Source organism: Esox lucius, chromosome 20, assembly GCF_011004845.1.
Source record: "Esox lucius isolate fEsoLuc1 chromosome 20, fEsoLuc1.pri, whole genome shotgun sequence".
NCBI classification, from domain to species: Eukaryota; Metazoa; Chordata; class Actinopteri; order Esociformes; family Esocidae; genus Esox; species Esox lucius.
In genome coordinates, this window is record NC_047588.1 from 13,626,323 (window position 1) to 14,187,881 (window position 561,559).

The following is a 561,559-nucleotide window of genomic DNA, read 5'->3' on the forward strand; positions in this document are numbered from 1 at the left end:
AATCTCCCTTCTCACTGGGCAAAGCCTTGAATGGGCGATGGTGCTGTGGGATAGCAGTTTTAGGGAGTTGTTTCTAGGTTCATAGCGCAGTTCTTTGACCACCTTACAGAGGTTAAGGATGGGGGGCTTTTGCATCTGAGGCAGGATAGCAGCACGGCCTCAGAGTGTGCCCTGTTGTTCCGGACAGTGGCGGTGTCCAGCGGGTGGAACGAGCCGGCCTTGAAGACCGCTTTCCCCAAGGATTTGCGGACTGAGGTCCAGATGGAGTTGGCGTGCGTAAGTAGTTCCATGTTGCTGGACGCCTTCATCGCCTGGGCTAATGCCATTGATGGGCTGCTCCAGGACCGTGACTGCCTGGCGTGCAGTTCCCATCTCCCACCCTTTCAGATGGACCCGGAGCCTGAGCCCATGGAGTTGGGACTCACCAGGCTCCCCGAGGAGGAGAGAGAATGCCAGAGACATGAGGGGCTGTGCCTGTTCTGCGGGCAAAAGGGGCATTTCCAGAAGGGGTGTTCCTTGGCCCAGACGTGAAGCAGGAAAGGGGTGAGTACCCAAACAGTGCAATCGGGCACAGTAGGTGCCTCCTGCTCGATCACCCACGTGACCTGTCCTCTTACGCCTACCATCAATGGCTGCCATCGTGAGAGAACAGAACTGCTGGTCATGACGTCGTCCATGCACCCCGTCATCCTGGGTCTTCCATGGCTCCAATAGCATGACCACACCATTGCCTGGAGCGAGCGGAAGGTCCTGGGATGGTTGGGGAGGTGCCGGAAGACCTGCCTGATGTTGACATGTGGAGCCACGTATGCGCCCCGCAGGCACGCTCCAAGCTAACATGCCATTGGTGTACACAGACCTAAGTGGGGTGTTCTCCTCTGACAAGGCCAGGTGTCTCCTTCCTCCCTGTTCCTGGGACTGCGCCACTGACCTCCTGCCAGAGGCCTTGCCCCTCCAGGATCAAGATCTACCCACTCTCTGTGGCTGAAACGGACACTATGTACACCTGCATCAGGGAAACACTGGAGCAGGGGCACATCCGCCATTCCACCTCCTCTGCTTCAGCCGACATTTTCTTTGTGAAGAAGGATGGCGGGCTAAGGCCGTGTATCGATTACACATCCATACACACATCCACTGTCTCCTTCCTGGGATACCACATTCCCCCGGAGGGCGTGAAGATGGAGGAGATGAAGGAGGAGGCAGTGAGGTTGTGGCCGGTCCCGAAGACCATCAAGGAGCTCCAGAGTTTCACCGGCTGCGTCACATCGTGAACTGTCTGCACACGGTCTTAGGCGCCACCAGCTCCATCACACCTGGCGGTGGATTTCATCATGGTCTTACTGCCAGCAAAGGGGAAAGACAGCATCACCGTGGTAGTGGATCGCTTCTCCAAGATGATCAGGTTCATCTCACTACCCGTCCTCCCCTCTGCTCCCCAGGTCACTGAGGTCCTGTTCCAGCAGATTATTGTTTGTCTATCACGACCGTCTTGGTGCCGTTTTGTCTTCTAACTAAACTACAAAAAGACTAAGAGAATCGTCCTTGTTTGTTTTGTTTCTTTCCCCTTTTTGCCTCACTTTTACACACTCGCTACACTCATCGCACCATCACAAACCCTCAACCAATAACTTCTAACATGCATGTTAATTCTGTACCTGCAGTTAAGTTCAAGGCCTGCTGCTGTGTTTTAAGCTTACAGCAGTGTTGCTAGGCATTTTTTGCTGCAATTGCCCAAACATCAGCATGGTAAGATGGGAGCCTGAATAACTACTACAGTTGTGTAAAAAATATTTTTATCACTGACCTGCATTCTCCAGATAATTTCACCATGAAATCTGCTCATGTAATCCAAGACCTAGGAGTGCTTGCCATCAATGCTTATTACATCATGTGCTTTCTGACCTAAATATAGTTTTAACAGTCTCACAAGAGCAGGTTGATTTAGTAAAACATATTGCTGCGTAATTAATATACTGAACAATAACCAAAGCAAATAACCCCAATAGAGACATGTGTTGCAGTTTAAGAGTGTTGTCCTTTAAAGGAACAATCTGTGATTTGGAAAAGCAAAAAAAACGTGTTTTGGTGAATAGTAAGTGTAGGGCTGGATAAATGAAAGACTAATGAGATAAGAATGAATGTCAACTCCATAAGGGGGACAAAATTATTTAACAATCATCTCCAAACCCTGATCACCAGCAAATCCTCTATAATTCTTAATGAAGAAGAATCAAACCCATCAACTTTAATATCAAAACATATACATCCATCTTCCTTTGATTTACTGAAAGCTTTTTCTGTACTTCATATATCACTATGTCAAAAATGCATTCCCTTCACCAGATTCTCTCACATTCAGTTATGATGCTATCAAAACTCTGGTTTGCATAATAGACTATAAACTAGAAATATAAACATATTTAGAAAAAAAAATGTATCTACTTATTGATATTGCATTACAAGCTTGCAGGTGATACAACAGTTGATACACACTAAGAGTTCAACAAAGTATGACATCAGTGAATGACATCATACCATACCATCTTCTTCCGCTTCATCCGGGGCCGGGTCGCGGGGGCAGCAGTCTAAGCAGGGATGCCCAGACTTCCCTCTCCCCAGACACTTCCTCTAGCTCTTCCGGGGGGACACCGAGGCGTTCCCAGGCCAGCCGGGAGACATAGTCCCTCCAGCGTGTCCTAGGTCTTCCCCGGGGTCTCCTCCCGGTGGGACAGGACCGGAACACCTTCCCAGGAAGGCGTTCCGGAGGCATCCGAAAAAGATGCCCAAGCCACCTCAGCTGACCCCTCTCGATGTGGAGGAGCAGCGGCTCTACTCTGAGCTCCTCCCGGGTGACCGAGCTTCTCACCCTATCTCTAAGGGATCGCCCGGCCACCCTGCGGAGAAAGCTCATTTCGGCCGCCTGTAGCCGGGATCTTGTCCTTTCGGTCATGACCCAAAGCTCATGACCATAGGTGAGAGTAGGAACGTAGATTGACTGGTAAATCGAGAGCTTCGCCTTGCGGCTCAGCTCTTTCTTCACCACGACAGACCGATACATCGACTGCATTACTGCAGAAGCTGCACCGATCCGTCTGTCAATCTCCCGTTCCATCCTTCCCTCACTCGTGAACAAGACCCCTAGATACTTAAACTCCTCCACTTGAGGCAGGCAATCTCCACCAACCTGAAGTGGGCACCCTGAAGTGGGCAAGCCACCCTTTTCCGGCTGAGGACCATGGCCTCGGATTTGGAGGTACTGATTTTCATCCCCACCGCTTCACACTCGGCTGCAAACCGTCCCAGCGCATGCTGAAGGTCCTGGTTAGAATGGGCCAACACGACAACATCATCTGCAAAGAGCAGATGCGAAATTGTGTGGTCCCCAAACCTGACACCCTCCGGCCCCTGGCTGCGCCTAGAAATTCTGTCCATAAAAATTACGAACAGAACCGATGACAAAGGGCAGCCCTGCCGGAGTCCAACATGCACTGGGAACAAGTCTGACTTACTGCCGGCAATGCGGACCAAGCTCCTGCTTCGGTTGTACAGGGACCTGACAGCCCTTAGCAAAGGACCCAGGACCCCATATTCCCCAAGCACCCTCCACAGGATGCCGCGAGGGACACAGTCGAATGCCTTTTCCAAATCCACAAAACACATGTGGATTGGTTGGGCAAACTCCCATGAACCCTCCAACACCCCGTAGAGGGTATAGAGCTGGTCCAGTGTTCCACGGCCCGGACGAAAACCACACTGTTCCTCCTGAATCCGAGGTTCTACTATCGGCCGTATTCTCCTCTCCAGAACCCTGGCATAGACTTTCCCGGGGAGGCTGAGAAGTGTGATCCCCCTATAGTTGGAACACACCCTCCGGTCCCCCTTCTTAAAAAGAGGGACCACCACCCCGGTCTGCCATCCCAGAGGCACTGTCCCCGACCGCCACGCGATGTTGCACAGGCGTGTCAACCAAGACAGCCCCACAACATCCAGAGACTTGAGGTACTCAGGGCGGATCTCATCCACCCCCGGTGCCTTGCCACCGAGGAGTTTCTTGACCACCTCAGTGACTTCAGCCCGGGTGATGGACGAGTCCACCTCTGAGCCCTCATCCTCTGCTTCCTCAATGGAAGAAGTGACAGCGGGATTGAGGAGATCCTCGAAGTACTCCTTCCACCGCCCGACGACATCCTCAGTTGAGGTCAACAGCTGCCCACCTCTACTGTAAACAGCGTTGGTAGGGCACTGTTTCCCTCTCCTGAGGCGCCGGATGGTTTGCCAGAATCTCTTCGAGGCCTGCCGATAGTCCTTCTCCATGGCCTCACCGAACTCCTCCCAGGCCCGAGTTTTTGCCTCCACAACCACCCGGGCTGCAGCCCGCTTGGCCTGTCGGTACCCGTCAGCTGCGTCAGGAGTCCCACAAGCCAACCAGGCCTGATAGGACTCCTTCTTCAGCTTGACGGCATCCCTTACTTCCGGTGTCCACCACCGGGTTCGGGGATTGCCGCCTCGACAGGCACTGGAGACCTTACGGCCACAGCTCCGAGCGGCCGCTTCGACAATGGCGGTGGAGAACATGGTCCACTCGGACTCAATATCTCCAGCCTCCCTCGGGATCCAGTCGAAGCTCTGCCGGAGGTGGGAGTTAAAGATCTCTCTGACAGGAGACTCGGCCAGACGTTCCCAGCAGACCCTTACAGTACGCTTGGGCCTGCCGAGTCTGTCCAGCTTCCTCCCCCGCCATCGGATCCAACTCACCACCAGGTGGTGATCAGTTGACAGCTCCGCCCCTCTCTTCACCCGAGTGTCCAAGACATACGACCGCAGGTCAGATGAGACGACAACAAAGTCGATCATCGACCTGCGGCCTAGGGTGTCCTGGTGCCATGTGCACTGATGGACACCCTTATGCTTGAACATGGTGTTCGTTATGGACAAACTGTGACTAGCACAGAAGTCCAATAACTGAACACCACTCGGGTTCAGATCAGGGGGGCCGTTCCTCCCAATCACACCCCTCCAAGTGTCACTGTCGTTGCCCACGTGGGCGTTGAAGTCCCCCAGTAGAACAATAGAGTCCCCAGTCGGAGCACTTTCCAGCACCCCTCCCAGAGACTCCAAGAAGGTCGGGTACTCTGCACTGCCATTCGGCCCGTAGGCACAAACAACAGTGAGAGACCTATCCCCGACCCGTAGGCGCAGGGAAACGACCCTCTCGTTCACCGGGGTAAACTCCAACACATGGCGGCAGAGCTGGGGAGCTATAAGCAAACCCACACCAGCCCGCCGCCTCTCACCATGGGCAACTCCAGAGTGGTGAAGAGTCCATCCTCTCTCAAGGAGTGTGGTTCCAGAGCCCAAGCCGTGCGTAGAGGTGATCCCGACTACCTCTAATCGGAACCTCTCAACCTCACGCACTAACTCAGGCTCCTTCCCCGCCAGCGAGGTGACATTCCACGTCCCTAGAGCTAGTTTCCGTGTCCAGAGATAGGGTTGCCTAGGCCCCTGCCTTCGACTGCCGCCCGATCCTCTTCGCACCGGCCCCTTATGGTCCCTCCTGTGGGTGGTGAGCCCACGGGAGGGCGGCCCCACGTCGCCCGTTCGGGCTGAGCCCGGCCGGGCCCCATGGGGGAAGGCCCGGCCACCAGGCGCTCGCATACGAGCCCCAACCCCGGGCCTGGCTCCAGGGTGGGGCCCCGGCTGCGCCATACCGGGCGACGTCACGGTACTCATAATGTTGTTCATCATTAAGGGGGGTTTGAACCGCTCTTAGTCTGACCCGTCGCCTAAGACCTGTTTGCCTTGGGAGACCCTACCAGGGGCATATAGCCCCAGACAACATAGCTCCTAGGGTCACTCGGGTACTCAAACCCCTCCACCACGTTAAGGTGGCAGTCAGTGTATTGACATCAGTGTATGATAAATGTGTATGACAAAAGTGTATGACAAAAGTGTATGACAAAAGTGTATGACATCAGTGTATGACATCAGTGTATGACAAAAGTGTATGACATCAGTGTATGACAAAAGTGTATGACAAAAGTATATGACATCAGTGTATGACATCAGTGTATGACAAAAGTGTATGACAAAAGTATATGACATCAGTGTATGACAAAAGTGTATGACATCAGTGTATGACAAAAGTGTATGACATCAGTGTGTGACAAAAGTGTACAGCAAAATACTGTTCAGCAATCCTTTTATAATGAAACATGAACAAACTCGAAGTTCCCTCTGCCTGACTCTTCTCCACTGACCATGGGTGTGTCTGTTCTTGGCTTAGAGCGTATCTGACCAGTCTAACTCAGCTCCTCACCATACGATGTAACGAGGCAACCCTGCTTTTACGAGTGCTGCCTGGATAACCTCAAACGTTTACTCATGCACTTACTCCCTCTCAATGCACTATCACAGCTCCAGGCTGTCTCTGTACCTCTGCCAGGGCTATGCCTAACGTAAACAGTACCTCAGGCACCAACAGATAAGACAGTTTGTTTATTTGAGTAGAACGCATCTGACTACTTAGCACTCCTCCAGTAAACCAGCATATTCTGTTACACTTACTAATATGTTTAATTCAATAATTCATTAATTTAATGTTTCACTGTACCTGAACTCTCTTCTGCAATATCTTAAGAAATATAGTAGGCTGTGGTCTCTTACAGTAGTGCACAAACAACTTCTTATCAATTTTGCTCTTCGTGGAAGAGCCAATGTTTGTCCAGAACTTGCCTTCCAAAGATGTCCCAGCCATGCATGACCCCCACTTGCCTCTCACAAAATGTGCAAACCAGTTATGTAACTGGCTTGTTTATGTCTGCATGAATATATTCTAAGACGCACAGAATTAATCAATTGCATTAGTAACATATGAATCACAAGTGTGAGATTAGATTTGTTATGAACAAATAATAAAAACAGTAATGAGAGTTTATCTAAATCTTCCACAGTTGACTGCAATGGAAGCCTCCACACACATTAAAACCACCAATGGATGCTCAGTATTTGGGATGTAATCTGTCCCGGAATGTCAATAGCTTGTATTCTTGAAGCTCCAGAAGACATTGGACTAGCTGCTGAAACTATGAGTTTATTTTCTTTTCATTCCTTTTTTTAATCCATGTATGTTTATATAACGTCATCGTTCAGGTCCTTGAGTGGGCCGATAGGAATGGGGAGAAGGCGGTGAGAACATTCGTTATCACTATATAGGTTTGCTCAAGATTTTCTGTGTTGCGCAACAGAGAGATGTTTACCTGCCTGAAAGGTTAACGTATTACAACTACGATGACATCATCACTGGTAAAGCCATATGCAGATATATGATGATTGTAAAATCCTCTGTGAGTGTTTTACATTTTTGTGTAGATTGATGGCAAATAAAGTATGTAATCAATGATATATTAGGTCTTTATCACATCAGAACGTGAAGGGGGTCTGGATACTAAGATGGCTGGTAAAGACTTTTATAATGTAAACCTTTAATTAACACCTACTGTGTTTCTATTTATATTAACTTGCTTGCTTTTGGTTGGTACATTATGTTTACAAACATATCATATTACATTGTGCAATTTATTTGTTTCAATTTATTTGGTCCAACTATATGGTCCACACAGAATGTGTCTTATAAATACATGTATAACCCCTGGTATTACATACAGATTATATTGTTTTGATGGAATGTTAATACATACGATTGAATACCTATGCTGGGAAGGTTAAAGAAAATCTGTTTTTCTGTCCCTGCCCAAGACAATAAAGTCTAATTTGCTCACATTCTGTTGCCGAAAATGAAAACAAACCGTAGTCATAATTAACTGGTGAACATAGGATATGAGTAAAGTTACTGCTGTGTTAGTTACATAGTAATTAGGGTAACTTTTTAAAAAGTCTTGCCAAATCTGGCATTGACTCGGCCAAGGAATGATGGCCCAGCATTGGCCACCCCGGTTATAATCTAAGATGTAACATTGTATGATGAACTGTGATTTCAGTGACTTCTATGTCTGATGTGGATCTGAGGGAGAATTGACTGTCATTGGCCCCACAGCTGCTACGGGTTCTTTGTTCACAAGGAATGGCGTAAACACAGTAGAACAGAACATCTTTGAAACAGTGTACTTATACCAGTTATTGCAAATTGAAAATGTTTTGTCTCATATAATGTTGATCCATCCAGGAAGATTTGTTCCAGTGTCTGTTGGTTTTTAGGCCTGTGAAGCTGTACCTTCAGCAATTAACACTAGAGGGTAATCTCGCTTTGTTATAAAACAACTGAGGTAGCTACGTACAAATGTCACAAAGTGGTTGGGAGAATATACTGATTCCGTGTGTGAATTAATTAGTTAGTTATTGGATCATAAATATTTCTGACTTCAACCTTTGAGAGTGTGTGTAGTCGTGCTATACCCGAAATGCAGTCTCATCATAGACATTCATATTAATCAAGGGCTTTCTGAAACACAAGCATGCACATGGCAATGACTGTCACATTTCAATGGTTTCTGGGTTTTAACCTATATGAAAAAGGTCATTAAAACCAATGGTGGGTCCATTTAGGGTCATTTCAGAATGACAGTCTAGTGTAAAACTAATTCCACCCCCGAAGCATCCACTCTGATGACGTCATGTTAATGTCCTTGGTTCTCAGTGTCTTTTTATTTTTGAGAAATTATAAACTGATTACCCATGACTAAAATGATGGCAATTACGTTGTGGTTGAGTGTAATTTGCAAACTGGCATTTCAAATGTAACAACGGGATTAAGAAGCCACCCAACCTAAACAGCAGTGTTGCATTTCACTCTGTGTTCGAAGGATTCACGAAGGACAGGGTAGGACTGACCCAACCTAACAGTTTTTGTCACCTTTGCCTGTAACTGCACTACAATCCTAAAGAATGACTTGCTAAATTGGTATGTGTTGCCCCAAACTAGACATGTGTTGGCTGCTCCTATTCTTACTTTCAAAGCGGTGTTTGAACTCTGATAGGGCTCCCATGGTGCAGTAGAACAGAGAGGAAATCTCAAGCTTTCAACAGAGGCATCATTAATTTGTGGCCCAAAGAAATGGTTGCCATCTGACTGAGGTCCAACACCACTGTGAGAAGCATATGCCCTTGGATGAAAGTGTCTTGTTTTGAGCATACAACTGTGGTATAGTGTCAGAAATTATGACCTATTGTTCAAGGTAATGGGTTGAAGCCCGTATTTCAACTGCAGAAATTGCTTTCCAGACATTGCTTTCAGAAGCACTCACAATGTTATGATCAAAATGTTAGTCCACACATGCTGTGTCTTGACTATGGATTTTAGATTTTTTTTGCTTGAAATTTCCCCCAGATTTTCTAATATACAATTTGCTATATGAACTTGGCTCATCACAGCAACATTATAGGAGGTATGGGTTAGTCAAAGATCAACACGTGTATCCTCCAAGCTTGTCTTGCTAAACAGTTCTGATACTTACCACACTGCCTCTCAACCAGGAAGTATGACACTTGTGCTTACAGGCAACACATTCCCGGGCTTTACAATCATGATTGAGATTATTGCGGGAGTACATCCTCACCACAAGGAGTCACTAGAGTGCAAAATGAGAAGGCAACCTTGATTGACTTTCCACTCATCCGCCCAACAAAGCATTGAGCCAAATTGCACCGTCCTATATTATACCACCCCACCCCCAAAAGACCATTTAGCAGTAATTGAGAGAGGTTTATTCACAAGCTTCTTATGATGAACAATATCATATCTTTCTTTCTTGTTCATTAAAAGTAAATGTCTTGTATAGCTACCTACTGTACATGTGGGTTTGCATAAAGCAGCACAAGGAAAGTGCATGTGACGTTTACTGATAATTATTCCAGTGGTTATTGCAAAGATTACATTTCAAGAACAGAATCTTTAGAAACATCAAACACATTATTAGTTTTGCCCACAAATGATTGGTTATCTAGTTTTTTGAGATATCAAAGGAATGGACAGTTTCTGTTTCATTCTTTTCCTCTCTCCGATTTTGTGATATCAAATTTGAAATTAATGCCCTTAATTTCAAATCTGTCTTGGGACAGTCAATGTCAAGATACAGTATGTGCCTTCTGAAGCACAGGCTGTTCTGGTTCTTATAAACTGCTTAACTGGAATCCTTATGTGCCAGACGGAACACACTCACTTGCTTACCTCAATTAAGGTCAGAGGAAGCTGCCACAAGGAACTGCTAGAGCTCGACAAGGCGACGCAACCATATTCCATTACTAAACCCCAAATCCTGACAGTGCTTGTCAATAGCACCCCTCAGAGGGCCCTCTGGACTAATCTGCAAGCAGGATTTGAACTCTGGTCACGCAATGACGCAGCTAAGGGTAAAGCAGTGACTTTACCGCAGTGCCATTCAGGGGGCTCCAGTTTGTGATTTTCTGTCTGACAAATCCTCTCTGTCATTCATTTGTCATGGAATGATTCCCATTGGGAAAGCATTGCTTCGATCTGAAATACTCAAACACAGAATAGTCAGACATCAATTCACAGCGTACAGGTTTCTTCAGTTTACTTGCTTCACCTTGGGTTATCAAGATACTCTGATATGCCCTACCCTCTTGCATGATGAATTACTAACATATTATTAGTCACTTTTTCGTTTGGCAGTTTTTTTCTTCAATTTTCTGTACAGCAAAAATCGTTGGTTTCATTGGTGTCAGACAACTGTCCAGCAGTGGACCTTCTCTCACAGACTGGTGTGAATAATGAATATGCAGCTATAGGGGAGCTTTGACAAGGGGGTATGAAATATGTATAGTCATGATACCCCTCCTTACCCTCCTTACCCACCAAAACCTCCGCACACTTTGTACCCCAGCCATGGTTATCCCCATCAAACTGTCAAGGGATATCACGGCTCCTGTACACCCATTCTTTCTTCATCACCTTTCCTCATTACTCTTCTTCGTTCGGTTTCTCACTCTTGCATTACCCACCCTCCCCCCCCCCTCCCTCTCATTCCCTCAGCCTCCTCCTCAGATGGATTCTTCAGTCAGTCGACTGGAACTGGTGCGGCTGCCTGAGAAGCCTTGAGTGACTGAGTGTGTGAGTGTGTGAGTGCGCGTGTGTGCGCGTCTGAGAGAGCGAGAGAGAGAGAGAGAGAGACATAGAGAGAGAGAGAGGACAGGAAGGTTTGGAGGGGCTACGCTGAACAGGGGCTGGGTCAGAGCGCTCTGTCGCTTCAGACAATCACAGGAGAGAGGAGGAGAGAGAGCAAACAGCGGGAGAGAGAGAGGAGGAGAGAGAGAGGAGGTAGATATGTGACAGGATGTGGTTTCCCTGAGCTCGCGGAACATAGCGGAGGCATACTTTGAGCATGACCTAAACGCACGGCAGACGAAGTATTCGCTGCGCACCGTTAGCTGGTGAGCCTTAGGCGAGGATAGAACAAACTGCCGGAGCCACTGAGCTCATCCACTTCAGTGTTATTGCTGTCTTTTTCACTCTGATGCCAAAATCCTCTGTTGGAGAGGACCTAAGTGAAACATTGTGGAGGATCGTGGACTCTGTGTTGTTTTTCTGTCAGTAGAATGTGTGTGCCGGTGAGAGAAGTCGGTCCAGTTGCTTTCTCTTGATCTCAACAGGGAACTTTCCAACTCCTCTATAAACTGCTTCTTGTCAGGTAACTCCCTCTTTCTATTTTAAATTGCATGTGCTTACCATTAGTCTATGTCCTTTATGTAAGTCCTGTTAGATATTTTGTTATGGCTTGGAAAAGTTACATGTAGCCTAAATGAAAATGCATTGGTAAAGACGTACAGTAGAAGTCTTTGAACAGGAGTCACAGACAACAGTGTTCTATTGGTTTTCAGCGTACTGACTGTTAAGAAGCAGATTAATGAGGATGTATGTATCAGTCAAGGGACGCCGCAAGCCACAAGTTTGGCTTATATGCAATTCCGTACTAGAAACTCCTGATCTCCAACCCACACTCCTCCCACACACACACACACACACACACACACACTGATGAATACACTCTGATTTTCAGGGTGGTAATCATGCAGATCAATAAGCCAGTAGATTTCTAGTCACATGTTTAATGTGTGGTATGAGAGGGGCAAGAATGCCAGACATATCTTACTCGCTCCAATCACTGAACCCTGAAATGATTTCAACATGTTCTTGATGTACACTCTTTACACATCAGCCCCTGATACAAAGACGGGGGGCTGTGTGTGTGTGTCCGGGGGGCGGGGGGCAATATGGAGAATTGGAGAATGAATTGAAGGTGGACAATATCAGGGAGGAAAGAGAACAGGGCATGAACAAGGAAAACACTCTGACAGGAAGAATATGACTAAATGAAGAAATTAAAGTGAGGGAGAGAGTGAGGGAGGGAGTGAGGGAGGGAGAGAGTGAGTGAGAGAGTGAGGGAGGGAGTGAGGGAGAGAGTGAGGGAGGGAGTGAGGGAGAGAGTGAGGGAGAGAGTGAGGGAGAGAGTGAGAGTGAGGGAGGGAGAGAGGGAGAGGGAGTTTGGTGAACGCTGTTGGACAGAACTGCCATTAATCAGTTCCAGCTTGTAAGTTGCAAGCACTGCTCTCTGTTAACCCTTTATTTTTGGTGGGTCACAAGCTCAACACACACAGACACAAACACACACACAACCACACACACGCACAAAAACACGTTTCCTATTTTAAAGGACATTAATAGATAATAATACTCCTAAGAATAACAATAATATGTTATATTTATAAAGCACTTTTTATTATACAGGAATCATTGCTAAAAAGGAGAAATAAAGTGAGATTATACAGGAATCATTGGTAAAAAGGAGAAATAAAGTGAGATTATACAGGAATCATTGGTAAAAAGGAGAAATTAGGTGAGATTATATAGGAATCATTGGTAAAAAGGAGAAATAAAGTGAGATTATACAGGAATCATTGTTAAACAGGAGAAATAAAGTGAGATTATACAGGAATCATTGGTAAAAAGGAGAAATAAAGTGAGATTATACAGGAATCATTGGTAAAAAGGAGAAATAAAGTGAGATTATACAGGAATCATTGTTAAACAGGAGAAATAAGGTGAGATTATACAGGAATCATTGTTAAACAGGAGAAATAAAGTGAGATTATACAGGAATCATTGATAAAAAGGAGAAATAAAGTGAGATTATACAGGAATCATTGGTAAAAAGGAGAAATAAGGTGAGATTGGTCTATCAGTGAGGGTGCCAGCGACACAGTACATGTTCATGGTACAATTAATACAGACACTTGTTCACAGACTTTCTGAATGTCGTGGGAATATCTAGGGTAACTTCCATTCTATTTCTAGGGTAACTACTTTCATTTTATTTTCTCTTCTCAGCAAGTACATTTCAAACAGTAACGAATTAAGAGTGTAAGAAAGTTGACTGTATATGATAGTTTTAAAGTACAACAACACTTGTATCTTCCAAACAAACATGCTTTCAATAAGAACCAAAACAAATAATTACTGATATAGTATTTCCATACTGAAATATTCTACAAAACATCCTGTACTCCAACCTTGCCAGTTGTAAACATCTTAGCCTGACAACTGGATAAAAGGTGACCATAATTTTTTGCCCTTCTCCTGACACACATTCCACTCCAGCACAAGCCTCACATCTTACAAGATATGTGGCAAGATTGTGTCTTTTCTCTTGTTTTAACAAAGGACTTTTGAAGTTATTCAAGCCTCTGGCATAGCCTGACTAAGTACTAAGAATACTAAGATATCCCTTTTCTGGAAATGGATGAAAACATGGTGGTATCTACTGTACACTCGCTTTGTAGTGGCTTAAACCAGGAACAAACACCCCTATGATATTTCTCAAAGTCAAATTGACTCTTTGTGTAATGGGTGGCCAAAGAAAATTGCAGCAGTATTGATTGAGCAATGTTCAACAAGGACTTATCGATACTGTGTCTGAAAAGCAAAAAAAGGAGCTTCTACTGGCTCTAATCAAACTGACCAACCTAAAGCAAGTTTGCATAAAACCAATGAGTCATTCCTTGAATTCTCTACCTCTATTTTAATAAAATATCACATGACAGAAATAAACAGATCACATATTCACAGCTTCTCCTCGTTGGCATTAATATTTTCCTTCTTGCGGTTTGCATTCATTCAGGCAATGATCTGACTCATCCATTTGCTGTGTTTATGCATGATGGATTTAAAAATGTTTTGCATTTGAGTTCAGGGTATTGTAGGAAATCCACAGTAAATAGATTGTGCTTAAGATAGTATTAATCTCATGGCCGTCAATCAATGCAAATGCAAATGACAGGTGTTTTTTTTTTACTCTAACAGTACAGAGAGACAGATAAAGAAGGAAATTAGTGCGAAGACCTAACAGGCAGAGAGAAAGGCGGAAGAGAGAACCAAGAGCTTAGCCCGTGGAGAGAAAAAAATAGAGATATTGGTGTCTATTATTCTCCTGAGAAGGGAAGTTGTCCTGAAGGGGCTAGTTGCCTGGTTCCCATGGCAATAGCTCCCTACAGTACATGTCTGTGTGTCTGGGTTCAGCGTTTGGAGTCGGCTGGGCCCAGGCCTTGAGAGGGTAGAGGGGGAGGGCGGGCTGGAGCCGGGGACAGCCAACCACAGGGCCAGGACACTCAGCCTTGAAGCACTGGAGAGGCTCAAGCAGTCGCTTGTTTACCAATTCTATTTTAACAAGCACTCAACTCATCTTTCAGCGGGGCTCTTTCTTTGTGTTACATTATGTCCCATCCTACTGGATGTATGTATTGATTAAAACAAATCTGTTTAGGTACGGTTTTCCCCAAAAAAAGCAAATCCAGTTTACAGGGCCATTTGGAATTGCGTTGTGTTGATGTTATTTCACGTCTTCTGTATTCCATATAGCTGTACCATTTCCAGCTATGTAATAGAAGCACGGGCCTACTTGTTTTTCTGTTGGTGTTTTGTCACCAATACAATCTAAATCCCTGCCTACCTCCGCTTTTCTCTCTTGGGCCCCTTGCTCCCATCCTCCTTGTCTACTGTCCCACCCAGGTGATCAGCCAAGGAAGGAAGGAAGGAAGGAGTGGGGGAGTGGGTGATGGGGCCAGGGAGAGCGTCCAAACAGGGAAATGCCCTGATCCGATCGCCTGACTCTCACTCCTTGGCGAACAACAAAAAAGCTGCCACAAAACTTTGGCTGGTGCGTGACTGTTGTATTTGTCAGAACCGAAGTCAGCAGTCCGCAGTTGGAGAGAAATAAGGCATGGATAGACACAGAGGCAATGTGACAGATGTTTTAAGTTTGGATATGGCTCACTCTAATCCTATTTTCCGCCACAGAGATCTTTTCATAATATGTTGAGATTGGTTCTTGAGATTTGTTTTTTCAGTTGACACAAGTAGTCACATTATTCCATGATTAGATGAAAAGACAATTAACCAATTCATCACTCATGTCACTTTGGTGACCATATTTGGCAATATTAAAAATTAATTTTATATAAGAATGATTAATGTTTTTATTTATATGCTATGGCACATACTATGTGTCCTGCCATCCAGGAAATTTATATTCTATTCCTCTGCTTAGCAACTGTAGGGAAGCTGGTAGTTATGAAAAGTTAGCTTGCGGAAGTTGTGGTTAGGGTTAGGGCTTGATTCATTTTGTGCAGTATTACCAGAACCCGTTTATTTGGGCTGTTACAAATCTTCTCATTTGATTGTCATCATGACATGGAACTCTTTGGGATGAACACACATCTGTCCCATTAATGAGAGGAGATTTGGAATAGACAAGACGGCAGCTAACACATTCTGTTGACACAGCCAGGTACAAGGTACATTGTCGTCACGTTTTAAGGCTAAACTTTGGGCATTTTCAGCTTTTTTTGGACAGGAAGGTGGTGAAAGATAAGAGATAAGAGGTTTTGCTCAAAACCCACACAACACCAGCCCCTTAAACTGCTGGACAACCTGAGGCTACAGTATTGGCCTCCTTAATATAAATGTGCAAAACAGACCATAAATTAAATTATTAAGGTCAACCGCATCTCTATTTCCTAGTAAAAGGACATTTCAACCAAAAAACTCTGGTCACTGAGTTTGTTAATTTCGTACTGCTTTTGTTGGATGTCAAGGGTGACAATAATGATGTATCTGTTTGTACTACACATCCAATAGCAACACATCTTAACGAGTAAAACCTCAAAACTCTTAACAAAAAGAGAAGAAATCTGTGAAACAATTGTTACTTATTCAGCAAAGAAGAACGACTGCTCAATTTTTGTTTTTCTAATAATATTGAGCTGTTGTTTAGCCTGCTGGTTTAACCCGAGCTCCCTCGCTGTAAGCAGATGAGAGGGACCAAAGCAGGCCCATGGAGGCAGAACTCAGAGTGTATGCTCAGAACATGCACCTTGACACAGAAGTTTAAGAGGGAAAACTGTCAATCCTAAAATCATGAACATCTCTGTATTCCTTTGTCTAAAAATACCCTGGCCTCGCCTCACCTCCCCTGTCAGTTTCCAGGAGCTATGCAAATAAGACAGTCTTTCCCCAAAAACAACTGCTCTTTGTTTTCCTCTTTTCTTCCTTTGTTCAGACTTCTTCTGACTCTCCTGTACAATAAATGGTAGAATCTTTCTCCAGAGTTACCTAGACAGAACGAACTGAAAGGCAAAAGATGAACAATATTTGAAGTCAATAAATACATTGATACTGTTTTCTTTGTTGACATAAGAAATTTGATGATGTCATTTACAGAAGTTACTTGAGAGTTTGGTTATGAGCGGGATTTCATAAAAAGAACAGGTATTTTTGGGAATATTTGGCATTTTTAAGTCTCTGTTTAAGGCTCTTTATTTGGGAACAGACTTCAGCCCAGTTTACAGACCTGAAGTAGAAATTACACAGTTACCACTTGTGGACATAAAAGACAGTTTAGAATGTCTTTGGACCCTCGTTCTAGAAACACAAAACATCACAGGTCATGTCTGCATGCCATTTATTGCTCGTATTGTAATAAATGACTAATTATACATGCATGCATGAATAAGATACAAAGCTTGAGATTTGTTCCACATCTCATTCATAAGACCCAACACAAGACGGTGTGTATGTTTACATGCACACTAATCATTTAGCATTAACGTTAATATGTCATAAGGCCGACATTAAGCAACATTAGTCACGTAAACACCTTACACTGCCTATCAGCGTGTGGTCATTATCAAAGCAAGCATATGGTCATTAAAACACTTTTTCAATGTATTAAAACATCTTCATCAGAGATTTTGCAGTGTATTTGATATGCGCATATACCACCACCTGCAGCACAAATCTCCATGTTGAAATGGGAGTGTGTCGGCTTTTCTTGGTCCGGTGGTTAAAGCTGCTGACTCTGGTGCATATGTACTGCAACAGAGTAGGTTCAAATCTTATTCCAGCAAAATCTCTCTTTTTTTTTAACTTTTCTGTCCACCCTGTGTTGCGAGGGTCGTACCTGACTTTCTAAAACAAATGTGCATGCTCATGTATTGTAATGTGGACTCACAACAGTTAATGACTTTTGGATTGCAAACTCCAAGCTACACGCATTCAGTATCAGCCCCTCAATCCCTCCCAACAGAAATACCCGCTGAACCAAACGGGACTTTGCCAAAAACCAAAAAAGGGTTAGCCAGCGACGCAGAAAAGGAAGGAAGGGTGGCCTCGAAGTTAGGTTGAAAAGATGAGCCGTGTGCCCTCCCCGTTCAGCTTTTCTCCTGGCAAATGTCCAGTCATTGGAGAACTTCCTGAACTCGGTTTCAACCACGGTTTCAACCACGGAGGAACCCAAGAGATTGCTCTTCCTTTGTTCCCACAGGGACATCGCTGACAAAAGCATGGCCGTCTTTACACCCAGACTGTATCTCCATCTCAAGCTGTGATGGAATGGCGGCGTCTGGCTGCGGGGGCGGTGGGTTGTGTGTCCTCGTTAACAGTTCTTAATGTTCCACTGTCCAGAATGTTGCACGGTACCTGACCTGAAGTACCTCACAGGAAAATGATTTCCCCATTACCTGCTCATTTGGATTTCTGTCTATACACATCTCCCCATGAGCCAGCATCAAGGAGGCACTCAATCAGCTGCATAAGAATGTCAGCTAGCATGAATGCTCTCACCTGGATGGGGCTTTTATCATTACCGGAGATTTGAATCAAGCAAACTTTAAACAAACAACCAAAATATCACCAACACGTGTATGTATCACACACCACAGGGGGGATACTTTAGACCATGCGTTCACAAATAACTTGGATGCAAACAAAGCCATCCACACCTCTCTATTCAGCCAGTAGAATCATGTCTCCCTGTTTCTTCTTCCTACCTACGAACAACAACTCGAGAGCGAGCCATCCAACACTTAGGACAGTGACACAGTGGATAGAAGGACAGTGACTCAGTGGATAGAAGGACAGTGACACAGTGGATAGAAGGACAGTGACACAGTGGATAGAAGGACAGTGACTCAGTGGATAGAAGGACAGTGACACAGTGGATAGAAGGACAGTGACACAGTGGATAGAAGGACAGTGACACAGTGGATAGAAGGACAGTGACACAGTGGATAGAAGGACAGTGACACAGTGGATAGAAGGACAGTGACACAGTGGATAGAAGGACAGTGACACAGTGGATAGAAGGACAGTGACACAGTGGATAGAAGAGGCAAGATTGTTTTTAGAAAACCTACTGGAACAGGTTTAAAAATAATTCCACACACGAGTCCACCAACAATAATAAATAGACATTAGCAGTCACATGATTCCTTAGGAAATGTCTGGATGATATTCCTACCAAATCATATGCAATATATGCTAAACAAATATATCCATAATATGTTTTCCTTTCATAGGATTTTAGACAATATAAAGCCTTGCACATAATGAAAAGTAAGTCATTAGGACATACATTATTTCATCCTCATTCTGTCTCTGGTTGGACAAGTGTACAGGGCGTATGAATATGGAGGACAACCCATCTCTCATCAGAGACCACATTCGAATTGGGAAAATATATACATATATTTTCATTAAAGAAAAGAGAAAAATATTGTTTCAGAAGATATTAAATCATTAATCTACTGAAATTAGTGATATCTCTAACTGAGTGCGTAAGACGGCCAACTGACACTAAATAGAAGTTCTATACAAAACACACTGGTTTGAGTAATTGTGGGTATTAAAAGAATGAGGTTGGGAACATGGAAAGGGGGGGCTATGTTTTTTCCTATGTCTAGCTGCTTGCCCTTCAACCTTGCTACTTCTGTAACCCATTCTACACCTTTACGTGGGTGTGCTTATGCCTACAAGTCTACAGTCGTTAGAAGAATAGTTTCCATACATGGGCAAATTATAAATTACTCACCAGCACCTACGCTCTTGTAAATATATAATGTGGGTCTCATGTTTTCATTAACTGAAATAAAAGATCACAGAAATGTTCCAAATGCAAAACAATAAATATATTTCTGTGTGCATAAGCTGGTTTGCATGTTTGCATTTCTCCGTTGTGAAGATCAGGGCCGTACCTAACCCGTGTTTAGGGGTTAGTAACTGAATATGGTTGCCATGCCATGTTGCTCTCTACTGACTCCTTGAGGTAGCCTGGGCAACGGTGAGCTTAATCGAGGTAGAAGGCTGGAGAGTGGGTTCTTTTTGGCACATAAGGATTTCAATCTAGATTTCCTGGTTGAGCAAGCATGTGATTAGACCCAGGACTGTGTCGGATTTGCTCTGTAACACTCCTATCTGTCTGGATTCCCTGGGGTTTGCTGTGAGGAAGCATAATAAAAAAAATTGTAGTTATTGCTAAAACCCCTTTCTTCCGCAAAGAACACTTTTGGAACCCCTTTTTCTACAGTACGTAAACTTTAAATAGAAATGTTACAATCATTTGTCTATTCACAAAAATCCTAAATTATTATGTGCATGTAATCGCACTCAGTTGCTCTCATGTCAACACTTTTTAATCTCGTCCATCTCCCCCTGTCTTCTCTCTTCTATTCAACAGGGTCTAATTACAATACAGCCCCTCTCTCCAGACTCTACTTGCCATGCATTACCTAGCTCGCCTCTTTTAACAAACTCTCCAACCAGCCACCCATTTCCTTTTTTTTTCCACTTGATTGATTCTCACCTTTTCATTCTTCCCTCTCACTTCATTAACGGAGCATCGGTTTGCTCCCATATTCCCCCTATCCTCCAATCTCTGCCATGGCCTCTTGAATTAGTTCGCTCACGAAGCCCGGAACGCTGTGTAATTAGAGAGGAACATAATGAAGAGTGTTCCTCATCAGATGGGGGGCACGCGCCCCCCCCCAGACCCCTCCCCGATTCCACCCTCCTGGGTTTAATCAGCAGAACACAATGGGATATTACCTGTGCCGTCCTAAGCCAATGGAAATGCGGTAGCCCTGTCACAAGACATTTGGGTGAAGCCCGATGCACCAGTTCTTTAGGGGCCCTGTTCCATACTTTATCATGGTTGTCTCTGTTAATTTGTCCCCTTGAGAACGAGGGCATGGGAATCCAAGACAAATCAGGCTCATTTAGGCCCTCATTTATTTATTTATTTATTTGGAGCTGCATATCCAGCCTGTGGTTCTTTGTTGGTTTTCCCAGTTGAAACTCCCTTGGGGAGGTGTGTATGTGTGTATGTTTGCTTGATGCATAGTGAGTGATAGAGATTAATCCATCTTTCTCTCAACTGGGGACTGATTTCCAGTTTTACACTCTAACACACAAAACACAATCTCCTTCTACCCCCTCTATTCCCAGTGTAGGTTTCACTCACTCTGGGGAGATGGGCTGTGGACTGCGGAAACTGAAGTCTTCAGAGGAGAGCAGTCCAGGGAAGATCTACTCCACCCTGAAGAGACCACAGGTGGAGACCAAGGTGGGCGTGGCCTACACATACCACTACGTGGACTTCCTTGTGGGGAAAGACGGTAAGACGTGCAACCCCAAATGTCTTCATCACGTTCCATATGTCAGCAAAACTACCATCGCAGGAAATGGTCAGTAGCAGACATGCAGCTGGAAACAGTACAGGCAGTCCAACCGCAGAGCATATTGCCCTCCACCTCCACCTCATTAGAGAGAAAATTGTTCCAACGAATGGCTATTTCCTTCTCCCTATCTCTCCTTCCTCGCACCCCCAATCTTTGTTGATGCAATCTGAGGTGTTTATGAGAGGAAAGATGGGTGTTGTGTCCTGAAACCTGCTCATGACTCGGGGGCGATTGCACAGGTCAAATAGCGGAGACCCATGGAGGCTGTGGTTATATATAGTCATCACTCTGGTATTCCTCCAAGATAGTTACAGTTCAAACGGTTTGGACTGCGGTGTGCTGCTGGGAGATGCGGTCTTCCGGAGCTGAGAAAAGCTCAGAGATGTAGTGTTCTGTGTGGTGGCGGTGACAGTTCTTTCGTCTCCATTAGCTATTCCCTCTGACCGATAAAGCGTGGATACTGAGATGCACCAACTGTGTGTCTATGAATGTGCGTGTGTGTCTAGGATCGTGCGCGCGCGTTTGTGTGCATTTGTGTGTGTGCGTCTGAGCGTGTGTATGCGTGCGAGTGTGTATGTGCATTTGCATGTTTGCCTGCCATGTCTCTGTCTCCCTCTCTCTGTCTGTCAGTTCTCTGCCTCTTTCGGTTTTAAAGCCGTATCAGTTTAAGTCTCTCAGGAGTATAGTCAGACTGTGTCATAATGTCCCTGAGGTGTCTGGGACTGAGTCGGCAAATCCTTACACTCCATAAACAGTTTTCCAGGTTGACTGTTGGGGGATAACTTACTGTAATGTAATGATCTTGTACCAGGTCTGTGACTAAGATACAGACAGTTTCGTTGTTCCTGTCAATGTTGAGCTGCCCTAGAAAATATCAAACATTGAATATGATCACAGAAATGATACTGTAAGAACTAACAAGCCTGTTCATTCTACTAGGCCTTTGTAATGTAAATGTAGTCTCAGTGTATAGAGGTTCATGCTTTTTTCTTTTAACAAGTGGTGTGGTCTCAGCAACAGTAAACTAATCAAATCATGTAGAATGTTATGAGGACCATGATGCCGGTGAAAAGCTTTATTATTAGTAGGGCATGAGGAGTAAGGTAGAGTAATTATTGTGTCCATTACTTTTCCGATCATGTTGGTGGCTCAGTTTATCTCCAAAACAGCCACCACATAACACCGCTAGTTACTTTTAGGTAAATAATGGAATGATAGAGGGTCATATAGAACCACGTAAAGACAGGACCCGTGGATGGATGGAATGTGTCAAATGTGTTGAACGTGCTTCAGTGAAAATACAGCCACGGTAGATGCCAGGGCTGCCTGGTTTACCAGGCTGTAACATAACATTGTATGCCAGTTTATTGCACACATTTAAGGACATAGCTGTGCTGCCACCTTTAATTTGCATCAGAAAATAGCTTTGAAAGGGACAAAACGTATTTGATATATAGACTGTGACCCAATGGGAAAGGAGAAATGGAGGTGCGCTAATGGATGTGAGAAGACTCCATCTCACCTTGCTCACAGAGTAAAGCAGCTTTCTTACCTACATAGTAAATACCTTTTTATTTAAATGTGATCGCATTTTTTGAATCTAAAGAGGATTGAAAACCCTCTCAGTGTGTTATGGTCCACCAGCAGCCAGCGTACAGCACAAGGTGTTGTCCTTGAGAAAAGCCAACTGACACATGCATGCACACACCTACACAGGCGCGCACACACCCTTTGATTTGATATTCGTGCCAGACACATTATCTATATGCAAAACTCCTGGAGCCTGAAGGTTTTCACACGACTCTGGTGTGACTGACGTGTAGGAGTCATGGTGTTCTCCATGAGTTCTGATGCAGAGCGTGAATAAGGAGCACGGCGATGAGAGGTCAGGGGGGGTATGGAACGCCGCAGTGTTCTGTGCGGAGATTAGACCCTGAATATGTGGAGCCTGATTCATCCCCGTTCTAAATTGAGGGTGAACTGAACCGTTCTTTTTTTTTATTTAAGGGATTGACATTGAGGAGCCAATTCATGGTCATCGGGTTTTGCATTAGATTTCCATTATACTGAGGCCGCATGGGTGAGACGTTTGTATGAACACGCTGGATTTCTGTCGAACACGTCGTGTGTAGATGCGACCTTGAGAGTAAAGAAACGCTTGGGTTAAAATGTATCCCTAACTAGAGATCTGGGGTCAGATGACAATACCCTGAATCCTAAAATGAACATTAGAGAAATGGGAAACCCAAGTTCATTCATTACATGGATGCATGCATTTCTGCAGGTGTTGTTACAGCAGCAGCAGAATCCTTGGAACTGTGACGGCAGGCATGAAAGTCACAGGTGCACTGGAACGCTTTTAACTCTCCTCACATCATTTGATTGGTCACAAACGAGCTTGCGGGCGTGTCGGCATTGTGGATGTTTTCTATTCCTTAATGTGTGAGTGTAGACGGGATTCATAATGCTCCACTTAAACAAAGCTGTCCATCAATGAACCGCGGACGGCTTTGATGGCAAGACGGCTCCTGCTGGGTTAAATCGGCAACCAAACACGGCATGGGCTCTAAGGATTATGTTTAGCTGTTCAGCAATGCTTAACGTATTAATTCTTTAAGCGCATATTAGAACAACCGGTCATTGCTATTGGTATTAGGCTACTTTACTATTTTCATAGTTTTTGACCTATGAAGCAATGGAATACTAGTCCCTGGTTTCTAAAAGTAAATATGTTGGAGAAGCATTTTAAAGTCTGACATTTTAGAGCTCAGCGGTTTCCTGATTGTTAGGCTTCATACCAGAGCAACTGCTGACAAGGTTTCTATCAACAGGAAACGCAGATTTCTACACAGTTCCTTCCTCTCCCCCTTTCTATTTCTCTGTCTACACCCTATATCTAAGGCAATATGTTTGAGATTAGCCCTGCTTGTAGAAGAGGAAATTCGTCTTGTACTGCACAGGCTGTCATGGGTATATTTCCTGTGTTGAATGGTTTGCAATGTGAAGCATGTGTACATGAAAATAGGTTCCCTCTCCTTACTAGATGCAAATATCCCACTTAGAGCACATAGAGAAACCTGTGTTATTTAGCCACGGAGCTCTTTTGGCTTCCTTTAACTGGTAATTTGTGGGGATTTCTATAGCAACCAAAAATAAGAGCGATAAAACCACAATAGGTCTGCCTAGGTGTCTGTGGGTAGCTGGTACCGGAGCAAGCGCGTGTCTGCCTGTGTGCATCTGTTTTGTACGTGTGGGAGTGCATTGTGGGAGTTCCTGTTTTTATCAGCCCAACTTTACTAACCTACCTTCCATGGTCTTCCCTGCAACTCTGACACACAACAACCCCATTCTGCCCCGAAAGTGTTATTGGCACTTATTTTCCTATTGCTCTGATCCAATATGCAAGTATTGATTGCTTTGAAATGCAATCTAGGCATCACTAGCAGAGGAGTAAACAAAGTAAATTTTACAAAACACGTCTTTACCAGATTTCGCCCAGCTATTGTTGCGGGACATTATAAAGTCTGTGCTGGGTTGTTGCTCACCATGCAGAGGAAGTGATCTCATTCTGGATTATCTTGACCTTATTTCCTGAAGGCCAGGTTTAAACATTGCTGTTTTAAAAAAAACCTTGCTGAAGGTTTGCATCATGGCTCATGGGACCCAGATTTGTTTGAATGGGTAAGACTAAACACCCAAAAGTGTTTCTATAGATCCTATACAGATTATCTACTGACTGTCAGTTTCATTTGAACTAACTATCTAACCTAACCCCTTATTCTAAACCTTATTGTCACCCTAACCTTAACCCTAACCATAGCGAGCAGTGGTTTATCAACATAGAGGTTGTTGAAAGTTTGTTGTTTCTCACTTGCAATGTCCGAATGTATTTGTTGACTTACCTTTTCAGGACCAAAACTTCAAAATGTCCGGAAATTACATGACAACATGAAACAGTGTAAAATCATGGACTTTCTAAATGCTATTGTAGGCTTGTGGGTTAGGTTTACGGTTTGGGATTAGGCTTGAGGTTAGGGTTATGAGTAAAACGTAAGATTAGGTTTAGGCCTAAATATTATTGTATGTGTGAGTATGCCTGGATTATTGGTTTTATCATTCATCTTAAAGGGATAGTTCATCCAAAAGTCTTATTTTTCTCAAAGTCCACTTGATATTCCTGAAGACACATAGAGTAATTTTTTCAAACAATCCATTATTCACCTCTGTCCCAGTCTGTAATTAGCGTTATTAGCATCATGCAAATTCATGAATGGAAACAGTGTGTAATACTATCGCAAAGCTGTGAAACACTCCAAACAAAGACAAGAAAATTACAATGTTTCATTCCTCAAAATAAAGTTTCACTATATAATTCTGATTTCAAATAAACCGGTACTTCCTGTGTTTACCGGACAGTTTTGTTCACAGTTGTATCAATCCATGCATTCATTAGGAAGAATATGTTTATACATCACAGTAAACAGTAACATTTGTTACCTATTTTGCCTTTGATATTCTCCTTGGAGAGTCAAACTTTATTTGCTGGAGAAAGAAATGAAAACACATTCACTGTTAGATCCGGAAATAAATGGACACTGACACACGTTTTGTTATTTTGGCTGTTTACCAAAATATATTAAACTTAAAGTTAAATAATGAATATGGGCTTAAAGTGCTGTCTCTCAGCATTCATTTGAGGGTATTCACATCCAAATTGGAGGAAGGGTTTAGGAATTACAGCTCTTATGTATCCCCCTCTTTTTCAAGGGACCAAAGATAATTGAACAGTGGACTCAAAAGCTGTCTTTCTTCATCAATTAAGCAGGTGAAAGGTCTGGAGTTGAATCCAGGCGTGGCATTCACATTTGGAAGCTGTTGCTGTGAACCCACAACATGTGGTCAAAGAAGTTCTCAGTGCAAGTGAAACAGGCCATACTTAGGCTGCAAAAATGTTTTATCTATCAGAGAGATAGCAGGAACATTATGAATATTATGGCCAAATGAACAGTTTGGTACATTCTGAGAAAAAAAGGACGCACTGGTCAGCTCTGCAACACAAAAAGACCCGGATGAATTCTGAAGTGTATAGGGATATATTGTCTGCTCAGATTCAGCCAAATTCAGCTAAGTTGACTGGACAGTGCATCACTTTACAGATGATGATTTTAGTTGTTTCATTTCAAATCCATTGTGGTGGCGTACAGAGAGAAAATTATGAAAATTGTGTCAGTGTCCAAATATTTCCGGACCTAACTGTATAAATTATGTCTGGCTTTGAATACAAGCAAGAAGAACATTGGTCGAGGATAGAGCCTTACTAGATCTAACCATAATAAACAGATGATGAATTCACTGAATAGAAGCTTGGACAGCAGCTAAAGGGTGTGATGATGAACACCTTAATCTCCAACCCTTACCCAGAATATCCAGAGGCAATGTGTACTCTGTGTATTATAACATAGCAATTGGAAGTATTACTTACAATCTGTGTGGTCTCCACAGGTTGAACTGCATAACTTGATGGAATTGCATTCACCTTCAGAACATGGGTCACGATGCTCTGTAAAATGTTTCTCGCAAACTTTGTATGTCTTGCTGGCGAAGTTGCTCCATTGATTCTCCCACAATGTGACTTGGGAGAGGCAGAGGTATTGTCCCAAATGCAGAGCGGGTAGAATTTCAAACCAAAAACCCCGGGAGCAGCCAAACAGCATGGTCAAGATGTGATCAGGCAGAAGACGATCCAAACATAGGATTTCCAGAACTTCAAAGTTTAAAGTTTATTTATCAGATGCACTGAATAAACCAGCATCATCCTGCACAATGAAATTCTCGTGACATGGCACACGACATCAATGAAGTAAGAATGAAGAAATATATAAAGCAAAAATAGAGCAATAAATATTGCAATACTATACATAATGAAGTAAACTAGCAAACATTTTAAAAAGGGTAGAATGGGGAATATGAACAATACGGGTAAAGGAATTGAATACTATAGATATAGCAAGTATATCAATAATATATATAACTATGTAAACTAGTAGGCAAAATCCAAAATACAAGTGCTCATGGCAAAAAGGCTCAGGCAAAGGTACAGACTAGGATAAGCTAAATCGTGAACACGGAAGTCATGCTAGGATCAAATAACTTTAGAAAGCTATCACAAACTCTTGAACGGGTTTAGTATTTCGGTGATTGGGAGCTGGAGGATCTTGGGATCTGGAGGCTATATGTCATCCTGGTGAATTGGTTGAGAGATGGAATTGTGAACAGACCTTACCGATATAGCAATGAGTGAAACCTCAAGTGTCCTGTCCCATTTCCTTTGTACCTTTCTTTTTCTAATTACAAATATTATTCTGATGTCCACCAATGAAAATGGGCAAGTTTGGCGGATATGAATGGCTATAGGAAATTGTTTACTAGTGCCAATTTCTTTTAGCATAGTTTTGTGTTTTGACATAGTTTTCCGCTTGCAATGCAGATTAGCTATAGCGGTACGAACCATTTCCATTCATGAATTTGGACAATGCTAATAATGCTATTTACACACTGGGACAGAGCTGAATAATGAATTGTTTAAAAAAAGGACTATATGTGTCTTCAGGAATATCGTTGGGTAAGTGGACTTTGAGAGAATTATGAATTTTTGATGAACTATCCCTTTAATTATCATTCCGTTAGTGAAATTTCAGTTGCCTCATTCAAAGAAAGAAGTCAGTAAATAAATTAAACGCACAACAGCTGACTGCCATAATACTTACTGCTTACCCTACAGCAATTCTGTCCTATTAACCACCCGTTTGATGCTTCAGACACTTTCTAGCTCTGTAGCTGTTTGAACTGTTCTGAGATGGCTTGTTATGAAGTCAGACTTTTCATATGTAAAGTTAGATTTATGCAAGACTCTACAGACAAATAGTCAACCCTCAAATAAGCCAGAAGTACATTCTGTTTATAACAGTAGTGTCAGAAGACAGCCTGGCTTTCCCAGTGTTGACTTATCAGCAGCAATTGACAAACTTGGAAGGAAGTAAGTGCAACTGCTTGTTTAAGAGCATTTAATTGACTCTTTTGGTCAATCGGGGCTCTCTGAAAAGGGTTTAAATGGCAACTTTAAATGGAGTCGAGTATCAATATTTGGGCCCACCTCACCAATACACACAATGTAATTGTGCTGCCTCTGAGCTGTCTCATGGTGTGTAGACTCAGTGAATTGTACACAATTGCTAAAATGAGTTTTATTTAATATAAACACTGTTTTCAGACAAGTCAATGTATTTTTATCATTCAGGGGAACACAGGGTCTGTCCTTCGAAATTTCTGAATTTTGATTGTGAAGTACAGAGGTATTATCTTCAGTTATATCTATTTACTCTCTCTGTACATCTTTGGGACTGTATTGCAATTTTGGTCAGAACATGACTCTCTTGAAAAAGAGATTTAATCTCAATGAGACAGTCTTTATAAATAAAGGTAGAAGAGATACAACTATGGTCATTTTGAAACAAAAGATGGAGACAGGTGTCCCACAGGCACTGCAAGCAATTCATTACATCAAAGATCAAAGATACAGCACATTCTGTAATCCATTACAACAAAGACCATAGACAAAGTGCATTCCGTAATCCATTACAACAAAGACCATAAACACAGTACATTCCGTAATCCATTACAACAAAGACCAAAGATACAGTACATTCCGTAATTCATTACAACAAAGACCAAAGATACAGTACATTCCGTAACTCATTACAACAAAGACCAAAGATACAGTACATTCTGTAATCCATTACAACAAAGACCAAAAATACAGTACATTCCTTAATTCATTACAACAAAGACCATAGACACAGTCCATTCCATTATTCATTACAACAAAGACCATAGACACATTACATTCCGTAATTCATTACAACAAAGACCGAAGATATATTCCAGTCAATAATCCATTACAGCAAAACATAGATACTGAACATTCCGTAATCCATTACAAAAAAGACCATAGATAGAGTACATCCCCTAATCCATTACAACAAAGACCATAGATACAGTACATTCTGTAATCTGTTACAACGAAGACCATAGATACAGTATGTCCTGTAATCCATTACAACAAATACCCTAGATACATTCCATAATCCATTGCAACAACGACCATATATATATATATATATATATATATATATATATATATATATATATATATATATACATTTTATAATTATTCCATCTGTCTCATATTGCAGTCATATGTTTGGGTCGCAGCCATTGTAACCATGGATTCAATCAATTTAATGCCATGGATGGTAGTTTCCATGACAATCTACCACCTGTTGTCTGGTGGTGGGAGACTGGGGTGTGAGTACAGGGCCTGTTGTAATGGAAGTTAATGACCACTCAATAGGGAGATGCGTTTATTCATTTAGGAAAGCCTCTCTTAATGTATCACACTGGCCCTTCAGTCTGGCGAGCAGGTTAGAGTTTCAGATCCTCTCATCTCTCACAAACCTTCCTCAACTTTTGTTACGACTAATGCTAGTGCACATGGAAAATATTAGGAAGAGAGTAGCAGTATTTAGCAATGCTGTACATTAAAACAAGATGATATACACCATGTATAGCATGGAGGTGTATACCCGTTGTATGATGCCAGCTGCAAATTGAAGGGTATCATCTGTTCTGCACAGTTGTGAAAAGAGGCCGTTGCTAGCTGAGAAACATGCCAGTGCTATTTTTAGGCTGTTACGTTTCATCATGAATGTCAAGCATATTCAAGTTTACAGCTTTCCAGACAGGTCTAGTAGTGAACTCGGATCTACGGGTCTAGTAGTGGATCTACGGGTCTAGTAGTGGGGCCCCAGTGAGTTGGGTCTGGTACTGAGCCCTGAGGTGCCCCAGTGAGTTGGGTCTGGTACTGAGCCTTGAGGTGCCCCAGTGAGTTGGGTCTGGTACTAAGCCCTGAGGTGCCCCAGTGAGTTGGGTCTGGTACTGAGCCCTGAAGTGCCCCAGTGAGTTGGGTCTGGTACTGAGCCCTGAGGTGCCCCAGTGAGTTGGGTCTGATACTGAGCCCTGAGGTGCCCCAGTGAGTTGGGTCTGGTACTGAGCCCTGAGGTGCCCCAGTGAGTTGGGTCTGGTACTGAGCCCTGAGGTGCCCCAGTGAGTTGGGTCTGGTACTAAGCCCTGAGGTGCCCCAGTGAGTTGTGTTCGGCACTGAAGTGAACGTGTCCATAGGTTGTACTGAGGTACTGCGTTGGTGGTTCTCATGGGTACTCCCTGGTAGTAATTAACGAGGCACCAGGGGCTCTACTTGAGATATTTAAACTGTGATCCCATAGGAATTCTGGGGGCCGAAGGCTGTTTGAGTGTCATTATCAATGTGGGCACATCTACCCACACACAATACCAACACACACACACACACGCGCCCTCTCTTACCAGCCGCCCACATACACCCAGAAGGACCTACCATATAGTTCTCTGTTTTATCTCTCTCAAACAGTGCAATCCTTCATGATGTGGAAAGATATTATCCTGATAGTGATAGCGGTGGTGATTTATACACACACACTTAAGTAGGCATTATAGATGAACCCTTCAATGTTCATAAGAAAACTATTTAGTTTTTCCTTAAGACCAATTCCTCACATTTTTCTAAGTAATACTCTTCTCAGCTGGAGCTGTGGTCGTTGGTCTCATTCCTTAACAAATTTCCTCATACATGATATAAACTAAGAACAGAAATAAAAAGAAGATTATGGACTTGATGCCAGGAACATGGAGCCTGGAAATAAGGAATGAAAATTTAGGCTTTTTAAAGGGGTCTAATCAGTATGTTAACCACAAGCTACGGTGCATTGTCAAATTCAAATCTCCATGTTTTACAATTCTAATTTTGGATCTACCAATCAAGTGGAACACACTGATTTCAAGTGTGGTTTCCTTCAATAGAACCCTAAAGACAGAGCATTTTATACTGAAAGGTGAAGGCGGAGGAAATGCATCTACTGTTGTGGTCCCAAACCTGAGTTGAAATAGTTGAATAGCACAAGGTGGGCAGGGTTTGCATGTAAGCCTTTTCCAATTGCTTCCTGTTTACTAGGCAAGTGGAATGATGTACAGATATAGAACATTTTATTAAAGATATCCAATATTATTTAAACCCAGGTCTGTGGCAAACGCTGGATGTCATCAATGGATTGTTCATGGACGTAGATGAATAACCTGCTCATTTAACACTGCTTGTCTCTCGAGCCGCTTGTCTCCAAGCAACAGGCCTGTCAACAGATCAACTTTTTCGATGAAATTTGCTTCGGAGACTTCCTGTCAAGCAAACCAGATGGAGGATGAGAGTGCCCTTTTTCGCTATTTATAAACCTTTTTACTGGCTGAGCAAATTACAGGTAGTTTTCCCTCCATCAAGTTGCAGAGAGCCTTTTCATTTAGCTGCCGTAAAATACAGTGTTTAGAAATTTGCCGAGAGAGCTTTTGATGCAGTCTTTGTTCTGTTCCTGCCTTTGATACTGGCTTCTGTGGGGTTGTGCTAAGATTAAGAGTCGCAGTGGATACATTATGTATATAAGGGGATCTACATAGGCAGGTTTAAATGCACTCTCTAGACTAAAAAGCACAACTGAGTTAGAGTTATAGAAGTCGTAAACAGTCCTTGGTGGAGACCCAGTGCCTATTCAAACTGAATATTTAACTAAGGGTCATTCATGATACCGTCTACTTTGGGATCCAGTTTTTTGATGATGCCTACTCTTCCCATGATGCATTCTGTCATGCTGCCAGCATGTAGGCTGTCACAAATCTGACATTACCTGTCACAACATCCAGCAAGCAGTGACTCTTCCTCCCTCTGGAACATGACCCTTGGCAGGAGTTCACTTTAAAATGATTAGAATGTGTCATTTCCCTGGCAGTGACCCCAGTCTCAGAGACTGCCACAGGACTTGTATATATGCAAAAAAAAACATTGCCATTTAACACCAACACACTTGAACATGTGCACTTTAGCGTGTGTGTGTGTGGAACAAGGCAAATAGAAGCACATTTTGATTTGACCTTTGAACTCAATGAGTGACTGATGCTAGAGGACAATGTGTGTGTCTATGGGAGTGTGTGTGTGTGTGCCTAAAGACATGCGTGTGCGTGCGAGCGAGCATTTGTTTGTTCGAGTCTCTCTGTTTCAGAGAATATGTTTAAACATGAGTTGGTAGGCCTGATGGTAAGAGAGTTTCGATTTGAATTCATCTCTCCGAGTGGGCCAAGACACAGAGCCAGTAGGCCTCTCACGAACAGGGATGTAGTGGAGGGTAAACGCACTTTTTCACTTTTCATTTAGTTAATTATCGTTAGCCCCCTTTTTGCTGCGTTCCCAGTGTTGTTCAATGCTAAGAACATTAAAATAAATGATCTAAATTCTGATCCCGGCTGCCTGTTTGTGAACGTTCATAATCATGAGTCAGGTGTTTTTCTCACGTTCGCCTGTGTACCCTGGCGTTGCCTTGCAAGCAGTGCCTTCATTCACCTCTCTTTCCAGCAGCAAACTTCACCCAGACGCATGCAAGCCCCAGACTGACGTTAATCAAACTACCTCAGCCCAGACAGAGTGGTTAATAAAAATCTAATTCAAGACGCCACAGACAGAGATGCCAGACAAGGAATTTTTTAAACACCCATTAACTCCTGTGTCAGACTGTTGCAAATTGAGAATGCAAATGGTGAAAAAAAATGTAGCTGATATTTCAATTAGGTGGCAAGCAAGTCACAGCCAGTAGCCAGACAGCTAATTAGCTCACTGCAATAGCTGTGGTTACGTAGCTATATACTGTGGTAGCTGCTGGCAATAGTAACTTCATAACTAGTAAACTGGATGATTAATATATAATCCTAAAGAACTATAGACCACTATATAGACCACTATAAATTCCTCTAACTGTAAACCCCAGTTGTAACTAATTGTATCTATTTAATTAGTAAATTAAATATGTGTAGTGAAATATAAAAAATAAATTCAGTCTCATGTCTATTAAATGTCAGACTTTGCTATACAGAGAGTAAAGAGACTGACAGGGATGAGGCTGCAATGCAGGAAGGGAAGTGATGATTGAGAGTTGGTAGTGACTGGTTTCATATGTTGAAGTTTACGTTCATTTTTAAGTTGTTTATTACCACTTACGTTACATCCACACTGGTGCACTTCAGCAGTTTACAATACACTACTATACATGCAGTTTAGCCGACAGGAGATTATAAACATTAATGTGCTTTTAAAAGACATCCATATTACTAGGCCTGCATGAAAATCAATGAAATTATACTGTTTTGGTTCATGTCGATGATTTTTCATCTTAACGTGTTTATAGTTTCTCTCCTTTTCTTACTACCAGATCCCTGTTAACAGTGACTCATTAGTTAGATAATTAAGGCACAAGTCTATGGTCCTTAGGCTCCATGCTGGAACACTGTGAGGTTGGACTGCTAATGACACCAGGTCAAAGCACAGAGGGGGAGAGCAGGGAGCGTATATGTCCTCACAACGCGGGGTGGGTGGGGGGTTAAGGTTGACCTGCTGGAATTATCATCATGCCTCTATGGCACAGGGCAGGGCCTGAAGAGGGAAGACAGGGCCTGAAGAGGGAAGACAGGGCCTGAAGAGGGAAGACAGGGCCTGAAGAGGGAAGAGCGGGGCCCGTAGAAGGGAGACAGGGGCTCGTAGAGGTGAAACAGGGCCTGAAGAGGGGAGACTGTGACCCGAAGAGGGGAGACAGGGCCTGAAGAGGGGAGACAGGGGCCCAAAGAGGGGAGACAGGGCCTGAAGTGGGGAGACAGTTCCAGTGGTTTTGCTCAGTGGGAAGAAATGCCCAGGGAGATGAGGGGATGTTTTAATTGGACAGAAAAACTGTGACTTTCCCTGGAAAATGGGAACACCTAGTCACCTTATAATTGGACACAAATGAGGGCATGAGTCCTTTGGATTGGGTGGGTTAACATTTCCACTTTAAATGGTCCCTTCGATTGTCATTTATAATGAGCTGACATTAAATAGTATTCATGAAGGCTCCACAAGCCCTCAAAGGTAACCCCACAATACAGAGTACAGTCCTATTTGTGGAAAAGTAGAGAGAAAAAGAGAATAGGTGGTGTCTTTGCCTGTTGGATGAAATATTGTAGTATCCTAATCAAATTACAAAATGGATGCCCTTTGTCCCTTCCTCTCTGGTCTCAGGATATTACACTATGTTTCGTTTTGTCATGCAATGCGCTGATTCCATCCCCTCTAGCTAACATAGCAAACTGTTTCAATTCAATGAAAAGATGCTATAATCTTCACATTGTTTCTGTATCAGTTTGAACAACACATTTTCCCTAAGCATATTGCAAATTGAGTTATTAGCGTGATAGGAAAATAAACAGAGCTTTAATTGTGATGTGGGAGAATGATGCTGAACACCAGATAGTAGGGAGAGTGTCTCATTGCTCCTTCAGTCCCGTTAGCTTATTTATTCTGGGTCTATTTTGCCACTCTCAAAGTTCATGCAAATCAGATGGAAACGTGTCCCCCAGCAGCGCAGCACTGGGTACTAGTGGAGCCCCATGTTTCAGCCTCTCAGCTTATTCATTTCATATTTACTTAGTTATTTTTGTACTCATTGATTGAAGGAAGAGTAAGAGCTGAGCCTTACATGTTTTTAATGGTGTAGGGTGAACTAAGGACTGTCCCATATAATTCTAGGGGATGTACTGTAAGAGTCAATGTTAATGTTGTATCACAAGTTGGGTATCTGATTCCAACATTGTGTAAACATGGTTTCACATAATTTACAGTAACAGTGTATCTCTCCTGGCAATACTGGAGAGTCCAAAAGAATGTGGACTTTGAGACATTTGTTGTTTTATTTCCAGTGGTTTATTTAGAAACCATTAACAGGATTTATTGTATAGTTTGTGTTGTTTGTCAAATGTTTCTCCCAAGTCTTGTTTACTGCTCTATCGCAGTAACTCCCAGCAGTCCTGTGGAGTTCTGCTTCTGTACCCTCCTTTTGCTCAACCAAGAAGTCTAGACAACAATCTTCACTCTTGGGGAGTAACGCATTCTGAGGCTATCTACCTGGATTGAGCTCACAGCCACCACTAGGAGTCGCTAGAGCGCGATGAGGCAATGTAACTATATTTTATTATTTTCCTCTCAAAACCCAGGCAGTACATAATTATTGTATGGCCTAACAACAAAACACTTAACATTGGCCTTTATCCTGTGAACCATTCAAGAAGTTGTCAAAACCCTACTGTTGAAGGATCATTGGTCCAGGTGTGAATCTGAAGGGAAGTTAAGACTGAAGAGCTTTCTATCGAATTTGGAGATAAAATACAAATGGTTGGGAAAAGCTTATATGGTAAAATATCAAAATAATATCTAAGTGTTTAGATATCCCAGTGAGCACAGCGGAATCAATAATCAGGAAGTGGAAGTTGCATCATATCACCCAGGCACTGCCACAAAAAGGCTTTACCTCAAACCTCAGCATTTAAATAAGGAGATATGTGAGAAAAGATATGTGTCAGAGAGGAAAAGACTGTATCACTGTGGAGAGACCAAGATGGTTGAAAATAATTTGGAACCGGTTTGGTTTCATGTTGTTGATGAGGATGACCCTCAAACTCACACACAAGCATATCATACATATGCATGAGGCCAATGCCTGTTACAGTGTGAAGGACATTAACTAAACAAACTACTGCTGACTTTTTTTTAAATACCAGCCAACAGTTCAACTAATTTAAAGCTTCTATGGCCTTTGTGTGACCATTAAGTCACACATTTTGTTGTTTTCATTGTTAAAAAGGAGTCTTATTTGCACGGTTCTGTACTAACAGAATTGTACAGAAAACCAATTTCTTGGTTGTCAGCCAGAAGCCTTTTCTCTCATTATTTGACAGGGTGCGATTTGTTCTTCTGAGTTTTTTCTGTTTAAGCAAGATAATTTGTTTTCTGGGTAAACAAAAAAAGGAAAAGTAATTGGCTTCCTATTTTAAACAGACTGCCTCAGAATGACTATGGGCTTTGCAAACACGAGCCATACCATTTACAATATTAAACAAAAACATTTACTTACACATTTATGTACACTGCACAGTAGTTAGCTCGCTTACATTTTATTTACCTAAACAAGGGGATTTACCACAGTTTTATCAGTACATTAAAAGTGTTACCATGTTACAAATATCTGCAAACTCATCAAAGGAATTATAAAAATATATAGTTTGGCCTGAGTAGAAGCTTTTGGATCAGGTTTAAGTTGCATCTCTCATAATGATTACTAGTAACCTATACTGAAGTAGCTGCCTTTTAAAGAAATTGGTCAGTGAGAAGAAAAAGTTTTTGGGTGAGGTTCTATTCAGCTTTGTTCAACAAATCCAGTAACTGTAGAAAGGATAAGAAGGAGTGTTGTCTTGTTAACAGCCAAAAGTAGAGATGTCTTAAACCGGAAATCCCATCATAGGCTCTATTTTTCTATTTCCCCTGAAAACTGGGGTTTTCGAATGTCAGAGTTAGCGTAGAGGATGGAAGCAAATTCAAAATACCCTTTGGGTGTGTTTCCATTGGCTCCTAATGAAAACCATATTTACTCATCTCAATGGAGTGCTCAGCGAGTAAGCTGAAAGGATTTAAGTCAAGTTAATCTATCCACCATCTCACAGCTCCGGCCTGCAGCACAGGCACAGCACAGAACCAAGCCTTGGGGTAAGGACAAACTGTTTGTGAATCACCAAATTGTGAAAATAAAATCGCAGATCACAGAAGGATTAATTATATTTCCAACAGCAGTAGCTCCGAAAAAAAGGATCCACACATTTTGTGAGGGTGGCCTATTTCTTTTCTCTGTCATGCTTTATAACTCCGAGAGCTACTGTATTGTGGTAGACAGAGTGTGATTGAGAAAATGTGGGGATATTTTTAGCGAAACAGTCACTGGCCTGAGGGGACAAAGAGTGTGTTTTTTTGCAGTTGTTTCACAATGAACCTCTGGATCCATGCCCAGGAGAGACTTCAGATCTTCACTGAATCAGCTTTCTTCTCCTCCACAATGTGCAGTTTCCTGATTGACAATGTGTGGCTTTTTCCCCTACTCCCCCATCCTCTATTGGTGTGCTGGTGATCTGTGACTACTGTTCTGTAGACTACTCGAACAATTGAGTAATTATATGAATTAAATGACATGCACTCAGTTAACAAAGGGAAATCTATCAACCAAAGTCATTTGCCAATAGAAACAGGCCCAGTATGTCTTACTGATTTGTAGTTTGACTGGGGAAACTATTAGGACTGCCTGACTTCATCATGCTGCCTGAGTGAACCCATGTACACCACTATCACTTGTGGTGATAACACCACGCATGCTAATACAAGAGTTACGCTAATATCATCATTAGTGTCCACTTGCTCATGCTATACCGAGACATGGAGTTTTTCTCTATGACCAGATTATTCTTCCCTGACCTGAATTTGACCTCTCATATACTTTCCATTGTGGCGTTCCAGCGAGCGTTGCCATTGTCTTTTCACTGTATGCTGCATTGATTCCAATTACCAGCAGTGACAACTTGTTTCACGTGACAAATCACACAGACAGACATCCAGACACACCCGTCCTCCTTCTCTTCATCCTGCTCTGTCTTGGCTGTCTCCCACGCAGACCAGCTGTTTGGACCAGTTTAAATGTTGCCTCTCAGCGCGTTCCGGGAGCCCAGCCATCAGGGCCCGATGTGCCAAGCATTCGCTCTCTATCTCTCGCTTTCTCTCTTAGTATCCACTCATCAGCATACAGTCTGTTCTGATTGGCTGTCTGAACAGAAGCTGTGTTGCTCGTTCTTCCACAGCTGGGCGATTCATGGTCAAGTCTGACACTTTGTGCCTGCCTCTGTTGCGCATGGCTTGGTTTGTGCTGTGATGAGTGGGATATAGATATGAAACTCCCCCTTACTTTAAACCATTGAAATATCCGGTCACTCTACTATCTCATTAACACCAAGCATCTGTCTTCCCAACTACTATTGGAGCCTGGCCCTGTTGAGAAGACATCAAAGCCCTATTCAGACAATATGTATCATACTGAGCTAAACAATTAGCTTTGCTTGAATTTGTATCCTGTCCTATTAACTCAGAGACCAAGGAGCTGAAGCCAAAGGAAAAAACACATTTAAAGAAACAAAAGGTGTGATAGGGTTTGCACCAGATATACAGTTAAAGGTTTGGACACACTTCCCCATTCAAGTGATTCAGACTGGGTGAAGATGAATGGTCTAGCCCAACAATTACCCAAAATTCACCCCTAAGACTAGTCTGTTAATGTCCTTGAGTGGTGCCGGCTTGCATCTTTCAATATTCCACAGCTGATCACAGGACAACCACCTGGTTATTTACAAAATTAGTTATTTACAAAAAAATTAATTGTTCATGGATAACCAAACATAAGTTCACAGCTAGCTGACAGACAGAACCATACCCATACCATACCCATTCATACCCTTTTAGACCTGACTCCCAGGCACAAAGCTTTATCGAAGTTGAAAGCAATCTAATAATTCAAACGATTTACTTCCCGGTTTGACACAATTTTCCCTCTGAGTTGGTCATTGATTTAAAAAAAGATTGTTGTGGAGGAGTAAATTGAGACCAACACTGGAAGGGTCCTTTAAAAAAAAAGTCCCAGTTACACAGTTCATTCACTGCCAAAATGGAACAGTATCTTGGCCTCATCTGTGACGTCTGTTACTTCACACCAGAAGATGTGCCTAATTATGACATTCGTTGATTGCCTACGTGTGGTTGACACGTATTATTCATTGTGTGACAGAGATGTGGGTGTGTTTGTTTCATTTGGAATATTGCATTTACGTGTTTACCACTGGAGTAAATTATTTCAATGTAAATGTAAATATCTTTCAGTTGATGGGGTCCCATCTCTTAAGGGGGTTAAAAACGGCACTCCTTGGCCAGCCGTATTTCATTTGACGGTTGCACACACGATTAAGGATGCTTTGCTTTTATTTTTCCATTGTCCACATTTACCTGAATTCTATTCTCTAGACTGGAATTCCTCTATTAAGTCTATTGCAGTCATAACTACCGCTACAATTTCCACTACAGTAACATATAGGTGAAGCAAGGACACACAACTTATCGTCTGGTTTCTCACCTTTGTCTCTTTTCCTGCCTTTCAGATGGCTCCTCCACACTCTGCCTGTCGTCTGTGCGGGAGCTCCCAGGCCAACTGCAGGACCTTTACCAGCAAGGCTTCTCCCTGGCTGCTGTTCACCCCTTCATTCATCCCTGCGACCCGGACACGGTCAGCCTCCAGCACCGGCTCTACCGGGCTGTGCTGATCCGCCTCAACGACGGGTAAGAAAACACACACGTCTCCATGTTAGAACAGCACCTACTCGCAGAGCACAGAAGCTTCGTCCGGAGCAACTTGTTCATGCGGTCTGTCGTTGTGTCACTTTTACAGTGAACAGAAGCAGTATGATCCCATGGACACAGCCAGTGGAATTCAAACGTCTTGACAGACGGCTGTATTTTGGCATCACAGGAGGTCTTTTGGGTCAGAAGGCAGGTGTGTTGGACGTTAGCGAGCAAATCATCCCTCTCCGAGCTTTTGATGTGCCGGCCAGCATCTGAAATGGCCCCAAGGTCACAGCTGCCCCCCCACCACAGCTGGCCTCTAGCCGTCGCAATGTCTCTGTCTCTAGCACTGGGCCGGTGTCAGCTTGGATCAGGGCTTGGCGCTACTGACTCCAAGGGTGTATGAAAGGCATGTAGGGCTGGCACAGCTGCTGGTGGTGGTGGTCTGACCAGATGAAGCCTCGGCGGTTGGCCTTGCCTGCCCGTTTCCTACCAGCTGGCTGTTATGAAGGGCAGCAGTTTCATGCATGTTAACTGGAAGTGTTTGGCCACATTCAGGGTTGCCAGAGAATCACTGCCTGTGTGTGAAGTATAAGCAGACCCTCGCCACTCACTGTCTCCCGGTGGGGTTAAAGGGGCACGCGGGAACCTTTCACCCTGGGCTTTTAGCAGCGTTGTTTGGCCTGTCTCAAGAAATGTGTATGTGTGTGTAGGCGTGCTGGTGTTCATGCATGTGTGTGTGGTAGCGTAGCAAGGGACCTTTACAAGGGATTGTGGGTGTTTTTTCTGGAGGTTCCAGAGCCACGGGGTTGGACAGAGATGTCCGACCCCATAAAAACCCAGAATCCTCCCATGTTGAAATATGATCCGGGAATTCACCTCAATAAATAAATATTGAGGATGCTGAAAGTAATTTGTAGTGTTACTGTAGGAAGGAATTTAATGGCTGACTTCTGGTGCATTTCATTGGAACTGGATAGGAAATTCACAGACAGCCACGCAGTGGAAGAAACGAGTGGAATAAACTACATAATAAATAAAAATGAATGTGATGAAAATTAAGTGATTTTGTCATTTAATTTGACCATTTTATTTTGAACCCAATCCAATATTTTGCTCAAATCTAAATATGTGGAGTCAATTTACTAAGATAGAAAATGTATTGAGTGAAATCTTCTAAGTTTGGTTATAATTTCCTTGCACGTCCGATCTTGCCAGATGGCTCTGTTTTTCAAGGGTGATTCAAGATGTTAAACTTATTTTACACATCAATATAAGTAATGGATCATGATGATTAGATAATTGTGTTCAATAATAAGACAACCAATTCTCCTGTTTCCTTATTTTATTGGTAGAGGGCAAATACAGCATCCTGTAATCTTTGCAGATCAGCTTTTGAAATTTACATTCAAGTATGCTACATCTTATCTGTCTTAGAAATATATAAATAAATATTACTGAACAAACACAACATCCAGCAATTTCAGTTGAGTTGAAGTTCAGGAAATCTGTCACTTTAAATGAATTCTTTAGGCCGTAATCTATGGCTTTCACCTGACTTATATAAAGCATCCCAAACATGCTCAACTGTGGGCGTTTCTTCTCAGTCTGCTGGCCAATTATACAAGCTGCAAATGTCTCCAAAACAATGTTGGAGATGGTTGAGAAATGTACATTAAATTCTCTTGCATGCGCTCTGTTGGAACATGGCTGCAGTCAGCATGCCAACTGCAAGCTCTATTAGAACTTAGGAATTCTGTAGTTGTGACAAAACTGCACATCATTAAGTGACCTTTTTACTGTGCAACCAACATGCTGTTTAAACAGGATCAGGCCCACCAGTCAGGTGGATTGGTTGTCTTGACAAATGGGAAATGTTCAATAACAAGGATGTAAACAAATTTATGCACAGCGTTTAAAAGAAAAAAAGCATTTGATTTCCGCTAATGAAACACATTCATTTATATTATTGTTTTGTGTAAAAAATGCATAAACCCAAAATAATGCACTCTCCCAACATTTATGTAGAACAGATACAGCTTTAATAAATCATTTTGCAACTTCTGCAGATAATAAATTTTTTTTAGAAAAGAAATAAGCATCAGGGAGACAAATGTACAGCACTTTTTAACAAAGCAATTTGGTTCCCAATGTTCACCGAAAAGCAGCAGTGGAGGGTGGATGAATTCTCTGTGGAAGCCAACATATATATTTCAACGTCTTTAAGCTGTTATTCAATATTCATAGCCTTACACACACCACCAGCCTTGACTAGAAGACAACAGTCACAGAGCAGTTGAAAAAAGAGGCTTTACTCATTAGTGTCATCCCAAAACCTCATGTTGTGAGGTAGGGTTCTGTGTGTGTATGTGTGTGTGTGTGTTTGTGTGTGCACGTGCGTGTGCATGTGTGTGTGTGTGCGTGTGGGTGTGTGATGCACTGTTAGAAACACTTTGAGGACTCACCCTCCTGGTGAAAGCTATTCTCCTATTCATGTTGGCAACTTGATAAAACAGCTTGACGTCATACAACATACAGTATATTCATTTTTGTCTTTTTACTCAATGAAGCAAACGCTACCTGGTTAAAGGTTCTAGTTAAACATCCTTCATCATGAAACGAGCCATAAGGACCCAGCTAGTTAACATTTAACCCACTTCCACCCTCTCACATGTTTGGATGACACGATGTATACCGTTATGTACATTCAACAAGTAGAACTCTTTATTGCCTCCATGGCAATTTACTAATGGGGATCTTTTAGCTGTAGGAGAACAGCAACTGTTTGTGCCGCTGGATACAACATTTTAGGAGTTTCAAAGTACTTTGTTTAGACAATGTAGCTCCGGTTCGCTTTCTAAAGATCACCTTTGCCCATTAATGAGCTTCTACAGAAAATACATCACGCACCCTTCAGCCTCTGTCCCCACGTACGTAACCACACACGTTTCAGACCCTAATCTTCAACTGGAACAAAAGAGGGGCACAGAAATATTGATTCTGTATGAAAAGAGATGGATGAATGGGCAGCAGCGTGAGCCTTCCAACAGGCATGGTTGCCTTTCTTCTGCAGAAAACAATTTTAATACGGAGAGGAATGGAAAGAGGGAGAACACAAGCACGCAGCTGGAGAGTGAAAGAGGGAGAATGAGAGAGACAGTGGGGATAGGGGGGCGAGGGGTGCCCAACCGGCCTTACAGGCCTGCTCAGCCTCTGTCACCGTGGAGACGGCTGCTCACATCAGCACCAGCCCAGGGGATGAAAGAGAAAGAGCGAAAAACAAAATCAAACAGGGAGCATCTTCTTCCTGTTCCCCTGTCAGGCCCGGGAATCAGCCGGAGAACAGAGGCAGAGAAAACTGCAGATGAAAGCACGACAGGGAAACCATTCATCACTCTCCAAAAACAAACAGACCTAAAAGTGTCTTCTTCTCGCTGGGTTGCGCCATGCGTCGGCGCTGTGTGCGTGTGTGTGTCTGTGAGAGAGAGAGAGAGAATGAGAGAGACACCAAAACAGGTAGGGGAACAGCAGCTGGATGCATTGTGTTTAGTATGCGCACACTGTCTCTGGCTACTATCCTAGCCAAGTCTCTACAGCATTAGCCTCAGTTTTAAAGCCTCAGTGAACAAGGCAATAGTTGCACCCAGGGTGACACCGTAAAGCCTCCCAGAGCCAGGACTCACACCGGCAGGTCCGAGTGCCATTTTTTTTTGTAAATGACGAACAGTCACCTGGAACGACTGTTTGGTTAAGTAGGCCTTGACTCTACAATCTGTAGCCACTTTGTGATTCGTCGCCAGTGACGGTGATAACCTGCTCAAATCGGTAGCTCAGTTAGAATGGATAGGACCATTAGATTCTTTAAATGTCAACTGTCAAATTCCCCAATGTTCAATTTTGGTTGCAGCTGAGCAGGGTTACAGTTCACCAGACAATGTCTGATGGGATATATTCATCATCAATTGGATAATTACGGGGCTCAGGGAGGGAGGTATGGACCAGAAACCATTAGAGAGGATTCGCTCCAATGAAATTATTCATGATTGTGAAAAGCTGACATTAGAAAAAGATGTGCTATATTATTAATGGCCGGAGATGAACGATTGCTAAACACAGGTTCGTTGGCTAATCCCGAACAAGCCGTTGTCATGGGGATAAATATTTTGGAGACAGCTACGTTTGGGAGATGTGTGAGATTTGGGATTCTGGGTTTAAAGCTTCATTCGGCAAATAAAATCAACATCACACCACATCATGTCAAGAATTGAAATAACCAGTGGTAGATTCCCTGGTTTTCAACCCCCAGACTGTGCCTGTAATACTCCCTGTGGTCCTTGAGCCTGACCGACAGGGCAGCTGAGTATATAGCAGCAGTCAGCTGAGAGAGGAAGCAGGCAGGTTGGCTGCAGAGAGGAGGCAGGCTAACATTTGACACTTCCTACAGCCACATGGGGCCAGGTGCCGGGCAGCAGAGATAGCCGCATCACACAGAGACGAAGGCCTGCAGCTGATAAGGCTATTCTTTATTATTATTTTCAGCCGTTATTGTCATTTCATGTCGGGACACTTTTTGACATTACCGCTCTGGATCTGAGCACTTTTCAAGTTCAGACATCCAATGTCCATTTCATGATTCGCAGTAATAGCATCTGACCAGCCGCTAGAAAGGTTGCCAGATTGAATCCCTGAGCCGGAAAAAGGTGAAAACCAAGTCCCTCTGCCTTTGAGCAACGCAATTAACCGTAACCCGCTCCGGAGAAGAACATCTGCTAAATGATTCAAAAACAATACATTTCCAATAACAAAACATGGCAAACGAGTGAGCCAGACTTGTGCTGTTTTACTTCCCTGTGGAGCTTCATGGTGCTATTAGTGCGCGTCAGGTTTTTAACAACCTCTGCCCCGATTCAGAGTCTCCAACATATTTCCTCATTGACACCGTGTGCTCTTTGATCTGGGATTATTGAACAAAGACGGGAGACCGGTGTGCTGGTGACGCCTGACTTCTGTGGGGCGCTGTTGACTGGGAGAAATGATTCACACCCGCTGCGCTGCGAAGTCAGGGTGACAGCAAGAGAGCTAGAACACTGGGGTGCATTTCATACGGTTTAATATACATGTACACACAAACAGACATGCACAAAGTGGAATTCGTGGGCACGTACGGGACACACACACACACCCACACACACATGTGCCACGGCTGGAGCGTGGAGGGGCCTCATCTGTTTTGTCGACTGGGTAGGAACAGAAGCAGAGTTTGGGGCATTAGCCTCCTCCAGGGCTATCTGTGGGATTTCCTTCAGAGAAAATAGACTAAGGCAGACCCATATAAATAGATTCTATCCTCCCAAAATACAGAAGTGGGAAAACAAGCCAAGATTAGCATTGCATTGAGGGTTTTATTGCGTCCTAATGTGCCCCTTTTCTCTTGCTGTTCTCCATTGAGCTGGCCAACAGCTCCACTGACGATGTTCTGGGGATTAATTTAGTGTGGGTGGACATACATTCCTTGCATACATCACTAAATAGGTCATTTTCAAGGATTCCTCTGCGTGACCATTTCGGTACGTGTTACAATAATGTGGCACATGTCTGTATTGTCTGTGACTGAGATGCTCTCCTCTCTTCGTCCCGCTGCGTGGGCGCCTCCTGCAGGTTGGAGAGGAGCCTGTCAAGCTGTGCACCCTATCGCCTGCAGCTGGAGCAGTGTCTGCCTGCCGACCAGGTGCCCACCCCAGAGCTCATCCAGGGCTACGTCAAGAAGGTGAGCTTCAGATAAGGGTTTTCATACCTGGCTGGGTTTGGTTATGCATCATCCAGAGCCTGTTGGAGCCATACTGGAAAGGACAGAAAACTAGAACAGTGCCAGAATAGGCTCCTGGTGGACTCAAATGAGAGCCAATGCTGACTGTCCTGTGGGCTCCAGAGACCCTGTGGAAGAAGACAATCTCCGTTGTCTGTTGGGTTTCATCTTTGTTTTGACTGTACAGAGGATGACACCGTCCTACATTTTAACGAAGCGCTGGGGAGTGGACAAGGTTTATCAACGCAGCCAGCCAATCACCTGAGCACCACAGCGTTTCATTTGAGTCCTACAGCACTCTCTCTCCGTCTAATATCTGGAAAATAGGATATGTATGCCTTAATGTAGGACTGAGAGAATACGAGTATTTACATTGGACTGGTCTACTTCAGTAGTGGATACATTGCTAACACAAATCTCTGTAGAGTGAGCTAATGTCCCAAGCCCTGTCATTTTAGCAGAAATCACAATTATAAGCAGCATTTTGTAATGGTAAATATCTATAGAAAGGTATGATGTTCTTATGTTCTCATGAACTAAGCATGTGCAGTGTAGAATACAGTGTGATTGTCCATTCGATGTGGACCAGATTTTAAATCCGATGTTGACCATTACCTTCACATGAGTCACTCCATTGCAGCACACACACATGCAGACACACACCCACACACACACACACAAACACACAGAGTCAAAATGATCTTTCTCCCGCATTGACGGAAAGTGTTGCTCTCAAATGAGACAATATTTCTTTTTTATGTTGGCAATTTCATTTTGCAATATAGCGTACCCGCGCTGAGCAAACGTTCATTAGATATTAAACAATGCAGCACAAAAACAATGTGACTGTTTCACAATTACATTGCATAGAGAATAACCTGCAATCTGGACCATATGCTGATTTGATTGAATTCTGCAGGTCCCAGGCTGCAGATAGCAGGATGTGCAGCCTCTGGCTTGATCTTATTAGAGAAAGATAATGGAAAATGACACCATTAATATTAGTTGACAGTTAACATTTTCATTTAGTTTGATGGAAAATACCAATATTGACAATAAAATGCCAAGACACAATGAAATGGGCAAAAGATTGCCTGATTCAGGTTGCACTTCTGCCAAGGCTGGAGCCATCACTGTCCAATCGTCTATACTGTACAGAAGCTCAACATGACAGCCTGACGTTGGGCAGATCGCTCGACGGAAGACGGGTGAATCTACAATAATGTGCATGCACCTGCATGGTAAACCATCCCCTGGAATCCAGTAAAGTGGGGAACGACCGGGGGGAAACCTAGACACGGTTTTACAGTGGCACAAACTAGAACTGTGTGTTCATGTTCTAGGTTGTGTTTCACAGAATTTGTAAACCAACCTAGAACGTGGGTCTCTCGTCATTAGCTAACGTTGTCTAAAAGACTGTCCACCACTGGTGCAGGACGCACAGTTTGTTTTCACGCTGAAAGGCTGTTATTAAATGATATTATTAAAAGTGAGTCGGTCCACCACTCTCTCTAAGGCAGGTGTTTCCCGTCTCCCTCCCTCTAGCAGATCCAGGATGCTGCAGACCAGGGGGTCGTGTTTGTCGGCTTCATTCAGGAGCCGTGCGGCATACGGGGTACCCAGACCAGCGTGCCGGAGACGCCCTCTTTCTCCCTCCACTCCAGCCCCAGCTCCGTCCTGGGCTCCCTGAGCAGCGGCAGCCCGACTACCCCGCGGATCCATGGAGCACCGGGGGCCCAGGAGCAGACGATGGACGCCGGGGCCGCCGGGGGCCAGGGCTCCCCGCGTGACGACGGAGACGGGGGAGGGAAGGGACAGGCGTCGACCGCTGGGGAGAGTGACACTAAAGTGGGCGAAAACAGCGGAGATGGGGGGTCATCTCTCACTGTAACACCGTCCGCACACAGCCAGCAAGACCCCAGTCAGGATCGGATAGAGGAAGACACACTGACACATAACAATAATAAGACCAATGCCTTGGAGCTGAAGGAGAAGCCAAGCCGTCACACTGTCGATGGTGAGTCTTTTTTCGCATTTAAATTGGTTACCGTGTAATTGGACTCATATACTGTACTTTTGCCTGTCATGACTTTGAAGACTGGCAGACAGGAATCAACTAAAAACAGCATAAATGGTTCTTCAATTTGCTCAGACTGTGGCGCAGCACAGAGTTGGATGAAATTAGCATATTTCAGAACACCAGATGGACAGCTCCTCACTCTTTTCTCTCTCTCCATTTACATGTTCTTTTTCAACCCCAGTGTGAAAATGTGTTCATAAAATGAGTGTTGAAGTTACACTTTAGTGTGTGTGTGTGTATGTGTGAGGGAGTGGGTGGATGTGTGCGTACATATGCGCGTTCACCATACATGCTCGTCTCCCTGTAGACACAGTGCCCTGGTCCATCTGGACCTCCCTCCAGTGTATTTTGCAGGGAGATAATCCCCAAATGCCCCCCCTGGTCCCACCCCTTCTCCACCTCACTCAGTCTTATTCATCCTCCCTCATTCCCAAACCTTCACGGTTCAGACCACCACAGCATGGTTTCTGACCGCGTGCCAACTGCCCTTGTCCTCTTCGCTAATGCTCTCTCTGCTGAGGTGGACTCAAAGTCTCCATTCTGGGTGTAATCCTCCTGAGGTGTACGGCACTCCACACAGGCAACAGCAAAATGGTGAACGGGGAAAGGGTCACAAGCCCACAGTCAGAAGTGTAACTGTGACTGTGAAATTGGCATGGACTGAAATAGCGTCAGAACGCGTTGAGGTGATTAAAAATAGTGCTGAGAGGAATATTTCCATGGGAACACACGTGCGAGAGGAGAGGGAGAAGGCACGAAGATGGAAATGAAACAAACATCTGAATGGTGAATGCTATTTACATAAATCCTCTTAGAAAGGATGTTGTATGAAGCTACCAGCTCATAACTCTCCAACTCAAAATCATGCTGCTTGGAAAACATGACATGATGCTGCTTTGGGGATTTGTGTATTCCAAAGTGTTGTGTCAAGACTGTGCTGATCCAATCACTGTTGGGTGGCCTGGATTTGTGAAACATTCTAGAAGGTTCTTCAGGTCATCAGAGGGTTTTGGGACCTGACCTTGTGTCTTAGGTGGGTGGGCATCTATCTGTTCTGACATTAATGGGGCACATTTAGGACATGGTGATTTCTGTCATGTGCTTGTTTTCTTATTAGCCAATGTTACCAATGTTCTCAGATTATTGGGCAAGTTCCATAGCATTTGAGTGTGGCTTTACAGGTCTCATTAGTCAATGCATTCTACTGTGTTTTCACCATCCAAATCCCAGGGCAGGTGAGGGGCCGTCCAAATTATTCATAAACATTTTTCTTCTATACCTTCTTTTTCTTCCTTCCCGACTGTAATCATATCCAGTTGTGTCTCACAAAAACTCCCGACCGATTAGGGAGAGTTGAATATGGCGGCGAGCCTTCCTCCAACTCATCCAAACGAGGCCTTTTGGCCTTATTCCATGCTGCTTATCCAAGTGGGTCACAACCTGTATGAGGGAACCTTCTTTCATCTGACATACTTTGTTAACTTTTCAGGCACAACGAGACGTTGTTTAATCTTGATTTTGCATTTTGATTAGCTTATTATGTGGGAATAATTTGATGCACTGTAGTACGGATCCCTTGCTCATTTTCACTCTTCCCAAGGCTGTATTCATAACTCAGAATTGCAGTACCCTTCGTAAATTTTTGGACATTGAACCAATTTTTCTTGATTTCAATTCCAGACTTTTAGATTATAGAGCCAAAAAATAAGAAAGAATTATTCACTTTTCTTCACCTTGGAAAGCTAGCTGACAAATAACTATGTTATTTAATTCACCATGTTAAATGCCTTTCCATTGATCTGCTGCTTATTTCAAATACATGACCATTGACTGGCGGATAAGTGTTAGGGGTGTGCATTGGACATCATTTAATTATATGAACAGTATAGTTAGGCCTAGTCCACATGTACATGGGGATTTCTTAGAACAGGTTTTTTTCTCCTTCGTTCTTAAATTTAAAAAAAAAAAAATCACAATCCACATAAAAATGCAAAAACACACTGTCAAGTACTGTCAAAGAACATGCCAAACCAACAAGCGGCGATAAAACTCTATATCGCCCTACCCTGTCTATAATTTCCTACCCTCTCTATATAGCCCTACCCTTTCTATATAACCATACCCTCTCTATATAACCCTACCCTCTCTATATAGCCCTACCCTCTCTATATAGCCCTACCCTCTCTATATAGCTCTACCCTCTCTATATAACCCTACCCTCTCTATATAACCATACCCTCTCTATATAGCCCTACCCTCTCTATATAGCCCTACCCTCTCTATATATCCCTCCCCTCTCTATGTAACCATACCCTCTCTATATAGCCCTACCCTCTCTATATAACCATACCCTCTCTATATAACCATACCCTCTCTATATAACCCTACCCTCTCTATATAGCCCTACCCTCTCTATATAGCCCTACACTCTATCAGAAGCCTGAAAAAGATTATTACCAATTCCGGTAGGCTAACAACCATGGCGCGAGTGTTAGATGTAGCATTGACCTCCGTAGCGCATTCTGATGCCTCTGTTCCTCAATATAGTGGGAGAGTGACAGTACATATTTGTGTAAATATGTCAAAAGTCCTATTAGAAATATTAAAACTCACACTATTTTGGCTACGTCCGCCATTGCACAAAATCGCCTCATGTAAACAAAGGAGATAGCAGCACACACTCTGACGTTACGAGCCAAAATCTCAGGTTTCCTTGGCTACACATGAACATTGAAAAATCGAGTTACTCAATATCTTCACCCTGGAAGGAGTTTTTCAAAAGGTCCGTTTTCAGTGACCTAAAACGCCAAAATGCTTAGAAATATCTTTGGTTTTTAGATGTTTTTAAGACCGATACAACATGAGCGTTGCTACATAATGCTCGAAGGAGTGTGTCGTCTTAATCTAAAGTCGGCTCAAAGCCGTTTGTGGGAGGAAGGACTGAGCCCGCATATGGAGCAACCAGTGTGGTAGACACGCAAAACTCTGCAACAGAACTAGAAGCCAACATTTATCAACACATTATATTGAGTTTATTGGATGGAAATATCTAGAGAACCTAGTCAGCTAAGTTAGCTAGCTATGCTATTTGCTTAACTTGACGTTTTCTGCGATCCCAACCATCTTTATATTCCACAGACTAAAATTACATAGCATTTGGTAGCCAAATTACATTCGAGGGTAACAACTAATTCCGTAAATATATTTAGTCTTAATAATTTGTTAACTTTTGTCCACCTGCAAACAAGGTATAAGGCAGTAAGGTATATTTGCCTCATTCTGACTGACTGGGTCACCACACCACTATGACTTTGATTGACGAATGTCAACAACAAATGCATATATCAACAAAATAACCACCAACCTGCTGGTTATTGTTAATACTTTACCATCGACCTGCTGGCTATTGTTTATAATTGACCAAAATTGACACCTCAGCTACTGGTTATTGTTAATACTTTACCATAGACCTGCTGGTTATTGGAAATGCATTACTGTTGATCTGCTGGATAGTTGGAAATGAATTACAATTAATTTGCCAGTTATTGGAAATGTATTACCGTAAATCTGCTGGTTATTGTCATCTGGTGGAACATTGGAGCAACTGGTTTAGAGTCAAAACCAAGGACCTTCAACAGGCAACTCATTATCATGATGTGAAAGCCTAATTTCTATTTAATATATCTGTGTTGTGTTGTCATAGGCTGGTTTGCAATATGTTTGCACTTTCTCTAACATGTATAGAGTTCTGGTGCATTATTGTGATTTAGCAGCAATTCTGTAGCTTCCAACTGTGGAAAATTACAAGATTTGGGGAATTTGGTGGCCAGCTGTCACATCAGTCAGACGGGCAAGAAAGGAAATGGTTATAAATGATTCATTGTTCTGGGTGACTGACTGACTGACAGCAAACCAGAGAAAATGGCCCATGGTCCCCTTCCTGTGTGTGTGTGTGTACTTGCCTGTGTTTGTGAGTCTTCGTGTGTGTGGGAGTCACATTCTGGCCCTCCATCTGGTTCACATGGAAATGGCAGATATTTGCATTAAAAATACCAGATTATGCAGGTTTTGCTTTGAATGGGTGCTGCCTGAAGACCATCCAAATATGTATGCATTGGTCTGTATTCATTATCAACTATTTCAAGAACAAGTTTTTGGCTTTGCGGGATTGTGAAGAATTATCGATCAACTGTAATGCCATTAAATCCCTCTATTACAAGGTATGGGTCAACTCTATAATGTTATTCATTCCCTCCATCTGTAGTGTGTTATAAATCACCATTGTATCAACTCCATCACGTTACGGGTCCATTGAGTGACACTTCATGGTGGCACAATGTATAAGCTTGGGTATTGTGTTGTTCTGTCTTCTCAGGTGTGGAGCTGTTAGCCCTGTTCAACCAGCCCACAGACCGGGAGGGCCCACTAAAGTACTACACTGTGAAGGTGCCGCTGAGGGTCCAGCTCTGTGATCAGGGGGTCAAAGGGGTGGAGGCCAACTGGCTGGATCATATGACCCAGCATTTCAACAACGGAGCCTCCCTCGTCGATGGATACTTCCACCTGGGCAGCGACAATGGTGAACTAACTTATGTTATATGTTATATGTTATATGTTATAGCGCTAGCAAAGTAGTTCTTCTCTGTAGCAAACACATTTCATGACAAAATCTGACTTGTTCACAGTATTTATTTTTTTAACACATTTTGCTTGATTCCACAATAGTATATAAGCCAGGTATTGGTTAGCTATTGACAAAATGACTTTTTTGTTCTGGTAGTGTGCTGTAGTGTTTAGCTAGACCCAGGGCTATTTAATTCTGATGACTGTGAAATAAACCAGCTTGAGTAAATAAGACTCGTAATTCATTAATCTCCAAACGTGAACGCTTCAGCGACTCTGAAACACAGATAATTAACCTGATGGCAGATGAGGGCCTGCTCGCATATTTGACCTGTTTTAGATTTGGAGTAATGAATCGCATTACTATAATGTTTAGCATTTTTATGTGAAGTTAAGATATGCATGTTTGACTACAGCAGTGAGTGTATTATAAAAATACATAGAGGCGTGTTCATGAAATTGCTTCTGTAAAGAATACTGTACAAGAAAGACACCTGCCAATCTATGCCTGATAAACACTATTCAGTCAGACAGGATTGTGCGAGCCGTAGGAAATAAAAGCCCGGGCAACATGACATATTTTGTTGTAAGTTGCTAATTACATTAAAAGGAGGTGCATCTGCTTTTAACAAGCGCAAGAACCCACGGCCCATGTTGTCAACTCCAAATTTAGCACCTCTTTGAGATCCATTTTTGAATACATTACAGTGTGAGAATAAGCTCTTCTGCCTGACGCTTGAGACCATCTCCTCTATAAACATTATGGGCATTCTGGATTGTGCATCACAATCAAACATGTAGTGTCAGTGAAATTTAAGCTGAGCTTGATTGGAGATCATAATCACAGTCACAGCACTGCCTCCGAATGTTGTTATTTTTTATTATCTAAATTATCTAAAATAGGTGTGTACTTCTACTGTTTACAAAGCATGTAGAGGTCTGTAATGTTTATCGTAGGTACTCTTCAACTGTGAGTGACGGAATCTAAAATCAAAATCCAGAAAATCACATGATTTTTAAGTAATTAATTTGCATTAATTTGCAGTAATATTATTGCATGACATAAGTATTTGATACATCAGAAAAGCAGAACTTAATATTTGGTACAGAAACCTTTGTTTGCAATTACAGAGATCATACGTTTCCTGTAGTTCTTGACCAGGTTTGCACACACTGCAACAGGGATTTTGGGCCACTCCTCCATACAGACCTTCCCCAGATCCTTCAGGTTTCAGGGCTGTCGCTGGGCAATACGGACTTTCAGCTCCCTCCAAAGATTTTCTATTGGGTTCAGGTCTGTAGACTGGCTAGGCCACTCCTGGACCTTGAGATGCTTCTTACGGAGCCACTCCTTAGTTGCCCTGGCTGTGTGTTTTGGGTCATTGTCATGCTGGAAGACCCAGCCACGACCCATCTTCAATGCTCTTACTGAGGGAAGGAGGTTGTTGGCCAAGATCTCGCGATACATGGCCCCATCCATCCTCCCCTCAATACAGTGCAGTCGTCCTGTCCCCTTTGCAGAAAAGCATCCCCAAAGAATGATGTTTCCACCTCCATGCTTCACGGTTGGGATGGTGTTCTTGGGGTTGCACTCATCCTTCTTCGTCTTCCAAACACAGCGAGTGGAGTTTAGACCAAAAAAAAATGTTTTTGTCTCATCAGACCACATGACCTTCTCCCATTCCTCCTCTGGATCATCCAGAAGGTCATTGGTGTTAGAAACGGACGGTTTCGTATAGTGGTCAAATAATGTAGAACCTGTATCAAATCATGGGAGAAGTTCGCTCAAGTTTATTGTAAAATTGCAGCACAGATGTCATTCGGTGAACGTTCCATTATCTTCTCACTGTAATGTTGGTTACAAGCTGACCTATACATTAAGGGCGTCTACCTAGCACAGATCATGTTTCTAGAAGTCAACCCCCATGCCAGGTGGCCATTGTAAACATTCCTTAGGTCTTTAGAGCACAACCTACAGAGAGATAATCTAAACAGAGATGTTTCTGTTGCATTATCTAAGCACATTCACTTCTAATGAAACGTACATATTGTAATTGTTAATGCTCAGATTCCACATTGGCAAACTTCAGACGGGACTGGACATGCGCTGGCTTGAGCAGGGGGACCTTGCGTGCGCTGCAGGATTTTAATCCATTACAGCGTAGTGTGTAACTAATGGTTTTCTTTGAGACTGTGGTCCCATCTCTCTTCAGGTCATTGATCAGGTCCTGTCATGTAGTTCTGGGCTGATCCCTCACCTTCCTCATGATCATTGATGCCTCACGAGGTGAGATCTTGCATGGAGCCCCAGACCGAGGGAGATTGACCGTTTTTCCATTTTCTAATAATTGCGCCAACAGTTGTTGCCTTCTCACCAAGCTGCTTGCCTATTGTCCTGTAGCCCATCCCAGCCTTGTGCAGGTCTACAATTTTATCCCTGATGTCCTTACACAGCTCTCTGGTCTTGGCCATTGTGGAGAGGTTGGAGTCCGTTTGATTGAGTGTGTGGACAGGTGTCTTTTATACAGGTAACGAGTTCAAACAGGTGCAGTTAATAAAGGTAATGAGTGGAGAACAGGAGGGCTTCTTAAAGAAAAACTAACAGGTCTGTGAGAGCCAGAATTCTTACTGGTTGGTAGGTGATCAAATACTTCAAATGAGCAAATTCATTATTTAAAAATCATACAATGTGATTTTCTGGATTTTTGTTTAGTGTACCTATGATAAACATTACAGACCTCTACATGCTTTGTAAGTAGGAAAACCTGCAAAATCTGCAATGTATCAAACACTTGTTCTCCCTACTTTATAACGTCCTGAGGTTTTCCTACTTTACATAACTATCATAGGGCTATCTAAATACTGCCAGAGGATAACTCTATAACAAGTTAAGTAAATATGCCTACTGGTAGGCTGTTACACTTTTAGCTGTTTGTCCTTTGTACATCTGTTTACATCCAAATTAGCAATGCTAAAAACCAAAAGCTTCCTGTTACTAGTTTCTGTTACTAGTTCCTGATACTAGTTCCTGTTACTAGAGGAATAATCTCCCTGTGAGTTTGACCCTCCATTGTTCTTACTGGTTTTTCTGCTATAGTTTATTAAAATCCTACGCTTCTATATTCATGAATCGCCACCGCTTGGCTGGCCTTTTGCTCAACGTGGCGCTACCTCTGTATTGTGTCTGTCTGTGGATTGACTGCCTGGGATGGTCCTGGGGAATACGCTCACAGTCTCTCCTGCTGCACTTCTGCCCTCATCCCCGAAGACATGGGTTTCCATGGTGAAGCTTGCTGAGAAGGCGGGGGAGGTGGGCGGGGGCCATAAGTTGTGTTTAATATCCCAGTGTGGCTGGGCAGGAGATGGGCGGGAGTGGGTTCAGAGAGACTGAGACCTTGCCGGCACTCAGGGTTGGATATTAGAGCTTTATTGAATTCGCAAATTCTTGGTTCTTGGCTGGCAGTTCCTGTGTGATGTCTATGGGCCCGACCACCTGGCGGTGTCATGAGACGGCTGTTAAAGATTCATGCTTAGCTGTGTCGTATTGCCTATGCAGCCCCATACGGCTCTGAGTGGGAGCAGTTTGTTTACTGGCGAATTGACACTAATAGTGTTGACGGGAAGTGTTTCTTTGTTAGACTTGGCTTATGCTATCTCTACAACAACAAAGAGGATTCGTAGCCAGTGCTGTGAAACAGTGAGCCATTCAGATGACAGTCGGCACAATGCTTTGCTTCCTATATTCAGACAAATCCAAAGCCAAATCCCAGAATAGGTTTTTTCAATAAAATACGACTTTACAGTTACAAATCATTTGCTGGAGAGTTCTTCCATTATTAAGGCCAAATATTGTTGTGCAATATGGCTTAATGGTGTGTGTGTGTGTGTGTATATATGCCCATGTGTGTGTGTGTGTGTGTGTGCTCTGAGTCTGATTTTTGAAAGTATATTCCTTTGTGTATGTAAGGCAGGATAGGTTTTCATGTGATGGTCCTCAAAACCCTAGCTACCAGCAGAAGTCTGCCCAGTAACTACAGGTATTTGGCTATCAGCCCCCAGACCTTTGGCTCAGAGTAGAAAAGCTCCAGCCAATCCACACACATTAGTAAGCCCACACTCTCTATATATCAGTTCTTCTCTCTCTGGATTCCTGGTTGTTTTGTTTTAGGTCTTGCCTTCTGTTGTCCCTGGGAGTGCGGATCATCCACGTTTATATCTTGTCACTTATACAGATGACTCCGGTCATCCTCCCTCTGAAATGTCCATGGTCAATAGAACTTAGTGTGGAATCTGAGCATTAACAACGAAACCGCCGATATCTAACATTTGGATTCAGCCCCCGTTTCAAGTCCTTCATGTCTCTCCCTCGAAGTATGTGTCATCCCAGCATTATTCTCTCTCATTGCTGGGTGCTTGTTAGGTTGGTATTCTTTGTCAGTTAATGTCTGTCTGTGTCACAACTCACCACACCACACTTGCAATTTCTCAGTGTATCCATGTCACTCTGCGCCTTTCAGGTCGCGCTCTGTGTCAGTGTCTTCGGAAGAGATCGTACATGCACACGTCAGTATGTTCAACACAAGGTGTCGCTCCATTGAAAATCACTCATTCCATTACACTTTATGCTGGGTGATTTGAATTGGCAGCACCCGTCGTCATTTCCAAACCTTGTCAGTCCCTCCAAAACACGGTGGCTCAGTGTCTGGCACCAGAATGCCAGGAGACAACATGTTGCCCCTAAAGCAAAGTGACACAATCCATGTGTACATCTCACCTGAGTGATCCCCGTGTATCAGCAGGGAACCATCAGGCCAACACAATATCCCGGAGGGCTTTCCAATTCAACGCCAAGTAGGGAGACATCAGATAGACGGGGAGATGGAAAGTAGGGGCGTCGGGAGGGAGGGAGGACAATGTCTGTATTTGAAAAGAGCAAAGAGATGTCTGAGAGATGTCTGAGATGTCTGAGAGATGTCTTGAATTGAGCGGGCCCAGCAGCCTTAAATTGGTTTTCTGGGGGAAAACAAAGGAGCCTGCCGTACCTCCCTCTCCAGCCGGCCCTCGTTCCCCTATTATTAGGGCAGTGTAATGAAATGTGGAGAGTCTCACAGTGGAGCCTGGGCAGCACAAACTGTATTAGTGTGTAAATGTTCCAGGAGTAATGAGAAAGCATTCAGACCAACTGAAAGCCCTGGTCTTAGGGGCTCTACCACTCCGCTCAATGGAATAATAGAAACGCATTGGATGGAGAAAAAGCTCACTAGCTTGCTAATGTTTCTATCGCCGATAAGGTCCAAACTGGGAATGTTACCTTCATGGGGAGCAAATGAAATGGAATCTACTGAAAATGTATTTATAGTAACAATGGCCATGTCCTGGTTAATTCATCCTGTAAATATTTATGATATCATGGAGGACATAACGGTCGGACTTATGTTTTGATTCAACACTGTCCATGAAGTCTGTCTGTTCATCTCTTTTCTGAAATAAAACATAATTTTACTCTTTCTACCTCCCCTCCCCTCGCTCTCTCTTATTCTGTCATTCTCCGTAATCCGTATCTATCTCTTACTCTGTCATTCTCCGTAACCCGTATCTATCTCTTATTCTGTCATTCTCCGTAATCCGTATCTATCTCTTATTCCGGCATTCTCCGTAATCCGTATCTATCTCTAATTCTGTCATTCTCCGTAACCCGTATCTATCTCTTATTCTGTCATTCTCTGTAATCCGTATCTGGCCCTTGCATATACAAATAGCCACGCTGCATCCTGGTAATAAATGGCCCACTGTGTCTTGGTTGCTGGTTGGGTGTGTAATGTCATTAACTTCAGTCTCTTTTATGCGTGGCCTTGAGGCATGCAGGCAGACAGACATCTGACAGATAGGCAGACAGACAGGCAGACAGAAACACAGACACCCGACATTCTGTTAAATCTAACCCCTTGGTGACCTACCTCTCCATCTCTACAGATCTGCTGCCCAAATCAGTGGAAAGCATCTTCATCTTCCAAGAAGGAATGGAAGGCGGAGACCAGACACCCTCTACCATTTACGACGCCATTGTTGTAGAGCAATGGACCATCATTGATGTGAGTGGGCCTTGTAGATGAAGTGTTAAAGTGTTTTCGAAGGTTAGAGCCCTTTGTACTTGCATTTAATGGGGGAGTCTTCAGAAATATTTCCTCCAACCGCAGTGACATGGAAGCAAATCAGAGTCTATGAGGCATGTTTTGTTGTGTTGTCGCGATAACTTGATGGCTTATCCTGCAGCAAACATGCCCTTATCTGGCCAGCAATTAAGTCCAGAGTTTGAAAATCTGAGTTGGAAATTGATTTCTGTCTACATCTGGCATTTTTCTGTGACTGTGTGCATGACGACCGTCAGCGCGTGCACGAGTGTGTGCGTGCATGTGTATTGATGCTATCACTGTAATCGAGTTTCGAGTTTCTAAGGCTGCCCTGAGGCTGTCAAAGTGTAAGAAAAGACTGATGTCTACTAAATGTGTCTTTTCCACCTCAGGTTTGACGCTCATATACCCAAAAACAGAAACCCAGTTTAACCATTGGCATTGAATATTGTAGTTCATCCCTATTTAATGACTAAAGCTTCCACACTACACAATATTAATCAGACTAAATGTAGTGTGTGTACAGTGTCACACACTACACACAAAATGTAATACAAACATGGAAACACATGGAAATACTGTAAAGATGCAGCAATGTTTTTAGAGACGCAATTTTTTCTCAACCTCTGAGAAATAAAATGTATGTTCTAGACCTTTTGTGCAACTTTAGAATTTAATTGGAGGACAAAGAAACAATTTAACAATGTTAGAAGTTCCACATTGTAATTAGAATGAATCCAATCAAAAGTGCTGGCCTGAACTTTGTCAATGAGCAACTTTGCTCAACTGGTAACTGAAGTTAGTTTGATACCATTACTTCACAAAGAATGATCAGGCTTCATACCCAACACATTCATTTTGATAACTGTATAAAATTGATATGCAAAGTATCCTCACCACTCATTGCTGTTTCGGTGCCAGAGTAATTACTCAGAATAATAACATTATGCAGAATATTGATTGGGATTTTTTTTTCTTTCCAGCACTCTCGTTCCAATCTTGCTGAAAGAGTGACAGGTGGTTGGATTTATTTGCAGAGAAAGAAAGAAAAGAGGCTGATTAACAAACCTAAAAAGTTTCTCTACAGAGGCTATTAAAGTTTCTACAATAAATGGCTAGAATGATGTTCTGGGTCATTGTCATGCTGCATGACCCAACCCCTTTTCATCTTCAGATGATGGACAGTTAGCATGATATTCCCCTGTAGAATGTCCTGAAAAACGATCAAATTCAGTGTTTCCTCAATGATAGGAGGACATCCAGGCCCATTGCAGCAAACTACAGCCACCCAAACTACATTTATCCCTCCAGAATGCTTTATGGTTGGGATGAGGTTGGGATGAGGTTGGGATGAGGTGCTCTTCTTTCTATGTCCATAGAAATGTTTTCCAGTAGTGTTATGGAACATCCATGTTGTTTTTGGCAAACCTGAGATGGGAAGCAATGTTTTTTTGGGCAGAGCAGCGGTTTCCTCTGTGGTATCCTCCCATGAATCTTTACTGTGGATTTATGGACACAGATGTTTGCCAGTGCAAAGATTGCCTACAGATCCTTCACCATTACCTTTGGATTCTTTGTCACCTCCCTGACCATTATATGACATGCTCTTGTTGTGATCTTTGCTGGCCACTCTTAGGGAGGGAAGTGGCGCTGACTTTTCCATTCGTACACTTTCTGACTGTAGACTGATTCAACACTTTGGAAATGCTTTGGTAGCCTTTTATAGCCTCTTCAACTATTTTGAAATGTATTTCAACCAAGGCCATGGTCCACTGAGATAGTCTTTGTTAGTAACTGAACTTTTTATTTTTATTCAAATAATGGCACCTCTATTCCACATCTGAATTTCATGCATTTGATTGGACCATCTGACTTCAATAACCAGCTTTGGAAGAAATAGAGGTTCACACGCTTGTTTGTTCTTTGTTAAATCAGAGTTTTTTAGCCGACTTTTATGCAGGTATGTACATAATTCATAAGGGTTCACAAACGCTTTCTCACAACTGTGTAAATATTTTCAAGATGAACTCCCCAATCAAAACTCAAACACGATGCTTCCATAATGCAATGAAAAGCCTTCACTTGTCACTTTTAGAGCCTGAACAAGAAGCTGCTTGAGATCTCTCAGCCAAATATTATTTATAGGTTAATAACACGGCAACAAGGCAACCTGGCTAATAACAAGGCAACCTTGTCATTAATTCTGATTCACAGAAGGGAATGAAATGCTCACTATTGAAGCATGTTAGTATATTTCTGACATGCTGCTAGTTTCCAGATAAATCATTAAAGAAATAACATGGGTGATTAAAGAACTGCTCCTGGCGTGGGAAGATCCTTTGACGCCAGCATTCCTAACTGCCTCCGTATTGTTAAAGAAATGGTCAACATTTGGGTAGTGCTTCACATTACAGTCACACGGAATTAACACATGAAACACCTCCACTCTACTTTTCCAAATGCATATCATGATGCTGTACTACCACAGATATGCCCACATGAAAAAACAATACTGTCAGTTTTAACTGAACAACAAGGCGTCCTGTTTTTTCAGCGTTAGCTCGCAGTTCCTCACAGCCTTTATTGAATTAAACCCAGCAGTGCATGGGTCCGGAGAGGTATTATACAGAAAACCAGATAACAGTCGCCAGTGAGTGGAATGACTTAACAACACTGACACTGTTGTCATTAGTTCCCAGCAGCTCTAGAGAGGTCTCGGCTTTGAGGAGCACCACTTCATAGTCACCAGAAACCAAATTGTCGAAATGGGATTAAAGACCAACAACCTAGTGTCAATATGCCAATGATGGATCTTTGGAGAGCGGATTTCAGACGGAGAGAGTAAACTTTCAACAACAAGGAGTCTATTTGTGTGCAGTTGCGTGCGTCCGTGTTATCTGTCTGATGGCCTCTCATGTTAACTCGTTGTCTAGACTAGTTCTCCCTCCATGGAAGTTTGACTGACTTGATGCAATGAACTGAAATAGGTCAGTAAATCCTATTGGTGCTGACCGACTTGAGCAAGCAATATTCATTGGGTGTATCAAAAAGATATGCACTATATACGCTTTATCTAGACAAAGTGGACTAAACGATTACTTGGGAAACGAGTAAGAACTTGATCAATAAAAAGTTATTAAAGCCTAGATGGTGCTTGTTATTTAACTATTGTCTGTGATATTTCTTTTAACACATGCCGGCGGAAAAGTCAATAGTCCTACTGTCCGTGGTCATCTTGCAGACAGTCTGGAAGGGACACCTCTAAGAGGATTGTTAAAGTAGGTCCCTGTCAAGTCAAGGTGAGAGATGAGCTGACCTACATATAGACAGACCTATTTTCACTGTCCCTGCATATGTTTGATTGAGTCTGATTCTTTGGTCACAGGGCAGTTTGATGAGGGATGGGAAAATCCTGCTGTTGATCTGTGGATGAAAAGGTTCCAAGAGCACCCTGCTTATGGAAATATGACCTATATGTGGTCCTGGTTGACATGTAACTACAGTGGTTAAGGTCATCATGTTTATGTGTTCTATGGAGACTATGTAGGGTTGAGTAGAAGTGGTGCTGGTCCTTTAACATTTTCAGGATCAGAGTATGGCTGTGTCATCCCAGCCAGGAGTTCACACAGGGCAGTTGAAATTAGCTTTTATTGTAAAAATATTTATTTTTACTGGTTGAGGGGGTTTCAGTTTGAACTTTCAATTGGGTCACAACTGAACAAGCTAAATTAAAGACCTGTTGTTCTCTTATTTAGTATTTCATTATGATTATAGTTATGTATTCCTCACAGGTTTTAATGGGCTGATTTGGATCAAATGTGGTTAATTAGGGGTGTTTAAAAATACAAATAACCAAGAGTTGGTATTTATTAATGATGATCTACTGGAGTAAGTATGAAGCTTGTGGGAATGTTTGATAAATCCCAGTTTCCTTTCCATCTGACAACAATGCCTTAAATTGCAGGGGGAAAAAATTCAATCAAATGAATAAATCAAATATTCAGATCAACCTGACACAAACAAGAAGGTTTCTTTTTTACCATCAGGTAAAATCTCTAGGACAAATACACAGAAATATTCATTTCAATGGTCCATGAAATATTATTAGTCATGTTTTATTTTCTGAGAACAACCACATTCTATTTGAAATTACAGAAAGGGTTTCTTGGAAACATTCCTGGCACATAACAGGAACAAAAAACCAAACGTAATTACAATTTGAGGGTTAGGGCTAGGCTAGCATAGCATCTCACTCTCCATTGACTACAGAGAGTTATCTTTAGAAAAATTAATTAAATACAAAAATTCTAATAACACGCTGTAGGAACCAAACAAATGAGAAAATAGGTGGCACTTTGACTATGTGCTTTTGGAATTTGACTTTGCATCAATAGAACAGCATTCTGCTCTAGACAAGGACTCATTATGAAGGCGAATGATTTATGATCACATCATTATATACCATTGTACTTATCTATCCTGAAATAGTTTGAAATGCACTTAGGATAATGTTGATGGGGCCAAGGATTAGATTCTTAATCTTTCCTCCATTCGGAGGGTATTGCAGTTCCATTATTTTGGTTACATTTGATTGATCTCCACATTGGCTCTCCAAAATAAATAAATATTCTGGAACTCTATTTTGACAGCAAAAATTGTCTGCCCAGGATACAGTGAGGGAAAAAAATATTTGATCCCTTGCTGATATTGTTTGCCCACTGACAAATAAATTATCAGTTTATAATTTTAATGGAAGGTTTATTTGAACAGTGAGAGACTGAATAACAACAAATAAAAAAATGTATTTGCATTTTAAGGAGTGAAATAAGTTTTCAACCCCTCTGAAAAACATGACTTAGTACTTGGTGGCAAAACCCTTGTTGGCAATCAGAGGTCAGACATTTCTTGTAGTTGGCCACCAGGTTTGCACACATCTCAGGAAGGATTTTGTCCCACTCCTCTTTGCAGATCTTCTCCAAGTCATTAAGGTTTCGAGGCTGACGTTTGGCAACTCGAACCTTCAGCTCCCTCCACATGTTTTCTATGGGATTAAGGTCTGGAGACTGGCTAGGCCTCTCTGGGACCTTAATGTGCTTCTTCTTGAGCCACTCCTTTGTTGCTTTGGCCGTGTGTTTCTCATCTGACCACAACACTTTCACCCAGTTCTCCTCTGAATCATTCACATGTTCATTGGCAAACTTCAGACAGGCCTGTACATGTGGTTTCTTGAGCAGGGGGACCTTGCGGGCGCTGGAGGATTTCAGTCCTTCACGGTGTAGTGTGTTACCAATTGTTTTCTTGGTGACTATGGTCCCAGCTGCCTTGAGATCACTGACAAGATCCTCCCGTGTAGTTCTGGGCTGATTCCTCACCGTTCACATGATCATTGCAACTCCACGAGGTGAGATCTTGCATGGAGCCCCTGACCGAGGGAGACTGACAGTTCTTTTGTGTTTTTTCTATTTGCGAATCATCACACCAAATGTGGTCACCTTCTCATCAAGCTGCTTGGCAATAGTCTTGTAGCCCATTCCAGCCTTGTGTAGCTCCACAATCTTGTCCCTGACATCCTTGGACAGCTCTTTGGTGTTGGCCATGGTGGAGAGTTTGGAATCTGATTGATTGATTGCTTCTGTGGACAGGTGTCTTTTATACAGGTAACAAAATGAGATTAGGGGCACTCCCTTTAAGAGTGTGCTCCTAATCTCAGCTCATTACCTGTATAAAAGACACCTGGGAGCCAGAAATCTTTCTGATTGAGAGGGGATCAAATACTTATTCCAATCATTAAAATGAATTGTTTGTTGTTATTCTGTCTCTCAATGTTCAAATAAACCTACCATTAAAATTATACACTGATAATTTCTTTGTCAGTGGGCAAACGTACAAAATCAGCAGGGGATAAAATATTTTTTTCCCTAACTGTATGAAAGTCACTGGTTTAGATTTCTCATACATTACGATATCTGGAATTATCCATCCTTCTTGACAGTGTCATAGCTAAGTTAAAGGAAATCTGTTTTGAATCATAAAATGTGATCTTCTACACAAGTTGACTATATTGGCCTAACTTACTTGGTGCAATCAATGCCATCTAGGCTACTGAAAACATTGTGTCTGTCAGACTCATAGAAAATGTGATGTGAATTATATAGGATATTTATGCTCTCGCACTGGTCCTCTATCACAAAATTACATAACATGTTGTGGTAAAGCTACGTTTGGTGCATGTCTTGTAAATACACAAAATAAGTATGTTAAAAGTGAACCAAATACAAGTAATCAGATTATGTTAATCATTTTGAGTAAGCCGAAGTATTACGTTTTTGATTACTTTATTTTGCATGCCACTGTGATCAGTGACAGATTACATTTTTCATGTAATTCCGCCAATCCTGTCCATAAGAACACACAGTTCAGCCATAACATTATGACCACTGACAGGTGAAGTGAATTACACTGATAATCTCATTATCATGACATCTGTCAGTGGGTGAGATATATTAGGCAGCCAGTGAACATTCTCAAAGTTGATCTGTTAGAAGCAGGAAAAATGGGCAAGTGTAAGGATCTGAGCGACTTTGACAAGGGCCAAATTGTGATGGCTAGACGACTGGGTCAGAACATCTCCAAAACTGCAGCCCTTGTGGGGTGTTCCCAGTCTGCAGTGGTCGCAGTTTGTTGTGTATGGGGCTGTGTAGCCACGGACCAGTCAGAGTGCCCATACTGACCCCTGTGACCACTGCTGAAGGTGCCTACAATGGGCACGTGAGCATCAGAATTGGACCACAGAGCAATGGAAGAAGGAGGCCTGGTCTGATGAATCATGTTTCCTTTTACATCACGTGGATGGCCGGGTGCGTGTGCATCGCTTACCTGGAGAACACATGGCACCAGGATGCACTTTGGGAAGGATGCAAGCCGATGGAGGCAGTTTGATGCTTTAGGCAATGTTCTGCTGGGAAACCTTGGGTCCTGCCATTCATGTGGATGTTACTTTGTCACATACCACCTACCTGAACATTGTTGCAGACCATGTGCATGGTATACCCTGATGGCACTGGCCTCTTTCAGCAGGATAATGCACCCTGCCACTAAGCAAAAATGATTCAGGAACAGTTTGAGAAGCAAAACAACGAGTTCAAGGTGTCGACTTGAACTCCAAATTCCCCAGATCTCAGTCCAATCAAGCATCTGTGGGATGTGCTGGACAAACAAGTCCAGGACATCCTTACAGGATTTAAAGGATCTGCTGCTAATTTCATGGTGCCAGATACCACAGCACACCTTTAGAGATCTAGTGGAGTCCATGCCTCGACGGGTCAGGGCTGTTTTAGCGGCAAAAGGGGGGCCGACACAATATTAGGCAGGTGGTCATAATGTTATGGCTGATCAGTGTATACTGAATGTGCATTTGAAGAATAGCAGCCTGCTCCAATGACAGTGATAAGCAGAGTGCCAGAGGAGTAGGCCCTAGATCTAGAGAATTGAACTCCTACCCTACTATCAATTGGACCCACCTAGTGTCCCATGTCTAAATAAATACATGATTAGAGGGTTGTGAAAATCGGTGTGGAACTAGCTTTTAGGTCCAGAGTTGAAAAACACGGCTCTAGATAATCTCCTTGACCATATAGACTTGACTTCTTTAATTACAAAGATGACAGTGTATGTGGTCAACTCAAACAGTACAGAACTACCTCAACAGATCTGTTTTCTTTAATCCAGACCAGAACACAAAGTCACTGTTTAAGTGCTTCCTTCTCCTCCTCGTCTGCCGATGCTGCCAGGTGACCGTTGTCAGGGCCTACCAGGCCAACCACAAATCCCTGGCAGTGGTCCATCCATATCTCAATACACATCCACCTGGCTTCCTCTTCACAATGGGACACTGTCAAATCACCCTCTTACACCTACCGTGGCCCAAATTAAAGACTGTCACAGGTATTCTTGTCTTTCTCAATAACTCCTCTCACAAATGTAGTATTTGGTGTCATTGTACCATTTAAGGAATATTATAATCTGAACAATGACTTACATTTCTTGTTTGTACAAAGAATATATCCATTAATAATTGGACAATATTTCTTAATTTCTTAAGTTCCCACGGGTGGGTGAACCTCCTGCTCTGGTGACAACATGAAACCTTGCAGCCAATCAGGACGGAAACTCAGTTTCTGGTCCTAGCCTTAATTGACTATAATGAGTGCAAAAACACATCATAAACTACCAATTACCTAAGGGTGAACTGTTTGGATTTTGCATATCCCAGCCAGAGGGTAACCAACTTAACACAAATCAACCAATGCGGTTTTACAGCCCTTGGTCCTATTTGTGAGCATTTAACAGTTTGAAGACCTCACCACTTTCTGCAGTGTCAGAGTACATGCTCTCTTTTCCTCTCGTTCTCTTCTCTTCCTTTGCCTCCCTTCACTGATCACGTTGCCTATAATTTCCCCAAAATCTGCTATTGTTTCCTTTATCCTGTGTGCTCTATTGTTTTCCATGTTTTAATAAAACGTATTTTTGTTTTATAGAATCATGTACCCTGAGATTTTCAAACAGATTTGTCATTCAATTCAATTACCTTTCGATTCCAAAATAAATTTTCTGTAAGATGTTTCCTACTTGGGTGGGTGGTGCTATGCTTACTGTAGAATAAATATGCATTTATATTCTGTACCACATAACTAATAACAAATTATTTAAACACTGACATAATATGAAACAATTGTCTACAGCAGGGCAAGATCAGGGACAGGGAATCTTACAGAATATTTATTGTCAGTGGAGGCCCAGCTACTCTCAGGAATGGGCCATTAAACAAAGATTACTTTCCAATTTACTTTGCTTTAAGTATGTCTTTTGGGAAACTGACAATTTCTGGGAAAGGTTCCAACACAAACCTTAAAACACAGCTCTCACAGCTCTGGAATCCCAGCAAATGTCAATGAACATAAATAATGGTAACAACTGAGCACTCTCTATGCGACTGCAGTGTTTCTGGAACGTTTCATCTTTGACTCCTGGCTAATTCTTACTGGCTGGTTATTTGTTTGTGGTTGTAGAGGTATTTTTTGTCTACCATGTGAATGAAAATAATGATCCAGAAGAATTGTCACAATGGGCAGTAAACTGTATACATGCAGATTTTGGTTGCGAGTGGGTTTGCACTTCAGACACGTTCTGAGGTTTGTCAATGAGGGCAGGTGCAGCGGAGATGGAAAACAGCACAGATTTCCTGTGTGAGCAGAAACATTTGAGTGTGTGTGTGTGTGTGTGTGTGTGTGTGGTTATGCATGTGTGTGTGTGGTATATAAGTGGGGAGGTCCCCAACTGCTGCAAAACTAGAACAATTTCACTAATGGGTAAATGTTCACTGTCCCACTAAGAAATAAAAAGATTATGGCTTACATGTTAGTTTTAGGGTATTAGAAATTAGAAAGGGGGTTAACCTTGTATAGTGTGTCACAAAGGTGGGTTTCTAAACCAAGTCACGGTGGTGCCAGTAAAGGATCTAAAAGAGACATGTATCACACACCGTTCACCATCATCTCTTGTCACAAGCTAACAGACACATATCACACACTATCGTCTATGCGTGAGAGTTTGTGTGTTTGCTCACGCTATGCCCAACAGCATCTCACGGTTTAGTATTCAGGGAACACTGTATGTCAAATAAACAGAGTAGGAAAGCTACAAGACTGTTTGGTGTTAATAGCACCCACCATTACCCCTATGGCTGTTATTACAGGAATGGTTATATACTGCAGATCTGGTGTGTCTCCCGTGAGTCTGTCTGTGTAACACAATGCAGTGTGTGTCATGTTAACGTGGGTGGATTCTCTCTGTAGGGGTTGCAGGTGAAGACAGACTACGTTCCCCTGCTCCAGTCTCTAGCCATCTACGGTTGGAGGCTGACCTGTGTTCTTCCCACACCTATTATCAAGACTAACAGGTAACTACTCTGTCCTTCCAATACACTTTCCCTAGTATTGAGTTAGGGCCTGAACGACCACTGCATTACCTACTTACATAACATTGGTATTGATACAACGTGGTAAACCCTCTGGAGGTTCAACTCCCAAGAGACTGTCAGCCCACCAGACTTATTTTTTAAAGACATTTTTGATGAATTCCGGTCAAAGGATAAACACACTAAGCCCCAGTTGGCGTAAGGGGTTAAAACCTGACTGCATGTGGCGCGAGATGGTTTAAACCCACAAGTGTGTGGAAAATCCCTTTCCGAGAAATGTAACGGTTGTTCTCTTCAGACCCCACTGACTAACTCATCTTGTATGAGCACCACCACACGTACTCACTAACAGTCACCAGCTCAGTCAGATATCAGCAGTCACAACATGACTTTCAAGTCTTCCGTGGAACGTCAGTCTCTCACCTGAAAGCTCACTTTACAGTCACAAGCGCACATCAATATCACAAGTCAGAACACGTCCAATCGAAATGCTGGCAAGAGTCATTTTGACCATGCTCAGAAAGATTTCCGGATTTTACCCCAGTGGGATAAAATCACACATAGGAAGGCTCTAAGTAACCTTTAAGTAAGAGTGTTATGAAATGGCTTACGTTGTGCTTATGAGTGCTTTAAGAACACTGTCAGGGAGTCATGCTTATGAAGGCTCTATTATGCTTAGATTTCAACCCAGTTGTGGTTATATGTTTACCATGTGTATTATGGTCCCTGGTGACTCTTCTTGAGCATAGATGATTAATTACTGCTCTATTTTCATCCCTCTTTCAAAATGCCACAACGCAACATAGCTAATTAATCCTTGAGACGCCCCAGATATAACAACAGAGTAACACTAAGCACTCTGCAGTTCTGAACTGCTCTCTTCTGGTTGTGCACAGCAACGATAACTGGTGATCCATTTCCGATTAGCTTAGTCATTCCACTTGTGTTATGTTGACTCTTCCATTTTTAACAAGGACAGTCAGCTGATGTATATTGGGAAACTCTAAGGATGAGTAAAGTGCACTTCAGGTCTCAATAGCCTGTTATGCATACATAGTAGTTAACACTTAAAGTGAACCGTTACTGGAACTCATAGCATCTTTAATCAACGTGAACTCATAATCACATGCATTGGATCCATCTGCAGTGGGACATGCTAATGTTAGTTTGGAGACATAATACACAGAGGCTTCTTCAGTTAACATTCAAGCCTTATTTTACATGAGAGTCATCCCAAGGGTTTCCATCATCACCTTGATCTACCCCACAGTGTTACGTCACACCCACGTTATCACCATACTATCTACTCAGGTAAACATTTACATGTAGATAAATGCCTGCTGTGCCTTGCTTCTGTAGCTGGCACCAGTATCCATGTCTGGGGCCCTGTCCTGAAATATCCCATGAAGGTCATAAGATACCGTAACTCCCTTCCTGGATAATTCACTAAATAAAACACGCCCTCTCCTCAGAAACCTTTTACACATAATACATGAATACAATAGTTCTGATTAAAATAATGCTAACTTAATTCATGGTACGTATATAATTATACATTCATGTGTACTACACACTCTTATAATGAGAGTTAACAGAAAGTTCTAATGGAACGTAACACTATGTTTGGTGTTTCTGTTTTCTGTTGACATCCTTACTGTTTTTGTTGTAATTGCTTCATAATGCCTTCCAAACAATGCTTGACATTATGCTTCAGAAAACATGAATAATCTAAAGCTGTGGTGAACAACCACAGGTAACAAAAAATAAAACATTGTAAATGCAGTTTTTACTGTAGCAGCAAGTGGCCTGTCATTTTCCAACATATCCACTCCTTTCTACTTGAATGGACAGGGGGCCGTTTTTGAGGACACACGGTGGGTTTGCCGCTTTGTGGGAACCTGTCTGGCAATCTGACAGACTGAAAAATAGGTTGTTGGATGAACAAAGGGTTTGGAAATGGTTGATTTGGATATGAAGCCCATTAGTTGTGGGGATGATTTGTTGCCTGCTCTATACAGTCGTGACCCCATCGTAAACGTTCTGTCATTCCACATACGTCAACTAAATGATGCAGTTTAACTCAACGCAGCACCTCACCTGTGCCTATCAGAGTGCATTTATTAGTTTTAAGGTATTGTATGCCTATAGAGGAAGTGACAGAGAGAGAGAGAGAGAGAGAGAGAGAGAGAGAGAGAGATGTTGAGGGACATCACAGGAAGAAAAAAAAGCATGCAGGTGTAAAGCAAGAATGGTTAAAAGACCAATTATTGAACTGAGACGTGTAGTTGATGGAACATGTGGCGATAGCCTGTAAAAAAAACATGTATGTGTTGAAGTGTGGTGTAACAGTCTAAGATCTTGACTCAGGACTACATGTGTTCCCTGGTGACCAGGGTTCGAGGCCAGACTCAGACAACTCTGTTTCCCTCTATATACCTGTCTTACTAGCCTCTCCTTCCTAATATGCTGTCATTACAATAATTAAATACCCCAAAGTATATCAGAAAATGCACATTGGATGTACGGAGAAACTGAGAATAGGTTATTAGAGAAAAATAATTAAATGGAAGGAGGGAGAGGAGATAGAGCAGGAGAGAGACAGGGAACCCACTGATCTTCTCTGTGGATTAATCTGTCATCAGAACCACTTCTGTGGATTATTCATGAATGTGTATGGACAGGGATTATTTTGGAGAAGTTTGTGAGGACAGCCATGTTTTGGGAAGCGAGTGAACATGTTCTCTTTTTCAGTCTGAGCTCTCGCCTAATCATAGGCAGATATTCAAGTTTACATTCATTATTCCTCCAAATTCCTTTTTCGTTTCTTGTGTGAACCAGAAAGGATAAAGCAGGGCCGGCTCCAGCCTTTTCAAGGCCCTAATCAAATTTTGTTGATGGTGTCCCTCAACTCCAAAGCAAACAACTGTATGCCCTGTTTTAGGTAGGGAGCGAAAATTCTTTAAAGTTCACAGTATTTTCTGCAAGAAAATATTTTTAGCAGAAAATTAAGGTCTGTAGGTGTATACAATGCTATTTTGATACATTTTTAAATATCTACAGGAGAAGGTGACTTTAATCAGATGCTTTCAGAATATTCCATTTTTGGTTTTGTGGGGATTATGACATGTTGACTATTCCTCTCTCCTACACATTTTGCCAAGAGTACATTTAAGAGCTGAATAACTCAGAGCTTGGTAATTTCTTAAAATTCGACACATGTTGCCATTCCTTTTTAATAATATAGCTTAGGCTGAAATATTCACAAAATCAGTGGGCTCAGTTGGAGGTGACACATGCCTCGTCAGTATTACAGCCATGATTACTACTACTAATACCTCTAGCATTCTAAGCCTGAAGCCTGCCACTTGGCTGCACCAATCGCTCGAGTTTCTCAGAAACAAAGCACAACCTAATAAATGGTTTATGCTCTTGGAACTTGAAAATTAACTGTAACTTCAACTATATGACGTTACAGTTGAAGGTACAACTGTAACTTCATATAGTTGCCCATGAAACAATATGAAGTTACAGCCCATGCACCAGCAAAACTGCTATGGTATACTACTAATAATGACTTCATTTGTATAGCGCTTTTCCAGTACAATGACACAAAGTGCTTTACATACAATAAAAATAGAATATGTATATATATTTCTTTTTAATTAAGGAAGTAAAAAGAATAAACAAAACATAAAATCACAATGATAATATATTCATAAAAGCCATGTTATAAAAATGTGTTTTTACATAAGATTTAAAAGAATGCACTGACGTAGTGTCTCTGACATTCTGTGGTAATGTAGGCTGTTCCAGAGTCCAGGGGCCCATACAGCAAAGGCCCGGTTCCCTTTAGTTTTCAGTCTAGACTCTGGGACAGCCGGGACAGAGTAATACTTCATGCTTTCTTCCAAAAGGTTTAGCTAGCTTGTCAAGTTATTGTTTACACCAAATTGTTTAATAATGCAGGGTTAATTCCAGAATTATTACATTTGTTAACAAGTTTCAGTGATTAGCTAGAAACTTTAGATAACCATACAGGCCAATACGGTCGTAATGTAATGTTAAAAGTCAGTGCAATAGTTTTTTTATCTATACAAATCAATTATAAATCATCCTGTTTCTGTGCAACACTAATTTTGATCAACTGTACACATCAGTAGCCGTTACAATATTTTAAGCTATACTAAATCTATAGCAAGAACAGATAACTTAGGGCAATTTTGTTACCAGATTTTGGCCTATTAAAAACAAAAACTGTTGTGAGAATCAAGCAGCTCCAAAGCAAAACAAACAAGAAATAATATTATTGCTTACATACTGTTTCTGCTAAGAATTAGTGTGTGGTTCAAAGCAAATGAATAAGAAAATGGCATTGGTTTCCCTCCCCAAAAAATGCAATTATAATAACTCTCTCTCCCCCCTCTGCATCTTAATCTCTCACTCTCTCTCTCTCTTTAACTTAACCTTCTCCTCTCCTTCATCTGATTCTTTCTCCCTCCACCCTAGTGATGGAAGTATGGCAACAAAGCAGGTCGTATTTCTTCAGAGACCTGTCCTTCCCCGCAAGAGAAGGGAATCCAAGGTACACGACCTCACATTCCTCAGTGTTGTTTCTCTTGGCACGTGTGAGTTTGGCTCCCAGCTTTCACACCAGCCAGAGGAACCAACATCACCTCTCGCCAACCCAGCTCATACCACAATTGTTTTTGTTTTCACATAGATAAATATGCACAGTGCTGAGATACGAGCCATTCTGTTGTACTGCAATGTGTGTTGGCAAAGTATTTTCCATATGACCTTTCATAGAGCTGATACGTTCTAGATTGGTCCTTTGTGGAATAAATCTATGCTGATATTGTCTGATACATGAATTAAAGCTCAAGTCACCATTGGCAACCTAACTGATGGAAAATGAAGACGTGTAGATATGACATGTAGATAATGTGTGTGTGTATTTGTTCAGTAGAGTATGTGTGTGCATGGAGTGTGCGGTTCATTTCAACATACTATTGATCTAGAAAATGTCAATAGAAGTAATCTCATATATTTTTGGAAGTATTAACTCCATTTCCTTTTCTGGTCTGTGGCTCTGAAAGCTCCAGTTACTTTCTTTCTACAGTTTCATTTCCCACTTCAATGATTTGTTTGCCCCATTTATTTGCTCTTCACTTGTTTGCTTTAACATCATCTTTCAACTTTCATTCAGTCCTGAACACAGCCAAAAGAGTAAGCATTTAGAAACAATTTTAACACAAACCCCCTGTCTTTCAGAAACTGATATTCAAAAGTCAAAAGTCCAACAAGAACTTGATTAAAGACGCGCCAAAAAACAAGAAGAAGAAAAACAAGCCGTCAGCTGCAGAGAAAGATCTGGAAGATCCCAAGATTCTTGACGACGGAGAACCGGTGGTCGGAGAGGAGAGCAGACACATAAAGGATAATAAGGGGAACAAAATGGAGAGAGTGACAGAAACTGAGGTAGAAACTGTGTGTAAACAGGTTGAGGCTCCTTGCGAGGTAGAGGAAGAGAAAGAGGTTGAGGATGTGTCAGGAAGTGAGGTTGGAACCAGGGAGAAGAAAGATGGAGCTGCAGGAACAGATGATAAGACTGTCAGAGTGGATGAGGGAGTAGAAGCAGTGCCAGAGATAGAGCAGGACAGAGATAAAGAGGGGGAGGCCAAGGAAGCCAGAGAAAATAGGGTGGCAGTCTTAGATGAGACAGAATCTACCAAGTGCTCAGAGGTGGAAGTGGGAATCACAAGACGGGAAGAGGAGAAAGTGAAGGAAAATGGAGTTGAGACTGACCAAGTCACAAATGGAGGGGAAAAGGATGGAGGAACCGATAATGTGGCCGTACAAGAAGACCCAACTGACCAGGAAGAATATGCAGCACAAGAGGAGGTACAAAACACAATTAAGGAGTATGGACAGGTTAAATTCACCAACCAATGCCCCGAAGAGAGCCAAAGGTTGGATGTGTAAACCTTCTCTTCAGACCACAGCAACCATCACAGCTACCTATACATCATGTACCCACCAAATGTCCTAAGCTGAGATAGGAGGCATCCACTCACATATCCCTCTGTTGCTGTGATCTCCCACCATCAGGTCATTACAGACTGTCTTCTGCAGCACACATCAATGGACACATTTCTACCACAGGGGGACACAACCTCAGACTAATACTTACACACACTGAAGATATGTAACTGAGAATGTCGAGGAGGTTACCTAATGTCTATACTGAAGTCACTGGATATAATGAAGAAGTTGATGACAGACTTTAACCAAGCCTACCTGCTTGTCCCTTACAGTTTCACTGGGGTATTATATGACGGTGTGCCGCGTGGGTTTAGATGAGATGCACTGTGGGAAATCTAGTGTCTATTGTTGCGACAGGCAATCCAATGTAAAGTGAAAGGAACTTTGTCTACTTTTAGTCCTCATTGTGAAATACGACACATGATGCTAGTAATCACTATGATTCTAGGTAGCTATGATTGGTTGACCTTGCATTCCAAATGTGTCAATATCCAAGCTAGGAAAAGGTTTATTGTGTGGGATGTGGGTTGAGTAAAATTGAAGTGAGTTGAGAACCATATTAGGAAAAAAAATTGACATCATTAAGAATTTTCACCCGTTGGTCATAAAAAAAACGCTATGCCAGTATGGAGGCAAAGTTATGGGCAGGGCCATGAGTAGATGTTCACAGACAAAAATATACGGAGAAATAAAAAAAAACAATAGCCTTGTTTGAAATAGCCATGTTTGATTGGTAATTTTCTATTGACATTTACTTTAATATTTCACCTAATTCTTTCTGGTCCCTCTTAACAGCATAATTTCTGACGGTAACAAAATAAAATGTATTCTGTCATGGTGTCATGTTGCTTTCCATTTTAAAGTGGTGCAGCATCGATGTTGTGGGGAGCAGTCATTAGCTGGCTAATGGACTTTGTCAGTGGGGTATCAGTCAGAAGTCATACATTTATAATGAGGGTCACTTATGTGGCTATTGACAGTAGAAAATCTCACCTCGTCAAACAACAAATAGCACTTCATCTGAATGGTTATTTCCACAAAGATGGATTTTACATTTTACTGCCCTTACTTAGTGAAGTCTGTGGAAAGTTGTGTTTACAATTGAATATAGATATGCTTTTCTAACCAACTTATCTGAAATATTCAATGGTCAATGGCAGATGTATTGTACAACCCCGTTTCCCAAAAGGTTGGGACACTGTGTAAAATGTAAAGAAAAACATAATGCAATTATGTGCAAATCATTACATTTTCTCAGTGTTGTAACTGAGAAATGTAATTGTTCCTTGAAAAATATATGCCCACTTTGAATTTGATGCCAACAACAGGTTTAAAAAAAGCTGGGACAGGGGCATAAAAAGACTGGAAACTTAGTGCATTGCTAAAAGGAAAACCTGGTGGAACATCTAACAACTAATTAGGTTATTTGGCAATAGGTCAGTAACACGATTGGGTATATAAAGAGCGTCCCAGAGAGGATGATTCTTTCAGAAGTTAAGATGGAGAGGGGTTCACCACTGTGAAAAACTGTGCGGGCAAATTGTGCAACAATTTAAGAATAATGTTACTCAATGTAAAATTGCAGAGTTTGGGGGTCTCATCATCTACAGTACATAATATCATTAAAAGAATCAGAGAATCTGGAGTAATCGCTGTACACAAGGGACAAGGTCGAAAACCAATATTGGATGGCCATGATCTTGATGGCACTGCATTAAAAACAGACATGATTCTGCAATGGACATCACTGCATGGACTCAGGAACACTTCCGAAAACCATTGTCTGTGAACACAGTACAGTACACCGATCCATCCACAAATACAAGGTAAAACCCTTCCATGCAAAGAAAAAACCATACATACAACAAGATCTGGAAACTCTGCTGCCTTCTCTGGGCTCAAGCTCATTTAAGATGGACTGAGACGAAGTGGAAACCTGTCCTGTGGTCGGACAAATACAAATTTGAGACAAAAAATACAACAAAAGAGAAACCAAACTGTTCAGCAGCTGAAATCTTATATCAAGCAAGAATAGAAACTTTCAAAACTAAAGCAATGGGTCTCCTCAGTTCCCAAACGGTTACAGAGTATTGTTAAAAGAAGAGGTTATGCAACACAGTGGTAAACATGCCCCTGTCCCAACTTTTTCCAAAAACAATACAATTTCTCAGTTTCAACATTTGATATGTTGTCTTCATATTATTTTCAATTAAACACAGGAATAGATCATTTGCACATCATTGTATTCCCAACTTTTGGAAACGGGGTTGTAAATAATCATTCCAAAATGTGACCAGGATAGCCTTATCATGAAACGACCAGCCCTAAATCGTCACGTTTAGTTGTCAGACGAATAACAGATATGAAAGTGGTCTCAGTTTGTAGCCTATATGTCTAAGTTTCATGAGAAATTTGGGTTTGAAGGTATTATGAAATGTCAGTATTCTTTGTTTTTGATTTAAATGCAAGGTAAGATATTTTTAAGGAGAAGTTTCTGTTTTTGATTTGAAGCCAGGTTCAGTGTTCTGGTTTATGCTACCGCTAGCTTAAATGTGCATTCTGAAGCTTTGACTGTAATTAGTTACTTCCTATTGTATATTGTCCTCCTGGCCTCATCTGATAAAGCTGGATCCTTTGGGTGTGAGGTCATCATTAATACCCAAAAGGTAAGAGGGTTGAACAAGAATGGATTTTGCAAAGTTGGAATTTGTTCAAGTAAAGAAGAGTTTGCCCACATGTCAAATAACGTTTTTCATTTGAAGTCAGGATATTTTTCATTTTGTGATGTTATTTCTTTGTGGTATTTTATTTTTTATCCAGTGACACTTTCCTTTAGGCTAATAGGAGCTGTAATAACCACTTATTGTATTTGACAAATATTTTATTTAGACTTGTGGGTTACAGCAAGAGAGAGAATATAAATTACTTATCAGTTGTAGTAATTGTGAGACTAGGTCAAATATGAATAAGAAATGGCAATCTAAAAGGCCCCCTTTAACTGAATAATGATGTGGAATATGAGACAGCAACCTGTTTTCATGTATATTTAGATTGTAATGAAGATGTACCATTGAGCTCTTATTAAGTATTTTTTACTTTAGATTTCAAACATTAACTTTCTTTCCAAATTTAAGACAAATTGCTTTATAATATGTCATTTATTAAGATTTTATATCGGTTATGTTTTTCATACCAGTATGATATTTTATATATATACATATATACACTCACCTAAAGGATTATTAGGAACACCTGTTCAATTTCTCATTAATGCAATTATCTAATCAACCAATCACATGGCAGTTGCTTCAATGCACTTAGGGGTGTGGTCCTGGTCGAGACAATCTCCTGAACTCCAAACTGAATGTCAGAATGGGAAAGAAAGGTGATTTAAGCAATTTTGAGCGTGGCATGGTTGTTGGTGCCAGACAGGCCGGTCTGAGTATTTCACAATCTGCTCAGTTACTGGGATTTTCACGCACAACCATTTCTAGGGTTTACAAAGAATGGTGTGAAAAGGGATAAACATCCATGTATGCGGCAGTCCTGTGGGTGAAAATGTCTTGTTGATGCTAGAGGTCAGAGGAGAATGGGCCGACTGATTCAAGCTGATAGAAGAGCAACTTTGACTGAAATAACCACTTGTTACAAACGAGGTATGCAGCAAAGCATTTGTGAAGCCACAACATGCACAACCTTGAGGCAGATGGGCTACAACAGCAGAAGACCCCACCGGGTACCACTCATCTCCACTACAAATAGGAAAAAGGGCTACAATTTGCACGAGCTCACCAACACTGGACAGTTGAAGACTGGAAGAATGTTGCCTGGTCTGATGAGTCTCGATTTCTGTTGAGACATTCAGATGGTAGAGTCAGAATTTGGCGTAAACAGAACATGGATCCATCATGCCTTGTTACCACTGTGCAGGCTGGTGGTGGTGGTGTAATGGTGTGGGGGATGTTTTCTTGACACACTTTAGGCCCCTTAGTGCCAATTGGGCATCGTTTAAATGCCACGGCCTACCTGAGCATTGTTTCTGACCATGTCCATCCCTTTATGACCACCATGTACCCATCCTCTGATGGCTACTTCCAGCAGGATAATGCACCATGTCACAAAGCTCGAATCATTTCAAATTGGTTTCTTGAACATGACAATGAGTTCACTGTACTGAAATGGCCCCCACAGTCACCAGATCTCAACCCAATAGAGCATCTTTGGGATGTGGTGGAACGGGAGCTTCGTGCCCTGGATGTGCATCCCACAAATCTCCATCAACTGCAATATGCTATTTCAACATTTCTAAAGAATGTTTTCAGCACCTTGTTGAATCAATGCCACGTAGAATGGCGAAAGGGGGTCAAACACAGTATTAGTATGGTGTTCCTAATAATCCTTTAGGTGAGTATATATATACACACACACATATATATATATACATATATATATATATATATATATACACACACACGTGTGTATATATACACACACACGTGTGTATATATATATATATATATATATATATAAAAGAACATACTGGCATGAATAACATATATATAAACCAGGTGCTTCAAATCCTGAATGCTGATTGGCTTATTGCCGTGGTATATAAGCTCTTATACCACAGGTATGACATCACATAACATTTTACTTCTCTAATTGCATTGGTGACTCATTTATAATCGCAATAAGGCATGTCTGGGGATATTGGTATTTGGCTAACAAACCGCAACTAAGCGCTTGGTCCAGACACTCCATGAGGCATCGTGCCTAAGAACAGTTCTTAGCCATGGTATAGTGGCCATATACCAGACCCCCTTGTGCCTTATTGTTTTAAATGTATACCATATTTATATACATACTACATATATATGTATGTATATTGTAAATTGAGAACAAAATGCTTGTTCAAGTACATTTTCTTTTAGGAAAGTCCAGAAAAACATTGCCAAGAAGAATCAGGTAGTCATTCTTTGTATCATTGTGTGTTTAACAATTACAGTATTCTGGTAGGACATATATTTACATGGACAACAGTAACCTCCACTGAGCTGGGTCAAACAACACCAGGTCCTGCATCCGTTTCTACAGTAACCTATTACCTGGGGGTTGTGAACTCCACACCCTCATCCTTCATCATACGAGATGAATGGTGATTGTACATTTGCTCTGCTTTGACATTAATAGACTTTGTGGAGAGTAGGTAGACTCAATTTCGCAAGACACTGAAAAACACCAATATGGAGAGAAGGATCTGGCATTTCATTAGTTAAATGATGCTGAACATTGTTTACTCACCCTTCCGTGACAAGAAGGAGACCTGTGACTAACGTAGACAAACCTCAGGCTGGTCTAGGACAAGAGCCTCCGACACACTCATGTAAAAAAGGTAATATACAATTTCCTGTATTTATGTAACCATGGTTGTCTGAAGCTCAACCTTCAGTGGCGGTGCAATTGTTCTTGATTATGCTGTACAAAATGTGTTCAAGGGTTCATTTCCTGTGTGCTACGATGTGAAACTGACAGATTCAAAAAGACATAAACATGATTCAGTAGGATGGCAATCTCTTTGTGTTGTCACTTTAGCTTGCTCGTGTGATATCTGGAAATGTATTGTTAGGTTTCATCTTTGATGTTATTGTTTTCATCACCTCCACTGCCATCTTGAATGTCGAGTATCTTTGATCGTCGAGTACCATCACGCACTGCAGTATTTGGAAAAGCTGAAGTATTCTTTGTCTTCGCTATTATGAAAATGTCCACATCCCTACTGTTTATGACGTGTACAATTTGTATATTATAAAATGATTTCTATTAATGTTCGCCTATGGTGGGGGTTTTTCTAGGTGAATTAAAGATAAATGTGTTTTGTTACCTTTGGGGTCATTCTTCAAATTAATTGATTACCAAAGTCTACATAGTTCCCTCATACGTGGTCTTTTTATTTTCAAGTTGACTGTAAAGTTTTAATTCAAACTTCAAATTTTCGGCATAACCTTAATTACAGTAAAGGCACCAGTAGATAAGGAATACATTTGCTGGTTACACATGACATTGAGGCCAGTGAGAAAAACTGGAAAATTTGTAAACATATTTTTTTTTGCTCAGGTATCTTTGTGAAGAGCCTTGGAATTGTAAAGAGAAATGTCTGAAAGCTTAAGTTCCTCAAATACTCCACAATAAGAGGGCCCTAAATATTTGGTTCTGAACCAATTTGCTTGAGAACAAACTCGTTTTTATTGGTGGGCAAGCATTTTGATTAATCTGCTTAAACATATTACATTTCAGGGTCACAGTTGATCAAAGGTATAGTCATTATGTTGCTGTAAACAACATTGTGGGCCACATGTGTCCACAACTCATAGTACTGATGCTTGTGAAAGCCAGCCTATTTCTAGTGGAGGTTCACGGTCAGAAATAATCTATTTGTCATGAGCTAGGAGCCCTGAGAAGGGCAGCGTCATTATAATGGGGGTTATTCCACTACAACCACATCGTATCCATTTGGTACGCAACAGAAAGCATTAATAGCTCTTAAATTAGCAATGGGACAAGGTGGGCAACTGTCAGAAATCCTCAGTTCCAGCTTGCGGTTCTAGTACTTGAGTGCCTAAGGCACTCTGGCCCATGGGGCTTACCACAAAGGACTGAGCTAATGATGGGTTTGGGATAAAACTGCTGAATGTGGCAAACTGAATGTCTGGAGAGGTTTAATAAATTGATTAAAAGAGGAATTGACATTACCCTAGATCTTTGCATGTGTATACATTTGTACACTTGATATGCCAAAATTAATTTTATAAACTAATGCCCCAAGGTCCACACAAGTTAATTAACTGTACCAAAAAAATCACTTGTCTGTACCAACAAATCACTTGCTAATCATTTCCATTCATCTACATTATATATTATTTATTTGAAAGGTTTTACTGCTTTTCATTTAGGTTTGTCCTGACAGCATTCATCCAGTGATCATGTCAGTTCACATGTTAAGATAACACTGCCATCTAGTGATAAGGCAAGTAACACACTCATCTGGTTGGATCCAAGGCCTGTCTATGATGATGCTTATGACTCAGCAAAATAAATTATATATATTTTGTTATTATTAGCCATACCACCTTATTTAAGGAGAAAGTAACTTTGATTTACAGCTTAGTTAAATGTGTTTTATATTAATGATACTTTTTTGAAATAAGAGTAAATCATCCGTAATTAAAAAAAACGAAATAAAAAATTACATTACCAGAATCTAGGAGTAGAAAATGTTTTTGTGTCTGCATTAAAACATGGTATGGCTTTATAAAAAAGACCCCTTTAAAGTATCGGCATAACTACATAATATTACCCAGTCCAGTGGTTCCCAACTCCAGTCTTTGAGTAACCTCGACAGTACACATTTTTATTTTCGCCCCAGCCAAGCACAGCTGATTCAACTAGTCAAGTAATTATCAGGCTCTCATTCACAGAATTCGTATGCTTGGCCAGGGCTATGACAAATGTGTGCTGTTGGGGTTACTCGTGGACCGGAGGTGGGAACCACTGTTGATTACTCCCTGTTATCACACTTTAACCCAGACTTAATGAAGTCCTGTACTACAAAGCCAGTTCCTAACCTTCAACAAGAGCACTTTGAAAGTGACAAGAAAGGAGTTCACCACAAGTTCACACATTTGAAAGAGAAACTCCAAAGCACTGAATTATAGGTCAGTATAAGTATGCTTCCATTACCTTGTGTTTGAGTATCTGGTGAAAAACCTTCCTGTGCTGCTTGATAAAGTCATGCAGGGTTCTTTTACTCCAACACAAATGAACACAATTACCTCAGTGTACGTCAATCTCTGCCTTATCGCTCGCTTTCAGGACCTTAAACAGTAAATTAATTAATACCTCTCTCTTGTCATTTCTTAATTAGTTCCCATTCCAGGAGGAGGAGAAATGGGTGTGTCAGCAAATCCATTTTGTGCGCTAACGTGGTTATGACTTTGCTTTTACTTTATTAATTAATTAGAGACACTCTGAAAACATGCTGTTCTCATGCTGATGAGGATTTCAGTGCATATTGTGGAGTGATGTAAAGCCCATTCCATTCATATTAGTAGCTTATATTCAATAGGTGCTAGATGTCATTCATTTCAAGATTCATTGATCATAGGAGCTATATAGAGCAAGTTGAAAGATTTATTAGATTTTTACCAGAGCCGGTTGGATGATTTATTAGGTTTTAACTCAGGTATTGGGCGCAGATGGGAATGGACGCACCACAGCTCTGAGTGAGAGAGCCCATGAGTTGACATGTCAGGGCCGGTCGGGGCTGGTTTGTTGAGACTGATCCAGGGGAGATGATCACTTTGAGGGTAACACATGAGAAACATATAATGAATGGCCAAAATAAACGAAAGAACAAATATGCAATCATTTGAAAACAACATAACAGCGCTCCCTAACTATCACAATATGAACATGTCTACAAGGCCAGCCTCAAACCTCTCTGACCCTACAACATATACGTTATTACCCTGCTCTTTTTACCTGTGGCGTTTTTGCGCAGCAGTGAAAGCGCACGTCGTTGAGAGAAGTGTCGTCCAGCCCGGACTGGAATTCCTCCACCTTGGTCTCGATTCCGCAGATGCCCCCATCAGCACACGCCTCGCTCCAGAGACCGTACTCGCCATAGCCCAGGCCGTTGCCCGTGAGGGTGGGGTTGCTGCTGCAGCGGAATCTGATGTTATTGGCCGATGTGTCGTCACCAAACATACCCTGATAGGGCTCCACGCGCAGCTGGAAGGAAGTAAGCACCCCCCTGGGGCAATACTGGGGCTCTGACCAGTCACCATAGCTGTCGGAGGAAGTGAGGGGGGAAATGGAAGTAAAACGGAGTAAAGGAGAACAGAGTGAGTATCTGACATGTCATCAGTCGCACAGGACACAGGAAAAAAAAAATCTTCTTTGGAGTGAGGTTTTACAGTAGATGTTACCAATAGTTTGAGGGAGACAGGCAGAGAGAAGGGACGCATCAGTAGAAATATGGAATAGTCAGTCATTCACAATGAACCAGTTTAACCACTATATTCAAAGAACCTACATTGTCAATGCTTCATGTCCATTTGGATCTACATTGGGGAATGGGAGGCATTGTACTGTACACTTACAACCCAGCGTGAGACTCAATGGTGTATAAGAAGCTCCTATCCTCGCCCTTAGCGCAGATCAAGCGAATGCCATTCAAGGCAGTGTCGTCCAGACCGTACTGCTCAGACTCAACCTGAGAGAAGGTTAATGGGCATAGGCAAGCATTAGCTCGAATAAACAATATCTCTCTTTGTAATATCACATAAATGTTTGATCATGTTTGGGAACAGCTTCACACCTCAAATACTTGGATTCCATGAAGGGTAAGATTCTAACTGAGATAAAGAATGGGCTATAGAAAGTTGCCATTTTTACCACAAAAGAATCAAACTCAATCTCTGAACTGACTCAAACTGAAAGAAATGTAATGCAAACTGATAGATTTTTTATTTTTTTTTACATGTGTGACTGAGCACTTTCTTACCCGGAGCATGAATCCAACAGCAAAGAACTTGTCAGGACACATCTCTGGCCAGGTCCAGTTTCCAAATTGTTCTCCATTTGGCACGGTGAGAAGGGAGGTGTAAGACCTAGATATATATTGGATCCCAGCACTCTCTAGATAGGGTTTCTCATGAGGCAAGACAGACAAACATGACCCGAAGGCCAGCACAGCCATGACGGACAAAGCAGAGACCAGAAGGGTAGCCATGTTGACAGTAGTCCACAGGAGAGATGGAAGACAAGAAAAGATCTCTTATAACCTTCCTCACACTGTTATCAGTATTAATCATTTACAACACTGTGGTCCAGCCATGGGAAGAGGCAGGTGATACACCAAATAAAAAAAGAACAATACTAACAGAGACCTAAAAAGCAACTGCTTTACACCTGCTGTAAATGAACTGTTAATGACTTGTTATCCTTTCTTTTGACAAAATATTCATGTTTAGTTAGTTGGCAAACTCCTATCCTCAGCAACTTGCACCAGCTACTGTGGCAGAATCCTACCATAAATAGAAATATAACCCATGTTGTTTGATTTGATATGAAGGATTTAAAAGATCATTTGCAGAACCCCAGTCCCAAACTGATACCATAAAAACAAACAGTGTGTTGCCTTCTCACGCTTTTACCTGGTAACTCTATCTCCCTGTCAGACCCTCAAGGCTACACAGTTTTTTATGTGACAAATCGAGACTACTGTTTTTTTATTTTATTTTAATGGTATTCATTATCAAAACAGATCAGTTATTTTACACACATTTAAAAATATTCATTTTCTAACACCTCACGTAAAGTGACTTTCTCTTATCGCAGTGCATGTGCAGTCCCAAGGCAACTGAAGGAACCATTTCCATTTTCCTTCTAAATGACTTGCATAATGAGTAGCTTTCTCTAGTTTGGTATTATAGATAGCTGGGATATTTTAAGAGTCCTTTGCTATGTTTATATTTCAGACAACATTCTGAATATTATAATGAATCTAAAGTTCAAGCAAATGAAAAATGAGAGAAAAATGACCTTGAACACCTCTTGTATCCCCTGGATGTAGAATGATTTCCACCTTTGTAAACATTATATACTGATAAACATACACTCACCGGCCACTAAATTAGGTTTACCTATTTAGTATTTTTACCTCCATTCGTTTCAAGTTTCGACACATTGTGGGTTTAGATGCCATTCTGCACAACCCTGTTGTAAAAAGGGTTATTTGAGTATGTGTGGCCTTCCTGTCAGCTTGACTGAGTCTGGCCATTCTCTTTTGACTTCTCTCAAGGTGTTTTCGCCTACAGAACTATCGCTCAATGGGTGTTTTAAATTTATCGCACAATTTCTCCATCAAATCTAGAGATGTAGTATATGGACCTCCCAGGTCAGCTGTAACTGAGATGCTATATTCCCAATGTCTGGCATCAACATTCTTACCACGAAGTCTCTTTGGCCACACATCTTCCATAAACTTAATGTTTGGTCAAACAACCACATGACCCTGTCTGCATGCCTTATTTATTGAGTTGCAGTCAAACTATTTGCTGTTTGGCCATTTGCGTAAATGAGCAGCAGCACAGGCACCATCTAATTAAATGGGTGGTGCCTGTGATTCTGCCGAATTAGTTAGCTGAGCTTCCTTCCTTTCTTATGTACCACTTTATTGTATATTACAAGGAGACATTTTTATTTGATGTAAAATGTATGTCAAAATCTATTTGCTGGCCAGAAAAGCACTGTTATTGACACATTTATAGGTCTGTAATAATTATGTATTGTGGTTAAATTGTGAGACGTTTTATAGAGGGTTAGAGTGCTTTTAATAACTACAAAAAACATCAATTAGGCTGGAATGATCACCCCGGGCCTTAGCTTGTCTACCTCCTGGCCTAAAACAAATTCCACCGCACCTTAGCCTGAACATACACCCAATACACTGAATATACACCCAATACACTGAACATACACCCAATACACTGAACATACACCCAATACACTGAACATACACCCAAAACACTGAACATACACCTAATACACTGAACATACACCCAATACACTGAACATACACCCAAAACACTGAACATACACCTAATACACTGAACATACACCCAATACACTGAACATACACCCAATACACTCATCATACACCCAATACACTCAACATACACCCAATACACTGAACATACACCTAATACACTGAACATACACCTAATACACTGAACATACACCTAATTGCAACAAAATCGTTTATTTAATTCATGATTATATTTGCAAATATACAGTGGATATAAAAAGTCTACACACCCCTGTTAAAAAGCCAGGTTTTTGTGATGTAAAATAATGAGACAAAGATAAATCATGTCAGAACTTTTTCCACTTTTAATGTGAACATAAAAACATCTTTGATGATGTTCCGTGCTTTCCTAAGGCATTGTGTATGGTAGATGCCTTGCATGGAAAGGAGATGGCAGCTGATGACAAGCAAACTTCACCACCCTCTGGAGGGCCTTGCAAACCGCAGCAGAGCAGCTGCGGTACCAGGCGTCCTGAAGTCCATTATCATCTCCTTAGTCTTGCAGACGTTAAGAGAGAGGTTGTTGTCCTGGCACCAGGTAGCCAGGTTACTTACCTCCTATCTGTATTCGGTCTCATCATTGTTGGGGATGAAACCCAGGATGGTTGGGAATTTAAGGATGACGTTGGAGCTGTGTGTGGCCACGCAGTCATGCATGAACAGGGAGTACAGGAGGGGACTGAGTACACAGCCCTGGGGGGCTCCAGTTCTCAGTGTCAGTGCAGAGGAGGTGAGGTTGCCCATTCTCACCACCTATGGTCTGCTTGTCAGGAAGTCCAGGATCCAGTTGCAAAGGGAATAATGAAGTCCCAGGATCCTGAGCTTAGGAACAAGCTTAGCAGGCACAAGTGTTGAATGCGGAGCAGAAGTCCACGAACAGCATCCTCATGTGTGCTGCCTTTTTCCAGGAGGGAGAAGGTGGTGTGTGTGGTCAGGGCAATGGCATCGTCCGTAGATATGTTGGGGCGGTGTGCAAATTGAAAGGGGTCTGAGGTGATAAGAAGGGTGGAACAGATGCGGGATCTGACCAGACGACCGAAGCACTTCATGATGGTGGAGGTCAGTGCTACAGTACAGTAGTCATTCAGGCAGGCGATGGAAGGTTTCTTCGGTACAGGGACGATGGTGGTCAGTTGGAAGCAGGATGGGACTGTAGACAGATACAGGGAGAGGTTGAATATGGTGGTGAAAACCTCCGCTAGCTGGTCGACGTGAGGACCTGAGGACACGGCCTGGAATCCCATCTGGCCCTGGTGACAAAGGAGGGAACATTGCCGAGGGTTCACTTTTTTAAAAGCTCTCCTCACGTCAGCCGTGGTTAGGGACAGAGTGCAGTCGTCCAGGTCCTCAGCAAGCCTTCCAGAAGGGTGGGATTGTTATATTATCGTATGTTGATAACCAATGTAATGTCATGTAGCTGCAGTAGACTCATCTAGCCAAGGCACTTGAATTATGAGCTAACCATGGTTCTTCTTTGTTGATGTTTAACGGCGATTATATGAGCTAACCAGTCAGTGGGCCACGCAATAAATACGGGACGCGCAGTAAGTTTCAAGTTAGCCAGAACCATTTGGAAGGAGAGGGGTGTTCTGTTTTTCACGTGGGTGGCCATTTTTCACTTGGGTGGCCATGTCACTACATACTCTGTGGTTGTGTTTAGAAAAACACGATATTCTTAAAAACAACTTTGTCAATGGCAGGGCAGAGGGGCAGGGGCTGTGCCCCCCCCCCCCTTTGCACATGCCTGCTCAGTAGTGTGTATGGCCCCCATGTGCCTGTTTGCACTCCCGAAAACATCTGGGCATGCTCCTGATGAGACGACAGATGGTGTCCTGGGGGATCTCCTCCCAGACCTGGATCAGGGCATCAGTGAGCTCCTGGACAGTATGTGGCGTCGGGTGCACCAATTCATAACATCCCAGAGGTTCTCAATTGGATTCAGGTCTGGGAAACGTGAGGGCCACTCAATAGCATCAGTGCTTTCATCATCCAGGAACTGCCTACACACTCGCCACATGAGGCCAGGCATTGTCCTGCACCAGGAGGAACCCAGGGTCCTCTGCACCAGCATAGGATCTGACGATGGGTCTGAGGATTTCATCCCAGTACATAACAGCAGTCAGGATAACGTTGGCTAGCACGTCAAGGTCTGTGCAACCCTCCAAGGATAGAGAACAGGACGCCAATGCCAGACCTGTCAATTCTGGTGTTCTCTGGTGAATGCCAATCGAGCTGCATGCTGCTGGGCTGTGAGAACAGGTCCGACCAGAGGACGTAAGGCCCTCATGCCACCCTCGTGGAGTCTGTTTCTGACTGTTTGGTCAGAAATATCCCCCCTGTAACACGCTGGAGGTCTTTATGTAGGGCTCTGGCAGTACTCTTGTTCCTCCTCGCACAAAGGAGCAGATACAGGTCCGGCTGCTGGGTTCGTGCCCTTCTACTGCCCTGTCCAGCTCTCCTCATGTAACGGCCTATCTCCGGGTATCTCCTCCATGCTCTTGAGTCTGTACTGGGAGACACAGCAAACCTTCTTGAGCCAGCACATATGGATGTGCCATCCTGGAGGAGCTACCTGTGCAAACTCAGTGGGCTGTGGGTACCGACTCATGCTTCCGGTACTGATAAGGACACTAACAAAATGCTAAACTACAGAAGCATATGTCAAGAAAGATAAGGAGAGCGCAATTGTCTGTAGTCACCACCTGCAAAAACATTTCCTGTTTGGGGATTGTCATGCTGTTGCCTCTCCAGTGCACCTGTTGTCGCTTTCCTTTGCACGAACACAGGCGACATTGATTAAATCGCTTATGTGTTCTAACTGGACAGATTCATATCCCTGAAGTTTAATAGACTTGGTGTTATACTGGGATGAATACGTGTTCCCTTAAAAAATTTTAGCACTCTAAATATTTTTTGTGTACAAATGACTGAAATCCAAATGATCTCTTGAGCTATCCCACTATCATAGCTTGGTTGTTACAAAGTAGATATTGTTAATGGTGCGATTGAAAATCATGAGTCACATTTTATTTTAGACCTACACGTCTCCTGCAAGACCACGATATCCTGTGGATTGTACATGGTAGTTATCTTGGTGTCATCATACTTCAGCACTAAATAGTGTCACGATTCTACCATAAAATGCTCATTTAATATACCTCAGATCAGTGTACTAGTTGTAATCATTTTGTTTTGGAAACCAATGAATTGTTTGCAAGATGGGACTTTTCAGCTGGGAAGAGATTTCAGATAGATGATCATGTGACTGTAGTGCCCCTTTGACTTTCCCAACATGTGCTTCAACCTACAGAAAACCTCAGGAATAGGCTGTCTGACTGCTGCCCTCTACCGTGGACTCATGACCTTTACAGTGTCAAACAGCCTAGGAATGTTGTAACCTAGATAACCCCAATATTTCTTACAGTTTTCCTGAATCTATTGTCTCCAAAAAAATCTTTCTACATCCCTCATTCTGCTTAGTCTATGCACCAGAGAAGTACAGTAGAATAGCTGCAGTTTGCCTATCACAAATGAAGGACTTGTTTTTAGAAGAGGTCTATTTAATATATCAATTTTAAGTGACAGGTGTGCTTGAGGCAGCAATCCAGTCGACCAGGAGGCAAAACAATATGACTAAGGAGCAGAGTGTCACAATAATCCAGATAAATATAGAGTAGAAAAAGAAAATAAAGATGGGGAAAAAAGACTCAGTGCTACTGAAAGACAGTACAGTATATACAAACACTAGCTTCCTTGAGAGCAAAAGACCGCCTGACTTCTGTACATTTTCCAGCTGACGAAAGTCTCACACAGGTCCCAATGTCCAACTCAGGATGCCTGCTCCAGTATACGCATATATATATATATATATTTTCTCAGTGATTTTAAAATCTAGCTCACAGTTAGCTGGAAATAAGACACACTGAAGAGTGAAGTTGACCGCAAGTGTATCTGCTCAAACAATCTATTCACCTGGGTCCCGAAATGAAATGGAATAAAAAAATATTCTACATGGTAATATACAGCATCATAGATGATAATCACACTGTACTGGTTACCTCCAGTTGCATCATCACACAATGAAAGGTTACACTAACAAATGGAGGGCATTACTGCGGCAGCCAGTGATTGGTATTCTGGTACTGTACCATGATAAGAACCCTTAGTGAGCTCAAAGCATGAAAAAGGTTCACAGAATAGCTTAGAACTGAAGACTGGACTAATCCGCATGACTGCTTTGACTGTATGACTACACCGGTACCTTCTCCAGACAAATGTTTCCCCCATGACACAGAGGACAACCATCTCAATGTCAAGAAAAACAAGCTGTATTGGCAGCTGAGAGTAACATATGGAATGGAAATTAAAAAATACCTTGTGCCCCTGAACTTAATGTCCAGCTGAACGTTGATCTGTTAGCGGCAAGAAAAGACGCAAAAGGGAAAAAAATAAAACTGTGCGACTGCAGCTAAGACTTGACAGAAAACGAGGCAACTGCCCAGTCTTAAAACCAACCCTTAACCCCCCACTCAACGACAGCCCCGTAGATGACAGGGACGGACAGGGTCAAGCAACACAGTTCCCATCATATTGCATACACACGTCCGTCCCTCCCCATGCTTGAATGTGGATCATGTTGCTCTGTAAGAGTGGAGATTGGGCAAGGGCTCGTCTCTCCACCGATTCATTACACCTCAGTCTCCCTCTTTGGGGGATCACCATAAAATTCTTCTTTATAAAAGAAACGTAGATACATTTTACAAGTATTTACACAGGGAGGAGTGGGAACAAGGCATGTCAGTGTCAGGGGTGGGTTCAGTGGCCTTCACGTCTCCTCCGCCTGCCTACAAGTCCGTCCAACCTCATCGGCTTCCTCTAGGGAGTGTTCGCGCTGGGGTGCCGTTCGAGGGGGGGGGGGGCCGCTCTGCCCTCCCAGGAGAACTTGTCCTGGGCCCGTATCTCCCCCGCCCCCCCCATGTCCCTGAGCTCTACGGGGTTCCTTCCCAGTCTTGTTCGCTCGATCTCGTCAACCCGAGTCTGATTCGCTGGTGTCTGAGCCTGAGGAGGACGAGGAGGACGAGGAGTCTGAACTGGAGCTGCTGGCGCTGAGGCGTGAGGGCAGGGGGTGGGCTTCCACACCGCTGGGCTTGTCCACTGAAAAGGGGTACAAGAACAACATTTGTCTCCACATTAAACACCACATCTGCAGCCCTGGGTATGTGGGCGCGTGCATGCACTCGACACTTCAGGAAAGGGAGGACCTTTTGGCTGGTCTTCACAAACATAAGCCTAAAAAATGTTTACCATCCTTAGTTTAGGATCAGGGGCTAGGATGTAGGGAAAGACTTTAAGAGCACCAAAATTCCCATTCCTCACTGTGTGTGCGTGCGTGCGCCCGTGATTGGGCGTCTGTATGCGCTTGCGTGTTCCTCACCCTTGGGTTTCTGGGGTTTCTTGGCAGAGTTGAGCTGTCCACTAACGTCCTGCAGCCTCCTCTCCAGCTCCCTCTTCTTCTCCAGGGCCAGCTCCTCTCTGGACTTGCCACCGCCGCCGCCGCCTTTCTTCACTGTTCGGAGCAGAGAACAGGCATGAGATCACACTCCACAGGGGAAGCCTGGTAGCTTTCAGATGCCTCTAGCAGGACCCCAACATTTATCAATATCACCACAGTAGCATCTACCAACCGCAGCCGGCCACTAACCATAGGGCTTGCGGGGCTTCTTCCTCAGACAGGTCATGACGTAGCGCTCCAGCTCACGCAGCGTCGACGGCTTGAGCGTCTCGAAGTCGATCTCGATCTCCTCCGGGTTGGTATCGCGCAGCGATGGCTCGCGGGCCTGGATGATGTGGACGACGCGGCCCAGCTTCTCGCCCGGCAGCTTGTTGATGTCCAGGCTCAGCTGGCGCTTCTCGTCGTACGACATGGGCGCCGTCTCCTCCTCCTCCTCAGAGTCGTAGTGGGGCAGCAGGGAGGAGGCGGGCGGGGCGTAGTAGGGCATGGCAGGGGTCGCAGCCTGAGGCTTCTTGGTGTTCCTGGTGGGGGGCAGACAGAGGTCATTGTGCGGAACTAGAGACAAAGGTCACATTCAAAAGTAAGAAGATGATGGTACAGAGAAAACCGCACAGCATTTCTCTGATCACACCCTCCTCTGGGTTGTTGTTCCAAACTTTCATTTTCCTTTTGGTCCCAATCCCTCACTGAGTCGGGTTTGGTACTCAGCATTGTATTTTATCTATTATGGATCTACAAGACCAGTAAAAGCTCTGTTTCAGAAAGTGTTGTTTGTGAACAGCATTAATTAAAATATGGTACATTAATGATGTTTTCTTGGGACCAGACACACTGTACTGTGAAGACAACAGCCAGAGGACAACTTGCCCCACAGGAGAGACAACTTTGTATAGGTACATAATGTACCAGTCTAACATCCAGACACCAACTCATTTAAAAGCATTTCATCATGTTGCCATTTCTCACAGAATAGAAGACCTTAAAACTATGAAATGACACATATGGAATCATGTAGCAACCAAAACAAAGTGTTTAAAACATTTATATTACACTTTCGTCAAAGTAGCCACCCTTTGCCTTGATAACAGCTTTGCATTCTCTGATTCCTCTCAACCAGCTTCATGAAGTATTCACCAGGAATGCTTCTACAACAGGTCCCCACATATGCTGAGCACTTGAGGCTGCATTTTCCCTCACTCCACGGTCAAACATCCCAAAACATCTCACTTGGATCGAGGTCTGGTGATTGTGGAGGCCAGGTCATCTGACGCAGCACCATCACTCTCCCTGGTCAAATAGCCCTTCAATGTCTGGTTGAAAAACACTAAGTCTCTTGGAATCCTTCAGTAGTGGTTCCTGTTCAACAGTTATACCATGTAGGCCTGATTCACAGAGTCTCCTCTGAACAGTGGATGTTGAGATGTGTCTGTGGCTTGAACTCGGTGAAGCATTTATTTGGGCTGCAAAGTGAGGCTGGTTACTCTAATGAACTCATACTCCACAGCAGAGGTAAGAAGAGCGCTGGATGGTTTTTGCTGCAACACTTGAAGAAACGTTCCTTGAAATTTTCCAGAATACTTTAAGACATGAAGGTCAGTCTATTAATGGACTGTTGTTTCTCTTTGCCTATTTTAGCTTTCCGTGGCTTAATATGGGCTACTAAAGTACAGACATCATGATGGTCTTCTTATTATGGCCTACTACAGTACAGACATCATGATGGTCTTCTTAATATGGCCTACTACAGTACAGACATCATGATGGTCTTCTTAATATAGACTACTACAGTACAGACATCATGATGGTCTTCTTAATATGGCCTACTATAGTACAGACATCATGATGGTCTTCTTAATATAGACATCATGATGGTCTTCTTAATATGGCCTACTAAAGTACAGACATCATGATGGTCTTCTTAATATAGACATCATGATGGTCTTCTTAATATGGCCTACTACAGTACAGACATCATGGTCTTCTTAATATAGACTACTACAGTACAGACATCATGATGGTCTTCTTAATATAGACTACTACAGTACAGACATCATGATGGTCTTCTTAATATGGCCTACTAGAGTACAGACATCATGATGGTCTTCTTAATATGGCCTACTAAAGTACAGACATCATGATGGTCTTCTTAATATAGACATCATGATGGTCTTCTTAATATGGCCTACTACAGTACAGACATCATGATGGTCTTCTTAATATAGACTACTACAGTACAGACATCATGATGGTCTTCTTAATATAGACTACTACAGTACAGACATCATGATGGTCTCCTTAATATGGCCTACTACAGTACAGACATCATGATGGTCTTAATATAGACTACTACAGTACAGACATCATGATGGTCTTAATATAGACTACTACAGTACAGACATCATGATGGTCTTCTTAATATGGCCTACTAGAGTACAGACATCATGATTGTCTTCTTAATATGACCTACTACAGTACAGACATCATGATGGTCTTCTTAATATGGCCTACTACAGTACAGACATCATGATGGTCTTCTTAATATGGCCTACTACAGTACAGACATCATGATGGTCTCCTTAATATGGCCTACTACAGTACAGACATCATGATGGTCTCCTTAATATGGCCTACTACAGTACAGACATCATGATGGTCTCCTTAATATGGCCTACTACAGTACAGACATCATGATGGTCTCCTTAATATGGCCTACTACAGTACAGACATCATGATGGTCTCCTTAATATGGCCTACTACAGTACAGACATCATGATGGTCTCCTTAATATGGCCTACTACAGTACAGACATCATGATGGTCTCCTTAATATGGCCTACTACAGTACAGACATCATGATGGTCTCCTTAATATGGCCTACTACAGTACAGACATCATGATGGTCTCCTTAATATGGCCTACTACAGTACAGACATCATGATGGTCTCCTTAATATGGCCTACTACAGTACAGACATCATGATGGTCTCCTTAATATGGCCTACTACAGTACAGACATCATGATGGTCTCCTTAATATGGCCTACTACAGTACAGACATCATGATGGTCTTCTTAATATGGCCTACTACAGTACAGACATCATGATGGTCTCCTTAATATGGCCTACTACAGTACAGACATCATGATGGTCTTCTTAATATGGCCTACTACAGTACAGACATCATGATGGTCTTCTTAATATGGCCTGCTACAGTACAGACATCATGATGGTCTCCTTAATATGGCCTACTACAGTACAGACATCATGATGGTCTCCTTAATATGGCCTACTACAGTACAGACATCATGATGGTCTTCTTAATATGGCCTACTACAGTACAGACATCATGATGGTCTTCTTAATATGGCCTACTACAGTACAGACATCATGATGGTCTCCTTAATATGGCCTACTACAGTACAGACATCATGATGGTCTCCTTAATATGGCCTACTACAGTACAGACATCATGATGGTCTCCTTAATATGGCCTACTACAGTACAGACATCATGATGGTCTTCTTAATATGGCCTACTACAGTACAGACATCATGATGGTCTTCTTAATATGGCCTACTACAGCACAGACATGAAATGAAGATACACTTTTTTGGTTGCTAAATAATTTCATTTTAGCTTTGATGTCTTCACTATTCAACAATGAGGTACAATGAGTAAAAAAATAACACTTGAATAAGAAGTTTGACATGGACTGTAATAATTACCCAAATGGGAAGTAAGAAAAGGCACTGAGCGTCAGGAGACAGAGGGGTACTGTCTGAGGTCTGTTCACTTACTTGCTGCCCTTCTTCCGGCCCGGGCCTCTCTTGCCCTGCGTGGAGGCGGGGCCTGCACCCCTGCTGCTGGACTTGGTCTTTGGTGTCTTTACGGGCTTGGCGGTGGGCATCTCCCAGTCCTCACCCACTACCCCGGCGCTGGGCCGTCCTCTGCTTCGCTTTTCGGGCTTCTTCTTTTTCTTCTTCTCCTTCTTGTCTTTCTTCTCCCTCTTCTTCTTGTTCTTGACGATGGGGCCCTGGGAGAGGGCGGCCAGCTGCTCATGCACAGCCCTAAGCTGTTGGGGAGGGCAGAGGTGGAGTCTTCAACCGGACAACTACATCTGACATGCGCCATCACTGGGATGCAGTGATTAATCATCCAGTATCACTTCATTTACCATTTTAATGTTGGCTCTAAACAGTGATCCGTCACAATTAAAAGGACATTTTAATCATTTTCTATGATCTCACAGTGAAGCAGTGGACGTCTACAGTAGGTGGTTTATGTAATGACACGCACAAGTATGTTAACCAAATGAGACGTGTTAATGCATATTAGGCTGAAGTCAAGGATTAACAATCATGACCACAGTGTTCCAGATAAGACAACTATAACAAGGTTAGATGACTGCATGGCTTTGAAGTGAACAGACCATTGAGTCTACCTGTGTAAGGTTAGGTGGGGGGCGTGTGTGTGTGTGTGTGTGTGTGTGTGTGTGTGTGTGTGTGTGTGTGTGTGGGTGCGCGTGTGTGTGTGTGTGGGTGCGCGTGTGTGTGTGTGTGGGTGCGCGTGTGGGCGGTGAGCGGACGGTTGAGTCTACCTGTGTACACACCTGGTCCTGTAACTCGGCCAGGCGGTGCGCTCGCTCCTCCTCGCTGTCCGAGCTGGGGCTGCTCTCGCTCTCGCTGCTGGGCTCGCTCTCTGACGACGAGGAAGACGAGGACGAGGATGACGACGAGGACGAGGAGTCCCCGACCCCGTGGGCGTGAGAGCCCATGCTGCCACCAGCCACGCCGCGGGACCTGGGAGGAGCCTGCTGGACGGGCTCGTCTGGCATCTTGGCGAAGCGGAACTCGAACACGTCCTGCGCGGACACACGGGGAAACAGACAGCGTGAGAGAGCCGTCCCGTCCCTTCAACACACTCCCCGTCCCCGTTCAATCCCAGGCCAGCTGACCTGCAGTTTGCGGGCCATGCCGACGACGTCGTGGTCCGGGGGGTTGTACTTGTAGCAGTTGGAGAACATGAGTCGGACATCGGCGGAAAACTGCTGCGCGTCCCTGTACTCCCGGTTGTCCATTTTCCTCTGAAAGGAGAGAGAAAGAACACGGGAGTCAGAGAGGAGAAAGGTTAATCCCCTAACGGATGAAGGAGAGTCCTCCTCAGATTAAATACAGGCATCCACATTGGTTAATATTGATCATTCGGTGGTGGTCCGGGGCGCCACGTTGCCCGGCGGCGAGCTGACCTTGATGAGGCTGAGGTCCATGGGGCACTTGATGATGTCGTGGTAGTCGTGCAGGCCGAGGGCCGAGGCGTCCACGGGCTTGTAGAAGGGCCAGGCGTAGGCCGCGTGCTTCTTGGACAGCAGGTCCTTCAGCACGCCGTTGCAGTAGCGCAGCTGCTGGCTTAGCTTGGCCCTCCGCGGCGCCTGAGGCTGCACCGAGTCCGGCAGGTCCTTCTTCGGCGGCTTGATGGGACGCCCGCTGCCGCCGCGCCTGGCCAGGATCTTCCCTCCCCCGGCCATCATGGGCTGGAGGAGGACCGGGCCCCCGGGGCCCATGGGCCCTCGAACAAGGCTGGGGGGCGGGTCCATGCCGCCCATGGAGGACAGGGAGAGGGCGGAGGGGTCGTGGCTCAGCCCTTGACCGTGGCCTCCCTTCCCCAGGCCCACCATGCGGCCTCCGCCCACGGCCAGCGGCATGGTCATGGTGGTGGAGGGTGTGGTGGTGTCCGCCTTCCGCTTCACCCCCTTCTTCTGCACAGACAGAGACAGACAGTTTGGCATTCTGGGTGACCACGCCTACATGCATCGCTACGTGCCCCACTCAGGTTTTTTTTTTGGAGCGGGCTCATGGTACCTTCGCCGTGGGCTGCGTGGGGGGCAGGCTCAGTAGTTGCGCGGGGGGCAGGCTCTTGGGGAGCATGGTTTGAGGGGGGGCGTCCGAGTCGCCCGTGTCTGAGGAGGAGGGGGAGTAGGCCGACTGTGACACGGCCGGGACCTGGTGAGCCTTTGACACTGAGGAGCAGAGGGGACAACGTCAGGAACACAGCCACAACGGGGGCCAGGGAGGAAGACCGCACACTCAATCTTCACTATTTCTCTACGTCGTCACTTTTAAAAGGCCTTTTAATGCAGTACGCTCGTTTAATTCTATTAGTTTAACTATAAAGGCAGTCAAAAGATGAGCCCAGACATAATTGTACCCCAACCTCTCATTGTAGAGTTTCCTCCCCCAATCGGTTCCCTAACCACCAGATTTTATTTCCGTGTCACTACTCTTATCAATGTTATTCTATTTTATCAATACAATTTGATTTGACCTAAAATGTAGTAGTATATGAAAATACAGTTGAATTCCTAAACTCCTCCACCCACTCCTAAACCCTGACAAACTGGCCAAACACTGAGAAGAGGGACAGAGAAGGTCAAAGCTCTGAGCCATCTGCCACAAGACATGTTTCTTTGCCTTGTTACTGCATCAAAACAGGGTTTGTACACGTGAACCCCTTAAGGAAAACATACACTGAATATCTGCAAACATCATCTTTCCAGCATTTCCCGCCACCGAATCCCGAGAATGTGACTCACCGTTTGCCTTGCGGCCTCCTCTGCCAGGTTTGCCTGGCTTCCCCCTGGGGGCTGGAGGGGGCAGCTCAATCTCCTCCTGGGGCATCTGTGCGACCTTCTGCAGGAACACCTTCTCCAGGGACTGAGCCATCAGCACTATGTCATCTGTAGGCTAGCAGGGGAAACAAGGCCAGCTGAACTTAAGAATCAGGGTCCAGTTGATAGCGCAGTTAACCACACAGATAGTGGCCGTGGATATGGAAAGGCCTCGTGATACATTCTACAAAGGGAAGTTGTTCAATGCTCAGCTGTCAGCAATGCGTTAGCCTATGAATGTGTGTTATAGTGATACCTTATTGTAGATGTAACAGTTGGTGAACATGGTGTTGAAGTCCTGCATGCACTCGCTGGCGCTGCGGTAGTAGTTGTTCTCTAGGCGCTTCTTGATGGTGCCCATGTCCATGGGTTGTTTGATGATCTTGTGATAGTCCTAGAAGAGAAAGTATGGAAAACGGGTTAAAAAAACAGGTTGAGACTACAGCATCACCTATTTGGCCTTCTAAAAACCTGCTGCATTGAAAACAGTGTGTGCAATAACTGTGGAAATGAATGGGACTCCAGGGGACACCATAACGACGACATCCACGCGCAATAAATGGCAGAGCTCACCGGGAGGTTGAGTCTGAAGGCGTCCACGGGCTCATGGAAGGGCCAGGCAAAGTGGTGCCTCCACAGGGACTTCATCATGGCCTTCTGGAGGAACTGCAGCTGGTTGGTCATGCGACCCTGTCGGCCAGGGTCTCTCACAGGGGGCTGGACGGGGGGAGGGGGCGGCGCGTGTGGCAGCTGGGGGCTTTCGAAGCCTTCGTACAGCAGCGAGGGCTTTCGCATGCGCTTCCCCGGCCCCGAGGTGTGGTGCTCCATCCCGCCAGCAGACAGCCCCCCGACTCCCAGAGAGCTGCTGTCCAGGAGGAGCGGAACACATGGGAGAGACCAGACAGGAGGCGGGCAGAGAGATGGGGATTGGAAGAGAAGAGAAAAACACCTCAGGAAACTAATTTGTATAGGAAATGTATTCGTCAGCTCTGGTGTTTCAAAACCTCTAGACTACACTTTTCTTTCTGGACTAAAACAGGCAATGCCCCATCTTTTTCATCACCAGGGCAATGAGGATTCTATCAATAGACTGACACTTTTGGCACAGCCCCGGCAACTATGGGGGACACAGATCCCCTGATGGGAAAGCCTGGTGTTTGCAAGGAAACGCTACAGTACAGCCCTTGGGAAGATGAAGCTAGTAACAGTGTTTGAACTGTATAAACTTGACAGCTCCCCCTCTTTTCTCGGTCTTTACTCCTTCCTCCCTCAGACCTCTCATTTCTCCCTCAGCATTGCACCCACGTGACTAGTACCACAACACAGGGAGGAAGGCAAAGCTCGTGAGATAATTATCTCAGAAGCTAAAAAACACAGCTAGAAATGCTTATGTATTGTTCCTTGATAACAGTCAAAAAAGACGAATAGCTAAAATGTACGGGAGACACGTTACCTACACACTAGTTTGGTTAGATTTAGCCTACAGCTGTCCAAAGTATATTCGTTGGGTTGAACTAGCTATGGTTTGTTTACCGGTAATAACCAATACTCAATCGCATTATTTAGTCTGATTGTAAATCGTTTAAATAATTTTCTTTATCAAGATTTTCTGCCGGAAGGGATTGTAAGATCTTGTGTGTCCGTATATCCGCCCCGCCTTTTTTGTGTTTGTAAACACCGCGATGCCAAAACAGCCTCAGGACGTCAAAACTTAACTAACTAAATACGTCTGTGGCTCTAACACAACTATCACATCAGCCGTTGTTAGCTCATTTGTGAACCCAGTTAATTTCTAGGAACGCTTACTTGGCTAGCTCATGGCTGCAGCTGGTTGTGAACCGCCACTTTGTAAACAACAGAAGCTAGCTAGCTACTCAACCAACCATACAGATCTAATGTTAGCTGACGAATACCAGAAAGGAAACACCCGGGCTTAGGTTGACTGGGTGACGTAGAAATAAATCGCAAACCAAATGGCTAAGTAGTTTATGTCTTGGACATAAGACGTATGGTAGGAAAATGGCGGTGTCGCAGTGCCGCTCAATGAAGCGGTTCATCACAGCCGATTGCAAACAATTACCTACCGAGTACTACCGACTGTCACGATATTGAGTACTGTAACTAACATTAGGCTGGGGAGCACACAGTAAGTCAATATCCATCTTAACTGTCTCTCTATATATAATGCCGTAGGGTTGGACCAAAACAAATCGCCACATTTTCATCTTACAGGTTGGGTTAGCGTTGTCAACTCGTAGAAAGGAATAATGTTAGCTACAGAAGCTAGCAACAATGAATAGCTATTAGCTAGCTAGCTAACTTACTAGGCTAGCCGTTCTGTCCCGATTCGTATTCATTGTCAAGCCTGTAAATCCGTTCAGATCTGAGGCTAAAAGTACAATGTTCCGAATGGTACCTGTCAAGAGGCGGGTTAATTGCCGTTTCCATCAGGATGGATCCGGTTTCTTTTTATGTTCCAATGTTTTCAATGTTATGTTTCCACTAGAAGAATGCCGAACAGTTCTGCAATGAAATGGCGCCGAAAAGCTTCCGCCTGTCGCTTTATAAACATACCACGTGGCGTTTCCGTGAACTTCCTGTCAGGTCTGGCTTCGGATAGGGTACTCCACCGAGGTTCTAGATTCTCGTTGGCTACTACGCAGTCTGTCTGTTAGCATCGCTAGCATGCCGCACCCTAGAAGACAGTCATGTTTAGAAGGGATGCGGTTAATGTCGAAGTGACGTCACCCTCACAGTGAACAACAGATTGAGTTAGATTAATCTTGCCCGGGATTCTATAACCGTTCCTTTGCCTTTCACGTTTCGGACGAAGGCTGCGAGAAGCGCCCTTTCAAAATCGAACCGTAATCTGCGTCGCTGTGTCATGTTGTCAACAAGTAAGGATCCGCTCATCACCGGAAACACGCTAAATCCATTGAACTTTCATAATCATTTTCGTTGCGAAAGCAGATAGTATTTAGCTATAGGAATCACTATCAAATTCATTAGGCTAATCAACGTGGTAACTGAGTCACTTTTATTTCAACTTTATTTAACCAGGTATCACAACCTATCACTAATTCCTATCTCCTCCTTTTTAAGTATCTCTGGCAATTTACCCCTGCCAAGGCATTGCTGATACCTGATTGAACTTAAAACGCCTGGAAAAGGCAGAGATGGAAAACGTAAACATTTCTGTTAAAAACACACTAAAACCAGTGTATCAATATACAATCACATTTTATGTTTTTTTTTTTAATTTTCAAGGCTTAAAAACATTTTACAGGCATATATTCAGACAAACAACAAGGTGGTGAGTATTAACAAAGATAAACACCTTTATTATTCTTTCAAAAAATGGCTATGCCAAATGAGAGCGTTCTTCCGGTGTCCTATACAAACATTCTCTGTGGCATTAGTGCGTCTGTGACCGTCCAGGTGTTCCTCTCATGGGTTGTTTGATGTACCTCAGGTGGTCTTAAAGAAATGCCCTGGAGGCCCACTTGGGCCCACCGCAGACATCTGAAGGAATCTGGTGTAGAAAAGAGAGCTCATTAGCCAGATGTTGTGTGTCTCTCCCTCCTGTGCCTGAGAAACCCAAGGAGTCAGTGGATGCCAGCACAATATACACGTCCGTAATACCCATGAATGTATCAACACATCATTATAGAGAACTTCTAGAGACATTGTATAATATTAAAATATACGTATATGCAAGTAGCTGATTACAACTACACAATTCCTGGTATCGTTTTCATTCTACCATTTAGCGACGATTGTGATATTTGTTGTTTTCTCTACCACACTTCTCTGTCAGTTGCTCTGGATACTAGAACTCTCCCTTGAGAATTCACCTGGGACAGCTCCTTAAGCTGCACTCTTAGCCCTTGAATTACATTATACATCATCACTTCTGAGTGTGCCTGCAAGTGCATTTCCCCAAGCAAGGGATAGTGTGGATTGGAGTTAGTTATGTCATTACAGATTTCACAAACTACACCCCTCACATGGAGTCTGAACAATGAGGTCTGGGTCTGACAGAAATGTAGTCGTATTTATTCAGTTTGTCACTTCGCGGCTACCCGGCTGTAGACACAGGACTACAGTTTTGCATTTACTGAGTTGTTCGCTAATCCCTTCAAGCTAAATCAGTGGCCCAGGGTTCAGCTTTTGTAAATTGGACCGGCACTTAAGATGGAAATCAAAACTGCATCCGGTCTAGATAAGGATTCCCCTGGGGAAAGTGGTTGGGGCGAGTGCTTGGAAGCTCCCTGGATAAGAGCGTCTGCTAAATAATAAAAAAGTAAATGTAAATGCAGTTCAGCCATTCTCATTGTTATGCTAATTGACACCCTCTATACTGGGAAGGGTGAAATGCAGACAATTACCACGTCTTGTGTTCAGATTGAAGCCATTAGCCCAAATTAAGTTATGTTATAGCATGGTGAGAGAGCTGGGACTGTTGGGGAATGAGTTCAGGCCACTGGACATCTTGCTACTGTCCACTCTTGGTTAATCCTTCAGCCAATAGTTGAAGTAGATCCAGGTGAAATTGTAAGCGACATTACCGCCAGCTGCTACAATGTACATATGGCGCTTTTCCACTGCATGGTACCGGCTCGACTCTCCTCGCCTCTACTTGCTTAGTTGATGTAAAGGAGCTGTTGTTGAAAATAAAACTTGCTGAGGGACAGAGAGACTGATATTGAATCGTTTTTTGGGGTATAATGAGAACTTTATGAAGCAATCAGTTTGTTTCACTGAAAGTTAGGCCCCTCTTATAAAATATTTCTGTCACCTCTCGAGTGTCCAAAATGTACATAATCAACATTGATGTTTAGGCCTCAGTAACCGCAGGACTTATCAGTAGGCAAATTGTCCCACCCTACCTCGGAAAGCGACATAGTACAATTTACATTGCACTGTATATCTAGTGAGAATCTCGCAACAAGTTTCATTTATAAAAATCAAACTATCATGCTGTAACGATCTTGGCTGCAGAGTGGGTGGAGGTCAGGCAGACAGGGTTGTCATCTGATTCCTGTACAGCTCTGATGAGATTCAATACATTTTTGTCTCAGTGCAGATGTTCCCTTTTAGTCAAGTTTTGATGCATACTTAAAGAGCTTATAAAATGATCTTGCTCAAGTGCATCTGAAGTCCCACATTCCAGATAATATAATTTGGGTTCCACCCTTGTTCTCATATCTGGTTTACATCACACTGAATGGCATCTAAATAACCATCTAGATAACTATTTTTGCTTGTAACATTTTATTGCTTTGGTGACAATTTAACTGTCCACTTAGGTAAGGTAAACCTTTCCTGCAAGGCAACGTCACTGAAAGCTGTTACTGTAATGAGTCTTACTTGAAAACCACTGGAGCTTGTTGTCCGGTTAGCCTCCAGCAACAGTCAATTGCTGATCCTCATGAGATGCGTTAACAGGCGAGGCAGGAAGGAAATGGTCTGATACCACAGAACTCTCTCAGCCAGAAAATGTTGAACTAGCTTGATGTCATACCTCCAGGGCAGCCACCCAGATCTCTCTGGACACTCAGAGGATCCCCTTGTGTGATTGTACTACATAGAGCTGAATGGTATGGAGAATGCAGAGCTGGTTTGAATGTACTGGCGTAGCTCTGGGGGGTGCAGGGGGTGCGGTTGCAACCAGGGCCGGCGGTGTTGGTGATGAGTGGGCCCGTGCTCTGCCTGCGTAATTTATCACTTTTCCGCTTTGGTCTCCCCCTATCAGTTTGCTCCTTCTCAAAGGTGAGTGAGGGAGCCCTGACTCAAATGAGGTGCAGATTTTGAAGAGAACCGTGCGCATGTATCCGTGCACGGGGAGGACTAGTTTCGTCTCTGTGTATCTGAGTTTTGTCTGGGGTCTATAGAACGTTTTTGTAGTTTAGAATATCTTACTACAAGGTCATACAAGAACCTTTAGCGCTAAAGGTTATGGACTGACTAATTGAGTAGATTTGGGGCATGTTGTGTCCCCATCAATATTACAAACAGCTCAATTTGACTCCCCTGAAAAACAGAGAAAATCCCAGGATCCATTGACATCTGATCACCAATATTTAATGCAAACTTACCCCGTTGAGTCCCCATAAGTGTTGTATCAAACCGGGGGTGTGACTGTGTGTACCAAAAGGTGTGCCCTTACGTGATGCCCAGTGAACGGGGTTATACACATAAGCATCCTGTTTGTATGAAATGTTTTGATGTAGGTTAAGGATGAGGAAGATGGAGGTATCCCCCCCACCCCCCCCTGGGTTATACCAGATCGTGTGGGAGAAGAGGGAATGAGGATTCGGATGCACTTGCCAAGAAGGCCCTCAAACCCTCTAATAATAAAATGGAGTCATCCTTAAGATAAGGTTTAAGGTCATCAGGTATATATGGAGAATGACTAGGTTTAAGGTAATCAGGAAGATATGGAGAAGGAAGGTTTAGAATGGGGCCTACAATGCTCAGTAGTACAATTTAATTGAAAGGGAAACATCTGCCTGGTCCAGTCTAGCTTGTTTGGGAGACCATGGCACCAGTAGCGTTTCTAGAAAATCCATACATCCTGAAAATGAATGCTTTATATTGCTTGAAATAATACACAAACACTAAATATAGGCTACTGAGGTTACAGAGTAGCAATACTGTATAATATACTAACAACATTTTTATTACATCACATTATTGTAGATAAACCTTAACTTTATCCACAGATTAAATTAACCATTTAATTATCAAGCCCCCAGAAGGAAGAAGGAGCAGAACAGTGACAGGTGTGGGCGGACTCTGGGACTCAATCATTTTACGGGGAAGGGGGGACTCAAAGATATTGGAACGGTTTACAATAGATATTAACCACGAAAGTAGAAAAAATATAATACTACTCATTAAAATGAAATATGAATATATTACAGCAGGCACACCTGACAACTGGTGTGGCGTGTGGGGTGGCAAGACATTTTTGTTGGGTGGGAGATGCCACCCTTTGTTTGATTCTCTCGGTGTACGTAAATACTGGGAGGTGTGATTATTATTTCTGTGCAACAGGATGTTATTACGCTTAAGGAGTAATAGAGAGGAAGAACCAGATTTAAGTTAACTGCTGAGAACATCATCAGGTGATGTAGTATTAAATGATGGATTACCTTCCCTGTCTCTGATCCACACTCCAGTTTGTTATGGTAATGCATCCTGAAGCTGGTTGACCGCTTCCTTAACCTTAACCATGGAAGCATTGTGTTGTAGCATGGGACTGACATGATCAACCTGTCCCAGGCTGTAGTAAAGAACTAATTAACATGTCCTAATGTCGATCACACCATAACAATCATGAAATGCTTTGGGAGGCTTGTCATGCCCAATATGAAAGGCGGACTGCCGTGATCACTGGACCGTCATCTGCCGGCCTCCACAACAGATCCACGGAGGATGACATTTCCGTTGCTATGCACAACACTGCAAAATCTGTTACATGTATGATTGTTGTGTATAGTGCAACAGTTTGGTTCCCTCCCAACTCAACACCAAGCTCAGAGCACTCGGTCTGGACACCCCTCTGTGCAGTCGGGTACTGGACCTTCTGAAGGGCAGAACTGTGTGTCACAGACTCCATCAGTAAGTTTGCAAATGACCCCACGGTCTTCTGGAGTCAACACATTGGGGGGATGTAGGCAAATGGGCGTGGTGGTCCCAGGATAACAACTTCTCTCAGTGTCAGAAAAACTAATTTGATGATTGTTGTCTTTAGGAGGCACAGGAGGGAACACACCCAAATCTACATCCACAGTGCTACTGAGAGTCAGCAGTACTGTGTATAGTGAATGTGGCAAATGTATCTTTAAATAATGAGGAGTATACATTTGTAACATCAATCCTCAAATAGAGGAATTCCTCTGAATACATCTTAAATGGGATTGTAACCAATAGGGGTCCTAGATCCATACAGGCACATTTATTCCGATTGATTCTGTTACCACAGACGGTACTAAACACATTGATCAGACTTAGTATAGCTGGGACAATGGGATTAATAGGGGATACACTGCACGGCTATTCGTTTGCTGGACCATTTAAAACAAGGATAATGTCATCCACACACAGATGTTCATTTAGGTTGTCTTTGTGACTACATCTGGGTATTTCTGGGTATAATCTAATGGTTTGGGCCAAAGGATCAGTCGTTAGAAGCGAAGAATAGCAGGGACAATTTAAGGACACAACCCCCGTCTTGTCCGTCTATGAATGTCAGTGGAGGTGGTAGTTACTGGTTGGTGAGTATTCTTGGGCAGGGGCTCTTACATTAGCTGAACCCAACTCAATTGATATTCATATTATATTTCTGCAGGCTAGTTGGTAGGACTATTGGACTTAATCTAAGCCCACTTTATCGAGATACACATTACGTAATATCACTGAATATATTACTGAGAGCCTTAGATCCAAAGTGAAAGTCTTTACACTTGAAATTTAGCCAGAAGTCAAAGGATTTATACAGAAAGGAACATCACAGCTGTCCTTGAGGTACACAAAAGGTGTCACAATCAATGGCAATTTTGCTATTCTAATTAGCTGTGGTCAAAGTTGTTATTGTAAACAATTACAGGCCTAACGCTGAAATTGCAACTATTGTGAAAGTGCAATATTGCTGTCGTTGTAGTATAGATGGAGGTAATTTTCTACTAGGCCTTTACCAAAGGAACGAAAAAATGAAAGCAATAGGTCAGGGGTTTTCCACAGTAATACAGATCATCTGCAAAGATTACACGTTTATATTCATCTTGTGAATACATAAGCACTTCCAAACATTCAGAGGGAAGTGTATACATTATTTCAGAAAGTTGCTCACAATTCTGGAGAAAAAAATATTTTTTTATTGCTATTTAACACAATGCAGAAACTGGCTCATGTTTTGGCTTGCCTTCAAAACACATCACAAAGAAAACTAAATTCAGTGGTTTCACTCTTTACATCATGAATGAGCAACCCTTTTGTAGGACAATGAATAGATTTCTAAGAGAATCTGAATAGTGGAATACAGAAAGTGCAATTTTGAAATTGTGTTATACCAGTGTGTGTTTATAGTGTTAAGTTAGACCGGACTTCTTGTATTTATGGTAAAATGACCATCTGGGAGGGGTTTCAATGATTTTGTTAGTCCCTCTCACTACACTATAAACAGTTCTCCCTGACACCCTGCCCTATAATTGCATGTCATACTGGTGATACAAAGACAATGTTCCACCTCTGCCCCTTATAAAGAGTTCAGATTTAAGGTAGCCTCCACCCCATAAACTTTGCACCATCCCAAATGTACATAGAACACAGATTTGGGAAATCCACTACTAAATGCATTTAAAAATAAATACAAAAGGGACATAAAAAGTTAATTTAAAACACAGAACTTACATTATTTCAGTATGGTACTGTTCAATTGTATTATTTTTGTCTGGTGAATAATTTTGTTGAGTAAAAAACATGTGGGTAAACGGTTATTTAAAAAGTTGATGCTATGGTGTTGAAAACAAGAGATGTACAAGTAGACGATTGATTTCAGTTAATATTGAGCCTTGGTTCAGTTGGTAGAGCATGGCAACATCATGGTTATGGGTTCGGTTTTCACCTGTGAGAAAATGCCTCCAGTCTCTGTTGTAGTTGGTCTGGAGAAGAGAATCTGCTAAATGACTTAAAGTAAAATGTAAAGAAAAAGGAAAAGGAAAATGTCTCCGGATAGTTTGAGCCTGTGTGCTAGTTGTTGAGCTCCTCCCCTTCTCTGCGTTGGAAACCAGTATTCTGCTTTTTCACCAGATCAGCGTATCTTCCCCCTTTCGCGAGCAGCTCAACATGGCTACCCTCCTCCAGCACCTTTCCATCATGGAGAACGACAATGTGATTGGCCTTCTCCACTGTGCTCAGCTTGTGAGCAATCAGCAGCACAGAGCAGGGGTTTGAGTCCTTGAGCAGAGCTTGGTGGACCTAAAGACAGAGAGAAACATAAGTACATCGCTAATTTGTTGCCAAGCCTGAATGATGCAGGATGGGTTGAGATTACAAATACACCATGGATCGATGATTTGTAGGAAATCAAACTCCCTTCACTGTGTTATATGGGGAATAAACAACTGACCGTTCCTGGTAATCCGAACAAAAAAAATATTGCCTGTTTTAGCGAAAGCCACTTTAAGAAAACCAGTCTCCTACCAAATACTCGCTCTCTGTGTCCAGGTTACTTGTGGCGTCATCCAGTACTAGAATCCGAGGCTGTCTGATTAGAGCTCTGGCAATGGCTATGCGTTGTTTCTGCCCTCCGGACACCTGACCTCCCTTCTCCCCTGCATCTGCGGGACAAAGAACAGCAAGGTCTGAACACCACAGCCGGACAACCCTAGTGCATTACACTTGTTTCATCAGTAAAGTAAGAAAGGAAAGGCACCAACAAGTCTTATTGGGATGAAACCAAGCTTTAGGGACATACCTGTGTCATAGCCGTCAGGCAGGTCAGTGATAAACTTGTGGGCATTTGCCAGCTCTGCAGCCCGGTATACCTCCTCATCAGAGGCCCCCTCACAGCCATATTTTATATTCTCCTTGACAGAACGAGCAAATAGCACTGGCTCCTGACTCACCACACTGATCTGAGGGAAATTCATCATTTTGATCATTAATTTCCTTAGTAAAAGCCTGCATGCGGTCTTTGTATATATATTTTAAATCATAACTTTATCACTGTCTAATGAGTCAATATGCATTCATATTATGTACATTTTCAATATTTTTTAAAGATGTAAATATGTTACAAAGCAACCGTAAATGTGTAATCTCTAATAAATGATTTACCGCCCCCCTTAACCAATTCGTTTTTTTTTTTTTATGGGTGATTGTCTCTTCCAATAACCATTTTTACCCATGGTTGGTGTCTGAGAAATTATGTGTGATTCGCTAACGCTTGGACAGAGACCGATCCACAGTCATCTTCCACATTTTATTTTGAGGGACAATAATTTATTTTACTAAGCCTCCATCGGCCCTGAGATACACTCATTTTGATCACAAAAGCGTTAGGAGACACCTGTGAAGATGGTAAAATACAAATACCTCACAGGTATCTGAATTTTCACAATTTCAACCTAGTTCTGGTTGAAATTGTTCCTATTGACCTTGTCGTGAAGGTACTGATCCTTGTAGTTTTCCAGTGGCTCTCCATCCAATAGGATTTTTCCTTTCTTGGGCATGTAGAATCTTTCAAGCAGGTTAACACAGGTGCTCTTTCCTGATCCACATTCTCCCACCAGGGCAGTGATCTTCCCGGGCCTCAGCTCCAGAGACAGGTCCTGGAGGAGAAATAGAAAGAAAATGGAATCATGTGTTATTTTCATTCATATCCAGTTTGTTAACTGAACGGAATACCACACACATAGGTACCTTGAGCACAGGTGTATCTTCCCTGGTAGGGTAGAAAAACGTGACATTCTTAAACTGGACAAGTCCTTTAAGTGTCTGCGGGGCCAGGGAGCCTTCTGGCGGAACCTGAGGCTTTCGGTCCATATACTCAAAAATCTCTTCTGAGCCGCCAATCGCCCTCATGACACGTGGGTAACATGACATCACAGCCTGGAAGAAAGGGTGGAAAGCAACGTGAGTGGGTGCATGTTAAAATGTGCAACTCTAGCTATTAAGAAATTGCTTAATTGCTATGATTTAAAGTAATCCTTTTGACCTTCGTGTTGCTGTGTTTAACAGAACGGGAGTCTCTTTGCATTTGGCAACAGGGATTCAGCAGAGGATCGCTGGTCATACACTGAAATGTACACAATTCATCTATGGGCTCACCTCCACAGCTGAGGAGAACTGGAGCTCGTAGAGCACAAAGGACACCAGGTCTCCACTGCTGACAGTTCCCCCTGTCACCAGACTCCCACCGTAGTACAGGATACTAACCTTCAGCAACAGGCTAGACATCTAAGAATGAGACAGAGGGGGTTGGTTTTTTAGACCGCGTAACCAGAATACACCCTGGTACCTGCATTAGAAGCAATAGCTCATACATAAAGTCCAGGTATTTCTGCTCTAGTCAAACCTTTCTTCAGGCACCACTATTATTCAATGTATAAATTGATTTGCATATATTGTTCCCACCCACTGAATGTCTACAAGTGTAACAGAGACTCACACTATTGGTCCAGGTGGAGGCTGCATAGGCCACTGCTTCCTCCTTATTCAGAGAGTAGGTCTTCTCCAGCCGTTCCTTGTAGCGCTCCGTCTCACCCTCCTCGTTGGCAAAGCTGCGTACTGTCTTCATGGAAGAGAAAGTCTCTGTGGCCACATCATTGGCTTCGGCTAGTGACTTTTGAACCTTTGCACCGAGTTCCTGAAAAGAAAATGTATGTTTATTTTGTGTACTTCTATTTTTAGTGACTTTGACTTGTAGTATCAAGATGGTTGCAAACATGAAACTGCCACTCTGACTAGATTCATCATCATCTGAATGTTCAGCTGCAGAACTACTCTCTCTAAAGCCTGCTCCTCTATTGTTTATGCTGTTTAGCCAACTACTCTTGTCATTTTCTTGCCATACATTGTGGCGAATAGGCAGAGGATCTGATACCAGGTATATTATCCGTACCTGGTACCATTTGCCGGATATCTTGGGTATGACCCATATGATAGGAAGGCCCATCGCCGTGAAAAGCGACAGCTTCCAAGAGAGCTTGAGCATGAAGATGAAGAGGAAGGTGACACGCATGAAGTACCACATCAGCAGACTCAACTTTTCACTCAACGACTCACTCATCTCATTGGTGTCTGTGGTGATGCGTGACACAAGGTCACCTGGAACAAAGGTCAAAGTTTAGATTAGCTTATTGGAAGGGGGAGGAAGATACAGCGTATGTAACATAAAGACATCCTCTTTGGAGTAAAGACAGACTTGATGTTCTTTACAGTATCACAATGTTCTTTACAGTATCACTATTTATCAAGGTCCATTACACTTTAAAATACCTGTGGTAAATCCTTGGAGCACGTTATGTTTATCAGTTATCTATAAACAAATATTTATAAACACCTTTCAAGAAGGTGGAGTACAGTGAGATGTCAGGTACCTGTCTGTCTTTGGTCAAAGAAATCAATCTCCTGCTTTAGCACCGCCTGGAACAACTCGCTCTGGATGGAGGTGTGAATGCGACTCATAGTGACGTTGTAGATGAGATCGCACACAAACTCACACACCGCACTGGATGGTAGCGAAGGGAAAATAGTTCATTAAGACATTGGAACCTCCAAAACAAAACGGTAGTAAAATGCATTGAGAATCATCCACAGGAAGACTCAAAAGTGTGATGGCCTGGAAGTGTAGACATGGTTACCTCATAATTGTGATCAGCGACATGACTGTGATGGCGTACGTGAAAGCATCCGGCTCTCCTTCATTCATGATCCAGTCTGTCATTCGGCCAGTGTAGTAGGGAATGGCCATCTCCCCAAGGGAAGAGAGTACCACAAGAATAAAGACTGCACCAAACCGTATGATGTACGGCTTCATATAGGCCACCAGTTTCTCTAGAGAGGCCCCAGACTTCTCCTTTGAATCCTTGGTGGGCGTGGTTAGAAAAGAGGGGACGTAACGTGTCCAGTACAACCACGCTACTACTGTTACACAGTAGCTCTGAAGAAGCTGAAAAACAAGAGATTTTAGTCTGTTTGGTATTTCAATCAATAACTGAATGAAAATGAATGAATTAAAATATATGTTTGTTTGTACAGTACCGGTCAAAAATGTCTTTCAACATAAAATAGCTACCTCTGCTGCAGAGTTCAGAAGTTCATTAGATTTAAGTAATTGGCAATTAACTGCACCTCAGATTGCTGCCCAAATAAATGCTTCACAGAGTTCAAGTAAAAGACCTAATTGTACAACAACTGTTCAGAGGAGACTGCGTCAATCAATGGCGCAATTACTGCTATGAAATCCCTACTGAATGACAACAATAACTTGCTTGGGCTAAGACACACGACAAATGGACATTACACTTTTTTGGTTGCTAGCATGATTCCATGTGTTACTTCATAGTTTTGATTTCTTCACTATTATGTGGAAAATAGAAAAAATCGAGAAATTCCCTTGAAAGGGTAGGTATGTCCAAACCTTCCACTGTTACTATATATGTATATATACACAGTATATTAACTAAGTTATAACAGAACAATTATGATTTTAGACTTAACACTCACCCCCAGCCAGGAGTGCCATCCCCAGAGCTGCTCCAGGATGGACTGACCACATGCCCACAGAAGGCTTATATAGAGGGGGCAGAGTAAGCAGAGAACCCCAATGCTCTGGAGCCCCTCAAAGCTGCTCGTCCATGGGTGACTTCCAGGAAATGCGAAGGCAAGGAAAAAAAGAAGGCAGCCCCGGATCAGGCTTCCACCCCACAGGGTGATGAAGGGATGGGGGAGAAGGAGAGGGGAGAGCTGGGCCAAACGGACGGTCTGTACCACACACACATCCATGCACAAGAAGAGCAGCGGAGAGAAGTTCATTTTAGGCATCCCGACCCGGGTCTGGAAAAAGTTAAAAAAAGAAGGAGATAATAAACACCAGCAAGAGCAACATCTGCTTCCGTACCTCATGGATATCCTAATAAAACCTTAATTCTACATCTTATAGGTTATGTTGAATAGGGGTGAGTAACCCATATGGGGAAACAATGTCCACACATCTGTTGGAGCATAAAAATGTATAGTGCAAAATTAGTGCAGTTAAGTAATATTTTGGACGCTGTATTTGCAACATATATATAGTTGTACTGTACGCTAGAACATTTTTGTTGTAAAGGTTCTTACAATATCCCAAGTGCGTGAAGTTCATGTCCAATTACAGAAAAATAACTGACCACTCTAATACGGACAATGCAATAGTTGTTTACAGTGCTTCAGTTTAACTTTCACTTTCAATTTGATAAATAAAAGGTAGTTTCAGACCTGAGGTGGATGAATATAACGAAAATGCCATTACTATAAAGCGTGTATAGTTTGATACAATAGCCCTTTAATTCAAATATGATCATAATTATTAATTATTATTTAACAAAACGATATACTACTCACGTTACGACCGGTTGCAATTTCTTTCTGAATGTCAAGGAAATATCCTATTCAAATAGATAGACTTATATATTAACTTGAACCGGGTCCCTCATAATAAAGATCAATATATGCATACATTTTCTTTTTCACCAGCTGATGACTTTAAGACCTGGCAAGACCTGATAAGACCCCACGTTCGTGTAGCTAGTTTACAATCAAATAAAACCGAAAGTGCAGACCGGATGAAGAGCTGGAAAGTACCTTTAGATCCGCCTTGTTTTCTTGACGTGTATCGATGTACACGGAGTTCGGCGAATGGGCAGTTTTACCCTATGGTTTAACCTTCTGAAATGTTGTACTGCTGGACAGAATACGGAGCTACGTTTTTGTTTATGACAATAAAATAGTTTTTGGCACCCCGGATCTTGCATACATGTTTAAACACTGCCTGGTCAGGCAAATTTGCGAACAGCTAAACTTAGGTTTCCCTGGTGATGAAGGCACTAAAACAGATTAATGTGAGCTTGCTTAAGCACGAATACTGGACTAAGATATCGTTTTCCGAATGCACTGGTAATATGCAACATGCGTGAAGATGTTCTTAATCTATCATATGAGGAAGCTATCTTTTCAGTGTATTGACAGCTGTTTTTTCTTAACAGGTGACTATACAGTAAATAGCTAATACGTAATTGCTCCTGTTCAGCAATCTTGAGTTTAATTTGCTATCTCTGTCAGGGAACTGTTTCTTTGATCGTTTTTTATCATTATAACTAGATAGATACTCCTATTTCAATATAACTGTCATCGATGTATACGTAAATGAATGCACATATAAATTGGTAAGTGAATACATATGTGAATGAAGAAATTAAACATCATTATTTATAATCAAACGATTGAAGATATGTATTTATGTTTTTTCTAATTTATTAATGTGTGCCTGCAGTATGATAATGAGGGACTGTCCATAGAAACTCAAATAAATCCCAAATGTGTGTAATAATGCTTAATAGAATTAATAGCGTTGGTGACCTGTAGTTTTCAGGTCTCTTCACAGACGTTCAATTGAGTTCAAGTCCTGGCTTTGGCTGGGCCACTGAAGAACATTATTAAAAGACATGTCATTGAAAAAAAAAAAAACTCCCTCCCCAACCGCGGTCTGAAGTCCTGTGTGTCCGCATCAGGTTGTCTTTAAGGACCTATGTATTTTTATCTGTAATTTGTAATTTCAAGTGGATAATTTACTATAAAAAACAATCTGAGAGCATGCATGCAGCATGCCCACAGTCTCCTCTGTTATGGACTGTTCACCATTGCAAAAACAAGACACTGCCGATGGGGAACGGGCATTGAGCTGCCACTGGACTCTGAAACCCTCTCCTTCCAACCACTTGCAAGTCTGACTCCCTCAGCACTTTAAAAAGGTCTAACTCATCATTATGGTCTTATTCCTGTTTGTCCTTTATAGTCTGTACAGCATCATTGGGTGTGCATTTAATTCCATCTATTACTATTGAGCTAAACATGTAATATGGGCCTGCTCATAATGTGTCTTGTGAGAAGAAGGGGTCATCTACAATCAGTTTTGTCTTTTTGATCATGGTCAATAAGAATGCATGAACAGATGGGAGCTGATCCCACACCGAAAGGCTTTATGAATACAGAACCTGGTTAATTTTAAACCATCACACATTTGAGCCGTGCTTTCCATGTACATCCTGAGCATTATAAACAGTAGAATAACAGACACACACAAACACACACACACATCCCGCTCCTATTCTTTTCCAACAGTGGCAGGAAGTTGCCACATATCCGCAGAGCTTCTGAAAAAGACTGAAAAGGACAAGTGGTGTCGGGGGGTAGCAGCACTGGAGATGAGGGTGTACCGCTTCAGACTGTTCACACAGTCCTGTTGGTCGTGGGCACATTCAGCAACACTGTGAGACAACAAGTTCCAAAGGAGAAACCCAGAGAAATATCCCACAGAACTGTACCGGTGCTGGAGTACAGACCTGCTGGACCTGCCGTAGTCAGACTAAGGCGTTGGACCGAAGCACCTTGGTACCGTTAAGAGGACGGTGAGAAAGGCCATAGCCCTGACCCCCATCCTCCTGTCTGGGATCTGGAACCATTATGCTGGTACTGTGGACGACCGTTCTGTTGGGTTTGAACAGGTGGTGTCGAGGTGAGTCGTTCCAGATATTCCCTTGGTGATGCTATGATCCTAGAGTGAGACAGATAAACGACTAAAGAGAGGACTGTCCCAGCACCAGAACAGCGTCACCATCCATTGTGTTGATCTCTGTTTAGACTTCTGACGATATGCCAATAGGTTGTCATAGAACCTCCATGTCATTCTGTATTCATATGTCCTATTAAATTATTTAATTAACAACTTCACGTACAAATGTCTTGATTGTTTCCTAATAAGATGCTGCTTGAATATGTCAAACTCAAATATTGTATAGCAGTTGTGATTTTCCACTGCTGTAGAGTCCACCATTAGTCTAATGCCTAACACTTCATTGTTACTCTGTCTGTGTTATGATTGAATAGTTTCTCACACCTGCCAAGCCACTCCATTGTCCCAATCCATTAAATTCCTCATCGCCACGGTGATGACCTCCGACCTTCCTCCAGTCCCAACCCACTCCATTTCCTGTAGCTATTTGCCTCTCCTGGAAACGTCCTGTTTGTGTCAGGCCTCCTATTTCCCGTTTCCCAAATGCTTAATGCCAACGACACACCTTTCGGTGGCAGTCTGGTCTGCATGGCTCCAGGCATTGTTAACAGTGAATAGAGGGTGATGATAAAGCCACGTAGACCTACTGTATACAGTGCATGGGGGGCACTGGCGTAGTGTGGTGACGTTGGGCCGGGGTGCAAGCTGTCCTTACAGCCCCCCGGTACAAAATACAGGGAAGGAAAACATTATTTGATCCCCTGCTGATTTTGTACATTTGCCCACTGACCAAGAAATGATCAGTCAGGGCATTGAAAATGGGTCGTGGATGGGTATTCCAGCATGACTATGACCCAAAACACATGGCCAAGGCAACAAAGGAGTGGCTCAAGAAGAAGCACATTAAGGTCCCGGAGTGGCCTAGCCAGTCTTCAGACCTTAATCCCATAGAAAACATGTGGAGGGAGCTGAAGGTTCAAGTTGCCAAACCTCAGCCTCGAAATCTTAATGACAGAGAAGATCTGCAAAGAGGAGTGGGACAAAATCCCTCCTGAGATGTGTGCAAACCAGGTGGCCAACTACAAGAAACGTCTGACCTCTGTGATTGCCAGCAAGGGTTTTGCCACCAAGTACTAAGTCATGTTTTGCAGAGGGGTCGAAAACGTATTTCACTCCTTAAAATGCAAATCAATGTATAACATTTTTGTTGTTCTGGATTTTTTGTTTGTTATTCTGTCTCTCACTGTTCAAATAAACCTACCATTAAAATGATAGACTGATCATTTCTGTGTAAACGTGGAAAACGTACAAAATCAGCCGGGGATCAAATAATCTTTTCCCTCACTGTAATTCCGATGTGGTATATACGCATGTACATACGTTCCTGGCGTAGATTATCCTCCCAGCTGACGTCTGACTGTGATAACCACATAGAAAAACACCACATCAAGAAAAATTTAAATAAATTGTTATTAAAGGAGACAAGCACGGCCCCCCCTACACTCCCCTAACGTAGACCCTGGTGCAGCCACGGCCACTGCTCTCCTGACAGCCCCGCTGGTGATAGAGTGCCATTCATTTGGTAATTCAATGCTTTAAGTGACTCCGTTTGAGGTCGTGAATTAGGTTCAAGTAGGAATCTAACCTGTGCGTATGTTTTTTGTGTGGCTCCTATCCAAACAGCAGCATCTCCTGGAGGTGAAGCGTGGGCCCTGTGTCCCAACAGACATTGTAAGGCCAAGTTCAGTGACGGGACATGTGATAAGGAATGCACTGAGCCAGAGTGTCTGAAAGATGGCTTTGACTGTCTGAGGGACAGAGGAAAATGCATGTAAGACACTGTAGCAACAGGGAGACCTGGGCTGCATTTCATTCTATAATGTTCCCTCACCCCTTGTTCCCTCACCCCTTGTTCCCTCACCCCTTTGTTCCCTCCCCCTTTGTTCTCTCCTGTCATGGAACAGTAGAACTATGTGAAGACAACATGGTGACTTACTCTTACCCATTAGTCTCATATTGATGGGAAGTGGTGTGAAAAAAAGTCCTGTGTGGCTCAGTTGGTAAAAGCGTGGCACTTGTTCTGCCAGTGTTTTGGCTTAGATTTATACAGGGACCCAGAAACTCACTCCTGCAAGTGACTCTGGATAAGAACCTGAGGGCAGCGAGGAGAGAACGTCTTCCTGGAAGGAGCCCACTTCCATTCATCATGAATTCATCCAGATGTTTAACTTGCCACTGACATGTTCTCTGCATGCCTCCACCCACCCCACCCACTCAGTTCAGGCCACATCCACTACTGCCGAGACCACTACGCCAACTCTCACTGTGACCAGGGCTGTGACAGCGCCGCCTGCGGCTGGGACGGCGGTGATTGCCACAGTCACCACAGCCCTCTGTGGGCTAAGGGTACCCTGCTCCTCCACAACCGCGTCCCCCTGCAACACGGAACCTTCTCCAACAGTTCCCTTCTCTGGGCCCTCAGCACCCTTCTCCAGACACCCCTCAAACTGCGGGGCGCAGCGTCTCTCGACCACAGCAAGGACCTCTTTGCCTTTAACCCCCAGCAGCTCGAAAACCTGCTGTCTCAAGCTCCGTCGGCCGACTCATATGGGTAACTATGAATGGACGACTAGCTTCAACCAAATGTTTTCCCTCAACCTGTTCTCCTTTGTCAACATGGAGGTCCTCTCCCCATCTCTCTTGGCCAGCTCACTCCTGTTCCTGCAAGTGGATAACAGGCCGTGCTCCCGCCTCCCCTCGGCCTGTTTCCCGTCCGCCATTGAAGCAGCTCACTTCCTGCGGGCTGCGACGTCGTCCAGTCGCACGGCGGTTGCCTCGCACCCAGAGCTGAATGCCATTATAAGCCTGAGAGGCGTTAAGGAAGAAATAGGAACGCGAGAGGAGGACCAAGATGAGACAAACAGTATGTGTCCTGTTGCACGAGTGTACGTGTTTGCGTGCGCGTGCCTGTGTGCATGCTTGAGTGTGTGTGCATGTGTGTAAATGGGAGTACCGCCCATAGCGGTTGGCACCATTGAAGCCAACCGCTATTTTAATCTAGTCAACTTCACTGGCTTCATTGGCCCCCCAGATGACCGGAGTGGTCATGTCAGCACAACTGGCTCATCTGATCCACTTCATCAGATGAGAGACGCCAATGAATTACACTGAAATTTTAACACATAGTGGCTCTGCCCACGATGTCATGATGCTAAAATGGGCCAGATACACCTGATATCTCTCCCCCCCTTTCTCCACTCACAGGTGCTATACCTCCATGGCTTTGGGCTGTGATCGGCGTCGCAACGGGCCTGGTACTAGCGTTGGTCTTTGTGGTGGTCTTGGTGATCAGGAGGGTGAGGGGGCGAGGAGCAGAGAGGGAGGGAGTGGGAGGAGAGAGGATTAGACACAGGTCCATTGTCACCGACAACGACAGCAGAGCCAGTGGGGCCAAAGCTTGGGCTCAGCACACACCCCACCGAGAGCACAGCGGCGTGACAGGGAGGGAGAAAGACAGGAACGGGGTGAGGAAGAAGAAGAAAGCAAAAGAGGCAGAGAGGAAGAGACGCAAAGAGCCACTGGGGGAGGATGCCATTCGACTGCGGTGAGTGAAGATTCATTTCTATGGGACAGAATGGTTAGAGGATGTTAAATCAACCACGCTGTGATTAACAGATACCAGTACGCTTCAGGGGGATGGATTTCACTCTCCATTTATTTTACATTCTTGTTACTTTTATTCAATTTTTCTCCGCAATTTTGTGATGTCCAAGTTGTAGTTAAGGTCCTGCTTAATTGACTCCCAGCGTTGTTTCAATGCCTCCATGCCTCCACCCACCCCACTTGTGGACTTGGGGAAGGCGATGTGGGGATGTCTTCTGAAGCAAATCCGACACCATTCTGGTTCTTATCACACTGCTTGCTCAACCAGGAACTCTAGACTGGAATCCTCACTAGCCAGAAGGAACATACTCACCGGCCTTCTACATACCTCCATTAAGCTCACAGGCACCCAAATGGCCACAAAGAGTTGCAACCATAGGCTAGGCCAACATATTCGATTAGAAACCCTCTAGAACCTGGCCATCTGCATTGCTCTTCCGCCAGACCCCTAAGGTGAACCGCAAGCAGGATATCTCATATTCAGACGTTTCCGTTTCTGATTTTAGACCCCTCAAAAAGGACCTGGATATTGGAAGTGACACTGACTTTACCCAGAGTTCCATGGAGGACATCAACAGGTCCATCTGTGACCACCGAACCCAGGAGCAGAAGCACTACGGCAGCCCTCCGAACCACCCACAGACGCCCATACAGCGTAAGATTACTTCCTGATCGTGGTTCATTCACTGTACACTCTATCAAACTGTATTCAGAAATTCCCCCACATTAATTCCATTGTCACAGAACAACTGCTCACAATGCACAGACCGAACAACTTAACTAAGTGTAGCTACAATGACTTTCAGCTCTACTTTTAGCTCCCCCTAGAGGATGGGAGAGAAATGCTGTTCCATCACCACACCACAGAACACCCAATCAAGTAAGTTCCATAATCCATCGGAGTACCGTGTCATATCCTAACGTTTCGATATGTTGTGATCATTGTAGATTAAGCTTCTTACTACAGTATTTGATTACACTGGGCAGTCCGCTCCGGTTCAGTGGTGTGGTCCAGATGGATCGGTGGTCCTGATTCGTGCCGTCCGGAGTGGGCTTGATCGTGTGGTCCTGGAGCTTCTAAGAGCTGGGGTGCCAGTCAACAACACAGATCACACTGGTATTGCTTTGCTCACACAATAATCAGAAAAACCTCATTCAGGCAATATGGTTAACCAAGGAAACTAAACTTACCTGAACGTTTTAGGAGAGGATTATTGTGCAAATCTACATTGCATGAAACAAATGTAATGGTTATGTAGCTTGCATAGGTGTTATAACAAGCTTATAAACACACTGCCTCACTGACATATTACTATATTCTATTTCATTGAGGGGATTAGTAACCAGTGTAACTTACCTCATCTTTCTCTGGTCCTCCCCATGTCACATCCCTTTTTGTGCCCCCTTCTCTTCTGTTCTGGTAAAACTCCCCCCGACTCCCCGCATCCCTCCCACTCCTCTCTCCAGCACCACTGCTGCCCCCCTCTGAAACAGAGACAGATGTTGATGTGCCGTAGTGGCTAGGCAGTGTGGATGTACCATATTAACCTCCTTTGCTTATCTCTCTATCCATCTATTGCTTTGCCTCTCTCTCTGTTGCTTTTCCCTTTTTATCTCGGGCTGATTCACTGGTCCTTCACTATCGTCTGCATTGTTATTTCTTTTTTCTAAATGACCCTCTCCTGCCTTCGGCTCTTGACCCTCTGGGCTTGACTATGTAATGTTTGTTCACTGGCTGACTTACTCCCCTCTCTTCCTGTACCAAACTCCCTCCTTATTTCCCTCACCTCCCTCCACTTTAAATGCACTCTCTCTCCCAGGAAGATCAGCCCTTCACTGGGCATGCTCAGTTAACCACCTCTCCTTGACAAGAACACTCATTCGCTATGGTGCCGCAGTGGACCTGCAGGATAATAAGGTATCAAGAATGGCAAGCTGAACGCTCTATATTTCTGATTCTCCAAACACTTGTTTCTGGAAAAGTGCAATTCCATAGGCAAACTCTGTTCTTGCGTAGGCCACTCCTGTTTTATCATATAGTATATAGACCACTCCCATTCTCTGACAGGGTGAAACCGCTCTGTTCCTCTCGGCCCTCCATGGATGCTACGACACCGCCAGGTTCCTGCTGCTTAACGGGGCCAACCAGGATCTTCCTGATCGCAGGGGGCGCCGGGCGATACATGTTGCTCAAGAGAGCATGCATCATCAGGTCCTGGAGCTCCTGTTGGCCCACAGGGCTCAGAGGGGCCCTATCCATATGGAACAAGCCAGTGACATGTTGTGGGACGAGCGTGCCCTGCTGTACGGCCAATGCGTAAACTCCCCTGGACTCCCTGGTAGAAGTGCCTCCTTCTCTGGGACTGTAGGGCATCGTGATATGGCTTCGCCTACGCAAAGGTAGTCTTGACATGGGCTCAGCACACACCAACACATTTGGCGTACAGGTGCTCACAACATTGTGAAATAATTTCATAGACCTTGAAGGCACATTCATCACTGCCTACTTATTCTTTCCCTCTTCTTTTGACAGTGATTGGTCAATGGGCAGAGTGCAGTGTCCTTCGCCCCAGAACTGGCGGCCACAGGTCAACCAATCAGTGACTGCGTTGGTCACCCCACGAATAATGGGCCGTTCCCCACGGCCAATCAGTACTCTGCAGGAAGTTACCTCAGAGGACGAAGACCGTGAACGGACCCACGAAGTCCCAAGAGCAGTGACACCGCACTTCCTGTTACCCCAGCCTGCTCCTCGACAGCGGTCTTTCTCTTGCACCCAGAATGCACTGCAGCGCCGCTCTAGTGCACACCAGCCCGAACCAAATTATGTTGCTTTATCAGAGAAAATATCCAATGAGCCCGTAGACAGAGTGATCGTAGCCCCTCCTACAGAAGTTCCCACACAAACAGAATGCAGATCAGTAGTCAACAATGGCACTGCCAACCCCAGCAGGGCTGAGCCAGAGAATGAGGCAGTAAACTCCAAAAACGCAATCCAGAAAACCAGAGGTGAGAAACAAAATAACGTGCCTGATTCTAACCAAACAGCCTTGTAGAGATTTTTGTAAGAAATCATGCTCAAATTGTCTTGCCCCAAAACTCTAATCAGGCACAGTATACATTTCCAGTAATTGCCCCTTCATAATTAATTGACACAGGACTTATAGTCAGTTAAAGTCTGTAAATGAATTGAATGTACATATCTATAGAAATAAACTATGCAACTATTCATGTGCGATTCATACTTTTCTGCAGCAAAAATGTGCATCTATTTTATTCACTGATATCAAAACCAACCATTCACTTTAAGACAGACCAACTGACTGTGAATACAGAGTCTTTATTGTAAAAGAGGTAGGGAGAATACAGGTTTTCCACTGTACAGAAAGACAGTACTGTTGCTCATTCAAACCGTTAATATATCCAGATCAAACACACACAAGCATACCAGTAGAAAAAAGAGAAAACAAACACACAAAATCTTTGGATTTTTCTCTATTGCCCCCACATCTTCTAAATGCATCTCTATCTGAGGTTTAAACAAATATTTAGAGTTGTAATAACAGCAATAATAATATAGCTAGTGGAATAAAACAATGATAATGCAATTTCCCAAGTCTCCCCACCCACATACCACAGTAACATATAAAGTAGAGGAAAACAAAACCCATGATCCCAGTACTAAACCACCAGCCCAACTTCTCACTCACACACACACACGGGCTCACACACACACACACACACACACACACACACACACACACACACACACACACACACAAAAGTGCACACAAAAACACACAGTCACACTTTCAGTTCATACAAACATAATAATGAACAATATATTGGACACTAAGAGAAAGAAAAGACAAACAAAAACCGCAACCAAGTGGGTAGAGTGAAATCATTCTTTCTGTCTTTTTCTGTTGTCACCCATTCATTACATTGACCCGGGGCCATCAGTCGGAGTCCCTTGAGTGGTCGCTTCCCGGGGAGGTGGCAGAGGGAGGCGTGTTTTGTCCTTGCCAGTGCCCATTAGTCTGCGGGAGAAAAAAAGACATGGTGACTTGTATGTCGCATTAGACTGCAGTAACACCGCACCACTCCAGAACAACTCTTCTCTGAGATCGCTGTCGAAAAGCCCAATGTTTCCTTCACATCCATTTTTTTCTAACAAGATAAAAACAAAGATACATTAATGACGCAATAGGATGTGAGTGACAGGGAAGTTCCATACTTGTGCTCCCATGTAGACAGGCTGCTCTCCGTTCATTGGTGGGACACCCAGGAAAAGATCCGGCCCAGAGAGAGAGTAGCCCCCCGAACCTATGCAGACAAAGATAGAAGTCGTCTTTATGAGGGGGTGTTAATAGGGACTATTAATGCTGCACAGCCAAATCCTAGAGTCCTGCTAAGGAAGAACAAACAGATCAAAAACATGGTTGTTTTAACACGTATACATCAACAAACCATCCATTTATATTACCAATCAGACCTAAAATCCCAAATGTGGATGATTTAACCTGGCTGATTCCATGCAGGGCCTACCTGTGGAGTTGGGCGTGTGCGTTGAGTCCTCGTTCTGTGTTGCCCCTATGGCTGTCTTCATGGCGTAGATGTTGGCCTCTTCTTGGAACTTCCCGATGTTCTTCTTGTAGCGGATTCTCTTGTTGCCAAACCAGTTGCACACCTGTCCATGCAAGGAGCTGGTAAGAGTGCTACTTCACTGCTGTAAAGTCACCTTGTCTATGCAAATGTACACTATATGACACAAAACTACACAGTGCTTGACTTAGGATGAGAAGTTGCAGGAGCTGTCTTTTTCCATGTTGATGACCAATAATTGGTGGTGTGTCTTTGTAGCCCATTAAAAAGTAAATAGAATGCTGCGGGTCTCTGATCCCATAGGTTTACCATTTACTGTCGTTGTGCTTTTTATCAAGACACTTAACCCCCCAAGTAGAAAGCTTTACTGCTATGATAGTGCATAAAACACACTGGTCCGTCCATCAGGAAAGGTGTTGGGGGTCAAGGCTTTATATGGGTGTGAATCCCATCTAAGCTAATCAAGGGCCTGGCCTATATGGTTAGCTGAGGTTTAGGCTACAATGTGGGTAGTGGGGCTCAGGCTGAGGCCTGCACATACTATATCTCTCCTGGTAGGTTGTTGGCCTCTCTGGACAGAAAATAGTGCATTATTACTCGTCTTGATAACATAACCACTATTAACTTTACAACATAACTATGCCTTTGTTGGGTGTCCGGCCAAAGTAGGACTAGACTGAGCAGGTTCTGTGATTTGCAGTCTCAATACACATAGCAACATACCAAAAGTAATGGTCATGCTCAAAATATATGAATGTGCCTGTATAATGATCCAAGACTTCATGGTCCAATGGTTCTCATATGAGCTAGTCATTGTTTTGCAAGGTCAAAAGGACAGTGGGCTTTCTTTGTTACCATAAAATGAGGCCATTCTACGTGTGGTACTGAAAGGAATGCCTATGTGAGAATCCACTGAGTATTATCAAGGGATTATGTTCCTCTCAAGGCTGAGGTAGAAGAGCATATTTTGTGTTTCTTATGTCAACAACACGGAGTTAACGGGATATCATGCTATAACATCATTATTAATTCAATGAGTAATGAGGGATCAAATGGATAAGTAAGGCTACAGTCATGTGGAAAATGATGTACACCCCCTAAAAAGTTGTCTTTTTTTGTACCTATTTGGACAAAATCTATTTCTGAGGCAAACCGCACTGCGGCCAAACAACTCAACTTTGTCACATCTTTCCAGAGTACATTGTTCCTCTACTTTGGTGTTTGCCCAGGTGTTGTCTTGCAAACCTCAGTGTTGATTTTCTTTTCTAAGAGCAGACGATTCTTCCTGATCTCCCTTGATGGCCAGGTTTGTGCAGTCTCTTTCTAGCAGTAGACTCATCCACAATGACTGTGGCAAGGAGAGGCTTGTAGCTCCCATGATGTTACCCAGGGGTTCGTAGAGACTTCTGTGAGCATCTTTCAGTCAGCTATTGGCCAGAATTTGGGGGGCATGACCTGTTCTATGTAGATTGCAATTTGTCTGGGATTTTCTCCTTTTGTAGATGATCTGTTGGACAATAGCCATCAATAATATTTCTTTGTACGGCACTGGAAAGGTATTTGTATCTTGGAATGATGTGTTACCACATAACCCACACAGTTAAACCCAAACCAGATCAAATATCTAATTTTACTGGCTGGACCATCCCAAGTTATTCAAGTTATGATTTTCTAATGATCGGCACCTGTTTTGGTACACCTTATTGTAAATTTAAGTGATGGTAAATGTAAGGGTGTATTTACTTTTATTTTTATTGCATTAAATGTTTCATTAAAAGTGTATTTAGTTTTGTCAAATTGGGTTACTTTTATCTAAGAATGTGGTTGGAATTTAGCATGTGTTGAAATGTGTACAATCAGATGCAGCTTTCCAAGGGGTGTACTTTGTTTTCCACATTACTTTATATACATAGCTACATTATCCATGTTTTTATACTGTTAATTTAACATTATATATTTCCAGTTTGGAAAAGTCTACTGGCACACAGTGGATTTACAGACTAGTGGTGGGTAAATTTGAATAAAGGGGAATCACAACATGGAAGACATTTTAGTCACTTAGCAGATGCTCCTGTTTAAGGCAACTTTTGGGACAGTTTGGGAGGCTCAGTACCGTGCTTAGAGATACAACAACAAAGGTTTATCTTATCGAATATGGGCTTCAAAACAGCCACCCTCCACAGTGTGTGTGGATCTGGGCAGGTGATAGGCAAGGTTACTTATTTTATAAAGGACCAGGTAGCCTAGGCATTTCTTAAAATCCAACATCTCAGACAGTTCCTGACAGGTCATGCACTAAGATTACCTGAGAGACAGTGATGCTGCACTGTTTGGCCAGTTCTTCTTTGGCCTCTTCACTTGGATAGGGGTTGGAGAGGTGGGAGTAAAAATATTCATTCAGGACTTCCGTCGCCTGCTTGCTGAAATTACGTCTCTTGCGCCTGAAAGGACAAGGTAAGAGCCATGAGCATGGACACACTACTCAGCCAAAAGCACACATGAAGCAATGCAGTTGTACACAAGTTGCAACTTGCACTGTAATAACATATTTATGCACTGTCCATAAGATGGGTAAGACAATACATCATTGTATATTTATAGACATTTTATGCATTCATAGAAATCCAGTGTGTACATGAATTGTCAGTCACTGTAATGGCAGTATCAGTGGTCTTGGGTTTACACTGACCTGGCGTCAAGAAAGCGGGACCTCAGAATCATGACGGCCTCGCAGGTGCTCTGCTTGAGCTGTGTTTGGATGGAGCTGAACTTGCGGTGAATGATGGCCACCATGCGCTCAATCTCACGTGGTGACACAGGCCGCGTACGTGACTGCTCCCTCAGTAGGTTCATCACATGGGTAGTGAACTCACTACACGCCTAAACAGAGAGGTGGGGTTGTAGATGGAGACATGAGAGTGAATGGGACTCAAGTTCTGTAATTCTATAGTCGAACGACATTGCTGATATCTGTAAACTGCTATATCACCTCTTCATTCATGTGATTATGAGGTAAAGGTGTACATTTTTGTGTTTTTCTCCACCTCAAATATTTCTTCAGAAGTACCTGTTCATATTTCTCCATCTCAGTGTGATAGATGTTCCGAATCTGGCTCAACTTGCTTTTGTAGTCTGAGTGCTCCAGTGAGCTGTCCGGTGACATCCCTCCAGAGCTGGTTGCTGCAGACACGGCCGCTGCTGCTCCGCCACCTTTCTCTGGGCCAGCCACTCCCTCTGCCAGCAGCATGTTATCTAATCGCACCAGCTGTGGGTCCTGGGGTTCCTCCTCATGAGCATTTCTCATTGACAAGCCTATGACAATTGAGAGTTGGGTCAATCTGATTGCTGATAAGGTTTGTGAAAATCCATGAACTTTCCCAAATTTCCCTGGTTTCCCCAAAAACCTGATGGGAGAGGAACACAATCATCCAACCAGGATTTCTGCATTGGGCATTATTTTTGTAACTCTATTCTTGGTAAATAATGCATTAAAAGTCTCCTTTTAAATGAGTATGTTCTGGCTCTTTGAGGTATAACTAGATTTATGCAGAAGACAAATGGAATAATGTTGCCATCTTGCTGTAAAACGAATTTACATGTTTGTTGATATATTCTTGATACTGAATTTCCAAACTCCATCAAAATCAACTGTACTGATCAATGTGATTTTGATGCAGCCAACATCTTCCTAATTAGAGATGGTTAGAACTTTTCCACTACAGTAATATCTACAAGTTTTAAATAAAACAAACAACCCGTTTCAATTTCAAAAATTAACGTACCTGTTTTCTCCTTGATTTCGCACAAGACGCTGAACAATGCTGGTTTCATTCGATGGCAATTCAATGCGTGTTTTCTGACGATAAAAAAATATATTTTTTATTTTAGCCAGCTAGCTAACTTTATTTAGCAAGTCCCCTTCATCAGTAAACAACTGGTCAAATGTGTTTAACTAGATTGCTGTTTTTCGCACGTTTAGTGATATTGCTAATGTTAACGTTAGCTTCGTATGTACATTACAAGATATATAACATATGTTAATTACATTTTGACAGTTCTCTAGCATTTTGCCATGCTAACCTTAGCTACTTGATGTTTTGGGTCGCTAACAGCAATTACAATAGGTCACGTTAGATAACATTTTCTTGTGTATATATTCGTAATTACAACATATTTAACATGAAAGGGACAATGTCAGTATTATAGACACGTTTTCGATGTATTATGATGGTATAAATAATATTTTCATAGGTACGTACACCTAACCGACAAGCTAGCTAGCTAGATAAGAAACATAAATAAAGCCATTAGCTACACAAAGTTAGCGTAGTTAGCTAACTGCAGAGCTAGTTAGTATCCACCCTCTTTAGCCAGACAACTCTTGCCCTTTCCCCTCAAATAAAGCAGAGATAAACAAGCATGTGAATAGGACCAACAGAGAAGAACGTCTCAAGAAACAAAGCCAGTTAGCTACTGAATTAACGCTACACACTAGCTAGTTAATTAGTAATGCTGGCTACATAAAGGATACTGTAGGTAGTCAACAATTCATTGTTCTTGTAGAACTTAGCCTAACGTTAGCTAGGTAGCTAGCTAAAAACACATTAGCGTGCTAGCTAGCTACATAATTGGAAACTTCGAAGTTGGAAAAACAAAACTTCTGAAAGCTTGTAGTCTTAGTCATTAAACCAACTTTGCAACCTGGTGTAGTTAAATATGAAGTTACTGTAAAATAAGAAACAGATACTGTACGAACTTTGCTTGTGCTTCGTCCAAACTTTGGTCGGTGATAGTCATAATTTGTTGTAATATGTCACCAATGTCTCTGCGGTTTTCATGTCCATTTTCTGCGCCTTCGTGGCCCGACTCTCCGTCGGAGCGGTGGTGGGATGATGGGTGAACCGAGTTTAGTGGATGAATACCGGGGTGAGAGTTCAGGCCAAGGCCCCGGCCGTTAGAGGGCCCGTTGCCCGTGAGAGGCTGCTGCTGTAACATCCTGAGCGGCACACAGTGGCGGCGACTAATCACTACCGCCGTTCAAAACTCCAACACAACACACAATGCTGGCCTGCACCCTATGGACAGCAGAGTCCCCTAGCGATTGAGAAAAGATCTATAACAAGAATGTCCACAATATTTAATTGTGAGTCAGAAAGTATATCTATTACTGTACTAGCAAGGAATATTCTTGCTAATCACACTCAACTCGTTCGCGAGAACGAAAAGAGTATTCTCAGCAACAGAATATTCATAGCAATGACTTCTGCATGATTTGTTACAGTAGATGGCAATAGGTGTGTGGTTGTGAAAGAGACAAATAATGCTTCAGCTTCAAAATAAGGTCAAAGGTCTTTCCCGTGAACAGTACATATACACTCCATAATATTTTGATATTTCACATATGTATACTAACTGTGACGAATATGTTTCTTATATAAAAACAGCCATGGCACCATGATGAACAGCAAAACCTTTTTCTAACAATGTAATACTTCTCCTTCAGCTGCAAAATCAACAGGAAGTGTGCCAAACCACAGCAGTGTCAGAATAACAGTGCCTGTTTCAACACGTTGCTTTTTCTGTCTGTATGCTTTTTTTTCTGCAAATGCAATAAGAGCAGATACTAACTTCTGATACACATTTTAAATAAATTCCTCTGACTTTGTTAATAAAGAAAAGGATTTGATGACACTGCACCACTTCACTTTAAACAGTAATATTTCATAACGCCATGACATGGAGATAAGGGCCAAATAAACAGGGTTGGGTTGGGGTAAGAGGAACAGGAAGAGACCAAGACTGAAAGGCAGACAGAGACTGAGATAGAGAAGGAGAGTACTCATTACTTTGACATGTAAAGCACAACTAATAGCTGTTATTTCTCACAAAGAAAACGGAATCAGCGATGCCATACCTAATCAATGTGGACACTAGAAGATGAGGTTGATCAGAAACTGAGCTACAGGAACACACAAGTAAGAAATACTTATTACACTTCAGAGAGTGGGTGTTAAGGTAAACGCTGGAAGGCAGGCAAGTACAATCCATGATAGGAATTTATTACTCAAAAAAGTTAGCAGGAAACCAGTCCTTCTGGTTTTTCATAAGAATCAGTCCTGCGATTAGACCGTAATGCACAGATACTGGTGTGGCTGTTCAGTCACTAACGCTAGAAGTCTTCTACTTGAGTTGTTGTGAGTTACCATTTCCATTAAGTCTACATTTAATGTTGCCTTATACGTGTTCTTCGAACCAGTTCCACAGTGCTCTGAATTTACAATATAACTTGAGCTGGTATGTGTATTTGTTTTATTTTTGTCAGGCTTACTCTGAGAAGACTTAAATGGATGTTGTAATGGAATCCCAGGAGATTAAAGTTACATTGACTGAAGGGGAGAACTTGGAGCATCAAATAATTATTGAAGAGGGGAATGTTACGGAGAAAGCTGTTGAGGGAGGGACACAGCCAATAACATGCCAGGGCACTGATGACATCTCTAGAGTGGAAGAGCCTGACGCTGCCAGACGTGGACAGATTGAAAATGAAGACACAGAAAGTGGACATAGAGACAAAGGGAAACAAGAACAACAAAACATTAAACCAGATGGAGAGACTGAGACAGAGAAGGGGGTAGGACATGTTAAAGGAATGGATACACTCGGGATGAATGAACAGAAAAAAGATATGGAGAAAGAGGGAATGGAAATGGTTGAAATTACTGAAGAAAACAAAGATGGAGAAAACCATTTGGAGACAGACAAGTTATCACAAGGCTTACAAGTCAGCACAAATGGACGTATTCCACTGGACCAGTTGTCTACAGATACACTGAGCACAGAGGAGGCCTCAAAACAGGTTTAGAACATTTGCTCTCCCTAATCATCTATTCATTTGCATTATGTGATGATAATTCAAGTGATGATAATTATATTAGTGACAGGACACATAAATCATAAATAGTTTGATGCAACATTCTAGTTGTAGAAAAACAAGGACTTCATTTTGTAGTGACAGAATGTGTTAGTGTGTGAATTAGAAATGTGTTTGAAATGAGTAGTGAAGCCATCCCTCTAAAGGTCCTAAACGATGGCCTCTCATTCTGTCACCCGTGCTTTTCTCAGGCTCGACGGTTAACCCCTGCCTTCCCAGAGGCACTGTATGACTTGGTCTTTACTCTGCAAGAAGGGAGACGACTCAATGACCAGCGCTGCTCATTCAGGGGGAGGAGAAGGTGCCAATCTGAACCCAACACTTACATTCCGGCCTACAGAGCCAATAGAGGTGAAGAGAAGTCACTAGTGATTATGATCTAATACGTGACTGTTGAACACTACAACTGATGCAATTAGCTTCCCTTGTTTCACCATATATGCTGATTCATTTAAAATGACCAAGGGGAAAAAGGTTGTCTATAGCTACAGTGCCAACATCAATTAACGGACCTGTTTACATCCTGTACATTAGTGAGCTATTGAAATAATGTTGTTTGAATGATGAACAAGGCTGAACTCCTGTAGCCCACTAAAGGATGCATGTCTCCCCTCTCTTTCCACCTCTTCCAATCCAAACAGCTCATTTCTCATCAATGACCTCGCTGCAGAAAGAGGCGTTCTTTGATTTGGTGGCTACTTCCCAAGGTCGTCGACTTGACGACCAGAGGGCGGAACTAAATGACAACCCACCCTCTAAGCCAAAGGCCAGTAAGAAGAGGACCAGTGTAAAAGAGGCGAAGCCTAAACAGTCCGCTCCAACTGCAGTGCAGAATGAGGACTTGTACAATATGATTCTCACCTCACAAGTAAGTTACTGCGAACATAACCCAAAGCTTCTAGTGGTCAATTTGACCCAAACATTATAAAGTTTTATTTTCATTCAAAATATAAATTAGTCATCACGTTATATGATGTTATAGTTTTACATTGGCTTTATATCATGTTATGTTATTGGTTTTATGTCATGTCATATGGTGTATAAGCATCAAGTTGGGTTACACAGGTTTGTGTTACATAGGCGTAATATTGCCTGTACCATCCCCTATGCATGTACTTCAGTCACAGTCTAACATACAGCTCCGGAAAAAAACAAGAGACCACTGCACCTTTTTCTTTCCTTTCCAAAAAAAGTCGAAAAGAAAGGTTTTGAGTGAGGAACAGAAGGGTTAAAATTAAGACACCACTACAAATTGAACGCTTCTATTCCTCACACAAAACCTTCCTTTTCAACTTTTTCGAAAAGGAAAGAAAAAGGTGCAGTGGTCTCTTAATTTTTTCCGGAGCTGTATGTCTGTCTCTATACCACAGGCCCTGAGTAACAGAGTCATGATGTGATGTTTCTGTCTGTCTCTGTACCACAGGCCCTGAGTAACAGAGTCATGATGTGATGTTTCTGTCTGTCTCTGTACCACAGGCCCTGAGTAACAGAGTCATGATGTGATGTTTCTGTCTGTCTCTGTACCACAGGCCCTGAGTAACAGAGTCGTGATGTGATGTTTCTGTCTGTCTCTGTACCTCAAGCCCTGAGTAACAGAGTCATGATGTGATGTTTCTGTCTGTCTCTGTACCTCAGGCCCTGAGTAACAGAGTCATGATGTGATGTTTCTGTCTGTCTCTGTACCACAGGCCCTGAGTAACAGAGTCATGATGTGATGTTTCTGTCTGTCTCTGTACCACAGGCCCTGAGTAACAGAGTCATGATGTGATGTTTCTGTCTGTCTCTGTACCTCAGGCCCTGAGTAACAGAGTCATTATGTGATGTTTCTGTCTGTCTCTGTACCTCAGGCCCTGAGTAACAGAGTCATGATGTGATGTTTCTGTCTGTCTCTGTACCACAGGCCCTGAGTAACAGAGTCATGATGTGATGTTTCTGTCTGTCTCTGTAACTCAGGCCCTGAGTAACAGAGTCATGATGTGATTTTTCTGTCTGTCTCCATACCACAGGCCCTGAATAACAGAGTCATGATGTGATGTTTCTGTCTGTCTCTGTACCACAGGCCCTGAGTAACAGAGTCATGATGTGATGTTTCTGTCTGTCTGTGTAACTCAGGCCCTCAGTAACAGAGTCATGATGTGATGTTTCTGTCTGTCTCTGTAACTCAGGCACAGGGTAGGCTGGAAGAACAGCGCAGTGCTGCCCCAGGTCCCATGGATGATGAAGACTTCTTCTCCTTGCTACTGAGTGTCCAGGGAGGACGCATGGAGGACCAGAGGACTGAGCTGCCTGGGATCATGGGGACCTGAGAGATATGCATGCTAGAAAGATTGTCCTAGAGCAGGTGTACACGTGATAGTACCCTATATCTCAAGAATCACGTTCCTAGGGAACTATTGCAAAAACCGCTATTACATTCTATTCCAACATATCTAGTTGCCATTACGTTGATCAAGAACGTTAAATATTGTGTATGGTAATAATCCAATAGTTTTGTAGGATGTCACCTATCCAAATAAAGGAATTTATGTAGACCATACCCACTCAACATCCCGACTCAACATCCCTCCTCAACATCCCCCCTCAACATCCCCTCTCAATATCCCCCCTCAATATCCCCACTCAACATCCCCTCTCAACATCCCCCCTCAACAGCCCAACTCAACATCCCCCCTCAACATCCCCCCTCAACATCCCCTCTCAACATCCCCTCTCAACATCCCCACTCAACATCCCCCCTCAACATCCCCACTCAACATCCCCCCTCAACATCCCCACTCAATATCCCCTCTCAGCATCCCCCCTCAACATCCCCCCTCAACATCCCCCCTCAACATCCCCACTCAACATCCCCACTCAACATCCCCTCTCAACATCCCCACTCAACATCCCCCCTCAACATCCCCACTCAACATCCCCCCTCAACATCCCCACTCAATATCCCCTCTCAGCATCCCCCCTCAACATCCCCCCCTCAACATCCCCCCTCAATATCCCCACTCAACATCCCCACTCAACATCCCCACTCAAGCCAAATCAGTTGTTTTTATAAGAATAATACAATACGAAAACCTGAATGGAGAGCGCAATGTGTGGCCATTCAAAATGTGGATTGATATATAACGTTCTTGACCAACGTAATGGCACTAGATATATATAATGCTATTTTGAACAGTTAGGTTAATGTATGCTGCTGATACTGAGCATACAGTGGGTATATTTCTGTGTTGACTGCACAACAATTTTCATAATGCCCTGAAGCTTTTGGGGTGCTTAACTTATCGTTAAGATTCGTGATACAAGGAAATTAGATGACCACAGGAGTGAATGTGTCTGAATGAGTGTCTGACAGTGTTTCTACCCTATATTTCAACAACGTTCCATAGAGCAAATAAAGTAATTGTTAAAATATTAAACCTACATCGTGTTTCTAAATCTTATATACACTGAGAAGTCCCTCAACAGTTGTCTATTGTACTGAACCAGGCTGTTGAGGGACAATGCAAGGCTGCATAGCGTCAAACACCTAGACGTCTTCAGGAAGCCACCAGTCTTTTCAGACTCTAGTCTGTCGAACTCAGTCAACTCCCAACTCCAACGGCAATTTTCTGAGGATGACTTAAATGGTTAAGGTGGCGAAATTGATAGGTGATGAGGAAGAATACTTGACAGTTCCTTAAAGTGCAAGTCAGACATCTGACTGCTCACAGATGGAACGGCTAAGTATGCTCTGTGCAACACAAAGAACTTGTGGAGGTGGTTTCAGAAAAAGATGTGACTCTTTTTACTCTGTAAAAATGTTAGCTTCCTAGCCTTTCCTTTCCTTGTAACCATGGAAGCCACAGAGACAGAGACACTGTTTTAGTTGGATATCTCATGGAAAATAAAGGAACTAAAAGGCCTGACAGCAAAAACTAAAAGCAGACGCAAAATACAGATTGCGAAATAAAGGCACGAGACCTACTTCAGGGAAGATGTCAACAAACCAACCACCATTTGGTTGCTCCTGCAACAAGTAGAGACTGAGCCTGTTATCAAAGTCATTTTGGAGGGTTGGGTGTGTAATAGTCCTATAGCCTTGACCTGATGCCAACGAGAGGAAGCATAATCATGTAAAGAATATCAAATATATGTATACAGAGTGCGTAATGATACAGAATGTGCCAATGTACTCAATATTCTTCATTCATTTGAGAAGAGAAAGAGCAATGCCTTGTCATGAAGTTATTGAAATGCACTCCCTTACAAAGAAATACCACAGTTGACTGCAGCGACTGCCAATGTACTGCCGGTTTTATAAAGGCTAGTGTGACTACAATATTCTTTGTGATGTCTTTTCAGAATGTTTCCTCTTTAAAATAACTAATCTCACTCCTCTTAAAAATAAAGGTTGAGGTGAAGATGCTAATGAACTCACACTGCCATTGCCTTTGAATGGCCTTCTCTTGTCAGTTCACTTCCAAATGTGATTGTTGTGAGTCCTCTATGCATTCACAACACTGTATCCAGAAGGATTCCAGATGTTTCCCCAACATTCATTTATTGCACAGTGCAGAAGACATGCTATGTGAACCTATTACTTGACAGCAATAAATGTAACTGCTTACATTTTAGAAGCTAATTGTTTCTATTCAGTAAATACGGCATGTTGTACTTATTATAATAATTGTTTTATAACAGATTGAACCTGTATGCAGTGAATTTTATGGTTACAGGCTACATTGCTAAATAGGTTGTATTTGAAAATAGTACTACCAACGTGCACATTTATTTAACTTTATGGCACTAAAGTGCGGGCCTAAACCAGGCAAAACAGTGTTCCAGACAGTAACCTCGAGCTCAGTGAACTGAACTCAGGCTTGGTCTTGGTTTGGTTATCATCAGTGAGTCTGAGTTGCTTCAGAGCCTTTACACTGCATAGTAAAATGTACCGAATTGCATTCACTTCTCAAAACATTTTCTGGAAAGGGCCAAGTGTGGAAACACCCTCTGATACAAGTAGACTGTTGGACTATGTAGGGGAAGAGATACAAACCAGTAGCGGTTCCTACCATTAGGCATGATAGGCAGCTGCATATGTCCCCAGAAGGCCTAGGGTCACATGAAAATTCTAACTGAAATAAAATTAATAATACTAGTGCTGTCAAACGATTAAAATAATGAATCATGATTAATTGCAATTTTAGAATGTGTTCAAATTTTAATAAATTAAAAGCAGTGCATTATGTTAAAAACATATGTTTTATTGTAAACTATAGACAGTGCTTGATTTGAAATTAAATAAGTGGAAGCTCTGGTGAACTCCATGCCCAAGAGGGTTAAGGCAGTGCTGGAAAATAATGGTGGCCACACAAAATATGGACACTTTGGGCCCAATTTGGACATTTTCACTTAGGGGTGTACTCACTTTGTTGCCATCGGTTTAGACATTAACGGCTGTGTCTTGAGTTATTTTGAGGGGACAGCAAATTTACACTGTTATACAAGCTGTAAACTCACTACTTTACATTGTAGCAAAGTGTCATTTCCTCAGTGTTGTCACATGAAAGGGTATAATCAAATATTTACAAAAATGTGAGGGGTGTACTCACTATTGTGAGATACTGTTTATCATGGCCCTTACATTTCTCACCACAATGACTGGCAGAATGTATTTGTAGCCCGTGTAAATTAAATGAGAAAGAAGCTTGTCTCTGATCCCATAGTTCTACCATCTCCTACCACTGCGCTCTTGATCATGGCACCAAATACAATAACAGCATTTTAAGGATTCTGCATTAAATATCTCAACCCCCCTGTCTGGAAAGCTGCAGACACTGAATCACACCTATGCTCTTTCCCGCCAAAGTCAAACACTAACTATGGGTGATTTTGAGACATGTTAATCACCCATGTTAAAGCGTTAACTTTCACAGCCCTAAATAACATAATTTATTTTTGTCTTAAGATCTGATTGTGTTACTCAAAATGATACTCAAATTAAATCATGCCTTCTAATACATTATTTATGTATTAGAAGGCATCTCTTACTCAAATGGTTTCTCACTGCACAGCAGAACGAAAGACTTCTAAGGTAGTTTACTCATTCAGCCTGAGCCTGTTACACAACACAAGTGATGGACAGCAAAGTTTAAAAAAAATTGTAATGCTAATATGTGTGTGGGGCAGAAAATGAAGGAAGGAGGAAAATAGCGTGAATATCCATAACAGTAGTAGCTTAGGGGTTGCGGCTATTTACTGAATATGATGGTTTGGCAGTCACATCAGAAAACTCTATATCCCTGACCTGGACCATCACGAATAGCCACCAGAGGTTAAGAATGTTCAACTCCATCATGTCATTCATATAACATCCCACATTTTGACTACAATGACGCCAATGTTGGTTATGATGCTGACAGCAACACTGACAGTGCAAAAGATCACAAATGGCTGAGGTTAATGTTTACCCTCCCCTGGCTCCCCAAGAAAGCTCTAACTGTGTAGTGACACAGAATATAATGTCTGATCCAGGTATATGTGGTCCTCCCAGCTGACAGATGAGGAAATGTGCAGCATAGTGAGAAAAGGAAGGAATATGAATGCACTTGATCATGATTAGGAAACTGTACACTTGAACAAAGTGGCTAAGTGCTTTAACTGCTTTATACGTTAATTCTAACGTATAAGGCAGTTTGTACCCTTCAGATTATTATTTTGAAACTGGTTTTATTTACTCCAATGAAAGGGGGAGCAATGCATGTGTCTTTGGAAGTGGCAGTTCCATTCAAAATAAAGAAAGAATATATGCTCAAAAATGTTGCAGGTATTGGCTTAATAAATACAATAAATACAATAAATACAATTGGTAGAAAATAGATGATGATGGGCCCTCAACCAGTCTTTGCCTAGGGCCCTCAAATCACAAAAACCGCCAGTGATACTCACAGCACATTGTATTAACTGTTGAGCCATAGTTTGAACAGCTAGGAAAACACACTTGTCATCTAATTAACGTTTGCTTGTTCTACACGTTTGCTGATCATTCACGCTCAGAATTCATTTAATAATTGTTTCCCCATGTGTAGAAGACATAGAGGTAGAAGACAGTAGGCTTCTGACTAGTACGATTCCATTTACTAGACCACTTGTTGAACACAAATTCCCTGGGTCAGAGTTAGCCTAGCATCATGTGCTACGAACTCGTGACGACAAGTCCTCCCCTCAGTATCACCAGGTGTCTGCCCACTGTAAAATGAGGATACACGACTTTCGAAATGTAGTTCCCCACTTTTTGCGCGAGGAATGGATAGTAGTACAATTATCGTGCTTAACTATACTAAGGTAAGTGTTGATCTAGAAATTACATAGGTGAAGCTGTTGATTTCATTTTTCATGAAATCAATTAAAAATTCGACACTTAATTGTTTACTTGACATACATTTTCGAAAGTGTAACAAAAGTGTAACAAAATGTTAACGTTGTAGCATCGATTGTTGGCTACATTGAACCTTTGAAATGTATTTCTCCATTTCAGTAGGTTCTAAAGCCAACTATTTTCTGAATTCGACAAACGTAGAAGTTCATTTTATCAAAGTTTTTCATTGTTGTCTTCACTTCAGATGTTAACACTTGTACTGCTGATCCTGTTTCAACCAGGAGAGGGAGGTACCTCACCTATCTCCTGCTATAATGATCAAGGCGAAGCTGCTGACTGGTAAGACAGCAGGGTTTGGGTTTGACTATATTTAAGCACGGTATGCTAAAACAATGTACAGCAATGACAAGCGATGAAGGCCACCGTTAGGGCAGGTAGCCTATGACTAAAACAGTAGGATAACATTTCCAAGCTGAACACTATTACCCTCAGTAAGGCAATGTATTATAATACCTGGTAAGATAAGGATAAAGAATAGACTGTGCACTTTCAGGTTTTATCTCTACAAACTCCCTCATATTGAAGAGAACAATGATGGACAGAGATATCTTCTAATGGACAAAGGGAGAGCGGGATGGATGGATGGACAAGGTTCGGTGAATGACAGCGTTGGAGCCCTGGGGCGCACAGTGGGACAGCTGTACGACCAGGGAAAGGTCGGTTTCTTATTTTTTCCAACCACATTTGAATGCACAGTTTTCTTTTACAGTTACACATACTCAGCATTATTTAACATGGCAGTGGAACTATTGCGTATAGTGTATAACATTTACTCCCTAGAAGTTATTTTGGATGCATACAAAAGCGCATAATGCAAAATAAAGACATTTCTATTGGTGAACAGAAGGCCCACTGGTTTCTGTTGTCAAATAGGAAAGCAGCACCCTCTTGCTCTTCTGTTGGTGTCACTAACACACACAATTATGTCTCCTCAAACAAGCAATGGCAAATGGTGGCAGGCAAAATGCCTTTGTTGTTAAAATTCTACACAGATAACTTGTTTCTGTTCAAGTGAGAAAATAATCACAGAAGCACATGCTGTGTGACCCTTTGGTTTTTATTCAGAAGCTATTTTATTCTTTACAATAAAAAAATGGCATTGACAAAATTATTCACACACTACACTAAATTTTTGGTAACACAGCCATTGGCCAAAACAATCTGAATCAAGATCTTCATGTAGCCATGGATTAGCTTCCTGCACTTCCAGTTGTCCCAGATTTGAACTGCCTTCCAACTGCTGTTTTCAGATCTCTCAACAGGTTCTCAAAAGGATGGCACCGGTACCTATTGTTGGCCACTCCAGAACTCCACCGTGTTTTCTTAATACATTCCTGGGTGCGTTTTGAGGTGTATTTAGGGTCATTGTCCTTTATTTAAAGGCTACATTCTGATTTCTGTAAACATAGAGATGGTGTGCTTTACCAGAATGATCAAATTTAGTCTCATCAATCCCAAGGAGATCAGTACAGAGAGTTCTGTGGTTTTCCTTCTTTTCTTTAGTCTCGTGCTACACACAGTGAAACCAAACAGTGGAATGATTCAATTTCTGTACTTAAACTTGTTGAGTTAGTTCCATATTGCTGGCATCTGCAACTCAACACAATTCCAAAGTAAAGGACAATCATGTCCTTGAAATCTAATTATTTATTATTACTTCTAGAAGGTGCCAAATTTATTGCCCTGGCCATTTTACCACTTCTTTGGAATAAGTGAACATTTAGAAAATTATTCAGATTGTTTTGGTCAACTGCAAACCAATTAAATACATACACCGATGAGCCAAAATATTTTCATCCAGACCGTGATTAAGTGTAAATGAACTAAATGTTTATGCTTTACTTTTCTGTCTATGTGCACATGTGCAATAAGTTGGTTTCTTTCTCAGAATGGTGACATTGCATACATTCTGTACAATGACCAGAGGCCACACACAGAGGAAAAACGACAGCTTGATGACCTTGGACACGAGTGTGGCCATACTAAAGGTGAACCACTGTCAGGCTTTGCTCCTTGGTTTATCGAGTAACATACAGTGTATATTTAGTATGGAATTTTCAATGACTGGCCATTCCCTCCCTCTTTCCTTTCAGGTGTTGTCTTATTGGACAAAACACAGGGCTACTGGCTGGTCCATAGTACCCCTCATTTCCCCCCTGTAAAGGACGTGGGGCAATACTCCTACCCAGAGAGTGGTGTGCCGAATGGACAGAACTTCATCTGTGTGACCTACCCCCTTGAATTCTTTCAGACCATTGGTGAGACTCTAACTCTGTAAAAGGGAACAAATACTAAAAGTTGCGTCATCATGGAACTATTCACAGTTTAATGTGTTAAAACAGAGTGCATCATCCAGTCTGGAGTAATACACTGAATGTGCACCATAGTCAACGGGCCAGACCCTTCAAACCGCTTTAGGCCACAGGCCAGACGGTCCATGGAGTAATGCCAAAAGAAAGAGGATGTTTGTCAGTTTGTGCACAAAGTCTAAGAGAGACCTTGCTTCTGCATTTCATCTAACAACTCTGAAATTGAGAGGTAGGGGGGCAGCCTCTGTGACCAGTTACGTTTAACCAACTTGCTCAGGGACAGAACAACAGATTTCTGTTGCATGTGCATGCGGTGCTATAGAAAATGCGTCTATTAAAGAACAGTTAACTTGCCATTACGCAGAAGTTATTGAGACCAGATTTATGTTGACAACGTTATTGTGAACCAAAAACCGCATTTGCATGAACAATTCCACTCCTTAGCATATTAGCATATTCTAGTAGCAAGTGCCACTAAAACCTGGATAGCAAATGGTGCTGTTACCATGGTGACAGCGAGGGCTACACACCTCAATTCAATTGCTCAGTAACCATAGAGACCGTGCTTATCCTGCAATGTGATGTTTGCTCCATAAGTTTCATGTCTCTCGTGGAGTTAAGATGTAATTAAGTTGTGATGGGAGATCTCAGTGGAGGCCATCCATTGTCTTTATAGCATTGTCTTGTTTACTCTCAAGGACCTCCTGGCTGATCTGTGACTCTCAGGCCGAGGAATAAGGAAACATCATGGAGATCTACATGCATTATATAACTCGATTTTCAGTGGATATATGAGAGGGTCTTTCCTTTTTTTCCACTTAGAGTGAAAAGGAAGATGCTTCTATCTGAGCTGTTGAGACTGTCAGGTGGCCTGACCTCTCTAGCAATTTCCTAAGCAAACTATTTGCAGCCTGGTGGCAGAGGTCACTGGTAGTTACGGGAGCCTGTTTATGACTACCTTCTCTTAAGGGTGTTTGTAACTCATGGACTGTTTGAAGGACAACAGACAGGTGACCTGCAGTGAATGTAGCAAATAACCACTGCCTCTAGAGTACAGCGTGGGCTAAAATGTTCTTCACCGCTATTTTCCTCTTAAAAATTATACCAATAATACCTTTGTAACAAAGTTAAAATGGGGAGGAAGCAATACCGTCAGCAGCTGCAGGTTGATGTCAGTGAAACCTCCAAATAGAATGTTGTTTTGTTTAATAAGTTACTTGATTTCATTGTTCCATTTGTGTTATGTTGTACATTGCAGGAGAGCAGTTGCAGATCAACCAGCCCAGTGTGTATGATTGTGACGTCCCTGATTCCTTGGCCTCTCTGTTGCCTGCATTGAATGCTGTCTGTAAGAAGAGCAGAGAGCAACTGGTCAATGGCAGCTTCCTGCACAGCAAACCAGCTTCCAATCGTAGCATCGCTCTCACTTCATTGGGTGGCACTGAGTTCATCAGCTTTGCCAAGGGGCGATCATTTAAAAATGGTAAGGATTAAAGAGAACTATTTTGGAAATATAATTGGTTCTTTGTTTGACGCTGTTGGAAGTATGCTGTTTGATTATGATTTTGCTATTGCCATCTTGTCATTTCTGTTACGTACATTCAACTCAAGAGGTTTTGGCAAAGTGAATGCAAAACCTTAACACAAACAATGTCATATTTTAGGCTTCAACATAAGCGATCACTGTAAACCAGCAGGTTGTTTTCTGCAAAACTTTAAACCTATCAAAATCAAAGTGGCATCTGTTATGAAATTTGATTTGTTTTAGTTGGTCGTAGTCTCAAAGAACTGTAATGTCTTTCACCCGTTCCTGTTTCCTTGGGATATGAGGTCGCGTGTATATAAAATCCCTTTGTCATCCATCACCTTGAATACACCAAAGTCCTGTCAGCTGAAAAGAGACAAATGGTTGTTGACCGACACAGATCAGGTAAAGAATATAAATATGCACAAACAGTTGAAAATGCCACTGAGCACAGTCGGGAAAATAATAAAACATTTTCAGAGGTCTGGAACAGTTGCCAAGAAGGGGACGCACATTGTCACAGTGAAGAATATTGTGAGCCGAAGAAGAACCCAAAGATAAGTGTTATAACTGCACAGTCTTGTGGAGTCTCAAAATCAATTGTTAGATGACACCTCTATGTCAACAAGGTCTTTGTATGGGCTTCGCCAGAGAAGCAATTGCTAAGCCCTTCCTACAAAATGCTGTGCCTGAACTTCGTGTTATTGTGAGTTGTGAGTTGTGGTCAGATGAGACAAAAATGGAACATTCTGACCATTGAACGGCATTGACGAAAAAAGGGGAAGTCACCTTATACCCACAGTAAAATGTGGTGAATCATTGATTGTGAATGGACTTTTCAACAAGACAATTACCCCTAAACATACCTCAAAATCAACAAAGTTTGCCTGACCACAAAATGAACGTCTTACAGTGGCCATCTCAGTGTCTGGACTTCAGTCCAATTGAAAACCTGCAGTCCACAAGCACAAACCAATGACTGTCGAGGATCTTGCAATGTGCTGCATGGAAGAGGGGTACAAGATCCCTCAAAGTGTCCGCCAACCTTGTCAGACTTTGACGGAAGAGGCTCGGTGCTGTTATCCACCACCGGGGACTTTTCACAAGATTTACCGCAGGGATGCCAATCATCTTTACGCCTATTTCTTTCAGGAAAATAAACCACTGTACATGTTTTGTGTCTGAGAAATGATCATGTTGATATAAAAAATAGATTACTACTTAAGATGAGTGCCTAAAATAATATTCTAATGTTGACTGAGCAATATACACTCCCATAGATGTATTCTGTCACATACATTAATATTAATCTGTGAGGTACTGTAACTGGTACACTCTGCAAACACTGTCAAGACACAATAGTCAAAATAATTATCTCAGCCACACGGTGTCGCCATAGCCAGCATACCTTTATATTGATTTGACTTTGTCACATGCTTTGGCACAGTCAACTTAACCCATGAGATTTCTTGGACACTACTGGTCCGATTATACACCAAAATCACACTGACCAAGATGGGCACTGCATTCCTTGTAGCGGATGAAATGTTGACTCTTTACCTCGTTTCTTTGTTTTTCTTAAAAACAAATCGCGACAGTATTGTTAACCAAACATCTGACAACTCCCCATTTCCTCCCTGGCTCCCATTAGACCTGTACCATTCCTGGGTGGCTCCCTCCCTCCAGTCAAACCTCCTGGTCCAGTTCTGGATCCGCTCCACTGGCATCCTGCCCTCTAACTGCACCCTGGGCTGGAAGGTCCTGAACATCAAGGTCATCTCCCTGGGTGATAGGGTCACCTTTGGGGTCGCCAAAGACCACTCCAAGTGGGCGGTGAGCACCACCGGAGGCGGGTTGGATGGAGCTGCTGGCTGGGTGTGCGTGGGCGACATCAACCGCGACGAGGCGGAGGAGAGTAGAGGGGGCGGGACCGTGTGTCTGCAGGATGCCGCGGTGTGGAAGGCCTACAGGACCGCAGCCGTGGACTGCGAGATGTGCGACGGAGAGACCAGCAAGTGTGACGTGACGGCGGGGGGGCGCATGAACGGGTACGCCTCAGTTGCACCCCGCGTGGCCACGTAAACCAAGTCTGGGCACGGTTCAGTGGGCAGCTTGGTGTGCTTGTATTACCGAGAGTCATGTTGAGGTCTTCCCAGTGTTTCATGAATGTGGTAGGGTTTGATAATCTGGCGTGACAAGAACGCGATGATGTCGTGTGAATGGGAATGCTAAGTGCTGATGGGTTGGTTTTCTGTTGTTGTTAATGAATTTAGGCGTGTTGATCTGGATTTCAGGGGTTTTTTTTAAAATAAATTTTATGTGGAATTGTTTTCAGCCCTTTTTATTAGACACAGTATTTCATATTTTGTTTCACGGTTTGTCAAACGCACCAAACAACACAGAGCCAACTGGCGCAATGACAATCTTGTGACCTGGTCCCTGACATTTACGTAGTGAGAGTTAAGAAGAATATATAAGCAAAATACGGACACAAAATTCCTAAAATATGTTTAATAGATTCTTTATTTTGTTGTAAGAGGTTTGGTGAGATTAGATTACCATGTTGCTTGAAACTGCAAAGGTTTGCTGTTCAAGTCATTAATATTATGTTGTTGTGGGGTGCACATATGTTTCATTGAACATAATCCACCAACCAGTTAGAATCTCCAACCAGTCTGAATCTGTTACAAATGAACGTTTATTTGACAAAAAAATCAGAGCAGAGTTAAAATACAAATCCGTAGAGTTGCATAGAAAGTATTCCAATAACTATCACATCAAAGTGCATTCATATAAAAAATTAAATGCATTACACAAAAAGAACAGCATAAACATGACTGCTTATATACAGGTGTTTATTTATGACATCATATGAAATGTACATTCATTATCAAATGTGTCAGAGGCATTATATCAACGTGCACTCTAATCCCTATGCACTACTTTTGACCTGGAACCACAGGGACATGAAGGTGCACTCCTAAAAAGGCACTAAACAATCAGTAGCTTAGCCTGGTGATCGCACTTCATCTGACTACATTACCCACAATCCTCACTCCTCTCCCTGGAACTGCCTTATCCATTCTCCAGTATTCGTAGATACTCCAACAGCAAAAGGCTATATTAGTCAGAATTCACAGGAGTTCATCGGTTAGGCATCCATAATCAGTTCTCCATGCCCCTAATGTTGACAGGTGTTTCCTCTAACTGGTCTCATCCTCACGGATTTAGAGCAAAACCTACATTGAGTGCCTGGACTTAAGACATTACATTAAATACTATAGCTTCAGATGCCAGGTTTCCATCAAATGCAAAATAAAACATCAATTAAACATCATTCAATGATTGATGGGAATGACAATACAACACACTGGTCTTTCAAAACTGACTTTGGGAGCCCAGGTTATACTTGGCAGACCTCCCTTTGATCTATTATCTAAACCCATTCAGAGACCATTGATAAAAATAAGCTTCTACTATATTGAAAATTATAAAATTAAGGTGTAATTGTAGACATCATTTTACTTTCAGGCACAACAGAGAATATCATTTAATTAGTGTTTTCTACCAGAACTGTCTGTCTGGTACATACAAATTGTATACCCAAGTAAAAGTAGCATGTTCAGCTCTGATTTATGTTAATCTTAACCCATTTCAAAGGATTGTAATATGGGGCAATATAATGCATTTCATGTTACTTAACAATGAATAACTTAAGTAATTCTGACAGTTAATAACTCTTGTAAACACAATCATGATCTTGTCCGGTCACACAAAACACATTATGTACATGTATACAATGGACAGAATTTAAATGAATAATAGATGACCCTCAATGCTATGTAACAATGACAGTTACCCTGTCACACTTATTTAGATGCTTACATTCCCTTCTGAGTGTATGTGGATGGTGAAGTGGAAACTTTTCTCTATAAACCAGCATTTTAAAGTTAAGATAAAATGTTGACATTTATGAATAATGCATGAGAAAAAGCCATAACTGCCCCTGATAAATAAACCTGGTTATTGTTAATAGGTTAGAATGTCTGGGGGGTATTACCTTTGTGAACCTTTTGCATTGACATTCTTTCACATTTCACATTGATATAATCAGTTTTCACACAGAGTAAAAGTAAAACAGTTAAAAAATATTCTATTTTTATTTACAGTGAATGAATTTGTAGAAATGACACCTTCAAAGGAGGATCAACTAGATATGTAATGTAGTAATTTCATGGATGAAAATCCACTCTAAAAAGGTGAAATTGTGTGCTGTTTTGAAACATTGGATTTAAAATAGAAATGCTGGAGCCAAATTAAACGTTGTAGATTCACAGTCCAAATATATACAGAGTAAAGTGTCAAAATGTCATCCTGGTGCCCTCCACATCTCTCATGTTCTCTAGATGCTTGTTACAATTTCTGCTTTGATCCACACACTTGAGAAATGTAAAATGTAGCTGTGGTTAATGTCAACTGCGATGATGTTTTCATAGTACATTCAACAAGGTTCCATTGCCCAAAACACCTAGGATCCAAAAAGGCTGTCTGTTTTCAGCCCTCAATGGATGGCACCTGAGGTACAACTGCTCAATAACATTTGTATTGCTGATGGTGATGAAGCTAATCCATTGGGTTAGATAGGAAATGTGATGCCAATGACCAGAGACACAGAGAAACAGCACCATAGAAAATCAGTGAAAGGTCTGCATTGGTCTTGTACCCGCTGTATTTTAGCAGTAGTGTGCATTTGCCAGCAAGAGAGAAACGCAACCTTCTACACCAATGGAGCTCCCTGGTGTACAGAAACCGGCAGCACGTTATTGATATGTCCTTGGTAAGAAGTCATTCATCAAAAAAAGTCACAAAGGTTTCAGGGTCAGAATGTTTCCCACTTCGTAAAAAGGCATATATCATTATGGGATTAAGGAAGACAAGGCCAAATCCCATTGAGAAATCTGCCCGCATTCTTATCTTGATCTGTCCTTGAGATATAGCCTATTTGGAAAAAAGCTGTTGTCAAAAAAGAGTTCTAACTAGTCTCTTTCCCTTGGCTTTGATTCGAGGGAAGGTAGCGCTGGTTTCTGTAGTGATAGGTTGAGAGCCAAAAGGGATGTTCCCTCCTTGTTTGCGCAGCAGGAAGTCGACACTGGAGGAAGTCATGGCATAGAAGACATTTCCTGTGGCAGGTATGACCAACTCTATTGGACAGAAAATGAAAAGTCTTCACTGCAGTCAATATGAACAATACCAACAGAGAATTTCAAATGGTCTTTACCTTTCCCCTCAGGCAATAGTTGGATCAGCTCATATCTGGATGCCTGTTTGGGGTCCTGACTGTGTTTTTCTAAGGCAGAACTGATCACAGTGGGTGTCTTGTCATTGCTAGTCACCTGAGGAAATGGGGAAGACAAGCGACAATGATACCAGACAGCTTGACTCCAAGTTATCACATCCTGCGTACCGCCTCAGGAAATGTGTCAGAATACTATGATTAAAAGACATTTTAAATAAATAAATAAGTAGTAATCAGTGCATGGTGCTGTGACTTCTTTAATTTCAACACCTCCTGAAAGACATGACATTATCTTGGCTCAGTACCAGTATGCTTCTGTACAAATTCCCATCGTGTAAATCCATCCGTATTCTGATGATCTGCATCTCCGGCCCAGGCAATTTGTTGTTATTATTGGGATTGTTGCCACAGGAGACTGATCGACGATGTGATTTGACAGGAGTGGATGGCGTCAATGCAGAGGAGATGGGTTCATTAGTGGGAGGGGAGGAGTCAACATCCAAACAGGAAACTGAGGGGGATTTCATATGCTGAAATAATAACAGTGACGTAAATAATGAAATAACATTATACTTACTGATATGACAACACAAAAATTGGCTGTCCCCAAAGCAAATAATAAGACACAAAAGAGCATTAAAAGTCCTGTGCATGAAAACACTTGATTTCCCTGCTTTTTTTTACATTTCCACGCTGTGGTTGAAATAACACTCTGAAATTGTGAAACTCTTAAAAACACAGTATTTGAAATACATTGCTGGAATTGCAATTTGTTTAGTTGGGATTTCACCTTTTTAAATTATGTAATGGTATTATACAATATTAATTACCATTCAGGGCTGTTTATGTAAATGTATTTGCTTCCTTATTTCCTCATTATGTAGTCAAAATAAAATTCTGACATTGTCAAACTCATGATTTTGTGAGCTGTTTCAAATAACTTCCTTTGAATTGCACCTTGTGTAGGTTGGATGGACATTTTGGCCTACTGTAGATGATCTGATTTTAACAGAAATATCCTATCAACCATTCAGGGCTGTTTATGTTAATATTCTTGTTTCTAAATACCCACATGATCAAACGAAAAATGTCTAGGGACAAAGGAGGCTCCAGCAAATAAATGATAAGCAATGAATATAGTAAATAATGGAATGGATTTTGTATTATTATGTTATTACCTTGGTGAGTTTGGACAGGAAGTGACTAACCGGGGAGTGGATGTCAAACAGACCTTCACTGTCAGCAGCCAGGCTGGTCCTGGAAGAAGTCAGGCTGGGAGGAGGGAAGCACATGCTCGTTATGCAACAATACCTGCATGACAATTCAAATAGCATCTCAGCCAAAAACAGTCAATTGTCATTTCCTAGCTTAGCCTTCCAGAGTTGAATGCTAACTTACTTGATCAAAACACACGTTTTTTTCAAACGTTTGGGGGAAAAAAAACACATCTGAAGGATTAAAATGTCCAATTGTTGGTAGTAATCGTTCCATAGTAATGGAATCGTAATCCATCAGAATGATATTCGGAAGTTCATGAGAACTTTGGAGAAGACCTTGAAGTATTAAATGTGTAGGCAAAAAGAAAATCCTCCACCAACGTTATTACAAGACTCATTACCTTGGGCATTGAGTGATTATCACTGTAGGGTTCATGGCACGACCAGGGCTTGGTTCACATGGTGTCTCAATTTCATTGGACAATCTGTAACTGCAACATAAATAATATAATGTGACTACTAGTCACTACACATACTACAGCTGTATTGTTTGGAAAGAACATGTAGTTTTGTATGTTGACTGTAAAATGAATACCACTGAAGCTCAAGGCCATCATGACTTACCTTTCCTCTTCATTTAACAACGGCACACTTTGATACCACTGTAGAAATGACTCATCAGGGACGAAAACACAGTTTTTACAGGAAGACTGCAGGAGTCGGATCTGAGCTAATACCTCAAACTCCTGTGAAGACAAAAAAAAACAATAATTGTCAGCATTAAATCATTATATATTTTTTTGCAGATATCCATAACCAATGACACATTACGAGATGCTAGCAGTTAAACACACAAGTATGGATGCCCTAGAATTAAATACACTGACATACATATTATGAATGGAACAACACAACCACATTTGATGAAGGCCACCTTGAGCCGGAGAGACTAACGAAATTAACTGTATCCTAAACAAACCCTGGATCAACTCACTAACTCATGTGATCAAATAAGCAGTGGACTCACTGCCCAAAATGCATTACTTACCCGTCTTCTTTTGTCAAAGTTGATGTAGCCGTTCTTAACAGGAACAGGAAGAACAAAATATCATGTCACTGCCAATGAAACTTTCTAGTAACCAACACCATCGCCAGCAAAGCACATGACCATTTCCTGGCCATGGAAACATGATGAGGCATTAACCACTTCACGTGTACAGTATATGACAAACTCACCTCTAGTCTGTCTTTGACGGCGGTGTCCAGCATGGTGAGGTCTGTGAGGAAGATCCCCAGGTAAGGGACGGTGCCCTGGGCACTGGACTGGAAGGAAGAAAGTAGAGGGAGAACATCGTGAGCAACAGAAACAGAGCTATAGGACTTCTGGCCTATCCCAGGTTTAGTCGACTCAATGAACAATCAACAAAGAATCTTAAGATCGGTGACTGGATATCATGTCCTTACTGAATGCTTACAACATCACAAATGGCACTGTCTGTGCATTGCTGTTATCATAAACAGGTTCTTTTCTGCCACCTGTATAATACACTTCCTTAGGGGCTAAATAATTAGAAGCTTTCTGAGAGACTTCAAACATTCTTACCCCTACATGTCTCCTGTTGTTGGTCTTGATGTCCAGGTTGGCAAACTTCGAAGTGCCCTCCTGAAAGACACAGACGAACTTCTAATCATGACTGTCTATAACCCAAAGAAAAACGCTGAACCATAGCTCTATGTTTGAAGACACTCCAGCGGTTTGATTGGTCAATTATCAAAGCACAGCAAAAAGTGGGATGTTCTTTTCTAACATCAAAGCGTTCAAATGAATGCACCAGCATGTGCTGATCAATTCCTGTGAGGACGCCTTGAAATTAAATCCAGCCCAAGTTATTGATGCCGGCACAAAGTAGAACTGTAAATGAAAAAGTGGTTGGCGCAAATAGTGTCTGTGTGTTTGAGCGTGTGTGTACATATGGGTGCTTGGTGTGTGTACAGGCCTGTGTGTGAACTAACAGGCACTGTGAATCACCTCTTTCAGCAGCTCCCTACAATGGGAGTAGTTGTCCTTCTCTGAGAAAATGTCAGACAGCTCCTCGTATCTCTTCGCTGTTTCCCTGTCAGACAGTCACATGACAACAACAATGAGTCATGGATCCCAAAGGGCTATGAGGCGTCTGGCCTGGCGTATCTCTGCTGCCCACTAGGCCGTAATCTAGTTTAACACAATCCATCAGTCAATTAGCTATAGTCAGTTGCAATTTACTTTTTACATTGTATTGTCAAAAAAGGATCAACTGCAGACAGGGCCAAACTGAAATGTGACTTCCGCGCTTAACCAACCCCTCTGAATTTGAGCGGAGTGGGGGGTCTGCTACACTGGGTGGAAAGCGAGCAGTTAACTTAACTCTCATGCTAAAGGGAGACATTTTGTTTTTTGTTTTACTATTATTGATTCAGAATTTGATCTGGCAACTGCTTGGTTTCTGTCCCAACTCTCCAAATTGCTAGGCTACCTGCCTTCCAGACCAACATTGTTAAGGCTTTTGGAATGATGTGTTTGCCTATAAGCAAGGACGCTGTTATATCAATATTCCTGTCTGTTACCAGAATGACAATGTTATGAAAATTACAGCACATTAAAAACATCTGCATTGTAAGTACTTTCTATTCCAATTCTCCACGCTTCCTCCACCAACCTGTCAGTTTCCAGCCATGTCTTTCTCAGCCGATGTACAGGGTTACTCTGCAGGGCAGACACAATGGCGTAGAGAGACGAGAAATTTTTCCTGGCTCTGCATTCCTGTTGAAAGCCACACAGTCCTGTTTAAGACTATCTGAAGCCAGGTCAAGGGGGTTAGCCCTGGTTGTTTAGCATTGAATTCCATTCACTGTCTCATTTGCTCAGTGCCCAAAAGTGACTTCTTCCATAAAACTGGAAGGGAGGAAGTCAGATGAGTGCTTTGTCAACAAATCATTATAAGAGTTTGAGTGAGATGGTGTGTTTCTTCAAAAACATTCACACACACACACAAGCTTCAGTTACAGGTATTGAGGTAGGTAAGGAGGCCTGGCATTGATGCAGTTAGCTCATGTGTCTGTAATGACCAAAGGGTGATGTGTGTGTGTGTGTGCATGTGTTCGTGCATGAGTGTTTGTGTGTGTGTGTGTGTGTGTGGAGCCAACAGGAAAAGTCCCTGCTGAAACTGACAAATGTATTGTAAGCTACTAAACTTTTAGAAGTAAAGTTGCCAGTAAGAAACGTTTAGGGTTCTAAAAATGACCAGGCCACAGAAACATTCCAGGTCAAAAGGTTCCTTAAGGAACCCCTCTCCAAAGGACTACATTTTGAATCCTAATAAGAATAGGCCTATATCGTCTGAAGGTGATCCAGTGGTGTAAGACCACCTCAGCTGAACATCATCTGCTGCAGCATGGCTTCAATTCAGGCCTAATGCAGCTTCAGTACAATCTCTCTATCTTGTAATCCTCTGTCAACAAAGCATATAATATGCAGAGCGTACACAGCATATAATAAAAGAATATGGCTTTTGCTCTATGCATTTCAACAGAAAAGAGAACAGGGCAGAGAGATAAGGAACAGGATGGTTCTTCACAACCATCACAGAGTAAAGAGCCCTTCCATAGAGTACTTGTAAAAGAACAACTTGGTGAAACTGGTTTGGCATATCACACCTTAACCCTGAAAAGAATAACACCCAAACTCTTAACAGAGAGTAAAGTGGTAGTAAATGTTTATGCAATGTTCAATACGCTCTGGTTTACATTTAGAAAAAGACAACTCACTGTCCCATTTACAATGATCTACCTCAAGTCAAAATCGACTGCAGTACCAGCATTAGTCACCTGACCTCCAAATTCCCCAAGAGGCATGGTGCTTCCAAAATTCACGACCTGTGTGTGCGGACATTAAGATTAGTCTACTGTACTGGTGACCTCCTGACCTCCGCCACGCTGATCCATTTCTCCAGGAGACGGGCTCTCTGCTGGCTGCGGAGCCACGTGGGCCACAGACATGATGCCACGACAGCATTGGCCAGCCGGTTGAACTGGCGTACGGTGGCCCGGACAGACCAGCACACGCCTTCATGACCCTTCTTGTCTCTCTGAGACCACAGCGAGCCGAGGCAGTGGTATGGGACCAGACGTACAAACAGCTCCTGAGGGAGAGACGGAGGGGGTCAACAGGGAGGGGCGCGATTCAAGACAGAGGTTATGGGGAGTGATGTCACCGGAGGTTAGACGTCAAATCGTCCGTTGTCTATACAAGGGTTTAGGAGGAGTCATGATGCTGAAGGGGTCAGAACATTAAACGCACCGTCTCTATTTTGGTGAGCTGCTCGGCAATCAGCCCAGCTGGAAAGCCCAGGATATGGGTGGGATCAAACTTAGTAGGGTCAGCAGGAGGGCTGGTGGCGTTGGTTCTCCCTGGAAAACAGATGATTTATTACTAATCCCAGTGAATGGAAGTCAAGTATCACAACAAATACAAATAAAATAACTATCCAGTAGGGTTGGTTGTGGAAAGAGACTATGGGGGTTGCGAGATACCTAAGGAACGGATTTTACAGTAGATTTCTGTTGAAAAGAGAAGCCAAGTTTGGACTGACATTACCAGAGCGTTCTGACAGCCCAACAGTGTGAATGCAACGGCACATTGGCATTTCCGTGACTGGCCTCAACCCAGTGTGTACTGACCTGCAGTAGAGTTGGGCAGCAGGGCCTGTTCACTCAGCTTCTCTGCCAGCCTAAGGAGGTGGGTCCTTAGCTCTGTCCCAGAGGGGTCTGTGGGCAGGCGAGGGGCCAGGCGCAGCAAACGACCGGGCTCCCCTAGGGAGTCAAAGTCCTCAGGATACTCAGACAGCCACGTTCTGAACACCGTGCACACCGCTCTGGGAGGAGGGGGGGCACATCAGAGTAAAGCCGCATACAAACAAATACACACACACACACACACACACCCAGGGATGATATAGTATTATTACCTGTTGAAGGCTTGCCTGGTCTGACTAGTTGCACTTTCTCCTGGTGGATTCTCCAATCTAGGAAAAAAGAGGGAACAAGGGGAGGGACACAATTGTCACAGGATTTATTTGTTGTTGTTTCTTCTTCATAGTTTTTACCCTGTTTTTTTTCACCTCCCATAAGTAAAATTTGCACTTGTTGCCTTGTCTCATCGCAGCAACAACCAGCAGGCTAGGGAGGGTGAATGACGGAGGCGTTCTCCAAAGCACAATTTGCCAAGCCGTTCTGTTTCTTATTACACCAGGAAGTAAAGACCAGCCCCAAAGTGCTTAGAAGAAAAGGAATTATGCGGGCCAAAAACAACAATTGAGCTTGCAGGTGCAGAACCTACCAAAAAGAGGAGCTAGAGCATGAAAAGGCAAGGCCACTCTTGTCTGACACCAATTCCAAAAGGTGAAGTGACCATTTTGCACCGCCACCTGAGAGACCCCACGGGTATTGTCAATATGCTGTGATCAGGATTTGAAATCCAAGCCGCACCAGCGCAGCTGTACCGTAAGGCAGTGACTTTACCGCGGCAATGATAACTGTGTATTATAACCAACATCGAATTTCCTTTCCGTGATCTCTCTACAGCACTTGGAAAGCATTATTTCCTCTGTCTTCCCTACCTGTCGGTGAGGATGTCCAGCACTCTCTCGGTTGAGGTAAAGGAGCGATAGGTGGAAAGGAAGATGGTGCTGAAGGTACTGTCTCCCATGGAGAAGGAGTGGAGGAGATGCAGCACTAGCTTCTCCTCTGTTCCCGCTTTCACACAATGAGAACGGGAGGCACAGGACTATAGGCAGGGAGGGAGGGAGGGGAGGTGGAGGAGAGAGAGAAAAATATGAATAATAATATTAGCGAGACAATATTCGATTCAATACAAACACAACGATGGCGCTCTAATATCTGTAGTGAAAGTGTGCATTTTCACCGGTGAACTGGTGTTTGTTTTCATTGGTGAACTGGTGTTTGTTTTCATTGGTGAACTGGTGTTTGTTTTCATTGGTGAACTGGTGTTTGTTTTCATTGGTGAACTGGTGTTTGTTTTCATTGGTGAACTGGTGTTTGTTTTCATTGGTGAACTGGTGTTTGTTTTCATTGGTGAACTGGTGTTTGTTTTATTGGTGAACTGGTGTTTGTTTTCATTGGTGAACTGGTGTTTGTTTTCATTGGTGAACTGGTGTTTGTTTTCATTGGTGAACTGGTGTTTGTTTTCATTGGTGAACTGGTGTTTTGTTTTCATTGGTGAACTGGTGTTTGTTTTCATTGGTGAACTGGTGTTTGTTTTCATTGGTGAACTGGTGTTTGTTTTCATTGGTGAACTAGTGTTTGTTTTCATTGGTGAACTGGTGTTTGTTTTCATTGGTGAACTGGTGTTTGTTTTCACCGGTGAACTGACGCCAAGCTGTTGCTTCACCATCACGGTGTAAATCAGTCCATCCTCTTCCTCTTCCATCACAGTTGGCTGGGTAAGAGAAAGAGCACCATTCAGGAAGATCATGTGCATAATTCATACATTTGTATATCTCTACTATAGTCATCCAAACTTTAAAATGGACATTTTAGTTAATCATGAATTTCTTAAGCTTCTTTGACCTACCAAGTCCAGAGGACAGTACCATGTTGTCTTCATGGGGGAGGCTTCCACCTGTGTAAAACAAAGAGAAATAGGTGAAATATCACCAGAATCAGAACTTGTTGTATGGAAAGTATGTTAAAACATACTGTCTGGGACGACAGCCATGCAGACCAATTTGATGCATATGGTCTGAGCACTGACAGGCTGACTCCCCACCCCTTCAACCTCTGCAGCAATGCTGGCAGCACTCATATGTCTCTTTCCCAAAGACAACCTCTGGATATGATGCTGAGCATGTGCACTCAACTTCCTTGGTCGACCATGGCGAGGCCTGTTCTGAGTGGAACCTGTCCTGTTAAACCGCTGCATGGTCTTGGCCACCGTGCTGCAGCTCAGTGTCAGGGTCTTGGCAATCTTCTTATAGCCTAGGCCATCTTTAAGTCGAGCAACAATTCTTTTTTTCAGATCCTCAGAAAGTTCTTGGCCATGAGGTGCCATGTTGAACTTCCAGTGACCAGTATTAGGGGGTGTGAGAGTGATGACACCAAATTTAACACACCTGCTCCCCATTCACACCTGAGACCTTGTAACACTAACGAGTCACATGACACCGGGGAGGGGAAATGGCTAATTGGGCCCAATTTGGACATTTTCACTTAGGGGTGTAATCACTTTTGTTGCCAGCGCTTTAGACATTAATGGCTGTGTCTTTAGTTATTTTGAGGGGACAGAAAATGTACACTGTTTTACAAGCTGTACACTCACTACTTAACATTGTAGCAAAGTGTTATTTCTTCAGTGTTGTCACATGAAAAGATATAATGAAATACTTGCAACAATGTGAGGGGTGTACACACTTTTGTGAGATAGTGTATATGACCTGCCAACAGTTTCACTAAAACATTCCCTGAAATAGGCGGCCTCAACAAATTGACAAGACTTCCTAATGCAGCTGGGGGATTGTGCAGTAATGGATGTATCAGTTTTCACTTCCCTCCTACAGACACCCATAAAACTGTGATTTTCCATGCTGAAAAATGCATGAGAAAACACAATAACATCATGATTAGTCTCCACTGGCACAAACTATCTATTCCAATGATACAAGCACAAGTCAGCCTTTGGTCACATGTGAATAATTCAACATGAATCCTTTAAACACTGTCCTCAGAGATTCAATCAGAACAACGTCAACAGGATAAGAAAGAATGAAACACTTCAAAAATCCATGTAGGACACTGCACTTCCTCTGTTGCAGTAATTTCTCTTTCAGTGGAATTTATATGTTCATAAGCAATACCCAGGTCAACACACAAGTGCAAATGCATCAAGCATGAATCAGTTATTGATCACAGACCAACCATTGCAGATATGGACCTGATGCTGTATCCTAATACACGTCTATCATACCATATTTACCTTTGCATATCATACCATATCTACCATATTTACCTTTGCATATCATATCATATCTACCATATTTACCTTTGCATATCATACCATATCTACCATATATACCTTTATATATCATACCATATCTACCATATATACCTTTACATATCATACCATATCTACCATATATACCTTTACATATCATACCATATCTACCATATATACCTTTACATATCATACCATATCTACCATATATACTTTTATATATCATACCATATCTACCATATTTACCTTTACATATCATACCATATCTACCATATATTCTTTTACATATCATAGCATATTTACCATATTCATTTTTGACCTGCTGACGGAATTTCAATATTAGCCTAGTATAGACAGTATTCTACTGTCCCTGTATGATCACGTCATAGACCAACAACACATTGTCACAGGTTATTGTGAAATAGACATAAATTGCTTATTAGAAATGTGTGGCATTCACAGGAAAAAGGCATTTTCTTAGCATACAGTACACATTTTAATCAAATCTGTGCTGAAGGAACACATTTTTGTACAGGATAAAATATGTTCTGATGTTTAAAAAATGCATGTAAAGGACACAATGTTTTCAGATTTTTCACGAGGGAGAAATCTAATTTAATGAATGTTTGACAAGGGTTAATGCTAGCGTTCGGAAAAGGTTAAGTTTAGGGTAAGAGTAAGGCTTAAGGATGGATTTAAAGTAAGAACAGGGTCTAATTTTCTCACTAGCCAATTCACAAAGCAAGCTCCGCCCCCTCCTTGGTTCAAATGCAAGTTGAGTCAACCACTCACATGAATGTTTTCCAACACCTGAAGAAAATAATGTCCTGTACCCCCCCAATTTTTTTTTGTGTGAACATCACAAATTTTGAAAGAACAATTTGTGTTCATTTCACAAAAATCTGTGATACTGGGCTAGTTAAAAATGTGTCTGGTGAAACCTCCAAGGAAACTAGATGTTGGAACACCACTCTAAACTGTTGGTTTACCTAACCATTTCAGCATGTTTTTGCTGTTGATCTCATCTGTCTGCTTCTCTTTCTCCAGTTCCCAAATAATTGGTAATTGGTGGATATAAAAAAAATCCCACAGAACTAACCTTTGTCACAACAAGTCCAGACAGGCTACACTCCTTCAGCTTCTTTGAGAACTTTACAAAGAATCCACAAACGCCATCCCGTCCGCTTTCTTTCATCTGCCTTTAGTTTCCACTTTCCTTCCTTACGTCTTTTTTCCCCACTGACTATAGACCGGACTGGATGTCTTTCAGTTTAATCCGTCTTTTAATCGTGTACTAAACACACTCAAACACACGCAAACACACCTGAAGCAGACTCTAGAAAGAGCCACTCCCTCTGTGTGCCAGCGTCACATGGGCACACCCATTACACACACGAGGGCCGTCTACACAGACACACAGACCTAGCGTACAAACAACCTGAAGGCCTGCAGCTACTCGCTGAGCACAGGCTACCTAATCTCTTCACTCCCCCATCTCCGCTCTTCCGTTCTCTTTCCTTGTGTAGGTGGCCTTCCTTTGTTGATAAACCTGTTTGAATGGGTCTCTTCCCACAATTATGACAGTACTATAGGCAGACCAACATTAGAACCAACATGATCTAAAGATTATACTCTGACACTATTAATACTGTGTGACACATGCTAATAACAAGTCATAAATGATGCAAGCCAACAAATAAAGCAGGAAACATGTCCTGTTTACTCAAGCCACATGTAGAAACTCAATGACAAACTGTTTCAAGCTATAGCCGGTTAACGGAAGCTAGGACTGTATGTTAACATTAGTAAATGGAAACCAACTTTAGCTAGGTTATTAGCATACTGGCCAGCTATTTGTTAGACTGTGTAGCTGTGTGTGTCAGGACCTTTCTGTGCTGTTGACACACAAGGTTCTGTGAATATATGGCACATCAACCGGTTTTGTGGATTTCTAGCCTTGACTGAAGCATAATGTACACAATAAGAACACTGAACATAGGACTTTTAGAGAGTATTATTTGTGTATTGTCAAAAATATAAGACCACACCAGGTCATGGAAAACAGAGACGTCCTGGGCCGGAGTAGATCTGGGCAGTCAACCAATCAGGCTGACAGTTACTAAGCTGACATAGCCAGTTTACCTTATATTAAGGATGGTTAGATTTTTTTTAACCTGAAAATAAGTTAAACGTACTTGATAAGACATATATTTTTATACAGTGTACTCATTTAAATGTTTTACATTGGTCTACCTAGACATATTTTCCCCTGAAACAGTTTGAGGCTCAAGCAGTAAGTTGTCATTGATTAAACCGAAGTCAGGGGAGAATCTTTATTTAGCATCAGTCCAAGATGTTGATCTTCCATAGATCTTACATGTTCTCCAATGATTACAAAGTTAACACAGTCTTTTATGCCAGGACACATTGGAGGTTGTCAGTGGTCATAGCCAACCATTACACAGACTATTATAAGAAAGGTTTATCCTACAAAATACCCTTGTACGGCATATTCCAACCTATGACCCAAGGGTCTATTCAGAGAGTCCTATGACAGTCACATACACCGTTCCTAACAGGTGGTATGGACAGGGTGTTTGGGACCCATCAGTAATGGGACATCACATTTCCTACCTAGTGTCCTTCATACAGAGATAGTTAGTACTCTCATACATTGTGTCAACCTTAATCAAAGCTTAATTCAATTACATGCCCATTATCTCTCAAAGTCAAATGTTACATTTACTCTTCTTGCTCCAGTTACCCATAACCACTTCCTCCGGACCATCAGTGTCAACCTCAGCCAACCACAATAACCTAATGTCACTAAATGGCAATAAGGATGTCTGTGTAACAGCCTCTACAGGGTTGTTCTACCACGCAAAATCTCTGAATCAGTTATCAGATTTATTTCCTCAACTATCAATAAATACAAGGATTTAGCTGCTCAGCTGTAAGTTAAACCTGACTCAGGGACAGGGCAATGATAAGCATAAACAGAAGTGGCTGAGGTTCTTTTATGAGAAACGTCTGGAAAAGGAATTGTGCTTGACTCTTCTGCCATCATTCAAATCTCCCACCAAGCCTACTCACGATTGCAGATTTTGTCCAATGTTTTCTTACATTTGCCCAGTTTTTCCATAGCTGCTAGTTTTGAGTGGAATCACTCTCGTGGTTCAATTCAACAAGCTCAAAGTCTGCATTTCCATCTTTTCTTTTCTTACCATTCAGGAAGTACATAATGAGCAGAGACAAATAGAGGAAGCAGGACATACTGTTGTGTACAGCTGCTGTTTTTCCTCCTCCTCCTTCCCCCACAATCCCACCTCTCCAGACCAATAAGAAAGACATCGCAGGAGAAAAAAGCAGGAAGAGACTCAATCTCTCCAATCTTCACCCCCTGTCATCGCAGTCTCAAGTTCCACTTCCGTCCCTTGTTCATCAACATCTGACATTTTGCCCCTTTAAATAAGGCACTGTGGTTGTTATATACCTAATCAGCAAATGGTACCACGTATTGTCCTGTGAAAAAATGATCCTACCACAATTGGGGGTTGAAAGTATATTGTCTGAAATGTTATTTAAAGTATTTTTTAGTGGTCCCTCTCAGTTTCCCACCCCTCCCTTCTCGCTTTCCTGTCCTCTTCAGCTTTCTTCCCTCTCGACCCCTTCACATTTACACTGGGAGGTATTCTGTTCTGATCTATCATGTCAGTCTTTTTTTTAAATGTCTATTATATTATTTGGTTTATGTGGTTGTTTTAAATGTTACAGTCAATCTACATGACATTTCTTTTTACCTGCAGACCAAAGTAAATTATTACATTGTATTTCAGCAGATACTCTTATCCAGAGCAACTTACATAAACAAATACATTCTATGTCTTACTTCAGTTTATACTAGCCCCACCCCTTGGGAATCGATCCCACAATACTGAAGTAGTAATCACTATGCTCTACCAACTGAGCTAAATGGGTCCAAAGTCAGAGTGATTATTGAATAGAGTGCATGGTTACCACAAGTATGATGTGATAAGCCACAAAAAACCTATTTTGAGATAAGCAGAAATACTATTGAAATGCTTTCTCACAAGTTTACATACCTGCAAAAACACTACTGTCTAGAAAACATGACCTAAAATACGTCGCCCTAAGGGGAGAAGCTTCATTGGCAGAAGGGGGTGACTCCACGGTCTAAACACATTCACATGAACTTAGGTTTCCCTCATTAAAGAGTGAACAAGTGGCTGGATTCAATTTCACTTGACAGAAAGTCCTCAAAGACACAGTCTGTGATATCTGAGAGGAGTGTTGGAGACAGCAGATGTACAACCCACAAAACATCGACCCACTGACGGCAGCCAATCCATAATTTACCACAAGACTGCAGTAGTCGTTTTTGTCACACAAACAGACTGGGGGGGGGGGGGGGGGGGGGGGGGGGGGTGTTACCCCTGTAGCTGATGTCTGAGTAAGTGCAACTTCTTTTTATAGCCCTGAGGAGTTTGTTGAGACTGCATGCTAAGTGAAGTGAAAGCAAAGAGCACACAATTACAACTGTCACGTTTGCACTTTAGGGTTGGAGGGCACCAAAACACACATTAATAAAATAACAACAACAGTTCTGTGTGAGTTGGGTGGAATGGTCCAGTAAATTACTACCTAAACCGATCTGATAAAAACCTTTATGGCCTGTCTTGGCCCATGGAACATGAACAAAGCTTAAAAGTTGTGAGAGAAATATGCAAGCTGTAAACTTGTCCATGGTTGGACAATTTTAAAACAACTCTCAGAACCATTTCAGTTTCAATTCAAACCGGATACAAAAACTTAGTGTATTACATTAATGTAATATCATGAAAATAATGTTTAAGGCAGCAAAACTTGTGCCTGTATTCTACTTGGGAAACCAAAGAGATTAGCATTTTGATGTATGGTTGTCAAACATAATCTCACTCACTGACATGTCTTGATGGAAAGTACCTCCTCTTTGGTGTTTGTCCTTGAACAATGAGTGAAATCCCTGGGGCTCTCTGAAATCCACCCGACTGCATCTGCTGTTTACTCAAGGAACTGGCTGGAGCCCTTTTACCAAGGTTCCACAGACCACTGCTCTGGTATTACACCCCCTGTCCTAGTTGGACAGTATTACCTATAACTACTCATATAACTACAATATGAGTGAAAGTATTTTCTATCCAATTTCCTTAGTGAAAACTTTTCGTTGTTGAACATGATGTGAGCACATACTGATCACAAACAAAAGAATACTGAATGACAAGCTCTTGAGTATTACTTCAAAATCCTGAGCATTTTTTAAATAACCCACTTGTGATACCAGCATTTTTCCTTCAGTGTATGCTTAGGCTCCTATTACCAGTATAGGAGGAGTTATTTGGGTAGTAAGATTTTTTTTTAAAGTAAGGTTTTCACTACACATTTACATTAATATGAGGTTGTCTTTATGTGAGAATAGGAAACACTGCCCTCTAGAACTTAACAGTAACATGCATTACAGTGCAACTGCAGCTTGACGTCTCAAATGTCGCAATAAAACGCCTACTGCAGCTCATGGTTGTTAAAGTTACTTCAACATTCCTAATCAGGTTCATCAAATGGAAATATACTTCTAACCTCAAATGTGTTCAGTCCACTGCTGTCAGTCAGTGGTCCTGAGTGGCTACTGAGAGGGACGTCGTCAGGCGCTAAGGGGCGGTAGCCAATGAGGGGGCACATCTCTTGACTCCACCCCCGGCAGGTCCATCCCAACTCTTTGCATACTACGAGGGAGCATGACACCAACGGCTAGGGACACAACAGAGATGACAGGCACTGAAGAGGCACATTCTCTGCCTCCTGTTTCTGTTAGAAAAAATACAAATAGGCTTACTATTTTTCTTACATTCTCCAAATCTCTAATCAATTCACTTTAGAAATATGAAGAATTGTTATAGTTTAGGTGCTGAACTTCAGGGAATGAGACCAGCAAGCAGAATTCACATCCTTTAAAACAACATGGCAAGGAATTGCATAAAAACAATACTATATTCAGATCAAGAAAAATATAAATAATAGTATTTTAAAGCTTTGTTGGTGGCTGATGATTCAGCCAAAGCATTTGTTTACATGATTTACATGTCCCAGTGCCCAACTTCCACATTTAATTTGAATCCCAGTTGCTCCTTCCATTTCCCTCTTCCCCCTCTGGTATTTTGATTGCCATGATAGAAATCTAGCAGAAACACAGTTACTGGGAAAGGAAAGCTGGAGGGGCAGTTGACATGAACCACTGTAACAATTTGAAGGCTGTTGAGTGGATGCATCCCTGTTTCACAGTATTAAAATATCTCAGCAGATTTTTACAGCCAATCAGGTGTGTTGTGGGCTACTGTATGTCAACATTTTAATGTAATATATCTCCTTCCTGTTATAAAATGGTTAATGTCATATGTTTGTAAAATGTATTGCATTATTTAGGGTTAAGGGTACCTAGTCCCCAAAGAAAACATATATGTATACGTAGATCAAGCTCTGTTGAGACATTCATTAACTCAATCACATCAAATTTTTGAACATACTTTTAAGTCTATTTCAGTATTAAGGGCATGCAAAGTCTATAATTAGTGTTATTGCGATTTTTAGTTTAGGAAGGAGTTTTCTGCCAGCTCACTGACCAAACAACGGTCATTTTAAGTTCTGAATAACTTCTATTCATAATGTAACTGCCTCTGACCAATGCAAACACGGCCCGAGTGAGGTGTCCACACAAGCTAGACTACAGAAGGTTAGGTAACACCCATTTCATGTATGTTCCTTTTCAATTTACCCAATAGGTGGTGCAAATGTTGTACACCTTCTATGATAGTAAAAAAGACACTAAGGGATTTACACGAAATATCTTTTATAAAGTTAGCGTGTAAATCATTTGTTTCTTTAGTATCCTAATAAAATACTCCTATATAATGTGTAGACCTATCTAAAATGGAATACTGTAGCTATTCAATGTCATGAAGGCCCGGCAATTAAAGGATTTATGAATGTAAGGTGTCATTCGTGGCAATAAGGGTATAAACTTACTGCGATCCTTACATTTGCTGGATGTTAGGTCCAACGGTGGTCAGCTAAATTCCGCTAGCATTTGATAGACGTGTCTGCCGCTATTGATAACCGGTTATGGGCGAATGTCTCGCGCATCCGTTTTCAGCACCAGGGAGGACGTCGGTAAAGAGTAACTCTTTTATCAGTAGTTTTTGTGTGCCCTTCTGGTCGCCTGTCAAGCTTTATCGGCAGACAGCAGCACTGTGCACGATCGTGTGCCGAACACTCCCTTTCTCGCAGTGCTCTCACAGTGCTCTCACGGAGCAGTTCCTGTAGTGATGTGCTCAGCACGTTTGGCAACAGCCTGCTGGCAGTGAGTGGTCATCTGGGAAATATAGTCTATGACGAGGACTGAATGTTTTGCGTACAATATCTTGGGTATCAAAAACTGGGAAAACCTATTATTCAGTGTCTACATTTAGGCCAAACAAATACGTTTGATTTCTCTTCCTTGTGGGGACCTAATCCTAACCCTAAATTCCATAAGTTATTCGTAAAATTAACTTAACTTTTACCTAAACGTTAACATGAATATCCTTATGTCTAAATTTAATTAACCTAGCCATAAATCCTAACTCTTAATTAGCCAAGCCGTAAATCCTAATCCTATCTACACGTAGGACTGGATCACACACACGAACACACACACGCGCACACACACACACACACACACACACACACACACACACACACACACACACACACGCACACACACACTGGGCACGTCTCACCCGAGATCCCACCACTAACGTAATAACGCAAATGTAAAAAAAAAAGTGTTTAAAATAAACCATTAGTATCAACAGAAATGTACATTCTAGTCTTTCTTTTATTAAATCTGGCAATTATTTTGCCGCTAATGGTTCAGTAGTTCCATCGAAATGTGTGATATAGAGTAGAAACACTTTGCAAAGATGCTCCTCTGTCGTCTCGAGGGACAGTGTGTTGCTGCTCCTCCTCCAAGCGCAAAAGACTGAATCCCTGTAGCACTCAAAATATGTTTTACACATGCCTCTGAAATGAATATTTATGAAGCCCCCCTGGCACAAATCTTCCAGTTAATGCATTGTTTTTTTAATTTAAGGGCCAGACCTGAATGATGAAAAGCTGAAATTGGGAAGAGAGTTACTCTTTAATAAAATGTTTGTGACAGAATGCATTTCAAATGTATTTAAAATGTAAGATGAGCATCAGTGTTGAATGGTCTTCAGTATGATAACATGTCTTCATTGATGCTGTTCGTTCCCCCCAGTCTGATACAGTGTCTGGTCTTGTCCACTCAGTTCTATGTATTGTACAATGCTTTCATCATGATGATGGTGCTTTCTTTTATTATTTATTTATTTTGCTAAAAGAATTCTCTTATATTCTTAGTCCACTTTCAAGTGTGGACTAGTTTCATTCAGAAACACATGACTGCCTTCTTCGTCTCCTCGCAGTCCCATGACAACCTCTCACAATGCCTTGGCTGTGTGTGAGTGAGAGGCTTCTTTATTCCAACAGGGGGCACACGAAACACCTCAACCTTATGACCCCTACAAAGGGGTAATTAACATGATTAGGGGTTTAGGGGACATTTCTTTCTCTTTTGTAACTGTGGAGAAAACCCTAGTTACTCTGTGTCATTTCAACTAGTTGTGGATGTATCCATACAAAGTTCATAATAGGGTATTATCATGGGTTGTCCTAAAATGTTATGCGGGTGGTAAAACCACAGTAGTTGGCTTATTGTTCAACCTTAAATCGCCTTCATCAAAAACGTTCCTCATTCAAATGCTATGTAATAACACATTACAAACATCTTTGTCATCGCCTAGTTATGTGAACTTATTTGTAATTAATTTGAATACTAACACAATCCTAACCCCCTAACTCTACTGCATCAGTTCCAAAGAAACATTTTAACTCCATTTTGCACAGTTTGATTGGCGGGAAACATTGCCTAAACGTAACCCAAAAAAAGTATATGTTTATCACCACTAACACTAAAGTATAATCAATACTATATGTGATGGGTAGTAAGAGCTGTTTAAGCCACCAGGCCATACTCCTCTGTGGGACAGGGTGTGTGTAAAATAATACACGGGCAGGAATTAAAAGTGACTATGCGTAATTAATCATGTATCAGATAGGGAAATTGGGTTGTTTGGATTGTGCAGTAGAAATAGAAACAGAGCCTGAAACCCTGTGCACATCAAATGTAAGCACTCTGTCACATTGCGCCAGATGTCATATGGAATGGCAGTTATCCCAAGGGGTTGAAGTCTCGGGCACTGCATTTTTTAGCATTTTAGTATTTATTTTTAGCATTTAAACATTTAGCAAATCCATCAAAGTAACCAAAGGTTTCCAGCCTAGCTTTTTATTGGACTTGCTATAAAGACACGTGACGTTTTCATGGGTAAAAGGAGTCTGGTAGCAGCAGTTATGAAGTGCATGTTTGACAAGAATGTATTGTGTGTGCGTGTGTGGGTGAGTGTGTTGGGTCAGTCAATGTTCTTGAAGAATTGAGCAGCTTAATGGCATGCAAATGAAAGCTGTCTCTGGCTCTGATACAAACCCTGCCTGTATGATGGTAAACGGATGAACAGCACATTGCTGGGTGTGTGGGGTCCATGATAATTCTGCAGACCTTTCTTCAGGCACCGCTCTGGATAGATGTCCAGGACGCGTGGGAGAATGGTAATATACTGGTCCATAATAAGATGGGATTTATAGGGATAGGGTGTTTGGTTAAGATGTTCTTTGGGGGTGTATTCAAATAAAAAAGGGTGCCTCAAAATTGGGGCTTACCACCCATGTTTTTTTGCATGATCCAGTAATGATTCAGATTTAGTAAGTGATATGGTGTCTGAAAGTTATCAAATATTTAAAATAAAGGTCTATTTGGGTGTAATGGACCAATCTTCAACAATATGCCATTCTATTTTACATCTGCAGTGGCAGATATGTCCTGAAAGCATCATGAATCAGTCTGTAAAACATTAGAATTTTGGGATAACTATTATAGCCTTAATCAAGGTATTTTAAAAGATTAAAAGTTAGAAGTTACATTAAGTAGATAATTTATTGAGAACTTGGGCAATGAGCTTGATACTATTTCAAACTCCTTAGTTGTCCCTCCTTGATAGCATCAGAATTAAACAAGAGCTGTTTTAAAATCACGACAATAATATTTGAGGCGGTATGCATTGAAAAATGTCTAGTTTGATAATATCAAAATACAATTTGATGGCATGTAAAGGCTAATTGCTCTGCAATTTTTGTTTCTCATTATTTCTCACCGGATTTGTGTCTGAGGGGAAGCGCTTTTCAGCGTCTTTTTAAAAGCTCTAAACAATGGATTGGAGTGTGATTGGGTGTGAGAGTTGTCCATGTATATGCCCTGCATGTTCCCAAAGACAAAAATAACTTTAAGGAAGTGGATGGATTGCTTGTGGAGGTGGATTTCAAAGGATGTAGCGGAGTGGAAATGTTTCAGGAAGACAAATCCAAGTGGCAGAAGTCTCTTCATTTCAAATTTGCACCCACTCAACAAAAATGCCGTGGGTGGCATAATTGATCATTAGAAAACCCGTTTGAAATAATGTTAGCACAGCTAAAACTGTCCTTTTTTAGACTAATTCAGTACATTCAGCATCAACGTTTGTGGGTTTGATTACAGGATCAAAATGGCCAGAAACAAAAAAACTTCTGAAACTCATCAGTCAATTTTTGTTCTGATAAATGAAAGCTATTCTATGCGAGAAATTGCCAAAAAACTGAAGATCTCATACACCGATGTGTAGTATATCCCACAAACGTGCTCTAACCAGAATTGAAAGAAGAGAGGGAGGCCCTGGTGCACAACTGAGCAAGAGGACAAATACATTAGAGTGTCTAGTTTGAGAAACAGACGTCTCACAGGTCAACTGGCAGTTTAATTAAATAGTAAGTTTGAGTTATTTGGATCACCAATAAGAACATTTGAGAGACTAAATGAAAAGATCCTGGAGCAGTGCTTGATGCTATTTGTCAAACATAGTGGAGGTAATGTGATGGTCTGGGGGTGTTTTGGTGGTGGTGAAGTGGGAGATTTGTACAGGACAAAAAGGATCTTGAAGGAAGGTTATCACACAATTTTGCAACACCATGCCATGCTGTACCCTGTGGACGGCACTTGACTGGAGCCAATTTCCTCCTACAGCAGGACAATGACCCAAAACACAGCTCCAAACTATGCAAGAACTATTTAGTGAAGTAGCAGTCAGCTGATTTTTCTGTCTATAATGGAGTGGCCAGCACAGTCACCAGATCTCAACCCTATTGACCTGTTGTGGGGGCAGCTTGATTGAATTGTATTGTAGGAAGTGCCCATCAAGCCAATCCAACTTGGGGGAGGTGCCTCAGGAAGCAAGGGGTAAAAATCTCTTCAGATTACCAAATTCACAACTAGAATGCCAAAGGTCTACAAGGCTGTAATTGCTAGAAATTGAGGATTCTTTGACAAAAGCAAAGTTTGAAAGATACTATTATTTCAATTAAAAATAATTATTTCTAACCTTGTTAATGACTACAGGTGCTGGTCATAAAATTAGAATATCATCAAAAAGTTGATTTATTTCAGTAATTCCATTAAAAAATTGAAACTTGTATATTATATTCATTCATTACACACAAACTGATATATTTCAAATGTTTATTTCTTTTAATTGTGATGATTATAACTGACAACTAATGAAAATTCCAAATTCAGTATCTCTGAAAATTTGAATATTACTTAAGACCAATACAAAAAAGGATTTTTAGAAATGTTGGCCAACTGAAAAGTATGAACATGAAACGTATTAGCATGTACAGCACTCAATACTTAGTTGGGGCTCCTTTTGCCTGAATTACTGCAGCAATGCGGCATGGCATGGAGTCGATCAGTCTGTGGCACTGCTCAGGTGTTATGAGAGCCCAGGTTGCTCTGATAGTGGCCTTCAGCTCTTCTGTATTGTTGGGTCTGGCATATCGCATCTTCCTCTTCACAATACCCAATAGATTTTCTATGGGGTTAAGGTCAGGCGAGTTTGCTGGCCAATTAAGAACAGGGATACCATGGTTCCTAAACCAGGTACTGGTAGCTTTGGCACTGTGTGCAGGTGCCAAGTCCTGTTGGAAAATGAAATCTGCATCTCCATAAAGTTGGTCAGCAGCAGGAAGCATGAAGTGCTCTAAAACCTCCTGGTAGACGGCTGCGTTGACCTTGGACCTCAGAAAACACAGTGGACCAACACCAGCAGATGACATGGCACCCCAAACCATCACTGACTGTGGAAACTTTACACTGGACTTCATGCAACGTGGATTCTGTGCCTCTCCTCTCTTCCTCCAGACTCTGGGACCTTGATTTCCAAAGGAAATGCAAAATGTACTTTCATCAGAGAACATAACATAGCAGCAGTCCAGTCCTTTTTGTCTTTAGCCCAGGCGAGACGCTTCTGACGCTGTGTCTTGTTAAAGAATGGCTTGACACAAGAAATGCGACAGCTGAAACCCCTGTCTTGCATACATCTGTGTGTGGTGGTTCTTGAAGCACTGACTCCAACTGCAGTCCACTCTTTGTGAATCTCCCCCACACTTTTGAATGGGTTTTGTTTCACAATCCTCCAGGGTGTGGTTATCCCTATTGCTTGTATACTTTTCTCTACCACACCTTTTCCTTCCCTTCGCCTCTCTATTAATGTGCTTGGACACAGAGCTCTGTGAACAGCCAGCCTCTTTAGCTAAGACTTTTTGTGTCTTGCCCTCCTTGTGCAAGCTGTCAATGGTCGTCTTTTGGACAGCTGTCAAGTCAATAGTCTTCCCCACGATTGTGTTGCCTACAGAACTAGACGGAGAGACCATTTAAAGGCCTTTGCAGGTGTTTTGGGTTAATTAGCTGATTAGAGTGTGGCACCAGGTGTCTTTAACATTGAACCTTTTCACAATATTCACATTTTCTGAGATACTGAATCTGGGGTTTTCATAAGTTTTCATAATTTAATCATCAAAATTAAAAGAATTAACACTTGAAATACATCAGTCTGTGTGGAATGAATGTATAAATTATACAAGTTTCACTTTTTGAATGGAATTACTGAAATAAATCAACTTTTTGATGATATTCTAATTTTATGACCAGCACCTGTATATATATATATATAATATATATATATATATATATATATATATATATATATATATATATATATCCCACATCCTATTCAAACTTATTTCATTTTCTTCATGGAATATATTATTTCATGGAATATAAGGACATTTGTAATTAACCCCAAACTTTTGAACAGTAGTTTATATAAGTAGTATATATAACTTTTGAACAGTAGTATATATATCCAGAGCTATATATACATATATATATACATATACATATATATATATATATATATACACACACAACTCGTAATTTTTCTTAAATCAGCATCTCTACATGTATGGCAGCCATTCCATTCCAGTCTCTGTTAAATTCCAACACAGGCACAACTCATTTTACTTAATGGGGTACTGATTAGGTGATAACCTGAACCAAATCTAATGTAATGAGGAAAAGTATAAAACCACTGCTGTGTTCATTACTATCCTCTTGCAATAGGACCAGCTGGATGGCAAAAACAGTGCAAGTAGTACCTCAAAGTTCATTTCAATGAAAAAATAACAATTCAGCATGACAAAAGAGTTGAAAAGAAAGCTTTGAGTGAGGAAAAGAAGGGTTCAATTCTGGCTTTACTGGCAGAGGGATACAGTGAGCGTCAGGTTGCTTCCATCCAGAAAACTACAAATTCATATGGTTCATATGAACACGGTCAAGCACCAGACTTTGGGGACAAAAAGCTACAGACTGGCAGAGGGTGAAACCGACTGTCCACTGATCAAGAATACCACAGACTAATTTGAATGTCACTCAACAACCAAAGGATGACATCAAGTGACCTACGAAAAGAATGGCAAACAATAGCAGGGCTGAAGTTGTGTAAAGCTAGAAAAAAGCCCTTCATCAAGAAGCAAAGAAGAGCCAGGCTGAAGTTTGCAAAAGACTGTAAGGATTGGAATGGAGTAAGGTCATCTTCTCTGACGAGTCAAATTTTCAGCTTTGCCCAACACCTTGTTATCTAATGTTAAGATGGAGACCTGGAGAGGCCTACAAGCCACAGTGTCTCACACCCACTGAGAAATTTGGTGGAGGATCTGGGGATGCTTCAGCAAGGCTGGAATCGGGCAGATTTGTCTTTGTGATGGATGCAGGAATCAAACCAAGTACAAGGTTATCCTGTAAGAACACCTGCTTCTTTCTTGTCTGACAAGTTCCCCAACTCTGAGAATTGTTTTTTCCAGCAGGGCAATGCTCCATGCCAAACAGCCAGGTCAATAAAGGTGTGGATGGAGGACCAGCAGATCAAGACCCTGTCATGGCCAGCCCAATCTCCAGACCTAAACCCCATTGAAAACCTCCGGAATTTGATCAAGAGCAAGATGGTCACAAGCCATCAAACAGAGCTGAGCTACTTGAATTGTAGGCGAGTTTATATCTTTTATAGTTTATATTTATATCTTAAAAATATTTGATTATATATGTGACAACACTGAAAAAATGAAACTTTGCTACAATGTAAAGTAGTGAGTGTACAGCTTGTATAATAGTGTCAATTTGCTGTCCCCTCAAAATAACTCAACACACAGCCATTAATGTCTAAACCGCTGGCAACAAAAGTAAGTACACCCCTAAGTGAAAATGTCCAAATTGGGCCCAATTAGCCATTTTCCCTCCCTCGGGGTCATGTGACTCATTAGTGTTACAAGGTCTCAGGTGTGAATGGGGAGCAGGTGTGTTAAAATTGGTCTTATCACTCTCACACTCCCTCATACTGGTCACTGGAAGTTCAACATGGCACCTCATGGCAAAGAACTCTCTGAGGATCTGAAAAAAATTATTTTTGCTCTACATAAAGATGGCCTAGGCTATAAGAAGATTGCCAAGAACCTGACACTGAGCTGCAGCATGGTGGCCACAGGACAGGTTCCACTCAGAACAGGCCTCACCATGGTCTACCAAAGAAGTTGAGTGCACATGCTCAGCATCATGTCCAGAGGTTGTCTTTGGGAAATAGACGTATGAGTGCTGCCAGCATTGCTGCAGATGTTGAAGGGGTGGGGGGTCAGCCTGTCAGTGCTCAGACCATATGCCGCACAATGCATCAAATTGGTCTGCGTGGCTGTCGTCCCAGAAGGAAGCCTCTTCTGATGCACAAGAAAGCCCACAAACAGTTTGCTGAAGAGAAGCAGACTAAGGACATGGATTACTGGAACCATGTCCTGTGGTCTGATGAGACCAAGATAAACGTATTTGGTTCAGATGGTATCAAGCGTGTGTGGCGGCAACCAGGTGAGGAGTACAAAGACAAGTGTGTCTTGCCTACAGTCATGGTGGTGGGAGTGTCATGGTCTGGGTCTGTATGAGTGCTGCCGGCACTGGGGAGCTACAGTTCATTGAGGGAACCATGAATGCCAACATGTACTGTGACATAAGCAGAGCATGATCCCCTCCCTTCAGAGACTGGGCCGCAGGACAGTATTCCAACATGATAACGACCCCAAACACACCTCCAAGACGACCACTGCCTTGCTAAAGAAGCTGAGGGTAAAGGTGATGGACTGGCCAAGCATGTCTCCAGACCTAAACTCTATTGAGCATCTGTGGGGCATCCTCACAATTTTCAAATTATGAAGGAACAGAGAACAAACAAATAAAATGAGAGAAAAGCTTTCATAAATTTGCCAGGGGTTGTAAATGAAAAAGCAGAATGACTGAAAATACTAATCTCCATTTCTACAGTAATAATTAATAACTTTAAATCAACAGGAGTTGTGATGAACTACCTACATTAGGAAGCTTATTTTGCCTCAATGAACACTGAGGATTTTTGGAATAGTCCTTCAATTGTTGAACAAATATTGTGACAGTGAATGTAGTCTAATGTTGCTAAGCCAGCCCAGTTAACTGTGTACTACATGATTTGATGTAGACCTGTACAAAAAAAGCCCCCACAAGAGACAGTTTCTAAGTTTCTTTTATTTATTAAGCTTGACTTTTTAAGAATTTATTTTTTGTGGCTTCAAATGGGAGTATATTTACCTGATTTATCCTAAATTGGTCAGCTGTTGTGCACATATTATGACTATGTTGCTGTCAGCACCACAAACAAATACATTTTTAAAAGGCATTTTTTTGGCCTCCTTCACATTAGCCTACATTACACCGAAATACTGTTAATCCCCATTACTTTATATGTTCCTGATGAGGATTGCCATAGCAGACGGGAACTTCATTACAGTGCCCCCTGTCAGTCATCCGGTGAATTCCCACTTCAGCCAAACGTTTATCCTGCCCTCAGTATCCCGTGAATTTAGAATAGAAGCCCTGATAGCTTGATGCAGCCAGAAAGCTACAGTACAACAATTGCGTTAGGAGGTGCAGTGTGCTCGCCATCTAGTGTTGCAAATGAGGAACTCTCTTTGTCTTCTTAGAAAATGCCAGTGGCCATTTTGAGCACAAAACAATATTACCATATGCTATATACATTCATACGACAAAAACAAGATGTACACACAAACATAAACTAAAGAGAAAAAGATGCACAGGCTACACAACCCAACTGGAAACACCTCGTTAATTTTCACCATTACGTTACAGGATACTGTCTATGGCCATGCCAATGAAAATATTAACACTGAAAGTGTTAACTGTATAACAATATTCTAAATTCCATTATTTATAAACATGTGTCCAATTTTTAGGTCTCACTACTAACCAATTGTCAACAAGTTAATCGTTAAGTTATTCTGAGAAGCCAGGAATTGTTTGCTATGTTTTATTACCCAGTTATAATCATTTTACAAAGCCAACTGAAAGCGTGTTGCATAGTGATGTGCGACTAGTGATGACATTCAGGGTACGGTTTGTTAAGATTATTCAGCATTATGAGATGCAATACCTCACACACATATAGGCTTCGTATCCTATTTGTTAGGAAATGTTATATATGTAATTACAATTCCCACTGATGGGAATGGCAATTCCCACAGTGACAGATGATCAATGTAACAAGGGCATTAATTAGCCTAAATGATGCTGACCCTGATTATAATAGGTAACATTTAGGGTCCAAAACCTGAAAGTAGGGTTATCGGGAAAGGAAACACCTTCCACAATCACAAACTACAGCTACGAACGTTTAGAGTGACAATGAGATTTTCCAAAAATAATGTTGGCTACAACACTTGCTCGTATTGCAGCTTATATACATTTGTGCAAATATTAAGACATTAGAAAAAATTATATTATGCCGACAAAATTATGATTTTAGTTTTGTTATTGGAAGTAAAGGAAAATGTTGACAATATTATTTTGGTGCAATCTGAGTTTAACAAATGAAAAAGTGAATAGACTATCGTTTGAGCGCAGCTTCCAGCAGCTCAACCGCTTCCATGGGTACTTTAGTTTGAAAAGTTTCTCAGGACTCCAAACTTGCAGCACCCTTCTTTGGGACCATTAATGAGGTAAGCTTAGTAAACTTCCACTAATTGTCCAACCAAACTACAGCGACGTTCGTCGTCCGCAAATCTTTGAGCACAAATAGCAAAAACAATATTCGTTCTTCAGAAAACACAGCTCTCCTTGTCATAACGGTTTAGGGTCAATTCTTCGGATGTGAGGAAGGTGTTCCCGCCGCCGCTCCTCCGGTCGCCCTATCTCCCTCCCACTCTATCTCTCTGTGTTTTATGTCTGCGTCACAACAAGTCGGTCGAGAGAGAGGCAGGGATGATGGCGTCTCTCGCGGGTTGATTCTCATGCTGCTCTGACAAACACGCTTAATAGCATCAATAGGTGGAGAAAAGAGAGCAAACAGAAACATGACGAAACGTCGTCGCGGAGGACAGACAGACAGGGAGAGAGACGAACGGACCGACTCTATCTTACTGACGGCTTGACTGACATACGCGCTTGGCATAGACACATACATGCACATCCACTTTGGCACACACGTAGGCTTCACATCCAACCGGGCAGTAAATGAGACAAGAGGAAAACAGAAGAGATAAAACATTTCATGTCAAGCCCGCACAGGAATCGCTGTGACCCCAACGGAGAGGAGTTTGACTTGACAGGTACTGTAGCTAGAAGCTCTCTGTCTATCCAGCTACACTGTCTGTGTTGATATTTATTGACCTGCAAATGCTATTATTTATCATGTCTCTTGACTTGAGTGCTTGCACTGGAACAAATGCTGCATGTGCAAAAATGATGTCCATAGCCAATTATTCCTTTATTTTGTATTAAGTTTGCAGTTTTAGATTTTCAAAGAGGATCCAAGTGCACGAGAAAACAAAGTATGAGGCTTATTTGGTGTTACAATCAAACTACAGTGCAGTCTTCATGCAGTAGTGTATGCGTTTGCTCATATGTGTGGTGTCATAATGATTTGTCTGCTCTGTGCATGTGCACTTACTCTCATCATTCAATCTTCTGGATTCTGACTGTCGCTATGCTCGTTGTTAAGAATTTAACCCCTTAACCAGCCCAGTGCCTATGGAACAATAAGGCCATAAACCTCTATCCGCCATGGCAGCATAGTATTCAGTGAATAAATCGGATTTCCATTTCACATGAGCCCCCTCATCTCCCTCTCCCCCCTCTCTATCTCTCTCACTCCTCTTCAGGATGGGGGGAGTAAGTGAAGGGGATGATGTGTTAGCTCGATGGAGTGATGGACTACTGTACCTCGGCAATGTGAAAAGAGTAAGTGTGTGTGCGTGTGTGTGTGTGTGTGTGTGTGTGCATTTAAAAAGTGTTCCGTTTAGTTTAGTGTGAATTGAAGTCGTTACACTCTTTCTTCGATCCCTCTCCCCTTAGGTAGATGGAGTCAAGCAGTGTTGTCTGGTGAGATTTGAGGACAACTCAGAGTTCTGGGTCCTAAGAAAAGACATACACTCTTGTAAGGCTTACAAATTGTAATTGTTTATTATTATCATTTTTATTGTTTCTTGAACAGAGGGGTTTTAGTCACTGTGACATTCTGTTTTCCTTTTCCTCATAAAGCAGATACTTTTGTCACTGTTAACGCAATCATTATGATTTCTGTCACAGTAGTGACTAGGTTGAAAGTAACACGTCATACCTAACTAGAAACAGATATTTTTTTTACACATTGTTAAAGTGTTTAACTTTATTCCACTTTACGATACTGTTAATGACTGATATAAACAATAGCATTTTTATCACATCATACAGTGCTCCATTTGCAAAATCACAAATTAAATAAATGTACCTATCTAAGAATTTTTCTAACAAGTTTGAGAAATTAGATATCAGCCTGTTAAATATGCAGATATCTAATCAGATATTCACATGACACCAATGAGACAATGTACCTGGGATACAGACGAATATCGGGAAGTTCAACAGAGCATTATACGTTGTAAACTCACTATACCTTTGAGAGGTAGTACAGGTTTGGCCCTTTCAGGAGATGGTGACATAGTTGACAGGCTTCTCCATTCAGATAGTTCAGACAGAATAGAGATGCCTCTCTAGTGCCAAGCTGGAAAACAAGCCCAAAACTACTGTGACATCAGGCATGGTGCCAGGATTGTTTCTCTCCTGGTGCTTAAGGGGGAGCTTGACCAATACTTGGGGGAGGGGGCTAAGAAAATAGTAGATTTTAATGACTTCAGTGTTATAAGGAAGTTCACATTTTTTAAATACTAAAGTACTTATATGTTTGAGGGAACTGAACTGGGGCTACCCAGATTTGTGATGTGTCTATAGCACCCTCTAGCCCCAGTGTAGCGCTGTGCCTGTGTAACATCCTAGATGAGGAACATTTTCCAAGTTGCCTACTCATTCAATTTGCTTAGCATTAGCTCACTGCTAGCTCAGCTCCAGAATCTTACAAGTTGAAGGAAAACTGACCTTAGATGCAAACATCTAATATGTGCGGCTTTGCTCCCCTTCGTGACCATGTTGTGGGTGTAGCAGTTAGCTAGTAACCAAGCAGTCTAGTTAAGTTGCATTACCTTCACACACTAATTAAATAAAGTTGTTAAAATACAATTACTGGAGCTTACAATTGCAAGTTTTGTGTCACATTATGTGTCACATTATTAGAGCTGCCGTTCGAGCAATGCGACATGGCTAACTAGCTGGACCAACCTAGTTGTAGAGCTTCTAATGTGATATAGAGACAGACAGGTTGAAACCTGTCAGGACTAAAAGATTAACAAGGTTCTCATTCAAATAAAGAGTACATTTACCTTGTTTCTTGTTTTGTATTCCTCCTGCATCCTGCTAGCTGCCTCAGTCCAGGCTGTCAGTATTACTTGACTATCTACTTCAGCATTAAATCCCTCCTCAACCCACCTCTGACACATATAAATTCTGCTTTTCTGCAATAAAAACCTGGGTGCAACAAAACTTCATCAAGCTCTACAGTGGTAACACATAACTTCTCATAGGCTCCAAATATATCCTCACCAAATCTGGCAAGTGGCCACACTCACACAACTGTTTCTTCTTCCCCCCAAGGACATAATCATGGCATCATCCTGGACTCCACCTTCTCCTTTGACCACCAAAGAACACAGACTGTAATGTCCTCATTTGTCTATTTTTGCAAAAACTGCATACCATTCCACTGCCAAAACTCTTTCATGCATTTACCTAGCTCCTTTCGTGTTGACAACTGCAAATAAAATCAATCTCCCTCCATAAGCTCTAAATGGTTCAAAATGCTGCAGCCCGACTTCTCACCCACAGTAAGAACTGGCAGCACATCACCCCTATCCTACGCTGGTTCCCTGCTATATGTATGTACATATATATTACAAGAGCCTCCTTCTGACCCACAGTGCCCTCCACCTCCTTGCCCACCTTTACCTCTCAAACGTTCTTCTCCTGTTCCAACCCACACACCCCCTCTGTTCCGCCAAAGCAGGCCACCTTGTCATCCACAGGTAGAAGCTCCAGAGCTTCGGAGAAATGGCTTTCTCCGCGGTATCTCGAAGCCTCTGGAACTTCCTTCTTCCAGTCATCTGTGACTGGATCCATCACCATCTTTCACCCCCCCCCCCCACCCTTAACCCCATAGATGCATGTCAGATTGGTCAATAATCTTGACACATTCATGGTGTGTTGTATGGTGTTTTATGGTTTTTAGCTTAATCAGCAATGTGTCTTGTTAATCATTACTTGTACATTGTGTTATTGAACAACACATGCAGGGTTGTGTACCTTGGAAACACACCTTCATTTCTTCCTAATAATCCTTTCCTTGACTCTGTTCAGGGAGTTAGGATTTTTTTTAATAATTAAAAGTCTGTATGTCCTGGAAATGTTGGCAATTCTGAGAAGGGACTTCTAAGTGTAATTGGTGTATCAGAGGGTATTTATGAATGTATTACTGTGATCTCCGTAGGGAAATGTTGCCCCCACTTAATACAAAGTGGAGGGAAGGACTCCGGCCTAATATCTGCATGTCAAATATGAGTGATATGTGAAAGGGTGTAGGAGACACTGAAATCGATGAGGTGGCAAGGAAGTGAATCAATATACATAAATTAACACTATCGAGTGATGTACCCCCCTCCCAATACTCATCTCTGTTACTCACCTCTCTCTCGATTCAGTCTCGGTTGGAGTGGAAGACGTTTGCTGTATCTGTGATGCTCCACCTCTTAAAGAACCTCTCATCAATTGTCTAAAATGTCGTCATGGTAAGAAAACACTTTATTATGTTATATATACTCCAGTATTGTCTAAGCAGGATTAATAGATACAAAAACGATTTATCCTGGAATAAATCATGGCACAGTTTTTTTCTCCAGTTTTTCTAGCGTCCTCAGTCTGTGACTTACAGTGAAGGCTTTCTTTGTTCCATAACAGGCTATCATCCTGAGTGCCACACTCCATCCATCGAGCCGGAAGCGGACAGCAATTCTTGGATATGTCGACAATGTGTTTTTGCGGTGGCAACCAAGGTTAGACTTCTAATCTTTCCGTTTCACACGCTGCATCTTGGATCAGGGAAAATATCCAGTTTGGATATTCTAAATGAATTTATCAGTATTTACATGGGATTCAAACCCATTTTTGTCCATCACTTGTGATGCTCTTTTCGTTTTCTGGAAACCTGAGCAGTTCCAGTTTTTGTATGCTCCAGTTCTGTAGGTGTTAGATGCGGGAGCACTAATAGTAAATTGTTCATCTTCGTTTGTCTATAAGTCTATAAGTCTAATTGTGATCTGTATTCAATGTACTGATGTGAATAGTTGCTGAAGTGAATCGGTTTGTCAAAATTATGTTCCAGAGAGGTGGAGCCATCAAAAGAGGACGGTTTGCCCGGCTCATGCAAATCATGAAACTGCGGCTGCCCTATCAGCTGTCATCTTTAGACTGGGACACACAGCATCTGACCAACCAGCAGCAGTGTTACTGCTACTGTGCTGGACCTGGAGAGTGAGTGACACATTATTTAGACAACAAACAGTTGTCTTCTTTAAATGTGTTTTGTTATAACATTTTATATTTAGTCTTTATGAAGCAGTGCTTTGCACTATGAACAAATTGATTGCTCTAGTTATTACGTGATATGTTTTTCAGTTGAGTATTACATTCACTTTTTAAATACATAAATGTAGTCTTGTCAGAAAGCTAAGATTATCCCATTCGAAGAGTTGTAATGCTGCTATGTTTAACCTGCAGGTGGAACTTAAAAATGTTGCAGTGTGGAAGTTGTGGTCAGTGGTTTCATGAAGCTTGCACACAGTGTTTGACCAAACCATTGCTGTATGGAGACAGGTGAGCCGCAGTATTTTCATTGTGCTTTGTATTATCATTGGTGCTATGTGTAATACCATAACACAAAAGGTATACAATGCGCTGTTTGGTTATTGCAGTTACTGTTAGCTGCTTATAGTAAGTTATGTTATCCAGTATAAAGTGGTAGAAGTAGAATTGACTTAATCCAGTCCAAAACACCGTCACTTTGCATAACTCCAACTTCATTACTTGTCCAGAACAATGGTGAAACAGGAAGTATACATAGTAAATACCATTCTGTAGAGTTTCCTGAGTAGAGGTTTTAAATATCTTCACATTTGTTTCCTGAAGGCCGCAAGTCTGAGCAATTCATCTAATTAGACACGCAGTGAAGATTTAAAAAAAACCGACTATGACTGCATTAAAGCTTATGATTCTTCACAGACCTCAAACATTATTTCCTGGCGTGGCTTAAACCAGTGGTCATCATCTACTAGCCTTGTAAAATACTGATGGTTTGTAGTTATTATAATCCTTTAATGAGGGAGTTATTTAGATCTAAGAAAAACTACTGGATAGAACACAGAACTAGTACTACTCCTGGGTCTCAGGTTTGTAGCTTTGAACCATGGCTTTAAGTAGTGTTGTTTATAAAAAACATTTTATACACATATTTTTAGTGTCTGTGAGAAAACCTTGAAAAACTCTTAAACCCCGTAAAAATGAAAACAACGATAAATAGAACATTGGGATTGTAACAAATGTTGTTTGTATAGGGCCCTACTATCAACAAACATCTAGTAGACAGGAAAACTATAACACCTGACTCCAACTGAACATTTCCTGATGTCATTTAATCTGTACATGTCAACGTTAATTTGTCCGATACCCTAATTTAGTATGTAATAATGGCATCATCTGGATTGGTCCCTAAAACCAGTATATTCAGTTGTCAAATTGCAATTGCAACAACCTCAAACTTGCTGAAACTTGGACTTAAGATTTTCCCTTTATTACTGAAGTTACAGACTTCAGACCTGCTTAGGACCCGGTCCTATCTCCACAATACTCTGCTACTTGATTCTGCAGAGTAGGATAACAGGATGTTTGCTATTGATGATGATTTAAAATCAGAATGTGCTAAGCGGGTTGTGGAAACTGGGCGGATTATGCTGGCACTGGCAACCCTGTGCTGAGTTGTTTCCATTGACTTTACGATCTTGTCACTCACAGACGAAAATAGAGGAATGGTTTTCTAATTGTGTTTTTGTAAGGTTTTATGAATTCCAGTGCTCGGTCTGTGCAAGTGGACCTGAAACAATACATCGTCTGCCCATGAGCTGGTAAGGAAATACAGTATCTTGTCAGAAAAACTGAGATTGTAACTGCAGGAAATACCACACAAACCTATGCCATACATTGTGGGTTGTGGTAATTCCACAGTTAATAATAATTCAGTGTTTTCTAATGTGAATAAATATGGTGTAATTGTGTGTTTCCCTTGTGTTTTTTGTGAATACAGGGTCGATTTAGCCCATTTGGTGCTCTACCACCTCTCCCTGTGCTGCAAGAGAAAATACTTTGATTTCGACCATGAAATAATGTCATTTGCCAATGAGAATTGGGACTCTTTGCTTCTAGGCTCGGTATAAATATTTCCTCACTTAAGTGCCATGATGAAATGATGTGAAAGTGTTAGCGTCATTGGTTAGCAGTCATGTGGTAATTGTGTGCTTTGACTTTATTAGCTACTTGTCATTGCTATTTAGCTAATTTGAAATTATAAACAAAATGTTTTTTATGTGGCTGTGAGGTACTGTAGTTACATTTAACTGTCATTCCCTTTAATGAGACTGTTCACAAATCACAATAGTAGCTAACTATATTATCAATGGATATGTTATTCTCCAATGAATGTCAATCATTTTGTGCCCAATCACAGTAGAATCCCTCATTTAAACAGGATCTCTCTGGGCCTAGTGGTAAAGATTTGTCATTTAACTTTTAAAAATGTATTACCTTTTAATGTGGCTTGTGACATAAATACAATCAGCTTTTATCTGATTGTCGGCACTTATCTCTGCCTTGGGAAAATGTCAGTGTTGTCGTCTAACTACACCACATTTTGGAGCATATCCCATCCGTTTCAAGTCTATCTGCTTTTTTTCCTGTGCTGTGACTAACATGCTGTAATGATAAATAATGGTGTAATAACCTATAGTGGTCTTGGCATTTAGTTTTAATTATTGTGTTTGCTCGTGTGTACTGGTACAGCGGACCCACATGATTTATTGTACTGGACTAAATCCTCTTACTTCTATTCCTGGTGTTTACATTTGTTTTAGGCTACGAACCACAGTGTTGATACAACTCTTGATTTTTATTTCTGTCTTGGCAGCTCTCTGACACACCAAGGCAAGATCGCTGTCACAACCTGCTCAATGCTTTGAACTCGAACAAGGACAGGTGAGTGACACTGCATAGGAGAAGAAACAGAAGAGACAATATATGACCAGATTTATGATAGCTTTGCCTTTGGAATTGGAAATAAGGTTAAAGGGTAGAGGACAATAACATTCAAAAATAATGACTTGGCGGTCTGCAAGTTATGAAAGTTATGTTTTTTTCCTATGATGTCATCCAGGTTTGTCTCTGGTAAAGAGATCAAGAAGAAGAAGTGTCTTTTTGGGCTCCAGGTCCGAGCTCCGCCTCCCCTGACCTCTGAGTCATCCCCCCTCATCACTGACCCGCCTATAAACATCACCCATCGGAAAAGGTCAGAGTAAGGACATCTTCTGTGAATATTATTCTCCCATCATCACAAATATAGACTGGGCACAAAATAAAAGGAAAAAACATAATATATTAGTGGTGAAACATAACGAATGCAGGTGTACTGAACGCTACAGTTAAGCAGTTAACATCCTATCATGCTATGTGGTGTGTATGAAAATGCTGAGCAGGCCCAGTTGACCTTGATTTTGGATCAAGATGACAAGAGGAAAAGAACTAAGTGATTTTGAAAGAAGGTACATTATTGGGTTTCTTCTAGGATTACAACGCTCCCGTCCACAGGGAGAAGGGGTCACTGAATTGTTTTTATGAGCAGGAAAATGATATGAATCCGGTGTTGTGGCCTTCTCAGTCAATAGCTCTTAACCCCCTTTGAACACCTATGGGAGATTTTAGACTGACGTGTTAGAGAGCGCCACCATCTTCAGAACACAAAATGAGGGAATATGATTCAGAAGAATGGTGTTACATCTCTCCAGCTGAGTTCCAGAGACTCTAGAATAGAATAGAATCTATGCAAATGCAGATTGAAGCTGTTCTGGTGGCTTGTGGTGGCCCAACACCTTAATGAGACACTGTGCTGGTTTTTACTTTCATTTGTCACCCGTCTGTAGAGCCAAGTCCTACTATAGATACATCCTAGTAATTAATTACACATTTACAGCAGAGAAAAAGGTAGACAGTTTGGAATATCTGTGTATCATATACAATCATGTAGGGTGGTGCGTGTGTTTATTTGCTAATATTATGGGGGCGATGAAATGCATGTCTGTCGTGACTGTGTGTGTATGTGTTTGGGCCCGCGTTATTGTGGACATTGAATGTCTTGCAAAAGGTTCTTAATGCCGCCTTCCCTTTAATTCTCTGAAAGCTTAAAGGGAAAACACCACATTTACAACCTGACATAGTTTTGTAAGTAAACCTATTGCACCGCTGCAAAAGTTATTGACTGTGTCTCCGTGTTGTTTTGTGGAGCAGCCCGTTGTCAATGCCCTGCCAAAGGAGAGCGGTGGGGCCAGAGTCACGTAAATCAAAGCGCCGCATCATGGAGACACAGGTCAGTGCTTCTGTCTCGAACCAGGCTGCCATCAAGGGAAAGATCAGCCATCAACCGCCCCCTCAATGCGTAGCAAACAGCTCCCATGCATTAAAATAACTGTCAGTTACAGTCAGTGTTCAAAGGAAAGGTTCACCTTATAGCCAGCCTATTGTTGCCTGTTTACATATTTGCCAAAGCCATAACCCTGCCTGCCCCTCATACACTATCGAATAGGAGCTGGCTTACCGTTTATGACTCGATTGGGTATGACAACACATTATAGTCACGGGTTTAGAGATATATTTTTGCCTATGAATAGAAAATACACATCTTTTTACACTACTGCTCCGACTGCCTCCCTAATCCCCAGACAATAACTGTTACGGAACGGTCGTATTTCAGCAAGCAACACATCCAGCAAGCAGACTGTTGTATCGCGAGCGGACGTTAATCTTCCTCCATCTTGGGGGCAGGTTGGTTATCACAGGGAAAGTGAGAGGGGAAGACACGCTGATATGCAGCGTCTGGGAGCCTTTCCAAGTGCACTTTGCAGTCGATTACAGATTGGCCAGGTGGTGCTGGCACTTTGACAGCGTTGACAGAGCACCTCCATTTAAAGGGACAGCGTGCTAATTAAGGACAGGGATAAGGACAACATACCACTACCACAATGACTACTTTATATGATGGGGGTCATACTGTGGTATTGGAGGTGGTGAGTGGACGACATGCAGTGGAGTGAGAGGAGCAGGATTGAAGTGATGCTCCTGAAGACCTGGTGGTTAGCACACAGCTCCCAGAGTCTCCTTTAGCTACGTCAACCTACTGATCACAGTCAGTGTAGGTGACGGACGGAGGAAGGGCATGGATCACGATATGCCCGACGAGCCTTAGAAGCACTGCCACGACACATCTTTCCATATTCACTGCAACAATGTGTTTGTTCAATAGCGGTGTGTGACTGTGAATGTTGTTGGAGTGAATGTTGTTGAAAATGTCTTGGAAAAATATCAATATTCTTTACAAAAACTGTCTATTTGTACTGACATAACCTTTCTGCCTTTTGGAAAGTAAAGTGCAGTCACATTAGTGCTTTACAGTTCTTCAAATGATATTTATCAAATGATATTTTAATGGCTCTTGGTTTTTATGTAGATGTATTCACAGTTAGAGTCAGGATACTGCATGCAACACAAAAGGACTGAGACTGAGCTTTCATTAGTGATTGGATTGACTGATTTTACGTCAAAACACTAGCTAATCAGTGTCTCCTTCGTCCAGCCTTGTCCGCCCCCAGTTCCAGTCACTCCAATAGACCTGGTACCATGTTGCCATGGCTACGTAGGCGGGACTAACCTCTACAACACCAGGAAGTCGGGGGAGGAGCTGAATCTAGGGTTGGTACTGTTGTAGTATTGCTTACACTTCACATAGATTACAACTCGTACATACATTATGCTGTTATTGTTATGAATTGTTTTGTCGGAACACTTTCATTCTGTTTCATTCTGTTATAAAGGGTTTATAACAAGTAACAATACATGGACCATTTGTGTCACCCGCTTATTTCATGAAATTCCTACTGAGTTAGACTTTGTTAGGCCAAACTGTCAATATCAGAATAGAAAAACATGCATTGTTGGTGTCTCTTCTCATCCCTGCTTTTCTCCAGCTCACCGCCTAAGAGGATGTTTGCCCTGTATCATCCCACCTATAACGGGGCCCCAGCAATCTCCAGAACCCTGCATCACTACAGGTCACTGTTAACCACACTCCACGCAGCTCTCAGGGACGTGCCCTCAATCTAGACATCAGAAGAATAGTGTAGACGTGCCTGGATGAAACTGACACAAAGTGGCAATAATGAAATACAACTCTCTGTCTGTTCATCTCACCTCTTTCTGTCTGTCCCTCTTTCTTCTCAGTGCGGAGGACCCTTGTCGGGTGCCGCCCCCATGCCTCCCCTACTCCCTGTCATCCGCCCACCACCACCACCATCACCACAACAACAACAACCAAAACCTTCACCAGCACCAGCCTGGTCAGAAGCTGGATCCCTGCCCCTCCCTCCTCCTGCGCGACGTCCCTCCTTATCCGGGCGGCGTGGGGGGAGGGGGCGGGGGGGACGGATCGGCTGCCAGGGGCTGGGGTGGCGGAGATGGGGTGAGAATTCTGGCGAGACGAGTTACACCAGACGGGAAGGTCCAGTACCTTGTGGAGTGGGGAAACGTGAGCGTGTACTGAGCGAGGGAGAGGAGGAGGGAGGGAGACAGGGAGAGATGAAGGGCATGGGAAGTGAGGGAGAGAGGGTAGATCTAACCAGCGGAGTGCTTGGCAGCAGGAAGGAGGTGGAGAGGCAGAGCTGTTGAGGGAGAGAGAGAGATACAATGAATGTTGTGCAGGTGAAATGTCACCAATGAAAAACCCCACAAAGGCAAATCCAGATTGCTCTAAAAGAAGTTGATAAAATCACTCTACATGTTACTATATCTCCCTCTTTGCTAGTGTTTTTCCTATATTTGTACTGTATACCTTTGGAATATGCCTTTGCATTTATCATGTTTACGTTTGAAGATTGTATACAGTATTACTGACAATGTATTGAGTTACCTTTTGTCATACTTGATTAACACAACATTCTGTAATAGAAATATATTAGGAGCCACGCGATGGCTTTTGTTTTATAGTTATATTTATATATTCACAATGTATTATTATTATTATTATAGAATTATTTGATTTCATGATGTGGTTGCATAGTGCCTGGATTGTGTACCTGCAGACTGACCAGTTAACCTGAATCAATGGATCAGGTAAAAGACTTCCATAAGGGTTTCTTTCTCATCCACTAATTACAAGTCTTTCACACAGAACTGCATTGTAAAATACATTCCAAACAAATGTCAAAACATCTCTTTAATACTAGTGATTGAAACACTTTTGGGGAATCAGATAGCCATGGAAAATAACTTGTTGAGCCAAATTTAACAAGACATTTTCCATTTGTCAAGGGGTGTTTTGCATTACGTTAGGGAAGCTTAGACAAAAAAACTCTGTGCCGGTGAATCTGTTTGTACTGCTATCCATTTTCAGGTCATAGATGGAGAAGGCAGGTCCTGTCTTCCAGGTCACACCGAGAATGACAGATGAATTGACCTTTGGCCCACTTCTAAACTGACTCCTAGGCCCTAGCCCTGCCCCTTCACACTACTGACCATCTGAAAGGATTATATTAGAGATATGGCATGTCATCTGGCCTATCAAAGGGCAAAATAGAGCTTTCTCCTATTATTTTATACCTACCAGATCCTTTGTCTTCTTAGCTAGAATGATTAGCCTGATTTGATTTGGAATTGGGCCCGACAGACCACAGTGGTTGTGCATATAACTCTAGAATATCATAATGCAAGATTCAGAGTTTATATTTATACAGATCTTTATTTTTGCCTTCTGTAGGATAAAACACAGATAATAGTAGAGGTGTACGTTTTATCCCCCAGAAGACAGCTATTGTTACAGATGTAGTTACAGTAAATACATAGATATCAGAAAAGGCAGTTATACTGTTATACTCATGTCGGTACAAATAATTTTGAGTTATTCAAAAAAAAGTAAAAGACAACAAGATGTTGCTCTGTCCCCCTGGTTGAATAATGTGAAATATGCCATCTCTTACTAGTGAATAGACAACTGCAAAGGGTGTAGTATGCCTTTAAACAGGTGTGCAGTTCAAATGCACCTTCCAACTCAGTCCTTCCCGTCCCAGTTTAGGTTTAGATCATCCTCAGTGAATTTGGCTGTAGTTAAATAGGAAGAGGTCTGTGGAACCATCAGTTAGATGGTATTGAATGTATCTGTATGTTTTCTATGGTATGTCTATAGACCCGTCAAGTGCTTGTTAGGTTATAGATGGAATTATGGAAACATACTTAACAGGACTGGGTCAATCTGGCTTTGAGTTAATAAACACGACGCTAAAAGTCTGTATAGTCTTTTTTGATTTGTAGTCAAGTCCAAGTTTGGTTTGATGTATTTTTGGACTTTTGGTCAAATTACATTTATACATGTATACCCTACGTTGACACACTTAATGTAAAATTGAAAAAAAATAAAATGTTCCCTTTCCATCTTACCAGTATGCTTGTCTGTATTTTCTGTTCATCTTTTGGTTATCCTAAAATGTCCTGGCCTATTTGTATATTCAGTACAAAATTAACAACAATGTTGAATTGCCCTTCGGGGACAGTAAAGCTACAGTATGTTAAATCCTGTTTATTGTAAAGCTACAGACACTACATACTCCATTCACATGCGGGTATTATGTCATGAATCTATGGCCATTATGGTAGGCAAACTTACTGGCTTGTTCTCATAGCTCTTTTGCCAAGAATCTCTTTGCCATGGCATGTCAGGAGCAGTTGATTTATTGCAGTGACATTTCAGATTGCCTGGTGGTGAATATGAGAGAGGCTATGATGATGCGTACTGCAATGTTATCCTGTATAGATGGCATTATTCTAATTAGTAGATCAACATTGGCCAATACCTAGGTCGGTTAGGGCAACATTAATATTCAGCATGAAAAGCTTTGGATGTAATACTGTATAATGAGTGTAATTACTTACATTTCCCACTTGGAGGAGGATTTTAAGAGAGATGAAAGCAAAGTGCCTTCTTTTCAGTCTCTTACTGCAGCTGCTGGAGTTGACCACCAGGTGGTAGCCACAATCCAAATATGAAACGCTACTCTATAGGCAGGTGAGGCAACTGAGCCGATCAGGGCGCCATGTTGGCTCTATGGACCACTTAGATCCAAGAGGAAATCATCAGCTATCAATGCAGACAAGATGCCATTCTTTGAGCCCTTGTTGGATTCCTCTCAGTTTCTATAGGTATGCACTGAAAGAATAGAATGCATATGTAAAAGTACTTTTGGTTCAGTTCCTTTTAGAACACCGGCAATTAAAAATGTGTTGGTAAAATATATCATTACCCATATCAATATTTTTTCATTTTTCACTATCTTTGAAATGGAACATACAAGTGCAGGAATAAATATGAAAGCATTTTAAGTCGACTGTAAATCGATTATAGAGCCTATGGCAAAGAAAAGCATGTGGTTAGTTTTGATGAGGAGTTGGTGGCAGTCATGTTCGAACATAAGCATAACGTTAGACAACTCGAACATTTTATATTCTCATGACCAGGTCACCCGACGTAGTCAAAGTAAAGTAGCCTAAGTTGCATATTCAGACTTCCTAATAGGATATCACATAATAACAAGACAATTATAGCGCATAGTAGGCCTATTCTACCGCGTTATCGGCATCTAGCACCGATCAGTGTATCGTGTTTTGTGTGCGCGCGTTTGAGTGTGAGCGCGTGCATGTGCGTGAGCGTGCGGTGGCTTGCGCGTTTGACAGCAGTAGAAGAGGCCGTTTTCAATACTGCGATTTTAGAAAGCATTGCTTCTTTCACTTTAAGGAGCAAACATGGGTATACAATGCATAGATAGGCTATAGATATATTGGAAAGCGCACAAACGCCCGCACTTACTCATCCGCCCCCTTCCCCCTCTCTCTCTCTCTCTCTCTCTCTGTCTCTCGTGTTTCCCCCCACACCTCTATAACGGTGCGTGCGCGGAGATAGCATTTCAATGGCTTTCAGCGGTCGTGGATTATAATTCCTATTTTTATACAGCAGTGGAATATTGGCCGCCATCGACTCTGTGAATAGCGTATTTCTTGTTTCAAGACTGGTGTGTGATTTTGTTGCGTGCCGAGAGACTGTCAAGACTCGAAGACCACGTTCAATGCCGTTGGAACATGTCCTATGTTCCCTTTCAAGGTAAGACAACTATGATATTCTACTACTGCATCTCACTCCCTTCTTTCATCGTCATCTCTCTCCCTGCTTCTTTCCTAAGTCCTCTACTGTCATTTAGCCTAACACAGAATTGAGCAAAGGGGTGCCTTAACGCAGTGTATAGTATACAGGCAGGTAGAGCAAGAGGTAGTATCTCCCAGATGTCTAACAAACCTACCTGGTTTTGTCATCGTCAATATGTCACTATGCCTGTGCATGAAGATCGTTCATAGTGTTTTAATGTGCTGAGGTGTGCGAGCCTGCTGGTGTCACAGTCTCACAAGTCCAGACCACAGAGTGCAACATCTTCAGACCATGGTCACAGGTAGCCCGCTGTATCTATAACGCTTTAACTTCAGCATTAAGCTTCATCTATTCAAAGTGTGCCGAAAGGTGTCTGAAGGGGTACCCGCTTGTCTCTGAGACCTAATTGAATGAGTTAGTAGTAAAGGAAAATTGTCCCAGGAAGTGTGGGTTTTAACCAATTCCCTTGGTATTATTACACTGCAGCCATGACTAATACTGTGTGAAGGAGTGCAACATGAGCTAGTTAAATTAAGCAGCCTCCAAATGCATCCTCCATGACGTGGTAATACGGAATATCAGTGACTGAATGTCACTGTGAAACTGGGAAAGTTTGGAAGGACTTTGAGGGGATTCGAAGGTCATGGCATGCCGAGTCCCTATATTACCGAAGTCTGCGAATCCTGTGTGAGGAGGGTGTGTGTGTGTGTGTGTGTGAGAGGGAGATAGAGACCTGAGGCTGCTGAGGTGTATTGTACCTCTGGATACAGTAAGGACACTGTGCAGTGCAGGTGTTCTGATGCTGCATTGGCAGAGCTCAAACCAAACTTATGCTTCAGCAGCAAATACATTAATATCTAAATGGGCAAGAACCTGTGAATTAAAGGCACTGGTTATCAGTCAGTCATTCAACAAGAGTTGCCAGTTCTTACTTTATATGCTGCTTTTTGGTCATCTTCCAGCACATCACAAACCCAAACGACCTCCTGTGTGAGCACAGCAGTAGAAGTTGGTTGCGTAATATTTGTGAGATGTTAAGCTACTGTGTGCAAGCCCACTCGGGAGAGATCACTGCCAGAAAAATGTGTGCACTAGTAATATGCCTTAAAAACCCATGTCATTTGAAATGTATCCGCTACATTTCAAATGTAACAGGTTATTTAAGTAAATCCCAAAGTAATGTAATCAAAAGGAGATCAGCATATCAGTCCCATTTATATTATTTATACTTGACCAACCAATGTCAAAAGGCTATTGTTTTATATGTTTGGCTGCAAAGGCCAGCGAAAATGAAGGCAGTGTAAGCCCTACAAATAGCAATACCGTGGCTTTCCTGTCTGACGTACTTCAAACCAATCTTTAAATGTTTTAGTGTCCCAATTCCATAGTAACTGAAAAAACATATTCGGCCTATCATATGAGGATCACATGGTCATTTCCTGTTAAGCGTCAGGTGTACTGTAGTTATGGCCCTCTCAGTCTCAGCCCCCACCCTCCCCCACCTGTCATGGTACAGATGGACAGCATGGAGCACCAGCCAGCCACTGAGCCATCCCAGTCATGTCGATTTTACAGTAGTTTGATACAGCAGCACCTGTCAAGCATGGACATTCATTTTAAAGGGACAGTGCACGGCCAATGCACTGACTGCAGCACTCCTCTCATGTGACATAAGGGGCTGTCTTACACCCTCCGCCACTTGAGCTGTGCCAAGAACCATCATCTGTTAGGCTATTACTGTACTGTATGCTCGAGATCTACCGTGTTCAATGATCTGTCAGGGGAAAAGCTTTTCCAATGGGTGTTGAGTACATTGGAGTTCTGTTTGCTGCAGAGTGAAGTGGGGCATTTAATTAAAGCTTGAATTAGTGAATGATAAGGATTTAGGGTAATCGTTTTCCTGTTAATCTCAAAATCAGAACGTATACCCATGCTAGATTTTGTACAGTCTTGTGTGATGCCGTTTAGTTGCAGTGATTTGCCATTTTTTAACAAAATGTCAACAAACAAGGACACCAAGTGTGACCGTGCCTCAGAGTTTTTCACCAGTGCTACTGTATACATGAAAGCAAAGACAATGTTGGTCAATATTGTCAAGAATTATTGTAGTCATAATTTTGCCCTGCAGACAGAAAGTCAATAAAAGTTCAACTACCCCTTATTTGCCGGCATCTGCATACTGTTTAGCATATCATGGTTCAGTGCAGGGATCTTATGAATAAACACGGAGGGTGGTGTAAAGCCATTTACTGGTGAAATTATTTATGCAAATGAACTAGCAGATGGTTTCAGGTCTGGGGTTTGGCCTGAGGTCAACCCTCGAATTGCCTTGATCATAAAAACGTAATAATGCAACAGAGATTGTGACATTATACTGCACAACAAGATAGGGCCAAGATGGACACATTGTCCAGGTTATCAGCAATCATGATTTAACCATGTGTCATTTCACTGAAAGTACGGTTCACTACAAAGTTTCGCTGCGCCACCATGTTCTTGATGGTTTCGGAGCGTGACATCATGAAGTGTCCTCTGGCTAGTGACACATTTTTGGGGATCCAGAGCAAAAACAAATATGGGGTGGCTGTCACCCACAAGCCATTTTGTCTGGGGGCAAGGACATCATGTGGTGGAAAGGCATTTTAAATGATATCCAATACAGGGTTATATTTGTCAGGTTCCACTCAAAAGTGCAAGTGTTGCGTTGGTGTGAGACACTGAGACAACTGCAAGAAGTGGGGTCACGGCCAGGGGTCAGCCATTTAGGATGGTGACCCTGGAGCAATTAGGGTTGCGTTCCTTGATCAAGGGCAGATCAGCTTGTCATGTTGGGGATTCGAACCGGTGACTGTTCAGCAACTGAACCGACATTCTAACTGCTTGGCTATCTGCCATAACCATTGTAACAATCATAACGACAGCTAATAAAATCAGGCAAACTCAATGTAGTTTTCTTGAGTACTGGTTGAGCATATGGGTCCTACTGTAACCAAGGGTGGGCAATAGATTATAACCAGCTGATCTAAAACACCCAGTACATGATATCTTCACCCACACATCAGATTTCAATTGTTACCAACACTGGCCAGTGTTTCAACGCACCCAGATGTGGATGTTAAGATGGAACTGATACACCAGGAGCCACCCGGTTCGAAAAAAATGACTTTGTACATAAACGCAGCCTTATGGATTCAGATGCTCCTAATAGGATTATCTTCCATTAAGGGTGGGAGTAGAGAATCTAGACCGGCTGTCTGCTATCATGCTCGTGGTAACAAGCAGAGATCAAGTCATCTGTTGATTTCTTCTTGGGAGATTTCTGCTGTAACCAAGCTTAGTTTTGCCCGTTAGTAACTTAAATCCAAAGGAACCTGCAGGAGTGCATTGACTTTTACCTGCTGATTGAAATCCTGCCACGGTTTCTCAGTCTTTCTCGTTCATTACTGCTTTCACGGGCAATTTTGCAGATTTTGTTATAATTCCAGGTCCAGGTCCGCAAAACCGTCCCTCAGTGTTTAGCAGTTAAGACAACCCTTAGAAAACTTGATTAACTCTCTATAAATTATACCAGGAATTAGCTTGCAGTTTCTGGTCTTGTGCATTGCCTGTGGCCAACCAAGGTGCAACTCCAAATCCTTTATCTTTATGAGCAGTTTATTTCACGTTGAACCTGTTGCTGAGAAGTCATTCCAGCAGCACAGTAGACCCTTTGCCCGTGGACATCAGGCCTTGTCAGGGCACTCACTTCCCGTTACACAGTCCTAGTGCAGTGAGTTCAAGCACGTCACAAGAGCCTCTTCTCTCCCTCCTCTGCCTCACTATCTCACTTAGTGCTACCACTATCTTCTATCTTCCTCAGCAGTACTGACTGAACAAGCTGTAGTGAAGGCCCAGACAGACTCCATCCGCTAAGAGCCTTACTGCTGATACTGGGAAAATCTACATAGGAATCCCATTAGAAATGAGTAGCTGGGAGAAATGGCTGCTCAGAGTACACCAGAACAGGGGAGGGGGCCCACCGGCCCACTAATTAAATTCCACCTTAAAGCTTGGAGTCCAGTGACTCAATGAGTTTGTGTTAAAAGTATGCTTGTTTTTTGAGTGATCCTGTCAGGGTTCACTCGTGGCAAAAGGTTAGGATGAGCTGTATGCTCTCCTAAGTCAATCAGAGGGCTGCAAATCCTGGATAATGATGTCCCAGCGGATGGTTGGCTCTCAGGCCTTTTTAGGCCTTATGTCATTGGATCCTATGGATGCTTACAAGTCACAGAGGTTGAGCGTTCAGATCTGGACTGGTTAAATTGATTAGAATTCTGTTCAAAAACGTCATTTCCCAGGCAGCAGATATCTGACTGGTTAGAACTTCTGCGCAGGTTGCTGGATCGAATCTCTAAGCCGGCACAGTGATTTAAAGAAAATTCATCCCTGAGCAAGGCAGGAAATGTAACTGCTCCAATGAGTGTGTTCTCAGTGAACGTACCTGGTGAAATAAGAGTGAAAAACAATAATATCTGTAATTAAACTGTAGAAAAATGAAATGAATGGCAAAGGAATCAGATTAAGGGTGAAATAAGAGTGAAAAACAATAATATCTGTAATTAAACTGTAGAAAAATGAAATGAATGGCAAAGGAATCAGATTATGGGTGAAATAATCAGGTTTAGCTTGGTTATTGTATCCTACCTTTTTCTATTTTTAATTGAATTGTAGACAACAGCCTTTACTGTACTTTAATGCATCAGGGACAAGGTTGTTTTATTCGATGGCTTTCAGTCCAGTAGCCTTTGCTAAGTGACTGTCTAAATGAACGTTATCTTTCAAATTAAACTCTTCATGTCAATTCATTTCAAGAAGACATGGCTACACTCACAGTGGTGTGATTACAGGCAACATTGGGCTGGCCTGCAAAGTGATGTGTAATTGATGTGTAATCATAATAATTCCCAGCATTAGGAATATTGATTATTGTGAATACCTTAATCATATGACCAACAACTGAGTAACAGGTGCATGAATCAAACTACCAACGTATTGGATCAGTTTTGAAATAGTCTTTGCAGTTCAGAAGTGAAGCTGTTGAAATCCTATTTTATTTGTTATTGTTCATTCTTCCGATGCTTTTTGGTCCTTTTAGCAAATTCCTGTGAGATCAAATGGCCCAAAAAGGCCATTACTTGAATCATAGTAAATGTGTATGTGTATGGTTGGTGTTTTATATGGACAGACTCAGGACTTTTGCCTGATATTCATAATGTAATTGTACTGTCCTTTGATTGGACTTACAGAAAGAATAGCAATTTTGACATAACCATCCAAGTACTTATGGAGTAAACCACATGACCACAAGTCCCACATGAAATTAGTGCATGTCTATTTTACGAGACTACACCACTTCTTAACTCCTCTGCATTTACTGGATTGATAGACCAGTGAAGAAGAGCACCTTGAAAACCATAAAACTAGGAAACCCCATGTTACATTAAATTAGTTTTGTGCAAAAATAAATAAATATTATTACTAAATAAGAATCTAATGACGCACACTTTGAGCAGTTTGACTAAACAAACAATCCATCTGCAAATATTAAACCGAAAATCATGATATTTAATCCTAGAAAAATAACATTGTAAGATATAAAATAGGCAATACATTTTTTTTTATTTACGGATTTTTACCTAGATTTTTCATTAGAGAGAATGAAGGTAAAAACATAGTGACATGGAAAGTGCCCAAAGTGAAGAGTCATTTTATATTAGCTGCACGTAGCCCTGTTTTTAACCAAGTACATGTCAACAACTATACTTGATACTGTTGAGTGTGCCAACCACAGATCTATCAAAAATATATGTTCATTGTAAACAGAAAGGAAATGACTTCCCATCTCAAAGGGATGCTCTCCCTACAGTCAGTATTGTAGTAGGGGCTAAATCCAAGTATACACTGAATACCCTCTTTCTAAATTGGCATTGATTATGCCAGGGGTCTCCTTTTTATGCAGAAGAGCTATTTTAAAAATGTGAAACGTTGCCACTCGTTGTTTAGTTTTTTTCCCCTTTAATTTGGCACAATCTTCTCTCCCCTGCAACTCTTTCCCTGGGAGTGTAGTGTACAAGAGGTACTTGCACAATGTTTTCTTTAAATATACATGGTCAAATAAATGTCAGTCAACTTCATAATCTATAAGTGGGCCTATAGAACAAGTGGGCCTATGAAATCTGTTTTTCCAGTAATTAAAAAAAATATTTTCAAAATCTATTTGTACCTTTTCTATAGAAACATCACTAACCACACACAAGTGCTAGGTGCATAGGCAGTTGAACTATAGGGTACTCTACACTCAGAAACCTATATTTTGTAGCTTTTTCCCAAACCTCCAAAGTACTTTCAGATGTGGTTTAAGCACTGGTGGCAACTTGGACATATATTTGAAATAGTTTATCTTCATTAATCCATTTAATTAGTAGGCCCACACTATTTGAACAGTGTAGCTTAGGCTAGCCTCCCAAAAATACCAATATGGGATTTATGCTTTTACATTCACTACGTTCACTCATTCTTCAGTGTTTCTCCACACATTTGTCACACAGGGCACCTTCCCTTTGCATGGCGGGCTGCCAGGAAGATAATTGGCTAAATTAAAGTATAGCCACTCCAGGCAGCACTACTAGAAAGTTGGCTACTAGAAATCACCTGCCACTTACACCCCTGGTACACATCCACTCCCTTCATATTGTCCTATGAATCAGACTTAGCTGCAGACTGCATGATCTGAGTCAATTTAGCAGAATTAAAGCACCCACTGAATGAATTATATGGTTGCTACAATGATTACGTTCCCACCGTCTTTTTGGGTAATGGTTGAGTTTGCGGCAGAGGTGCTGGTCAGTGAGTGTAGCAGAGATTTAGTGTGTAAACCCCTGAAGGATGGCAGTTTTTCTCAACTCATTAATTCTCGCTCCCTTTGCAAATCCCATGGGTGCTTGAGGTCTGAAGTGTGGGACCTTTTAAAGTTGAGAAGGGGGAGGGGTACTTTAGGGGTAGTCAGTGAAGCGCCGAATGTTGTATTATGTGTGTGAAGTTCTGCAGTGGACAGGTTTACATTCCAGGTCAGCCTTATTGGGCTGGTTCTTAAAAAAAATGTAAACCAACAAAAAGGTGTTAAACAAAAGTAACACCAGACTGCAAAGTGTTAATCCTTCCCAATATCTCCACTCCTAATCCTTTACACCAAATCCTTTACATGCTCCAGTTGTAGCTTATGTCCACAACAAGACCTTGGTGTTTCCCTGTGGGTACCGCTCAGGGTTCGTGCTAAAGCAAGGTTTGGCATTTTTCATGCAGAAAAAAAATGGTCTTGCATTCTGAAAATGCAGATGTATTGACTATGAGATTCAATTTCAAATTGTTCTAACTTTTTTTATGGGTAAAGGGAGTTATCCAAAAAGTTTGAGCAAAAAAAAATCTGAAAAAACGTCCAAACCTTAGCTATGCTCTCTCCTCTCTGCATTTCTGCACAATGTGGGGCGTGTGTATGTGTTGGGAGAAGCTGCACGTTGCATTTTCATTGCTAGTTTAAGTATCCGTGTCATTAGTTGTGTTACTTTTGTCCAGCTCCTCTCTCCTGTGACATTTCCGAAGCTTACCTACCATTTTGCCATTTGATGTGTTAAGAAAATGGCATACGTTTAGAACTTTAGGCAACTAAACACAACCCCAGCAACCAGAAAATACTTAGTCATTTTACAAAATCACATTTTGTTAGTATTTCAGCAAAACATGGCCTGATTTTTGCAGGGAAGAATGTGCTTAGTTAATCATATCATTCTCGATTCTGTGACAACGAATGAAAGCAAATAAATAATTTCTTCCATAGTTCGATTATTTGTTACATTACATCAAAAACAAAATCGTTTTCAAATGAATGATTCGCGCCTCAGTTGTTTGTGTGGTCATCATGCGTGCAAAGGTGGACGCGCATAACCAGTTTAGTGACGGAGGAAGCGCAAATGTCTCCGGTTTTGGTTGGTTGGATGGCTGGTAAAAACAGAGTATATCTTCGATAATATTAGCAGAGTCATATAGAATGTTATTTAGTTATCTACTCGACGCATAATTCTCAGAACAATGATAGGCAATAGGCCTACCTGGTGTTATATCTTTTTCAAGTTTCAAGGTTTATTTGTCAAATACACCGAACAACACAACCAGAACGAATTGCAACGAATAACTTTTACAGGAATTATTTAATAGATTAGGCGACCATTTGTTAGATAGCTGTAACATGGTGCTACATTCAAGATAAAACATTATATGGAATTTACCACGACATTTGAGGAGAAAAGGTGTGTTGGGAAGCACTCTGCCAAAGGATGACTATTTGCATTTGAGACAGCCACATCAACTCCGTCCATGATATGATTCTGCTTGCTTTGCATTTCTGAAAATTGTGTTCATTGGTTATCATTGGCTGCTGACGTCATGTACTTTAAGCTAAGAGTGCAGGTTTATAATCACAGTTTATTTATTTTATTTCCGTAATTAAAATCAATCACTGCCTGGTGGCCATAACAATTGCAGGTTACGTTCGCGCAGATAAATCTTAATTCTATGCCGGTGTATGATTGCAAAAGTGCCGGGTTTCTGCAACATTTTGACAATGTTGGTTGTGGAGCAAATGTTCAGACTACTGCAGATTTAGTTTATGCGCGAAAAGCTATATCTTAATTTGTATATACAACAATGTCAATACCCTTTTATGAGTAATTGCCATTTATTTTTCAAAAATGTTTTTAAGTAATTAAAAACATGAATAAAACACAAATAACAAAACAGGCTTAAGCATCATTAGATTTCAGGTTATGTTCAGATAAAAAGTCAGATTCTGGAAGATCGAGGTTTATTGGATGAATTGTAATGACTGAATATCTGACAGAATTTTTGCATGTAATGTAGAGATGTAGCCCAATCATATTGAAGTAAAAAGCAATGGTATAGAAACCCATTTCCAAAGGCACTGTAGCCTACACAACCCATAAGGTAAAATGCGAATTCCGTTTTTTGCCATTGATTGATCCCGCAAAAGGTGTTCAGTTGGTTATAGGCTATTCATATTTTTTTTCCAATGCCTCTTAATATGAATGTAATCTAAAAGTAATCCAAAGTAATCAGATAGTTACTGAGTGAGTAATCAAAAAGTTAGGTTACTGATTAAAAATATGGACAGGGAAATTGTAAATGTAATGGATTACATTTAAAAAGTAACCTACCCAACCCTGCACATAATAAAAACATGATAGGAATACAGCCATACACTTTTTAACGTGTCCATTGGCAGACAACACATTAGGTGGCATTAAGGAAGCACACAAGTTTTAATGGGCCATCTATAAATAAAAATATATAGGCTACTCATTGAAAAAGAACGTTTGACACTAGTTTCAGCAGTGTACATCTAGCATTATGTTATACGTAGATTGTCTGAATTAATTGGCTTGTTCATATTTAAACTATGTTGCCACATGGAATAATTGTTTCAACCCTATAAAACCAGTGATTATGGAAACAAAATGGGGAACCAGATCATTTAATTCATTTTGATTATCATAGAACAATCATACAATATAGTTTATAGTGTAATACAATCACAATCTGCTATATATGATCAGTCAGTAGCTCAAAATTGAATTTGAGATTAACAAGATTAATTTAGAGATTCACTTTATGGTTCAGGGCTACCGTAAAGTGGCCATTTATTTTTCAAGAAAAAATAAAATGTCTCAGTTTCAACATTTGATATGTTGTCTTTGTACTATCATTGCGTTCTGTTTTTATTTACATTTTATGCAGCATCCCAACTTTTTTGGAAGCGGGGTTGTACAGTCAGTGATTTATAACGATGTAAAGACAATGAGAGACTGTGTTCAGAAGCCTATTTTTTCCCTGCATTCTAGAGAACTGAGTGCACCATGCTTGTTTTTGAAATTAGAATGCGGGTAAAATCTTTAAAAAAACAGATTATTGCAGGGTCTGCATTGTGAAAATACAGACTTTGAGAAGTTTATTTGAACTTTGCTGCCCTTCCCTACAGTGCATTCATGAAATGCTCAAGCCCTAAATCCCTACCCAAGCTCTTCATTCTGCCACATTTGTTCTCTTGGATGTCTCTCCCCTACATGAGGGCAACTCCCATATCTCTCAGACTACTCTGGTCATTTGAAGTGATCTTATTGCGTGCTGAACCAGTATTTGGATTAATCAAAATTCAAGTTAGTTATTGAATAAGTACATTAAAAATAGCAATTTTTTTAGAAGGGCCATATGTACAGTATCTCACAAAAGTAAGTACACTCCTCACATTTTTGCAAATATTTGATTATATCTGAAGAAATGACACCTTGCTACAATAAAGTAGTGAGTGTACAGCTTGTATAACAGTTTAAATTTGCTGTCCCCTCAAAATAACTCAAGGCTAACCCTGAAACTGAGCTGCAGTACGGTGGCCAAGACCATACAGCGGTTTAACAGGACAGGTTCCACTCAGAACAGGTCTCGCCATGGTCGACCAAAGAAGTTGAGTGCACATGCTCAGCGTCATATCCAGAGGTTGTCTATGGGAAATAGATGTATGAGTGCTGCCAGCATTGCTGCAGAGGTTGAAGGGGTGGGGGGGTCTGCCTGTCAGTGCTCAGACCATACGCTGCACACTGAATCAAATTGGTCTGAATGGCTGTCGTCCCAGAAGGAAGCCTCTTCTAAAGATGATGGACAAGAAAGCCCGCAAACAGTTTGCTGAAGACAAGCAGTCTAAGGACATGGATTACTGGAACCATGTCCTGTGGTCTGATGAGACCAAGATAAATGTATTTGTTTCAGATGGTGTCAAGCGTGTGTGGCGGCAACCAGGTGAGGAGTACAAAGACATGTGTGTCTTGCCAACAGTCAAGCATGGTGGTGGGAGTGTCATGGTCTGGGTCTGTGTGAGTGCTGCCGGCACTGGGGAGCTACAGTTCATGGAGGGAACCATGAATGCCAACATGTACTGTGACATACTGAAGCAGAGCATGATCCCCTCCCTTCAGAGACTGGGCCGCAGGGCAGTATTCTAACATGATAACAACCCCAAACACACCTCCAAGACGACCACTGCCTTGCTAAAGAAGCTGAGGGTGAAGGTGATGGACTGGCCAAGCATGTCTCCAGACCTAAACCCTATTGAGCATCTGTGAGGCATCCTCAAACGGAAGGTGGAGGAGCACAAGGTCTCTAACATCCACCAGCTCCGTGATGTTGTCATGGAGGAGTGGAAGAGGACTCCAGTGGCAACCTGTGAAGCTCACTACTTTACATTGTAGCAAAGTGTCATTTCTTCAGTGTTGTCACATGAAAAGATATAATCAAATATTTACAAAAATGTTAGGGATGTACTCACTTTTGTGAGATACTGTACAATTTGACATATGCAGTTAATTATTTAGTTTTCAGATATTTTTTCTACAAACTTGTTCGGAGTGTCAAATTGTTAAAAGGATAATTCCCATTTATACTTTCTCGCAGGTCTGTCTACCAGATAACATTGACCTATACTCATACTTGCTTAAACGGAGTACCATCTCCCTTCCTAAACCATGCTGGACTAGCTAATACTATTCTCATTTGATAAGGTAAGGGGAGGTGGAGACAAATCTTGTTGTTGTTTGAAATTCTGACTTTTAAACCTTAGAGGCAGAATTCTACACAATGTACCTTTAATTAATATAGAGACTCTCTAACCCTACCAGCAAGGAAAATATATATTTTACTCTCAGGTTTATAATGTCTTCATCCTAATCATCTTCTTCCTGTTCAATGCCACATACTGTATTTGTATAGGGAGTATTTAAGGCCACAGCCCTCTTACCGTTTCATCCAACTTTAAAGACTCACAAATAAATAAAAACATTTTATTTTCCCAGTGAAAAGTTTTACCAAATGTATATATTTTTATTCATACACAAGTCCTTTTATCCTTATTAGCAAAGAACACCTCCCTCATTGTAAAAAACCTAGATCATTTTGATATATACAGTGCCTGTTAAAGTATTTACCCCCTTTTGGACGTTTTAACATTTTATTGTGTGACAACATGAAATCAAAAAGGCTTTAATTTGTTTTTGCCACTGATCAACACAAATAAGTGAAACATGAGCAGTGTCAATGTATTTTAATGGTGAGGCCCACAATCAGAGTCTCGCTGAGTCACAATCAGAGTCTCGCTGAGATTTGATGCAAGTTTTTGTCTTTTCGACACTCTCACATGAAAGCTACTTTGTCAAGTACCTGGGCTATTGTTACAGTATGCACAGTGTCGCCCAGCTCAGCCCTTGCCTCACTGATGATTGCCCTTCTCGCCCAGATATTTTTGAGGATGGCCTGTTCCAGACAGATTCACTTTGATGTTATGGAAATGTTTGTGTTGACCAGTGGCAAAAATGAAAATACAATAAAAGGTTAAAATGTCCCAGTGGGTTGAATACTTTTGAGAGCAGCTGGATTTATATTTTATATTTGGCAGATGTGCTTATGTACTGCCCCTCTGCAGTAGTGAATGCATACATTTAATTTATTTCCTTCTCCATACTGCCCCATACTGGGTCTGTTTTCACACACACCTCCTCCATTGGCTGGCATGCCCCAGCCATTCCCAGAGATTTCTTGTTAATATGTTGTTTTATTACATGCGTTACATTCTATGTCTGTCTTACTCTTCTAGGCCTCAGACTCCCAACTGTTAGGATCCGCTTTTTTTCAGTTTTGGTGAATCGATAGCATATCGAGCACATCATGGTCTGTAGTTATATTGTATTCCTACTCTGACAATGAGATACACTTAAAAGTTCACAGCCTAAGGGGCAAGACCTAACAGAATAAATTGACATGCTTTGTAAAATATAATAAAATGCCTAATTTACATGAAGTTTCAGTTCTGAAATATGGAAATACAGTATAGGAGAGGGTCTCTACTTCAAAGATGACTACCCAAACATTTTGAAAGGCAAGTGTCTGTTTGTGTGCCCACATATGTTTTTGTGTATGTATGTGTGAGAGAAAGAAAAAGTATGCGTTTCATTTTAATGGTAAACTTCTATTCTGAAGACCTCATAAACGTTAGCTGGATGACTGCATGCCTGATGCTAAATTTAGCATACATTTAGCATATATTAAGCATCTCTTGTAATTTAAATCTGCACCACACAAAATGTGTGTATTTTCACTGTATTTGATGCTTTCAAAGAAAATGGCTGGCATTCATACAGTATTTAAAGGATATGCCTTCTGCAATGTAAATTGAGTTGATTGTAAAGTGTTTTGAAATGTGAGATTTGTTTTTCTCTTCATATACTCCTCTGGAAAAAAATAAGAGACCACTGCACCTTTTTCTTTCCTTTCCAAAATAGTTAAAAAGGAAAGCTTTCAGTGAGGAACAGAAGCGTTCAATTCGCAGTGGTCTCTTAATTTTAACCCTTCTGTTCCTCACTCAAACCTTCCTTTTGACTTTTTGGAAAGGAAAGATAAAGGTGCAGTGGTCTCTTAATTAATTTCCAGAGCTGTATGTATTGTCACATCATTCACATTTGCACCATAAAAATGAGATTGTATTTGTATTTATTTGATGCTTTCAAAGAAAACTACTGGTATATTATATGCCTGCTTGTTATTTTATATCCAACGTTTAAAGATCTAAGTTGATTTTAAGGAGAGACTGTTTCCATCTCAGGAGGAATATTCCAGTCCTAACGTTTTTGCAGTTCTGTCGTTTGTTGCTCGGTTTTGTAATCACAATGTCGCATTAGGTTGTTCAAGATGAGTGTGTAGATAATGGCCAAACATCAATGTTTTTTTTATCCATCCATTAGAAATAGACGCCTGGAAGAGAAAGTTGTGAGAGGGACTAAAAACCTAATTAACTTAAACATATTAAGATTCCACATTGTACCTGGGCAATTCTAGTGGTACTGTATATGGTGGTTGTATTACTATAGAAATACATAGTGGCAGTCAGTTGTTTTTTGTTGCTTTAATGCATTTGACCAGTGATGATCGACATCCATACAAGCTTCATCCAATTTTGACCATGTGAATTACAAACACAAACACAGACAATAGACCTACATGTAGGCACTCTTTACTGGGGTGCGATAAGCAATAATCTTTCCCAATGTGTTTCCATGGCACTTTCAGGTTTTTTTGGGTTCCATTGACCTCTTTGCTACATCTATACAGAGCGTCCTCAGTTTGTTTGACCATGCGAGTGCTGAGTGCTCATATTAGCTAGGTTGAAAAGGATGGACAGAGATTTGTGTTGACCAAGCAAGCAGATAACCCCGGTTGGAAGCTTTGCACCATAACACGCAATGAGAGAGAAAATAACATGACACACAGGCAATATAGTCTCCTTTCTTTGATAATTATAATTGTCTTTCCATTAAAAACATTTCTGTTGACATTGCATCAGTTGCTGTCCATTGACTTGTGGAGCTGAACAGAATAAGGACATTGCTGCTTTCCTCTTAAATAGTGTATAATACAGAGGAGTATTAGTGCTGTGCAACATAAATTCTACACATTACCTTTGTTATACCAATATGGCTGCATAGAAGGGAGGCATGAGAGAAAACACATACAGCTAACTATTTGTGCAACTTCATCAAAGGGAAGATATTGTTAAAATCTACTTTTATTTTGTAGACACGCGGTAATACTTGAGTTACAAGGAACTTTTAACAATGCAAAAAAACAGCATATTGGTAGCCTGATAAAATGAATAAGGCTCCTAATCACTGTGACTAGGTTCATGTACATGCTGAAGAGTTTAATGCCAAAATGCCACTATATGTATTGATAGATATTTTAGCAAATTTGCTTATTTTAATGAAGACTTTATGTAAAAGGTTGATGTATTCTCCCAAATTCAGTCATGGCACGTATGTGTTTGAAAACCAGTCCTTAGTGGCCCCCCTTGCGAAGAAAAGACATTGAAGACATTTTGCCATGGGGCAAAAATAGAAAATTTTTCTATTTCATAAACCATTTTAATAAAAGTCTACAAAATTTTAGCAAAGATCATGGAAAAAAGGGGTTATTTTATTTTTTAAAGCTAATGTCCTATAATTCTATAAATATTGGCTTGGGGCTGGAGAATGTGTTTTGTAGAATTGTAGAAAACAGGTGCCGGTCCAATATCAATGTTCTTTTCAAATTTTCTGAATATTTTTGCATTTCACCATGATACATAACGTGCTAATGTGATATCTGAGTGAGAATGACTAACAAAATAAATGTGGGCCATCTGTATGTAGGTAATGGCACCAAGGCCACATACCTGGACATAAGTACTTCAAGTTTAGTTTGCTAGCTGGACATGCCAACAATCTAGAATATGTTTTCTACAATTGGAAATAGTGACTGGTAGTACAGTATAATAAAATAACATTTGATGTGCAACCAAATTTCCAGAAAATTTCCAGAAAAAATTTATTCTAATAGTTAATGTTACTGGATGTGTGACCATTTTTTTTGTCAAATATATATAAATTATAAATATAAATAATGTAATTAATATGAGAATTGAATATAAAATACACATCCAAAGCTCTTCATTTCACAAACTGGGCGAAAGTATGCAAATACTGCTAATTTATTCAGTAAATAGGACGTTCTATCAAATGAATGAAAGGGCAAGACTGGCTCAGCTGTTCTGGGGGACTTAGTGGCTAGGCCTTATAATAAAAATCAGCCTGCAGATTTGACTTTTCTCTATCTTTAGTCTGATAGACTAAGAGATCACACATGTGCCAAATGTTTTGCACATATGCAAAACTTGATCTATGCTAACACACAAATTAAGCCTTGTCCTGGACTACAAAATTAAGTTCAATGGAAAATTTTACATAACAGAACCAAATGTAATAGCATAGTATAACAGTATAGCTTTCTCAATGTCAACAGTGAAGAGGCCACTGAAATAAGCTGGCCTTCTATTCAGATTTCTTCCTTTGCCCGTTTTAACCTTTTCTTTTTATTGGCCAGTCTGAGATATGGCTTTTGCAACTCTTTGCAACTATGTCTAGAACTACAACTCCATTTCCACAAATTTGGGACACTGCGTAAATTGCAAATAAAACAGAATGCAATAATGTGCAAATCATTTAATTCCTTCATTTAATTGAAAATATTACAAAGACAACCTATCACATGTTGAACAAGAGGTTATTGTTTTAGAAAAAATAGATGCCCATTTTGAATTTGATGCCAGAAACATGTTTAAAAAAGTAGGGATGGGGTGTGTTTATTACTGTGTTGCCTCACCTCTTCTTTTAACAATACTCTGTATGTGTTTGGGAACTGAGGAGACCAATTGCAGTAGTTTTGAAAGTGAAATGTTTTCCCATTGTTGCTTGATATAGGATTTCAGCCTTTGTTGTAGAGGCTGGCTTTGTTGTGTTTTTTGTATCATTATGTGCCAAATGTTTTCAATGGGTGACAGGTCTGGCCTGCAGGCAGGCCAGTTTAGCACCCAGACTCTTTTACAACAAAGCCTTGCTGTTGTAATATGTGCAGAATATGGTTTGCATTGTCTTTTTGAAATAAGCAAGGCCTTTCCTGAAAAGGATGTTGTCTGGATGGCATCATATGTTGCTTTAAAACCTGTATATATTGTTCAGCATTAATTCTGCCTTCACAGATGTGCATGTGACCCATGGCATGTGCACCAACGCACCCCCATACCATTAAAGTTGCTGGCATTTGAACTGTGCGCTGATAAGCCGGATGGTCCCTCTCCTCTTTACCCAAGAGGGCGCGGCGTCCATGATCCCCAAATATACTTTTTAATTTAGATTTGTCCGACCACAGGACAGTTTTCTACTTTGCCTCAGTCCATTTTAAATGAGCTCAGGCCCAGAGAACGCAGCAGGTGTTCATGGATCTTGTTTATATCTGGTCTCTTCTTTGCAGGATAGAGCGACAAACTGTGTTCACATTCAATGGTATTCAGGTGTTCCTGAGCCCATGCAATGATATCCACTACAGAATCGTGTATGTTTTTAATGCAGTGCTACCTGAGGGCCCAAAGATCATGGCCATCCAGCATTGGTTTTCGGGCCTTGTCCCTCTTTTAATTATATTATGTGCTTAACCTTAAAATCATCCCATGCCATGACAGGCAGCCAGTGTAGGGGGGCTAGTACTATCTAATATGATGACATTTTCTGTTCTAGTTAAGATTCTAGCAGCTGTATTTAGCACTTATTGAAGTTTATTTAGTGTCTTATGAGATGGAAATTCAAAGGTCCATCTAGTAAAACAGTGGTAGGCAAGACAGAGGAAAATCTCTAGTACACAACAGCAGTTTATTTAAACTCGCAAAGAGAGAGAAAGCACAGCAACAATGTAACCAGGGAAAAATCTCTGAACTGGCTCAGAAAACTATCAGTACTTATACAGGGGTGTGGTAAGATACTGCACAGCTGTCTTATGTCAACAATACATGTTTCCTTTAGTTCTATCCATTCCCAAGGGCAGGCTACCCCTCCTTTTGCCAAAAGGAACATTGTACACCTTTTCAATTCAGATGGGCCACATACATTCAGAACAAAGAACAGGTACACTGATAACTTTAACAGATTAACAGATTGATCTACTGATACCTTTCACAGATTGTGCCACAAACAAATAAAGACCAAATCCCCTTTCCCACATTTATGACACTATCAGCACATCTGGTATTCCTCTTCTTGTCTAAACACAGACTCTGTACTTTCAAATCAGCTCAATACTAACTAGAAATATACATTGTAGAATTAATTAATACATTAGCTCAGTAAATTTCCATAACACTTATCAGGGTAACCAAAGAGAATTGCATTGCAATAGTTTAATGTTGAAGTAATAAAAGTGTAGATTCGCTTTTCTGCATTTCTTTTCAATAAAAGTGTCAGATTTTTGCAACTTTCTGAAAATGGAAAAAATACAATCTTAAAATACATCTTATGTTTTTTAAAAAAGAGATCGGGGTCAAAGTAAACACAGAGGTCCCTCACAGTTTTTTGGGATACCACCTGCAGGAATGTGGGGCCTCAGACAACTATTACAAAAGACTGCATGCTGTCATTGATGCTGAAGGGGGCAATACACAGTATTGCGAACTAAGGGTATGCAGACTTTTGAACAGGGGTCAGGAAAAAAAATCTTTGTTGCCATGTTTTGTTTTATGATTGTGGCATCCTGTTATGACCTACAGTGAAATGTGGATCCCACAAGAAATAAAAGACGTGTTTTGCCTGCTCACTCATATTTTTACAAATAGTACATATATTTCCTATTCACCAAGGGTATGCAAACTTTTGTGCACAATTGTATATAGTGAAAACAAAAGTGGTCCCAAAACTTAGCCATGAGGAACACCAAAACATACGTTGGTTTTGTCAGAGGACAGATCATCCACAAATCCAAACTGATATATTTTGATAGACAGAATCTAAACCATGCAAGAACGCATGCGCTTAAACTAATTTGGGTTTCCAAACTATTTGAAAGAATGGTGTGATCAATGGTGTTGAAGGCAGTACTAAGTTCAAGAAGCATGTCATTGAAAGTTCATTTTCTACCGTCACCAGTGCAATCTCAGTACTATGATGGGGTCTAAAATGGACAGGAAGATTTTGTAAATATTATTTGGAAGGCAGTTAGTTGCTGGGAAAGGAATGGGAGGTTGGATATTGGCCTAATATCTATTACTGCCATTTTTTGCAAGTTGGTACACGTCTGGAAGGTAGGGAGCAAATTATTATGTTCAACTTTTGCAGACCAAGCTGAGGAAGTATTTTAAAGTAATTTAAATGGAATAGAGTCCAGTTGACAGCTGGTGGGTTTTGAGCTCATTACTATTTTAGTGAAGTGTCAAGTGGTACAGGATTAAAATATGTCCCCGTTGATCCGAGGTCTGGGTATTTTTGTGCAATCTGATTGACTGTGGTTGTCTTGAAGCACTGGATCTAAAATTATGTAGTCCCATTTTGAGGTGCAGAGCATTATTAAAGTATTTTTTTATTCATGCCCGAAATGGTTAATGAGCTTCACTCTTGTGAGATTGCTATAACAACTAGCTAGCTACAATGGTTGGTTTGGAATTCCTGTTTGTATAGTCTATCCTGTCTTTGTTTCTATAACCAAGCGTACACACTCTTTTTGCATTTGTGTCTGGACAGTGATGTACGTTATGGGCAGCTCACTAGCTAGGTAGCTATTTTGCTACTTAGAAATGTTACCTGTTGAGGAGAGATATGGCCAACAAAAATGAACTTTTCAGTTCCATATCAGCCTACGTTTTCCTCCATCTCCCAAAACGCTAATAAAGTTGATCTAGTAAACACAAAGTTGCTGGTTGTAAACCCAGAGCTGACATTGTGAAAAATAATTTGCTGGGATGCTGTCCTGTACACAATTACTGCTACATGGCAATTTGAAATAAACAGCAGCTGAATTGTGTTTTTAAGTATAAACAATTCAAATCAGTTATGCAACAACTACAAAATACTGTTTGTTATGAGAAGAAGCAGAGGGAGAAAACACTCAAGCCAGTCAAGCCTGTTTGTCGATTATGACAGTATACACAAGTGCATCCGTGATGTCCGCTCTTAGAAGTCACCTTTCTGTCCACTTGTCCTCGCACATCAATAGTTTCGGTAGGCTTCTGTCTCTCACATAGAAAATATGAACACTGATACCATGATGACACAGGAAGTTGTATAACTGTTTGTGGCGACTGAGTGATCTGATTGGTTCAGTCAGGGGAAGGGGATGTGAAAGATCACCGGGGAGCATTATTGCATTGAAAACAAGTGAATAAGTGAAAGATTAGAAGGACACAGGAAAAATCCAGAACACATGACTTATAGATTGGATGAAGTTCTTGTAGTATTGTAACTCTAACTGGCATTCCGCAAACACAGAGAGGCCTAAGTACACATTCCATTTAGTGCAACAGGAGATGAGATACTTCAACATGTGGTTGGAGAAGAAGCGTGGGATTCATTTGGGGTTTGACTAGATGTCTCATCCTGTACATTTGTTTAAAACGTAATTCAAAGTAATGACATGTATAAATAGCATCTGGCACTAGGGCTGCTCTGCTGTGGTAGCCTGCTGCTAGTAGATCCTGTCGAGATTAGGCAGTTTTTTGCCATAGAATGCATATGTCCATTCGAGTTAGTGTGTTAGAATGTGCACTGTAGAAAACCCTGAGGTAAGCTCTATGCTGTTGCTTAAATGAAGCATAGTGACAACACTTCCCAGTGTATGATTGCAACAATGATGGTAAACACACAAACACTAACACACTTAAAGGAACACTCTCAATGCATAAACTCACACACAGACACTTTATCTGGGGCATCAGGTATCTTATAAGTTACAGAAGTATACTAGTGACTAATAAGATGAAGGTTTACATTTCAGGCTGAGCAGTATAGGTTGGGAAGTGATGCCAGTCAGATCATGCCATTGTTAGATGCATTTTTAGGTCTTACTCTTTTTGTGTTCATGCATCACCTGGTGGCTAAAGAAACATGTATCTCCTCACAGTTGAGGTGGTTGATATTTATCCATGTGCTTGTAAGAAACAGTGTGAAGAATTATCCTCTTAATAATAGTGACGGTTGTTAACCAGAAATGTGTTAGAAACCAAGAGGGTTAGGTCCTGGAAGCTGATTGGACATACCGTGCCTTTGGAAAGTATTCAGACCCCTTCACTTTTTGGGGAACTGAGATCTTCAGGTCGCCATAAAGACGTTCAGCGTAGTTGAAGTTTGGCTTGTCCCAAAGACCAGTTTTGTCTTTAGCTGTGTGTTTCATGTCGTTGTCATGGTGAAAAAAATGATCTTCACCCCAGTCTGAGGTCCTGTGCACTCTGGACCAGGTTTTCTTCAAATAGATCTCTGTACCTTGTTACATTACCTTGTTTTTGGCAGACTCTAGCTCAGTGTTCAATTTTGGTCTCTGTTTTTTTTCCTCATGTCATAATGCTTTTTACTCTGGGGACAGCCAATCTACCATAAAGGCCTGATTGATGGTTGTCCTTGTGGCAGGTTCTCCCATCTCTGCAGAGAAACTCTGAAGCTCTGTTGGACTGGTCGTTGGGTTCTTGGTCACCTCCCTGATCAAGGCCCTTCATACCCTTTTACTACCCCATTTGCAAAAATGTTGTTACACTGTGTAAAATTTTAATAAAAACAGAATGCAATGATATGCAAATCATTTAAACCAGTGCTTCTCAATCTTTTTTCAATGACGTACCCCCTATCAATTTTTTTCTCAGCCAAGTACCCCCTGATCGGCCCCAACCATTTGAGATAGAAATAAAAGCCATGACTACGATATAATGACATGCCATCATTATGAGATTTATTAAACATTGTAAATGAAAAACATTGTTGTTTTCCCCTCTAAGCTCTTGCAGAAAAGTACATTTTCATAAATGTCGTTGATATAGACTTTTCGCAGTGTTTCCTGCGATGATCTAAACTCAGCAAGTTTTCTCTTGAAAAAGTCTGGTGGTTTTCCAACATGACACTGATGTCTGGTGCTGAGATGTCTCTGGAGGTGCGCCGGTTTCGTCGAGCTGTTAGCTAGTTTTTCCCCACAGAAAAAACACAATGCCTGGGGAGGGTTGCCGTGAATCCCATCAAAACATACCCCCTCCTGATATTGCCGGTATTTTGTTGGCTCCACTTTGGCTTTCTTTTTTTCCTTCATCCTCCCTGTTCTCCGCTGTAGTATTACTACGTTTTAACCAGGATTTCATTTAAATGTGTTTGTTTCCAGTAGAGTAACTGGCTTCCCGCTAGGCGTGATTCAAATTCTTCTTCTCTGATTTAGGTAGTTTACAATCAAACATTTTAGATAAAAATGTGGTTTACATAAACATTTCGCATGATATTTTTAGTAATCATGGATGATTTTGTATATCTTTTAAATTCAATTAATTAATAATTTAAATGAATTAATCTTTTTTTTTTTATAAATCTCATATACCCCCTACAGTACCGCAACGTACCCCAATTTGAGAATCACTGATTTAAACAATACATTCAATAGAAAATAGTACCAAGACAACATATCAAATGTTGAAACTGAGAAATGTTATTGTTTCTTGGATAATACATGCTCACTTTGAATTTGATGCCAGCAACGCATTTCAAAAAAGCTGAGACAAGGGCAACAAAAGACTTGCAAAGTTGTGTAATGCTAAAAAACTAAACCTGGTGGAACATCTCACAACTAATTAGCTCTATTGGCAACAGGTCAGCAACATGATTGGGTATTAAAAGATCATTCCAGGGAGGATGGTCTGTCAGAAGTGAGGAAAGGTTCACCACTCTGAAAGACAGCATGGGCAAATAGTACCACAATTCAAGATTAACCTATCACAACAAGTTTTAGCATCTCATCATCTACAGTACATAATATCATTAAAAGATTCAGAGAATCTGGAGTACACTAGGCAAGCAAGGGACAGGGGCGTAAACCAGTATTGAATGGTTGTGATGTTTGGGCCCTCAGGTGGCACTGCATTAAAAACAGACACAATTTTGTAGTATGTTTCAGTGGGTGCTATTCATCAATTCTCTGTGAAATATAAGCAATGAAATAATTCAATTCTATAATTATGATAATTTTTTCCACAATTATTAAATGTTTTATTGTGGTATATTACATTGTCTGTGTGTCCTTAACATCACTTTCCACCCTGTTAGTTTGTAGTAATTTTCTTTAAAAAAAAAATCCTACCCCACAACGACGTCATGTTTAGGAAGTGTCATGAATTATCTGGGTGGGAAAACAACAGTTCAAAGATAAGTACCTCAACTTGGTTTAATCTATTTTTATAGGTTTCTTGATGCTTTTCTGTATGTCTTGATCGTAAATGTTCCACCCTGTTAGGCAACATTTTTGATGAAATTTTTTTAAAATATGTTTTATATAGAGGTTAGAATATTCACCATTATGCCAACTCAATCTCACTCACTCTCAGAAGTGTATCTACCAAACAGTGTGGAACTTATGTCAGTAAAGATAGTAAATGAATTACATATGTCGATATTTAAAAGTGTTTACATTATAGATTTGGTTAAGGGTCAGGTTAGGCTTATTTGTAAGGTTACATTTTTAATTAAAGGTGCCCTATGCAACTTAACGCCACCTATCGGCAGTGAGTTGTATATCAGTTCTTTAACTCCATTAGGATCTGACATTGTCATTATTAACTATGAGCATACTGACCGGTTTGAAGCAGGGTCACCTCCAACCGTCGATGCTGGAACAATGAACACAGAATTTAGTTTCAAATGGGGTTAAAGTTTCCATAACTACAGAACACATAATAAAAAAAACACCTAAACCAATCATAACATAATCTGGGCTATGTGTTACTTTAGATGCATTGCCATATTTCAGAGACCCGTTGATGGCTATATAGCGAACATGAAAACATAATCGTGGTAGTTCGCTAGCTGTAACAATAATATTCGCACTTAGACCAGTTAGCACAAGGCTAAATCTAGCTAAAAGTCAATATAATTACTTCGAACGAAGATCAATATTTGCTTATGCATAAGTGAACACCAGGTTGTAACACTATTTAAAACTAGCCAAATGTGGTGATGTAACCTACTTGTCCAAGTAGAAAGGTAGCCAACTCTGCATTACTGTTCACACAAACTTCATCTCAAAATTTGTCATAGGCCTTCAACACACACACCTTCAAGGAAATACACACCTATCCCTGCCTTCTACGTTTCACTTGCAACAGGCACTGAGGATTGTGTCAGTCCCTGTTTTATTTATTTTAATTGATGGTACGTAAGGGTTACATGTACTGCGTTCGACTCTAACAGTCTAAACACATTACGCCTGAGGTTCAGGACAGACGAAAATGTCGCTGGTATAACCTTATGTAGCTCCGTAATAGGAAGCCTAAAATAAAACAGTTCTGGTGGATTTTAGGATGTGTTCAGGATAGACAACCAGATCGCTGCCTACATGATTCTCTCGTCTTTTCACTTGAGAAAAGTCAGTTATCGTCACCTATATTGATAGATACTCAATGTCATTCACGAATGGCTAATTAGCTGTTAAAACGGCCAGTGGTAATAGGATTTGTTCAGAATAGACAAAATCCTCGCTGGCTACAAACTTCTGTAGCTACGGGAAGCCTAAAATGAAACGGTTTACTGTAGTGATGGCCAAACGAGGCTTCATTAGTGTTTTTTAGCAGCAGGATATTATGCTGGCAGCACTCAGATTTTCCATATCACAATAAAAGCCATAATTTAAATGTAGAAGGACATATAGTAAACAATCTAGTATGTAAAAAAAAAACAACAGACAAGAACAACATTGGAGCAGACATTAAACATAAAATGACAGACTAGATTGTTAACTATATCGCTTTGTATAGTTTACTGATGGCTTTTATTTTGAAAAAGGAAATCTGAGTTAGCGCTGCTAGCGTAATATCCTGCTGCTTGAAGAACGGCCATCAGTAGTTGACTTATTTTACGACTATTTCTGGTGGATTTTCAAATTATGTTTCATGATTTCTTCAGGATAGTCTAATACTTCGCGGGCTACACGATTCTCTCATCTTTTCACTTGACATAAAAGTCCGTTATAGTCACCTATATTGATACAGTAGTTGTATCACGAATGGCTAATAAACTGTTAAAACGGACAGTTAATAGATGGTATTTGTGGTGATGGTAAAATTAATAAACGTTACAAAGTTTAATACAATGCGTAATGGCGTCTAGCAACATATTACTGGCTAATAAGCTTTTAAAACGGCCAGTGGGAAAAGTCATGCAGTTCATAGATATTGTAGAATATTTCTAGATATATAATCTTGTTCTTTGCCAATTTCACAGATTTCATAACATATATTTGTTAATCTTTTCTTCATTATCGGTGTCAGTTCCACCCTGTTATTACTTTCTACCCTGTTATGCTTCATTCCACCGTTAGGTCAGTATTTTTAAAGCAATTTGTAATAGTGCTATAAAATTTAATGTATATATCTGTGGTAACTTGTAGAAATAAATGGGTCCATTACATATACCATTTTCTTTGACCAATTCCATTGATTGCCCTATTATCAGGAGAAATTGGGCGCAAATAAAGCTCAGGTTCCGGGAAATAGGACCCTTTTCACTCAGTATTTCTTGTTTCATAATATTTTGTAAGAAGATAAAAAAGAGGCAAGATTTTATTGATGCTGTATATACACTGGGAAGACTGTTCTGTCCTCAAAGTTGATGTGTTAGAAGCAGGAATATTGGGCAAACGTAAGGATCTAAACGACTTTGACAAAGGCCAAACTGTGATGGCTAGACGACTGGGTCAGAGCATCTCCAAAACTGCAGCCCTTGTGGGGTGTTCCTGGTCTGCAGTGGTGAGTGCATATCAGAAGTGGTCCAAAGAAGGAAAAGCGGTGAACCAGCAACATGGTCATGAGTGGCCAAGGCTCATTGATGCATGTGGGGAGCGAAGGCTGGCCCTTATGGTCCGATCCAACAGACATCCTACCGTAGCTCAAATTGCTGAAATAGTTAATGCTGGTACTGATAGAAAGGTGTCAGAACACACAGTGCATTGCAGTTTGTTGCATATGGTACTACTTAGCTGCAGACCAGTCAGGGTCCCCATGCTGACCCCTGTCCACTGCTGAGAGCTTCAGAACCTGTCCATGGAGCAATGGAATAAGGTGGCCTGGTCTGATGAATCACGTTTTCTTTTACATCACGTGGATGGCCGGGTGCGTGTGCATAATTTACCTGGAGAACACATGGCACCAGGATGCACTATGGGAAGAAGGAAAGCCGGTGGAGGCAGTGTGATGCTTTGGGCAATGTTCTGCTGGGGAACTTCTGCTTTGAGGAACACAATAACGAGATTCAAGGTGTTGACTTGGCCTCCAAATTCCCCAGATCTCAATCCAATCGAGCATCCGTGGAATGTGCTGGACAAACAGGTCTGATTAATGGAGGACCCTCCTCCCAACTTACAGGACTGAAAGGATCTGCTGCAAACGTCTTGGTGCCAGTTACCACACTAGTGGCGTCCATGCCTTGATGGGTCAGTGCTGTTTTATCGGCAAAAAGGGGGGCTGACACAATATTAGGCAGGTGGTCATAATGTTATGGCTGATCGGTATATATCTTGGTCATAAAGTGAAAGCAGACAACCCATAATGGATTTCCATTTGGAGTTAATTCATACTCATATTGAACACAAGGGCATTGATCAGTCATCCTAAAGGTGGCAAAACTAGGCCATAAAACACTCCAGATGCATCTGATCCCAGACACCTTTGTCTTTTTCTCAATCACAATGTTCTTTCATAATTCCACCTGCGGCAACAGTGCCACCAAATTCACACTCCTCTGTCTGTCTCCCTGTCATTGCTCTGTGTTGAGATACGTTCAGGTGTTTATAATTTGGAGACATTTCCATTTGGTTAATACAATGACACAGTTTATAGTCTATCTCAGGATTGAGGACAGATCACTATAATTATTCTTTATCTCAGAGGACTTTAGGCCGACCTGTTTTCTCCCAATGGAGCGCTCATCACATGATGACATGAACCAGGGTATACAAACACAGAGACACAGGAGAATACACAATGAAATATTGTAAACGTGTGCAAACAAATACTGCTGAAATACTGTTGAAAAACTGTGAATTTCAAACTCTGACCTTGCATTCATCCACCGTTAAACTTAATTGCTTTGTTACAACCAAACTGCAGTTAAGTTAGCTGCCATCAACACTAATGAGACAAAAACCTTGACTTTTGATCTCATCCTGAGATAATTTTCAAACACTACATTTTTTTTCTTTTATCACCACTTAGTCAAATGTTGGGCAAACACCTTACCAGGGACTCGGGTCACTATAATGTGTTTTGTGCAGAATTACGGGCCTTACCTTGAGCTGTTGTTTCCTCTAGCTAAACCCTAAAATACGATGATGTATAACTATCCACAAATGTACATTAGTTTTGTGTGCATTATGTTACTGTTTAGATTTGAGTAATGGATCAGAAGGTGACCCGGCAGCTAAAGCATCTGATTACTGCAGATTACTGCCAATCACAGTTGGTTGGGATCCCTGCTTGTGTTTTTAAACTCCTTCAACTCATCTAGAACACTGCATCTCACCTGTTCAACCATCCCAATTTCTTCCACTTAACCCCACTCCTCTGCACACTCCACAGGCTCCTAGTTGAAGCTTGCAACCACTATAAGACAATGGTGCTTATCTATGAAGCTGAAAGGACAACTGCCCATCTCTATATTCAGATCTTTAAACCGTACATCCTTCCACAGTTCTTCATTCTGCCACCTCTGGTCTCTTGCAAGCAAGCAAGTTTATTTATATAACACAATTCGTACATAGAAGCAATTCAAAGAATTACAAAGAATAAGATACAATGGAATATAAACAAATACTAGAATAAAAACATTAATAAAACAAGGGGACTCTAACCACCTTGATAATAAAACAAGGGGACTCTGAACACCTTAATAATAAAACAAGGGGGACTCTAACCACCTTAATAATAAAACTAGGGGCCTCTGAACACCTTAATAATAAAACTAGGGGGACTCTAACTACCTTAATAATAAAACTAGGGGGACTCTAACCACCTTAATAATAAAACTAGGGGGACTCTAACAGTGTTCAACGCAAAAAAAAAAAAAATCCCCACTGGCCCTATGGGCCAGTAGATCAGAGTTTTAATGGCCCTGAAAGAAAGAGAATAAAAACAACATTTCATTTATTGTATAAACAATGATTTTTCTGAACAATAAATTGATTTATTCATTTGATTGCATTCAAATCAATTCACTTTCATTTACTGTAAGCTCCTTCTGTCCGCCTCCTTGAACCACCTCTTCACTATTGGCATTGGGTTGAAGTTCTCCACGTCGGGACCCTCCAAGCTAATGAAGAGCAAGCTTGTCAGCGTGTGATATTGGGGGGATTTAACTTATTCTCTCATACCTCAGTGTTCTTTTTTTACGGACACAAAACTTTAAACAGTCTAGTAAATTAGCTATCTAAAATTAGCTAGCTAGCAACTAGTGTACTGTTACCTGCTGTGCTGCGCTCTCGGCAGTTGGTTATGAGGCTACCATAGCTTGGCTAGTACATAGGTAGCTAATGTGGCTGATCACAATGTGGTAATCGGTGTTGACTCAATCTCACTCACGACACTCAAGCAGTCACGTTTTGTGTCTACCATCCTTTGTGGGCAAAGTAACAGTAACATAATAGCTAGCTAGCTGAGTAACTTACCTTCAACAAGCTACATCAGAGAGGTACTGAGAACCAACGTCTTCTCCACTCGTCTTCAGAAGTGCGACCGTTCTCTCGTAAGCGCTGAAGGGGAGCTCACTGCCCACGATGTGGTAAGCGGTGTTGATTAACTTCACCAGGCAAGATTTTATTGATGCTGTATATACACTGGGAAGACTGTTCTGTCCTCAAAGTTGATGTGTTAGAAGCAGGAATATTGGGCAAACGTAAGGATCTGAACAACTTTGACAAAGGCCAAACTGTGATGGCTAGACGACTGGGTCAGAGCATCTCCAAAACTGCAGCCCTTGTGGGGTGTTCCTAGTCTGCAGTGGTCAGTACCTATCAGAAGTGGTCCAAAGAAGGAAAAGCGGTGAACCAGCAACACACAGTGCATTGCAGTTTGTTGCATATGGTACTACTTAGCTGCAGACCAGTCAGGGTCCCCATGCTGACCCCTGTCCACTGCCGAGAGCTTCAGAACCTGTCCACGGAGCAATGGAATAAGGTGGCCTGGTCTGATGAATCACATTTTCTTTTACATCACGTGGATGGCCGGGTGCGTGTGCATAATTTACCTGGAGAACACATGGCACCAGGATGCACTATGGGAAGAAGGAAAGCCGGTGGAGGCAGTGTGATGCTTTGGGCAATGTTCTGCTGGGGAACTTCTGCTTTGAGGAACACAACAACGAGATTCAATGTGTTGACTTGGCCTCCAAACGTTTCTTCAAACGTTAATGGCTGAAGTGAAAATTTGAAATGTTAGCAAACATTTGTTTCAAGTGCTTCGTGTCACTCTGTTGTCTGACGTATGCTGAGGGAGCTGCCTTCTGATATTGACAAAGCCACTGTCCCTGGCCCGGACGGGCCGGGCCAGCGACTGGCCAATCTACTTGCCCGACAAGTACTGGTCCCGGGCCATCGCTTATGTCGAACCCTGTCTAACCACCTTAATAATAAAACTAGGGGGACGACATCATAATAATAAAACGCAGAAAAAGAAAATAGAAATAGAACAAAAAACATAACTGGTAGATTCCGTAGTAGATTCCATGAGGAAGTTATAAAAGCTGTGAAGCGAACAGTGTGGTTAAGTTTAAGCGCTCAGTCATGGGCTTATGAAAAGAGAAGTGTTTTTAACCCGGATTTAAAAATTGATAGGTTTGGGGCACGTCTAAGATTTTCTGGTAGTTTATTCCAGTTGCTAAATGCAGCTCTGCCATGTTTAGCTAGGACTCTTGGCTTTACTAGCTGACCTGGGTTCATGGATCAAAGAGCACTGCTTGGTTTATAATCTTCAAAACGGTTTATAATCTTCAGAAATGTATTTGGGGCCTAAACCTTTCTTTACCGAGAGGGGGGCAGCTCCTGCTCAACTTAGTCAAATATGTACTCTGTTCTGGCACCCTAATGACATAATCAGCATTCCCCTGAAGCTAGGACAGCCCCTGTCCATTTTTGGAACACTTCTGAAACCCTAAAATGACCCTCAATGATTGTCAAGCCTTGCAGGTGTGCAATTGTTGTTCACCCCTCTCACCAGCAATGTTATGTTTCATAAAGCTAGAAAGTAACACTTTTAACCTCCTGTGTCCCCCCTGGGAAGAAGCTGACATTTTTGCTGCAGTTTTTGGGAGGGTTTACATTTTTATAACATATCTTAGTTTTGTTCCACTCATTCAATACATATGAATATGAATCTTCTTTGTTACAAAAGCATTCTTCCCTTGGGAAGACATGCGTAGGCTCTGTCAATGCAGTTCTTTGGGTGTAGGCTATGTTTTGGCTATACCTATTCACAAAATAAACTCAGTAGACCAGCGTGTCTGAAATATGTAAGAAACTGTCCACCCTTCTTTATAAAATATTATTAAAAATGAACTTGAATTTCTTGCTAGGTGGCAAGTTCTTGCTAGTTCCATGTTCATGGAGTTGTTATCAAAACTGCATGAAAGATTTGCCACCTCGTCCAGGCCCAAGCAGATTTCCATTTTTTTTAGATTGTTTAAATTATTCCTTTATTGTTGATATAAACTGCATCCGTAACGGGTTTCACTCCCCGTTACAGTTTTTACAAATTTACAATTCCATTTTATTTATTAAGGCATTAGGTTACAAAAGAAGAATTTTTTTTATTTTTATAATTCTGCCCTGTTTTTCTCCCCAATTTTGAGATATAACCAATTCCACCTTAAAGTAAATATTTTTTCCTAATTAAACTTTGTTCATATTGACCTTGCATATTCATGTGCCCACTTAATTTGGCATACTAGGTATCCATCTGCTAGGTATAGTTAAATCTTTATGGGAAAACATTTGAATCAATTGGGCTTGATTTCAGAAAGTACACACACATCTACAGTGCTGCTTGAACGTATGTGAACAACTTGTGTAATTATAGATTTTTTCAGTGAAAACCATGAAATCTTTATTTAACCAATCTTTTTTGTCTGACATAACATGTTTATACTTACCATTTCCATATGTTGGTTTAGAAGAAATCATGCATGTAGAAGGAAAAACAAAATTAAAAAGGAATTTGTGCAGGTACAAAAATGAACACCAAGTTATATTTCTTAAATCAAATAGGTAAGTAGAATCAGGTGTAAATAATTTGGTAGCAAATAAACTGATCATAGGAGGAATCTTAGGTAAGAGTTTGGGTGGGACTCTGATATATAGAGAAGAAAGCTGATCAGCTTGGTGTTAGCCGTACATGTGAATGCAAAACACACCATGCCAAGAGGAAAGAAGATTTCAGAGGACATCAGGAAGACGGTAGTGAGAGCACATCAGTCTATACACCCCTCTCAAAAAGATTTAAGCTCCATCAGACCAAGGTGAGGCATATCATAAATGGTCAGTCTTAACACTGCCAGGGACTACCTGTACAAACCTGAATGTTTCTGGATGTCCATTCTCTGGACAAATTAGTCACAAATTGACTTTTTTGATCACAATCAAAACCGCTATGTTTGGCACAAACCTGACACTGCCTACCACCAACAGAACCATCTCAACCTTGAAGCGTGGTGGTGGGAATGTTGGCATCAGGTGATGCTTTCTCACATCTGGACCTGGTCGTCTGCACATCATCAATGGAACCATAATTTCTGAGGTATACCAGAAGATTCTAGAACAGATGTCAGGAAATCAGTCTAGGAGATAAAGCTGGGCCAAAAATGTTTCTTTCAAAAAGACAATGACTCATAGCATTCAAGTAAATCTACCAAAGAATGGCTCAAGAGAGAGAAGATTTGTTTTTTGGATTGGCCGAGTCACAAGTCCTGACCTTAATTCGATTGAGATGCTGTATCAGGACCTGAAGTAGACAGTATGTGGCAGACACCCCTCTAACCTCATTAAATTAGCTGAGTTCTGTAAGGAGGAGTGGTGGAAAATCCTTCAAATAATATGTCAGAGACTGATTAATGGTTATTGGAGACATTTACTCATAGTTATCGCTGCTAATGGGGGTGCCACAAGCTTTTGAATGAAAGGGTTCACATTTTAGCACACATGAAATCTGAGTTTTGTTAAATAAACAACTTTTGTTAAATAAACAATGAAAATATATCAAATTTTTGCTTTTGTCCTTTATTTGGAATGTATATTATGAATTGCAGTTTAGATAAGGATTTTATGAGTTTATTTTAATATTTTATCCAATAATAATGACCATCCCTGTAAGGGTTCTATCATGTTATAAGGGTGGCAGACACAAGCGCAGAGGTTCTTCAAATAAAGTTACATCCGAGAACATCTAAGAACATGAAAAACAAATGTAATGTGAAACGAGCAGCAGCCACAGCAACAGCAACAATGACAGACAACAAACATTAGGGCAGGAGGAACTTAAATAGGGAATTAACAAGGGGTTATCAAGACACAGGAAAAACCAATTACAAAACTAAACTGAACATAGAAACAGGAAACTAGAACATAACTACACAGAACATAGAAATTCTAGCAATACTGCTCAAGAAAATTAAGGGAACAATCATCACAGTATTACACAAGCAATTGTGAATCAATGTCATTTGTTTTGGTGCAAATGAAAGTGACAACAGGTGCACTGGAGAGGCAACAGCAAGACCACCCACAAAAAGGGAATGGTTTTGCAGGTGGTAGCCACAGACAACTGCTCTCTCCTTATCCTTCCTGACAGATTCTTCTCTAGTTTTCCTTTTTGTTAGTGTCCTTGTCACTACTGGTAGCATGAGGCGGTACCTGCAGCCCATTCAGGTTGCACAGGTAGTCCAGCTCCTCCATATGTGCCGTAGGTTTGCTGTGTCTCCCAGTACAAGCATGGTGGAGATACCAGGAGATGGGCCATTACATGAGGAGATCTGGACAGGGCCGTAGAAGGGCATCAAACCAGCAGCAAGACTGGTATCAGCTCCTTTGTGTGGGCAACTGGTGTGTATTTTACCAAACTGTCAGAAACAGACTCCATGAGGGTGGCATGAGGGCCCGACGTCCTCTAGTGGGACCTGTGCTCACAGCCCAGCACAGTGCATCTCGATTGGCCTTCACCAGAGAACACCAGAATTGGCAGGTCCACCATTGGCGGCCCGTTCTCTTCACAGATGAGAGCAGGTTCACACTGAGCATGTGACAGACGTGTAGGAGTCTGGGGACACCGTGGTGAATTTTATGCAACATCATCCAGCATGAACTTTGGCGGTGGGTCAGTGATGGTCGGGGGAGTCATACAGACCTCCACGTGCTAGCCAACGGTACCCTGACTGCTGTTAGGTATCGGGATGAAATCCTCAGACCCATTGTGAATCCAGCCCTCAATCGGTTGGTGATTTTGGTTTCCATTGACTGCTGTTATGTCATTTTGTTCTCAATGAATTACACAATACACAGTAAAGATTTTAATCTTTAATGTATTTCGTTCATCAAGACCGGGGGTGTGATTTTAAGTGTTCCCATAATTTTTTTGAGCTGTGTATATACAGTTAGGGTGACCACATTTTCAAATCCCCAAACCGGGATCCACATGCACATGTATGCGCTTATGCACGCATGTTGGTCATCATGTATGCTTGTTGTTGGTGGAGTGTGGACGCTTTAAGGAGAATTGTTGCTCCGCAGTTCTACAGTTTTTTTTTACGACTCATATGTGGAATTATTACAGTACTATTATCATTATTGTGGTGAAAACCGGGAAAATCTGGTAGTGAATGTCGGAAACCAGGACATTTTAGTGTTTCACAGATATTTGTCGGGACCCGGGACACCCAGCTCATGTAGCAACCAAATACCTTTTTCAAAAAAACAAAATAAATGTCAAATCATAGATTCTTCAATATAGTCACCCATTGCCTTGATGACAGCTTTGCACAGTCTTTGCATTCCCAGAACCAGCATAATGAGGTAGTCACCTGGAATGCATTTCAGTTAACAGGTATGCCTTGTTAAAAGTACATTTATTTTCTTCTTCATGCATTACAGTGGATATTCATAGGGTAGCAGGGTAGGGTGGTTATGCAAAAGATGTCTGTTCTACAGTAGTCCATCTTATGACTCAAATCAGCTACGGCAAATGACAGTATGTCATTTCTTTAAGACATTAAGGTCAGTTTATCTGGAACAGAATTCAAGAAATTTGAACCTTTTTTCAAGTACAGTAACAAAAACCAGGAAAGAAAGACAACAGGAAAAGAAAACCACAAAGTTGCCTCTGCTGCAGAGGATAAGTGAGGATGTGTTCATTAGAGTTACCAACTTTGAAATTGGCAATTAACTGCACCTCTGATTGCTGCCCAAATAAAATAAGATTTCAAGTAACAGACACTCTTCAGAGGAGACTGTGTGAATCAGGCCTTTATGGTTGAATTGCTGAAAAGAAACCAATTATTGTAACAGGTAAACTGTATCTTCTTGTAGCAAGTAAACATTTGATCAAGTCGTCAATGTTTAGTGTTTATTAGTGACATAACATGTTAGCTAGCATTTCATTTATTAGCATTTCTGGAATGTCAGTGGAAATATCAATATTTTCAGCTAGATGGTTAGTGATGTAGCTAAAAATACGACCCATGTTATCGGCCACCTTACTATTTTGTTTAATTACATTATATTTCCTTTTATTTGTGTTACAATTACACAAAAAAAGACTGATCACTTTAATATTGCATGATTTCTGATCTGTTGCGCAAGCTGAATTTCACTATTTGCAAACAAATTTCATACATGACATGAAAAAAAAAGTATTTACTCTCGCTACATTTTTATAAAAATGATGATGGGCTAGCTGAAAGGGTATATTTTATAGCAAAATGTACCGTTATTTTCTTGTTCAAATTTTGAACTTTAGAGGATTTAGTTCTCCAACCGCCAGAAACGTCCGATAATAGCGGATGGCCGATAATAAGGGGGACTTATCCGTGTTGATAAATTATCGCCTTATAACATATGTACCAGTAGAAGTAGAAACAGAGTTTGCTGCAGGCGCAGGAAAGCCCACAGGCAGGAACCATCCTAATTGAGGGCTGCTGTTCGCCCTTCTCCAATGTTCTCTTGCTTCGGTTATTAACAGAAAATGTACTTACACTGGACAGATTAAACCATGTAAAGTTGTAACTCACCCCAGAATATTTGTTTTAATGGTGAGGCTATGTGGTTATGAAATTAAGCTATGATGAAATGTTACTGAGCCAGAAGTATAAAATGTGCCAGCGTATTGCACCAGACGTCTGGTGTTAAATTCATGCATCCACCTGTTCCACTTTTACCCCTTCTCTATCTTTTCCTGATTCTAGTCTATAGTGTATAAAGCATTAAAGAAATTCCCCTGAAATGTTCATATTATATCATATCAATCAATACTTAGGCTATGGAGCATTTGTATTGGTTGGGTGATTCATAGTAATTCTGTTTTGTTAAACACTTTCAGCGTATGAAAAAACATTGGGTAAAGAAAAGAAGTTGAGTGGCCTGTATCATAGGCTTTTTTGTGTATTGATATTGTCATTATGGTGTATATTTCAGGATACAATAAGCATAGTTGAAGATGGGATGCAGGCAATATTTTAGCAATAGCAATGGGATATCAGATAAAGGTGTAGCATTATAATAAAGGAAGCATTATGGCAATTATCAGTCCAGGTGTGTTTTTTGGCAGTAAGGGGGGGGTGTCCAGAGGGTGATTAGGTTATCGGTGAAATGTCATGCTTAACATTGGGGTTTAATTCTGATTGTCCTAGTGAACAAGAGAAGTCAGCTTCTCTAGCCAACTTCACTTTAGTGATCTGAAAGTCCTGCTTTAAATATGTTTTATTATACACATACAGAGGGATAGCGTAGACCAATTTACCACATGAAAGTAATAATGTGTTTTTAGTCTTTTTTTCTCCAAACAAAGCAAAGCACAGTGCAGCGATGTGGGATACATTAGAGAAGAAAGACAGCCAGGAGAAGGGCCCTAAACATTTGTCATGTGTCCGTTCTCTGTCTCACCATTTCAATCTTTTTTCTATAGTATGACTCATTAGGAACTTCAGTGGTCAACCCTGACTTACTGTTTCACTGGGGTATAAATATGAGTTGGCACACATGCCAAACTCCCTTATGTCTATTAGCATGGAGAAGATCAGAAAACATACATACAATTCAGTGGGGATTTCTTTAAGACTGCAAGGGAAGCTCGGCTTCCCCTATAATGTCACTATTGTGTAAATATTTTATTGACAAAAAATGCGTTAAAACACGTTAATCTCTAAAACAAGTTAGTTCAGAATCAGCTACAGGTCGGCTGACTCAATTTTATTCTCATACAATCCTGCAGCATCACAGTGCATTTCCCTGTTGAAGCCGAGCGTCCATTGACTTCAATGGGGCTGCTTAGAACAGTTTTTTTCAGTGCTCCGAAAGTAGATGGTGATTGGATAAATTCTGCGATTATGTTCCGCCCACGGATGCTCAGCGTCTCTGGGCGTGAATGAGGAGTGGGCTGGCCCGGACTCCGGGCTTCCGCGTGATGATTGGAGGATCTGACGATCTGTCAAACTGCATCCCCTTTTGACTGACAGCGGTCTGTGCTATAAGAAGTCACTGAAGCTATTTCGTGCTCAGTCCCATCGCGGCTTTCTCAAGTGTATTCAAAATAATTTTTTAGAGTACAATTATATTTGTAAAAAAAAAAAAATAATAATATTGTTTTGTTACAAAATTAAATGTTATTGTCTGGAGTCCAAAATACCCCACAGACCCCGAGTGTCACTACAAACGAAGACCATCAGAGGTTTATAATGTAGGCCGAAAATGAGCTTCCATGTAATTAGCCATGTAATCTCCATGCAAACAGGCTATTTAGCTTTCCTACAAATTCTTATTAACCAAATGTAGAAGATACTTCCTTTATATTTGTTAAATGTGTTTTCGAGAAATACAGTGGGGAGAACAAGTATTTGATACACTGCCGATTTTGCAGGTTTTCCCACTTACAAAGCTTGTAGAAGTCTGTAATTTTTATCATAGGTACTCTTCTACTGTGAGTGACGGAATCTAAAACAAAAATCCAGAAAAATCATATTGTATGATTTTTTAAGTAATTCATTTGCATTCTATTGCATGACATACGTATTTGATACATCAGAAAAGCAGAACTTAAAATTTAGTACAGATACCTTTGTTTGCAATTACAGAGATCATATGTTTCCTGTAGTTCTTGACCAGGTTTGCACACACTGCAGCAGGGATTTGTGTGGATTAGCCTTGGCTGTGTGTTTCGGGTCGTTGTCATGCTGGAAGACCCAGCCACGACCCATCTTCAATGCTCTTACTGAGGGAAGATCTCGTGATACATGGCCCCATCCATCCTCCCCTCAATACGGTGCAGTCGTCCTGTCCCCTTTGCAGAAAAGCATCCCCAAAGAATGATGTTTCCACCTCCTTGCTTCACGGTTGGGATGGTGTTCTTGGGGTAATACGCATCCTTCTTCTTCCTCCAAACACAGCGAGTGGAGTTTAGACCAAAAAGCTCTATTTTTGTCTCATCAGACCACATGACCTTCTCCGATTCCTCCTCTGGATCATCCAGATGGTCATTGAAAAACCTCAGACGGGCCTGGACATGCGCTGGGTTGAGCAGGGGGACCTTGCGTGCGCAGCAGGATTTTAATCCATGACGGCGTAATGTGTTACTAATGGTTTTCTTTGAGACTGTGGTCCCAGCTCTCTTCAGGTCATTGACCAGGTCCTGCCATGTAGTTCACCTTCCTTATGATCATTGATGCCCCACGAGGTGAGATCTTGCATGGAGCCCCAGACCGAGGGAGATTGACCGTCATCTTGAACTTCTTCCATTTTCTAATAATTGTGCCAACAGTTGTTGCCTTCTCACCAAGCTGCTTGCCTATTGTCATGTAGCCCATCCCAGCTGTGTGCAAGTCTACAATTTTATCCCTGTTGTCCTTACACAGCTCTCTGGTCTTGGCCATTGTGGAGAGGTTGGAGTCTGTTTGATTGAGTGTGTGGACAGGTGTCTCTTATACAGGTAACAAGTTCAAACAGGTGCAGTTAATACAGGTAATGAGTTGAGAACAGGAGGGCTTCTTGAAGAAAAACTAACAGGTCTGTGAGAGCCGGAATTCTTACTGGTTGGTAGGTGATCATATACTTATGTCATGCAATAAAATGCAAATTAATTATTTAAAAATCATACTATGTGATTTTCTGGATTTTTGTTTTAGATTCCGTCTCTCACAGTTGAAGTGTACCAATGAAATTACAGACCTCTACGTGCTTTGTAAGTAGGAAAACCTGCAAAATCGGCAGTGTATCAAATACTTGTTCTCCCCACTGTATATATATATATATATTTATTTTACCACAGTTTACCACAAGATCAAGCTGATAAACAACAATGACATGTTTTCATAGCTTCTCATGCTCATCTTTACCAAGGAGGCCAATCATTCTGAAGAGCACTGAGTTAAGGTTGAACACCGACAGTTTAATAGCTTTAATAAAGCTAATAGAGGTTTATGATTTCTCAGGAGCCCTTCAGTCAAATCCCAAAGTTGGTGTAGCTAGCTCTCTATTATTATACAGAATGTAAGCAGAAATCTTTATATTATTAATTATATTTAAGCTATAAGACCCATGGGCGTATGGTATATGACCAATATACTACACAATTGGGTTATTGGCAACATACCGCCAAATGCTGCGATACCATATTGCTATTATAAACTGCCAATGTAACTCAATCATTAAAAAGTTATTTGATGTCATTACCGTGGTATGTGGTCTCATATACGAGAGCTTTCTGCCAATCAGCATTCAGGATTTATTGGCAGAACATTATATGTGTAAATATTCAGGTAACATTTTAAGTTGCAGTGAAAAAACATCGTAATTAACAGGAACACACACTCACACATTTATATTTTCTCTATAATCAGCACCTTGAATATATATCACCTTCACATCACCGATAGGTCAACAGGACAGAACAGCCCATCGGAGTGAAGGGAAAGCAGACAAAGCTATCCTGCATCTAATTTCCTATAGATTATAGTCAAGCCCTAAGCAGAGAGTTTTGAAGCACAACTTGGAGCACATTGTAAAATAGTCAAGTGAAGGGAAAGGAGAGGGAGACATACTGGGGACTAGCACCAATAAGCAAAGCAACTCTGCTTCTGGCAGTGCAGTCATTTCACCCTACTGCTTGAGCATACTGAAGGATAGATGGGGGGTTGTGGCAGATAGTGAGATGGAGGGAGAAGACTGAGAGAGAGAAGTGAAAGTAAGAGGGGTTGAGTGAGAGAAGTGAGACAGTAGGAGATATCTGCGTGTGAGAGAGAGGGAAGGAGAGACGGGTTGATATTGGAGGGGGGAGGGGGAATGGGCTGTGGGAGTTGGGGACTGAGAGACAGATGGGTGGAAGGGAGACAGGGAGAGAATGCTGTTGGGAGAAACGGGGGGGGCGGGGGGTGGGGTGCTACCAGGCAGTTTGTGGAAAAGTTGGAGTTAATTTCGATTCATAGTACAACAATCCGAACATTTTTGTTTTACCTTCTTAATAATTACAATTCAGTGTTTTTTTAACTGTCAACAGGGATTGGTTTTTTGCATGTATTGATCAGGTCTCCTCGTCTTAGTGTCTTACAGTAACAGTATTGAAAGTTTTGAACTGTGGAATCGGTTTACATATTTCACAAAGCCATGTACGGATGGATTTGTCCATCAGCAACTGATGACTATATTGTATCTATGCATATACGGATATTCATATATATATATATATATATATAATATGTATATATATGAATATGTATATAGACTATATATATATAGATAGATAGATAAAAATGCACATGCGCATTAGTTAGAGGAGAGGGTGTGAGATACAAGTCAGCTTTTCATGGGTGGCTGGGTTACTATGGGAACAAGATGTGGGCTCCCTTTTCCCAAAAAGTATCCTCCTTTCCTTTTCCCTCTTTCATCACTCCATTTGTCTGTTTCTCCCTTTTAGCATCCCCAGTTCTTCACCTCTGTCCTCGTCTTCTCCCCATCTCACCCTACCCTCCCCTCCTCTCCCCTTCCCTCTGCCTCTCCTGTCACCCATCTTCACCTCCTCCCGCATATTTTCTCTGTGTTTACTCGTCTCTGCCTCTGTCCGTCTCCTTCCATGTTTCCACCACTTCCGCTATTCTTTGCTGTCTTTACCTCTCCCGTGTCATTTCTTCCTCACGTTGCCCTTCTCTGATCATCTGTCTCTTTAACACTCACTTATATTCTATTCTTTTCTCGGTTGTCATGGCAATAGGCTGGGGGCGTGAGGGAAAGAGCGCGAGCGAGCGTGAGTGGGTGTTTCGGAAGTGACATCTCTTGGGCAGTAACCTTGTTTCCTGTGTGTGAAGTTGGGGGCGGATTCACACGTAAAGTGCAGCAACAGTGACGCCGTGTGGACGACCGCGTGGTAGTGGGAAGCCCTGCTGTGCCAAGCAAGGGTTGGGGCAATGATCTGATAGGTGAGAATGCACACACACCCACACACACACACACACCCACACACCCAATACCACGCGTATTTGACATTTTACTGTTCTTGTGGAAAACCAAAAATGTATTCCCCTTGAAAATCGTATTTCCTGTGTTTTCAGAACCCATACTGTAACCTTTAACACGACCCTAACCCTAATGTTATGTCATTACCCATAACTTTGAACCTTATGCCCCAGCCTTGCTCCTAAACCTGATTCTAACCCATACACTAACTCTAACTCTAACCCTAAATTCTAACTAGCTTTTTTGGGGGAACAGCTAAATGTTCACACGTTACTTGTAGAGATTTGGGGGTTTTAGAAGTAAAATCAGTGGACTCACACACACACACTCACATGCACACAGACACACCGACACCCAATTTGTACGTTTTTAAGTAACCCCAAGTGTAAGTTTTGCCCTCTTAAAGGAGACCTGTTAAAATAAACTTGCGAGGACCAATTTGTCTTTGTGGGGATCAATTTGTCTTTGTGGGGAATTGTGGTCCCCATGTATATTGTTACACCAGGATCACACACACACACACACACACACACACACGTACACACACGCACACACACACACACACACACTCACACACACACCCTGTATGTTTGTCTTTCTATTCTTGTGGGATCGTGAACAACACTATGCCTAATTTTACATTTTCGCCTAAAAAAGTTTGCGCACGCAAAGTACTGTGTAGTGTCATAGTTCTGTGCTCACCTCTTCCTCGTGGCACATTGTAACACATCCCTAACATTTAACGGGCAATGGATCCATAAACCATTCTGAGACTCTGTCCTGTGGGGTACGCCTGTTGAATGGTGTGATGTGGATGCTTCATGGGCACCAGGTGATGTATAATATGTCTCCATACACTGTGCTTCTTTGCCTTGAAAGTAACCAACAAGGCAACGTTGGCGTTGGTATGTAACCCGCCCCGGGCTGCCTGAGGATGTTGCGTGCTTATTTTTAGCACGGTTTTAGAGCTCAGCGATGTGTATAAATCAACATTACCCCTGTTGGGTTCAGTAATGACAATGGTGTGTAAAGCTGACCGGGCATTCAGCGGCCGCTCGGCTCCATGGCAAACTGCAAAGGAAGGCAGAAAAGAAAGGCGCTACGTACCCTCAGAGAGGGACCTCAGCGAAGTCTACGCGCAGTAAAAATAGAACGTGTTTTACATTCATAATGCAGAGTGCACCGCGCTGATGACTCCGACCGTACCCTGACCGCGCCGCGGCTTCTACGGAAATTCCCACCAACGTCTTCCGATGCCCTTAATTGTGGAGTTTGGGATTTGGGCGGAGGGTTCAGACTGGGTGTGTGAGTCAGTGATGTCGCCAGTGGATATACAGCAGTGGGACCTTCAGTAGATTTTCATTCTGTTGAAGGTCTCTGAAGTTCACTGTCAAAAACGTTCCCTCTTGTTGTCCCCGGTGAACTGGAATATGGTGTCAGGCTTTGTCAGCTTGCTTGGCCTTTTAAAGAAATTGTGATATTTACTCAACCATGCCTCTCAGGAATTACGTTCATATACAAGTAATTTGTAAACCGTGATTACGTCAGAATGAACATAAATCGGTGCAATTATGTTCGCTGTCAACATATCGCAGGCTATTGGTCCTTAATAACACGCTATTACGTTGCTCCTTAACGTTTCACTTTTATGTTGGTCCTTAGCATAATCGATGCAAAATGAAAAATACTTCATTACGAATAACAATTATGATTAACGGTGAAGGTTAACTTAGGGTTAGGCATGACAGTACTGGCGTCAGGGTTAGGAACAAGGTTAGTGTTAGGTTTTGGTTAAGGTTAGGCATCACAGTACTCAGGTTAGTGTTAGGATGAAGGTTAAGGGTCAGGTTCCAGAAACAGAAAGCGCCTGTCTAAACAATACATTTCCCCAACAGAATAAATATATCTCTCCTCTTGCTGTAACCACTGGACTAAAAGTCAGTTTGTGGAAACACCTGCCCATCATCCCTGAACACAACACCTTAGCAAACAGACATTCTGTTTAACAATGATTTGCTAAACTGCCCCTAGCGGCCAGTGTCTGATGGTAGGTAAATAGCACTTCTCATATGCGAGTCATGAAGGACCAGTAGCACTGGGATATGTTGATAATGAACATAATAGCACTGCTGATATGTTCATTCTCAACGTAATCACGTTCTCCAAAATAGTTGGAGAACATGTTTACGTAGTTCCTACGATCCAGGGTTGTATTTTCTATAGTGATTATGCTGATGGTTATTAAGAGGATTATTCACTTGAAAGTTGCCACATGCACTTGTCCCGCCACGAGCTGTAACCACTTTCTACATACCACATTATAAAACGTTGGATATTGTGAACATGGAAAGTGTCACATTAACTACAGAGCATGTAAACCTCCGTGCACAGAGGTATAGCATCTAGCTCCAGGACAGGTTATGTCCTGTGTATCTGTTCATTTCATTCTCAGAGTGCAGGATAACATGAGAAAAAGATCTCTCCGTGTCTTGGCTTGTCTTGGTGGTCTTTCCGTACCTGGTCAACATCTTAATGATTCAGTTCATCTGAACCACCCTTAGGATTCGCCTTCACAGCCACTGAGACTGGGAGTCAACGAGTGAAAGTGACGGAGTGGTTGAAATGAGGGTTATGTAATCCGTCTTCACATTGCACGGTGAATCATACCTTAGATTATACCACTGTGAACCCATTAATAAGCTTTGCTTGTTTAGCGACTCATTTATATTTCAAGAGCAGCGTTATTCATAATTAAACAGGAATATAAAACATAAACTCAGCTGTATTTGCTACAATCAGACAGACTGCCTTTGAGGAATACAAGTGCAATGAATATTTGAGAAAGCCTACATTTTAAAAAGGTTTGGTTGGCTGGAGTAGGATTATGTTAAGGGTCAGAGTGTGTCTGTTGTTGGAAGAGTGATGGACGGCCTGGCCACTACTGTCAGGTTCCTGTGATGGACTAGGATTATGTTAAGGGTCAGAGTGTGTCTGTTGTTGGAATAGTGATGGACGGCCTGGCCACTACTGTCAGGTTCCTGTGATGGACTAGGATTATGTTAAGGGTCAGAGTGTGTCTGTTGTTGGAATAGTGATGGACGGCCTGGCCACTACTGTCAGGTTCCTGTGATGGACTAGGATTATGTTAAGGGTCAGAGTGTGTCTGTTGTTGGAAGAGTGATGGACGGCCTGGCCACTACTGTCAGGTTCCTGTGATGGACTAGGATTATGTTAAGGGTCAGAGTGTGTCTGTTGTTGGAATAGTGATGGACGGCCTGGCCACTACTTTCAGGTTCCTGTGATGGACTAGGATTATGTTAAGGGTCAGAGTGTGTCTGTTGTTGGAATAGTGATGGACGGCCTGGCCACTACTGTCAGGTTCCTGTGATGGACTAGGATTATGTTAAGGGTCAGAGTGTGTCTGTTGTTGGAAGAGTGATGGACGGCCTGGCCACTACTGTCAGGTTCCTGTGATGGACTAGGATTATGTTAAGGGTCAGAGTGTGTCTGTTGTTGGAATAGTGATGGACGGCCTGGCCACTACTTTCAGGTTCCTGTGATGGACTAGGATTATGTTAAGGGTCAGAGTGTGTCTGTTGTTGGAATAGTGATGGACGGCCTGGCCACTACTTTCAGGTTCCTGTGATGGACTAGGATTATGTTAAGGGTCAGAGTGTGTCTGTTGTTGGAATAGTGATGGACGGCCTGGCCACTACTGTCAGGTTCCTGTGATGGACTAGGATTATGTTAAGGGTCAGAGTGTGTCTGTTGTTGGAATAGTGATGGACGGCCTGGCCACTACTGTCAGGTTCCTGTGATGGACTAGGATTATGTTAAGGGTCAGAGTGTGTCTGTTGTTGGAATAGTGATGGACGGCCTGGCCACTACTGTCAGGTTCCTGTGATGGACTAGGATTATGTTAAGGGTCAGAGTGTGTCTGTTGTTGGAATAGTGATGGATGGCCTGGCCACTACTGTCAGGTTCCTGTGATGGACTAGGATTATGTTAAGGGTCAGAGTGTGTCTGTTGTTGGAATAGTGATGGACGGCCTGGCCACTACTGTCAGGTTCCTGTGATGGACTAGGATTATGTTAAGGGTCAGAGTGTGTCTGTTGTTGGAAGAGTGATGGACGGCCTGGCCACTACTTTCAGGTTCCTGTGATGGACTAGGATTATGTTAAGGGTCAGAGTGTGTCTGTTGTTGGAATAGTGATGGACGGCCTGGCCACTACTGTCAGGTTCCTGTGATGGACTAGGATTATGTTAAGGGTCAGAGTGTGTCTGTTGTTGGAATAGTGATGGACGGCCTGGCCACTACTGTCAGGTTCCTGTGATGGACTAGGATTATGTTAAGGGTCAGAGTGTGTCTGTTGTTGGAAGAGTGATGGACGGCCTGGCCACTACTTTCAGGTTCCTGTGATGGACTAGGATTATGTTAAGGGTCAGAGTGTGTCTGTTGTTGGAATAGTGATGGACGGCCTGGCCACTACTGTCAGGTTCCTGTGATGCACACAGTTGAGACCGGCTGTGTCATTCCAACTGCAGTGGCCTTTCCTTCCTCAAACAGTGTCCAGCGCTGTCTTGTGAAATTACCAAACAGGTTGTTAGGGCCCCACAGACCCCCAGACCTTGTTGAAGGCTGAATGTGGCTCCTGAGTCAACATTTATTTTACTTCCTTAGTGTAAGGGCATATAATTTGCCTTTTCCTTCAGTGAGATGCGTGATACTGGTCAAATAAAGATTGTCCGTGTTGAGTTTATGATTACAGATATTAAGATACGCTATGTAACCTTTCGTGAAGGGCTTGTTGCAGGCCTTGTGAACTTTTTTTTTGGGGGGGGCGGCGATGTCTATTCATTCACAGCAAAATAATGTTTGGAGTGAAAATGTTGTTGAAGTCTTTGATTCACATTCTGGTTGAAATGTAAAAACACTAACAGCCTCTGTCCTTACCATAGGAAAAAGAACAACAGAAAAGATAAATAAATATCAATGAAATATGGAAAAATAAAGTGACTGAAGGAAAGGCAAACTGGATGGTCAATATGAGGATGTCACATTAAGCGATGTAGACAGGTAACAGAGAAAGCAGTGTGTTAGAGCGCGTATCTTGGCACTGCCTTTCTGCTTCAGAAGAGCTGCCCGTGTTGTGGCTGTCTGGTTAGTGGGCGACCCTGGGGATGAACAAGGACACATCCAGGGCAGAGGGATTACGGAATTGATGGAATCAGCGATGTACTATGAAGATATGATTTAGCAGACTCCTTCATCCAGGCCCTTTCAATGCCATGGTCATAAATCATGCTGATTCAACTTTGTAGACTGGGTGTTTCATTTCTCTCTGAATGAGTATATTGATTGGCGAATGATTGACTGCATAACGGATCGGTCCTGCATGGTTCTTTTTTAGTTCTTTCATGAAGCTTCCTGGCCATTTGTGTGATGTCAAGAAGTCTGGTTGCATTTTCCAAAGCTTCGGAATGAACAAATGCCGGCAAATGCTTTCGAATGTCAGAGTTAGCATCAGTCTTCTGACGAAGGACATGCACTGGCATGTTCTGTCCGCCATCCATTCAACCTGACTGATCCCTGACCTCTTCTCTCCCTCCTGTGTCTCTCCTCTCCAGATGCGAGGTGTGCCGTCCCCCCCTCCTATCATCCCCACGCCCCTCCCTATGCCGTGCCCTCCTACGACCGGCCAGGCTGGAACCCCCGTCTCTGTGTGATCTCTGGAAATCAGCTCTACATGTTGGACCAGGAAGAGGTGCTTACCTGCTGCTGCACATTCTGTAGAAGTACCATTCCACCCAACACCAAACCATTAACTTCATGTGCTAATTACTAATCTTAGAAATTACATTTTTTGGTGATAAAAATAAAAAATGTCCTCAACACAATCTAGTAAGAGACATCTTCCCAAAAGAAGCGGTATTTCTCACAGCCATGCAGTAATAAATCAATAGAATGAACTTACTTTTTTGCCATTTTGGTCATGATAAAACAGTTGTCTTCCAAATGTGATTAGTTAATACATTCTTCAATCTGTATTTGAGTTCCACCAGGATAATGGCCTTAGAAACAATTTGACACAAAATTAGAATGTCCAAATACCTAGCTACCACTGTCTCTCAAATCTGTTATACAGTAGCCTACCACGGTTAATACATTGAAGGTTCTATCACCATGTAAGATCACATCCAAAAAAGGAATCCTTCTAATCATGAGGAGACTCCAGTGTTGCATAATGTATAGTTAGTTAGCTAGTTAGCAAGCGGTATCGAGCCTACCAGTATGATTTGAAAAACCCACATTTGGTGGAGGGACTTTTAGAAAGAGGACACTTTGTACATTAATCAATAAACCTACTGATAGGGACAACACTCAAAGACATCCAATAGCTCTATTAAACAAGCACAACCGCTACTTGACACAGAATGATTTGTAACATGACTGGTATGACATGTAAGCTTTATGTAATGAAACAAACTGGCTAACTGTCCATTACTGTATTCAGAGTGATCTGTCTAAAACACTGTCATCGTTGTGGGGTTTTACTGTCTGACATCACCTCATGTCTGTTTACCACACTGTATTCATTTCCATCTGTCTATGACACTGTCTTTATTGTGTTGTCCTAGTGTCTGATATAATCAGATGACTGTCCTTAACTTGATATTGACTGTGACCAGATGACTCTCTATATTAATATCATCATCGAGTCTTAGCATCTGACATGACCTGATTTGCTGTCTATGAAACTGACCTCAGTGTAGAGTCCAAGTGTCTGATATGACCAGATGACTGTCTATAACACTCTCTTTATTGTGTTGTCAATGACAATAACACTGTCTGTATCATTAAGTTCTAGTGTCTGACATGACTAAATAACGTAACTTTAACTCTGTAACACATTAATTATCAGGGGTTCCTAATGACTTTCATTGAAGTGCCATGACAGTTTCTAAAGCTACATGTTTTAATAGAAATGACATATAAAAAGAAAGGGTATCACCAAAATTGACCATTCAGTTGAGTAATTTTCTTTGACAAGCCCCACAGACAGATTGGACATTTCAAGTGGGTTGAAATTGTCAAGTTTGAGAGTTGTGCAATGAATTCCAGTTAATCGTGAGGAAGAACCCAAATGAATGACAGCCAAAGAAAGTGTGGTCTTTAGAAGTGTCCAGTGTGAGGTGTCACACAGAGTGTAGGTTACTATGCACACCAAAGAGCTTTGGTAGAGCTGAGATTTGCCTTAAAGGGACTTGTACTTGTAAATTAGCTGGTACTAGTGAGTTGACCAGTGTAAAGGTCCCAGTAATGAGTGTTGTAAGAAGCTAATTTATTTTGGATTTTGTTGTTGGCAATCTTTTATACTAAGTCAAAGTCTAGGATTGGCAGGATGGTCATTTGGATATGTTTAGCAGCAGTGTTGAAGGACGCAGACAAAGAAACCAATTCTGGATTTAATTTAGTTTGAAGGTGGGTGTTATTGGTATTAAGTGAGAGTGAGCAGTACTGTCATGTATTTGTAGGTGTCAACATTTTGTTTAACTCTGACCTATTGAAGGCAAGGCTGTTTTGGGGGCATGTATTTAAGTATATTTCCAGTAAAGATTGTACATTTTTTGGTGTGGGGTGTTATGGGTAGGTAACCGTCAAAGAAGGCGTGTTAATAAAGCTTGTTGTTTGGTGGTCTGCAGTGTTGGGTGCGTAGCTAGTTGTAAACAGAATGTCGTTGGCACAAAGGTGGATGGGGGAATTTACAGCAGAAGCACAACATCATTAATATACACAGAGAAAAGTGTCAGCCCAAAAATATAACCTTGAGGAACTCCAATAGAGAGTTTAGACAGCAGGCTGTCAGATTTGACACATTGTACACGGTCAGAGAAATAGTTTTCAAATGAAGCTTGACTCTCCTCTGAGAAACCTAGGTTGCTGAGTCTATTAATTAAAAACATGAGACATGCAGGGAAAGATAGAGATGGGCCTGTAACAGTTGAAGGGAACAGTTAAAATGACAGTCCCCTTCCTCCCAGTTGGTCCTTCAGGCACATAGAGTCATTTCTTAAAACAATCCATAATTCAGCTCTGTCTCAGTCAGTAATTAGCATTATTAGCATTGTACAAATTCATGAATGGTAACCATACGAAACTTCATCGCAAAGCTGCATTGCAAGTGGAAAACTACTCTTAAACACACCAAACTCAGACAACTGGTGTTGTTTATCTCAAAGAACATGACAATGTTGTATTCCTCATAATATAGTTTACATTTTCGTTATATATTTTTAACTTCAAATAAACGGGTACAGTACTTCCTGTGTTCACTGGTCAGTTTTGTTCAAAATCAATCCATGCATTTGTTTTGCAAAGAGTTAGAGTCTACACAGTAAACAAAAGTTAGTATTCGCTAGCTAGAAAGCAAGTTACTTATTTCATCTTTGATATTCACCTCGGGCCATCACGTCGGCCATGGTGAACACTTTAATTAATCCCCAAACCTTGCCCAGAATTTTACAGAGGCAATGTGTACTTTGTGTATTATAACATAGCAATCAGAAGTATTGACTTGTCGCCATGGTTTGAACTGAGTAACTTGATGGAATCGCATTCGCCTTTTGTCCTCTTCTAAGTGAACAATCCTCCTTATTAAAATGTTTCTTGAATAAATCTTATGTCTGTTGGCAAAGTTGCTCCATTGATTCTCCCACAACACGACTCGGGAGAGGCAGAGGTACAGTACTGTCCCAACGGCAGGGCAGTTAGAAGATAATTAACCCCAGATCCACGAGCAGGCAGGTGACAGGCAGAAGTTGACGTCTAACAAAGGAAATCCAAAAATTCTAAGTGTATTCATCAAATGCACCGAATAACACAGCGTCATCCTGCACAATTAAATGCTTGTGACATGGCACACAAAATCAACATAGTAAGAATTAAGAAATATGTAAAGCAAAAATATTGCAAAGAATATAGCAATAATGTAAAGTGGAAACGAGCAGCAATTTTAAAAAGCTAGGCAAAGCAACCTATCTTCACATAGCTTGTTGAGGTTAAAGTTCACGCTCACCTCGATGACGTCACTGCCGAAGAACAGTGTATGGTGCCTATAGGGAATAGTTAAATAGTGCCAGATTGAATTCAGACAATTCTGTCGGCTGTTACATTAATGTACAGTTTAAAAAAAATTACGCTACTGGGACAGATTACGGAATGTAGTTTGAAGTGTTTTGAGTACTTTTCCGTTTGCAATATTGGTTTGCGATAAAGTTATGAACTGTTTCCATTCAAGAATTTGGACAATGGTAATAATGCTAATTACAGACTGGGACAGTGCTGAATAATGGATGGTTTGAAAAAAGGACTCTACTGTATGGGCCTTTCTGGAACATCTGTTGGTATGTAAAATTTCAGAAAAATATGAATTTTGGACAAACCATCCCTTTAAGGTATAGCGTGTCGGCCCCCTTTTAAAAGTAGAATGAAGGCATCAGCTTGCCAATCATGCTTTATTTTAGTTTCATAATTTAGTCATTGTAATTTGAGGTTGAGCAGCATATATACAGTACCTAGTAAAAGGTTTGAACACACTTACCCATTCACTTGAATCGTACAGTGTGTCCAAACTCTGACAGGTACTATATATACACTGAACAAAATTATAAACGCAACACTTTTGTTTTTGCCCCCATTTATCATGAGCTGAACTCAAAGATCTAATACTTTTTCTATGTACACAAAAGGCCTATTTCTCTCAAATATTGTTCACAAATCTGTCTAAATCTGTGTTAGTGAGCACTTCTCCTTTGCCGAGATAATCCATCCACCTCACAGGTGTGGCATATCAAGATGCTGATTAGACAGCATGATTATTGCACAGGTGTGCCTTAGGCTGGCCACAATAAAAGGCCACTCGAATTCAAACAGCTGCAAACACTAGTTGATTTTACTGGACTGTGGCTAGCTAGCAAACGTTAGCTAATCGCTAGTTAGAATAAAGTGTGACCTGTAATTCAATGTAGTGAACATGAAGGCTGGTGACAGTTATGTGTTTTATTGTAATAAATGTCAGAAGCAAAGAAATGTACAACAAATCCTTTGTTTGAACTACTTGCTGAAAGTCAGCCACCAGCGACCAACTCTGTCAGATTCCCACACGCATGCATTGTACCTGCACGAGGTGTTGCTGCTCAGGGCTGGGGGGCAGTGGATAAAACCATTGTGAGACAAATGGCTGGGGGTCGAAATCTTTTGAAACTTAAATACGCACTATTGAACGTTGATAATCAGCATAGGTGCTTTCATTGAGTCATATTAATATTATTTAAATTACATAGTTGTGCTTACAGTGATATATTGTGGGGACAAATCATAGTTTTCCCAAGAAAGGGGGGGGTTCTGTCCCCCCTGGGATTTCCGCCTATGATGCACCCAGCCTTCCACTTGATGTAAAAGAATTGATTCATCAGACCAGGCCACCTTCTACCATTGCTCTGTGGTCCAGTTCTGATGCTCACGTGCTTTCGGCAGTGGACAAGGGTCAGCATGGGCACTCGGACTGGTCTGCGGCTACGCAGCCCTGTACGCAACAAACTGTGATGCACTGTGTGTTATGACACCTTCCTATCAGTACCAGCATTAACTTTTTCAGTAATTTGAGCTACAGTAACTTGTCTGTTGGATCAGAACACACAAGCCAACCTTCGCACCCCATGTGCATCAATGAGCCTTGACCCTATCGCCGGTTCAATGATTTTCCTTCCTTGGGTCACTTTTGATTGGTTACTGACCACTGCAGACCAGGAACACCCCACAAGGGCTGCAGCTTTGGAGATGCTCTGACCCAGTCGTCTAGCCATCACAATCTGGCCCTTGTCAAAGTCGCTCAGATTCTTACGCTTGCCCATTTTTCCTGCTTCTAACGCATCAACTTTGAGGACAGAATGTTCACTTGCTGTCTGATCGGGGTATATTTTGGGGTATATTTTACACAGCGTTGTGTAATACAAATAAAGAACCTGGCGGAACATCTCACAACTAATGAGGTTAATTGGCGTATAAAAAGTGCATATAACATGATTGGGTATAAAAAGTGCATCCAAGAGAGGATGAGATGTGGAGGGGTTCACCACTCTGTGTAAGTCTGTGCAGGCAAATTGTGCTACAATTTAAGATTGCACAGACTCATAATCTATGGTACATAATATCATTAAAAGATTCAGAGAATCCGGAACAATCTCAGTAAGCAAGGGACAAGGCCGAAACCCAATATTGGATGGCCCGTGATCTTCAGGCCCTCAGGCGTCACTGCATAAAAACTAGACATGATTCTGTAGTGGAAATCACTTCTGAATACCATTGTCTGTGACCACAGTTTGCTGCTGTATCCACAAATTCAAGTTAAAACTCTGACATGCAAAGAAGAATCCAGATATAAACAAAATCCAGAAATGCCGCCCCATCCTCTGGGCCCAAGCTCATTTAAGATGGACTGAGACAAAGTGGAAAACTGTCCTGTGGTCTGACAAAACAACATTTGAAATTATTTTTGGGAAGCGTGGATGGTGTGTCCTCCGGGCTTGAAAGGAGAGGGACCACCTGGCATATTAGCAGAGCTCAGTTCAAAAGCCAGCATCTGGAAAGGTATTGGGGGGCAGTAGTGCACATGGCAAGGGTGACTTGCGCATCTGTGAAGGCACCTTTAATGGTGAACAATATATACTGTTTTTTAAGCAACATTTGCTGTCATCTAGACAACATATTTTTCAGGGAAGACCATGCTTTTTTCAGCAAGACAATGCCAAACGACATTCTGCACGTATTACAACAGCATGGCTCCGTAGTAAAATAGTCCAGGTGCTTAACTGGCCTGTCTGCAGTCCAGACCTGTCACACATTGAAAACGTTTGGAGACCCCGAACTGTTGTGCAGCTGAGATTCTTTATCAAGCAAGAATGGGAAAACATTTCACTTTCAAAACTGCAGCAGTTAGTCTGCTCAGTTCCCAAACACTTACAGGGTATTGTTTACAGAAAGAAGAGATGCAACACAGTAATAAACATGCCTGTCCCAAAATGGGCATATATTTTTCCAAAAACAAGAATATTTCTCTGGTTCAACATTTGATATGTTTTCTTTGAATATAGGGATAAGTGATTTGCACATCATTGCATTCTGTTCTTATTTGCATTTAATGCAGCGTCCCTGCTTTTTTGGAAATATATTTATGCCCAGTTGTAGCACAACAGCAAGGACTGGGCAGATGCCCTTGTGAAGCTCAAGGCTTCCTCCAGAGCCCTGGCAGTGCCCAAAGAGCCTCCTAGAGCCTCTGCAGAGCCAAAGGAGCCTCCCAGAGCCCCCGTCTGTCAAGCAGAACAGAGCACCGGCAGCATCTCAGCAGCAACCGGCGCTCTCAAAGGAGCGTGTTCTGATGCTTAAGGGGAGGAAATGTGGCGCAAATGCGCCTGCACCCCACACACTGTATCACTCCCACACCAACGCCCTCAACATAAACAGCTAGTAGATGGAAGATTCCAGAAGGTAGCAGCAGGGCCAGCCCTTGGGACCTCATCAGGGGAGGAATGTAAGTGCTCCTGGGGAGCAGCTTGGGGCTGATGCCAAAAGTGGCAGGAGTATTATCCGACCAGAGAAGTCTGAAAGATGGTAATGCTGAACATGGACAAATTACATTATCAAAGTGGTACAGTGTTCAAAGTTATCCGACAGGGATAGACGGCCACCTTACAGGAAAGTTGCTCAATGCCCCAAAAACAACGCCTCAACAATGATCACAGCCCAGGATTGAATAAGCACCTCTGTGACCCCGTCTGAACAAAACTGTACTTTGTGAGTTTCACAAAGCAAGAATTTATGGCGGGGCTGCCATTTGGAAACGCTTCCGATACCAAAGCACCAAGATGCATGAATCAGTTTAAAGAGCACAAAACCTGAACCTCGGAGCAACAGAAAAAAAGTAATAAGGTCTGATGAGTCATCTTTCTCCCTGCTTCCTACCTCCGGACGGTTTATGAGAGAAAGCCTAAGGACGCCTTTAGCCCACGTCTGCTGGTAATTATTAAAAATGGTGCAGGATCCATAATGGTATGAGCAGCCATCTCGTGGGAGTCATCGGGTCTGATGATTGCTCTACAAGGTTGTATAACGGTCAAGGAATATGAGGCCATTTTACAGGAACAGGTGCACCACTGTTCTCTCAAAATGTTCCGGTATTCCAGAATGTAATGTCCCCAGTCACACTCCTGAATAAATTCTAGAGTGGTTTTATGAATACCAGGATGATGTCAAACGCCTTCCATGACCATCTGGAGCAGAGTTCAAAGTAGATTTCCACCTTTTCCATCCCTTGAAGAACTGTAAGGTTATCGTCTTGAAGAATGGTGCAATATCTCACTACACACTGTTCAGGAGTTGAATGACAGCATTCCAAGCAGAATTAGAGCTAATCCGACAGCAGTACTAAGGAGACATGGCACTACTCCTTATTAGGTCCTTGATATTGTCAGGTGTTTCCGTTACTTTGTCCACCCCCTGTATATTCCCCTTAACTGGCAGAAATGAGAAGGGGGATGTTGTGACGTAGAACTCTACAGGAGTCAGGTCCGCAATGCTGGCAGGGGGAGTAGCCGTGGCAGATTCAAATGCATGGCCAGCCCTGACAGAGTGATTAGTAAAGCTATGAACTATTGGACTGTTAGAGGTGACTGTGCTCTTAGCTTGAGGCAGACATTTATGGATATAACAGTGCTCCAGAACTTCCGAGAGTCAGAACTAAAGACAGGAAATTGTTGTTTGTCACATTGTACTTATAACAGTTGGTATATTGTTGTAAAGGAGATCAGTGTTCATTTTTATCAGTCAGGGCATGTGACCTGATATACTTACCTGTGTGAGGGCTGGTTCTACACTTATTGCTAACTAGGCATTTTGTGAAAAACAATTGGCACCAAGCGGCATTTTAAACATTAACCCACATACTAGTGCTGGGTACTGTATTCCCTGTTTCTACCATTGTGACCCCCCCTTAATGTTTATTTATGTGGACATTCAATGAATATTGAAAATAATGGCAGTCCGTTAACTTTGCTAAGGCGATGGTTGAACTATCAGGTCATGAACTCAATCGCTCACCCTGGAACAGTAAAATAACAAAAGAAAACCCCTTCACCCCCAAAAGTATTTGCCTGGCCTGTTCGGCAACACAACAGTTTCCTGACAAGCATTGATGAACATGAGGGTAGGGTGTTCGTGAGGGTGGGGTGTTTGTGAGGATGGGGTGTTCGTGAGGATGGGGTGTTCGTGAGGGTGGGGTGTTCGTGAGGGTGGGGTGTTCGTGAGGGTGGGGTGTTTGTGAGGGTGGGGTGTTCGTGAGGGTGGGGTGTTCGTGAGGGTGGGGTGTTTGTGAGGGTGGGGTGTTCGTGAGGATGGGGTGTTTGTAAGGATGGGGTGTTTGTGAGGATGGGGTGTTCGTGAGGGTGGGGTGTTTGTGAGGATGGGGTGTTCGTGAGGGTGGGGTGTTTGTGAGGGTAGGGTGTTGCAGGTGAGAGAAACAGAACAGCCATCTCATAAAGAAAATGTCCAAGACCCGCTCATGTTAATTCATCAAAGACTACTTGACTTTAATCATGGCATGAGACAAACATGGTGCTAGTCAGGGCCACCCCCAGGAAACAGTGACATGTAAAACATTAAAGAGATGGGAGAGGAGGATCCCCCTTTTGGCCAGGCTTCATCTGGTCACGCCCACCTTTCTCAGCCTCCAAAGTACACAGACAATGTGTTTAATAAAATTGCTCAGATGAAGACAGATCAAGTCAGGCCATTCTAAACCGACTAGTTGACCATTTTCTAGTGATCTTACTATGACATTTAAAGTGATCTTACTATTACACTCCGAGCACACCAGTGTGGCATAGTGGTTCTAAGTCACTGCTTCACAGTACAACTGTCCATGCAAACATAGGGTGGCACAAATTGGCATAGCACCACAGGGGACAGGTGGAGAGATGGGACGGCCGTGTCATGTTGCGCTCTAGTGACTCCTTGTGTTAAGGTTGGGTGACTGCGAACTGTAAATGTGTAGTTAGGAATGCTTACCACAGCATGCATGTACAGTACCAGCTTAAAGGCTTCCATGCTGAAAAAGCGGTGTGATAAGAATCTGACCAACTACACTTGGAAGCATGTGTTGATGACGAGGAGGGTAAAAAAAATTGGCCTGAAATATACAAGGGACCTAAACATCTTCTGAAGGCCTGAAGTATACCAGGGACCTAAACATTTACTGTAGGCCTGAAATATACCAGGGACCTAAACATCTACTGTAGGCCTGAAATATACCAGGGACCTAAACATCTACAGTAGGCCTGAAATATACCAGGGACCTAAACATCTACTGTAGGCCTGAAATATACCAGGGACCTAAACATCTACTGTAGACCTGAAATATACCAGGGACCTTAACATCTACTGTAGGCCTGAAATACACAGACAGACTACAATGAGTTAAAACATCCTAAAGCAAAGACTATCGATCCGTCCACCAGACGCTCCATCAACTTTCCAGCTCCAAGCCTCTGTTTCAACCAGGAGAATTACTGCGACGATGAGCGGATCTTGCCTGAATGAGCTAAAACAAAGAGAGCAATAAGGACTATAAGATTACTGTTTTATTACCAAATGAATGTCCTTGTATGTACCTCAGAATTCGACAAATGTGTATAGAGTACAGCAGCTATTCATAATAGACTGTGACATTGTAGATGAGCCGGAAAACAAACACACTGAATCGTTCTCCAATAGATACTGACTATGGCGTCATTCTATCAGCCCATAATCACTGTACCCATTTCTCCCCTGAGATGTGATCCTTGGTTTGTTGGATGACTGGTATTGTTGTTTCTGACTGTCTGGATCATGAGATTCAAACTTGAGTCCAAATGGAAGTGCTAGCAGCCTACACAACTAGTCTTTCATTTCGCAGTCTAAAGATAATTGCCTGTATCTTGTGTTATATTCAATATTCTTGTTTTTTAACAAATTTGTGTCTTTGCAAAAATTGCTTGTTTATTATAGCTCGTGCTATTTCTGCAGAGTTGATATTTGACCAAAGAATTTTACCTTAAAATGAATAGTGTATCTATAAAACAAATGCAGTATATAAGTTGATCGCCTGCCTGCCAGCTCAGACCAGGAGAGGGTACTATTCCTTCACTTTTGTATCTTTTGTCTCCAAAACCTGTCTCCTTTTAGATCTAAGCTTTGTGGCCAGGATTATAGATTTGTATCCAAGAAATATATCCTAAAACACATTTTATAAGCATAGGGCCTATATCTACACACTTGAAGTCTGTTGCCCTACCATAACATTGCTCATATTATAGTTCACTGATGTTATGTGACTATTATATATGCTGTAGTGCCATTTGCAGGGTAGCTAGTTGCCAATATCTTTAATTCTTGTCACTCAGAAGGAGAAAAAAAGTACTGTATTTTCCAGATAAGGGCTCTTTCAGCTCTGTTGAGATGAGAAGATACTCCCAGTCAATTAATCACTTATCCATGTGGAATTGTGCCAATGAGGCACATACTATGAATGGATTTGAGGAAGTCCTGACAGGCCCATAGCTGTCACGTCGGAGAGGATGCAAGGCGATTAAACATTCATGCCTGTCACTCACCTCATGTGGCGTGAGTGGGCCTATCCATCTTTGTCTCTGTCTCTCCATCTTTCTCTCTGTCTGGTGTCACTTCTCTCTCTCGCTGTCATACACACACACACCTCTCTTTATTAATTCCTGTTCAATTCAAATGCTTTTAGAGACATGACATGAAACTATTGTAAAATATGTTGCCAGAGGAGATGAGGTGGAACAGAGGGGTCTCTCTCGCTCTCTTCCCTGCTCTCTCATCCCTGCTCTCTCTTCCCTGCTCTCATCCCTGCTCTCTCATCCCTGCTGTCTTCCCTGCTCTCTCATCCCTGCTCTCTCATCCCTGCCCTCTCATCCCTGCTCTCTCATCCCTGCTCTCTCATCTCTGCTGTCTTCCCTGTTTTCTCTTCCCAGCTCTCTCATCCCTGCTCCCTCTTCCCTGCTCTCTCATCCCTGCGATGTCTTCCCCGCTCTCTCATCCCTGCTCTCTAATCTTTGCGATGTCTTCCCTGCTCTCTCATCCCTGCTCTCTCATCACTGCGCTGTCTTCCCTACTCTCTGAATCTCTCATTTTCTGTCACTCTCTTTCATGAAATATTTCTCCCTCCCCTTCTTTGTGGAGTGGCTGGCAGTAGTGTTTGGCTCTCCCACAGACCTGCTGTCTCCTTGGTTTTCCAGTCAGCTCCATTGAGATACCACCCTGTTCTGTTTTGTGAATGATACTCATCAAAAGCCCTTTTATTCATCCTCAGCGACGGGGCAAATTGAGGAAAGAACTACTTGTATACAGTGTTCTACTTATGTTGAAACTTGACTTATATGTAGTCCAAACTAACCTAATAAATTAAGTCTACCCGTACCGCATGAAATGTTCTGTTCAACACCACTTTGTGTGTGTATATTCTCCACCTCAAAATTCTTCCGTACAAGTAAACAGCACACAGTCCAACCTCGTTTCAACCTAATAATGATGACTTCCTGTGCTGACACTGACAGTGGGAAAAGAAGGGCACTGACTCCACTTCCCAGTGTTCCTGCTGTTAGCCCTCTGTGCCTATGGGGGGAGCCAGACAGCCAACAGTGATGGCTGCCATCTCATTTCCCCCCACACTGATGTGAGGAGACAGGGCCCCGCATCCGGGCTCACCAAACGCCACGCACCAGTGCCCTGTCCTCCAGTCATGTGCCCAGGCCTTGTTTTTCTTCCAACTGTGTTCCCCAGTGTTATGCAAGCTTTCAGAGGGCACTAGTTCAGTCTTAGCACATCACTAGCACATTTGCATCCTCCCTCACTTTTAATGAATCATATTAGCGTTAGCCTGCTAGCCTATTTCAATATATAAAAAAAATAAATGAGAACCATATTTGTTTCCGTATCCTTGTGTTGCCCTCCCTGACCAGATGTTGGAGGTGGCCGTGGCAATGATACTGTAAATTAATTAATTAGCACACTGACAACGCTGCACAATGGTGGCTTTGCCTGTAGCTACTGTTGTCACATTGCATAAAGCACGGCTCATGAGTAGTTAGCATTTTTACACATGCATGACCCTTGGGAGCCCATTTGGGAAAGGGGGTTGTGGCAATTATGTAATAAGGCACAAAGGGACAGAAGGAGTCGCAAGAAAGAAATTCCTTTATTTAAAAACTAAGAAATCTCAATGCACTTGGTCATTTTACAAAGGTATTTTATTGGTATTTTAGCTTTTGCATCGAATAACTATTAGACAGATAGCCCATTTTTACATTGTCACCGATATGGGGTTATGTAGACTTGCCTTTTATCAAGTGAGTTTGATTCTGGCCACCTGTGTTTACAGTGCATTTAAATGGAGTCACCTCCTGACTGAACTATCTGACGTGTCCACATAACTGAGTAGTGGGACAACTGCTGTACTGGTGAGGAATGCTCTGATTCAACCTGTGAACAACTGTGGACTGGACTTTGGTTGTTTCCCCTGCATTCTATTCATATTACTGTTTCCCCTGCATTAAATTCAGATTACTGATTCTTCTGCATTCTATTCAGATTACTGTTTCCTCTGCATTCTTTTCAGATCTTCTCGATTTTCTAGCTCGTTCATATTTATGCTAGCCATACACTCACAATGCTAGTTGCATCTAAGTAATGTTAGCTCCTGTAGTTAGCAAGTACAATTACTTAGGAAGAAATGTTTTGGGTGAAAGAAGTGTTATGTATGGAGGAAATATTTATTCATAATTCAAATTGAAAGTCCAAAGAGAAAACAAAGCGAGGCTACTAGGAAAAATCTAATTCAAAATGCAAAGCTTAAAAATATTAAACTGAAATTTTTTAAATCGTTTATTGATTGAGAGAAAGATCAAATATGAAACTCAAAATGGAAAATAGAAAAGCTTAAATGTAAATACTTAAATCAAAATCTCAAATAGAATAGAAAAAGAAAAAATATATATATATTTTAGTCTTTGCACTTTATAATTTTCAATTTTATCTTTTGAATTTTACATTTGTCAATTGCTGTTTGACATTTGAAGATTCAACTTTTCAATTTCGATTTAACATTTGGCTTTTCATTTTGACTTGACACTTGTCAATGTAAATGAGGAGGCATGGCCCAAAGGCTGGTGGGAGGGTCTGAAACCAAAGGGGTGCAGAGGCACCTTATGGACAGCAGGGGGAGCTGACTGCTGGGAAGCACACTGAGTTTGACAGGCCAGTATATATACATGAGTAAAGTCACAAGGAAGTCAAAACTGAGCGCCAAGCGGCTCTGTCTCATTGATGTACTCTGCCTGGGCAAATCCTGCTGCTACTGCTGCTAGCTTGCAGGAAGCCAAAGAGATTCGTTCACGGCGACGTTAAATGGGAGCAAGTTGACAGTAGGTCGCTTATCTAGATCTCTATGGCAGAATCCACCCCCCCATACACTGCCTTAATAATAACGCTAGCTCTGGTTTTGCCGCCATAGCTGAAATAATCGTGACTTTACTCATATACAGGTGCTGGTCATATAATAAGAATATCATCAAAAAGTTGATTTATTTCAGTAATTCCATTCAAAAAGTGAAACTTGTATATTATATTCATTCATTACACACAGACTGATATATTTCAAATGTTTATTTCTTTTAATTGTGATGATAATAACTGACAACTAATGAAAATCTCAAAGTCAGGATCTCAGAAAATTTGAATATTACTTAAGACCAATACAAAAAAATATTTTTAGAAATGTTGCCCAACTGAAAAGTATGAACATGAAAAGTATGAGCATGTACAGCACTCAATACTTAGTTGGGGCTCCTTTTGCCTGAATTACTGCAGCAATGCGGCGTGGCATGGATTCGATCAGTTTGTGACACTGCTCAAGTGTTATGAGAGCCCAGGTTGCACTGATAGTGGCCTTCAGCTCTTCTGCATTGTTGGGTCTGGCGTATCGCATCTTCCTCTTCACCATACCCCATAGATTTTCTATAGGGTTAAGGTCAGGCTAGTTTGCTGGCAAATTAAGAACAGGGATACCATGGTCCTTAAACCAGCTACTGGTAGCTTTGGCACTGTGTGCAGGTGCCAAGTCCTGTTGGAAAATGAAATCTGCATCTCCATAAAGTTGATCAGCAGCAGGAAGCATGAAGTGCTCTAAAACTTCCTGGTAGATGGCTGCGTTGACCTTGGACCTCAGAAAACACAGTGGACCTACACCAGCAGATGACATGGCACCCCAAACCATCACTGACTGTGGGAACTTTACACTGGACTTCAAGCAACGTGGATTCTGTGCCTCTCCTCTCTTCCTCCAGACTCTGGGACCTTGATTTCCAAAGGAAATGCTAAATTTACTTTCATCAGAGAACATAACTTTGGACCACTCAGCAGCAGTCCAGTCCTTTTTGTCTTTAGCCCAGGGCGAGACGCTTCTGACGCTGTGTCTTGTTCAAGAGTGGCTTGACACAAGGAATGCGACAGCTGAAACCCATGTCTTGCAAATGTCTGTGCGTGATAGTTCTTGAAGCACTGACTCCAGCTGCAGTCCACTCTTTGTTAATATCCCCCACATTTTTGAATGGGTTTTGTTTCACAATCCTCCAGGGTGCGGTTATCCCTATTGCTTGTACACTTTTCTCTACCACATTTTCCTTCCCTTCGCCTCTCTGTTAATGTGCTTGGATACAGAGCTCTGTGAACAGCCAGCCTCTTTAGCTATGACCTTTTGTGTCTTGCCCTCCTTGTGCAGGGTGTCAATGGTCATCTTTTGGACAGTTGTCAAGTCAGCCTTTGCAGGTGTTTTGAGTTAATTAGGTGATTAGAGTGTGGCACCAGGTGTCTTCAATATTGAACCTTTTCACAATATTCAAATTTTCTGAGATCCTAAATTTGGAGTTTTCATTAGTTGTCAGTTATAATCATCACAATTAAAAGAAATAAACATTTGAAATATATCAGTCTGTATGTAATGAATGAATATAATATACATAATATACATACAATGTATACATTATATAAGTTTCACTTTTTGAATGGAATTACTAAAATTCTAACTATACGACCAGCACCTGTTTATACTGGCCTGTCAAACTCAGTGTGCTTCCCAGCAATCAGCTTCCCCTGCTGTCCATAAGGTGCCTTTGCACCCCTTTGGTTTCAGACCCTCCCACCAGCCTTTGGGGCACGCCTCCTCATTTACATTGACAAGTGTCAAGTCAAAATGAAAAGCCACAATTTTTATTGAAATTGAAAAGTTGAATCTCAAATGTCAAACAGCAATTGACAAATGTAAAATTCAAAAGATAAAATTTAAAATTATAAAGCGCAAAGACTAAAATATATAATTTTAGTTTTTTTTTTTATTTAAGTATTTACATTTAAGTGTTTCCATTTTCCATTTTGAGTACCGTGACGTCGCCCAGTATGGCGCAGCCGGGGCCCCACCCTGGAGCCAGGCCCGGGGTTGGGGCTCGTATGCGAGCGCCTGGTGGCCGGGCCTTCCCCCATGGGGCCCGGCCGGGCTCAGCCCGAACGGGCGACGTGGGGCCGCCCTCCCGTGGGCTCACCACCCACAGGAGGGACCATAAGGGGCCGGTGCGAAGAGGATCGGGCGGCAGTCGAAGGCAGGGGCCTAGACAACCCGATCTCTGGACACGGAAACTAGCTCTAGGGACGTGGAATGTCACCTCGCTGGCGGGGAAGGAGCCTGAGTTAGTGCGTGAGGTTGAGAGGTTCCGATTAGAGGTAGTCGGGATCACCTCTACGCACGGCTTGGGCTCTGGAACCACACTCCTTGAGAGAGGATGGACTCTTCACCACTCTGGAGTTGCCCATGGTGAGAGGCGGCGGGCTGGTGTGGGTTTGCTTATAGCTCCCCAGCTCTGCCGCCATGTGTTGGAGTTTACCCCGGTGAACGAGAGGGTCGTTTCCCTGCGCCTACGGGTCGGGGATAGGTCTCTCACTGTTGTTTGTGCCTACGGGCTGAACGGCAGTGCAGAGTACCCGACCTTCTTGGAGTCTCTGGGAGGGGTGCTGGAAAGCGCTCCGACTGGGGACTCTATTGTTCTACTGGGGGACTTCAACGCCCACGTGGGCAACGACAGTGACACCTGGAGGGGCGTGATTGGGAGGAACGGCCCCCCTGATCTGAACCCGAGTGGTGTTCAGTTATTGGACTTCTGTGCTAGTCACAGTTTGTCCATAACGAACACCATGTCCAAGCATAAGGGTGTCCATCAGTGCACGTGGCACCAGGACACCCTAGGCCGCAGGTCGATGATCAACTTTGTTGTTGTCTCATCTGACCTGCGGTCGTATGTCTTGGACACTCGGGTGAAGAGAGGGGCGGAGCTGTCAACTGATCACCACCTGGTGGTGAGTTGGATCTGATGGCGGGGGAGGAAGCTGGACAGACTCGGCAGGCCCAAGCGTACTGTAAGGGTCTGCTGGGAACGTCTGGCCGAGTCTCCTGTCAGAGAGATCTTTAACTCCCACCTCCAGCAGAGCTTCGACTGGATCCCGAGGGAGGCTGGAGATATTGAGTCCGAGTGGACCATGTTCTCCACCGCCATTGTCGAAGCGGCCGCTCGGAGCTGTGGCCATAAGGTCTCCGGTGCCTGTCGAGGCGGCAATCCCCGAACCCGGTGGTGGACACCGGAAGTAAGGGATGCCGTCAAGCTGAAGAAGGAGTCCTATCAAGCCTGGTTGGCTTGTGGGACTCCTGACGCAGCTGACGGGTACCGACAGGCCAAGCGGGCTGCAGCCCGGGTGGTTGTGGAGGCAAAAACTCAGGCCTGGGAGGAGTTTGGTGAGGCCATGGAGAAGGACTATCGGCTGGCCTCGAAGAGATTCTGGCAAACCATCCGGCGCCTCAGGAGAGGGAAACAGTGCCCTACCAACGCTGTTTACAGTAGAGGTGGGCAGCTGTTGACCTCAACTGAGGATGTCGTCGGGCGGTGGAAGGAGTACTTCGAGGATCTCCTCAATCCCGCTGTCACTTCTTCCATTGAGGAAGCAGAGGATGAGGGCTCAGAGGTGGACTCGTCCATCACCCGGGCTGAAGTCACTGAGGTGGTCAAGAAACTCCTCGGTGGCAAGGCACCGGGGGTGGATGAGATCCGCCCTGAGTACCTCAAGTCTCTGGATGTTGTGGGGCTGTCTTGGCTGACACGCCTGTGCAACATCGCGTGGCGGTCGGGGACAGTGCCTCTGGGATGGCAGACCGGGGTGGTGGTCCCTCTTTTTAAGAAGGGGGACCGGAGGGTGTGTTCCAGCTATAGGGGGATCACACTTCTCAGCCTCCCCGGGAAAGTCTATGCCAGGGTTCTGGAGAGGAGAATACGGCCAATAGTAGAACCTCGGATTCAGGAGGAACAGTGTGGTTTTCGTCCGGGCCGTGGAACACTGGACCAGCTCTATACCCTCTACAGGGTGTTGGAGGGTTCATGGGAGTTTGCCCAACCAATCCACATGTGTTTTGTGGATTTGGAGAAGGCATTCGACTGTGTCCCTCGCGGCATCTTGTGGAGGGTGCTTGGGGAATATGGGGTCCTGGGTCCTTTGCTAAGGGCTGTCAGGTCCCTGTACAACCGAAGCAGGAGCTTGGTCCGCATTGCCGGCAGTAAGTCAGACTTGTTCCCAGTGCATGTTGGACTCCGGCAGGGCTGCCCTTTGTCACCAGTTCTGTTCGTAATTTTTATGGACAGAATTTCTAGGCGCAGCCAGGGGCCGGAGGGTGTCAGGTTTGGGGACCACACAATTTCGTCTCTGCTCTTTGCAGATGATGTTGTCGTGTTGGCCCCTTCTAACCAGGACCTTCAGCATGCGCTGGGACGGTTTGCAGCCGAGTGTGAAGCGGTGGGGATGAAAATCAGTACCTCCAAATCCGAGGCCATGGTCCTCAGTCGGAAAAGGGTGGCTTGCCCACTTCAGGTTGGTGGAGAGTGCCTGCCTCAAGTGGAGGAGTTTAAGTATCTAGGGGTCTTGTTCACGAGTGAGGGAAGGATGGAACGGGAGATTGACAGACGGATCGGTGCAGCTTCTGCAGTAATGCAGTCGATGTATCGGTCTGTCGTGGTGAAGAAAGAGCTGAGCCGCAAGGCGAAGCTCTCGATTTACCAGTCAATCTACGTTCCTACTCTCACCTATGGTCATGAGCTTTGGGTCATGACCGAAAGGACAAGATCCCGGATACAGGCGGCCGAAATGAGCTTTCTCCGCAGGGTGGCCGGGCGATCCCTTAGAGATAGGGTGAGAAGCTCGGTCACCGGGAGGAGCTCAGAGTAGAGCCGCTGCTCCTCCACATCGAGAGGGGTCAGCTGAGGTGGCTTGGGCATCTTTTTCGGATGCCTCCGGAACGCCTTCCTGGGAAGGTGTTCCGGTCCCATCCCACCGGGAGGAGACCCCGGGGAAGACCTAGGACACGCTGGAGGGACTATGTCTCCCGGCTGGCCTGGGAACGCCTCGGTGTCCCCCCGGAAGAGCTAGAGGAAGTGTCTGGGGAGAGGGAAGTCTGGTCATCCCTGCTTAGACTGCTGCCCCCGCGACCCGGCCCCGGATAAGCGGAAGAAGATGGATGGATGGATTTTCGAATGCAGGGGAATCAGTAATCTGAATCGAATGCAGGGGAATCAGTAATCTGAATCGAATGCAGGGGAATCAGTAATCTGAATCGAATGCAGGGGAATCAGTAATCTGAATCGAATGCAGGGGAATCAGTAATCTGAATCGAATGCAGGGGAATCAGTAATCTGAATCGAATGCAGGGGAATCAGTAATCTGAATCGAATGCAGGGGAATCAGTAATCTGAATAGAATGCAGGGGAATCAGTAATCTGAATCGAATGCAGGGGAATCAGTAATCTGAATAGAATGCAGGGGAATCAGTAATCTGAATAGAATGCAGGGGAATCAGTAATCTGAATAGAATGCAGGGAAATCAGTAATCTGAATAGAATGCAGGGAAATCAGTAATCTGAATAGAATGCAGGGGAAACTTAGTTATCTGAATTTAGCAGCCAACACAGCCATACTTGTTCTTTGACACTAGACTTTTTAGAAGTGAACATGGCGGTTACCATAAGGACAGTGACTGACTTACAATTAGTTTTTTACAAAATAATTACAGCTTGCTTTTAGCAAGATCAATTCAGTGGAAATACCTGACGGGATATTAGAACATGAGTTTGTAGAGAATGACCAGAATGGTGGGATTCAGTCTAAAATATGATATACATATATGTACTAAATACTGTAAATTGCTCTGGATAAGCTGCAATTTACAGTATTCACAGGATAAGTCTGCTAATTGACTTAAATGTAGAAATTCCTCTACACAGAATGGTGTGCTCTCTTTATTTCAGACCACATGTTTTCAATGGGATTCATCTCCCCTGACTGAGATGTTGATTGTGTGGTCAATTAATCATTTCTTTGTGGATTTCAGGTTATTGTCTTGCAGTTCAGTTTCAGCCTCCTGGCAGAGAAGACTACAGCTTGACTAAAGTGTACTAAACTGGGTTAGTTGATGATTCAATTGACCTGGTCTAAAATAACACAGCTTACAGCCAATCAATTCTTATGATGTTAACCACCCAGCTATTTTCAAGTTTTTATCAAATGTTTTGTGCTCATTGCCTGATTTATGAAGATCATCGACTGTTAGTCTCATTTAGTTTGTGTGTTATTTGCTTTTCCGCATGGTGATAGATGTCAAATTGGTGTCACTTAATTTTTGTACACCTGTGAAACAGGAAGCCATGGAAGGTCACACATTTCCTTAAAACTGAGATATTCTTAAGTACAATTTTAATGCATATGTGATGTTGTCTAATTTTATGTATAAGAATCCTTCCAGGTTGCAATAATTTACAACCTACAGTATATTGTTTAGAAGAAAGAATATATTTCTTGCAGAACAGAATTTATTTTAGTTAATTTTAGTTCTCCCATATTTATTAGCATTTTTCTTTTTACCTTATTCGTTCCAATTCTAGGATCCTATTTGTGACTAAGGCCCTGCCTTAATCTCCCAGGGGAATACCCATCTGCCTTCTGGTTCCGGACAGCCGTATTGGTTTCTGGGACCAATCAGAACTGTTAATGTGTTTACATTTAAGAAATCATTGGCGATATTCCCTGTTCCAGACCCATTTTAGAGGGAATTAACATATGTGAGCGTGGCGTAATGCTTGATCGGATCAAGTAGATGTGTCATTCTAGGAGGAAGGTGAATGTCAGACTAAAAATCTCTGGTTCACTGTTTAGTTAACATCAGTGGCATAACAGGACAAATTAATACAAAGAGATATAAATAGACTACCTATACAAATAGTTAAGTTTAAACATATTTGACAACGTATTACCTACACAAAAACAAGTAAATCAAATGATGACCAAGACCGCAGACCTCACGCTCGCTGCTCAAGCACTTTCTCTCTCTCTCGCCCTCACGCTCTCTGCGCAATAACGGTTTAAAATGAACAACAATAAACATATTTTGAATGCTGATCAAGAGTTTTGTGCAAGCAATATAAGGTCGCGACTATTGTCCCAAATATAGCAGGCTTCATTCAGTGATTGAAACAAATATTAACATTAATTGAAGTTTCACAGTTGTAGAGTATCCAGTAGAAGTAGACGAATGTCTTTCAAACTAACCTTTGTTGAGCTGAAATGAAGACAGATTCAGCAACTGCATGGCCTATTTCTCGCTTAAAATGTTTTCAGAAACACGTTTCAGTGAACTATTTTTGTAAAATACGAGATCGTATTCTCAACGAGCCGCCATGACACTGTTGAAATTCTCGAGTAGCCAGACCCACATCACGCGTTCATCCAATCAGCTGCTGGTCAGGTTGCGTGGAGCATCAACCATGGCTGTATGACGTCGCGACACCACGGTTCAGTTGTGTCGGACATATGTATCTGTACTGCCACTCGCAAAACAGACAGCCAGACAACCTCTGCTACCGCGAATGTTTGTTTCCACATTTAAAAAAAAATCCAATATAAATTTTCACCTTCGAAATTCGTTTTTTAAAAACTATTTGAATATATATTCGAATTTAGAATATTCGTTGACAGCCCTACAGTAAACTGTGTTTGTGTTTTCGCACATGGGTTAGAGTTAACCCGAACCCCAAAACTCACAGCCCCCCCCCCCCCCCCCCCCCCCCCCCCCCCCCCCCTGCTTGCAAATGTACTGCTTGAATGCGGACAGAAACGAGTGCGTTTGGGAATCCCATCGGAGGGAACTGAGGCTGTGTCAGGGGTGTCTGCAGCCCTCCAAGCTCCCCTACTTCCCACAGCCATGTCCTTGCTGTGACAGTGCAGCGCCACATGTCTGAATCAGCTTTGCCACCTTCTGCTCCTGCTGGATGCCGTAATCTTAAGTTGTTAAATTTACATTCAGGTCATTCAGTGGATGCTCTTATCAAGATCAACTTATGTAGTGATTTCATACCTTTTCTTACCTATGCATATCTTTAAAACATTTGTTACATGGAAGACAAATAGATGAAGTTAAGCAATTTGAAGCTTGGAATGATTGGGTGGACATCATGCTACTTGTAAAACAACCTGATGGATGCACAGTTCTCCTTGCCTGTATTCAATGTACATTTCAATTGATCAAATTGTTGACATATTCAATTAACAGGAGCATGCCTAGAGACAGAAACCCAAGGACTGGAACTGATAAACACTGCTACACTGCACTAGCCTTTTTCCAATTACAGACATGTTATTCATTAGCAATACCAATTGGAATGTGTAATGTCTCCCTGCAGGTTTCAATACTAGACCCCTGCCCCCTTGTGATTGTCCTTGTTGGCTCATCTGACCTCTCTCTGCCAGTGTTCTGTGCCAGCCTGTCATGGCTGCCAGGGATTGTGCCAGGCTATCAACTACCCAGCTGGAAGGGCACTCTCCTACCCCCCCCACACCCTCTCTCTACAATCTAACACTGTCACGCAGGCTATAAATAGTGCCCAGGTGTTTTTCCTCACCAGGAGGGTCTGTTGTGTACATTGTTAATTTGTGTATGCAGTGGGGGGATTTCTCAGACCCAGATTAAAATAAAATTACTTCAGTTACTTTCAATGACATGTCAATGTCATTTATTTAATATACACATTTTGACATTATAATGCCTTTGGAAATACCCTTGGAAAGTATTTCTAAATACTCAAATACACTCATGAATTTTCCCCAGGTTTTTTTTATAGGTAGCAGAAAAAATGCTATCGTTAACAAATTAGAGTTTTTCCCAACTGCTAAATTTATGTCAGACAGAAAACACCTTATGAGTTTAACCATTTATTAGCTGTACTTATGTACAGCCCTTTACATGCATGTCTTGGCATTCAATTCTGCTCCTTTAGGGTACCTCATTGCCATCACATGATTGTGGATACGATATTACAACAGTAACACACATTTGTTATTATTTATGCAATTCCCATGGCAATGCAACAGTGAGGTCTGCAATCCCCCCCCCCCCCCCCCCCCCCCCCACAAGTAACACCGTATCTAACAGGTGAAGGCATGGGTGGTTGGTGGGTGTGCACCCGCATGCTAGTACAAGCTCAACGACCGACTGAGTGAGTACCTGATGGTTAGTGAGTACCCTGAGTGAGTACCCTGACAGGTTGCAATTTAATGTAATAAGAGTGATCCTGCATCAACTGATGCGTGGCTGACCAATTACCACTCGGGTCTCCTGGCTGAACTGGCTATGCTAATTAAAACCCAGTCATCACACAGTAAATGAAACATCATACTCAATACCACATTATTTGTCATATCAATTTTGATGTCACACAAAAGCATGAAATACAATGACTATATTCAATTCCCATTGCACAATGCTGAGAGGAATTTAAAACACTTATACAAAGGTATGAATGAATTACAGTGCTGTAGAATTTCCTCATACATTTTGTCAAGAGCATTTGCAGAAGTGAATAAAAAAAATTGCATTGTAATTCACCAACACCTTTGGTGAATTACAGAAATGTAGCCCAAGAAAACAAGAAAGTTTGCATTTTTACACCGGTATACTGTAGGGTTACCATCAACAAAAACACTACTCTGCCTCAGCATCCTATCTCTGTCCTTGGTCAGAGATTTTCCCCTACATCTCATTTCTATTTTTTTTTTTACTATTTTCTTGAATTATTCTTCTCTTTTCAACAACCATATTCACAACAACCATATTCACATTGACTAGTTATTGGGCCTCAGAAATCATGCATGCTCAACCACCATGAACTGGTGTCTCTAAAGTCTACAAATACAGTGAGGGAAAAAAGTATTTGATCCCCTGCTGATTTTATAAGTTTGCCCATTGAAGAAGAAATGATCAGTCTATAATTTTAATGGTAGGTTTATTTGAAAAGTGAGAGACAGAATAACAACAAAAAAATCCAAAAAAACGCATATCATTTTATTTTTTTATTAATTTGCATTTTAATGAGTGAAATAAGTATTCGACCCCTCTGCAAAACATGACTTAGTACTTGGTGGCAAAACTCTTGTTGGCAATCACAGAGGTCAGACGTTTCTTGTAGTTGGCCACCAGGTTTGCACACATCTCAGGAGGGATTTTGTCCCACTCCTCTTTGCAGATCTTCTCCAAGTCATTAAGGTTTCGAGGTTGACTTTTGGCAACTCGAACCTTCAGCTCCCTCCACAGTTTTTTTATGGGATTAAGGTCTGGAGACTGACTAGGCCACTCCGGGACCTTAATGTGCTTCTTCTTGAGCCACTCCTTTGTTGCCTTGGCCGTGTATTTTGGGTCATTGTCATGCTGGAATACCCATCCACGACCCATTTTCAATGCCCTGGCTGAGGGAAGGAGGTTCTCACCCAAGATTTGACGGTACATGGCCCTGTCCATCGTCCCTTTGATTAGATGAAGTTGTCCTGTCCCTTTAGTAGAAAAACAGTCCAAAAGCATGGGGATGGTGTTCTTGGGGTCATTGGCAGCATTCTCCTCCAAACATTGCGAGTTGAGTTGATCCCAAAGAGATCGATTTTGGTCTCTTTGGGGCGCTGCAGGATTTCAGTCCTTCACGGCGTAGTGTGTTACCAATCTTTTCTTAGTGACCATGGTCGCAGCTGCCTTGAGATCATTGACAAGATCCTCCTGTGTAGTTCTGGGCAGATTCCTCACCGTTCTCATGATCATTGCAATTCCACGAGGTGAGATCTTGCATGGAGCCCCAGGCCGAGGGAGATTGACAGTTCTTTTGTGTTCCTTCCATTTGCGAATAATCGCACCAACTGTTGTCCCCTTCTCACCAAGCTGCTTGGCGTTGGTCTTGTAGCCAATTAAAGCCTTGTGTAGGTCTACAATCTTGTCCCTGACATCCTTGGACAGCTCTTTGGTCTTGGGCATGGTGGATAGTTTGGGATCTGATTGATTGATTGCTTCTGTGGACAGGTGTCTTTTATACAAATAACAAACTGAGATTAAGAGCACTCCCTTTAAGAGTGTGCTCCTAATCTCAGCTTGTTACCTGTATAAAAGACACCTGGGAGCCAGAAATCTTTCTGATTGAGAGGGGGTCAAATACTTATTTCACTCATTAAACTCATGCAAATCAATTTATAAAATATTTTACATGCGTTTTTCTGGATTTTGTTGTTGTTATGCTGTCACTCACTGTTCAAATAAATCTACCATTAAAATTATAGACTGATCATTTCTTTGTCAGTGGGCAAACATACAAAATCAGCAGGGGATCAAATAATGTTGTCCCTTACTGTAAATGGTATGGCTACCATATTGAAGCATTGAAGCAACTGCCATGTGATTGGTTGATTAGATAATTGCATTAATGAGAAATTGAACAGGTGTTCCTAATAATCCTTTAGGTGAGTGTATATTTAGATACATTTTATAGGAAAATTAACATTCTAGTCTGAATTTCAGGTTTCTTGCTTGGACATTACCTGGACATCCTGGTTGTACTAATGCTCTGATTCAGAATAGAGAAAACAGGGTAGTTTGCACAGTAGTAATTTTTTCCAGTAAGTTTTCTATTTTAATTATGCTTGTTAATGTTTACACCTTGATGACTGTGTGTTGAGAGTGTTAGAATTGCATATGTTGAATGACTTTGGTTTATTGAATGGTGTATTCAACATGCCAAAATGTGATAGCTGTGCTTTGTAAATCGAGTTGTATAGGGTTTTGTAAACATTTTTGAATGAAACTTTAAATATGTGAAGCAACAGGTGAATATACAGGTAACTTTGCAAAATGTTTTATATTTTTTCATTCAGTATCAAAAACGAATCAGAGTTTAACCTGGTCTATATGTATACATCATCTTGGCTGCTCTGTGAATGTTTTCAGTTCCTATTAGTAGTTAAAGTTACACTTGGAAATAACTAGTACTAGGCCTTAGTGCACAACAACTATTAAAGTGGATGCCCTTCCAATATATACCCAAGAACCTCAAGAAAATAAAGTAAATCCCAACCCAATCATAACATCTTGAGATTTGCAGACCTCACTGTTGCATCTCAGGTTGCTGTGCATCCTTCAACAATAAGAACAACACAGAAAATACTCAAAATACCATTTATGGGAGGGTTGTTTGGAAGAAGCATCTGCTGCTCAAAAGACTCTGCTGCTTACCACAAAAAGAACCTTGTCCCAACAGTCAAGTGAACCATGAATACTGAGGTATACCCGGAGATTCTTAAACAGAATGTCAGGCCATCAATGAAGGAGCTAAAGCTGAGCCAAAAATGAGTTTTCCAACAAGACAATAACCCAAAGTATTCAAACTTATCTACAAATGAATGGCTCAGGAGAAAGAAGAATTGTGTTTTGGATTGGCCAAGTGAAAGTCCTGACATTAATCCAATTGAGATGCTGCAGCAGGACCTGAAGAGGACAGTACATACAGACATCCCTCAAATCTCATTCAATTGGGAAAATGTCCCTCAAAACAGAAGTCTGAGACTTATTAGTAGACATTGGAGGTGTTCACTTCAAGTTATCACTGCTAATGGACGTGCCATAAGCCATTGAATAAAGGGCTTCACATATTTGCAACATATTGCAATGTTGCCATTTATTTACATTTTACTTTTGTTAAATAAACTATGAAAATACATCATATGACATTGTTTGTGTCCTTTACTTGGAATCTCTATTTCAAATTGGAGTTGAGATTTTAGGATTTTATGAGTTTATTTTAATATTTCATACAAAAATAATGATCATCTCTTTAGAGTTCACAAACTTTTAATCATCACTGTACAAATACAGTACCAGTCAAAGTTTAAACACACCTACTCATTGAAGTATAGTTCTTTATTTTTACAAATTTTCTCATTGTAGAATAATAGTGAAGACATCAACACTTCAAAATAACACATGAAATCATGTAGCAACCCAAAACGTTCAAAATACATTATCATATTATACACAAAATTCATATTGTAGGTTCTTCAAAATAGCCCCACTTTGCCTTGATGACAGCTTTGCACACTTACTTGCAATCTCTCAACCAGCTTAATGTGGTAGTCACCTGGAATGCATTTCAATTACAAGGTGTGCCTTATTAAATTTCATTTGTTTACTTTAAGATTTTGCCCTGTTAAATGCATTAGGGTGGGTATACAGAAGACCACCATGATGTCTGTACTGTAGTAGTCCATATTAAGAAGACCATCATGTCTAAACTGTAGTAGTCCATATTAAGAAGACCATCATGATGTCTGTACTCTAGTAGTCCATATTAAGAAGACCATCATGATGTCTGTACTCTAGTAGTCCATATTAAGAAGACCATCATGATGTCTGTACTGTAGTAGTCCATATTAAGAAGACCATCATGATGTCTGTACTGTAGTAGTCCATATTAAGAAGACCATTATGATGCCTGTACTGTAGTAGCCCATATTAAGAAGACCATCATGATGTCTGTACTGTAGTAGTCCAAATTATGGCAAGATCATCTCAAACAAAGCAAACAGAAACAACAGTCCATCATAACTTTAAGACATGAAGGTCAGTCAATGCGGAAAATTTCAAGAGCTTTGAAAGTTTCTTCAAGTGCAGTTGCAAAAACCATCAACCATCTATGATAAAACTGGCTATCATGAGGACCACCACAGGAAAGGAAGACCCAGAGTTACCTCTGCTGCGGAGGATAAGTTCATTAGAGTTACCAGTCTCAAAAATCGGCACTGAATGACATCAATCAGAAGATAATAGCTTTGCCATCACACATGAGAAATTAACATTAGACCGGTGGAAATCTGTTCTTTGGTCTGAGCCCAAATATGACATTTTTGGTTTAAACCACTGTGTCTTTGTGTGATGTAGAGTGGCTGAACGGATGATCTCGGCATGTGTGGTTCCCACCATGAAGCATGGAGGAGGAGGTGTGATGGAGTGGGGGTGCTTTAATGGTGCCACTGTCAGTGATTAATTTAGAATTCAAGGCGCACTCAACAAGCATGGCTACCACAGCATTCTGCAGCAATACGCCATCCCATCTGGTTTGCGCTTAGTGGGACTATCATTTGTTTTTCAACAGGATAATCACCCAAAACACAGCTCCAGGCTGTATAAGGGCTATTTGACCAAGAAGGAGAGTGATGGTGCTGCATCAGATGACCTGGCCTCCACAATCACCAGACCTCAACCCAGTTGTGATGTTTTCGGATGAGTTGGAATGCAGACAGAAGGAAATACATCCATCAAGTGCTCAGCAAATGTGGGAACTCCTTCAAGACTGTTCGAAAAGCATTCCAGGTGACTACCTCATGGCGCTGGTTGAGAGAATGCCAAGAGTGTGCAAAGCTGTCATCAAGGCAAAGGGTGGCTACATTGAAGATTCTAAAATATAAATGTGTTTTGATTGGTTTAACATTTTTTGGTTAGTACATGATTCAATCTGTTATTTCATAGTTTTGTTGTCATCAAAATTACAATGTGTAAAATAGTAAAACTGAAGAAATACCCTTGAATGAGTATGTGTGCCCTTAAGCAAGAAATCTAACCCTTATTGAGTCTTTCATTGCCAAATTGCTTGAACATAAAGGCAGACGAAATTAGAAATAAACTATTTTTTACTGGACTAATAAAGAATGGCTGTTGTATAACAGATTTATTTTACTGAGGAACTCAACAACATATTCCTTCCTAGTATATAGTGCACTAAGCAGATAATATGAGCATTATCAAATGCACACTGGAGCTATGGTGTAAACCTAATTATACAGGCACGGAAAAAGCCCCTGGCAGCCCTGCCAGATGTCTTTAAGATAAGGTTCACTGTAGTAGAGGAGCCACTGGCAGCCCTGGTAGATGTCTTTAAGATAAGGTTCACTGTAGTAGAAGAGCCACTGGCAGCCCTGGTAGATGTCTTTAAGATAAGGTTCACTGTAGTACAGGTGCTACTGTCAGCCCTGGTAGATGTATTTAAGATAAGGTTCACTGTAGTACAGGAGAGGCCAGTGCTGTGCCTTCACTAGGTTTGCCCAGAGTGTCCACAGTAGACTACGTGTTGAGTGTTGAGGGTGACACACGGATTGGTTCACAGAAATGACAAACATGACGCAAACCTACATCCGTGTACAGATGCACATGCGAGTCACATGTTCACTGAGAGCTGTGTACCGGGATAGTATGACTGACACTCAATTATCTTTTGGGAACTCCTGCAGAGCTGTGGGCAACCACCTGTTCTCTGGTGTTGGCTTGGCCACTCAGACCTTCAGGCACAATCTCTCTCAGCTTTGCTTGCTCTGACATTGAACCTCTATGTTTAGAGTATCCTTCAATCATGTCCTGATTTTGCCATTGTGTTTACTGTATATAAAGCTCTGTTTACAAGGCTGACATATTGGTCTTTTGAATTTTCTGTACATTGCAAGGAAGTCCATGGTCATTTAACTTTAGTATTGACCCTTTTTGTATGTTAAGCAATTGTTTTACGTGGCACATATCAGAAATAAATTCTCTGGTATCATTTTGAAAAAAAGTCTATAGTATTTAGCTGTCATTCATAGGCATTCTGAATTTCATCCGTACTGTTTGGATATTGGCTTTCTGAATGTTACAACGGCGTGTAAAGGTTATTTGTGAGTACTGCATAGCTATCCACTGTTCTGTACTCAGATTGAGCCAAGAGCTCTATAAATATAACAAATACAGGTGCATTGATTCTGGTACCAAATTCTACTATATATTTTCCCTGAAGCCTGTGTTTCATTAAGTAATGGATTGATGGCCCAAACAGGGCGTCATCGCCAATCCATGGTGTATATACCAACAGTTCTACAATGGATCAGAGTAATCACATTGTAATCTAGTAGTTTTGTCTGAAAATTCTGGTTCCTTGAATTCTACCTTGATTATCCTGCACTGTCCATTATCGACAGATTGCAACTTAATTCATGCGGAATACAAAGCACTTTTACCCCACCCTGAACTATGTATTCCAAGAGCTCTACCTGCCTCTGGTTTTAATAAGGACATGTGAGCCTAATGCATGTGTGTGTAATGTGTCTGTGTACTGTATGTTTAAATGACCTTGTCTCTGTGTGCAGGTACATCCTTTGTTGATGCGCGAGCGGCGCTCCGAGTCGCACAGGAACAAGCTGCTGCGAAGGACAGTAAGCGTTCCTGTTGAGGGGAGGCACCATCCAGAGATGGGTGAGTCGGCTCTTTTGGATTTCGAAAGGTTCTGAACGTACACTAAATACCAGAAAACAAATGGTCTGAGAATATCTGTCCAGAAAGCACAAATAAAATGCAGCACATTCCACATTTTGTTAATTCATTCCAAATCATGGCATCATTGACTTGCATTTTACATAATAATTTGACAAAAGCTCTGATCCTGAGTTCTTTACAGTGAGTTCATCCATTTTAAGAGAGCAAGCTGGGCTAACTACAAGACCAGTAATATTCTTTACATTTTACTAAATGAGTAAGGTATCCAGGCCAAGTTCTTTGGAGAAAGAGCAGGACTCTGCTGTCCTAGCTGCAAATGGTAGTTGGTTCCATCATCGGGCTGCCAGGACAGAGAAGAGTTTTCTGGGTTTAAGCAGGAGCTATCCTCAAATAGGACTGAGATGTCCAAGAGACCAGAGGTGACTTAATAAGTGGCCTGAAACAAATAATATGCAGAGCTCCCTGCATGCACCATCCAGCCCCTCAAATAAACCATACTGCTGCAGCCCGTCTGGTATACAACCTGTCCAAGTTCTGGCATGCCACCCCACTCCTCCGCACACTCGACTGGCTTTGCATCATCTACCAGACCGTAATGCCGTCATAAGGAGCAGCAAGGGAAACTGTCCCTACTTTTTAATTTCCTTTTAACTCTAAAATTCAGGTCTAGTCAATAATTTATATATATATATATATACCCATGTATACACTCCATGTTATATTTGTATAAATCTATTTCCCTGAACCTCCTCTGAAATCAGATTCTCAGATTGATTGTGTGGGCGTTAGGATAACAATTTGAAGATTTGAAGACCTGATAGTGTGGAAGCATCATCCCATAAATGTGAAACAAAATACAAAATTAATAAATATCCTCAAATCTGAAGTCCTAAAAGTCAAATTAATGTTAAGTATGTTGCTCAGAGCCAAAACATTCACTGTCATCAGGTCTATAATATAATGGCAATTTTGTACTGTCTCTTAATATGACAACATTTTAAAGTTATAGATGAGGAAGGGGAAATCTTAAATTTTTTTGTTTTATCATTTATTAAGTACTATAATCTCCATAATTTTAAAACCGTATCAACCTTAATGATGTAGTACATCATAAATTATATTAAATATGTTTAATACTTATACTATGTTTATGCCTCCAACTTCTCCTCAAAACAGCACCTAAGAAATTCATGACAGTTTTCTTTTACTACAACTTTCTTGCAGGAGTAATAATGATTGAATTATGTTTTTAGGCATGTCTTGATGCAGTAAATAATGTAATAATAATCAAACATGTTGATTATTTAGGTGGATACAAATGCTGTGTGACACATGCTACCCAGCAGAACTTCCATTAAGAACTACCTGCAGTCAGAGCTTTCCAGAGAGCCTATTGATTTGCTGATTAACAGAAACCTGCCACGTTGCCTTCAGAAATCCCCATTTATTGAGTCAGTAGCTGTGTTCAAGAGATTAAAATACACAATGTATAATGAGTAAATTGGCACTGGATGATCTACTAATAAAAATGTTGTTATTAATGGGGCCAGGTCTATTGTAGGTCAATTTGACAGCAGACACCCACAGTTATGTTGATGCTCTTGATAATGGCTTGTGACACAGTGACCCATTTCAGAAGGACTCTGACCTGAGAAGTCTTATTGATCAGCATATTGAACTCTGACCTGAGAAGTCTTATTGATCAGCATATTGAACTCTGACCTGAGAAGTCTTATTGATCAGCATATTGAACTCTGACCTGAGAAGTCTTATTGATCAGCATATTGTAGCAACATTTCCAAAGTGAGAGTAGATCGGATTCAAGTGATTTGACATACAAGTAATTTGGATGGATGATTTATCTATGTGTAAATTTATCAGATGTTCACCAGACTTATAGGTGTTTCCATACCCCCTACCTTGAATGAAATAATGGGTGCCATAAACGTCACTATCATCTGAGACTAAACTGCTCTTGGGTACAACGGGATAAAAACAGCTTGGAAAAATTGTGTTTAAGGATTGTACCTTAGTTTCCAAATGTTAGTGCTTTTTGGATGTAGATTATACTTAATATTTGGATGTGGTCCAATTTATACAACTCAGATTTGTTATGTAAATATCAACATTGTCATTACATCTGTGCTCCCATTTGCCTGTTTCTGGTTTCTGTTTATCCTTTTGCAACACAACCTTGCACACTATGACAATTTAAAATGTTTTATCATTTTATACAATTTATTATATAAAATGTAAGTTCAAACTGCTGTTCAAAGCAGTTGTTATTAATAGTTAACATTAGGCCTTATGAAAACAGTATGAACAGTCATCTGTAACACCCATTATAACTAGTTTTTAAACAACTTATGCAATTGCTCCTAACTATTTAAAATATTTATGTCGTCTTATTACAAACTGCATACTAAGTTATATAATTGTTATAAAGATGTCATGAAGCAGGGGGTCTTCTACTCACTCAAATGCTTTATTCCAGGGTGACATGTAAGGCATACATGTCATAAAATAATATTTCATTTGTATCTGCTGCCAAACAAGCTCCATCTGGGAATGTCTCCAATGTGTTTATTTACTGTATGATATCTACAAACATGATTTAATGTTGAGGAGAGGATAAAAATGCACGCCTCTCCTATTATTTTGTTGAATGAAGACACTTAAAAATCCCAGTTCGGTCCTGATGTAATGACATTTGACTCTGCATCTAAACATATGATGCTTTAATGGGCTATATAGATTTGGTTCATTGCAACACAAAATCAAGCAGATGCAATCAGTTTACTCCACCATCCACTTCCTTGTATTGCACCTTGAATGCTCAAAATGGTTTACTGAGAAGCTATCAACATGCAATTAAGGCATTAATCTTGGTAGATAATTACAGTGTGCTGTACATGTTTTATGCAAATATGTACTGTTATTAGAGTTTGTTGATTTTGACTGAGAAAGATGATGGGTGATAACTGGCAGGCATCAAGAGGAGAACAACCTCGACTCTTAGAACTTAGAACTGAAAATTCAAAACTTGTGCCTGCAGATGAACAGACTCTTTGCGCTATGCAACACATTCCAACGTGCTTAATCAGTGACACGACGGTGATCGAGTGGGGACCCAAATGCGGACACAGAGGCAGAGGAGGGCGGTCCAAAGTGTTTATTGAACAAACAGGGAGTGGGCAGGCTCGTAGTGGTGGAACAGACAGGGGTCGTTATTGGAAGATCAGATGGTCGAAGGTACAGGAGAGGGCAGGCAGGCTCGTAATCCGAAAAACAGGCAAGGGTCGTAATCCGGGGAATGGAAGGACGGGTAGAATGGAAGAAGCACACATAGACCGCTGGAAACGACTGTACGAGACAAGACGATCTGGCAACTGCCGAACAGAGAACAGGGTTTAAATACACAGGGCCAATAGGGAACCGGGAACACCTGGTGAGGGGTGGGGACAAGACAACAGGTGAAACACATCAGGGTGTGACAATCAGCTCTAATATAGATGGCTTTAAGCCCATGTTGTGGTCCGTGGTTCGGAAATTCACTATCCACATGGACACATTCAGGCAAGCATATCGTACCTCTTTAGTAATGGTTAGAATAGGGAGACAGATTTGGGGGCTATGGTAGGAACATTGGAGTATAGGGATTCTGAGGGATCCATAACAGTTGCTTCATTGTGGTGAAGGGATTCATAATTGAATAGCTTTATAATGGATATAATGGATACTATGACCACTACAGAGAAAAGTGGTGATATGGTCTACTGCTACAGAATGTTTTATCAGTACTGAGTAGTGGTAGTGGGGTGTACTGCTACAGAATGTTTTGACCAGTATACAGTGAAGTGGTAGTATGGTCTACTGCTACATAATGTTTTGACCAGTACAGAGTAAAGCGGTAGCATGGTCTACTACAGTATATTTTGACCAGTATAGAGTAAAGTGGTAGTATGTCCTACTACAGAATGTTTTGACCAGTACAGAGTAAAGTAGTAGTATGGTCTACTGCTACAGAAGGTTTTGACCAGTATAGAGTAAATTGGTAGTATGGTCTAGTACAGAATGTTTTGACCAGTACAGATTAAAGTGGTAGTATGGACTACTACAGAATGTTTTGACCAGTACAGAGTAAAGTAGTAGTATGGTCTACTGCTACAGAAGGTTTTGACCAGTATAGAGTAAATTGGTAGTATGGTCTAGTACAGAATGTTTTGACCAGTACAGATTAAAGTGGTAGTATGGACTACTACAGAATGTTTTGACCAGTACAGAGTAAAGTAGTAGTATGGTCTACTGGTACAGAAGGTTTTGACCAGTATAGAGTAAATTGGTAGTATGGTCTAGTACAGAATGTTTTGACCAGTACAGATTAAAGTGGTAGTATGGACTACTACAGAATGTTTTGACCAGTACAGAGTAAAGTGGTAGTATAGTCTACTACAGAGTATTTTCACCCGTTCAGAGTAAATTGTTTGTATGGTCTACTACAGAATGTTTTGACCAGTACAGAGTAGGGCTGCACAATATATCGCAATGTTTTATCACTACTGAATACAGTAGTAGTATGGTCTACTACTACACAATGTTTTATCACTACTGAATACAGTAGTAGTATGGTCTACTACTACAGGCTGAGTGTTTACTTGTCATTTTCAACAGTTTAATGTGCAGGACTGACCTACTATAGTAAAATGAATGTTTACCGTATATGATGTTATCCAAGTGAAACTCAAATATGAACAATAAATCTAGGTCATCAATGGAATTAGATTATGTGATATATTAAAATAAACTATTTTTCAGAGAATTATTAATTTCAACCATGCTCAAATAAGGTTTTATATTGGCGGTGACGTGCACACTATCTGCGTTCATATTTGCTCTGTTGACAGAAATTATATTGATTCATTTTGGGCTAATAGAACGAAAAGATGTTGTCTTTCTCATTAACCTCATCAGAATTGGATGTGAATTGCAATAATTAAGTTGGTCTCAGTGTTTGGTGTTACTTGTTGAAATGTGTTTTTACATAAATCATGTACACATTATTGGAATAGATTAACTTGAGGCTAATTTGCAACCATAATGAAGCTCGCTAACAGCTTATCTAATAGATAGCCTTTTGCTAAATTGTATTTCAGCAATGTAAAAACAGTGTGTTGTTGTTTTTTTCCATTTCATTCTGAACTTGTGGTCACAGTCTTCTGGGACAACATTGTCATTTAATTTCACTGAGCTGATCTGCACCCCCATCTTATGCACACAGCTCTTAAGGACCCAACGGGATTAGTTTACCCTCCAATAACAGTTTAAAGAAAGTAACCACAATAAATACCTTCATGAAATATAGATTTTGCTTAAAACATCATGCACTCTTTTTGAGGTTCCAATAGAGACAGGGTAAGAGTGGAACTCTGCAGTGGTTCTTGTTTGTAGCTAGCATACTGTAGCAGACACCACTAAACTGCAAATCATATTAACAGCCTTCGTTCAGTGCAGTTATCTTTCATGTGTGTATCTTGGCCTCTGTAGAATCATAGTTTAGATTACATAAGTGAGTCTGTAACTCAGATGCATCTTTGTTCCTGGCAATTCATCTTCTCTTGACCCAAAAGTTGACTTCAATGTTACACAATATAATCCCATTAGCCAAGTTATCCTCCATTATGATATAATCTGTTTGCTGCCACATGGGAATACCAAAGGACAATTTATTAATGTTTATTTAATTGCTGCAAGTAGCATATATCAATATTTGTATTGTTAGTATTACTGAGACTATTAGCACTGTATTCAGTTAACAGTGCATGATGACAGGTAGCCTGTGGGAACTGGAGACCCAAGCTGCCACTTGTCTTTGGAGAGATTCGCTGAGTCATCGTTCTGTCTTGGTGTTGGAAGTCCGAATGAATACAAATTAAGTTCTACTGTAGCGTTGTTTAGTGATTGATGGACATGTGCAGGGGAACATTCACTGGGGAAAGCAGCAGAGGGAGAGAAAGAGAGAGAGACAGGGCCAGAGTGAGTTCATGGAGTTCTTTGTTCACTGAGCTAGAATCAATATGGTTTTCTGGCAACATTTTGCATCACCGTTTCCACAGTTTTGTGGAATGACGTATAGCTACGTCCTGTAGAGCAACTAATTCAATAATTTTTCATTTAGGATGGTAAAACCCAGCAGTGTATAGAACAGTACCGATGTATTCCCTGGGGCTGTATAGTATAGGAAAAACAAAGAACATTTGATATAAATAGTGTGTGACGCTTCCTAAATTCTTGATATCCCATTTGTTATTTCGTCCTCATCTCATCAGAGCAACTCACAGTGGGCTGAGGAAAGGCATATATAATTGAATGTGTCCTAGCATGCAAACCACCACACTACAATACCCTTTTTCAATAATATATTTTTGTTAGCATCCTAATAAAAGTTGATCCCCTTCCTTAACTAATTACTAATCAGTTTAACTAGTACTGGGTATCAGTAAGTGCATGCTTTGAAATTAAGCAAAGCATCATGCATTCACAGGAAATATAAATATATTTTTTTATGCAAATCAGCTATGTATACGTAAATATTATGTAAAACCATGTGCATGCAAAGAAGTGATGGACTCTGTGGGCTTGTGTGATATAACAAACTATTATATTCCGAGGATGAAGAACAATTACAGTAATAGCAGCAAAAGCGCAGCCCTAGGCTTGACTGACAGTGGGTCTGTCATGGACCTCTGGTGTACACTGACTTCTTTTCATCAACTGTGGGTATGTAAGTCAGCTATCATACATTGGTTGGCTGTAGTAAGAACATACAGTGGGGAGAACAAGTATTTGATACACTGACGATTTTGCAGGTTTTCCTACTTACAAAGCATGTAGAGGTCTGTCATTTTTATCATAGGTACACTTCAACTGTAAGAGACAGAAGCTAAAACATAAATTCAGAAAATCCCATTGTATGATTTTTAAATAATTAATTTGCATTTTATTGCATTGTTCTCCCCACTGTACTGCTTCTCTGAAACCAGAGTCAGGGACTGATATTTCTATGATAGATTCCTTTACCAAAGGCTGTCCTCATCTAGGCCCATTGGAAAAATGACAGCTACTTGTTTCTAGTTTGGGAACTGGGAATCTTTCATGGTCGTTGTGCTTACAAATGTTAAAAGACACACACACATACCAGAAAATTTTCACCTGTTCTTGAGCCATTCTACAACAGCATATTCTTAAAGTAAATTAATTCTTCTACAACAATTCATTTGAAAAACAAACTGAAATCCTTGAGGGGGAAACATTTTAAATAAAATACTTACAATAACCTGGTTGCATAAGTGTGCACACCCTTAAACTAATACTTTATTGAAGCACCTTTTGATTTTATTACAGCACTCAGTGTTTTTGGGTAGCAGTCTATTAACATGCCACATCTTGACGTGGCAATATTTGCCCACTCTTCTTTGCAAAAGCGCTCCAAATCTGTCAGATTGCGAGGACATCTCCTGTGCACAGCCCTCTTCAGATCACCCCACAGATGTTCAATTGGATTCAGGTCTGGGCTCTGGCTGGGCCATTCTAAAACTTTAATCTTCTTCTGGTGAAGCCATGCTTTTGTGGATTTGGATGTGTGCTTTGGGTCGTTGTTGTGCTGAAAGGTGAACTTCCTCTTCATCTTTCTAATGGACGCCTGAAGGTTATTGGACTAAGGCCCCAGTTCCAGCTGAAGAAAAACAGCCCCAAAGCATGATCAATCAATCAATCAAATGTATTTATAAAGCCCTTTTTACAACAGCAGTTGTCACAAAGTGCTTTACAGAGACACCCGGCCTTAAACCCCAAGGAGCAAACAACAGTAGTTTTTGATTTCAGTGGCTAGGAAAAACTCCCTAAGAAGGCCGAATTTTAGGAAGAAACCTAGAGAGGACCCAGGCTCAGAGAGGTGACCAGTCCTCTTCTGGCTGTGCCGGCTAAGAGTCCAATTGGAATAATAAATACATTTCTCTGGGCTAAATCCAGAGTCTATTTGATTCTAGACTAGGTCAAAAGTATGACCAGGTGGACAAGAACAGAGACAGCAATGGGCCCCCCAAACCAGGTACTCCGCAGGTGTGGACCAGGACCTCATCTCCTCCTAAAATTTTAAACTTGAGGAGACTGAGAAAAGTTAGAAAGTGCATTCCTCATATCCCCCAGCACAATAATATAGCAGCGTAACACCTTGGAACTGAGACGGGGGGGTACGGCGACACTGGGGCCCTACCCGGGGGAGGTCCCGGACAGAGCCCAACAGGCAGGAAATCAATCCACCCACATTGCCAGGCATCAACCAAAGGGACACCCACCAACCGCAACCCCCCTGAATGAGGGCCGAGTATTGCCAGCAGCGTACAGCCCAATTGCACAAGTGCGCAACAGAGAGTCAACAACAAGCCAGTGACTCTTCCCCCGAAAGGCATTGGAGGGAGGGCATCCCAGTGGCGACGAGAGCCCACCTGGGAAGACAGCAAGGGTGGACAGTATCAAGCCTTCTGGTCACCTTCACGCCCCCGGCCAGGCTACTTCTAATTATAAACCGTGCTGTAGAGATGTGTTTTTAGTAGACACTTGAAAGTTTGCACTGAGTTTGCATTTTTAACCTTAATTGGCAGTAGTGGAGCTCTATGAGAAAAGGCCCTGCCGCCAGCTATTTGTTTAGAAATTCTAGGTACAATTAAAAGACCTGCATCTTGAGATCATAGGTTACGTGTAGGTATGTATGGCTGGATTTCAGCAAGGTAAGTAGGAGCAAGTCCATGTATTGATTTATAGGTTAAGAGTAAAACCTTAAAATCAGCCCTAACCCAAACAGGCAGCCAGTTTAAGGACGCTAGGACAGGAGTAATGTGTTCAAATTTTTTTGTTCTAGTTAGGATTCTAGCAGCCGTGTGCAGCACTAATTGAAGTTTATTTATTAATTTGTCTGGATAACCAGAGAGAAGAGCATTGCAGTAATCTAGTCTAGAAGTAACAAAAGCATGGATACATTTTTCTGCATCAGTTTTTGATAGAAAGTTTCTAATTTTTACAATGTTTCGAAGATGAAAATAAGCAACTCTTGAGACATATTTTATACCATACCATACCATCTTCTTCAGCTTATCCGGGGCCGGGTCGCGGGGGCAGCAGTCTAAGCAGGGATGCCCAGACTTCCCTCTCCCCAGACACTTCCTCCAGCTCTTCCGGGGGGACACCGAGGCGTTCCCAGGCCAGCCGGGAGACATAGTCCCTCCAGCGTGTCCTAGGTCTTCCCCGGGGTCTCCTCCCGGTGGGACGGGACCGGAACACCTTCCCAGGAAGGCGTTCCGGAGGCATCCGAAAAAGATGCCCAAGCCACCTCAGCTGACCCCTCTCGATGTGGAGGAGCAGCGGCTCTACTCTGAGCTCCTCCCGGGTGACCGAGCTTCTCACCCTATCTCTAAGGGATCGCCCGGCCACCCTGCGGAGAAAGCTCATTTCGGCCGCCTGTATCCGGGATCTTGTCCTTTCGGTCATGACCCAAAGCTCATGACCATAGGTGAGAGTAGGAACGTAGATTGACTGGTAAATCGAGAGCTTCGCCTTGCGGCTCAGCTCTTTCTTCACCACGACAGACCGATACATCGACTGCATTACTGCAGAAAGCTGCACCGATCCGTCTGTCAATCTCCCGTTCCATCCTTCCCTCACTTTGTTCTTCAAAGGAGAGGTCAGGGTCAAGTGTAACGCCAAGGTTTTTTACAGTTTTTTGGGATACGACCATGCAGCCGTTGAAGTTCACTGTGAGATCTGCTAATAACACTCTTTGTTTCTTGGGTCCTAAAACAAGCATTTCTGTTTTCCTTGAGTTTAAGAGCAAGAAATTCTCTGTCATCCACTTCCTAATATCTGAAATGCATGCTTCCAAAGTAGCTAATTTAGGGGCTTCTCCATGCTTCATTGAAATATATAAATGTGTGTCACCGGGCGTAACAGTGAAAGTTTACATTGTGATTTCGGATTACATCGCCCAGAGGGAGCATATATAGTGAGAACAATAATGGGCCCAGAACCGAGCCTTGAGGATTACCAAAGCATACCTTTGACTTGCCACCATCATGCTTCACTGTGGGTATGGTGTTCTTTGGGTGATGTGCAGTGTTGTTTTTGTGCCAAACATACCTTTTGGAATTATGGCCAAAAGATTCATTTCATCAGACCATAACACATTTTCCAACATGCTTTTGGGAGACTTGATTTTTATTTTTGCAAACTTCAGCTGGGCTTGGAGTTTTTTTTTTGTAAGAAAATACTTCCGTCTTGCCACCCTACCCCATAGCCCATTCATATGAAGAATACAGAAGATTGTTATCCCATTTAGCACTCAGCCAGTACTTGCCAGAAATTCATGCAGTTTTCATAAATTTTGGAGGGATGTCCAGTTCTTGGTAATGTCTCTTTTGTGCCATCTTATCTCCACTTGATGATGACTGTCTTCACTATGTTCCATGGTATATCAAATGCTTTGGAAATTATTTTGTACCCTTCTGATATCTTTCAACAATGAGATCCCTCTGATGCTTTGGAAGGTCTCTGCGGACCATGGCTTTTGCTCTGAGATGCAACTAAGGAAATGTCAGGAAAATCCTACTAGAACAGCTGAACTTTATTAGTGATTAATCAGAGTCACTTTAAATGATGGCAGGTGTGTATTTACTTCTATTTATGTGTTTAAATGTGATTGGTTAATTCTGAACACAGCCACATCACAAGTTATAAGAGGGTGTGCACACTTATGCAACCAGGTTATTGTAAGGATTTTCCATTTTTCCCCCTCGAAGATTTCAGTTTGTTTTTCAATTGAATTGTTCACATTATAGGTCACATTAAAAGTGGAAAAAGTTCTTACATAATTTATCTTTGTTTCATTCTTTTAGATGACAAAAACCTGGCATTTTAACAGAGGTGTGTATACTTTTTATATCCACTGTATGCAGCAACAATCTTACCTTTGAGTTAATGTTTGTTACAAAGAAACAACTAACAGTTACATATTTGTCTCAAAAACATTTGACACTATTATTCGCAACTGTAGAAATTCTTATGAACCAAATCAAATCAAAGTATTTTCCCATTGTCAAGAATCTTTTTCCTCATGCCCTCAGTTCTTTAGGAGCCATTTGACTAACTCCAGATGGCTTGTTATAATGGTATAAAAAATGTTTTACTCACGAGTTACTCTCTCTAGCCACTCTCTCACAATGGCCTGATTTATAGGAGTGCTGAAGAAATGGTTGTCCTTTTGGCAGGTACTCCTATCTCTGCAGAGAAACTCTAAAGCTCTTTTGAGAGGGGCAATTGTGTTCTTGGTCACCTCCCTGACTAAAGCTTTTCTTGCCTATTTAGTTTGGTTTGACGGCCAACTTTGGGAAGAGTCTTGGCTATACCAAAATTCTTATCAAGTTCTTGAGACACCACAGGATGCATCGGATGATCAATTTGTCATTTGTCATTAGACATTTCAACATTTTCTATAAATTAGCATACATTTCTAAATACACAAGTTTGTAGATTGTTAGCTTTTTTAAATCAGTTGTAGAGAAAGTGATTGAGTCTGAATGCTTTCCTCATGCACTCTACATAGCATTATAGATCGTCAGGTAACAGGACATTTTAGTACTTAATTGGTCTGCCTCCGCCAGAATGCTAAAAATGGTTCATCGATCCAAAACATTCCTCCAGATCCACACAAAAATGTCTTACTGATTAGAGAAGGGAGCTTTTGCAATGGCCATTCCAGTGCCTTGAACAAAACCCCACTGAAGACCTGTGGGAGAGCTGAGGAGGAGTCCATAACAGAGGAATAAGGACTATGAAGGACATGGTGAGATTCTGCATGGATGAATGGTCTCAGATCCATTGCTTTGTGTTCTCCCACATCATCAGACATTAGTGGAGAAGACTCAGAGCTGCTGTCTCGGCCAGGGCAGGGTGCACCATGTACTAAATACAGGGTGCTAAAACATTTTTTTTTGAATAATTTTCAAATAATGTGATCATTAATTGGTAAAGAGTTTCTTTGGACATTTTTACCCCAATTAGAGGTTAGAGTTCTCTCCTGTTTTGAGTGTAATAAATAAACAAATAACAATTACATTTTTTCATGACCTTTTTGCTCATCTCTACCAAAGGTGCCAATAGTTGTGGTGGGCACAGAATTGCCGTTATGAAAACGAACTTGTCCTCATTTAGTGTAACTTAGTGTTAGAGCTTTCTGTCTCCTTGTGTCTCTTTGACTGTATCATTCGGTTTCCCTCCAAGTCTTTCTATCTCTGTCTTTCCCTATCTGTGTCTGTTTTTGTCGGTTTCTCATTCTCTCTCTCTGATTCTCTCTCTGCCCACTCTGTCTATCTCTAACACCTTTATCTCAAAGCCCCTATAACCTGTGCATTGTATCTGTTCTCTCTGTCCCTCGGCTCTCTGGGTCTGTTCTCACACATGCAGTACAATGCCTTTAGCGGGCTCTCCAGATGTACCAGTCTGGTTCTTAATTGAATGTTTGCACAGCCATGTGCTTGAGCTCTGGAGGCACGTGGATCTACAGAAAGAAATGCTGGTGTTGTCAGGCCAACGCTCCCATTCTGACTCTCTGTCACCTACAGGCTCCACTGCAGTATGTGCAGCTAGTAGGGACTGATTCTGACAGTGAGCTGTAGAGGAATAACGGATGGGGTAGATGGGCATCAACACCATATGGTTGTGTATACTGTTGGATGTTGTTAAGTGTGTCAAGCCTATATACATATATACGTATATATGTATACGTGTGTGTGTGTGTGTGTATGTGTGTACAGTAGGTATATGTGTTCTGGAAAACCGTCTAGTATGTAGTTACAGAAGGTGTATGAACATCCTGCAAATCTCTGTACATGTAAATGAATGTGTGGGCTTATGTGGGAATGTGTTGTGTATCCTGCACTGTAATTCTCCATGTTTATGTGTCCTGCTTGTCTGTGTGTTTGCGTGTGTGCGTTTTTTATGGAAATTCTTGATGTGCATTTGAGAAATGTCTGCTTTTCTATTACCTGGTATGTAGCTCTGGTTTTTGATTGTGACACACAAGTATGCATAATACCACAGGATCACTAGGTACTCTGACCATCTGTTCATCTGCCTAAACCAGTAAGGGTATCTGTCCTTTGTTCCTTAGGAATGTAGGAGTGGGGGATCTGGTATTTGCCTAGGGGGCATCATTAACTGGTATCGGCACATTATAGGGTTACTCGTTAATCTGCCCATCTGTATAACTCATCAGAGCATCTATTGTCTGTCCTCTTCAGAGTTGAAGAGGTTACCCTAGGTAGTAATAGAACAAAGGGAATGTGTTCCATTGAGTTAGGTCAGCTGTGCAGCAAATTACCACACCCTTTTTAACTGTAATAAATACTGACTGTTCAGGATTATTTTGTAAATAAACTGCTAATTGTGCCAAGACAATTTTGTCTCTGTACTTACTCCTTTAAGAGTTCCTGTCGATGGAATTGCCATCACAGCGTGCTGTAGACAAATACATTCCTATTTTCCATCTTGCCCGTGTCCATCATTGCCTAAATTCTGTTTACATTGAGTTTACACCTCAGCCTTGGCGCTCCTTCTAGCCAGGGGGCACTGTGCATGCTTCAAGTGTGTCCTTGTTTGATATAATCTATTTCTCCGGTATCTGCTCCATTGTGTGAGGAGGAACAGAAGGAGCACTGCCAAAGCCCTACGATTTAATTTGCTTTGCATTTCTATTTAACGATTTCAACTGGTCAAAATAACCACAAAAAAACGCATTGTTTTCAGACCTCAAATAATGCAAAGAAAACAAATTCATATTCAATTTTCAACAACAAAATACTAATATTTTAATTTAGGAAGAGTTCAGAAATAAATATTTGGTGGAATAACCCTGATTTTTAATCACAACTTTCATGCATCTTGGCATGCTCTCCACCAGTCTGTCACATTGCTGTTGGGTGACTTTATGCCACTCCTGGCACAGAAATTCAAGTAGCTTGGATTTGTTTGATGGCTTGTGACCATCCATCTTCCTCTTGATCAAATTCCAGAGGTTTTTAATGGGGTTCAGGTCTGGAGATTGGGCAGGCCATGACAGGGCCTTGATCAGCTGGTCCTCCATCCACAGCTTGATTGACTTGGCTGTGTGGCATGGAGCATTGTCCTGCTGGAAAAAACCATTGTCAGAGTTGGGGAACATTGTCAGAGCAGAAGGAAGCAGGTGTTCTTCCAAGATAACCTTGTACTTTGCTTGATTCGTGCATCCTTCACAAAGACAAATCTCCCAGATTCCAGCCTTGCTGAAACATCCCCAGACCATCACTGATCCTCCACCAAATTTCACAGTGGGTGTGAGACACTGTGGCTTGTAGGCCTCTCCAGGTCTCCGTGTAACCATTAGACGACAAGGTGTTGGGCAAAGCTGAAAATGTGACTTGTCAGAGAAGATGACCTTACTCCATTCCTCTACCGTCCAATCCTTGTGGGCTTTTTTTTCTAGCTTTGCACGTACTCAGCCCTGCCCCTAGGAGCCTGTTTCGAACCATCCTCACCGTGCACTTCACCCCAGCTGCTGTTTGCCAATCTTTTTGTCGGTCACTTGATCCTACGGTCATCTTACGGTTGTTGAGTGATATTCAAATGAGTTGACGGTCATCTTGGTCAGTGGACAGTCATTTTCTATTGCAAGAGGATAGTGATGACCACAGCAGTGGTTTTTATACTTGTCCTTGTTAAATTATATTTGGTTCAGGTAATCACCTAATCAGTACCTCATTAATTATAATGAGGTGTGCCTGTGTTGGAATTTAACAGACACTGGAATGGAATGGCTGCCATACATGTAGAGATGCTGATTTAAGGTAAATTAGGAGTGGTCTCTTAATTTTTTCCAGAGCTGTATATACACTGCTCCAAAAATTAAAGGAACACGTAATCATCACGAAATAATTCAATTAAACTTCAGGGATATCAATCTGTCCTGTTAAGAAGTATAAGTGATTGTGAATCAGTGTCACCTGCTTTGGTGCAAATAAAAGTGACAACAGGGGCACTGGAGAGGCAACTGTAAGACAACCCCCAAAAAGGGAATGGTTTTGCAGGTGGTGACCACAGACAACTGCTCTCTCCTTATCCTTCCTGACTGATTCTTCTCTAGTTTTGCTAGTGTCCTTGTCACTACTGGTTGCATGAGGCGGTACCTGCAGCCCATTCAAGTTGCACAGGTAGTTCATCTCCTCCAGGATGGCACCAGGTGACCAGGAGATGGACTGTTACACGAGGAGAGCTGGACAGAAGGGCATACAAGGACATCAACCCTGCAGCAGGACCGGTATCTGCTCCTTTGTATGAGGAGGAACAAGAGGAGCACTGCCAGAGCCCTACAAAATGACCTCCAGCTGGCTACTGGTGTGCATGTTTCTGACCAAACTGTCAGAAACAGACTCCATGAGGGTGGCATGAGGGCCCGACATCCTCTAGTGGGACATGTGGTCACAGCCCAGCACCATGTAGCGCGATTGGCATTCGCCAGAGAACACCAGAATTGGCAATTCTACCATTGGCGCCCCGTTCTCTTCACAGATGAGAGCAGGTTCACCCTGTGCACATGTGACAGACGTGAAAGAGTCAGGAGATGCCATGGTGAATGTTATGCTGCCTGTAACATCATCCTGCATTATCGGTTTGGCGATGTGTCAATGATGGTCTGGGGAGGCATATACTTGGAGGGGCCACAGAGACCTCCATGTGCTAGCCAACAATACCCTGACTGCTGTTAGGTATCAGGATGAAATCATCAGACCCATCGTTAGACCTTATGCTGGTGCAGTGGGCCCTGGGTTCCTCCTGGTGCAGGACAATATGACCAGAGTGTGTAGGCAGTTCCTGGATGTTGAAGGCACTGATGCCACTGTTCAATTGTTTACTTAGATTTTCGGTGTGAGTTTGAATCCAGCCCTTAATTGGTTGGTGATTTATTTTTTCATTGACCGCTTGTCAATTTCCTTCTTCCTGTGCTGGCCAGAGCTTCTTTTCTGGGGCCCTTCTATTCTCCACTTAATGAGGCCTGATTGGGGGAAGAGACACTTGCTTTTCATTCTATCCCTTTCTACCCCTTCAGGAATCTGGATATCACTGCTTGTATCTGATTACTCTTTCTGTTGTTTTCTCTTCCTCTTTTCATATTCGCAGAGTCCTTTATTATCTGTATGTATTCTTTAATAGGATCTGGAGAATCTTCATCTCTTAACTCATCTATGTACATCTACGTATTTCTGAAATGACCAAAAAGCAGCCAAACCGCTACAGAGTCTGGATTTGTAGCCTTCTTGCAGACCTGATCTATTATCATAATGAGAGTTGAAAGTTCTGTAAAGAACCATGGATTTCTTGTTTGTCTGCAAAAGATATAAAAAAAGAAGATAATGTTCTTCAGCCAATTCAGGGTCAGGAAGGCAGCCTTGTGATGTCCTGAGAAATGCAGTTTTTGAAAAATGCCTGCGGTCAAAAATGAATTATCTTCATGACTACAAGGTTCAGAGTTTGTTTGCCACCACAAATATCTGGGCAGCGAGGCGTCAGTGTCCACAGTATTGGTCCCTTTATATTCTGTGGTTGTCTGAATTCCCTGCTGCCACGTTGGAGCCGTTGAATTATAACTCCGCTCTGTGCCTCTTTGAGGTCCTTCTGCAGGTCAGTCTGCTTGTGCTCCTCCATGTTCCCAGGGAGGTGGCCTATGGTGGTTAAATGAGACAGTGAGGCTTTCAGTCGTGTGCAGAGGCTGCCTTGTTGCTGTCGGGGGGAAGATAAACAATGCTTGGGTCTTCTCCCCGTCCCTGTGTAAAGCACAAGACGGTTGGTTCGAATTTTGGAGCACTTCCCTCCGATTTCCTCAAATGCACACCATAGCACAAGTTGTTCCTAAGTAAGCAGACAAAATCATGTGAGTTCTGATGGGGCGAGAAGGACAGAGAAAGGGATTAGACATTAGGGGTACGCATGGGATTTGAAAAGAAAGAGTATGTGAGAGTGAAAAAGATGGAACGATTCCTCTGATAGTAAGTCAGCCCCGGGATGACACTGCTAATGGTAACCATGGAAATAATTATAGAGCAGAAACACAGACAGCCAGAGATTGCAAGAGAGAATAAGGGAGAGAGTGAAGGAGAGGAAGTGTATGTGTGTGTGTGTGTGTATGCGTGTGTGTGTTTGTGTGTGTGAGGGGCATTTGTTGTTGTAATACATTTTTCTGCAATACTTAATTCCACTCATCTTTGCACTTTGCAATGGTTTTGGGGGGATGTGATTCTTATAGCTTAGTGAGTTAGTACCGTCTGTAATACAATGGGTTAAATAGTTGGTGCAAGCTTACAGTTGTCATGGAAACCGAAGTCACCATTTACCCCTTTGAAAATGCAGATTGCTTTATATATACTGTGAAGTGTCCTCCCTGGAGATGTCTTAAATGACAGAGAATTCTTTTTAAATACTGTAGCTGTTGGTTGGGAATGAGTATCATAATTTGTGCTTTGATGTACTGTGAAACAAAATACAATGTTATTACTAAGACGTATGGATTAGTCTTAGGCCAAAAAAGAAAATCAATTCACATGACTACCACAATGTCTAATCCACTCATGCTCAACCTTCATACACTTCAGCGGGATAATGTAGTGTCCTGCTATTAAAATAATGTTTCCACAACAGTTGGTGAAACAGTTGGTCAGCTACAACCACAGCACAGCTGTGCAAGTCATGTCGCATTGAGAACTTTTGTAAATAATTATGAATGTTTTTACTTAATAATGGCTAGGCCTGTTGTAAATGTGTATTATTGCGGTGTCCCCATCTTAATGTCAAATGAATGCAATACAAAAATTACAGTAGGCAGAGGTAACAAACTGTTCATAAATCCGTTAAGCAATTAAAAAAGGACCATGCTACCTCTGAACTGGGCTTTTGTCAACTTCATAGGTTAGCTAACAGGTGTAGAAGTCAGAAACGCAGACAGGAATATATCTGTATTAATCTGTTTCCATTCTCAAACCTCTCCAGGAAACGCCCAGACATCAAACTATTTTGTTTTAGCCTTGAACTAGCTCACCTATATGGTCAAGGGCTTGATAATTGGTTAAGAAGATTCCGCGTGTCCCCAGATGAGGTTTGAGAACGAGGTTTGAGAACCACCAAACTATATGACTGTTTCCAATATACTGAGTGTTATCTGTGTGTGTCCCCATGTTGTGCATTTGTTGGATAGCTTTTGATGAGTGTTTATTGCAATGCAATCTCATTTAGGAATGTATGAAATCTGTTTTACATTTCACTGTTTGCATTTGCTGATCAGCCGTTCGGTGAGAATATATTGCTTTGTTTATCATTTCCGTATATAAACATTTTAAAAATCTTTCTATACCTCAGTGGCTTTGTATTTAATTTCATTAAAAGGTGTAGTTATTTATATTTTGATTAAGACTCAGCATACCTTTGTCCATACAGTTTATGCCCCTTTTGACATTTGAAATGCATTTCAGTTTTGATCATTTGAATAATTGTAAACCAAATGTGAAAGGATTTGGAGTTTGTTGCAAAACATGTGATAAACTGTGTTTTAGTATTTTACCGTCACACAGTTGTTGCAGCTCTCTGCTGTATGTATGGTGAAATCAGACTTGGATGTAAGCCCTCCCAGCCACAGTCCTCACCACACTCTACTGAGGGTTTATACGATTTGTCAGGAGAGCTTGTGGAGTAGGCTAGATCACATTGATGCAGACTGCTCTATGGCTTCCACCAAAAATTCATTGTATTGGTTAATATTTGAGATGTCAATTTTGTTAATGTGGAGAGCAACAATTAAGGGGCTGGATGTCATTATTTCAGTTGAAATTACCTGTTGTAATTCTGAGTAATTAACGCCTAAAACATAATGTGTAACCTCCACCCAACCCACCTCTCCACCAACCAGCAACATTGCCATACTCTAGATTCACCTGAACTGACGCCACTGAAATGTTTGTGGAAATTACTGTCACTAGTTGTTGATATTTAAAATAGTATGAGATGCTCTATGAGTATTACTTTCAGCTTCAAACTGAATATATTTAACTACTAATTTAAACATCAAACATGTTATCTAAGCTAACTATGCCAGGAAAGGTAGCTCCTTGAAAAACATTTGAATTAGCTTTCAATCTATGTAAAGCTTAGGAGTCATATATTGAATTGTGATTGGGTGATGTGAATGCATGCACAGCACAGGGATTTACCAAGAATCCCAGATAGCACTAACCTTTTCAATACACCACCACGATTATGCTGGTCGGCCGCTGACCAAACCATGTAATGAAAACTTGCTTGCACATAATAAAAGGCATAAAGTGGTAATGGAAGGGGATAATGTCTTAGTCTGGTAAATAATCAAATTCTTTGTTGTATTCTGTACCAGTCCCATTATTGTTAGAGCCTTTTCTCTATGAGTATGAATTAGGCCATTTGCAATCTCCCGCAGGCAAACTCAGCATGTATATCCGAGACTCTTCCAGGAAAGAGTGGGATGCGTGAGCTAACAAGCAGCATTAGTTCTGTGTTTTTTTAGTTGGTTATTTTACCACAAGTTATTTTGAGGTATAAAGACTGGGCCAAGGTGGTGCTTATACTAGGTCATTGGTTTAGCATTAGGGTTAGTCTAAGCTTAGCCGTAAGTCTGCCTGTGCAGTAATTAAAAACACAATGACATAACGTAACCTTGCATCGTACAGTTTGAGTTAATTAGTCAATAATCAGAAACAGAGTTGCGAATTACCACCATTTGTGGGTCTTCAAAATACAATAAGAAAGAGGTCCCAATCACTTTCAAATAGAGATTCTACTTTAAAACTGGACCATATAATGGCTTTGTGGCTTTTGTGGCAGTTCCTGACCTGGGTTCTGTAGGTAACATTACCATCTGTAAAATAGGTAACATTACCTTCTGGAAAATATCAAAGCTGCAGCACTGAAACAAATCAACTCTGTAGTCTGATGAATGACATGACACAACATCACTGATATGCAGTGTCCTCTGTAAATTCAGGTATTTTCTTTCTCCCTGTCGTTATGTTAGTGAATGCATTACGAACCCATGAAACTTCCCTTAATTCACATTGTTGGCTAACTGGCTAAATTATGTATCAGTAGCTGATTCCATCATATTTTAGATAGCTAGCATATATCTTTTATACAAATGTAGCTAATGATAATTTCCTACTGTCCATTACTATATTAACAAAAAACACAAAATGCTCTTCTCTGAAAAAGTGAGAATATAAACCAAGTATAATCCAGTCAGTCTTTAAGATTCATTCTGCTGTTGTTATGTAACAGGGGATATGTAGACCTAGCTCCATTTTAATACCTATTTTCTGTTCCTTATGTTGGGCTGGAGGATAGCAATTGTCTAAACATAGGCTGGCTGGTTTTTTTTTATAGTAAAGGCTAAATCTACTGTAGGAGTCAATGATTTATAAACCAGTCCAAGAACTGTTGTGGACAGTCAGTTATGAGATGTTACACAACAAACTGAAAACTGACACGCAGAAGCTTTAAAGCTCTTTTTATCTCTTGGGTTTCAATCAGCACAGGAGTAGTATAATTCACGGTAAAGGTGTTAAATTTACTCCACGTAAAGCTGAGTGCCGTGGTTAGAAAACCAACTGGTTTCATATTAAGACAGGCAACCAGGTGAGAGGAATTCATAAATAATCAGTGGATTTAGTACATAAAAAAAATACAAGAAAGGAGCAGACACAAATGCATTTGACACAGCATTGTTTTGACACAATAAGTTATTGGCTTTTACATACTACATTAATGATTATAGTGGTGACAGGTTTCAGGGATGGTTACATTCAAATGTAGCAGGACAGCCCCACGCAGAACAGGTAGAATACTGGATTCTGGGGGCCAGTTGCATGGACACAGATTAAGCCTAGTCCTGGACAAAAGAATCAAGGTCAGTGGTCCGTGAAACCAGGACTGGGTTGTAGTTGTATAGCATTTAACCATCCATGGGAATCAGGCCATACAACATTGTTTTGACCTGTACTTAGTTGTGCAAAAAAAGCCTATCACATACAGCTCTGGAAAAAAATTAAGAGACCACTGCACCTTTTTTTTTCCTTTCCTTCTGTTCCTCACACAATACCTTCCTTTTCAACTTTTTTGGAAAGGAAAGAAAAAGGTGCGGTGGTCTCTTAATTTTTTCCAGAGCTGTATCTATCTGCTTTCAACACAGAAGTGTTGCATCTGACTAATTATGAGAGATTTTATTATATCACCTGGCTTGTGTTGTTTGAGATAGTTTTGAATCCCAAGGTCACATGTAAAAATGGGTGAAGTTCCCTTTAATGGGTAAGCACTGGGCTTACATAGCTGCGAGGGAGGCTGGTTTAAACCCAGGTTTTGCAGCCTTTTTCCCTGTAATAGCTCAAATCAGTTTTGAACTATTTAAGTATGTGTGTAGAATTTACGACTGTTAGTGAAAAGTAATGGTCTGGCATCTACAGAGGTGAATAGCTTAACATATATTTTCTGTCAGTATGATTCAATTCCACTAAAAGAAAAAGAAAATCAAACTGTTTTAAGTCATTGATTCTTAAAGGTCGTATAACTCAGCCATAAAGACTAAACAAAGATATCCCCTTGTATACTAGAGCTGTGTCTATCATCTGCCTTTCATGACTTGTTCATAGCCTAAAGCGTTGAAGAGTGGGCGAAAGGAGAAAGGAACAGACATTCATAACCAAAAAAAACAATAACCGGACAACAATGATCCTGATTTATTTTGCAGCTTCTGTATTTAAGTTAGATCTATTTTATGAATCCATCTCCCAACATTTAAACTCTATAAGACAAAAAATGAGTTGGACCATTTAACTTGATAAAAGGCCTTTTCAGCCATAACTAACTAGTTTCGGTTCATAACCCATGTTACCTGAAGGAGCAAAATAGGTACAGTGGGGAGAAGTATTTGATACACTGCCGATTTTGCAGGTTTTCTCACTTCCAAAGCATGTATAGGTCTATTTTTATCATTGGATACACTTCAACTGTGAGAGACAGAATCTAAAACAAAAATCAAGAAAATCACATTGAATGATTTTTAAATAATTAATTTGCATTTTATTGCATGATATAAGTATTTGATCACCTACCAACCAGTAAGAATTCCGGCTCTCACAGACCTGTTCGTTTTTCTTTAAGAAGCCCTCCTGTTCTCCACTCATTACCTGAATTAACTGCACCTGTTTGAACTCGTTACCTGAATAAAAGACACTTGTCCACACACTCAATCAAACAGACTCCAACCTCTCCACAATGGCTAAGACCAGAGAGCTGTGTAAAGACATCAGGGATAAAATTGTAGACCTGCACACAGCTGGGATGGGCTACAGGACAATAGGCAAGCAGCTTGGTGGGAAGGCAACAACTGTTGGTGCAATTATTAGAAAATGGAAGAAGTTCAAATGACGGTCAATCTCCCTCGGTCTGGGGCTCCATGCAAGATCTCACATCATGGGGCATCAATGATCATGAGGAAGGTGAGCGATCAGCCCAGAACTACATGGCAGGACCTGGTCAATGACCTGAAAAGAGCTGGGACCACAGTCTCAAAGAAAACCATTTGTAACACACTACGCCGTCATGGATTAAAATCATGCATCGCACGCAAGGTTCCCCTGCTCAAGCCAGCACATGTCCAGGCCCGTCTGAAGTTTACCAATGACCATCTGGATGATCCAGAGGAGGAATGGGAGAAGGTAATATGGTCTGATGAGACAAAAATAGAGCTTTTTGGTCTAAACTCCACTCGCCGTGTTTGGAGGAAGAAGAAGGATGAGTACAACCCCAAGAACACCATCCCAACCGGTGGAAACATCATTCTTTGGGGATGCTTTTCTACTTAAAAATTATACGATGTTATTTTCTGGATTTATGTTTTAGATTTCGTCACCCACAGTTGAAGAGTAACTATGATAAAAATGACAGACTTCTACATGTTTTGTAAGTGGGAAAACCTGCAAAACCGGCAGTGTATCAAATACTTGTTCTCCCCACTGTACATATTATATATATATATATATATATATATATATATATATATATATATATATATTATTTTATTAAGGAAGTAAAAAGAATAAACAAAATATAAAAACCCAATGATAATATATTCATAAAAGCCATGTTATAAAAATGAGTTTTTACATAAGATTTAAAAGAATGCACTGACGTAGCGTCTCTGACATTCTGTGGTAATGTAGGCTGTTCCAGAGTCTTGGGGCCCATACAGCAAAGGCCCGGTTCTTTTTAGTTTTCAGTCTAGACTCTGGGACAGCCAGAAGTCCTTTTTCAGTTGATCTGAGAGGCTTAACAGTGCAGTATAGGTTGAGAATGTCACTAATTTAATAAGGTGCCAGACCATGTAGTGCCTTAAAAGTGATAAGTAGAATTTTAAAATCTACTCTGAAATTCACTGGTAACCAATCTAGAGCTGCCAACACTGGGGTTAAATGAGACCTTGATTTAGTGCTTGTAAGAAGTCTGGCAGCTGAATTCTATACAACTTGGAGTTTACCTAGGGACTTATTGTATATGTATAATCCTCAAAAGATAAAACATTAATCAGGACATTTTTCTAGCAATCCTAGAGCCATCCGAACATCATCTGAAATCAATACAACTGCGTATCATCTGCATAGCAATGAAAAGTAATGTCATGCTGACGAATTATACTACCTAATGGAAGTATATACAGAGAAAACAGGATTGGCCCCAGGATGGAACCCGCGGAAACACCACATATGATGGGCACAGAGGAAGACGTGTAATTGTTAATGGACACTACAAATGCTCTATTTGACATATACGACTTGAACAAATTTAGTGCAATCCCAGAGATCCCAACCCAATTTCCAAGTCTGTCAATAAAAATGTGTCAAAAGCTGCACTAAGATCCAGTAACAACAAGATTGAACATTCTCCAAAGTCAACAGCATTCAACAACAAGTCATTTGTAACCTTGACAAGAACAGTTTCACTACTGAATTTCTGACGAAAGCCTGACTGGAATTTCTCACAAATAAGATTGCGTTCCACCACCTGGAAAAGTTGCTTTGCTACATCTTTTTCTAAAATTCTGGTAGCTTGGAAACTGGCTTGGAAGTAGTTTTTAAAAACAGAGGTGTCAAGATTTTAAGAAGATGCTGAACACATGCTGACTCAGAATATTCAGGGACACAACCTGTGTGGAGAGAACTGTTTATAATGGAGAGTATTTCAGGGCCTACTGTTCCAATAATCTCTTCAAGCACTCTGGGTGGTGTAATGTCCAGAGGGCAACAGGAGGGTTTTAGATGATATGTGATATCTAAAAGGTCTTCTAAAACAATTGGAGTAAAAGAGTTAAATACGTTTAGACAGGGGTACAGAACTTCAATATGGGGCAGAGTATGGTTTATCATAGATCTAATATTACCAATATTCTGATTAAAAAAGGTTAAGAACTTTTCACGGTCTGCTGTAGTTGAGTGTTTGACTGGGGCTGGATTAACAAGACAGTCTATAATTCTAAATGAGAACTTTGGGTTGTGACAGTTTGCTGCAATGAAGCCAGAGAAATACCAAGCCTTCACATCCTTAATTGCCTTATTGTAAGTTAATAGCAAGCTCCTTCATATTGATGTGATGGACATGTAGTTTAGTCCATTTTTGTTCTGCTTTTATACATGTCTTCATAAGGTTTTGTATGTTCTCATCTAACCATAGGTAATGTTTAGATTCAAGCCTTGACCTGCAGTTGTGCTCATAAGTTTGCATACCCTGGCAGAAATAGTGAAATGTTGGCGTTGATTTTGAAAATATGAAACACATTTATTTTATTTGAGGATAGTGAACATATGAAGCCATTTATTATCACATAGCTGTTTGGCTTCTTTTTAAACCATAATGATAACAGAAATCACCCAAATGGCCCTGATCAAAAGTTTACATACCCTTGAATGTTTGGCCTTGTTACAGACACACAAGGTGACACACACAGGTTAAAATGGAAATTAAATGTGAATTTCCCACACCTGTGGCTTTTTAAATTGCGGAAAATCTCTTGATACCAAGCCATGGTCAGGTAGACAAAGAAAGATTTCAAACAAAACTGCCAGAAGAATTGTTTGGGATACAAAGAAAAACCCACAGGTAACCTCAGGAGAAATAAAGGCTGCTCTGGAAAAAGACGGTGTGGTTGTTTCAAGGAGCACAATACGATGATCCTTGAACAAAAATGAGCTGCATGGTCGAGTTGCCAGAAAGTCTTTACTGCGCTAATGCCACAAAAAGGCCCGATTACAATATGCCCGACAACACCTTGACACGCCTCACAGCTTCTGGCACACTGTCATTTGGAGTGACGATACCAAAATAGAGCTTTATGGTCACAACCATAAGCCCTATGGAGAGGGGTCAACAAGGCCTGTTGTGAAAAGAATACCATCCCCCTGTGAAGCATGGTGGTCGCTCACTGATTTTTTGGGGGTGAGCTCTTAAGACTTTGCATAACCTGGAGGCATTTTGCCAAGTCGAATGGCCAGCTATACCACCTGCAAGAATTCGGGGCCTCATAGAGAACTATTACAAAAGACTGCACGCTGTCATTGATGTCATTGATGCTAAAGAGGGCAATACACAGTATTAAGAACTAAGGGTATGCAGACTTTCGTAATAAAAAAATAGTATTTGTTGCCATGTTTTGTTTTATGATTGTGCCATTCTGTTATAACCTACAGTTGAATATGAATCCCATAAGAAATAAAAGACGTGTTTTTCCTGCTCACTCATGTTTTCTTTACAAATGGTACATATATTACCAATTCTCCAAGGGTATGCAAACTTTTAAGTTTTAAGCTTTAACTTAAAAGGAGCAATTTCATCAAGAGTGCTTTGACATAGTTTGTTGAATCTATTTAGTGATACATCAGTATTAGATGTGGCATACAGGTTTTCACTATGACTAGGAAAAATAACTAAAAACTTTGTAGCCGTCTGTGAATTAATGATGCGAGAGTGAATATTATGATTTTCCCTTTTGGGGAAAACATTAATCAGGACATTAATAACAATACTAAGATGATCAGACACAAAAATATATTATTTTACAAGATTATTCAGGGTAGGACCAAGATTAAAAACCAATGTGTGGCCATGATTGTGGGTCTGACCAGAGACATGCTGTGTCATGTTAAATGATCCAGTTAGATTTATAAAGTCGGTGGCTGCTATATTTGAGGGAATATCAATATGGAAATTGAAATCCCCTGCAACCATGATATGGTCATGTTTCACCACCAGGGAGGAAGGAAATTCAGAAAATTCTGGCATGAAGCTGGAGTTAGGTTTTGGAGGGCGATAAACCACAGCACATAAAACTGTCTCAAGGCACTGAATAGAAAACATAAGCACCTCAAATGAGTAGAATTCTGACACAGTGATGGGGCGGCATTTGAACTGGGTTTTGTGAACTACAGCTATTCCCCCTCCACGGCCATTAACCCTAGGCTTGCTTATAGATTTCTAATCAAGCAGGACAGAGATAATTTAATAAGCATTGGTCACCATCTGTCATCCAAGTCTCTGTTACAAAAAAAAAAGTCCAGGTTAAACTTCTGGATGAAATCAAGTAAGATTAAACTCTTATTAGAGAGTGATCTCAAATTGAGCAGAGACATTTTTACCTGAACATCTCGCAAGCAATTATTCTGAGCAGTAGAACACCTTATGTTCACAAGATTATTGACATTAACACCAACACATGTAGGTCGTTTTTGGAGTCTGGTTGTAGACACAATATAGTGAATCCTAGAGACACCTAGACAAAGGAGGAGAGATGAGTGGTCGGACAATCTTTTCTGCATGGGTCAAATTCAAATAGTCATTTATATAAACAGTTCTGAATATTGCTTCATAGCACTTTGGCTCCTCTGTTGTTAGGATGTAAACTGTCTTGTTTAAAAAGAGAAGGGTTCACCAAAAAAGTGTCAAAATGATCAATAAAACATATCTTCTCATCCTCACAATGCTTTTTCAGCCAGATATTGATCGCTAGAACCTACTAAATTTACCGTAGCCCCGAAGAGGCCCAGAAACAACAAGTCTGTTTTTGAGCTTCGTAGAGCACAGATAAGATCTCTGAAGTCCTGTAATAAAATCTCTGACTGGCGGGCTGCAGTGTCATTAGAGCCAACGTGTGTTATTGATTGTACTCACGTTTGGAGTTTTCAGCAGGGACGGTAGTTTCTTCTTGATATCAGACATGCGAGCTCCAGAAATGCAGTATACCCCTGAGTGACCAACCGTTGGGAGTAGTTCCACATCCCGCACAATCGAGTCCCCCACAATTATTATCTCTGGCGTCGGTGTTGTCCCCAGCGCTGGGTGGTCATCAAGAGGCTGGATAGGCTCCCTAGAATGTTGGGCCAGAACTTCGAACAGGTTCGACAGATGCAGTTCCCAGTGAGTTGGTGGTGGAAGTAAAACATGCCTGCCGTGCTTCTTATGTTTTGTTACCATCAAATCATTGGGCAGCAGACGGGGAGTGGAGCAAGCCGAAGTAGATGGAGATGCTAGAGGAGGAAAAAGCTCCATATAAGCGTCCATGTTGTTAGTGTATGTCCTCAGCATGCATCATCGATGCCCCCAATGTGGAAGTGAAGGCATTGATGTCACTACGTCCAGTTAATATTTTTGTACGCCTCTTGGATTCGGGTATTGTCTTTTAAAATAGCAAAGCGATCGTTCAAAATGTTAATCTCTGAATGTAGTTAATTTGGTATGTTTGTACTATTTTCTATTGAATATAAGGTTTAAATGATTTGCACATCTGTGCATTCTCTTTTCATTTCAATTTTTCACAGTGTTCCAACTTTTTTGGAAACAGGGTTGCATATGAAAATAATGAACAGGCCTTTGTTTATGGCTCCCATCTGTGAAAGTAATTTACAGATCATGGGGTTTTCATTAATCTGCTAAACATATCTGGTTTGACCTGAGGATAGCCTTCTATCTGTTCTTTGTTCTGTAAGTATATAGCCCATCTGTCTTCAAAAGATCATTTACAATCAATCACATTTATTTATAAAGTCCTTTTTACATCAGCATTTGTCACAAAGTTATTTTACAAAACACCCAGTCTGAAAACCCAAGGAGCAAGCAACAACAGTGTTGATGCACAGAGGCTAGGAAAACCTACCCAAAAGAGGCCAAAACATTGGAAGAAAGGAACCAGGCTCAGAGGGGTGACCAGTTATCTTCATGGCTGTGCAGGGTGAACATTTTTAGAGTACAAATTGTAATAATTAATAAATGCACGTGGGCTGTGTCCATAGTCTATAAAACACAATTCAGGTCAGAATCATGACCAGATAGACAAGGACAGGGAAAACCCGGGGGGGGGGGGAATGGTCATCAGGGTGTCAGCTGGAATCATCAGGTATCATCTTGATCTGCAACACAACCAGAAGAACTTTGGACAGGGTAAGCTACAAGTCTTTCGAGCCTGGTATTCCTGAGGTGAGATTTGGGGCTCTAGTGACACCGTGGCCCTATCCAGTGGGGGTTGGGTCATTTAGCTCCCTGGAAAAGGGGCGTCAACTTATCACCAGCATCCTATTTAACAAGGGTGAGGACGTGAATTGGGCAAGCAGTGTGTTGCATAACAGAATCAGGCAGTGACCACTGTTTCCTACAATTGCTGTATTAATAAAGGTTACATTTGATTATTCAGACTTTTCTTCATTTTTTGTGATGATTTACACAACATTTGTTTGTAGACATATCATCAAGTTCCCAAGGTAAACTGTCCTGCTCACAGGCATGTGGCCCCGTAGAGCACCACGAAAGAGCAGCACACGGAATATGCCAGCTCGCCCTCTGCTCTCCCAACCGACAGCACACTATGAGCTAAGCTAAAAGCCATTCAATCGACCAGAGAAAGTGTGCATTGTTGCAGTTTGAATCACAGATTCCATCTCATTGCATTTCAGAAACATTGTGTAACTTCTTTGATATATTCCCAACATATATGTTCAGTTACATTATCTAAATAATCTAGGATGATTGTTTTGTGTTTTTCAGTTTTTGTGAGAATCACAACTCATTACTTGCAAGATATCATTCATTTGCATTTCTCCATGGGTATGCCTCTGGCAAGGGAGAAACGCTCTTTAGCATGGATGGGAACAAATTTGGGCACAACATATCACAGAACAGTTTGCCCAAAGGTTGGTGTTGGTTTTGAACTTTCTTTGCATGTTAGTCAGCTAACATTAGAAATCTTTCAGCTGAATGGTGTTAACGAATATTACATACGGATATCAGACACTTTGGACAATAAATCTAACATGATCCATGCAGCAGCTGTGTTGTTTCCGAGCAACCAAATATGTCTGGCTGGTTTAAAATGTAATATTCACTAGATCCACTCTTAATCATGTTCGGAGGCTCAGAAACCCAATCTACCCAGAACTTGAAATCATCATATTTATTTGTAGTTTGATTTTGGATAGTAATTTATATCCTGATGTCCTGAAAATAAATAAGTCTCATCTATTGATTTGTGGTTCAGCAATTTGGCAAACGTACAAAATAGACTTAGATTTTGGGCCAGCAAGGCGGCCTAGTGTTTAGGTCACCTGGCCAGTGTCTGACACATCCTTAGTTGTAATCCTCCAACCGCCAAAGTTACAGCTGAACAATACAGTTAACCCTAATTGCTTCTCCCTGTAACATTCTCCCCAAAGTTGTCGCTTTAAACAAGAATTGGTTCTTTATTTTACTACCTGGTTAGATAACATTACAATAAAAAAAAATAGTTGTACATGCTAAGTAGCAATATATCTTCTGTCTATCATTGTCTCCTACATTCAGTCCAGGACCTTGTCATTAAAATACATTTTGTAAACCTCCCATTATTTGCTGGATGTATATGTGTTGTTTACATGTGTATAATATATGTGTAGAATCACTATCATACCTCAGTTAGCCATGATATTCCATGCTGAAAGCTAGTGGGCTTGATGACATGGGGCACAAATTGGCACATACAGTACATGACATAGCACACACTTTTTGCGGACCCTTTCCGGGCTGAACAGCACCAAGTTCACAACCAGTGGCCAAAAAGTCACAGAATGCATCTTTTACCAATATCTAATATGAGGTACTGTATGAACCATAGGTTATATTTATAGTGCTTTGTTAGCATTGTGGATTTGTTTAGGTGCATGTGATTTATTTTGTGGTAATTTTCCGTCTCTCTTGGACAGTTTAGGTAGTTACATTCAAACCATGTTGTCTACTCCAAGGTGTGTCTTGTGAGTCTGCTAGTGTGTGTGTGTGTAGATGCATGCGCAGGTTGCAGCTTTAGGTGTCGTAGTCATATTGTTATACTCATGCCTGCCTCCCACACGCTTGTAGCTCTGAACCTCTCACTCTCGCAGATGTGTGTGTGTGTGAGTGAGGGGGCAGGAAGAGAGTGATGAAGGGGGCGGAGAGAGAGCGAGCGAAAGAGATAGAGAGGGAGAGAGCATTCTAGGCGCCTAATACTAGTACTTAAAATCATTCCACATCCCATCACTTGATTCCACACCCCATTTCTAAACATTGCTTTCCTCTCCCTTAACAAAACTGAGAGAGAGATAGATAGAGAGAGAGAGAGAGCATCAGTGCTGCTCCAACTACACCTGTGCGACACTATCTTCTTGCATCCAGAGACCGTTGGATAGAACCCCCATCGAAAGAGGCGGATACCTTAGGATGGACTTTAATTTCTAACAACTGGAGAATAGATCGAATTCGGAGATATCCCAATGGTTATTTTATGCTGTTAGATACAGCTCACTTTACTTGGCGTGTTAGTTTCGACTCGTATTTTTTGTATGACGTTTACGTTTTGATGGTTAGATTGATTCGACCTTCCCGTGATTGCAAGAGTAAGCTGCCCGGTCGCTGACATAGAATTTCGTTTGATGCTAGTTCAGTATTTTCGGCCGACCTGGGAACTAAGAAAGCATCCGGCTGCGGAAAGATGACTTCAATTCTTTCCTTCTGCATAGGAAGGAGTAGGACTCTATATCCAACTCGCCGAAGCGCATCCGAACGCGCGCACTAGCATACTAATTGGCACACAGGACTGGCAGGGCATTACCTCACACACGCGCACGCACGCACGCACACACACAGACACACAGGCACACACAGCTGTGAATATCATGCGCTGATCTGTTTCGGCTACTGCAAAAAAAAAATGTTTCAAAAAATATTATTCATGTATTCCCATTATTTGTTAAGCTAACACTAATTTTCCGAATTTGAGCTCGTAGAAAATATATTTTCCCCACGTGGATAGCATCATTTTGGAAATATAGGTATACAACCCCTAAGAACCATTGCTCAATTACAACCAAAACATGAGAGAAATCCGCCTCAGTAGATCTTCTGTAGGTTACCGAGGAAACGGCCGCGGGATTGCAACTCTACGTGAGGATTGTGTGAGGGTTGGGGGCGAGGGCACCGGTGCAAAGGGACAGGGAGAGGCCGGGGAAGAGGAGCTCTCAGCGCGACTGCCCGCCGCGGAACAACCGCTGCCGGTGCTGGAGAGCTTGGCTGGGGGGAGATGGTGGAAGAATGAACCACACATCCGTGAGGAATTATAACAGTTGTTGACTTCGGAGACATCTTACTTCCGTTTCCTCATAGTTTTACACATATATGCTACTTTAAGAGACGTTTAAGAGAAAATACAAATTCAGTCAAGCATAGCATAGGATAGCATATAGCCTACAATTGGTGTTAATGTTCATGCAAGGGAAAAGAGTAGCCTGTCCTACAAAGTATTCCTTCTCTGTAAGCTTACATGTGGCATTTTCTGGTCTTGAAAGACATAGGCCTATTTATTAGCACTTTACTAAAGTATACTGCTTCAAATTTAGACACAGCACCTTGAGATGAGACAGCCTCCTGTGACTAAGAAAGGCTATTTATTTACCCTCTCCTAAATGCACTTGAAGATCTCATATTTCTTTCACCAAAATAGAATTGATTTTTTATCTTGAATGAAAAGTTGAATTGATCTTATCTAATTATTCCTATTTCAAGACGCCTAGATGGTAATCAATTATTTGTGAACTTGTATTACATTGAAAGAGTGGACAATTTTCACATGTCTGTGTTCAGATGTAGATAGCTATTTGGTTGTACATTTGTTTTTTTATTAGAAATTATTCTAACGTCCTTGCTTGCTGGTAGTATTTCAATTTGATTCATCTTGAAATCTTTGTTTGGGAATTGACCTCAAGCACTGCCGATGAGCAATATATCTTTATGGCCATCACATTGTCTCAAACTTGCATATGCTGAACTCAGCGGGTGATGCTGTCACCTGCTTGACAGCAACCCAGACAAATGCACTTATCAGGCAAATGCTATGACACACAATCAGAAGCACATCCAGTGTCAGCAGACACTCACATCAATGTATTTAGATATTTATAGACACTAATGCCAAGGCATGGTGGAGGAGCATTGAGATACAGCAAGCTTGGGCCAAAGGAATGTGACTTCAACAGCAACAACAATATCAAACAGACACTCAAACCTGTGGAATACAATGGCAACTCAAGACGAAGTTGGATATCACGTTTTTTTCTTATAAAGGCTTCTACTTTATCGTGGGCTGAATATACTCTGGATATCGGAAGATACTTTAGAGGTCTGGGATCAAAGCACAACACCTCTCATCTTTCTTAGGTAGGAACCAAAGATCTCATCTGATGTTTCATCTCCCATCGTGAAGAAAAAACAAAAGCAGTACACTGTAGGCTCTCAGATGTATCTTCATCAACGTTTCAACAACCATGCTGTCTTCATCAGGGTATTCTGTCAAACTTTGTAGATCTCCTGGTTATTGGACTTCATTTGACATGACCAAGATTTACCAGATTATATTCAGGTTCTGTGCAGTTGAATTAGACACCATTTTAAAATAAAATATACAATTTGTGAAAGTTCAAGGTGCTAGTTTACCCAAAGATGTTATTGGGACTAAAACTCATCACAACATCGGACAGCTTTGAAGTCTGAAAACATCTACCAAACATTTAGGGAGAAGTTCCACTTTGATTGTTTTAAGGCTACTATCTCCTGATAAACAGACAGTGGTTCATGTTAAGTCTGGCAATCAAATTGAAGTGTAGAGATATTTACTGTCATAAAAACGTATCTTTACTGACATGCATCAAATTACACTAAGCTGTTACTAAATGGAAAGCCAAAAGGCTACATGTTTATCTGTTAAATAATTCAAACTGTAATTTTCATCAGTAAAATATATTTATTATCCCCCAGTGCTGAGACTATAGAAATACAAAGTCTAGAATGTGTAAGGCTCCTTAGATCAAGGCAAAGTAACGGTATAGCTCTATCAGTATGGCTGCCGGTTTAACAAAACACAGAACAAGAATTGAATGGGAATATACACTCCCCAGCGACCTTATCAGGTGCACTTATTTAGTACTGTCAACCACTTCCACGTTTGACATGTTGTTCAGATGCCCTTCAGCATACCACTGTTGTAAAGTGTAGTTATATGAGTATCGGTGGCCTTTCTGTCAGCTGGAACGAGTCTGGCAATTCGCCCTCTGACCACTCATTAGCATTGAGGTTTTTTGTTTATTGCACCATTTTCTGTTAAGTCAAGAAACTGTATTAAGCGAAAATCACACAAAGCCAGCTGTTTCTGAAATTAAGGAGTCACGTAACTTTTCATGCTACGAATAGTAGAATGCACCAGATATAATTTTAAAATGTGTTTTCTTGTCTTATGTCAGGCATTGGCTGATACTCAATAACACGTGTCAGTTAAGCATTTTATGATTATTAGTTAGTCTTACCAGCTAAGTCAAATTATTAATCATGGCTGAAAACTGATCTCAAGAGGGCCCCCATTCATTCAACTTGTGATTTTCATTTAGATGTATTACATTGGAAAAGTCCAACATGTCCACCCCATAGCCAATTATGTTCAACTTCAGGAATTTTAGTGCAGAAAAACAAACATGGCAACATTTGTAGAAATGCAGAAAACATATTTTCAAACTGCAACATTGGTTTGCTGCTTATGGTAAAGTTTAGAATAGCATGAAATTGACATTTCTAAGTACCTTTTTCCCGTTGTCAAGAGGGTGACCACAAACATTTTTGGGGCTAGGACTGGCCCTGTTCTGAAGCTTACCTGTAGGGCACGACCTGTAATGAGTTTGATGTTGCCACACATATGACCTAAGTCATATATATATCAAAACCTTTGTAAGGGATTATATGGTATGTTGCACAGGAGAGACTATCCTGCATTTGGAGTTACAGTTCATAGACCAAAAGCAAAGAGGGCTGCAAACCGACATTCTCTCAAACAATGGAAAACATACAAAAGGCCCAGAGCATTTCACCACTATTTAGACACCCACTCCTTCTCCAGCCACCAACACTCTGGCTCTTGTGTTCTCTGTCTCTCTCTCTGTCTCTCGCTCACTTATTCACTCTACCTCCATCTCCCCTTCTCTCTCCTTTTTCCGTCTACCTTTCTTGCTTTTACTCTCCTGTCTTGCTCTGTCCTCCCACTCGCTCTCCCTTTCCATCTCCTCTCTCTCCCTTTCGCTCTGCTCTCTTTTGCACTCTTCTCCCCCTCCCTCTCACACTCTTTCCATCTCTCTCTCTATCTCTCTGTAGCTCACTCTTTCCACTCTCTGCTCTGTAACGTTCTTTTGCTCTATCAATTCCTCCCTCTCTTGCTCTCTCCGTTTCTCTCTCTAAGGGACTAAGCTGGAAGCTGTTTCCACCCACACATTTCATCTTCAGCTTTCGGCTTGATATCAGATTTACATTCAGAATGAAACGAGTGCACCATTTTGCACGCACACACACATGCCCATGTACGCCAACGTGCACACTTGTACGTGCATGCCAAGTGCAGAGTTTAGCCCACGGTATGCACACTCACATGCACTCTCACACTAATTGTACACTGTAGGCGGTGCATGCAAACATTATGCACAATCACCCGTGAACACACACATCACGTGTGCTATTGTATCCATGAACACATTCCCACTGCTAATATAAGAGGTTATGTGAGGTTCTGTGACGTTGTTACAGGAGACTGGAACCCTATTGCTTTCTTTTGGGTTTTTAGAAGTCGTTTTGCAACCATCTCTTTCTCCCTTCCACCACACTGTTCAAGTCAATTGAAAGCAATATATTTTGACTGCTTTGAATTTGTCTGATATCTCAGAGGGGACTATAGATTAGATTCTGACTCTTACGTGCAATTTATGTGATTAGGGCAAAACTTTGGTTAACGATGCACCATAGATCTGGCATTTGCGAAACACTTTAATAAGGGATTGAAAATCTAAAAATCAGAATAAAAGCGGTAAAACATTTACTGCTCTTGATCAGTTTGACTTATGAGTTGTGAATTTGGTTGTAATTCTCTGGGATATGGGTCTACCAAACCCACATGATATCTCAGACCCCACTTGCCCAATTTTATTAAACTTGGGTGAATTATCTGTTTTGCACAAGATGTCAGTGATTTACAAACACAAAGATTGGTGTAAAGAGGGATTGGTGTGAAGGGAGACTGGTGTAAAGGGGGACTGGTGTAAAGGGGGATTGGTGTGAAGGGGGACTGGTGTAAAGGGGGATTGGTGTAAAGGGGGACTGGAGTAAAGGGGGATTGGTGTAAAGGGGGACTGGTGTAAAGGGGGACTGGTGTAAAGGGGGGTGGGGTGAAGGGGGACTGGTGTAAAGGGGGACTGGTGTAAAGGGGGATTGGTGTGAAGGGGGACTGGTGTAAAGGGGGACTGGTGTAAAGGGGGATTGGTGTAAAGGGGGACTGGAGTAAAGGGGGATTGGTGTAAAGGGGGACTGGTGTAAAGGGGGATTGGTGTGAAGGGGGACTGGTGTAAAGGGGGACTGGTGTAAAGGGGGATTGGTGTGAAGGGGGACTGGTGTAAAGGGGGACTGGTGTAAAGGGGGACTGGAGTAAAGGGGGATTGGTGTGAAGGGGGACTGGTGTAAAGGGGGACTGGTGTAAAGGGGGATTGGAGTATTGTTTGTGGGGAATACTCCAGATATCATGAACAGGAACCGCATCACATCAGCAAGAGTGTAGATTTTTCTGCCCCCCCCCCCCCCCACACACACACATTTTCAGCATGTTCATTCCCTGTGTTGTTTTGTGTTGGACTGTGTAGGATGCAGTATATAGTCTTCTATGTATTTTTCCTGTTTGGTTTTGTTATGTGTCTGTAACTCAAATGTAAGGTACTTGGAAAATGTTGCCATGGAAACTAAATAAAGACCCCGAGTTTGGATCAAAAGGGAGTGAGTGAGAAATTTAAGTCAATGGACACATTGAATCCTTTTTATGGAATGCCTTTTTTAATTCATAACTATAAAGACTTACTGAATGTGGCGGATTATGGCTAAACACCATTAAGGAGTGTGCATAAGACATATATGGCAATAGGTAGTGCAAAACATCCCACCAATCACTCAGCTCTTTTTTCTGTCACCACCCATCTAGGATCAGATCACCCATCTTGTCATCATCAGGATCATTTAGATATGACCTGTTATCCAAAGAAGGTCTGACTCACCCTTTATAAGACATACATTATGCTGTTATGATTTCAGTAGCACAACTCCCTCCCTCATTCTATTTCAGAACGTCTGATAGCAGTTTTCAACCAAAAAATACTGCTGCTTTGACTATAAATTTGAATATTATTTTCCAGTACTATGTGACAAGCTAGCCCTGGTAATCGTGTGTACCACAAACCATGTTTAGTAGTGTTAGATCACCTATAGGATAGAACATTGTAGCATACATTATAGATTTGACTGCTTAACTCAAATGCTGAAATGGAGCTACAGTTGCTGTGTTATTTCAAATGTTTTCAGTTTTGAAAATAATTGCTAATATTATTCATCTTTCTAGTGATTGTTGCATGCAAGTATACTACTTGGATGTAACAATTAAGTGAAGCGTAAGGAGGACGTTAGAATGGGCATTGGAATGTACCCATATAGTATATTACTACCAAGTAAGCACTATACTGTCTTCCAGCCTTTTTTATATATTTGCATATCGCTAAGGAATTGGAACAAAGACTGTAAAGCTTTGAAATATCCTCTTTTGCAGGTCAAAGCCACAATGACTCAAAATCGTTAAAACTTTGATAGTGTTTCTTTGTAGATAAAGTATTTAACTCTTTATGCTTTGATGGGGAAGAAATACAAACTCAGCAATTGTTAAATTAGCCATAAGCAGAACATAAGCGCATGCTATATATAATACATGTAATGTTGACTATAATAGTGTAGGAAATTGGATCCTTACTCCTCATCTTGTCATAAGGTGTCTGAGGTATGTTTATGTGAATCACTGTAGCATTTTTAACAGTTAAAAGACATTTCTTAATAGAAATACCAAAAAGGAGTTATTTTCATGGGATGGCTGTAACCTGTAAACATGCTGCATAGTTCAAAAAATATGTGGATCTTACCTTTCTGACTTGTATTTTTCACTTTAGAGGACAAAATTGTTATACGTTGCTGAGCTGTACTATTCACTTTAGAGGATGAAAGCTCATACCCAAAGTAACAATATAAAAAAATTACTGAAAGCTAGAAATATCATAATTATTTATCTTATTCTACACCAATTTTGAAATGAACAATCAAACTACAAAATATTTGCTATGATTTCATGTTTTGTGTAATGAAATTAAGTATGGTCATACCGAGTGACAGCACATATTGTCATAGACCCCATTTCATGTGACCAAAACGTTTCTGCTAATCACTCCATTAGCAATGGACACCATTCAGAAGTTTGCAGTTATAGCTTGTGTTTTAAGAAACCACTAGAAAGTTGTCATTTTTCAATTTTACAAAAGGATTTAGTATTTTTTTGTTTTGAACTCTAAATCTACCGATCTACCTTATCACGCCGAGGTGCAACCACCATAGCTGCAATCACTAGGCTCTTCTTGATTTGTCAGGCAACCACATGGGGCTCTGTCACTCAGAGCCAGAGCAGATAAATTCTTCTGATAGGCCATGAAATCTGAGCTGGCACTCCCTATGCAAATTATTCACAGAGTTCACACTCTGTAGCCCAGCTCCACCCAGAGGGCATGAGGTGAATTGGTGAATTGGGAGACTGAGGTGAATCTGGGAGTGGCAGGAGGTTGTCAGAACTGCTGCAAGGTCACCCTGTCTGGGTATTTCTAATTTCTTCAGTTTTTTGTAATCATTAACTTTTTTTAATTTACAAACACATATGTCAGTCGGTTCTTTGTCAAATAAGTGGTGTGTTGTCTAGTAAGCATGACGCTCAAGGATTTATCCTGCTGTTACAGAAGCTCTGTAACCTTTCTTGTTAATAGGTTGACAATGTCAGGGTTGTCTCCACTCTGTGATTTAACAGCTTTGAGTGAAGGCCAATGGTGGTGAGTAGCAGACACTGAATGGCCTTGCTGACACGGTTTCCTGTTTTAGTAAACTCACCCTCTTACTGCAAGCCTCTGTGCACTTTAAAATCAAATAAAAGGCCTTGTCAGCCAATCATATCAGAACACAAAACTCCAACGGCTGGTTGTCGGTAACCCATGACAACCAGCCGTTATAGTCAAAAACACAGTACCCTGGCAAAGCCTACTTATCTGTGCCATATACAGCATGTAGCCTATGCTTTTTTTGTTGAGTAAAGAAATGGAATCATGAGAATAATATTTGGTCCACATAATTTAATAGAAAAGAGCAAAAACAATTACTTGGTAGATCTCCAAACAAATCTAATTTTCACCCAACGAAATCCTCCACTGGAGGCTGTAATAGCACCCATGTTCTCTGAGAGGCTTATGAATCTAAATTGGCACCAAGGAAGAACTCTTCACCCAGAAGATGGGAGCACATCCAGATGCTGACTGTGCAGCTGGTCAGAATGTCCAGGTATCTAAAGCCACAGAGAGTGACCACAACTTAGTTGCAAATGTTGTTATTTGAATGCTAATTTCCTACGTCTGACACACTTGGTCATGCCCTATGTGTTTCCAAATGAGACCATCCTTACCTAATGAAATCACACAACTATAATGAAGGCCCACGGCCCGAATGTTGTGTACATGGGGGCTATAGAACATATTGTTTTTCTGGTCAGGTAGCATGGTCAAGATGAACTCTGGCCTCAGCGTGTCTTAACTACCTCAAAACAAGTGCTACCCATATTTCCATTGTGGAGTACGAGACAGATTAGCAGTTGGACACCATTTGGATTTCATAACCCTCTGTGATTCCTTGACTTGGTTATCATCACAATGAGGCTCTTTTTCTAAGGCACTCGCTCAGCTCAGCATGTGGGCAGAGCAAAATGGCATGACAGCAGAGTCCCAGTGAAAAGATTGCCATTTTGAGAAGTAGAAGGTATAGAGAAACCAGATAAAAAGAAGGAAAGCAGATAAATGAAAGGAGGATGAAGGAGGATGGATGAGACAAAATACATTGCTAAGTGAAGGGAAATAGGGGATCATGTGAAAAGAAGAGAGGGAGAGTGAGTAGAGGAAAGAGAACGACGAGAGGCTTGAGAGAGAAGAGGCATAAATGCACTATTTGAATTATGTAAAATAGCTGCGTGGGAGAGAGGAGGAGTGTGTGTTCGCCTGAGTAATTGTGTGTCTGTGTGATAGCAGAACCAGGAAGAGTGATTGTGAGAGAGAGGGATGGAGTGAGAGAGAGAGAATATAAGTGGGATAGAGAGAATAAGAGACAGAAAAAATATTTATAGTCTCAAATATGAGGTTATCATTGATCTATCTCAAGAGAGGGATCAGAGACAGGGTTCGGGAGGAAAAGGAAGACATGCTGAAATGAACTGGTCTTAGATGCTTTCACGCTTTCATTCCTACTCCCTTATTTCTGTGATGCGGCATACAGCAGTTAACCTCTTTTGCCCTTTAACAGCTCTTGATTCCATTCATCTGGAACTACTATAAGTCGGCAGCTCAGGGTGGGCTTTGTGTTGTCTATTGTCCGGCCACTGATCTCTGCCTTCCATCCATCATGGATAGTGTTGAATATTCCCTTACTGCTGGATTCTCTGTATTTACTATAGGGACCGACTCACTGATGGAAAATAATAAATTATTTGTTTAACTTTTTACCCCCCCCCCCACTCATTCCCTCACCTCACCCTCCTCAGTAGCTCTACGTCTCCATCCATCATTTTCCTGGGATGAGCGCCATCAGGGTTACTGGATTATCATCACATTGCTACACTAACCCTTAACCTTTATCTCTTCTCTATTCCAGAATTATTGCCAATCTAGGTAAATATGAACCAAAAAGTCTGTGAAAAAATGTAATTGTTGTTTATCAGCTTGATCTTACACAAAGATCTAACCTTTAATGGCGGGAAAATCGCATGTTCCTGTTGGTGGCTCCCCTACATTTAGTACTTTGAGTACCTTCCTTTTGTTGTGTTAAGAGCTTTGAGTCGTCTCCAAATATTTGAAGTGGTGGGAGAACACATCGAAAGGGAATTGAGACCATTCCTCGATACAGAAAATCTCCAGATCCTTCAGAGTACTTTGTCCTCACTAGTGGACTCTACTCTTTGGCTCACCCAACAGGGATTTAGGTCAGGGGACTGTGATGGCCATTACAAAAGCTTGAGTCTATGGTCAGTGAAGCATTTTTGTGTGGACTTGAAGGTATGCTTTACAACGTTGTCCTGCTGGAAGAAACAATGACCCTGTTTTAGCTTCCTGGCAGAAGTCTATGACGAAACTTACGGTGCCAGTTGAAAGTATTCATACTCTGTCACTTCCTCTACATGTTGTTGTGTTATGGACTTAATTGATAATTGATAGAAAAAAATCCTCATACCTTATGTAGTCCATATTGGAAATTTGGAATTAAAACAGCCTCACAACATTACAGATCCATTTTAACGGATGACTTAGGAAGTTTAGCCTGCATGTCCAGTGATGTAATAGTAAAAATCATGGGTAAACTATAAACTCCTCCATACAATCATTGATATAAAACAAAACATATTACATTTTAATCATATGATTGCTTTTCATATAGGTCCATTATTATACCTAGTGACATTTTCTTTAAATTACACAAAATCAGGTCATTCATCCCAAAATAGTTATTTCATACTGGACACCAATTATACTGGACACCAATTACCACAAAAAAGCAGTTGGAAAATGTTCATAGGTATTGCAAATAGGCTTTGGAAATTGCTAAATTGCACCAATGTGGATTTACAGTGAGTAAACACCCAGCTATCCACGTGATGTAAAACAAAACGTGATTCATCAGACCAGGCAGTAGCTTGTCTTTTGGATCAAACCACACGGGCCAGCCTTTGCTCCACACATGCATCAATGAGCCTTGACTGCCCATGACCCTGTCGCCCGTTCACCACTTTTCCTTCTTTGGACCACTTTTGATAGGTACTGACCACTGCAGACCTGGAACACCCCACAAGGGCTGCAGTTTTGGAGATGCTGTGACCCTGTCGTCTAGCCATCACAATTTGGCCCAAAAGTCGCTCAGATCCTTACACTTGCCCAATATTCCTGCTTCTAACACATTACCTTTGAGGACAGAATGTTCACTTGCTGCCGAATATATCCCACCCACTGACAGGTGTCATGATAACGAGATTATCAGTGTTATTCACTTCACCTGTCAGTGGTCATAATGTTATGGCTGATCGGTGTATCAGTGTTATTCACTTCACCTGTCAGTGGTCATAATGTTATGGCTGATCGGTGTATCAGTGTTATTCACTTCACCTGTCAGTGGTCATAATGTTATGGCTGATCGGTGTATCAGTGTTATTCACTTCACTTGTCAGTGGTCATAATGTTATGGCTGATCGGTGTATATCTACAACTGTGGTTTCACACAAACAGCCCAGACCATCCACAGACTAGTTTATTTCCTGCTGTATCTTGGTTACAGTTGGGAGAATTTATATTGGCCTGGCTTTATTTTTTAGGATTATATATTCACCGGTTTACCAGTTGAAAGATTACTGTTGCCAGTGGGTAACACAATATCTAGCTACCTAAACAGATATTACATTGAGCTAATTAACTGGCTGGCTAGCTACTGCAGGTAGCTAGCTAGCCACCTGACTGAAAACTCATTTTATTTACATCGAACTATTCTTTCTAGCGTTTTATCACATTTTTCAAGAGTCTGGGTTTTTTGTTTTGGGTGGTTGTTTTCTACAAAAGACACAAGTGTTAATGGATGTTTAAAACAATTCTTTATTTCTGTCATCTCTGTTTGCGGGAGTCTTGAATTAACCAGTTGCCAGCAGTGAACTGGGCCAGAGATTTCTATTAACCTCTCTGCCTGGGCTGAGGTAGTCTGATTAACGTTAGTCTGGGGCTTGCATTGATTGGGTCGAGTTCACAAATACAACGTCATGAAACGAAATGTATGTGCCTTTAACCTCCCCTACATGTCTCATGTCAAAGCGACATCACACTCTCACTCTGGACTTGGACTTTTCCCCCGATAGCTAGGCTAGCTAGCGAACTATTGCTGAAGTTAGTTATCCTGTCTAGCTGGTAACCCCCTGTCGGGAACTGGTTAAAACGATTCTGTTCATTACAATGCGTTAGTGACATACAATGCCTCTGGATTCATGATGTTAAGTGTGAATGACCGGAGCATCATTAAGGTACATATTGTGGCCTACTTCTTTTCATTCAGGACTTACACAGTCCATACATACACAGAATTACATGGTACTAGGATATATTAATGATGGTTAATGTCAGTTATACAATGGAGAGTCAGTGTTCTTTATTCCCACTTCCTGCTGCACTATTGTCAGTGCAATATGTGACAGAAGTAATATTAGTGTAGCTAATGTCAAGGTGACACAAACAATTACTTCTATCTAAACCGATTCTCCAGGCTCCAAACTCTACCGTGATGCTATTTTGACATGAGCGGTATTCCTTCTAGCCATGACTGCACACCGTCTCAGCCTCACTACATCCTTATGTGTCACTTCATATTTTTACCCCAGCGAAAGATGATATCATGAAGGACCACTGGACAGTTCCCAAAGACTCAGATTAACTTAAAAATGTAAAATCTTAACAACATTTTAAGATTTTCAAGTGGTGGCAATAAATGCTTTTGAATACAAATATTATTTCTTGATGACAATGTATTCTTTCCTTAAAAATGTTTCACCCAATTAGGTTAAATTCATGAATTTTTTTTTAAGATGAAGCTGATAAACAACAATGGCATTTTGTCACAATGCTTTTTTTTGTTTATATTTACCTAGGGGGCCTTTTTTTGCTTGTTGGTTTCTCATACTTTCCCTCTCTCCCTTTCTGTTTGTTTGTGCTGTCTGTATCTTCTCTCTGTCACTCCTGTGTCTCCCCTCATCACGTCACGCCCTTTGTTGCTCACACTTACTGCCTCTCGGTCTCCGTTAGGTTGGCTGATCTCCCCCTGTCTTACTTGTCTTCCTCCTTCTCTTAGAGAACGCTCGCACTCGGCGGAAGAGCATAGCCAACGTGAAGCAGCCCAGCATGGAGACCCCTCCCACTGCCCCCCCTCAGCCCTTCCGACAGTCCGTGAGTACCCCTCCCTCCTCCCGCCCTCGCTCGCTTCCCCCATCCCTTTCTCTCTCCCTCCCTTCCCACCCCCCTCTGCACACCTGTCGCAGGGCCAGCGGCACCCCCCCGATCCCATTCTCCATCCCCCTCGCACTCTCCCCCTATCTCTCCCCCCCCCGCCCCAAAGGCCACATGCACCTTAAGCAACGGTACAAGAAAGGGATGGGTACTCCCCCTCTCCCTCGCTCGCTGCCCCTGCCCCCTTCCCTCTCTCTTAATCTCCCCCACCCACACCCTTCTTCAAACTGGCCAGGGGACTGGAGGGTGGCTGCTTCCAGCCCAGTGGCAGGACGTTATATTGCACCTCTGCCCCCCATCGAGGTACGTGACTCAGACGCATGTGTTAAAGAACACCCCCAAATCAAATCCTTTCGCCAAATGGAGGTTTGTGTTCCCCGTGCCAAACGTGATCTACAACAGTGATTTTGTTCTTCTGACAGTTGGAGACTGAAACGTGTCAGACAAAATTACTCATCTTGTCCTTCCAGTTGATAATCGGGATGGTCAGCTGATGAGCCACGTCTTTAGTCACTTTCTTGAAACAGTGACATACAGTGACACAGAGCTCACAAAAGTAAAGATTTGGAGGAAACTGACATCACTAATGTTTTTGTGTCTTCCAGATGTTCCAATGTTTTAGAATTGCTAACGGTTATGTGCTTGTTATAAACTAGGTGGTTGAAACCTAAATTCGGATTGGCTAAAGCATTTGTATGACACACCAAATTTATGACAAAGCATTCTAATTCTGTTCTAATTATTTAAGAATGTAATTAATACCAAAACAACTGTGGTTATGCCATACAGTGTAATGGATCATGATGAACTGATATCAACACCTATGTTCAACAGTATGATGATCCATTCCCAGATTCTTGTCTTTTCATATAGTTTCAAAATTTTCCCCCTGAATTTTTCTTCCTTATTTCAATTTTGTAATATCCTATTTCATGGCAGCAACTCAGGAGCGTTGAATATTGTGGCATGTTCTCCTCCTAGGCATCTGCAGCAAGCCATAAAGCCTTTTTCCTATATTGTGGACACACACACTTGACTGACAACCTCAGTTAGCTTTTATGCATTCGTATGTTCGTATTTTAACATACTTTGAAACCTTTTTTTCTGTCCTGCACCTGAAGTTGGATGTCCATATTTTTGGTATTTTCCTAAACATAAATGTACATTACATTGCCAATTTATGTTTCAGTTACATGTGTGTTTATGGCACCACAACACCCACTATTGGTTACCAGATGATACTACACCATTCCAGTACGTTAGTACTGTGGATGCAAAATTGGTCTCCCCCTTTTCCTTATTTATACCCACCTTATTTCCTTTCTTTTCCTCTCTTTGTTCATCCCTGTTCGAACCCTTCCCAATGTTGACCTCCTGCTGCCTTTCTCCGTGGCTGCCCTGTCCAGAGTTTCCTCAGTAGAAGGTTGAAGGGCTCCATCAAGAGGGCTAAGAGTCAGCCCAAACTGGACCGCACCAGCAGCTTCCGACACATGATCCTCCCCCGATTCCGCAGTGCCGACCAGGACCGGTATGAATATGTTGGTGTGTTTCTGGGGGTGTGTGGGTTTCTTTGTGTGTCTTATTGTATGGGTGTGGGTATGAGTGTACTAAGTACATGTTTTCTTACTTTTTCAGGACAAAAAAATCTAATTGTTCTCACATCCGTTTAAAATGTAAAACATGGTGAAGTCCAGAATTACGAGTTAGGGTTTGGTGTTATGATGACGGATAAGGTTAGGTTAAAGAGTTGAGGTTAGGGTTACGTTCAGTCATAAAAGTTAGGTTATTGAGGTTAATGTTACGGTAAGGGTTAAGCTTAGGGTTAGAGGTTTGCAAAAAATAGTAGGTTTAATAAAAAATAACGTTAGTCCTGAAAAACTTGAAAACGTTGTTTGTGTCTGTATGGCTGTGTGTATTTTCTCTATGTGGGACTCTCAAGTATGCTTTCCTGTGTATATTTTGGTTACCTTTCAAGGGCAATCTGCCGTGTGCTGTGCTTTTACTGTCACTCCTAGCTTTTATGAAGCTAGTAAGCCTTCACAGTAAGTGTTTGTTTCACAGTTGGCCCTTTCGGCGTTGCACCTTTTACGTACTTAATTTTTAATGGCTGTTGAAAACATAGAGAATACCAATGGAAGAGTTCATAGAAATCCTTGACCTCTCCATGGCAACCAGCAGGCACCCGTATGGCCAGAACAGATACCTTAGAAGGTCCTGTGGGAGAAGCATTGTTAATTATATCTGTACAGTACAGTACTATAGTTAATCATGAATTAAATCTGTACCGTTCAATACTATACTTGCTAAAGTACTTATTGTGGCTAATGTCATAAATGAGAGAGAATGGTATTTTTGTCTGCATGCATTATTATACAAATCTTTTCACATGATAATTGCAGTAATATTCTTTTATATAATAAATAAATAAACAGGACATGACATTGTTGCTTTACACATGTTTGACCTGTGTTGAAGAGGTCATTTTTATATTGAAATGGGCTTAAGTGTGGTGGAGGAGAACCAAATTACTCAGGTCAGGTGCTGAGCTGTTCTTTTCTTGATTTCACCCATGGATGGTTAAAACAGGGGAGACAAAGAATGTGAAATAAAGCAGCTACATGTTGAACCTTATTTCAAACACGGTCGACTTCTGAAGTCTGTCATGCTACATGTTAAACCTTAGTTCAAACACGGTCGACTTCTGAAGTCTGTCATGCTACATGTTAAACCTTAGTTCAAACACGGTCGACTTCTGAAGTCTGTCATGCTACATGTTAAACCTTAGTTCAAACACGGTCGACTTCTAAAGTCTATCATGCTACATGTTAAACCTTAGTTCAAACACGGTCGACTTCTGAAGTCTGTCATGCTACATGTTAAACCTTAGTTCAAACACGGTCGACTTCTAAAGTCTGTCATGCTACATGTTAAACCTTAGTTCAAACACGGTCGACTTCTGAAGTCTGTCTTGCTACATGTTAAACATTTGTTCAAACACGGTCGACTCCAGCTTATGGAATAGAAATGTACGGATTGTTTTGGCAATACGGTGGTACTTTTTGTTTGTAAGAATGAATAACTGTAATGAATATGAATACATTCTACGTATTCTGTGTTATGTTGGTTTAACTTTTTTGAATACTTTCTGTTGTTTTGGAAGGAGCACAACACTTGGATTACTATGTTCACCAGCTCGTCTGAATTTGTTTTCCTGAATTGGGATGTCAGACATGCTGTGGAGTTAGTTAAAAACAGCCATTAGAGCTTAACAAACAAGAACACAATATAAATGGTAACAACATGTTGGACATGCGGGCACACACCTAGACAAGCATGAATGCTCTTTCTGACTTTCTCTCTCACACATGCTCTGTCATACACACACACAATATATATTGTGGTTAGTTTCCTATTACATTTTGTGTGTAAGATCCAGCTGATAAACAGCAATATTTTTTCACAGCTTTTTTCACAGCATATGTACCTAAGGTTCCAATCATTATGGAGAGAACTGTAAATGACACACACACACACACACACACACACACACACACACACACAGTACCTTTTTCATTGTTCGGTTTTCTTTCTACCAAACAAATGCACATGTACATGCAGTGTGGTTGTTTCTATGCACACACCTGTATATATGAGAGGGATTTGTATATAGGGATATACACTCACCTAAAGGATTATTAGGAACACCATACTAATACTGTGTTTGACCCCCTTTCGCCTCCAGAACTGCCTTAATTCTACGTGGCATTGATTCAACAAGGTGCTGAAAGCATTCTTTAGAAAGGTTGGCCCATATTGATAGGATAGCATCTTGCAGTTGATGGAGATTTGTGGGATGCACATCCAGGGCACGAAGCTCCCGTTCCACCACATCCCAAATATGCTCTATTGGGTTGAGATCTGGTGACTGTGGGGGCCATTTCAGTACAGTGAACTCATTGTCATGTTCAAGAAACCAATTTGAAATGATTCAAACTTTGTGACATGGTGCATTATCCTGCTGGAAGTAGCCATCAGAGGATGGGTATATGGTGCTCATAAAGGGATGGACATGGTCAGAAACAATGCTCAGGTAGGCCGTGGCATTTAAACGATGCCCAATTGGCACTAAGGGGCCTAAAGTGTGCCAAGAAATGGAGTGTCCCACACCATTACACCACCACCACCAGCCTGCACAGTGGTAACAAGTTATGATGGATCCATGTTCTCATTCTGTTTACGCCAAATTCGGACTCTACCATCTGAAATCGAGACTCATCAGACCAGGCAACATTCTTCCAGTCTTCAACTGTCCAATTTTGGTGAGCTTGTGCAAATTGTAGCCTTTTTTCCTATTTGTAGAGATGAGTGGTACCCGGTGGGGTCTTCTGCTGTTGTAGCCCATCCGCCTCAAGGTTGTGCGTGTTGTGGCTTCACAAATGCTTTGCTGCATACCTCGGTTGTAACGAGTGGTTATTTCAGTCAAAGTTGCTCTTCTATTAACTTGAATCAGTCAGCCCATTCTCCTCTGACCTCTAGCATCAACAAGGCATTTTCACCCACAGGACTGCCGCATACTGGATGTTTTTCCCTTTTCACACCATTCTTTGTAAACCCTAGAAATGGTTGTGCGTGAAAATCCCAGTAACTGAGCAGATTGTGAAATACTCAGACCAGCCCGTCTGGCACCAACAACCATGCCACGCTCAAAATTGCTTAAATCACCTTTCTTTCCCATTCTGACATTCAGTTTGGAGTTCAGGAGATTGTCTTGACCAGGACCACACCCCTAAATGCATTGAAGCAACTGCCATGTGATTGGTTGATTAGATAATTGCATTAATGAGAAATTGAACAGGTGTTCCTAATAATCCTTTAGGTGAGTGTATACAGTATATAAATCTAAAGTGTGTGTGTGTGTGTCGCAAAAAAATTATCATGAAAGCCACTTCATTTATAACTTTGCTGTTTAAAACCATGGCTATCTATTTCTCACAAAATAAACAATTGTGGTGTACTTAATTGACTTTTTAGCCAGGTTTGTAATTATGTATCGCAGATCAAACTCAGACTGATGGGACTAATGAAGAGTTTTTCTGACATCACGGAAAAAGTAACAGAGCGAAAAATTGACAGTTCACGTAGCCTTCACTTTTCATGATGCGTAATATTGTGCACTGTTAATGCTAAACTAATGGTTCGGATTAGGAAAATTGCCACAGTTGAATGGGTTAGTTGTAGTGTTTATGTTCATAACGTTCATAACGTTTCAGTGGTGGTTTTGCAAATTAGTAGCAAGCAGTTTGCCAGTCTAAAATTTGATTCAGGGCCTATTTTCAGGTGCAGTGCAAGGTAGCTCATTTTATAGGTTAAGTATAATTTTATCATGTACAGTAAAATTCAATTTGAGAACATAAGACGTGTATTCTGTTCAACAGCTGAAACCTCATAACTGCTAGTAAAGCCACTGACGTTGATAGAAGGCGTCTCATTTGTGGAAAGTGCTGAAGGATAGAGTCGGTGTGTGGCCTACTAGTGTGGATGTGATCCTGGGGTTCATTTCTTTGCTGTCCACTTGTGTGTTTTCTTCTACACCTACTTCTTCAGTTCTAACATCTCGGTCTCTTTTTCTTCCGCCTTGTCACTCCCTTCTTCTCTTAAGGACCCATAGTTTACATAACAACTTGATGTCCTCTAAGAGGTCTTCACTGTTATACCATCTCAACCCCCCCCCCCCCCGCCAACCCCCCCCCCCCAAATTGTCTCATTCTGACTCATTCCTTTGGGTCTATATTTATCCTTCCCTCTCTCAACATCTCTCTCTTTCTTTCTCTCTCCTTCCCACTTCCTTGTAAGTATTCAATGCTCTAATGCACATTATTAGTGTATGTATACAAAAACAGTTGCACAGAGAGAACGGAAGAGAGCTGGACGCATCAGCGACATCATAGTAGGGAAACAGTTTATTTTTTCTCCTTCCTCTGTGTCGTGTTCTCTGTCAATCCCTTTTCTGCTGTTTTGTATCGGTCTCCTCTTCAGTTCAGTAGCATTGTGGCCTAATCAGCTTGTGTGTGTGTGTGTGTGTGTGTGTGTGTGTGTGTGTGTGTGGGCATGCATAAGTGAGTGTGGGTGGGTAAGCTTCAGGGACAACTCTATTCACATGTTTGCTTTGTGCCCTATGCATCATATGACGGACAGTCTAAACGTGTAGCTTTGCCATCCAATAACAAGATGATATTATGTTCATTATGTTAAAATCTAATGTTACCTCATAATACTTTAATCCTCTAGAATAAAATTATGAAATGCACAAATGCTGACTTAGCCAATCCCTTAGATCTATAGTGAAACATAGCATATTGTTTTTTGGAAATGACCGACAAAACACAGAGTTTGACTAGAGATGGAATCCTTTGGCATAAAAAAGGGGAATGGTTGCCTGCTTTTTGTGATTTACTTCTATTAGAATATTTTAAGATTCTCAAATAGAGCTCAGAGAAACACCACTGGGCCCTGCTTTTTGTGCCGTAAAGGACTGCATTCCTTCCGCTCCCCTTATCAAATGCTTTTTAGAATCATTGATTTGTTACAGAGGTGGTAGGGAGCTGGAGGGTTGGTAAGCATTCCCTCTTATTATTATTTTACTACCTCTACTACACTGACTTCTTCTACTACTTCTGCCACTTCTCCTTCCAGACATTAACACAGTTAAATGTGGGTGCTCCCACCTAGTGCTCTTTTGGTCTTGAGCCATACCAACAGTGAGTTGCAGTTGTCCAGAAGTGACATGAAATGCCTAGAATAGCTCAACCTGATGTAAATGACATCTTAAAGATTAAATGAATTATTATTTTGCCTTTAATAAATCATGATATGAAGATATGAAACGCCCATTAATAATAGCGATCAAATCATTTTAAGCTGCAAGCAGCACTAAGTGGAGTTCAGCATTCAGTTACTATTGGCCTTATTTTAACACTCCTGTGTTGAGAGACGTGCATTCACCATAAGTCCATAGGTGCATCAACTGCCACATGGAACGTTTGTCCTGTCCATTGGTGTCCCATGTGGTTAAATTGATTCAGAGTACACATTATATACACATTAAATGTATTAGATAGATTCATTACCCTGAGAATGTGTGTCAGATGTAAACACACTGAGTGACACAGATCAACAGATAATTGTCATGTAGCTATAATGACACCCCTGTGTGGCCAGATTGAATTTGCCCGCTATGTTACAACTCAATAGTGCTATGTACATTTAGCGTCAATTGATATTTCAATAGGATTATTGGTTTGTTGTTTATATGCATTTATGTGCCAGACCACACCCATGTGAATGTTAATTGGTGGGTAGTGTTTTTTTTACATACTGGCCTGTATTATTAATTTAATAAAATCCTTGTCCATAGATTTCAACTATGAAGTAACGTGAAGATAGAATTTTTGTTTTTTACTTATTCAAAATGTCTGAAAATCCATCATGGTGGAGCTAATGAGGACCTGTGTAAAGGTGTTTAAGACTCTAGGTTAAACTGGTTGACTGTCCTCATTTGAACATGACTGTCAAATATTATATTCAGTGTCTGATTTTAATGCATTTATGTGCAAAAGAGTGGCCACTCTTTTTGCAGCATGTTTATTGACATGTTTTTTTTTATTAGTGTAAAAACATTTGCATTGAAAGAGTGTGGTCGATAGATGCTATAAAGATTGATAATTTGGTACTTCAGGAATAGCGTTTTAAGTGTTTTTCATTAATTCCAATTGTCTATGATGGCTGAGTGAATGGAGCTCAATGGCAAGTATGTTTCGTGTGAGTAGGTGGACCTAAGTACCAACATACAAGACCCTAGGTCACATTGCAAGCTCACTATGCTTACCCAAAATTGGCCACTTTAGAGGCTCATGACCACGCCACCATCAGGCAGATTTGTATGGCATGGCATGAGAAGGTGTGGCATATGGGCACTTACTGTAATGCAAGCTTGGGTCTTTTTTACCATTTTAACTCACAGAAATGAACAAAAAGGATCTTATATTTGCCAGAAGAATAATAATAAACCTGAGCAAAACACAATACAGTTACACAGGTTTCACTGCTGAACTCCTTATAAAACATACATCAGAAACCAGCATTCCCTTCTTGTCCACCTTCCACCCATCTCACCACATTTGTTTACATAACACCATGTCCTGTTTTCACTTTAGGTACTTGTATGTGCTTCACTTTAATCAGACACTGCCCACCTGGCTTCATCATTTTATCCACAGACTAGGCTTGTTTTTCAAGCTTGTCTGTACTAAATGAAAACCCCCACAACTAGAACATTGAGGCTGCTCCTTCCTACATCCTGGCGTTACATGCCCATATTTCTGGCAATGAAAACACTGCAGTGCATTTTTATTTTTTTATTTTGCAATCCAGCTCTACATTCTTCAAATATACATCTATTTCAGCTCTATCTTCATCAAACTTCAATCCATTCAAGCTCTGTCTACTTCAAACTTCAATCCATTCCAGCTCTGTCTTCTCCTAACTTTAATCTATTCCAGCTCTATCTTCATTAAACTTCAAGCTATTCCAGCTCTTTCTACTTCAAACTTCAATCCATTCCAGGTCTATCTTCTCCAGATTTTAATCCATTCCATTTCTTTCTTCTTGAAATTTCTCTTTTCTCTGTGAACAGTTCTATGGTTTTTTGTTGTCTAAATGTGCATTCATTTTATTCCTATTTCAAAGGTTTAAAAATTCCCAAAACATTTATTTGTGTGCCTTTGGAATGAGATATAATTTTTTTTTTCAATAAACTGACACAATTGTGTGCAGATTGATGGGACGAAATGTATTTAACTTAATCAAATATAAATCTAGTCTATAACACAAAATCTGAAGAAAGTGAAGGGATTTGAATATACAGGAATGAGACGTTTTCTGTGTCTGAACAGTCTTGCGTACACGCATATATCCCTGTATTATGGAGCCTACTGGATTGTTATTAATTGTCAAACAACAGCCGTCGTTATTCTATAAATAATAATAAAAATCATTTTTTATTTACTCTCACACAATTGTTTAACAATTTACTAGTTTAATAATATCAATTTGCATGTTTTACTTGACAGAGATATGCTGTTGTGTTTCTGTAGTTATTTATAGTCGCTGATTGGCTTTTTTTGACGCTAATGATTGCAGGTTGTTTTTTCCAATTCCGATCTATTTTTTTCGGGGGTAGCTGCAGTTTTGTGCTATCTTATTGTAGCTTACATTAAAATATAACATATAAGCTGTATATGCTTAAAACATTGTTTACTATACTTATTTTGTTGACTTAAGCTTTTTGTTATTTCAGCTTGATCATCTGAGCAAACAGTCTGCACATTAGGCAAGCCTAATGACTCGCGATTTATTTAAGTATCAACCTAAGTTCAATTTCCCTACCATCGGAAACCGGCCGATAGAGGCTGTTATGAACATATTAATAGTTAAATACAGTGGATGTTTGTAAGGTCGTTGGTTGGGGATGGTAGGCGTTCATAACGAGGCGTTTTTCCTTTTCAATCGATCACGTTAAGGACGAACACAACAGCGAAAACGTTAAGGAACAACGTAATCGCGAGTCATTAAGACCATTAGCACTGGGATATGTTGTTATTGAACCTAATAGCACTGCTGATATGTTAATACTGAAGGTAATCAAGGTTTACAAGTTAGTTGTGTTATAACGAAATTCCAGAGAGTTACGGTTGCAGCCAAAAAGATCTAAATAACTTAATTTAACTAAAACAGTTTGGAAACTGAAACTAAACTTAATTTGAGAAACAAAACGAATGCAAAAGCACAAATCTATAGGCTATAAGCATTGCAGCACATTCCATAATAACGACACAGGACTGCATCCATCTGTTCTCAAGCAGTCACACCAAGATGCCTAATTGTTATTATTAAACCGATTACTAACTCAATTAGAACTATAAATGTGATGTTATGTGATGACATGCCTGTAGTATTCAGTATAATAGAACACATTTCAGCCAATCACATATGCTTTTACCATCTAGGTGTGGATGTCAAGCCATCAAATTACAACTAATTTCCAACTGGAAGAGAAACATTATTTTGGATGATATCAGTTATTAAGTTTCTCCTTTCCCTGTTTGTATCTAATGCTTGTATCCTGTGGTCCAAGCCAATTGGACTCATCCCTCAGTTTCCAGAGATTGTTGCAGTCTTGTTTTTTATTGCTATTTTTCATTGACATTATGGGCAGTTCTGCGTGCTTTCCTCTGTGAGCTCTTTTGTTATTACATGTCTTATAATGATGCAGTTGGTGCCTTCAGCTGCCTCTACGTTTTTGAGACACAGCCATTCTGTGGTCTCCAGAGGATGGATACCAGTGTGTCTTCATTGTTGCTCCTGCTGCCCATGTTCAGTGTTATTCAGGTCACACGCTTTTGCATTTGGGATATTCTGATGCACTTGATCAAGCAGCCATATGCCCATTCATTCCTTTTCTGTGGATATATTATTTATATTTGTTTGTTGACCAGATTCTGCCTACAAGGGTGCTCATGTGTTTGTCTGTATACGTGAAGTATGTACCTATATTAAGGACACTGCTTGGATGATAGGACCAAGTTGGTGGCCAACTTTTTATTTTCTGAAGCTCTCATTCTCATTACATGAATGCACGATATAAAATGCAGTACTACAAACGAGTGGGTGGTGCTTACATTCACTTTTATGAATAGTCTGAATCAGTCAATGAAGAAAGACTATAAAGTTATAGCCTACCTGAAATTGACTAGCCTTTGATAATATATTTTATGTTTTTAACAAGATGACATAATAAGGATTTTCATGTCGGGCTTTGATCCAAATGTGTGGGTCAAGCATACCATTCTCCTATTTCTGCCAAGGCCAGAGGTTTCAGTAATTGTGATATTGAAGGGAATTTCTTTCCAGATAAAACTAATGTTGTTTACTGAAACAATTGTTATTTGATTCCGTGGGAGAAATTCACTTAATTTCTGTAACCCTGTTGAATGACAACGAGATATCGCACAGATTAATCTAATCATTGGAGGAGAACCTTATCTGTATGCTAGAGTGATACTTGGATCGGTCCTCCACTAGAATACTGACCTATTGGATCCAGTCCAAGAGTGTACAGAGACTGAGACGTTCAGCCTTGTTGAGAGGAGGATCTGATGGTTCACAGCATCGAAGGCGGCTGATAGATCTGTGAGGACGAGAACAGATGAGAGAGAGTCAGCTTTGGCAGTGCAAAGAGCCTCTGTGACATGGAGGAGAGAGGTCTCGGTTGAATGACCCATCCGAAAGCTTCACTGGTTAAGGTCGGGAAGATCATTCTGAAAGAGATAACAGGAGAGTTGGTTGGAGAAAGCATACTCAAGTGTTTTGGAAAGGAAAGAGAAGGAAAACCAGTCTGTGTCATGGTTTTTAGAGGGATGAGGCAGGACTGCATGATGTCAGAAGATATAAGAAAATGCCCCTTCCTTAATCTATTTATAAAGAACTAGACACCCTTAATAGTCATGAACCTTATAGGTGCTTGGTATTTGCTAAGGCGGTAGCTTAGCGTCCTCTATGTATATGTTAGCGGTTCCTTCTTGCTAAAGCCTAAGGACAACCTATGTTTGGTCAACAAGACACTCAGAGAGGTGAGTTAGCCAACAAGTGTGAAACAAATGGCAAGTGATTGCAAGGCCAACAGTCTGTGTAGTGTTTTCCCACGCCTTTATCCAACCATTTATCTGGGACTATAAATGCACATGACGGATAGAGGAATGGATCCCCAAGCGTTATGTTTGGCTATATGGATTCAGAGATCTGTTTTATGTTATGTTTCTGCCCAATGACATACCTGCATATGCTGGCTTGGAATAGATTGTGAGATGACCAGCCTTTCTCCATTAGTGCAAATCTTTATGAGCCCTGTATGCTATAAGTCACTTCATAGTATGTTGTTTTTTTAATATTCTTAACACCATGTACATTTTGACCTCAGACCAATGTCCTTCTTGCTCTCAATAGTGAAGGAGCCCCTTTCTTGATTACTGTTTTGAGGATATGTATTGTCTTTGCCTCTTCTGAGGGGAAAAATGTCCTTCATTGAAAACAAACACTACGCAATTTTTGAATTTTAGACATTTAATGTTTATTTTAAAATGTAAACACATAGACTACTCTACTCCAAGATTGTTAGGATTTTCCCTAACACCTTTCTCCTGTGTGATACATGAGAATCCTCAGAAAGCCCTATGCTGGGGTTTGATCATGGTTCTCCCTTAATTTGAAGAAATGCGTGTCAGCATTCAACTTATAAATAGAGGTTGCATCTTTGGCCATGTGATGCCAGTTGACGTGTTGACTTAATGAACTCACAGTGGATGGTAGGCAGGGCGGTCCAGTCATTTTTGTTCAGTGCTCCTGCATGTGAAGTTTGCACAGCCGGTTGTTTTTCAGAAGCCATGCTGTCATTGCCGTCCGTCCCAGTGGAAAATATAGCCTGCATGCTGATGTGTCACCTTGTATCAACAACCGCCGGACAAACTAACTAGTAAATGTGTTGTACTTGGTGGAAAACTCCAGTTGTCTACTTGCTGTCTAAAAAGGTCTTTAATCATCTAATAATCAAGACCTGCATAGTACTAGTATTTTTTGTTTCATTAATGCTTAATCATAAATGAATATAAAATAGTGGTTAAAAATATAGCTGTTTAATGGTCACATGATGTAGAGAACAGATACAGAGAACGGCATCAGGCTTTAATCTCCTTTTGCAGGAATCTGTTTAACAAACAAGTATTATCAGAAAAACAACCTTATCTTTATTATTATTTTATTACTCTACCTGTAGAATAAAGCCTGAATTGATTTTATACAATTAAAGGGTAATATGTAGATCTTTTAACTTACCCTTTATTACTCCAGTTCAGGATTTTGCAAACTGCATCCCTGATGCTGTTTAAAGTTATGTATGGCAGTCACTACACACACTTCTTCTCTGCTCCCCTCCCAGGACACGTCTGATGCAAAGCTTCAAAGAGTCCCACTCCCATGAGTCCTTGCTGTCTCCCAGCAGTGCGGCCGAGGCTCTGGACCTCACCCTGGATGAGGACGCCATCATCAAGCCTGTCCACTCCAGCATCCTGGGACAAGAGTACTGCTTCGAGGTGAAGCAGACACGACACACACACTCACACAAACACACACGACACACACACACACTCATTGTGACTAATTAGATCCTGATTAAAATTATATATTTGAAAACATGAACATTTTTAAAATGTAGCCTAGAATGTCAAAAATCAAAGTGTCTTTTTACATTAAGCTAGAGAGAAAAGGTGTATTACTTTAGATAATAATTGACATGACGTTTCAGTTTACATTGGCATGTATCGCCAGATAAGCCAAAGGAGTGTTGTGATCTTTTTCTAGGGCTCTGTCCTATATAAGTGTCCCCTGTCCAGTATAGTATAGCCTGTAAAAAATATATTTTGCTACACAAAGCCAATGAGTTACAATAGGCCATTTTCCTTCTCCAATTCAATCACACTGGGTAATTAAGCCAGTTACATATGTTAGGTATTTTTTAATTGTTCCCGGTAAATGTTTAAGCAATTTGCTTTTTAGGAGCCAAATGAGTATCTCTTTTAGGTGAACTACCCATAAAAGCCAGCTCAACGAAAAGACTCACAGTGCCTACCACAACATTTACCGGAGAAATTCTGTCACCCCACAATAAATGTACCATAATGACAAAAGAATGGATGTTACTATCACAGTTGTGAATATGCTTCAGAATGTCCTGGCAATAATAGGATACACTGATATCTACAGATTTGCTCCCAAATGTGTTGTGTCTGTCACCATGTATTTTAATTGAGGAAGTGTAATCAAAATTGTTATTTCAGCCATCCACACTACATCTCCAAAAATCCCCCAGCCTGTTCATGTGAGCAGCTCACCTGCACTTAAGATGCATTTTCTTTCTGTGGATCAACATTTACCTTAGTTGGAATCGCGGCTTTGCAATGTATCACCTATTAAAGAGGCTTTCTTGAATTTCTGGCCAGTGGTGAAAGTGGCACTGAAGAGCCAAAAAGGTTCCCTGAAAATTGTGTACTATGTCATGTACAGTGGATATAAAAAGTCTACACACCACTGTTACAATGCCAGGTTCTTGTGATGTAAAAGAATGAGACAAAGATAAATCATGTCAGAACTTTTTCCACTTTTAATGTGACCTATAATGTGAACAATTCAATTGAAAAACAAACTGAAAAATAAAAACCTTACAATAAACTGGTTGCATAAGTGTGCACACCCTCTGATAACTGGGGATGTGGCTGTGTTCAGAATTAACCAATCACATTCAAACTCATGTTAAATAGAAGTCATTACACACCTGCCATCATTTAAAGTGACTCTGATTAATCACTAATAAAGTTCAGCTGTTCTAGTAGGATATTCCTGTCATTTTCTTAGTTGCATCTCAGAGCAAAAGCCATGGTCCGCAGAAAGCTTCCAAAGCATCAGAGGGATCTCATTGTTGAAAGATATCAGTCAGGAGAAGGGTACAAAAGAATTTCTAAAGCATTAGATATACCATGGAACGCACAAAGACAGTCATCATCAAGGAGAAAATATGGCACAACAGAGACATTACCAAGAACTGGACGACCCTCCAAAATTGATGAAAAGACAAGAAGAAAACTGGTCAGGGAGGCTTCCAAGAGGCCCACAGCAACATTAAAGGTACAGCTGGAATTTCTGGCAAGTCCTGGCTGTGTGGTACATGTGATAACAATCTCCTGTATTCTTCATATGTGTCACGTAGTTAGATATGGAGACGGAGGCAAATGCAGAAGTTCGAAGGGTTACCCCTTTTATTAAACCAAAAAACAACGAAGAACCTCAACTGAGTGCCGGGCACTACGATAATTCCAATGGGGCAGGAGCACAGGAGCACAGGAGCACAGGAGCACAGGAGCACAGGAGCACAGGAGCACAGGAGCACAGGAGCACAGGAGCACGACAGGTGTACATAACATATACACACACAATGACCGACAAGGAGAAAAGGGCTGAACTAAATACACTGAGAAACGAGGAGAACAGAAACAGTTGGGGGCAAAAACACAGGTGAACTGAATATACCGTTTAACAGAAACAAGAACAGGAAAGACCATACAAGGACAAGACAAAGAAACACAGAAAACATGAAGTGGAATGGCCCCTTCAGGAAGGGACCATTACAGTACCCCCCCCCCCCAAAGGCCGGGGGAGCTGGCGAAGGTCTAGGACTCGGCTGAGGGTCAGGAGCCGGCTGAGGGTCAGGAGCCGGCTGAGGGCCTGGAGCCAGGAGAGCCGGCTGAGGGCCTGGAGCCAGGAGAGCCGGCTGAGGGTCTGGAGCCAGGAGAGCCGGCTGAGGGTCTGGAGCCAGGAGAGCCAGGTGGGGGCAAAAACACAGGTGAACTGAATATACCGTTTAACAGAAACAAGAACAGGAAAGACCATACAAGGACAAGACAAGGAAACACAGAAAACATGAAGCGGAATGGCCCCTTCAGGAAGGGACCATTACAATATGAATGGGCTATGGGGTAGGGTGGCAAGACGGAAGCGTTTTCTTACAAAGAAAAACATCCACGCCCGGCTGAAGTTTGCAAAAACAAACATCAAGACCGCAATAGCACGTGGGAAACCAAGGTTGACCTTTTTGGCCATGATTCCAAAAGGTATGTTTGGCGCAAAAGCAACACTGCACATCACCCAAAGAACACCATACCCACAGTGAAGCATGGTGGTGGCAGCATCATTCTTTGGGGCTGTTTTTCTTCAGCTGGAACCGTGGCCTTAGTCAGGGTGGAGGGAATTATGAACAGTTCCAAATACCAGGCAAAGTTGTCACAAAACCGTCAGGCATCCATTAGACAGCTGAAGATGAAGAGGAAGTTCTCCATCCAGCACGACAATGACCCAAAGCACACATCCGAAACCACAAAAGCATGGCTTCACCAGAAGAAGATTAAAGTTTTGGAATGGCCCAGCAAGAGCCCAGACCTGAATCCAATTGAACATCTGTGGTGTGATCTGAAGAGGGCTGTGCACAGGAGATGTCCTTGCAATCTGACAGATTTGGAGCACTTTTGCAAAGAAGAGTGGGCAAATATTGCCTTGTCAAGATGTGCCATGCTAATACCAAAAAAGACTGAGTGCTGTAATAAAATCAAAATGTGCTTCAAAAAATTATTAGTTTAAGGGTGTGCACACTTATACAACCAGGTTATTGTGAGTTTATTATTTGTATTTTTCCCCCTCAAAGATTTCAATTAGTTTTTCAATTGAATTGTTTACGTTATAGGTCACATTAAAGGAGGAAAAAGTTCTGACATGATTTATCTTTGTCTCATTCTTTTACATCACAAGAACCTGGCATTGTAACAGGGGTGTGTAGACTTTTTATATCCACTGTATTTGCTCATTTGTGACCCATGTCATTAAAACTACTAACTTTCAAACTTGGCATTTTATGGCTGACTGAGGTTTGATAGGAATTTCTCAGAGTATGCGCATATAAACCACATTAAGCATCCAGCCCAAAATGGGGCATTTAATTTTTTTTAGTTTTTTGCAAATGTCCTTTAACAGCAAGAGTTTCAAACGTATTTTTACATGTTCAGTTTATTAGCACCAAAATAGCATTCACTTTACTGTCACAATGTTAAGCACGCCTTTTTTTTTTTTTTTTACCAGTTTTGTTGCTTTAACTGAGAGCACCACTTGTGAAACTATGACACTTCGCTCAAAATACGAGAAGTGAATTTGGATATGACTATTGTAAGAGGACCTTGGTGTTACCTGATAAACACTATTTATTGAATACTTTTTTTTAACTAATCCTTTGCATATAGGAATATATCCAAACAGAATTTCCTAATCTGCTTTTTTAATCTGAGATATATAATTTAAACATCAGCAACACATTTAGGTTAATAAAAAAATTACTAGACATAAGCTATTGACAAGAAGTTAGAAAGTATATGCCAACCAGAAATCTGGTCACCTTAAAGTTTTGAAGGTCAAAAAGGAGCTTACTCCATGTATTAGTCTTGACTGCAATACTTGGATGTGGGTTTCTTTAAAGATAAATTATTGTACATTATCGCAAGTAGGTTGATTAAATATTTTTCAAAATGCATTTTCTATTAAATTAAACGAACACCAAGTGACATAGAATTTAGATGTACCAAATGATCAATGGAATCCTTACATTTGTGATGTATGAGAAGGGTGTGATTAGCTAATCATTTTATTTCATATAGACCTGATAACAATTTGCCATATTCAATTTAAATAGCATTCTTAGTTTTTAATGATGCATGCACTATTGTCAATACTTTTTTTAATGTTTACCAAACAAAATAATAAATAGATCTTGAAATGTTAAAAACGTTTTACTACAAATTTCGACATTATCAGTGACACAAGCTAATTTGACACCCAACAGGTAAATAACATGAAAAATATGTAGTTTTTTTCAAATTGTGTTTTTACATTGTGCCAAAGTAAAGGGACTGCAGTTATCACTGCATTTTCAAGACTGACCTTCACACTTTCACGTTTTATGAAATAATTAAAATTATGCCTGTCTTTTATTCTAAATAATGCTTTTTAAAACTCTCTCCATTGACAATAATAGAAGGATTAATTGAATATAGCTGTGATGTTTAGATCTGTGGAAAAAAAAACATCAAAGAGAAAACCAACCAACGTTTCAAAAATAGCTCATGTTCCAAGCTGATTTGTCACAGACATTGGTGGTGAAAATGTCTTTCATTGCATGGTTCGCTGTCCCATAGCCGACATGAACATGACACAAGTCTCCCTGATTAAAAGACGTTTTATGCCACTTGTCATCAACCCAAGTTAATAATTGTTGTGGATATTGATGTTACCGTTGGTAACCTCAGGTGACTACGGCTTCGGGAACCAAGTGCTTTGCATGTCGCTCGGCTGCAGAGAGAGACAAATGGATCGAGAATCTTCAAAGAGCTGTCAAACCCAACAAGGTGGGGAAACAAGAACGAATAAAGATACCTCACTGTCTGTCTCCTTCTACCCTGTCAATTTGTCTGTTTCAATATGACAATTTCCTCATTTTGTCTATTGTAACCTCCATTTGCTCTCTGTTTGTCTGTATGTGGGATGTACAGTCATGGAATGCAGTAGGCTACATATTAAAACACAGCACTTTCGAACGATCATCATCGTGCAGAGCAAAATACAGAAAACAGGAAGCCTTGTCAGCACTTTAGAGTCAGCTGATTGAAGCAGATCTCCTATTTTCCAGCTAGATTAATCTCATAGGTCTGAGTAAAAGGCCCTTTCCCCCTCTCTCTCTTATTAAAAAGATGGCAGCTAGGGAGCTGCAGTTATTAAGTAAAACGGAGATGAAACATCAACTGAATGGACTGACTCATCCAGATGCTGTGACTGCAGGGTTCCTCCTGGCTGATTCACGGGGCTCCAAGGACTCGACACAGGAGCCATGAAATGTCCTCCACACCCTCATGAATATCCATTCAGATACATGATGGGAGACATAAAACGAGGTGCGCTGTCGATCGAGACCAGTATGTTCATTAGGTTTCGTAACTGTCTCTGGGCAGACGGACGCTCTTGATTCTTGTTCTCATTGAAATTAATGACAAACAGTTCAATAGGTTGTAGTGGTGGTCACATTGTTCGTCAGGCAGCTTACCAATGGAGTACTTCAGGACTAACAACTTGAGAAAATTGCAGATATATTTAGCAATGTAAATGAGGTATTAAGAGCTGAGCTGCGCTGAGCCAGGGCCGAGCGATACAGCAGCATTTCAGACAAGTTGAAATGACTCAGCCCTGACTAAAACATCACTCAACACAGCAATCAACACAGCACTCTTCTCCCATGGGGTAATTCAGCTATAGGTGCCTCTTTGTAAACCGGTTGAGATAAAGCAGCTATATGCGCCAACATTACCAATCAAACATCCACTTTCTGTCTCTCATGCCTCCAGTACGTATTTATGTCATTATTCTCCATTCCTGTATGTGCAGATTGTTCTCAGACCGTTCTGTACCCTGTCAATTCTTCTCCTTGACTTTCTTTTCCCCCTGTTCTGCCTTGTCTTTTTCCCCACACTGTCTTTAACTTTCTACAGGACAACAGTCGGAGGGTGGACAACGTGCTGAAACTCTGGATCATCGAGGCGCGGGAGCTTCCAGCCAAGAAGCGCTACTATTGCGAGCTTTGTCTGGACGACATGCTTTATGCACGCACCACAAGCAAGCCCCGGACCGACACCGTGTTCTGGGGTGAGCACTTTGAGTTCAACAACCTGCCAGCCGTACGCAACCTACGCCTTCATCTTTACAAGGAGACTGACAAAAAGAGACGCAAGGTAAGGAGACAACTCAGCCACCAGGGTGCCATATTGATACAGCTGGTTGAAATGACATCAGAATCAAGTGTAGAGCATTGTTACGATGATCAGAGTGGCTGAGGTTCCAGATGCTCTTGAACACTTCCCAATAGCTAAAGATCCAAACCTCTGTTGTCATACTTTACCTAGAGTAGCTGAGATTCCAAATGCTCTTGAACACTTCCCAATAGCTAAAGATCCAAACCTCTGTTGTCATACTTTACCTAGAGTAGCTGAGGTTCCAAATGCTCTTGAACACTTCCCAATAGCTAAAGATGCAAACCTCTATTGTCATACTTTACCTAGAGTAGCTGAGGTTCCAAATGTTCTTGAACACTTCCCAATAGCTAAAGATCCAAACCTCTGTTCTCATACTTACTCTAGCACACTGTTTGGATGAATAGGGTGCATGCTTCATAAAGTTGTATCAAAGCGGACAATCACATACATTTTGTATTGTACGTATTATAAATATATAACATCATAGTATAACATTACTGTTACAGAAAACATTAACTAATTTTCCCAGTGACCAAGATTGATACCTACACTTCTGTTTCCTTCCCATCCTTTTCCATCAGGAGAAGAGCACATACTTGGGGCTGGTCAGCATCCCCATCTCCAGCATCACAGGTCGGCAGTTTGTGGAGCAGTGGTACCCCGTCATTCAGCCTAGTGTCTTGGCCAAGGGGCAAGTGGGGGGCAAGATCATTAATGCCTCCCTACGCCTCAAGTCCCGCTACCAGACCATGAGCATCCTGCCTATGGAGCTGTACAAGGAGTTTGCGGAGTACGTCACCAACAACTACCGGACCCTGTGTGCAGTGCTGGAACCTCTGCTAAGTGTGAAGAGTAAAGAAGAGGTGGCCTGTGCCTTGGTACATATACTGCAGAGCACAGGGAAAGCAAAGGTAAGCATTGGAACCTGGGGTGCTGTGAACTCCAAAAAGAACGTTGGAACCTGGGGCGCTGTGATGTCCAAAAAGATCATTGGGACCTGGGGCACTGAACATTATAAAAGAACATAGCTTTAACTGCTTTTTGGTTTGCTTATGTAACAATAAGCCGAAAGAGATCAACATAAGAATATGTAACATAACAAAATTCAATAGATTGTCTGTTTAAAAACGAAAGCGTGGTGAGGGAATGGGCATATGATATTTTGATGTGTTTCTGTTTTGTTCTTTCCCAGGATTTTCTGTCGGACATGGCAATGTGTGAGGTAGACAGATTCATTGACAGAGAACATCTTATCTTCAGAGAGAACACTCTGGCCACCAAAGCCATAGAAGAGTACCTCAAGCTGATTGGACATAAGTACCTCAAGGATGCAATAGGTGAATGGAAATTGAATGCTTAGTACATTTTGTTGAAATGTTCTGGTTGTAATGTTTTCTCCACTATCTTTCTGTTAGCCAACTGGTCAGGGATATTTTTGTTGTTTCAGGCGAGTTCATAAGGGCACTATACGAGTCAGAAGAGAACTGCGAGGTGGACCCGATGAGGACACCACCTTCCGTTCTTCCGGATCACCAAGCCAATCTCCGCATGTGCTGCGAACTGGCACTCTGCAAGATTGTCAACTCACATTGGTCCGTAGTTTGCGTATACGAGTGCTTAATGTTTGTTCATATGAAAGGATTACTCCTGGGCTGCTGGACCCTAAAACATATTTACAGAATTGTGATTGTTGTGAGCGTCCAATTTGCATTCAATAATTGGAGGACCCTGTCTGGCAGAATCAGAATATCCTATCAAGTGACGATGACACACTGCACATTTGTATCTCTCCACAGTGTGTTCCCTAGGGAGCTGAAGGAGGTGTTCGCGTCTTGGAGGGTGCGCTGTGCAGAGAGGGGGAGAGAAGACATTGCAGACCGCCTAATCAGTGGCTCCCTCTTCCTACGCTTCCTGTGTCCGGCGGTTATGTCCCCGTCCCTCTTCAACCTGACACAGGAGTACCCTGACGAGCAGACGTCACGCACGCTCACCCTGATTGCCAAAGTTGTGCAGAACCTGGCAAACTTCTCAAAGTGAGTTTATTCAATAATTAGTTTATGCTTGTGCAATTTACTCATTAAATTCAGACATGGATACATCCTAATAGTGAGCCAAAAAAACATGGTCAGTGTAGATTCTAGATGCATATTGGGGATCCTGACTGGCACATCGCTCTAAACTGAACATTGTATCCCAGGTTTTTGTCCTGGTTGCAGCATACTGGCCGGGCCCAGGAGATCAGCACAGGGTGGTGCAAATTGTCCAGGATTAGGATAATTCTGTGCTGGGGAAACCAGCCCTGAATGTAATGTCTGTGAGTACACTACCTTCTTATGTCATTCTGTAACCCAGCTACTCTTTCTCTACATCAGGTTTGGCAGTAAAGAGGAGTACATGTGCTTCATGAATGAGTTCTTAGAGATGGAGTGGGGCTCCATGCAGCAGTTCCTTTATGAGATCTCCAACCTGGACAGTGTGAGCAACGCAGGGGGCTTTGAGGGCTACATCGACCTGGGCAGGGAGCTATCCATACTGCACAGCCTCCTCTGGGAGGTCATGGCTCAGCTCAGCAAGGTAGGGAGGATCAGGGTAAATATGAATATACAACAAATACAATATTTACCAATACATAAGTATATGTTACAGATGACAAATATAGGGTTAGTCAGTAATAAGTGAGTCCAATAGTGATTCAGTGCAATAGAAAAACAGTGTATGGAATTGACAATTGCCCTAGGTTTTTAAGTGTCTTCAAAAGATACTGCATTTATTTTATTTTATTTACAATATGCCATATTCCATATTTTCAATGAGATATTTATTATATAAGTATATATAGATAGTATATAGATACTATAGATATATATGTTATAGATATTATCAAGTCTGTTTTTCTTCTCATTCGAATGTTTTTCCTATTGTCATTGCTAACTTGCATTCATGTCAGTCTTCTAACCCTAACCCACAGGATGCCATTATCAAACTGGGTCCCTTACCCCGCCTCTTGAATGACATCAGCATGGCCCTCCGTAACCCCCACCTGCAGAGGCAGCCGAGCCATCAGAACCAGACAGATAGAGTCCAGGAGAGAAAGTCGGAGCGGCTGCTCTCACGACCCAGCTTCAGCAGGGGAGTCTCCTCAGAGTTCCAGAATCTCATGATGAGGGATCTCAACAGGTAGTGCCCTGGTTCTGATTAGCTCTAGAGGCCTGGAGGGTTTTCAGCGTTAGCAAGACAATGGCGCTGTTGCTCCAGACTTCTCCAGGGGCAAACTAAAGTGAAACCTCTAAACACTTGACCCCTACGGATAATTAATACTAATGAAAAGGCACAGAGACTTTGGGCTGAATTGGGCTGAGAGATACCCATTAAGGTTCCCACCCAAAAGCTGAGATTGGGTTGTACTTACGGTGCCAAATCCAAATTTTCTATATGCCGATAACCTTGTCTGTCTTCTACAATGTGTTGCTATGTTGTTGCCTTTCTCAAGCTCCATAGATATCACTCGCTTGCCTTCCCCTACCTCTGGTGTTTCCAGTGGTGGTGTCATGCCGTCTCGTGCTCAGCTCAGTTTCCAAGACCGTGATCACCCACATCGAACCTCCAAAGATGTTTTCTATGTAACCCGCCCTCCGTTGGCCCGGTCCAGCCCTGCCTACTGCACCAGTAGCTCTGATATCACTGAACCAGACCCAAAGGTGAGTTGGTTTCTAGACGTTTTACCGCATCAAGCTCTGACAGCAGCCACGTTCTATAGGGAACTACTGTAAACTGCACATCTCTTTCCTGTGTGGTAGCCAAGTGTGGCAGACGACTGCAGGATAGTATGGCAGCTGTGGGGTCATAAACCAATGATGCATGTACTTTAGTGGTAAGTTATGGGACATGCAATTCAGGCAAATCACGGCCCCCTTTATAGATGACACACTTAGAGTATGTGCACTTTGCAATTGGGCGCACAAGGATGTTAGCTGAATCCCTCCAGTCTAGGGGCCTAGTGTCAATAAAGTGTGTATCTATGATGGACCTCCAGGACTCCACAATGAACAGCGTGTCTTACCTGCAGTCGGTGGCCATGCTCAACTCCTCCCAGGCCTCCATCACCGGCATGGGCAGCTTCGGAGGGCTCAGCAGCCAGGGTGGCGGAGGTCTGGGCTCAGGCCTTAGTGGCCAGCTCCGGGCCGGGGGCCGCCTTTCGGCCGGCTCAGGGGGATCCAGCATGTCAGGGGGTCTCCGGCTGAGCCAGCTGAGCCAGATGGGCACCACCACCGACTCGCTGTCCCAGCAGCAGCAGCACCAGGCCGCCGCCCTGAGATACCCGCTCTCCTTCCAGAACCCCCTGTTTCACCTGGCCACCGGCACGGCGGACGGACCCCACCTCCACCACCAGCACAGCAGGGCCCATCCCCCGCCGCCCCTGCTCCTGGCCCCGGAGCCTGACCCCGGCGGCCCCCACCAGGCCTACCTCCCCCAGTTTGCCCACGGGGGGTTCTCCCGCAGTGAGGACCTGTCCACCCTGAGGACAGGGACGGGGCACCTGGGGCAGCCACCCATCATCCACTCACACAGCTACAGCGATGACTACAGCAGGGCCGACTACGCTCGCCGACAAATATCCATGCATGGGCAGGTGTGTATCAACCTAAGTTCAAGAATGGGTTTATCTGTGCCCTACTTTATTACACTTAAGCCTTTTTTGTCTCTAGATAACAATTCATGTAACAAAAAGTAAAGTGAAGCCTTCGTGAATTGCCAACATCTTAAACAGAAAAGGATAACTTTGGTGTTCTTTAACCATCCTCGTCAGGATAATCTCCAACAGCAACAGCTGATGGGCATGGCGTCTCAGACAGGTACCTCCCACTCTTCCCTGGCCACACCCCCCTCCACAGTCCAGCCTGTGCGCCAGAGCTCAATGGCTCTGCCTCCCGCCCAACGGGTCAAGTCTCAGACCTCCCATCAGCTGTCTGTCAGCGTGGCTGCCGCACAAGCACCCTCTGCTAAGACACGACCACCCAGCGCTAACCTATCACCCGAGTCAGGTTATGGAGGCCGGCAACAGGCGCCGCGGCAACAGCTGTCGGTCAAAGACAACACAGCCCCTGGACTGCCGCACCAGCAGAGCTCTGTCAGGGAGAGCCAGGGCTCCCAGGGGCCACAGGGTGGCACTACAACAACCATACAGCAATCACCGCAGCAACAGCAGCCACAGCAACCGTCCCAGCAACACCTGCTGAAACCTTCCATCAGTAAACAGGTATTCAACTGTACTCCACTGCAATCCACTCTAGCCTGAAACAGGAACACAAACTCACAGCTGCGGCTCTTATTTTTTCAGACCGTCTGAAAGAAGCATTACATAATGATTCCAACTCACCTCTAGATTATAGGTCAGCCTTGTTTGGCCTTGCTCTGTTTAACCAGCCCTAGAATCCCATTGACCTGAATGATTAAATAGACCAAAAGGTCACCTGGGCAACATTTTTCCTCACATCTTGTTCTTAACTTTTCTTTTTCCTTCAGGGTTCTGGCCCGTCGCCCTCAACCCTCAACCCCCCCACTCCTGCCAATGAGAGAACAGTCGCCTGGGTCTCCAACATGCCTCACCTTTCAGCAGACATCACTCTGGAGGCTAACCGCATCGACCGCGAAGAGTATAAGCTGAAAGAGTACTCCAAGAGCATGGATGAGTCTCGCTTAGACAGGGTAGAGACATCCTCCTTCCATAGCTTTTAAATAACAAAATAATTGTTACCTGCATTTGATACAATTACAATGATGCCATGTACATATACAGTACATACAGTATGTACAAAGAACAGTAATGTATGTTTACATATTCAAGACATACAGTACATACAATTACAGTAATTTTGTGTACATATACACTACAAACTGTACGTACAACTACAGTAATGTGTACATATACAGTACATAGAGTATGTACAATTACAGTAATGTGTGTGTACATATACAGTAAATACAGTACGTACAATTACAGTAATGTGTGTACATATACAGTAAATACAGTACGTATAATTACAGGAATGTGTGTATATATACAGTACATACTGTATGTACAATTACAGTAATGTGTGTGTACATACAGTACATACTGTATGTACAATTACAGTAATGTGTGTGTACATATACATTACGTAAAATTACAGTAATGTGTGTGTACATATACAGTTTATACTGTCTTTTTCCTAACAATTTCCTATTCATCAAGACACTGAACCATTGCCCTGGTCTGAGTCATTTCTCCATCTTAATGCACAGTGCAGATGTCAGGGAAGTGCAAGTCAATTCTATCAGTGGAAAACAGATGGTACCAAGGCGCTCATTTATGAATAATTTAGGTAGGAACAGCTGAGGATGAACTTGAAAAACTGAGTCATTGAAAATAAACTTTTAGCTTGCATATTCATATTTGGTCCCAGACGCCACATACCCAACATTTCTTTGTCCGAGTGTGACTGCTCATTCCACACCCAAGACCTCTTCTCTGCAGAGAAGCCTGTGTGCCGCTAATAATCAATCTGACAGTTGTTCAGCCCATTATTGGATTTTCAGGATGTTCTTAAGTGCAAAAGAAGAATGTCTATGACAATTGCTCGACCATTTACATATTTCAAAACCTCTGACCTGTCTTTGATGTCTTCTTTCAGGTAAAGGAGTATGAGGAGGAGATCCACTCCCTAAAAGAGCGTCTGATCATGTCCCACAGGAAGCTAGAAGAGTATGAGAAGAGGCTCCTCTCTCAGGAGCAGCAGACCAGTAAGATCCTCTCGCAGTACCAGAGTCGCCTGGAGGATAGTGAGAGGAGGCTACGACAACAGCAAATGGAGAAAGACTCCCAAATTAAAGGAATAATCAACAGGTAAATATAGGAGTGCTGGAGGAGATGGAGGAGTATGGATTAAGAGAAGACAAGTAGAGAGAGAAAAGAAAGTATAGTTTCAAACCAGTATCAAAACACGTGTTGATTGGCAATTTTGACTTCTTAAAGCCAGCATTCTGCTAGTATCAACAGGTGCAAAGATTGGTTATCTCCTATCACCTCGCTTGTGTTCTGATCAGAGGGTTGGAAATATTTTAAAATTGTCCTTAAAAATGTGATTTAAAGTGCTAATTTCAGTTGCTAGAGGTACAATATGAGCCCATCCAAAAGATGGTATTACCAAAAAAAACGCTGTTGCTTCTGGCATGAAACTGCCTATATATGGAACAAGGGTGTTGTAAAAAAACGTCTAGCCTCTTCTCCTTCAATAAGGGTTGTTGATTTGTCCTGCCAATGTAATAACCAAGTATCACGTAGTCAAGACGTCATGTCGGTAAAAGGTTTGGCTCCTGGGACCGTTTGTGTTAATCACCAAAGCTTTATTAAAGCATCAAGAGAGCAGATACAATTTCTGCCTGGTATGTCTGCAGTGTACAGTACAGTACATATGCACGCATGCAGCTCCCATTTTAATATACATAACATCCCCATGTGTCAATGCCCATTATGAAACCAGATGTGTTTTGTGAATACCATGAACCTCATATTTAGTCATTTTCTGGAGACAATTGCTTGTTTCTGGTTTCATTTGATCCAAACTAAATTTATTAAAATGTTTCACCCTCCTGGTTTTATGGTGAGAACCTCCATGGAGAGCATGCAGTGCAACCTCTAAAACATTTTAAAATAATTTATCTGTGAGTAGTATAACAGTGAGTGGACAGATACCCTATCTCTCTATATTGGATTTTATTCAGCAACTGCGAACATTTGGATTCACATTAAACATTTGATGTTAGCGTTATTTTAAGGAACAAGGGCCCTCTGAGGGTAATTAGACAGGCTAATAGAACAAGTTCTTTAGTTATCAATACTTTATACACTATTTGTCACTGACAACATTTGGCATGTCCATGCTCAGGTGTAATGCAGTCTGCCTAGAATATAGACAAATAACTGTGACTCTAGATAATGTATAGGATTTAGATAAATAATAAATTATATATAAACTAACAATGTATAGAGGAATGATGAGGCCAGCTTCAAACTGCACACTTGGTGGAAAGGTGAGAAGTCAACAATGAAAGCCATTCATGACTCACGACTACAGTAGATACCTGTGGAACTTGAGTGCAAATGTTTTATGTAAATGCTCTGCTTTTGTCAACCAGGTCTACTCATCTGCGTGTGAAAGTTAGATACGTGTCACAGGAAATGTTGCTACTTCTAATCCGTTTCAGGGAAGAAGAACCCTAATGAAGACTGAAATAGCTCCTGGCAGTCCTTTATGGAACGAATCCCACCATAACTGTAAAATGTGTTTCATAAAACACCCATAAAACACAGGCTGTGCTATTGCATTACTTGGCAGACATTTTCTATAGGTCAATCAAACATAGTAATGCATGTAACAAAGACTAAGAAAGTACATGCCACGTTACTTGGTCTTCCATTAAAATCAAAGTGATCTAAAGCAATCATGTACCCTGGAGTATTTCTGCTGCGGCATCATTATATCTCCTTTCCATATGGATGAGCAATACATCTATTTTCTATCTGTGATCAAAGAATTTGACATTTCCATAGCTGATGATAAGGAGAACACAGAGTAATTAAGCTACTAAATCACAACTTGTGTTCTCCTCTTGAGAACTATTTTGGTTGATGGCTTGAACACTGTGGTATTGTTACTGTGCAAATATAATGTAGTGTACTTCAATTGTAGATCTTTCTGTAAGTAGTGGTTTGACTGACAGATTGGAAGACAGATTCATCTGCCGTCATGTAAGAGAATGTTATTTGCTTTTCCAAATATTTTTGGGGCTACAAAGTATTTAGCAAGTTTGATGGCTAAGAGGTTTTATCCACTGTCACCCAAAAGAAAAATTTACCACCCATTCCACATTTCACAAACCCTGAATTGACACATTGTTTTTCCGATCTCATTAATTCTAGAAACCACTTCTGCCTTTTCAGTCATCTTGGTTCCTCTAGAGTAGCAGTGTTTTTGTTTTTTTGAAAAGGAAGTTGACAGTTTATGTTTTATGATATGAAAGAATATCAGACACTAGAGTAATTATCTATTTTTAAATGTAAATGTTTTATGGTTTATTGAAGTTCTAGTACTATACCAGCAATATCAGTGATTTACTGAAGTTCTAGAACTATGTTTTACTGTAGTCAATTGTATTAGCAATATTTTTTCATGGAAAGATGTGCAATAATAGATGGAACTAGAATAATTAATAAACAGAATCATTTCATACATGTACAGTATGTAGGCCTACATTCACCACAGTACAGTATAGATATGTATGTTTTATGAGCACAGATATAAAACATTATGGTTTTTCCAAGACCCACTGAGGATCCTATTAGCCCAAATTAACTTGAATTATATTGAGATTTCTGCATGTATGACCATGAATACTGTAAATCCCTAAATACCATAGATACAGTATATCCTGAATATAAAATATATTTTATAACCAATTTCTTTGACTTGACACATTTTTGTATAGTGTTTGTGATTTTACTGAAAATTCGAATGATGTAGCCAGATGAATATTAGTGACATCTAAAGAATTAAAATTTGTACCTATGATAATTTTGCTGTATGTCGTAGGTTTAAGCTTTGATCTGATGTTATTGATTGAAGATCGGTTAGTCAAGTGTTGTTGTTTAGTATAGCTTTTAGGGGAGTCATTTTTGTGAGATATTACTGCAATAAAGCCATTAAAAAATGTGGCAAACAAAAGCACATTGTAAGCACAAATAGGAGTACATACAATTGACTTTACATATCATGTGACCTTTGACTCAGCAATCTCCTGCCTTCTTTCTCAGTAGTAACCAATCCAATCATCAGGACCCATCCCTGACCTCCTGCTGACAAATACCCAAATAGTTTTGACCACATGTAAGACCTGACCTAACAAGCACATCACTTGAACTTGAAGTAAATAGATTCAGGCTTATTTTTGGTACATCTCACCCATATGAATCACTGTCTGCCTTTTATATTCTTGTTCAGAATTGACTCATATTACATTTCATTGTTTCTCAGATCAGTGCCAATGTGACTGTCAGTGCATACATTTGATTCCTTTCCCTCTCTTATTTTTGTGACTGTCACTGTACATTATATATGGAATAAAACATCTAAACACCAATGTTTGAAACTTCACCTGTGGATTTTCATTCTTTATTAATGTTAACCATCAATGTAGATTTGAAGCATAGAAAGTGTTAGGGAATAGTAACTACATTAGGCAGTACACCTTGGTTGTTGTTGAAGTAAATTCTAATCTACATTATGTATTTTCTGTAGGTAGTTCAGGTTTTGACATGCACTGGTGTAGCTAAGTACTAGAATATACTCATTTTTATAATGTATGGGTGAAATGGGAAATCCTTCCTTGTTTTCTTTTGGAATCACACCTGCCCAATTTACAAAAAAGCAGTTTTTCTGTTTAATAAGCTTTATGACCCCAAAGTGATTTTTTATTTTATTGGTTCACAGAAAGTTAGATACAAAATCAATTTTAAGGTTATCTTTATTGTGGCTTGACTTGTAAAGCTATGGTAGCTTTGTAAACTATAATTTAAGATTTACTTCCCCAACACTGAGCATAAAGACATTTGGAGATTTTCAAATTATGTTTTCTGCTTTATATAGTGGAAAATGACAATGGATGATATGTTATACTCTGTTTGATTATACTGTCCACACCCACCACCTAATCAAACCTGGGCTATGATTAAAATGTTGTGTCTACCTTGTCAACAATTTTCAAACATGTGCCATTCAGTTGAAAAATGTATATGTTAAGATTAAAAGAGTGAAAACGTTTGATGAGCAAAGCAGAAGAATTTCTACCTCTGCAATTGTCGATCAGGTATGGCGTTAGGATGTCAGATTTAACCATTATCATTCAACCAACAACTGTCATCCCCAAGATTTGCCATCTTAATCGCAATGACTTTAAATTAATCTACCCTTTCAATTCATCTATCTTTTCAATTCACCTATCCTTAATCCATGCCTCTGTTGAAGAGTGTATAAGAACAGTTGCATTAAATGACAGATCTTGAGATTTCAAAGCCATTATTTAATGATCCATGATCCACCTTTGTAAGAAACCTTTGATGCTGAGTAATCGTGGGTGACTGGATGGTAACTTTCACCTCATCAAAAAGACACTACAGACACTAGTAATAAGCTTGTACAAATACCTGCTGGCCAACTCTTTAAAACGTTTATAACAAAGACTTGGACTCTGTCAGGGTATGCCCATTTGGAATCAGTTCAACGATTCCCTGGGGAGGAGAAGGATATATTATTAATTTAGTCCATTCAGAAAACAAAGACAAAACACCAATTGAGACATGACTTGGCAGGAACACCCTGAAGTGGACAGAAACACCATGCTGAATTTTCTAGGCTAGAGGGAAATAGGCTAAAACCTTTTCCGTGTAATTGAAAAATGTACTGTATTATGTTGAACAGTTACAGCATTTGGTTGCATAAATGATACTGTATGCTGGCTAGGAGAGATAATAACAACTCTCCTGTATGACACATGAAATGTATGTAAACCATTGACGAATCAATGTTTGTCAGGGCAATGACAGATCCTTAGTTTTTATAAGCCTTACACATTGTGTGAAGCTACTTAGTTTCTGCTTAAGCTCAAAATTCTCTCTGAACTTTTTGAACTCACAATCCCCACTCTTTCTCCCTCTCTTTCTCTCTCTCTCTCTCTTTCTCTCTTTCTCTCTCTCTCTGTCTCTCTCTCTGTCTCAGACTTATGGCTGTTGAGGATGAGATAAGGGGAGGAGCCATCGCTGAGCCGAAAGCTAACGTTAGAGTCTTTACTGATCAGGTCTGTGATTTTCTTCGCCATGACTGTTGGATGGCCTGTGCTACTACTGTATCTCTCTGTCTCTATCTCTCTATCCTCCTCAGTGGCTGTTGTTTTCATTCCTCTTTATTGATTTGTCCCTCCTATTTTTGTGCAGACAAGTCCTTGTGTTTGGGTGTCATCCATCTGTTGATACTTCAGGGTGCTTTGAAGATCAAAGAATGTTTTTACGTCTTGTGTCTATCTCTCAATCAATCAGTTTATATTTGGTCTGACCAAATTCATCAACATCTCTACATATCAGAAACGCACATATATTAACCTTGTGTGACCTATGTGTTCACACTGAGCTTGTAAATGTCAAGTTGTATTGCCTGTCTAACACAAATGCAAGACAGACATACTATCACAGCTATTGAACAGCTATTGAACAGCTCTGAGGAGTTTGTCAGGTTGGCACTGTCTCCAGCATTCACACTCCATTTCTCTTGGTCCATGTTTTTGCCAGTCACCCATCCTCTCCTATCAAACAGGTCAGGCATGAGTCATGCTGAAGAGACATACCAGCTTTTTATTGTGTGTGTCCTTGTTTTACTACACTTCAAAACCACAAGGATTGTAAAACAAGGTTAATGTAACCATGTGGGGACATTTCACAGGTCCCTATGAAGAAAATGGCTATATTAGGCATAGGGGTTAGGTTTAGGGTAAAAGTTGAAACAGTTGAGATCAAGGTTAGGTTAAGTGTTATATTCATGGTTAAGGAAAATAGCATTTTAAAAGATAGTGCAACCTAAAATGTGTGCATGAGAGAGTATGTGTATATAAACTCCAAAATCTATTGCAAAATTAATTAAATATTTTTCCATATTTTCAAATCAGATCACCGTTCCACCAGAATGACTCCATTAAATGTTTGTAAATGCAATGTTATTTTTCCATAACGGTGTAGCTAACATTTTGCAGAAAATGCATTGAAATTATTGTTTGGGGATAGTGTATAAGTTAGCATTAGATATAGAGTTAAATCTTTTCTCCCAGTCTGAATCTAATAGGTAATAGACATAATCCAAGTCCTGACATGCAGAAATACACATCAGGCTGTTAGAGTGGTGTGAATCAACAGGCTGTCACTGTGTTCTACTTTGACACTGGTGACCGGAACACATCCAGGATGTCAAATAGTGTCAAATAGTGTCAAATAGTCAGGCTTCAACCAGTTCACAGTTTTTCAATCAATCAAATGTATTTTTACATCCGCAGTGGTCAGTGCTTATACATTATAAATAGACCCAATCTGAAACCCCTAAGTGTAAGCAATGAAAACACATTGAATTTACAATGAGTCTCTCCTTGCTATTTCTCTGTTCTGTGCAGAGGTCCCCTGGACCGCGAGAAACAGGGAGTGTGGGAGGGGAATGTCAGAGGAAGAGACTTGCCATCCAGCATAATGCGGCGTTGTGTTCAGATGCCAGGCAAGGAGCAGACTAAAGACGTTTAAGCTCATGCTGGTTCCAGTTGGTCAACAGTTGCCAATTAGTCTGACCTGTAATTGAGTGGTAGACTAGGCTTAAAGCATCACACAGTCATCAGAAAGTACAAGGAGATTTAGACTAGCCTTTAAGCCTCAAACAGGAATGAGAAAATAGACTCCAAACCCAATTCTGAGAGATACAGTTTAAATATCCCTTCCCCAGTGGTCATAAAAGGGTTATATGGTTTTGTTTAGACGCTTAAATGAGCGCAATTTGATATCCAACATGCAGTCAATGGGCCTCTGCCCGGACACAACATCAAATCACAGTTCTGTCCTGCCTCCACCCAAGCTTTGGCTGTCATGGTAATTCCATTTAGGCATACAGACATCTTTCTGTGTGCCTAAATGCTTCTGAAGGTTATTGTCAAGAATTCAATAGAAGCCATACATCGTTGTGCACCAATTATTGGACTAATTCATTGGTGCATCGTTACGTGCTTTGTGTACATCAGTATGTCATTCCCAACATGGCTGTTCTCACGCTGAGGACGGTGTAAGGACTTTGTTTCCAATCTCTTTAATTATTCGCAGCAAGCTGCCTACCATGCAATCACTTATCCATCGCCATGGCAGCAACAGGTGCTCAGTGCTGGCTATCTATATGGGGGTGTTGGTGACTCACAGGGTTCATGTTTGTGTCCTGTTTATTATCCCAAGAGTGGGCAGTTCATTTGGCTTTCAGCTTCATATGTGCAATTCGAGAATTCCCATTCTAGTGGCATTATACTGTATTGAGATGCATCCACCCCTTATTTATTTCTTTTGTGTTTAACATTTCTCAGAACTTGATTACTTAAAATACTACATTATATTTGTTTATGAGCATGCAACTAGGTATAGGACTCTTATAATTAAGAACCCGTTGTTGTTTTCATGACTTATCATGAGTAAACGATTTATATTGAATGTTATTCATATTCTTACAGTCACAATGCTAAATATTCAGGGCCTCACTGTGAAGACCGTATGATGCATGTCTGACTTCACATAGCTTTCTGTCGTCTCTATAATATTCTATATTTTTAATTCATGTGTTATTTTGATTATTTTATCCATTTCTTTGTAGTGTTCAAAATCCAACATCCTTCATTCTCCTTTTCTCGTTGTTGTGGTAGCACTGGTGTTTGTTACCTTGCCTCTGCTTACTGCATGTTGAGCCGCAAGTGTTACCTTCACCGTCAACTTTGAACCTCTACGCTTCCAAAGGCATCTGAGATACTAATAGTATTTGTTTGTATTACCGATTTTTTTTCTATCAATAAATGTTGCTTGACAACGTGGCTATCTTTACTGCTGCACTTAACCAACAACCTTGGTTTTCTTCCTCAGCATGCAGAATCGATTGCCATTTTAGGCCGTGTGTGTGGGTGCGTGTTTGTACTTTTCCTTTGCCTTTTTACAGTTTGTACTTGCGTGTGTGTGCGTGCGTGTGTGTGTCATATGTGTTTTCAATATTCCTTATGCTCCTCAACCCTCAAATCCCACCTTCTGCCTTTTACTTCCTTGAGTGCACACATACCTCTCCTATCCTTTCCTGTTTACCTCTTTCGTTCCTCTCCTCTTATCCTGTGTTGATGAGATACGGTGATTTCTCTTAGGGGAGGCGTCAGTCCATCCTAGTGCAGCCCCGTCCCGCGCCTGTCCCACCCCGAGTACTAAGGTAATAAACCCACCAGCAGTGGTATTGACTCTCTTCATCCATACGTCTTGGCTTTGATCCCTCTGCTGTTTTGTATGTGCCTCACTGTCCATATGCAGCACCAACAGACACACTGACTGAACTTCAGTTGTCTTACAGGCCAACGCAACCCCTAGAAACCACAATATTTCAGCTCTCATTTATTTCTTTACCTCCCGTTGACATTATTTTGTTTTTGATTTGGCCAATATCAAGGCTTTGAATAATGTCTGCATTTACTAGAAAATAAAATACATTAAATGCTGGAGCTGAAATATTTACTTGGAACTCTCCAAACATCCCAAATGCCTACCAATTAAATACAGTGCCCTCCTGAATTTTTTATCCTCTTGGTAAGGATGAGATTCCTTACTGTGTGTGGGTGCAAAGTAAATGCGGGGCCTTTTTACGGCAGGTTCATCACAGCTACTGCGGATTTCAACTAAGATTTAAACTAAGATTACATTTTAAGATTAAAATGAAATATTAGTTATGGCCCTAATAGTGAAGATTAGTATTTTAAAGCATTTTTCTTTAGCCCTTGCCTAATTTATGAAGGTCAAAATGCTTTTGTTTCATCTGATGTCTCATTTGTGTGTTCCATGACCTTTCCCATGCTGATTGAAGACGAAAGGAGTTTGGCATATGTGTCAACTCATATTTATACCGCAGTTAAACAGGAAGTCATGGGTGACCACTTCATAATGACTCAGATTTAAAAAAAAAATTAAGAATACAAATTATTTATATTTGCCAGTACTTCTAACACATGCTTTGAGATTATTTTTTTTTTTATACAAATGCATTTATCTTTAAACCTCAAATGAAAGTTACATTTCTCTCATATTGTGAGTGTAGGAACAAACTAATAAACAACAATTACATTTTTTCAAGGCCTTTTTTTCTTTACCAATGGGGGCAGTAATTCTGGAGTGCACTGTATATAATATGGTGCTGTTTAGGGTACATTTGGATTTACTGTATGTACAGATTCAGCATATACACGTACTGTATACGTTAATATATGTAACTCTTACACGACTCAAATATGCCTACATTTGTACAAATTCAGTCATATACGGAGAATTCCTAAAAATGACAGAATTCTAGACTGAAATGCAGTGAAATGTACGTACATTCAGTTGTTTGATTCAATGATTCATTTCAACATGCTTTTATCAAATGTCGGCATTTGCTAAACCTTGCGACTCCTTCATACTTCTTCACATCATCTCTTTACTCTTTTTTAAACTACATTTCCTTGTGTTGTTTTGGGATGATGAACAAATATTGTTTGTTAAAAATATTGATTAATAGTTAGATAACATAGTAGGGAATGAGGAACCATCAGGTACACATAGAAACTCTGAGTTTGGTGATTTCGTCAAACCTCTGCTACAATAATAAATAGTAAGTGAACTAGACAAGAACCAACACTTTGATATTTGCCCATGGAAGAAGTGGTCAAAAAGTGACTTTTTGGACCTCATTGATAAAAGTGAAACCATCCTGAAAAATCCACCATACAGTTCTCACTGCAACAAATGCAGTGAGAAATGCAGTGAGAACAAAAATCTTTTGACCACTTCGACCATTAATGAATAATGGTGAGCTCTGTTAAAATCAAAAGTGTTTGAATGAAAAGAGATTGAAATCACACAGTATTACTCAATAAGAAAGATTTGACCGAATACATCCAGACTATAATACCCCTGTTCAAACAAACACAGCGTCACCTTCACACAGCGACATATGTCACAGAGGAATATGCTGCAATGGTTCATCAACATATCCATTCAATTTGACTCATCCCCCCTCCCGCCGCTCCCCAAATGAAACTAGGGGAATTATGGGAAATCTCCGTATCTGACACAATACTTCCCCGAAAAAGAACTGGTGTGCATATACTTTATGTCACTTTAAGTGTGTTTCTGTGAGCGTGTTTCCATATGCCTCTTTGTGTGTACTGTATTAACAGTATGTGGCGTGTTGATCCAAGGATTTTTTGTTTTGTCTTTGTGAGTTTGATCAAGTGTCTCCTACTTTGGCCTGTTATGGTTATTTTCTATTTAGGTCCTACATGGAAAGTTGTCTTGTGTCTTTTATAACATAAACCAGTCATACACTATAAGGAATACTATATGCTTCAGACTGGACATTACGTATTAATTGCACATAGATGTTGCTGGTTAATATGTTTGACAATTGAATCGCAAAGCATATGAACACTTAAAATGGCAGAATTAATTCACTATACAAATGGAATTAATATCTGAACCACTAAGCCAGTTCAACTACATATTTTCATTGCAGCCCCCAGACAGGGAATTATTTAGATTAATGATGAGGTAGAACAGAAAAACAGAAGGCTCTGTCCACATGTACTGTAGAGTAATATTTGAAAACTCCAGCACTATCTGTTGTGTTTTGTCTATAATTTCCCAACTTTTATAAGTTGCAGCTTTCGCACAAATATTAACATCAAGTTGTTCAAGTAACATCTGCACATATGGATCTTTAACAGTGAGTGATGCACGTTTGCTAAGTTGATTGGATTGATAGTTCTTGTATTAGCATATGTGAGGCTGGCTGGCAGCTAGCTAAATTTCTTGCTGTAAAATATTAAAACAATTCTCCAATTGCCTTGGGAAGTCTGGCTAACATTTTATATATAATGTGAAAGTGTTAGTAATATCTGTAGCATATTTGAAAATATTCCAGCACTGGCAGAGAAGTACCACGGGCTCCCTGTTGTCTCCATAACACATTTCCTGTTAGTTTTACTATCAGTGCCAGGTAGGGAATGGGACTAGCATGTTTGGATACCGTGGTGCACTTTACAAGGTTCTGAGTGAGAAGAGAAAAGCTCTGCCAATTTGATTCTACTTTTTCGGGTAATATATTTTCCTTTTCTAGTGAGGAAAAAATCTACAACAGACAATGGACTAACCCATCCTGATTTTCAACAAAATACTTATTTCTGACCCATATACCGAATGCACATCCATGAAACCCTTTTGAAATACGTTTTCTTGTCTTTCCCTTCTCTAGTGCTTCGTTCACATCTTGAAAATGCATACTCCTTGGTTTAAATAAACAAGTTGTTGCACATTTAAGAAAATGTATTTGTGTCTCAGTGAAGGAAATGCCAATTAAGATTATTCTCTTTTTGTGTACAACTTTTAAATGATTCTACATTTAAAAGCACTAACATTTTCTTTGTTGTATAATGCGTGCCAAACAATGAATGCCTTTTGTTACCACGACACAGACACCATTTCCTCAATCTATCACAACCACATCAAACCCAGTAACCCAGCTATTTTCTTTCCTACTGCTCCAACACAGACTGCATTGAACAGGACTGGACATGACGGCTTTCAGTCAGAGCGTGATTTAATTAATAACTGAAATGAATCTGGTATTTGCAATGATGTTATTCTGCGGCAATGTAGGTAAGAATAGATAGAAAAAACAAACTTTGACTTATTCACTAATCACAAGTTTTAACCCATTGCTTTACAGATCTGGTAAATGAATGAGCATCTATTGATAAGACTGGTAAATAGCTATGGGTATGAAATTCTGATTAGTGAGTTAGACAGAGTTTTGATTTTATTCAAGAGCTCTTGAATACAAGCTTCTTAAAAGCTTTGTAAAACAATATTTAGTTATCCAATTCCCTATTAGATTTACTGTAATACTTCTGCATGTTAGAATATTATTATAATACAATAATACAATACTATACTGTTATTATCCATACATTTACATTATATTATTAGAATGTTTAAGTACTAATAAGAATCATCCACATGCCTGACAATGTACTAAGGTGCATGAAAAAACAATGTGTCCTCAAACCTTTTCCAAATCACAGATATAAAAATGAATATTGATTCTTTTTGTGAACTTCATCGGCTAAAGCTGACAACTCTCATTCTACGTGACCGCTTTGACCCCTTTTGACCTTCGTCCATGACTAGTACCCTCTTCCTACTCAGCATACGAAGATCAGGACACTGACATGTTGGTCAATCACAGATTGTCATTCCTTCCACCTTTTCTTTTCCTGACTGCATGCCCTCCTATGCTGTCCATCTCTGTTGGTATACCTCATACTTCTGCTCTGTAACTCGTTTTACTCTCTCTCTCTCTCTGTTGTTCTTCCCATCCCTTGTCATTTAATCCCCCTCCCTTCCTCCACCTCCCTTCTCCACCTCCCTTCTCCACCTCCCTTCCTCTGTTTTCTACATGACCTTCACATGTTCCTTCCGATCTTCTACCCCTGGGACCTTCCCTCTCCTTAACCCTCTTCTATTGCGTCCACTAACTCCCTTTATCGGATTCCCCTATTTCATTTCTCTCCATCTGATACTCATGGGACTCCTCTTATCTTATGCTTGCTTGCTTGTCACATACTCCTTCTCCCTCCACCCTCCCCGTTATCTTCTCTCATCATGTATTACTCTTTATACTGCTGCACTCGCTTTCCTGGATTGGCTGAATCCTTTGCCTCCCTCCCTATGGCACAAATCCCCCCCACTGAATGCACATTCTACAACTCCCATCTCTCCCCTTTCCTACTACTCTTCTCCCCATCTCTCTCTGTCTCGCTAGGGGGCCCAGCATTCCACCCTGGGTTCAGCAGACCCCTGTGTGAATACTGAAGGTGGAAGAGGAGGAGGAGGAGGAGGAGAAGGAGGAGGAAGAGGAGACATGACTTCTGATCCTGACCCGACAGTCTCTCCTTCGGTCATCTACTCCACCGGTTTGCCCGGGAATGGAGGCCCTTCGCTCCCCCCACCAAGCTACCGTAGACCCTCCTCCTCCCCCACTCCTCGTCTACACCCCAGCCCACCCCAGAACGGAGAGCTCCGTGGCAACAACATCCTCCACAGTGACAACCACGGAGACGACTGAGAGCACGGCGACAGTGACAGCAGAACAGAGCATAGCGGGAGAGGGAGCAGGTCTAAAACAACAATAAACCAAATCAGAGAGAGAAGACACAAATAAAATAAAGTTGGAAAAAAAACATACTAGATTTCCCTCTGTTTTTGGAGGTGGATAACATGTCTGCAATCTTTTCTGTTTTTTTGGGGGGGGGGGGGGGGGTACTCTAAACCAGAGAGAGAAGAAATGTTTGGGGGGGCAGCAGCTGTTTGACATTTGTACAGTACGTTCAGCATTATCACAAGACCAAAAGGGCTTTTCAATGGACCTGATCTAATTTCCGTCATGCTCAAACTGGGCTTTGGTCAGTACATCAGTCTTGCAGGACAAGATAATGATACCTTTTAGTCATCCTTGACATTATGGGATCCTGACAGGTCATATTTCAATTGATAAAACTAGAGTGTCATACAGCGCACTGAACTATTTGAGATTTCTCTTTGTGTTTATTTTCTGATGCTTGACTCAAATAGAGAAAGTAAACAAACACTAAATAACATCTCAGAAGCCTTCATAGTGGCCAACAGCTTCCTGCTGTATTGAAGCATGTTATATCCCATAATTCCATGGATAAAGGTCTAGTCATTTCCTTTCCAGAGAATGCCAGCTCTCAAATTTCATTGGTAGTGATGTGGTCGGCTGGCTTTGTAGTTTGGTTCCTTAGTGCCTTTGAGTGTATTTTAACAGGGTTTTCAAATAACAGGCGTAGATGACATTTAAACAAGAATTACATTAACTGATGATGGGTGCCTAAAACAGTCAAATCAATATTTAAAAATAACTATGCTGTTTGACATGCAGACTAGTCCAGAAAAAGCAGAATATGTCAAAAATGTTGGGTTTCAATAACATGTAAGGGAAGTGTGTGATGTTTTAAAAAATGTGAAAAATGAAGGGACTTCCCATTTTTGGACTGGACTGGTGCAGTGTTTTCTCTTCTCAATCTCAGAACCTAAAGTATGTGTGATCAACTGGTGCTACAGACACAAGCAGTGCCATTTCTAAATCAAGTATGTGTGTCATAGCATGGCCTCTTATGTTTCCGCTGTCTGTTATTGTCAATGAATTTATTTTGTGTATTTGTCTGGATGTTCTTGTGTGTGTCCTGTCCCTATGTGTGTGGTTGCCTAATGGAGTAGGGCCTGGGTCAAATTAGGGCGCTTACACCAAATGAAACAATAACAAAGTTCTGTCAGGAAAAAAAGTTTGCCAGCAATTTTAAAAAGTTAAAATGGTAAAAACATTAAGTGGATCTTCAGATTCACGTTTTTAACTTCAGATTCCAGGCATATAGCAGTCACTTGCAACACTCGGTAGACTTCCAGAATTTTTGTTATGGCTTCATACATTCAGTTCCACGTAAATAATTTATCCGTAGTCAGAAAAAACGTGTCTAGCCTTAAGTGCCTCGGTCTCAGATAACGACATTTTGGCCAGTAGTCAAACAGTCCTCAGACCAATGTGTGTGGCTTACACTTTCTGTAGATTGTTTCCAGAGTCCATTTTAAATAATGTGAAATTTAAATAAGCATGTTGGGAGCTAAAGAAACAAAAGTTTGAGTATATGAAAGTGTATGGGGTATCAATAGTAAAAACGATTTCAGATTTAATGCATGTTACACAGTGAACTTAAAGGAACTCATTGCTTTGTGTCGACTCTTCAGATATGATGTTTCACAGAATACTGTTACTGTGTTGTCATGTCCACATTGTTTTGTGTATAACTTGTTCATTGTAATTCTTGTTTAGGTTTGTTTCGGGCCTTTTAGTTTCACGCTGGTGGTGCTTTACAACTAGTTGAATAACTTTCTTTACTCTGGCTTAAGATCTCAAATGAACGAATTCAGACTGTCCTGGTTTTGCAGAACCCAACATAATTATTGAACTCTTTGGATTAGATTAAGAGATTGAGAGTTAATTATTTACTAATGACCAAATCCTCACTTGATTTTACATTTTTGCTGTTCTTTCATTGGCATCATACTGTCGAGTAAGTCTGAGCATAACATGCAGATCTCAAATTAGGATTCGGCACTTAGTGAATAGATACCAGCCCCTCTGGCAATGCTTTGTTGGTCAGGGGATTAGCCATCAGGTAGAGTGGGTGAGATTTGGAGATATGTAAGAGATTTAGCTATGAATGTTTCATTCAAAGACAACCAAATGAGCATATTAATAAGGAAAGTTAGATGTAGTTGGTCTACTGTGTTAAGTCATCTTATAGGGCTACTTTTCGAGTGCCAAAACACTCATATCAGTAATAAACTGGGTTTTAAAGCAGCTAGAGTTTTACTAGAGTAGCTATATGGGACTATACAGGGTCACTGGTGGATATATGAGCGTTGCCATGAATATACCTCAGAGATGCATAACTGAGAGACTCAGGTAAACAAGTAATTGCCTCAGAGCTGAACACTGACAAAAAGACGAATCCAACTTTGGACTGACTGCCATCAGTTATAGTAATTGGTCCAGCTTTGACAAGATCTATGGCTGTGATTGGATAGCAATTCATCAAGAACCTCCCCATTCCTTCTCTCTCTGTCTCCCTTCTCTCCCCTAGCCACTCACGCAGCTTCGTGGAGGACAATATGGAACCTAATTGGCTGAGGCAACATGGGCAGCCCGCATGGTCTGGCCATATATCAAGAGCACTCTCTCGTGATGCCATTGGCTGACAAAGGGAGAAGTTGGGCCATTGGTCCAATTCTCCTGACCTAAAGGACAGTCCAGAGCCACAGCTGACAATATAAGGATCTGCTGTGTTGCTATAATTTACTTGGGCCCTCTCTCTCTGATTGGATGATTGGACGATCAATGTTTGACGCTTGTGAATGGATATCCAGTTCTTTTAAAGATGTGCTAATTTTTACCTAAACGGTTTTGTTAGCTCTGTGAGTATGTAAAGAACATAATTGCAGATTGACATGTCACATTTCTGGATTGAGGAGTAAAATTCACAGAAACGAGACAAAGGAAGGTACATAGCTACTAACCAGGAGAGAGGGGGAAAGATACTGTGGGTAAGGTAATTTCAAAGGTGCTCAATTCTTTCTTTTCTTGAATTCTTCTATGACATCATTTATCCATCCTACCATTTTCTGCAGTGCACATACTACATACTTATTTAACTTTCTATTTATTCTAGTCATTTTCAACCACCCACTTCAGTTCATTTTCTCTAGTTTCAGACTTGTTCTGCTCGTTTTCATATTTTCTATAGGTCTTTCCTCATTATCGCTATACATTTTTTATTTAAAGGAAACTAAATATGCACAGCCTATTGCAAGTGAATCTGCTATGAAACAAAATCTTGCTTCAATGAAAACTTTGGAATATTTAGACAATGCTATGGTTTATATTTCTATATATTGGATATTCTTATTGTAGTATTACAAAAACTCTTCATTGGATATCTTCCTGCGCAAATATTTATTTATTGATAAGGCGATAACTAATGACAGTCCAGAAAGGATACATTTTATAACAACCGATTTTTCTTAAGACAATCTTATCAAACATTATCCTTTTGTGGAGAAAGTTTGGCATAGTATTTTGTCGGATTAAAACACAAACTGTTGTTGTTTTACCTGCTCCCCTCAAAATGATTTGCACGTTGCTGTGACCTGGAACCCCTACACTTCTCTCATGATCGCTGGAAGAGAGAGATAAGGATGGATGTTGTTTTTCTACTTGACAGTTGCCGTGGAACTCTCCATTTACGGACAACCTAAAACTCCTTGGAAGAGGACGTCCTTACCATCTCTTTTTTGTTTTCCTATTTCAGTCTCTGATGAGGTTTGTGGAGCAGAGGCAAGTTTATTATGTTTTTTCAGTGTAGTGGTGGTGAGACCGAATTGCGGAGCCAGGTTTATGTATTAGTTCCATTTGATTTCTTTGTATGGACTCCACTGACACACAAGCTATGTTAAACCATGTGCCCTACTTCACTTCTGACCACTGAAAAATTACACATCAAAAGAGAGAGAGATTAGAGGTGAATAATACATTTTAAGTGATTGAATGTGTGTGTATATACAGTGTGTGTACAGTTGTTGTGTATATACTGGATATATGTGTATATATGGTGTGTCTATGTATATACCAATTGTTTGTATATGCAGGATGTACAGTTTTCCCTCACTCTGCTAATCTCTCTTTCTCCAAATCTAGCATTTGTCTCCTTAAAGAATAAATAATGGGTAATGGAGAGGTTCTCATTAGCAATTTAAATGACAGCTGTCAGGAGATGCACTTTCTGTGTAGACACTGACAACTTCAGCAGGATCTGACACCTCTGAACACCTGATTATGCCTCGCAACATAATCTCTGGCTTGCACTCATTTTCTCATTTACTGAGGCATTTTTTTAAAATGATATTTGGGTGATCAAGCAATGTTTGTACATATACAGTATATAGGATAACTAAGACAATATTTCCAGTGACCTCCATCTGCATTTCTTTAGAATTCCTGTAACTAGTATGTATGATTCTTCCTCGCTATTTGATTTTAGTTTAACTTTTTCTCTAAGTTATATGTTTGCAGTGGTTGTCTTTCAGATTTATATATTTATCTAGACAACCCTTATCTAATCTTTCAAATTTAGTTCCCCGAACTCTGCCTCTCATAAACTCCTCTCGCCCTCTGTCAGATTGAATGTTACTTGGGAAGCAACTCCTTCATGCAAGTAATACTTTGTGATTAGCCATTCCTATTAAAGGGATAGTTTGTAAATTTGGCAATGATGTCCTTTATCTATATTCTCAGAGTCAGATTAACTTGGAGATAGCACTTTTGTTTTATCTCCTTGCTGTTTGAAGGAAGTTGCTATTTAAAGTTTTCACAGCTGCTAAATAACATTAGCACAATGACTGAAAGTCTTTGGGAGCAGATGGCATGCTGGTTATTCCTGTAGACTTCCAGCCATGCCGCTGATTCTAGTTAGCATTAGCTTGCAAAACTACCTCTAACTTCTTTCATACTAGTTATTATTGGTACATTAAAATGCAATCCATGAGTTCACCTGACTGGGGAAATAAATAGGCCTCATGGTCAAAATCCAGAAATATCCCTATAATTGTGCCTCCATTCCTTCCTCATATTTTACCTTTCAGTCCTACAGGTCACTCATACTCATACCCCTTGACAAGCCATAGCCCCAACAACCCCTCTATTTTGTTTCTGAAAAAGGACAGACATTCGGGGATTTGTGTATATTAATGGAAAGAGTGTTATTGAAGAGTGTATTGCCATTGTACATGGATTTGTTATGAATGTGAACATTCTAATTATTGAATTGTTACTGTAATAATGGTTATGATTATTGCCACTTCTATTTTGTTGATTCATTCCTTTGATGCGGTCAATAACACTTCCTCCATTTCATTTTTGAATAAGCCGGAATTTATATTTTTCGGGTGGGTGATTCTTGGAGATAGGAATACTTAAATAAATGAATAATAAACAAATAATTAAATTCTTAAAAGATGTGATATGGACTTTTGTTAAAATACTGTCAGGTATCAAACAACTAAAGGTCTGCCAGTCAATTCATGACATACTTTACTAATATAACCAATTTTGTTATTTTTTTGCTCTGACTTGCTTCATTTTCTGTGAGATTAAATGGAATACTAGCTCATTGGCTTCAAGGCGTAATGTGGCCAGATACTAATCTAGCCCCTTTGCTTCCCACTGACTAGCACTCAAGGCTAGACAGGGTCAGTCCTGGTGGCCCCCTGGATGGGTGACCAGATGATGCTGTAAATAGAGTTGAAGGGCAGCTAGGGGGCACTCTTCTCTCTAGTCTAAAGATCAAATCCCAGTGCTCCAAGGTAGGTCAAGTGGAATTTTCCGCTCTAGAGTGACGTTTTTCAGATGAGTTGTAAACAAAGGCGCTGGAAGATCTTTTAATCAGAAAGTGCTGGGAATAAACGGATGGAAGACACACGCCAATCGGCAGCAGTTATGTGCACCTTATGGTTTGTCGACGCGTCCTCACCGGCTGTATTTATGCGCGGCTCGTTGGCAGATGGCCAGACGTCCCGTGTCCTTTAGCTATGTTACATTCACCCGTGCCAACAGACAGGGGTGCTGAGTCTACTGCAGGGGGAGGTGTGACAAAGCTAAATGTTACTTTGAGAATCTAGTCAGGGGCACTAGGGATGACGACGGCAGACACTGCACCCCTACTTCCCTTGGTTATCAATGTTAATAGGGAGGACTCTGTGGTCACAGAAGATCCCATGGCACATATTTTAAGAGTGCTGCCCTGGCCTTATTACCACGGCTACCTAATCATCCCCAGCTTCCAGTTGGGTCATTCATTCCCTCTGTGACCAAAAACCAAATTGTAAAGTACCTTAAGTACTAAATGTATGCAATCAATAATGTACAAACGTTGGGACACTGTACAAATTTTGAGTAAAAAAGGAATGGAATAATTTACAAATCTCATAAACGTATATTTAATTCACAATAGAATATAGATAACATATCGAATGTTGAAAGTGAAACATTTTGTAATGTCATGCCAAATATTGGCTCATTTTGGATTTCATGAGAGCTACACATTCCAAAAAAGTTGGGACAGGCAGCAATACGAGGCCGGAAAAGTTAAATGTACAGATAAGGAACAGCTGGAGGACCAATTTGCAACTTATTATGTCAATTGGCAACATGAGTGTTGTCAAGATGGGCAGAGGATCACCAATTCCCCCAATACTGCGGCGAAAAATAGTGGAGCAATATCAGAAATGAGTTTCTCAGAGAAAAAGAGTTTGAAGTTATCATCATCTACAGTGCATAATATCATCCAAAGACTCAGAGAATCCGGAACAATCTCTTTGCGTAAGGGTCAAGGCTGGAAAACCATACTGGATGCCCGTGATCTTCGGGCCCTCAGACAGCACTGCATCACATACAGGAATTATACTGTAATGGAAATCACAACATGGGCTCAGGAATACTTCCAGAAAACATTGTCGGTGAACACAATCCACCGTGCCATTCGCCGTTGCCGGCTAAAAATCTATAGGTAAAAAAAAAGCTGTATCTAAACAGGATCCAGAAGCGCAGGCGTTTTCTCTGGGCCAAGGATCATTTAAAATGGACTATGGCAAAGTGGAAAAGTGTTCTGTGGTCAGACGAATCCAAATTTGAAGTTCATTTTGGAAAACTGGGATGCCATGTCATCCGGACTAAAGAGGACAAGGACAACCCAAGTTGTTATCAGCGCTCAGTTCAGAAGCCTGCATCTCTGATGGTATGGGGTTGCATGAGTGCTTGTGGTATGGGCAGCCTACACATCTGGAAAGGCACCATCAATGCTGACAGTTATATCCAAGTTCTAGAACAACATATGCTCCCATCCAGACGTCGTCTCTTTCAGGGAAGACCTTGCATTTTCCAACATGACAATGCCAGACCACATACTGCATCAATTACAATGTCATGGCTGCATAGAGGAAGGATCCGGGTACTGAAATGGCCAGCCTGCAGTCCAGATCTTTCACCCATAGAAAACATTTGGCACATCATAAAGAGGAAGGTGCAACAAAGACGACCTAAGACAGTTGAGCAACTAGAAGCCTGTATTATACAAGAATGGGACAACATTCCTATTCATAAACTTGAGCAATTGTCTCCTCAGTCCCCAGACGTTTGCAGTCTGTTATAAAAAGAAGAGGGGATGCCACACAGTGGTATACATGGCCTTGTCCCAACTTTTTTGAGATGTGTTGATGCCATGAAATTTAAAATCAACTTATTTTTCCCTTAAAGTGATACATTTCCTCAGTTTAAACATTTGACAACATCTATGTTGTATTCTGAATAAAATATAGAAATTTGAAACTTCCCCATCATTGCATTCTGTTTTTATTCACAATTGTACAGTGTCCCAACTTTTTTGGAATCAGGTTTGTAAGTTGATCAGGATAAGAATGTCAGCTGAATGACTAAAAGACCCAGCACCTCCTGATCAACAGATGTTCTCACTATTATGCTAAAACAAAACTCCAAAGTGTTTTGATTACATTTTTTATACCATGCAGAGAGGTGCCTTGGCCATCTTAACTGCCATACTTCTATTAATTCACAATCTTTCCAAAAAGGTCTGCAGACAGCTTTCCACAAATCTCAGCCAGTTACAAGGTGTTCAGGTAACACGTGGTCATTCAGGTAACACATGGTCATTCAGGTAACACGTGGTCATTCAGGTAACACGTGGTCATTCAGGTAACACGTGGTCATTCAGGTAACACGTGGTCATTCAGGTAACACGTGGTCATGCTTCCCATCACCTATATGTCACCATCACCCACATAATAATCACCCAGGTCATATCCTCTTCAAACCATCCAGTATCCTGGGGACAAAAGGCCAAACACATTAACACAAATATCCCATTTTGTCATGTTGGTAGCAACTACACATCGTTAACACGGCTGTACTCCATCTTCTGCCTGTTCAACAGACGATTACATATTTAAACATACATAATCACTGTTGGCTTCTTGATTTGTTACTAGATGTTGATAGATGTTTCTGAAGTTATAGCAGATGTTTCACAATTTATAGCAATGTGTGGTTTCAGCTAGACTCCTTGTCCTTCATCAGTTATATACATTGTATAATAGAGACTCCTAAATTGCCCACAGACTAAACTAAATGACCACAGTTGTTACGATCAGGTATCATGCAGTGATTTGCAGTTACTTGATTATATGACGATTAACCTACTTCATCGCTGCCAGGTTTAGTAATGTGGGTGGATTTTTTTTTACTTTAGCCAAAGTCCTTCCAGTCTGATTGTGTTAACTCTAACTATATTAGTGTTGTGGGCAATACCTATAAACAATCTGGTGGTCCAACTACATTTTTGTAGCAGTCAGTCTATATCCAAAAAATTTACCCCTGTAACTCTACTCAGCAACCAGATAAAGTACACCAAACTAGTATCCAGTCAGACTCCCCTTCTCCTCCTCAGATGGCTTCTACTGTACATCCCTTTAACGGACCCCCACGAGTTGTGCCTGGCGTATCTCTCCTTGGGTCACGCTTTGGGCCCTTCTATTGTCGTATCACAGTTTTTTGAACTGAACATTTGGGGGCTGATTGGGGTAACATGGGTAAACAGAGAGAGGAGCCCGCCAGGCAAATACAGCAAGGATGGTTTGTCAATCCACTGCCTTGCCATTCAGCTTTACGTCCCTGGGCCTGAATAACCATTAAGGATGGTTTGTCAATCCACTGCTGTGAGATTCAGCTTTACGTTCCTGGGCCTGAATAACCATTAAGGATGGTTTGTCAATCCACTGCTGTGACATTCAGCTTTACGTCCCTGGGCCTGAATAACCATTAAGGATGGTTTATCAATCCACTGCCTTGCCATTCAGCTTTACGCCCCTGGGCCTGAATAACCATTAATCATTGACCATACTGAAAAGATGAGTCTTCATTGTGTTTGCCTCTCATTATTTGGTAGATCATTCCAGAAAATGTAGCACTATTGGACAAAGCCCTAACTCCAGCTGTTAGAAAAAGGAGGCCTGCAAATTCTGACTGTAGGGTATGTACAGTATATGTACAGTTAGGTCTGGAAATATTTGGGCACTGAATATTCATAATATTGGCTCTGTACGCTGCCACAATTGATTTGAAATTAAACAACCAAGATGCAATTAAAGTGCAAACTTTCAGCTTTACTTCAAGGTGTTGAACAGAAATATTGTATGAAACAATTAGGAATTGCAACCATTTCATACACAGTCCAGTTTTTTCAGGGGCTCAAATGTGATTGGACAAATTAACACAATCATAAATAAAGTTTTCATTTTTAATACTTTGTCAAGACTTTTTCTGGGTTGCTTTGGCAGTATGTTTTGGGTCATTGTCAATTTGTAAAGTCAAGCACCCTACAATCAACTTTGCTGAATTTGTCTGAATCTGAGCAGACAATATATCCCTATACACTTCAGAATTCATCTGGCTGCTTCTGTCTTCTGTCACATTATCAATAAACACTAGTGACCCAGTGCCTTTGGAAGCCATACATGGCCATGCCATCACACTGCCTCCACCATGTTTTACAGATGATGTGGTATGCTTCGGATCATGAGCCGTTCCAAGCCTTCTCCATACTTTTTTCTTCCCATCATTCTGGTACAGGTTGATCTCAGTTTCATCTGTCCAAAGAAAGCTTTTCCAGAACTGGGCTGCCTTTTTTAGATGTTTTTTGGCCTTTAGAAGTCTAATCTGGCCTCTCTATTCTTGAGGCTTATGAATGGTTTGCACCTTGTGGTGAACCCTCTGTATTTGCTCTTGGGAAGTTTTCATGGTAGACTTGGATAATGATATGCCTTTCTCTTGGAGAGTGATCTTCACTTGGCTGAATGTTGTGAAGGGGTTTTTCCTTTACCATGGAAAGGATCCTACAATCATCAACCACTGTTGTCTTTTGTGGATGTCCAGGCCTTTTTGTTTTGTAGAGCACACCAGTGCTTTCTTTTTTTCTCAGAATGTACCAAACTGTTGATTTGGCCACTCACTAAGTTCCTGCTATTTTTTTTGCAGCCTAAGGATGGCCTGTTTCACTTGCATTGAGAGCTGCTTTGACTGCATGTTGTGGGTTCACAGCAACAGCATCCAAATGCAAATGCCACACCTAGAATCAACTCCAGACCTTTTACCTGCTTTATTAATCATGAATCTGATAGGGTGGCTATGACATGCGGAGTTCCCCAGGGAGCAGTTCTTGGACCACTTCTGTTCAATCTCTATGTGCTACCTCTGGTCTACACAACAACAACATTAACTACCATAGCTATGCCCAGAGGTGTTGCTAAGATCACAATACATTTGGGGCACAGAAAGTACAGGGTGGAGAGGCCTCGGTTTGGGGGGGAACTGTGGACTGGGGGTTGGGCACCGCGCCCTGCCTTGTGGTGCTGCCCTCCTTGGCTGGGTTGTCCGGATCAAGGGGGAAATTTCCTTCTCCAGCCAGAACGGATACCGGGCCAGCAGCTCCTTTGTCCTTTGATCTGAATGCGACCACACCCCTCCACGATTGCCTGCTCCATGCGCTCCTCACCTGCTCCATGCGCTCCTCAGTAAGGAAGCATATGGTCCCGAGCATGAATTCAACGAGCTGACGGTTCACAAGGTCATTTTTCATAACCTGCTGGTTCATTCTTCCAAGGTCGATCATTCTGTAACGATGGTGGCAGTAGTGGAGGAACTAGGCGCAGGCAAAATGAGCTCGATGTAGGTTTTAATGCAAAAACAAACACGAGCATACAAAACAAACTTAAAGGAAACAAAGGGGCTGAATGCTTTAAACAGCACATAACGGAAAACACTCACCAGTAACATGTACATACAGACAGTGACAACAATGATCGACAAATGTGGGGAGCAGAGGGGGAAACATTTAAACACATACTGACGAGATGATAGGGACCTGGTGTGAATAGTTAAAGACATGTGACACGAAGACAAGTCCGGGATGTGTTTGTGGAGTGATGGGAACTGAAAGTGTACGGGACGGTGGCACTGATCCTCACCGCACTGTGACAGAAGCACATTGAATTGCTTCTATGTATGAATTGTGCTATATAAATAAACTTGCTTGATTGCTAATTGATGAAGGAATTATGAAGGAATAGCCCACACATGTCCATGAAACAGCTTTTGAATCAATTCTCCAATTACTTTTGGTCCCTTGAAAAAGAGGGGGCTACATATAAAAGAGCTGTAATTCCTAAACCCTTCCTCCAATTTGGATGTGAATACCCTCAAATTAAAGCAGAGAGACTGCACTTTAAGCCTATATTCATTATATAACTGTAACTTGAATATATTTTGGTGAACAGCCAATTATTGCAGGACCTAACTGTATGTTTGACACAGCCATCATGTTTTTTTGGTGAACTACAGGCTTATGTGGAGGGGTTATTCTGACTGGTGCTCATGGAACTAAATTGTATGCGTATCTTCTTCTAAATCAAACCACATAAGCTGTAGCAACCACAATACAGCACATGGCAATTTCATGGTTCTATTTTGAGTCTGCAGATGTTTAGTATAGATGCATGGGACCCTATAGCCAGGGTGTACCTACTCAATTCTTAAATTTTTCTTCTAGTCTATGTTATGCAGGCTGATGTTGTTGGCAGCACAGCAATTTGAATAGAAAACATGTTGATCCCAAGCTAGCAAGCTAGTTAACAGTGGTCTAGTTCTACGTGAGTCTACAATGTATGTTGTCCCATTCATAGTCTGTAGACCTAGTTAGCTAGATATAATAACCAACTAGCCCATCTGGATATCTGGATTGCTAACCAAAGCTAGCAAAATTAGTAATGAACCCTATAAGCCAGCTACCTTGCAAACTTCAGTGCCATACATCGCTCATCTCAATTTCACTTTGAGAAGAGTATGGCATCTGCTTGTCCGACATTGTTTGTTTTCTTCAAATTGATTTTCTATATCAATAACTTGGATTCCGTGGCATTGCATGATCCTGCTCGTCTTTTTCCTTTCTCTGTAACTCAGTGGTCCGGTAGCTAGCCTCTGTATCCTGGCATGGTCAGATATTCGTAATCAGACATTCTGGTAATGTTGGTGTAATACACTTTATTTTAAAACAAATAAACAACCATTAGCTAGCTTAGTTTGTTGACAGTGAAGCTTGTTCCTAAAGTAAAGCCCAACAAGGGAATCTTGTGCATGTGCATAAAAACAAATCTGTGAACAAAGGGAAGTACAGCAGCTCCAATAACATTTTGAATGACCCAATGACATTTCTACAACCTACACAGATTTACACCATGATACCAGGAGTGTTGCAGATTCAGTACAGCGCTAAGAAACGCACAAAAATATGGGGTTATATAAGTTACCAATGATTGATTGATTTCAAAATAAGGCATCTATATTATAGCATTTACAGGAAGTTTCAAGACCCTAAGAAAGTGAAGTTGCTCTTTAAGACGTGATTTAATTTCTGTTTAGGTTTCTATGGGTGTGTTTCCCTAGGTTTGTTGTGTGGCATCCCGTCCCGACCCGTCTGGATCTGGTCTGTACATGTACTACGCTGTGTTTGCTGTATTGCTGCTTACTTTACACTCTGCCTAGTTTGCCTGCTGCTGACGACCTGCCTAAGCAATCTCTCCGCCAGCCGTATACTGTGAGACCCAGACCTGGTTCTTTTGCTATGCTCTGCCTCTGTTACTGGAATATTTCTGTAGTTTGTCTAATGCCTGTATCGGTGGCTGTTTCTGTTTGTTATTTCAAGAAGAGGATTTCTGTTCATCTGGACTGTTACTCTTTCATTATTAAAGACATTGCATTATTGCATTTCGCTTTTGGGTCCTTTCTCACCTGTTATAACACAGCCAGGGGAGAATGGCAATTTCCAAGTAAAACAATGAGGGGTAGTTTCCCAGACAGAGTTCAAATTAAATCAGGACTATGCTAATTCTACTTAAATTAATCCAAAAATTGCTTTCTGAGACACTACTTATCTTGAGATTAATAAACTCTAGACTAGGGAGTCGCAGACTAAGGTAAATAAGGACTAACTAGCTACTCTTTGTGAAGCCTGATTAGATTAATGATGTGCACTTGGTACTAACCTGAGGATGCTTCAAAAACCAGGGATGGACCCTTAAGAAACATTATCATTGTGTGTAACTGGAGTAAATCACCCAACCAAACAGTAGACAGAGGTAAAAGAAAAATAATTTCAGTGACTTTGGGGAAAAAAAGAAAACTCTTGAAGCAAATTGTGTCAATCCACCCAAATACTGAGAACAAACAGCATGATTCATCAATAGAAAACAAGAAAAAGAAAGACTGGACTACTATTTCTAATAAATTCAACTGAAATGAAAAAGTAAGCAAAAAGACACTCCTGCAACTTCAGGTAAGATACTGTATTCATTGTTGGCCCACTTTTACAAATCGGTCACTTTGAAATGTTTGTCTTATTGTGTAACACAACACAGTGGGAACAAAATATATTTGTGATCTTATTTGTGATCGTACAGAACTAAAATACACTGAACAAAATTATAAACTCAACTCTTGAAGAAATGTTGTTCTCTAATGCAGCAATATTATATTTTTCAGATGATCACCAGAGCTTTGAGGGCCTGAGACAGGATGAAGGTCAGCCCACTACATCTGCAGCAGCCAGGAGGGAAGGTGGTGTCACTATTGCCAAGGTCAATCTGGAGGCCAACATCAATGAATCTGAAGTTAAACCTGCCTCCGGCTTTCACTTAGATCTAGACTTGCTCTAGTCATTCTTCTGGAAATCAGACTTTATAAATGAAGACTAGGGAAATTCAGACTATTTTAAACCATGTCTGAGAAATTTCAGTTAGTCCAGTTTAAATGTGTAATTTAGTCTAAGATAAGTCTTAATCGGTGCCCGGGATATTGCCCGAGAATCTGCTAGGTGGTACTGCTATCATGGACTGAAAATGCATAAGTTGTCAGAAGGGGTCAATGAACACACAAACTTGCGTCGTGCAAAACGTGAATCAAAGTTAAACGGATGCATTGCACATGCCCATAAGGGCAGTATAATGTCATCTAACAAATAAGCTAACTTGAATGTAAAGCTTTTACATTTTTTATGTAAACAACACATCATGGACTTATATGGTATTTGACCAATACAATTAACAACTTGTGATATTTTTTTTCTGACCCCACCTACAGCAATTGTGAGAGGATTTGCATGATTGCTGCTTTCCATGGATGTGGTAAACATTTTGTGGCCTCAAATATTAGAGAGCGGGGAGAAACATCTCCAAAAGAGGCATGGTTGTTGGAGGCCCTTCAGTGGTGGATTACATACCAGGAATGCAAAGATCTCAGCTAGCCCCCAATTACACACCTGCACCATGAGGGAGGACACAGGTGCTGCGAGAACAGAGGACTTTTAAGAAAAAGAACTATGACATAACAAAACTGAAACAAGCCATGAACAGAATATAGTTAGAAAAAGGAAAATAATCCAAACTAATGACCATCAAGAAAAACTAGGGAGGAGGAATTAAAACAGGGACTGTGATGAGGAAGACAGGTGAGGGAAATAGCTACAAGCAGTAGTCCAGACTCCAAAAATGTGAGAGGGGGTTTGATCTCACTGGCAAGACAGGCAGAGTATTACATTTTTATAATCACACAAAGAACCTTATGGTTCTAAGAACGTTTCTCTAGCCCTGTACTGTGTATGGTACATCAGTATTGGTCATTTGCATATTACATTGAAGGAAATGCAAAATGTGATGTTTTATCAGATGTCGAGTTTTGTAAAAGATAAAAAAAGAAAAAAAGAAATCATGATCAAAGTAATAAAGGTTATTATATAACAATTTTACTCAGTTGAGAGAGGTTATATTTGTGTTTGTCATCATGATTTATGTTATTTATAGACACTGCTTAATACAAATACAACAAACACCACTAGCCTCTGCTCCACAATCAAACTGGTGAACACTTTTTTGGGGGGCTGTTACAGTTCATGAAAATGAATCCCCATTGCAACAATCAACAAGTTGTTTTTTGTCAAATCATTCACTTTCCGGTTGTGCCCACAACCAGACTTCAAATATAGGCTGCCAATAGTGTTCCTTGTAGCAGAAGAAAGAAAACTCTGTAAGGCAAGAGCAGTTATGATTGGTGCAACCAGTTCTGGTGGGGCTAAGTTCCATTTTTGTCTTTGATATTCACCTCGGACAGTCAATCTTTATTTGCTTGAGAGAGAAAAGAAAATACAGTAGGGAGAACAAGTATTTGAAACACTGCCGATTTTGCAGGTTTTCCTACTTACAAAGCATGTAGAGGTCTGTAATGTTTATCAAAGGTACACTTCAACTGTGAGAGATGGAATCTAAAACAAAAATCCTGGAAATCCCATTGTATGATTTTTAAATTATGAATTTGCATTTTATTGCATGACATATGTATTTGATCACCTACCAACCAGTAAGGGATAAAATTGTAGACCTGCACAAGGCTGGGATAGGCTATAGGACAATAGGCAAGCAGCTTGGTAAGAATGCAACAACTGTTCAAGAAGTTCAAGATGACTGCCAATCTCCCTCGGTCTGAGGCTCCATGCAAGATCTCACCCCGTGGGGCATCAATGATCATGAGGAAGGTGAGGGATCAATGACCTGAAGAGAGCTGGGACCACAGTCTCAAAGAAAATGTTATGGAAAGAGTGTTGATCAATGGAATTACCATCACAAAAACCATTAGTAACACACTACGTCTTCATGGATTAAAATCCTGCAGCGCACGCAAGGTCCCCCTGCTCAAACCAGCGCATGTCCAGGCCCATCTGAAGTTTGCCAATGACCATCTGGATGATCCAGAAAAGGAAGGGGAGAAGGTCATGTGGTCTGATGAGACAAAAATAGAGCTTTTTGCTCTAAACTTCACTTGCCGTGTTTGGAGGAAGAAGAAGGATACAACCCCAAGAACACCATCCCAACCGTGAAGCATGGAGGTGGAAACATCATTCTTTGGGGATGCTTTTCTGCAAAGGGGACAGGACGACTGCACCGTATTGAGGGGAGAATGGATGGGGCCATGTATCCCGAGATCTTGGCCAACAACCTCCTTCCTTCAGTAAGAGCATTGAAGATGGGTCGTGGCTGGGTCTTCCAGCATGACAACGACCCGAAACACACAGCCAGGGCAACTAAGGAGTGGCTCTGTAAGAAGCATCTCAAGGTCCTGGAGTGGCCTAGCCAGTCTCCAGACCTGAACCCAATAGAAAATTTTTGGAGGGAGCTGAAAGTCTGTATTGCCCAGTGACAGCCCCGAAACCTGAAGGATCTGGAGAAGATCTGTATGAGGAGTGGGCCAAAACCTGGTCAAGAACTACAGGAAACGTATGATCTCTGTAATTGCAAACAAAGGTTTCTATACCAAATATTAAGTACTGCTTTTCTGATGTATCAAATACTTATGTCATGCAATAAAATGCAAATTATTATTTAAAAATCATACAATGTGATTTTCGGGATTTTAGTTTTAGATTCTGTCTCTCACAGTTGAAGAGTGCCTATGATAAAAGTTACAGAATCGGCAGTGTATCAAATACTTGTTCTCCCCCCTGTATATAACTGACCATAGGGAAGACGAGGGGAAACATACCATAGGTGATATATAACTGCAGATGTCCTTTGAACAACAGAGGGAAAGTCAGTCCTTCCTATGAGTAACTTCAGATATCTGCACATAATATACCAATACACATAATGAAGAGGAGGAGAAACACTGATACCCATGAATGATCAATTATGGAGTATTAGAAACAATCAGGAATGTGAGCAAAAATAGTCTATTTTCTGTTTCCTATTACAAGTTCATTTTGTCCCCTCAAAATAACACAAATAACTTGCAAAAACAAGTTATGGCAATGGAATGCTTGGTTTTCATACTCCCGACAGTGCAGTTAAAAGTTAAAAAGTAACAGTAATGATATATATATATATATATATATTATTTTTTTTACATTGTCCATTGTCACAGTGGCCATGTTGACAATGTTTCACAACCTATCCAACCACTACCCATTTTTGGTTATTCAGTAAGTGCACAGGTTCTGTTCAATTGAATTCATTGTTCCTGAATGTAAAAATGCACTGAAAACAGCCCTCTGCTAGGGCTGGGATGAAATCAAACCTGCCATGTCAATGATACTTATATCATGCAATAAAATACAGCATTTATTAGTTATTCCACCTGAATAGGGGTGCATATACAGTATCTCACAAAAGTGAGTACACCCCTCACATTTTAGTAAATATTTGTGTATATCTTTACATGTGACAACACTGAAGAAATTACACTTCGCTGCAATATATACTGAGTGTAAAGCTTGTATAACAGTGTAAATTTGCTGTCCTTTCAAATTAACTCAACACACAGCCATTAATGTCTAGTACAAATGAAAATGTCCAAATTGGGTCAATATTTTGTGTGGCCACCATCATTTTCTAGCACTGCCTTAACCCTCTTGTGCATGGAGTTCACCAGAGCTTCACAGGTTGCCACTGGAGTCCTCTTCCACTCCTCCATGACGACATCACAGAGCTGGTGGATGTTTGAGACCTTGCGCTCCTCCAACTTCAATTTGAGAATGCCCCACAGAAGCTCAATAGGGTTTAGGTCTGGAGACATGCTTGGCCAGTCCATCACCTTTACCCTCAGCTTCTTTAGCAAGGCAGTGGACATCTTGGATGTGTGTTTGGGGTCGTTATCATGTTGGAATACTGTCCTGCGGCCCAGTCTCTGAAGGGAGGGGGTCATGCTCTGCTTCAGTATGTCACAGTACATGTTGGCATTCATGTGCCGGAAGCACTCATGCAGCTCCAGACAATGACAATCCCACCACCATACTTGACTGTAGGCAAGTCACACATATCTTTGTACTCCTCACCTGGTTGCTGCCACACATGCTTGACACCATCTGAACCAAATACGTTTATCTTGGTCTCATCAGACCACAGGACATGGTTCCAGTAATCCATGTCCTTAGTCTGCTTGTCTTCAGCAAACTGTTTGTGGGCTTTTTTGTGCATCATCTTTAGGAGAGGCTTCCTTCTGGGACGACAGCCATGCAGACCAATTTGATGCAGTGTGCAGCATATGGTCTGAGCACTGACAGGCAGACCCCCCACCCATTCAACCTCTGCAGCAATGCTGGCAGCACTCATACATCTATTTCCCAAAGACATCCTCTAGATATGACGCTGAGCATGTGCACTCAACTTCTTTGGTCGACCATGGAGAGGCCTGTTCTGAGTGGAACATGTCCTGTTAAACCGCTGTATGGTCTTGGCCAACGTACTGCAACTCAGTTTCAGGGTCTTCTTATAGGATCAATCTTCTTATAGCCTAGGTCATTTTTATCTAGAGCAACAATTCTTTTTTTCAGATCCTCAGAGAGTTCTTTGCCATGAGGTGCCATGTTGAACTTCCAGTGACCAGTATGAGGGAGTGTGAGAGCGATAACACCAAATATAACACACCTGGTCCCCATTCACACCTGAGACCTTGTAACACTAACAAGTCACATGACACCGGGGAGGGAAAATGGCTAATTGGGCCCAATTTGGACATTTTCACTTAGGGGTGTAGTCACTTGCCAGCGGTTTAGACATTAATGGCTGTGTGTTGAGTTATTTTGAGGGGATAACAAATTTACACTGTTATACAAGCTGTACACTCTACTTTAAATTGCAGCGAAGAGTAATTTCTTCAGTGTTGTCACATGTAAAGATAGGTTGTGAAACATTGTCAACATGGCCACTGTTGACAATGTTAAAAAAAAAAATATATATATATATAATTACTGTTACTTTTTAACTTTTAACTGCACTGTCGGGAGTATGAAAACCAAGCATTCCATTGCCATAACTTGTTTTGCAAATGATAAATAAACCTTTTGAACTTGAACACTGCCCTTTAAATAAGTCAATCATTTCTTCAAGCCACACCTTGCCACAGCCACCATCAAAAAGGGAGGTAAAGTACCTGATGTCTTTTCAAGAATCAACAAGAACATTTTGGGGCATAGCAAACTGAACGTTCTCTGTAACGTCAGAGATACTGGATACAATGCAAAATGTTCCCACTTCCTCTTTAACATGGACACATTTGTGGAAAATATTCTGGTCTTGAAACCTCTTCCTCTCTGGTAAAGCATGGACGAGGGTCGAATGTCATGCGAAGTCTCGCGTTGTTCAGATGGTCACTGTTTAGCTCAGTCAAATCAGTGATACAATAAGGGACATGAATAGGTCCAAATCGCGCTGAACGTTTCATAGTAAAAGTCCTTCGTTTGCTTCTACAAAATAAAAGGGATTGTTTTACACAGCACTTGGTCTGTTTTCATGTGTTCTGTTTTGATTGTTGTACTCCACGTTTGGCGCTGTTTCAGAAGGTGTTCAAGCTTATTTATATTTCTGCCAACATATACTTGGCACATATACAAGGTGCATAAATCGGCATTCATAGGCCTTCATTTGTGTTTGGACAATAACGACAGTCCTGATGCTCCCATGTATGTTTGTTTGTATGTATGTTCTAATAAAAAAAACAAAAAAACATTTTAATTACAATTTTAAAGAACTACGTAAAATGATTTCAGAAATGTCACCTAAAGTGGCTGAGGCTGTAAGGCAGACCTAAACCTATGGATTCCAGGGCTCCAGGATGAAATTACTGAGGGCGCAATTACATGAGGCTGTCTGGTACCTCTTCTGCAATGACAATATCGGGGATATTGGCTTTTCTTCATGGTTACCAGTCAAATAATCGATTTTAAGGTGCTGTTACTTGTTTTTATGGCATTATGCATTCCATTGTATATTTCAGATCTCCTTATGCTGTATCACTCTTCCAGGCCCCTTTTGATAATCAAATCAGTTCCTTTTAGCCATTCCACAGTCACAGATTAAAACAAAAGTTGATCATGCCTTTTCTGTTGTGGCCCCTAGACTGTGGAATAAAGTGCCTATTATTATCAGGTCATCCTCCACATCCGAGACATTTAAGTCTCATCTTTAAACTTACTTTAATTATTTGGTGTTCAAGTCAGTTTAATGGCATGCTTAACTGTGTTCTTTGTTCCTTGTTTCTATTAATTGTTGTATGTTTTATAGATCGCATAACTTTGTACAGGAAAGGAAAGCCGTAAGAAATCGTTGCCAGCTTGGTTGCTTTCACATGAGGGAAGCGGCTCGTAAAGTATAATGCGCGTGAACTTCATCTAGCCACAAAAATATGTACATTGTTACTTTTTCAATATGTATATTTACATTATATTTTTGTGATTAAAATGTGTTTTATTCCGGGGATCTTTTATTTTGGAATGTAGTCGCATCATGACGTGACCTTAATGTCGCTCGGTTCCCAATGCTGGTTGTTTGTGGAATATGGCCGCCCTCGTACTAGCGATGTCTCGAACGGGAAACAACACAAGGAACCCTATCGGGGTTTGATAGCTGACTGGGAATTAACGTAAATGCCGGGGCATTCCCTTTTCTAACCAGGTTTCTGAGCGGATGGGCATAGGTAGGGTTGTCAAGGGACACACGACACGAAAACGACATCGGTTAGTTAGCTTGCGGGAGACAAGTAAGAGATAGCCAAGTTAGCTGCTAGCTAGTTTTTTTCCCCAGTCTATGTAGTCAACACAGCGGTCACTGCCGGTGAGGCAAGCCCGGACTCGGAGCGAACCTGACAAGTGTGGGTTTGAAGGGGGTGGGAACGCAGACTTTACTGTTGTGGACTGGAGCTTGTGACTCTTACCGCCAGATGATAACATGAGTGGACCTGGCCAGGATAGCGAGCCAGAGGCAAAAGTCCTTCTCATCAAGCGGCTATACAGGTGAGTAAAAGGCCGTTTTGCTTGGAAACATTAACAACATCATTAGCTTGCTAACCAGCTAGAAAAATAAAGGGCTAGCTAACCTTAGCATACTAGCTGCTACAGCCATCTATTAAGCTAGCTCTAGCTAGCTATCCAGTCACCTGTCAGTATGCATAGCTATGTTAATATACTGTCGCTAGTTAGCTACAGTACTCGTGTACTGTACATGAGCTAACTGGACTCTTCTGCAACGACTTTTATTGTACGTTTTGACATTCGGATAACTGCGCTTGAAACAACCCGTATAAGCCAGCAGTAGTTCTGTACTGTAGTTACGTCTTTACATACAGTAAAGTTTACGATGCGTATTTGCTAACTAGTTAGCAGCTAATTAATTTGCTGTTACCTAGTAAGCTAACTTATATTGTGTAAACTTCACCCTCAATAGGTGTTTGTTAGCTAGTTAAAGATGCTGTCTGGTACCTTTCCAATTAACAAAATATTTCTCCCAGTTTGGGCTGGATGTGGATACCTTGTGCATAATCTAAAAGTAGAATTACTATCATTCGTCATCATTCTCAGTTAGCATCAACAGTCCAAATTTGAAAGCGAAAGGTTTTGATGACATGATGGGGGCACAAATTCGAACATACATGACATGGTACACATTTTTCGTGGACCCTCGTTGGCGCCACTTTTACAACAAGAGCCAAGAGGCCAAAAACCATTGAAATGCATATTTAGCTAACATGTTAATGAGTTATGGTTACAGCAGTCACAATAGTTAGTCACAACACACATTGGTAATTATCTTAACTAGCAAACTACCCAAAAAGTAGCCTGTTGACATTAGTTATTGTGTATTTGCAAGCCTACAAGAGCATTTTAATAAAGGCTTGCTAGTTTAACATTCATAGATCTATTTAGGGAAACAAATGTTGGGCCTATATTATTTAACAATCCCCCTTAGACGTACCGACCTAATTTGCTAGTCATAATGCTACTTATCAGTGTTAGACATGTATGGCAGTAGATTACATATAGTGACAGTTAGCAGACTGCATTTTGTAGTAGTGAAGTTGCTCAGTCCTTCACCTTTTATTCAGCTGCCATAATAATACTCTCTCAACTGCTTAGGGCTGTGGTTGAGTCGGTTCACAAGCTGGATGTCATCATTGGTAGCAAGTCGTCTTACAGGGAGGTCTTCAAGCCTGAAAATATCAGCCTTCGCAACAAGTAAGAATCTTACCACAACCTTTGTCCTAAATTCTTTAGCCAGATCAGCTCCAGCATACTTGGCCAAAGCAAAGCTGTAACCACAACTTCGTCCTCTGTACTCAGGTTGAGGGAGCTGTGTGTGAAGCTGATGTTTCTCCACCCTGTGGATTACGGTCGCAAAGCTGAGGAGCTTCTGTGGAGGAAGGTCTACTATGAGGTCATCCAGGTCATCAAGACCAACAAGAAGGTAAAGAATTTTAAGTTGTTGTGGGCAATAGCTATTTTTGACTGTGTCCTCTAAGAACTGTAAAGGGGCTGCTGATCTTGTAGTAGGGCTGCAAGGACTATTAGCTGACTAAAATCCATCAACTTCAGTTTTGGCCATCGGAATTTCAGTTATGTTGCCTCCATTAGCCTGTAAGGCAGATCTGAGCACAACAATCTCACTTGCATCACCAGAAACATTTCTGAGCCTGCAGACATCAGCAGAATATGCACATTGACACAATATGCGGGTGAAAGAAACTAGTTCCGGTATATTTCAAAGAGAAAATAATGATAACCATATGCTGCAGTATGGGCTCAGAACTGTCTTTAGCGTGGATACATCCACTGTGCTTTTGCACTTAATACAAAAGCATACAGGCTGCTGTTTGGGTCTCACGGCAAATACCGGTATTGATCATTCAGAATTCAATATTACTAATGCTTCCCTTAATGTAATGTGTATGTGTTTATTTTTATTTTTTTTAAAGTTGTCGTTACAGTATTACTTGTAATTTCAGTCACAGCGACACAATGTGATGCCAAAAAATGTATCTTATGCCCCTTACAGCTATATGGAAAGGGAGAACTCACCCGACTTCCTCAGACTCTTTTACAATGTCTTTTGTTGATGGTTGTTTGGATGCGGTATGTTCAAACGGCGCAAGTACATAATTAGCTGCTTGGGACAACAGACCTGTGTTGGTAGAAAATGTACTTTTTTATTAGTTATCTGTTATGTTATCTGCTTAAGCTGAGCCGGCCAAGAAGAGCGAATGTCTCTTACTGAGTGAGTGAGTGAGCAAAACAAGTAATGTTATGTCTGGAAAGACAAAAACTTTGCTGGCTAAAAAAATAAAGGGCTGGCTAACCTTAGCATACTAGCTGCTGCAGTAAGCCTAAACTAAAGCTGTTTACAGGTATATTCCAACTATTTCTGTGCGTGTTTTCTGGGGTAATATGAAGTCAGTTATCGTCACCTATATTGATAGTTATTGTATCATTGTCATTCACGAATGAATGAAAAACGAATGTAGTTGTGCCATGAAATTTTATTTGTCAGTGTAAAGTTCTTCAGTCTTGCTAGCAATTGCTCAATTCTTATGACTATTCCAACTAGTAAGTTAGTAGAGACTAGTAAGTCTATTACTGGCTAATAAGCTGTTAAATGGCCATGGCAAAAGCCATATAGTTCATAGACGCTATTTGTGCTTGCAGGTGACCTTAATAAGAAATGTTAGTCAGATTAACACAATGCTAAATGGTGTCTAGCAAAATATTCAAACTTGTCATAGTGGTTAAAGACACAGACCCTCATGTGAGAGACCTGGGTTCAAATCCAGCAAGGGCAACAACATTTACCACTTGATTGCGGGCCGGCTGAACTAGGCTTGCCTGGTTCATTTTCTGGTTTAATTCGATTATTCGCATAATCAAGCATCAATCAAAATCGCATGTTTTATAAAGCCCTTTTTACACCAGCAGTTGTCACGGAGTGCTTTTACAGACACCCAGCCTGAAACCCCAAAAAGCAAGCAACAACAGGGTTGATGCACAGTGGCTAGGGAAAACTCCATAGCAGGGGGCATGCTTAATCTTCCAGAGTCCCATACAATGTCATTTACCTTTCCCTAATGTCTTCCCTTGGCCCCTCTCTTCTGCAGCACATCCACAGTCGCAGTGCCCTGGAGTGTGCCTATAGGACGCACCTGATAGCAGGTGTGGGCTTCTACCAGCATTTACTGCTCTACATTCAGTCCCACTACCAACTGGAGATGCAGGACTGCATCGACTGGACCCATGTCACTGATCCCCTGATCGGTGAGGCAGCCAGACAGTGCTGAACTGTCTTTATCCTCTGTTATCATCCTATGGGTTTTGTCTTTAGGTGCTCAAACACAGGCATTCCCCAAATGAAGCTGCAGCCTTTGCCAACTTTCAGTATTTTCTTAAAGATTTTATTTTTCATCCCCCAAATTGAATTTAGCTAGTTAATTGATGGAGCCCTACATAATACTACATTATACATGATGAAAAGCGGCATTGTTTTGTGACAAGTACAATTCAAAATCACTTTCTACATTTTTGGTTTCCCCAGGTTTTTGTTTTGCTCTCAATCATAGCTTTTTGTTACAACTAGAGCCAAATGGAATATTATCAGTCTGCAACAATGCTCAAACTCAACAATCACAAGAGACCTCTTTCAGGGTCTGGAAGAAAATGTTGCCTTCTATTTAAGTGCGTGCATGGCCACTCAGTTGACGGTCATATCCTAATTCTGACAAGTAGGCATTGGTTTCCTCAGCAAGGTCATTTATCTTCATTTCATAATCTCTCTGCGTTAAAGCACACAGATTTCTTATTTAGCGACCTCAGGTTTAAATCACCTTATTTTTACCACTCTGTCAATGAATGACTGAATGCATGACTATCATAATGAGTGAATGCTTGTTGTAGGTCGGAAGAAGCCAGTCTCAGCTACCCCTAAGGAGATGGAGTGGGCCCAAATGGCTTGCCATCGCTGCCTTGTGTACTTGGGAGATCTAGGTAATCTAAACTTTTGTATTGTGCTAAGAATTTGAGCAAACCATTTGTGTATCAGTATGACCATGTCATTTATCCAGCCGAAGGTGAGGGGGATTTAAAGGTACCGGAGAAGTTCATATTTACTTGAATGTTCTCTGCAGCCCGCTACCAGAATGAGTTGGCCGGGGTGGAGGCTGAGCAGTTGGCAGAGCGTTTCTACCATCAGGCCCTGTCTGTCACACCACATGTAGGTAAGTAGAAAACGAGAATGTTTTTTTTACATTGTGAAATGTTTACTTCCTGCAGCTGGCTGGAGAAGGCTTCCAGGCATGGTTTGTGTTCTGAAACATGTCCGTTATCATGCCCCTTCACCAATCGCAATAGCCTAATCCCCAAGCAGGAATCAAATCCTGGTCTCGCAATGACAAGTAGTCACTCTACCACTGCCCCATTCAAGGACTTCCCTGCTGTTTATGATTAACATTTATACACTGAACAAAATTATAAATGCAACACTTTTGTTTTTGCCCCCCATTTATCATGAGCTGAACTCAAAGAGCTAAGACTTTTTCTATGTACACCTAGGGCCTATTTCTGTCAAATATTGTTCACAAATCAGTCTAAATCTGTGAGCACTTCTCCTTTGCTGAGATAATCCATTCACCTCACAGTTGTGGCATATCAAGATGCTGATTAGACAGCATGACTACGAATACGGGTGCATTTTATTGATGGCATTTTGAATGCACAAAGATTCTGTGACGAAATCCTGAGGCCCATTGTTGTGCCATTCATCCATGACCATCACCTCATTTTGCAGCATGATGAAGCATGGCCCCATGTTGCAAGGATCTGTATACAATTCCTGGAAGCTGAAAAACATCCCAGTTCTTGCATGGCCAGCATACTCCCCGTTCATGTCACCCATTGAGCATGTTTGGGATGCTCTGGATCGGCGTATACGACAGCATGTTCCACGTCCTGCCAATATCCAGCAACTTCACACAGCCATTGAAGAGGAGTGGACCAACATTCCACAGGCCACAATAAAAAACCTGATCAACAGTATGCGAAGGAGATGTGTTGCACTGCGCAAGGCAAATGGTGGTCACACCAGATACTGACTGGATTTCGGACCACCCGGACATCCCCAATACAGTGAAACTGCACATTTTAGAGAGGCATTTTATTGCGGCCAGCCTAAGGCACACCTGTGCAATAATCATGCTGTCTAATCAGTATCTTGATATGCCACACCTGTGAGGTGGATGGATTGTCTCGGCAAAGGTGAAGTGGTCACTGACACAGATTTGCGATCAATATTTGACAGAAATAGGCCCTTTGTGTACATAGAGAAAGTCTTAGATCTTTGAGTTCAGCTCATGATAAATGGGGGCAAAAACAGAAGTGTTACGTTTATAATCTTGTTCAGTGTAGTTCAGTAATTTAGCTGATGCTATTATCCAGTGACTAGGTTTTCATATATATGAGTAGTGCCAAGGAGTTTTTATACTACACCATGTATCAGCACACAGTTTGAGGAATTTGTCGCCACATTTGTCAGTTCCACTTGACATGGATTATGTACCTACAAAAGTTTAAACCAGTCATAAATCGACTTCAGCTTTGTTCGAATGAGTGGTTACATTACCGGGCAGAAAGGAAATGAACTGTGCTTTCAGTTCTTTGTTTTTTATTTTTAACGAAGGCCCTTTATAATGTGTTTTCTACGCCAATGTAATGGGTTGTGGTGCACTTTCCACTCATTTGAACGTGCTTCGTGACTAGGAATATTTATCTTGCGTAGAACGCATAACACGTCAATTAAGTTAATAGATCAGATATTTTTTCTCATTACTTGCTGGTTTGCAGAGGAAAATCAAATATAATCCACCTCCAGCAGAAATGTTTGTTTGATGTTCTATATTTTTTATAGCGGCAATGACTATTCAGTGCTACAGTTTAATTAACACAGTGGAATCACTGGTGGGATGGAGGAGGTTGGTAAAATGTTATTACAGTTTTCTATTCATGGTTTTTTCTTTTTTCACTCATCTTCAAGTACTGGACTGTGAATATATTACTACAAAATGACATTTTGGTGTGTTTGAAGTAAGCACATACTGTTAGTCATATAGTGTATGTGGACACCCCTAATAATTATTGAATTCAGGTGTTTCAGCCACACCCATTGCTCACAGGTGCATAAAATCCAGCACATAACCATGAAATCCTCATAGACAAACATTGTCAGCATAATGGGTTGTTCTGTAGAGTTCAGTGACTTTAAACATGACATTGTCGTAGGATGCCACCTTAGCCACAAGTCAGTGTGTGAAATTTCTGCCCTACTAGATCTCCCCAATTCAGCTGTAAATGCTATAGTTGTGGAAGTATCTAGTAGCTACAACATCTCTGCCATGAATTGATAGACCACACAAACTCACAGACTGGTGCCGCTGACTGCTGAAGCATGTAGCGCCTAAAAATCACCTAGCATATTTTGCATCGCTCACCACAGAGTTCCAAACTGCCTCTGGAAGTAATATCAGCACAAGAACTGTGCGTTGGGTGCTTCATGAAGTTGATTTCCATGGGCAAGCAGTTATGCGCAAGCCTCACATCAATATACGAAATGCCAAGCGCTGGCTGGAGTGGTATAAACGTGTTATCTGGGGTGATGTATCACGCTTCAGTATCTGGCAGTCTGATGCATGAATCTGGGTGTGGCGGATGCCAGGAGAACGCTACCTACCAGAATGCATAGTGCCTACTGTAATGTTTGGTGAAGGAGGGATAATGGTCTAGGGCTCTGTTTCAACATTCGGGCTATGCCCCTTAGTTCCAGTGAAGGGTCATCTTAATGCTATAGGATACAAAGTCATTTTAGACAATTGGGTGCTTCCAACTTTGTGGCAACAGTCCGGGAAAGGCCCTTTTCGTTCCATGACTATGCCTCAATGGGCAATGCGGGATCCATAAAGACAGTTTGACAAGGTTGGTTTGGAGGATCTTGAGTGGCCTGCACAGAGCCCTGACCTTAACCACATTGAACACCTTTGGGATGAATTGGAACAGCGATTGCAAACCAGGCCTTCTCGTTCAGCAACAGTGCCTGACCTCAGAAATGCTTTTTGGCTGAATGGACACAAATTCCTAAAGAGGCGCTCCAAAGGCTTGTGGAAAGCCTTCCCAGAAATGTGGCCGCGGTTACTGCTGCAAAGGGATGGCCGACCGTATGTTAATGCTCTTGGTTTAGGAATGAGATGTCCAACTTAGTCATATAGGTGTGAGGGTCGGTGTCTACATACGTTTCGTCATATAGCGTATATAGTTACTACTATGTACAGTACTCTAATGGACTGTAGGTGTAGCTTATTATACTTCACTGTGCCTATCCCTTTTAAAGATTTCCATAATTCATTTATTTCATAACATACAACATTTGTGTAGCCAACCTTTTTGTCCAAAGTGATTTTTTTTTGCATTTACCTTTTACATTTAAGTAATTTAGCAGACGCTCTCATCTAGACTAATTTATAGTAGTGAGTGCAAACATTTTCACGCTGCCCCCCTGTGGGGATTAAACCTAGAACCCTGGCGTTGCAAGTGCCAAGTGTTACCTGCAGTTACACAGGGCCATGCAGAACGTTTAGGGAACCCTGTCCTCCTTCCCTACCTGCAGTTACACAGGGCCATGCAGAACGTTTAGGGAACCCTGTCCTCCTTCCCTACCTGCAGTTACACAGGGCCATGCAGAATGTTTAGGGAACCCGGTCCTCCTTCCCTACCTGCAGTTACACAGGGCCATGCAGAACGTTTAGGGAACCCTGTCCTCCTTCCCTACCTGCAGTTACACAGGGCCATGCAGAACGTTTAGGGAACCCTGTCCTCCTTCCCTACCTGCAGTTACACAGGGCCATGCAGAACGTTTAGGGAACCCTGTCCTCCTTCCCTACCTGCAGTTACACAGGGCCATGCAGAACGTTTAGGGCACCCTGTCCTCCTTCCCTACCTGCAGTTACACAGGGCCATGCAGAACGTTTAGGGAAACCTGTCCTCCTTCCCTACCTGCAGTTACACAGGGCCATGCAAAACGTTTAGGGAACCCTGCCCTACCAACCAGTTTGCGTCACCTTCTATGAGAAACCTGGGCACAGTAAAAACATTTTTTAACTTATTCAGTAGCCCACTTTAAACTTTGACAAATAAGTTATTTGTAGGTACTGCATCATCTACTGTCTTTTTTCCCTGTAAGTCAATTTGGTGAAAATAAACTATAAATCATCTTTATTCTGATTTCATAATGCTCAGTGTCGCCAACTGGATGGATACATGGCAACGGATCTTATTTTGGGGGTGATTCTGTGGGCTTCCCCTGTAGAATTTTGATGTATGTTTTTGTTTTTGCAGGAATGCCTTTTAATCAGTTGGGTACGTTAGCAGGAAGTAAATTCTACAATGTGGAGGCCACCTATTACTACCTACGCTGGTGAGAGAACAGTTCAATACTTCTAGATTTACTGCTGAGCATCCACTATCCATCAATTATTACCCTATGAAGTAGCTGTACCAGTCATTGTAGGCACTAGTTTTGTTGTGGAAATATTTGAATCACATTCAAATGAAAAATCTGCAAATATTCTAAAATCAAGTTGGGGGTTTTTGTTACATTGCGTGCATTATTAATAATGTGGACAAATATCTTGTCGCCACTGTGTTGCATTATGGACAAAATGGAGGGTCATGTTGGCAGTACATTCCAGTGAAACCAAGGACAATGGCTGTAGCTGAGGCAGTAACTTACATCACTAACCTCAGTTACTGCCTTTTTCCTAACAAAATGATTAATGTGTATGAACCTAACAGCCACATACCAACATGTAAATGAAGAAAAGTTTGCTAATTCTAATTCAATGGTGTGAACAGCATACAGTCGGAGACTCCATTCGAGGGGGCCTATGGAAACTTGAAGCGTCTGTTCGATAAAGCTGCCAAGATGTACCACCAGGTGAAGAAACAGGAGCTGAAGAAGCTCTCGCCCTCACGACAAAGGTCAGTCTGTTTTCTTCACACCTGAAAAGCCCCCCAGTGGGAAGCCAGCCTGGAAACATTATAGTCCATGGGTTCCTTCCTGTTTCTTTAACGCTTTTCTCTCCAGATCCAAAGACATCAAGCGACTCCTGGTGAGCTTCATGTACCTGCAGAGTCTTCTGCAGCCCAAGAACAGGTGAACATCCCCCTGTCTGCCGTTCATATGGACGAGACCAAAGGCTTTTCATTGCATGATAAATGTTGTGCACACATTCTGGCCAGGTCCTGCATGCAGCCTACTGGCCTCCTAGAGCCCCGCTCACTTGCCTGTGCCTTTCCATCTCTGTGCCTCTGTGCAGTCTGCTGGAGACGGAGCTGACTTCACTGTGCCAGTCTGTGCTGGAGGATTTTAACCTGGTTCTGTTCTACCTTCCCTCGCCGCCCCACGGCCACGGAGCCTCTTCCCCCAGCGAGGAGGAGCATGAGGAGCATGACTCCGCCTGTGCCCTCCTCCCCGACGCACTGGTCTTTAAGATGGTGGTCACCTGCCTCATGGTGGTGCACAGCCTCAAGAGGGGAGGTCAGTAACGGACTGGGTTTGTTACATCATAACCCCACCCCGTAACATAACTGTGCTGTGACTACTGGATAAAGCATATGGCTACCCTTCGTCTGGAGAGATGCTGAGTGTGCAGGCTTTTGTTCCAGCCGTGCTGTAAACGAGACACTAGAAAGCTTATCATGGTCATTACCTTCTGTTACAACAAGGCTCAACGACATGCCATCACAACCAGTAGCTCTCCTGGAATATTACTGGAGCTGCCACAATTATTAGACTAAGTGAACGTATTGGACTAGTAAAGTCTGTCGACCTCTTTGTTGAAGAGGAATAATGATGACCATGCAGTGCTGTTAGGGCTGTATGAGTCAGGATTGGTTTTCTTCGAGGGCACATCCACTATACTTGAGCACTTGAAATGAATGTGTTCTTTATGTCTCCCAAATGATGTTTAATATGGTTTGTGTTGGGGGTTTGGCTGTGCCAATCAAGGACATGCACTGACTTGTCTTCAAGCCACGTCCATGTTGTCTTTGCTGTGTCCTTTGGGTCATTAATGTGTTGAACGATGAATCGTTGCACTCAGTCTGAGGTCCTGTGCTCTATGGATCAGGTTTCGGGGTATTGTTTGTCGATTGATGGTACTTTTTTAATAAATTATACATTCAAAGTCTACTAAAACAAAATTAGGAGAAAGTTAAGTGGTCTGAGTAAATTTTGAAGCATCTGTCGATTTTTTTTTTTTTGATTTTGTATGACTGTTTTACCCTCGGGCCATGCTGAGACTGTTGTCTTTTAAAGATGAGCCTTTAATCTGTTGAGATATAAGGGATCTCCAAAGTCAACCATTCATGAGGCCGTGTCTGATAGCTTGTGCTTCTGTGTGTCAACAGTTAAGTAAGGTATGATGGTTGTTTATGCAGAGGAGCTAGTTGACAGTCAGTGTGTTCTGCCTCTTCTCCCCACTAACACTCCATAATGCCCACTTGTGTGACGCTTCTCAGTAACAGACAGAAATGTTATGGAATCTTACCACACATTGTTCATGGTCAGAGTCGTCTAGCACGTTTCAGTTGATATACTGTCGCAGCCCTCCCTCCTTTCTTCCTCTCAAGCTGTTGGCTGTTATGGCAATCCAAAATACATCATGTAGCCTGCTAGCCATTCAGCCAAAATATATACTTGCCATCACAAATCTGCATGTCAAGACCGCAGGTTGCAGTGGTCAAACCTTAGATCATCCAAAACTCCTCAAAATAATAATATGCACAACACACAAAAAAATGTAAGAGAGAAATATGTTGACTATTTACAGAGGTCCCTGCCTAGGCCAGCTCCCTGGCAACCACTGAATATGAAACTGTCTGCCTGTCTGTGTAGGGTCCAAGCAGTACAGTGCATCCATAGCCTTCATGCTGGCCCTGTTCTCCCACCTGGTGAACCACGTCAACATCCGCTTGCAAGCTGAGCTGGAGGAGGGAGAGACCCAGGTGCCCCCGTTGCAGATGGATAACACAGGTCAGACCACCGCCAAAGCTAACTTCACTGTCGTCTTTACGCTGTTCACATTTTTAACCGATTCTTCTGAAAATGAACGTTCAGTAACAATGACGTGTTTGCTCCTAGACGACTCAGAGTCGAGAGACCTGTCTGGCTTATTGACCTTGGAGGAGAGGCCCCTGCAAAACGGCTCCCTGGACCGGGTGGATGAGAAGGATGACGGGGGGCACCGTGGCCCTGGGGCCAAAAAAGCAGGCGTCGGCGAGCTGAAGGCGGAGGAGGATAAACAGAAGCAGAAGAAGAAGTACGCCCGCCTGTCCATGCTACGCCGCCGGCGCTGTGCCGCCCGCACTGAAGACGACAGCGACCTGAGCGAGGGCTTTGAGAGTGACGAAGAGGAGGAGGAGGACGACGAAGTGGTGCAGAGGGGTCGTGCCGACTCTGCAGGCGTGGCCTCTCGGACCCCGCTCCACCCCTCCGCACTAGTGAAGGAGACCAAGAGAGAGAGGGCACCCCCGACGGAGGAGGGGATATGGGGGAGCGGCTCAGAGGAAGACGAGGAGGGAGGCACGGCCTTCGATGTGGAGACCGACTCGGACATGAACAGCCAGGAGTCTCGCTCCGACCTGGAGGATATAGACGACTCTGAGAACACAGAAACACCTCCTCGAGGGGAGCAGCAGCTGGAGGAATATGACGAGGAACAGGCCAATCCCAGGGAGGACAGGGACGGGGGCACCCCTCCGGCCACTAACGGTCCCCTCCATCCCAACGACCCTAGTATCAGCAGTAACCTCCAGGCCATGTCGTCCCAGTTGTTCCAAGCCAAGCGCTGCTTCCGCCTGGCACCCACCTTCAGCAATGTGCTGTTGCGCCCCCACAGCTCCTCTACTATCCCCATACCCACCGACCCAGAAGCCTCATCAACCACCCACTCCGAGGAGACCCCTCCCCCCCCAGGAGAGATGTCCTGTGACGCCAGGCCTAGCACTGCTAACGGAACCAATGACAATGGTCAGTAACCTAATCATACACAAAACAGACCACGCTGTGTTGAGTAATAGTTTGAGATTTGTCTTGTTGGTTTGAAGAGGAATGTAAGGAATGTCAAATCCTGAAATCTGCTATTGTATTGTCATTTCTATTAAAGTCACTGTCCAGTGAAAATCTCACTTTAAAAAAGGTTAATATTTTAACTATGTAATAGTGACTGTCTACCCCTTGTTAAATAGCGTAGTGGTAAGAGAAGCAGACTTGTGAACTATAGGTCCTGAGTTCGTATCTCCTAGCAGGCGAAGCAAAATAGTCATTATGAATTATTCCGTATAGACAAACTATTAAGCCTGAAATAATATTGCGACTGTTTCTGGTGGATTTTCGAAGTACGCATCTATGCATGCTTTTTGGGTCAGGATAGACAAACACATTTGCTGGCTTAACATACAGTAGTTACATTATAGTAAGCCTTAACTGAAACTGTATACGGTTATATTGTGACTGTTTCTGGCATGGAAAAGTTCATCTTCAGTGTAACTAGCACTTGCTCAATTCTTATGATTATTCCTAGGTAGTTAGTAGATACTAGTAAGCCTATTACTGGCTAATAAGCTGTTAAGACGTCCAGTAGCAAAAGCCATATAGTTCATAGACGCTATGGTGGAGGTAAACTTAATAAGAAAAGTTAGTCAGTTTAACACAATCCTCAATGGAGAGTAGCGACTGCTGAAACGTGTAATGCTGTGGCATAATGGTTAAAGACAGTGCCTCTCAGGTGGAAGACCTGAGTTCGAATCTGTTGAGAGCAACAACATTTATTATTTCTGGTAGATTCCATGATTCTCTCGTCTTTTCACTTGATGAAAAGGTTAGTTATCGTCGCCTTTATTGATAGTTATTGTATAAATGTCATTCACGAATGAAAGAAAAAAAGTATGTTGTATGCCATGAAAGAGAAAAATACATTCTTATGCCATTAAATGAAATAGCTTTGGCAGACTGGCTAGCAATTGCTCAGTTGTTATAATTATTCCAGTAAGTCAGTAGATACCAGTAAAGCTTATTACTGGCTAATGCACTGTTAAAACAGCCAGTGGCAAATGCCATACATAGACGCTATTTGTGGTGGAGATAAACTGACTAACGTTTCTTACTAAGTTTAACTGTATCAATGTCATTCGCAAATGGCCAATTAACTATTAAAAAAGCCAGTAGTAAAAAGAGGATTTGTTTAGGATAGAGACAAGAGGCTATACTGACACTCAGCAAATATACAGCTCCGTGGTGTAGTTGTTAACAACACAGCCTTTCACGTGGCCAACCCAGGTTTGAATCTTGAGATGGCAACACTTTCTATTGCGGGCCGGCTGAACTAGGCTTGCCTGCCTTCTTGTTAATGTTTCAAATAATATAATCCATATAAATCAGGAAAAATTGGGCAGTTACTTTAAGGTTTACCCTAGTTGGTGAGATATTAGGCTCCATATTCATTTCTAAATTTTCTTCTGTAGAGGTGGATTCCGATTCAGAGATCAGCGTGCACAGCAACCAATCGGTACGAAGCGAGAAGACTCTTTCAGAGAGACTGGAGATTCTCACCAATCAGGGGCTCATCCAGGTGGTAAAAGTGTTTGTGGACTGGCTTCGAACCAACACAGACATTATCGTCATGTGTGCACAGGTAACGGGGGTGGCTTTTCAACGGTCTTTAGGGATGTTTGTACAGTATTGATTGAACCGTTACTTCAGTAAGTGTAAATAACTTTTGAAATCTCAATTTAGCCTAACAACTGACTCGAAGTAATGATGTATTACATTTATGTCCTCATTATTATCCAGGTTGTCATCCCTAACTTTTAATGCTGTTAAAGCATTAAAAAAAAAAATATTCGTAAATACACATTTATTGATATAATAACCATCTTATCTGTGTGGGTTTTTTATTTTATTATTTTTGTTACACTGACAATTAATTGTCACATTAGCATATATTCTGGTAATTGACTATAAGCATTAATGTGTGGGAACATTATAAACCCTAAACACTTCAAATCTTACTCTTGACAATGTCTCTGCTTTCAGCTGATTTATTCATTGACATGTTTGAGAGAAGCTGTTTACAATAATTTTGTATATTACCTATTTTTTATGTTAAGAGAGCTAAAGCATACCTTTTGATTGATAGTGGGCAGCAATAGTATATAACATCATTAGAAATATTAAGTTAAATGTTGCGGATTTGATGGAAACCAGGGAACGTTTTGTTTTTGTTTTACTGTGTTTCCTCTCTGTTTTTGTTTCTAGAGTTCTCAGAGCCTGTGGAACCGCTTGTCTGTGCTACTCAACCTGCTACCTGATGGGAGCAAGATGCTGGAAGCAGGTGAATTACACAAAGCACCCCTCTCACTGGGTCGGTAGCCCCTGTTACGGGTAGGAAAGTGGCATATTTGGACACTGATATGCACCTAACTTGGAACAATCTATCTGGTTGTAGGTTAATATGCCGTAACTGAATCGAACTGATGTGATGGATTAAAAAAAATATATCATTTAACAAGATACTGTCAGCCAAGTCACAGCTTTATCAGAGTTTCAGAAAGGACTGCTTGTTTAAAGTTGGGACTGCTTGTTTGTAGTTTCCATCCATGAGCAGCAGTTTCGGAGTAATACCTGTGTGATCAGTGTGTCCTGTCTATTATAGGCTTGGTTTGTAAACTGCTGGGTCATTTAGAGCATGCTACAGTCCCCACTGAAGCCCGGTGCTAGGTTGGAAAAGGCAACACATGAAATCCTGCTTACAAAAATGTAGCTCACAAATTAGACTGGGGCCGAAATAACTTAAATGCAGAGTATGTGATTGTTTTAAAGGGAGTGTTTTTTGCTTTTCTAATGCTGCTAACTACTGGTCTAAACTCATTGTTAAGGGAATAACATCCTATAATGGGGAAATGGGATGCCAATTTAAAATACAGCTGTTTCTCTACTCTCAGTTGAGGTAGTCAAAACATAAAGGAATTGTAACACATCAAATGCAACTCAAAATGTGCAAAATAACTAATTACAACGTGGCATCTTAATAAACTATTGGACCGTGGTAAACGCGCAACAGTGTTCCTGTCCACAGTCTGTATAAAATGCTCGTCGCAAACCTTGGATTGTACATTCTGTAGGTATAAAAGCAGACCATGGTAACATTTTGTATTCTTTTCAGAAAGACAAACAAAATCCCACAATTCCTGTCTGAGCTTAATTGCTGTCATTTAATTGATGTACTATTGTCTACATACATTTTTACTTAAGACTATTCCAGTGTAATTTATATTCTGACCCTTGGAATATTAACTCAACAAACCTAATTGTAGACAACTGTATTGAAGTCTCTAGAGTTGATAGCAATTGTGGCATAAACAATAGCCGTCCAGTGAGCGGCATTTTTTTAGGTGAAAACGCCTTGTTGCCAGACTCAGTCAAGCAGACAGAAAGGCCACAAAAACCAAATAACCACTTTAAAACGGTGATGGGTACAAGGGCATCTCTGAACACACAATGCATCGAACATTGGGGATGGTGGCAAAATGGTATCCTGCCCGATACTAGATAGTTGTTCCTAATAAAGTGGCCGTTAAATGTTTGTATCCAGGTTTCAAAGAACAGAACTGAAAAACCAAACAAAATTCCTCCTTTGTTTTCTGTAACAGAACCGTTATTTGAAAAGCTAACTTTGATAACTTTCTTTTACTCAATAAATTACTGTCTACAACTGGGTCTAAATGTGTAATGTGTCTGTGAGAGACTAGAACTGGGCCTAAATGTGTAATGTGTCTGTGAGAGTCTAGAACTGGGCCTAAATGTGTAATGTGTCTGTGAGAGTCTAGAACTGGGCCTAAATGTGTAATGTGTCTGTGAGAGTCTAGAACTGGGTCTAAATGTGTAATGTGTCTGTGAGAGTCTACAACTGGGTCTAAATGTGTAATGTGTCTGTGAGAGTCTAGAACTGGGCCTAAATGTGTAATGTGTCTGTGAGAGTCTAGAACTGGGCCTAAATGTGTAATGTGTCTGTGAGAGTCTAGAACTGGGCCTAAATGTGTAATGTGTCTGTGAGAGTCTAGAACTGGGCCTAAATGTGTAATGTGTCTGTGAGAGTCTAGAACTGGGCCTAAATGTGTAATGTGTCTGTGAGAGTCTAGAACTGGGCCTAAATGTGTAATGTGTCTGTGAGAGTCTACAACTGGGTCTAAATGTGTAATGTGTCTGTGAGAGTCTAGAACTGGGCCTAAGTGAGTCATGTTTCTGGGTCTAGAGCTGGGTCTTAATGCGGAGGTGACTGAGATGCTGAGTGGGTGTGAACAGCCCAGCCTGGTCCAGTCTCTGCTGCTCCCAGAGGACCTGGCCCTGCACCACCTACCGGCCCTGCACCTGGCCCACCGACGCCTCGACTACACCCGCCCCAGACCTGCCCTCAGCCCCATACAGGAGGTGTGTACGTGTGCGTGGGTAAAAAATAGCTTTAGTCCAGGACTAGGCCTAATCACTGTCAATGAAACCAGCCCATAGTGGGTGTCTGTTTGTATAATCACTTAAATCTTTGTAGCAGGAGGTAAACACACAGGTCCCCTCAGACACACTGTTACCACACCATCACTGTGTGTGCTGCCCTCTATGACTTACTTTGTACTTAATCAGTCTGTCTGTGGCTCTGTCTGTGTCTGCCTCTCTCTGCCCACCTGTGTCTGTCTGTGTCCCTCTGCCCGTCCCTGTGTCCCTCTGCCCGTCCCTGTGTCCCTCTGCCCGTCCCTGTGTCCCTCTGCCCGTCTCTGTGTCTGTCTGTGTCCCTCTGCCCGTCTGTCTCCCATCTCTCAGTGTGTGGTGCGCGTCTGCTGCATCCGCAGCTTTGGCCACTTCCTTACCAAGCTTCAATGCAACGTGCTGCACTTTAACCCAGAGGCTGGTATCTTCACCAGCATCAGACAGTCAGAGGAGGACAACCTGGTGCAACAGGCCAAGGCCCAGTTCCGCATGGTGAGTGACAGTCCCATGGGACCATGACAACACAGCAGGTACCCTCACTTTACTACTGGGTTCCCTTTTGAGGCTGAAGTGTGTCCGTGTGTCCGTGTGTCCAGGCAGAGGAGGAAGCTCGGCGAAACCGCCTGATGAGAGACATGGCTCAGCTCCGTCTGCAGGTCTGACTTCTGAAACTTTCTATCATTAACCAAACTCTAGCTTTCTGACACTAGTTGGTCTTTTATTTTTAGGCTACTAGTTAGGATTATGCCGTTTGGAGTGTTCTGTTAAATGTTGCACATGAATTTGGGTAGATGAATGTAAGTTGGTTGGTGTTTCTGCCCTGCAGTTGGAGGTTTCTCAGCTAGAGGGCAGCCTTCAGCAGCAGCCCAAGGCCCAGTCATCCATGTCTCCATACCTTGTCCCCGACTCTGCTGCCCTCTGCCAGCACCTGAACCTTCTCAGACAATTGGCTAGCAGCGGCTGCTTCATCATCATCATCCCCCGCACAGGTGAGTGCTAACACTACACCGTCACAATATACAAGAATGTTAGTTTGAATGCAGTGATGATGCAGAGTTTTCTCAAGTTTGTAATTGCAATACAATTGTGATAAAGGTACATTCTTGGTCATTTGGAGAGCAGTTTGAAGTTTTACTTTTAAACCTGTACTGGAAGCAGATCTACGTTAAAGAAATAATTGTGATTGGCTGAGCTAATTTTCCCTCTGGGTCACTTTATTTGAGCTTACGTTTGCTATGGCAAGGATTATGGTGACATCCTTTTTAAAGTTAGTTTGGGTTATGGACCAGCACTAATTCTGGTCAAATGTCCACTTAGAGTATCAAACCTGTTTAATGCTGGTGTGGCGCTCTCCATTGAGTCAACCAATCACATTATCTGTCTTCAGGGCAGCCCGGCTTCCAGTATATGTTTGAGTAAAATGCCCATTTGTTTGGAGATTGGCCAGTTGATCGTTATTGTGTGTTCTGTAAGTTTCAGACTGAAGCTTGTCACCTCTTTCTAGTTAAAGAAAGGTAACCTAAAACATGAGGTTACTATTTAACCTTAGAGTTTACCATTTAATCTGCCTTAGTAATTGATGGCCTTGACCACCTGAAGAAGGAGAATGCTGGAGCGAGAGATGGCATTCGCTTCCTGGAGTCTGAGTTTCGCAAAGGCAACCGGTATGTACTTTCAGTTTTCAATATTCAATTCTAGTTTTCTAAATTGAAAATAAATTCTGTAGAGTCTCAACAACCAAGAGACTTTGCTTGCCCCATTTGCCTTCTTTCATCCATGGGCTTGAGGAGAGATGATTGTGTCTCTTAGTGTAGTTGTTGGAGGAGAAGGTGCGGCTATCCAATGGGAAACAGAAGCCAAACCTCTTCAGTAGAAAGAGACCCTTTCTGCTGCCTCCCTCAATCTGCATTTAGCTGCTGCTTTTATCTCCTTTCTTGTGTCTTCTGGATTACTAAACCATGTTTCTGACCCTAAATCACACAGTCCGCTATTCAATAGGTCATAAGAACATGCTGCGATCTGTATGATCTGTTTTGTACTCATCCCCTCTTCTGTCCTCCTCTTTCTCAGGTACATCCGTTGCCAGAAGGAGTCCGGGCGGAGTTTTGAAAGAGACAAACTGAAACGGCAGGACATTGAAGCCTGGTTAGCCTTTCTCTACACCATTTCTCTATTTGGTCGCCTCTGAAAGAGTTTCCTTAAAGAAGTGCATCTGAATGATAATCTATCAGTGGTGATGCACCACGTTCTTGTCCCCCTAGTTCATTATGTCTCCCATTTCCAGGCATCTGTATAAGATGGTGGACAGCTGTCGCCAGCTGACGGTCTCCCAGAGCAACGGAGAGGAAGACACGGCCGGCATGGTCACTATCCTCACCGGTCACTCAGTGGAGGAGTTGTGTTCCCGCTCCGCGCCCATGAAGGTCTGTGAGCAGCAGCACATGGCAGATATACGTTCAGTCACTCACTTAGGTCTTTAGGTGCACTGGCAACTGCTGTTGTTTATGGACAGCTGGCCTGACTGCCATGTATTCCCAGTTCATACCTTGGCATTTACCGTACTGCTATTAATATTCCCCGCTCATTTATTACTGACACTGTAAGCTGTGGCGTTTTCCGGGGCCCTTTCTTTGAGAAGTCCTTCTGCCGTGTTGACTCTGCTTGGTGTGGTTACTGGTGTGGGTGGGATGTCTCACCCTCTGTTCTCCGTCTCCCTGGTGACAGTCTGCTGTCCAGGCCGTGGCCACGGCGGGCATGGAGCTGAAGAACATGCTGGAGTTCTACCGTCAGTGGAAGGAGATCGGCTGAGAGCATTGAGGGGGCGACGGTCGGCATGGCGGACAGCTGATCACACACTCACTCCCTCTCTCCCACACTATATTGCTCTGTCTGTATCTGCATCTCCAAGGAATATCAACTCTAGGCAAGAAAGGAGGAATGAGTGAAGGAATGAGATAAGGGTGGTGAAAGAAAGGCAGTTGGAGGGAAGAAAATGGCGAGAAAACATGGGCAAATGGGGGGAGGATATAAACAGCAGAGCCCCCCAAACATAAAGAAGTGAGCCCGGACGTTGGGGTGAGAGAATTTACGTGGGGACGCTACACACTCAAAGTGCCCCTGGTTCACATCCTAACCAGGCATATACTGTAAACGCGTACATTACATGTCGAGGGAGAACCACACACACATTCTGATAAATCCATTGGTATAAATATATAGAGCAGTGTTTGAATTTTTTTGTGGGGGAGGGGGGGGGTCCATTTCCTCCTCGTCTACCTCTGCTTGTGTTGAGGAGGATGTACCCGGTCAGCTCTGTGGCTGGCTGGGTCTGGTTTGCTATGGCAAGGGTGTGTGTGGGTAAACCCTGGAGAGAACACACCCCTGGTGAACATCTGAAGCCCGCCTCGCCCTGAGCCTCTTGACACAGCAGAGTCCAGTAGCTCATAGAGGTTACAAACTAGGGTTCAGGTTAACGGACAGACCCTTCTCCGGGATTGTTTTCTTTCCTGTGTGGCTAATCTTTATTATAATTTTTTTATTTTATTTTTTTTGCGGTGTACTTTTAGTGTTTAATTTGGATTTTATTTTTGTACCCAAATGTACTTTAGAGTTTTTGTAAGATGTGCTGAATACACACAGGAATAAAATACAGGGGGGAGGGATCGGGTTATTGTTGTCTCTGTAAAACCAGTCTGAGAATTCACCGTTCCATGACTTTGTGTTGTGGAACAGGTTTTGGAGGTTGTAGACTGGGGTGGCTCAGCTTTGCTGTTGCTAGTTGTTGAAGAGTGAAGGGCCAGCAACTGCCCCAACACTGTGGTGTAGAGTGAATGGGCAAGGTTTTTGTGTTTTGACCTTTGTGAACTCCCGATATATCCCATCTACCATCATCACTACTTCCATAGTAACTGTCCCATCGCGCACAGTGCAAAAGAACTCAGTATATGTGTGTGGCCACGCATTGAACAATAAATTTAACTCCTTTAAGATTTCTCTTGTTCTTGCTTTATTTTTTGCAGAAGTTATTTATAGAAGTAACTTTTCATACCTTTTCCCAAATGATGGCAAAGCACCGGACATTGGTTTTGGGGAAATAAGTTACTGCGCTAAAGACATTCTCATGATTATATCTGCTTGACAACATGAGGTGGTATTTCAGTAACTTTCAGGGGGAACCAACATTAATGTAAAACCTTTAAAATTTTGTTTTTCAGTTCATACATTTCAAAAACATCCTTCACTGCAGAAATTGAATTTCATTGGATCAAAACGTTACTTTTCACCATTTGCTTTGGGCTGGTATCCATAAGGTGTCTAGTTCTAAACCTTATACCCAACAAGGTGAAACAATCTGTCCGTAGTACCCTTGAGAACGACAACCCTAATTACTTCTGTACGTACCTTTGGATAAGCGGGTCTGTTAAATAAAGTCCTGTGTAGCATGGCGGTTTCATCTCCAATAATAAAGTCCTGTGTAGCATGGTGCTTTCATCTCCAATAATAAAGTCCTGTGTAGCATGGTGCTTTCATCTCCAGTGTTGTGGGTTTTATATAACCAGTGTGCATTAAGACAGTTGTGGTTTGCTCTTTGGGGTTTAAGGCTGGCTATCTGTAAAAGCACTTAGTGACAACTGCTGATGTAAGAAGGTCTTTATAAAATAAATTTGGTATAACCATATGGAAAATCGGCTAAATCAGACTGACTCACTCAAAAATAAACAAGTGTTCTGTTCTGCTTTTTTCCCTCTAACTTGTCATTCTAAACCCATTCAGTGAAGTCTGGCTCATCCACCAGTCTGGCTCCTCTAACTGGGTCTCTGTGTGCTATCTATTCTGCTCTCTTGTGTTGTGAGGTCTCGTGCCCCTCACTGCCATGCATGCCTGGGCCCAATGCCCACCACCATTCTGTGTGGTATGGCAGAGAGTGACCAATCCCCTGACAGCAGGGTCAGCACCACCCCAACAGAAGATGGTTGACAGCACAGCACCCAACTCAGGGTCCTTCACAAAGGATGGGTTAGGATGCTTAGGCAGGATTAAAAAGTGCCACTCCGTCCATAAATGTAGACCCTACTTTTCAACTACATTTGGTTTGATTGTGTTATCATGAAATGTCCTGCCTGCCTTGATTTAATTAGTATTTCTACAGATTTTAAATAATGTCTAGTCATGTTTTTTTTGATATGCTACAGCTGAACTTCATCATTGATGTCAACATATGCTTTGGAAATGTAATTGGAAAACGATTAAATTAGGCATTGTTAAAGAAAACGATATATGCACTATACCTGGCTGTGCTTGTGCGTGTAAAATATAATAATGATCCGATCCATTGCTCTCTGCCATGTCTCCTGATTTTCCATAACAAGGTTTCTTTCTTGTTCTCATCCAATCAAACAGTGGCTTTGTGCGGAGGGTGGGATTTCGGATTTCGACATCGGGGCAACGGGTTTGCCATGTTTTTATTCGCCTGTGAAGGAATGCAGGACATACACAGTTCATACAGGCAAACCCCATCCTCCAATGGTCAGGATAACCGGATTTATGATGGATCTATAGTTTATTACAAGCAACAACTGTTCATTTTGTTAAGTGACTACATCGCTCCAGTGAAGATTCGCGCACATGAGCTCACCGCCAATATAAAGCTGAAAGGTTTGACTACAGTTGTATTTCTTAATGTGCCAATTGGTGCTTGCTACAGTGTAACACTCTTTGCGGTGTGCACATACGTGCAGGTCTACTAATAATGGATCTAATCTATATCTGTGATCTTTCCTTCCTTGAACTATTTAGGTTACCCTACTTCTGGAAAAAAAACATAACTTTTTTTGTTATTGATACATCTCACTGACCACTCCCACATTAATATAAATATTTAGCAGAAATTGTAACCTTTTTACATGTATTGTGTCTCCGGGAATTTTCTTTTTCGATTTAACTATCTTAATTATTTTTCAAATGGCGCGCGCGCGCGTGTCTGTCAGTTTGTCAATGAGTGTTTTGTCAGTGTCAACGGGAGTTCGTCGAAATGTTCAGTACCAAAATGTATTTACCGAACCCGGGAGTTGGTAAATCAGATGCTGTACATATAGCTTGACTTTTTGTATTCATCATCAAGTTTCGTTGTCCATTTAATTGTCCTTGTAGCATCAAGCAAGTGCGATAGGCCTCTCCATCAGTTGCGCCCAAACAATGACTTTTGCCCATTGTAACTGCATTTCACTGCGAAAACAGTATTGTAGGATATGTAGCCTATCTAAAATGCAAATTTAGATCAACACCATGGGGGGGGGGGGGGGGGGGGGGGGGGGGGAACTGTCTTACAAGAGGCACAAACATTTAAAAGCGCGCTTTTGGGAACATTCTCAGTGTTGTACATTTTGGCACGCGCCATACATGGCTCTTGTTATTGTTGCTCCAACAGTCCACGTGAGTGTGCTGGGAGCATTTTCTCTCTGTTGAGCGGTGAGTTTGGAATTGTAGGCGTGCATTTTTTATAGGTATTTATTTTTAACAATTTGTAATTGAATGAGTTTGAAAAAAAGTTTGGCATTCATCCGTTACGTTTAGTTATAGTTATTTGTTGAAATGTATGCAGTCACAATTAAAGTAAATCTGGATAGGTGTTGAGATGTCTCTTGAACTTGGTGTCCACCTGTGGCAAATTCAATTGATTGGACATGATTTAGGAAGACACTCTTGCTTTTATAAGACCCAGCATTTCATAGTACTCTCTGCAGACCAATTGAGTTGAGGCATAGATTTGGGGAAGGTTATAAAAATGATTTGGTAAAGCATTTAAAATTTTCGAGACCACAGTGCCATTGTGATGTGGAAGAGGTTTGGAATTACTAAGATTAACCTTCAGCTGGCTGTCCGGCCAAACTAAGTAACCAGGCATGAAGAGCCTTGGTCAGAGAGAGGACCAAAAATACCAAGGCCACTCAAACAAAAGCATCACTGATTTTCTGCAAAGACGGGAGAACCTACCAGAAGGACATCCACCTCTGAAACAGACCGTCAGTCAAGCCTTTATGTGAAGGTGGCTCGTTGGAAGCCTCTGCTGAGTAAAGGTATATGACATGGCACTGTGCAGATGCCTCTCAGTAGGAGGGACAGGGAGACTGGTCTAGATTGAGGGCAAAATACACAGAGGTCCCTGAAGAGAATTGGGTCCCAAGGCACCGGACCAAAGACAGAGGCAAAGATTAATCTTACAGCGTTTCAACAACCTGAAACGTGCAGCCAAGAGAAAGCTGGAGGGACTTTGGGACACGTCTGTCGATGTCCTCGAGTGGCCCAGCCAAAGCTCAGACTTGATCCCCTTTAAACGTCTGTGGGGAGACAACAAGATTGCAGTTCACCGATGTATCCCATTAATTTGGACAAATCTAAAGAGTTTGACAAGGAAGAATGTGATAAACTGGTTCAAGTTTGTTGAGGCATACTCAAGAAGATTCAAGGCTGTTATCGCTGCCAAAGATGCTTCATCAAAGTACTGAATAAAGGGTCTGAATACTTTTGTGCATGAGATATTTATGTTTTTAATTTTCAAGTAAACTGGTACAAATATCTCAATGTGTTTTTCGATTTGTCATAATGGGTTATTGTTTGAGGATTAATGGCAAAAAATATACAAACATACATTATGAAGTCTGTTGCACAACATAATATGGAGAAAGAGAAGAGGTTTTATTTCTGAAGCCACTATATGTGGTTGTAGTGTCTGGCTTTACACTTTTCCAATATAAATATCACATGAATACAGTCAGCAGTGTTTGTTCGTTTCTTATCATCAGCTCCCAGTGATAAAGGCTCCTATTGAAGAAGATCATGTGGCGAGATCACAAGCACAGGAAAGAATTTCAGAATTCAGGAGAAGGGTGAGAGTGAAACGGGAGACGGGGAAACGTTGCAAAGCTGGATACAATGTGTGAATTTCCAAGTGGAGAGTCTGCTGAGAAAGACAGGGACGAGGCAAGGAAGGGGGTGTTTTGAAAATACAGACTAGGTTTGGGAAACCTGGGATGGGCTGTGTCACTGGCAGTTGCTCAACATTTGGTATGCTTGTTTTACTCTTGTATGCTGCATGTGACTTTTATTACTGCACTCAATTAGATATACACCCAGAGACTCTAGCAGAGGGCTTAGTTTATTTCAGACTTTCTCTATGTAATTTTGTATTATATTGTAAATACAATGTCACAGGTTATTATTTGCCATTTAAATATTCTGATTAGGTACTGGTACTCTACAGAACACATTTGCAAGTGGGTGGTAATTGTCAACCACTCCCAAATCCTTCCGATATTCAAATTAACAGCAAAAGACACAAATAAGATATGCCACTTATAAATAAAGGTTACCTGGAGGATGCTTTAAGCCAGGATAATAAATACAATTTCAAAAATGTATGTTCTCATTAATGTTGGTGGTGTCAGTTGTCCTGATGTTAGTTAAGATAACTTGTTATTGACTTTGTTATTGACAAAATGAGTACTACACAACAGCTCAGAGCAGAAGAAAACAGAGAAATAATCCATAAGATAATTACCTACCTAATCTACTCCCAACCCCACCCTTCACTCATCTACATCCAACCCCACCCATCACTCATCTACATCCAACCCCACCCATCACTCATCTACACCCAACCCCACCCATCACTCATCTACATCCAACCCCACCCATCACTCATCTACTCCCAACCCCACCCTTCACTCATCTACATCCAACCCCACCCATCACTCATCTACATCCAACCCCACCCATCACTCATCTACATCCAACCCCACCCATCACTCATCTACACCCAACCCCACCCTTCACTCATCTACATCCAACCCCACCCTTCACTCATCTACACCCAACCCCACCCATCACTCATCTACATCCAACCCCACCCATCACTCATCTACATCCAACCCCACCCATCACTCATCTACTCCCAACCCCACCCTTCACTCATCTACACCCAACCCCACCCATCACTCATCTACTCCCAACCCCACCCATCACTCATCTACATCCAACCCCACCCATCACTCATCTACACCCAACCCCACCCTTCACCCTTCACTCATCTACATCCAACCCCACCCATCACTCATCTACTCCCAACCCCACCCTTCACTCATCTACACCCAACCCCACCCATCACTCATCTACTCCCAACCCCACCCATCACTCATCTACATCCAACCCCACCCATCACTCATCTACATCCAACCCCACCCTTCACTCATCTACATCCAACCCCACCCATCACTCATCTACACCCAACCCCACCCATCACTCATCTACTCCCAACCCCACCCTTCACTCATCTACATCCAACCCCACCCATCACTCATCTACATCCAACCCCACCCTTCACTCATCTACACCCAACCCCACCCATCACTCATCTACTCCCAACCCCACCCATCACTCATCTACATCCAACCCCACCCATCACTCATCTACATCCAACCCCACCCATCACTCATCTACATCCAACCCCACCCATCACTCATCTACACCCAACCCCACCCATCACTCCCTCCCACAATCCTTCCTCTCCAAACCTTACTTCTTGAAGTAAGGAAGTTGAACGTAATATAACATTTATTTTATTCCACAAAATAGAAGAGGAACGGATTCCTTTTTTAATTGAGGAAATGTGTCAGATACAGTGGATCTAAAAGCATTAACCCCCATGGACTTTTCCTCATGTTATGTTGCAACATGAAATCAAAATTAATTTCCTTATGGGTTTTTACCACTGGTCAACACAAAGTCCATAAAGTCAGAGTGAAAAATTCTAACTACAATTTGTTCAAAATGAACTCGTAATAGGAAACAGAAAATAGACTATTTTTGCTCACATTCCTGATTGTTTCTAATACTCCATAATTGATAATTCATAGGTATCAGTGTTTCTCCTCCTCTTCATTATGTATATTGGTATATTATGTGCAGATATCTGAAGTTACTCATAGGAAGGACTGACTTTCCCTCTGTTGTTCAAAGGACATCTGCAGTTATATATCACCTATGGTATGTTTCCCCTCGTCTTCCCTACGGTCAGTTAAATACAGTGGGGAGAACAAGTATTTGATACACTGCCGATTTTGCAGGTTTTCCTACTTATAAAGCATGTAGAAGTATGTAACTTTTATCATAGGTACACTTCAAATGTGAGAGACAGAATCTAAAACTAAAATCCAGAAAATCACATTGAATGATTTTTAAATAATTAATTTGAATTTTATTGCATGACATAAGTATTTGATCACCTACCCACCAGTAAGAATACCGGCTCTCACAGACCTGTTCGTTTTTCTTTAAGGAGCCCACCTGTTCACCACTCATTAACTGCACCTGTTTGAACTCGTTACCTGTATAAAAGACACCTGTCCACACACTCACTCAAACAGACTCCAATCTCTCCACAATGGCCAAGACCAGAGAGCTGTGCAAGGACATCAGGGATAAAATTGTAGACCTGCACACAGCTGGGATGGGCTATAGGACAATAGGCAAGCAGCTTGGTGAGAAGGAAACAACTGTTGGCGCAATTATTAGAAAATGGAAGAAGTTCAAGATGACGGTCAATCTCCATCGGTCTGGGTCTCCATGCAAGATCTCGTGGGGCATCAATGATCATGAGGAAGGTGAGGGATCAGCCCAGAACTACACGGCAGGACCTGGTCAATGACCTGAAGAGAGCTGGGACCACAGTCTCAAAGAAAACCATTAGTAACACACTACGCCGTAATGGATTAAAATCCTGCAGCGCACGCAAGGTCCCCCTGCTCAAGCCAGCACGTGTCCAATCTGAAGTTTGCTGTTGATCCAGAGGAGGAATGGGAGAAGGTCATGTGGTCTGATGAGACAAAAATAGTGCTTTTTGGTATAAACTCCACTCGCCGTGTTTGGAGGAAGAAGAAGGATTAGTACAACCCCAAGAACACCAATCCTACCGTTAAGCATGGAGGTGAAAACAGGGGGACAGGACGACTGCACCATACTGAGGGGAGGATGGATGGGGCCATGTATCGCGAGATCTTGGCAAAGAGCATTGAAGATGGGTTGTGACTGGGTCTTCCAGCATGAAAACGACCCGAAACACACAGTCAGGGCAACTAAAGAGTGGCTCCGTAAGAAGCATCTCAAGGTCCTGTAGTGGCTTAGCCCCTAGCCAGTCTCCAGACCTGAACCCAATGGAAAATCTTGGGAGGGAGCTGAAAGTCTGTATTGCCCAGTGACAGCCCCGAAACCTGAAGGATCTGTATGGAGGAGTGGGCCAAAATCTCTGTTTCAGTGTGTACAAACCTGGTCAAGAACTACAGGAAACGTATAATCTCTGTAATTGCAAAGGTTTCTTTACCAAATATTAAGTTCTGCTTTTCTGATGTATCAAATACTTATATCATGCAATAAAATGCAAATTAATTACTTAAAAATCATACAATGTGATTTTCTGGATTTTAGTTTTAGATTCCGTCTCTCACAGTTGAAGAGTACCTATGATAAAAATTTGATTTCTACATGCTTTGTAAGTGGGAAAACCTGCAAAATTGGCAGTGTATCAAATACTTGTTCTCCCCACTATATCAACTATGGTATGTTTCCCCTCGTCTTCCCAACAATCAGAAGCAACATCTAGGTTGGACGGGGTGATGGATGGTTTGAACGAATAGCCTTTTGGGAGCCAAATAAGCTTTTTTTTTAAGTGAACAGAATGACAAAAGCTGGTTTATACAGAAACATGCTCCTTTAACCTGTATGTGTTGTAAATGCCCTGCTTGAGTTGGTCTTCGGGCTGTGGATTACAGTGTTTCTGCCATCATGTTTACAGCTGATACACAGCAGTGTTTCTGGGAAAAGCTTGGGTGGGGAACGGCTGGAGTCACGACTAGTCCATTCATAGTTACAGATGACTTCATAGTGGGCGGGTTACAGTATGGAACAATCCACTGAGGCTTCTTTTGGTCAACACAGTTGCTCCTCTGCAGAGAGAAGAGGCCAGTGACCTTATGTACAAACTCTGACCTTGGATCGGGTCCTCACAGTTCGTATAATGTTATTCCGTATGACCTAAAAGGCAGCACTGACCCAAGATCAGCATCCGTACCCTGAAAGACTTTGTGAATTTGATGATTCATGGTAAACTGAGTTGTCTCCTCACAAATACAATGCTCTGAAAGTGCTATTACAACAGGAAAAAGCAACATTTTGACCCCTAGCTAGGTCTGAACCTAATTTAAACAACATAATTCGGGTTCTTGATATATCTCTCAGCAGAATAAAATGCGTAATAATTATATGATATAAAATAAGACTATAGAGGTAGTCCAATATCCACACACACACAAGGAAAAAAAGGAAAATTGTATTTGGACCTCTATATGTTTTGCATGCAGACTTTGTTTATTAAAATCCACTGCATGTTTTGCAACCCACAGCCTGATATGGTTGTCTTTGTTTTCTTCCTGTCTTGAGTAGTCACATTTCTGGCACCTTTACCTCACCCTTCTGTAATTCATGTTCTCAGCCTTGATCCCAGTGGCTGTATTAACACGATTCAGTGGCACAGGTATTATGTTTTCTCTTGTTCTGTTTCCTGTATTGGTGAGCATGTGTCTGTAAATGCATGTGTGCTGAGCAGAATAATCACCCATTTTCTTAGAACCCAGGGAGGTGTAACAGTTAGCCAATGGCCTGGCACTCTTCAGACAGGGCCTCTGTCATAACGTTCACTTTGTCCAGGTAAACAGGAAAAGACGTGTAACTGGGCCTTTGAAATATATTTTAAAGCCTTTTCCTGGACTTTGCAGCCAGTTGTTTTCCTCATGGACCACGGTAGTCCCATCTCTCTGTCTCTCACCCCACTCTGTCACATCACAGGCTGAGGTATGCTACAACTAAAATCTACTGCTCCTACATACCTTATGCATTTACTCCCCCAAATATGTTGTGGCACAGGATATGAATGGGATAGTATGTACAGTGTTTGATAAGCAAGGTCCTTTTCTACCCATAATTTGATTAACTTGAATGTACAATTAAAGAAGTTGCAGAGAGATTTAAATATCATTAAGGCCAACTGACACTTGCTCAGTAGGACTTCTAAAAGACAATGACTGATTTTGATCAAACCAAAAAGCATTTTTGGTGCATTTTGCTTCCACAAAAATGTCAGGCAACGCCTGCCAGGAATATTGAACATGGTGTTGGTGTTCTGAGTGCTCAAACAAGAGTTTTATTGACAATCTCCTTTGCAATCTGAACAGGAGTCCTCTGTTCAATACCGCATGGCAGGAACATGCTGTTTTTGTCATGCTAGCTTTGTTAGCTAACAGCCCACCACAATGTGACAATGCTAACCACTGTCTCAATCTTTGTCGACGTCTGGAGAAAGATAACACAATGGAAGACTGTGTCGAGTCCAATCTCATAGAACATTATGACAAAGGAAGGACCATTACACTTTCTGTGGAACGTTTTTGTATTTTGTTGTAATTTCTATTGAACTGGTAACAGTGTGAACTGTTCTCGAAACTGTTCACATGCTTTGGATGTGTCTTGTGTGAAATGTAAACGCATTTCTAGTTCTGGTAGGTAGGCAACAGTGTTTATTTCTGACTGCTCTTAGTGTCATTTCTAAAACATTATATCTAACCACTGCTTTCCTCCCTTTCTCTCTCCACAGTGTTTCCAGTGTGGCAGGGGGGCGGGGTGGCCAGCAGGGCTGGAGCCTGGGGCCAGGGATGGGGACAAGGCTGGGGTCGCTATATGCAATGGGAACTGGGGCCAGGAGTTGGGGGCCAGGTCCCTGTTTTTGACTACCCCGTCTGGTGTGTCCTCTGCCAAGGAGGCAGGGCTCGACTTAGGGAGGCCTGCCGAAGAGGGAGAGGGGCCCTCCGATTGCCCGCGGACATGCTTAGCATCAAACTACCCCAGCTGTTTGACATCCACCAAGTTCCCAAAGTAAGACTGGCCAAACCTTTCACACGTTTCGCACAACCTTTCACAGCCGTTATGAGGTTTCACTGACTGAATGTGCATGTTTGGTGTTGAGTTCAGGGTTGTGGCATAGAGACCTGTCTGATCAAATGCTTCACCCAGACCCTGCTCCTTTTACTCAGTGTCCACTCCGGGCAGACTGGATCAGTTGAATCTATTAAATGATGCAGAGCGGCCCAGATGTGTGCGGGATTGGAAGGATAGGTTTTGGTTGCATATTGTATCATCTCTGTAAAGCCCTATGCACTGTATGTATCAAAGAAAATGTGTTTTTGGCCTTCAGGTGTTCCGGGAGGATGGCATTATCTCTGGCTACCGTCACCCCCAGAGCTCCGCCCTTGACTGCATCCTCAGCAGCTTCCAGATGACCAATGAGACGGTCAACATCTGGACCCACTTTCTGCCCACATGGTACCTATACCAATGGAAACCTACGCCCCGTTTATACCTGGTTCTATCTTGCATCATTTGTCCGGATCAACCCCCCACAACGTTTATTAACAGGGCATCTGTACGAATGAATGTAGATCCAGAGGGTCATATCCATAGATAGCAGAGGAGTTTCTTTAACAGATAGGGCTGGTTTAGACTCAATCAGTGTGTAAAATCATCATTGTATCAAATCCCCAGCTAATTTCTCCCTGTTTCTCTGGAATTTAAACTGACTGTGTTGCGGCCCGTCTCATTTCCCAGGTACTTCCTGTGGCGCTTCTGTGTCCTGTGCTACACTCAGAATTTCCTGTCAGAGAGCTACACGTGGCCACTGCTGGTGTATATGCTGCTGATCTGCGTGTACCCCTTCACCTCCAGCTGCGCCCACACCTTCAGCACCATGTCCCCGGCGGCACGCCACATCTGCTACTTCTTCGACTACGGTGCCCTCAGCCTCTACAGCCTGGGTGAGGCCGTCTGTTCCTGCACTTCACAAAGCCTGACTGTCTGCACGTAGCTTGCCCAGTTGTACTTCCTCTACCTGTAGCTGATAGTTTGTCTTCCAGTCCCAAGTCTGCCAAGTCTCCTTCATGGCTACGACTGCCCCTTGTGTTACCTGGTGCAGTACCAGTGTGTTCCAGGAAGTGTCAGCCGGAGAGCTTGGCCAATCCATTTTCCAATCCATTTCACAATCCATTTCACAATCCATTTTCCAATCCATTTCACAATTTGAACTTTCATTTCGATCCTTGGCATCTGCTTTTTTACATTTGGAACCTGTGTTTATGTTGTTACTTCATTGCTCATGAGGGATTTGGCATTGTGTTGCTGTGGTGTTTGAGTTGTCAGATTCACTCTGATGTTTGATCTACTCCACCTCCTCTTGGATCCAGCACCTGGGAGAATGTTGTAGTGGAGGTGTGCGTTCCACGTATCACTCTATCTTCATATGTACAGTTTACATAGTTTCTTGTCTGTCTGTGAACATGCTTGTTCAACGGATTCCCTTATTTATTAGTAGTTGCATTATACTTGCATTATATAGTAGTGTGTGTATTTGTATAGTTCATGCCTTATTCTGAATAGCGTGTTTTTGTACTTGTCTGTTAACTTCTCCCTCTCTCTATGAAACTGGAATGTTTGTTGCATGCTTTCACTAAGTGCCTCAGTTTGAACTATTTCACCTTATTATATGGCCCCTGCAGTGTAATCTATAATCTACCATAAATCTCCTTACTGACAAAACATACCCAGCCATAAACATCCAGAAGTATATTTCCAGGATTTTAAATGCAAATATTTACTGTAGGTGGTATTCTGCAGCCACACTTTTTTTTTAATTAAAACTTGTTTGCTGGATGTTTAGAATTATGTGAAAGACCAATATTTCACTAGTTATTAAATACAAGATAAGTTATGATACAAATTGATATGCATTTTAATGCATTAACTATAGTGTAGTTAATTCCTCGTAGAATGAATCCTCCAATATACAGTACCTACTAATTTATACAAATCTCTTTATTTTCACTATTTTCCACTTTGTACAATAATAGTGAAGACATCAAAACTGTGAAATAACACACATGGAATCACGTACTGACCAAAAAAGTGTTAATTAATTGTAGATATGGCAATAATATGCATTAAAAAAATGCAAACTATGTAGCAACAATCTTTGAAATAGTAGGATGGGAGTTTGAACAGTATGGTAGAAGTATTGAGTATTATAGATACATATGAGTGTAATATGCTTAGGAATGTTACATGCAAAGGAATATTCTAATGCCCATTAAATGTACCTGAAAGGACATCAGAGCATCTGGAATGTTTGTGTGTGATCAGTATGATCATGGATCAGTGTTGTTGGTTGAGGAGCCTTATGGCCTGAGGGAAAAAACTGTTTTTGAGTCTGGAAGTGTGTGCCCTGATGCTCCAGTAGTATCTACCAGACGGCAGCAGTGTGAACAAACCATAACCTGGGTGGCTGTGATCTTTGATGGTGTTCCATGTTTTTCTCAGGCATCATGTATGGTAGATTCCTTGCACAGAGGGAAGATGGCAGCCTATGATGCACTCCACAGATTTCACCACCCTCTGGAGGGACTTGAAAATCTGCCACGGAGCAGCTGCCGAACCAGACAGTGGTTCAGCCTGAGAGGATACTCTCAATGGTGCACCTGAAGACGTTGGTGACAGAAATTACAGAAATGCCAAATTTCATGAGTCTCTTCAGGAAGTACAGGTGCTGGTCATAAAATTAGAATATCATCAAAAAGTTGATTTATTTCAGTGATTCCATTCATAAAGTGAAACTTGTATATTATATTCATTCATTACACACAAACTGATATATTTCAAATGTTTATTTCTTTTAATTGTGATGATTATAACTGACAACTAATGAAAATCCCAAATTCAGTATCTCAGAAAATTTGAATAATACTTAAGACCAATACCAAAAAAGGATTTTAGAAATGTTGGCCAACTGAAAAGTATGAACATGAAAAGTATGAGCATGTACAGCACTCAATACTTAGTTGGGGCTCCTTTTGCCTGAATTACTGCAGCAATGCGGCGTGGCATGGAGTCGATCAGTCTGTGGCACTGCTCAGGTGTTGTGAGAGCCCAGGTTGCTCTGATAGTGGCCTTCAGCTCTTCTGCATTGTTGGGTCTGGCGTATCGCATCTTCCTCTTCACAATACCCCATACATTTTCTGTAGGGTTAAGGTCAGGCGAGTTTGCTGGTCAATTAAGAACAGGGATACCGTGGTCCTTAAACCAGGTACTGGTAGCTTTGGCACTGTGTGCAGTTGCCAAGTCCTGTTGGAAAATGAAATCTGCATGAAGTGCTTTACAACTTTCTGGTAGACGGCTGCGTTGACCTTGGACCTCAGAAAACACAGTGGACCAACACCAGCAGATGACATGGCACCCCAAACCATCACTGACTGTGGAAACTTTACACTGGACTTCAAGCAACATGGATTCTGTGCCTCTCCTCTCTTCCTCCAGACTCTGGGACCTTGATTTCCAAAGGAAATGCAAAATGTATTTTCATCAGAGAACATAACTCAGCAGCAGTCCAGTCCTTTTTGTCTTTAGCCCAGGCGAGACGCTTCTGACGCTGTGTCTTGTTCAAGAGTGGCTTGACACATGGAAGGCGACAGCTGAAACCCATGTCTTGCATATGTCTGTGCGTGGTGGTTCTTGAAGCACTGACTCCAACTGCAGTCCACTCTTTGTGAATCTCCCCCACATTTTTGAATGGGTTTTGTTTCACAATCCTCTCCAGTGTGCGGTTATCCCTATTGCTTTTTTTTTTTTTTTTCTACCATATATTTTCCTCCCCTTCGCCTCTCTATTAATGTGCTTGGACACAGAGCTCTGTGAACAGCCAGCCTCTTTAGCTATGACCTTTTGTGTCTTGCCCTCCTTGTGCAAGGTGTCAATGGTCATCTTTTGGACAGCTGTCAAGTCAGCAGTCTTCCCTATGATTGTGTTGCCTACAGAACTAGATCAAGAGACCATTAAAGGCCTTTGCAGGTGTTTTGGGTGAATTAACTGATTAGAGTGTGGCACCAGGTGTCTTCAATATTGAACCTTTTCACAATATTCAAATTTTCTGAGATGCTGAATTTGGGGTTTTCATTAGTTGTCAGTTATAATCATCAAAATTAAAATAAATAAACACTTGAAATATATCAGTCTGCGTGGAATGAATGTATACATTATACAAGTTTCACTTTTTGAATGGAATTACTGAAATAAATCAACTTTTTGATGATATTCACATTTTATGACCAGCACCTGTATAGTCTTTTTTGAGCAGTTTTCACTGCTGAGTTTGCTTGTCAGGGACCAAGTGAGGTAATCTTTGATGAGCACACTGAGAAACTTACATTTGTAGACTCCACTTCAGCTCCATCGATGTGTATGGGGGCATGACATCCCCTCTGCTGCTTCCTGAAGTACACAATCATCTCTTTTTGTCTTAAAGAAATTAAGAGAGAGGTTGTTGTCCTGGCACCATGTCGCCAGGTTCCTTACCTCCTCTCTGTAGGCAGTCTCTTCATTGTTGGGCAAGAGACCCAGGATGGTTGTTTCATCCGAGAATTAGAGGATTATGTTGGAGCTGTGTGGGGCCACGCAGTCATGCATGAGCAGGGAGTACAGGAGGGGACTGAGTACACAGCCCTGGGGGGGCTCTGGTGCTCAGTGTCAGTGCAGAGAATGTAAGGTTGCTCATTCTCACCACCTGGGGTCTGCTCGTCAGGAAATACATAGCAGTTGGTACCCAAAATTGCAAGTTTGAATTCATCCGACCAAAGGACAGATTTCCACTGGTCCATTTCTGGTGTTTCTGGCCCAAGCAAGACTCTTCTTCTTGGTGTCATTCAGATGTGTTTATTTTTTTAGACAGTTCGTTCATGAAGGCCTTAATCACGCATGTCTCCTCTGAGACAGTGGATGTTGAGATGTCTATTACCTTTACTTTTTACTGTTACTCTGTGAAGCTTTCATTTTGGCATGAATCTGAGATGCAGTTAATTGCCAATTTCTGAAGCTGGTAACTCTGATTAACTTATCGTCTGCAGCAGAGATAACTCTGGGTATTCCTTTCCTGTGGCCATTGTCATGAGATCCAGTGTCAGCATGGCACTTGATGGTCTTCTATAAACCAACCCTACCTTGTCACAACACAACTGATTGATGAAATGCAGTAAGAAGGAAAGAATTTCCACAAATTAACATATCAACTGAAATATATTCCAGGTTACCACCACATGAAGCTGTTTGATAGAATGAAAGAGTGTGCAAAGCTGTCATCAAGGCAACGGCGGCCTACTTTGAAGAATGTACAAGATTAAATGTATTTAGGTTTCTACAAGAACATATTTTTGGGTTTCTACAAGATGTGTTATTTCATAGTTTTGATATCTTCACTTTTATTCTATAATGTGCAAAAGACTGAAGAAGTATCTATGAATGAGCAGGTGTGTCCAAACCTTTGATTAGTACTGTGCATGTTGTGTTTGTTTCTCTACAGGTTGTGCCATAACCTATGGCTCCTATGTGATGCCTGACTGCTGGGTCAACAGCTGGTTACACCAACACTTTGTGCCCATCGCTATTTGCAACACCCTGTTCTGCACCAGCCTTTCCTGCTACTCCAGGAAAGGAAGCCATACTATCCAATACCCATAACATATCACTTTGTTGTTCATTGAAACCATAGTAACTTTTCTCCCTCAATCTTTTTAATTAGATTTCTGGAGCTACAGTTCCCACATCGAAGTAAAATTCTCCGGACAGGGGCCTTCGTCTTTCCATTCATCTTTGACAACATCCCTCTATTTTACAGAGTGGGTTACTACAATAATGTGTGAACAGAGTTCACAAAAAATCTGCTTGTGCACTGGGTTGGATTTGTTATATGACAGTTGAAATCCAATTAATGCTTTCCTATGAAACCTTGGCTTATAAACTAAGAGATATTCTATAGATTGAATTAAAATATGTGACCCTGTGCCGTTAATGCCTTTAATTTATGGGCTGCTATTAGTTTTAGTAATCTAGAGTGTGTGTATGTGTGTGTATAGCTTCTCCTGTGCTGTGGCGGCAGCTGCTGTCATAGTGAGGCCCTGTCCAGTCACTGTTACCACCTCCTCTTTGCCTTCCTAACCTGCTTCCTGTTTGCCTCACACCTCCCAGAAAGACTGGCCCCAGGGCGCTTCGACTACTTTGGTAAGTCCACCCAACGCAAAGTTACTGTGGTAGCTTGAATTGAGAGGTCATGCAGGTTGTGGTGCAAGTTTTAGCTTGTATGGTCAGTGGCCAGTTATTGTTGACTCTTATAGACAGGCATTTCTATAGGCATTTCTACTGTGTTTGTGAAGATTTGTTATGAGCTAAAACATTATGACCACTCATAGGTGAAGCAAAAAACATTGATCATCTCCTAACAAGGGCTGTTGTCAAGGTCTGGGTAGATTAGATGGTAAGCGAACAATCAGTTCTCGTAGTCAACGTGTTGGATGCAACCGAAATTTGACAAGGACCTTATTGTTATGGCCAGATGAGTGAGCATCTCTGAAACGGCAGGGCATGTGGGATGCTCCCGGTCAGCAGAGGTGGGTACCTACCGACAGTGGTCCGAGGAGGGACAAACCACAAACCGCTGACAGGGTGTTGGCCTCCCAAGGCTCATCAATGCACCAGGACAACGAAGGCTACCCCGCCTGGTCCATGCCCGACAGAAGGTCTGCTGTGGCACAAGTCAAACTGTTAATGATGGTTATGGGAGGAATGTGTCACAACACACAGTAACATCACACCTTGCAGCATATGAGGCTGCGTAGCCACAGGCACCTATGATGACCCCAGTCCACTGTGGAAGGTGCCTACAATGGGCATGCGAGTGTTGGAACTGGACCTTGGAGCCTTGGAAGAAGGTTTCCTGGTCCGATGAGTCACGTTTTCTTTCCCACCACGTGGACGACTGTGTATGTGTGTGCCGTTTACCTGGGGGAAGTGATGGCATCAGGATGCACTGTGGGAAAACGACAAAGCTAGTGGAGGGATTATGATGCTCTGGACAATGTTCTTCTGGGAATCACTGGGTCCGGGCATTCATGTGGACATCAATTTGACACGTGCCACCTACCTAAACATCTTTGCAGATCAGGTGCACCCCTTTATGGCAATGGCACTCCCTGATGGCTTTGGCCTCTTTCAGTAGGATAATGTGCCCTGCCACACTGCACAAGTTGTTCAGGAATGGTTTGAGGAATATTATGAAGAGTTCAAGGTGTTGCCCTGGCCTCAATTCCCCAGATCTCAATCCAATCGAGCATCTGTGGGATGTGCTGGACCAACAAGTCTGATCTACACTCACCTAAAGGATTATTAGGAACACCATACTAATACTGTGTTTGACCCCCTTTCGCCTTCAGAACTGCCTTAATTCTACGTGGCATTGATTCAACAAGGTGCTGAAATGTTGGCCCATATTGATAGGATAGCATCTTGCAGTTGATGGAGATTTGTGGGATGCACATCCAGGGCACGAAGCTCCCGTTCCACCACATCCCAAAGATGCTCTATTGGGTTGAGATTGGTGACTGTGGGGGCCATTTCAGTACAGTGAACTCATTGTCATGTTCAAGAAACCAATTTGAAATGATTCGAGCTTTGTGACATAGTGCATTATCCTGCTCGAAGTAGCCATGGTGGTCATAAAGGGATGGACATGGTCAGAAACAATGCTCAAGTAGGCCGTGGCATTTAAACATTGCCCAATTGGCACAAAGTGGCCTAAAGTGTGCCAAGAAAACATCCCCCACACCATTACACCACCACCACCAGCCTGCACAGTGGTAACAAGGCATGATGGATCCATGTTCTCATTCTGTTTACGCCAAATTCTGACTCTACCATCTGAGTGTCTCAACAGAAATCAAGACTCATCAGACCAGGCAACATGAATCAGTCGGCCCATTCTCCTCTGACCTCTAGCATCAACAAGGCATTTTCGCCCACAGGCCTGCCGCATACTGGATGTTTTTCCCTTTTCACATCATTCTTTGTAAACCCTAGAAATGGTGGTGCGTGAAAATCCCAGTAACTGAGCAGATTGTGAAATACTCAGACCGTCCCGCCTGGCACCAACAACCATGCCACGCTCCAAATTGCTTAAATCACCTTTCTTTCCCATTCTGACATTCAGTTTGGAGTTCAGGAGATTGTCTTGACCAGGACCACACCCCTAAATGCATTGAAGCAACTGCCATGTGATTGGTTGATTAGATAATTGCATTAATGAGAAATTGAACAGGTGTTCCTAATAATCCTTTAGGTGAGTGTATGTGGGCTCCACCTCGCAACTTACAGGACTTGAAGGATATGCTGCTAACGTCTTGGTGCTGGATACCACAGGACACCTCTGAGGGTCATAATGTTTTGTCTCAGTGTATTCACTGTTTTCAGGCTCGGTGTATTCAGTGTTTTCAGGCTCAGTGTATTCAGTGTTTTCATGCGAAGTGTATTCAGTGTTTTCAGGCTCAGTGTATTCAGTGTTTCCAGGCTCAGTGTATTCAGTGTTTTCAGGCTCACTGTATTCAGTGTTTTCAGGCTCAGTGTATTCAGTGTTTTCAGGCTCAGTGTATTCAGTGTTTTCAGGCTCACTGTATTCAGTGTTTTCAGACTCAGTGTTTCCAAGCTCAGTGTATTCAGTGTTTTCAGGCTCAGTGTATTCAGTGTTTTCAGGCTCAGTGTATTCAGTGTTTTCAGGCTCAGTGTATTCAGTGTTTTCAGGCTCAGTGTATTCAGTGTTTCCAGGCTCAGTGTATTCAGTGTTTTCAGGCTCAGTGTATTCAGTGTTTTCAGGCTCAGTGTATTCAGTGTTTTCAGGCTCAGTGTTTTCAGGCTCAGTGTATTCAGTGTTTCCAGGCTCAGTGTATTCAGTGTTTTCAGGCTCACTGTATTCAGTGTTTTCAGGCTCAGTGTATTCAGTGTTTTCAGGCTCAGTGTATTCAGTGTTTTCAGACTCAGTGTTTCCAAGCTCAGTGTATTCAGTGTTTTCAGGCTCAGTGTATTCAGTGTTTTCAGGCTCAGTGTATTCACTGTTTTCAGGCTCGGTGTATTCAGTGTTTTCAGGCTCAGTGTATTCAGTGTTTTCATGCGAAGTGTATTCAGTGTTTTCAGGCTCAGTGTATTCAGTGTTTCCAGGCTCAGTGTATTCAGTGTTTTCAGGCTCAGTGTATTCAGTGTTTTCAGGCTCAGTGTATTCAGTGTTTCCAGGCTCAGTGTATTCAGTGTTTTCAGGCTCAGTGTTTCCAAGCTCAGTGTATTCAGTGTTTTCAGGCTCAGTGTATTCAGTGTTTTCAGGCTCAGTGTATTCAGTGTTTTCAGGCTCAGTGTATTCAGTGTTTTCAGGCTCAGTGTATTCAGTGTTTCCAGGCTCAGTGTATTCAGTGTTTTCAGGCTCAGTGTATTCAGTGTTTTCAGGCTCAGTGTATTCAGTGTTTTCAGGCTCAGTGTTTTCAGGCTCAGTGTATTCAGTGTTTCCAGGCTCAGTGTATTCAGTGTTTTCAGGCTCACTGTATTCAGTGTTTTCAGGCTCAGTGTATTCAGTGTTTTCAGGCTCAGTGTATTCAGTGTTTTCAGACTCAGTGTTTCCAAGCTCAGTGTATTCAGTGTTTTCAGACTCAGTGTTTCCAAGCTCAGTGTATTCAGTGTTTTCAGGCTCAGTGTATTCAGTGTTTTCAGGCTCAGTGTATTCACTGTTTTCAGGCTCGGTGTATTCAGTGTTTTCAGGCTCAGTGTATTCAGTGTTTTCATGCGAAGTGTATTCAGTGTTTTCAGGCTCAGTGTATTCAGTGTTTCCAGGCTCAGTGTATTCAGTGTTTTCAGGCTCACTGTATTCAGTGTTTTCAGGCTCAGTGTATTCAGTGTTTTCAGGCTCAGTGTATTCAGTGTTTTCAGACTCAGTGTTTCCAAGCTCAGTGTATTCAGTGTTTTCAGGCTCAGTGTATTCAGTGTTTTCAGGCTCAGTGTATTCACTGTTTTCAGGCTCAGTGTATTCAGTGTTTCCAGGCTCAGTGTATTCAGTGTTTTCAGGCTCACTGTATTCAGTGTTTTCAGGCTCAGTGTATTCAGTGTTTTCAGGCTCAGTGTATTCAGTGTTTTCAGACTCAGTGTTTCCAAGCTCAGTGTATTCAGTGTTTTCAGGCTCAGTGTATTCAGTGTTTTCAGGCTCAGTGTATTCAGTGTTTTCAGGCTCAGTGTATTCAGTGTTTTCAGGCTCAGTGTATTCAGTGTTTCCAGGCTCAGTGTATTCAGTGTTTTCAGGCTCAGTGTATTCAGTGTTTTCAGGCTCAGTGTATTCAGTGTTTTCAGGCTCAGTGTTTTCAGGCTCAGTGTATTCAGTGTTTCCAGGCTCAGTGTATTCAGTGTTTTCAGGCTCACTGTATTCAGTGTTTTCAGGCTCAGTGTATTCAGTGTTTTCAGGCTCAGTGTATTCAGTGTTTTCAGACTCAGTGTTTCCAAGCTCAGTGTATTCAGTGTTTTCAGACTCAGTGTTTCCAAGCTCAGTGTATTCAGTGTTTTCAGGCTCAGTGTATTCAGTGTTTTCAGGCTCAGTGTATTCACTGTTTTCAGGCTCGGTGTATTCAGTGTTTTCAGGCTCAGTGTATTCAGTGTTTTCAGGCTCAGTGTATTCAGTGTTTTCAGGCTCAGTGTATTCAGTGTTTTCAGGCTCAGTGTATTCAGTGTTTTCAGGCTCAGTGTATTCAGTGTTTTCAGACTCAGTGTTTCCAAGCTCAGTGTATTCAGTGTTTTCAGGCTCAGTGTATTCAGTGTTTTCAGGCTCAGTGTATTCAGTGTTTTCAGGCTCAGTGTATTCAGTGTTTTCAGGCTCAGTGTATTCAGTGTTTCCAGGCTCAGTGTATTCAGTGTTTTCAGGCTCAGTGTATTCAGTGTTTTCAGGCTCAGTGTATTCAGTGTTTTCAGGCTCAGTGTTTTCAGGCTCAGTGTATTCAGTGTTTCCAGGCTCAGTGTATTCAGTGTTTTCAGGCTCACTGTATTCAGTGTTTTCAGGCTCAGTGTATTCAGTGTTTTCAGGCTCAGTGTATTCAGTGTTTTCAGACTCAGTGTTTCCAAGCTCAGTGTATTCAGTGTTTTCAGACTCAGTGTTTCCAAGCTCAGTGTATTCAGTGTTTTCAGGCTCAGTGTATTCAGTGTTTTCAGGCTCAGTGTATTCACTGTTTTCAGGCTCGGTGTATTCAGTGTTTTCAGGCTCAGTGTATTCAGTGTTTTCATGCGAAGTGTATTCAGTGTTTTCAGGCTCAGTGTATTCAGTGTTTCCAGGCTCAGTGTATTCAGTGTTTTCAGGCTCACTGTATTCAGTGTTTTCAGGCTCAGTGTATTCAGTGTTTTCAGGCTCAGTGTATTCAGTGTTTTCAGACTCAGTGTTTCCAAGCTCAGTGTATTCAGTGTTTTCAGGCTCAGTGTATTCAGTGTTTTCAGGCTCAGTGTATTCACTGTTTTCAGGCTCGGTGTATTCAGTGTTTTCAGGCTCAGTGTATTCAGTGTTTTCATGCGAAGTGTATTCAGTGTTTTCAGGCTCAGTGTATTCAGTGTTTCCAGGCTCAGTGTATTCAGTGTTTTCAGGCTCACTGTATTCAGTGTTTTCAGGCTCAGTGTATTCAGTGTTTTCAGGCTCAGTGTATTCAGTGTTTTCAGACTCAGTGTTTCCAAGCTCAGTGTATTCAGTGTTTTCAGGCTCAGTGTATTCAGTGTTTTCAGGCTCAGTGTATTCAGTGTTTTCAGGCTCAGTGTATTCAGTGTTTTCAGGCTCAGTGTATTCAGTGTTTCCAGGCTCAGTGTATTCAGTGTTTTCAGGCTCAGTGTATTCAGTGTTTTCAGGCTCAGTGTATTCAGTGTTTTCAGGCTCAGTGTTTTCAGGCTCAGTGTATTCAGTGTTTCCAGGCTCAGTGTATTCAGTGTTTTCAGGCTCACTGTATTCAGTGTTTTCAGGCTCAGTGTATTCAGTGTTTTCAGGCTCAGTGTATTCAGTGTTTTCAGACTCAGTGTTTCCAAGCTCAGTGTATTCAGTGTTTTCAGACTCAGTGTTTCCAAGCTCAGTGTATTCAGTGTTTTCAGGCTCAGTGTATTCAGTGTTTTCAGGCTCAGTGTATTCAGTGTTTTCAGGCTCGGTGTATTCAGTGTTTTCAGGCTCAGTGTATTCAGTGTTTTCAGGCTCAGTGTATTCAGTGTTTTCAGGCTCACTGTATTCAGTGTTTTCAGGCTCAGTGTATTCAGTGTTTTCAGGCTCAGTGTATTCAGTGTTTTCAGACTCAGTGTTTCCAAGCTCAGTGTATTCAGTGTTTTCAGGCTCAGTGTATTCAGTGTTTTCAGGCTCAGTGTATTCAGTGTTTTCAGGCTCAGTGTATTCAGTGTTTTCAGGCTCAGTGTATTCAGTGTTTCCAGGCTCAGTGTATTCAGTGTTTTCAGGCTCAGTGTATTCAGTGTTTTCAGGCTCAGTGTATTCAGTGTTTTCAGGCTCAGTGTTTTCAGGCTCAGTGTATTCAGTGTTTCCAGGCTCAGTGTATTCAGTGTTTTCAGGCTCACTGTATTCAGTGTTTTCAGGCTCAGTGTATTCAGTGTTTTCAGGCTCAGTGTATTCAGTGTTTTCAGACTCAGTGTTTCCAAGCTCAGTGTATTCAGTGTTTTCAGACTCAGTGTTTCCAAGCTCAGTGTATTCAGTGTTTTCAGGCTCAGTGTATTCAGTGTTTTCAGGCTCAGTGTATTCACTGTTTTCAGGCTCGGTGTATTCAGTGTTTTCAGGCTCAGTGTATTCAGTGTTTTCAGGCTCAGTGTATTCAGTGTTTTCAGGCTCAGTGTATTCAGTGTTTTCAGGCTCAGTGTATTCCAGTGTTTCCAGGCTCAGTGTATTCAGTGTTTTCAGGCTCAGTGTATTCAGTGTTTTCAGGCTCAGTGTATTCAGTGTTTTCAGGCTCAGTGTTTTCAGGCTCAGTGTATTCAGTGTTTTCAGGCTCAGTGTATTCAGTGTTTTCAGGCTCAGTGTATTCAGTGTTTTCAGGCTCAGTGTATTCAGTGTTTCAGGCTCAGTGTATTCAGTGTTTTCAGACTCAGTGTTTCCAAGCTCAGTGTATTCAGTGTTTCAGGCTCAGTGTATTCAGTGTTTTTCCAGGCTCAGTGTATTCAGTGTTTTCAGGCCTCAGTGTATTCAGTGTTTTCAGGCTCAGTGTATTCAGTGTTTCAGGCTCAGTGTATTCAGTGTTTTCAGGCTCAGTGTATTCAGTGTTTTCAGGCTCAGTGTATTCAGTGTTTTCAGGCTCAGTTTTGTAGGCTCAGTGTATTCAGTGTTTCCAGGCTCAGTGTATTCAGTGTTTTCAGGCTCACTGTATTCAGTGTTTTCAGGCTCAGTGTATTCAGTGTTTCAGGCTCAGTGTATTCAGTGTTTCAGACTCAGTGTTTCCAAGCTCAGTGTAGTGTTTTCAGGCTCAGTGTATTCAGTGTTTCAGGCTCAGGTGTATTCAGTGTTTTCAGGCTCAGTGTATTCAGTGTTTTCATGCTCGAAGTGTATCAGTGTTTTCAGGCTCAGTGTATTCAGTGATTTCCAGGCTACAGTGTATTCAGTGTTTTCAGGCTCACTGTATTCAGTGTTTTCAGGCTCAGTGTATTCAGTGTTTTCAGGCTCAGTGTATTCAGTGTTTTCAGACTCAGTGTTTCCAAGCTCAGTGTATTCAGTGTTTTCAGGCTCAGTGTATTCAGTGTTTTCAGGCTCAGTGTATTCAGTGTTTTCAGGCTCAGTGTATTCAGTGTTTCAGGCTCAGTGTATTCAGTGTTTTCAGCTCAGTGTATTCATTGTTTTCAGGCTCAGTGTATTCAGTGTTTTCAGGCTCAGTGTATTCAGTGTTTTCAGGTTCAGCTCAGTGTATTCAGTGTTTTCAGGCTCAGTGTATTCAGTGTTTTCAGGCTCAGTGTATTCAGTGTTTTCAGGCTCAGTGTATTCAGTGTTTTCAGGCTCAGTGTATTCAGTGTTTCCAGCTCAGTGTATTCAGTGTTTTCAGGCTCAGTGTATTCAGTGTTTTCAGCTCAGTGTTCAGTTGTTTTCAGGCTCAGTGTATTCAGTGTTTTCAGGCTCAGTGTATTCAGTGTTTTCATGCTCAGTGTATTCAGTGTTTTCAGGCTCAGTGTATTCAGTGTTTCCAGGCTCAGTGTATTCAGTGTTTTCAGGCTCACTGTATTCAGTGTTTTCAGGCTCAGTGTATTCAGTGTTTTCAGGCTCAGTGTATTCAGTGTTTTCAGACTCAGTGTTTCCAAGCTCAGTGTATTCAGTGTTTTCAGGCTCAGTGTATTCAGTGTTTTCAGGCTCAGTGTATTCAGTGTTTTCAGGCTCAGTGTATTCAGTGTTTTCAGGCTCAGTGTATTCAGTGTTTCCAGGCTCAGTGTATTCAGTGTTTTCAGGCTCAGTGTATTCAGTGTTTTCAGGCTCAGTGTTTTCAGGCTCAGTGTATTCAGTGTTTCCAGGCTCAGTGTATTCAGTGTTTTCAGGCTCACTGTATTCAGTGTTTTCAGGCTCAGTGTATTCAGTGTTTTCAGGCTCAGTGTATTCAGTGTTTTCAGACTCAGTGTTTCCAAGCTCAGTGTATTCAGTGTTTTCAGGCTCAGTGTATTCAGTGTTTTCAGGCTCAGTGTATTCAGTGTTTTCAGGCTCAGTGTATTCAGTTTTTCCAGGCTCAGTGTATTCAGTGTTTCCAGGCTCAGTGTATTCAGTGTTTTCAGGCTCAGTGTATTCAGTGTTTTCAGGCTCAGTGTTTTCAGGCTCAGTGTATTCAGTTTATATATTTCAATAGGGATACTATGACTAAAGCTGGTATATCTTGCTTCAATGTTTAAACCCAAGAAATCCCATGTTAAATTAGATTTGTCCTCCTCTATCTCTCCTTTCAGGTCACAGCCACCAGCTCTTCCACATCTGTGCCGTGGTGGGTACCCACTTCCAGATGGAGGCGGTGCTAGCAGATATGACCTCACGGAGGACGTGGCTCATCACCCAGGCAGCCGTGCCCTCCTTCCTGGGCACTTTAGGTGCGCTGGCCCTTGGTGTCATCCTCAACCTAGGCATCATTGGCACCTTCAGCGCCCCCCTGCTCTGGAACTCCCACCACAGTGCCAGCCACCCGCTGACGCCGCCCAGCAAACACAAACAACAGTGACGGCCCTCCCTGCAGCCCGTGACCACCCAGGACAAGGGTTGGTTAAAACCTTTCAAGCAGTTTCCTACTTTGGAAATGATAACAATGAAGAGTTGTGATATAACTTTAAAGGAGTTCTATTATAACTGTTAAAACAAGGTAGTATGTTTGTATAACCCTATTGAACCTTTATCACAGGCGTTTTTTTTTTCTACATTATTTTTATACTAAAGTTAACCTCATCATAAGTTTTAATTATGAGATTATTCATTTGTTTGCGTTTTACATGAAAGCTCAAGACCCAATTATGTTCTTAAAGCCTTTTAGTTATTGAATCCAATTGGTTGCTATTCAAAGTTACATAGGTATTTAAAGTCGAAGTATATGCAACAATTTCTTTATCTACACTTTAAAGACTGTGCTCTATGATGTCGAAGAGTACGTATGTGCCTTTTTCTTAAATAGTGATTAAAATGTTATCCATAGCGCTGTATATGTTATCATAGTTTTGTATATCAAAGATGATTTTTTTTTTTATTATTTGCAGGGAACTGTAATATTCATATTTTTGTATTTAATTAGTGTTAGCATGTCCTGATATAATTTGTAAGCCATTATTGGAACATCTCAAATACCATAATTTGTTCAGGGCTACAGATCTGCAATGCAGGGCTATTCCAATACAGCGAGGGGCCCAGGGCATAGCAGTTGGGAAGGATGGGTACCTCTCAGTGAAGCAGGTAAAATGTACCCACCAATAATAATTTCCATCATTAATAACTGCACCAGGTAAAGTTATTGTTTTTGGCAACAGAGAAAGTTCCTAAATGTGAATTTATGCTTAATTTGAGCAATTGAAAGGATTCTCCTGGTTAGTTTCTGGCTAGTAAGCTATAAGATTTTGTAACTTTTAGATGTATCATGTTTTATCTAACCAGCTGGCTTGCTAATGCTGGAAAACTGATGGTGAATGTTTGGTGAAACTTTACCTGAAGCATAGCGTCATAACACCATCATAACATGTCATTAAAGCTGACATAACTTGTCATAACCTTTCATAATATTATCATCACACATTGTTATGACACTTGTATTTTCACCTATAGTGAAATATATTCAATTGTTTTATGCCTGGTTAGGAAACCTACATAAGAGTGTGAAACCCCACAAAACACTCCACAGAAGGCAAACCATTCTGGTAAACCATACTTGTAAATAGTATATTGATGACATATAACATTTCTTGATGTTAGTCACTATTTGAATATGGCCCAGTGTCTCACAAATCCTTTAAGCCCAAATGTGTGCTAAACTACCTAAAGCTTTAGTTAAAAAATGTTGTAACAACTAGAAAATACCAAGGTTATAATCTTAGAGAAGACAGGAAAAAAGGTATCAAGACATGTACTTGCATGAATGTTGCCAAACACACTAAACTTGTGTAGGAGACCAGTGTCTCAGAGTATGTCAAAATAACCATGTCAACATACATCAGTTACTGAATTACTAAGACATCTGTTCTATTGGAAAACAAGAATTGGAGCTACGAAAAAGGTGTCTGCCCACCCAATGGCTGTTTCATCACAGAAAAGATGGTGTCATTACACCAGGGTTTACACTGTGCTTAACTCTGCAGTGAAAAAATATATCCATGGACTCATCATGGCTTTATCATAAATATCTAGGTTGCAACATCATAATCTGCTAAAAGACACCCCTGCGGTGCGTCAGGATGCACCTTTACATAAAGTTGTCAGGCGGCTATAGGACATGGTAGAACATGGTACTTGCAAAGACAACATTCGTGGGTTCGATTTCCAAGGGCGTCCAATATGAAAATGTATGCTACACTACAGTAAATCACTCGATATTAGAATGTCTGCTAAATTATTAAAATGTGGAAAAATGTTTTCAGGACCGTAGCCTTTACCAGAGGCGTCGCTTGGATCACAATACATTCAGGGCTTAGCCAACACCCCCGCCACCCCGCCCCGCCCTGGACAGAAAGTACAGGGTTTTGAACGTACATGCGGAAGATTTTCCGCTAGCCGCCTACACGTCTACAATGTCATAATGCCCGATCGGAATTATAGAAGATCAGGAGCTATTTTTTCAAATGATTTTCTTTGGTCAATTTAAGATCCGGGGGCTTTACGAATGTTTCAGGTAGTTGCTTTTCAAAGTGATCGACAAAGTCTAATTAGATGAACAATGTAGTGTTTGAAATTGACATGCTTACAGTTTAAGAAATGGAGCATTCAGAGTAAAGATTACAAGTTTATTTTTTTAATAAAAAATATATTAACATTAACACACACTGCTATTCAATACTGTATGAATGGCCTTGGCCCAAAAGCTAAATGCCCGTTCTCCCAATAGTTAAACCAGATCCTATACCCCCAAAATATGCCTCCCAAAACCCAGATTATAAATGTATAGTTATATATATAACTGCATCAATTTCAACAAAAAATTATTATTTTTGAATATTCATGGTCAGTTCTACACATCATTTAATAGTTAATAGTTAATGGTGCATTTTGGCTATGAGTGGGCAACAGCCAGCGGACCAAGGTTCACACCCTGCAGTTATGCACCACCTAAGCCAAGAAAAGGGAAGTTTTACCTCTCTTCACAAGTGGCCTTATTTTCTCTGTTTCTTTGCCTGCAGTTGATCCACTAAACTGTATATAATAATCATATTTGTCTGTGCATCTGTCTGTGCAAAAAATAATATGTGAGAAACATCATGTAAATTTCATATGTGAGAAATATCAATTAATTTGAAGCCAAAAAAGGAAGGAAATGTACATGAACAACACATCGTTCTTCTGCCTTCCACCGTTTTTTCAGCTCACAACTTTAACCTACTATAACTGGAGTTTGAATAAGGCTCTTGAGGCTAGGTGAAAGCCGAGTGCTGGAAAACAATGGTAAAGCACTGGTGGATTTAAAATGTAACATCATTTATCAATCCATTACATGATTCTAATGACTTAACATTATCTACACTCTCACTAACTGGCCAACTTTATACAGTTTTCCAACATTATACAGTATATTTTAATAATCAATACAACCTTATTTGAATCTGCATTAAATATGCAGTTTCGATTGCTTGACCCTATTTTTCTATTGATTCCCCACTGCTATGACTTGAATAGATTTACAGACCAGTCTAGTTCTCTCTCAGATTGCCTGTTCCAAAACGTCGACCTAAAAGCTCCAGCACAGTACCATGCCTATGATTAAAAGACAGGTGCCATTTTACAGAGGTACGTTTCCATGGAAACTCCATCGTTCTCCACAGTATGTGTTCCTGTGAATACACCGTTTTTATTGTTCTGACTCGAATTTTGGGAGAACTGTTATTTTTTCATGTCTACCACATAGTGTTTCTACCACATACGGTCATTATACATTTCTGTATAATGCTAGGTGCTGTCTAAATGCCAGAGAATGACTGAAATTCTCTCTAAAACATACCATCATTGTGCCATTGACAGGACATACCAAATTATTCTGTTTATTTAAGCCATGTGATGGAAGACATCTTATATGATGCAAAACACAACTAAACGAAAGATGTCTACCTCATCTCCCAGATTCTTGGCACTGTTGTATTATGTATGTTATATTGTGATGGTCATTGCAGGTTCATGGGTACCAATAAACCACTTCTCCCTAAAATGATATAACATTGTTAGTAGCAATTGTCTACAGATATTCGAGAAATTGTGGTGTCTCAAGTGTTAATCTACACTTACTGTTGAAGTATTATTCAAACGAAATGCCTGTAAGCGTTGTGCCGTTACATAATTTTTTTATTTATTTCAGGACAAGTTATTAATACCATCTCAAACACAAATTGCGTACATGTAGGATACTAACCATAATACTGATTCGGTGATGGTATCATGTGTAAAGGCTATGAGAGATGAGGGATTAGCAAGTGATGTTATGGTCAGTGAAGGAAATGGAATGTGTTGCAGGTTTAACCTTTCTTTTACAGAAGAGTACAGAACATGGCTCACATGTAGTATAGAGGCACACACACACACACACACACACACATTTTATTCCAGCAGTTCTATAAATTTGCATTGCAGTATTTACTCAGTATCTCTTTTCCCAATGGTGAAAGTAAATTACGGTATGGTTTTGAGAACTCTGTTAGAGTTTGTTTAGATGGGATAGATGATGTTGACTGTGTAAACATAGCTGGGCTGATAGTAACAGACTTGATAGAATTCCAGCCCCAGTTTGATTTTGACCACAGCCTTTATCCTAATAACATACATTTGATATGGTGCTTTCTTCATCTTACTGCTTGGTTCTTGGAAGTGATTGTGACTGTTCACATTAATGACTCCTGAAGAGGCTAGAATTCAGCAAAGAGGAAGGAAGCAGTTTAAAGAATGTTAATGCCCATCATACATTTCTACTAGAAACGTAACATAGTTTGCGAGGGAAAACATGTAAACAGTCTTTTGATCTCTTTTGAGATAAATTATTTGCATGTTATGTCTACTAAAAGGATGTAACAAACAATGCCTTATTATACTGTATTACTGGAATAATGTCTCTAATAAAGATTACTTACACCCTTGTTTGGTGGCGTTAACATGTTTATCAGTCAACTGTGTATATAAATGAATCTGTTTAAATGGATCATCTATAAGGCTGCAGTTTTTAAGCAATACACCAGATGACAAACTTTCACAGATCATTGAAATACTGAAAATAAACAAATATTATAAAAAAAATATGTAATCGAACAAAGGATTTGAGTCTCTATAGTTGTTAGCAGTAGGGGGCATGATTGTACAAGAATTAGTTTCCTCCATCAGTATATCCAACAAGAACTGTTTGTAGAGCACCCTTTGCTGCCAAGCTTAGTCCGCCTTACCTAGAAGACTGGAATTCTTGTATTTGCAAAAATCTACCAAATGTTGGTAACTTACAGAAAACCATGTCACTTCTGCTTTGAGGTAGTTTTACTTTCCTGTTCTCTCTCAGTCAACTTCAAAATGCTAAGATTGTTGTCTCTACGAAAGGGATATTGAGGAAAGTATGCACTGGGGTCTTGATTCATGTGGAGTGGTTATAAGGGACTTTAGTTGGTAGAGGCAGGCTTTTTTGTTTCTAGTCTTAGAGGGAGGTGGCTAATACGAAAATCTCAATTGGGGTTAAAGGAATGATTCTGTCTAAGACGTTATAGGATACACGGTGGTGCAGACATGAGCCTAACAAGTGTTTTCATCTCCACTAGAGAGAGAGATAGCATTACTCACAACCCATTAGCACTCCTAGGGGAGTCGAGATGGAAAAAAGTGAGAGGAAAATACACCCAAAGTGTATTTCATTGTTTGTTGGCAAAAAATTGCGATGTGTAACTTCCAGTAACTGATGTGTGGGGTGAATGTTCATCTGCAAACTTGCTGTTTGTGTGATGTGCATAGTTAATTATGGGCCATTGCAAAATGACAGGTGCTTTTGGAAGATATGCCCTTTAGTCAGCATTTAGTCAGTATTCAGTCTTTCCAAAACATGTATTGTATGTTGATAGACAACTTGAGGGTGATAGCATGTCATTGACAAGATACACGCAAGACAGAGCACTGAGCCAAATGGTTGTTTTATTCATGAGCTGACAATACAAATTAACAGGGTAACAGTAGTTGAACATCAATACAGCCTATTTACATATTCACATTCAAAGGTGTCCCAATGGTTTACTTTTGTTCAGAAGGTAATCACAATAAAAAAAACATGGAAAAAAAAATCTGAAGGCTGATTAGATGCAAAAAATTATATATTTAATTTAATCAATGCTGAAATTATAACAAATGGCAAAAGATTACGGTGCTTCTTTTTTTTATTTAAGCCATAAGCTTCTGCCTTCATCTGTGCTGTACAAACAAGGAGACTATTTTGTGTGTAACAGGAACAAAAGTTATATGTGGCTAGTTAAAGATGCATTTTAGGAACCTTTATGTATGTATCAAATGTTACAAACTGGCTTCATATTATATCATACAAAAGGTGCAACTTACTAGACCAGACGGATGACATATTAAACAGTTAGGCTTGTGTGCATGTAATCAGCTGGCTGAAATCTAGAAAAGCTCCACACTGCATCTTTAATTTAATACTGCTGAACTGGCAACACAATTGCTCATGGAAGGAGGAGAAGGAGACCTATGTGTGCGTCCAGCCACAATATCACAAAACACTTCAGGGTCCATTCTTGCGATCATTACAAAACGTTAACATCCCTGAGTGTCTCACTGACGTCATCACGATCGGTGAAATATATCTCCACGGCGAGGTTTTCAAATGCGCCAAGGATCTCTTTTAGGAGCGATTCTAAACATAGGATTGCAAAATAGCCAGAAGTTAGGTATTGTCCTTGGGATGAGAAACAAAGTGTGCATCAGGCCATATTCTTTCAGATACCTCCGTTTTCTGTATTCATTATAATTATTAATTAATTAACTACCAAGTTTAAGGAATTTCCCAGTCAGTTACTAGTTGTCCTTCATCATGGTAAAAGAGGCAACAAGTTGGCATGCGTTATGTTATTGATGACATTGGATGCATCCTATTTCAGCTAGAAACATGTTACGTGTTACTAAAGAAGAAAGTCGAGAGAATTAGATGGATTTTACCAGAGACTTTCCCCTGCTTAAGGAGTTTTGTGCAGTCTCTTTTAATCCAAAGTTGTTTGCTTACCAAACAGATGATATTGGCTACAAAGAAAATATAAATGCTCCCCCCAATTCATTTTTGTAAGCATAACAATAAAAGCCCATTTGAATGTACTTTCTAATTATTCTCAAATTAAATATAAAGGGCTCTTAAGACTCTAAATCAAATTGCGACCTGTGTCTTATGCTCATCTTTTCCTATTCCATGAATTAGTTTAATCACAATTTAAACAAAAAACACTTAAGAGAATTAAAACTTCAAATCTCAAAATGTATCAGCCAATTCAGGCTATATACAGTTAGGTCTGGAAATAATTGGACACTGACACAAGTTTGTTATTTTGGCTGTTTACCAAAACGTATTCAAGTTACAGTTAAATAATGAATATGGGCTTAAAGCGCAGTCTCTCAGCTTTTATTTGAGGGTATTCACATCCAGATTGAAAGAAGGGTTTAGGAAATACAGCTCTTTAATAAGTAGCCACATTTTTCAAGGGACCAAAAGTAATTGGACAATTGACTCAAAAGCTGTTTCATGGACAAGTGTGGGCTATTCCTTCATTATTTCTTAATCAATTAAGCAGATTAAAGGTCTGGAGTTGATTTCAGGTGTGGCATTCACATTTGGAAGCTGTTGCTGTGAACCCACAACATGCAGTCAAAGGAGCTCTTAATGCAAGTGAAACAGGCCATCCTTAGGCAGCAAAAAAAACCAAAAGAAAATCCACCAAAGAGAACATTAAGAGTGGCCAAATCAACAGTTTGGTTAAAAAGTGTACTGGTGAGCTCTGCAACACAAAAAGGCCTGGACGTCCATGGAAGACAACAGTGGTGGATGATTGTAGGATCCTTCCCAAAGTAAAGAAAAACCCCTTCACAACATCCAGCCAAGTGAAGAACACTCTCCAGGAGGTAGGCATACCGTTATCCAAGTGTACCATAAAGAGAAGACGTCAGGAAAGCAAATACAGAGGGTTCACCACAAGGTGCAAAGCCTCAAGAATGGAAAGGCCAGATTAGATTTAGTCAATCAATTAGTCAATCTGCCATCAGAGGGATATTTTAAACCTCCACATTTAAGGTTTACTGGTGGCTAAGTTTACTTATTTTAACTGACTTTGATCATTGGTGTGGCTACGTCTGCAGCTTGAAAACATGATCAGTGGCAGAGAACTTAACCCTGCCTGCATGTTATTCACAATTTAGCCTGTTTGGAGATTTTGTGTATCTATTACTCATGATATCGCTATGTAGCCCAGATTGTTGTGTCTTTTATCAGTTATGTAACATTTCAATATTTTATTTTCTTTCTGTTCTCTCCAAATCTTCATATTTCCCAATATTTAGCCACACTACTGTTGCTGATGTTGCCCCTGTTATGCACAGCACTTAACAATTTCTCCTTAAATTGTTTGTACATCACTGATGGAGGCAAGAAGCTGAAACATATGGTAAATTTCTGTATATTTATATGAACTCTGTAGATATTTGTTCTCCTACACCACGCCCACCAATTATTCAAGCCTGAAGGCAAACAATATAAGGCATGTTAACATGACACTTTCCCATTAAGGCTATGTAACTGAACCTGAAGCCAGGAGCTATAACCTTGCACTGCGTACACACATTATTTTTCGGGGATACTCACTGGCCTCGGACAGCATTCAAATGTAAACAATGTAGGAATGTCAGGAAAATCACCTTCTTTGCAATTTATAGAAGTTCAACCCTGCTTTTTTCAAAACATATTCCTTTTACAATTAATTGTCTTTGTAATTTACTCTGACAGAAATAATAAATTAGATGATTAATAAATAAGTGAAAAGAATAATGTTACAACTCCAATCTATTATAATGTTTAGAATTAGTTGGTGGAGAAATACAAACCATTTTATTGTATTCCATTATCTATTAACTACTGTAGTGAGCAGTATCAACAGTATATAACATCCAGTCAAACCTGCCGTTGCAATATTTGCACATTCACCCACACACCCGCACACACACACACACACACACACACACACACACACATTAGTGAAGTAATTAAATTGCATTAAACAGGGACATTTTCAATCAAAAAATAGTTGGGTTTTGGGTTGAAAGTAATTGGGTAATTAAATACAGAAGAGTGAGTTAAACTGAGCCATTTTCTTTTACATAAACCATCCTTACCTACAATTTATACAAGATACTTGTATTCTTCCCCTGATGCTTTCTCAAGAACCTAAGAGGGCTATCCTTTGCTTGTTTGTACATTTGCAGATGGGGTTTGATGAACTCTGCTCTGTAAATAATGAGTTCTTATGCTTGAAACATTGCAAATGTTATGCACACAACTGACATTTTTGTTAAATTAGGAAATAAATACATTTAATAAAAATTAGAATAGGGTATGGATGCCACTGGCTCAACTTAACCCAAGGCAAAATGTTTACTATATTACCCAACACAGCTATAAGGTTACACTTTCATGCTAGGTTGTTGATATGATATTGTAGCTTAGAAATCATCTTTAAAGAAAATATCTTGAAATTATCTGCATTGTTTTATAGAGAATTACTTAAAACAACTAATTACTTAAATTATTTAAAACAATACATTTATTTGACTGAAAATAATTTTTTGATCTGAATTTGCTCACCACTCTTGCTCTTGAATCTGCTCCAGAATCAATTACATGTATGTATTTTTGTCTTTCCTAAATATTTGGTCAGATATAGTTTCCTAGCAACAAGGTGTGGCCCAACTAACCCTTCTCCCTTAATGTTTTCTATTTGGAAATGCTAATTGATAAGTGATCAGTATAATACATTGATTGCCATAAAGAACTCCAGCTACTATTCATATCCAATATATACAGTTTTCTCACTATGGCTCGGGCTGTTCATATGAATTATGAAAGATCTTATATAACTGCCTAAGAAAAGAAAGCTTTCTGATTAGTGCAATTGACTTGGCACAATAGGCTTCTCTTGAAATCCTTTTCCCTCTTGACGATTATATTACACAGCTTGAATACCAAAAGATGGCCTCTTACTAATTTCACCCCTAAAAAGAGAAGTATGCTTGGGCTTGTAAAACACTGAGCCTCTGAAACTTCACCGGTGTGTCAGGCAACAGTGAATACTGCTACAGTAAAACTATGGTCTGTACTTCTTCAGTCATGCATAACCAATCATCACAACAACACTCATTCAGTTACACAGTAAAACACACAGTAAACACTTGACAGGTCTGGCTTATCCTCTTATTTCCGGATTCAGCCAGGGACAGAGATTGTTGGGGTGTAATTGGGATGGTAATTGGGATGGTAAGGCAAAGCTGAAGCGCCATGGATGCTGCCAGTGTCCATATAGTATGTCCAGCTTATGAAATACTGACCAGGAAGTTGGAATTAACACTCTCCCTAAGATTTTTTGTCACCCCTCGGTGAAGTTTCAGTGACGTACTGATCTGAGGTCAGCTTCCCTTCTGCCATGGCTAAAATGAACCATTATTGGGAAAAAATTCAGAAATAACCCAAGATCAGTATCTAGGGTAAATTTCACTTTATTCCCTTTCCATCCCAGTGTTCTATGTCAGACCAGATCCTGGCTAAAGCTAATCTGACCAAACATCCAATCCGAGGTTGTGTGGGCGCATCTTAGTCCAATTAAGGTAAATTATGGTAATGCTTAGGGATGGACAAAGTGTAGTCCTGTACCAGGATCCATTCTCCACCCCTTCTCAACACCCATTTAAACCCCATGACCTTAAGATCCCCTTGCCTGGTGACAAATCCCTTCCCCCCCAACCCTCCCAGACTCTACCCCAGGATGTCCAGGTAGAGAGGAGGACTCTTGACCAGAGCAAGGAGACGGCTGTGGATGTCCTTGATGACCAGCCTCTGATGTGGTTCCCTTTGCCAGCAGCCCTGCATCAGTACATGCACCTCCTTCGGGCAGGTTCGTGGTCTCTCCAGCTCCCGACCCTGCGTAATGCACTCGATGGCCTGTGGGTGAGCAAACAGGGAGAGGTGGTGTGGATTAAGACTTGAAGGAGATAGCTACAGTAACTATGTCTGTAACTTTTAACAATTTTCTGCTTATCACGTTATATTCATGTGAGTAGGCATGCTCAAGCCTCCTTTATAGCTTGAGGTGAAGATTCTTTAGTTCAATAAGTGAAGTTGTGAACAAGTATGAATGACATGGTGCTAGAGCTAAAGATGAGATGTTCTGGCAAAAACAATGAAAGAGCTTTTAACAGGAATTGTCACCCATTCACTGGCTTGATGTATTTATCACTGTCAAGGAATACATTCCACCATGCCTATTCCTGTTCAAGGACTGCCCTTGGCACAATATTGCATATAAAGAGTCAGTGATTTAACCATTTTAAAGAGTTCAATATCCCTGACCAAATCCAATAAGACCTGTCAGCACTGAGCCCCATCATATTACAATACCCTTTCAATCATCTTCATAAGAGAACAAAGATTCATAGTGACTTTCCAAGATGGCCGTCTGTCTCCCTGTCTGTTCGAGATGATTTATCCCTGCCTTTATCTCCTAATTAGACGACATGATAATTACGCACGTCCATCATTTGCTGGGAAGGATTAGGTTAACAAGGTTAAACGTCGTTGGCCCTGGGCAAAGATGATGTCCAATAAGATTAGAATTGAGTGGAGGGGAAAAGTGATCCACCCTCCACTTGAAAGGAGAGAGGGCTGTAGTCCATAATGGTGCAGTTGTGGTCAGGACAAAGTCCACTTCTCTGGGCACAACCTGAAAGGCTTCGACTGGGCCCGCTGATGAACCCACTGATTGACTATAAACACATGGAAATCTTGTGCTTTAGCCTCTCTATGATCAGTTTACTTTACCGTCTATCCAGTGGCCGTATGATGTTCCAGAAGGCTGTATGATGTTGGGGTACAGTATTTACACTTACACTGATCAGCCATAACATTATGACCTCTGAAGGTGTGCTGTGGTATCTGACACCAAGACGTTAGAAGCAAATCCTTTAAGTCCTGTAAGTTGCGAGGTGGGGCCTCCATGAATCGGACCTGTTTATCCACATCCCACAGATTCTCGATTGGATTGAGATCTGGGGAATTTGGAGGCCAAGTCAACACCTTGAACTCGTTGTTGTGTTGCTCAAACCATTCCTGAACAATTTTTGCTTTGTGTCAGGGAACATTATCCCACAGAAAGAGGCCAATACTGTTGCCAAGAAAGGGTGCACATGGTCTGCAACAATGCTCAGTTAAGTGATAAGTGTCAAAGTAACATCTACATGAATGGCAGAACCCAAGGTTTCCCAGCAGAACATTGCCCAAAGCATCAGACTGCCTCCGCCGGTTTGCCTTCTTCCCATAGTGCATCCTGGTGCCATGTGTTCACCAGGTAAGCGCCGCACACGCACCCAGCTATCCATGTGATGTAAAAGAAAATGTGATTCATCAGACCAGGCCACCTTCTTCATTTGCTCCGTGGTCCAGTTCTGATGCTCACATGCCCATTGTAGGTGCTTTCGGCAGTGGACAAGGGTCAGCATGGGCACCCTGACTGGTCTGCGGCCCCATATGCAACAAACTGTGATGCACTGTATTTTCTGACACCTTTCTATCAGTACCGGCATTAAAGTTTTCAGCAATTTGAGCTACAGTAGCTTGTCTGTTGGATCGGACCACGCGGGCCAGCCATCAATGAGCCTTGGCTGCCCATGACCCTGTTGCCAGTTCACCGCTTGTCCTTCCTTAGACCACTTTTGATAGGTACCGACCAATGCAGACCGGGAACACCCCACAAGGGCTGCAGTTTTGGAGAGTCATCTAGTCATCACAATTTGGCCTTTGTCAATGTCGCTCAGATCCTTACGCTTGCCCATTTCTCCTGCTTCTAACACATCAACTTTGTGGACAGAATGTTCACTTGCTGCCTAATACTGTATATCCCATCCCCTGACAGGTGCAATGATAACGAGATTATCAGTGTTATTCACTTCACTGGTCAGTGGTCATAATGTTATGTTTGATCGGTGTATCTCATCATTCAGTGTGACTACACTTGAATATCCTTCTAGTAGTGTACTTTTTGGAAATTCCAGAAAGAACACTTTCTCACTCCAGCTCGAATCTTTTTGGATTGCAGGTAGAAAATGAGTATTACATAGAACTCCAAATGTGTTCCACGACTGTTCTTAGACTTGTGCTACAGAGCGGCAGAGTTTCTACATGCCAACGGTTGTCCTCACCCCCTGAATGGTAAAGTCGAGACTAAATGGTTGTTTCCTTCCCTCCCACCCAGCAGGTGGCTAAATGCAACATGCCTCTTTTTCCTCTATGAGCTCTAGTAAACATGGGCCCATTGTCATTCTACGAAGTTGGAGCTTTCCTTAGCCTTCGAGACATAGGTGATCAAAAAGGCATCTCTAGTGAGGTTGTCATTGTGTAGATTATATTTGTTTCCTGGATAGTTTATTTATAGTTTATAGTCTGTTATGTTTAATTACGTTTCTGGGAAAATTTACCAACCAACATGTAGTAGTGGACACAGAGTTTTTACCACGTTATCACAAAGGAAGGGATGTTGGCTAGCTATCTAGCACCTGGGGATGAATGAACTGGGCACACCTGACCCAATCCAAAAACAAACAATGCCAATTCTTCGGCCAAGAACCTTTAAGATTAATTGAGCCAAGTGATGACAGCACAGTCCCTCAACTCAGGAACCTTTCTTCAGGCTTGGACAGTTCAAAGAATCTTGGCACACAGTGTTCCATCGCCATGGCAGGGTATGATATTCATGTCTCCCACCAGGGAATATGGGGAGAAGCCAGTTGTTCCAGTCCGACTGGTCCCTTCAACCCAAGCCCTGGATGAAGGTACCTCCAAATGGTTTGGCCAAACATGCTCTGCCATTCATTACAGACAACCGTGGGCATTGACAAACCTTGGTGTTCACCAGTGGTTTGAGTATAACATATGATTTCAATAGTCCCTTCACTAGTGGCAAAGATGGACAGTTTTCGGAGACTGGTAAGGGCATGCGTTGGTTCAGCCTGGGGGCTGTAGAAGGGGTGCTCGAAAACAATTTCCTGGTTCTTAAGAAGGTCAGCACATGGAGTCCCGTTTTAGACCTATGCCCCCACAATGGGTACCTCACGGTCTACAAATTCAAGATGCTCACAATACACCCCCCAAACAGGAAATTGCTGAGTTAACTTCTATAAGCTCTGGCATAAGAATTCCTGGTTCTTTAGTTCTGTATGTCCCTCTCACTTCCAAGTGTTTTTCCTACTAGAGGCAAGCCTTTCTGAAGTCCCTCTCATGGCTTTGATGTCTGCCAAATGTGTTCTGGTTGGCTTGACGTCCCTCTTGGCCTTTGTTAAAGGTATACCTGTCATCAAAATAAGATCCTTGAGCAAACCCAATGTGTCGTACCTAACCCTCTTTCCGCAAACATGGTTGTAGGCATCTATCAGATGTTCTTAACCAGAGTGACTTACAATATGTGATGTGTGCATAACCTTTTTCATGGTGACCCAATTTCTGACCCCATTTGACCCCCAGTTTAGAATCAAAACCACAACCCTAGCATTGCAAGCACCACACTATTACACTACAATCCATCAACATAAGTTTCCCAGGAGTTAAATAAGGGTTATTCTACAGTGTCAGCCAAAAAAACAATAATTACATTTTTCACCAATTTCATAAACCATATAAAGGTACTCTTTCCATTTGACAGCCCAACCCTGTACACAGTTCCTTATACCTCGCTGTTGGAAAGCTGGTACCAGGGCTGTTTCCCATATGTGAAGATCTCCCAGAGGACAACTCCAAAGCTCCAGATATCACTCTCTGTGGTGAACTTCCTGTACATGATGCTCTCCGGTGGCATCCAGCGAATAGGAAGCATTGTACGACCACCCACCTGATAGGGATGAAATCAATGGTTATTTGATGGTTATTCGTAGAATTAAAGTCAATATGACAATGACAATGAAGAGAATGTCCATCGGATGAATCTCGTAAATAGCAGTGATATAGAATGTGAATAGATAATTGTATATACTCATTTGGGAAATGTTACATGGCAATGACATTTTGGATGACAAACCCCCCACCCTAAAAAATTTCACTATGTCCACCTTTACCCTGTAGTAGTCTGTACTGTAGATGTCCCGGGACATGCCAAAGTCTCCTATCTTGACCATCAGACCATCTCCCATGTCGCCCACCAGGCAGTTGCGTGTAGCCAGGTCTCGGTGCACAAAGTGAAGGGAGGCCAGGTAAACCATGCCTGAGGCAATCTGGGCGGCGATGTGGAGCATCTGGGGCAGAGTGAGCTGGCCCAACGGGAGCATCTTCACCTCCTCCAGGATACAGGCGTCCGGACCGTGAGCCCTGGAGGACAGTGGGAGGGGTCATAACCTTTCAGGTTTTACAGGCTTCTGGGACATTCTAGTAAACCACACTAGACCTAGGATCTAACAGGACCCATGTCACAGAGTCTCAGAGTATAAATACTTATCCAGGTTGAGTTTAGCGTACTAGATCAAACATTTCATTGTATGGCACTCCTAAACTGAGACTCATCGGCTATCCAGATTAATTTAGAAGTACGATTGGCCCTTTGATGCATTAACTTTTGCATCAACCTAGTGACATATCATCCTTCTCTATTGTGACCAGCTGGTTGATTACTACTGCAGGCAATCTGCAGATGGACCACGTTGGACATATATGAGATCCTACAAGTGTACTTGACGCGGTCAGCTAGAGACCAACCCATAATAAAACAACTTAACAATGATGGTTAATAGAAAACATAAGGCTTGTAATATGCCTTGCATTCATTTGGAATAATTTGATTCTGGGATGCATGATAGCCTTATTCCTCAGTGTTCCACAGTTTTTTTCAATATCACATCCACCCCACCCACTCTGACCTGTACCCTACTCCCAATAAGCTCATCAATGTCCACATCAATCCTAATAGAAGGCCTCTCTACTTTGTCACATGCAGGAAGTTGTCTATTCTATCACTATTAGTTTAACAGGCAGGTGGTTGGGTAGGCAAGCAGCTGCCTCGTAGTCCAAGAGACACACATTCATTCTGTCTGCTTGGAAATGTGATTTCCATTTCTCCCAGGGACATACATCTCAGGCAGTGTGGGCTGTGTGTCTGCGTGTGCATTGAGACTCTATTCCAAGTCTGGCCTCATTGGACACCTGGCGTCGGCAGACACACAGTGCCGATATCTGTGTGGCTAGTGTCTCAGAGTAGGTCCCAGGTGCAGCATGGCCGTCCAAACTACAACATCAACACGGTGTACTATCTGACGGCTCAGCGATCGTCTGTCCTGCGTCCGCGTCGCACCGTCGTACGGGTACGTCTTCGGCGATTTGCCGTGGAGACAGTTTACCGGATTTTCCAGAGTGTAATATTTAAAACGCATCCAAGATCAAATTAGGAGTCATCTGAGATTGTGTGAATCATGTTGGTACTCGTCTCTGTTTCCAAGTGAGACTTGAGCGTTGGAGTTTTAAGCCTATGAACCCACAGCTAAGTGCCCTAACCGCGGCACACCACTGCTGCCCTGTATGGTCCAAGACAGGATCACTCAAGTGTTGGGATTCTTAAGCTGCACAACAAGTTAGGGCAGAGAGCATGATGGGATTTACTGGTGTAGCCTGGTGGAGAAACAAGGTTAATCATTTGTGTGGGTCATCAAGGTCAATTAATTGGCTTCACTGAAAAGAATGCTAGAACTAGAGTAGACTACATAGTAATCATGCAAAAAACACATGAATAAAGGTTAATGGGGATGATTAGCATGGAGGGCAATGGTCACCACCATCATTCATAGCCTGTGGGCTGTAAGTATGAGTTTCTGTTTCTGTACCTGAGGAAGCGGTTGAGGTCTCCATGTCTCATATATTCAAACACCATGGCCAATGGCTCTCCATCTGTACACACTCCGTAGAAGCGAACAATGTGCTGATGCTGGAGCACTGTCAGCAGCTCTGCCTCTCTTTGGAAGTCCTGCCGTGTTGACTCGTTGGCATCCTTCAGGGTCTGGTCACAAAAGAAAAACAGTGGAAGTGTCTAAGGGGTCTCAGCGTAACGGAATACCCCCCTGAATGGGACCCCTAAACGTCAGTCTCCTACCTTTATGGCCACCAGCATTTTGTCACTGTCTGGACTGAGGTTGGCACATTCTGCCAGGTAGACCTTTCCGAACGCCCCCTCGCCCAGTTCCCACTTCAAAACTATGTCCTGTCTTTTGATGTGCTGCACGCCTGTACATACGCAGAGAAAAGCTTTTACAATGTTTTCTAGGAAAATACAGATGTGTCAAAGGAAATCATAAGGAAGTTAGAATCTATACATATCAGCACTCACTGTCTATCACATCTATTGGCATGTAGTCATATTCCCACTTCACTCACACATGTCTTTGTCTTTGATGATGCCACAGAAGTACTGGGGGTTCTCCACAAAGCTGGACATCCCAGAGTCATCTGAAGAAGGAGGGCTGGCCCCAAAGTTCATGAAACGCAGTGACACAGCAAGATCATCCTCTGTTCCCAAGACAGATGAACCTGGAGAGAAACAGACAGCATAGGTTTTATTTTAAAGTTGCCAAGTTTTTAAATGTATGTGTAGTTCTTGACTCTATTGTTTCTGAGCAATAATAATTAACAACCCACAATTCGGCAATCAGTCTAACATTGACCAGAAACAACAAAGAGCAAAGTGGACGTTGGAACAGTAAGCAACTGTGCAGACCGTTTTAAAAGCCAAAAATGGTAAAACCCACTCAACGAAAATACCACAGAACCCCCAGAGCCCCAGATAGAAAATGGAGGACGGCAGCAAAGGGAAACGAGTTGGCCAGGAGGGGGGCCCACTTAGGCAATCAGGCCCACTTAGGCACTTTGTGGTAGGGGGGGTCCAAGAGGACCTATCTCGCCTAGCTGGCGTCCATCAGTCTTCTTTAATGGCCCACACGGCAGCTAGGGGCTTCTGACGCTGTTCACTTTGCATGCTGTAATTAAGGCACTCTAGCCGAGCTGTTGGGCTGACAGTGTGCAAAGTTACAGCTTGGCGGAAACCCTATATTGTCTGGCCTCATGCATTACCTTCACAGTGAAATACAATGCCTGCTGTGGTGTTGTTGGCGATTCTAAAGTTGTAAGAAAAAAAAAAGATTGGTATTGTTGCTGGCTTTTGGAATAGATATTTGTTTTCCAAAAGTCTTCGCTGTTGGAAAAGTTTCTGATTCTCTGGGGCTTGCTTCCTATTCAAAGCTCCAGAAAGAGAGACAGTGTCCTCCACAAATATTGGCACCCTTGGCAAATATGAGGAAAATGGACTGTAGAAAAAAATACTAATGGTTTGTCCTTTTGGTCTGGCCTTCACAAAAATAATCTCCTCTCTTCACTCCTCACTTTCAAAGAGTTTTTGAGACCCAAATAACCAAGTGTTGTTTACTACCTCTCTAAGTAAGGGACACAATGCTTTGTGCAAAATAAGACACTACCTGTATCTAACAAATTTCAAGTTAGTGTGTGACTTACGATGAATGCCAAACTTGGAGTGCTGACCACACTTGTTGATGGCCAGTCCTATAATGAGAAGAAAGGTGCAAGCAAACACTGCCAGACCCACTGCCACCGACACCTGCATGGAAATATCATTAGGTTCATTATAGCATATTGTACAGCAAAGCACAGTATAACTTAGAAAAATACCTGCTAAAATAAAATATATATTTGCTTATATTGGGTCTTTTTCAGACCTAGTGAATTGAATCTCACCCCAAACACTCTGCCTTCCCGAACCTCAGTGACATCACCGATAGATTTGCTGGTGGGAACTAGGAATAATTGAGAATGCATAGTTGGTCACAAGTCACCATGATATCTAACCACACGTTAAGTATGGTAGACACTAAGACAAAATGTCCCAAAAAAAATTAAATAGGATTTGGATATATAAAGAACCTGCAAGCTAGGCAATGTACACTTCCTTATTTGGCCACATTTATTTTCTGTAACCTTTATCTACTTAAAGTCATTTATTCCTATTAGGTAATATTGTCTGTGAAAATTCAAAAGGCTTACTTGGATCAAGTTCCTCGATGACTGGCATGAAGAGAAAGGAAAGGATGACAAATGTACCATGTTATATAGTGTACAGTGCATACATACATGCAATCCCATCTGTAGGAGCCAAATTGAGCTTTGAATTAATTTCATGTTTCCTTCCCCTGAATAGTAGTGTATGTGTGTGTGTTCTGGATGAATGTGTGAGTGTTTATATGTATATGGCAACAGGTCTGTCTAGTGCCACCTAAAGGACGGTTGGGAGGCTGAATGTGGAGCCCAAGGAAAATGGCCTTAAAGACAGGAAGCCCAGTATCAGGGTGTGGCTGAGAGGGCAAACAGTCTTTTGACCGTGTGGTGGTGTGCTCAATGGTGCCATGACGTGATAAGCCGTTTGCTACCATATGAAGAGAAGAGACTACTTTAATTTAATTGTTTATTTTATTTACTTCAAGATTATTTAACCTTCCTCATCATTAACAATAAATGGTCATTGGACCGACTGAATCAACGTCTTTCCACTCATCTTTACAACCAACTGCACGCGTCAAGCTATATCCAGCTCAACCAACATTAGTGGCAATTGGGAACAAAGGTCTGATTGAAAAAGGCTACTACACCATCAGACTGGCTCCAACACAGTACAAGCTGGAGAAAAGATGGTGTGTTACCTGGGATAATTCCCTCAGGATCCGTTAGATCAAAGGGGTTGTCCATGAACATCCCTATGGCTGTGGCACTGTCATTGCCCAGTGTGTTGTTCACGATGATAGTGTAGTAGCCGTTGTTAAGGTGGGTGGGCTTGTTGAGAAACAGACAGCCGTGCTTCTCCGAGCCGTCGTCTGAGTCAGGAATGAACTGTGTGAAGGTGTAGAGGCCCTCCTTGAGGACGGAGCCGTTGAAGAGCCAGCGGATGGACGGCTCAGGGTTGCCGTCCACTTTAAAGGGGAAACACCAGTGGTGCTGTTTCTCAGCATTATGCAGGAACCTGATTTTGGCTGGAACTGGACAGAAGACAGTGGAAGACATGAACTGTGAGCCATTTGGATGTGTGAGTTAGTAGAAGACAAGGTGGAACAAAGGCTAGTTGCTAATCCATGTCTAGTAGTTGGTTCCTTCTATGAGTTGTCATGAATCAATGTGTTCCATCTGCACTGTCACCCTGTTGACCTGTTATCAATAATGTATCCGGGTTTCGTTAGGACCCATGACCACAAGAGCTACCTGGAAGCACCAAGCAGACAAGAAGCTACAGGAAATGGCTTTTTTAGATCGAAGACGCTGCTGATATAGGGAGACCCCTCACTCTGACACTTTCCACCAACCATTCCACTGCTCTTAACCCATGACCCTACTGCAGAAAGTGCTGTGCTAAGGCACTACAGAGGCATTTGTCTTCTCTTTTATTCAAGAGGCTTTCTCTGAAAAGACATGCTAAAGAGAGTACAAAGCAGCACAATTAGCATAAACCCTCAGGTTTCACGTCATTTTCACAAAGACTTAATAGTGTGGTTGAAAAAGAGCACAACCTTCAATTTTTAAAGTCTGTCTGGAACAAACACATACAGTGCTTGATTCCATAATGCTTCTGATATGATAGAGCCTTTTTCTTTTATTATGAGGAACCTTTCTCCAAATGTCTTTCTTATCTATTTGTGGATGCAGCAGCATCAATCTCCTGAATCCAAGTGGTCAGAGCAGGCCTGTAAACACCCTGCAGTTCGGCAAGCTAATTAAGGGTAATTAAAGGCTAGCGTTTAACGTGTGTCCATCCACTTGGGGGGCTGATGTTGATAAATTAGCCACTGCACTAACGTGCTTACAGGCTGCCAATCACTCCGGATGAATACTGTGTTCCGGAGTAGGAGGGAGAAGTCCATTAGCCCGTGCTAAAATCAGATCTTACCATGCTTATCAGTCCATTTTCCTCCCTAGATTCATTAGTTGTCCCTCGATGCTCATGCATTTGTCTGCTGTTGATTGCGTCCCACTCTTTTTGGACTTTATTTTTCAATGACGGTCACTGAGTCAGTGATATTTGATATTGGGCAATATTTTCTGTAATGTATTGTAAATGCGTTGCCAGGCTATATTCAGGTTTGACCAGCAGGTGCTGTAAATCTAAGATTTTCTACACTGGATACTTTCAGGATTGTAAAGAAGGGCTAAGGCAAAACAATACCTAAGGTCTTTGAAAGTAAAATATCAATCCTTTAATCAGATTATTCTTTATTTGATCGACTGATGTTGTTTTGGTTTCACCTTGCGTTTAATGTATTTGTTGAGTAAAAAGAGAACATTTGGAATACAAAAGGAATGCATCGCTAAAGTAAGGTTATAATAGTGTATAACTAATGCATTATTGTGTGATAACTGATAACATGTTAAAAGGAAAGACCTGTGGTATGCTAAAGCCATGTGACAAGGCATGCTTATTTTTAGCCACAATTATTAATACTAAGTACTTCATGTAGGGATAAAGTATATGGCTATTCACTTCAGTGAGAAAAGAAAATTGACACAATTTTCTCTACCTTTCCAGCTTTAATTGCAATCTGACAGCTCTCACTGAGTCGGCCAGCTTTCAACTCTCTGACTACTGTAATATTTCAGTGGCACTTACATTCAATGTCCAATGTCACCTTCTCGTCCCCAGGTCCGGCTCGGTTCTCTGCCTCACACGTCAGGTTGTGCAAGTTGTCTTTGGAGGAAACATTCATCATTTGCAGTTCCAACTCTAGAGTCGAGCCCCAGAACCTCTCCTGGACAAGGACCAAGGCACATAGTGCCAAAAGGGATTACACATTATTGCTGACAATAATAGAGACATCATAATCTAAAGGATTAAGACAATGTATGAGATTCTATTTATTTATATAAAAAAAAGATATATAAAGTCTACACACCTTTATAAAAATGCAGCTTTTATGTAAAGGCTGTAATCAAGACTTTTTTTCACCTTACAAAATGTCAATGCCTTGTTTGCAATAGTGTGCATAGCCTTTAAATGGAGTTTGTAATTATGTTCAAATTTAAAGGTGCACTGTGTAGAATCCTGGCTCTTACATTTACAATGGCACCATCAGAACATTGCACAGATTCGGCACCCCCTCCAAAATGAATGACAGCTCAAAGAGAAAGTAACAAGAGGTCTACAGTAACCATGAAGGAGCTGCCAAAATGTCTCGGAACTCGGCATTCGCTGCATACTACAACCACTGCAAGTATTCCATACAAGTCTGAGCTGTGGGGTAGGGTTGCAAGATTTCAAGACATTTCTCACAAAAATTTACATCCAAGCCTGTATATACTTTGGAAGAAGACACAATGCATTATAGTCTGATGCGGCCAAAGTTGAACATTTTGGCTTTATTTCAAAAAGAGATTATTTCCAACCGAACACGGCTCATCAACAAAAGTACACCGTATCTACTGTCAATCATGTTTGCAGCAGCATCATGGTAAGGGTCTGCTATTCTTCAGCAGGGTCAATGCCTCTGGTCAGGATAGATGAATACCTCCAAATATCAAGATATTTTGGTGTAAACTTGCAGCCCTTGCTGCCAAAAAGCTAAAGTTAAAGAAAAATGTCACCTTTCAACATTTGAAGCTCACAGCTGAGTTAACAAATTGCTGCAAAAAATTATAGCCAGAATCTTTCCAGATTCATGAAATCCCTTGTCTGCCCTTATGGACTGCCCCTTATCATGAATTTATCTGACCATATTTCATCCTGGAGTTTACTCAAACTTGGAATGGAATGAGCACAATGGTCAGATTATATGAAAATATATTTGATGCAGAAAAGTACCTCATCCACCAAGACTGGCTCCTCTCTAGGTTTTTGTTTTCATCTCTCTTTAAAAAATTTGCTCCCCGAAATGCAGCACGGAACATCAGCTTCACATTTAATTTCCCATGATATCAGTCTGTTATAATGATTCAACAAGGGTTTTACATATGGCTATAATTTAAGAAATTACTGTAGTTGATATAGATTATTATTATTACAAATTAACTAATGTGGTCATTACAGGAAATATTGCAGCATGTTAAGAAACGTAGCATGAATTCACAATGGGAAAAAATAGACATTGAAACATTGTTAAATTGTTATTCTGACAATTTAATTTGCTGATGTATATTTTCCACATCAACTGGTCTGTGTTTGACAATCAATTCTCTTAAACCACCACTTGGCACTGTGTGTACACATGGATATGATCAAATGGACAAACATTCTCAAGCAAACATTCATGTACACAAATCTCACCCTTTACATGGAAATGATTGCACACATGGTTTTTGCATAGATCTGCGCCTATGCACATTTGATAAATGAGACCCCAGGACATAAAAAAAGGGTTTCACAAGGCTGAAAAGTGGGTCTTCCTGTGAGACAATAACCATAAGCCCACGTCAAAATCCACAAAGAAATTTGAGTGGCCGAAGATCTGCAGTAAAATCCACATCAACCCCTTCCCCCCAGATTTTTCCAGCTATGTTTCACAAGAAAAGGTTTTACTTAAGCATGAATCAACCACAGAACCTGAACTGCAGCTATTGAGACTTACAAGACACAAGACGCATGGTTTCACAATGGGACCAGAACAGAGGCAAAGTTGTCCCTCGTTGTTCGATGGTCATATTTGACTGATGGTGGTGGTAGTAAATAGGGGTGGTAGTAGGTGTCCTGCCCCCCAACCCCCCCCCCCCCCCCCCCCCCCCCCGTTGTTTCATCCACACCCCCTTACGAGATGGTGAAATTGACATTTAGCTTTTCTGCTGCTCCCCCTTTAGCAGTCCCAGCACACCCATCCACCAGAATGGATGAATGTAATAAGCATCACCACAGCCGTTGAGCACAAGTCAACTGTCCATCAGGCAGCTTTATTACCAGGAACCCCTGATGAAAAGATCTTCCCCTGAAAATGACTATGCTGTGTGCTTTCTTAAGCTATGTCATCTGGCTGAGTGTACCTTAAAGTGCATGTTTTTAGTATGTCCCTCTGAAATCACTTAGTATCCTCTGACATCACTCAGTAAAACACTCAGTACCTCTTATTTGTTGTGGAATGACCAACTATGCTGTTTACTTTCTGCATCCATGTCATTTCGCTGACATCACTTAGTACCTGTACGGTGTAGTGGGAATGCAAATCCTCTGTGCGCCACCTCACTGAGGGCGTGGGTACTCCAGTCACCTGGCACAGAAACGACAGGTTTCCTCCCTCCTGGACCTTGGTGATGGCATGGATGATGGCTACCTTGGGTACAGCTGCAATACAATGAAAAAAAGTGTGTGTCTGAACATCTACGGTTGGTGTATGTTCTGTGGAAAACTACGTTGAATAACAAACCCAACAGCAATACCAGTTACAGTACGTACAGTAGGAATGTCAGAAAAAAGAGAGTACATTTAACTCACTGCAATTCTCCATCATCAAGGAGTCCAATTGTAGTTTGTGGCCATTGGAGAAGCAATGTAACGGTTGGTTGTCGAGGTCACTGTGCTCATTAAGCTGCCATTGCTGCAGCCAATGGATATCACAGGAGCACACAAGGGGGTTGTCCCTCAAAACCCTGAACAGAATCAGGCTCTTTTGTCACAAAGTTTGCTCTCAATTGTATAAACTTATTTTTTTCTTTCTATATGACTATCCAAAGTATTCAAGGTCGCTATTATCAAAGAAGCAAGCAAAAGGAACATTGGAGTTTCTAAGAAAGAGGTAGTGAATACAGAGAAAAAATGCATATGAGAATAAAGCAGTGAAATATGTCGGCAATGAGTTCCAAAACAGAGTGAAAAGGGTCTATTTTGCTCATATAGTGATAGGCTGACAGTGTGAATAGTATTGATCAGACTGAGGGACTATCTTTGTGGTTATATTTCAGTCAGAGGTTGACTAGTTAAAGAGAATATAGAAGTGATGCTTTGAATGGTGCTTTACTCACAAGTTGAGCAGGGGAAGAAGATGGAACACCTTCCAACTGATATGCTCCAGGGAGTTAGATGCCAGGTTACTGTAATACAATAAGGCAACATCAACATCAATCTAACAGGACATTGGGTATATGCATTGTTAAAAAGCACAATTTCAGTTCAGCCTGTTTCATTTGAGCCTGCACAATAAGTTGAGCCTGTTTTTGAGCTGTTTCCACATTTTAATTTCCAACACATCAAGTGTTCATGTTAATGCACAAACAATAATCAGTCATTACAACCTAGCTCTATTTGCCGTTTTTTGTAATGTACTGTATTTAACATATCTATTCAAATTAGTTCCAACACTTCTGTTGATGTCTCAAATTATGCCATAATTATGAGCAAAATGTAGCTAAGTCTGGTGATAGAAAGTATGGAATAATACTGGGAAATGAATAAAACATGTATCTGTAAAACCTTTTTTATGTTTGTTTGTTTAAATAAGTCAAACTGATGCCAAGATTTGATCACTCACTTCAGAACAATGCATACCTGCTTCAAATTACTCTCTTGGTGCACACACAATGCTTACAAATGTACTCTGATGAATTATGCAGGCAAGTCTTTTACCTCAAGTGCTACATTCACAAACATCATTGGCACACCTCTGTTCTGTACATTAGGTGATTAGCCAAACCTTTTCTCTGAGAGAGAAGTTGCCATACTTGGCCAGAGGACATTCTTACATTAAATTATCCTAAATTTGCAAGAAATGCCAAGAAGTGTGCATAAGGTTAGTATGAGGTTAATTAATTTATCATAAACGCTTGCATTTTGCAGCTGATTGGGGGCAGTTGATAGTTTATTGAACCCCCACAGAGCATTGCCTTGCCCTTGCTAAAATATTGCCTTAAATAGATTAAAATGAATCTCTACACCATCTTTTGCAATAATCACCTTTAGGTTTGCCAGGACCTTAGGTTTGCCAGGACCTTAGGTTTGCCCGTCTTGAAAGGTGCCCTTACATGTCCAACTCAGCTAATACTAGCTAAAGTCAATATTAAAAAAAAGATTTAGTTGAAGTAAATCCTGCGATAAACTCTTCTCAATTTCAGTGAAAACATAATGTGGTCTGAATGGTCCATAAGAAAGCTTATTCACAATGGATCCTGGTTGCTACGCCTTCGATGTGTTGCAGATCTGTAAGGTCTGCAGAAGGCTCTTGTGCTGGCAGAGAATGTAAATAAGACCCTTTAGAAGATGACAGTAGACCACACAGGGGAGACTACTCATGCAACTGATACATATTCACTCTGGCAGGGCCAATTGGGGACCAGCAGGGGCTCAATCATTTGTTTTCCTTGGACCCAAAAGTCTATGTCAGATGGGTTAACCATTGGGACCTATCTATTACCTTCTCGAATCTTTACGGGGCACAAGGGGAGAGAGGTGGGGCCGGGAATAGCTGCTCGTCCAATCGGTACTTGTGCGTGGCACATATCTTAAAGAACTAGGGAGGGGATGGAGGTGGGGGAGACAACCAGTGGCAGAACCAAAATGATCCTAAGGACGTTTTGAAACATGGCACCCCAAGTACAGTGCCGTACCATGGGTGGGGCTGCCTATCTAAGACACATCTGTTACACCTCATAGGCCCCTCTGTCTGATATTGATTAAGTGATAATGGACCCTTAGTGGAGTGTATTTATTATGCATCAGTTGTCAATATTCTGACAAAGTAAGCGAGTAAAATGTGACTGGTGGATGTCTTCTCCAATTTCTTTAGATCCCTCCCTCCTTCACTCAACCCCACCTCCACCCCACCTACCCTAAACCCTTTCAGATCCCTCCCTCCTTCACTCAACCCCACCTCCACCCCACCTACCCTAAACCCTTTCAGATCCCTCCCTCCTTCACTCAACCCCACCTCCACCCCACCTACCCTAAACCCTTTCAGATCCCTCCCTCCTTCACTCAACCCCACCTCCACTCCACCTACCCTAAACCCTTTCAGATCCCTCCCTCCTTCACTCAACCCCACCTCCACCCCACCTACCCTAAACCCTTTCAGATCCCTCCCTCCTTCACTCAACCCCACCTCCACCCCACCTACCCTAAACCCTTTCAGATCCCTCCCTCCTTCACTCAACCCCACCTCCACCCCACCTACCCTAAACCCTTTCAGATCCCTCCCTCCCTCCTTCACCCAACCCCACCTCCACCCCACCTACCCTAAACCCTTTCAGATCCCTCCCTCCTTCACTCAACCCCACCTCCACCCCACCTACCCTAAACCCTTTCAGATCCCTCCCTCCTTCACTCAACCCCACCTCCACCCCACCTACCCTAAACCCTTTCAGATCCCTCCCTCCTTCACCCAACCCCACCTCCACCCCACCTACCCTAAACCCTTTCAGATCCCTCCCTCCCTCCTTCACTCAACCCCACCTCCACCCCACCTACTCTAAACCCTTTCAGATCCCTCCCTCCTTCACTCAACCCCACCTCCACCCCATCTACCCTAAACCCTTTCAGATCCCTCCCTCCTTCACTCAACCCCACCTCCACCCCACCTACCCTAAACCCTTTCAGATCCCTCCCTCCTTCACTCAACCCCACCTCCACCCCACCTACCCTAAACCCTTTCATATCCCTCCCTCCCTCCTTCACTCAACCCCACCTCCACCCCACCTACTCTAAACCCTTTCAGATCCCTCCCTCCTTCACTCAACCCCACCTCCACCCCACCTACCCTAAACCCTTTCAGATCCCTCCCTCCTTCACTCAACCCCACCTCCACTCCACCTACCCTAAACCCTTTCAGATCCCTCCCTCCTTCACTCAACCCCACCTCCACCCCACCTACCCTAAACCCTTTCAGATCCCTCCCTCCTTCACTCAACCCCACCTCCACCCCACCTACCCTAAACCCTTTCAGATCCCTCCCTCCTTCACTCAACCCCACCTCCACCCCACCTACCCTAAACCCTTTCAGATCCCTCCCTCCCTCCTTCACCCAACCCCACCTCCACCCCACCTACCCTAAACCCTTTCAGATCCCTCCCTCCTTCACTCAACCCCACCTCCACCCCACCTACCCTAAACCCTTTCAGATCCCTCCCTCCTTCACTCAACCCCACCTCCACCCCACCTACCCTAAACCCTTTCAGATCCCTCCCTCCTTCACCCAACCCCACCTCCACCCCACCTACCCTAAACCCTTTCAGATCCCTCCCTCCCTCCTTCACTCAACCCCACCTCCACCCCACCTACTCTAAACCCTTTCAGATCCCTCCCTCCTTCACTCAACCCCACCTCCACCCCACCTACCCTAAACCCTTTCAGATCCCTCCCTCCTTCACTCAACCCCACCTCCACCCCACCTACCCTAAACCCTTTCAGATCCCTCCCTCCTTCACTCAACCCCACCTCCACCCCACCTACCCTAAACCCTTTCATATCCCTCCCTCCCTCCTTCACTCAACCCCACCTCCACCCCACCTACTCTAAACCCTTTCAGATCCCTCCCTCCTTCACTCAACCCCACCTCCACCCCACCTACCCTAAACCCTTTCAGATCCCTCCCTCCTTCACTCAACCCCACCTCCACCCCACCTACCCTAAACCCTTTCAGATCCCTTTCAACTGCACCGCCCCCCCTCCCCAACCACTAGTTTCACATCATTTCAGATGACAAGGATAAGAAGGTGGGGTTAAGGTAAACTCAAGATTGATAGGATGGCTGCCAGTGATATGGCCAACCTTAATACAAGTATACAACACATGTGTTACTTCTGTTTTGTACGATAGAGTATATCTCTCAAAGGTAATTCAAACACTGCATTTGTGAAAAACAATAAATGTGTCGATCAAGAATATTTCCAAAGATACAGAGAATTGAACTAGACGACATTCAGTACATCATTTATACTACGGAATCCATCTAAAAGTAAGCTTAACTTCCGGGTTCAGGGTGCAGTGAGTGAAGTATCAGACAGAAATGTCTCAGAGAATGCATTGCAGAAACAGCTGCTGCTTTAAGAAAAGGTTGTAGCTACTTGACACAAAATGTTTTTTTGCAGAAGAGGATTTATTTGCACAGTTTTAAAGTGTTATTCACAATATTTCTCAAGTCTAAAATTCATATAAAGGTAGTTGAGTTTGCTGCCGAGCAGGATTGGATTCTGTGAAAATTCATCAGCGTGCTATCAATCTCTGTAAAGACTGGAAAGCATGGCACTGGTTACAGCAGAGATGACACCAGGCACGTGCAATAAAAGCAGTATAGCTAAGGGCCTCTGGCCGTGAAGTGACCTCCTCGATTTACTACTAGTTAGAAAAGTAAATCCACATCAGCAAAAAATGCCAGTTTATTTACACAAGACTGAAAAAGTGTTGACATGTTAACATGCCACAGACATATTGGAATCAAATTATATCATATAGACTTAATGATATGTGTGACCAACACAAGTGATGTTTTATGAAAACTCAGGAGCTGTGTGATTTTGATTATACTGTGTTTTACCATTTAATAGCTGATGAAACTACACAAATTAGAATGGAGTTAAGCCTTGACTAATGCTGCTGGTTGCTACGATCACAAATTTTTCATAAACAGGTCAGTGCTTCAGTTTCCCAATACTAACAGTCGCTCAGCTCAACTGTAATTTGTATTTGAGTTTAATAAGCTAAACGTATGGGTAGAAACAGCACAATCGGCACAGCAGCTTCTTACAGCATGGCAACTCTTCATAGGCATAACAATTCTGTGTTATTTGGCAAGCGATCTTAATCAAAACTCATCCCCATGTTGTGACAAAACCTGTTACATAAATCTCACAAAACATGTTTTAGAATATGCAGAAAGTATCACCAACATGATTCTTTCACCTTAAAGAAAACATTACTGAACTAATAACCATGCCACATATGCTTATTTTCATGCCATTTAAGTTCCAAGTAAGGTGGTGCTTACATTCACTTGCCCTTTGAGTCATTATTTTTATAAAATTAATAAAATGTGTTAATAATGATTTATTTCAGGTTATTTGAACAACTGAAGTATTCCTGTATCTATTGCTATGATCATACTACATATTAGCAGTGATGTTATCATTCTGAATTTAATTTACAAATAGAAATCCTTTGGGACTTAATAGAAACATTTGAAAGACTTTTCCTTGACTGACAGCAACAAACAGCCTGACCCACAAATAGGTCCGGACATGACACTGAAAGACAATCCCTTTGTAAAGACAACAATACTTACACATATTGAAGCTTGAGGTTGTGCTGGAAAGCATTAGCCGAGATGTACGCCAGCCTACAGAAAGTGACTGTGCTGTGGGGAAAACCATGACAGACAAGAAGTTAAAATCACAGATAATGCTACTAATTGGTCATTGTAAACCCATAACCTTTATATTAACCAACTAAAGACCATGTCCTTTCTATGACCACAGTAGTTGTAAGGCTCAGAATGCTAGATAATGTGTAAGAGTTTACCCTCTTGATTGAAAGAGCCATGTAGGGAATTACTTGTTGGGTTGTAAAGGTTAAGACTAAAGAATGCTGTAACAAGGAAGTTGAGAGGGTTTATCGTGAGGACACAGTTCAGTGTAGAGAAGACCACTCAGTAAATGACAGGACAAAACAAACACAGTATAGAGTCTAATCAATAAAAGCAGCTGTTGGGTGTATGCAGGACATCTTACATACGTATGTTTGTCATGCGTTAACACAAATGTACCTCTGCAATCGTTGTACTATCACATAGCATTAGAAATGACAAAATTATTTCATGCAGGTTTACTCACAGATTCTTCAACTCTCTGTAGTTGGCAAGGTCTACTTCTGTTATATTCTCCAAGTTGGCTTGATTTTCAATGTAACTGTAATGACATTAAAAGCAAAAGGTCAAATTTAATTGTACTTGCTTTGATTTGAGTACAATTCTAAAATGCAAAATGTAAAAACAACTGAATGGGAAAATACACAAACACTATCTAGGAATAATGAACTGCATAGACCTATTACAAGCAACAACAAAAAGACAACAAGCTTGAATGGAAAATGAACAATATGCTATATTTTGAAACAGAGCAATCCAGACAAAGCAGAATAGCTGGCATAATTATCAATACAAAAGGGGGGTTTTAGCATGTAAAAAGCTCTTTAAAAAAGTACTGAAATAACACCATACAGCACTAGTTTTAGTGTGCATTGTCGAAACCATGAGCCTTTGAGGGCTGGAGCTTGTCAAATGATTGCAAAACCAGACTGCAGCTGATACAAAGACAACAAACCACAAAGGTTATTTAAAAAGTATATCTACTGTAGAGAAGACTTGGAAAAAACACTTGATGGTAAATTTTCTTCAATGAGTAGTTTTCCACTTTTCCAGACATACCTCATATTTCACATGGGGACAATATGTCAACTCAACAGTCATTTAATTCAAGGTCACTGTTCTCAACTTTTGGACTACAGGCGGTGAACAAAATAATGGAAACACCACATTGAAAAGCACTGTTACTTTGAAGTAACTAATTAACAATTACACAGGCAGCTGCGGAGGTCACATTAGGTTGAATGTCAATTAGCAGTACATGGACCATTCTGCCAAATCGGTGCCATTTGCATGTTGTAACTTTTCAAAATTAGACGTAATTCTTTATCTATTTTTCAGCACTGTATCTAATGATACACATGCTTATCTCTTAAAAATGGGTTACATTCAATCTCAGTCAATTTAGTGTTTTTTTTGTTTTCTTAATGTAAGATGGTTGCATTTGTCTCAGTCCTGTTACCAAAATTGTTTAAATTTCAATTAAAAGTCATGCCAAATAGTTTCATTGTTTTCCCCTCAATTAAGAGGGTATTTTACTGAAATAATTGGTTTCATTTTCAAGAATCATGTATCTATAGCTAAAAAGTCACAACATATGCAGGCAAAATGTATTGTGTAAGGGAGACCCCAACCTCAAAATATATGTGTTTTATCAAACAGTTGTTTAAATGATGGACCAAACATAACTGAAAAAAAGTTTCAAATAAAAAACAATTAAGTAACAGGAATGAACATTGGGTCACAGGAATGAGTGCTTATGTGTGTGAGAATAATTGGATATCACACAACTTCCTTGAAATAAACAGATATAAAACAGAGGTCATTGTATTTGGCAAAAAAGACCTTAGTCTAAACATAAAAGCTGTAACAATTGTGTGTGCATGCTTTTACAAGAGTGTGTGTGAGTGTGTGCTTGTGTGATGGCTTCCTTATATAGTTCTTGCATAGTTTGAAGTAGTGCTTTGGGTCATTGTCCTGTTGTAGAAGGCTCCAATTAAGCGCTATCCACAGGGTACAGCATGGCTTTTGCAAAATGTAGAGATAGAATTCCTTCTTCAAGATCCCTTTAACCCTGTACAAATCTCCCACTAAACCACCAACAAAGCACTCCATTGCCTCCACCATGCTTGACAGATGGTGTTAAATCCTCCTCCAGCATCTTTTCATTTGGTCTGCGTCTCACAAATTTTCTTCTTTGTGAACCGAACACCTCAAACTTAGATTTGTCTATCCATAACAATTTTTTTCAATCTTCCTCAGTCCAGTGTCTTTGTTCTTTTGCCCATCTTAATCTTTGCTTTTTATTGGCCCCTCTGAAATATAGCTTTTTCTTAGCAACTCTCCCTAGAAAGCCAGCATTCCAGAGATGCCTCTTCACTGTTGATGTGGAGAATGGTGTTTTGCGGGTACTACTTAATTAAGCTGCCAGTTGAGGACCAGTGAGGTGTCTACTTTTCAAACTAGACACGCTAATGGAATAGCTTTCATTTCTCAGAACAAGAATAGACTGATGAGTTTCAGAAGAAAGTTCTTTGTTTCAGGTCATTTTGAGCCTGTAATGGAATCCACAATTGCTCGCCACCATGCTCAGGACCCTGGGTCTTAACCCCTCCATTTGCAACTGGATCCTGGACTTCCTGACAAGCACACTGTAGGTGGTGAGAATGGGCAACCTCACCTCCTCTGCACTGACCCTTAGCACCGGAGCCCCCCAGAGCTGTGTATTCGGTCCCCGCCTGTACTCCCTGTTCACGCATGACTGCATGGCCACACACAGCTCCAACATCATACTTAAGTATGCAGATGACACCACCATCTTGGGTCTCATCTCCAACAACGATGGGAACTAATACAGAGAGGAGAAAAATGATTTGGCAAGATGGTGCCAGGACAACCACCTCTCTCTCATACACAAGACTAAGGAGATGACCGTGGAGTTCAGGAATCTTACAGTTTACAAAGCTGGAATTTAAGCCTGCTCTGCCATTTGAAAACCACTTGTATCCAAGGCAAACAAACAAAGACACATAACTTGGTCAAAGGAGCACAAAATCTGGACCCCTGACCAATGGGAAAAAGAAATAAGGTCTGACTAGTCATCCTTGATTTGACCATTATTTCCTACTTCCAGACAGGTTTACATTTAGATAAGGCCAAAAGATGCCTTTAGCAACCAATGTCTGCTGGAGTCATGAATGGGGTCAATAGGTGATTGCTCTGCATGGTCCAAGGAATATGAGGCCATATTACAGTACCAGGGGCACCCTGTGGTACAAACACTGTTCCTTCATGATGTTCCAATATTCCAGGATGATAATGCCTCCATACACACTGCTAAACTAATTCAGGAGTGGTCACTTTAACACAAAGAGGACCTGAAATGCCTGCCATGCCACTCCAATCACCAAATCTGAACATCATTGAACCTTCAAAAGAACTGTAGACTTTTCTTCTTGAAGAGTAATGCAATTCACACAGTTGAATTGAGGACTTTTATGACAGCATTCCAAGGACTGTGGCTGTTCTGAATACAAAGGTTGGCCCCGCTCCGTAATGGATCCATAATATATATGTATTGTTGAAATGTAAAGGTGGCCTAGGTTGGTCCAGTTTTCCGGGCCATTGTGTCCACAGCGTGGGTTTGAATCTGGCCCACTGCTCTTCACAGCTGGTTCTATCTTCCTGGCCAAAAAAGCATAGACACAAAATCCCCCCAAAAAAAGGTTTTAATGAAAAATAGATGAATAACCTGACTATAAAGTCACAACCAATGTGGGGATAGGACATCACTGACTCCAGTATCCTCTGAGTAGTGTCCAAACATCTTCCACCACCAAGTATGTCCCACTTACAGTAACACTGAGCCATTAGTGATTCAGTCTTGATTGTGTCTGACTGACCCACAGATCAGTAATGTGATTGCAGGGCAGGTGGAACAAGAATCACCAATAAGCACCTATGCTTATTGGAATCAGCCAAGTGGGCAATATTTCATATGTTGTTCTCATACAGGCATTCACTGGCAATTCGTAGAATTGCATTTATAACTTAGCACATGATAAATTCATCCCTGCTTAACATTTAACTGCTTCTTATTTGTTTCTCTCTATATCAGCTGTATCTTTTCTGCTGCCAACACACAAGTGTTGTGATTTTCTGACATGGAGGCTTTGGCGTCAACACGTGCCGACAGAGAAGCTCTCGCTTATTGATTGAATGGCTTCAGAATGAATGCAGCAGCTCTGCAGGAGGTCAAAGTAACACATTTATCCACAAGTACTGAGAAATGAGAGAAAGTTAAGTACAAGCTAGAAAGGCTGTACACACTTGTTCCCCCAAGCTAAACTGGGAGTTTATTGTTTGGAGCAGTTGAGAAAAACCGGCAGAAAAGCAAATAGTCTTTGGTTCTGTGTTCCATAAGTTCTGTGCTCTATTTTTAGTATTGTATAGCCTAACTACTGTGCAGTCAAATTCTCTGAAACCGGTGGCCATCTTCCAACACCCTGAATGAATGGTCACTGTAATATGGTGTAGTGCAAATAAAACAATTGAGTATTTGGAGTGTACTGTTTTGTGTACTATGTACCCAATAAAATGTAAAAATTAAAGGTGATAGTTTAACATCAGCTTTACTGTTGGCTAATAGCTGTGGTACTGTACGTACCAATATCTCTATAAATCTGCCAGGCAAACATTTCCCAGGATTAAGCAAATAAATTATGGATTACTAATATTCCTTTGTATGTACTCAACTATGGTAACATAGTCCACAGTCCCCTGGGGCATAACCTATTGTTGTAACTAACATCAGGCTACAGATGCCCTGCAGTACCCAGTTTGAAAACACTTACTTTGGGGAACCTTAAGACTCAAGCATCACATTCCCTTCCATAGTATTTCTATAGTGCGTGACTGTGAACAGAGTCTGCCTTCACCAAGGCGGAGGATCGGTGATGAGGTACGTGTCAACAGTATTACAATACCACAGACCCAATCACTCCACTATCCTCTCATCGAAGGCTGAGTGACATTGTAAGGGAATGTGTTCATTGTTCACATGAAAGTCCTGTATTCCCATGTACGTTGAAAGTAAAGCAAGAATGAATGAGAGTCTCTGAGAAATAAAAAGAAAAACCTCTATGTACTTTTTTACTATTTTTGTACTATTTACATTTGAATCTTAGTCATCTACATGAAACAAACAGTTCATTTGTGCCCACAACTCTATATAGCTTTAGCATCAATAGATAATCTCCTAGTCATCTAAAATGTTCATTCTTTAAGGAAAAAATCTCAGTAGATATTAAAATTGGAGTTCTGTGAAACTTCATAAAGATTGCACAGTTATTACACATTTTTCCCAAAACTATACAAAAGCAATGATAAAAGCAGGAACAATTATAATCATTAACTAACTAGAGAGTCACTAAACAAACACACTGAAGGCCAGTAGTACACAGTGAACTCAGTCCACAGTGTCATATCTCTCCCCAATTTGTGAAAAACAGAAACAATCACCTTGATTGAACCTCACACATTCGCTACTGAGATGCGCACTTGTTGTTCCGTGCCAGCATAGCTTTAAAATCAGCAAGGCGATCTTGCAACCAACATCACTTCAACCCAACTCCTTACAGACACTACCAGACAACCTGTTCAAGACCTAGCCAACAGACAGATGAGCTGCTCAAGCAACCTGACGTTTGCACTCACATTTCCGTAATGTTCTCGCTCTCCTGGGGTGCCAGTGCAGGTATAGTGGCAATGCCATCGGGCTCCAAGCACTGCAGCATGGCGAAGGAGCACCTGCAGGCAAACGGGCACCCTCCCAGGGCCGACGCTGCCACGCTGAGGGCCAGGAGTACCAGGGCCAGGGGGACCTCCCGTGGAGAGGAACCCATGACCACAGCCATGGCGACGGATATGTACAGCTCGGAGAATTGTCAGTGCAGACGGGGAAGGAGTAGAACTAAACGGGAGGACAGAGTGGGAGGCTACAAAGCACAGCAGCTCTTCTCTAGGCAGACTTGCAGGGTTGTGATCCCAGCCAGGAGCCTCTGGTATTGAGCCACAGCAGCAGGAGAGAGGCAGGCAAGGGGCCCTGGGGACGGCGTTGGGCTGCAGCCTCCCCCCTCTCTCTCTATGTCAGAGGGAGGGGCAAGCAGGCCATTAGTTGACTGAGTGGGAGAACCACAGTCACCAGACACCACAGAGGGAGAGGAAGGGAATTGGGGGGAGAGGATGGGATGGTGGAGATATGATCTTCTGCCCATGGGTGAGATGTCTCCTGTCCCACAAGTGGTTGCAGGTGTGAGACGACTGAGTCAGGGCTCTTAGGTACCAAACAGTATCATCACATTAGTCTGGGTGGGTCTATGAGATCAGAGAACATAAAAGATGGTTGTGGACAGACAGGGCTATGATACAAAACCCCATTCAAAACAATGTAGATTACAAAATAAGCAATAACATTCTGACAGGCATTATGTATTTATAGATTCTATGTACTTAAAATGCGCATGATTTTTCTCAGAATATCATGTGTAATAAAGATATGACGGCTGAAAAACTTCAATGACAAAGGCTAGAATTGAAAAGGCAGGTACATTTAGCGATACTTCTGGCAGTCCATCTTTGAGCATCTATGAGCAAATTCTTACCCCAGGGAATAATAAATATAAAGCCCCACCACCTTGCCCATTAATCACCATACATACACATGAGTAAGGTCATAGTGTCCTGACCACAATCACCAGCTATAAGCTGAACTGTCGTTTCTGGCACTGCAGTGGGGAGATTGTGATGGCTCAGGACTTCCTCCTTACTCTCCATACTTTAACTAAGCTCAGCAAGTAAGGCGGTAGGACAGAAAGCTTTTTCATGAGCAATGCTAGTGCATTGTGGAATAGTGTTGGATGTGCGAAATGTGACATTGAATGTGTAGAATCCTTGTCTGCACACATTATTAATGCATGAATTGTTACCAAAGACCACATCAAATGAATTTGTATGATTGTGCTCTTCAACAGTTGTTAGTTGTCTTTTACGTGGCAGCCTGTGTGTCAGTGTGCATGCACAGTAAATGTGTATATCAGTCTACAATGAAATGATGAATGCTTTTCTACGTGCTTATGCCACTCAATTACTTACAGTGTCCTACATGTGCACATTTGCGTGTATTGTACATGTATTCTAATTGCTCACATGTCCATATGTGTTTTTCGATTTTGGCCTAATCCAGCCCAAGCAGTACTGGGTATTAATGGATGGTCTATTCCTAGCTCTTGACATCCCCCTGTTGCTCGGCCTGTGGAGCAGACCATTCGTTAGGCCTTCCCCTACTAGATGGCACTACACATAGGTGGCACTACCCGCAAAGTGGGGGTGGAGAACAAAAGTGGCATGACGTGCAGCTGCTGGGCCGCCCGTGTTGTTGTGTTCGGGTTGACCCAGAACACAACAGAAATGAGAAACCAAACAGAAAAGCAGACCCTGAGTCAGCTCAGGCTGTGCCGCCTCCACTCTCTGGAAACCCACATAGAGCATGATCAGTACGTTCCCACCCACTCCCCTGTCTGAGACTGTCCCTTTTCTTCTCACCCTGACGAGCCCTGATGGACTTCAGGTGTGACTCATCTGCGCTGTTGGTTTGGGATGCGTTCCGCACCTTCAGAGTACGGTGGGATGGCGCTGAGTGGCCTCGCTGGCACCCCCACACCACAACATATACTGTAAGTGGCTTAGGATGTGCCCCAGGTTCAACATTTATTCCTTGTGATCCCCTCGGCTCCGACAGGGAGCCTATTTGGTGCATTGCATGGCGATCTGCTTGTGCCTCAACGGTCCGGGCGTGAGTGGGAGACTGCCGTCTGGGATCTGGGTGATTCCGTGACACAACGCTACAACGTCTTTGTCGCCCTGATTATGGTCGGTCTTCGACCACCCCCCCAAGCGGATCCAACAGTTGCGCTAAGGCCAGCGGTCTGTTGCTGAATATGCTGCGGTGCTCCAAACAGTAGCTGCTGCCTCCGGATGGGGTGTAACATCACTCTGTAGCGTATTCCGAACGGGGCTATGGCAGGACGTCCAAAGATAGCTGGCATGTAGAGACCACTCTTTGTCTCTCACCCAGCTCATGCAGACGGTCATTAGACTGGACAGCCTGTTGCAATCCCGTGGACTGGTTATGGCTAAACCAGTTTCTACCCTGGCACAGCAGACCATTTCAGAACTGATGGAGTTGGGATCCGCCCTGGTCCCAGAGGCACCAGAGGGTCGACGAGGTGGATACAGGGAGTGCTCCTACTGCTGGGAAGAGGGGGCATTATTCCGCCTCCTGCCACCTACGTCAGGCCCACCAGGGAGGAGGAGACAAACCACACAATCCTGCAACCACCCAGGTAGGCCAATGTCATCCTCTTCCCATAGTCATGTTTTGGTGTTGGTGGAATTCCCCACCTTCTCAAGCCCCTGGGTTCTCCAGGTCCTCATTTATTCAGGGGCGGCTGGGAATTTCATAAACAGATCGCTAGTCTGCCACCTGGGCTTCCTGTTGGCCATGTTGTCACCTCCATTGACCATGGCTGGGGTCTGGTCGGGTGGAGGAGGTTACGGTTCCCACTCTAATGATGGCCAGTGGTAGGCACTGTGAGGTTATTTCATTGTTTATTATCGACTCACCTACATTCCCCACAGTGTTAGGTCTACCCTGGCTAGGTTTACACGACCCTGTCATTTCCTGGGTGGCAGGGAAAATCCGGGGTGGGTCGCAAGGCGACCAAGGGAGGTGTTTGCCAACTGCCGTTGGCGCCACATCAGTGGAGAGCCCCACCAGTACCGCTCATGTCACCATCCCAGGACCTAGCCTGCATCTTCTCCAAAATCCAGGCAACACGGCTGCCTCCTCATCGGCCCAATGACTGTGCAATAGACCTGAAAAGAGACGTGCCACTTCCCACAAGCCACATCTACTCATCAGAGACAGAGGCTATGAACACATACATCATCAAGACACTACAACAGGGCTTTATTCGTCCATCTACTTCACCCGCCACCTTGAGTTTCTTCTTTGTGAAGAAAAAGGATGGAGGTCTGCGTCCCTGCATTTACTAGTGAGCGCTGAATCAGGCCACCATAAAGTATACTTATCCACTCCCACTCATCTCGATAATCAATGAACAGCTGCACAGGGTGCGCTTCTTCACAAAACTAGACCTCAGGAGTGCGTATAATTTGGTGTGTATCAGGGAGGGGGAGGAGTGGAAAACAGCCTTTATGAATACCTTTTTATGCCATTAGAGTTGATAAATGCTCCATCAGTGTTCCAGGCCTTTGTGAACAATGTGTTTAGGAACATGCTGGACTGTGGGGTGTTATATTGGGGTATTTTTAGGCTTCCATATTACCTCTTCAGGGGTGGAGAGGGAGGGACACCGCGTAGAGGTTGTACGCGACTGGCCAATTCCTACAACGATCGGCGTTTCATCAGGCTCCCTCACCTCCCAGCTGAAAGAACGTCCCAGCAGCTGAAAACCAGAGGCAGAAGGAGCTTTTAACCACTGCTCCGGTATTGGCGCACCCAGACCCCTTTCTACCATTCACATGGAAGTGGACGCCTCAGAGACAGGTGTAGGGGCGATGGTGTCCCAATGGTCCAGCACCCCGGTGAAATTGCACCCGTTTGCGAACTACTCCCGAATTCGGCTAAATAACACCAGCCGAATGCAACTACACTGTAGGTGATCAGGACTTACTGGCGGTCAAGAAGGGTGTGGAGGTGTGATGCCACTTTCCGGAGGACGACAAACAACCCCTACTCATTCTTACAGACCTCCGTAACCTGAAGTACATCAGAGCAGTGAAGAGGCTAAACCCGTCACCAGTCCAGGTGGGCTCTTTTCTTCACCAGGTTCTACTCCACCTTGTCCTGCCGACCCAGCTCCAAAAACGTCAGAGCCCTGTCCTGCGAGGCGGACGAGACTGGTCCTGAGCCGACCTCCATCAGCCCTCCCACACGATGGGTTGTGGCGCCAATCATGTGGGAGGTGGACAAGGACATACATCATGCCACCCAGAGAGAGCCTGCTCCAGTTCATTGTCCAGAGAGGAGTGTCTATGTGCCGGAGAAGGAACACGATTGGCTGCTGACGTGGGGCTCCACTGCATCATCATCCAGTCACCCGGGAATTGGTAGGACCATCACTACTCTGGCAGAGAAGTACTGGTGGCCAACCCTGGCGAGGGAGGTGAGGACCAATGTCACGGTAAACTCCAACCCCTGCCGGTACCACAGAAACCGTGGTCCCATCTGTCTATTGACTACATTACGGATCTTTCAGAGTCGGATGGGTGTACCAACATCCTGGCCGTTGTGGACCGGTTCTCCTACGCTTGTCCCCTCCTCCTGCTGCGGGGGGTCGCTATGGCTCTACGGACTGTGGAGGCCTTGTTCACCCATGTCTTCTGGCATTATGGGGTCCCAGAGCACATTGCCTCAGATCATGGCCCTCAGTTCACATCCCGGATGTGGAAAGCCTTCCTGTTCCATCTGGGGGGTCACGAGCAGCCTTACCTCTGGGTACCACCCTCAATCCAATGCCACTCCTCCACTAACCTGTCCCCTTTCCAATGGGGAACCCCTTTCCGATCCTAGGGTTCCAGCCAGCCATGGCGCTGTGGCACAGGGGCCAGTCAGAGGATCCAGTCGGAGTGGTTCCAGTGTGTCAAGGAGATCTGGGACATGGCCAACCAGCGTCTGCTGCGCGCCAGACAAAGGCACAAACTCCTAGATCGGTGACCGGGTTTGGCTGGCTACCCGGGACCTGCCTCTTTACCTGCCCTGCCGGAAGCTTGTGTGCAGTTGGTGGGGCCCTTTAAAGTCCTGGGGAGGGTGAACAGTTGTCTTAGTGTCTTTCAAGTTGCTGCTACCCACGAACTACAGAGTCCATCCTGTTTTTCATATCTCCCTCCTTAGGCTTGTGGTGGCACCGCAGATGCGGCACCCAGCTCCGCTCCTTGGGTCCATGCCCCTCCCACTGCACAACCTACTTGGAGTCTGGGGAATCCCAACTACGTCACTTTACCGTTAGCAATCCATTCCTCTATACATCCCCAGACTCTCCACAGTTATGTCCACCTGATGCTCATCCCCACAACCTACAACTTCTCTTGTGTTTATCAGTGTCTTTGTGGAGTATTGCAAAGTTGTTGTTCATGTGTGTTTCTTGTGTTTTTGTCTCGCTACAAGTGCTGTTTAGTTTGTTTCGGCCTGTAGCCGTTTCAATGTTTGTTGTATTCAATAAGTCGTACGCACAGTCTGCTTTAGTAAACTCCTGTTCTTCGTTCATTGTGCTCCTGGTCTCCTTCTTCCTTCAACATGTAAACACATTGTTAACAGGTTGGCTGGACAATGCTTGTGGATGAGGTTTACAAATTGTGTGAAAGATTCTTAATTTGATTGATATTTTGACTGACTGGACCACTGTAGGATATAAAAAAAAACAATTGAACCACTCTAATGTTGCTTTGTCTATGTGTGCTTGGGATCATTGTCCTGCAGAAAGGTACATTTTCTACCAAACCTCTTTTTTTATCAAGCTGAAGTAGGTTATCTTGCAGTATTTCCCAGTATTTTTCCCCATCCATTCTTCCTTCAATTCTAACAAGATGCCCTGTCCCAGCTGAGGAGAAGGACCCCGATAGCATGAGGCTGCCACCACATTCACTGTAGGAATGGTATATCATAAGGCACAAACAGTGTAAGGTTTGCACCACAGATAATGTTTTGAGATTTTGCCAAAAGCTCTATTTTAGTCTCATCTGACCACAACATCTTGACAACCATTGGGATCCACCACTGGGTCACTCTCTTTTTCAGATTGTACTTTGTGAGCTTCCTTCTTGCCACCCTCCAATACAGGCCAGTTTCATCCCGAGTTCTTGATATGATTAATCGGTGTAGTCTTACTCTGCTCCCTGCCACTAAACTCTGTATGTCCTTCAGAGTGATTCCTTGTTAGAGCACAGGTTTTTAGAAACAGCCTTTTCTCAGCAGTGTCTGAATAATGTAGACTGATGCAACTTTATCTTCATTATCATGATCCAACAGTGCTCACCGGGATATCCAAACATTTGGAAATTATTTTGAAACCTTTGCCCAATCTATGCATATCAATCACTGCATTTCCAACATTTGTATCTCCTACAAAAGGCAGTTTCTGTCATCTTTGTAAACTGGAGGCTTCCACAACACAGGGGTTGAATACATATATCAGTTTATTTTTCTTACAAATATTTCCCGAAATAAAATCAATGTCGACATGTATTAATTGTTAATGAGTTTCAGCAGAACATAATTTTGCCATTTTTATCAGAAGGAAAACCTTATTATGTTACAATATTGAAACATTAACACATTTCATTTATTAAAATACCGAAACAATAATAAAAAGCAAATTAGTCTTTCTTGATATAATTGTTGTTAAAGAAGAACTGGGGATGGTGTTACTGTTACTGAACTCACTTTGTCATGTTCCTTTCTTGAAAGGAAGGCGATGCTGGAGATCTAGCTGTGCCATGCAATGTGTCACAATCTCCTGTTAGCAGGACAATCGTCACCTGATCCTATTTTTTCGGAAACCCTGCTCTAAGGTTTATTTTAAGCGTTTATAAACTTGTATAAAACCTATTTTCCGTTCTCATTCTTAAATGAATGTTTTTCATATTTCTCTAATACACTTTTCCCCAAAAGTGTCTTTCAATGTCCACAGTATTTTCAGATTTGTCTTTTGACACTAAACTGACACACCTAATCAAGTAATCAACTAATGAAGACTTTGACAAGTTCCATCAGGTGGGCCAGTTTAGGGCTTAAATATAAATATCAAACATCTTGGGGAGGACTGGGGACAGGGTTGGGTTTCACTGGTCTACTCCTCTGTCAGGGGTTTTAAACTCATTTCATTGAAGGACAAGTGTCTGCTAGTTCTGGGGTTTTCCTTGTAATTGGTGAATCCAATGAATGCCACAGACCACCAGGTGAGAGGAGTTCTTAACTAATTAGCAATATGAATCAATCAAGTAAAAGGTAGGAGTCAAAACCAGCAGACACTCTCCTTGAAGTGAATTTGCCACCTTCAATGTTCTCTGATTTGCCCCCGTTGAGAACAGTGCCCTTGTAAAACAAGGGGGAAGTCTGTGTTTCTGTGACATACAGTATTATCTATACTATAGACACCCAAAAACAATGCCTGCAATTCTTTTTTTGGTCTCCAATGTCCATCTATAAACAAGTAATTAAAATAATTGTATCTAGTATAAACTTTTTATTACTGTGACACCGGATTAGCACCTCTCCTGCACTTACCCACAGGACTTGTCTTTCTTCCTGCACAGGGCTGACAGGAAATGATCAAAAAAGCATTAGTCCAATTTAGATTTCCCAACCACCCATTTTCTGAAACCCATTATTTCTGCATGTTATTCCCAGCTGGTCTGTGACCAGGTAGTCTTACTACTTCTCTTTAGAATGAATGTTCCATCTACAGTAAAACCGGTGAAACTGTCCTGATCTGGGCACCAGGAGGCTGTGCGTGGGTGTTTCAGCGATGCCGTTGACCTTCTTGTTAGATGTGCCTAGAGGGGAGGCATGGGGATTTATTACCAAGTCCTCACAAAATAAGCAGACCTAAAATCTGTCCATACTACATAAAAGAACAAAATGATAGAAATTCATGATGCATTTAAAGCAAGAAAAAAAAACATTTTGAGGTTTAATTGAAAAGATGTAGGTATTTTCTGTGTCATATTAATCAACCTACTTATTATTTCTCATTGAGTGTAATGACCTTCCCCTTAAGTTGCAGGAATTCACAAATAATTGCATCAGATGAAACAAGATGACAAGCACAGCCAAACCAACAAAGCAGGAAACATTAACTACCTTTAGAAAACTGGTTTTGGATCCTATCAACAAGAAATACTAAAATGTTTGTATTTTTGAAGTACAAAAAAGTTGGGATGCTGCATAAAATAGAAATAAAAACAGAATGCAATGATTTGCAGATAATTTATACCTGTATTTAACTGACTATAGTACAAAGACAACATATAACATTTAAAGACTGAGAAATGCAATTGTTTTTGAAAAACATACACGCCCATTTTAAATTTGATACAACACGTTTCAAAAAGGTTGGGACAGGGGCATGTTTACCACTGTGTTGCATCACCTTTTCTTTTAACAACACTCTGTAAGCATTTGGGAACTGAGGAGAGCAATTGCTGTAGTTTTTTCAAGTGAAATGTTTTCCCATTCTTGCTTGACATAAGATTTCAGCTGCTCAACAGTTCGGGGTCTCCCTTGTATATTTCATTTCATAATGTGTCAAATGTTTTCAATGGTTGCCATTCAGGACTGCAGGCAGACCAGTTTCACACTCAAACTCTTTTACTACAGAGCCATGCTATTGTAATACATGCAGAATGTGGTTTGGCATTGACTTGCTGAAATAAGCAAGGCTTTCCCTGAAGAATGTGTTGTCTGGATGGCAGCGTATGTTGCTCCAAAACCTACATTTATGGTTCAGCATGAATGGTGCCTTCACAGATGTGCAAATCACCCATGCCATGTGCATGAATGCTCCCCCATACCATCACAGATGTTGTCTTTTGAACTGTGCGCTGATAAGCCGGATGGTCCCTCTCCTCTTTAGTATGGAGGACGCAGCTTTCATGATTCCCAAAAACAATGTTTATTTGTCAGAACACTGGACAGTTTTTCACTTCACCACAGTCCATCTTAAATGAGCTTGGACCCAAAGAAGCGGCAGCGGTTCTGGATCTTGTTTATAGATGTTTTTTTCTTAGCATGGTCAAGTTTTATTTATACTTGCAATTGTGGATGCAGTGACGTATTGTGTTCACACACAATGGTATTTGGAAGTGTTCCTTTTTATTTACATTTTACGCTTGTAGTTTGAATTGAAGATTTGCCCCAGGTTAATCATGCATAAAGGTCATCCTTGAACTCCAGTCTTTATATCTTTCAGTCCGTATCTGACTGTGGGCTAGTTGTATGTCAGGCTGTGTGTCTATCTGTTGGTGTCACTCTTTCTAAAGCTTTTTTCCATTGCTCTACAAATGAAAGTTACAATACTGGAAATGACATCATGAAATAAGTGTTTTTGTGTTAAAGGAGTTTAACTACAGCTTCAATTAGTAATTCCACTAACTGGGGTGGAATTGCATGTTCCTTGTCTTAAATCTTAAATCAATTTTCTCAAACTAATAAAATTTTTAAGAAAAAGCTATTTAAAGTGAAGAAAGCTATACTATTTATACATAATATTAATATGATATAGCTACTCTGGGTGTAATGTTAATATATAGATGCAATCTATTGTTATATTTTATCTGTCCTGGGATATCCCATACATCATCAACAATTTTAACAAAGCACGGATTCATTAACATTGAAGGTAGAAAGACACACATACAAAAGGAGGAGAGAGAAAAACAGACAGGAGAGAGCAGAAGAGGCTAATAGAGGCTGTGTCAGTCGAACATTAAAACAATACTCAATCCACTTCATATTAATGTTCTGTAGCTGGAGAGAGTCAGCGAGGGAGCTAGAGAGTGAGCACAGAGTGGAGATTGAGTAAAAGCTCTTTTGGACCAGGAACAAGGAAAGGTTGTTACACAGAGTGGTTAATGCACACAGTGCCTATGTCCAGGCTGCATCACTACACTACATTCACCCACTCACAAACAATCACATACACTCCCATTCACAGATACAATCTGCCAACAATATGACCAGAAATACTAACACCGCTCTGATGTCTTTCAAAGAAACATGGGAGGCATTGCTTAAGGTTATGCTTGAAAAAGTCCTTCAGCCAAGACAATGACGGTAAATTACCTTTTTTGTTCTCAATCAGAGTTGCCAAGGCAGGAAATGTTGCCAAGGCAGGATCTGTCAAAATGTACAAGGAAACTAAATCTTTAAATCTTTGAAAAAATTGACTAATTTAAGGCACATGTATTATCCTCACAGAATATGGATACGTGGATTCTGAGAAGGAAACGGGAGGACTGTATTTTTGATTGGCAATAATGAATGATTATATGGAAGCAGCAAATGTGGTGGAGGATTTGAAATGGTTTAGTGCCGGCCTGGTTGAGAGGAACAAAATACTGTAGCTGCACTCAGGTGGCCTTGGAAGTATCTTGCCTGGTACCTCATTACCTTCAGGACTAGACCACCCACATTCAATTCCACTTGTGTTCTCCTCCTCCTCTGACAGGGTTTTATAGAATGCCCATAATCGGTCTCTACTGTGTAGCAAGAGAAATGAGTCCTTGGTTTCATCAACAGGGGGAAGGATTGTGCAAGTCGAACTCCCATTCAAGAACATCCGATGTGCTGTACAAAAAGATACAGGACAGTATGTCCCCTTTACATTTATTCTTTCATTTGTCTTGTTAAATATAAAGGTATGACTGTTTGTCTAGAAAGATCACCTTTTCATTTCTTAGTCGTAGCCAAGAAAACAGAACACATGCATAGTAAACACCAAATAAAACAGAACATGAGGCATAACAATGACTAGAGGTTAAAATGGTGCAGAAGAGACATTTTTACTCAAACGTTATACATATACCTGCAAATACCTGCATATCTAACACGTGCAGTAAGAATTTGGATTTCATAAACTTGTGTTTTTGCATTTTTAAAAGGAGAAATATTTCTTCTCCCAGAGTCAAAATGATCCAGTTTCACACAGTTCACATAGTTGCATGTAGGTATTATCTTTGGGTTTCAACGTAATATATTAACCGGCAAATTGACTTTGCAAAACAGATCATCATTCTCAAAAGAAAATTTTAAATATATAAAAATAAACAAGCACTGTTTTGTAAGATTGTGCAACAGACAGCACACTGTAGCAATACATCCCTGGTTCAGCCATTCATTGTGTGAAGCCTCATTTGCAGTAGACCTGTCTTAGATTAGATCAGAAGTATACACAGCCTGTGACATGGACCTTCACTGGTAAACAAGTTTTTGTCTTTATCTCCAGATCTGAGGGAACAACAACATGAACGTGACTTCTATGGTTGGACAAAATCTCTCTTCCGATCGATGCACCAGGCTACACGAGGGTGTAGGGTGTAGCCGTCTCGAATGTATCACTCCTCTTTTTCCCCACCCCCCAGCCTTATTGTCTTATTTCCCATCTGTATTTCTCCAAAGTAGAGGCCCATCATCAACACCCAACCACTGGCACTAGTGCCTGGCCCCAGTTTGTGTGTGTGTGTGTGTGTGAGGGAGAGAGTAAAACTCACAGGGGTAAACCCAGGATCGATACCCAAGCTGGAGCAGGGCAGAGTATGGAGAAGTGTAACTTGAACCAGAACCAAAGCTGAGGGCTTTGGCAGACCAGAGACACCAGAGACAATGGCTACTTCATGTAGATGAGCTGAAACCCAAGGACCAGTGAGACAGGAGCTGTACCCCCTGGAATAATTAACAAAAACCTCCCTTTTCCCTCTTTCTTCATCATACTCTCACTCCCTCTTTTTCTCTCTCATTTCATGATATGCTTGTTGGTAACCCCTTAAATTAGGTTTAATGGTTGGACTGCAATTCAATACATTTTAACTACAATGTTTCAATGCATTGAAAATAGTCCCTTATTGTTTTCTTTCTCACTTTCAATCTTCCACCTCCCTCTTTGCCTCCTCTTTGCCTCCTCTTTGCCCCCTCTTGGCCTCCTCTTTGCCTCCTCTTTCTCTCTCTTCCCATGATGGTCACAAATAATTTACCATTTTTTTCCATGTAAAAAAAAGCTGCAAGTCCATTAGCAGATGGATGAACTATAGTTTTCTGTGAATGTCCTTCAATTCATTTCATATACATCAGTACAAGACCACACAAGATAAGAGATAATACTAGGAATAACTAGTGAGTCATACTTGAATAGGCAATAGCAACCAATACACATAACTTCTACAAATAGGAATTTAAATTTGCAGGTGAAAATTAATTGATTTTAACTGTCACAAAATAAATAGCCATCTCCAGAATAATATACTTTTATATATATATATTTTTCAACATTTTATATATATATTTTTCAACATAACATTTGTGCATATGGAGTTGTAAGACTAACAGTATATAGCATTCCCAAAAGAAATTATAGAAAATTGATTTTATATGACAATGAATGTCCCTTCAGTGTTATTGTTCATGAAAGCAGATTCTACAAAATGTTCCAGGTATGTGGAAAAAACTAAACGTCAGTCTTGTTAGGGCACACCACCTCTGCAAAAAGACTGCAAATGAAGCATTTTGGTAATGCATTTACTGTAATGGCTTAAATCGCCTGGTTCTCAAGACTCTGCTGCAGAATCTGCTGTGTGTCAACCCTGTTGTTGCACTTGCTCTTTGGGTTTTCAGGCTGGGTTTCTGAAAAAAGCACTTTTAGACAACTGCTAGTGTTAAAAGGGGTCTATAAAATACATTTGCTTGATTGAAACATAATGACATGAACAAATTCAATCAAGCCCATGTGATGATAAATTCGTATGGATTAATCTGATATGACTTGTTTTGGGGCAGGCCTCATTGGAATAATACCCAGCATGCTTTGCACGTATTTGCATGGATTGCAGTTCCATTTTGGTCAGTCAGCAGAGGTTGTAATCCGGAGTCACTTAAACCTAGTGCTAAGGTAGATAAACAAACATATTTTAGTGTACAGTATACTTACTGTAATTGTAGTTCACAAGTTTGTTTATTCTGAAGTTTTCTCTATCTTCAGATGACTCCTATATTGTGATAAAATCATGGCTGTAGCATGATTAGAAACGTACACACTATCTGGATGCAAGTGATGTCATCTACATTGTTCCTAGTTCACAAACCTCACTGTAACACTGACAAGGACTGCTGTAGATGTCATGCAGTTTTATTGAGAATGTGCAGTTGAAATGAGGCCATATAGACAGACCATATTTTTAAAACATCCCTAAATTACATGTTTTAAACTTTCATTCAGAACCTAAAATTGACCTAATTTGAATGTTTAGAAAGGTCTTTTTAATGTCTGGCAAATACATACAGCTTTTTTTACTTTTTTGAAAAGGAAAGAAAAAGGTGCAGTGGTCTCAAAAAAATGTCTGGGGCTGTATTTTAAATGTTCCTTCTTCAGGACCAGTTTTGATGCCTGGAAATATTACACTGGGCCCCAATGAACACAGTAATCAAACACTTCACAAGATATAAATCTCCTTACAGTTTGTTATCAATTTTCCTCTCATTCTATTGATTGCTGGGCCCAGATCTCCAGGTCTCTCTTTGGGAGCATCATTACTAATGTATTTTAACTGAAGAGTAGTGCCCTGGGGTGAGCAGCAGCACACTCTGTAACTGTATTAGACACACGGAGAGACCTAAAGCACTCATGCATACACACACACACACATACACATACACACAAACACAGCATGTTTTCTCCATGCAGAGCAGTGGAGCAGAGCACAGGAAAATACACATAGTTCTAGGAAAGTCCCTATTTCAGAGAAACATATTGATAAAAAAAAGACAAACATGTCCCATATTGATTATATACCATGTCTGAGTAGTTTATTTATGGGATAAATAATGACTAACTTATCGATTGACATTAATTAAATAATATATCAAACTAAGTGATTCAGTGAATGGTTTATCGTTAAAGGGGCAATCTGGTGTTGTTACATACATTTCAGGACCGATAAATAAAATTGTATATATCTATAGATATTTGTTTATTTTGTAGAAATGTCAAGATTCAAGAGTTGAAATCTTGCATTCAGTTGGAACCCAAAATATCAACATGTTTTATTCCAATGTTTTTAAACAAAGAAAATATCCTTGGATCCATAGATACCTCTATAGATTTGAATGGATACATTTCTTTAAGACTTGTTCCTCAGGTTTTAGAGAAAGAGTGACGAGGAAAAAGCTTTGGTATTGTTTCGCCATCTGATTCCTGCTTTAAGGTAGGAACTCAGTCCCTTCGGACCATGTTGCTGTGTGCTCCCGGTAGATCGGGAGGTCACAGTTAGGGTTAACCATTGGCTCCCGATGCCATGTGGAGTACACATACCATGTGGACCTCCTCAAGTGCTGGGAAGAACTACCTGATGGTGTCAGCTCTCTCACAACCACCACCTGGCAGGAAAGTCACATGGAACTTCAAAAACCAAAGCTTTGGTACAGTAGCTGGTGGAACAGTTCACTGAAGTGCATGTGTTCTTGTTGACCCCGGACACAGTGTTTGAGCATGGTTCACACACTCCGTAGCTGTCTCCTTGTCCAGCGCTTTGGTTTTCAATGTAAGTATTCAGACCTTTTGTCACTCTCATGACAATTACTCTCTGAGTCCATTGATCATCCTTCTCTCATCCTATCTCAAGAAATCTATTGGAGTCCACCTGTGACAATTTAAACCGATTGGATGTAATCTAAAAAGGCACACTACTGTCTATACAAGGCCCAACACTTCACAGTGCATGTCTGTGCAAGAACCAAGCTATGTAGTCCAAGGAACTCTCCATAGATCCCAGAGAAAGATATTGTGTCCATGTATGCATCTCGTTGTCTCTAATTGGGGACCCTATTTAAGTTGTTCTGTTTGCCTTTCAGTTGTTGGTCATGTTTGTAGTTAGCGTTGTGTTTTGCTGCTCCTCAGTTAATGGTCGTACTCTCCGTTTGTTATTTTTGTTTAGTAGAAGAAAGTTAATAAAAGGATGTTGTCCCTCTGCACCTCATGTCCTGCCTCGGAAACCGTGACAGAGTAATCAACCAACCCAGGACCACGCAGGTCTGGACCATGGGAAAACTTTTCTCAGAGGAGTACCTCCATGGCCTAACTCAGGATCCACACCAGGATCCAGGGCAGCCCCATGGCGGCGTTTCAATGGGCATGCCCGACAAATGGCCCAGAAGATACTCCAGGCAGTTTTTGGGGTGGGCTATGGGGCCTGTCAGAGGGGTGGGAAGGTGAACCCTTAATGCTACACTTGTTTGAGGAAGAGCCCCAGCAGCCATGGGAGCAGGAGTACACAGATATGTCTGAGTAGAATGACGAGGTGCTCCTGTCCCTCAACTCGTGGGGGCTCTTTGACGAGCCCCTGCAGAACAGGATCCGGGGAAGGAGGAGGAAGGAGGCACAATTCGGCCTCCAACCCCAGAGGACCAGGAGCTACCAGAGGGCTTCTTTTGCCCAGCCAGGCCTCCCATCCCTGCCCGCTGGTTCCTGTGCTTGTCCCCCACCTTGAGCCCTGAGTGCCAGTCCCCCGCACCAGGGCTCCAGTGCCAGTCCTCCGTACCAGGGCTCCAGTGCCAGTCCACAGCCCTGAGCCTCCCTTGGAGAGGTGGGACGACGAGCCCCTCCTGTTGCCACCACCTCCTTCTGCTCCGACGCCCTCGAGGGCGGAGCCTCCCTCTGGTCAGGCACCCGGTCCTGATTCAGGGGCGGAGCTCCTTCTCGCTCCGGCACCCCGTACTGATTCGGGGGCAGAGCTTCTTCCAGCTCCCCTGGTGTCTCCAGTTCCTCTGGCGCTTCCTGCTCCCCAGACTCCTTCTGCTCCGGCACCCCATACTGGTTAAGGAGCAGACCGTCCTCCTGCACCGGCCTCCCTTACTGCTCCGGGAGCGGAACCCCCACCTGTTGGGCACCTCATGCTGTCCCAGTGCCACCTGCTGTCCCGGCGGTGCATCCTTCTCCAGGGGCGGAGCCTCCACTGGTCTCGGCGCAGCATCCTGTTCTGGGGCTTAAGCCGCTACCTGGCGCCCCGCACTCCCCGCCTTGGATGTTCCCGTCTTACAGTCGGGAGCCCGCACCTTGCGGGGGGTTACTGTCAGGTCCTGGCTGGGTGCCTCTAGGCATCTCCATGCGCCTGGGGGCCACAGTCAGGACCTGACCACAGAGATGCCTCTAAGGCCTCTCTACGGAATTATTTTCTGTTCTCCCCAATTAGAGACAGCTGCATCTCGTTGTCTCTAATTGGAGATCCTATTTAAGTTGTTCAGATTGCTTTTCAGTTGTGGTTATTGTTTGTAGTTAGCTGCTTTTTGTAGTTAGTTTTGCTGAGTTCACAGTCGTACACTCCTTTTGTTATTTCTTTTTTTGTAGATTAAAGTTCATAAAATGATTTTCTCCCGCTCTGCACCTCGTGTCCTGCCTCAGAATCGTGACACTGAGAGCATGAGGGAAAAAGATTCTCAACTATTAGGCCTGAATGCCAAGCAATTTGTCTGGTGAAATCTATGTTCTTCATAGTCTAGCTTATACCATAACTAGAATGAAGTGTGGTGGGAGCATCATTCTATGGGGATGCTTCTCAGTGGCAAGAAATGGGAGACTGGTTTGTATTAAGGGAAGTATAAACTGAACAAAACACAGAGAAGTCCTTGAAGAAAATTTGACTAAGAGTGCACAGCTCTTAGACTATGGCAAAGATTAATCTTTCAGCACGACAGCAACCTGAAGCACAGTGCCAAGAAAACACAAGCGTTGCTTCAGGACAAGTATGTGAATGTCCTTGAGGGGCCCAGCCAAAGCCAGGACTTGAACATCTTTTGGGAGACCTGAGGATTGCAGGATTGCAATGCTGCCGACCCTATCTGACAGCTTGAGAGGATCTCCAAGGAAGAATGGGAGAAACTGCCTTAATCCAGGTGTGCAAAGCAGGTGGAGGCATACTCAAGAAGACTTTTAGACTTGAAGCATTCATCACTGCCAAAGACGCTTTCATAAAGTATTGAATAAAGGGTCTGAATACTTACTGTACGTATACAAGATTTATTATTTTAAATACATTTTCACAAATGTCTAAAAATGTGTTTTCAATTTGTCGTCATTGGGTATTTTATGTAGATTAATGGTAAAACATGTAATCAATGTAAATCTAATCAATTACAAATCAATTACAAAATCTGAAGAAAGGGAAGGTCCCTTCATACTTCTGGTACTGTAACTTGAATGTAAACCATTTAAACAACACATTTTATATTGTAATACATTTTTGACGGCACATTTTTCCTTGGTGATATTCTGTTTGCTAGATACTCTGTCCATTTTCAGCAACATCTTGAGCATTGACTTATTATTTTCTCTGGCATAATCCCTTATCTATCGTTATAGGTGAGAACAAGGCTACCATGACCGATCAGTTATTTCTTTAAGAAAGGGAGTACAAGGATGGAAGCATTTTCTTAGGAACTGAATAAGTGAACTGTTATTACGGAGCCCAGGGGGGCACTACAGCTCCTTTCATGTTAGGCACCAAGCTGCTTCATGCAACTGTTGGGAACAGACTGGACTCAACTGGGTTGTACGCCTGCTGAGGCTTCACATTGCTGTCTCTGCCATGGCCTTGACAAACACTCTCAAGCCCTGATGTAGTTCCATCAAACCTTGTGAGACGGACATCGTGCTGTGTAGAGCCCCAAATCTCACGCCTGTTGGAAGTCACTTTAGCACGGATGTCTCCATATCTATGGAATTATTCATACAGTATGATAGTGATGACATCGTTGTACAGAAGAATTCGAACAGCCGAAAGGCAACAGTAGACACAGTGTGGGGGTACCGTGCCGTAAACCAGTGCTGGTGGTGAGGTGTTGAATAGAATGCCAAACCCTGGGGCTCCATGTCTCAATCACATGTCAAATGGGTTTCATTGTTAGAGTCCCACTTTCACACATATCCAGTCCAGCCCACCGGTTGACAGAAAGGGTCTTACAGGGGGCAATAAAGCTGTCAATTGGCCAGGATGGATGGGCCAGGTCCATCTGGGTGTAAGGGTTTGCTCACCGGAAGCCTGACAGTAATTACCGTAGATTGATGCTCTGATCCAGGAACCAAGTCAACTCCTTGCATCAGCTGGAGATCTGCCACAGTGAAAACAAAGCTAATGATACAATTGGCAGTGGGACCAGAGAGTGTATGATGGTTGAGTGTGCTACCAACTCATCCTGACATTAGAGATGTCAAAGATAAAGGCTCAATGTCAAACCCATCTCTATTTCTTACTTCATAGCCTTTGGGCTCCATGTTGATTCCCTTCCATGAATCTGACCGGTGGGAATTGTCAAGGGTTTGTGATAGGAGCCAGGAAGTGGTTTGGAAATGTGCCAACAATGGAAAGCAGGTCAGCGGTACCTGTTGTCTTTGAGTTCTTAGAACATAAAGCCATTTTACATTCAGATAAACAATACTTTTTGCGTGATTTGCCTAGGAGATACATTTTGTTGGGTGAAAATGTCAGTTGTACCCTCCGAGTGGGCCAATTTTCTGACAGATTTTATTATTGGAAAGTAAATGAAAACATACCATGGTACCTAAAACAAGTGCACTATCACCTGCAACAGCACTTTTTCTATAGAGGGTGCCATGTTAGTTACCAGGTAAACAACGTTTTCATTGAATTTATATAACATCCAGGTCAGTTTCTCATTGTAATGTGAATAAAATCATTTATATGTAATCAAACTGTGATTTAAATGAAACACCTTCTATTTTGTACATGAATACTATTTTAAAGAAAAGGTTATTACAATTTAAGTTTCATAGTCTGGTTCAGATGTTTAAAATTGTTTTATTTCTTTCATGCAGCTAAAGAAATAAAAAGAAAAACACACTGAACAGCCACATATCTAACCATTCCACAACGCATGTTTGTTGTTTTTCCATGGTTATTAACCTCTCTTAGGATCTGTCCAAACAGTGGTTGCCACCATGTGACCCACTTGGCCTGTGTGGGTCAGAACTAAAGCAGCTTCATCCCAGCATAGAGACAGATCAATAGAGGCTGAGCCCAGCATTGATCAGGGACAGAGATAGTATCATCAGTCATCACAGAGTAGTTTCAACATGTTTGTTTAACTACTGGGGATAAGATGACAAGATAGTGGACGATACGGCACAAACCACAACGTCACTCCTTTCTTTTATAAAAAACACCATATTGTCTTCTGTGTTTTCCCAACCTAGTCGCTCATATGGCATACCTATGTCGCACAAGAATAACATTTGAACTGAGTACAATTCACTGCTAAAATAACACTGTGTTTGCCCAGAGCATGCACTACTTCCTTCACGAAACGGACTGTCAAATTTGTTGAACACGATGACCAAATTCAGACAGACGTGTCGAGAAGCACTGCGCTACAAACAATGATTGAGGGTTAAGGTTTGTTAAAACTCTAGTGTGGTTAAGGTTATGGATAGGGTTAAGGTTTGGTAAAACTCCAGTATGGTTAAGGTTAGGGATAGGGTTAAGGTTAGACAACAAAAACAGTTAAGGATATTTAGCACTATGGTGTGGTTAAGTTTATGGTGAAAGTAAGAAAACAAAAATATTGCGCATCACCCATGATTCGAACTTGCAAGAATCAGGGTCTGAATCAGTGGCGTTGATGTCCATCCTCATCCGTGACCATGACTCCCTAGCCAAACATTACTGTTTTTAAAGCCACATGCATTCTCCAGTCCCCTGCAACTGTACAAAACCTACTGCAACTTGTGGTAATGGAAATGGAAGGAATTAATGTATCTCCTCCGCGCAGTAGGTGATTTTAGCATTATGTATTTATTGCACGTGGTTCCACATCAATGTCTGAGAGGTATACTTACACCATGTTCGTGACTTGGGTGGTTATCCACAGCCAGGCTTGTTAACAGCTGTGTAGGGTGGGAGTTAGAAAGACAGATGGTTGGGAGATGAATTAGACTTAGATGAAGATATTATAGACATTCCTAAACAGAATAAAAAAATAATAATACTTTACACATAAAAAATGATAAGAAAGGGGGACATGCAAGGGACAGCGAGAGTGCCAGAAGAAAACAAGGCTGAGAACAGAAAGAAAGAGAGAAAGAAAAGATAGATGGGGTGAAAGGCAGATGATTTGTGGGCCTCTCTTGTGTGCTGGCGTTACAGGAATGGCCCTCCTGGGCAGCATGAAAAGGCTCTTGACTGTTAGTAGTGGTAACACGAGCCTTCAGCTCCTTTCCCTGATAGATTTATTTACATTTCAGCGTCTGGGCCCGCCTCTGAAAAAGAGAAGAAGCAGGGCAGTAATCAATATTGGTAATAGTGATTATGATTGTTTTTTTTTATATTTTTTTTATCCACCCCAGCTCATAAAGATGCATTCCAGGTTCTTAAGCACATCAGATTCACATGATTCAAATTGGATTATTAATATCTTATATTACTGAAAAAACATACATCTTTTTTGTTAAAATGAAGATGTCATTCTAAATGGGTGTACACAATCGGATTATGTTTAAAACATGGTCAAAACATGGAGCTGTGGCTAAAATAATACAAAAACTCCAAAGTGCATTGTTTAGGCTCTACTTGGCAGTCTATCACTGTGTGTTGATTAGATTGGTTAGATTAATTACAGAAGAAATATACTACAGATAAATTATTGCAGTGATTTGCAGTGAGAGGTGTGCATGTTGAAATCTTTTTGTGTGTTCTGTAAAATGTTATGAGGTGCCTTTGTCACCTTTCATGCAAATTCTTATAACTCAGATGGAAGATTGCTAACAAGCCTCAAAGCATTTCTGCTTGAAATGTTCTGAAGACTGCTTGCTAATTACTTAATCAAGCATTGGGCAATAGGAATATTATTCCTATTTAGCCCGTAATTTTCATACCATAAATGAAAAAAGATCTATCTGCAGTGTGGAAGTACAATTTGAACTATAACATATTCAACTGAAGTGTTACTTATTCTGCAATAATTATTTTGCCATGTATTCAGTTATAATTACATTTTACATTTACTTACAGCATGTTATTATAATTTGGATGTTTTTTTTTACTATTAGCTCTACATTCCTAAATGTAGTTATATCTCTAGCTGTGCACTAACAGGATCTGATGGCATGGCAGTTATCAGGCACTGTGGGGTTACCAAGAATGTCCTAATGTTGAACATGTCTGTCAGTGCAAAGTCCCTTTGCTTCTATTACATCAGAGTTCACTTTAAAAAGAACTGAGACCAGTTCTTTTACAGACTGTCTCAGGACGGTTACATTTATTCCTATCAATGTGGACTGTTAGAATGACGTTTTTTGCCATCATCACTTCTTAGACAAATCTACGACATGCAGGTCGCTTTTTAGTAATACCTAAGTAACGAATCATGCTACTACCCAGGCAACAGAGAGACAGCCATAAGAAGCAGAGCAGACAGCTATCAGTCCTAAGTGGAGGGGAGTGGCATGAGCTGCACCCATTTAGGATAGTGGGCTATTTAGTCTGACGACCATTAAATATGAATTAAAAACCACACAGGCCTCTTTGCCTCTGAAATGTCATTACATATCCTTATGGCAAGCGATTGTTGAATAAGCAGTTTGCAGGGCTCCCTAGGGGTGGGATGGAGGGATGGGGGAGGGCAGCAGAATGTATCCAAAAGCCAGGTCTGGCAGAGAGCGAGGAGGCCTAATAGCCACTGAAATGGAATCTGCATTAGGAGCTCTAACTGAATGGAACACTTCAGGGGCCGAACCCAGGAGCAGAAAATATAACAGCATTGTTTTGAAGTGTGTGCTTCAGCTCCACAACAGACAGCACCGAGAGAGATTCAATTGAATTTCTTAGAAACGGGAGTATTATCAAATAAATAGAACACTATAGTTCTAAGACATTTTCTGTTGCCGTTCTAGTCGTAGAAGGTCAGTGTGTTTCAGGATTGTGATTAGTCAATCAACTAATCAAATGTGTTTTAAAATGTGTAGAGCCCTGTTTTACATGAGCAGGTCACAATGTGCACATATACGGATAACCAGCGTAGAACACCAAAGAACACAAAATAAGATCAAGCACCCGGGTGAGGAAAAAAGGCAAGGGCCATGAAACTGTGAGAAATTGCAAGGCTTGGAGTGTGGCCAGACCTCTTTTGGCAGTGCCATGTGTAGATCATGAGGGTGAAAGGCCTTCTAAGGCCAGATCTATCATCAAGATTTTTATATATCCAGATGACCAGCGGGTCAAGTACATCTACTCCTCAAGAATATCTTTAAATGTCAGTTGTCTTTTACACTCAAGCTTAAAAAATAATCACAGAGTGTACAACATGTCTGATCCTCTGGAAAAAATTGATATCCTAATACAGGGATAGGTAGGTGTCATCAGGCCAGTTAGTCTTGAGGTGAGATCCTAGCATGGGGACAGGTTGAGTGTCATCAGACCAGTTAGTCCTGAGGTGAGGTCCTAGGGCGGGGACAGGTTGAGTGTTGTCAGGCCAGTTAGTCCTGAGGTGAGGTCCTAGGGCGGGGACAGGTTGAGTGTCATCAGACCAGTTGGTCCTGAGGTGATGTCCTAGGGTGGGGACAGGTTGAGTGTTGATAGTCCTGAGGTGATGTCCTAGGGTGGGGACAGGTTGAGTGTTGATAGTCCTGAGGTTTTGGTAGTGATGCTCCTGTACACTGTCTAGTGGCCAGATCATAGCAGTGGTTGACTGACCTCACCACCGTCTGAAGGCCTTAGCCATCTGATCCCCATTTCAAGACATAGAATACCACTACAGTAATGTATCGCTAGTGGCGACTGAAAATAATTCGGAACATTGAAAAAGTACCATCAGAAGTTTTACATTTAATATACAGTTTTACTTACCATTTCATATTCATTCTGTTGCTATATGATCTCATAGAGTTATATCGTATTGTAACGCAATGGCATGTGGGTAATATGTTGGTTATCCGGCGCCCAAGGCAATACATTTAATTCAGTTTGCCAGACATTTTCGTAGTTACCATGACACAACTAGGAATTTGACCACTTGATTATATAGGCCCACGATGTTATTTATCGCATTTGTTATTTTTTAATTTTATTTACGTTTATTAAAAAGCTTAACATTTTCATTCTCATTCTTGAAACATATCCTAATGAGGGTGAATGATTTAGCACACAGTAAATGTACGCTGCTATAGTAACCATAATACAGAAGTTCTATTTTTTAACACAACATGTCATGTAAAAAAGTGGGTGAATTTGTTTCGGTCGTGTTTGTGGGAAAATGTGTAAAAAGCTGGGGTCAAGGGTCTCGCTCAGGTCTGCGCCAGCAGGGCTTCCTCCAGGCATACGTTAGCAGCGTCAAAAATGTGTTGACCTATTTACGTGTGCAATGTTCAGCATTGTTTCCCTGACAAAAATATTACTTCTGATGTCAAGACCATCAACTCTATCATTTGAAATTGACTTTTTTCCTTCTAAAGTTCAGAAATGTAGGCCTGCTAGGTTAATATTAGTTAATAATGGTTTGGATTTTGTGTGGAGCAGGTAATCCACAGATAACATCCAGACAGGCTGCACAAACAATATTGCTTTTGCCATAACCATATTGCCTTTGAGGTGCCACAGTTCATACGTCTGAAAAGGTTGGATAGCCGATGTTATGCCTTCTAAAATGTGGTGTTGGTTTGGTTGGGCCATTTCAGGTCTTCAGGGACGTGCACACGGAGGAACTTGACCCTTTCTACAGTCACCTCCACTTACACTGACTTTACAGTTCTGGAACATTGTTCCTTAATTCAAGAGACTGATGATTTTTGGGCGTGCACTAAGAACTAGAGATTTTGGTCTTTATGTTGAATCATCAGATGCCTTGGCACCCTGATTTGTTCTGCTCTGTAAATAACCATGTAAAAACTATGCAGGATTGCTACCTTTCCACATTCAAGACATGAATGCTCTTTATTATTTGAGGAAATATTGTGAGATACACATAAACACAAAGAATATAAGACGCAACAAGATAGATGTGAAGAAAACGCATATGAAAAATGGTTGGGGAGTAAACCATGCCTCTATATAGATCCTGTGACTTTCTCAGAAATCATGAGTTCTCTGATATCAATGCCAGAATGTGACCAGGAAAAGGCGGACCAGAGTATGCTTTAAATGAGGCACCTCCAAAGGGTGCACAGACCACCATCATTTGAGCAGTGGATACAGCCATTATTGGCCTCCTTGCTATGAGATTCTTACGTTTGCTTTTGATATGGATATAGACTACCAGGAGGTATGCATCATCTGCGAAAATCAAAACAAAAACATACGTAGAGTCCTGTCAGTGGCAGATTTTGACTTCCACAACTGACCTGGGTTTTGGGTAGTTCAGAGGACAGTGCAAATAATAGCCAAGATGTAGGCTAATTTTACTGGGGCTCAATGGGGAGATTCACAAGCTTTCCCCCACGCTTGACATTTCTGGTGAAATTCCATTTATGGTAAAGAATTATCCTTCATCTGAAAAGTTGTCCGGATCACAAACCACTGGAAACGTAACACACCCCTGGCTGAAGTTTCTGCAGCTGTTTGCTCAGCGCCTGAACAACCATCACACATCAGCAGTAGGAGGTACAATGTGGGCTCCGCATCCCTTCACATCAGAGTCCACATTCTAGCAACTGAGGCTGGTGTAAAGTCCTCCCAGTGCTGTGTAGGCTATTGATACATCATCATTCAAATGACAGCAAACGTATCTGTGCATCAAGACTACCAGATACTATAGCTCAGTCACACTTAACATAACTACCAAAAAAAAACATGCATAAAAAACATACAATAACTAAATACACCGATCAGGCATAACATTATGACCACCTGCCTAATATTGTTTAGGTTCCCCTGTTGCCGTCAAAAGATCCCTGACCCGTCGAGGCATGGACTCCACTAGACCTCTGAAGGTGTGCTGTGGTATCTGACAACAAGACGTTTGCAGCAAGTTGACTCCATGAATTGGATTTGTTTGTCCAGCACATCCCACAGATGCTCAATTGGATTGAGATCTGGGGATTTTTGAGGCCAAGTCAACACTCACCCGGCTCCTGACCCCCACCGGCTACCGACCCTCCATCGGCTCTTGGTCCTCCACCGGCTCCGCCTCCCCGGCCGGTCCCGTCAGCTCTGCCGCCCTGGTTAGTCTCGGCTGTTCCGCCCCATCGGCGGGTTTATGCTGGTGGGAGTTCTGCGCTGCCCCGACCCCCCTCCCTTGGGCTGGGGTTTGTGTTGGCCCGTCCGGTGGCGGGGGGATACTGTAATGGTATGGTGAGCAGCAGCGCCACCGATCCGTACACGAACGCATCCCGGACTTGTTGTGTCACATGTCGTCAATCATCGTTCAAACCAGGTCCCCATCTACTAATTTGTATGTGTTTAAATGTTTCCCCTCTGCTCCCCACAGTGTGGATCATTGTTATTGTCATGTTTGCACGTGCGTGCGTGTGTGTGTGTTTCCGTGTGTGTGTGTTTGCGTTTCTTTCGTTGTTTTGTGCTCGGTGTTTGTTTGTTCACCTAATTAAAATAACTACACCGACTACCTCTGCCTGTACCTGGTTCCTTGCTCTCGCAACACCCGCATTCGTTACGGATTGAGAGTGTGGAATTTGGCGTGGCTATGAGTAGGCGATTTTGAACAGATGACTCTTGAGGCGTTGCTGGAAGATGGGGACAGTCTCAGAGTAAGGATGGTTTTGGGGAGAGTTCCAGAGACAAGGAGCAACACTTGAGAACCGTTGCCATGAAAGGGTGCACATGGTATGTAACAATGCTCAGGTAGGTGGTACATGTCTAAGTAACATAACACATGAATGGCAGCAGAACATTGCCCAAAGCATCACACTGCCTCTGCCGGCTTGTCTCCTTCACATAGAGAGTCCTGGTGCCATGTGTTCTCCAGGTAAGTGACCCACATGCACCAGTGATGTAAGAGAGAATGTGATTCATCAGACCAGGCCACCTTCTTCCATTGCTCCATGGTCCAGTTCTGATGCTCACATGCCCATTGTAGGTACTTTCGGCAGTGACAGGGGTCAGTATGGGCACCCTGACTGGTCTGTGGCTACACAGCCCCATACACAACAAACTGTGATGCATTGTGTGTTCTGACACCTTTCTATCAGTACATCAGTACTTTTTCAGCAATTTGAGCCACAGTAGCTCGTCTGTTGGATCGGACCACATGGGCCAGCCTTCACTCCCCTCGTGCATCAATGAGTCGCCCATGACCCTGTTGCCAGTTCACTGCTTTTCCTTCCTCTGACCACTTTTGATAGGTACTGACCACTGCAGACCAGGAACACCCCACAAGGGCTGCAGCTTTAGAGATGCTCTGACCCAGTCGTCTAGCCATCACAATTTGGCCCTTGTCAAAGTCGTTCAGATCCTTACGTTTCCCCATTTTTCCTGCATCTAACACATCAACATTGAGGACAAAATGTTTACTTGCTGCCTAATTTCTCCCATCCACTGACCGGTGCCATGATGATGACATTATCTGTGTTATTCACTTCAGGTAATGCATTAGCAAAACAGAATCTGGCAACCAGTGCAGGGCCAAGAACAACCGTAGATAGCTGTGTCATTTTGGATCAAACAACCAAATGGCTACAGATAGCTACATCAGGTATATTGAATAAATATCAGTGTTATTCACTTCACCTGTCAGTGGTCATAATGTTATGGCTGATCGGTGTATCAGTGTTATTCACTTCACCTGTCAGTGATCATAATGTTATGGCTGATCGTGTATCAGTGTTATTCACTTCACCTGTCAGTGGTCATAATTTTATGGCTGATCGTGTATCAGTGTTATTAACTTCACCTGTCAGTGGTCATAATGTTATGGCTGATCGGTGTATCAGTGTTATTCACTTCACCTGTCAGTGGTCATAGTGTTATGGCTGATCGGTGTATCAGTGTTATTCACTTCACCTGTCAGTGGTCATAATGTTATGGCTGATCGTGTATCAGTGTTATTCACTTCACCTGTCAGTGGTCATAATGTTATGGCTGATCGTGTATCAGTGTTATTCACTTCACCTGTCAGTGGTCATAATGTTATGGCTGATCGTGTATCAGTGTTATTCACTTCACCTGTCAGTGGTCATAATGTTATGGCTGATCGGTGTATCAGTGTTATTCACTTCACCTGTCAGTGGTCATAATGTTATGGCTGATCGGTGTATCAGTGTTATTTACTTCACCTGTCAGTGGTCATAATGTTATGGCTGATCAGTGTATCAGTGTTATTCACTTCACCTGTCAGTGGTCATAATGTTATGGCTGATCGGTGTATCAGTGTTATTCACTTCACCTGTCAGTGGTCATAATGTTATGGCTGATCAGTGTATCAGTGTGATTCACTTCACCTGTCAGTGGTCATTATGTTATGGCTGATCGGTGTATCAGTCTTATTCACTTCACCTGTCAGTGGTCATAATGTTATGGCTGATCGGTGTATCAGTGTGATTCATTTCACCTGTCAGTGGTCATAATGTTATGGCGGATCGGTGTATGTACAAATGTGAAGAAGCTCTCTGTTGACATTTAGTGGTCTCCATTTCCATTTGTAATTTTTCTATGGTGTGAATCACAAACACAATTGTTTTTCAGAGTAAGATACAGTAGTTTGCACAAATTGTGTTTTGGGGGATTTTTTTTATGAATAGATAAATTTTAAAATGACAATTGAACTAGAAATGTGTAAGCAATAAGGCACAAGAGGTGTGGTGTGTGTTTAATATACTTGTGTTTTTAGGCACCCTCAGACATACGCTGATGGGGGAGGTTAAGAATGGGGGGTGTCCAGGAATGGTCCGGAGAAAGGAGAAGGAGACAGGGTTGTGAGGGCATCATGTGGGCAGCCAGTCATCACTAGATGCAAATAGAGAACAAGTGGACATAAAGCAAACAAGTAGACAAAGCCGTTAAATATTTAAGAGACTCCTCAACAATCCTGTCCAGCTCCTGAGGGATGGTCTGGTCTGGTCAGGTCAGGTTATACCGAAGAGTGTGTCAGAAAGCTGCATCAGGTACAGTCATGGCCAAAAGTGTTGGCACCCCTGAAATTTCTCCAGAAAATCAAGTATTCCTCACAGAAAAGTATTGCATCAACACATGTTTTGCTATATACATGTTAATTCCCTTTGTGTGTATTGGAACAAAACAAAAGAAAGAAGGGAAAAAGGCAAATTGGACATAGTTGCACACAAAACCCAAAAAATGGGCTGGACAAAATTACTGGCACCCTTTTGAAATTGTGGATGAATAAGATTGTTTCAAGCATGTGATGCTCCTTTAAACTCACCTGGGGCAAGTAAAAGGTGTGGGCAATATAAAAATCACACCTGAAAGCAGATAAAAAGGAGAGAAGTTGACTTAGTCTGTACATTGTGTGTACCACACTAAGCATGGGCAACAGAAAGAGGAGAAGAGAACTGTCTGAGGACATGAGAACCAAGTGTGGAAAAATATCAACAATCTCAAGGTTACAAGTCCATCTCCAGAGAACTAGATGTTCCTTCGTCCACAGTGCGCAGCATTATCAAGAAGTTTGCAACCCATGGCTCTGTAGGTAATGTCCCTGGACGTGGACGGAAGAGAAAAATGGAAGAAAGGTTGCAACGCAGGATAGTCCGGATGGTGGATAAGCAGCCCCAAACAAGTTCCAAAGAAATTCAAGCTGTCCTGCAGGCTCAGGGTGCATCAGTGTCAGCACGAACTATCCGTCGACATTTGAATGAAATGAAACGCTATGGCAGGAGACCCAGGAGGACCCCACTGCTGACACAGAGACATAAAAAAAGCAAGACTACAGTTTGCCAAAATGTACTTGAGTAAGCCAAAATCCTTCTTGGAAAACGTCTTGTGGACAGATGAGACCAAGATAGAGCTTTTTGGTAAAGCACATCATGCTACTGTTTACCGAAAACAGAATGAGGCCTACAAAGAAAATAACACAGTACCGACAGTCAAATATGGTGTCAAATAAATATAAGTTCAAAGATGTTTTGGGGTTGTTTTGCTGCCTCTGGCACTGGGTGCCTTGACTGTGTGCAAGGCATCATGAAATCTGAGGATTACCAAAGGATTTTGGGTCGCAATGTAGGGCCCAGTGTCAAAAAGCTGGGTTTGCGTCCGAGATCATGGGTCTTCCAGCAGGACAATGACCCCAAACATACTTCGAAAAGCACACAGAAATTGATGGCAACAAAGCGCTGGAGAGTTCTGAAGTGGCCAGCAATGAGTCCAGATCTAAATCCCATTGAACACCTGTGGAGAGATCTTAAAATTGCCGTTGGGAAGAGGCGCCCTTCCAATATGAGAGACCTGGAGGAGTTTGCAAAGGAAGAGTGGTCCAACATTCCGGGTGAGTGGTTTAAGAAGCTTATTGATGGTTATAGGAAGCGATTGATTTCAGTTATTTTTTCCAAAGGGTGTGCAACCACATATTAAGTTAAGGGTGCCAATAATTTTGTCCAGCCCATTTTTGGGGTTTTGTGTGCAATTATGTCCAATTTGCTTTTTTTCCTTCTTTCTTTTGTTTTGTTCCAATACACACAAAGGGAATAAACATGTGTATAGCAAAACATGTGTTAATGCAATACTTTTCTGTGAGGAATACTTGATTTTCTGGCGAAATTTCAGGGGTGCCAACACTTTTGGCCATAACTGTATATAGAAGACAGGTAATGCATTAGCAAAACAGAATCTGGCAACCAGTGCAGGGCCAAGAACAACCGTAGATAGCTGTGTCATGTTGGATCAAACAACCAAATGGCTACAGATAGCTACATCAGGTATATTGAATAACAGTAACAGAACAGTCAATCACAATTACAATCCAGCAACTAACATTTAAGCAATCTCAAACTGGCAAACTGTGTGGGTGCAAGGAAATCAAATAGGGTTTGACAGATGGATGATGTGTATAAATGACAGATAACGCAGTTGCCAAATAATCTGGCAAACTCTATAATGTCAAAGAACCAAACAACCATGGAAAGTGGTATCGGGTATACAGGCATAGAAATAGCTAATTATAATTGAGCAACCTGTGCAGGTTACAGGGTAACCAAACACCTACGAATATATGGATTAGGCATGTTAGTGACAGGGAACGCAGCAGCCAATCACAATCCGACAACCAGGGTGGGGTCAAGGAAACTAAACAGCAACTGATAGCTACGTTAGCGGTATTACAATGGCATGTATGCCATTCAGTAGATGCTCTCACTCAGAGGGACATACCTACATTGCCATACAACAAGCACATAAGACAGAAAAATTGACAACCCATTTGTGGATGGGTAGACAACCCAAACACCAGTGGAGAACTGGTAACAGTACAATCTGCATGAGAAAGATACCTACCAGTTACCAACATTGGCAGAGTAAGTCAAAATAGAAAACTGTATTTAAAGGTGTATATTTACAAAAAGTTTTGTAGGATTAGCAAACGCACAAACCAAACAATGCTATTACACATGAAGGTACATACGAGCAGGAGTACCTTAGCAGGAGTACCTTAGCAGGAGTACCTTGGAAAGAGAAAGAGAGAAAGCCACTGCAATCCTCATGGAACAAACGGCACCTGCACCCTCAGGTGGCAGATTACCACAAGTGGTTTGCTGCAAGTAAATGAATCACTTACCGCAATGAAGGTCTGCAACGACGCAAGTAAGGCATTTTAGGTTAGGCAAGTCTTGCGTTGTCATGGGGTATTATTTTTTATATATGGTCTTGGTGATTGGCAGACACAAAGCCTCATTCACAATGAGGACCATAACATTTATCATTGACTGTGACTGAGGTCGCAATAGACCCAAAGATTTGCAAGTGAATTCCCTCAGAAATCCTTTATGCATTTTATATCTTATATGAACACAATTTTATGAATTTGGTTGTGCAGATTGGAGGCCCATTGTCAACATATAAAACAAGTATTGGGAGTGGCACTTTTATTCGGTCCGTCACAGTGGATGGCCATGTCACTCGTCAGCTTCCGCTTGCTTGTACTGGCCAGTGTAAATCTCAAACATTGTGATATCTGGAAACATTGGGCAGTTTTATAGTTCAATTCATTTCAATTTGTTTTGTACAGCTGGTAATAAAAAACATATTTGGGGTATTTAAAAACACACTGTTATACAGTATATTATGACAAGCATAATGACAATATTGTTTCCTGCCAATCAGACCTCTCCCTCTGTCAACCACATGTGAAGTACAGCTGTTTTATTCTGCCACACAAAAGGACAATCTTTACTGCAGAAGTACTATTGTGAAGCCCAAGTGGACTGCTGCTGTTTTTAAGACCCCTCTCTAATTTGCTTCCATTTTGTATTCAATCCCAACATGCAGCTCCTCCACATCGTCCGTACCGGTCCAAAAGACACATGTATCCTCATGTTATGTGTGTGGGTCAATTGGTTGACCAAGTCCACATCCAGAACAGAATGTTCTGATTGGAAACCTTTAATATGATCTAGAAGATGATATAACGGCATCATTTTTCGTTTTCTTTAAACATCTACCATTTCTATATTTTGTCCTATTTTTACTAGGAATGCTGCTATTGCAATAGACACACTGAGATGAGGTTTGTAAATCAACAGACATGTAGTATGAATCATATTAATTTTGTTATTAATAGACTGATTTGTCCGTTTAATTGATTTATTGATAAGCAGAGACCATAATTCTCTGCATGGCTCTGTTATGAATAACACCAAAGCAGGCAGTATGCTTCTGATAGCAGTGTGGTGCTGGTCAGTCCCCACATGGGAGCCTAGATTCTGCTGAAAGTGGGGTTGGAGGGCCAGTTAGGGGTACGCTTCCCTCTGGTCTGAAGATTCAATCCAAAGGCCAGGGAAGAAGATATCTGCATAATTTGCTTTCTTTCAGACAGGACTTTAAACAGGTGTCCTGCCTCTATGTGACTTATTTTAAGTGACCACAATCGGGTCCTAATAACAATACAGCTACCAAATAATCCCTGGCATCCAATTGGCTCGTTTATCCCCTCTCCTCCCCCTGTAACTATTCCCCAGGATGTTGCTGAAACATGTTAATCTAATGAGAACATGTTATCTGTCAACTTACCTGGTAAAATAACAGTGAATATATATCTTTGATCCAACTTACGTTGCGCTGACACGGGGAGAACTGGGACCAAAAACTCTCCCTAGCATTTCAAACATGCTGGACCATTTTGTATGTTGAGGTCCATTTAATAATACATTTGAACAGGTCCAGTAGGCTATAAGTAGACAAGCCCATCTGGCATTTGTTTAACCCGTGTTCATGGGTACCTGCTCCTGTTCCTCTGATGTACTGGAACACAGCAATATGTTGTTCTACTTCTACTCAAAGGTGCACAGCATTACTTGCTCATTCTTTTTCTCATCAATCTATTTTTTGTACGCTTTCGTTCCTTTTAGTCCATTTAAGGGCCTTTGGTTTCCAAGGAGGCCATTGTATTTCCTCCATTGCCTAGCAACCAACACCAAGGCCAGCAATCCATTGTTGCGGAGACTGAGCGCATACATTGCTGACTGTCTACTTTTCCAAATTGTACTGTAATTTCACGAAACAGTATTTCAGCAAAAGATAGATAAAAAGATGTCAGATAATTGGGGGAAAATATTTTGTTTGATCATTTGTTTTTTAATAAATTGTATTATTGCTGTTTTTCACAGAAAAGGGCAACAATTGTGACGATAAATCATTAGTTTTTCGCATGCTGACTGCAGTTAAAGTTTGTCCAGTGTTCTCTGTCTGTACACTCTCTCTCTTTCTTTCTCTCTCTTTGTGCGTGTGTGTTTGAGAGAGATAAAGAGAGATAATTAGAGGAAAAAGCAGTGACACATAACTTTGCTATTGCATTGCATTACATTATTCTGTAAAGACACAAACAATTGTGAAACAAGTAATATAAGAATTTACTGTAGAGCAGCTCAAATAGGAAGCATGGACTTTTATATTGAAAGGCTTCCAGAGGAGATTTTCAATGACGTCATCTTTACACAATTTCCTTGAATAGCACCTGTGTGCATGGGGGTTGTCTGTCAGCTTTGAGTAAAAAACATAACCCATGCCAGCAAAAACATATCCATCAGTATTCCCCACTGCCAATCGAGACAGTCTGTTTCCTTACTCTTTGGAGACCAAAGCATACTATGGTTACCACTAAAGACATTTGGAACTGTAGAAATTGGATTGTGCCTAATTTTTATAACCCAAAACAATCTTTACGTGTACCATCAGTGGTGCTCTTATTTTCCTCTCTTTCCTAAATTTTTTGTGAAAATCTTAGATGCTTTTCAGGTTCCCATAATAGGCCACCGTCTCTTTTTGTCTTTCTTTGTCAGGGTTCGCCACATCCCGCATGCAGTTCAAGCCCATCTGGACAACCCTTCTAGATGCCTGAATTCATATATGGTGAGTACCAAACATTTTGCTAATGGTCAAAATTTTGTTCTGTCATTTTGTCAGCAGGTATACGTGTATATGATATGTGTATTACTTTTATTCTTAATGTTTGGGATTTTAGATGGAACATTTCACTATGTAAATTGGTTAATGAAACTCATTGTACGGCTCTCAGCCAATATCTCAACATTATGTTCCTGCCTTATTTTAATCTTTTTGCTCATGCTTACCTGCGTTTTTGTTGTTTCAAACAGTTGTACAGTACGCACATCTAACTATATCTTTGAATGATCAAGATCCACATACAGACACACACACACTCCTGATGTTGTGAAACTATGATATTAATATACATATGTGATCTAAAAGAGTTTGACATTTCTGTAATGTATTTAGCAAACATTTTGCAGGATCATATCTGTTGAGATGCATCTTGTTTTCAAGTGTCCAAAAGAAGTATAGAAAACCAAATAAAAGCCAACATGCAGGCCACAGTATCCATTAGGTTACAGCCTATGTCCGTTAAGAATAGGCATTTGCAGTGATGTAAAGTAAGTAAAAATAGTACTTGGGCAGTTTTTCTAAAATAACTTTGAATAACTTTATATATTTCTCCAAAATTCCTGCAGAAAGTAATTTACTTTTTATTAATACATTTGCCCTTAACATAGGGGTACGTTAAACTAAACAAGGTACTTTCTCACCATTGATAATTGAGAAATAGCAGAAGTTGTTTTAGGCATCAGTGACAGCACACATGTCTAATGAATATTAATGTCTTACAGTCCAAACAATTATATATGGGCAACATGCTAGAAAATGGCACAATATTTATACCCTGTTAAGACCAGAACTGAATTATCATACCTTCCACATTCTTAAAATGTATGTGGCACCGCAAGGAGTCTTTTCCTCAATAACTCACCAGTCCAAAATAACAGAGACAAACGTAATGCGGCTGTTGTTCTAATAACATAATTAGCATTTGACAGTCATGGTCAAATAAATGGAATGATCACCAGCCCACACGTACATCTCCCCAAAAGTAGACACAATGTAAATACAATCAAGCACACATATTTAGAAGCTTTTGCACATATATTTTGCACATACATTCTACAGTTTTATATTGTTCATATATGGGCCAGGCATCAACAAGCTAATATTCAAATGCTTTCCAAACTACATAGTTCCTTTTCATTTTGAGACGGCCAAAGGTGTGTGTGCTTTCTGGAAAATCAGGCACAAAATACGCTAGGTACAAATCAAACTTCATGCATACCTTATTGAAACAGAAAACCCAATTCACAGTTTATTATTTCTACGTAGCTGTAACTGCCTTTGGCAACCTTGTGGAACTCTGTGGAACACAGTGTTCCCAGATACCCAGTTATATCTCAAGGTTAAATTGGCCCGTCCACCTGGTGTGCCCATCTACACCACCCCGGCCTTGTCCTTTAACTGCCACTCCAGGGTCTGATAGGATGTAGGACCCACTGTCTCGTCAAGACAATGCTGTTAACATTCAACTTTGTAGTTACGTTTTTTTTACTAATGTTTAATATCACTTCTAGAAGTAATCTGGCAGGCAAGTGTTGCCATTTAGACCTAAATTTGTTTACATTTAAAAAATGATATTTTAAATATTTCTAATACACTGTCAGAAAATGTTAATGTTTGGCTGTCTGAAAAACATATTTGTTAAACTCAGGTACTTAAATCCAGATGTGTTAACAATGTATGTATTCATCTAGATTTACATTTTCAAAGACATCAAATATACCTTATTCTATCACTTCTGTTTTTGTTCTTCTAGTTATTACTCACCTATGATTATTGAATAAAACTTGTGATATTTTCAGAATCAGCACTGTATTTGCACCCTATTTTTTCTAACCAAGGTGAATAAATATAAAATTTGGTCAACAGTTTTGTACCTTTATATGAACCATTCAATCTCTACACAAAATATGCATACAATGTAATGGTATTTTTCAATTACAGTGCCTACAGAAATTATTCAGGCCCCTTAATTTTCTCCACATTTTAATGTGTTATAGACTCATAATTGATTACAATGAATAATTTTGCCATCAGTCTGCACACAATGTTCCATAATGACAAAGTGAAAACGTGTTTTTAGAAATGTGTGCCATGTTATTCAAAATAATAAACTGAAAAATCTCATCTGTATAAGTATTCAGACCCTTTATTCAATACTTTGTAGAAATGTCTTTGGAACCAATCACAACTTGGGTACACCACTATCAGCTTTGTAGTTTCTCCCATTCATCCTTCTCAAGCTCATTGATATTGGATGGGGAGCACTGATGATCTGCAATCTTCAGGTCTACCGACAGATGTTTATAGGGGTTCAGTTTTTGGCTTTGACTGGACATTCACTGATTTGTCTAGAAGCCACACCAGAACTTTCTCTTGGCTGTATGCCTTAGGTTGTTGTTCTGTTGAAATATTAATCTTCACCACAGTCTGATGTCATGTGTGAATAGGGATCAAGTTCTCTCAAGGTCCTCTCTGTATTTTGTTCTGTTCATGATTCCAACAACACTGATCAGTTTCCCAGTCCCTGTCGCTGAGAAGCAACCCCATAGCATGATGTTCCACCACTATGCTTCACTGTATGGATAGTATTAGCCAGGTGATTTCAGCCACATCGCTTGGTATTTATTTCTAATAGTTTGATGTTGGTTTCTTTTTCCTCATGCTCTCACATTCTTCAGGAAGCCTGTCAAATGCCTTCTACTCAAGACTAGCTTCCATTTAGCCACTCTACCACAAAGGCCTGATTAAAGGAGTGCTGCAGCGACAGGTATTCTTCTGACAGTTTCTCTCTCTCTTTTTCATAAACCTCCCCAGATCTATGCCTCAACACAATCTCTAAGGTCTACGGAGATTTCAGGGGATTTCATGATTTAGTTTTTGCTCTGACATGCACTATGAAGTGTGGGATCTTACATAGACAGGTGTTTGCTTTTCTACATTCTGTCCAATCAATTGAATTGGCCACAGGTGGATTTCATTCAAGTCCTGGAGACATCTCAAGGATGGTCCAAAGGCATAGGATGCATCTGAGCTCCTTTTAGAGTGTCATGGCCAATGTTCTGAATACTTAAGTTTTTCATTTTCAATGAAATGTTTTAACAAATATTTTCACTTGGTCATTTTGGGGATTGATGTAAAAAATAAATAGAGATATACAGAATTATACATTTTAGTCTATTACATGAAAAATAGGGTGGAAAGGAATAAAAATATTCATGAATCATATTATAGTTATTCTAAATAGCAATACATGCTGGCATTAGCCATTCATTTCATATAATTTCTATCATTTCCACACATTCTCTATCAAGCATATTTTATGATAAAAAAAAAATACTTTAACCTAGTAGGGTGGACATTTATAAATGAGACAAACACACTCAAATCCTGAAACATCGTAAAATAGATTGAACCACGATGACCTACTGTGGTAGAGCTGTTGTTCGTCCACGTAGAAATTGTAACAACAAATGCGATGTCATTGTGAAACAGGTTTTTTTAATTAAAGGAGAATGAACACACAATTATTTCAGGGACACACAACACATTAAATATAATAGTAATAAATAAAATATTTATGGGAAAACATTTTGAGGAGAGAGAATTTGAGCCTACCTTAAAACTGTGAATTAAGGATTTTTTGCATTTTATTATTTTACGCATTATATTCTTCATAGAATTTCACGATTCACACAAAATTCCCGACATTCACCAAAACAAGTGTTCCTAAGAATGACCCTGACCTCAAATAAGCTAAAGTATAAAACATAAATGTAAAGAAGTGGTACTTTCTATGTGTTTTTTTTATTGCAAGGAAAGGGGTGATGAGCACTTGATAAAGCTTCTTCAATAAAGAATCTAGAACAAGCTGAAGGTCGCCTAGAACTGATAGTACCTGAAATGCCTTCAACTTGATGATCCCAGGCTTGTTGTGATTTAGAAGAAAGAATACCCAGAGGATCCCTGAAAATCCCCTTTTGTCATTTTAGGACATCAATAGTAATACTTAGCTCAAGGAGGCCACCTTGAGTACGTTTTGTAGCCTGGCAACTGCCAAAATTGAAGAGAACTATGGTAGCTGCATAATATCATTTTCAATTGCAGCCATTCAGCAATCAGTTGATCTAATCCAGAGCATAGTGTACTGAACACAGATTATTGTTCATACATGAGACTCAATGTCACCATTCACTTAATTATTAGTTGGTTGTTTAGATATCTACACCCCGTTAAAGACTTCTATATATACCAATAAAAACAATTACATCTGAATATTTTCATGTGAATGGTCCATAGCTGTGTGGAAGACTAGTGATTTTGTTGTTATAAGTCACAATTGACAACAAGTCATGGTCTACCTCATTGCTTTGAGACAAAATACCTATATCACTTATAGAATGTAAAAATAAAAGTTATGAATGTAGATTTTCCAAGGATGCAACCATCACTCCTTTAGCATCTTAGTACATTCGTAACAATCTAAGCATTATGAAATGTTAAATACATTTTGATAATATATACCTTAAAAAGCAAACAAGCACTTGACTTTAATGTTGACCCAATTTGGCATTGTTGCATTGACGTTCCACAAAAACTAATTGATTGGTGGGAGAAAAAATATATTTTTAAAAATTACGATTTTGTGCTCAGTTGGGTGTCTCACTTCACTTCTTCATCTCTGAAAGCGGAGCTATGGTGTTGACATTGGCATGCACAGACACTGATTTGTGCAGCGTTTATTTCCCCTATCCATGAAAAATAGGCATAACCCTATCATACTAGCAAACTTGATGTGCTGAATAACATTGTATTAACTGAATTATTAAGAAAAATCACATAATCCTAACAACACTCAATTACTTGATGCACCCAACATATATTCTAGTTCTAATGAGAATCAATGCCTTTTAATGACATGTTAAATTCATCAAACATTACCAGTGCAGCGGAGCTGGAGATAATTTGGTTATAGCATAAAAAAGTTTGTTTGCCTTACTACTGAAATGTTGAATGATTTTTCTCAGATTGACTACAAAGGTTTAAGGCGGAATGTGGAAATACATTTTGCATGCCGGGAGAGGAATAATGAGTGGGAGTAAAGAAATCTAACTCTGCTCATATAACCTACTCTGGCCTGTGCTTTGGGCAGCAAGATGACAGCATCCAAGCAGCTCAGAATAATGTCAACTAGCAACACCACAAAGGCACACCAACCAAGGTATGGTACCCCTGAACTAACATAAACACAATAGTCTAGGACTCAAATGATGTGGCAGCTAGAGTCAGAAGAGAAAATGACAAAATTCACTCCATGTAGGCTGGGCACAGTTTACGAAACAGATCTAACTAGCATATGACTTAAAGAAAACCAAAATAAAAAAGCATTCAATTATTTTCACTGGATGTAATAAGTCAGTAGGCCCCAATCATGACAATGCAAAGCCCTTTTCCAAATCATAATGCAGCTACAACTCTTATTACACATTGTAAACACAAATAATCAGGTTTCACACACAAGTTTAAATGCAACAACATCAGTCTCACATGGTCGCATACTATCATTCCATAGACAGCAAGCTGCAAAAAAAGAACTATGATATCAGCTGATGATAATTTTGAACCTACTGTTGAAAGTTCATTTTCTAAGAGGCATCTGTTAACAAATAAATCAACAAAATTGTTGAGAATTCCTGTTAGTCAACTAAAATAAACAGTGCTACATTGGACTATGTAGTATCAGCAGAACAGCTGCAGATATAAAACAAAACAAAATTAAAGCTGCAAGCAGCATTTAGCAGGTTTCAGCATTCAGCTATTACTAGCCAGATTGCATATTTCTTTAAATAGGACAAATATCCAACTGCAAATATGTCCATAGTCGCAAACAATATGGCATGCATGGTTTTTCCTTCATTAGTATCCCCATGTGGCCAAATCGAAACATCATTCATATAAACTAAACTCACAACCCTGATCATGTGTACAAAATATGATCACAGTTAAGAACGGTCATTTGATGCAGTAGAATTAGCGTTTGAAGCTTATTTCCCAAATTCAGAATTGTTGAAAAAACATTACGACTGAGTAAATGGGTCACAATAGCAAATATGTTTCTTGGCAGGATTTGGCCCTGTATTCCTTATTTCAAGAATTTATCTCAAACAGGGTGACTGTCATGATTTTGCAAACGTAGAAGACTTAATAGCGCCCTTGTGTGGTTGACCAAAAGTTGCTTGCACTCAATGTCATCTCATGGTTGTCAACAAATGTACCAAGTAGCATTATATTACCAGTATTTGTGTAAAGCCATGTTCACATCAGTCACAGCATAAAATTACTGTACATTAACACAAACATCGCAATCAATCTATTAAAACATCGCAATCAATCTTCCACATCTTCATAACCAGTATTGCAAAGATGGAGGACAGCCTTGTTCTGTTAGTGTCTAGCAAGGTGACGAGGTGGTGCTTTCTAAATGTAGGCTTCTTTGTTGTAGATGAAATGAAAACTTTGAAGTCACGCAGACTATATATTTATTTATTTTACACAAAAATATCCCTCAAATATTTTACCAATTGGGTCTAGGAAATGTCCCCCTAAAATACTGAGTCTCAAACTTTGATCGTGTAAGCTACAACAAAATATTGAGTCGAAGTTTTTCTTGCAATCTCATAAACACATTGTTGAAAGCTAGATATTAGCTCTTCTTCGGTGGTACATCAACTTCTGTGTCGGATGCCATACGTATAATCATCACACAAATTGAAAAAATTAATCTTGTGTGACACACCTGCCGTAATCTGGCCAGTGCAGTAGACCAGCCGCAGAGGTGCGGATTGCTATCCATTGAAATGAATGGATTTCTGCCGGAATGCATTAAGTTTGCCGGATCTGGTGTGAATGAGGCTTACGAGTTTTATGTATATACACTCACCTAAAGGATTATTAGGAACACCTGTTCAATTTCTCATTAATGCAGTTATCTAATCAACCAATCACATGGCAGATGCTTCAATGCATTTAGGGGTGTGGTCCTGGTCAATGCATTTAGGGGTGTGGTCCTGGTCAAGACAATCTCCTGAACTCCAAACTGAATGTCAGAATGGGAAAGAAAGGTGATTTAAGCAATTTTGAGCGTGGCATGGTTGTTGGTGCCAGGCGGGCCGGTCTGAGTATTTCACAATCTGCTCAGTTACTGGGATTTTCACGCACAACCATTTCTAGGGTTTACAAAGAATGGTGTGAAAAGGGAAAAACATCCAGTATGCGGCAGTCCTGTGGGAGAAAATGCCTTGTTGATGCTAGAGGTCAGAGGAGAATGGGCCGACTGATTCAAGCTGATAGAAGAGCAACTTTGACTGAAATAACCACTCGTTACAACCGAGGTATGCAGCAAAGCATTTGTGAATCCACAACACGCACAACCTTGAGGCGGATGGGCTACAACAGCAGAAGAACCCACCGGGTACCACTCATCTCCACTACAAATATGAAAAAGAGGCTACAATTTGCACGAGCTACAATTTGCTACAATTTCTCCACTACAAATAGGAAAAAGAGGCTACAATTTGCACGAGCTACAATTTGCACGAGGCTACAATTTGCCGTAAACAGAATGAGAACATGGATCCATCATGCCTTGTTACCACTGTGCAGGCTGGTGGTGGTGGTGGTGTAATGGTGTGGGGGATGTTTTCTTGGCACGCTTTAGGCCCCTTAGTGCCAATTGGGCAATGTTTAAATGCCACGGCCTACCTGAGCATTGTTTCTGACCATGTCCATCCCTTTATGACCACCATGTACCCATACACTGATGGCTACTTCCAGCAGGATAATGCACCATGTCACAAAGCTCGAATCATTTCAAATGGGTTTCTTGAACATGACAATGAGTTCACTGTACTGAAATGGCCCCCACAATCACCAGATCTCAACCCAATACAGCATCATTGGGATGTGGTGGAACGGGAGCTTCGTGCCCTGGATGTGCATCCCACAAATCTCCATCAACTGCAAGATGCTATCCTATCAATATGGGCCAACATTTCTAAAGAATGCTTTCAGCACCTTGTTGATTCAATGCCACGTAGAGTTAAGTCAGTTCTGAAGGCGAAAGGGGGTCAAACACAGTATTAGTATGGTATTCCTAATAATCCTTTAGGTGAGTGTATATGCATATGTACAGTTGTGCTCAAAAGTTTGCATACCCTTGGAGAATTGGTAATATATGCACCATTTGTAAAGAAAACATGAGTGAGCAGGCAAAACACGTATTTTATTTCTTATGGGATACACATTCAAGTGTAGGTCATAACAGAATGGCACAATCGTTAAACAAAACATGGCAACAAAGAAAAATTGAACTGACCCATGTTCAACAGTCTGCATACCCTTAATTTTTAATACTGTGTATTGCCTCCTTTAGCACCAATGACAGCATGCAGTCTTTTGTAATAGTTGTCTATGAGGTCCTGAATTCTTGCAGGTGATATAGCTGACAATTCTTGGCAAAATGCCTCCTGGTCATGCAAAGTCTTTGGTTGTGTTGCATGAACCGCAGGTTTGAGATCTCCCCAGAGTGGCTCGATAATATTAAGGTCAGGAGAATGTGATATCCACTCCAGAATCTTCACCTTTTTCTGCTGTAACCACTGGAGGGTTAATTTGGCCTTGTGCTTAGGGTCATTGTCATGCTGGAAAGTCCAAGTGTGTCCCATGCACAGCTTTCGTGCAGAGGACTGCAAACTGTCTTCCAGTATTTTCTGATAACATGCTGCATTCATCTTGCCATTACTTTCTAAGTGTTCTTCAGAAAATCCACCATGGCACCCTTTGTGTCCCTTTGGTAGCAATGTTCATAGTAAGGAAAAATTTTCAAGACTTTAGGTCAAATGCGGTGGCGTGGTGAGCTTTCAAAATGCGCAAATTTGCAGGCATGTGACAGCGTGTGACAGCGTGACCATGAGGCTGATTTGCACCAGGAGTTGTGGCTCTTTGCCCTTTTCTATCATATACATTAGGGTACCATTGCACTATTTTAACTCAAATTTGCAAAAAGGACCCTTTTTTGCCAGAGGAATAATAATTATGAACCGGAACAAACACAATTGGGAACTGCTGAAACCCTAACAAAACTTAAAAAATACACAGGGCTACTAAATCACACCAAACGCACACAAAAGAGAATTTGCTCCTTTGTTTGTCTTTGCCGACGCCTGGCTCCAAAATGTGTAGTTCATAGCAACACTTACATTTGAACTGTTGTAACTGACAAAGGCAATCTGGTCTTGTTTGTGGTGTGTACGCTTTATAATAATACCCAGTTTGGAGAATAATAACCAAACATGCAAAGAAGGATATTGCATTTCTCTACTTTTGTGTACATACAAACCCGATTCCAGAAAAGTTGGGACACTGTACAATTGTGAATAAAAACAGAATGCAATGATGTGGAAGTTTCAAATTTCAATATTTTATTCAGAATACAACATAGATGGCATATCAAATGATTAAACTGAGAAAATGTATCACTTTAAGGGAAAAATAAGTTGATTTTAAATTTCATGGCATCAACACATCTCAAAAAAGTTGGGACAAGACCATGTTTACCACTGTGTGGCATCCCCTCTTCTTTTTATAACAGACTGCAAACGTCTGGGGACTGAGGAGATAAGTTGCTCAAGTTTATGAATAGGAATGTTGTCCCATTCTTGTCTAATACAGGCTTCTAGTTGCTCAACTGTCTTAGGTCTTCTTAGTCGCACCTTCCTCTTTATGATGCGCCAAATGTTTTCTATGGGTGAAAGATCTGGACTGCAGGCTGGCCATTTCAGTACCCGGATCCTTCCTCTTTGCAGCCATGACATTGTAATTGATGCAGTATGTGGTCTGGCATTGTCATGTTGGAAAATGCAAGGTATTCCCTGAAAGAGACGACGTGTGGATGGGAGCATATGTTGTTCTAGAACTTGAATATAACTGTCAGCATTGATGGTGCCTTTCCAGATGTGTAGGCTGCCCATACCACACGCACTCATGCAACCCCATACTATCAGAGATGCAGGCTTCTGAACTGAGCGCTGATTACAACTTGGGTTGTCCTTGTCCTCTTTAGTCCGGATGACATGGCGTCCCAGTTTTCCAAAATGAACTTCAGATTTTGATTTGTCTGACCACAGAACACGTTTCCATTTTTCCACAGTCCATTTTAAATGATCCTTGGCCCAGAGAAAACGCCTGCGCTTCTGGATGTTTAGATACGGCTTCTTTTTTGACCTATAGAGTTTTAGCCGGCAACGGCGCATAGCACAGTGGATTGTGTTCACCGACAATGTTTTCTGGAAGTATTCCTGAGCCCATGTTGTGATTTCCATTACAGTATAATTCCTGTATGTGATGCAGTGCCGTCTCCAGTATGGTTTTCTGGCCTTGACCCTTACGCACAGAGATTGTTCCAGATTCTCTGAATCTTTGGATGATATTATGCACTGTAGATTATGATAATTTCAAACTCTTTGCAATTTTTCTCTGAGAAACTCCTTTTTGATATTGCTCCACAATTTTTTTGCTGCAGCATTGGGGGAATTGGTGATCCTCTGCCCATCTTGACTTCTGAGAGACACTGCCACTCTGAGAGGCTCTTTTTATACCCAATCATGTTGCCAATTGACATAATAAGTTGCAAATTGTTCCTCCAGCTGTTCCTTATCTTTACATTTAACTTTTGCTACCTGTCCCAACTTATTTGGAATGTGTAGCTCTCATGAAATCCAAAATGAGCCAATATTTGGCATGACATTACAAAATGTCTCACTTTCAACATTCGATATGTTATCTATATTCTATTGTGAATTAAATATAAGTTTATGAGATTTGTAAATCATTCCATTCCTTTTTTACTCACAATTTGTACAGTGTCCCAACTTTTTTGGAATCGGGACTAGTACAGAGCAGGGATCCATGATGCCATTCTGTTAAGTCATTCTGTTACTGGGTATTGATCACTTTAGTTACTGTAATCACACCCTGCAAAGCCACTGAGGACTCAAGCCCATCAAAAGCTGTATCTTCCAGGTGATATTAGCATGACTACTTTTCTGATTTCTAATATCAATCACACTGAATAGAAAATTATGCACTTTGGAGTGTGAATGGGACCCTCAGAAATGGGAGTGTAGTTAGTTACGCCGAGCACCTAGTGCACAGGTGTCAAACCGGTTCCACGGAGGGCCGAGTGTCTGCAGGTTTTCGCTCTCACCTTGTACCTGATTGATTAATTAGTTCACTAATTGGTTAATTTCTACCCCCACCTGGTTGTTCAGGTCTGACCTGGGAACCAATTTAAAGGAAAACCCAAAGACCTGCAGACACTCGGCCCTCCGTGGAACCGGTTTGACACCCCTGACCTAGTGTATCAACTTGTATCAGCTGGAATCGCTTTTTAACACATTTGAAAAAAATATGAATTGCATTAACTCGTTACACAGCAACTCATCATACAGCAATACAATGTTGAATTTGTTTGTGTCTTTGGGTCAAAGAACTGTATAAAGTGTAATTTGTAAAGAGTGTCACTTGTAAAGAGTGGAAACAATGTGTACCAAAATACACTCAAATAAATGCTGAAAATGCATACTTTAATCCTATAGTTCAAATCCAAACATTTGCACTTTTGAGTCAAAAAACTAAAATGCACTTTGTGAAGGAGTACTGTAGAGATGGTTGTTCTGGTAAGTTATTATATCTCCACAGACACACTTTGAAGCTATGTTAAAGCACTTTGTAAGCAAACAGTTAGTCACCTTTTTTTTAGAAACTCAATTTTAATCATGCTTTGTCTTCCCTGATGCAGACTTTTGGCTGCATTCCAGTGGTCACCAATTGAGCCGTGAGAGCGTGTATCAGGTCACAGCTGATGACTTCTGCAACATCATGGGGCATGGTTCATCTCCCTGTCCAGTGTCCACAGTGTAAATCAGGGGTGTCAAACTGAATGTTCCCTCTGGAAATTTCACTGTGCCCTCTGGCACATTTGATATCAACAAGCAGCATTGAAAATGTCTTAAATATTTTTGTTTATATAATATATTTCGGCAGATTTTTTTTCCACTGGACAACAGTAAAAGTAACTGTTATTTTTGTGAGTAGCTCAAAGGGATCCACAGAGAAGTAAATAAATAAAGCCTATGTGATCTTAATGTAACAATGTCAATTCAGCTAACAATTCCAAACAATTATTTTACGTTATGAATAGGGCTATATGAGGAAGATGGCCAGTTAATGGGAAAAAATACTGGCTTACACTTGAATAAGCATTTCTATCAGAAATGCATTAACTTTAGCCTCAACTTGACCTTTGCCAATTCAAGTGTTAAAACATTTGATTGGTACTGTATATTACAAAGCTGTACATTGTGCATTTGTTCAATCTGCAAATTATCACATGAATAACAGAAAGAAATTCCAGACAAAATGTTCACCTTTTAACCCCTTTATTGTTGAATTTTCAGGATCATGTCAATATGATGGACTTGACACAGATGAAAGAGTCAGAAGAAGATAGTTGTGCCCTTCTATGGTCAGGACTGAACCAAAAGTGGACCCGAGCTATGGGCATGTTGTTTTAGTTTACATTAACTTTTATTTTCTATTCAACCATGCTCCGGTAGAGCTGCTACATCTGGGCCTGAAAATCAACAACCAGCTTTTTGAACTGGGCCTGAACAGTGTCAACCATTATCTGGGTCAGGATAGGGCTGACATGATTATGAGATTATTTGTCACACAAATAATTGCGATTAACGATTTAATTGTCTCTATTGTTGATTTTATGCCACTTTTATAGTGTAAGGCTAATAATACTGTAATAATACACCTGGTGACCCGGAGACGGTTCTTCAAATTTATGTTGTTCGCGCTTTTGATCGACACCTTTATGGAACAAATTCCGACAATTCGGCTCCTCCAAATAATTGCTTGATTTGGCTGAAAACTAAAATGCGCCCAGAGTGGTGCCGTTGTATTCAGCTTTTGAACTAACACTAAATCAATGTTATAGGCTTGTTATTTGAAATAGCATACGTATTTGAATATTTGAACTCTCATTTGATTAATTCGGTTAAACATGTAGACATTACTTTTTAAACAGCCTAAATATGCAATGGGACAACAGATCTTTCTATATATGCTTTTAAATGCACATTATATAATTAAAAAATAAGGATTGAAATGACAAAATTCGACTTACAATATTAGTAAAATATTTTACACAAGCTGGTGTGTGGTTTTCTTTTGTCGATCAGAGTTGACAGACAAATAGGCAACTGAAACGTGTTTGCCTTTTTACTAGGCCTAATAATGTTGTGATATTTCATAACGGTGCACTGCAAAACTATTCAGAAATGGATAGTTTAATTAAACATAGGCCTACAGAAATTAAGAAACAAATTAAAGACCTGTCAAACACCAGACACCTTAACTGATTGAAACAGACAGGCATGGTATTTGTTGAGATGTTTCTAACATCGGCGTAAAACTCCTTCATTTAGATTGAAAACATTTTAATTTGGAATATATTCTGCAAAAAGATCACTGTCATAAAAATAATTACAATCTGGCTCAAATAATCGCGATCAGACAATTAGGCCATGTGATAATTGCAACAGCCCTATGCCAGGTTCTGCCTCTCAATATAACAAACACATAATCTGCCTCCTCATGCTGGTCACCTCAGTTTGATCCTGAATCTGAGCCTTACCCTCTCTCATGTATCTCCAATGGAGAGGTGGACAATTACTACACTCACTTATTGAGATGTCTGTTTAAAAAGTGTAAGACAGCTTTATGTCTGAGGCTAGGTGTGAAAAGCGACATGTTTATTTATGTACAGTAGTGTCCCTGTGAGGTACAATGTTATCAATACATGAAAATGAAAAGTAACATACTGTAACTTGAGCAATCTGTTTAGAATGACTTGGCTTGATGTGATGAGATTACATGTCATAAACAGTTCATCATGCTTCTTTTGTTGTTCTGCTCTACTCTGCTGTTGGAATGGTGTGCTGATCTGTGGCTTACTGAGCTTGGCTGACCAGTTCATTAGACTGTACTTTCTCAATGGCGTCCTGGTAGTACTTAAAGAGAGTCTCGCTATCATATGGGATGCCAAACTTCACAATGAAAACACTGTCACAGCCTGACACACATGGTTTTTAATACATATTAATACATATTATCACCAAGGATGATTGTAAAGAGGCATAATGGTCTCTGAATCATGATTTGTATTAATTATATGTATTGGTTATTATGTGTAGTGTAGGATAGGTATGCAGAGAAGTTGTAAAGTCATTAAGATGTTGCATAATCCTTCATGTGACATATTCAAACCAGTGGTCAGCAGGACAACAAGTGTGGAGATAAGGGAGAATTTCATGGTCGCTGATGCACAAGTAGGATCTACAGGAAAGAATACAAAAATATTAGGTCAACTACAATGAGTTTCATTGCTGCCACATTTTCTATATTAAGAAATTGCCTTTTTAGAGCTAAGAGCATGCCAAATGTCAATTTGGCATGCCTGGTAACATTGCCTGGTTAATGTTGATAGACCAATAAGAAAGAGAGTTCCAAACCCCTCTGTCATTAATTGCTACTTGTTTCCCCTCCTTAGACCCCTTTCCAATCAGTTACAACCAAATTCATAGTCAAATAAATGTTTATTTGCTAAGAAGCTATTTTTGTTTTGCTTTTGACAATTTAAAAACCCTCTAAGTAACTTAATTGTAAGAATAATAATGTGATGTAGATAACAAAGGCAACCATTAGGAGAACAGCAGTACATGTAAAATATGTATTTTTAAACCTCTAAATTGCGTAGGGCTGTCAGTCAAACAGGCCAATTATGTCACTAGTTTAGATAGCTATCCCTCACTACTCACCGCAGCCCTTCATACAACTTTATTGAACAGAACAAATATACAAACATAAATAAATGTTCGGTCACAGCAAACAAACTAAATTCTGAAGTATAATTGTCAAGGAGACATTCATTTTATGTGATACCATTGGGTTGAGTGAACACAAACACCTTATCTGCGATCTATCAAGTAATGGGGCTGACATTAAGCAACCTATGTTATACATTCCACTTCTGTGCAACAAGACACTTGATAAAACTGCTCACATGCACATGCATACAGCTTTCAAAATACAGCTCGGGAAAAAAATTAAGAGACCACTGCACCTTTTCCTTTCCTTTCCAAAAAAGTTGAAAGGGAAAGTTTTGAGTGAGGAAGGGAAAGAAAAAGGTACAGTGGTCTCTTAATTTTTTTCCAGGGCTGTATGTCTGACATATAATCCAAGAAAATCTATTTCACCCAGCCTGATACCAGAATTAATTTCTCTCTTTGAATTTCCCTCACTGTAACCTAAACTATTTAAGTCCTGTGCACAAAAAGCACACATTTCATGTTAAATAAGCTAGTGTTTTGTCTGCCTGTTATATCAAAACATCTGCAAAGCTTTCTATCATGTCAACCATTTATCAAAATGAAATAATTATGTTACTAGATCTGCAGTAAGCACCGTCTGTCGGCCACAGAAAATATGTTAACATCTGGTAAGATAAGTGGCACCCCCAGAAATTTTCATTGGGCAACTGAAAATCTTGGGGTGACACACCAAAACCAAAAGCCATAACTGAATTTCAGGAATTCTATTACGCTGTAGTAGTATATAGGCTAGTTGAAGATGATGTCAGTAGGAGAGTTAAGGATTCGCATACTGATGTACTTTGTTTACATATTTTACAGTTTACATTTTACTAATTATCTGATGTGCATCGACAAATACGGGACAGTTAAAATGCTGAGTTCCACAAAAATCCTGTTTTAATGTATCTGTAAATACATGTGTTGGGCGATATATAATCTTAATCAATAAAGTATATTTTTCATAATGACTCATGTGCAAGAAAATAACAAATGCATGGCCAGGCTGAACAGATCACCGGACAGAAGACAAGACAAGGTAAGGCCAGCCTGGCAATGCATTTATTTTCTTTCGCATGAACCATTATGAAAAATATACATCATTGAATTTGTCTGCACTAGGTAACATTCTGAAAGTAATTAATATGTGAGAAACAGTGCCCCCAATTCTTCCCTATTCTCCCTCTGAGCTATTTAGTTATAAGTGTTTCTTTAGACAAATGTACATTTTATGTAAATTGGGTTAAGACAGACTAGCCAGTTACCCAACTGAATATAGCCTATCAAAGTTGAGTGGTTCTGGGTGCTACAGTTGGCTAGTGTAGCACAATATCAAGCTAAACAACCTATATAATAATGCACAAATATTTTTGCCTGTCCAGGATGAAAGCGTTAACTCCATGTCCAATATAAAAATGTTCATTGGGTATTTAACCAAGCTAGCTTTAGCTTAGCAGCACTGGGAGCTACCTAGAGTTAGCTATTCAAATACGAATCTAAACAATTTGTAAAATAATGTGAATAAATCAATGTACCGGTCCGGAAGAAACAGTTAAATCAGAGTTGAACTCCATCTATTTTAATGCCATTTGTTCTTCCACCTTGGAAATGCTGCTGAACCAATGTTGATTCTTGTTTTCACCCTTGCTTTATCCAGGTCTTTTACAAATGGCACTACTCTCCGAAATCTATCTTTGCTTGGTAGTTTTCGATGTGTATGCTCTTGTAGGCAAGGGGGAATGGATATTTTGTTGTCATCTCTAGCTGCCAAATGTGGGACCAAGTCATGGTTTTACAAATCACAAGCAGGGCTAGCTCCAGACATAAGCAACATAAGTGGTCGCTTAGGGCCTCCAACTGCTAGGGGGCCACGGACGATATGGGAGAGGGGGCCACAAATCCAATTTTGCGTAGAGCCCCCAAAAGACTAGAGCTGGCACTGGTCACTATTCTTACCATTCAAGTCCAAAGTCAAGACCAACAAGTCCCAAGTCAAGTCTCAAGCACTAAACTTTGACTTTCGAGTCATATAAAAGTCATAATGTGCTCTTAACCAAATGTAGTATTTATTAATTTCATATTTTTAACAATAGTAGGCCTAATAGTTAATATATTACATTTATACAAATCATGAATGTTTTAAAAAAACATATATATATATATATATATATATATATATATATATATATATATATATATATATTACCTTCCAAATAAACATTATATTTCCATGGAAATACATGGGCAGCCATGAGAAAGACACATCAATATAATGTAAAAACGAAATACTGTAGTGCTCTCTTTTTCTCCAGACACTTGCCATTAAGTTTACATCATTTATTGAAAGGCACATCAAAACATCTGCTACTGAACCTACAATTTTCTCCCCGCATGTTTTGCAAGTTGCTCTTTTTGTTGACTACAGCGGCTTTATATCCAAAAACAATCATTTTGGGTATCATCTGAATTCAGCCGCCTATATGCACTACTATGTGCAACTTTTTCTCCGCTGGCACAATTTCATTGGCTGCTGTCGGATTCAAACAGTAATCCATTAAATGAAGAGTTGATGTGCTACACACTTTAATAGTATATTTAATTGTATTTCTTAATATTTGAGCTTGGGGTGGGTATCAAGTCAGTTTGAGTCAAATAAAGTCACGAGTCATTGTATCAGGCTGGCTGTGGCCACCCACAGGCTTGAGGCTCGCGGAAATCAAAATACACAGTATTTTTTCTATTCATAAGCACACACTGTCATTTAGACGTATAATGATGATTCAAATTACAAAGACTTCATGGGAGCTTCAACCATGTAGCATTAGTCAAAGTTCAAAATAAGTGTATAAGTTGTAGCTGTAACGGAGGCCAGCGAGTACAGTGCTGTACAAACCTGCTTGTTTGTAAAGTTATTTCTCCGTCTATTTTCAGTGTTCTTTGGCTCAACTTAATCTTTTTGGATTTTTTTGGCCAGTCTGAGATATCACTTTTTCTTTGCAACTCTGCCTAGAAGGCCAGCATCCCGGAGTTGCCTCATCCCTTTTGATTTTGAGACTGGTATATTGCGAGTACTATATAATGAAGCTGCCAGTTGAGGACCCGTGATGCGTCTGTTTCTCAAACTAGACACTCAAAAGTATTTTTCTTCTTGCTCAGTTGTTGTGTAATTTGCGAATTTATTAACTTGTTTTAAAAAATAATTGACAGAGCTAATACGCATACTAATTACAATTGCATTTTAACAATTTAGCAGATCCTCTGGATAATTCTGAGGCTTTCTGACAATAACCAGATACTCAGTTTTCTAAGTTAGAGCAGCAGCAAGAGTTCCCACATACACCAGACCATTCCCTTTAAATCCAGGAGGGGGAGTGTACGAGTGAACACCTCGGGAAAACGTTGAAAAACCGGCATCTGGCGCGAGAAGAAGTGTTAACTTCTTCCCGGATATATTCAAGGTTAAAGTGCATCCACGCACTAACCCAAAAACAGTCAACATGGCGGACGTACTGGATCTTCATGAAGCGGGAGGCGAGGATTTTGCTATGGATGAGGATGGTGATGGTAAAATTAATGAAATATTAGACCTCTGTAGTTTTTGTATGGTTACCATATCAGCCAGCGGGTACATGTGGAGGTCTAGTCTACCCGTTTGAAAATGTACTACTACGCACAAATTAAGGATGGGTGTTGGGCCTTCGCTTCAGGCGTAAGCGTGCTGTGGGTTTGCTAATGATGTTTATAGCTAGTTAGCTATTGTATTTTCGAAGTGATTGTAGATAATGTCTAAAGGAGAACTGAGAGTCTCGTTATGTATTTTTAACATATTGCGATAATTTTGCGTGAGCGAACGAACGTATGCCTGGGTAATTTAGCCAATGCAGTACTGCAACAACTATCAGCTAATTAGCTACAGCAATACAAAGATGATGAAAACAGTATTTCTCATTTTCTTTGACAAATCTTTAGAACTAGGTAACGTGGTAAGTACTATTTAATAACGCATTTTTAGTCTAGAGTTCGGGAGTTTGTAACGGTGTCTCGCAGCTGTATGTTACAAGCCGTATGTTCTGCGAAATCTTCTCACCAATACCAGCCCTCCTATTTACCGGACGTCTATCTTAAAACTTGCGGAGTTATTTTGGTTTTTGTTGTTCCACTATCAAAATAAGTTCAGTTAGATTTTAATCCTCCCAAAATAAGACGAACCTATATAACTAGGTAACGCGATGATTGCATGATATCTGCCGTTATTGTAGCCTGTACACTGCAGGGGATATTCCACATGATATTACCCGCCGCTGTACGTTACATCCCGTACGTATTCTCTTTATGTTTCTGATGTTCCAATATAGAGAAATTTGTGGTATTTGATTGATATAAGCTAAATAATTTATCCATGAAATAATAAAGATCTGTGCAGATTGATATACTATGGACAGTAAGAACAAGAAGGTAAATAAATTCCTTATCGAACATTTCCATTGAATGTGAAAACCCTGTAGGCTGTTTTTGTTTTTGTCATGTTTTAACTGCAATTTAAGGAGGTATAGTATGCCTACTTAAATACCTAAAAATAAATTGTACCTCTGGTTTTTCCTTTTCTGAGAAACTTTTCTTCTCGCCGAATGCATATCTACAGTCCAAGAGTGCCTTACCAGTTGCAGTCAGTTTTATGAAACTAGAGTTTTATGAACGTTTTCCCTAGTTTCTTGTGCAACATCTCCTCAAACTGTGCTGCTTGTACGGATTTGCCTTCTGTGAGGAAAAGTATTTATTAGAATTGTTAATCAAGGGCAAATAAGTATTTAATTACATATGGGATGTAACGTTTAGTTAAGAGTAATGCAATTGTACAAAATACCAGAATTTTGGATATGAGAAGTATCACATTTCTCAAAGCATATTTCAATACTATGGCAAAAATGCATAAATTATGTATTTATAACCATAAAGCATAATTTATTTTTAAGGACCATTCAAAAACTGATCCTATTGAATCAACAAATACATTAAACGTCCTGTCCTTCGATAAGACTGTTTTTCTCAGTGTTTGTCTCTGACCAAACAGAAATCATAATGCAAAATTGTCAATTGTTTTTCATAATATGGTTGAATGTCTTTGTGAAATACTCAGCAGTGAGCAGCTCACAGTAAAATAGAACATTCAAACTTGAAACATATGTCCACTAACATGCATGGCTAAAAAACATTTGGGTCAGCTGTTCATTTACATAACAACAAAAAATACATTGTAAATATATACATTAGGCTGGCTAAGCTTTATATTTGCTGCAAACTCCACTCAAACTTGACTGCTTTGTCCAAATAGAAGCAGTTTGCCTCCCTGGCCAAACAAAGTAGCATTCTTTGACATTATGTGAATTCAGCTAGAGGTTAAACTTTAAAATGAGTGTGCTTCTACAATTTAGGAGCATGGGTTGTGGCTTTAAATCCGGTCAGGGCAGGGGAAGGCTAACATTGCGCATAGGATATCTCATTGAATATTGCTGTTCATGAGAGGTACATGTTCAGTTTCATGCCTGTCAATTCTGGGACACACGTCGGCAACTGATCAGGGATATAGACGTCACTAATAGGGACACTATAACTTAGATGGGTGACGTTAGCTAGCAAACATTTGCATATTGTATAAGCAAATACTTAATGTAGGAGTCATATTACTTGACTAGGTAATATACTTTGGAAAAACTTCCACTTACATGTCAAAAAACAACTTTTGCACAAATGTTTGGTCTTTGGCCTAATGAAGTGGCTCTGTGTTTTCTACTGTTCTGTAATGCTAACTTGGTTAACTACGTACCTTCTTTGTACATTAATCAAGAATATCCAGCTTATCAACTACCGATAGCACATTGTTTACTAGGATTTCTTTCAGTAGCAAGATGGCTTTTAATAATGTCTGGCCATGTGTAATTTAGATCAAATCAAGCCCCAAACTCTGACATCGCTATCAACTTTATTTCATACTAATGTGTTTCTAATGCCTTTGTTCCCCAGACAGCATTCACAAGTTAAAAGAGAAGGCAAAGCGAAGGAAAGGGAGAGGTTTTGGTTCAGGTGAGTTGGCACTGGAAATTACACCCCTGAAACCTTGATTTTGATGCTCCAATTTACGTAGTTGACGGTCTGTGATGCCATTGCTTCCTTCCTATTCTCTGCTGTGCTAGAGGAGGGAGCGAGGTCTAGGGTGAGAGAGGACTATGATACAGTGGAACAAGATGGAGATGAGCCTGGCCCTCAAAGATGTAAGTGCTCTAATGAATCAAACGTGGACAGTTCTTTGCTAGTTACATCTGGAAATGTGCTGTGTGGTTGGAAATGGTGCTAGTTTAAAAAAAATATTTATTCCTTAACTTAAATACTGTATTATGGTCACCAAATGGCGATTAGTTATTTAACTTACATTTGTCTTTGCTTCTCTTAGCTGTGGAAGGCTGGATCCTCTTTGTGACTGGGGTACACGAAGAGGCGACTGAGGAGGACATCCATGACAAGTTTGCAGAGTTTGGTGAAATCAAGAACCTACATCTTAATCTGGACCGAAGAACAGGTTACCTCAAGGTGAGGAAGAATCCTCACAACAAGGGAACCGGGTAGTGTTTTGGCAGGATGTATTTTCCTGGCAAATATCAGTTCATAGGGTTTATACTTGACATGGCAAAACCTCCTGGAGTGTTTTTGAAGCAGATTCAACAGAACACAACAGGAATTCACAGGTTAATGATTGTTAATTGTGAACATGTTCTTAATCTTAATGCAAGACCTACTAAACACTAATCATTACAAAAAGCTTAATGTTGATATACTTTTTGATGGCCTTCACAGACTGTTAGACCCGGTGTTGCATTTCTGCACATAAGCTTGCTATGCTCCACCAGCCCCTAAGAGTTCACTTCCTAAAGAAGGAGGCACTCAGTACTAACACAAAAATACAGTTTATGGTACAACCAGAAGAGGCATACAACCACAGTCAACAGGGATTTTAATAGTTGAGCAGTCTGTTTGTTTTCTTTGAGATACTGGTCTAATTTGCTGTTTTAGTGGACTTGTTGGTTTTCACTGTAAAACACACTACACTACTACAGTGGTTACATCTCAGGAGTATAACAGCTGGATCTATGGAAGGTTGGTTCTTAGTATCTAAAGTTTTGCTTATAAAAATGTTCACGCTTTTTCAGGTGACTTTCAGACTAATGAGTTATGGTGTTAAGTAAACAATTAGAATCAAAACTACAAACTGTTCTCAATTCAATCATGAACAACTTCAGAGCGAAGGAATGCCTTTGAGTTGACGGCCAGCACATGCACAGTTCAATGTGACCGCTAGGTAATGTTTGGCATCACCATGACATTACAGCTGGCATCAGGTTTTATTTTGGAGTAGTAGTTTTTGTGTGTCCTAGTACTGTCATGTCTTATGGGGACACTTGATAAAAGTGTCACGATATGCTTTTTTACGCCACAAAGTGGCAGCATTTCACTAAACATAGACATTTTGCATTGTGAGGTCATTTGGATCACAGCAACTACCATGTCCAGTGTGCTACATTTTCCTCTCTTGTTAATGTGCATTAACAGGGTAATTGTATGTTGACTTGTGGCTGTTAAGAGGGGGTAAGGCTGTTTTAAGGCATGTTATGGCTGGAATTGGACGCTTACTCCTTGATTTGTTCGTCAATCCTTTTCACAGGGTTATGCGTTGGTTGAGTATGAGACGTACAAGGAGGCCCAGGCAGCCATGGAGGGATTAAATGGCCAAGACATGATGGGTCAGCCGATTAGTGTGGATTGGGGCTTCGTCAGGGGACCACCCAAGAGCAAGAGGAGGTGAGTGTCATCAGACTGCGTGCTACTCTGCTGTGAAGAGGTTTGTGTGCTGCCAGGACACACCAGGGAGCAACATTTAGAGCTGAGGGTTTAACTTCAAAATTGTTTTTAATGATTGATCAAGTCTTTATGAAAAGAAGACTAGAATGGGTACAAAATGCCTGAGAATTGTGTCATTTGTATTTATATTTTCCTTTTATTATAATAGTTAACGTGGGTAGCTGAATTTCCAGGAGCATATGGAAACAAAGGGACAACCCAAAACAGCAGTGCCTGCAATATAGCATGAAATAAAATAGTAATTAAAACAGTGCATTGTCCCGCATCATATCAAAATTAAGTCACACCAGCAGTGCCTTAACTAAAATAGGACCACATGAAACGCGTTAAGAAAAAACTCTGAATCTCTGCCAGAGAAAATGAATTTGCTGTTTTATCCACCTTGTTTGCAATCCCCATTATAGTTTACAGGGAAATCAAAATGTTCCCAGACGGCAGACCTGAATGATGCTGGGCCATCTAGTTCTGGCTCACCAGTGCTTGGCATGTTGCTCCTTTGCGTTTAGCTAACTACTAATTCCTTCTCCCAGCTCTGTTCTCACTGGAGTCAAATAACCAATGGAGCTGCACACAGCAATGAGACGAAACAACTTTCTTTTTTTAAGATTCATTTATTATTATTTGGATATTTTCCACAATCATTTATGCCATTGGTTTATGCAATCATATATAATATACATTTTCCTAGCTATAATGTTTGATTATATACAAATACACGTAACATTTCACACCTAGTACAGATTGATTGAATGACATAAATTAGCAGATTAACATATCCAGAACTACTTTCAGTAGCGGTTGGGATATGTGCATTCTTCAAGGGTATTTTGACAGATTTTTCACTCATGTTGGCTTGCCTAAAAATGAGACAAAGATAATCAAGTTGTAGCCTTGTGTGCAAATGTTTTTTTTGACTGGCTACAATGACATGGATTTGAGAAAACGATCCTCTTCACAGGGGTGGTGGACGCAGACGCAGTCGGAGTCCAGACAGGAGGCGGCGTTGATCTCGCATCAAGTGCCGCCACATTCGGCACAATGGCTGTCGTAACCTGCTCTTGAGAGGGTTATTTTTTTATTGTTTTCTCTAATGGTGTCAAATGGTGAAGGTCACCAATTGCTATAGGCTCTAGACACCAAATGATTAATTGTTCCAGCAACATGTTTGACTAATACAGTACCATCCATGAAACTTTGTTTGCATAAAAATCCATGGTTTTAAGTAATTTCTTATAGAACCCTCTTTTTTTCAAGATTTGATGTGGTTACGTTTGGTGCATTTGTGGAGCTGAGTTGTTTTTGTTTTTATGTATGGAAAATAAACCTTTTTACATGAATCACTTCATATTACTGTATTTTGTCCCAGGGTACAGTCGCTCAGTTGGTAAAGTATGGTGCTTATAGTGTCTGTGTTCGATTCACATGGGAAGCCAGTATGACAATATATGCACGCACCAGTTTAAGTTGTTCTGTATGCGAGTGTCTGCTAAATGGCTGCTAAAAATTTAAATGGTTATATATATTCCTCCTTTGATTAATTGGTCAAGCTTCGTGTAGAGTAGTGAAATGTACATTAACCAGATGACCTCACTAAAAAAATATCTACCGCACTATCTCAATACAGCGGATCCGGGTGTGCGAAGTTTGTCCATTTTCGACAATTCCATTGGTCTTGGATACCTCTGCACTCACCCACTGAGCGGGGCTATGTTACACACCCATAGGTTATTTCAACCGATTGCCTACCTACTTTCTCTGCATCCGATCAGCATCCAATCATGTGCTTCACTCTTTCCTTCCCATTTGACGTTCCTAGAACTTCGGACCTTTCAGTCAAAAGGTTGGTGTGATCATTCGCGTTTCGGTCGTCAGTCGTCGTCAATCTGTTCTATGATTGGCAGGCAACAGAATTTGCCTGCCTTAGCTGGGCGGGTTCAAAAGCGCTCCTTGTTTGACGTTGTTGTTGTAGCAAGCTAGCTAAGTAAGAAATTACTTTTTCGTTTAGTCCTGTTTTGGATTCTGTAGACTTCTTCGTCAGTACTAACTCGAAAACAGAAACCATAGGTCTAACAAACAGAGGAGGTTCTAACAATATTTGTCAAGAGGGAGGACTATTATGGGACGATGAAAGACATCTGCGAGGCCGCTTAAGGTAAGCGGACAAGAGACAAGTGCTAACAACAGGCTTGCTTTGGTAGCTAACGTTGGTTTGTAGCATCGCTACATCGCTAGCAACGTTGTGGACTGGATGACTTTACCGATAGCAAAATTAGCCAGCTTATGTTTTCAATGGGAAGTTTTAGCTAGCGGAATGGGGGACTTGTTCAAGCTGTACGGCCAAAACATGAAACAATGTGAGTTTCAGTTACCAACCTAACGTTAGCTAGCTAGTGTCAAGCTAACTTACTAGCCAAAGAACTAGACTTGTCAGAAATAAGGTTTGCAACTTTTAATACTATCGCTACACTTGTTCACAAAGTAACTGTTATTTCATCAACATGTTAATGTTGTAGGTAGCGTCAAATTTATTGCAAGTCCCGCGTTAACTAGCTACAGTAGTAGCTACACATACGCAGCTTTGGTTACTGTTGAGTGTGACTGAATACCTAACCTACCTAAGCTTTCTTTGCATAACTTTGTTGGCTCAGTCAGTAGCTGACTAACCCCAGCTGTAGTTCTAGTTCTGTCTTGTTTATCTTCTATGCTTGGCAAAGGTGATAGTTAGCTAACCTATGAGTTATGTAGTTAATAAAAGCTGAGTCGCTAAAATAACTACAGTAGTTCTATTCCTGGCTACTGACAGTGATAACTAACTATGCATCTAGCTAATTACAAAAGCTACCCTACTTGTTCCACTATCCTCCCCTCATCGACCTAGCGTTAACTCATGTTAATCTGAATCCGTTTAAGGTTTGAGCTACTACTAACTGAAGGCGATACTTGAGTTGTCAGTCAAATATTGGAAAAATTCCTAACGTAGCCCAGTTGCTTGCGGTCATTATTCACATTCTAAATAATCCCGTTTATAGAGATGCTGAGTATCGCTTTTTCTTTCACTAGGGCAAACTTGTTCTACAACTGACGTTACTTGCCTCAGAGATTACTGTATGCTTGTGAAACATTGACATTTTACTGTAACGTACTGCAGTATGCCCATCTTTTCACTAAAACCCAGAACGTACGTAATGCGAGCTTTAACAGCGTCATTTTTTGCGCACGAAATGTTTCACATTAAGTAATCTCACATCAGACATAATTGTACAGCACACATCGGTCTTTGTTTACCTACCAGTGTGACTGGCATGCCTACATCTTTCAAGTATTACATACATACCCTGTGTGTAGATTTTATTCTCTCCATTTAACCAGGAAGCAACTCCTTCAGATTAAGAATCTCTTTTACAAGAGTTTCTGACATAAAACATACAACAATTTACAATCAAAATGCATAATGAATTACTGGATCATAAAATATCAAATTATTAATCATTGTTTGTCACAAGTCAGGGATCAAACATAACCATCAGTCAAAAGATCTACAGCCTGATAAGCCTGCCTCCATGTCATTTAAAATTACTTAAAAAGCATCCAGTGAGACAAGCTCAAAGAGATTCAGGTTTGCAAATGATTCCAAGCAGAGGAAGCAACGTATTTAAACACCCTTTTTCCCAATTTAGTACAGACTTTAGGGTCAGATAGTAAGAATAAGCCATGGGAACGATGACAAAGCAAAAACATGTTTTTAGAGATTTGCACCAATTTATTAAAAACATCAATTCAAATTTAGTGTGTCCTTTGATCATCTTTGAGATGTCTCTAGAACCTTATGGTGTTCACCTGTGTAATAAATTAAATGTACCACATGATTTAGAAAGGCACGCACCAATCTATAGAAGGTCCAACTCTTTCGCCGACACGTCCTGAAGCTGGCCATCCTGCCAAACTAGGTAACCGGACAAGAAGGTCCATGGTTCCTGTTTCTCTGCAGAGATGGGACAACCAGCCAGAGGGACAAGCATCTCTGCAACACTCCGTCAATCAGGTCTTTGTGTTAGAGTGACTACTCGTGAGTAAAAAGGCATATGACATGCTCCTTAAAGGACTTAAAAGGGCACGAGGGATTAAGATTCTCCAAAATGTATCTATTACAGAAATTATATTGTGGTCCTTGGGACCCAAAGCGGGGCACATTTTAGTTTTTGCCCTATCACTCACACAACTGTTTCAAATGTTGCTCTACCACATACACACCTGATTGACGTAATCATACTGTGGTCTTAATTTGCTACTGGATCTTGCCCGGCATCTTATCATATCCTTTTTACCACTCTTGATTGGATTTGATGGTGATCTGAAGACCTGGAAGTTCACTTTAAATGCTGGTGAAGCCTATTTCTCAAGTGTACAATAGTGTGCTGGTACTCAAACTGCATCTCCGAGTCTATTGCTGTTCCCTCACACATTGTTCAAAGTGAATATACACTCACCTAAAGGATTATTAGGAACACCTGTTCAATTTCTCATTAATGCAATTATCTAATCAACCAATCATATGACAGTTGCTTCAATGCATTTAGGGGTGTGGTCCTGGTCAAGACAATCTCCTGAACTCCAAACTGAATGTCAGAATGGGAAAGAAAGGTGATTTTAGCAATTTTGAGCGTGGCATGGTTGTTGGTGCCAGACAGGCCGGTCTGAGTATTTCACAATCTGCTCAGTTACTGGGATTTTCACGCACAACCATTTCTAGGGTTTACAAAGAATGGTGTGAAAAGGGAAAAAGACCCAGTATGCGGCAGTCCTGTGGGCGACAATGCCTTGTTGATGCTAGAGGTCAGAGGAGAATGGGCCAACTGATTCAAGCTGATAGAAGAGCAACTTTGACTGAAATAACCACTCGTTACAACCGAGGTATGCAGCAAAGCATTTGTGAAGCCACAACACGCACAACCTTGAGGCGGATGGGCTACAACAGCAGAAGACCCCACCGGATACCACTCGTGTACACTACAAATAGGAAAAAAGGCTACAATTTGCACAAGCTCACCAAAATTGGACATTTGAAGACTGGAAGAATGTTGCCTGGTCTGATGAGTCTCAATTTCTGTTGAGACATTCAGATGGTAGAGTCAGAATTTGGCGTAAACAGAATGAGAACATGGATCCATCATGCCTTGTTATTACTGTGCAGGCTGGTGGTGGTGGTGTAATGGTGTGGGGGATGTTTTCTTGGCACACTTTAGGCCCCTTAGTGCCAATTGGGCATCGTTTAAATGCCACAGCCTTCCTGAGCATTGTTTCTGACCATGTCCATCCCTTTATGACCACCATGGCTACTTCCAGCAGGATAATGCACCATGTCACAAAGCTCGAATCATTTCAAATTGGTTTCTTGAACATGACAATGAGTTCACTGTACTGAAATGGCCCCCACAGTCACCAGATCTCAACCCAATAGCGCATCTTTGGGATGTGGTGGAACGGGTGCTTCGTGCCCTGGATGTGCATCCCACAAATCTACATCAACTGCAAGATGCTATCCTATCAATATTCTAAAGATGCTTTCAGCACCTTGTTGAATTAATGCCATGTAGAATTAAGGCAGTTCTGAAGGCGAAAGGGGGTCAAACATAGTATTAGTATGGTGTTCCTAATAATCCTTTAGGTGAGTGTATGATCTCGATGCTTGAAGAATCATGTTTGTTTTTAGCAATCACCAAATGTAATGTTTTTTTGTTAGGTTTTTTTAACTTTTGAGTGGTGCAAAGCTTTTTGGATTTTAATGCTACTAATTTATCTAATTGATCTGTCACTTTATTAACATGCCTGGGCACAAATGCATAATAGTACTGTGAAGAAACAATGTATTTAGCACAAAGCAGAATGACAAAGACTTCTCAGCAATGTAATAATGATGGACAAAGTAGGCTACTAACTAAAATGCCATTTTGACTCAAAAACATTGATATGGCCTCACTAAATAGTAGTTCTGAATAATGTGTGTAAAGAGAATGCAAGTTTTGGTAGGGCTGAGTGAAAACTTACATATTGATAAATTCAAGATTCTTTGTTGATATGATATTAATGATGATATATTTATTTGTCACAAAAATATATCATTAATATCCTATCAACAAAAAATATTTTGTTGGATCTGCGGTGTGTTCTTTGTTGTTACTTTGAGGTCTGTTTCATGTATATGTATGGTATGACTGTCACTATTTGTAGAGGCATGGCATTCCTTGTTTTGGCATACCATATATCTGTTCCTCCGTTTCCATGGAGACTGATATGGTACTAGACATGACCATCCTGGGACGTTGCTTTACAGCACGTTGTCATTATTGTTTAAACACAATCTTTTGTTGTTTATATACTGTTTAGTTTTGGAAAACTTTTAATAATTAGCATTTAATAAAACATAAACCAAGAAATCGTAATAGTACAAATGAAATAACACTTGTGTGCAGCATTATAACAGCATTCAAAATGAGATCCTTTTGTATTTGGAATAAATTATTAGCAGAAGTAGTAATATTGCAATATAACGCTTATTTTTTGTCATTATTGAATTATTTTAAAGAAACTCAATAATGATATTTTTTTTAATTAATGCCCAGCCCTAAGTGGTAGTATATACATTTTGTTTTCTAATCGCAGATAATAAAAAATAAATACTATCATTTTAGAAAAATTATCCTTATACAATATGTTACTTGTTTTCATTGAGTGCTTAACACAGCTACAGTACTTGCTCAATTATATGAATGTCTCAGCATACAGTGGATATAAAGTCTACACACCCCTGTTAAAATGCCAGGTATTTGTGATTTAAAAGAATGAGACAAATAATATCAGAACTTTTTCCACTTTTAATGTGACCTTTAATGTGAACAATTCAATTGAAAAACAGACTGAAATCTTCGAGGGGGAAAAATGAAAAATAAAACCTTACAATAACCTGGTTGCATGAGTGTGCACACCCTCTTATAACTGGTGATGTGGCTGTGTTCAGAATTAACCAATCACATTCAAACTCATGTTAAACAGAAGTCATAACACACCTGCCATCATTTAAAGTGACTCTGATTATACACACATTAAGTTCAGCAGTTTTCCTGACATTTTCTTAGTTGCATCTCAGAGCAAAAACTATCGTCCGCAGAGAGCTTCCAAAGCATCAGAGGGATCTCATTGTTGAAAGATATCAGTCAGGAGAAGGGTACAAAAGAATTTCCAAAGCATTAGATATACCATGGAACACAGTGAAGAGTCATCATCAAGTGGAAAAAATATGGCACAACCGAGACATTACCAGGTACTGGCTGTGTGCTACATCTGACAACCATCTCCCATATTCTTTATATGAATGGGCTATGGGGTAGGGTGGCAAGACGGAAGCATTTTCTTACAAAGAAAAACATCCAAGCCTGGCTGAAGTTTGCAAGTCCCCCAAAAGCACCTGGGAATGTGTTATGGTCTGATGAATCCAACGTTGAACGTTTTGGCTATAATTCCCAAAGGTATGTTTGGCGCAAAAACAAGACTGCACATCACACAAAGAACACCATACCCAAAGTGTAGCATGGTGGAGGCAGCATCATGCTTTGGGGCTTTTTTTCTTTAGCTGGAACCGAGGAAATTATGAACAGTTCAAAATACCAGGCAATTTTGGCACAAAACCTTCAGGCATCCGTTAGAAAACTGAAGATGAAAAGGAACTTCACCTTTCAGCATGACAACGACCCAAAGCACACATCCAAATCCACAAAAGCATGGCTTCACCAGAAGCAGATTAACGTTTTGGCGCCCAGACCTGAATCCAATTGAACATCTGTGGGGTGATCTGAAGAGGGCGGTGCACAGGAGATGTTCTCTCAATCTGAAAGATTTGGAGCACTTTTGAAAAGAAGAGTGGGCAAATATTGCCATGTCAAGATGTGCCATGCTAATAGACTCCTACCCAAAAAGACTGATTGCTGTAATAAAATCAAAATGTACTTCAAAAAAGTATTAGTTTAATGGTGTGCACACTTATGCAACCAGGTTATTGTGGATTTTATTTTTTTTTCCTCAAAGATTTTTTTGTTTTTCAATTGATTTGTTCACGTTATAAGTCACATTAAAGGTGGAAAAAGTGATTTATCTTTGTCTCATTCTTTTATATTAAGAACCTGGCATTTTAACAGGGGTGTATATACTTTTTATATCCACTGCATAGTTTCATTGTGCTTATTGTTGCAGTTTGTGAAGTATTGCCAAAGCAGTTTCTCTTGCTATGCATCAGACTAGAAGTAACAACTGCTGTCTGCTAGCTGCAATGCATAAAGGCCAGTCAGTGTTTTAAGAACTCCTGATTATTGTGCGCTGTAGGGCTGTGGCCCTTCCTGGCAATTGACAGCTCCCCTGCATTGAGATGGAAGCATTACATTTCATCTTGAATTATTAAACTCTTTTATTTACATGTTCTTTTGTCAAGAATAGGCTGCCTGCCAACCGGCAACATAAGTAGGACGGCCAGACTCTCTTTATGGTTTAAGCCTACAAGGCCTGCTATCACTACATCCTTATGTAAAGAAGACTCATTGTTAGAATAAATTCGGATAGGCCAATGCTTATGAACTGCTCTACCTTTCCTGCTGCTTTCTGACTGCTCTTTGTAGATGAAAGGTATGAAAATGTAATATCATGGTTATAGTGACCAAAATGATCACGGTTATCATTATTATCGCGGTGTTGTTAAAATTTGATGGTCATGTTCAAAAAGCACCAATACACAAATAATTTCACAAAGTTTTATATTGAAAAGCAACAAACAAACAAAATTACCAGCATTATGCACTTTTTGTGTGGCTAAACATTAAAACAATAACATTAGAAATGGCACCATGTGGCCATGAGAAGTAAGTTTCCCTAATGCAGGTTTTAATTAACACAATCTTAAGTAAGTTAACCAATGTGCATGCAAAAACAATACAACTATATGTAAACAAATCAAATGAACAGCACTGATTATACATAAGTTCTGTCTTTCATGAAGATGTAAGGTGCTGCTGGCCTAACATCCTGTATGCATCTTTGTTCACTTGAAATTATAATTAAAAAAAAATTCATCATATTTACTTTTTCCGATTTATCTTACCTTGCATTTGCTATAACGTTGTGGGTGGTGGTCATGATGACTTTAAGCCTGTTTTTTCCCCCTAATGTTATGCCGACAGGATGACCATTTTCGATTGAGTATCCCTCGGCACTCTTGTAAAACCCAAAATACGACCACACTTCAGATTTGGTCCTCTTAATAGGCAAAAAAATATCCATAGTGCTGTCACTGCCTTCTGCCATGTTTTCACACAAAACAAAACCCATTTTGTATGCAGCTCCCCATGTCAAGACTGTTGCTAACTTTGGTTGATGTTGGACAGTATTTACTGTGTTTTTCAAACTGCGATAATCAAACACGTTATTAATGATAATTTCAATTTGAAATGGTATTACTAACCGTCAGGAATTTTTGTGGTTTATTGTGAAACCGGTAACCGTTTCATACCTAGCTTAGTCCTTGAAACATGCTGATAACTCAGGGTCTGTCATTAACCATGCCTGATGCCCAGTGCCCGAAAAAACGTATTGGGCAAGTAGATCTAATTCTCAGTTCAATATTTTTCTCTGTTGCTATCATACATTGAGGACCATTTAAGATAAATTATATGATTAAGCATTCAAGAACCACCACGATCCCATCAGTGACAAATTGTGAGTTGCTGCTTGCCCTCCCTTCTGTAATTTTTCCAGAGCCGTTTTCATTACCGGACAAATGCTAGAACAAAATCAAGGTATCTGCAGGCCTCTTGCCTCAGTTTAAGGTCAGTATTCATGACTCCATCATTAAAAAGATTCTGGGCAAAATTTTTGTTTATGGCAGATTACCTGCTTATTAAGAAGAACATGAATACTCATCTCAAGTTTGCCATAAAGAACCTGGACCATTCTCAAGAGTTCTGGAACAATGTTCAATGGATAGATTATTCAAAAGTGGAACTCTTAGGGCAACAGGGTCGGTGTTATGTTGATCAAAAAACAAACACTGTATTCTACATTGAGAACCTAATATTAATGGGTAAACGTGGTGGTGGGAGTGTCATGGTTTGGGTATGTTTTTCTGCATCAGGACCTGGGCAACACCATCATCTGACGTGTACCTGGAGTCATACAAAGAGATGAGTTTAAATGCTATAAGCACATCTACAAGGTGTGGACAAAATAACGGAAACAGCAATATATCAATTACAAGGTCCTAAAAGGGGTAGGGCTACCCTTTTGTCTTCAGAACATTTCCAGTTGTTCTTGGAATGCTGTCATGAAAGTCCTAACTCTGTTAGTTGCCTAATGCTGCTGTTTGGCAATCAATCTAATGACCTATGTAGCGGTATTTTTAATTGTTATTTAGTTCAAGTAATAGTCCTTTTTCATGGGGTGTTTGTTTTGTTCTCCCCTGTAGGACAGACCAGTTGAAGAATCTAGAATAATCTAGTCAATGTCTGGACCTAAATCCTATTGAGATGTTGTGATGACCTAAAAATAAACAGGCCATCTTTGAGAACTCACAAATGTTATATACATAATGATATATAATGCACATCTGCATTAAGCTGCCAGAAAAAAATACAGGTACAGGAAACCTTTAGTTGAAGTCATTCATGCTAAAGGTGGTATAACCAGTTTTTGTGTTTGAAGGGCTGAATTCCCCCCCCCCCCTTAATTAGTGTTCCATACCTTTCTTAAATAAATAAATAAAATGTTTAACCATTGTATGTTTGTTTCTTCAGGCTTTGCCTAATATTAAGTTTTGATTGAAGGATTGGTTGAACATTGACTGACTATTGCAGATTTTCACAGCACTAATTGCTGCCCTAGGTGGTGATTGTTAGGCTGTATGCTCCTATTAACCATAACAATTCTTCACTACATACCATTTCAACAGCACAGGTACAGTAATCTTTAGTACTGTCAAACGATTAAAATAAATCCTAGCATAATCTGTACACTTTTTTTATTGTATACAAAACTCTGTAAGATTATGGAGATTATCTGTAGATTAACAATCCTACTGTTATTTTAAGTAATACGCTAATAATGACAAATTACATATATTCCGCCTTTTTTTACAGAACAATTACTATATAATTTATACTGTATTTCTTCTGTTTTCTGAAATTTATGTCCCTATTAATAATTTACTTAGTCATGTTAAGGTAATGAATTTTGCAAACTTTTTTAATTACATCAAACATAATGTGTAGTTGTCTAGCCAGTGTTGGGGGAAAAAAGAGTAAAGAATATTAATGATACTTTTGATATATTGACTAAATTAAGTTAAGTCAACTTTTTTTAATGTAGTGCTTTAAACACACAATTTATCCAAAGGGCTTTACAGAGAAAATGGTAAACTGAGAAAAGCAAATCATTACACATGCACTTATATGGCACTTATATATATACTACCAGCTTGCGAATAATCACAATTTTAGCCTCAGTAGTTTTCCTGATGTACGACTGGCCACATCCAAAAATTTGTCTTTAAGCATTCCCAAATTCAACCAAATGCATAAGGTAGGGTACTTGAATAATAGCAGAGGCATAAGGTTGGAAAGGTGGCTAGAGATGTTTATCTAGAAGCATTAATCAGTAAAGGTATGTAATGTATGCACAGCATGGAAGTTGTTAGTTCCATTATTATTCCATTATTAGAATGTTGTATTGGAAAGATGACTGGCGATGACATTAATGTTTTTCCTAGCCTAGGTTATGCATTAAAGAAAATGAAGGGATCTCTCAAATCACACCTTTTGTCTCGATGAACAAAATATATTATAGATTAAAATCTTTACTTCGTTGAGAACAAAATTATGTAACTACGCTCAGTGGAAACCAAAATCATCAACCGATTAAAGACTGGCTTCAAAGTCACACCAAAAATCTATGTGAACAATTGAAATCACAGGCTGTTCCAACTTGCATGAATTTCATCACAGCAACTCATAATGTGACTGTAGTGTGTATGTCCCCCACATGCATGTATGCACTCCTGACATCGTCTGGGCATGCTCCTGATGAGACTGCGGATGCTGTCCTGGGGGATTTCCTCTCAGACTTGGATCATGGCATCAGTGAGCTTCTTGACATTTTGTGGCACTACTTGGCGGCGTCGGATGCACCGATACTTAACATCACAAGGTTCTCAATTGGATTCGGGTCTGGGGAACGCAAGGGTCAGTCTATGGCATCAATGACTTTGTCATTCAGGAATTGCCTACAGACTCTGGCCAAATGAGCCTGGGCATTGTCCTGCACCAGGAGGAACCCTGGGTCCACTGCATAAAGTCTGACGATGGGTCTGAGCATTTCATCCTGGTACCTAACAGCAGTCAGGGTATCCTTGGCTAGCATGTGGAGGTCTGTGCGGCCCTCTAAGAATATGCTACCCCAGACCATCACTGACCCACCGCCAAACCAGTCATGCTGGATGATGTTGCAGGCAGCATAACGTTCACCATGGCGTCTCCAGACTCTTTCATGTCTGTCTCATGTTCAGTGCCAATTCTGCTGTTCTCTGGTGAATACCAATCGAGCTGCATGGTGCTGTGCTGTGAGCACATGTCCCACTAGAGGACGTCTGGCCCTCATGCCAACCTCATGTAGTCTCTTTCTGCCAGTTTGGTTGGAAACATGCACACCAGTTGCTCCCTGGAGGTCATTTTGTAGGGCTCTGGCAGTATTCCTCCTGTTCCTCCTTGCACAAAGGAGAAGATAGCGGTCCTGCTGCTGGGTTGATGCCCTTCTACGACTCTGTCCATCTCTCTTTGTGTAATGGCCTATCTCCTAGTATCTCCTCCATGCCCTTGAGACTGTACTGGGAGACACAGTAAACCTTCTTGTGACGGCACATAGGGATGTGCCATCCTGGATGAGCTAGACTACCTGTGCAACCAGAATGGGCTGCAGGTACTGCCTCATGCTACCAATAGTCAATAGACAAGGACACTAGGAAAATGCTAAACTAGGGAAGAATCAGTGAGGAAGGATAAGGAGAGAACAATTGTCTGTGGCCAACACATGCAACACCATTCAGTTTTTGGGGGTTGTCTTGCTGTTGCCTCTCCAGTTCACCTGCTGTTCATTTGCGCCAAAAGAGGTAACTGATTCATAATCGCTTATGCTTCCTAACTGGAAAGATTGATCTCCCTGGAGTGTAATTGACTTGGTGTTATACCGTGATGTGTTCCCTTAATTTTTCTGTGTAGGATCGATGTTTGTTTAACTGTACTACAAAATAATGTACACTTTGGTTACTGGGTTGACTTACATACTACATACATCTAAACTGACAAACATTTGTGCCCTTCTCTGGAAATAGATTTGATGACGATACAGTAGCCTACGGTGGGAAAAAATATATTGTGCTAAAATAGATCTATATAACTTTCGCATGTTTCCCCCTGTAGTTTGGTTATTTAGACTGGTGAGAAGACTCAGGAGCGCACTAAACACAGCATCATGGTTAGCTCAAAAAGGGTGGTCTTGGTCTTATTTCACACATTGGGCATGTTTGAGAAGATTGCATTAGGCTAATTACACTATTTATGATGCTTTTTTTCTCTTACAGTTATTCAATCAGTCAAAAAACATTTTATGAAACCCTTTTTTGCAGTATTTTATCTAGCCATTCCACACCCTTCTCTCAACACCTGACTATGTATTTACTTATTTTCCTTTTCAATGTGTTCTCTTTTACTACATTTAACAGCTTCTAACAACCGTGGCTTTCTTTACCTATTGAGTTGCCTTAATGCTCTCCCAAAATAGCATAATAGTCTTGCAGTTTTTACAGTGTACGTCAGATTGAAGTGTTTCATTTTTCCCCTTTTCAGTGTACCGCTTTTATGTACAGGTGGCCTATTTGACTGTCATGCAAGCGATGTGTGACTCATTCAACAGATTGTTGATGTGTTAAGAGAAACATTAGTGGCCACGCTCCATTAAATAATTTAATTCAAGGCCTGGTATTAATGCTGTTCAGAGGGCGCATGCAACAAGGACCGTAATTATGAAACAAGGTATTATTGCAGTGGAAGGAAGAAACATATGTAGCCCTCCCACGTCTCCTAATGGAAATGTAAGGAAGTGTGAATTAAATGCAAGTGCTAACTGAATTGTACTATTCCCCCAGAGTTTGCAACGTCAGGCTGTTACCCAAATCTTCAGCTCTTTAAGGAACACATTGATGCATACAGCAGCACTCAACACCCAAAGCCATGTTTGTAGGAGCAAGTGATTTTCAGATATTTTAGCACACAAGTTGTAATCCAGCGATAAGTGTCAAAGACACAGTGAATTACAGATGTAATCCCGCAATAACTGTCAAAGACACTGTGAATTACAGTTGTAATCCAGTGGTAACTGTCAAAGGCACTGTGAATAACAGTTATATTTCCGTAAAAAGTGTCAAGTATTTGATATTGGGGTACTCTTTAAAAACTGCATCACAATTTAAAATTGGGTTATTTGTTTTGGCCCCTTTAAATTTCCATAAAATGTAGTTTTGAGATTAAAAGATTTAGTGGATTATTATGACATCACTGATTCTTTTCCCAGGTATTCCAAATTAAATTACAGGACTCATGTAATTTACATTACGGTAAACATTTATTGTTAACTCCAAATAGGCTTAGGTCTTTTTATGGCTTAGGTGTCGTTAAATTATTATACATTTTCTGTCCCTCAGACAGTCAGCTCGTTTGAAAATGCCCTCATCTGAATCTATTTGTCGACCCCTGACATGGAACCTTATGGTGTTTTAAAGGTGTTTGATAGTGATCATATTGTTTTACATAGAGGCATTTAACACTTTTTATTTGCAAATATTAATGCATCCCCAACCTCCAAATGATTTGTTTTGCCCTCTAAATTGCCCATAGATGTGCAAACTAATCAAATTATTAAAATAATTAATCCCAATTCATTGTATTGTCGTTAAATACGTTTCTGTTTATAAGATAAAGCAGAGCATTATCTTAAAGATCTACTGTTTTATTGTAATCTTTGAATTGTGCTTTAATTGAATTAATGCTAAGAAAGAGCAGGTGCTGTATCTTTCTTAGTCACTCCACTGGGGTGCCTCTAACGTTTACAAGGCTGAATTTTATTCACAGTAACATGACTTGTCTTCTCATGTTCCCTTATAGAACGAGACCAGAATAGTACTAGCTAGTTTAGGAGGGGAAGGGTAGTACTGCATGTGTTAAAAGCGTGTATGAGGTTGTTACAAGTAAATTCTCCATTTAAATGGTGAGAATGTTTTAATGGGGAATATCAGGCACTATGAATTTTATAGAATAATAATATTTGAAACATTAATTTCGAAAAACCAAATGGTTAGGTAGGCTAGGTGGCTAGAGATGTTTATCTACAATGTTGATTAGAGGAGAGCTATAATTCATGCACTGCATGGAATTTGTACAAATGATGATTGTTTAACTTAGGCAGGGGAAAACACTGGTGCTGTTAGGCAGGACATGTGGTGGTTCAACAATATTCATAACATTAATGCATTTAAATTAATCACACGTTAACTTTGACAGCCCTAATACAAAGATTACTAAACTCAAACCCCAAGACTGAATCACATGTGGACGAAACATGGCATTATCACAGTAACCCATCATGGGAATGGATTACCATATTAATCCTGTTCACAACATCATGTTTCTTGTCTTATCACCTGAGCACTGAGCATTCTGGAAGGGCTCAGGCAGTGCTTGGCTGGCTAGTTGCTGTTATAGATAGCCTGTCACACAAGTCATCCCAACATCTGTGTTCAGTTAATTTGCATTTAGGCCTACTGTAGCTCTGACTGGCTGACAGGTTTTTATTTATCGCTGTGTTATTTTTCCAAGCTTGCATTTCCTTTCCCACTCTACGCAGCCATATTAAACAATTTTGTATTTACGTTAATGTTTGTTGGTGTAGTTGTTTTTTGTTGGTTATAATTCTTTTTAAATAAAGTTGTATTTTAACATTTTAGAACATCATTATTCTTATTTACAGTGACAGTTGGAACAACTGTGTCTGTTTCATTCCCCCTAAAAAGACTGCCACACAGGCTCCTAGCCATCAGCGTGATAAAGGAGGCTGAAAATTATATTTCAGAATGAAACTCTGCTGCCTCAGCAACGCCTAGAGATTATGTTAAAGTGGTCTATAGCTAGGCTATCCCAAACAGCTGTTCAATAATACTGGGTGAAAGGACGTCCCATTTCAGTGGTAGGCCCATTTAGAGTGAAGTTATTCCCATAGGGTCCATCTACTGCCACAAACAAGGTCTGATTAATAAGTAAATAGTTTGGCTCTTCTCTAGGTTAGTGGAACCAACACATGACTATCTAGTCTGTGTTGTAAGGATTGTCTTTTCTTCTTAATCCAAGGCTACAGCAATGCGCATCTCTGATTTTAGGAGCTCCTTACAAGCTACCCTCAAGTTATTCTACCCTCAAGTTATTGAGAAACCCTTGTTCCAGCCAGCAGCCATGCTTCTATACAGGTCAGAACATGGGTTACCAACAATACCCAAGGTCCCCCTTTCATTATCCAAATAAAAATATAGCATGTTTAATAATAAATCAGTTATATGCATACATTTTAATGTGGTAAATCTGTGTAATAATGACAACAACAACAATATATCTAAAGCATGAAAAGTGGAGGGGTCATACCGTAGCATTGAAAAAGAACACTTGAAATGACAGGGTTCCCACAGGGAAGCCTGAATGAAATGTAATATGTACTCACTATACGTTGCTCTGGATAACACTTTCTGCAAAATCGTTATTTATTTTCAGTGAGTTTCCAATACAATAAAATGGAGAAGATATTTGTTTTGTGGTTAAAAAAGTAAATCACTTGAATTGGCTGGCTTGGATTTAAATTTGAACTAACCCTATTATCAAACCTATGAAAAGACTGTATCCAATGTCTTTAAATAAATAAATAAAATAAAAAACATTCCCCTGATTCCTCAGCAAAAGGGCGATCAATAGGGAGCTTGTCTCAGAGTGACTGTGCACCCAGACAGCAAGTCATAAAACCCTGTTCTGCCTCTCCCTCCCCTGCTTGTCTGGATGCCTGCCAGCCTTGTGACACAGCAGCAGTTTGTGTCAGGGTGGAGAGGCCATGAAAAGCAAGCATCACCAATCACACCTGCTTCCTCGCGATGCTACGTACTTTCTTTGTGTTCAACTAGAGACCGTTGTCTAGCTCAGCCATGCTTTCAAAATCAACTCATTGCTCCTTTTTTAGTCAAAACAACTGTTTTCCCTGGAGAGTTTTATTGGATGTTACATTTAGCTTAGAATTTGCTTTTCCATTAAACAAATATGTAATAACAAAAACAACAAAATGGGTTATTTTTTAATCCTTTTTTAATTTTTTACATGAATCAAGACAGACCTATTAAAGACCCCTCCCCTACACCCAAAAATTGGCTGTTGCATTAAATAACCTTCCCAATGCATCAGTTATGGTCTAGTGGTAACAGTTGTGGCTCTATGCATTCTACCTTCACCAGTACCGTGCCTGACAAATGTATTTGGACGCCTGACCTATTTCCTAATTATTCTTAAAAGTAGTACATTGACATTTTGTTCAGTTGGATATTTGACCACTTAAACTGAAAATCAAGTACTGAAAGGTGACATTGGTTTTGTGTTTTTGTGGGAAAGCGCGCTGTCTAGGTCTCATCTGACCACAAACCTTTTCCCACATCACAGATGAGTCACTCTTATGCTTTCAGATGGTACTTTTAGGTAGCAGCTTCTTTGTGGCCACCCTTCAGTATAGGCCAGTTTAACACAGGGCTTTTGATATGGTTGACCAGTATGTCATTAATCCATTCCCAGCCTGCCTTTTCTTGGCAGAGCCTAAGTGGTGTGATTAAGTTTCCCCCTCCTGATTATTGATTCAGCTTTGCTTACTTGGATATCCCTACACTTGGATATCATTTCAAACCATTTTGCTAATCTAATCATTTGTATTACATTATCTCTAATTTCAGTAGAGTTCTCTTTGGTCTTAATTTTCCCTCAGTTTCATAGCCAGTCAAATTATTGTTTCAACAGTAGGTGTTCTTTCCATAAAATGTGACAGCAACTTAAATGGTTCACAGGTGGAGGCCAGTGGTAAGATAATTGTGTCCTCATTAAGGCAATCTCTTACATCTGTGTAAACTGGGACCTTCCACAGAACAGGGGTTGAATACTTATGGAAGCAACATATTTCTAATGCAATTCGTTCTTTAAAGCATTGCTCACCATGTGCATGCTGTAGAGGAAGAAGTGACCTCAGAGTAATGATCAGTCATGGGAATAAGTGTTGAAAACTGATGACAAGTAAGTTCATTTACTGGATTATTTCTGCAGATCCAGCAAACTAGCACAACAATTCTAAATGCAGCGTTGTCAACTACATGATACATAGAATGTAAGAATTTCTTTCTTTTAATAATCACTAGCAGCCATGGTAGGATCACATGGGCCACTGCCGCCTCACAGTTGCTGAAACACCACAAGAGACCTACCCACTCCTTTCTAGATCCAGGGCAGGAGAAACCTAATCCTCTCCCCACAAGAGCCAGAGAAGAGCCACTCACCCAGGGTGACGTAAAGCCATCCGCTGCGCTGACTGCCAGGCCAGCTGCACGTGGATATTCAAATCAGTGTTAGTGCCCAGGCCTGTTGCTGCTAATGCTTGTTTAACTACTGCCGACAGTAGAGGGGTTATTTCGGTTTAAGGGTCACGGTGTGGTTTGTTTTCAGTACAGTTTTCAAATGTATTATCAACAGTTAGGGAAGATTTTTGGTTTGTTTGGCAGAAGATGAAAAACTAATCCAGGAAGAATATTTATAGAATGTCTGTGCAATATGTAAACCTGGAACAAAGATTTTTATCAAAATCTATACCCAGCGACTATGCTACTGGCTAACGTCTGCCTGTGTGCACGATGCATATTGGCAAAGTGAAGCCAATGGTGTGGGGAGACATCAGCAGGAATTTCCATGTTTATCCCATTGCAGCTACTCCACCAAGCAGGGTCTGGGAAGGCAAAAAGTTAACCAAGGTTGTCAAGTGGGAATGTCCTCATGCCAATCTGAGTTTGGGTTAAATTAGTGTTGGGGGGAAAAACTGTCTTGGATCTCTAATTTTACCAACAATGACAGTGTTTAAGAGGAACACATGCCATGTTCTTAAACCTGAGCCAGCTGGCTGCAGTGAGACAGGGTTGTTGGTAAAATTAGAGATCACAAAGCTGAGGAGGGACCATTTCTGGGTTTCCACTGTCTTGTGACTTGATTTAAAGCAAGACCTATGATGGACTGATGGGACTGACCGACAAGTATTAAGACCTGATCGTTTGAATAGTATATTAATGAAATTTGGGAATAGAGAGAAACTAAACTGTGTAAGAAACCCTGCATTATGTGGAACGACACTGGCTGATGTTAAACATTTCTACAGACCAAAGGAACAGGCTAATCATCTTTCAATTGTTTTCAGTGTTTCATTTTCCTAGAAAAGGTATTGTAGCCTCTTATAATGAAATGTGCATGATGTGAACGTTTTAACATATAATGTTTTATTTACAGAGGTTTTTAAATTGTGTAAGGACTTGCTATTGCGCGGTGTTGTGGTTGTTTCCTCAGAGCGTCTTGTTTCTAAGAAATGTCTTATGTGCCTAAGAGATGCATAAATTACTGCAAAAACCAACTCCTACCCTTCTTTTAAATGTGAGTTATGTAAGTCCTAGGGCCATTGTTTATACACACAAAAAAACTCATTGGCATCCACAAGACATTTATGGCCTTTGCACACTGAGTCACAATCTGGGGAAAGCACGTGTTAGAAGTCAGTGTCATACCTTACTGTCCACATAATTGCTTTTTCACAATTTAACTCAAATGACACGTTGCAACTATTCTTTTTGACATTGCAGAGCTAGTCTATTCAGATGCAGATGCTACGGAAGCTGGCATTTCTGCACAAAGACAATAAATCAATGAAAAGCATCAAGTGTCCTATAAAGAGTGAGCCCACGATGTTCTGAGTTTAGGTTGGCAGTTCTCCTGGAATAATGAAACCAGAGCAGATTGTTCTTTGAGTTCAATAAAGAATGTGTTGCTGCCTATCTCTGCATTGCAGTCCTTCAGTGGCATAGCAGGTCTGCAGCTGACTATTGTGCTTTAATGTTGTTTATCAACAGCATTGATGAGCAATAACAAGAAGGGGACAAATTTTGGGCCTAGTGGCATTACATCAATTATACCCCCTGTGAATTGTCCTGTTTCCTCTTCAGTTCTTAAGTATCCGTGTGTCCTCTCATTGCTAAAGGGCACACCATATCCAGATAATAAACATGTGGGCTATGGCAGATAGAGAAAAGACCATTTGACTTTTTTCCCTGCTGGTTGCTCACTCCAGACTCTTTTAGCGTGTTTTTTAAAGGACACTGGTCACATGGTCATCAATCTGAAATCTCTTTCCAGCTAAATAGTCACAGGTGAGAGAACATTTTGAGTTTTTGGAGGAGATTGACGCGTCAATGTAAACAAAAACAAAAGTTTTTAATTGCACCCCTGATATACATATATATTTTTAACATTGACGCGTTGAACCTTCAGCAATGTCTTTCAGTCATTGTTTATATTTTATGACATGGTAGCCTCTGCCAAGCTTGGGCAGAGTTTTTCCTGGCTCAAAATTAGGCAAAGGTGGTACCCATTTTTTTTAAATATCTGCCTACACATTTTATACTGTGTTAAATCTGCCCTGTTGTCCATGTCCACCAGAGCAGCTAATGCACACTACAATGTCCTCATATAATGAAATATATTTTTTCTTAACATGTTAACATATTTTTATTTTAAATGTAGGGTTTTACCCTCTTTTTTTAGTTTTTTTGTTCTCCTCTGCCTGTCGAGAACTATTAGACATTTTATTAGATTGTGCATCCAGCCTTGCTTAGCTGTTTTTCTAAGCCCCCAAAACCATTGGCTCCACAATGCTTTTAGCATAGAGTGCATATACAGTGGGGCAAAAAAGTATTTAGTCAGCCACCAATTGTGCATGTTCTCCCACTTAAAAAGATGAGAGAGGCCTGTAATTTTCATCATTGGTACACTTCAACTATGAGAGACAAAATGAGAAAAGAAAATCACATTGTAGGATTTTTTATGAATGTATTGGTAAATTCCTCTGTAAAATAAGTATTTGGTCACCTACAAACAAGCAAGATTTTTGGCTCTCACAGACCTGTAACTTCTTCTTTAAGAGGCTCCTCTGTCCTCTACTCGTTATCTGTATTAATGGCACCTGTTTGAACTTATCAGTATAAAAGACACCTGTCCACAACCTCAAACAGTCACACTCCAAACTCCACTATGGCCAAGACCAAAGAGCTGTCAAAGGACACCAGAAACAAAATTGTAGACCTGCACCAGGGTGGGAAGACTGAATCTGCAATAGGTAAGTAGCTTGGTGTGAGGAAATCAACTGTGGGAACAATTATAAAAAAATGGAAGCCCTACAAGACCACTGAATCTCCCTCGATCCGGGGCTCCATGCAAGATCTCACCTTGTGGGGTCAAAATTATCACAAGAACGGTGAGCAAAAATCCCAGAACCACACGGGTGGACCTAGTGAATGACCTGCAGAGAGCTGGGACCGAAGTAACAAAGGCTTCCATCAGTAACACTCTACGCCGCCAGGGACTCAAATCCTGCAGTGCCAGATGTGTCCCCCTGCTTAAGCCATGTCCAGGCCCGTCTGAGGTTTGCTAGAGAGCATTTGGATGGTCCAGAATAGGATTGGGAGAATGTCATATGGTCAGATGAAACCAAAATATTACTTTTTGGTAAAAACTCAACTCGTCGTGTTTGGAGGAGAAAGAATGCTGAGTTGCATCCAAAGAACACCATACCTACTGTGAAGCATGGGGGTGGAAACATCATGCTTTGGGGCTGTTTTTCTGCAAAGGGTCCAGGACGACTGATCCGTGTAAAGGTAAGAATGGGGCCATGTATCGTGAGATTTTGAGTGAAAACCTCCTTCCATCAGCAAGGGCATTGAAGATGAAATGTGGCTGGGTCTTTCAGCATGACAATGATCCCAAATACACTGCCCGGGCAACGAAGGAGTGGCTTCGTAAGAAGCATTTCAAGGTCCTGGAGTGGCCTAGCCAGTCACCAGATCTCAACCCCATAGAAAATCTTTGGAGGGAGTTGAAAGTCTGTGTTGCCCAGCAACAACCCCAAAACATCACTGCTCTAGAGGAGATCTGCATAGAGGAATGGGCCAAAATACCAGCAACAGTGTGTGAAAACCTTGTGAAGACTTACAGAAAACATTTGACCTCTGTTATTGCCAACAAAGGGTATATAACAGTATTGAGATTAACTTTTGTTATTGACCAAATACCTATTTTCCACCTTAATTTACCAATAAATTCATAATAAATCCTACAATGTGATTCTCTGGATTTTTCCCCCTGATTTTGTCTCTCATAGTTGAAGTGTACCTATGATGAAAATTACAGGCCTCTCATCTTTTTAAGTGATAGAACTTGCACAATTGGTGGCTGACTAAATACTTGTTTGCCCCACTGTACTTTCCTCTTCATTATGTCTTGGCCTCCCGAATACATTTTGCCATTGTGCTTCGAAACTATGTTTATTAGAAGATCAAGGCGTCACATAAAAAAATTGTATCACTCAAGCTTTAAAATGGATCAGTAAATATTATTGTTGTCTGTTTTCTTTGTTGTATCATGTTCTTGTTCATTTGAGTTGCATTAAAAATGCATCAGAAGTGTATGTATCACAACTTTGTTTCATTGTTTTCTCTCCATCCTTACCTTGACGTCACATTTATTTCCCTCTCTCGACTTCCTTCAGCTGTACTTGTCTATGCTGCTTGTGCTGAGCCAGCGTCTTCACTTTCATATATTTCTATTATTAGATTTGATTATAATTAATTTCAATCTTAATGTAATTGAATAGTACGAGAATGGTAGAAGGAAATGCAGTTAGCATCTAACCAGAAGAACCAGGTATTTATATTATTAGTGACTTAAATGTTATTTGTATATTTTACACTGTATATTGGATAGGCCTATAGAATGTTTTTGGGGACAGTATCATACATTCCCTAAGCTAATTGTCTTTTCATCAGTCATCTCCATCTGTCTCATGAACTCTATTGAAAAAAATCTGTGATCCTACTAGAAGTAATCTAAAACGTTAATAAATGTTATGGAGATTGGATGTAGTTTAGGGGTTTTTAAGTTTTACTGAAATATTTTGCTTGGCTGTAAAAGAAAACAAGGATAGACATGTTTTTCCGCCATTACTCACCTCTGCAATGTCAGAACCGGTGAGGTCCTGAATGGAAGGTTCCCAGGTCATTGACAGTATTTCGTTGGTAGGCTATTTAGTGCATGAGCACAAGATAATGTTTTACCATGCCGACACAGATGCAGTGTGAGATTTTTGGAAGGTGGCCGCCATTGAGGCTTTATATGCAGGAAAATCCCTGACCTTGTGCACGATATGGCATTGGTCAGCCCTACAGTTGACAGCATGGCGTGCTTTGGCATTGCCTGTTTTGGCACTGTACCACATGGCTGTAACATTAATCAGAGGACAGGGTGTCAGGACTGATGGCTGTTGTTTCGGCGCACCACAATCTGAAGTCTGCTTCGAGTGGCTGTTAACTGGCATTACTTAAAAGTTTTTTACGGGGACGAATACAGCCACATGCCCTGGGCTCAGGCCAAGGACCTCTGAGGCCAGGCACTGTGCACAGCTACAATAAATGGCCCAATAGAACATGATGGCAGAAGAGAGAACAGACTGTTCTGAAATACCCAATGCTTTATGATCTTCCACCACCTGTGTGTGTGTGTGTGTACTTCACTAAAATGGCTTGATATTACGTGAAATATTGAAAAGTCCTGACTTTCTTTTGTAGGCTAATGGTTTACGTTTAAAGTTTGGGGTTAGCGTTCGACTTTTTGAAGGAAAAGAGATGTAGTTTTAAAGATGCGTACATTATACTCTTGTGATAAATTGCCTGCCTAAATTGCCATGAAGAGTAATAAGAACAGTTTTGGCACAGTTAGGCTAACTATTTTTGATCTGTTGCTTGCTGATTGACCGGTAATGGGACACATTCAAATTAGAGGGGAATGAAAATGTAAAGCGCATAATATTTGGATGTAATAAAATGAGACGACGATGTGATGTCGGGTATTCCAAGCAAAATAAAACCCGGGATTTTGACTCGAGTTACGTGATTGGATTTTCATATAAGGCTCTACAAATGTTGCAATTCTTTTTTCTTTGTTTGGTGATAGGAATTACACCTGCCATACATCAAATGATTATTACATTCAGTTAAAGTGCAGATTTTGCTGTGCATACTCATTCATGAACAATATCAGCAAAATGCCTGCAATTTTGGTCGCTATGGTCAATGTCAATTTGATTTTGGTTTGTCTTCTCAGATTGTTTGGAGTAATGTTTCCTCACTGTCTCCTCGGTTGAGTTTGTGGTAACAGTGAGTGAAACTCTGAGACTTCTGGTACGAAATGCTTGGCTTAGCCATCACATCGGCTCTCAGACACTGAAAAAACAGTGGCTCTGGAAAGCTATAACTCTGCCCATTTGAACTGAATGAACTTGGGAGTTATTGCCACTCCACCATGAATGTCAACAAGAGGAAATCAGGCCTCTGTCTGTTGGCCAGGAAGAGGACGACCGGGCCTCTTAACCCTACTGGAGTTATGCTAGCCTACACTGCCAGTTACTGCTGAAAAGCCTGCAGTCGATAGTCTTTCGTTGTCAGTGAGAATTATTTTCCGCATAGCTGTAGGTGGCAAAACCTGTTGGCCTGTTTGTAAGTTCAGTATATACCCCAAAGAGTGAGTGCAGTCTTTTGGGGATGTTTAATGTAGACTCGTTTTGGAGGAAGGACTGAAAGTCATAGGCCTAGCTGTCATGTTTGCTTGCAACATCAATTTTTCTGTTTCCCCCGACTTTGTTTTTCTCTCTCTTGCTCCCTTCGATTGTCTGCTGTTTTTAAGCTGAGGCGCTGAGGTGAGGTGCTATATTTGGTTCATGATTATAGTGGAGTATTTTTAGCCTGTCTAACAAAATATCAGTTCTAATTTTGGCACATTGCAGATAAAGATATTACTTTCTGCGTTGCTAGCTGTGGTTTAAAAATAAATACAAATAAAAAGGCACTGCTATGTACATTTACAAATCATATTCTAGGTCAATAGCCATCAAATACAAAGTGCACTTTTTGATCGTTTATGAAGGAGTTTGGGAAGATTACAATGGAAACAAGAATCAATTATAACATGGGATGGATCTGAGATTCCCTTCAGATATCACTTTGTGTTGATGTCTTCGGGAATATGCTGTTGACGTGATAGCGCTCTGGACTTTCCTGTTAGTGAGAGTTTGGGTGGAGACTAGACAGCACCTCCCCTCTCAGATGGTAGGCCTCCATGGAATTTCTGATATCTGCCCTTTTTCTTTTTCTGTTAGCACTCATGCATTGTGTCTTTGCATTCCGTGTTTTAGCTTCTAACCAACGTTTGCTATGGATTTTTTTTTCATGAATAGTAGTCATTTTCATAGTTCACTTGGCCAACACCCCAGAAAATGTTCCAGGCTTCAGTTGAGTGCATTTCATAGATTTTTCTTCGATGACTAACTTGCATGAATTTCATTTGAAAATGGTCATAGTCCTATTAAACATATTTATTAAGCACTAAAAGGCATTGAGGGCTGAACACATAAGTCTCTCCTCCTGAACTGCTTAAGCACATTTCATCAAATGGACAAATCATTGACAGTACCATTAGCGACAAAGCAATTTGCCAGCAGAACAGGAGTAATGGCTTAGAAGCTGCAGACAGGCAGAATAGAAGCCGAGCATTTCACTGTGCCTCCCAAACACACGCCACTCGACAGCATGGTCATCTCCCAGCCTGCAGGGCCGTTCTTCACTGCTGATGTGATGCTTATTGTACGCTTCAGTTATGCAACCGCCTCCTCCCTTGAAAATGCCTTGTGGTTTGACATGACGCACCCACTGCCTGTGAAGGCGAGAGATGGAACAGAAATGTCCCTCTGTGCAGTAATGTCTTCTTGGTGCCCGTCTCGTCACACAGTGCTGTTTTTCTGTTTTTGAGTGGGTGCTCAGTGTTTTGTATTCTGTTGACTATGTGGTATTATGTTGCCTAGCATTGCGTGAAATTGAGCTAATGTTGCTCAGCTCTGTCTAATGATGTCCTTCAGTTTGTTGCCTTGGAGTGTGTTGCCTATGGTTATGAACTGTGTTTCTTTGCCATTTACTGTGTAGTCCATAAGTATTTGTACCGTGATCGAGTTTTTGGAATTCAGCACATTGGATTTGACATGAAACAATGACAAAGGTCAGGGACACTGATTTCATCTATACGTTGCTGTACTGTATTTCTCACATGTTTTATTTCAATCTGTGTGCCGGGTCAGAACAGAAATAACTGCACACCATGGAGAATGTGACTGTATCAGTGCCGGGACACTAGTGCAGATGTTTAGCATTACCACGCCAGGCACACTGCAGAAATGCGTTGGCAAAATGAGTCAGATGCCAGGTGTTTTTACTTCATGTGCGTCTGTGTCATTGTAGATTCATGATACATGTTCACTGATTTAGCATACCCTTTATAACGTGGAAATATTCCCCCGGGAACATACTTTATATACACTGCGAATGTCCCACTCCGATATTAAAATGTTTCTGTTCGTAACTGACTGGATGTCTAAATGGATACAGTTTGCCATCAATGTGGATTTGTGTACCTGTCATTTAGATGAGTTGCGCTGTCAGTGTGGAGTTGCAGTGGTGTGAATTGCACTCCATTGGAATAAATAGACTCCTGCCGCAACATGTAAGGTTGACTCTTTCATTGTTCCCTGCCTAAAACGTGCTGACTGTTTTGTTTGAGGCCATTTGCTTCTGCATGTTGTGTACAATTTCAGTACTTTTTATATATAGCACCACCCCAACAACCTTTTAGGGGATCAAAAGTAATTGGGCAAATTAACATCATACTCTCACATAAAGTGGTAAACTACTGCAGGTGGCAAATCCTTTCGATGACTGCTTGAAGTCTTTGACCCATTGACATCACCAGACACTTGGTATCTTCCCTAGTGACTCTGTGGTGAGAATGTAATGCGTCAATCTTCAGTTTATGTTTGTTTTGGGGTGTATTTGCTTTCAGTCTTGTCTTAACCAAGAGAAATGTATGCTCAATTGGATTCAGGTTTGTAATTGACGTCAAGAGAAATCCACTTGTTTGCCCTGAAAATCAGATTGGTTGCTTTGGCGGTTTGTTTGGGATCATTGTGAAGCTCTACAACATGTGACTCCAAATGCTAAACCTTGAATGAAGACTAGATATTGACAGGCCTTATTATGCAAACATATGTTTCTAGTAAGAGACAGCTGTGAAGCCAATTGTCCAAATACTTTTGGTACCCTTAAATGGGAAGACGTTAAAAAAACTTTATTTCGTTAAGGTTAGTCTGATGTTGATGAATATACTCTCAATTTAAAGCTGATCATCTGTTTTTTAACCTTATCGCCATTGTGTCATTTAAAATCCAATGTGTTAGAGTATAGAGCCAAAACAACAACGCCTGTCTCACTGTAAATATGCTTAATGGACAGCACTACGTTTCTTCAGCTAGGCAAAGTCTGAAGTAGGCCATTTCAGTTCATGTGTTTTGCAGAGTCGTAAATCAAGACTGTTGCTGCTGTGTGCTGTGCCTAGCTGCACTCTGCAGTACTCTGAAGCTCAGAGGGAACTGGGTAAATGGGCTTTATCTGGCTCCCTTCCTCGGGCGGGCAGGGCAGGCATCCTCAGACATAGCTGTGTGCTTATGTAATGAGCCAGTGGGTTCATCCTCAGTCATTAACCAGATTACAGTGCACTGTAGATAGGACAGGTAAAGGACGAGCTTCTCTCCTCACACTGTTGTTTCACTTTGTCGTTGTGAAGTGGTTGTACCTGTTAAGTCACTTTATGATCTCTTAATCCTATTTCTGACTAATGCATTTGATTGCTGAGAATGGGGGACTTTTATGGGCTACGCAGCCTTAAGAATGTTCAGGTCACATTGAGGAAGAGTGGTCTCATTATAATCAATGAAAGCCACTACATTCCCAGTAATGTGTTGCATCTTCCCCCTGCATAGAGTTCAATTTGTTGTCGCTGGTGGAAACATAAATTAACCAGATGAATGTTAGCTACAGTGAATAGGTTTTAATGTTGTTGTGCTGTTTAATTTAAATGTTGAATTTTTGTATTATACTCAAATGTAGTAAAGGCCCAGGTTTGAATCTGGTTTTCTTGTTGAAATATGAATTTCTGACAGTGTCAAGAAAAATATTGTTTCACGGATATTTAAGTACAACATTTATTGACTTTGGGATCCGACTCTTTGGCCTGTCAATTTTTTGTTGTTTTCACATAGGAAACTGTTGGACTTTCTGCTTCTCAATACCTTTTGAATTGATGTTCTATGTGTTGATTAAAATGATGTGGCTCTATCGAAATACGGACACAACCAACATGTCAGTTAAGCTTTGAAAAGCCTGTCTCCAGGGCTATAGCATAAGGGTAACTATGCCTATTCATTTTAGTCTTATCCTGAAGTGTTCTTTTTTTAACTGTTATTAAGAATGTTAAACATTTCTTTCACCAGATTGTTGTGCCATTTCTGTTTAAAATTAGTCTAATATTACTAAGTAATGTTTATATTTTTCCTGTTTAAAGTGGGGCTTGAGGGAGTTTTTGCCTATTGTACAATTCAAGGAAATCAATACATTACAATATTAAGCTATAGGTGGTCTTAAAAGCTACTATGCCATGGGTTTCTCCAACAGTGCAGTTTATTTAGCCTTAATTTATGTTTTTGCATTAGTTTACTGATCAGTTTAAACTCCCCACGTGATTAGTTTGTGTAAGTGTCCTCTCATTGTTGGGCTCAGGACTCCTTTCCGAGATGGAACTGTGTAATGCCAAAAACAGAGTTTGATGATTGATAATGAAGTGGTACCAGCAAGTCAATTTAAAAGCATAATTTCAAAACAATAAGCTAGAAGAGAAATTGTCTGCTGAGGCGCTGCGATGATGATTGGACATGCGAGGAGAGGGCAGGGATATGCTACGACGTCATCCCTATCGACGATGCTATTGGCACGTGGTACTGCCATGCGGTTCAATAAGCTCCACTTTTGATGCATGTCCATGGAATATTCTGTCATGGGACTTGACGAGTCTTGACAGGTAATTCCAGGTGCTTTTTGGGGAACTTGTTCATTCATTGGACAGCATGGGTACTGTTGTGGGTACAGCTAAGGTGACACCACCACCATTTATTCAGTGTACTCACTTTTTTTAAGGGAAGACATTGGGTTCATTCATTTGGTTTAGAAGAAAGTATTGAATGGTTAGGATTTTGGTTGAGAATGTGAACAGTAATTTAAATGTTTTCATCGCACTGTGTATGTAACAGAAATGTTTACATAAGTCCTTTTTCCTTATTATTTTGGTGTAATAGAAATATACAAGAACACCTTAATAACCTTGAGAATGGTAATTTCTCTGTGGTGACGGGCATCAGGTGGACTATGTGTAAAGGCACTCCATTTGAACAGAGGGAAAAGACCATGTACCCGGGAGGAGACTCAGTGAATCTCTGCTGGGTGTGTACAGGGCATTCTTTCCAGCCTTGTGGTCCATCTCTGAGCCCCTGTGTCTTCGCCTGCCGTTCCACTTCCTAACCCCTCTCCACCTTTCCGTCAGTTCCGAGGTATACTACTGGGCCACATTCATCTCCAAGGCCGCAGTGCTCATTGCTTTGCCCAGTTCGTTTGTCTTATCAGCCCTCTTATCTCATTACTCATATGGCCTTTTCTGTGGTAAGAGGGTGTGTTATGTACTCACTGTGATCACAGGAAAACATTGTTATTGAACTAAAATAGCACTGACACATTTAGAGATGTGGTCCATCCATCTTGTTATGACTGAGATGGAAAGACTGCCACCCTAATGTCCGTGTTTGTAAAAAGCTGACTTTAAGGCTATATGCTGATGCCAGTGAATGGAACAATATAATGTTGAAACCTGATTTTAGTATCAGTAACTTTTTCCAAGTACACAATGTCTTTTTTGGGCCTCAGACTCTTTGCTCCCCCATATTGACAGAAATGAAGGTTTGGTTCGCCGTCTGACCGTTATCTCCCCATCCACCCGCTCCCAATACAAAAGTATGTACACAATTACCCTCACATAGAGGTGCTTGGTGGTCCTATCTTTAACAGTAACCTCAAGGAAGGGGGTTGTGGCCACATACAAGAGCAGGATTTAGTTCAGAACACAGATCAACCACTTTGTGGCACGGTTGACAGTTGAAATTGATTTCCTCAGGGATCTACGCTGGTAACGTGCTAATTTAGGAGCAACATCTCCCCGACTTCCAGGCCAGCACATTGCTGACATCAGGTTTCTACTTACCGGTTAGGTTAGCTCTGCATTGACTGGGTTTTCTCTTTGCTCTTGTTTTCCCTACATCAGTGAAAGTAGGCCTGATGCTTAACTGCTTAAATTAGGCTTTCAATTTCAGCTATTGTGGAAGTCTCTCTTTTGGTCAGCCTGCAAGTGTTTTACTGCTGTAGGCTGTTGGCTTATGAAACAGTTTGTCCTGTTTTCAGATTTTCAACCAAAACCGTAACATTAGACAAAGAGAACCTGTGTAACCAATAACACATTATAATTATTTCACTCTGTCATAAAGAACTATGAAACACCATTGCCCCTGTGAGGGAAAGGTTATTCCCCTAATAACTGTTTTTGACATCTTTACTGCATCCAAACCCTTACTACAATTGAACAACTTCCCTCATGCTTTAGAGGAATGTTCAGTCACAGTCATAGTTAACTATCTTTAGGTCTTCAATCATTAACTGCTATGTTCATGTCCTGACACATCTTATTCAGGTTTAAGAAACAGCCAGTGTTATCTCAATGTTTGGGACACTGGTGATGCTTCTAATCATGTAAGCAGAAACTTGCACTCTGATACTTCTGAGTAACTTATGCATGCTTTACAGTGAACACTGAGGCTATGGAAACCTGCTGGAGCTCAAGTTGACCTCCAAACCCACAATGCATTGTTTGGCTGGCTGACTAAGTAATATAATACTTCAGTGGCCAGGAAGCTATAGAATAGTGGTTCCCAACCAGTGATACTAGGAAACCTGGGGATACCTGGCCTCTCCACATGGGGTACATAAAAAACACTAATGGAACCATAGCCTTACTAGTGAATGAGGGGGTACTTCAGGGGTTCTCAGAGCAGAGCAATATTTTGTTGGTGGCACAGTAACTGAAAAAGGTTGTGAACTGCTGTGTATAGAAAATATATCTAAACACACTAATTAATAATGCAGTAAGTGCAGAGAATTTAAACTAGGTAGAGATTGATTTTCTTGCTAAAAGCTGCATTTATCAGTGTGCTCTGGTTAGTAGGGACCTGTCATTGTAGGTATTTACCTATACTTTGTCATGACAAAGACATGTATTGGCTTATTTGGCAGTCTGATGTGCCGGTCGTTGTTTTGTCTCATCTCATCTTCATCCGCTTATCCGTATCGGGTCACAGGGGCAGCAGCTCCAGCAGGGGACCCCAAACTTCCCTTTCCCGAGCCACATTTGCCAGCTCTGACTGGGGGATCCCGAGGCGTTCCCAGGCCAGTGTCGAAATATAATCTCTCCACCTAGTCCTGGGCCTACCCAGAGGTCTCCTCCCAGCTGGACGTGCCTGGAACACCTCCCTAGGGAGACGTCCTGGGGGCATCCTTACCAGATGCCCAAACCACCTCAACTGGCTCTTTTCGATGCAAAGGAGCAGTGGCTCTACTCCGAGTTCCTCACGGATGGCTGAGCTTCTCACCCTATCCCTAAGGGCGAAGCCAGCCACCCTTCTGAGAAAACCCATTTCAGCCGCTTGTACTCGCGATCTTGTTCTTTTGGTCATGACCCAGCCTTCATGACCATAGGTGAGGGTAGGAAGGAAAATTGACCGTTATATCGAGAGCTTTGCCTCCCGGCTCAGCTTTCTTTACATCACAACAGTGCGGTAAAGCGAATGCAATACCGCCCCTGCTGCTCCGATTCTCCGGCCAATCTCCCGCTCCAGGGAGGCTGAGAAGTGTGATACCCCTGCAATTGGCACACACCCTCTGGTCCCCCTTTTTGAACAGGGGAACCACCACCCCGGTCCTCCACTCCTTAGGCACTTTCCCCGACTTCCACGCAATGTTGAAGAGGTGTGTCATCCAAGACATCCCCTCCACACCAAAAGCTTTCAACATTTCGGGACGGATCTCGTCAATCCCCGGAGCTTTGCCACTGTGGAGTTCTTTGACTACCTCAGTGACTTCTGCCATGGAGATTGACAATGCTTCCCCATCAGCCTCCAGCTCTGCCTCCACTATAGAGGGCGTGTTAGTGGGATTTAGGAGTTCCTCAAAGTGTTCCTTCCATCGCCCAATTACCTCCTCAGTTGAGGTCAACAGTGTCCCATCCTTACTGTACACAGCTTGGATAGTTCCCCGTTTTCCCCTCCTGAGGTGGCAGACGGTTTTCCAGAAACACCTTGGTGCCGACCGAAAGTCCTTCTCCATGGCTTCCCCAAACTCCTCCCACACCCGCTGTTTTGCCTCTTTCACAGCAGAGTTTGCAGCCCTTCAGGTCTGTCGGTACACTGCAACCGTCTCCAGAGTCCTCCGGGATAACATATCCCAGAAGGCCTCCTTCTTCAGTCGGACGGCTTCCCTGACCACCGGTGTCCACCAGGGTGTTCGAGGGTTACCGCCCCTTGATGCACCTAAGACATTTAGACCACAGCTCCCCGCCGCAGCTTCGGCAATGGAGGTTTTGAACATCGACCACTCAGGTTTAATGCCCCCAACCTCCAAAGGGATGCCAGAAAAGCTCCGCCGGAGGTGTGCGTTGAAGATCTTTCGGACAGGGGCCTCCTCCAGATGTTCCCAGTTCACCCGCACTACCCGTTTTGGGTTTTCCCGGTCTGTCCAGAGTCTTCCCCCACCCCCTGACCCAACTCACCACCAGATGGGGATCGGTTGACAACTCTGCCCCTCTCTTTACCCGAGTGTCCAAAACATGCGATCTCAGATCTGATGACACAATCACAAAATCAATCATTGACCTTCGGCCTAGGGTGCTCTGGTACCACGTACACTTATGAGCATCCTTATGTTCGAACATGGTGTTCCTTGATAATCCATGACTAGCACAGAACTCTAACAACAAACGACCACTCGAGTTCAGATCAGGGAGGCCGTTCCTCCCTATCACGTCTCTCCAGGTGTCTCCATCATTGCCCACGCGTGCGTAGAAGTCCCCCAGCAGAATTATGGAGTCCCCTACTGGAGCCCCATACAGGACTCCATTCAGGGTCTCCAAGAAGGCCAAGTACTCCGAACTGCTGTTCAGGGCATTTGCACAAACAACAGTCAGAGACCCCCCCCCCCCACCACCCGTAGGCGGAGGGAGGCGACCCTCTCATCCTACTTCAACATAGCGGCACTGTGAGTACTTTGCCATGGGAAACACTACCAGGAGCACTAAGGCCCGGACAACACAGCCCTCAGGTTCATAGGAATACACAAACCTCTCCACCACGATAAGGTGATGGCTCCCGGAGAGGGTCGTTGTTTTGTAGCATTATGAAATGTAATAGTGTGATGTCGAATTGCAACTCTGCCCCTTAAAAAAAAATAAAAAAACACTTGACTCTTTTGATGCTTTTTAAAGACATTAGATTTTAGGTATTTTGAAAGCAGACACAATCCATCCCCATTTGGATCAATTGCGAATGTCCTGTGTGACATTTAGCTAGGTTTTTTTTTAGGTTTTTTTGCCCTTGTTAGCGTTTAGCTAGTGCACGCTATGGAAAATCACTAGTCATATGTTAGCAGATGTAAATGCTACTCAGATGTTAGTATCAATCAATCACATTTTTTTATTAAGTCCTTTTTACATCAGCAGTTGTCACAAAGTGCTTTTACAAAACACCTGGCCTTAAAGTAGATATCAGAAGGACGTATCTACATTTTGTTCCTTTCATTCTGGTTCCTGTTTGTTATAATAGTTTTGGTACAGGATCTGACAAATTTTGAAAGAACCGCTGTCCAATACTAAAACATAGAGAAGTTAATACTTTTTCACAGCACTTCCTTTTGTATCCATCCCTAGCTAACCAACCCAAAATCGTCCCTGGGCCCACACATTGGCTGCAACAGGCCGTGGTGACCTCCATGTCTGCTTCAGTGATCTGGGCCTCTTTCAGGCTCAGCTCTGCGCCCACGTGTTGGCAGCGGCTCCTGTTATGTAACCAGAGTCAGACAAAAGCTTTGCCGGTTTGACCACAAATCACTGATTGCTCTGGGTTAGCAACAGGTCTATTATACTGGTCAGGCTGTTGCCTTGGTGTCTCTCGCAAAACCAAAACCTATAGGAGCACTGTTTTTGGGAATATTCAGGCTTTCTTGTTTCAATCACTGACAACTTTGAAGGTGATTTGTCTTGTTGATTTGCTGCCATATGCAGACGTAAACTAATCATTTACCTCACAGCTGGAGAGGGATGTTCTCCTTGTTTTGTGACCATCACCACATTCACAGGAACCCGTCCTAGATGATTCCTCAGAAGTTGTGTGCCTCAATACAACATGCTGAATTTACAGGACAGGATTGACACGGGCCTTTCACTGCTTTGTTTATGTTTTCAAAGAACAACGCATTGCCCTGAGTTAGTGCTCTTTGTTGTTCACTCACCTCCCAACAGGTGTAATACATCTTTCTCATACTGATCACCATATTGAATATTTTTCCTACCTGACAGTGAGGGCTGATGCTTTGCATTGAAGCATGGGCCTTAGTGAGATATTGTGCAGCTGGCATCTGCTTCTCTCAGCAGTGTAAACAGGAGCCATCAGAGCCTAGTGATTGGCCACTCAACGCCTGTGTGTTTTCAATGCAGAGTACAGTATACACACAGAGTACCTTGACAACAGATGAGATAATTTGGAGGGATTTATAACAGATGATTTATATATATATATATATATATATATATATATATATATATATATATGTATGTGTGTGTATATATGTGTGTGTGTGTGTGTGTGTGTTTAACTTGAATGCTGTTAATTTGGTGAGGATGACATGAACATACATTGGGGTTGTCAAACATGCATGTAGCATAATCCTATAATTATTTCAGCCTTGTGTGAAAGACATAAATAATAGCCTAAGTGTACTTTATTTTTTGGAGGATGTCAATGAGTTCCCCATGCGTGTCCATGACATTTCTGTTGTTTGGGTTGAGTTCCATTAACCTCTTGACTCCTTAGTTTATACCACATTTTAAACATTCAGCTATGTAATTGACTCAGTATTACATCTAGAATGGTCTTAGTAATTAGTCTCCCTGCCACATCCTAAAGCTGTTCAAATACCATTATTTAACTTGTCATTTCAACTACTCATAATGCCTCTGAAGTATTTATTTCACTTTATATTGTAAAATGTGGTGTTGTGGCCTTATGGTAAACATACAGACAACAGAGGTTTTCCTGTGTGGTCTTCATGATAGCAGAATGAGATGGTAACAGAGGTCCCAGCAGGATCAGTCAGCCAAGTCTCATTCAGCTGAGGGGGATTTTGCAATGTAACACAGTTATCAGTTTTTAGTATTTCTAATCAAATAAACTTGATTTTAAAGTACTGAACTGCAAAAATACCTTCAAAATAAAGGTATCTTCACTTTACTCACTACAAATCTGTGCAAAGGAATTCATATTAAGACTTTGTTTTCAGATTTATAAATAAATATAGATGAATATAGATGTTTTACTGTTGTAAAAAATGTCTGGAATGGCCATGCGTTGTGTATTTAGTAAGAATTTAGAAATGCAGGGAAATAGCATTACGTAACAAACGGTACCAAAAAAGTAATGCAGCGAAAGTTCCAACCTTGATGTGAACACAAGCTATTCTAGATGTGATGTGGGGATGTGAACACAAGCTATTCTAGATGTGATGTGGGGATGTGAACACAAGCTATTCTAGATGTGATGTGGGGATGTGAACACAAGCTATTCTAGATGTGATGTGGGGATGTGAACACAAGCTATTCTAGATGTGATGTGGGGATGTGAACACAAGCTATTCTAGATGTGATGTGGGGATGTGAACACAAGCTATTCTAGATGTGATGTGGGGATGTGAACACAAGCTATTCTAGATGTGATGTGGGGATGTGAACACAAGCTATTCTAGATGTGATGTGGGGATGTGAACACAAGCTATTCTAGATGTGATGTGGGGATGTGAACACAAGCTATTCTAGATGTGATGTGGGGATGTGAACATAAGCTATTCTAGATGTGATGTGGGGATGTGAAGGTCAATTAACTGCTACACAGCCAGTGGGTTAGAAACTCTATGGAGTGCTGACTTTCCTGTGTTTGGAAAGAGGGCACTAGGAATAATCTGCTTTAGAAAGATATTTTGTCCTTTTGCCTTTCTTCTATTGCCTGCCTGTGTACTTTCTGAAAGAGAAAGAGAAGAAAAGAGAAGAGGGACTGAGGTGTTAAACTAAGCTCATGACTCATCCGGTACAGTGGTTCAGTGTCAGATCTGAGGTAGTAACTGAGGGTGGATGAGCTAAGACTTGGAGAGACAGGCCAGCATATGACTGAAGGTAACAGGGATAGTAGCCAGACTAAGATATAGGCTAGAGTGTCTAGGGTATCTAGGGCTATGAAACACTACTTAAAAGTGAAAAAACTACCCTATGGACTGAGATGTTTACACTGGCTTATTTCTGTCTGGGTTATTTGTTGTCCTGTCATTTCATCAATTGCCCTGTGTCCTTGCCATTCAACAGCCTTTCATTATTGCTACACTTCAAACTCCCTGTTACCATAGTAACAATACAGTTTGCTAGGCCCAGCTGCCTTTCTTTGAATTGTACGATTTCCGGTGCTCCTGGTTTACTGAAGTGTGTGACCATTTCTAAGTGTTAGTCATTGTCTGAATCCACCAGGCCCTTTGATAGCTCTTCAGATGAGACTTCTTAGTTTGGGAGTGCACATTTGAGTCATGTTTGAAGTTGGTAGGGAAGTTTGATTTTAGTTTTTTGAAGGGAAGGTTTAACTCTTTGTTCATGAATTTCCACGGGAAGCACATTTCTTGCTTTTTGATTGTATATGTTTAAATAAGTATGAGCAGTAATTCAAGCAGTGAAATGGCCAGCAGATATCTGCAGTTAATGTTTTATGTTAATGTTTCAAATTATTTTTTTCTACATAATTGATATGCCTGAGATTTTCCCCGTTTAGGTTTTCTCTGTGGTGCGTCGGTCAGTTTGCATTGCCTTTGTCCTTACTCTGGCTTGAGACTCTTGCAGTATTAGCCTCTTCACTGTAAACCACCCTGGACAAACTAATATCATTCCAGTCTCGTTCGGTAAGGTAAGACGAGGAGGAGACAAGTTCTGATTGTTTAGAGGCAGGATTGTACTTGGCACTCATTTAAATAAAATCTGTATTTTAGTGGTCACTGCTTGTAGTCTGCTTTTTGGTATTTTTTGTAAACAGTGCTTTTTTGCCAGTATAGATATGAGAGAATCTGTGGCTGTGCACATTGACCTTATGTGCATGTCACCAGCAAATAGGAGCTACTAGTAATGTGCTGTGTAGGTAGAACATTACCCATCTGAATTATCACAACATTACCCATCTGAATTATCACAACATTACCCATCTGAATTATCACAACATTACCCATCTGAATTATCACATATTGTTTTCTTGCTGGAATACCGGGCAAGTGTTGAACAAGCGTCTTTAACTAGCTCACCAGCTCTGAGTGGCAATGGTCATGGGTGAGATGTGACCTGGCAAAGTATTTTCCACCGAGCGCTTGACCTTTACCTTACCAGGCTTGGTACAGGCCGTTGTTTTTTCTGTGCATGTTAGCTGGTAATATTTTATTTAACCCATTGAATCTTTTTACTTGTACTGTTAACATTCCACAATACCTGTTCCACGATGTCAATCTAATTTCCTAACAATTCCGGTGTTTGTTTCCATCTTTTTGCCTGTCATTCTCTCAAGGTGTGGCTGGACGTGTAAGGCAAGGTGAAGAGCCCCCCCCCCCCCCCTTCCCCTTGGTCCAGTGGTCTTGTCGGGGAGGGCAGATTCCCTGGATTTTCTCTGCCCAGATGCCCCCCGCCTCCCTGTAAATTCATGATCACATGACCTTGGATATGGACGCAGTCCTGTCCGACTTTGTCCGTTCCACTGGAGCTGAACCGGGACTGGCCAGAGACCTGCTAGAGGGTTAGTTACAAGGCATTCTGGGGTCAAGTTGGACTCTGCAAGCTTTTGGACAGTGATTTGCAACTGGTTTAATGGTCAACTGCTAGTGTAGATATAATTTGAGCAGTGCTGTTGCTTAGGTAAGATACCATACAAAAGGAGGAAGAAGGTAAAGAGCTCTTGTTGCCTAGCAGCAGCACAAGTTCCAGATGATAAGAATATGGGTTAGAAATGTAATGTGCTGCAGTGGCTATACAGCACCAAGAGAGGAGACGTGCTCTAAATTCTGCTATTTACTCCCGCAAAGGAATGTGTCAATGCAATGACCTTAATATATCAGTCGCTATGGTTCTGTTGACATATGGTGAATATTTAAACCCCTTAACGAGTGTTGAGTGGATCCGCCTGTCATAAAATCTCTTGGCTTTTTCCGACCAAGTTGGACTTTGTTGTCCTTTCGTCTGCAGGGAAGAACTGGGATCTCACTGCCGCCCTCAGTGACTTTGAGCAGCTGCGACAAGTGCATGCTGGGAACTTGTCGTACTCTTTTGCTGAGGAGAGGACCTACCCAGCCTTGGAGAAAGACATGGCCCGGGTGGGCCGACCCCTTCTCCATCGTCAAGACGATGTGGTACAAGGTGAGAACCACAGCCAGTCAGATGGTGATTTATGGGATGAATTATCTGTTTTGGTCAAGGCATTGTCATAAGCTGCAACCATCTGTCCTCTCTAGTGTGCTAGTTCCCATGGGGATGAACTGTTTCTGGTTGTTACTATATTGTGATGAACTGTCTCTTCTGTCTGTGTTACTGTATTGTGATGAACTGTCTCTTCTGTCTGTTACTATATTGTGATGCCCTGTCTCTTCTGTCTGTGTTACTGTATTGTGATGAACTGTCTCTTCTGTCTGTTACTATATTGTGATGCCCTGTCTCTTCTGTCTGTGTTAATATATTGTGATGACCTGTCTCTTCTGTCTGTGTTACTGTATTGTGATGACCTGTCTCTTCTGTCTGTGTTACTGTATTGTGATGACCTGTCTCTTCTGTCTGTGTTACTGTATTGTGATGACCTGTCTCTTCTGTCTGTGTTACTGTATTGTGATGACCTGTCTCTTCTGTCTGTGTTACTGTATTGTGATGAACTGTCTCTTCTGTCTGTGTTACTGTATTGTGATGAACTGTCTCTTCTGTCTGTGTTACTGTATTGTGATGACCTGTCTCTTCTGTCTGTGTTACTGTATTGTGATGACCTGTCTCTTCTGTCTGTGTTACTGTATTGTGATGACCTGTCTCTTCTGTCTGTGTTACTGTATTGTGATGACCTGTCTCTTCTGTCTGTGTTACTGTATTGTGATGAACTGTCTCTTCTGTCTGTGTTACTGTATTGTGATGACCTGTCTCTTCTGTCTGTGTTACTGTATTGTGATGACCTGTATCTTCTGTCTGTGTTACTGTATTGTGATGAACTGTCTCTTCTGTCTGTGTTACTGTATTGTGATGAACTGTCTCTTCTGTCTGTGTTACTGTATTGTGATGAACTGTCTCTTCTGTCTGTGTTACTGTATTGTGATGAACTGTCTCTTCTGTCTGTGTTACTGTATTGTGATGACCTGTCTCTTCTGTCTGTGCTACTATATTATGATGTAACTCGAAGGCTCTCTTCCCCTCTGTTTTACTAGTTCACTTGTTCTCTTTGTCAAATGTTCTCCAGTGTCATCTTCCTTGTTTGCTTCACCCCTCACCTAAAACTCATTGTTCTCGTTTGTGCTTCCTCACTCCGCAGCCACAGAGAAGCGCCTATCGAGGGGTATCTCCCATGCAAGCTCCACCATCGTGTCTCTGGCTCGGTCTCATGTCTCCAGTACCGGTGGCAGCAACAGCGAGCCCCTTCTGGACACCCCTCTGTGCACCTTCCAGCTGCCTGACCTCACTGTGTACCGGGATGACTTCCGCGGCTTCATCGAGAGGGATCTCATCGAGCAGTCGATGATGGTGGCCTTGGAACACGCCGGTGAGTTTCACATTTCTGACAACAATGGATCCCATTCAGTTTGAGGTTTCGTTTGAGAGGTAAGCTTTAAAATTGTGTATCTATTTAACAAACTGTCTTGTTCAACTTTAAGGCCGACTCAATTGGTGGACACGAGTGGGACCGAACTGTCAGAGTCTGTTACCTCTGGCAACAAGTGGGGATGGGAACTGCCTGTTACATGCCGCCTCATTGGGTGAGTATCAGGGCCTCTTAATTGGACACCCACACTAACTAACGGTGTTAGAGGTCGTTTTCCTCTGAATGACTTATGACAACTTCATTGTTGCGACTGTAAGGCCTTTACTAATTGTGATCAAATTTAAGCAGGGAAATTCATTTCACCTGAGTGTCCCGGTGAGGTAGCTTTGCCCAGAGCAATTAATTAGAACCCAAATTAGATGTAAACATCGTAGCTAAATGCCTCGTAATCCGTCTTCTGAATTATGGCATTATTCTGGACATTCCTGAAGCTTACGCCCACCGGTATGGCCCCCTAGGCTCGCTGAGAACATGAGTCCCACTGGATTAAGGCTTGGATGGAACCGCTGCTTTTCTTTTCCTGTTGACCACTGTTATTAACGCTGTGTGTCTGGATGGCCTTGAAGGTATGTGGGGCTTCCATGACCGTGACCTGATGCTGCGGAAGTCTCTCTATGCATTGATGGACCACGGCCAGGAGAGGGAGTCCCTGAGACGCAGGTGGAGGTGGCAACAGACCCAACAGAACAAAGAGGTGGGTTTCTTCTTAGATGGACCCATGTATAACCTAGTCCACAGGAATGTTCCAGACTTCAGTTTGCTTGCATTGAAGGGATTGTGTCTCCACAGTCTGGTCTGGTATACACTGAGGAGGAGTGGCAGAAGGAGTGGAATGAGCTGTTAAAATTGGCCTCTAGTGAACCCAGGATACACTACAGCACCAATGGAAGCAATGGGTAAGACCTGTCTGGAAGGGCACACAGCAGGGACTTTGACAAGCCATGGAAGTCAGAGGCATACGTGACTATATGAGATCTCAAGGTCACGTCCTGTGTGTCTCCTGGTCGGACTTGGTTTGTTCTCTGTGTGCAGGACGGAGTCGTCCGAGGAGCCTGTGTACGAGAGCCTGGAGGAGTTCCACGTTTTCGTCCTGGCCCATGTCCTGAGGAGACCCATAGTGGTGGTGGCCGACACCATGCTCAGGGACTCTGGAGGAGAGGGTGAGATCATACACACTGATGTAACGGTTACCTTACTGTGCCTTCTGAACCTTGGTGTCTTAATGGATTGGGATGTTTTATGCTAAATGGTTCTCTCCTCTCTCCCTCACCAGCGTTTGCCCCCATCCCGTTTGGTGGGATCTATCTGCCCCTGGAGGTGCCAGCTGCCAAGTGCCATCGATCTCCACTAGTACTGGCATACGACCAGGCCCACTTCTCTGCCCTGGTGTCCATGGAGCAGAAGGACAACACCAAAGAGCAAGGTGATGTAGGACGTCCTCTTAACAACCTACTATAGTCCTGCCACCAACACTGTACAACACTTCACAAGAGAGGAAAAAACTACTTTGAACCAAAAGTGTAAAGTTTTAAAAAAGAATCACTTTTGATGGTCTCCTCTGAACAGTTGATGTTGAGATGTCTGTTACTTTAACTCTTTCAGGCATTTATTTGGGCTGCAATCTGATCATGAGGTGCAGTTACCGTTGTCTTCATAAGTTTGCATACCCTGGCAGAAATAGGGAAATGTTGGCGTTGATTTTGAAAATATGACACACATTTATTTTATTTGAGGATAGTGAACATATGAAGCCATTTATTATCACATAGCTGTTTGGCTTCTTTTTAAATCATAATGATAACAGTAATCACCCAAATGGCCCTGATCAAAAGTTTACAAACCCTTGAATGTTTGGCCTTGTTACAGACAAGGTGACACAGAGGTGAAAATGGCAATTAAAGGTGAATTTCCCACACCTGTGGCTTTTAAATTGCAATTAGTGTCTGTGTATAAATAGTCAATGAGTTTGTTAGCTCTCACGTAGATGCACTGAGCAGGCTACATACTGAGCCATGGGGAGCCGAAAAGAACTGTCAAAATACCTGCGTAACAAGGTAATGGAACTTTATAAAGATGGTAAAGGATATAAAAAGATATCCAAAGCCTTGAAAATGCCAGTCAGTACTATTCAATCACTTATTAAGAAGTGGAAAATTCAGGGATCTTGTTATACCAAGCCAAGGTCAGGTAGACCAAGAAAACTGCCAGAAGAATTGTTCAGGATACAAAGAAAAACCCACAGGTAACCTCTAGAGAAGTACAGGCTGCTCTGGAAAAAGACGGTGTGGTTGTTTCAAATAGTGCAATGCGACGATACTTGAACAAAAATGAGTTGCATTGTCGAGGTGTCAGAAAGAACCCTTTACTGCACTAATGCCACAAAGAAATCTGGTTATAATATTCCCGACAACACCTTGACATGCCTCACAGCTTCTGGCACGCTGTAATTTGGAGTGATGCGACCCAAATAGAGCTTTATAGTTACAACCATATGCGCTGTTTGGAGAGGTGTTACCAAGGCCTATAGTGAACAGAATATCATCCCCATTGTGAAGCATGGTGGTTGCTCACTGATGTTTTGGGGGTGTGTGAGTTCTAAAGGCACGGGAAATCTTGTGAAAATGTATGGCAAGATGAAGTCTGCATGTTATCAGAATATACTGGCAGACAATTTGCATTCTTCTGCACAAAAGCTGTGCATGGGATGCTCTTGGACTTTCCAGCATGACAGTGACCCTAAGCACAAGGGCAAGTTGACCCTCCAGTGGTTACAGCAGAAAAAGGTGAAGATTCTAATGTGGCCATCACAGTCTCCTGACCTTAATATCATCGAGCCACTCTGGGGAGATCTCAAATGTGCAGTTCATGCAAGACGACCAAAGACTTGGCATGACCTGGAGGCATTTTGCCAAGATGAATGGGCAGCTATACCACCTGCAAGAATTCGGGACAACTATTACAAAAGACTGCATGCTGTCATTGATGCTAAAGGGGGCAATACACAGTTTTAAGATCTAAGGGTATGCACTTTTGAACAGGGGTCAGTTAAAAAAAAAATCTTTGTTGCCATGTTTTGTATTATGATTGTGCCATTCTGTTATGACCTACATTTGAATGTGAATCCCATAAGAAATAAAAGACGTGTTTTCCCTGCTCACTCATGTTTTTTTTCTACAAATGGGACGTATATGACCAATTCTCCAAGGGTATGCAAACATTTGAGCACAACTGTAATTGCCGATTTCTGAGGCTGGTAACTCTCATGAACTTGTACTCTACAGCAGAGGTAACCCTGGGTCTTCTTGTTTCATCATACCGCTTAATGGTCTTTAGCTGATATTTGCCAAAACTTGTTTTGACAACCGGATGGGGTTCATTAATTAAATTAATGAATATGAATGTATCAATACAGAGTAGTAATATTGGATTAGCATGCCAGATTGAATATAAGAATCCCATTGAAAGTCAGAGGACACGCAAAAGGAAAATCCACATAGAAGTTCATTCAAGACAAAAATCCTCTCTCTTCAGTCTTCGAAGGGTGAAATGGACCAGTACTCTTTTTGTATTGGTATGTTTGTATGTGGATTAACAAATCAGGTTTGCAAGTGTCCAGCTTTCAAATACATAATCTTTAGGACTTTCAGAACACTAGTTCTGGGTAATCCAAGATGTGTTAAATAACTGCTGGAATACAGAATGCCTTGACATTGAGCTTGTCTGCTCTCCAACAGTGGTGATCCCTCTCACTGACTCGGAACACAAGATGCTGCCTGTGCACTTTGCAGTGGATCCTGGGAAGGACTGGGAATGGGGCAAGGATGACACGGACAACGTCATGTTGGCAAGGTATGACATGAGTCAATATGCTTTCATGTGGAATTGGCACTGTGTTATCCCCCCCAAAAAAGACACTGTCTCTTATAGCCTCACAGGACCCACTATAGTGGTTAGGGATTGAACTCTGCTCTGGATTTAGAGACACTTACAGTATCAGTGAGTGAGATTAGCATTAAATGCCTTCTATGAATGGAATTGGAGAATACGGAAATAGCCTAACACAAAAATAACTGGATGGCACTGGATTAAGATGTTAGGTTTAAACTGTAATGATGTAGACTGTAATGATTATATGGTTAAATGGTGTTTTAGAGAAATATGCAGTTTGAATGTATGCTCTACACAACTATGCATTAATGTTGATGACATTTCTGACACAGTAAGCCATCGGTCCCAAAGGTTAGTTTCATATGAGCAGTTTGGGGCTTAAGACTTCAAGGTGCCGCACATTTAGCATAGTTTCACAGTTTAGTTTCACCCAACTTGACGTGACAGAAAGGAGTGTTACTGTCTGTTGACCTTTGTGTCCTCCCTCAGTGTGGCACTGTCCCTGGAGGCCAAGCTCCAGCTGCTACACAGCTACATGACAGTCACCTGGCTGCCCCTGCCTTGTGAGGTACAGGTGAGCCTCCCTACTATCAGCTCTCATTCACTAACAGGTGGATCCAGTTAACCATTAGTGTCAGTGGAAACTAAGGGAATATGTTGGCGAAGTAGATGTTTGGATTGGCCACTCATTCTAAGCTGTTACTGTAAGAGTTTCCATACTCCGTCCAAATTCCTCCAGAATATTGAGGTTGAAGTGCTATTAGGTTTTTCAGCGCATTGTATTGGATGGATAATTTGAATAGACAAAGGATGGTTATTTGAGAGAAATGTCTGTACACTTAGATAAGCTATGTTCAGTGTTAAGTGTTACGTAACTGTGTGTGGGTTTTTGTTGTGGTGTGTTTTGATCCAGTCCATAGTCCCCTCCCGGTAGCACAAACACACCACACAGCACTGTGACTCATAACATGATGTCATGCTTGATTGTTTAAATGACCCTCTAGTGCGCAAGTATCTGATGCCTGGTAATTGGAAAGAATAATAAGCTAAAATACTTTAGTGTAAAAATGAGAACAATTAGCTAATGACGTAGCACTTGAGTCCTAGACTGTGTTGTCATTGAAAAAATATATATATAGATTGTAGAAACGGTAATGGCCATTAATCTTGCCAGTGAGGCTGCCCTTTTGCCAAAAGCACCTGGAATTTGGGAGATTTTTGATCATGTTTGAATACCTTCACACAGATTAGTGCAGGGGTCCCACAGGCGGCCATCACCGTCCCAGTTTGGAGGGTTGCAATCGAATAGAGCTGCTTTGCCTTGTCACGCTCTAGAAACTCAGTCGAGGTAGAAGCCCAGAGAGTGTTCCTACTGGCCAGTAAGGATTCCAGTGTAAATCAGTAACAGCAAATCTGTAACAACAACTTAGCGAAACTTAATGTCAGCCCCATGACATTGAAGTGTAAAACTCTAACATTTTCTACAGGCCAATGCAAGATGTGAACATGTGGGCAAGAGGAGAGTCTCTAAAATATATGGTCCAAGACCTTGCCTTTGCCCCCACGCTAACTGTGCTACCGTTGCTAAATCCTAGGAGAAACACTGGTGATGAGTCATCTAGATTCTAGGCCACAACATCTTAAAAAAATATAATGTACTTCATATTTCTCAACAGTTTATGACAAAAAAGCTTACTGAACTGACTCATCTGTATGCCTTCCTTATCTTTCCCTCTTGGTCTCTACATCACTCCCACACCTTCCTTTGTTTTCCGCCATTTTGTCTTCCCTGTAATTCATCATCCGTGTGTCTTTCAGCAGGCTCCCTTGGCCCAGCCTGAATCCCCCACGGCGTCTGCGGGAGAGGACGCCCGGACCCCTCCGGACTCGGGAGAATCTGACAAGGAGTCAGTCAGCAGCAGTTCCAACGGCCACGAAACCACGGCGACGCCGGCCGCTCCTGCGGGGGGAAGGGTGTCGGCTAAGAACAGCTCCTCCTCCTCCTGTAGCTCATCCAGTAACAGCTCAACAGTGACGACAGGGATGGGGACGATGGGGAAGGAGAAGTCCAAGAAAGACAAGGACAAGAAGAGGGCAGACTCTGTGGCAAACAAGCTGGGCAGCTTCGGCAAGAGCCTGGGCAGCAAGTTAAAAAAGAATGTGGGCGGGCTGATGACCGGGAAGAATGCAGGCGTGGGCGGGGCCAAGCAGGAGGGCACGGAGAAGAAGAAAGGTTCGCTGAGGGGAAGGAAGGGAAGCAAGGACAGCTCACCTTCTGCCCATGCCTCCGAGGACTCTGGGAAGGGCTCGCCGTCGTCTGGCAGTGAGCATCAGAATGGCACAGGTGGCGGAAGCAGCGAGAGTGACCCCTACAAGTACAGCACTGATGTCAAGGTGAGCCTGGGCATCCTGCGGGCCGCCATGCAGGGCGAGAGGAAGTTCATCTTCGCCGGCCTGCTCACCACCAGCAACCGCCAGCCCTTCCAGGAGGAAATGATCCAGCGCTACCTGAGCGACGCGGAGGAGCGCTTCCGGGCTGAGCAGGAGCAGCAGCGGAGGGAGGTGGAGCGAAAGGGGTGCACCAACGGCGTCCAGCAGCTCAAGGAGGCGACGGCGACCCCCGAGGTGGGCTACCGCAGCTACGAACCGACAGAGGAGGCCGCCGAGAGCTCGCCTCCCGCCAGTCGTCTGAAGTCGTCGTCGTTCAGTCCTCCCCTGTATTCCGGCGTGGTCCCCATCCCCCGGGCGACCCTTGTGGACCAGCCGCCCTCCCTGGCTGCTGCCCCGCTCACCCAGCACTTGCACATGCACGGCTACGCAGAGACACGGCGCCAGCTAGCGGGCGGCTCCCCGGCCTCGTCCTACCCCGGCCTGCCCTCCTACGCCACACTCCCCCGGCACTGCCCCGTGGCGCAGGGCCCCCCTCAGCCCCAGTATCACCCCCCGCAAGCGCCCCATAGCCCCTCTCGCCTCACACCCTCCTCCTTCACTCCCTCCTACTCCCCGGAGCACGGCTCCCCAGACTACCCCCCCTTGGAGCCCGTCGGCGGGGGCTACACTAACGGATTCCGGGACATGCGCTCCAGCCTGGATGTTCCTCGCAATGGGCCCCCCCCGGTCAGGCACTACTCCCTGGGCAGCGCCGGAGGCCTGGCCAGCCTTCAGTCCAGTCGCTGCCGGACGCCCAGCTGCAACTACTACGGTCACCCCGAGACGGGCAACTACTGCTCCTGCTGCTACCGAGAGGAGCTGAAGAGGAGGGAAACGGATCCGGCCATCCACAGGTTCTGACCGACTGTCCAGGACTGACTCTTTGTCTCCTGCTATAGGGCCATACAGAGCCTGGACCTCTCCTTCCATCTCAACGCATCACTTCCTGCTCTAAATGCAACACTGTATGGCGTGTGTCCTAGATAGGATGAATACAGTGACTTGATAGGCTGGAGAGGACGCATGTGGTAGTCAATAGGACTGTGCACTTCTGTTACATTTGCTGTGGCTCTTATGCAGGTGCTGTTTGTGTGTGAGCGTGTGCGTACGTCCGTGTGCGCATGTGTGTGTGTGAACTGCAGGCTCCCCTCCATTTTGTCCATTTGACTCGCAACTGTCTCCTCCTGTTGGAGGGAATGTATATGGCAGGCAATACACACTCAGTTTCATGCACATTACACACACCCAAACTACCACACTACACAAGTACAGCCAGAAACCGCTAAATAATCTCTCCATTTAAGATGTGGAATCATTTGATCGTATTAAATTGTTGATATTTTAAAATGTGAATGAACCCTCAGATGTCCAGGTAGTCCATTCAACCAGAGGGTTAAGGAATGGCCAATGGCATAGCTGGAAATGTGGCCACGTGTGACTTGGGAAAGAACAGAGCTTTTTCCTAATGAGTGAATGAGTTGCATTTGCATGGATCCTCACTCCTACTAGAAATGAAAAGGACAGTAGTGTTGCAGTAGTTGCTGCTGTGGTACTGCTAATGGACCAGAATTCAACAGTGCCCCCTATCAACGCAAACAACTGGCAAAACAGCTAGGCCTTTCCACCGTCAATATTAGCATTTATGGAGATCCTATCTAAATTCAGAACTAGTGATTTTTGAGAAGTTACAGAATTAGAAACATTGAAACTATATTGTGTCCAGGTGTTAGTCAAGTACATTTTTAGTGGAATATTTAGGTGAAATGTGTCACCCAGCATCAGTTATTGGATCCACAGTGGAGGACTGTAGTAGATATTCTATATAGCTGTTATGATTTGTCTTCCTCTTTTATATCCGTTGTAAAAATGACATTATAATATGCTGGTATTTTTAAGTTAATCCAGCACAACTAAACTGCCTTTTATAACACAAACTCCCCTTACATTTTACATTCATTAGCGTCAAGACCTCAATGTAATCAACACATTGCAAAATCAACAAATAATTATTGTCCACTGACCTTTTCAGTGACGACGTCTCGTGGCGTCGCCATAATATATTTTATGGAATATGTTATGGACTCTTCATTACTATAATCTATGGCAAACCCTAACCTCCTGGCGAAATGGAACCCTGCATCAATATGATTTATACCAAATTGGATTGTTCAGCCCAACTCTCCTCTGAGTCCTGTTGAGGGCGTGGTGGTGATTCCCAACAAGTGACTGCCCCCCCCCCCATCATTTAACCTCTTTCTGCACAATTTCAAGCACTTTCCTAATGTCCATAGACATTTTGTTCAAGTTTTAAAGGTATCTGACTGTTATGTTGTCCTTAGGTCCTGTCAGAACTGTAGACACTGCCACTTTGACTGGCGGTATGAGCTAGAACACCCTCTAAGGACTCGAGTCACCAGTGGTACAGCTTTGTGTCAGCAGTGTTGCAGTTTAACTCTATTTCCTAGTTGCCTTTTCAGTCTTTTGTCCTTGTGGCATTACAGTCTTGTTTGTATGTTTTACAAAATATACATCAGGTGTAAATTACTCCTTTTCTCTGCTAGTTCCACTTCTCCTGGTATTTTGTCCCCTACTCTGTGTAAAGCCTTTGTGTAACTACTTACATTTTATCCCGAGCATGGAGTCATTGTTCAAAGATACAACAAAGCAATTTAGAGAACAAATGTACAAAAAATAAAATAATACTTTCTGGAGATTGAAGTTCTCCTAAGGTGAACATATCAAATTTCTGATACGCCGTCTTTGACGTTGCTTCAGATCTTTTGCAGTCAGAAATTGATTGTTGTCCTCAAATCACAACTATATACATTATTTGTCATCTATGCTGTTTTATTACCAATGAGCCATGTGAATATCATGGAGACCAATCTTTTTTTGTGAACAAGCGAATAGAAGTCTCAGAGAGCTTGCTCTTCCTGACTGTATCAGCTTTATAAACATCAGCCATTCAGTCTTTTCACTTGAAGCACAATAGCCAGAGAATATCTGTATGCAATTCACTGCCTTGCCCAATGGATGGCGCCCTTGTATTTTTAATTCATGTTCCTGGAAACATCCTTGCCCTAGTTAACCAAAACCAAAAGTACAAAAGAGGAGTATCATTAATGTAGGATAATAATTTCAAGGGTACTAAGAAAATTAGGATTTTTTTCTGTAACATTTGACTTTTGAGAGGTAGTTTGAACAAACAGCTCAAAATAGTGCTTCATGACTATGGTAGTATGTGCATCTTGAGTTGGAACCAACCATCCTCCACAATAACCTTATGCTATATCCCAAACAAAATGTCTGTGTGATGTGGGTGCGCATGTAGGTTCTTGTGTGTGTGTGTGTGTGTGTGTGCTTGTGTGTGTTGATTTGTGTTTGTGCGCTTACGCTGTATGAAAGCTCTAATAAGGCACAAGCAGGAGAGGATCTTATTGAAAAGATGATGGCTAACTCTAAGAAATGGGTGTATGACCCCATCTAATGTAATGTTAGCTTACATCAACAGCTCTATTTTGAAAAGAATGGACGGCTTACAGAAAACATCTTGAACATTGACTTGCAGACTGCAAACATTTTTGTATTGAAAAAAAAAGACAATGAGAGGTTGTATATGTTCAAGTTATTTTTGTAAACCAGAAGTTTTACAGTGTTTTTAAAGAAACGAATGTAAAAGAGTGGAAGATGAGCTTGGTAGATCCTGGGTTTGTTTAGTATTCAGTATTTACCTGAATGGACATTTTGGCTGTTAAGGTTGATCACAAAGGAGCCTCCTAAACTCAAAGGTTTCTCGTTAGCAAACTAGTTTCCTCATTGCTGACCTGACAAAATTATATGATTTGAGAAAATATATATTTATAGTAAGATTTTTTTTCAGAAGTTTCCTTTTGGAATATTTAGTTGAAGCTTTTAAGATGTTCTTTCTTACATGGCTAATTGTCAAGCAGACTGGCTTATGTTTTATTGGATTTGTAATTTTGTTTACAATGTTGATGTTTTTTTTATCACCACCAATTCATGCAATGCTAACACATTACAGTAATGATTCAATATTTGACTGGTGGTGTTGTCAAACTAAGCTCTTGCTGCAATCTGTTCCCTCAGAATAGGATGCTTTGGATTTGTTTTACAAAGTAATGGATCTAATATTTTTATATTGTACATTTTCTCTCATTTCTATGGGACAGAATCATCATCAGCAACACGAACATGGGATACTGTAGTTGCATGGGACTGGAACTGCTGCATGTAAATGGCGATCCATTTAACCAAATGTGTGCATTATTTTGAGTTGATTTGGGCTGTCATGGTTTTCTGGCCTGTTTTATTTTGTCTTTCCATGTTTGGAGAGCAGGCCCCAGGCTGTGTGACAGTGCAATCTGGATGGAAAGAACATCTGATTTGAAGGTAGTATTTCTTCTTTTTTTTTTTTTTTTTTTTGCACTGTTTGAATAAATTCTCATTGTATTTCAACAACATAGTGGCAGTCAATGTTTGACTTTGGGGGGACTGTTTATTGTACTTTTTGGATGTATAATCATTATGGATGAAAGATATGAATTGGTATTTATCTTCAGTTGGAATGTATTAATGTATAATAGGGCTTGCAAAGGGACCTGATATTATAACTACATTAGGACATTTATCACCTGTATATGGCTACCACAAAGAGCCATGAGAAAATGTTTTGATCAGTCAGGGAAATAAAATAACAAATTGGCTCAATATTTAAAAGAATGTAGAACAATCCATGACTAAAATACTGAGGTTTTGGAGCAGGTACAGCAAAATAGTTTCAAACTTAAAACATTTACCACCAGGTTAAAATATACATTGTCCATTTTTTATTTAGATTATTTTATGGGTATTACTTTTAGAAATAACAACACTTTACACACAGTTGCCTTGTTTTAGCCAAAAACCTTCAGCTTATCTAAAACAATAATATGGAACATCATTATAGAGAAGGAAAGGAGAGCTCAGCTATTGAGAACAACCTGGTAGAGCAAGAACTCAACATTGGATAACTAAAGAATGCTTACCATAACGGGAAAAAGTCAACTGTTGGACAGATCAGAGTTAGCTAAAAAGTACCTAAAAGTGTCTGAAGTGTTCTTTAAAAAGGTATTGACGACAGATGAGATAAATATTCACATGTACTACTGGGATGTCATGAGAATAATTTGCAGAGGAAAAAGGTACTGCCAGAGACTCCCATCATACCACCTTGTCTGTAACATGTTGGATGACTTCCTATGGAACTGACTCACTTGTCTTTATTGATGAGGTTATCTGTTGATGGCAGCAGCAGACTTGATGAATATCAAGCACAAGCAAATGCCTCAATTAATTGGACTGCTTCATTATACAGAAAGACAATGAGTGCTAAAGTATAGGATTAACATGGTAACTAGGGAAAAGGGAAAGATTATTGACTGAGAATATATAACCTAATAATAGTAATATAATAAAATCCACACTTGGTGCATGGAGCAATAAAAAATATATTCAGCTATTCAATTTATACATCTGATAGGTGCCAGTAGATTTAAATAAAAATAACTTGTTAAAAGTTAATTTTATTTAAGTCCACTGGACTTAATTATAAATGTTAAAACAGATGACGACTATTTTTAACACAACAAAATAATACATAGACTAGAAATTACTTTCACCCAGATGATGCAAGCACCTGGGTCTGAGGCTGTTCTATGTATTAGAGAAATTGGAGACCCTTATGTAATATTAAACAAGTTCCCATGTGGTAAAAATCCAAACCTCTTTCTGTTAGAGTTCACAAGGACACCATATCCCTACCTGTTAGGAGGGACAGACAGTACCTGATCCATTTGGAATTTCAGCATTTTCCACGGAATTTATGCACTGCTATCTCACTGGAAAACTCAATTTTCATCTGTCTGCATTACTGCACCACTGCCTTTCTGCGCGGGTGGTTCACATGACACTGCTGCCGTATCTCAGACACCCGTCATTCATCAAAAGATCACCTATAGGTACTGTACTGTACTTATATCCATATTTCACTTGCCTCACACTAAAAGGCTTAAAACTACCAATGTATGCCTTGTAGGTATTTATGTTTGAGAAGGTTGTTTTCTAGTTACCTGCTGGTGATATGTTGATTTTGAATTAGTATTTTGTGTTGCTTCTATGCTGTTTGCCTAGTTTTCATAATTTAATCATCAATGCTTTAATTTTTGACATAGTCAAGGTAAGCAGAGTTGACTGAGCAACAATCTCATTTATACACTCCTACAAATGTAGCAACAAACACGTTCTATCTGGAAGTTTAAGTTGACAAATCTATAATGCTTTTAAAGCATGTATTACAAAGATCTAATTAGAATTAAACAACACGGCACAAGGGGTGGCCAATATTCCATGGCT

The 561,559-nt window shown here is 41.5% G+C and overlaps 16 protein-coding genes and 2 long non-coding RNA genes across 57 annotated transcripts; 11 read left to right on the forward strand and 7 right to left on the reverse strand.

Annotated features, from left to right (window-relative positions):
* Positions 1-11,154: 11,154 nt before the first annotated feature.
* Positions 11,155-74,950, forward strand: LOC105021869 (raftlin). 3 transcript variants are annotated; one of them, XM_010889846.3, is made up of 10 exons: positions 11,155-11,666; positions 20,810-20,979; positions 39,277-39,454; positions 45,116-45,224; positions 46,809-47,280; positions 51,719-51,922; positions 57,940-58,058; positions 67,952-68,055; positions 72,580-72,655; positions 73,345-74,950. In XM_010889846.3, exons 2-10 carry the CDS (start codon positions 20,835-20,837, stop codon positions 74,053-74,055), a joined length of 2,118 nt encoding a protein of 705 aa, XP_010888148.2. In that variant the 5' UTR covers positions 11,155-11,666; positions 20,810-20,834; the 3' UTR covers positions 74,056-74,950. The 3 variants fall into 3 exon arrangements, with proteins under 3 accessions (XP_010888148.2, XP_010888149.2, XP_010888147.2); XM_010889847.3 differs by having other exon boundaries at positions 20,815-20,979; positions 46,812-47,280; XM_010889845.3 differs by having other exon boundaries at positions 11,156-11,666; positions 20,815-20,979.
* Positions 74,951-82,284: 7,334 nt separating this feature from the next.
* LOC105021868 (vitelline membrane outer layer protein 1) lies at positions 82,285-83,920 on the reverse strand. Its single transcript, XM_010889843.3, has 4 exons — positions 83,678-83,920; positions 83,274-83,386; positions 82,654-82,960; positions 82,285-82,470 (listed from the first exon to the last, which is right to left on the reverse strand). The coding sequence occupies exons 1-4, from the start codon at positions 83,903-83,905 to the stop codon at positions 82,468-82,470; spliced, it is 651 nt and encodes a 216-aa protein (XP_010888145.1). The 5' UTR covers positions 83,906-83,920; the 3' UTR covers positions 82,285-82,467.
* A 5,845-nt stretch (positions 83,921-89,765) lies between these two features.
* On the reverse strand, positions 89,766-100,665 carry brd2b (bromodomain containing 2b). Of its 6 annotated transcripts, none has more exons than XM_010889842.4 (12): positions 100,510-100,665; positions 98,509-98,800; positions 98,192-98,329; positions 97,861-98,011; positions 97,130-97,287; positions 96,517-97,026; positions 96,226-96,354; positions 95,869-96,132; positions 95,069-95,343; positions 91,464-91,795; positions 91,197-91,328; positions 89,766-90,916 (listed from the first exon to the last, which is right to left on the reverse strand). In XM_010889842.4, exons 2-12 carry the CDS (start codon positions 98,761-98,763, stop codon positions 90,789-90,791), a joined length of 2,472 nt encoding a protein of 823 aa, XP_010888144.2. In that variant the 5' UTR covers positions 98,764-98,800; positions 100,510-100,665; the 3' UTR covers positions 89,766-90,788. The 6 variants fall into 6 exon arrangements, with proteins under 6 accessions (XP_010888144.2, XP_010888142.2, XP_010888139.2 ...); XM_010889840.3 differs by lacking the exon at positions 100,510-100,665 and adding an exon at positions 100,352-100,484 and having other exon boundaries at positions 95,881-96,132; positions 98,509-98,797; XM_010889837.4 differs by lacking the exon at positions 100,510-100,665 and adding an exon at positions 100,352-100,484 and having other exon boundaries at positions 98,509-98,797.
* A 6,129-nt stretch (positions 100,666-106,794) lies between these two features.
* On the reverse strand, positions 106,795-113,270 carry tap1 (transporter 1, ATP-binding cassette, sub-family B (MDR/TAP)). 2 transcript variants are annotated; one of them, XM_010889834.4, is made up of 12 exons: positions 113,050-113,270; positions 112,174-112,503; positions 111,309-111,616; positions 111,045-111,175; positions 110,567-110,772; positions 110,114-110,311; positions 109,774-109,902; positions 109,366-109,554; positions 109,101-109,274; positions 108,419-108,578; positions 108,145-108,281; positions 106,795-107,919 (listed from the first exon to the last, which is right to left on the reverse strand). In XM_010889834.4, the coding sequence occupies exons 2-12, from the start codon at positions 112,489-112,491 to the stop codon at positions 107,692-107,694; spliced, it is 2,178 nt and encodes a 725-aa protein (XP_010888136.2). In that variant the 5' UTR covers positions 112,492-112,503; positions 113,050-113,270; the 3' UTR covers positions 106,795-107,691. The 2 variants fall into 2 exon arrangements, with proteins under 2 accessions (XP_010888136.2, XP_010888137.2); XM_010889835.3 differs by having other exon boundaries at positions 113,165-113,264.
* Positions 113,271-114,493: 1,223 nt separating this feature from the next.
* On the forward strand, positions 114,494-122,108 carry notchl (notch receptor, like). 4 transcript variants are annotated; one of them, XM_010889831.4, is made up of 11 exons: positions 114,514-115,219; positions 116,900-117,047; positions 117,495-117,827; positions 117,925-118,139; positions 118,481-118,820; positions 119,386-119,534; positions 119,698-119,759; positions 119,867-119,996; positions 120,700-120,797; positions 120,948-121,279; positions 121,413-122,108. In XM_010889831.4, exons 1-11 carry the CDS (start codon positions 115,168-115,170, stop codon positions 121,933-121,935), a joined length of 2,382 nt encoding a protein of 793 aa, XP_010888133.2. In that variant the 5' UTR covers positions 114,514-115,167; the 3' UTR covers positions 121,936-122,108. The 4 variants fall into 4 exon arrangements, with proteins under 4 accessions (XP_010888134.2, XP_010888133.2, XP_010888131.2 ...); XM_010889829.5 differs by having other exon boundaries at positions 114,517-115,219; positions 116,903-117,047; positions 119,686-119,759; XM_013131767.4 differs by having other exon boundaries at positions 114,518-115,219; positions 119,686-119,759.
* Positions 122,109-122,199: 91 nt separating this feature from the next.
* pbx2 (pre-B-cell leukemia homeobox 2) lies at positions 122,200-128,643 on the reverse strand. Of its 2 annotated transcripts, XM_010889833.5 has the most exons (8): positions 128,241-128,598; positions 127,267-127,340; positions 126,552-126,796; positions 126,174-126,364; positions 125,790-125,925; positions 123,428-123,569; positions 123,117-123,205; positions 122,200-122,919 (listed from the first exon to the last, which is right to left on the reverse strand). In XM_010889833.5, the coding sequence occupies exons 1-8, from the start codon at positions 128,477-128,479 to the stop codon at positions 122,839-122,841; spliced, it is 1,197 nt and encodes a 398-aa protein (XP_010888135.1). In that variant the 5' UTR covers positions 128,480-128,598; the 3' UTR covers positions 122,200-122,838. The 2 variants fall into 2 exon arrangements, with proteins under 2 accessions (XP_010888135.1, XP_019896704.1); XM_020041145.3 differs by lacking the exons at positions 122,200-122,919; positions 123,117-123,205; positions 123,428-123,569 and adding an exon at positions 123,587-124,991 and having other exon boundaries at positions 128,241-128,643.
* A 435-nt stretch (positions 128,644-129,078) lies between these two features.
* LOC105021862 (G-protein-signaling modulator 2) lies at positions 129,079-133,057 on the forward strand. Of its 2 annotated transcripts, none has more exons than XM_010889828.5 (5): positions 129,079-129,459; positions 129,807-130,340; positions 130,607-130,766; positions 131,057-131,283; positions 132,581-133,057. In XM_010889828.5, exons 2-5 carry the CDS (start codon positions 129,828-129,830, stop codon positions 132,719-132,721), a joined length of 1,041 nt encoding a protein of 346 aa, XP_010888130.1. In that variant the 5' UTR covers positions 129,079-129,459; positions 129,807-129,827; the 3' UTR covers positions 132,722-133,057. The 2 variants fall into 2 exon arrangements, with proteins under 2 accessions (XP_010888130.1, XP_012987217.1); XM_013131763.4 differs by lacking the exon at positions 129,079-129,459 and adding an exon at positions 129,571-129,678.
* Positions 133,058-137,624: 4,567 nt separating this feature from the next.
* dnase2 (deoxyribonuclease II, lysosomal) lies at positions 137,625-143,993 on the forward strand. The gene is made up of 7 exons (XM_010889827.3): positions 137,625-137,735; positions 138,014-138,108; positions 138,323-138,485; positions 139,718-139,817; positions 139,923-140,087; positions 141,397-141,621; positions 143,315-143,993. The coding sequence occupies exons 1-7, from the start codon at positions 137,697-137,699 to the stop codon at positions 143,743-143,745; spliced, it is 1,218 nt and encodes a 405-aa protein (XP_010888129.1). The 5' UTR covers positions 137,625-137,696; the 3' UTR covers positions 143,746-143,993.
* A 508-nt stretch (positions 143,994-144,501) lies between these two features.
* Positions 144,502-163,422, reverse strand: rgl2 (ral guanine nucleotide dissociation stimulator-like 2). 6 transcript variants are annotated; one of them, XM_013131769.3, is made up of 20 exons: positions 163,310-163,422; positions 161,855-162,025; positions 154,805-154,852; positions 154,592-154,669; positions 153,831-153,997; positions 153,180-153,236; positions 152,893-153,086; positions 152,513-152,622; positions 152,139-152,354; positions 150,873-150,976; positions 150,206-150,290; positions 149,780-149,839; positions 149,413-149,499; positions 149,225-149,257; positions 148,801-148,922; positions 148,578-148,667; positions 148,138-148,231; positions 147,265-147,489; positions 146,942-147,056; positions 144,502-146,864 (listed from the first exon to the last, which is right to left on the reverse strand). In XM_013131769.3, the coding sequence occupies exons 2-20, from the start codon at positions 161,954-161,956 to the stop codon at positions 146,683-146,685; spliced, it is 2,169 nt and encodes a 722-aa protein (XP_012987223.2). In that variant the 5' UTR covers positions 161,957-162,025; positions 163,310-163,422; the 3' UTR covers positions 144,502-146,682. The 6 variants fall into 6 exon arrangements, with proteins under 6 accessions (XP_012987223.2, XP_019896884.2, XP_010888128.2 ...); XM_020041325.2 differs by having other exon boundaries at positions 161,855-162,082; XM_010889826.3 differs by having other exon boundaries at positions 154,604-154,669; positions 163,298-163,422.
* A 10,648-nt stretch (positions 163,423-174,070) lies between these two features.
* Positions 174,071-187,120, forward strand: phf1 (PHD finger protein 1). Of its 2 annotated transcripts, none has more exons than XM_020041542.3 (15): positions 174,071-174,508; positions 175,061-175,139; positions 175,254-175,335; positions 178,025-178,111; positions 178,281-178,375; positions 178,705-178,853; positions 179,100-179,195; positions 180,431-180,499; positions 180,679-180,802; positions 181,555-181,622; positions 181,801-181,938; positions 182,928-183,006; positions 184,270-184,385; positions 184,661-184,744; positions 184,914-187,120. In XM_020041542.3, exons 2-15 carry the CDS (start codon positions 175,062-175,064, stop codon positions 185,230-185,232), a joined length of 1,584 nt encoding a protein of 527 aa, XP_019897101.1. In that variant the 5' UTR covers positions 174,071-174,508; position 175,061; the 3' UTR covers positions 185,233-187,120. The 2 variants fall into 2 exon arrangements, with proteins under 2 accessions (XP_019897101.1, XP_010888126.1); XM_010889824.5 differs by having other exon boundaries at positions 174,072-174,508; positions 181,801-181,932.
* A 1,255-nt stretch (positions 187,121-188,375) lies between these two features.
* syngap1b (synaptic Ras GTPase activating protein 1b) lies at positions 188,376-354,070 on the forward strand. Of its 14 annotated transcripts, none has more exons than XM_020041421.3 (23): positions 188,376-188,835; positions 229,061-229,265; positions 234,931-235,067; positions 265,025-265,130; positions 308,901-308,995; positions 310,462-310,583; positions 322,104-322,257; positions 327,064-327,162; positions 328,297-328,536; positions 329,139-329,468; positions 329,750-329,894; positions 330,005-330,149; positions 330,354-330,590; positions 330,930-331,146; positions 331,505-331,734; positions 332,048-332,255; positions 332,591-333,187; positions 333,365-333,814; positions 334,081-334,263; positions 335,229-335,440; positions 340,368-340,446; positions 343,561-343,622; positions 351,160-354,070. In XM_020041421.3, exons 3-23 carry the CDS (start codon positions 235,050-235,052, stop codon positions 351,272-351,274), a joined length of 4,044 nt encoding a protein of 1,347 aa, XP_019896980.1. In that variant the 5' UTR covers positions 188,376-188,835; positions 229,061-229,265; positions 234,931-235,049; the 3' UTR covers positions 351,275-354,070. The 14 variants fall into 14 exon arrangements, with proteins under 14 accessions (XP_019896980.1, XP_019896982.1, XP_019896983.1 ...); XM_020041423.3 differs by lacking the exon at positions 351,160-354,070 and adding an exon at positions 348,261-348,395; XM_020041424.3 differs by lacking the exon at positions 343,561-343,622.
* On the reverse strand, positions 243,976-256,128 carry LOC109614824. The gene is made up of 3 exons (XR_002195777.3): positions 256,103-256,128; positions 246,007-246,088; positions 243,976-244,955 (listed from the first exon to the last, which is right to left on the reverse strand). It is a non-coding gene; the product is annotated as an uncharacterized LOC109614824 (long non-coding RNA).
* Positions 354,071-369,526: 15,456 nt separating the features above from the next.
* Positions 369,527-390,620, forward strand: smg5 (SMG5 nonsense mediated mRNA decay factor). 2 transcript variants are annotated; one of them, XM_010885334.4, is made up of 22 exons: positions 369,527-370,023; positions 371,143-371,241; positions 371,347-371,470; positions 373,152-373,308; positions 373,945-374,034; positions 374,175-374,264; positions 378,427-378,505; positions 378,943-379,068; positions 379,175-379,243; positions 379,407-379,627; positions 380,987-381,124; positions 381,233-382,120; positions 383,614-383,783; positions 384,407-384,482; positions 386,403-386,578; positions 386,963-387,121; positions 387,226-387,285; positions 387,456-387,618; positions 388,203-388,293; positions 388,700-388,774; positions 388,914-389,052; positions 389,354-390,620. In XM_010885334.4, the coding sequence occupies exons 1-22, from the start codon at positions 369,959-369,961 to the stop codon at positions 389,435-389,437; spliced, it is 3,339 nt and encodes a 1,112-aa protein (XP_010883636.2). In that variant the 5' UTR covers positions 369,527-369,958; the 3' UTR covers positions 389,438-390,620. The 2 variants fall into 2 exon arrangements, with proteins under 2 accessions (XP_010883636.2, XP_010883638.2); XM_010885336.3 differs by lacking the exons at positions 369,527-370,023; positions 371,143-371,241; positions 371,347-371,470; positions 373,152-373,308; positions 373,945-374,034 and having other exon boundaries at positions 374,176-374,260.
* A 1,451-nt stretch (positions 390,621-392,071) lies between these two features.
* paqr6 (progestin and adipoQ receptor family member VI) lies at positions 392,072-420,409 on the forward strand. The gene is made up of 8 exons (XM_010885339.3): positions 392,072-392,284; positions 400,329-400,606; positions 400,926-401,053; positions 401,336-401,541; positions 406,125-406,251; positions 406,344-406,440; positions 406,678-406,822; positions 415,556-420,409. The coding sequence occupies exons 1-8, from the start codon at positions 392,086-392,088 to the stop codon at positions 415,819-415,821; spliced, it is 1,446 nt and encodes a 481-aa protein (XP_010883641.1). The 5' UTR covers positions 392,072-392,085; the 3' UTR covers positions 415,822-420,409.
* Positions 420,410-421,419: 1,010 nt separating this feature from the next.
* ntrk1 (neurotrophic tyrosine kinase, receptor, type 1) lies at positions 421,420-452,006 on the reverse strand. Of its 2 annotated transcripts, none has more exons than XM_010885337.4 (18): positions 451,611-452,006; positions 446,365-446,439; positions 445,818-445,889; positions 440,575-440,643; positions 440,048-440,202; positions 439,755-439,897; positions 437,243-437,381; positions 435,291-435,623; positions 434,638-434,658; positions 434,332-434,390; positions 434,092-434,194; positions 432,961-433,113; positions 432,680-432,810; positions 432,414-432,586; positions 430,656-430,911; positions 430,280-430,438; positions 426,323-426,504; positions 421,420-422,169 (listed from the first exon to the last, which is right to left on the reverse strand). In XM_010885337.4, the coding sequence occupies exons 1-18, from the start codon at positions 451,808-451,810 to the stop codon at positions 422,136-422,138; spliced, it is 2,457 nt and encodes an 818-aa protein (XP_010883639.2). In that variant the 5' UTR covers positions 451,811-452,006; the 3' UTR covers positions 421,420-422,135. The 2 variants fall into 2 exon arrangements, with proteins under 2 accessions (XP_010883639.2, XP_010883640.2); XM_010885338.4 differs by having other exon boundaries at positions 430,662-430,911; positions 451,611-452,005.
* Positions 452,007-484,919: 32,913 nt separating this feature from the next.
* On the forward strand, positions 484,920-490,994 carry LOC114834949. Its single transcript, XR_003779189.2, has 3 exons — positions 484,920-485,207; positions 487,940-488,028; positions 490,411-490,994. It is a non-coding gene; the product is annotated as an uncharacterized LOC114834949 (long non-coding RNA).
* A 12,690-nt stretch (positions 490,995-503,684) lies between these two features.
* Positions 503,685-509,505, forward strand: rbm8a (RNA binding motif protein 8A). Of its 2 annotated transcripts, none has more exons than XM_010885341.5 (6): positions 503,685-503,812; positions 506,276-506,335; positions 506,446-506,523; positions 506,703-506,839; positions 507,969-508,105; positions 509,124-509,505. In XM_010885341.5, the coding sequence occupies exons 1-6, from the start codon at positions 503,752-503,754 to the stop codon at positions 509,170-509,172; spliced, it is 522 nt and encodes a 173-aa protein (XP_010883643.1). In that variant the 5' UTR covers positions 503,685-503,751; the 3' UTR covers positions 509,173-509,505.
* Positions 509,506-509,921: 416 nt separating this feature from the next.
* On the forward strand, positions 509,922-559,758 carry otud7b (OTU deubiquitinase 7B). 5 transcript variants are annotated; one of them, XM_010885343.5, is made up of 12 exons: positions 509,922-510,317; positions 546,554-546,778; positions 547,225-547,395; positions 548,543-548,770; positions 548,883-548,984; positions 549,397-549,524; positions 549,620-549,726; positions 549,863-549,990; positions 550,104-550,253; positions 552,565-552,679; positions 553,208-553,292; positions 554,540-559,758. In XM_010885343.5, exons 2-12 carry the CDS (start codon positions 546,694-546,696, stop codon positions 556,007-556,009), a joined length of 2,769 nt encoding a protein of 922 aa, XP_010883645.1. In that variant the 5' UTR covers positions 509,922-510,317; positions 546,554-546,693; the 3' UTR covers positions 556,010-559,758. The 5 variants fall into 5 exon arrangements, with proteins under 5 accessions (XP_010883645.1, XP_010883647.1, XP_010883648.1 ...); XM_010885345.5 differs by having other exon boundaries at positions 553,208-553,286; positions 554,537-559,758; XM_010885346.5 differs by having other exon boundaries at positions 553,208-553,286.
* Positions 559,759-561,559: the final 1,801 nt, after the last annotated feature.

Bases quoted from the DNA above. Each gene is read 5' to 3' on its own strand.
- dnase2 (XM_010889827.3), top strand. From the start codon at position 137,697: ATGGATAGTAGTACAATTATCGTGCTTAACTATACTAAG. The intron at 138,486-139,717 runs GTCGGTTTCTTA...TTTCTTTCTCAG, and splicing joins AGCTGTACGACCAGGGAAAG to AATGGTGACATTGCATACAT. The intron at 140,088-141,396 runs GTGAGACTCTAA...TGTACATTGCAG, and splicing joins TGAATTCTTTCAGACCATTG to GAGAGCAGTTGCAGATCAAC.
- pbx2 (XM_010889833.5), bottom strand. From the start codon at position 128,479: ATGTTACAGCAGCAGCCTCTCACGGGCAACGGGCCCTCTAACGGCCGG. The intron at 123,570-125,789 runs GTAATCTTAGTG...TTGCATGGACAG, and splicing joins GCAGCATCACTGTCTCTCAG to GTGTGCAACTGGTTTGGCAA. The intron at 122,920-123,116 runs GTATGGAACTTC...TTTCTCCCGCAG, and splicing joins CTGTCTACATGGGAGCACAA to ACTAATGGGCACTGGCAAGG.
- smg5 (XM_010885334.4), top strand. From the start codon at position 369,959: ATGAGTGGACCTGGCCAGGATAGCGAGCCAGAGGCAAAAGTCCTTCTC. The intron at 371,242-371,346 runs GTAAGAATCTTA...CTCTGTACTCAG, and splicing joins AATATCAGCCTTCGCAACAA to GTTGAGGGAGCTGTGTGTGA. The intron at 386,579-386,962 runs GTGTGTACGTGT...CCCATCTCTCAG, and splicing joins CCCTCAGCCCCATACAGGAG to TGTGTGGTGCGCGTCTGCTG.
- rgl2 (XM_013131769.3), bottom strand. From the start codon at position 161,956: ATGTGCCCCCTCATTGGCTACCGCCCCTTAGCGCCTGACGACGTCCCT. The intron at 154,853-161,854 runs GTTAGAAGTATA...TGTTTTACACAG, and splicing joins GTGGACTGAACACATTTGAG to GTGGAAGCCTCCCCCATGAA. The intron at 148,923-149,224 runs GTAAGTAATGCA...TTGTCTTCACAG, and splicing joins ACTTTGACAAAAGAAGACGG to GAGTTTGAGGTATTAGCTCA.
- paqr6 (XM_010885339.3), top strand. From the start codon at position 392,086: ATGTTTTTATTCGCCTGTGAAGGAATGCAGGACATACACAGTTCATAC. The intron at 392,285-400,328 runs GTTTGACTACAG...CTCTCTCCACAG, and splicing joins CGCCAATATAAAGCTGAAAG to TGTTTCCAGTGTGGCAGGGG. The intron at 406,823-415,555 runs GTAAGTCCACCC...CTCTCCTTTCAG, and splicing joins AGGGCGCTTCGACTACTTTG to GTCACAGCCACCAGCTCTTC.
- brd2b (XM_010889836.4), bottom strand. From the start codon at position 100,383: ATGGAAACGGCAATTAACCCGCCTCTTGACAG. The intron at 98,012-98,191 runs GTATCACTATAA...TTCCCCTGCTAG, and splicing joins ACTGTTACATCTACAATAAG to CCTACAGATGACATAGTGCT. The intron at 96,355-96,516 runs GTCAGCTCGCCG...CTCTCCTTTCAG, and splicing joins TGGACCTCAGCCTCATCAAG to AGGAAAATGGACAACCGGGA.
- ntrk1 (XM_010885337.4), bottom strand. From the start codon at position 451,810: ATGGCTGTGGTCATGGGTTCCTCTCCACGGGAGGTCCCCCTGGCCCTG. The intron at 446,440-451,610 runs GTGAGTGCAAAC...ATGTCATTACAG, and splicing joins AGCGAGAACATTACGGAAAT to TTACATTGAAAATCAAGCCA. The intron at 426,505-430,279 runs GTATAAGGAACT...GCTCACCCACAG, and splicing joins ACCAGCTTTCCAACAGCGAG to GCCATCGAGTGCATTACGCA.
- LOC105021869 (XM_010889846.3), top strand. From the start codon at position 20,835: ATGGGCTGTGGACTGCGGAAACTGAAGTCTTCAGAGGAGAGCAGTCCA. The intron at 68,056-72,579 runs GTAACTACTCTG...CCTCCACCCTAG, and splicing joins CCTATTATCAAGACTAACAG to TGATGGAAGTATGGCAACAA. The intron at 72,656-73,344 runs GTACACGACCTC...CCTGTCTTTCAG, and splicing joins GCAAGAGAAGGGAATCCAAG to AAACTGATATTCAAAAGTCA.
- rbm8a (XM_010885341.5), top strand. From the start codon at position 503,752: ATGGCGGACGTACTGGATCTTCATGAAGCGGGAGGCGAGGATTTTGCT. The intron at 503,813-506,275 runs GTGATGGTAAAA...TTTGTTCCCCAG, and splicing joins TTTTGCTATGGATGAGGATG to ACAGCATTCACAAGTTAAAA. The intron at 508,106-509,123 runs GTGAGTGTCATC...TCCTCTTCACAG, and splicing joins CCACCCAAGAGCAAGAGGAG to GGGTGGTGGACGCAGACGCA.
- LOC105021868 (XM_010889843.3), bottom strand. From the start codon at position 83,905: ATGGCTACCCTTCTGGTCTCTGCTTTGTCCGTCATGGCTGTGCTGGCC. The intron at 83,387-83,677 runs GTAAGAAAGTGC...ACCTTCTCTCAG, and splicing joins CTGTTGGATTCATGCTCCGG to GTTGAGTCTGAGCAGTACGG. The intron at 82,961-83,273 runs GTAAGTGTACAG...TTCCTCCGACAG, and splicing joins ATTGAGTCTCACGCTGGGTT to CTATGGTGACTGGTCAGAGC.
- notchl (XM_013131767.4), top strand. From the start codon at position 115,168: ATGCTGGTACTGTGGACGACCGTTCTGTTGGGTTTGAACAGGTGGTGT. The intron at 117,048-117,494 runs GTAAGACACTGT...CCACCCACTCAG, and splicing joins AGGGACAGAGGAAAATGCAT to TTCAGGCCACATCCACTACT. The intron at 121,280-121,412 runs GTAGTCTTGACA...TTCTTTTGACAG, and splicing joins ATGGCTTCGCCTACGCAAAG to TGATTGGTCAATGGGCAGAG.
- LOC105021862 (XM_010889828.5), top strand. From the start codon at position 129,828: ATGGATGTTGTAATGGAATCCCAGGAGATTAAAGTTACATTGACTGAA. The intron at 130,341-130,606 runs GTTTAGAACATT...TGCTTTTCTCAG, and splicing joins CAGAGGAGGCCTCAAAACAG to GCTCGACGGTTAACCCCTGC. The intron at 130,767-131,056 runs GTGAAGAGAAGT...CAATCCAAACAG, and splicing joins GGCCTACAGAGCCAATAGAG to CTCATTTCTCATCAATGACC.
- phf1 (XM_020041542.3), top strand. From the start codon at position 175,062: ATGGGGGGAGTAAGTGAAGGGGATGATGTGTTAGCTCGATGGAGTGAT. The intron at 179,196-180,430 runs GTGAGCCGCAGT...TGTTTTTGTAAG, and splicing joins CCATTGCTGTATGGAGACAG to GTTTTATGAATTCCAGTGCT. The intron at 183,007-184,269 runs GTCAGTGCTTCT...TCCTTCGTCCAG, and splicing joins GCCGCATCATGGAGACACAG to CCTTGTCCGCCCCCAGTTCC.
- tap1 (XM_010889834.4), bottom strand. From the start codon at position 112,491: ATGCCTAAAATGAACTTCTCTCCGCTGCTCTTCTTGTGCATGGATGTG. The intron at 108,579-109,100 runs GTCAATAGGAAC...AATTTCCCTCAG, and splicing joins ATCAGTACCTTCACGACAAG to ATCAGTGTGGTGAGTCAGGA. The intron at 107,920-108,144 runs GTAGGAGACTGG...CTCTGTCTTTAG, and splicing joins ACACAGAGAGCGAGTATTTG to GTCCACCAAGCTCTGCTCAA.
- otud7b (XM_010885342.5), top strand. From the start codon at position 546,694: ATGACCTTGGATATGGACGCAGTCCTGTCCGACTTTGTCCGTTCCACT. The intron at 548,985-549,396 runs GTGAGTATCAGG...ATGGCCTTGAAG, and splicing joins GTTACATGCCGCCTCATTGG to GTATGTGGGGCTTCCATGAC. The intron at 549,525-549,619 runs GTGGGTTTCTTC...GTGTCTCCACAG, and splicing joins AGACCCAACAGAACAAAGAG to TCTGGTCTGGTATACACTGA.
- syngap1b (XM_020041414.3), top strand. The intron at 327,163-328,296 runs GTGGGGAAACAA...AACTTTCTACAG, and splicing joins GAGCTGTCAAACCCAACAAG to GACAACAGTCGGAGGGTGGA. The intron at 340,447-348,260 runs GTCTGTGATTTT...CTGTCTCGCTAG, and splicing joins TTAGAGTCTTTACTGATCAG to GGGGCCCAGCATTCCACCCT.